Source organism: Euwallacea similis, chromosome 10, assembly GCF_039881205.1.
Source record: "Euwallacea similis isolate ESF13 chromosome 10, ESF131.1, whole genome shotgun sequence".
Taxonomy (NCBI): domain Eukaryota; kingdom Metazoa; phylum Arthropoda; class Insecta; order Coleoptera; family Curculionidae; genus Euwallacea; species Euwallacea similis.
Window position 1 is genome coordinate 1,139,676 of NC_089618.1, and position 566,090 is coordinate 1,705,765.

Sequence of the window (566,090 nt, forward strand, 5' to 3'; positions counted from 1 at the left end):
TTTTTTGCCATTTTCCATCAAACATCTAAACTAACCACAAGATGAATAAATCTAAGACTAATAAATACCTCTAATATTTCAACGCTTACTTAAAACTGTTTTTGATGAGCACCTTGTATTTAGATTTCCTATAATCAATACTCGGTATTTTCAATAAGACGGAAATTACATCCAGGTTAAAACCTTATTGAAGTTGCTTTATTTATCAACATTTAGCTTCAATCAATCCTTAGAGAGCGAGTCCGTACATTCGCCATATTTCGCTGAATATTTCTAATGTATCACTAAAAACATATGTATCTTTGTTCAGAAGAAAACGATTAACTTTGAATAAACTTTCCTATCTTCTGCTATTTTCTAGTAATTTGCAAGAATATTAATTAATATTAACAAAACACATTTTGCAATATACCTATTAAAATACAGACTTAAGATAAGGTACTCCAAGATAAGGCAGATGTCTAAGCGATCTATACGTATATCGCTTTTAATGCTCTCAGTTTTTTAGATAGGAATTTTTCCAGAAACATATTTTAAATGAAATAAAATTAACAATGGTTCAAATTAGGACACTAAATATATTGCTGAAAGCTTAAACTTAGTATGGTAAATATGTATAATAAGGTAATAAGTAAATAAGAAAGAAATCGTTTTTTGCTGTAATTTTTATAAATTAAACGATATTGATAATCTGGGAAGAGATTTTGATTCCGCGATCACAAAAAAGTGTCTATACTTGATGTCTACTTTTCATCTTTTCATGATCAGTAGTTTTCGAATCATTTAGAAAGAACGGAAATCAGGTATTTTTTCCGAATATCATAACTAACGAAAGTAGGCGGAGCTGGGCAAATTTTCGATTTTGACCACGATCAACTATATTACTTCGCAGGGAGCAATTTTTTTCTAATTTAACCAACTTTACCTCTTTTACCGTTTACGAGATCTTTATACTAGCTGGTGCTCCTTATATTGCACACAGATTGTACGGATTCCAAAGGTCTCACATCTGAATAGCAAATTAATTTATCAAATCAATTAATGGGAAACCCGATCAATATAAGTATTTACACATATCTTGCGTAAAACGCGTAATGTCATCAATAATTACATAATGCAAAGATACCTAGAAATTTACCGAAAAACTGGACTTCATTTGCGTTCCCTTTCACTAATTTGTATACAGTAACCAAAGAAAAACTGCCACTTAAAAGGGTGTAAAATGTCTTTATATTACAACACAAGGGACTTCAAAAACGATTTGAATAGAAAACATTCGAAATTGAAATTAATAGAAACAACAGAAAATATAATGTAATATTAAATGAAATAAAAAAATTATTTATAAAAATACCATTTCTTACTGTCCACAAATTAACCCTTCAGTGCGCAATGCGGTATTTTATGAATTTGCCCTCTACACTGATTGCTCCCTACAGATATTCCAAAACAAAATACGATTTGGCAACGAGGAGGCTCCAAAATCCAGACCTAGAAAAACCACCGTGGTCGGTTTTCTTTGGAAAATTCTGAAAAAAGCTCCGTTTTTCAGGAGTAATTTGTGTCTTTCCAGACGAAATGGTGAACGGAAATTATTCACTGATACTGTGGAGTCTGGAAAACTAACGAATAGCGAAGAACTGAGATTGCGAGGTCCTAGAAGTTAGACTCAGTGAGTGTCAAATCAAAAAGATTATAAAGTGGTCTTATGTACTATTTTAATGAGTTAATTAGAATTTAATTAGTTTGTTAATTATTTTGTTAATTTCATTTGAAGGATCTAAGGTCTTTATAAAGATTATAATAAAATACAATGAAGCCTTTTGTGACTTTGTGAAACAGTATAAATTTTTTAAAACAATTTCAATGTGGAAAAGAAAGTAAAACATTTCTTCAGAGCTGCAATAATACACTTGAATACCGAAACATCATGCCTTTAAATAAACCACTTTACTCTTCAGAAATTGCATAAATAAGGTCGTATCTAAATGGCTACGACGTGGTTTGGGTGGTTACTTTAAGTATTGATTGCCAGCAAAGTGAATTTAAATGTGTTGTATCATATAAACAAAAATGTGCACTACAGGGTTAAATGTATCTCACTATCCGTGTAATTTTCATTGTTCATTTCAATGTTAAAACTCTAATTTTAAAGGCTAATGAGATTCATTTAATAAGTGGACAGAATATAATCACCTAAATTTAGTAAATAAATAAAATATATACTCTTATTATTACTCTGGTAGAAAAATATCACACGTCATATCTTCACTGGTGTCTCTTTGGTGTCCCATTTATGTCCTGTTCCTGTCTAAAATAAATTCTGTTATTTATTACCAATCCTCTGATATTGATTTCAAGAAACTGACCTAAGGCACTTTTTTAAATTTTCATTCTCATTCAACAATCCCTGTAGTCTCTGCTGCAAATTGTCAATGAGAGCATCTTTGTCTTTTAACTGCACCTTCAGATCTGTAATGGTGTCTTCAAGGGCCTCAAATATCGCCTGAAATTTTTTATTAGTACTCATTTTGCTTTTCATAATTAGCAACATACCCGAGATTCTTCATTGCTGTCTGAATGCACTGGTGGTTCATTGAGGCAAAAAAAGTCCTGAATCTCCTTGGAGTTGACCATATTTGGTTGATGTAAGATGGCATTGACTAAAGTTTGCAGGCCACTGATTCGCTCCTCTAGGAAAATGGGGTCAAAATTGTTTTTCAACCATCTTTTCCTTGGTAAGTGTTTGATTACTTCAGGGAATTTATTTCTGAACCTGTTACAGAGCCTTACAAAGTCTGTATAACGTCTGAAGACATACCAACAGTCTCCATTGATTTTATTCTCTACTCTCAGTTTAAATACCTGTAAATCCAAATTAATTTGAGGTATAAATGTAAGATGTCCCAATAAAACATGGACAAAAGGGGTGAACATGGAATGGTTTAACTATGGTAATACTTCGTTCAGATTATTTTTAATTTACAAAATCAAGTCCACATGAGCACTTACCGTAAACCGAGCTCTCTCTTCCATTATTTCATATCCCACTATGGGAATCTGAACAGGGTTCAAAATATCACTTGTGGTATAAGAAAGATTATCTTGAATTACATCTGAAATGCTCTGATTATCATTATTGTCGGACAAACTCATGTTCTGAGCTAATATTGTCACATTGGAAGCTATGGAGCTGTCCAAGTTGTAATTTCTATATCTCAGGGGATCCCCTGAAAGATACTCATCAGAGTCAGTTGACACTTCTTCTGCTGACTCGAATGTCATGTTACTATTCGCAGTATTGTGCTCAGAACTGGAATTACAACTATCCTTGTGATTGTCCATTTGGAGCTTCTTTTTGGTCAGTTCGGGGTCATTATATGGACTGTTATATGGTTACTGTTTACCTGGACGTTTACCTTCATTGGAAGTTCGCGTGAATCGTCAGTTTCTTACGCCCCAATAACCTCGACATATGAAACGAGGTAACGCTTCGTATGCGAAGAAATTAGGTTGTATTTTTTAGTCGAAAAGAGAAATTGTAAATAAAAATTATTAAAAGTAGCACCTAAAAAAGAGAGACACATCTCATAGTCAGCTAGTCACACTTCACATGGAAACACAAATGACACGTGCATGTCAACCTAAGTTCGCAGGAAATGACTTTGCTGGTACAATCTCCTGTTTTCCTTCTGTCTAAGCGAGACAGAATAATACCCGAAGTGCTACAATTATACCATTGAAATGATTATACTTCTACCTAAGGTTAACGCCTCAAGAGTTAAACCAAGATAATATAGTCGAGAAACATAACAATGACGTCATCGAGATGCCTATACCAGCTATATAAATGGTATACAGGGAGTTTCAGAATTGCATGGCGTTATTTGAGATATGTATTATATAATAGAAAATAAAGAAACAAATTCATACAAACATATGCGTCTGGTCTTATGTAGTCACGTATCTTGGTCAATAAAATTCTTTAGAAAAATTTGCTTGCACCACTGGTGCATTTTAATATTTTTGTTAGGTTCTTCAATCTATTACCTAAATTTTATCTCTCTTGATTTTTGGCAGAATTCTGTTCAATTTTCACATAAATTAATTAATTTATACATTCAATTAGATCTACGGACTCTAGGGTTTCCCGATTTTTTTGCGGAATTTCACAATTCTTTGATTCTCTTTACACCAGTTTTTAAAAAATGAACGGATTTTACATTATTATACGATTACTCGATCATTCATGTTAGATAAATTACATATTCATGTGACCAAATACTGTGAAATCGGTTCAGTTTTTAAAAAAATGGGTAAAAAGAATAAAAAAATCAAGGAATTCCGAAATTCTGAGAAAAGATGAGTAAATCGTGGGATCCGTAGATTTGAGTTAATTTACAAAATTAATCAATTTATGAGGAAACTGAACAAAATTTGACCAAAAATCAAAAGAGAAAAATTTAGGTAATAAATTGGAGAACTTAAGAAAAAATTAAAATTCGCCAGTGGTATAGGATCACATTTTTCTAAAAGATTTTATGAATTAATACCTCAGAAAATACATTATCTTGTATAGTAGTTGGAGGTAGTTTACTTTCGTATTAAGCAGTACCGATTACCTAGTATGAATATAAAATTTGAAAGCTTTATCTACAGTAAATCAAGCACAATAAAATAAAAAACTAACTTTTTCGTAGTTTTTAACACCCTGTAAGCCCACTATCGAGCGAAAGCGGACACGCGAATTTTTTTCCTTATTTTGTACTAGAGAACCACACCTCAAATAATGTCGTACCACTCTGAAACACCCTGTATATTTCGCATATTTTTTTTAACATGTGGAAAAAAGAAATAGGCGAAAGAAAAATGAAGATTTCAAAGTTACTAAAATGTGTCGGGAGAAAATGCAGGACTCAAATAAACGTTTCTCAAATTGCAGATCATTTTTATAGCTCTTTATTTATAGCACTACAAGGTGTAAATTAATAACTTGCCGATATCTTACAGGGCAACTTATAGTGTGATTATTTTAGGAGAGATTTTTTAATTTAAACTTGGGACCTCCGTCTTTTGGACTAAGCCCAAAGTAGCTTTTCCCTCTAGATTTACAGTACCTGCGGCAGCAATTTGGAAATTCTTATTAAGGATCTGTACGTACAAAGTATAGTGCTTAAATATTGAAAGTGCAGATAGTTATTTCGTAACAACGAAAAATGAAAAAATACTCGCTCGAGGTGTCAACACGTTCTTTACAGCTCTCAAGGTTCTTACTGTTTGAACCAGGAACCCTACTGTAGAAATAAACAAATTTTATGGGGAATTTATGTGTATGTTTCGAATTTAGATTATCTTAATTACCGATGCGTCTTGATGGAAGGTAATAACATCTTAAGCAATCAATGTTGATTTAATAAATCAACCGACGACCATAAAATATTTTCACACGCAAAAGTCAGTATATTGTTCAGTATTCAAAATGATTGAAACGAAGCTTTACGGGTGCCTAATCCACTTCTTGTCCGGAGTTTATTGGTCGATAAAAAGATTGAAGAATTATCTGAGGTCAGTGTGGTTGGCCTTGAATCTGCCAGGTCCACGGGCTTTACCAGTGCTGGGAAACGCTTTGACTATCACCGACACTGATGGTAAAAAAATCTAAAATTCGTTTTCGATTTTCCTCAAAAGTTTTGATAAATTAGCTTTGGTGAAGATTGCCACTAACATCTCCCAGCTATACGCTCCGCTGTGCCGCACCTGGATGTTCTTTTTGCCCATAATAATAGTCTACGAGCCGGAGGATCTGAAGGCCATTCTGAGCAATACCAAAGTTTCAGACAAGAATTTCTTTTACTCAGTTATGCACACGTTCATCGGAGATGGTCTCATTACCAGCACTGGTCTGTATTAGTTGTAAAATACTTTTCCGCAATCAGGGAGTGCATAAAAGCTTACAGCTTATCTATTTTAAAACGAACCGCCTTCGATATTTCGGTCCTTATAAAAAATATGTAAATATTAAAAACCACGGCGATTTTCTAAGCAGTAATAATGTTTCTTTTCAAACTTTACTCTAACATTCACACAAACTTCTACTTAAATTGCTCTATACGCAACTGTAATTCTTCTCTTCAATTCTTCCAAATCTTAAGGCTGGGTTTTGTATACAACAGATTTAAGATGCCCCTTAGAAAAAAAATCCAGAGGTGTTAAATCGGGCAATCGTGGTGGCCACTTAATTGATCCTCTTCGACCATCATTTGTCAGGAATCCTATTGTGTAGCCATTGTCTAACAGGAAGAAAATAGTGTAGTGGAGCTCTATCTTATTAAAAATGTAAAAGATCGTGTAAAACGCTATTATCAGCCACGTCAACTTGATTTTCTAAATTCACTGTTATTAATGAGTCTATTAAATCTTCTAGAAGATTTAGTAGAGCTTAATAATTAGGTTTTCTTTTATGATTAAAGGACCAAACGTGGCATCCCCAAGAAAGCCAGTTCAAACATTTACTTTTTGTGGACACTAGGTATTATCTTCTCTAAACAGTTGGTGATTTTCATCGCTGCAGTATTGGCAATTTTGTTTGTTAACGTATCCATTAAGGAAAAACGTCCACTCAGCACTAAAGTAAATGTTTGGTAAAATATTTCGGTAGCCATTTATAAAATCTGTCAGTGTTTTACAAAATTGAATTCTTCTGTCAAAATCGTCGTCAAAAAGTTGTTAAAAGATTCCCATTTGATATCGGTGGAATATATTTAATTTTAGTGCTTTACTTACTGTTTTCTGAGACGTTCCTACTTTGTGCCCCACAATACGAACGGAGTTAGCCAGTGCGGCAATGAACGAGCTTAAAACTACAATTTGAACTGCTTTATTCAAAATACGCACATAAACACTTTTCTTGGATTTTTCGAAGAGGGCCAATTGAGTGACCACCCCGATCACCCGATTTAACACCTCTGAATTTTGTTTTCTGGGGGATCTTAAATCTGTTGTTTCTCAATGAAAAAAATAGGTATATTTGGAAAGGTAATTGAGACCTTTTAAATGGGGTATAACTCAACTCCCCTTCCCATTTAAGACTTTAGTGGTTGTTTCCACCCTCGCTAGAGCATGCAATTTAATAGAAAACGGACTTAAAGAGTGTCCCCCTTGAAAATATAATCGACGTGTTTTTACATATTTGGATATTTCTTATAAGGACTGAAATATCGAGGATGGTTTGTTTTCAAATTGATACCCTGTATATTAAATGAAGACTTCACTGAGGAATATGCATAAAGTGGCTTTTCTTGTGGAAAATGGCTGCAGTAACTTGAACTATACTCCACCATAATCTAATGTCTTAAGCTAAATGTGCGGCTGGTGTTTTTAGGATCTAAATGGAGGAAGCACCGGAAGCTAATCCAGCCACTCTTCCAGAACAACCTCCTCGAAGGTTATTTGGAAACGTTTACCGAAATGTCCAGTAAAATGCTTGAAGAATTGTGCAAAGGGCCCGACACTCTAGGTATTACCAAATCTATCAACACTGCAATTTTAAACATTCTTCACAGTAAGCTGCTTATCACTTACCGGAACTATAAAATAATAGTTTATTACCTTTCAGAAGCAATCTTGGGCGTCACCTTGACTTCAGAACAAGAAACTCCTTTTAGAAGGTGATTTCACAAATCATCACTTCAGGTTTCAATGTGAAATATTTCAGGGGGGAACTGCTTATCATCAAGAGAGTTCTGAAGCCTTGGCTGCTGTTTGAGTCAATTTTCAAGCATTCGCAGATGTCCAGGGACGAGTCCAGGCAGTTCGACAATCTACACAGCTACATCCGAAAGGTCACTTATAAATTATCTCTTCCTTCTCTTGAATCTTAAGGCTCTCTATACTCCATCTAAATATTGAAGGAATTAGTCATCACAGTAGGTTAGACAAAAAATGGGTCAGAGTTAAACAAGCGTTGCGATTACAGCGGTTCAAAATGTCGCTGAAGGGTCAAAATCAAAACCGTATTAACTCCCTTATCCCTGAACCCTAATGGGTTTCGGTCGTTCTTGGCATCAGGATTCTATATCTGAGATAATATATGGACAAGACAGAATGCGAAGAAATACAGATGACCACGTGAAGATGCAGATGGTGCTTGTGGTGTTACGGATGGCTACATAACTCGCGTTCAAGATAGATTTCACTTGGGAAACCTATTGGTACCTGAATAAATTCTGGACGAATAAAAAAGCAAGCATTTATTAGGGCCCTTTTTAAAAATATACACCGGATGATTCAAGAAGTTGTTTGCCTTATAACTTTTTTGTTTTTAAACTTATATAGTTGGAATTTAAAGGGAAACTATATGAAAATAGACCCAATTGATTGACGTTAATGACGTTTCTCTAGGACTTCCGGTTTAACCAGAAATGATCTCAACTTCAAATGGCAACATGGCGGCTCATTGCGATTTTCTAAAAGATTATTTTTTAATATCTTTTAGAAAATTTCATTATTAATCAAAATCTAGTACTTTTTAATACTAGATTCCAAATAAAAAATTATAGGGCATTACATTCAAATATCGAAAGTTGAGGTAATTTCCAGTTAAATCGGAAGTGCTAGAGAAACGTCATTAATGTCAATCAATTGGCTCTATTCTCTTATAGTTTCCCTCCGAATTTCAACTTTCTAAGTTTAAAAACAAAAAAGTTATACAGGGCGGTCATTTAGTGCGGCCTCGGAGGATTACGGCTAAACAATTTAATATTTTGAATTTCTTTTTTTTGCGTTGTATAGAACTCGATTATGGGTACATTCTAAAATTGTTTTCGTTTTATACAGGGTGTTCTAAATAAGTGAAAAATATCAAAGTTATGTTTTTTTAAATAGAACACCCCATATATTAATATCGTTTTAGATTTCTTGAGAAAAATAAATGTAAGTTTCATTAAGGTTTACTTGTCCTAAATTTTAAGGATTTCGAAATAATTAAGTTTTTTAAAAAAAATCATGCAGTTTTAAAAACTTTGTTGTGAAGCAAGTTTAAACTGGAGTAAATCGAAATTCATACAATTGAAAAATCAGAATCCGCTATGTTTTTGACTCTATTAGAGCAAATAGGGATATTCTGGAAAACGTTTGTCGTGGAAATGTTACTCGACATCAAGCTTGCATTGATCAGAATGGAGGATATATTGAAAATTGTTTGTAATTAAGTGTTTATTAAAAGAAATTCTTTTATATTAAATAAAAATAGATAGTGCGGTTATTAATTTTGCTACCTTTTCTTAAATCTTATTTTTCGAAGGAAACCTGTACATTTAGGTATAGGAAGGTGTAACAATTTTTGATTAGTCATATGTTTATCTCTTATTTCAAGTAATAAAATATGGGGTGTTCTATTTAAATTAAGCAAGTTATTTCCTTTCAAAGAGAATGCAATTTTCATATTATTTTTTGGACGCACTGTATGAGATATGTCAATTTTAATAATTCTGGCATAAAATACGTCTCATATCTAAGGTTTGGTATGAATTTCGATTTACTCCAGTTTAAACTTGCTTCACAACAAAATTTTTAAAACTGCATGATTTTTAAAAAAAAACTTAATTATTTCGAAATCCTTAAGATTTAGGACAAGTAAACCTTAATGAAACTTACATTTATTTTTCTCAAGAAATCTAAAACGATATTAATATATGGGGTGTTCTATTTAAAAAAACATAACTTTGATATTTTTCACTTATTTAGAACACCCTGTATAAAACGAAAACAATTTTAGAATGTACCCATAATCGAGTTCTATACAACGCAAAAAAAAGAAATTCAAAGTATTAAATTGTTTAGCCGTAATCTTCCGAGACTGCACTAAATGACCACCCTGTATATTATAAGTACCTTCTTGAATCGCCCGGTATATGAAAGGCACATTGAAATTTGGAATTAATAAGATACTTTAAAACTTTCAATATATTGGACCACTGGACGGTTTATCAGGCGTTTAGACATTTTTTCCCTACCGTTTTTATATGGCCGATGGCGGTGACTAATTTATTCAACATTTAGATGAACTGTAGTTTGAAGCGGTCTTTTAGGGACTCACGAACTTTATTTTTATTAAGCGAATTCTTCACGACTCACGAATAGTTCTGTTCAAAGTTTGAAGAGCTTCAATGCGACTTTTTAGAGTTTTCAGAAACTGACCCTTCAGACACTGTTCCCCTTGAAAATGCATTTCGCGAAACTTTTCTTAGAGAACCGTAAAGCTTTTGGGCTTTATGGTTCTCTAAAGATTCACGAGGTTTACTCTTGGGCTCTTAGAGCGCTTAACGATTTCTTTGAAAATCACTATCTCTTCTCAACTCCTGCCGCATGATCCGAAAGGAACGTCCCAGAGGGTCAAGAACTTCACCTCTTAGAGTTCCTAAAGCGTTAGTGGAAGTTTCTCTCGAAAGCTTTACGCGATCTTATAGAGATTCTCAACCTTCGTCCTTCACCTTATTTATCATCCATTTACTCTATGTGTTTATTGTTCTAATTTTAAGCATCCAGTAGATTTTCAATGAAAGGCTCGCCCAAAGGAAGGATAAACTTCGGAAAACCACATGTCTTCTGGACCAATTAATGGAGCTTCCAGAACTTTCCCCAGAAGACATTTTCAATGAGGCTGTGACATTCATGCTGGCTGTATGTTAATAAATTCTACGGTATTTTGTAGTAAAAAAAAAACGTTACTTAGGGCCAGGACTCTGTAGGAGCCACAGTGGCTTTCGCGCTCTTCCAGCTGGCTAAAAATCCAGAAGTCCAGGAAAAAGTTCATAAAGAAATCAGCGAGTTCTTCTATTCTGACCAAATCACTATGACGCAGCTGAATCAGATGATCTACTTGGAGCAGTGCATTAAAGAGACACTAAGGCTACTGCCTAGCATACCTCTAATCTCCAGAGTGCTCACCAGTGATATTTCTCTAGGTATTAACCTTTAGTTTATGTGCGACTGGTAAAGTTAGCCCTTAACAGGCAAACACACAATTCCTTGCGGTACCGACATCTTCATTTCTCCCTTTGCTACTCACCGACTGCCTCATTTCTTCCCTGAGCCCCTAAAGTTCGACCCCGAGCGATTCCGATCAGACAAACTCAAGAAAATGCATCCATATTCTTTCCTGCCCTTCAGCTCTGGACCGAGGAATTGCATTGGTAAATACCGAAAAGTCGAAGTGTAGATAACTTTATCAGGAAGATATTTCCCGTAGAAACAACGAACTTGGGGCAATGCCTCCGCTTCTAAGATAATTATTCTCCTGGTAAATTTAACAATACTTTGATCTATTCGCCCTAAGGACAGGTTTACCGGGTCCCTAATAATTTAACCTGGAATTTGCGAATGTTCGTTATGTAACTTAATTTCGAAATTGAACGTACTTTTTGTTTGGCTCAACTTCAGTTTATTTCTTCAGGATTCAAGTTCGCCTATTTTCAAATGAAGGTCCTCATAGCCAGCATCGTAAAGAACTATAGCATCGCTCTAAGGGACGGTTGCCAGGACTTGAAGCTGGCCTATCGGGTGACTTTAAGGGCGAAGGGAGGAATCTGGCTCACTATCCAGCCTAGGAAGAAGAGATATGTGGACTGAAATTTAATTTTTTTGGAAATAAATAGGAATTTTTATATTATTAAAAAATTGCAGCTAAACTTGGAATCTCCTCCTTAGAAGTAGGTCAAAGGTTTATTTCTTGAGTGGCTATAGCGATTCTCTAGAGATTAATGAACTATTTTTCCTTAGAGACTTTTTATAGACTAGAATGACGATTCGCAGTCTAAAAGTAACTTTCTCGAGATCCACGAGCTTTAATCTTCATAATCTTTAGAACTACATAGGAATTTTCTTGGAACTCAGTGAATTTCTATAGCAGTGCTCTAGAGACTCACGAAATGATCTTTCTTGAGTTTTCAAAACCCATAATTTTTTAGAGGCTCAATAGAGGGACTTCCGATCTCCGAATCCATGAAAGCTTGAAGTAAGTTCTTTGAATTGGCGAGCTTTTAGTCTAACCTGAACTATCCTCACTAGAGCCTCAAATGTCTTTAACTACACTTAAAGATTCCTCAGGACCGTAAGAGCTATACAAAGAAATATACAGGATGATTTAAAAAGGTGCCAAATTTGAGGAGGTTATAGGGGACATTGCGATAAAGAATTTTTGATTATAAACCCCCTAGTCGAAAATGAGCCGTTTTGAACTTGGAGCAATTTTTGTTCAAAAACATAAAATTATCTCGTTGGTTAAAAAACTTGTAATGTTTCACTATTTTTTATTGAAGATAATTGATTTCATTAAAAATAAACACTTTTTGTCCTTTGTTAAGTATTTATCAACTGCATTTCCTTTATATAATGTTGTTAAAAATTAATTTTATTCGTGATCGCAACTGAACCAACAATTTCTTGGACGATGGATCGAAAGAGGAGGACCTATCACGTGGCCAGCGCGAAGTCCCGATTTAACTTCTTTGGATTTTTTTCTCTGGGGTTATATTAAGTCCTTAGTTCATGAAACCCCTGTAGCCTGTGTTCCAAGAGAAACTGTTAGGGAAGAGTGATGGCAACCTGTCTTTTCGTGCAGCAGAATCCGCACCTGTTACAACGGGTGCACGATTCCATAATTCGACGGATAAATTTATGTAACGACGTTGGAGGTTGCCATTTTGAACCTTTATTCTAATTCTTTAGTAAAAATGAATTAAACATCGAAGTCTTTTGGTATCAATGAGATAATATTATGTTTTTGGACAAAAATTGCTCCAAGGCCAAAACGGCTCATTTCTGTCTAGGGGTTTATATCCAAAAATTCTTTACCGCAAAGTTCTCTATAACCTCCTCAAGTTTGGCACCACCTTTTTGAATCACCCTGTATATAACAAATATAAATGTAATACATAATGTAAACGTAAAAATAATAAATATGAATATATGAGCTGTACAAGGCCCCTAGCACCTCAATGGCGATTAAAAAGTCGTTAGAGTACTTAGTAGGCCTCAAGGCTTCAGAGAGTGTGGAGAGCTAAGAAAATGTATAGTCTTAACGTAACAAATTATAATAGTTTCTAAACAGCCATATTAAAAAGTTCAATTCTCGTAATTCTTTTCCATACTTCCAGCTCCTGCAGCTGCACTAGATGACCCCCAATCATACTCATCAAATGTTTTATCAAAGTATCGAATTTGCGCGTGTATCTTTTTAGTATTCATCCCTGATTGCCTATTAGAGCGCAAAAAAAACTAGGGATGATTCCCGCGTGTCCGGCTGCAACAAACGGTGCCGGGGCCCCTGAATGGGGCCCCGATAAGCAAATTACAGGAATCAAGACTGTCACAACACGGCCGGCCTCCTGCGACCCCGCGACGCACGCAAAGAGGGTGTAATTTGCGTCCCCTCGGGGACAATGCGTCGACAATTGCCGATCGGCGTCGGGCCAGGACCGGACTCGCTACCCCCAATTGGTGACGTAGCGATGTGATTTTGCTTTGGAGTTGAGCGTCGGATCGGTAAATGATCAGTGCCGTTGCTTCTGTTTTTGGGTCGGCATTAAAGAAGTGTTGGAAATCGAGGTGATTGGAACCGTTAAATTATAAAAAATATGTAAATTCGATTAAAAACTTTTTGTGCGGCGAAAATTTTAGATCATAGATTCTCTCTGCTTTCCAGACTTTGGGGAATATCCAAGAGAAACTTGCTGGAAAATCCTCAAAATTGAACAAAATATTGAACTCATAACTTAATGGTATATGATACACCAAAAGTTATGAAGTAAACAATGATCCATGATTTCTGCGAATACTAACAAATGAATCTCTGTGATAGCTGAAGATAAAAATTTTAGATGGAGAAGCAAGCGAAATTTAGCTACAGGTGAAGATACAGCAAATATCGGTTGCTCTTAAAGGGGCACATTACTAGACATACCAGGAGGTTGTAAGGTTCTACGCGTAATATTTTTTCTGGCGTCGCGCCCTTTTTTCTACCCCCCCCCAGCTGAAGAATGACTTCCTGCAGCTCGTCAATCTTCATTCATTTTCCCTTAATAGATCTTGTGGAACTACGGTGGTTTGCTTTTTTGAGCCGACCCTGGCCAACGCACCCCCCAGGGTGATTATCTCGCAATAGCGACGAAGGATGTTATTAGGCATCAATTGATATGGTTATGTGATTACCGGAGGCCGGATTGCCAATGTAATTAAATTATTACATATCTTGGCCCCCTTTTCTGGCCGCAAGGGGCGCCTCAATGACATATTCAGTCAAAGAGCGGCTTTGGGGATTAAAAGACGAGGAACAAAGTATCCCCCCCTTCGTAGGGATTCGGAAAATGAGTGGTCTACATTTAAATTGCTGATCAGTTTTTCCGGTCTCAAAGTTCCGGTCTTTTGCCGGTTAGCGCTTCTGCTCTTTTTAAAATTCACGCCCAATTAAGCGCCTCATTCCCCTCTGCGTCGCCCTTTTTTTACGTTGTAAATCCCCCCCACCCCCCTCCTTAACCCCACAACTGGCTCCAAACCTCTTTTATTGACTCTTCTTTTCCGTTATTTATTGCACCAAACAGATGCTTATTTTAACAGTTCCGTGGGCCGATGGGAAAATCTCATTTGAAATATATCATTCCCCAAATAAAAGCCATTGGCCTTTTGATTAAAAAGTCGAAATTACTCATATTTCTTCCACACATTTCCCATGTTTGTTTAACAGCCCATTAAGGCCCGATACATTTATTTGAATCGATTGCCGAGGCTGGAAGTTCGTTTAAATGGTAATTTTCTTTCTCTCCGAAACCCGCGCCCGAAAAGGGTTTAAAATCTTAATCAATTCCTTTATACACACGTGTTTTTAATAGTTTAGTATGGCCCAACAAAGCGGTGTTTGACTATCGCATAACTGTAAAATGGATTTTTATCTCTTTCCTTGTCGGATTGTAACGACTCATTAAAAAGCTGTAAATTTGTTAGAAGCGCGAGTCTGAAGAAAACCATGAAGCTGCCCGAGAAATAGTATCGATTTGAAGGATTTTCAGGCTTCAACGGAAATATTTGAAGTTTACTAAGAGATCAGACGTAACCGATAAGGCTGCATTAAGATCAATTGGATTTATTAATGATTCTTGCGCAGGTACCTACCTGCGCCAGTACCTGCGCAAAATGCTACTGATAGTTATCTCTAGCGGTAATAGTAGTAGTACTAAAGTGGAAAGGGGAGGGGCTATGCCCTGCGATTAATCACTTAGAGACTTTTTCCGCTCCCAAATCCACCCCTTTTCACTCCATGTAGGCCCACTTAGACCAACAACTTTATTAGGCAGACAGTTTAACTGCAGCCTCTGTTATCTTGACCGAAACATGTCCATCATCGTGGTCATTGGTTGGCTTATTTCAGAAGTCATTCCTCTGGGAATTACCAACAATTCGCTCAGATCTAATAGAAAACAGTTTTAATCCTCATCATGCAGTCTTCACAGGGCTTATCTGATATAATTGTTTTGATAGCCACCAAACGCGTCATTAATGGTTTGTGACCCCTAGATCTTTATCTAAACGTCACAATCAGACACCCGTTGAGGAATCGCACACCGGGTGTGACTGTGATTTTTAGTGCGGTGTTGACGTTGACAGAATGAAAAGAGTTTGGAAGCGTTCTTCTTGACACTTTTTGAACATGGCTGAGAAATGAATATGTGATCATCATGTATTTTATTACTTTTGCAGAAATCTTTCTTTTTTAATCATTCATTTTCTTATTTTTTTATCACTTTCTGAAAATCTCGCTCTTTCACTCTGAGCTTTGAATTTTCGCTAAATACACCAGTCATGCCAGATGTCTGGGCCATGATGAGGAGGAGTGCACCTCTTAAACCAATTGCAGATCGAAAAACGATATGCCTACAGACGTGGTATTCTAAAAATCCAGAAATACCTTTGAAATTAGAATGTGTAAACACAGTTAAAGAGAGTTTATTGGCAAGTGTGATGGAGAAGTGACCAGTCAGAAAAGACCTCAAGATGTCTGATTCTCAAGGGCACCACACCTGAGCGTTTCTCAAAAGTCTTACAGCTCTCGAAGAACCTTGTGGTGAGGTTCTTGACGTGAAACTTTCTAGACGCTCTTGAACTCCTCTCGCCCTTTAACGTCATAATTAATATTTAAAAGTTTTAATTTACTCTTGAACTGTTAACACTCTTAAGTTGCTTGTGACGAATCTGGTTCTAATAAAAACCATTTGAAACGAAGCCAGTTTGATTAGGAACTCTCCAGCTCCTGCAAAAAATTCCCAAAAATCCCGATTCCCTCCTAACTGTCCCCGTCTCCCGTAAGTGGATTATCCTGCGACGGGCCGTGCACTCGTCCTGAAAACGAAGTTACAAAGGACAAACGCTCCTGCGAGTTCCCTTTTCACACTTCATCGCACCGGACGAGCGGCCGATTTCTGCCCGCCTGCCACTACACCCAGTTCCTTCAATTCAATTACCGATCCAGGAATTGGCAGTGTTTGTGCTGCGTAATTGCTGACGCAGCCCCCGAAGAAAACCCCCTTTTATGTCTTTGATCCAATTGAATAAAGTTCAGATTCCACGGCGATTTTAGAACAGGCAGATAAAGCAGGATATCTGAGATTAATGTGACAACAACGGAACTGGATTTGATGGATTTTGTTATCACTGTCATTGTCATCTGTCCCTCGGTACACCAAAGAATCTGGCATGGTTGACATATTTTTGACAAATTATTGACGTGATTAATCAAACAACGCAGGTGCTCAAACTTGCTTATAGTAATAGTAACAATGTGTGGGTCTCATGTGGCGACGTTGAAGGTGGATTTGACAGTATACTATTGTCAGTGTCATTAGTGTCGAAAAAGCAAAAAAATCTAGCAGACTTGCCATATATGGCAGATTTTGAACTTTACTGATACATATAAATAAGTTCTTATAGCAGATCAGGCTGATGTGACCAATATCAGACGCATATTTAACAGGAAACAATGACATTGTCATTTGTCATTTGCGTGACTGTTCAGAAAACAAAAGAATCTAGTGGAATTGTAATTTATGCCCCATTACTGACGTGATTGAAAGGATAAAGTGATTTCAAGAAAGCAAGACTGCTGATAAAAATTGATCCTAAAGCACTCTAGCTCATAAAATCTACCAAATAACGCCCATGTGCCGAGCCAAAAGAGCCGCTTTTTAATGACCCATAAATATTAATCATAAATACGGGTTCTCTGGTAAACCGAATGCGCCGCTGGTGGAATTTAAGACCAATTGAACCAGGCCCTATAAAAGAGAAATCCGAAAATTATGCACAATACAGGGGCGATCAGAAAACCGCGCACCCAACAGATGTGCGAAAAGGATTTGATCCTTTTACGGGGATTACAATTACACGGCCTTACACATGTTCCGAACTTGTAATTGTGGCAAAGGGCGACACCCCCCTTTGTTTGAGTTACTTGTTACTGCCGCCCCGACTGATCCCTTAGTGACGTTGACGTCTTTATATACTGACACGTTTGTTTACAAGAAGTGCAAGAATGCGAGGGAAAAGCATATTTGGCTTTGATGGACTACCATATTTACAGATGATAAATGAGCTCATTTATCTCGATCACTCACAAGTCGTACCTTTTAATTGTTTCTCATCAGGTTGAGCTGTGAGGTTGTGAATACATTAATATATCTTGACATACAGCTATTTGGACGGTACCGCTGAAGGTGGCAACAGCGCGTCGCACTTTTGTTTTCGTTGGAGTGCCAATAGAAAGTTGTCTAGTTGACAACACTGTAGCAACTAGATTTTTCAGGCAAAAGTTATCTGAAATAGAACAGGCTGGGGTTACTAGAATTTTATTTTCTACAAATAAAACCTATTTTACAGAATTTAGTGGCGTAGCTGGTTTTTTGTTGACGATACCATTCAAATTTCAAGCGTTAATTATGCTTCTCCTATACACATTATGCGGCTTACTAACCAGTATCTGCATATTCTAGACTTTCATATAGGTTACTCATGCGATCTGACATATGTGTCAGCTGTCAAAGCGATGTTGCCGCTTCATGAATACGTGAACTTATTGCCGATATGTCAGACGGAAACTAGCGCGATGGCGCCAGAAAAACGAATCCATAAAAATTTATTAATAGAAATGGGCGGAACGCGCTCCTCTATAAATCAGGCCGACTTATAAAAACAGGGCAACAGCGCGCTGAAAGCTATATAACTACCTGTTTCATGTTTTATTGGTTTCCGTAGTGATTTATTTTCCCGATCTTATTTACATTGTAATAAGAATGGAAATGAAGGACTTGCTGATGACCATCGCCCTGGGTTCGTGCGTAGGCCTCTGAAGGCCGGTCACTAACAGGAATTTCTTTTAATTAGTCTCAAATTGGCACCCCGATGGTGTCAGGGAGGTATGCAGCCTTAATTCGCCATGTAGGTGGCGGTAATCATGCTGACACAAGCATTACCCTTAAAGGAAGAAAAATATTTCCAATTAATTTGACACTGACGAAATTTAGCGTCATTTGTCATGTTAGTTAGTGTTGACGTTGCAGTTAAAACTGACAAGGGGCGGTGTTGCCACTAATACCTAATGTTTTAATTCCTCAAGTTTCAAACCGGATCTCACGAAATATACAACAGTAATTACAAACTTCTTCCTGAAAGGTAGAATTATTGGAGATTGCTGCTCCCGGAATTTTAACCATCCATTTCCGTATATAAAAGGGAGGAACAAAATAGCTCAACTCGTATTTTTTGGCACAAAATCAACTGAAAAGGTCACGAATAAAGTGAGTTTGAACTGAGTCACTTTCATTGTTATAAATATTTTTATGTACCTATTGTACGATTGGTTTTTGGCATTCCCCTCCTCTTCATGAGCATATGTATAGGGGAAACTTTGGGGATGAAATCCCCCGACCGTCACCCCCAATGCGCTCTCCCGGACCTCCAGTTGGGCGTCGAGACGACGTCCTGTTGCCATCGCAACGGCGCCTGAAATCGAGAATCAGTTATCCCACTATGTTACTATAAACATCAGATTTGCCTTATAAAGTATTGGGCCGATTTAAAACCGTTTTTACATGAATAGAAGTCAAAAATATCGTGATGGATCAGTTTTATCGCAGGGGGAATTTACTTCGGTCTGTTCGATTAACGGGTACAGTTGAACTGCTAAACGATTGGCCGTGACTAAGAGATGAAGACGGATGCCTTCAACGGTTCATTTAGACATCAAATGCTCATTTCACCAATTGGCATTATCAAAAAATTACCTTTGGATCTCTAGAAAATGTGATATGTGGCAACGCTGTCGTTATTGGTTGTCGACACCTGCGCCAGTTGTTTCAAGATAAACAGAAGAGCAGCGCAATGTTGTCAAAATGGCGGCGATGGCATAATTCAAGGTCACATCGCTGACTATCATATCCAAATGAGTAAATATTCGCTTTGAAATTTATACGGTAACAGGTTCAAAAAATCGGTTGATTCAAAGTCGCTGAATTGCCCCAAATGATGTTGAGATTCTAGAAATGCCTTCATCTATAAATTACCAGAGACGTGCCCCAAATTTTCGAATGAATTTAATTACAATAAATTAGCTGCTACTGCCACGCATCTACATTATCTACCTCTCACCCTTAAAATTGTAGATAACACATTACTGTACTTGAGGCAATATTGATAGTGGTAGGTAGCAAGAATATCAAAGGCGTGCGCCGAAATTGTGGGCTGGTTAATTTGGAACTGGACACTTTTCACAATTCTATCCTTATTGCTACGACAATGGATTGTGATAGAAAAGTGTAGATTAAGCATTACTTTTATTGAGATGATATGGTGCAATTTCACGATTGTTAGGAGGGTGCACCAAAATTGTGAACTCACTTAAAAACAAAAAAAACAATGTTATAAATTGCATCTTTATTACCAACCCATGCTAATTACTACGCCTCTGGATTACCGCTAAACATATGGAAAAACATTACTTTTTTTGAAGCAATATGAGTGGCTCGGTTTCACGGATATCAGGGGCGTGTGCAATAGCTTTGCAACCGCATCACACTAAAACTAAAAATTCTACGCCACTGCATTATCATGAAAAAATTGGTTTCACAGAAATCTTCAAGAGGTGATGTTGATGACCAAATCGCAAATGTTACGTGTTCGTGCCTAAACTAAACTTATTTAACATCGAGTAGTCGCAGGGGGAAGAAGGGGGATCCTCCTCCCTCACGCCAAAGAAGCCCGAATTTATCGAAAGTTAAATAAGAGGCACACGCGTCCAATAAAAGCGATTAGTGGACAGTTAATAAAGAGAAACACGTGACTTGAGGAAACATCACATTAACTTTGAATGTATCAATCGGGAGCTGCTCTTTGCGGTCTCAAGGCCTATTGTGACACGCGGATTAGTTACAGACCAGGAGAACTACATTTCGAACCCCCATCGGGGCGTATTTGCTTCGAATTAAGGCAGCAAATGCACCTTTGGGGTGAGAAGTTCGTGAGAAAATCCTGCGTTGAGAAAAAAAGCAAAGAACAGGGACTCAACCTACCTACCCCCCCCCCCCCCCCTTATTCCGCATCCCCCTCCCCTTCCCACTTTCTATCACTGATTTTTTTTGGGGGGATAAACTTCAAAGGAATTGCAAATATCAGCATATCACGTTAGACTAGAGGCGGCGTTTTCAAAATACTCTCAAAGCGTACATGCAAGGCAATGAATAAAGTCCCTTCAGGCATGACATGATAAACAATATCTGTCGAAGGCGGGCAGTCTTATTTACACGGGCCCCTGGGCCGCAATTAAAATCCACTAGTGAAATAATACCAATGCGCCACTGTTCCGCCGTAAATAATGTCAATTAAAGTTGGCCGCTGCACGCGCTCCGCCCCTGTGCTTCCACCTTTCAATCGAGTTACCTCAAAAACAAAAGATACATTAATATTACAAATATATATCCCCCCCGAAAGCACGTAACGAAATCACGTCACAAAACCTAACGAACGGGCGGCGGCCCCCCTCGGGGGCGGCGGCGAGGGCCGAAAACGAATTCGGAATATTTCGGGCGTATTTAGGAGACCCGGCGGAATACGAATGCAACTCGCCGATAATCCAGTTATCTGGAATACCGGAGCCCACTTTTGGGCCCGGAGTTTTGTGTGATCAGTGTAAAATATACGCAGAGAATGTTCATGAATAAAATATCGACATGTTGGTGTCGGCTGGGGGCTGAAGGGGGAGGGATTATTTAGTAGGCAAAACCGCGCGAATTTTCCATTAATAGAATGGCTAAATCCAAATTTTAATTCTTTAACAAAAATTTAAAAGAAAAATGAATTAAAAAATATATAAACAAGGCGGTTGAAGGGGTAATTTTCCGACGAAACGTCGCTAATAAGATCCTCGAAGTCTCGTAAGTGGAAAAGTAAACTCGGCTAGGTCGGCTCAGCTTATTGAGCATTTTTTGGAACAATAAGCGGATATACCTAGATATTCATCTGAAGCCCCCTCCTCGCCATCTCACAGACCTATTTTGCACGTTCAAAATTTTGAGTTTTCTAGTTGTTGGCCTGGTAATAGAGTTAAGAAGACAATAATCAATATCCTATTAAAACTGCAGTTTTGCGCTTTTAATCGCTTTCAAATTTTCCAATGGTAACGCCCCTGGGATCCTATTCTATTGTAAGGAAAACATAATTGTTAGCGTTCTACATATGTAGCTAAACATATCATACCTCGTTTATTTAATTCAGCTCTATAGGTTGAGCTTGATCATAACGGTTCCAAAATGCTTCTTTTTTGGTTTTCTAATGCTTCTAATAAGTATTTCCGAGCTGCGCCCCTGATATTCATTTAATGGAACCTTTATATGAACAGTGGCGCAGATTGCAATTGTTCAAGACTGTAAGATAGAAGTTTAACGCTCTCCGATATTTGACGCCCATGTCATAATATTTTAATTTTTCAAGATTCCTCTTTTCATATCGTAATTAAAACCCCTCAACAACGCCTCTGATATCTACAAAAGAAGGCGGCAATTGCACCTTGCCGCAGCCAATTAAAATCCGTGTTTTCTCACAGAGAATTTCAGGGGCGGAACATTTTTCTGAGCACATTTACATATTTTTTAATTTGCAAATAGTGTTTTTTCTTTTTTTATTACATCCGTATAAAATGCTCTTCCTTCTTCCTGATACTACCTATTTAACAGGGGAAAAGTTGTTTGCTAATTAAACATCTAAGTGATTAGGTGTATTTTAGTGGCGTAACTGCAGACTACTGGAAGGTGTGTGAAAACCATGAATTAGCAAGACTTTTATACTTTTATAGCTATATGAAAAATCTAGGATGCCCTTGCTAAGTGAGAAATGTTTCATTGGCGTAGTTTTGTAATATTTAAGTTATTTTTCTATTGAATTTTATATTGTTCAGTTTAGACTGTACCCCTCTAATTTGACAAATAGTCAATAACAAAATATTGGTGACTACGTCCCTGATTTAGAAAGCATCAATCTTTAGGCGTGCATATTCCATCTCATGTTAATGTAAACTTTTTAAAAAACTGACAATAAAATGAGCTTAACGTGAGATTTCGTCGTTAATCTGTATGCTTCGGATATATGACATTAAATGATAACATGCGTGTCACTTTGACAATTTAATTTAAAGTTAAATCAGTGGCGTAGTTTATACTTTTACTCATCTCCTGGGTGGGCAAGTCAAGTTAATTTTAGTGAACATAATAAATCTCTACCAATAACAATGATTTTGGTAAAGTGAAACAGGTAACCTCCTGAATACAACAGCAACAACCTTCAATGTCAACAATCATTGACATTTCCAACTCACCCAATTTATCATACCCTCCCTATGAAATCCCATAATATAACAACCTTCTGGTAAAAATACCTTCACTTCCCTCCTTGCGCTCCTCTCCCCCCACCGAAAAATCCATACAAACCGAATTACCGAAAAACAAACAAAAACAATTGAACGTTCAACCTTTGGTGAAGTTTAAGGGTGGAGCCTTTCTCCAACTCCACCCAATGGAGGGTCTTGGGGGGGGGTTTGTGGCCAATCAGAGCTCGAGATCCCGGACAGTCTGCTCGGGAGTAGATGGGCGCAGCCCGGTTTTTAAAGCAGTTGTTTGAATGAGACGCTCTAGTGATGGTCAGTTGTTTTTCGGTTGATGGAGTTTGGAAAAACGGACTGTCGATTGTTTTGGGGGGTTGTGATTGATGTGCAATAGGGTGGGACCATTGGTATGGAAGTGTGCTCCAAAGTCAAGGACTGTTTCGTGGACGGATTAGAGGATAGAGAAATGAAGGTATATTGGAGAAAAGTGTGTTTTTTCAGATTTCCGTGAACAATTTGTTTTATCCATGAATCGTCTCCATAGAGTAAAAATATAGCATTTACAAACTGTAAATTGAACATATCGAAAATTGTTCCTTTTAAGAGAAGTTGCGTATTTGATTGACTGCTGAACTTTCCGAGATATCAATTTTATTCAAGGCGAATTAAATTAATTTCTGATTTATATACAGAGTTTCTCTGAAATGTAGAAGCGTATCATTACGAGCACATAAATAACGAAGAAACACCCAGTATGTATTTCTCAAACACGACTCACAAATATATCAAAAACGAAGCGCGGCATTCGTACTCACTTTTTGGTCATTTGGCTAGTAGAATTGTAGAAAATTAAAAGTAAAATGAAAGAAAATTAAAAAAAAAACTCCGTTCTGCGTCTATGAATTTTTGTGCAAAATTAGCTCTAAATTTTGTGTAAAATTAACATATTTTCGATGTAATTATTTAAGGACTATAGAGGCGTCCTAGTTAATGGTTCAAGTTAACATAAATCAGAGAGAAACCCGCACTCGGATCAACAAGTTTGGGCTGCAATTCGCCAGTTATTACTTCAGCGCAACAATAAGTAACCACTAATGCTTAGTTGTTCAACGTCGTCAAAAAGTTGCAGAAACTGGGAGATAAATCCTCTTTGGATACGATAAATTTCAGAAAAAAAAATCCTACGCCGACCCCAAATTCAATAAAATTATTTGGCGATCATACTGGTTCTTGTTCCTGGTCCAAAGTAAGCAAAAAATTAACTAAAGACATATTCGCTTAGAAATCATTACTTACAGGGCGTTTTTTGAAAACCTCAATTTTTTAAACATTTTAAAAAGAAATTTTCACAGCGCTTTTTTATATGTATATTTATTATATGTATAGTAGATTTCAATGATCTAAGTTTCATTTCCTAAAAAGCAATATTTCCGAGTTATTTAGAGACATTCAATTTTGTTTAATGGAACAGAACTGCTGAGTGAACCAATAGTATACATGGTGTCTCATTTAAAAAGCTATAAACATCTGTCATAATATTATTTTTTATGAAACAAAACTTTCGTTGAACTTTGTGAAAAAAAGTGTTTTGAACACGATTCAATAGAAAATCAAAATATCGAAAAACGCCCTGTAATTTTAAAACAGCAACAGAGATGAAAGTGCGATTTGGGTCGTTAAACATTTCTCAAAAATCAGTCTCATGACGCATTAGCAAATTTTTCTCTCTTTGGTTGTAACATAGAGTTTTCCTAAAAAACAAACTGTCCTTGGAAAGCGATTTAATTATTCAAGTTAAAAAATTGGTTTTATACATTTTTTTCCAACAAAGGTAAAAATTGATAAAAATGAAAACATAAATGCAGAGTAAACATTCTATATATATTCAAGAAAAACCACTCGTAGAAGGCTGGAAAATGGGGTTCTTACCAAACCAAAGTTCTATCGAATTTTTTGTTATAAGCGGAATCGTTCACTGAAAAAGGAAAAAACTTATTCGCTCTACTCCATTGCACAGATCTAACCTTTGCGCATTATTACAAAAGTATACAGTTAAATTATTATAATAAATTATTTAAAAATGTTAAATTAGTTGTAAATTAAATAGGGACCAGCGGCGTTTTGGACATTTTATTCTACATTCCATGAATGTTTGATTTGAAAAACAGCCATTTTCTTTACGGTTATATGTAATATGGACCATTAGTAACTTATTTTTTGAATTTTGACGAACCATGTATTTCTTGAATGAGGAACCAATTTATAGTAATTTTGGTACATAATGATGAGTTTATTAATTAAAATGCTTAATATGACCTCCTTTATTTTTAAAGCACGTAAAACCCTTTCTAAGGCCTGCAACTATCAAAGAATAGTTCTTTTTTGGAGACACGAAATTACATCAAGAGGCATATGCAGATTTTACCTCTTGCCTGCATTTTTTAGTCCAGATATCAGTCTAGAAATGCATTAAAAGTTCAACAAAATTGAAAAAAATATTTTTGATTATTCCATATTTCGAGAAAATATTCGAAAAAAATTTGATATTTGTAGAATTTCGAGCAAATTTACCGCGTTCCTATAGAAAACAACAAAACAACAAAAAAAAAACAACAATTTTGGACTGCAGTTCATTTATTTTAAATTTAGAATCTTTCGGGAGTCATTTTAGGATTCTGTATTTTAACATATATCCAATGGCTATTTCAATTTTTTTTTGGTTAAGTGCGGGAAAACGCCGAAAGCAGGGGTCTTCAGTCTCCACTGAATGATCCTGTTCAATGGAACGTAATTTCGGGAGGGGGGTGCTGAGTCGCCAACTCTCTGTAGAAGTTGAGACTTCTGCTCCACGGCAATGACTTTTTTGGCAACTTTTATTGTCTAATTATAAAGCTATTCAGTGCAATTATGTAGAAACCAGTGGCCTCCTGGTTCCTGTTTCAAAGTTAAGGTCAACGGCTTTGCAAATAGCGAAAATGTAAATTAGCGAAACTTTCTTTGAAAAGCGATCATTTTCACAAAGAAATGCACAGTACCACAACACAATTCGCATATCAGTTTGTTGAAAAATTGGCATCTATCCTTTCGTGGAGTGACAGTATTATGAACACAATATGCCTCATTATAATATATTTAGACATTCTCAAAGAGGTTGCTTCTTTACTCGACTGTTGAAATCTCCGAGACATCGATTCCATTCAAGTCGGAATAAATAGCTTTCTACGATATATACAGGGTTTCTCATAAATGTATATATGGATAAACATGGGCACATTAATGAAGAATAACGTCCTGTATATATTTCTGAACAATTGTCCGTAAATATCTCAAAAACGGAGGGCAAGCCGAATTCAAGTTGTCCTAAGTTTTCGACCATATTGTTATGAGCAAAATCGTTCCTAGAAAAGTTGAGAAGTTTTCGATTTACGCCAATGGATCTTCCATGTGTAATGTAATTTCAGATATCTTTAGTGTAACTATTCAAAAACCAGAGGCGTTGAATTCCAGATACACAGCAAGCGCAAAATTATACGTATATAAAAGCCCCGAAACCCGTGAAACTTTTTCCGGGTAATTAGATGGAAATCCAATGTAATTACTTAGGGATTAGAGATGCCTTCGTTCTTGGTTCAAATTAAAAAAGGACCATAAAAAATTCAAAATGACAATGGTAAAAATTAATATTTAAAAGTTAGAAGCGCTTAAAGTTTTGGCTAAAAAACTTAAATGATAAACAACAATCTTTACTTTCAGAATCCTTCAAATTTGACCGATCTTAAGGTTTCTGATACCGCTCTTGGTTCCTCCTCAATTTAAAATTTCATTTTTTTCTTTAAGGCAAAAACGGCTTCTACGGGGTTAAAGCGCATTTATGAGCTTTCGTGATTTCTGATTTTGAAAACTTTCTTTTAAGCTATTTCCTACGGTCAGTCTGAACTCTCTTTAGACCCCTGGGATTTTTAATACACTCTCAAGATTTGTGAAAATATTCCCTATCTCTGATAAAATGTATAATCAATGATGGTCCTGAAAAACTTTTTTGTTTGGCAAATCTGGAAACCGGTCAGTTGACTGCACTGAAAAGGCACCTTCCTCTGAATATATCTGGTAATTGCACGAGAGAACATTAGTGCACAGAAAAAACACTCCCAAAACAGCAGCAAGAACCGTAATTCGATATATTGTTTAAAGTTTTCAAAATCTAACAATCGTTCATTACACGTCTCGAAATCCATTTTCCCGTGCTTACAAGACTTTCCGTATTCGGTTTCGTTTCACACGGGATTTTGTCGCGCCTGCCCGGGCGAATTCTATTTTCCGCACTCCTAATGAAATTCCAATATCGCTCCAGGGTTCTATTCCAGCGTGGAGGATATTGTAGTAAAATTGCTCTTTAGACTAAGTACATATTAATTAGTCCTTAGTGTTTAACTTTGTGAATAAAACTGTACAATTCTTTTCATAGGCTACTTTTAAATAACAAAAGGTTCGAAACCCCCCCTCTAAATCCTCTTCGCATAGAGCTTCTTGCCTCAAGAGAGTTTTAACCTGAAGATCGCTTAAAAGTGATATTAGCATACCTTTTGAGTACGTTTAAAGTGTTTAAATCCTTTTATTTACGCGTATGAAGATTTATATATGAAATCGTGACCTTTTAAAAAAGGTTAAAAAAATAATTTTCAGATCATTTATGTACAATGTACTGGCCTGTATTGGGTGCTAAGTTACTGGCTTGGAAGGATCGTTGTTGAATGGCCTCCACTCTTACCCGATTTATCACTTCTTCAATTTTATTGTTTCACTTCCAAGATGTATGTATCGAGATACGCATTTACTACATTCAAATGTTCTTTGTAGTATCCATACGCAAATAAATTGTAACCAACCAAATAACGCTATATTACAATTTCAAATGGTGAATTTCGTCCCAAAGAGAGGGGATTTTAACATGTAGGGCCGGAAATAACTCACACCTTTTCCTCTCTTAAAAACATTAATTTTTAGCCACTGTCGAGAGATACAGAAATGATTTATTATGTACCAAATTTTCACTGAGACACCCAGTATGCTAATTCGTAGACTCATCCTCAGGGGGCCCCGCGGCGCGAAGCCTTCGGCCCGCGGTGGGCGCGATTTGTAATCCCTTTTGAGCCGCTTTAATCCGATCGTATTTCACTCTGCACACTCCCTGAATTATAATGTGTAAGGGGGCACTTAAGTCTGTTCTCTCGAAATCCGTCATGTGACCAAATTTATCGGTTGTCAATCCGCGCGGACGTTAAGTCAAGAATGTCAGAGGTCACATACCGTCACTTGTGTGGTACGACCGATCAAATGGGTTTTTGTGTTCGATACAGTGCCGCGTATAGAGAACCTCACTCATAGTACCCACAGGTCTGCTCGGTACTTCGAAGAATATACTCTTAATCATGGGGATCTTGATAAAATCGCCATTGTACGCGGTGCCTTGATTGATTATCGACTTTTTTGTCGCTCTATCACAATATTTATTCAGAGAGATACCTATAGATATGGTCGAACGGCATGTTTTCACAGTAGAGAAATTATGGAACTTTGGGTGTACTGGTTTTCCTAGTCGTAAAACATTTAAACTCCAAGGCAGAGCACTAACTTTTAAAACGTAATCAAGAAAAGTTTACAACTTTTTGTGGGATCTGACACTTGACAGGTGCAGGGACTGTCACTCATATGACGAAATACGTGAGTGCTAGAGTTGGGAAATGTCAATTTGTTAGAGCAGCTTTCCTGTCAGCGATAAGATCACCGCATTCGTTATGCCAATTGCTTAACTTAAAAACAAAAGAAGATTGCAATGTTGCCATGTTCCTTTAATTATGACGACACATCTCGAATTTGCGTTGTCAAGGTTAACTTTCTGTGGCTATATGATTCAAAAAAGGAAAAAATCGTCGCTGGATAAGTAATGTAATATACCTCCAATGAAACTGGTATATGAAAAATGTTTATTTTGACCTCGAGAACAAAAACGAAAATCCCCGAAGAGAATCGAAGAAATGGCCGGCCTCGACAGCGCGCAGCATAATAAAGTCTATAAGTCACAGGTCTGGTGAATGACAGGTGTTGTGTATAATATTATTGTACAAATACAATATAAGCGTATTTTGATAAATGGTGGTTCGGGACCAACGAAGGTATCCAGCAGACATTCCTACCGGCCTTTTTGGTTGTAATGACTTCGATTTATCTACTTAATCAATTATGGGATAGCGCGTACGCTACACGCATGTAGAAGTCTCACAACCAGTTTCCGCATTGAGGTACCTCTTTAGGATCACATCCTGTATATCGACCGTTCTCAGGTCTAATATTGCCACTTAGAGAGAAGCGTTAAGTCATTATTTGCTTTCAAAACTTACGTTGGATTGAAGTGGGATTTGGCCGTGTTTACATTAAAAATAATCAAAATATCCTTACCTAAACACTCGATTTTTTCATCAACCAGAAGGTATATCTGAAATTTTTCTGTCTCAAATACCGATGTAATCTGTCCTTTAAACCTACCGTACAAAGGGACATATTGTGCGTTTGTGGAATAATAATATATAGGTGACAGGCGGCCCTTGACTTTTACAGAAAAGGTGTTTTTGCGAACAATAGATAAGCCTATAAGCGGATTTTAAAGAGAAGCAAATCGGTTTAACGCAGCCTCTTAAGTGGATTTTTGATTATTGTGTGAAAGTAGCCAAATCGCACTGTCGAGAGTTGGATGGAATTTTAACAGAGAGTTGAAAACTCACTTCAACGCACCTGCCACACTGTTAGCCAGGACGTTTGACATTGTGACAGTGACAGCTGAAAATAAAAACAAAAGACTGCAGCGTTGTGGTCACTTGTCTAGGAGCCGGAATGAAACCGCCGAGAGTTGGGTCGCATTTCAATGAGTTGAAAACCAACTTCCGGCAACACCGTTATCTATAATATAATCTTTAACGAAGTGATTGACAGTTTATGATCAAAATAAAAGAGCGCACCGAAGTTGTCACCCTCACGCGTCACATAGCTCTTTTTGAAAATAAACAAATCCCTTTGTTCGAATTACAATTATTGGCGTGCAGGCTTTGCAAACACAAGAATGCAACTTGGTTGCCATTTCCAGGTTTTCAAAAATAAGTATTATCTATGGTGTCAATACATCGGTAACGCGGTAGTCTATATGAATTTCTATCAAGTGACATCCACGGTTTGTGTTAAAAACAAAAGAGTACGACGTTGTTGCCACTATCAAATTATACATAGGCATTTTAACTGTTGCGTGAAACTAGGCAAATCCAAACATTATGCCTTTCGTGGCACCACAGCAGTGATTGACAACTTCCGCAAGAGTTTAGCGGTGTTGTCGGCTCACAAAGATTTTTTTTCCATTGCGCTAAAGCTGCCAAAATCTACAACATACTTTATTTTGAATATTCGGTGGCATTTTAAAAGGGCGTTGATTACTCCTTTGAGAACATCATTGTTATCTGCTGACAGTTTGACACTGTCACATTGACAGTTTGTAATAAAAATAAAAGAGTTTTTCATAGTCAATCAGTTTTCTCGTGATCGTTGGTAATCTCTAAGATTCCTGAAGACGTTAAAATTAGAAACTGTCGAGGTATTTCAGTATTTTTTCAGAGCTTTCGTGAAACACGCTCTTCTTCCTGACTTTATTTATATAGTTTGCTTAGTATGTCTCTGACATATCTCTTTAGAAACAAAAGAGCGAGGCGCTGTTGCCATTCTCGTTCATAACAGTTGTAAATGGCCCATAAACGCCCTCTCAACCGTCATCAATAAGCACGTGGACAAACCTCGTGCTGTTCATCATTGCCTCTTCATTGTGTCCACTTAGTTTACGTCTTTCCAGGTTGCAGAGGAAAAAAGAAGGAAAATTTACGCGGTTTTGTGCTTTCAACTGCCCACCGGTCGTTAAGGGATCGTTTCTAGATTCTCGGACCTTTTGTGGAGATGATTTGTTACGTCTGAGGTGGTACCACGCGCCTTCTTCTGTTGTCCCCGACAGTTGTAAACATGGTATTTTGCGTCAGAGTGTGAAACGGTAATAAATGGAGCCGCCTTGGACATATTCGGTTGACCAAGGTTGAGATTTTTGATGCTTCCGAATGTGGTAACCTTCGGGTTAACGAGGTAAATTTCTAATGGGATTTTAACACGATCTACGCTTATTTTACAGCCTTTAAATTTACCCTCATTTTCTTGTTCTGTTATTAACCAAAACCCGGAGAAGTAAATCTTTTTAACACGCACATTTAGCGGGAATGATTTGCATTAACGGTGAGTTCAACGCAGAGGTTTCCCCTAAAGTTAATTAGCAAATTTATGACCTCACAGGCATATTAAGTCAGAATAAGAATTTATTTTGGAGCCTCATGTTAATTAACACGACATGGCAACACTCGAGAAACAAAAGCGCGCCTCGTCGTTGCCACTTACTCCCGCGTGAATTAATTCGGATATTAAAATATCAAAAGAGGATTGAAAATAAACAAGACGCGGGTTCTCACCGAAATCGAACCAAAACAACGCGGGTTATTTCACGTCACGTCTAAGATCCTCGGACGTCCATCTGGGGCCCGGCCCATATGGCCTAAGAATGCTCATTCTTCAACGCCACTGACAGATTTTCATTGTGACTTTGTATATTTTAAAATTCAACTCTTTTCCTCGTTTGCGACACAATGAGACCTTTTATTTGGCAGCTTTGATGTGTTCATCTCCATAATATTTTTGAGTACGTGGGACGGGTTGAAACTATGAGCCCAAACAACAAGGCGATATTCTTTAAATTTTCAACTCGCAAAGAATGTACAATTAATCCCACCTCCATAATGAAAGTTTTAAATTAGATGCCTTTTGCTTGGCCAAATCATTGATTGCGATAAATGGCAACATAGCATTTTTCTATTGTTTTTGTATGAATAAATGTGATTGGCCGAGTTCTGGTTATCAAGAAGAATCTTGGCTTGCTTGAAAAGCTAAATTTATTTTTTCAAGGAAATTTCAGATATTTCATAAAATTCAAATTTTCAAGATGCTGTAGGAAGATAAAACTTACACGGTATCAACCCATCATTTAATTGTTTAAATTTAGTCATATGTGACCAATGACATATGTCAAGAATACAGTCAAAAAAGTTCCTGTGTTGCCAAACTTTGAACGTTCATTCCTTATGTTGTTCTTAGAACATAATTTCGTTGATTTGTTTACAAAACAAATTTGTCCATTTGCAAATTAATTATTAAGTTTAAAACCTATTATCGGCAATAATGCGAGGTACCACACGATGGTTCCACGCAGTCTTGAAAGACGAACCCGTCCAGGAACCTCCCCTTGAAGAACAAAACCTATCTTAATAACAGTACAAATAGGTCACCAAATAGACCAATTTATTCTGATTCTATTTGGAACAGGTTCAAATAGCATAAAAATCTGACGCTAATATGGAACTTTTTAGATTAACAATTATTTCTCTAAATCGAAAAAATCGAAATGTATTTTACACGTAAAACACACGTGAGGTAAAAAGTTTTACTGCACGAATGTCCCTACCAAATACGAATAAAAAGTCTTGACGCTATTTAATTGGTTCATTCTACAGATGGGTTCTTGGATCAAATTCCACTATAAAATCATATCTATAGGGTGTTCCAATGAAAACTCTCCACCACAATTATTTTGAATAATTGCGAAAATATCGTAAAACGCCAACACATGTCGATTCTGTTTTCGAAAAAGACATTTGATGGCGCGGATTTTAAATTTATTGAAACAACCCCCTCCGTGGGGGTGCAATCAGCTTTGGAATTTCAAATGGGGCAATGGATCGAGTGACCCCTCATTTTAAAGGTAATAAAATTCTCTTTAACATAATGCCCAAATTTTTTACTTTTGGCCACCTGTTCTGAGAAAAGTAACGCTCAAAGTAGGCCGAAAATGTGGCGAAATATTCACAAAATCCCTTTAACGGACTCGAATACACAAACTTTTTTCATTATTATGACGACGATTTTTATTTTAATAAAAAAATCCACGAAAAAAATTGTTTAAAATGTTATTTACCTTTCGCTCAGCAGTTTAAAATTGATTTAGTACTTGTTCCTTCCTTTGAGTTGCACCCAAAAACTTTAAATAAATTGTGCATAACTACTGCATTTTTGAAAATAGTTTACTTTGCCGTAGAAAGGCTTGAACTAATTTTGCTGCATTTCAAGAACAACGATTGCGCTCGAATAACAGCACAAATGTTCAATGAAAGGCATCCGGAGAGGACTACTTCCCATGTTTGCGTAATTAATTTTTTTTTAAAGAAAATTCCGAGAAACAGGGTCCGTTCATAACAAAAAGCGGCAATCTGCAAATCCGGTCAGAAATGAAGCCACCGAAATCGATGTAGTTAGCCAACTAGAAACTAGTTCACGTCTTGAGTATACGCAAACTATCAGAAGTTTCAGGAGTCTCTGCGACAAATTGCTGATGCACTTTGGAAGCTTGCAAGTACAATTTTTATAAGATTAAATTGGTCCATGAACTCAATGAGGAAGATATTGATCTGTCACCTTTAGTTTTGTGAAATGTTAGCTCATCGACTTGTGGCGGAATCTAATTTCTTTTACTCGATTTGCTTTTCGGACAAATATACCTTTTTCGTAAACGGATTGGTTAATCGCTATACCTGTCGATACTGGAATAAATCCGCTCCGGGTCTATTTAGAGAGGGACACACTCTATACCCTCAAAAGCTAAACGTTTGTCTGGAATTCTTAGTGATCAAGTAATCGGACCACTTTTTCTTCCTGGAAATCTTAATGGGGAATTGTACTTAAATCTTCTGAAAACCCACATCTACCCGATAATTATGGACGCCATTAAAAATAATGAAAACATTTTAGAAAACGAAATGTGGTTTCAACAGGATGGGACACCTCCGCGTTTTATAGAAGCAATAAGCCAATTTCTGTATGGAAATTTTCTTAATAACTGTATAGATCATTGAGGGTTCATTGAGTGCCCCCCCGGGTCACCTGATTTAACACCTCTCGATTTTTTTTGTGGGGTAACTTAAAATTAAGAATTTATCTAACCCAATTGGATAACTCACTGGAGACTAAGGAGAATCGCCTAATCACCTTTGAAGTTCTTGAAAATATTTAAAGAAACATGAAGCAACGTTTCTTTTACTATATGGAGGTGAGAGGAAATCGTTTTGAACATTTGATCACGTAATTTTATCTAATTGTTTGACTAGGTACTTTGGGAGTTATTTTTCTCAGAACTCGTGATCAAAAATTAAAAAAATAGGGTGTTATGTTATAGAGAATTTTATTACCTTTAAAATGAGGGGTTACTTGACCCATGGTCTCATTTGAAATTGTTAGAAATCGCAATATTAAAGATGGTTTATGGGAACAGTCTCCCATTTTCGGTAATAAATACTTGATATTGATTACCTTTCGTCTAGGGAGACTGTTTATGTTTATGTCTGATTCTTTCCTGGCTACGTTGTGTTTTTATTTTTGGGTTCTATGTACCCTTTACTTCTTTGAATATGATATAGTCAGTCGTCGTCTGTAAGAGGTTACGGAGTCACCTCAACCAAGCACTTTATTTCTTGAATAATATACTAATAGTTTATATACTATCAACGTGTATCATTCTGGTCACTCACACCCTGCATGGTTCTTTTTACCAACAGAAATTTCAAAGCTAATTGCACCACAGAAGAGGCTGTTTCAATAAATTTAAAATCCAAAATAACTGTGGTAGAAAGTTTTTGATGGAACACTCTGTATAGAATCAATTTAATAACTATATTTTGCAAACTTCTAAAAAATACCTTATTCCTCCTGAAAATTACAAGAACATGAAAATTTTATTAATTGGTAAGCTGTACTGATTAATCAAGTCTCTCCCTTCTATAAAATTGAACACATAATTTTATGCCTCATATTTCAGTATTAAAACACATCTATAGAGAACCATTTTAACAATATATACCGTTTTGATTTGCGTGTGGTAAAACTTTAATCACAAACGCATAGTTCAGACTCATGAGACCGAAGAGTAAAACACAGGAATGACATGAATTGACGTATACAGGATGTTCTAAGTTAAGTGCGCACCATTGGTAACTTTTTTATTATTATAGATATGTAGCCGTTTAAATTAACAAATTTGTAGCATTTTCCTGCTCATTAAGACGGTGAAAACAGGAAAACGATTGAACGCGGCTTTTAAGAAAAAATAAGGAAAATGTATTTTTTAACGAAACACCCTGTGTATTTTTTATTCTAACGTTCGCCAATCACCAACAGAACAAAAAAGGCCATATGCAATATTGGCCTAGAATTGAAAATAACCGAATTATAAGTAAATTTTTCTTTTAATTAGCCGAGTATGGCCGCGAAATAAAATTCAATTTTACTTTTTTCATTTTATTTAAGCAACAGAAATAATAAAACAACCCACCTTAAATGTGCAAACACATCACCGATTGGTCCAATGCATTTTCGGGCATTCTTTATTACACGGTTTGTAACTGTTAGAATTGTTCTGCCATCCATGGATCTTATAATGCCTGTAATGCTGGTGTGAAACTTGATCGGATTCGCATATCTTCTTCGACAGACTTTGTCCTTAACATAACCCCAAAAGTAAAAGTTTAGTGGAGTTATGTCAGGAGATCTTGGGGGCCAACGTATCGGATCATTTGTTGCAATCCATTTATTTCGGAAAAACCTTTCTAATAACTCTCTGACTTCATGACACTGATGGGGAGGAACTCTATCTTGTTGGAAATATATTCAGTTACGCGCCTTTAAGTCGGTATAATCTCAATTTGCATTCTAGCAATTCTCACAACGTATCAATGTATCTCCTCTCTGTTAAAGTGCCTTCATAGAAAATTGGCTCATTTATTTGACTGTCTCGTAGACCACACCACACGTTGATACCAAATTGTATTTAAGGATTTCTGGGATGATCAATAAATAAATTTTTCTTAGACCAAAAGTGGACGTTTTTGGGATTAAATATTGCTCTATTTAAAAAATTAGCTTAATCGCTCCACAAAATGTACATTAAAAAGTTTAAATTTTGCCTACAAGTATTTCCAATCCATTGAAAAAAGATTAGTTTACTTTCGTTGTCAGCAGGTACTAATATTGGTTTCGGTCGGCACTTAAAGGGTATAATTTTTTTTTAGTTTCAAAATTGTACATAACTTTAAACCACTGTCTTTTGCTAAATCTCTGATTGAATTATTTTTGTACGCTTCGAAATTTACCAATTCATTTACTTCTATTTCCTCATTTATAATTAATTGTTGTTGAGTTTTAGTTTTCATTATTCCTAAATTTTCTGTGCAATTTTAAGGAATACCCGCTCTCTGGTCAATTTCGTTCAGGATACATTTGGCCATATTGTTCCAGTGCTCGAAGACTATTTTTTCTCGATACAAGACCCGTCTCTAAGATGTCGCATTTTTCTAAATGAGTGAACACCATTTTGTCATATTAATAACTTAACTAAAATGCAGTTAATTTAAATAATAATGATAACTTTAAATTTAAATCAATTTGAATACGTTAATTTATTAATTTTGTTTTTTGACAAATTTTTGACAAAAATCAATTGCTTTTTGACATCGGATTAATTCACGATGACGAAATGACGCATAATGACGTAATGAAGTTTTTATTTTATTATTAGACAGATCACAGCCAGCTAGCCTAAAAGAAAAATCTGCTGATAATTCGGTTATTTTCAATTCTAGGCCAATATTGCATATGGCCTTTTTTGTTCTTTTAGTGATTGGCGAACGTTAGAATAAAAAATACACTGGGTGTTTCGTTAAAAAAATACATTTTCCTCATTTTTCCTTAAAAGCCATACTCAATTGTTTTTCCTTTTTCACCCTCTTAATCAACGGGAAAAATGCTACTAGTTTGCTAATTTAACCGACCTTATATTTATAATAGAAAAAAGTTGCCAATGGTGCGCACTCAACTTTGAACAGGCTATATACAGGGCGATTCTCGATCTACACGCATAAACTTGGGAAATTGTAGCTGAGGACGAATAATGAATATTAGTGAAAAAAATGATGTAAAACATTTTTAGTTTCAGAGATACCGATTTATTTCAAATAAAAATAAAAGAAAAAAAATGAATATAAAAATATGCTGCAGCTACTGAATTTTGATGTGAGTCGCCGTTCATTAGTACCATGTCCATAAGTTCTTTGTTTGAGAAATTCTACGCCGTAATAATTGCGTGAAAATAAACTCGAATACCACTACAATTGAAAAGAAAATACTGCTAGAAATACCAAACATATCGTCCTGACTTATTTACTTTTTAGTTTTTATTTTTTAAAAATTTCACCTGATAAATTTTTTTGTGTCTCAACTCAACTGTGCATTGAAAATCACAGAAATAACTTCGAACGGTTACTATGATAAATTAAATACATTTTCAATTTTATAAAATTCGGGTTCCTTTATTTTTATTGGAAATAAATTGGTATCTCTGAAACTGAAAGTGTTTCACAAAATTTTTTTTCACTAACAATTCTTACTTGTCCTCAGCTATAATTTCCCAAGTTTATGCGTATAAATTGAGTTAAGAATCACCCTGTATGTGCATAGCCTACATGGCTGCCATCTGGCTGGGTATTCGGCAAGAAATTTATGTTGCCACATTAAAAATCACAGAAAATGAAAAATTCCTCCTAGGAACTCTTGAATATACCTCTCAGATCACTATAAAACTGGATGGATGCGCATAGGCGCCACGACCAGTCTAATATATATAAAGCCACGTTTAACTGGTGCAGAGCAACGTGAAATTATTGAGAAAACCCAATATTAAGGGTTCTAAAAGACCCACGGATAAAGGACGAAGGACCCGCTGAGCTAATCGGTCCTTTCTTCGACTCCTGTCAACAACATTAACTATACATCAGCCAAAGAATTCAATTGTTAAGTGTTAGTGTTTTTTTCGTAAAAAGTAATTCTTAAATAAATCCTGAAAACGTATCATCTTATGGGCATTCCTGATATTACCATTCACCCATGTCATAGCAAAAAACTACTGAATGTTTTGAGTATCAGAAGTTTTTGAAAACTCTAAATCGATGTAAATTTAGGAAGTTAAGGGGAGTTCAATTTTATAGAAAACATTCTGTACATTTCAGGCACTTTCTTAAGGATCTAGGTGTCTCGCGTTTTCACATTATTATCGAGTCGTGCACCTCGCGTTCTTTTTTTTATCAAGCTGTGTACCTCACGTTCTCGTTTTCGTAATGAGTCGTGTGCCTCACGTTCTCATTTTTTTAACACCGGATTTTAAGGCTTCAAAAATTTTAAAAATACGCTTTCTATAAATAGTCCCGAATCATCAGCAGGGAAATCACTCATAGAAACAATAAAATAAGTCTGGAACTTTACCCACGATCAAATTTCCGGAACAAATCGTATTCGGTGTCAAAACCTCTGTTAGTAGGCGCAAAGACATTATTGTTTGTAAATTTTTTAAGCTTGTCCTTTTGTCTTAAAGAATACCGTGAACTTATGTCCTAAGCCCAAACCACACGAAACGGATCATAAATATGTAAAACTCCGGATTCTTATGTCATAAACATAAAGCGGGGCCACGCCTTTGGTATTATATAGAATCGCTTATAGTTTTGAGCGAGCTTAGACGCATTAAGTTACGAAAAATCTCCAGATATATTTACGTGACTTATTTCCAAGGAAATTGTCCTCGAGATAGAGCCGACGGGAGTCGGCTCTATTGCGTCGAAAGATCTTTTTAATCAAAAACTGCAACAATCGGTATCGGGTTTCACTTAAGGCTGCTTAATATTCGTAGCCGGTCCGTAACTCATTTTCATGTCAAACACTCCCGGGTGACGTAGCCGTAGCCACGCCCGATCAAATTGAGCGGGCCGGGGTTTTATGTATCAAAGGGCTCGTTAGCGCTCCTCGCTACTTTTTCAGCCCTTTTTGCATTCGTAATTGAGCCAGAGCATATGCAAAATAGTTGAGAGTCGGCTTATGTATGCGCTCTGATCGATACCTTATTCCAAGGTGCGGTTTAGCACTGATAAGTCGACCCTTAGAGATGAACAAAACGCGCGGCCACAATGGCAAAGGCAGGGACATGAGCTCTACCTCTGTTAATATGATAAATATACACTCACACCCTTGTAAAAGTCAATATGTTCCAAGTGCGAAATAATAGAGTGGGCTGGCACAATGGGTGTCATGTCTTGTACGAACCACTGTATATCACGTCCCCCTGGTGTAAGTTTTATGGGAGACCACAAAAGGGGCCTTTGCGGCCCTTACGCGTCATTACACATTAACGGATTTCGGAGATTTTTGCTACCCGGAACCACCTTTCCGGCCTTTTGATAGATGCGTTCTGATAAAGTTAACCGGGGGATTAATTCTTATTTTGATACCTTTTGGCGATAAATGTATAAACATTAGCTGAAAAACAAGTTTTAACAGAAGTAATTTGTAATTTCTGAACCGATGCAGATGTGGTTACAAATTACTCTTGGCTGTCTCACTACTTAGCTTGCCCATTTTTTTAGTATATGTAAGTAGACTTATACAAGGTGAATCACGAGGAAATGTACATACTTCTAGCAGGGAACGAGATTTCTAAGAGGAATATTGAATGAGCATTAAAAAGTTGCTCACATTTTTTATTGTTATTATACAGGGAGTTTTACATATTTTATCGAAAAATGATTTTGCGTATAACTTTGTAATGCCAATTTGCTTTTTTTCATTTTCTGGTGAAAGAGTACACTGTTGCTTATGAACAAGATAATGTATTCAAAGTTGAAAAAATCCAGGACCACCTTTAAAAAATTTAGTAGGTATTTTCCACATCCAAAAAATCACCCTGTACCCGAATTTTCGAAAAAGCGCTATACACATTTGCTAAAAGTTATATGAACTAATAGTTATGCCCAGTCAACAAATTTATCACACTCTTTTGCTTTGTAAAAAAACGAAATTTGCGAAAATGCTACAGTTCTAGATATTTAGATATACCTATCATCCTTATTCTGAATACACTGTATTTCAAAATCAAATATTAGAATTAATAACGAAACGTAAGATTGCAATATTTAATTGAAATCATAATGGAAAAAGTTATTTGATACATACCTATAATTTTAAAATTAAAATAACGAGAGAAAAGAAAAAAGACTACTTTTTACTATTGTTGGAAAATGACTCAAGAATGTACATAAGAAATTAAAAATTTGCTATTTACTATTGCTAATTATTAATTAAAGATATTTTCAAAATAGAAACCTCAAAATTCTATGATAGATATCCAAAACTAGCATTTTCGTAAAAAACTTCGTTTTTTTACAAAGCAATGAAGAGTATGACAAAGTTGTTGACTCAGTATAGCTATTAGTTCAGATAATTTTTAGCAAATGTGCTTAGCACTTTTTCGAAAACCCGTATACAGGGTGATTTTTTCGAGTTGGAGGAAAACCTACTAAATTTTTTTTGGACACGGTCCTGGATTTTTAAAACTCTGAATACATGATCTTATTCATACACAACGGTGCGCTCTTTCACCAGAAAAGTAAAAAAAAAACTGGCATTACAAAGTTCCACGCAAAAGCATTTTTTGACAAAATGTGTAAAACTTCCTGTATAATAACAATAAAAAATGCGAGAAACTTTTTAATGCTCATTGGATATTTCTCTTAGTAATCTTGTTCCATGATAGAAGTACCGGCAGTTCCTCAAGACTCACCCTGTATATTCATTATTAACAGAGCTCATTCACTCACTCGCTCATGTAAATAAAAATAGAGAGTAATCACTAATAAAATTGTAAAGAATGCTGGAAAGTGTACAAGTTAATTTGGAAGCAAAACTACACGCCGCAATAACTTCATTATTGATTTGTGAACAGAGTAGATTTCTCATGGAGAAACATCCCATCTAGGTCTCAACAAGTACACTCTAATGATAGAGCTCATACTCCCTTACTAACTAATTTAAATAAAGTCCTGAAGTAGAAACTAATAAATTTGTAAACAAAGCTGCACGCCTTGCTGATTAATGTGGAAGCTAGACCTCCATTCGTTAGTTTAATTAATTTATAACTTTTTGTAGCATACATTTATTAGCAATATTTTAAGTAATATTACGTAGTAACTCCCTTGGGACCAGAGCTAGGTGACTCCAAATGTATTTTTGGCTCTTGGCTTTATTGGCTCAATATACTCTGGAACCTTGAGGACAGTAGAGTGCAAAATATCACTTAATTTATAAACAGATCTCAGACGCTCAACAATTGATTGCGACTCTGCCAATCAATTCTTGATTGTAATAACGTTAAGAATTTATTATTGGCGACTTTTAGAGCCTCGAGGGTTCTCCAAAAATTTCAAGTGCAATCCAACCTCAAGAGGTCTCGAGCGGAAGCTTCGAAGAAGGAAGTTTTCCGAATGTGATTTTATTATCCCGAAAACTGCGAGATGTGGCGGAGCAAAATCCCTGGTAAATATCTCAAAAACTGCCACTAAACTTGATCCGCTCGAATGAAGCAAAAGCAATTAAAAGTGCATTAATGCCTCACACCGAACCATAATTCAAGCTCGCACCTTGTCCTGCCTCGGAACCCTGGTACCACAACAAGAAAAAATAGTCGGCCTCAACAGGACCGCGATGATAAACCGAAAAACGGGCTTCCGAACAAAGGCGAGGAATTCCGAAAGGACCATTTATCAAAAAATATTCGAGAGTGTCGTCGGCGACTTTATACGTCTCACCTCCTCTATATATTTTATATCTTTTACCAGACATTATATTTTTTAAATTCGTATATACGACTTTGTTCTTACAAAGCCTTATTGTGCTTTAAGTGATTTATTGATGATATATTACGGGTGTGAGTGGAGAACAGGCTCTGATGCTTCTATCTCTTTCTCCGCGTGTGGTTCTTTTTTCATCATCTGTCTGTATATAGCATTTTTAAAAGCAATCATTAGGTAATACAAACCTCCCTTGGTACTAGCAAATGTGCTGAGAGCCTCTTATATTTCGAAAGTCCCTAAAACGGGGGCCGTGCTTAATGATTTTTCTCACATTCAAAAGTTCAGAGATCCCTGAGAATCCTCAGAGCACCTTCAAATCTGTATCGCGTTTCAAAGTCCCTAAAGCAACTCTTTTGACAAACAACATTAGCAGATCTGACCTTTAAGATGAAATAATCTTATATAAGCTAATCTAACCCAGAGCAAGAACAAGTTAAATTAGATGGAAATTAAGTGAAACCGACGGACTTAGTAGATAATTTTAAATTCAGCTTGTGGTCCTGTTGAACGTCAGCTATGATATGGCTGTTCAATTTCGGTTTTGACAGTGGGCCGTAAACGACATAGCGACATATGACAAGTATAACGTGAAATTGACAGTCAAGTGGGGTTAAAAATTCTTATCAATGGCTTATTATACTATATGTGCGCACCTTGTGCTTTTACTATAGTGAATTATACAGGGTCTTTGAGGCTTTGAGGAAATTCGCGCTGTACATTTAATATCCGAATAGCCTCAGTTAGCAGGCGGCACGCCCGAAATAAAAGAAGACGCTGTGCCGTAATTGGCTAACGCTGACCGCTATAATAAAATTATCGGCCCTCGGCCGGTATTCGCGGGGGTCCACAACGCAACATCAATGGTGGCGGCCTGAAACAAAAGCGCGCCGTTCCGGGGCGCCCGGCCTATCGGTGAGATCGAACGCGCCGATAGAGCCCTATTAAGACGTTGTAATTAAAAGGTGTCAAGTCCGATGAGAGGTCTGGAACAGCTGACAGTCGGTCGACTTTCAACTCTTTTTCAACGTCACCTTTGTAATTTTCAGACTGAATTTCGGCTGTGTTCTGCCTGCGGCGACCCGATCAGCGACAAGTTCCTACTGGAGGTGTCCGGCAGGAACTGGCACGCGAGGTGTCTGCGCTGCTGCGTCTGCCAGTTGCAACTGGATCGGCAGCCATCTTGTTTCATACGGGATAGGGCGATATATTGCAAGGCTGACTATGCAAAGTAAGTGTCGTTTTAATCCATAACAAAACCATGTAGACCGCTTGATGCTTAATTAGAACCTGTTTGGGGATCAAAACTGCAGAAGATAGTGCTGGTAAATAGAGACGTCGCCTCGAATTTTACCGTCGATTTTCTCTAAAATGTTACTAAATTAAATAAAACGACAAAAAATTCATTTCCAATATCCAAAAGTGCCTATGCGGCATAATTGACACATAACCAGTGAAGTAGGTTGACATTTCAAGTATAACTTTTATGGACGCGCCCACAACTAAAATTGCCATTAAAAATGCGAGCTGTCATTGGTCGGCTTTCATATCTCGCGGGTGTAATTTTGAATCGACCAATCACATGGGAGGAAACAGTCAGTCAAGTCTGTGCGGGAAATTGCACATTGTCGTAGAGGAGTAAAAATTTTTTCTGTAAAAATCAGAGGCGTGCTGGCGGGGGAATGGGTCATATGGAGCACAGATTGATAGCAGGTAATTTTCATCTTCAAAAAAATCTAAAGCAAGTACGCCACTGAATTAGAAATTTTTCAAATATTATTAACCTTCAATTAAGACGGCTACTAGACGTGCGTTATTGATTTGGCCCATTGTTGCCTTCAAATTTGGTTTTATTCGAAGCCAAAGTTCCTATTTGTTACAAGGAGCAATTGCTTTGTTCAAACTGATTTTTTTACAAGTTACAAAGAAACCGCAAATGTTAACTGCGAGCAGGAAACAAGGCCATCAATTTCTTCAAAAACGTACTTGTGCATCTTCGCCTTGAAAGTACCGTTTGGAAGATTGATGGTTTGGAGAGGTGCCACTGACACGTTTAAAAAACACAAAGCCCTCGAGTGTGTACACTACAGACATTGAATCACAACCGTGATCGCAAAGGTCGCCTTTGGAAGATTTTGCTTCGGCCGAAAACCTTCTTTCATGCAATCGCCCATCATAGGAATATTATGATCGATAAAATCAAAATCCCTCCGGTCGATTACGAGATATTTAGCTAAAACAAAAGCGTATCCATATCACGCGGTCGGATCTCCTTTGACTGTTAAACATTTGTTGCAGAACAGGATGACTTGCCTGAATTCCGGCGGTACTTTTTATGCCACAGACCTCCGACGAGCCTTTTTCTGTTTGTTCACAAGAACAATCGCGCGATGTACGCATGAGAGCCGCTTTTTTCCTACACTACGTGTAATCAATCACTTTACTCTCTGATTAAGCCAAAGATCGGGTTCTTAATCGGAGTTAATAGGGCGAACTGAATGGGGGACTTTCTCTATCTCTATCGGACTTCTGGGAACCTACCTATGCGCGATTAGGGCGATAGAAGGACGAAACAATGTTGGAGGAAAAAAAACGAACAAACTGAATAATCTTCCGAAGATGATGTGGTCAAAATGTCACTGCGTTGTCTTCACGAAATGACAAATGAAATACGGGAATCGCCAGTCACCGTCCAACAATACCTCCGAGTGTGTTATGTGAAGTCGAGTGTGTGTGGCAAACTAAAAATTCCCTATGCCTAATCGGGCATGTACTTTAGTTTTTATTACAATGGACGATAGGATAATATTTTGTTTTATTATGAATGATGATACCTCATGCTTCAGGGGGGAATATTGCGCGACCTACGCTACTGACTTTTCGGAATCCGACCAAAACTCCCCGACTAACCTGTGGAAACTGTCCACCTTCTCTCGCCCACCTCTGATTGAACTGAGAGTCGAATAAAACCGTTCCTCCTTCCAGGCCTTCAAAAGGTTAATACAGTAGAAATCCAGTGGCTTAGCACGCCATTCCGCACGGCCGCAACATTGTTGATAACGTAAAACCATTCAAATATCGTCTTCCAGCGCCCCTTTTCGCGCGCGCTTATGGATTACCGCGGCACGTTGAACAACCTGCACCATTGAGTATGTTAGAATCTGGCCAAAAATCCCCTACCATCCCGTATTAAGTGAACTTCGTGCTCATTTTCTCACACACAAATCTCTTGAGATAACAGACTTAATTGGCTCCAACCACCTCGCACGCCTCTGATTAACCACGAACGAAAAACGCCCGATTAATACAGTTTTTCGAAGATATTCCTGTGATAGTCTGGAAAACTTGCCTGTGACGCCTCTGGTTTGTTTGAATGGAAAAAGTGCCAGCCATTTCTGTCATCTAGGAAAATACTCAGTGGCGACGCGCGTTTTTCAAGTTATCGAAATATATTTCAAAATCCTAATGTTACGCAAGATTCACCTGACTTGGGACGCAAAGCTTCTCATTCCGTAATGTGCTCATAGTGGCTACAATTTGGTTGAATTTATCAAAATGTCTCGCAGACCTGCAAACGATCATTTTACGTAAATCGAAATCAATTGGTGTAAATAATAAAATCGATTAAATTTCCAGCCTGGCTGCCTGTTTCTTGATTAAAATGCAGAACGATATGCGTCTGATGGCGGTTTCAAACGATTAAATAATTGCACCATAAATTCGTTCAACGGGCACGTTATTAGATAAAATATACCGTTAATGGAAATACCCATTAAAAAAGATTCTCTAAGAAAATACCAATCAGTTTGTAAAGAAACATATACATAATTACCTTCGGTATTTTCATTCGCGTTGGGGCTTGCTGCGCCGCTGGTTTTCTCTAAGCGATCAAAGCGCCTAATTAGAGAAGATCAAAACTATCATTCTACAGTGTCTCCCTTATGAACTTTTATGATTTATCTTCTTTTCTGAACATTTACCCAATTGCCTAACAAACAAATTTTGACAATTCCTCCTCCAGGAAGTTGATGAATTGATGCGGCACGCCACTGAATATTAAATACTAAATTGCAGATTTATACATGGCAGTTTAAAACTCATTTCTCTTATGAAAGGAATAGGGGCAGCAGGATTTTAGGTCTCTAGGTTTCAGGTAATCAGTCATTTTTTCAGTGCAATCAGGGACGGAGCACAATGTTTTCAAACAGAACAGATCACAGGCTAAATAAGATTTTACCAGCTTCAGTAACTGCTCTTAAATAGTTTGTTAATTTGAACTGATACGCCTCTGTGTTTCAAACCATAAAGCTACTGTTTTTTTCCACGTGAAACGGGTGCTTGTAGGAATGGTGGAGCACCGTCTAATATTCGCGAGCAATTTTTAGGCGTGGGAATTCACAGATTAAAGTCGATTGTAGGAACATCTAATTTTACCTGATACACCTCTTGATTTTAGACAAAATAACTCCTTTTTTTATTGAGAGTGCGCGCTAAAGGAAGTTTGTCTCCCGTTACACAGGGGCGGAGGTTCTGCAAATTTCAGAAAATACACCATGAAATTTCGCCAATTTGATTTGATAGAAATCTCGATGTTACGCACTGGAATTAAGTTCTTTTTTTGAATACTACAGGCGCTTATGGAAAACTTGCGAAAGTTAGACAGTGGCGGAGCACGATTTTTTTATATGGAAAGAGTTAACGAATTCAAATTAAATACATTTTTACAAAACTTCAGAAGTTGCTTTGAAACGTTTTCAGGGTGACAAAACTCTTATCAAAAGCCGTTGTTTACATCTCACCTTTATCTCCCATATTATCTGTAAATACAAAACAAATAGCCACTTATTTTCTCCAAGTGATTTATTACTGGCTCGAAAATTTGGCGAACGAAACACGCACAAGGGCATCAGAGAACCCAATTAAAAACGCCCACTAGTACCCGATGGGCGCGTTAATTAAACGAAAAACATACTTTAGTGCCTTCCGACACAGTTATTCGGGTCCCGGGAGAATTCCAAATTGAAGTTCTGTGTAACCGGTGGCCGGTTTGTCATGTCCGACGAATAAAAATTTCTAAATTAGACCTCTCATTAAAAGATACAACATGCGATTGCGTAGGCATATAAGAACCACTCGCAGTCGGGAGATTTATTGGCAAATTTCCACTTTCAGAAGCTTCGGAGCCAAATGCTCGGTCTGTCTGCGCAGCATTTCTTCCAGCGATTGGGTGCGCAAAGCAAGAGACCACGTGTACCATTTGGCGTGCTTCGCCTGCGCAGCATGCCACCGTCAGTTGTCCACTGGAGAAGAATTCGCCCTGCACGAAGATCGGGTGCTCTGCAAGGCCCACTACTTGGAAACCCTGGACGGGGGTACCACTTCCTCTGACGGTAACTACTTAGTAGTAAGTGCCAACTTAGATTAAGCCGAAGGGCTTTGTAGATGGCTGCGACATCGACGGGTACCACAAAAACAAGGCGAAGCGGGTGCGGACTACCTTCACGGAGGAGCAGCTGCAAGTACTGCAGGCCAATTTCCAGCTGGATTCCAATCCGGACGGGCAGGACCTGGAGAGGATAGCTCAGATCACTGGACTGAGCAAACGGGTCACGCAGGTCTGGTTCCAGAATTCTCGGGCCAGACAGAAAAAACATATGCACACTGGGAAGGGGAAAAATCAAAGTAAGCACACTTGCTTGAACTAACCAGAACTAGACTTGGTTGCCACGTTTCTGATCCAGATTTCGTTCAAATGGTCTGTCTAGTCCAGGTGTCTATAGTTCTCTTCTAGTTGCCATTACAATTCTTTGTTGTTTCAGTCCACAATAGTAGCCGAGAAGAGAACAGCTTTGGAAGGCACATTAATCTCCATTTAACGTACTCCTTCCAGCAGCAAAACAAGAATGGTATCTTCTCGCAACCTGGTGAGTTGTTATTTAAACATTTCTGATCGAAATGGAATGGGTCCCAAATTATCATTGATTTGATGATTTAGATAACTACATAATTTTTTGGATTCGAGCTCTTCCACGGATCATACCATGATAAACAAAGGTTGATGACGACGCCTGTTTTTGTAGGAATTTCTAACCGTTTTGTAGTTTTAGAGCCTCAAACAGGCAATTCTCAGGTTTTCTTAGGTTACTTTTTTTTTAAACAAATTGAATAAAATCATTATATTGTCAATTTAATTTAATTTCAAGTCGAATTTTTCAGGATGCTTTCGGCTGTATTCCAATTCATGTGCGTCATCCCAAGATTTGATTTGGTATTTTGCCTTAACTGGTTTTGGATTTTATCTTGCCTTAATGTACATATAAGCATGTTCTCCACTTGGGTTCAATAAACTTGCTTAGAAGTTCCCCGATCTTATTCGGGTTTCTATAAATTAAATTATTAGACCATCACAAGATTTATTTCCTAATATGTGATTTCCGTTGAAATATCTTCTGCCACCAAGCCGACTCTCTTATGTGAAAAGTGCTGTTTTCCACACTAGTTACAAAATATATATTACTGCAATTTTCCTGTTAGACCTTTCTTGATAAAATGGTGATTACCACATTTAAGCAAAAATTAAAGGATCGCAAATTTTCTTATTTTTTCGCCATAAATGCGTGCAATTCAAATTAAAATGCATAAATAAATCATGAAGAAAATATGTCATACCGTCGCTAATCGGATTAAAAATGTTTATGAGGTGTGAAGAACTGTTAACACCGCTCTACCTGCCGGATAATTTATTGCTTTTTCTTGCAAATGTTGTTATTCTAATGTATTTCTGTATTTATAAATCTAGTTAGGCCATAGTTTCAACTCACTATCTTTTTCAGATTCAGCTTTAGACGACCTGTCGCAGGAATCTACACTACATTGTATGCAAAGTGAAGTGTAGTAGTGAAAATCGTTTTTACCCGAGTTGCTACTAGTGAAAACAATCTTTCTCTCTCTGTGGTATATGCTTCAGTTTAATGTAACACTATGAGCATACAAATTGTTTATTTTTTTGTAAATATGTAAATATCACTTGTGAAAAAGCTCCTACGATGTAATATTAACTTGTAAGTTGTTTTTATTGTTATTTATTACTTTATTTTATTTTATATCAGTGAAACTGTCTTTATGGCACTTTTTGTAGGTATAAATATTTAAAAACTTGTAAAAATAAACCTGTACCTACATGGGAAACATGAACCTTCTGGGTGCCAGCAAATTAACTTTTTAATGAGATTTCCAAAATAATATTCTACGATTATCAAAATATGCTATAAATAGGATTTGTTATATGGTTTTCGGTTTGGTCGGTAGATCCGTTGGCACCCTTGGTGTATTTCATATATTTATTGTTGTAGCATAAGAAATCAGCAAAATAAAAAGCCTACTTATATTATATATTTTTTGCATTTTATTTTTTGAATTTCAGCAGATGTAGGCTAAACTCTTAGCCTTTCTGTTTCCCAATTCACTCCTTTTTACTCCATGTGAGCTCCTCCCCCTCCTCAAAACGGCGTTTTCGTTTGCTTCAGAGGAGAGGTGGGTGTTTACTACAAGATCCAAGATCTCTCCTTAATTGGCAGCCCACGCTTAATTCTTCTTAACTGATTATCTTTTTCTAAATTCCGCAATTTTAAAATTAATTCATAACTTTAACAGACGTCGATCTGGCTAAAAAATTTTTAAGAATCTTAAATTTCATTACTGAATATTAAGTCAGTAAGAAACCATCTGGAGTCGACTTAAATACAAAATCGTTGGATTCTTGCATATAGGATTCTGTAGATAATAGATATAGATCACTTTTTTCTGAAAACTTTAAATGTAAAAGGCTACGTTCTCGATATTATGGTGAATGAACATCCTTTGTATTTATATTTAACGAATTAATTACTTCTTGATGTTATGGCGAAGGAAATTTTCCCATAATCATATTGAGCAAATAATCTTATAGTTGGTTTCTCAAACAGAGAATAAATCTGATAATATTTATTACGATCTTTTCACGCTCAATAAATAAAAATAATATTTTGTTACTAAAAATAAGTTTGGTATTCTACATACGGTAAACTATATCTTTCTATGGTGTGTAATGTTCGGTATTGCCTGAACTTTGACGTCTTTACTTGTGTGTTATTAGTTAACAAAACATACACAGAAGACACTAAAATTAATTAAATCGATCATTCACCTCTGAAATTAATAATTATTAACAAAAAAAACGAAAAATCAAATGACCCGCCATATGACCTCCTTTTGAAGCCTCGCCATTTGCTGACAATTGACGGACGCAGGCGCTCGTCGTCCAATCCGAAGAAACTACGCGCTGCCATCTCTGGTTTCCCAAAATAGACGTCCCGCTAAACCAACGAGAACTACGCCCTCACACGACATTCTTGGAGTTACAATGTCCTCGGTGAATTTACTCGTTTTTCCAGAAAACTAAATATTTTCGTGGACAATTGTAAGTCGGAGTTTGTGAAACGTTCCTCGGGACAATTTTCCAGTGACCCAAAGAGGCGCCTACAGGGCCAGAAAGGTAATAAAACCAGGATAGTTTAGCTCCTCGTGACGTGCTGGCATCCATTTTGATAGGAAATTGATGGCAGCGCCGTGCGTGCTAATTTCTCGAAATTTTTGTTGAAATGCCCCCTACAATCCGAAAATGAGACCTTCGACTGAATATTTATTGTTTATTTGTGTAATTTTGGGATTTTTCTTCAATTCAGTTTATTTTTCGATGAAGGCATAGCTCTGAATGTGGTCAATACCCTCGCAGCTGCTTATTAAGACCAAAAATGGCGACTGTCCCTGCTTTGTTCCGACTCAACAAACTGCTGTTTACCTACACATTTCCCTGATTTTCTCACTTATTTGCAAAATGAAGAGTATTTCACCTTTTTTATTTACATGGTAGGAGACATGATACCTACTGTACCCTGTAATATAGTACCTACCAGATGAACTCCATTGTTTATCCTTAGCATCCATCATATAGGGCCCCAATAAAGCCACTAGTTAAACAGAAACAGAGAAAGTCTTGTTAAACCTTTGTGTTCATAGTAAATCTCACAAAGCATTTATAATATCTGTTACTGAGCTTTATTACCATCATGCTGGCCACTTACCTACTGACCCAAACACTGACCGACCTGAAAATACACTTGGTGAGTGCTTCTGACTTGTCCAAATTAAACAACATGCAGTCTCATTTGCTACAGCTTTATAAGTACCTAGAACTATTAAACAATTAGGTAAAACTACATTGCATATTTTACAAACAGCATTTCAAGATCAGGATGTCACAACTTTTAGTGATATTCGAGGTCAGTGTATAGTATTTTTGTATACACACTGGGAGTGTTTAAAGTTATTTTGATATACAAGAATTCATTAATGATTTACTGCTTGGAAATTCTGTTTTCTGCATATCTTTTATGTAACAAATCAGATTTTATAAAGGCTTCTGTTACATTATTCATGAACTATTCAATGGTAAAGTTATGTAATTTTGGCCATGAGGAAATTTTCTTATAAAATTGATAATATTATGTATTTTCTCCAAGATTTTCTAATGGTTATCAAAATCCTCACATTAAGAATCAAATATTGGACTCTAGGAATATGGATATGTTCCTGGAGAACTATTCACATTGCAATTAATAATTTGTACTTTTCCTAGCAATAATTTTAGAATTTGGCTATTAAAATGTATCATATTTTCATAGTAAAAGAAGAATTAAAACTGCTTCAAAATGGCTACTCAGTTTGTGGAGGCTTCAGTAAAATTGGAAGACCAATCAGACAACGTTACTGAAATCCAGTCCTACTTGGCCGGCTTTCAAAAGGAAATTGGGGATAGCAATTTGCCCTCTACTGCAGGTAAAGATTTTAAGACAAATCATTATATAGAAATTTATGCATATATTTTATACTGAAACATAAACTTCTTACAGCTGTATCGGAGGAGGCAGATGCAGAAGGGGACGGCGAAGAAGGCACTTACTTTGTAGATCAGGCGGGGCATTACTACTTTCAAGCCAAAGGCTCTGCGCAGCCCGTGATGACTGTTATGTCCACCTTGCCCTCCCAAGGCAGTGAGGAGGGAGAAGACTTTGTAATCAACCAGGATAACGAGGAAAACGAACCGGCCGAGGAACCCGAGGAGGTAAGTTTTGGACTAAAATTTTCATATTTTATCAGAGACTCTATCAATAAAGAATGGTGCAAAAGAAACCCCATGTGATCGTTCTTTCTCCTTCTTTTCTTCTTTTTCATAAACTAAATTTAGTTTTGCTTTTTTAAAAAATATAAGATTTTAATTTCTTTTTTCTTTAGCCTGCTTTGAACAGCAACAACAATCAGATCCTGATCAATTCGGGCAATGCCTTTCAGAGGGTGACAGTGGTGCCGGCGGACGCAAACTCAGGAGAGCTGAGCTACGTGCTCATTGTACAGGACCCGGATTTAAAGGAGGGGGACACCAATGAAGAGGATCAAGACATGGCCGGCAAGTGTGCTTTATAAATTTGAAATTTCCGAGTGTTGCCAATGTTTACTTGCGTTGATGTACTTTAACATTGTTAATTAATTTAAAAAATGTATAACAGTTGAATTGATCCCAGATATGCCTATGATATTTGAACGTCTAATTGAGGTTTTAGAGACAAATATTTACATGATCACCTTGTATTTCAGGTTGAATGTTTTCTTTAGTTTAAATCTCAAATCTTTTATCCACAGTGTATGATTTTGACGACGAACAAGACGACGGCAGCGTCCAAATGGATTCTGACACCGAAGACGACAAGTCGAAAATCGTCAAAGTAATCCCCCGGAAAAGCACGCAGACGGTGTCCCAGCCGCATATGTGCAACTATTGCAACTACACCAGCTCAAAAAGGTACCTACTCTCCAGACACATGAAATCTCACTCCGAGGAGCGACCACACAAGTGCAGTGTTTGTGAACGAGGTTTCAAGACCTTGGCCTCGCTGCAGAACCATGTGAATACTCATACCGGCACCAAACCGCATGCGTGCAAGTTCTGTGACGCCGCGTTCACCACTTCAGGTATGACTTTGTTTCAATTTGAAGGATGGAATTGCGCAACTCGCTTCACTGCAAAAATTACAGGAAATTGATGTATTTTTCGTTATACTCAAACAATTTCGCTATAATTTCCCTTCTTAAATTTCTCAAATTTGCACCTTTACGAATACAAATGACTTTGAACTTTTAGGCGAGTTGGTACGACACGTCCGATACCGGCACACGCACGAAAAGCCGCACAAATGCACCGAGTGCGACTACGCAAGCGTGGAACTGTCTAAATTGAAGAGACACATCCGGTGTCACACGGGCGAGCGGCCTTACCAGTGCCCACACTGCACGTACGCCAGTCCTGATACTTTCAAGTTGAAGCGCCACCTAAGGATTCACACGGGCGAGAAACCGTACGAATGCGAGATTTGCACTGCTCGGTTCACGCAGAGTAACAGTCTAAAGGCGCACAGATTGACGCATAATAGTGAGTGTGTTTTTATTTGGTGATCTGGTTTTGCAACAAGAAAAGTGGCAATAAGGCACATATGACATTATTTTTTATCAGAGGTGTAAGAATGTTTATTTTTATACAAACCATCGATTTATGTTTAAAATTAAATTCAGGTACCTGCTCTCATAAACAACACATTTAACTGTTTTTTAACATCCATTTTAGTCGGAGATAAGCCCATCTTCCAATGCGATCTCTGTCCGACGACTTGTGGCCGCAAAACCGACTTGCGTATCCACGTCCAAAAATTGCACACTTCCGACAAACCTTTGAAATGCAAGCGGTGCGGAAGGTCTTTTCCTGACAGATACAGCTATAAAGTAAGTATTTATTTGCCACAGTTTAGCCACTCGGTCATTAGGAAACTCTAATACGCAGGATTTTAATCAAGTTAAAGTAAATCAAAAAGAAGTTTCACTTTCAAAAGCCTCCTTATTTTATGGTTAATCTAAATTAAATATTTGAGGGAATGATGGTAGACATGTTACTAGGTTTTATTGTAGAATTTATCTTACAGCTCCACAGTAAATCTCACGAGGGCGAAAAGTGCTTCAAGTGCGATTTGTGTCCGTATGCATCAATCTCTGCCCGGCATCTAGAATCTCACATGCTCATCCACACAGATCAAAAACCGTATGAATGCGACCTATGCGATCAATCTTTCAGGCAGAAACAACTACTAAAGCGTCATCAAAACCTATACCATAATCCTGAGTATATTCCGCCGCAGCCCCGAGAGAAGAAGCATGAATGTCCGGAATGTTCGAGGACATTTACGCATAAAGGTAAGTTGCTTTTTTTCAACATCCAATGGGAATTTAACAGTGATATCTTCGAAGGTAACTTGATACGGCATATGGCAGCACACGACCCTGATCCGGTAATTCAGCGGAAACAGCTCGAATTGAAGCTCGGACGGCAGAAAAAGATTCAGATGATAGACGGCCAGCAGGTACGTAATTCAATTACATAATAACGAACAAATTACACAAATAAATACTTATATAAAACTTTACATACAAAAAGGTGTGCGTAAAGTTCCACTTTTCCGCACAGTGGGCTGTCCCACCTGCAAACTGAAAAGATATCTTATTATCGCAAAATATGCGCCTTCTAGTGTGTTAATTTTTAGTACTATATTTTAACAAGTTTTTTTTCAGGTGGAAGTGTTGGGTTCCGGTCTGGGATCGGACGAAGAAGAAGAGATTGATATGATGGCGGTGGAAGGGGCAGACGGACAACAATACGTTGTCCTAGAAGTGATTCAGCTTGCGGACGGAGAAGAACAGGCTATGGTTGTGGCTGGTGACGGTGACGACAACCTTGTGGGCATGGATGGAGTCATGCAGAACGGAGGTAAGTTTCGTTGTTGCTGTCAAATTCGTCTATATCAGACATATTTTGTTTTAACAGAATTAGATGAAGACGTCATTAAAGCTCTACAGTCAGCTCGAAGAATTGATAAACAAGAGAAAGAGGAGGAGGAAGACGAGAAGAAACCCATAATACCGAGCACCGAAACGGATATGCAAAACTGTTTTGGATTTGATGTAAGTTTTGTTCAGGGAAAAATTGGTGATATTTATAATGACGTTTTAGGAAGAAGATGAGGATGACCAGCAAAGAGAAACCCTCACCCTTCTTTCGGGTATAAACTGAGCGCATCCCTGCTCTCGATTAGTTCAATTTACGATTAGGTTTTACTTTTTTAAATTGATTGTCAGTATTGATGCTAAAATTCTTCTTTAACTTTATGTAAAAATGTACAAAGTTTGTGTAATAAATGTATAGGATTATACAATTACATGTGGTATGTTTTATTGTCACAAAGAACTAACTTTTACTTTTCACTCTTCTACAACACATGCTGTAGGTTTAAATTTTAACCCATGTCCTACTTGACCTCTAATAAATGATATAGGTACTTATTTTAACTTGTTAGAAATAATCGATCGATAGCGAACTAAAAATGAAACAAATCACCTCACAAACCATTAGAGTATACAATATATTTCACTTTTAACAATTTATAAAGTTAATCAACTAACTATCTTTACAATAGCCCTCTTTGAGGAGGTAAAAAAATATATGTAGAGTGCAAAAACTATACAAAACCCTTGGAAACATTTACAATTTAACCTAGACCTTGTATAAAAGTATTCCATATCGTACAGCGTAGGAATTAATAAATAGGGCCCCACCGCGGAAACTGTATGACTTATAGTATTAAAAGCAATTCGTAGGGCGTGGCAGAAAACACGACGTTTTCTTTTCCACGGCTGAATCACGTATGCTATAAATACTTAAAAGACCTAGGAAAGGACAAAAAAAAGGGTTACATCATAATGTTACCTCTACTTATAAAAAAATTTTGGTGTACGGTGGCAAATGATTTTCTCTTTTAGACATAAATAATGGAAATTGATCAAATTTTATCACTCAGAAATTTGACAAATTTCTAATAAAATTAGATATTTTAATAAGTTTCTAAGCTTACTCATTTGTCAAATTCGGCCACTGCCTCTGTATGTGTTCAATGACAACTAAGATATTTTTATAAGTTGGAATAACATATAGAATACGAGCTAGTTAAAAGCATTTGCTTCCGCGCATAAATTTAGCAATTTGTGAGCGCAGAACGTACCTAACCGGAACTCATATATAAGAATCAGATATATAAAAATGAATGGAATGATAATTCCCAGAGATGAAAAATTCATTTTGATTTAGGGTTATCTGCCATTTGCACCAATATATATTCTTACCGTCTAAGTAGGGCTTAATTTGGTTATTTTAACGTTGTTATTTGTAGTGGGTATTATCTATTAGATTAAGCTTGGCTCACCTAAGCCAAACTTATATTAAAATGGTGCAAATGGTAGATAATGAGGGTGCGCATGCATAAACTAGTAGTATCTGACTAGAACTGCAAATCCCATTGATTTCAATAAATTAGTTACATAGATTAAATTGTAAGAGATGATTGTTCATGTTATTTCCGTATAAAACTCGACAAAGTATCGCTCCATTTGCAATATGGGATCCTCCTCCACCCCACTTTAGCTATAAAAACCATATGTAAATGACATAAAGACACTGATACAGCATGGCAAGGAAAATCCTCTGAGGAAAAGTAGGTTCGATGCGGGGTGATATAGGATCCGGCTACGGCCGGGGCGAATCAGGTTTCGCACAGTATTGATTCTCGCTGGGGATGCCGCTCAGTCCTTGGTTCAAAACATAGAAAAGACTGAAGCCTGCAATGACAACAATCTTCAAAATTAGTAAAAATATTTAAACAGGGTAATTATTTTACAAAGTATTTTTAAAAATCAAACCCTGATTCTAAAGATAATATAAGTAACCTCACTTACCTAATACTAAGATGAGCAAGAATTGCCCAATTTGAATGTATAAAAGCTTGCGCAGTGACCGATCGAAGCAATGTTGACTGTCGCGAATCTGCGCGATGGAATTGCTCAATTGAATCAGCTGAGAATCGCCGTTGTTGACCGAATGCGCCCCGTGGTTCACCACTACATTGCCATTGCGAGTCACTTCGCCGCTTTGCACACAGCGCAAGCGCGTTTGAAACACCTTTCTCGTGCCGGGCGCCTAAAAATTTTTTTGAAGAGTTAAAGAAAGCTTTTAAGGATATTTTATTATTTTATATATTTCTTTTAATACATTTGCAACGCAAAATGCAATGGAAATTTGAATTGAACTTTAACGAGCAAATGGAAGATTTTTGGAAGGTTGAAAAAGTGAAGGTTCTATGGTTTACCGTTTTGTAAATAATAGAAAAAATGAAATAGAAGAAAAATATTGGCTTATTTCCATGGCAGAGATTTTTAATAATAATTTTTGATGAACATAATATCACCTTCCACAACTCGGACAAATCTAAATACTGCGCTTCCTTCTCGTCCAGTACCGAGCTCATCACCAGGAATTTGTCCTTGGACAGGCCTCCCAACTGGAAGCCTGGTAGCAATGCCACAGTAACGGTTTCTTTGGAACCGGGTTTCAAACAGCCGGTGCTCGGTTTTACCCTGAATTTTTCTGGCGAGGTGGTTTTTAGCTGGAAAAGGGTGATTAGTGCAAATTATGTTTGTTGGAACAGTATTTATTTTATTCGCAAATTTCCAAACTTGACCTTTTTTAGATATATGTTTGAGATGTCTTAGAAGCATTCTTTTGTGCATCAGAAAGGTGCACAATGCATTCCAGTTAAAACTGGCCACTATGTAATGATCAGTTAAGGTGAACTTAAAGGCAAAATCATAAAATGCGCGGCAGTTTTATTCAAAGGGGACACCTTACGTAAAATTTACATCAGTTACTATCTTCTACTCCCTTCCTCCATTTTTTGTTCGATACAACTAACCATACCTTAAATGCAATTTGGGTAGTCGGATCCGTGTTGTGCAACTCCAAGGTGCTAACTAACTCCGCTCCCTCCCTGAGGAAGGTGATAATGTTTGACGGGGTGACTGCGAGAGGTCCATCTAGATTGAAGTGACAAGATTTAGACCAAGGAAAATACGTATAACGTTACGATCCTTGAAGCTTTATATTAACGGTTTGCGTTGGGAATTGAATCAAAATAAAATATCAATTTTGTTTTGACTATCAATGGCTTACATTGACGATCAACTCCTTATCTGTTATCTAAATTCCCTATTTTTTGGAACAAATCACCCACCGCGATCTATATTTGATTTTTCTTAGGTCTGAAAACGCGAGGATTTGCAAGCCAAAGCTGATACAACTCCAAATTGAAACATAAAAAAATCCCAAACATCGAGGCGTCAAATTTATCAGCCTTGGATCGCTAATCTTTGTATATTATGTGTTTTTAGTTTTGAGGAAGAACAATTATGTGATAGAACCCCAAACCTACTAATTGACCCACTGCATACCGGGACCACAACCAACTTCATAATTAATAAATAATCGGACCCCACCTCGTATAATCATCACTAATTAATAAATTTGACGTCTAAAATTAGAAGTCCGAGGCCACGGCATCTTTAATAATTCGCAGTTAACATTGTTGGAGACAAATGCTGCTAAATAAGAAATTAAAAGGACCAGCACGTACCATCTTTTGGTTCTGAAGGTGCTGCGGGTTGTTGTTCGGACATAGGAGAGCCGTCCACGAAATGAACCTGCAACGACGGTAGTTTATTATCGATTATATTTATAGCTCCTGACATTTCGCTGAATCTGCGCCCATGTGACCAAAGGAGCTGCGACATACGAGTGGCAATCAAGAAATACCTTTCATAATCAATACAGCGCTTCCTTCGATAATCGTTAGTAATGCTGTTTAAGATGTTTTTTGTGGCATACGTCGTAAATAAATACGAAAAACTTGATTGATAGCATATATTGAATTTTTTCCACAGTGCTTCCCAATCATTATGGCCTCTTTGTTCTTCGGATTTAACATCTATTGATTTTTACGTTTTTATGGAATAGGTATATCAAAATACCCTTAACGATGTATAAATTTCTGTCTAACATATTTTTAGGAAACTTTTAGTGCAATTCTCAAATTAGTACATGTCCTCTTTCATAGCGTTTTGTGCTAATTCGGCGATTCGGCTAATTCACCATTCTAAAGCAGTGCGAAGTAAGCTGTATCATTTAACACAAGGGTAAGGATAAGGTTAAGGACACCTTCGCATTGGCTTTGATGCAGCTAACAGAAACCTATATCCGCTAGGTACTTACACAGTTTTTAATGGATACTGATAAAAGTCTTGTTTGATTAAGCAAATTTTGAAAGTCAGAAATATAAAAAACTTTTACCTTTCGTATATTGGTAGCACCAGTGCCAGTTTCAACAGGCAGCATTTGATCAGTCTTTTGTAATTCCTCGGAAATAAATCGGAAAACATAAGTACTTTCACCACCCCACGACGTGAAAGCCTGATTCTTTGGCACATAGTTTGATAAATCCTTTTTGCCCACCATTTTTAGCTTCTCTAAAGCTTTCTCAGGCAACCAACTTTTCACTATTTTAAATGCAGCTTAAAAAACAATTCTATAAGTATTTATTTTTTATACAGGGTAGTCTAATAGCCGTGGTTCATTATTGCGATCTCTTAAATTATTAGAGTTACAGTCAAAAAATTGAACTTGTAGGGAAATCATAGGTTAGTATAATACCTGAAACTTAACAATATCAACAATTTTTTGTAACATTCACTTTTTTCCACTCTCACTTATTTAAAATGGGAACTAGGTTTTCTAAGATGTAGTAGAAGTTTATTTTAAACCTAATTAATCATTTTCTCAAAGCAAAGATGCAGGAAAGCCTCTTTTACTTGTAGCTGCAATGTATGAAAAAATCACTTACCTACCTATTATCTCATTTACATGGATGTTTATATATTAAATTATATTTAATTTTTGTAAAGAAAGTTCAAGGCTAAGACATGCCAGGCTATCCAGGCCCTATTAACAATTTAGGAGATAACAATTATGAACCATAGCAAATGGACTACTCTGTATATCTCTTAATGGTTCTGATACCATTTAAAATCCATGGCATCTCAAAAATTATGATATAGTTCAAGAAGAATGGGTAATAATCTTTGAAAAGGCCTATTAGATATTTGATTAAATCTAAATCCATGTTGCTTAGCCCACATCCATCCATATCAAAGAATAAGCTGACTGGTTCCCCTTTTGTCATTCTAAAAACACATATATTGTTTGCATGGAATATAAATAATTTTAGACAAAACAACCTCTCAGTCCTCTCAAACCAATAAATAATACATCTTCTCAGTTCATCCACATTGACACCCCCTTTTGAATGTAGTTTACACTTAAAAATGAGTAAAGTGTTACCATCTATATCTTCTCCATATGGAAAGAAAGCACCTTTAATGATGATATCCATTTTGATGTTGCTTTCTTTAATATCTATGAACACACTACAGTGACAGAACGATGCTTATTCACAAATTTTTAAAAATTACCATTGACTTGTTGCTCTTTTCTCCACTTTAAAGAGGTCCACATCATTTTTGTAGTAAGTGGAATGCTATTTTCACAATGGGCTAAAAATCGCCTCAACCAGTGGTCATCAGTTTTGACTCTCTCATAGTCTTTAGGGTGGACACCTTAGATAATATTCATGCAATATTCTGAGCCTTTGATATATACATATATATTTTTCCACTTACTGTTGAGCTCCTGGCTTTCAACTTCTTTCAGGAAGACACTTCTCAGCTCATCAACTAGGCTTTGCGGCACTGCAGCTACAGCCATGGTGGTAACTTCGGATGTGTTTTACACTCACTAACACTCACACACAGATGCAAACGTGAGGAATAAAAAAAAAAACAGTTAAAGTGTCCAAGTTTGACTGCTTGAGTGGTCGTAAAAATGATTAGGTATGCTGTGGGGACAGGTGATATGTCATTGAAATGAGCCCAAAGTCCATGTATTTATCGATAGACTAAGCGTTGTAAATTAACAATCAACTGATAATAATTATTTAAAAAACATCCGATAAGGACTTTGTTTATAATTTAAGATGGTAACAACAAAAATGTAAAACCTTGATTGACTGACATTTGATATCAGCTGATTGGAAATTATTTTGAGTATCAATTATTGGTTGTGTCGTTATCTGAAGTGGAAAGCCTGAGAGAGATAAACATACTTCAGGTTAGTTTAAGATTATTAGTGATGAAAAGAGCGCTGTAATGCATGAACTAATACTGTTCAGTGGATCAATAGAGGGTGCTGGCAAACTCGCAGACGCATTATCAACATTTTTTCCCCGATTACATTATTTTAGCTTTATCTTTTATTTAATCTGAACCTTTAATATCTTGAATCGAAGATTTATTTCCTCCGAAAAATAACCTGAAGCTTAAAATTTTTAGCGTTTACGCAGAAGTAGAATCAACAAATGTGAAGTAATGACATTATAAAATGGAAATTCGCTAGCAAATCTGCTTCACGATTATTCCATTGATTTCAATTGCAAATGTTGCAAATGATTAATATTTCAAATTTAAACTCTTTCTAGCAGAAAATAAATCTTCTACGCAATTAGAGTGTATGGAAAAAAAAACAAATAAAACACAACTGCACTGCTGTGTTATTACCAGATGGTTGGCCACCCATTCGGGTACCAGCCACGTCCTACGTCGCTTGATTTAAGAGCCTCACGGAGTCTGGTACTCCACCGTGTTGCACCATTTGCGTGATGATTTATGTGACATTCACGAATGAAAGTAAAGAGTAACTTAAAATAGATGTTTAAAATTTTCGTCGTTTACGTAGACGTTGGTAAACAAGTAATAAAATTACCGCATCTATTGAGCAATTACGGTAATACTAGTTACTGTTCTTCAAAACTTAGCGGTCAATAATAGCGAGATTTGACCTCACAGCCATTTTGTTTTCGACTTTAAATTTAGGGCAAGATGCAGGTGAGTCAATGTTAGCTGTGACAAGCAGTCGCAAGTCGCTGCCGGCAATCGGCCGATTGACAATCGTGATTGCTACCTTTTTGAAATTTGACTATTTTTGGATAAGCGGCAACATTGCAGAAGTCACTCCTCAGCGAGGGACGTCATTGGCCGCCGCTTTCAAAATACTAGAATGCACTTATTTTCGGATGTAACCGACATTCACCTTTTCTGCTTCAGGGCTTTAAATAACTCTACAGGGCGTTCCACTTTTCCAGGGTCCGGAAACACCATCGAGCACGCTGTAATTTAATATGGTGCGCGCCTGATGAGTGGTAATTTAAACCGTCAAAAATGGCTCAAAACGAGCACGAATAATGGAAATTCCGGGAGACTTTTCGGACACGAGTTCTAATTAATTTAAAAACATAATCGTTTTTTAGTTTTGAGGAATTTTTAAATAGACTCATTCGGCCCAAAATTTAGCGAGCACTAACATGAAAATTGCGATTTTTCGGGAAATAATGCTTCAGCAATACAATTTTTACGTGAAAATACTCAAAGAATCGCTTTCAACTATTAAAACATAGAGTACTGTGCAAAAGCAAAAAAATTAAATAGCATATATAGTGCCCCCCTAGATTCTGTGGCCCTGAGGCTATAGAGATTTTCTAATACAGGCAATGAATTTACAGCAAAAAGTAACCTGCAACTATCAAATGTTATCCTTTAGCTTGAACATCATCCAATATTTATAAAATACCAGTTATGGGCAACGATTTTCATCGAGCTCTAGCTCCCTTAGAACTCACTTCCAGATTCATATTCATAGGGGCATTTTTCTTACATCGCCGTAAGGAATCGCCTTTAAAAATATATGCGCGCTATTTCCGGACACTCTGAACATGTTTATATGAAGTTTTCATTGTATTTTGGGGCAAGAATGAGCAGGTTACTTTATATTATATATTTAACCATTTTTCAGAGACACCTTGTATATGAATATTTGATTTTTTTACCAGGAATAACATTTTTTTAGATCAGTTCAGGTCCGTCCAAGTTCCTACCCCCCTGAAGTAATACTGGACGGCAGTTCTGGGGGGGATCCAGGGTGTGAAAGAGGAAGTTTTTAGTAGGTAGGCATCCCCTTCAGGGGCGAATCTCACATAACCACAGCCGGAAAACTACCAGGCCGTAGTACCTATGAAGGTTTTCCTCCTCTATAAAAATAAAAAAAGGTCCGTCCAATTTAGTTCAGGTTAGTTCAAGTTATCAACTGCACAACCGCGTTGGTCCACCGGTTCCCGTCCGATCATGTGACTTCGGGCGTGGTTAGCACCTGGATGGGTGACCGTTTGGGAACACCACGTGCAGTTGTGTTACTACCCCCAATGAAGTAATGTCGAAAGGCGGTTCCGGTGGGGTTCCGGTGAAGAGAGGAAAGGGGTTTTAATGGGTAGTTGAGCAATTACCTCAAACACTGGAGTGCCACACTACCAGGCCCATCAACAACATAACAGCAACGGTCTGGTGGGCGTAAATGCGTTTACCCAACTTCTATGTATAAAAAAAGAAGGTTAGTTCAAGTTTCCCACGGAGGGAGGTGATGACATGCATCAAGAAATATGTAGAAACCTTCTTGAAGAAGTACAGTGGCTATTTGACAAAATCGGAATTTCCAGAAAAATGAAAAATCTCGGAATTCATTTTAATAGAGAAACCAAGGAAATAAGTTCAAGATAAACCATCAAGCTTACGGGTCAATCTTCTTGATAGATATCGTAGGAGAGGTATTTAAATTGTTATTAAAAAATCAACTTGTGGCAGAAATTAAGGGGAAAAAGCTAATACAGGATAGGAGCATGAAGGACGGTATGTGGTTACCATAAAAACAGATCGAGAGTCGATGCAATAGGGAAGGTAGGGAAAATAATCGAGAAAATAAATAAAAAAGCGACAAAAAATAGGGAGTAATAGTGCTGATACTGGTGGATGTAGAAAATTCCTCTAATTCAGCGCCTTGGGATGTCATAGTGGAAAGCGCAGAAAAGGGAAGAGTTAATCGTAGAAAAGAGAAGTGAATATCTAATAGATATAATAAAATATTATGTTAGTAATAGGAGAATAGTGACCCCGAGTGGAGGATGCCTGAAAATTACGTGCGGAGTTCGACAGTGCTCCGTACTTGGCACAACTTTGTGGAACATTTTCCATGATCGAGTGCTGCAGGAGAAAAAGGAAAAGGAAGTAAATATGGTAACTTTTGCTGACAATCTGGCGCTGGTGATACAGGCCAAAAAAGTGAGATCCTAGTTGATAAAGCAAATTATGCCGATTAAAAGGATTTTATACAGGCTTGGTCCGTATATTTAAACAGCACTTAACACTCTTATTATAAAAAGAAAAAAAAACTCTAAATACAAAAGTTGTAGGATTTATTTTAAATCTCCAGAAAATGTTATATAACACAATAGGTGAATATTGCAGAGTTAAAAAAGGGCACAAAGACGGTAAATTTATAACGGAACACCATGTATATTTTATGAAAATTAAATTTACCTTTATTTTCTGGTTTGAAAAATATATAACATGTGGACATATGATTTAGCCGTTTTCACGATATGTGCATTTAAAAGTTGGGATTATATTGTTTTTCCAAATGGCAAATGCCATGAATAAATACATGGGCTGAACATCACTAGTAATTATTTTTTATTCGGCTGTTATATTTTCTTCATTCCATCCGTAAAATGAGTTATACAGAAGAAGAAAAACTAGAAGTAATGAAGTAAATAATAAAGAAAGGATTCAATAGTTGGAAAATTTAAAAGAAATAATTTTTAAAAAAATTCAATTCATCAAATGAACATTCTAAGTTAATTTGCAATGCTTTTTTGAAGTTAGGTGAAGATTACGGAAAATGTATTGAAAACAACGGTGGACACATTCAGCACTTGTGAATTTTGAATTTTCGTAAATTATTTTAAAAAAAATTTTTATCTTGGTTGCATGGTATTAAAATACAATTTGTTTGTATTATTTCTAAATTAAGGTATTATTTCAAAAATTAATAAATAATAATTATTAGTGACGTTCAGTCCATTTGTTTATTCATGGCAACCGGAAAAGCAATATAATCCCAATTTTTAAATGCAAATACCGCACAAACGGCTAAAGCAAATGTCTACATATTATATATATTTAAAATCATAAAATTAAAGTATATTCAATTTGTATATAATATACAGGGTGTCTCATTATAAATTTCCCGCCTTTGTGTTCTACTTTAGCTTTGTAATTTTTATCTGTTGCGTCACGTAACATTTTCTGACGGTTTAGAATAAACCCTGAAACTTGTATTTAAAGTTTTAATTTTTTTTATAATAAAAGTTATAGGCGCTGTCTAAATATACGGACCAACCCAGTACAAATTGGAAAGGATGAATATAAGGTTCTCGATTAAAAAAACGAAAATTGTGATGATAACTGGAAGAAGGAAGCTTAAAAATATAAGAATTAACTTGGGAAATACTAAAATTAATAGTACAAGGTCTATCAGATACCTGGGAATACACATAAAGACATGAGAGTGACACAACGAAGACACAAGCGGTAATAAACATAATCAGGATAAGATCAAAGATCAAAGGACCAGCGAGAGAAGAAGTATCTATTAGCCTCAATAATGATCTTAATGGTTTTATATGTAACCCCAGTATGAGCAGGGGCAACAAGATATAAACCACATTTAAATAAGCTAACAAAGGCCAACAGAAGACTAATAATCTGTATATCTTCAGCACATAGAATAGTACTAACTGAGGCGGGGATTCCCCCCTTATAGATGAAAGAATGAATATTTATAGAAATAGAAAAGAACATGAGGCGCAGGCAAGGGAGAGACTTCTATTGGAATGGCAGAGAAAGTGGAATGGGGACATGTTGGTTTGATTGTGGGGAACGCGACACAGTGCAATGTTAGGGCTTGTGTAGAGGACAGAATATCCGATAATTAATTTAATCTATTAGTTCGATATGTTGTATTCTTCATAAGCCTAGTATTAAATCTGTGACTAGTATGTAAGGAACCCGTGTGCTACGCCTATGGACATTACTCGTTTCTCTTGCCACTTTGCCCGTATGACCAGATGTTGATTCGCACTTCGTTTGATCTTAGACTAGCCATGTAATAAAACTCCTCGCCGACCTTTTGTGCGTACTAGAATTTAGACACGTTCTCGATGCTGGTCATAAACGCCCTCCAATAAAACGCAATTATATTGTTAAAGTTAGGCAAGTCACAAGGACAAATATAGAAGAAGTGCCGATGATGGCTTCTTAGTTTCTGGTACGCCTATGTACGCTTACCATTAACTTTAATATTTAAGATTTTGCAAGAAGAAAATTCGCTCTCTTCTTGTGCGTCTCCGTCGACTCTTAACTCCGTACTTTGCACGTTACTCGTACGCGATTACTTTACTCACGGTTCCTATACACGGTTAATTAGTACACTAGTTAACTTGTCACGAAAAGTTGTTATTTCTTTGTTAAATTACTCGAAATTGTTGGTGAACAATAAACCTTCGTTACCGTTAAAAAGGGTTTTTGTTTTCTTCATTTACACGAACACGGTGTCTCTGAGACCGCGAACTCAGGGTGGTCCTTCGCAAGCATCCAGTCCATTGCTAACTAGACGTATCAAGAATTAGGCCATATCTAATCAACATCTTGGTACCACGATTCACGAATAAACAGTTTTGGTCCTTCGAGACGGATTAGACAGCAACAACCAATTTTTGAGTACCAATAATTAGAAGATATAAGGAAGGAATCAAGAAACAAATTGGGAATAAGTATGAAGGAAGGGACAATGGTTAGAAGTCTAGATGCGGGAAGACTGGAGGAATTGAAGAGAGTGGTGGATGCGTTTGCAAAAATAATGAAAAAAACGGCAAGTGAAGAAGCAAGGAGAGATAAAGAGGGACAAGTAAAGAAATGTTTCCAAATGCGCCTTTACTATCCGTGAAGAAATGCTTAGTGGCGGATTTCGGAGGAAATCTGAGGTGCTTTTAGTCCTAGAAAAGTCTTACCCGTGACGCAACTTGCCTAGAAGACTTGGGACGGTGGGAGGGAAACTCCCTGAGAGGAATCCTACACTAATTAGCCCACAGAATACCAGGTTGACTGTCTTTTGAAGATTTTTACCTCGTAAAAAAAAAGTTAGTTCAAGTTCGTTCGAGTGGAAGTGGAGAGGGCGTTGCCGACGGGACTTACGATGCGGGGGAAGTACCTGACCAAGATGCAATCAAGATAGAATGCGTTAACAATTAACAATGACAATGCAATGGATAAAAAAAACTGATATCGAGCGTCACAGAATGGGTAGAGTGTACGTATAAAACAGTGGACTATTACACGACTCAAACCTAAGCGGGCATGGATGCTTTCACAGTTATTTGATCAAGGTAGGTAAAGGGGCGTGTTTATTATGGAGACAGGGGCACCGCACAACACACTATGTTTGAATACCGAGAATGGCAAACTTTCAGACAGGAGATGACGACCACATTGGGGTTAAGTTTGATAACGGGAACACTGGTCAGGGAAATGACGGAAAGCAGTAAAACATGGTCATTATGCCACGCATACATAACGAAAGTGCTATGGAAAAAGGAACAAGATGAACACTACTTAGTTACTGAGTACCTTCTTGGAAAAAGAACAGCAGGCGAGGTAGTGTCCTGCATCTCTCAAAGAAAGTTATGGTTAGCAAATTGAAGAATAAATTGAGAAGTGCTACCGAATTATGTGGGAAAGCGATAACCGAAGAAAATATTGCGACCTGCATGTTGGAATCGGAGGACAAATGGAATGCGGTTGAGAAAATGGTTATGGAAATAATAAAAAAAGAAGAGGAAAAAGGGACAACTCATGAGAAAAAAACCATAATAACCGTGAACGATACGGAAAGGCAGGATCCATAATTCCCGAAGTAATGCCTTGCGGCGGTTCCGGGAAGAAAGGGACAGGGTGATTGAGTAGGTCGGCTAATGCCGGAATCCCACATTTCTTGAGACGCCACCACACCAATACTCCAAGGGTACATGGGTGCATATTTCAGTCCTCTCTAATCCTCAGTAAAAAAACAAAGAAAAAGTTAGTCAATTTTCGTGTTCACGAGAGAGCTCTGGCGGAGAAATGCCCTATACATTTAAAATTTATGTTTAAAATTATATAATTCTCTACCAAATAGATTTAAATTAATGGAATCCATCGAAATGTTTAACCGAGAGTTAAAAAAAATTAATAGTAATTAAAACATATTCAAATTTAATACTATTTTTGTACTAATAGGTTTAGCTTGGGGTATGACCACTTTTTGCGCCCTCGAACGTCGAAGGGAGTCAGTCTTGTGATATCATAACTCATTAATCTGGGAATACATTTAGATCTAGTGAAGTACAGGTATACATATTCCAAAAGCTATGGTCACTGTATGTTAACGTTTCTATGGACAATATCCCTTTTTACAATTACGACAATTCATACCTAACTAACTACAATCATCAGTAAAATGCTCCATTACTACGAGGGTGAATCAAATATAAACAAGATTTTTCATTCTGAGCATTTCATAGTCATGGGGGTCTTCAGGTAACGTTGCGGAGGAATGTCAAGAGAAGGGGGGATCGATTTTTCGAACTTCGCCGATCGCTTCAGTAGTCTGTCGTGCAATGTCGGAGAAAGAAGTACCGTCCGTTGTTGCGCAGCGCATAATAATTAAATTTCTTACTTGGAAAGGCATCAAGCCTGCCGAAATTTTTCGTAGATTAACAGCACAGTTCAATAACAAAACACTGTTAAGATCTCGTGTGTTTGCCTGGCATAAGGAGTTCAACCAAGGCCGTGAAAAAGTTGAGAATGAGACTCACAATCGTCGCCGTCGGACGATCATCACGGAAGACTGTGTTTTTTGATCGGTATGGTGTTTTGCACATAAATTTTTTCCACGATCGTCGCATTATCAATGCAGCGTCCTACTGTGATCTTCTGAGTAAGATTAGATTGTTATCGCGGGAAAAGACTTGCAATACCGATGCGAAAAGTCATTGTGCTTCAGGGCAACGCTCGATCCCACACTGCAATGCTCACTCGCAACAAATTGGAGGAATTGGGTTGGGAAACTCTTGAACACCCTCCATACAGCCCCGACTTTTCACCCTGCGATTTTTACCTCTTCGGACCACACAAAGAGGCGCTGGGAGGCCACCGATGATGCAGCAGTAGAAGTGTACATGAGCAATTGGCTGCTAACACGACCCTTTCGACGATAAAGGCATCACAAAACTTTCAATACGGTGGGAAAAATGCATTCATAAAGGGGGATTTATGTAGAAAAATAATACATACAGCTTTTTTTTGTTACTATGAATAAAAAACTTTCTATAAGCAAAGTCTCGTTTATATTTGATCCATCCTCGTACGCAAATTACTAGTAGACAATGCGTAGATAAGAGGTGAATTAGGCAGCCTGGCGTAGTTTTTCCTCTTGTCATTCAGGTGCTTTAGAACTTCGTGCAATTCCACCAATAATATGAGAAGACCGGTCAATATAAGAAGCCCCAAGAACCATTTAAAATAAAATAAATTCAGAATAATATACTCTTGACCATTGACCATGAATGTAGTCTTGTACATATTGACTTTAGTATTAGTGTTCAGCAATAGAATCGCAGTTCTGCATACAGGAACTAAATTTTCGTTCAGCCCTTCTAAAACCACTACATCAAATTCTTTTGAGATGGGATTGGAAGAGATCAACTTCAGCTCTACCTTCCTGAGATTATCTTCATTTGGTTCTCCCAAATGAATAGCATAGTCCGCATAGTTATCTACAATAAAGCTTATTAACTGAAACATTCTTGGAATAATAAAACGACTAAATTTTACCTGAAGTAACGACTACATACATCTGGTCAGTTAAATTACTAATCGTGACAGAGTCTTCTGGAAATTCTATGGAGAAGTTACTTGCTATATTGGCTCTATACAGAGACTGCGTGAAGATGGTTAAGGGGAAATTGCTTGATAACAGTTGATTCTGGAACGGTTAGTTTAGGTAACTAAGTTGGTTATGAAGGCTGGGAAAATCTATAAATGTGCACGATTTTTATTGAGGCTAGTTCAGGTTAGTGTTCCAAGAAGGATTAGAAAAGATGGAATAACACGGGAATCTACAGGGTGTCCCTTAATGTCGTGCTAATATTTCAAGGTGTGATTCCTCAGGTCATTTTACGAAGAAAATTTTATATGAACATATGTCCGCAATGATAAAAATTTTTAGCTACAGGGAGTTGAAATTTTTCTTTTCAAATCGTTATTTTTCAATTTCTTAGAAAGTACTTTTGAGATCACTTTCAATTTTGGCGTTTGTTAATAAGACATAAACCCTCATATTTTAAGAAGAAAAGTAATTCTATTGCTCAGCCAGTGGCGCCCTTACATACATGTCTTCCGATATTATTTACGAAAAAAGTGGAACGCAACTGATATTTTTTCAATAAAATATTTTTTCTAATTAGGTTGGTCAATTCTACATCAAAAAGGTCTCTTACAATTTTCTTGTTAGACAAGCCGTTATTGATTAAAACAATAAAAATCATCTCAATTAATGTGTTTTAAGTGTTTTTTATAAGTTATTATTTTATATTAAAAGTTTGTTATGAGAGATCTTTTCGTGTAGAATTGATCAGCCTGATTAGAGAAAATATTCCCGCGAAAAAATGTCAGCGACGTGCCACTTTTTTCGTAAATAATATTGGAAGAATATAGAGGGACGACACAGGTTGAACAATATAATAGCTATAAATAACATAAATAATAACAGATGTAACATATATGATAACAATATAGTAGCAAAAAGTTTGGGCCATTACGGACATATGTTTATATGAAATTTTTTTTATAAAATGACCTGAGTAATCACACCCTGTATAATGATTTGTTTTGCTATTCTCAAAGGTGAATCAGATCAGAGATTCATAACTTTTCCGGGAAAGACAATTTCGAGTTAGTAAGTTAGTAAAAGATGAAAACAAAGCGAAAGTAATGTAAGCCAAGTTGAAGTAAGTTTTAGTTAATTCTAAGAAGTAGATCAGAAAATCTAGAACAGATCAGAAATTGTCTCATTGCGAAGTTCGCTTAGGTTCAAATTGCACCAAATTGATGAAAACGTGCCAAAATGACTAAAACAGGCAGAAACGAGCGAAATCGGTCAGAAACGATCGTTTCATCAAGGATAAAAAAAAACCTACTAAGGACAGTCAATTAGACACTGATGTTAGGAGGATTAGAAGCTGGTGAGCCTGTTATGCATAAATGCCACTTAAACTAAGGGTTCTTCAATATTTTCAAGAGGATTTTAATGTGAATGCGAAAAATAGTAATGAAGAAAAGACTTAGAAATTAATGTTAAAAAGATCGGAAATTTAGTTATTGTGAGGCCAAGTTAGTGCGTTGATTATTCACAGCTGCAACTTAGAGAATTCTTCAGCATTCTGGAGATGTTTTGATGGCGAATCAGGAAAATTGACATAAAAGTAGGACTTATGTGAAGAGGGCCAGAAATTGATTTAAGGAAGATGCGAAGAGGAAAACGGGACACGGTTAGTGAGCTCGTTAAGCGCAAATGATACTTAAGCTGAGTTCTTCAATGGAGGTCTTTAACGTAATCAGGAAGGATGAAATTAAAAGAGTATTCAGGAATTGATGTGATGAGGAACAATAAATAAGTTGTAGTAACAGCTGGTTGGCGAGCCAGTTTGAGGCCCCTTCTCTCGTTGTAATTCGAATTTCCCCCCATTATCCATTGTCGCTAAGATCCTACGTGGCAAGCACAATATCTCAAATTACGAGCAATTTTAACGACATATGATATCGATAATAACTAAGCTTTGTCTCTAGGACTAGTGTTAACATTGTACTTAATACGTAGATTACAGTATAGTGTTTATGAGTAATTTTAAGTTTTTGAAATGAGATTTTGATCATATCTTTAGTGATGTTATTTCTGATGTGTTTCCCCATTTTCTACTCATACTTAGCTTGAAATGACACATTGAATTTATATTGCAGAGAGGAGCCATTTCAAAACAGTTACAGGAGCTTGAGTGAGATAAAAGCTCGTTCCAAAAGGATTAAAGCACTATGGTAACTACAGCAACGGTACAATTACACACAGTTCCAAATACCTATAGCAACACAACACCAAGATTTGATAAGAGTTGATGAAATTGATTACTGAAGATAAAAATTAACCATATTGGAGAAGAATACGTGTTAATGGAAACATTAGTGCTAATGCTCACCTCATTGTTGGAGAAGTTGTTTAACACTGGAACGCCCGCCACTGAGTAATAGTGCGATATTAACATTAATATAAATAAACGCATGGTATTATTTAAAAAGTTTATGCAGTATGTATTGAAACTTACATGCTTCAATTATGGGACATTAATGGGGACAAAATTCTAGAGGATGAATTATTCTACTAATGTTTGGATTTTGATAAGATTATCTAAGGTTGATATGTCTGCCCGTTACCAGATACCACATACATATGTTATTGATCAATATTACTTATATACAGGGTATTTCAACTTCGGCCCTCACCATTGGGATCTCGGAAACTAGAGAAGATACGAAGAAGTTTAAATGGGGGCAAAGTTGCGCAATCTAGCGCTTGATCGAATACCATTTTCAAAATTTTAAATTTCCAAGTACTTCCGAAGATACCCGAGAAAAACTAAAAATTGGAGAATCAATTTTTATTTTTTTTAAGCGTTATTTGACAATAAAAATTAAATCCGTAAGTACATTTTCATTGCCACTTTTTCTCAGCTACACGATGACATATTCAGATTTACCATCCGACGTTTCGTCTTTCGGCTATCATTATCAACTTTATTTTTCCTTATGGGCGCCATATTGGATTTTTCAATAGAAAAATAGTGCGTTTTATTCTGATGTCATTGATATAGAACTTCTTATAGTTTACTTTTTTAAAAGTCGAAATATTTAAATAAAAAGAAATATTACATAGTTGGCCTTGACTCCATCGAAAGACTTTCTTTTGTTCGCACTATATGACAGAACTAATCTCCCTTGTCAAATAACGATAAAAATTGATTCTCCAATTTTTAGTTTTTCTCGGATATCTTCGAAAGTACTCGGAAAATTAAAATTTTGAAAATGGTATTCGATCAAGCGCTAGATTCCGCAACTTTGCCCCCATTTAATCTTCTTCGTATCTCTTCTAGTTTCCGAGATCCCAATGGTGAGGGTCGAATTTATAATACCCTGTATATGTATACATACATACATACATAAAGCAAAAATCACTTAAGTTTTTGTTTACGTCACAGGCTTTATACCAACATCGATGCCACATCTTTTCAAAATTAGTATATTGCAGGAATTTGTCAGGTATTGGCAGAGCGCTATCAGTATTTAGCAACATTTAACAGTATTGTTAAATTTAGAGCAAATAATTATCATACCAATGAACAAAAAAGTAATAATAACAATAATCTGTATTGCTAAAAAATTAACAAATCTTAAGGCATAATAATTTGGTCGATGATGTATCAGTGGGCGTTTTAAGAGGAAATGTTCTGAATAAAGACATTAGAAAAATTTAATTTACCTCTTTAACTGAATTCAATGATAATAAGGGTCCGTTATTTTCCAATTTCCTTTCATAATAGGATAAGGAACGCTACAAGCTTCTCAAGCCGATTGTTTAAGAACATGGGCATTATACCAACAATAACAATAACAACGCCGATAATAAATCACCAGGAGCACTATTTTAGTTCTGAAAAAAAACAGTGTTTCACCGCGAAAGTTGATGAACAAAGAAAACATAGGTTTAAAACATCAAAAAGCAACAAAAGTTAACGAAAATTAACGCTTTAAGAATATTTGCTGTTAACCGGAAAGCGTCAATAAATTAAGCAGCAGTCATGGAACAAAATGATGTTGAGTTTAGACATTCAAATGTATCTTTATTATTTTTTAGCATATTAAATTTATATGACTTGACATTTTCCGTAAAACGACTCTCAATTCTTACATTTTGCGACATATTTTGTGATAAAAAGTTACGTAATTTGTACTATACGGGGTGTATTTTTTAAAACTTACCACCTCTAGATTTCTAGAAGCGTAAACTAAAATTAAAAATGCTGAAATATGTCGACCGTAGAATGAAGGGAGAAGACGAAGAACGAAAAAAGTTCTCACCCCCGATCGACAACATCGCAGGAGTGGCAACCTCTTCGTTTCTGTAAACAGGGGACATGGGTCAAGTGGCACATCATTTTAAAGGTCTTCTAATTCTCTAAACAACCGTGCGAAAATGTTGGTATTTTTATTTAAATTTAGTTGAAATAATAGGTAATTCCATGAAATGATCGAAAGAAGAATGAACAAAAAAGACCGCTCTGTGCCCACTTAGGAGACAATTTTTTCATGGCTTTTTTATTATTATTTATCGCAGTATGCAGGTATTTTATTATTGGGAACCGCATCAGTTCTAGTAAAATAGCGTTACTGAGAAATAATCAAAGCAATGCAGTTATTGTTAGTGTAAAAATAGTTCACTCCTTGGAAGAAAGGTTTGAAATAATTTTTTTGTGTGGAGCGCGACACCGGTGTGTTAGAGCAACGGCCAGGATTTTCAATCAGAATAATCCTGGTAAGAATTTAAATCATTAGCATGTTAAGTATTTAGTTCATAAATTCACAAACATTGGATCAGTGTCTAATGTGAAGCGAATAAATAACCGGATTTTGCACGATAACACCCAAATTGAAGTGTTAGGGCTGTTTGCTGCAGAAGCCACCAGCTCCTTAAGAACGATTTCTTCAGTAACTGGATTATCTAACAGCTCAGTTCGTAAGGTGTTGGAGATGCACAAGTTTCATTCTTACAAGCTTCAAATTCACCAGCAGCTTACAGAAGATAATTCTGATAGGAGAATTTAATTTTGTGAAGAAATGAGCCATTGTATTAATGAATTTCCCAATCTAGTCAAGAATATTTGCTTCAATGATGAGAATTATTATTATTTTTTTTAATGGGGAAGTTAACTGACACAACTGTCGTTTTTGGAATGATACACATCCCTGTCAGTTCCTGTAAGGACATACTCAATTGCCACAAAAACTTAATGTTTGGGCAGGAATTCTTAGAAATGCAATTATCAGACCAATATTCATTGATAGCAATTTAAACGAACAACAGTACTTCGATCTGCTTTAGGATTTAATTAATCCCTTAATCACGGATTCTCTGGATAATCAGTTGGATGGTAATAGACGCCCAATGTTGAACGAGGATTTACTACATTTTCAACAGGATGGTGCCTCTCCTCATTATATTTTACTGGTTTGACTGTTTCGTGACAATAACTTTCCTGGAAGATAGATTGGTAGAGGAGGTACCATCAAGTGGCCAGGAAGATCTCCCGACCTTACACCTCTCGACTTTTTCCTTTGGAGATACCTTAAAAATGTGATTTACGCGACTTGTGTACAGAATATTTAAGAATAACGTTGAAGAATTTTATAAACTTCTTATATCATTCCACAACAGATGTTTGAAGAAGTGTGGCGAAAATTTAAAGACCATTTGTATTATTACATGGAGAATAATGGAATGCATTTCAAATATCTCCTGAAAAGTAAAAAATTATGAAAAATTTTGAATAAAAATACTAACATTTTGACATGGCGGTTGAGAGAATTGGAAAACCTTTAAAATGATGTGTCATTTAATTCATGTTCCCTATTCAAAAAACGAAAGGGTTGCCACCCCTGTGATATTGTCAATCGGAGGGTGGAAATTTTTTTCGTCCTTCCCATTCCATTCTAAGGTCGATGTATCTCAGCATTTTTAACTTTAGGTTACGCTTCTCGAAATCTGGAGCGTGACAAGTTTTTAAAAAGACACTCGGTATATGCGATTACATTTAAATGCTTCTTGTTACATTTGAAGCATATACGTAAACGTGTGTATACGTAAGCATAAATATATGAAAAAACGTATTCACGGTAAGTGGTAAGTTCCCCGTAATGTGTGAAGTTGATATCCCTTAAGTATTTAATTCATAAATCAAAACCAAGAGTTACCAAGTTAAGGAAGGCAAAATTGCCGTGTGAAAATGAATTCGGCTCGCTGTAGAGTGCCACAAATTAATCTAAAAGTTTAGATTTATATTCCACAATGGTCCATTTAAAAAATGTGAAGGAAGTAGGAAATACTCAAGTGTCTACAATTTATGTAAAAATTTTGAGAAAATTTGGGGGAAACCGAAACGGAAGAGAACTGTAACGCCAAGTTCTCGCTTTTTGCGGAATCGGTCAAACCGCTTATATCCCTTAATATTCTCCATAAAAGTGGGTGATTTAAAGGCGGAAATCGATGAAATCGACATCAAGAAGAATAAATTGGAAAAAATAAGCGGTGGAATTTTGCGGAGGTATTTTCCCCTGCAGAGCTAGTGAATTAAATCTAAACATTGGAAGTTTATATGTGTTCAGTGAATAAATAAATTTAAGAAGATAAATTTATCTCAATTATGTCATAAGGCGTTTAAGTTTACAATTACCTTATGGCCCACTTTGCTCAACATTAAATACATTTTAGATTGATACATTACTAATGAGTTACCAAATAAATATGTAATTAGTAATTTAAATAGAAAAAATGGTGTTTAATATTAATTAGCTAATATGTAAGATCTCTTCGATTTAGATATATAACACATTTTTTGATCAAAAGGAATTAAAAGAAGAATTCATTTTAAAAAATACAGCGTGTTCCATTAAAAAAATCGAGTTTGAGGCACTTGAAATATGAAAAATTTGGATATTTTTTTCACACTCTGTATAAAATTTCGAAAAAAATAAAAATATGTTCTAATAGAACGATCATTCGTTTTCAACTGGACAAATTTTCAAACGATTTAATTAATACTATGTGAATTTATTGAGAATTTTAAAAAGCTAAATTTAACCTTCAATCTTTAATTTAAATTTGATTAACTCAAAAGCTGCTAAAAAATGTTCATATTTTGTAATAACAAAAAATATTTATAGTTACAAGCAGAATTAGTATTTTTAACAAAATACGTATAGGGTATTCTATTTAAAAAAATGTGTTTTTGTCACGCTACTATTTTCTGTCCCACCTTGTAACTTTGAAAATATTAAGAAATAAAAGTTCATAAACAAATGAATAACTTTTATATTAAACTTTTTTTTCTAAACGTTAGGGTTTTTGAGATAAGGTAGTGGATCAACTTACGTGGATCACCCTGTACATGTACTTCTAGCAATGCTATTTCATATCTACGACATAAATTCATTTCAGAACACAAAGCTTTTTTCCACAAAGCGACTCCCAGCCATTTTGGTATTGGCAGGCTCCACGGCGTTAGGTTATTGTTTTCCAGGTGTTAAGAGAAATTCCAGCTTTTTGATAAATTTCTTGATATTTCGGGAAAAATGTTGGATGAAATTTAGCAGAGTGCAGACCCGAAGGGATTGCATCCCAGGCAATTTAAAAACCATCAATTCTGACGACTATATACATAATGGAGTGCCTTCCAGAAAGACCAAACACGATTAATTCAATTTTATTCCCGAATAAATCTGGTTACCCAAAGCCCTTTTTGGGATCACCGGAGCCCTAAAGCAGACGCAGCAAACTGCATCCACAATTCGGCAACGTTGTCCAGCTCGTCATCAAAATGCAAACGGTGGCGTCGCGACGCTCCTCGCCGGCGTCAGTTTTCGCCATGACGGACGATAGGCCGCAACGCGTTCCCCGAACGAAAGGCCGATCGGCCTCGATTTGCGCCACCGGTAGTTCCAGTATGGAGGCTATCCCGCCAGCGGGAGACGGAACCCCGATCCAGAGGAGGAGGCGACCCGCCACCCGATCCCAAAGTGCTCGGATGACCAATAGAAGAAGCGTAAGGAATCGAACTGCTCAACAAGGTAACATTTTTAATTTGAAAGATTAAAATTTTTTTAATTTTCAAACGTTCTACATTGTCTTGAAAACCCTTTACTAACTGAAACCCTCAAAACGATAAGTTCTGGAAATATCTAAGACATGATCCTTATCTCATAGGTCTCGAAACTTGATACAACAATTTACAAATTTGAAAATTAATAAAAGCTGGAACTTGTCCTCCTGGAAAAGTTGCGAATCTAATGCCTTCGAGTCTACTTCTGGTCTGAATTAATACGGAGCGGTTTTGTCAGTCAGAATTAACCAGTTGGAATCAGAAGAACTTTCCGAAAACGGTATTAAAAGTTGTTTGTACTTTCTTCTAGAAAATACAATTTTCATGACATAAACACTTCTAAGAACTTTGGATAAAACTTTACCTATTCGAGAAAAGAAGTTCTTTTATGTTTCTACGAAATCCAATTGATAAGGTGTATATTTCACTTAATGAAATTAACAATTTTTTTCTCAAATATAAAGGAAATTATTAAAAATCAAACATTATCCTAACTCCTGGAAGATGTGAATTTAATCCAAGTTCTGGAATGATCTAAAATCTACTTAAAATGACTCCTGGAAAAGTTAACGACCTCATTATATCTCCTGTGGGTTTCATTGTGAGGCGTTAATTTCCTGAGAGCTTGTAAGGTGGTAATTTTTCATTTAATTAGCTCCCAAAGTACCATCTTGTGGAGCACATGACCTGAAGCTCCCTCCAGCCAAATCCATTGCTTATCTTTAGGCATGGATGATTGCTTTAAAATAATATGATGCCATCGAAACCTCAATAAATCAAGACTAAGAAAATCTGTATTAGATTGCAAGCGAAACGGATGAAACTGTGTTGAAATTAATATGAAGCCTGGATATCAAGTATTCCTGAGATGAGTATCACTTTCAGTATCTCCAATTTCATTAATTTATGAAGTTCCTGCAAAACTCTCTACACCACTGATGGAAATATGAATCTCCTTTAAAATTGGCAGATTCCTTGATTATTTCACTGGCGTAGAATAATTAATTCTGGGATTAACTTGATTGATTTAATTTTTTTTAAATATATGTCACTTTCCTACGTCACTGTACTTTATACAAAAGAGGAGAAAAATCGACATAAATCGCTTTACAAAGATTTGCATACTCTTCGAACGGCTTGAGTGAAGTAGAGTGTTTATTTAAGATTTAAAAGGGGTTAATATATATAATTTTTCCGTTTTTCCCTTTTTTATTAATAATTTGTAAAGTTGCTGCTGAGGTATCGACCTCACTATATTTTATACTAAGGAAACAAGAATTTCTTCGCAAAATTTCCATATTCGCCTAAAGGTTTCAGCCCAAGAGATGAAATATTTATAGGAATTTCTCTGCAAGAATTGTTTCGATGTGCCTCAGTGGCGTACAGAATTCATTTTATACATTCCGCAATGTGCCCTCAAAAATATTTACGCCGCTGAATTTTACATCCAGAGATTAAAATTTTATAGGAATCTCTTCGACGAAATATTCATGCTCTACTGCGAAGGTCAGTGGCGTGCGAAATTAATGAACTTAGGGTTTGGAAGGTGTCAACTTATTAAATTTCCAACTACTTCATTTTCAATAATTTGGCAATATCCTACTAAAATTGCTACGCTATTGCACTTTGTGTCCAGAGTTATATAGTATATAGAACATTTATAGGAATCTATTGGAAGAAATTTTCGTGTTCACCTGAACACTTCAGTAGAGAACGTAATTAATTCAGTCATAGTAAGGGAGATATGAAAATATCGCTTTAACAGCATTTTTAACTTCAACTTTTAAAAAAATGTCAACATTACCTACTCCACTGTTTTTTAAGCCAAAAAATTAAGTATTTGAGATTTTTCTCAGTGCTTTAGGTGCGATGAATTACAGAATTTATTAATATGTTGCTTAAAGGGCGACAAGTTAAATCTTTCTCCCAGAATATAATGCTTTGAAAGTTATATGAATTCTAAATTCCTGGATGAACTCTTATCTATATCTAGTTTAATTTTGTCTGTAGAAATTCACCCAATAAAATATTTTATTCTTATCGTTTCAGCTAACGCAGACAGAGTTCAATCCAACAGCGAACCTAAACTAACCGAAGACTCAACCCCTGATATCTCCCCCAATATCCGCAGGAAAGGGTCACAGCGAAGAGGTACTTCTGTGTACCAGAGAAAGTCTACCGCTTTTCTGGACGTGCCAGAGACAAAAAAGGCGAGTGCCAGTCACAGCAATACCGAGGGAGAGGAGGATGAGGACAGCTATAGGTTGAGGAGTTTTAGTTTCACATCTAAAGGTAAAATATGCCCATTCCGTCAAGAGTTTTTGGTAATGTAGTTTTAAGTATTTGCTTTGTTACATAAAAAAAATGCAGCGCAAAGAAGCTGAATGTGTCTGATTATTAAACTGAATTAAATTGAATATTTTTGCCTCACTACACCACTGACTCGTAATGAATATATTGTAAAAACAGCGATGGAACACACTTTTTTCTAAAGCACTAATTACTGGTAGAACGTAATCCTAAAAATTATAACATTCGTCTGCTATAAATTATAAAATAATCCTGGCACGCCTCTGATTTGATTACTGCAGTGTGTTCTGCAATCATGAATATTCAAAAATACAATTTTCGAAACTACAGTGGCATACATTTATTTAGACTCTTTTTAAATATTGATCCAAACTATGAGTCCTTAGTATTTCAATAGACGCCTACCTAGAAAATTATAACCGACGCCCCGGGTTGATTGGACGAGCTCTTCATTGAAGTTGCAGTTGAGTAGGTACTTAGGTCCCACAGTTCCATCAAAGCGAACCTTTAGATCCTGTTAGTTGGTAACTTGGGACGTGATTTAAATACGCCTTTAGGACGAAAACGCCAACTTAATTTGTAGAATTACAATGGCGCCTTTGATCAGATTATTCACGGAAAAGAAATAAAACATTCTAAAATAGCATCTTATAATATTTCAGTGGCGTAGTTTGCCCTGGTTTCCCATTGTAAGCACCTTTTGAGCTACTCAAGAATGATGGAATCTAGTATGCCGGTAAATGACATTGAGAGGGCAACCTTATAATTGACAGTTTTGTTGTGACGCCATTGAGAGTGCTGCAACGTTTCCCCGAATCGAAATTGCTCTTGTTTCGCAGGTTTTAAAGATGTGTAAACAATTTGATTTTCCAAAGAAAAGCATGGCTATTTTCGTAGGTGAATGCACGACTTCGATGACAATAAAATCGCCGATGTTACTAGGAAGTGCCACCGTTTTTGGCTCTTTGACAACACACTGAAGGAAACGAAAATATCCTGGCATTAAAACTGATTTAGGCCGATTTGATGTGGGCGATTAGTTAATATAAACCATAACTTTCGCGAATTATTATTAAATAGTAGTTGTTGCCTCCCGGTGGAGGAGAGAGGAGAAATTGCAATTGAACCGCCGTTAGGAGCTATTTTCGACCGACCTCGATCGAAATCCTCAAAGTTCGCATGTTAACAATAATAAACACGAAATCCGCCAAGAGCAAATACGACAAACCATAAACAAATTTTAAGTGTTTTCCTGTATGTTGGTTACTTTAGGTTTACGACTCGGGACGAATTGTTGACACCCTATTTTAAATATTACAAATGTGCATAAACTAGCGACGTTTGCAGCAAAAAATTGCATTCTCCATTAATGGAGAAGCCATTAAAAAAATCGAGATTAAAAACCAATCCACTACCAAGTTGCACTTTGTATGTCAGAAACAGACCGCGCCCCAATTGTTCACGTTAAAAAGACTTGAAATTGCCTCTAAGGAAGCTAAAATTAGAGCTCAAGGGCAGGGTAAAAAAACAGAAGTAGCAAGTCAATTTATAATAATCAAGTATTGAAATATTCTTAAAATTCCTCTGTTAAACTCCTTTTGCTCTAAAAATAGAGTTCGTAGCACCATCTTTATTGATGACACCTCAATACTAGAATTGCACATCATAATTGCCAATTTGCACAAATTATGAAAAGCAAGGTGAATGTAGGTTTGATTCAACGCAATTTTTAAAATTTCATACTGAATACCTCTTTTTAATGTAGAGAAAATGTAATGAATATAGTCCTCGAAGAAAAAGCCATGGACGTGCACAGATATTAAATGAGTTTTCATTTCACGTACAATGGTAGGAACTCGTTTCTACATCGACGATTACAACAGTTGAAATGAGTTTTTTAATTAGTAAATTTGCAAAATTCGTTTTGGAGAACCCGAGTGGGACACGCCACTGAATTTTTGCAAAATGTTTCTTTAAACTATTTTCCACTAGGGACAAGGCGTGCCAAAAGTATTTTAGTCGCGAATTGTAGAAAAATCATTTTGAAAGATTAGAACGAAGCGCACTAATGTCTCTGTAGATTTTTAATAATTATATTCACTGTAAAGTATCAGAAGCGCGCGCAGTTATAATAGAATCAGCAAATTTTATAGAAAAAAGTGGATTTTTTAATCAAATTTTGTAAATTTGTAACATAGATGCGGGGCAAGATACGCCACTGTAATTGGTATGTATCAATTCAATATGTTACTGTGTTAAAGCAGCAATTGGTATTTTGACTGGGTAAAACTTAGGGAAGTGCGGGAAGCGAGACGTGGAAAGTTGCAAATCATCAAATAAAAAAAGTATTGTTTTTAGGTAAATTTTGAAATTGTCGCAGAACAGATGCAGAACAAAACACGTCACTGAAATTCTGTGTAACGCTTATAATAAGGAATTCGGCTTTGATAGAAACTAGCGGCGTAGGCAGGAGAATGCAGCCGATCATCAGATATGAAAAACAAGATTTTTTAAGTTAAAATTTTAAAAAATTTGAATTGGAGACCCAAAATTCCATTAATGAAAATCAGAGGCGTTCATTCAACATCAACGCAAATAAAAGATTCCTTATACATAGTAAACCAAGTATCATTGAGTAGTTGTCCTTCACATTGAGAATGGAGATAATAAGTAAATACACATAGGCGTACAGCAAGGTTTTCAGTTCCTCTATCGCCAGGCGCAAACCAGGGCTGATAGCTGGGAAAGCCAGACAATTAAAGCCTCCCACAGATACTTAAAAGTTTTTAATATACTGTGGTTTACGTTACTCTAGAGGATTTATCCAAAAGTCTCGAAAATTGACCATAAATTAGCGGTCATGATGAGCTCTCTAGTCAAAATAAACAGCCTCAAACGTGCTGATTATAACATATGGCCCGATAATTCAATTAAAACGATATGCTCTAAGGTAAATTTACGCGAATAACACTAAAATAACCGATGGTGATTTTTAATCTCTGGATAGGTGTCAAGGTGGCATACAAATAACCGTGGGAAAAGTGGGTCGTGAGACGATTTCGAGAATTTCCCAATTAACCACTTACAAAAATATACAACAAAGCGAATATTTACAAGTCAAAATTCCTCTTTTCGCACGGGTTTTAGTGATTTTATACGTAGAAATAATAGTGGTCACATTTTTACACGACGTAAACACAATCAACCAAATCACGGGGGATTCTCGACAGGCAAGTCATCAAAGCGTAATGAGGTGTTAATGATGTAAAAATAGGAGCAAAGTGCCAAGAGAGATTTTTTATAGGAACTAGACATGTGCCAATTAGCATTGTTTGGTTGAGACTTTTTTTTCAAATATTCCTGATTAAACAACAGCCCAAATTGGTTCCTGTTGGAGATATAGACAACTTTTAAATAAACACGGTAAAAAACAATTTTGGGAAATTTGCCCAGTAAAATACGCCGCTATAGTTACATGAAAAAAAAAAGTGACATCCAGGACATGGTTCAAAGGTATTACTTAGTCATTTTTCAAATTATAGACGGTTTTTGAAAATCCTCTATAAAACAGCAACACCTGGGGGGCAAGTTTGGTCTAAAGTAAAGGCCGCACCGAAGTTAGACTGCAAGTTTCCAAGTAAACTTCGTCTAGAACGTCTGACTAATTTTTTTATGGCAAAAATAGGAAAATTTTAATTGACAAAACAACTTCAAATGCAATGCTCTGAATTCGAAAAATAGAACAAATAAACATGTTAGAGAATATTCAAATGAGAGCTTTAATTTATCACATAATATACAGGGTGAGTCACGAGGAACTGTACATAGTTCTACCATAGAACAAGATTACTAAGAGGAATATCAAATGAGCATTAACAAATTGCTCACATTTTTTATTTTTATTGTACAGGAAGTTTTACACATTTCGTCGAAAAATGGTTTTGGCTATAACTTTGTAACGTCAACTTGCTTTTTTTATTTTCTGGTGGAAGAGTATACTGTGGTATATACGTAAAATGATATATTCAGAGTTCAAAAAATTCAGTGTCGTGTTCAAAAAATTTACTAAGTTTTTTCCAGACCAAAAAAAGTGCTATGCACATTAGCTAAAAGTTAGATGAACTAATAGTTACACTCAGTCAACATATTTGTCACTCACAGTGTTCTTTTTCTTTTCCCTCATTATTTTAATTTTAAATTGTTATGTATGTTTTAAATTATTTTTTCCATTATGATTCCACTAAATATTACAGTCTTGCGTTTTGTTATTAATTGTAATATTTGATTTTAAACTACAGTGTATTCAAGATAAGGATGATAGGTATATCCAAATATCTAAAACTATAATATTTTTGTAAATTTTGTTTTTTTTACAAATGAATGAAGAGTGTAACAAATTTGTTGATTGGATATAACTATTAGTTCATCTAATCTTTAGCAAATGTGTATAGTACTTTTTCGGAAATTTGGATGCAAGGTGATTTTTTTAATCTGGAAAAAAACCTACTAAATTTTTTGGAGACGGTCCTGGATATTTTAAAACTCTGAATACGTGATCTTACTCCTACACAACAGTGCACTCTTTCACCAGAAAATTAAAAAAAACTGACATTACAAAGTTATACGCAAAATCATTTTTCGACAAAACATGTAAAACTTCTTGTATAATAATAATAAAAAATGCGAGCAACTTTTTAATGCTTATTCGATATTGCTCTTAGTAATTTTGTTCCATGGTAGGATCACGTACAGTTCCTCATCACTCAGCCTGTATAATACAGGGGCGTACGATAATAACATTCCATATGTCCATGTTGAAGATTGTTCGCAAGCAATTTATGCAAATTTATTTGTGACTTGCACAACCTTCATTACTCCATTTCTAAGGAGGTTCTAATTGGCCCTATTCCCGAGATCTATAGGGCTTTATTTAAGAACACTTTTGAAAATTACCTAAATAATCAAACTAGACTCCGCCAATGCAACTTTCTAGAAAAGGTCTCTTGACTCTAATATCTGCTATAGAAGCACAAATTTAACTTCTCGGAGTGCATAATGAAAAATCGGGTTCACACGGGAACCAATTTCCAATTACCGAAAGAGAAATCTTTTAAATGAAACCTATAATACATAAAATCGATTTCGGTAATTTCGCTTTGAAGAATCACAGCAAAGTATATCACTGTAATTTCGGAGAACGCAGCTTTTGTTAGCGTAAAAATTGCAGTCCGAAAAAGACAGAGGCGTACCTCGGGGAGATACAAAATTAGCCCATACTTATTATTGAGATCTGAATTAATCTTTTAAGAAAAAAATTTAAAAATTGGAAGTTACAGTAATCGACCTACGCTAGTGTATTTTTGCAAAAAAGGTCTGTAAAATATTCCCTGCTAAGATAACAATAATTAGGGATCTCATTGCGCTTAATTCAAAGGCAAGAAATAGAATAATTTTAAATCGGCATATTCATGGGTAAGTTCAGAATAAATCACTTTGTAGGTGTAAAGCGAAATAGGCTACTGCGACAATCCAGTGACGTGCAGTTTTCCATCATTAAATTTGTCTATAGATGGCATTTTTGTGTAGCTGAGTGCCGTTCTTGCAGGGATGAGCCTAGGAGTGAAAAGGATGGAACAACAATTTTTTCTGGCAACTACAGATGGGATGGTTAATTAAACAGAAAAGCAATTTATCCCGAGTTCTGCTTTTGCCGCATAGAAATGCAATTCATTACGAGTCTAATTAACAATTTCTAGGCCAGAAATTACATTTTTAATTTACCGTTAAGTGGGTCTAAATGTACGAATAACGTTCAAATACAAAGACTCCAAAGTTCGGTGAGAGGGTGATAACGGATGCCTTTCAGTTTGTTTCATAAATATAATAAATATAGAAAAGGCCTTATGTTTCGGTGAATTTTTCATTCCCTCGATAAAGATGAGCTCGAATATTATGGAACTCGATCGTTTTATCGTCTAAAGCAAACATTGACATGAACGTAGGTTTATAGTGGAAAGGTTGAAATGGGAATGTACTCGGCGAGGTTTCCGAAAGGTAGCATATTTTTATTTCAAATATTTTAAAGAGATGGCTTTTTCCGAGATTCCTCCGTTTTTCATAGAGCTATTTTTAAGCCTGGCAAAACAAACGCACAATGCCAAGCGATACGAGCCAGCCTTAAGAGTAACACAATGAGCCTCTAGAACTAGACCGAAAAAATAAACTTTCTCCAAATTTATTTCACTTTTCCCTATTGTTTACGTCATAAATAAATTCCGAGATTAAATAATAACATAAAGGCTTTTTATGCTACGTTTAAGCATGTTCTACATTATACATATTTAAGGTTCATAAAACATTTAATAGTTTTATTTTTTGTTGTAGGAATTTTTGCGAAACACACAGGTGAGTTGTCGTGGTTTTATTTTGGCTTTTTTGCGTGTTTATTTTGTTAATCAACCTAAGTATATAAGTGTTAGGCCCTGAAAACATCCCGAAGAAACCTATAAAAGTAATTAAACACCACCCTTATTTAAAATCCATTTGACGTCGCTTTAACAGCACAACAGCTTCTTGTCGTCCAATCCTAAGATTATCCCAAAGAACGTTATAATGACGTTGAGGCTTCCACCGCCTCCAGACTTCAGAAAGAAAAAGAGAGGGGGAGGGGTGGGGGAGGAGGGATTAAGAAATTAAGAAATAATGGCCAGTTCAGTGTCACCAAGCAAAGGAACAAAATGCTGTTAATTGAGGCTTTTAAACGCTGAGCTAACCATCTGGGGTAGAAATATTAATTGTTTTCTTTAGATTCGAATAAAATTGTCTACTCTTCTGGTTTTCGAGTATAGATTATTTGGAATTTCTAGGAATTTTTTACAGTTATAATTTAGAATGTCTCTAGATTTTTGATCTACTCTCTTTTTTTACATTGATGCAAGCTACGCCTCTAATTTTTGAAAGTCAGAATTACAAGTTTTACGAGCTGAATTGGAGGCTGACTTATCAAAATTCATTGACGTACGAGATTTTTTTACCATCTTCAGAATTTTTTAAGTATATTGATTTTTTAAACTGGGACCAGCTAGGTCTTGACTATCACAGACAGCAGGGACGAGTTTCATTAATTAATTTGCACTTCCTTCCGTTCAAAATTTTAATTTTTTAAACTTCTAATAGTTTTGACCATTTCCTCAAATTTCAAGAGCGCAATTGTTATTTAACAAGCAGAGGCTTGTTAGTTGTTAGGTTTTCAAAGGACTAAACCTTTCTCTTTCCATTAAAAATTATTATTGTTGTGCCCTTCTATAAATCAAAAGTTTTAATCTGCAACTACTTAATATATGAACTCTTTGAGACTGGCAGTCTTCAAAAATAAAATTGCTTCATACAGGCAAAAATAAACCAACAAACATGCAGAAACCTGCCCTTTAAAGTGCTTCCGCTGCAGCATAAAAGTTTTAAATTAAAATTTGCTAATAGGAGAGGCGAGATTTTTCGTTCGGAACAATACCTTTTTTTTAACTTAGAGATTAGATTGAAGGACAAGGAGAGAGCCTCTTAAAATATGTCGATATTGGACTACGTTCTTATACACCTTAGACAAACAGCGTACTGATTACGTCACAATAAATTAATGACAGCAAATTGTTATTTGATGTATTACAGTTGACAGTTAACGAACTACAGTGACATCTGTTACGCATGTCAATTATCGACTGATATATACAATACAGAGCCAGAAAGTTTGTAAATTAATAACAAGTTTGGAAACTTGACTTTTCTAATGTGATGCACTTAAAACAAGCAGCTTTTGCTTGTTTAATCCGAAACGAGCGAAGTTTTAATGTAATCGTAGAGCATCATTATTAGCGGATTAACGCAATAATAACTACAGAGAGCCAATAAAACCCATTTAAAAGTTTAGAAGCAACTATTATTTTACAAAGCGCATATATTAATTTTGACAGAGCTGTTGATATGTTCTGTAAAGTGAATTAACCTTGTTGAATGTTGCCGACAATGAGTAGCCGTAGCACTCCCCCAGGAGAAGATTAAACTTGTTTACACGGGTAAAGAATGTCGATAATGGCTATCATGTTGAGGATTGATAGTTCTCATCATTATGCTTAATTTTCAACTCGCGTATAAAACACTTTTATGGATAGCCGCTTTTCCACGGGATAATAAAGTTAGTAAGAAGTAATGGAGTTTCGGTAGGGCGCGAAATGGAGTTATTCAAACCTAATAAAGCTCCTACTTGCAAGTTTTGCCGTCAGGCAGCAGTTGCTCTATACAGCGGCCCAGCGCGGCCCTAAAGTTGAAATCTTGTTTTTGAGGCTGCAGCAGGAAAGGTCAATTTTTGCTACGTTTTACTCACTTTCTACTATTGCCTTCGAACCGACAAAACACACTACTCATTTTATGATAAATAATGTAATAGTTATTCACGCACAAATGGATCGAAACTGTCTGTTTACATTTGAGTTTCCATGACGGAAACATTGAGTTTACGATCAGCGGGGGTTGTTGTTTTTTTTCACGCCGATCTTCTATATGCTAGCAGAATGATATCATACCTAGTTAGTTGATTAAAGGCGGTTGAAAAGTGAACAAGCGTTATTTTTACTTTACGGCCCGTTGCCAAGAGTGACGGGCCGTAAAAATAAAATAATGCCCGCTGCTCGTAAACTTATTGTTGCCGTCATAGAAATTAAGATGTATACAAGCAACTTTGATGCTTGTGTGCATGAAGTATTTTGCATACTAATATGCGAGCGCAAACTTCACTTATCACCCGCTAATATTATGATCTCATTTTAACATGCGAAAGTCGCCTTTCGCATTCCACAGTAGTTACAAAATAATCAGTTAGAAAATCAGACTTTTCTAAAATTATGAAGGGCGAAACACAGATGTTCCTTTATAGCACGACAGCTGGGTCCGGAAGGACTGCAAAGGGCAGAACGATAATTGCCGATAATTTTCCGGAAACGTATAATCGAATGGGATTGTCGGTTTTGTGTGTCGGGATTGCGCTAAAAGACCAATTAATCGGTGTCGTGGAACCTGAGGATGAGATTTATTTCTGCACAAAGCTATTTGCGGTAATGATGATAGACGAGGTTCTTATTTCCAACGTCAAAAACCGGCAGATTCAGTTTGAAGGAACAATTTCTCTAATTAGAACCTGTAACGTGAAGCGAAGGGTAGATTCTGCTAAAGAACGCACAATTCACATTGACAAGTGACAGTTTAAGCAATTAAAAAAGGAACAAGAGTGCACGCCAAAGGGGGGGCATTAACATTGGTTCACTGGTTGCTAACGACTTAAGCAGAAAACAGTTTCCGTTACAGCTTTAAATGACAGCTTAACGAAAGACACCAGTTTCCTAGTGGCGATTGGGGTAGTTGCGGGGAGAAGGCTGCTCTAATTTGATCCACCATGCAGAGCAAATATTAGCACATTAAAATCCGTTCTCACCATTAAGCATTTGAGTAATCATTACTTAAACCAAATTATAATTCAATTTCTCTTCAGCATCCAAGTGTAGTTGGCTCTAATCAATGAACTCCTTTGATCAATTTAATGTAATAAAACAAGTAAAATTAGAGATGTGCAACTGAATCAGAAATTGGTCCCAATGTGCCATTGAGCCCATCGGTCTTCGAAGAGTGGCCCCGATGCATCGAATTAAAGACCTTCATATCTCAAAACTTTCTTAATTAATAAACTTTCCATAGAGTTCCGACACTGGTACGATAAACACAGTTTCCCAGTTTGGAAAGCAACTTTACCTGAAGTGGAATCGCATAAGTCAAAGTAAGATAGCATTGAGAGCAATTCGATTCTGCTACCTATTGTCGAGTAAAATTGATTTCTCTGTTGGGAATTTCGCATTCTTTAACTTCGGTCATTCTTTACTTTAACTTATTTTAACACTATAAAAGTGGGCATTTTGTGACGGAAATTATTGAGTTAACGCCGTTGATTAAAAGACAAAACAACCGCCTTTCCAGGGGTAAATTGGCCGTTTTGGCAGAAGTAAAAGAAAACTAGAAAGCCCCCTTTTATGTTTGATGTGGCCTTTAGATTGGACTTGTTAACAGGGTGTCTGCAATGCCGACACAATAAAGGAAAACGCCAGGATTTTTCCCCGAGAAAGCTAAATGACAAACGTTGTTGTTCTAGCAAGAAAACTGCAGTTAGTCTGGAACCCTTACGAAGCAAATTAAAAAAAGGGAAACCAATTAGCCAAAGTCTTAATGGAATCTTTACAGTGGAATGATTTCTTGTTTGTCTTTTGTAATATATTCATAAGGCGGTCCGCTCTTGGTGGTTTTTACAGCTCTGTTGCATCTATCAAGCCCTTTCACCCCGAATTATGTTATTTTGAAAATTAGAAGCAAAAGCAGTCTACCGATTGATTGCTGAGAAGACATAAGAATATTACTTTTCTACTATCAAACCAATTTCGTTGGAGTGTTTTTTCTAGATAGCGACATTCGTACCATGTCTAAATCTAACCTATAAGTGCTGTCATTTGTCAAACTATCAACTTCATTAATTAAAATTTAAATTAGTTCTTTTTCTCCCGGGAACGTGATAATATATCGGTTCAATATCTTCGGAAACTTCTTCCAGAAGAGCATATATAGATTTGTTAAGAGGAACTGTGATTTGTCAAAACAAAACTATTTATTCGAGGAAAAGTTTTTGGTCATTTATCAACAACCCATAACTCCTGAGTATTGTTGAGTGATTACACGAGAAGTTTTGTTCAGTTGTTTAACTTCATTGTCATTTGTCAAAACGTCAATTACCTTCACTTTTTATTAAATTCTGATAGCAAGGTTGCTGTAAACACTTTCAGGCTTATTTTTAACCAAAAGTAAACAAAATGGTCGCACTATTAATCGTAGTTTTGTAAATATTTTAAAATAAATTAACTCTGATCTGCTTTTACTTCGAGTTATCTTTTCTTTCTGTTTAAAAACAGTTCCTATTAAACAATTAATTAGACTTGAGAGAGTTTTTAATGAACTTTCGAAGGCCGGACGTTTAGATCAGACGAAAAAGTAAATTATCTCAAGTCTTGAAAACAGAAATGTAACTTTCTGTAACAAAGGCGTAAAGTTCGAGGTTATTTGAGGTGTATTTGAGGGTTGTTTTTGTTAAAATATCGGCGTTTTATGGTTAATGCAATTTTAATGTGAACGAAGCCTTAGGTGTATTGACGAAAGTTCTTCGTTTCGTGGACCCAAGGCTCTCCATTCGGATGCGATTCAATGGGAATTTCACTTACAGAATATATTTAAAATCATTTTTTAAATAAATAATAAACTCTTTGTGTGAACTGTCATTTATCAACGAACCAAATTTTCGGAATCTTTATTATTTAGTCTTACAAAGGTTTTAATAGTTATCATTTGTCAAATTTTAACTTCACTTTCCGAACTCAATATTATCCTTGACATATCAATATTATCCTTGACAGTCTTGACTTATTGTAAGTCAATGTCATGTGCCGAACCTCGAGTTCAATGATTGCACGGCCTCATTCTATGGGGTCTAAACAGGAAAGGAAAAGATCGTACATCCTTAAAATATGCTTTGAGGATTTTCCAGTTAGCAAATTTTTACCGGTGATATTTCGAGAATTTGAGAACTAATTCCATTAAAAGTATATTTAATAAATCGTCTCGATGGGGTCTATGAACGTATCTTAACGAGGTAGAACTATCTCATCTACATTCCGATATACAATCACTTCGCCCCCTTGTTTCGTGGTTTAAAATTCTAGGAAGTACTTGAAGCCTTGCTTCAGGTTATTAAGTACGAAAGTTTCCTGAAAAGTTATAATGTGAGGCACTTTTCAACAACGAAAAAGCATCAAGATTCTGGATGTTCCTATTTCGTGATCTCTTTCAGCCCCTACACAGAATATCCTGAAAATTGAAGAATTCCGTTTTACGAGCTACTGCAAATTGCCATATTAAGCAACTTGCATTCGTTATTAATCGAAATAACCCATTCCTATTTCCTGTTACTGAAAAGCAGTGAAGTAGCACAGCAACGTATAAAAGCCTCTTAAAAAGGAAGGCCTATCCAGTTCCCCAAAGTGCACCCCTGTCAAAAGCCCAATAGCATTTCGCTCTATTTAAATAATGAGCGGAGCTGCACAGACATCAGTTTTAAATCGTCTCTTTCAATATTTACAGGGATTTTACCATGAAATTAGCGGCGAGCAGCAGGATTTAAAGGATTTCATTACGGTTTCTCTTTACATTGCCATTTCAGACTGTATGCATCTCAAAGGAATTCCGTAATCGAAGCCGAACCGGGGACAGTATTCTGCCGAATTTGAATCTTGCTTGTCCCTTCGTACTTATCCTATCAAGTTGAAAAAGGCATGTTGCAGTGGTTGTGGCTCAATTCTATCATTCGTGGCATAAACCAGAAATTACGATCCTTTATGTTGTTCCATATCCAGGGAAAAACGGGCACAAAGCCTGGGCTGCGGCAGCTGCTGTTAATTCCGTTTATATATCTTCATTTCGCTTGTTCTTTATGCACCAAGTTTTGTGTTTTACGTTGGAAAACTGCCTGAGAGCGAGGAATTGGCTTTCTTATTTTATAGGAACCAGACAGGTTTTCTAATAATTAACTTAACAAATTTTATAGCCAAAAAGTCGTATCTATGAAACGCGAATATGGAATTTAACATATTGCTCGATGTAGTGGAAGTGCAGATAACGAACCGTCCAGAAAATACCTCCAAAATGCCAGGCGGTCTCACAGATGAATGGAACTGCCCTGGTTGATTGAGGGGAGGAGAGCAAGCAAGAGACAGGGACACGGACGATGGAAAAGGAAAGGAGATAATACAGTAGAGAGACGAGTGAGGAGAATGGATTTAGTATGGATTAGTGGGGAATAATTTGGGCAGAGGAGAACTATACAGAGTGTTATTTAAGTACGTGGCCAAACTTCAAGGAATGATTCTTTGAGTGACTTTAGGATGAAAAGTTTATATAAACATATGTCTGGTAATGCTTCGTTTTCAAAATACAGGATGTTAAACTTTTTTTTTTTTGTAAAAATCTTAATAATCCTTTAACAGAATTTGTTAAAATTTGATAGCGTTATTTATGATTATTATTGTTATTTATGCGCCATTGACTTTTAAAACTTATGGAGAAAACTGGATCGGTCGCGCTAGTCCACAATTATGGCCACCCTGATCACCGGATTTAAATCCGTTAGATTTTTTCCTTTAGAGATATGTAAAGTCCTTCGTTTATAGATCTCTGGTTAACATTGAAAAATTAATTAGAGCGAGAGTATAGAAGAAAATGACAGAGAGAGAGAGAGCCAGAAAACAAAAATTTCTGAGTATTGACGAAAAAACAACATAAAATAAGTTGTGGAGGAATCACTGAAAGGAAATGTGAAAGAAATCAACGCTTGAGATGAAAGGATCAAGAACATACCGAGAAAAATTGAATAGAATTAAAGGCGGTTGTAAAACATGACGAAAGTCGATTTGAAATTCCTCCTTATCTTTTCGTACTTGTCCCTCATTTCTCTTTCCCTCTCTTTCTCTCGATCTTGCCCCCCTTATAGAGGACACACGTTATCTACTATCTATTTTCAAATTCCATAGGCCCCTCTCCCTTCACCCCTTTCCTCTACCCTTCCTTTATCTCTCAATCTCTTTGTTCCGTATTTTTCATTGTCTTTCTTCAAAATTTACAGATGAGTTTCACAGAACAAATACATTTTCTTTTATGCTTGTTTCGCTGATTATCTCTCCATCTTCCTATAATGTATCTCTCACGTTGTTGCAGATTGGCGGGGAAAACTTGTAGGAGAAAAGAACTCTAAAGCTTATTCCTATGCATTACTCTCTTATCCTTTGAAATTTCCCCATTTTCCATAAACTGATATCTAACTCTGCGCTTTTCTCTCTTTCTCTTCGAATACCGAAATGAGCTGCAGCTGCAACAGCAAAACACGAGTACCTGGACAGCATACTTATTGCTAAACTTCCTGATTAATTCGAAAAGTTTTCCATCATTAACCCTAGCTAAAAATCGCCCTCTGGCTACAACCGAGAAACGTCTGGATAGGCCGGAATTGACGTCGCCATGTCGTTTAGCACTAATTACGTCAATAAGCCCGCAAAGCCAATTTGCCCCCTTCGTGTCCGTGGCCCCAATCGACTCTATCGCCTTTTGAAACAATGCTCTCGATGACTGAGAGAAGGCTTGTTAGCTAAGAAGTTTGCCCTTTAATTAGCCTCTCTTAAGGGCAGTCTTATAAAATTCCAACTTTGCTAGTCAAGGACCAGAAGCGTAGGCTGCACCTCATTAGAAAAGGAACAATCTGTTAGAGCCAAGAAATTAAGGCCAAGAAATAGGGAATGTTCTTGAATTATTAACGTTACTATTTGCGCTATTGCGTTTCAGAGGCGGAGGTAAGCTGCACTGACGCCAAATCGAAGATCTTTGAAGAGTTAACAGAAAGGGAAATTTGGAAATTATTATAATCACATTGATTCCCTACGCCAATGACCTTCGGTGCGAACAATTCCGTAAATGTGGTTTCGAAAATAAAGGAAATCACAACATCACTCAAGAGCCAGAGGCGAAGGCCGCATTTCATGACAAGAGGATGAACTTACACGACCCAACAAAAAGGGGAATTTTGGGAAACTGTGGGAACATAAGTTGACTCTCTAGTTACACGAACGAGTTTCGGTGTGAGTGAGCGCCTAAATATGCTATATAAACACTAAAACTTTCAACTTCGTTAGTTTAGAGTCAGAGGCGTAGCCAAGAGGAAAAATTAAAGAAAGGAAAGAACATGTTCGAGACTGAGTCTCTTTATTAAATTGTTTTAGCTTGCAAGCTGTCACTGGATTTCATCACTATGTCCTCAGTAGGGTTTAGAATCGGACCAATCTAGATTTAGATCGCATAACTTCAATACACGTGCCTGATCTATTTCTGATCGCCAATGTTTGTTAGGTGATAAGTAGGTATCGGTAAAGAAAGGTCGAACTTTGTCCCTCAGGGCCTGAGAAAAATGTTATTTAATTTAGATTATCTCCATCCACATGTCGCTCACATTTTCCCAGATATATAAGGATTAAGCTTCCAATTAGGCTTTAACTTTCATATCGCGACAAGGAATTTACTATTTAAACCATTTATTCCTCCAAAAGTCCCCTTTTGCGTCCTTGTCAACAACATCAACTCATTTATGTTCCACTACGCGAATCCATTGTTTATTTCCGTGTTTACTGGCAAATCCTAACAAGTTCTGAACGTGCATAAACAGGTGCAGCAAACAAAAAGAGATGAGCTATCAGTCTATCAGTTTATGTTGAGCTGTCTCATTTTACCTTAACGATGCCCTTCAATCTTGTAGAAAAGAAGTGAGTTTTTTAAAATCCGTTAGAGTATTTAATTACAAAGTGATCTCAAAACCTCATTAATTTCATTTGACAAAATCCTGAAAATTGAAGTTAGTTCAGGTTAGTTCAGGTTAGTTGAGGTATTTCGCCAAAAGGTTACTGAAAGTAACGAATCAGATTAGTTCAGGTTAGTTCAGATTAGTTGACGTATTTCTTTGAAAGGTTACCAAGAGTAGCGAATTAGGTTGGTTCAGATTAGTTGAAGTGTTTAAACAAAAAGTTACTGAAAGTAGCAAATCAGCGTTACTTTTGGCGATTTCAGGTTACGAACTGAGGCAAAATCCTAATTTGAGCTCTTGTTAAAGTTAACATCATATTCATAACTTGGCCCTGTTTCAGGTTACTTCATATTAATCATTGCTTTTTTAATAGCTATTTTCGCTAGGTCTATTAATCACTTCAAAATGGCAATATTAATCTTCTGCCTTCTGCGCCCCTGTCATTCTTTAAATTAAGCCGATTTTGCCCGAACTTTTAGAATATTCTCTAATCTGTCGAATACTATATAGAAAGCCACTGGCAATCTTGTTTGTCCGCACTTTAATAAGCGTAAATGAGCACCCTCATAATTTTAATTAATTAGGGCCTACGAGGGCTAATCGTGATTGCAGCTCTCGGACAGGCAAAGCCTGATGGAAAAGCGCAATGTCACTATTTTCTGATAATTGGCCAGTAACAGCGATATGCACTTATTCATTTAGTTTTGATAGAAAAGTGGTATTTTTCCATCGAAGTGCCTAACAATGAAAGAGAAAATGGACAATAAACCGGACAAAGTGGTTCATAAAAGATCGTAAAAGGAGCTGCCTACTCCAAGAGAATATGGAGAAAGTCAGAAAGAACTTCTTGGCAATAAAAATGGTCTTTTAGTGCTACTTTGCAATTGTTTTTTAACTGAACCCCTAAAGATTTAAAAACGGGGTGTTGGGAGATAAATAAATCTAAGCGTTTTAAGTTTCCATGACAAGTCAAAAATGACAGTGTCAGATTAATTGACATAATACGTGACAGTTGACAACTTTACACAGTTGGCGGTGCAATGAGGTTATATGCAACAACTATGCAATGAAATGCAAATGAGGGTCATAATTTTTGCATCTGATCGGTTTTAGTGTTTTTGATTTATATCTGCTTACCGAAGTTTTCTTCGCCCATTTTTGGGTTCAAATTAACATGAAAGGTATCTCTCTAACTTTTTATAATTAATAACTACCGACCAACGAGAGTTATTCACGTTTGCAATCCCTGGGCCGGAGTGGAAAAGCGCAATGTCATAATTTTCTGGTTGGTTGCGGTCCAAACTGCGGTTCATGCTTTTATTTTTAATACATTTTGATAGCAAAAACGAGTGTTTATATTATTAATTAGAGCAGAGAGATGTGCTTTGTACTGGGTGATATATCTGGCGAAATCAGGACTAATATTTCAAGATACTAAATGTCTGTTTTGGAGCGTGATGAGGGTCAGAAAAGGAGATCTCTGTTTGACGATAATAAAAACAGCTTTCAATATTTCCTCGTGACACAGAATTTCAGTTTGTTTCGGACTGTAATGAAGGCCATTTCCATGACGAAACCTTAAAAAATTAACACGGACCAATTAACACTTTAAACCGTTAAGAAAGCTATGTCAGAAAAATCAATCTAAATTTTAGTTCAGGTTCGAGATCTTCAAGCGTTCGCTTATAAACTGGAATGCTGATGTGAATATACATATATACAGGGTGTCTCACTAAGGTGTTCGCAGAGGATAACTCAATAACTATTATTCTTAGAGAAAAAGTGTAAAGATAAAATTGATTTTGTTTTTCGAAAAAAAAATTGGGGTCAGGCGAAAAACATATGGTCAAATGAACTCTTATCTGACGGATGGTCCGGCCTTTCAACCAAAATACTTAAAATTTTCCTTTAATTTTAATAGGCACCTTTAATGGACAGATATTATGATTGTTCATGTCTATTCAGCTATCACCGTGTGATCGGTGATCTTTGTACCCATATAAGAGCCAGATAAGACCGAATTTGGTTGCAGTAATAAAACGCTATTAACAGTTGTCCGGGTGAATACAAACTGTTTGAAATACTCGTTCATAGCCTCAGGTGCTACAAGTGATATCAGTGGCAGTGTACACGCCATGAAAAACTATCAACAAGTAGTTTGAAATAAATATTGCAAATTTAAGTAATGCTGGTATTGGTGCAGTAAATATAGATATAGGGACAGGAAAATCCGTCATAATGGATAAAATTGGATCGATGTCGAGAAACACCAACAGTGATGATATAATGTCGGTTGAAGCAGCTAAGACGGATGCTTTCCAACAAAGGAGTAGTCTAGAGAGGCTCAACAGCAGGCTTGGGATGGAGTAAAAGTTTTGACACCTCTGAGGGTATTTGAACTGAAAGCTGCCTATTGCAAAAGTTTAATATTCTGTAACGCATAAAATGCTCCCCAAATTTCGAAACAATCTGCTTGATTTAAAGAGAAACCGGAAGATCCTATAGAGCAAAATGATGCTATCACTTTAAACCAATATTTGAAAAACAACTAAATTGCGTACATTATAAAAATTAAACAATAAAATCAACTTGTGCTGATTTCGAGAAAACATGCATTAGACCCAATTAATAGAGTTATCAATATTTCTTTCCAGGTATAGTGAACAGGGGCGATTCGTTCAGACGCCGACGATCACGTAGCAATTCCCTATGCCCACCATCCATGGGCGCCGCCCAGACGCCCTCTCCAGTGCTAGACACCCATGTAACCGAAGTATCCCATTACACAGTGGCACTCCTCGGGGCCCAAGGGGTAGGAAAAACAGCCCTAATCAGCCAGTTCATGACCTCAGAGTGCATCAACGCCTACGAGAGGCAAAAGGGTAAATTCGATGGCGTAAATAACACATTATCTCCCTTTCTATTGATCTGTCCAGAGGTTCTAGTGGTTTTCGATCAGAGATATCGGCCTCGTGTTAATTTTAGTTTAAACACATTAATCCGTGCTTGATGCTGTAATACATGAACTGCAAATAGAATTTGTTTGTGCGGGGTTGAGGTGGGGATTAGTGAGCGAAGTTCAGGCAGTAAACTGATAAAAAAAAAAGAAAAATGTCTATTTGCAGTTTGTTGGGCTCAACGTAAATATTAAAGCATTCAAATAAATACATAATTGGAAGCCCAACACAATGGGTTTTAATCAATTGTTTTATTGGAGCGTCCGAGGGTACGGACAAGGGAAAATAATAGCGGCCATTTGTATAAAGTTATTATTGTTCACTAAATATAAAACCCTTTCAGCGGTTTAATATGAAAATTGTTATTGAATTGCTCTTCATCAAGCCATAAAGTGGAGACTTTTATTGAATGGGCGGTGATTTTTTCGGAAAACGCTCATAATTCATGTTGAGTCACTGACAACAATCACCCGGAAAAAGGTGGAGGGGGGGTATTGGGTCGCCAGTAATTTTTATTAATTTCAAACGGAACTGGCTATTTTTCTTAGATTGCAACATTTAGATAACGACGACAACGGTAACCATAAAGTTTATCTAACACTCGTAAGACGACGGTGTCGTGACGAGTGACACAACGGAACCGGTTATTAATCACCATTCTGTCTCGCGTCTGTAGTTATTTTATCGCATTAATCGCAGGCTCTAGTCATAGACAATTAACAGTAACGGTTACTACCTCGTAAATACAACGGATAGGAACTCAGCAACGCTGGTCAGTAAAGTTCACTATAAAAGATCTCGATAACATAATATTGTTTTAATTTAAAATTAAAATTAATGAAAATCAAAAGCTGATTTATTAAAATCCAGGGGCGCAGGGTCGTTTCAGGCGAAGGCTTAAATGACTTCGATTAAACTTAAATTAAGCTTTCAAGAGTCACTTATGCTTCAGTTTGTAAATGCCGATATAGGTAAGTTGTACTCCTAATTTTGAAGACTAAACTCCGATTGGAATTATTAAATGCATGTGAGTGTGCTGGATATAGCTAAACAGTGTATCTTTCTCTTGACTTAATTCAATTTCACTGTCGCTTCTGCAAACAACAGCAATTACATTTGCAGTTTGCGTTTAGCTGAGATTAACCCATTTGGATGTCTTCAGTCGAGGTTTAATCAGGTATCCGGAACGAGATAAGTTTCAATGCCGCACCTAGCAATACTGGCAAAAGGTATTTTTCGGCCAAAACCACTCACGAATAGACGTTGACGAATAAATATCCCAAAAATAAGCCGTTACAAAAGCTCATTATTGCGAAGCAAATTACCTAATATTTCGTGCTTTGGCGGTCATAAAACACGGGCAGAAAACTGAAGTCAGTTTGTTATGGAAAAAAACCTGAAATTGGTTGGTGATTGAAAACCGGAAGCAACGTGCCCATGTTCGATTTATGTGCAAGTTCAAACTAGCACTGTGATTGAGTTAGAGAATGCCTGAAAATGCATTTTTCGTTTTTCAATGCGGTTTGGCCACACTTCAAAAACACTATTTACATGTTTCGATTTATTGTGTAGGTAAATGAGAACTTTTCCACATGTTGGCATAGGTCTGCTTATGCCAATGCTGTGACATCATGCAACATTTGCTATTTCTTGCATAATACGGCCACGAAGCTATGTCAAGCACGTCCAGACCAACGAAGGGAAGTTTAACGAAGTGGCAACTTAATCGAATTTTCAAGAGGGAATTCCCGTGCAAACGTCATACATGAAGGTGCTCCACAACGCCAGGATAATGGACTATAATGAGTTCCTCAAAATGGAACGGTGGCGCGAACGGATTATGCCGTTGATATGTGTGTTATAGAGGTGGAGAGACTGAATATATTTTTATGCCTTTTTCTCTAAACGGCGTCTAAAAAATCAGAAAATACAAGATTATCAATTTTTCAAAACTTATTTAAGCCCCAACTGATACGCCTCTAAATTCCTTCCGTTGAACTGTTACGAGGGCTGACTTTTATATTTTGCATATAGGGGCATAGATGTCTCGAATGTCATCAATAAAGCTTCAATCTTTAGTTAACCTAAATCTACAGTTTCAGTACGATACGTATAGTGTCGTAGATACAATGAATTGTCAAAGTTGACAAGTTGTTCGAACAATCGAATGAAACTAAGAAAATTTTCGTACAATAATTTTTTACAACTTTCGAAGACAATTATCTCAACAAGAATCCCTCGTCAAGTTGTCTGTTTTCGGCAATGAAGTGCCACATCAGTCGACAATTTCTCGATGGTATGAAGAATTCAAACGTAGACGAATGAATCTTAGCGGCGAGTGAAGGCCAGGTACACCAAAAACGGTAATCGTCCAGGAAAATGTCGACGCTATGCGCAGACGTATCAAGAAAGATCGACAAGTGACATATCGGGAGATTGAGACATCATTAAGAATTTCAAAGACCTTAATTCAAAAAATTACACGGCTATAAAAAATTAGTATCCCGTTGGATACCGAATCTATTGGCGGAAGAACTGAAAGAAGCTGAGACTACTTGGTGTCAAAAAACTTTAGACCGCTTCAACGCAAGAAACTCTAAAAACTTGTACAGCTTCGTCAGTGATAATGAATCGTAGATTTACTCATATGAAGACGAAAATAAACGCCAGTCATCTGTTTAGGTGTTCCATAGTAAAGAAAAACCGACAAAAGTCATCCATTCTCGAAGTATGTCCAAAAAGATGGTGGCGACATTTGTCTCAAAAGCAAGCCATGTAGCAACAATTCCCCTGCAAAATCAAAGAACTGTTACTGCCGATTGGTTAACAGCTATTTGTTTGCAGGAAGTCATCGTTGATCTTAGAAAAACGAACCCCAAACGACGAATCATCCTCCACCAAGAAAATGCAAATTCGCTCACAGCTCGCAAGACAATGGAATTCTTAACTCAACAAACTGTTGTTGAGTTAATTGTTATACCGTCCTCCGTACAGTCCCGACCTAAATTCGAACGATTTCTTTACCTTTTCGAAAATCAAGAACGGACTTCGTGGTCGAAGGTTTCGGTCGCCAGACGATGCGATTAGCTGCTTCCAGAAATGGTTCCAGTGCATGCAAAAGTGCATTGATCTTCGTGGAGAGTACTTCAAAAAACTATAGTCTTTGAAAGTTATCTACTGTTTTATTCCAGCTTTATATGCAAAACTTAAAAGACAGCTATCGTAAATTCTACAGTTTTTGTAGGAGACTTGACGCTTTAAAGTGATCATGAAAACAGTGACGTAGTTTGCCTATGATTACATTTAAAAATGTACGCGTCATTAACTCTTGGAAGCAAAATTTAATTAAAGTAGTTTAAATTCCACGTGATACAACCCTGGATTTTTCTAATCAACTGTTAAATTCTACAGTCTGTAAAGGAAACTTGACGCTTGAAAATGCCATAAAAATAGTGGCGTAACTTGTTTATGACAACAATTATTTTTTTTTATAATTGGCACTCGAAAAAAAAATTGTTTTTAGTTTAGATCATCTGAACTCCAACGTAATACGACTTTGGTTGTCTTTTAAGAACCTAATAAAATCCATCAATTATAAAGAAACGTTAAAGATTTAAGGTGTCGTAAAAGCGGCGGCGTAATTTGCCTGTGACGGCAGTTAAAAATGTTCAATCAGTGACTCTTTGAAACATCTGTTGTGCGTACTTCAGCCCCTGTAAACCTTCAACGGAGTACGATTTTGATTTTCTTCTGATGGTCTAATAAAACCCATAGGTTATAAAGAAATAGTGAGGCGTTAAAGTGTGATAAAAACGGTGGCATAACGTGACTGTGAAGGCAGTTAAAAATTTATAATTGACCAGACAAAAAAATGCTTTTTTCTCCATTTAGAAATGTACATGAACTCCCTTTTCCTCCTTCGAAATTTTCCATTAAGATATTATTCAAAATAGTTCCTATATTGGGCAAATCTACCCCTTATGATTAACTTTGAAACGAGAAAGATAGTCAACCACCTGAGCCCAAACCTGCCCAAAAATAACTACAAATTATTTAACAAGATAGCAAATTATATAAATGAATTGGGGTTAAAGAGACTTTCTTAGATGTTGAATAAACTTCTTTGAGTGAGATTTAGTCCAAAAGAAAGTCAGTAAATCTATTTGAAACACATCCAAAATCGATGTTCCTTAGCAAGAACTTAAAATGTGATTCCGGAGATTTTCTCAGGGGAGAACGAATAAATTTCTTTGAACTGATAAGTTTTGAAGAACCGAGAATAAAGAGTCAATAAATCTAGCCTAAACTTATCCAAGAACAATTAAATTTCCTTCGCGATAACGGACAAATTTTCACGTTAAAATGGGATAAAGTAAAGAAGTTTCTCACGGGTGGATGAATCAAATTCTCTGAACACCTGAGAAAGTTTTGAAATAAGAAAGATTAAAGAGTGTCTTAGGACACCTTTATGTTATAACCGGATGCGGTACAATTTGCAGCTTTCTCGGTTATCGCAGTTAGAGCACCTGTGGAGGGAGATCCCTATCCAGGAGTAGTCCTGAGAGTGAGAGAGAATAGATAGTAGCAGAGTATAGGTTGAGTACAGGTTAAGAGAGTCTGTTTGTGCGATTTTAGGTTAATTAGGTAAAAAACAAAAAGTAATGAATAACTCGACTAAAAGAAAGCATCGCACAAAATTCCGGGCTAATAAAAATAAATCACCGACCGTGTAGAGGACGCCAAAATAAATTGCATATTAAGTGGTGTAGATCCAGGTCCCAATCTGCGATTTTATCGCGTAAACATCCATAATTTCGAAGTTATTGCATATTTTATCTGGCCGGTAATGAGCGCGTACATATGTTGCGAGATCAATATGGAAAGCTTTCATAAAGCATCTGTTGAAGCGACATATTGATAGCGTTATAAATAAAAGCGTTAAATTTAGTAAAGTGGTCTTATTTTCAGATGCAAATATCCGAGAGGCAATAAAACAATCAGGATCAATCCGCAAAAGCAATTACGTTGCTCTATTGTGGCGTTTCGTTTTTGATTTATCCCTGGATAGCCTCCCTCCTCGTTGGAGTTTGACTTGTATAAACTGGCGCATCCAGAAATAACAAACGCACCCGACTTGTATATTTTCCAAGTGCCTTTTACGCGGTTTTCAGTTGATAAAAGCGACCGGTGTTGACGTCAACACCTCTCCACTAAAAAGCAAAATGCTCGATTTTATGGCGATTTTGCAAACATCGTATTTCAACCGTATCGAATCCCCACGAACTATTATTACTTACAAAATTATGATGTTCCCACTTCACATTCCGAGCTCAAAGGAAAATTAGATTAGGTTTTTGACGAAATGGCGTATAGCGGTGGTGACAAAATGGCGAATGCTGAAAGTTATTAGTGACCGCATTAAAAAAGGGAAAGTTTTGCCAAGAGGATTTGTGATGTAGGAATGTAACAATTGAGAAATTTCGGTGATATATGAGGGAGTTTGTGAGGAACAAAGAATTTTATGGAGAGCTCATAATTAGTTGGTTAGTCAAGAATAATACGAAATTTGTCTCTATGATCAATATTGAATAATATAAAAATATCAGCGAAAAGCTAAAAATGTTCTAAAAAGTTCAAGGGAGATACCTACTTTGGCAAATATTTTTATCTTCTATATCTCGGAAGCCAGGAGGAAAATTGACCCTAAAAATTACTTACTCAAGCAAACAAAGTGGTAGTTAAAGCTAATAAACCTTTTCAAGACTTCTTATGAAGTTTTGATACCTAAAAAATTTTAGAGAGTAGGGCGATGGAAAATTCTAGAAATTTATGAAATAATCCTTGAAGTTGGAAACTCGTTGCAAGTGCGGAGACGTATTCTTAAAAATTATTTAACTTTTCGATGGAAACATATTTTTCGAGCAAGGGAAAAACATCTAAATTGAAGAAACTTTATCAAGATTTTCTAGGACATTTTGCTACTTATGACGGCTGTTTTCAGGCAAGCTCTCATAATTGGAAATCGTGAAAATCCATAATCATCAAGCCATAATCAGTGTGAAAAGTTTTAGAAGGGCATAGAATTAAATTTTGCAGTCTAAAATCTGGTCGGCAAAGTAAAAAACCTTAGAAACGGCTCTAGAAGATCGGAATTGGCCAAAAGCCTCGAAGAATACCTACTCTCAAAATAAAGCGTGCTTAATCAAAAATTACCAATAATAATTTCTAAGGTTAGTTTCGGGTGATCAATTATTCCGAAAAATACTCTCTAACATCAAAAGTGATCGGTTAAATATAAATCCTGAAATTTGCTCACTTCAATCAGTCCATGAAAACAAAAATCTGGGAATTCTGACAAAGTTTGGTGTTTATGTAAATGTTGTAATGAACGTAAAAAATATTGGAAAAAAACTCTCTGAGCTCAGGTTAAACAAATATAAAAAAATGAAAAATTCTATCAAAACATTAAAACTTGAAAATATTGACAAAAATGAAAATTATTATGAAAATTTGGTTTAATTTTATTTTCAGACATTCTAATCAAACCTCAAACAGTATCGATCATGCTCAACGGAGAAGAGTCCGAACTGACCTTCCAGAACTTGCCAGGCTTCAAGGTAAGTACTTTTTAATTCATCCAGATGGCAACATGGCCTCCCACGCACTGATGATGCATTCAAGAGATGCAATAGGTGCATTGACTTTTCTATTTCTACGAAATCGTATTTAATCATAACCCAACTCGCGGTCTATAAATAATTATCTCGGGTGTTTGCAAGAACTCAAAAACCTCTTCGCGACTAAAATTAGTCATCGTTAATGTCGTAAGTCAAGAAACTTTGCCCTAGTTGTTCGATTAATCTTGGTCCAGTTGTCTCAGAGGTATAACCTTTCCAGAGGCTCTGGATTTGCCTGAATTCTCTTCAATTTCGGTTTATACCAATTGTTGCGCGATTTGAGTTCAGGTTTATTTCTAGGAGTTTTGTTGTAACATGTAACCGATGCTAATGGCGTTTCATCGTTGACGCAAGTTATTGATGAAATGCAATATTTTATGGGGATATTATTAGAAATATTTATGCATCTGAATTAGCGCTTTGTAAACCAATTTTAAGCCAGAAAGAATGCTCAAAATACTGAACATGAAACAGTATATTCATGAAATTATCTGAAAAGTTTGTGGAATGTGTTCCTTCTTTGGAAAACTTTCGGAAAAAGCCTCTAGGAGCCATTTTAAGTACATGGTTAAAAAAATTGTATACCCTGTAGAATAAAAACAAGCAACTTTTGTCTCAAGCAAGTTTAGCTGAATCGCTCTATTTTTGCCTTCTAGCGCCCAATATTCGTTTGTGCCATTGTTTCCGAGGCGCCCTATATACAGGGTGAGTTTTTTTAAGTGTGTCACGTAAATATCTCTAAAGTTATGAGTTGTAGAAAAAAAAGTTTCAAATAAAAAAGGAATTATATGAAAGGGGAAAACTTTTGGCATCATCACTGTTTCGATTCAAGGTCATCTTCAGGCTTTAATCAAGGTCAACTTTGTTTTTTCAAATGGAAACCCCACATTTTTTTGACAGATTCTGATTTGTTGTTCAAAACAAACATGTTTTTACTTGAAACATTTTTTTATTCATTTGATAGTTTTGGCACAAATTGACATTTTTAAAGAATTTTGTTTTAACAAAAATGCTTGTATCGTATCGATACATTCAAGAGAAGAAATTAAAAAAAAACATAATTTTTAAACAATTCAATCAAATAAGTGTTCAAAATGATGTCCTTCTACTTCAATGCATTTAGCGATTCTCATTTTCAATGACTGTTGGATATTCCAATATGTTTCTGGTGGAATGTTACGGCAAGCTACTCTTATTCTTTCTTTCATGTTTTCAGCAGTTGTTGGCACTTCAGCGTAGACAATTTCTTTTAAGTACCCCCAAAGAAAGAAATCTGGAGATGTTAAGTCTGGTGAACGTGCTGGCCAGTTAACATAACCACCACGACCAATCCACTTTTGGGGAAACATTTCATCCAATTTTTCCCGAACAACTGTTGCATAATAAGCTGGGCACCCATCATGTTAATACCACATGGTCATTCGTCGATTTAGATTTACTTCTTCCAGAAGTATTGGCAAGTCATGTGTTAAAAAATTGAGATACTTTGCAGCATTAAGATTTCCATCGATAAAAAAAGGGCCAATTAAATGTTCTCCTACAATGCCACACCAAACATTTACAATCCATGGACGCTGGTTTTCCACCTCTCGTAACCAATAGGGATTTTCAACAGCCCAGTAATGCATGTTGTGTCTATTAACTTGTCCATGGTTTGTGAATCCGGACTCGTCCGAAAACAACACATTCGAGAAAAAATCATCATTTTGTCTGATTTTTCTTTGAGCCCAAGTAAAAAAGGTAACTCGGTTTTGAAAATCGTCTCCATGTAGTTCTTGATGAAGAGAGAAGTGGTAAGGATGAAACTTATGATTTTTAAAAATTTTACAAACACTACTTTGTGAAATACTAGACTCTTCAGCCAGCTGGCGAGTACTTACATGAGGATCAAGTGCAATGGCAGCTAAAATATCAATTTGATTGTCTTCATTTCCAACGACAGTCTTTGAGCGTGCTCTTTTTTGTGTTTCAACACTTCCTGTTGCTCGAAATGAACTCACAATTTTATTGACAAAAGTCCGTGACGGAAGTATGTTTTGTGGGAAACGCTCGGCATAACGCTGCACCGTTGCAGTAGGACTTCAACCTGATTCGCCATAAGCAAAAATAATTTCAATTTTTTCGTCTTTTGAAAATCGCACTGCCATTTTACAATATTTATTATTCTAAAACTGAATTGAAACTGTAAGCGAGTAGGACTGTGGGTCCTACTTGTTTACAAATTGATAAAACATCTATTTATTACGTTTTTTTTATTCTTTCTTTATTCGACCAAAAACATATTGGAATATCCAACAGTCATTGAAAATGAGAATCGCTAAATGCATTGAAGTAGAAGGAAATTATTATGAACACTTATTTGATTGAATTGTTTAAAAATTATGTTTTTTTTTAATTTCTTCTCTTGAATGTATCGATACGATACAAGCATTTTTGTTAAAACAAAATTCTTTAAAAATGTCAATTTGTGCCAAAACTATCAAATGAAGAAAAAAATGTTTCAAGTAAAAACATGTTTGTTTTGAACAACAAATCAGAATCTGTCAAAAAAATGTGGGGTTTCCATTTGAAAAAACAAATTGACCTTAATTAGAGCCTGAAGGTGACCTTGAATCGAAACAGTGATGATGCCAAAAGTTTTCCCCCTTCATACAATCCCTTTTTTATTTGAAACGTTTTTTTCTAAAACTCATAACTTTAGAGATATTTACGTGACACACTTAAAAAACTCACCCTGTATGTGGGCTCCCGTCAATTAACCCATATGTCATAGCGACGCGTTAACAACCCAGCCCTAAAAGGTCACTGCAAACGCAACTCACAATCGCAGAATCGAGCCGTTGACCACCGATTAGAAAAAAAAATAGGACAAAATCCCTAATTTTAGCTTTTTAATGGGAACTAGTTACAAAAATAGGCAGGAAATATCGTTCATTAGTAGTTAAATTTGATGAGCCGCGTTGCCACACCTAACAAACTATAATGGGTCAGCAGGAAATCGACAGGATGGACCCGCCGGACGCCTTTGTGGTCATCTACTCTGTGGTGGACAAGGCCAGCTTCCTTAAGGCCGAGGTTGAGCTTAACAGGCTGCAGGACTTGGATTTGCTGCGAGGTCGACCTGCCATTCTTGTGGCGAACAAAATAGATTTGGCTCGGAGTAGGGCCGTTTCGACGCAAGGTGAGTGTGGTGTGCAAGAAATTTCGTTTTCTATGGGTTCTCTGTTTAAGTACGGCAAACCCGACTTTAAGCGAACACCCAATATATTATTTGATGCATATTTAGAAGTCACAAGTCTTGAGGATTTAGCGGGGATGCGCCACTAAGCCACCGCTTACGTGGTATTGCATTTTTGCTAAAAAATAGAAATTTGTGAAAACCCCTCGTAATTTTTTTGTGGATGAAAAATCAAAAAACCCTTAAACACATTTAGAGATCTAGAACAAAGTCACTAATGATGTTAGGACGACAATTCTGCAATAACAGTAGGTATTAAATGTGGTAGGGAAAAAATGAACGATTTTACTCAATACTTTCCCTTGTCCTGTATAACGTTGAGAAAACAGTTTTATTTTAACATCAGTCTGTGTCACTAATTCTAGGAAAAAACGGACTTGCAGAATTTTGTTTGTCCATGAAAATCGGCCGAAGCGTTTCCGAAATACGAGCTCCCAAAAATGACCGAAAAACGTGTCGTTTCAGCCCTTGTTGAGAGCAGATTATTTCATACTGAAATATCCCACTTTTACAACACTAGTGAGAGCTTTCTCACATTACTAACACTCGGTGAATGTGCACGGTTTCATTCTGATTGCTCTGCATTTAGGAAATGCAACTGCCAGCTTAGGGAGAAGTGCAGATTAGTGTTTTGCTTTGATGTAGGGGCGCTAGGGCTTTAGACGACGAGTGTGCATATTCCACTACACATGCATCATGAACTAAGTATACCTAAAGCAAACACCCAAGGCTTAATTATAATGATATATCTGTGGTAAGGAATATTTGAGACTCATTAATTCCTTGCGAAGAGATAGGTACTAGATGCTCATTAGACACTTGGGGACGCTACTGAAGACTTGGGAAGCTATTTGATATTAAAAAAAGCGATTCACGTCCTTATTCTTAACTCTATTCTTAAATTTCGATTTGAAGTGAAAACCTTCCTGAAAAAATCGAAAGTGAAAGCGTCTCCAAAGGACTACCTTTTTGAGCCTTGAATCCTAAGAAGCAAATTTTGCTTCAAAGATACGGCACTAAAAAGCTCCATGCTTAAACATCAAAAGACTTAACGTCGAAAATTTAATTTCATTGCAAGATCAAAATCCAGTGTCATCTATAAAGATGTTGATAAATGGAAATATTGCACTTTGGAGTTTTTTTGATTTTTAACGAATCAAATAATCTTTACACATTGCGACGCCACTGGAAATTTTCAAACGGAAAAGTCACTAAGCAGTCTAAAATTTCGAAAACTTAATTACTGAAAGCCAGGGACGTCTTTAGAGGGGTTGTTAATATTTCAAACTAGCGCACTTTACTAATTGTTCAAGCTCTTATGGCATAAAAAAATCTAGTAGCGCTGCTATGCCACTGGAGCCTTCGATAATTAAACTGAAAAATCACGAATTTTTTTGGCACTTCGATCACTAGATTTTATGTTAACCCTGAAAACCAAAGGCGTCTATAAACGGATTGATTAATAGCAACAACGCATTTGACTAATTTCTGGAGGTTTGAAGACCTAAAATACTTGTCTTATTGTTACACCACTGTGAATGATTAACTAATTTTTTGTATCAATATATGAGCGTCACCATCTTTAAAAACAAATTCTAAGCGCGCAGTTTTGACATTTTTCTATTTTTCTTCAGTTTTTTGTTCTTGGTATCAATTAACTAACAATTTCTCTGTTGCTTATACTTGATATTGATGTAACGTTTTCCATTCTTGTCGCTTGCAGATGGCAAGTGCCTGGCTTGCACGACACGTGCCAAATTCATAGAAATCTCTGTGGGCATTAATCACAACGTAGACGAGCTCCTGGTGGGTATCCTGACCCAAATTAGACTGAAAGTTTTGAACTATGACGAGCATGCGCGGCAACAGCAGTGGTAACATTACTAAACATTTCGCCAGTTCTGGCAACGTTGCAACACATTTTTGTTTTTTCTTAAGGTATAAGAGCCGGGGGATGATAAAGGCCAGCATGAAAGCGCGGCAAATGTTCACGTGGCTGTTCGGCAAGGAGGACTCGAAATTCAAAAACTGCGAGAATCTCCACATTCTGTAGATTTAGGGGGTAGTTTTAGGTTAAGAATAAAAATTTACAATCAAGAAACAAATCAAAGTTATATTACTACTGTAATTCGCGGGCCAATTGTGTATTTTTCGTAAGAATGTCGTTTTGTATCTGGGCCAAAACTAATTATACAGGGTTAACTTTTATGTGTAGGTTTTAGGGATTAAAGATACTTGGTAGTTGCCACAAATAGTACTACTTTTCGACTTAACACTTTTTATTGAAAGTTCTAATTGAGGGGACACTTGGAAAGCGCCCTCAAAAGATGGATCATTTATCGATTCTTCCCCTTCTCTTATACGCATTCGCCAGAAATAAGAACCCATTATTCCATTATTGTGATCTAAGAAATCTCAAAGATACAAGAAAACAATGGGCTGTTGTTGACAGTAACGAGCCATCTTCTGAAAATTACAGTTTCGAAATAATCGAGCAACCCTTAACTTGTCAAAATTTAAAGTTCAAATTAGTTAGTGTGAAAAAGCATCTTTTCATAATTTTGACAGGAGATAAGTGGTACTCCATTTCTGATGTTGAACTGTAATTTTCAGGGTTTTCCTACTTCTCACCGCAATTTCAAGCTGCGCAGGGAAAGTTTTTGTAGCTTGCAGTACTATGGTGATTGAGGTTTTTTTTGCTGGGAAAATGTACTTAAATCTGGTGAACACGACGGCCTCAACTCTATTATAGCTCTAATATAATACTTAAAAGATATATTTTCGACGATGTTTTAAATATATCAGTAGATAGGTGATTATCATTATAGGTTAAGCAAGGGCCTTCAAGCTATTGTATATTAGATAGGTTAGAAAGACGTGTTTGTATTGAATGTTTACTTATATTGTTATCTTTTGTACATCTATTTCTCCTATGTACTTTCGGACAATAATCAATGTTGTATATGTTGTATAAATAAATTTATGGAAATTCTTTTTGTTGGTTAATTCTGAAAGAAAAACACAAGGATTGGTTTGAGTAAATTCAATTGGTATATTTCTGTGGTGCAGTACTAAATCTATGTTAACATAACTTTGGTTGAACAAAATGTATGTATATAATTTGTATTATTAAAAGTAAACAAAAAATTTACATAATAAATGTATAAGTGAAACGATAATCTTCGAGTTTTAGCTGCATTTCAATCAAATTGCTGAGTTAAAATTTGAGTACTAATTCACCAATTACCTCTGCACTCAATAATCTACGAAGTCAGATCTAACTCTGTATTCAGATGCACAGTTGAAGATAATGTATTAGAATTTCCTTAAAAGCTTAAAAAGATAAACATGTTAATGAGTAGTAATCAGCAATGGCTACGAATGAATGATAGTTTTGAAACACTTTTCTTACCTCACAAGGTAGACTTCTTCTCTCTCGTACATTATAATTAAACCATAATAGTCTTCAGGTCGCAGTGAATGACTGTGTACCAGCCCACCAAATTCGATACAATACAACACATACACATAAAAATTAAACACAGTAGGTATAAAAAGAATCACATAGTAGGTATAAACTAGCCATATAAAATATCGAGCTTTTCGTATCTTTAAATGGGGGATAAAATTACTTCAAATCGAAGCAAAAATGGTAATGTGGCGGATCGGGCGGGATTGTAGGTGGATCCTGTGGAATTGCCACCCCCTCTGCGTCCAATAGCCGCAATTTAATCTCCATGCTAAGTAGCGTATCTAAGTCTTTCTCCATCTCCTTGCTGATCATTTTTTGTGCTAAAAGTGCGTTCACTCCGTCGGTCCAGTAGGCTAAAGTGAGCTCATCGGGTGCGACGCAGTCCAGACTTTGCAAGTCCACCCCTGATACGAGAAACACAACTTAGGACCAATCTAGTCCCTAAACTAATTCAAAGGAATAGAACTATTTTGTCGCTTAAGAAAATGACAAATTAGCAAGCTCTAAAACCTGGTCATGGCGACTAGAAAAATAGATCAAACAGGACGGCTCGAGATAAGATGCCCAACTCCTTTATTTAGGATTTTTGGCAGAATTTCGGAAAAATGTTAAATACTGACGTTGTGCATATTTTGTCTGTTTATATATCTTTTTTACATTTTGGTAATTCATGACGAACACATTAAGTCCAAGATAAAGACGTTTCAAGTGGTCAGCAAAAGTCACGGCAAATAAAAAAAACTTAAAATACTAACCTTCAAGAGTCAAAGAAAATGCGAGCTGCGTATGCGATGCTTTACGTCCACGCATGTGTGGACACTCCTTCCCAACCAACAGCGCCTTCACGTCACTTACGGCCAACTTAGAAGGCAACTCCTCGGCCATGGGGGTGGATTTCTCATCGCAGTCACCATAGTGTAACACCTTGTAATTCGGAGACAAACGCATGAACCAGAACTTGTCCTTGATGCGCTGCCCGCGGGGTGAATATTTCGTAAAACGAGTACCTGAAGACTGTAATTGTTAGCAAACGGAACGTTGAAAAAAAAACAAGCACCTTCAATTAAGTAATTTAAACGCTGCTGCTTTATCAGCTCCATTATCTCTGGAGTGATGAGCTCTCGGAGTTCTACCACTGGCTTGGCGTGGCTCTCCCACTCCTCACGGGTATTTCTAGAGTTCACTAAGGGTCACAAATTAAAAAAAATAGAGAAAAATCAGACGGACCTCTCCAACTGCCATAGCTGCGTTATCTCCGAATAAGTGAGAGTTTGCAGTTTCGTTTTGAGTTGGTCTAGGGACCCTGGAGAAGTTTCCAAAGCGCGACTAATTTGCTCCTTCACAACACTGGCCACCTTTCCGAAATCCTCGGCAGTAGCTCTCATCTCCTTCCAAGTTTTATTCAACAAAACTATGCATATGCAGTAGCACTCTTCAAAAGGATGATCATGAGTGAAGAAGAGAGGCTGATATGCCACACACTGTTCCGAAGGGGCTTCACCTAAGACCAAAAAATTTCTTAATAAACCAAAAATTTACTTAATGATTTTGGACATCTTTATTAATGTATATCCAACCCATTCAATCTCCATCTGCGCAATTACCGATTTTCAACAACTCGCAAAGGATGCGAACCAACTCGACGCTGGCTCTGCCAAAAGGACACTCGTGCTCGTCGGCCCTACAGCTGTTTTCCAGCACCAACTTGGTATAGCTGTCCGGATGGTTTCTTGCAAAGTATATCATGCAGTCTAATGCTAAAAGCCCCGGAGGAGTTTCGGTGAAATCCAAAGCAGGGTTTATGTCATTTTTAAAACCCAGTTTCTTATAATCACGAGTAAAGCCCTGGGTGCCTCTAAGACTACTAGCACCCTCGCTATCGAAGGCGATTCGCCGCAGTTCTCTGATCTTGTCATGACCATCTTGGTCCTAAAAGAACCATATGTTAATAAACATTGCACCACTCTCGAAAAAAAATTAAAAACCAAAATTGTCCAAAATATGTTATTGTTTTTAACAATAACACCAGAGCAATGAAAATTCTTTTACAAAACATTACCTGCGGATCCATCTTAGTCAACTTGCGCTGCTCCAGAAGGCCTAACATTAGAGTTTGTAAAACGTACAACTGATGACCCATTTCTGCCCCACTAGATGATCCAGAGTGAAGAATGCTGTTTTGAATTATTAGTCTGACTTGTTTTGAAGTCAAGGTTTGCACTACAAAAAAGAATGGAATCTTCACTTTAATAATTTGTTATAACAATTAGCTATACCTAAAAGTCGTCTTTTACTAGTATCAGCCCTTGACAAAAGGGCATTAATCAGAGCTACCGCATTTTGCTGCACTACTGGAGCAGCTTGAAGATGATTGGTAAGGGACATTATGGGTACCTCCCGTTCAACCTTTAGGGCAAACATACTTTAATTTACTCAACACAATAATGTATTAAAAAAAGTCTCATTTACCTGCCCATAACCCTCAGTGCTGTTCAGTACAACGTTTTCCAAAATTGAGAGTGCAGCTTGAGTGACTTCAGGCTCCTGGGTTGTATTCACTAAAGTAGCAACTTTGGTAATAAAATCTCCATTCAAGACATCCCATGACACAATTCCTGGCTCCATGAGCTCCACAAATGACAACAAAGTATGCGCCAACACTGTTCCCTTACAATTACCCTTCTCAATTTGCTTTATAATCAGTGTCAACCCTTGCTTATTAATAAACTCGAGAGCAAAGGTCATATCAGCACTCAACACTGATAAAGTAGCTACTGCTGAAGCCTTCTCTTCAGGGCTGGCATTGTTCAGCTTATGCAAGATATCTTGAGCTGTTTTTGCAGGGGAGAAATTCAGCCTCAACACAGATCCATTTTTAATCTCATTTCGATTCTTCTCAGTAATATAATTGTTGTTATTGCTATCATTGAATTGCAAAGCGTACTGGTCGGGTTCTGTGAGATTCCAACCGTTGCAAAGTTCTTGAATTATAGCTGCTAAGGGCTGCTTTTGATTGAATTCTATCAATTGGGGCACTTGATCGGTCATTTCAACCGCTATTTTCACGATGTAGGAGTCCTTCATTGCTGGCATTGTCGATGGGTCGCTTGAAGGAGAAATTGGGAAACTTTAATTCATTTTGATAGTGAAATTAGGTGATTTCTTCACGGAAATGTTATTACTTGTTAAAAGTTGCTGTTTATTCTTATTATTATTTATTAGGATAATGACACTGACGTTCGTGACATAATATTAAAATTAAGAAGAGCTATTTAATGTATCGGCTAGGTGATGTTGCTCATATGGAAGTGAATTGCATCCTTGTTCGTCTAATACATGATTGATGGAAAGAAAGAGAAACGCAGTCAATTCCTTCTCTTTGTTGATGTAATAAAGAATTGACAATTTATGTCATTGGATCATTATTGTCATTTAACACATAAACAGCAAAAAAGAGTAAACATAAACAAACTTTACTCTTGGTGGAAATATTTTCAAAATTTTTACAAAATTCATTGAAAACATGCTCAAACCACTTAACTTTTAATGTGCCACTGAAAAACCTGCCACGAAAATGTGTTCTAAACTATTGTGTTTCGTTTTATCAGTTTTCCTAGGTCTGGCAACCACTGAATCTCAATACAAACCACCCACCATTTTTATAACCACTTTAGTTAGGAATAAAGCCCATATTTTGCCTTATTTTTTATCGTATTTAGAACAGCTAGATTATCCCAAAGAACGTATCTCATTATGGTAAGTCTCACTTATAATACATTTGAGAATATAATGTAACATGAAGTTGTTAAAGATTTGGAATGACTGGATTTTAAGAATTTCACCTACTGATGAAGCATTTTTTCAAGATTTGCAGGTTCAAAATCTATAACTCTAAGGTACTGATTTTTGGTAATTTAAAGCATCTCTGTGTGATACTTTGCAGAGGGTTCAGCAGGCTTGATAATATTACTCATTACACTTAAATTTCATGTTTTCTTTGTAAGCTCTAGGAAATAGCTCAAGAAGAACCACCAAGGAGAAATCTATAGAACAATAAAATAATTTTTGATAATTTGTAGTTTCTAGATCCATGAATTTAAAACCATGGTTTTTGGTCATTTAAGCCATCTATTTGACCATCCATGTGTTCATTACATTTGATAAAAGAATAAATTAAATCTCATAGATTTTGAATGAAATTTGAACCTGTTTTGTTAGGATTCTCAGTGATCATAATTCAGATCAAAGCATACCAATCTTGAAATCTTGGGTTGATACAGTCAGAGAGCAATACCATTCCATCTACACTGAGTTTGAAGATGGATACCCTTACACTTATCCTGGTAAGTGCTTTGTTTTATCCCCTACACTGTCACTACTTGTAGTTCATAAATAGGGGAGGAAGGTCCAGGTCACTGGACAGAAGACCGCTTCAAACACTTAATGCAGACCAAAGATTCCTCTTTGTTTTATGCCAAACAAAAATGGGCAGATTTCTATCTGGTAATATGAATATGAACCAACACAACCTTTGTTATTAACAAAACCTTTTTGCAGTCCCTTGATGCAGATGTTCTCCTTACAAACCCTAATACCCTCAACCATCTGATTGCCAAAAATCTCACAATTGTGGCCCCAATGTTGGAATCAGAAGGAATATATTCTAACTTTTGGCATGGCATGACTGAAGACTATTACTATCTTCGAACTAAAGGTTATACACAAATCTTGAAGAGAGAGAATGTGAGCTGCTTTGCAGTGGCAATGATTCATAGCTGTGTTTTAGTGGATTTAAGAAGAGCTGAAAGTGATTTTCTTACCTATAGGTCTGAGTTTTGAATATTTATGTCAATGTTACTTATATGGAGATTTTAGGCCTGATAAAATAAAGGACTACCAAGGCCCCTATGATGACATGATAGCTTTTGGCTTGTCAGCAAGTTTAAATAATATTCCTCTATATATATGTAACGAAGAACTTTTTGGATATATCCCAATTCCTTTGGATCAAGATGATGATATGAGCTCTGATTTTGATCATTTGCTCAATATTAAAATGGAAATTTTGAACTCAGGTATGTTTGAGTGAGTGTCGAATTGCATGAATTCTGAAGATTGAGAATATTACAAGAATCTCAAAAATAGTAAGATTTTTTTACTTGAAGTAAAATCAATGTAGCTGGCACATACATCTGAAAATTTACTCCAACAGTGTCTTTCTTAAAGGCAACCAAAACTAAAAATTATAGCTCATGATAAAACTCATAAATGTGATTAATAAAATGATATAATATTAGAGCACCCATCAGTACCATCCCAACATTTTCTTTAAAAAACTCACTGTTCCAATTATTCAGACTACTTGACAACCACCAGAATGTTCTAAGTTCCTTAGGGCAGCATTGGCACTTAACTAAAGGTCTAAGTCGCTACGTTAAACTGCCAAAAAAAGACAGCATGATGTTTGACAAAATCTTCATGATCAATTTGAAAAGACGATCGGATCGGCGGAAAAGAATGCAACTGTGCTTTGAAGAATTAGGATTGATGGTGGAAATTATTGATGCGGTTGACGGAAAGTAGGCTTACAAATTCCTCTTATGAATTTCACTACCATTACTATCATAATCGCTTTTTAGGTTACTAAATGACTCCATTCTTCAGCACTTAGAGTTTATGCCAGATTTCCAGGATCCCTACCACAAAAGGTTGTATTTTGTACTGTATTTAAGGTAATTCAAATTCTGTGTTTCCACTTTATAGGCCAATGAAACTCGGAGAAATTGGGTGCTTTTTGAGTCATTATCTGATTTGGATAAAGGTGAGAAATCCACATTGACCTTGGAACTATAATTTAAGAACAAAACAGATAAAACTTTGAGGAGTGTTTTAGGTCATAGAAAACAACTACAAATCTGTGCTAGTTTTAGAGGACGATCTCAGATTTGAAACTTTCTTCAGGTACAGAGTGAAAAGTGTAATGTCTGAAGTCTCCCGTATAGTGCCCGAATGGGATTTGGTGTAAGTTCTGATTTTTGTAAAGGAGATGAAGGATGTAGAAAAGTTTATTAAAGGTATTTCGGTCGAAAGAAGATGCAAGACAATGATGAGCCTTGGGTGGAAGGAGCCGATTTCCTTGTTGAGGCCGGGTATTCGTATTGGACTTTAGGATACGTTTTGAGTATGTCTGGGGCCACGAAACTGCTAGACGCTGAACCGCTCAAAAAACTGGTAAGTTTCACCACGGAATTCAGTCGTTAACTCAACAAATGGGATGCCAACAAAAATTTTCAATTGAATCGATTAACTTTACAGGTGCCAGTTGATGAGTACTTGCCCATACTCTTTGACAAGCACCCAAAGGAGAACTGGAAGGGACACTATCCAAAGAGGGACCTTATAGCCTTGTCTGCCGCCCCTTTACTGGTGTACCCCACTCATTATACCGGGGAGAAAGGATATATTAGTGACACTGAAGACTCAAAAGTCATCTCTGAGACTGTTAGAATAAAAGAAGATTTGTGAATACTTCTTTTTGAAAGCAATGTAATTCGGTGCCATATATGTGTGTAATTTGTGTGTGATTTTGTGTGCCATTAATTTTTTATAACTTAATAAAGTGTGCCTTATCCTTGTACGAGGTGTTTCAGATTTTACCAAGTACTTTCGGGTTACTGAAAACAGAAGAGAAAAAATAAACAAAATATGTGGATTTTCCATCTATTAATGTGTTTTTCTTAACGTAACATGGAAAAAATATATACTCATTAAATCTGTAACCTCGATTTATTGTTCAAAAAAGTTTCCTAGAGTTGCGAAACTTCGTACAAGTAGGCCCCCAACAGTTTGGTCTAGAAAAACAATCAAGCAAAAGGCAAGAAATCAATTTTAGTTTCTGCTTTCTAACAACATTTTATAAATTTTGAGATAAAACGCTACTTGAGATTATGATTTCTTACTTACTTTGTTACGGCATGTAAATTTCTCAATACCTTACTCAATACAAATCAGAAACCTAAACTTCAGTTCTAGTTTAAAAATTCGACTTTACTACCGATTTTAAATCACAGATCTCAAGCGCCAACAGATAGAATTAACTTCACCAATATCTTACCCCTTCGATATAGTTCCTGATGTCGATTTTTTCATTCTGAGAGTGGGCTCCGTCATTCCCACATCCCACCGGCAACAAAATCACATTTTTCCCGGTCGCTTTTTGCAAGACTAAAGTGACCGGGATGGAACCTCCCTCCCTGGTTAAGTCGGGTTCCACTCCATACACGTGTTTGGTTGCTTTAATGCCTTTTGAACAACAAAATTTTTAATAACAAATAGAAATCATTCGACATATTTTACGAAGGAAACACAACATTCTTCCTTACCTGCACTGTAGTGGGGATGGAAGGGATCCTCCATCCAGGGAGATCCGGAATGTACCATATAACACTACAACCCCAATATGAAATCTTTTTAACACCGTTAACCATATTCAAGTACCTTCATTTGATTCGTACTTCCATACTTCTTCCACTGATCATTGACATAGGCCACCACATACTTTTCAATTTGATTGGGCTCTTGGTTAGGGACAAGTCTAATAGAAAACTTGGCAATCACTTTTCTGGGAATTACTGTTTTTTGGCCAGGTTCGCTGAACGCACCTTCGATTCCTGTAAAGATTTCTTAAATTAAAAGGAGAATAACTAGGTTTCTGAGAGACTGCCCCATTAGCCCATGACCCAATTGAAAACTTAAAAAATGAATTCAACTTACCATGGATGGACAAGGAAGGGAACCTCCAGCGATGCATCAATATCTTTTCCTTGTTTTCATTGTGCAGCAATTGTTTGGAGCCGATGTCTGCCTTGTATTCGGCCACATTGAAATAAATCTTTTTGTAGAGTTTTTCCTCCTCTGCAGTCAAGGACGCCACCTCATTGTTGATCCCAGTGACCTGTATTTCCCCATCTTTGTTCGAGAGGGTGCTCAGTATGTGCACCAAGTCATTCATTGCTTCAGGACTGAGAAATGCAAAACCATGGGAAAATTACTCCTCTCTATAATATCTAGATCAATACAGTTAACTTACACTGTTCCCCCATAAACGCCACTGTGCAAGTCTTTAACAGAACACTCAATTTCCAACTGAAAATAACACATGCCTCTGAGGCCATATGTAATGCAAGGCTTTTCAGTGCCCAACCAATAATTATCAGAAATGCACACATAGTCTGTTCCCTTTAAGAACTTTTTGCTTTCTCCATATAAAAGATCATCCAGTCCTACACTTCCAGACTCCTCCATCCCCTCCAAGACAAACTTAAGATTGACCTATTAAAATTGACAATCAAACATTTTTTTTCTTTGATTAAAAAAAACATTATTACAGGAACTTCAACTCCAATTGCTTTGTAGGCTTCCAAGGCATGAATCCAACCTAAAACTGGTCCTTTATCATCAGAGGAACCACGTCCATACAATTTTCCATCTCTCTCAGTTAAAACAAAGGGTTCAGAATCCCACCCATCTTCCTTGAGTGCGGGTTGCACATCTAGGTGACCATAAACAAGAACAGTCTTCTTGTTTGGATCTGAGCCTAAATTACCTAAAGGACCACTTGTAATGTAGAGAAAAAAAGAAACATTATATTTTTGGTTGAATTGTTACCAAGTAAAACTGGAGGTAGAGGGATTTCTGAGCCGTCTGGCAGCTTCTGAGTACCAATATCTCTAAGCTCAACAGTGGCCCCTAAAGCTTGTAATTTTGTAACTGCCCATTGAAGCATTTTTTTTACGTCTGGACGGTTCTGAGGCCATGCTGATACTGATTTTATGGCCACTGCTTCAGTCAAGTTGGCAATGTAGGTTTGTTTATTTTCATCAATTTTTCTGAAGAATTTGGCTTTTAATGGAGATTTTGAAATACTCCCAAAAATACAGTAATATACAGGGTGTGTCTAAAAAGTCCCTACAACTATGTAAAAGTTGTAAAGACCTTTTAAGGATATTCTGTAGAACAGGGATGTACGGAGAAATACTATATAAAATAGTGTGTCATACTTACTTGAACAATTTGTCCAAAGGTTGTGGAAGAGTCATGTTGCGACAAACTACTTTACTTTCTTGATGTTGCTTTTGACAATAACACAAATTTTCAATCTACAATAGAAATAATTACACTAATCAGAGATTTGATATAGTGCTAAAGCAGAATGAATCTTTTTATTACAGGTATTTAGTTTTAATTCATATACCTATATCTTGATTTACTACTTGAGGGATTTGAACTCCTTAGTAAGCAATTTATAGAGTATAAATAATTGAGTGAATGATAAGGTAGATATCAGATATTTATATTATATTCACACATTTAAGTAAACACCTTAACACCAATATCTAATCAGGGTTGTAGCATTGAATTTCTGGTTTATTGCTTATCATTATTTGAGTCCAAGGAGTAACAAATATAGCGTTTTAAGTATCAGGGCTTGAACCAAGTTTTCTTGTAAACATATTTTTGGAAAGGAAAACCACAAAAACCTTACCGCAATCAACTGTATGCTCACAAATTTGTATCTCGATAACAGAAATAAATGATAAGGTAATAAGGAAGTAATATTTAAAATAACACTAAATTCAATTGAAATGAGTTTAGTTAAGTTTTAAATTAGAATATAAATTAATCGAGTGCAATAAAAGTAAAAGTAAAAAATAAACAATAACAGCTGATTACGCTCAAACTCAAAAACATGTAATAAAGTTAAAGAAATGTCTTTTTATTCTTTTTTGTTTAAGCGTGCCTATGTAAAGGACAGAGAGAGATAGTGACGGGACGGTCAAATTAAAGGGTAGCCATTTCGTCCAAAGTGTGGAAAAAGTTCTATTAAAATGCTACCCCTCTGATATCGTCTTTTTCTAATTTTATCTAATAAAAAGTAGCAGAAAAGTGTCAGTATTTGCTTAATAGGCTCGTTGAACGTATTAAATCACTATAGTTTATTTCAGAGGTTATGTCTCATTATTGTTTACTTCACATGGCGCGAAAAACCAAGAGTTTTTCAACCCCATTTTTTCGAATTCGACTTATACAAGCCCTTCGAAGAATTCTAAATTCTTTTATCTTTAATCCCTCTTCTCTATTATGAACTTTTTCAAAAGAGCCAACTCCCTTTTGGCCCGAAAACGACTTTCTCTTCAGCGCCCTAACGTCAGCACGGTCGAGGGCATTCCAGAGGTGTCTGTTCCCTTAATCAAGAAAGCGCTAACCCAAAGCAGTTTAAATATTGAAGAGGGGTTTACATGCTTTATTACAAAATGTAGTATTTGCAAGCAGGGTAAAAGCGAAGCTAAAGCAAGGCTATATGTTAATAAAACTACAGGTAAAGTGAGCAGTGAAGCATTGAAAAGTTCAGGCTTTGGAATAGTTTTTTAGGGATGTACATGTGTAGCTTTTGTAAGCATGCTGGTCAATGGGATGAGTTGGTAGGTCTGTTGAATCTATCAAAATCAAAACGGTTGAAATTGAAGGAACAAATTGATAGTTTTCCTGAAGTTAAAACCATGAGTGAATCTCTGGAAAAGATCAGGCAAAGTACTAAGGAATTGAAGATGTTTGATGGTGAGGAGCTTCAGACTACTTTAGCCAAATTCAAGTTTCCTGTAAGTTTGTTTTTCCAGTTCTTTTTGGTCAAATTTTAAAAACTGGTTATTGCAATCCAAATATTCACTTTTATTTTAAAATATACCATGCACCATCACTGCTTTTATAGAGATGTTGCTGATTTAGATTTTCACCAAATCTATAAAAATTAACATTTCAACCATATGGGACACAGAGGCCTAGTAACCTGGACATTTATTTCAGAATTTAGACATCTCCCTTCTGGCTGCCCTGGATATACGATCAAATGAAAAAAACACCCTGCTTTACTTCCCCTTAGAAAATGTTGAAAATGAAGTGGTTGGTTTCAGAACTTTACACTGCTACTCCAAAGAGGAGACAATTATTCCCAGTATAAATTGTGGAGGCATCTTAACTGCTCATTCTTCTCGAGCACGAGATACTGCAGTTCTAGTGCCAAATGTTATTGACTTTCTAGTTTTGTTAAAAGCAAAACTCTCAGTTCATTTAGTGTGTTTACCAGATGATGTTAATGCCCTTTCTCAATATTATTTACCTAGTTTTGAGCGGTTTAAAAAATTAGTGCTGTGGCTGGGAGTCGATAGCAAAGCCCGGGACTCTGCCAGAGATTTTGCAAGAAAACTGGATGAGAAAAGGTGTCATCTGGTGCGTCCCAACGAGCTGCTACCGCACTTGAACCCCAATCAGGACTTCAAAAGCATTGTGGCTAATGCGCAAGTTTTGTGGCATCAGAGTATTACAAGTTTTAGCAGTTTGAGGTCGGGGGTGTTATCTGATTTACAGAACGTCGATAAAGTACAAGGCGTGAAATGGAAGAAGTTTCCTACGTTGAATAAAATAATGTTGGGGCACCGCAGAGGAGAATTGACAGTGTTGACTGGATCTACTGGATGCGGCAAAACCACTTTTATGAGTGAATATTCATTGGATTTAGCCATGCAAGGGGTGAGGTTTTAAAGCGTGTTTTAGCTCCGCTAAACTTTGTTTATAAGGAGTTTCTTCCAGAAGACTTCTAAATATCTGAAGGTTCGGAGATTTAATGCAAAATATATCTCAACTAAAATGAACTATTTTATACTTTTTTCAATTTTTCAAAGTCACTGGCGTACATTACACGTGTATGGTCAAGAAATCGTTTGAAACTTCAGATACTTATTCATCTTTAGTTATTTTTTCAACGTTATTTTAATGATTGCTTACGGAAAAAACCCTGGAAACACGACCTAAAGTTGACAAACAAATGATCAACTATTTAAATCTTTGGGCTTCAATAGCGGTTCTCTAGGTGAACACCTTGTGGGGTAGCTTTGAAATACGCAACACTAGACTAGCTAGGACTATGCTACAGCAAATGGCTGGCTTTCCCTTAGCCGAAAATTTGGATAAATTCGATCAAGTGGCCGACGTTTTTGAGAAGCTTCCGATTTACTTTATGACGTTCCACGGCCCTCAGAAAATTAAAGATGTAATGGAGGTAATTATTTCACGTGTGGGGTTATTGCAGTCGTCGACATAGAACGGAATTATTCATGCTGCGCATGTTCGGTCTTAGTAACTGGCCGCGTTCATTAGGGGAATTTGTGCGGAATGACGTGTTACCTTTCAAATATGAGATCTAAAACCTCTACTGAATGCTGCAATTTTGTTAATTGACAACAGAAAATCTTTTACCTTTACAAGACATTTTCGTATGCTTGTGCAGGCCGTTGAACACGCTGCCTACGCACATGACATTGTCCACGTAATAATAGACAATATTCAATTTATGATGGGCATGTCTGAGGAACCCAAGCATATGGATCGATTCTGGAAGCAAGACGCTATTATTGCTGCATTTCGAACTTTTGCTACCAGAAGGAATTGCCACGTCACTTTGGTTATTCACCCTAGGTAACGATTTAAGCGCCACCAGGAAGAAAGTTACGATAGTCTGATTGGGGTGCTTCCCTCTCTAAATAATTACCTTCTTTTAAGTACATAACAAGCCCTTTTTAGGAAAGAAAGAGAAGATGAAGACTTGACTATAAGCTCGATATTTGGTAGCGCCAAAGCCTCCCAAGAATCGGATAATATAATTATAATACAAGACAAGAGACTGACTTCAGTTAAAGGGAAGAAATATCTACAGGTATGTTACAAGTTTTGATAGAAGATAGTAAATATATTGGACATATTGCTGTAGGTCGTTAAAAACCGGTACAGCGGAGATTTAGGTGTGATGCCTTTAGTTTTCGACAAGAAGGCTCTGAGTTACGCGCAGAAAAGAGCCAAAGAAAGAGAAAATAATACACCTACTGTGACTGATAACAACATTGAGGATGTTGAGGATCAAAAGTTAGAATAGTAAAAAATTCAATTGGGAATTAAAACTACGAAGGAGGACGTGACAAAACTGGAATTATTTGTCAACCTTGGGTTTATACAGCGCGGAACGCATAACATAATGCAGATGATTTACATAGAAAGTAGAAACGATATTATGTCTCTATGTCATTTGTTGTGCATGTGTTATATGCTGTATAAATCCAGCATGACTTTTTGTCCATGAAAGGTCGAATTCATTTTTAAAGTTTCCTAGTAGGATATTCCAGACTTCCAAGGATTGTCAAAAAGTCAGTCGTGTCATATTGACATTGTTCCAAGTGACCATATTGAATATTGATTTTGACAACATTTGGGAACGCTTTATAGTGCATCGCTAGATACGCAAGTAGTTAGTGTGACTGATAACAATTATTATTGTCTAGAAAAAATATGATATATATTTTTTAAATTAGTGCCAAATAACTTTAGCTTGGTCTGTGATGATGGTCTCTAATTGGTGTTAAATAGCAAGTACTTTTACAGTATTTGCGGCCTTTTTGAATCTTGCTTAATATTAAGTACTTATTTACACAATAAGTTTATACAAGTTTATGAGATATTGTTATTGAATTTCTATCAAATTCCTTAAATAGTTTAATTTCACGTTAGTCTTTAAATTGCCCAAAAGTGTGAGCAACTTCCAATGGCGTAGCCATATCTTTTTGGGTGTGGTTTTTCAGATACTTTGTGATTCCCTCCAGAATGGAAACAAAACACGCGACGAATTTTTTTTGAGTACTGAGTTACCTTCCTAAATATGTGAGAAATGGATATAGTCTAAAGGCCGCTTCTTTGCCGTTTCTCAGCACATGTTTGCCGCAAATAATAACGGTTATGTCAAGAGAGAAATTCATACAACACAACATTAGCATGCAAGAATCGATCGTACTTAAAATTACTAAGGATTACTAAGAGTTGATCCCACCATATCTCACTATTTAAAAAGTATTCCGATATACAGATACAGATGAAGGAACGATGCCTTAACTCAACATTAATTGACTTGGTTTAGTCGATTTCCTGCTATACATAAAGAGTTGTCACCACAACATCAAGAGTTTTTCGTGCGGGCCCTTAATAGAAGGTGAGTTACATTCAGCAAATTTTAATTAGAAATAGTGTGTAAGTCCACACCTCCAACAATTTCTACTTATGAGTGGGTACAAAGAGAACAAAAAGTAAAAGTTGATTGTGGCTTGTTTCGTAGTCCTTATTTAATTCTTGCATGAATCAGATAGCACAGAATAGAACTCTTTAGAAAAAGAAAATGCCTATTATTACTTTTTTATTATTTTTTTACGGCACCGTTTTTGTTCTTTATTGTAGAAGAAAAGAACGTATGTCGTTAAAAGTAAATAAAGCAACATAACCTCACTCGGCTCTTTTATCAAAATTTAATTTTATCGTCATTTTACAGCATATGATCAAGCTACGACCTACTTTTTATTTTCTATTTCTCTTGTGTAAAGTCCAACAGCTGGCTAGATACGAAATTTAAATGACGTCATGATATTATTGTTTATTTTACGTTTCCCCATTAAATATTAATTTTTTTTAACATTGAAATATATTTTTAAATTAATTATTAAAAATATATTATATCATTAATACGAAGCGTCTTCATTGAAACGACATTCCATATATTCATGAAATTGATATTTAAGTCTTCACAACACTTTATCAATCAAATAAGAAAAGTCTGATTACAAGGCCAGATAGTAACAAAGTCTAAATTTCACTTATAAAATATCGTTCAAATTTATAGCACATTTAAATTAAATCTAAACATATTAATAAAAAAAATTATGTCTAAGAAGCAGGTGGTAGAATCAACCTTTAGGGATGGGGTTCGTAAGATAATCCTCAATAGGCCAGAGAAAAAGAATGCCTTTAATAAATACATGTACCAAAAATTGACCCAGATTTTGAAAGAAGATTCCCAAGATGACAATGTTGTTCTTACTATTATAACTGGAACAGGTGACTTTTACTCTAGTGGCAATGATTTTAAAACTAATATGGAAGATGTATCTTCAATGGATGATATCCAGAAATTTGTAGAAGCTTTTATAGAGTACCCCAAGATAATTATAGGTAAGTGTTTATTTAAGACCAAATCCAGTTCTGTTAAGTTTAGCAGGGGGATGAAGATCTTATTAACATGGAAACAATGGCTCTTCATCCAGGTGTCTTTAGTTTTTACTTAATTTTCATGAAGATATGCTTGACTGTGCTTTATTTGTCTATACTGTTATCTGACCTTATACACACTTCAACTTTAACATTAATTTATGTTTGCAATCAGTGTAGTGCCACATCAGTAAGGATAGTAGCCCTTAAAGCAGTTGTTTCTGTTTGTCTTTATGTCAAATTCTTTTGTGTCCCTTTTTTATTGAAATCAATGAAAGGCACCAAAACAAATTTACTGACAAATTTCCATTTTGTCATTTTATTACTTACTTCTTGTTCATTGTACCTATTTGTGCATGAGGGCTAAAAATTTTAAACTTAAATTATTTCTCACAGAAAATAAAATTTCTCATCAATTGAACCCCAATTTCTATATCTGTTTTTATAAAAACAATTAATCTAACCAATATCAAGGTTCCATTATAATGTATCTGTGGAATTTAATTTCCAGTTAAAATTAACAACACATTAATAATTTGCCTTAAAGCGATACATTAAGAAAAAAAAATCTGCAGCTGTTTTAAATGGACCAGCCATAGGGATAGCAGCCACCACATTAGCCTTATGTGACATAGTCTATGCCTCTGATCGAGCTTATCTTGAAACCCCCTTTGTTCGTCGAGGATTGTGTGCAGAAGGAACTTCCAGCTTTATGTTTCCAAGGATTTTGGGACGTAGCAAAGCCTCTGAAGCTTTACTTCTGGCTAAAAAAATCACAAGTCAAGATGCATATAGACTGGGATTTATTTCTGCTGTGATACCTCATGAGCAATTGCCTGGATTCATAGAGAGTTTGTACCAATATGGGTCATTGTCAGTGAATACTATTAAAATTAATAAAAGACTGGCGATGGAACATGTGAAGAAGCAGTTACTTAGGGCTTCTCAAATGGAGTTTGAACAATTGCTTGAATGTATTGCTTCTGAAGAATTTTCCCAAATTCTTGGGGAGATGGTAAAGAATAAAAGCAAGTTATAAAGTAAAATGTATATTAATAAGTGTTGGTTTTATATATTTTTGTTAAAAACAATAAACTCAGTTTCAATAAATATTACTGTTATCAATTCTTTCCTGTAGAATTATTCTACTTTGCAGAGTTTGATTTTGTTCCCACTAGCCGAATTCTCTGTAAAAGTTAGAAATTTCTTAAATACTCATATAAAGTATTTGTAATTTTTCTATACGTGACAGATGTGCGTCTTAGAGGCCGTAATTCTCGTTAAGTAAATAAGTATTTCCGTTTGCTGCGGTATCACTAAGAACAAATCAGTTTGTGGTTAAAAATTAGTGGGAAATGATGTATTCGAATATACGTAATATTAACTTTATAAATATGCAGCTATAAAGAGAAAACCAATTTTACTTTAGCTCTGCGTTCTTGCCATCGAAAAATTTTATCTTCTCATATATCTTTTAAGAAAAATAGCTGAAAAAAATGAGTATCGGCAAGATTTTTGGCAAAAAAAATAAAGAGAGCTAACTGATCTGTAAAGCAATCTGAATGTTCCGAATTATTGCAGACGAAACAATTACCGCTTTTTTTGGCATTTACTTTTTAAAAATTAAAATCAAACTATAGTTTCATCTTTTATTCATTAACAATCACCAGCATCTATCGCTAACATGGCCTTACACCCTAAACTTCTAGTGCATACTTAAATAAATATATTTATCCAAAAGAAAATAATAAATAATAATTTATTAGCGTGATAAAAAGTGCACAAGTGTAGATTAGAACTTTCGGCCTTGAAATTTAAGTGAATACAAAGTCTGATTCGACGTTCACGTCCCAGGGCAATGCGAACATGTCCCCAGGTAAGGACACGCAATGAGTAGCTTTGAAATCCTTCATATATTTCTTTGCCTGCAACAATAGCTCATTATTTAAATCCGAAAAAGGCCGGAAAATTTACCAGAAATAAAGCCAACTGATTTTTTTCTGTTGCAGGCAAGTCCTCTCCGATTTTCATTGGGTAAGATTTTGAATACTCGGAGATATATGACTGCAATAGAGAGATGCAAACCGTGTCGTCCACATTATGCTGTTCTAAAATCCGCTCTGTAATTAGATAATTGTAAATTTGAATTAAATGAAGATGTTCAAAGGTACCTTGTTTTGAACCAGTCACTGCAAGGTACTCATTAATGATTAACAGCTGATGCTCATCAAAAATGCATGGGTACCTATTCCTCAGAATTTTAAGCAATAGATTATTACCTCTATTAGAGGACAGATCTCCCGTACTGAAATTAACGACTATAAGCACTTTTGAAGATATACAGGGTAGGAAATGTTGCTAATGTATGTGTGAAAAGTTAAAACTTTCTTAGTCATCATCAAAATGTTCCACCCTGAATATTTATCTGAAGTGACTAATATAAGAATATTTTATGTTATTCCAACTAAAATATAATCTGGGTTTGTCATGAAAAGCAACCGTTTTTGCTTGAATAAATGATTGATGTGTTTTTCATGCTGACCAGGATTTTTTTCAGATTGAAAAAACAAATATTACTTGGTGCATATAACTTCATCTTTTGTTCTCCGTATTAACAACAATGGGCCTGGAAATTTGGACAGCAGTTCAGAAATGTCCAAGTCTACATATTCTCTTATGGCCAATTTCACTATAGGTTCCCACCATTTGGGCATTTGGTTCAATGCCAGTGGGAGGATGTCATCAAAAGTTGCATCTATGACCTTGTTATAACTGTTTCTTAGGGCCCATTTTTGCTGTTGATAAATTCACTTACAGCTCCTTTAATTTCAGGATAAGCCACAGTGGCCCATGAGACAGAATAGCCGCCGATACTCCATCCAAATAGTACAATATTCTCTAGCTTGAAGCCTAATTTGTTGATGGCAAATTGCATGACTGCGTCCATTGCGGCTTCTTCTTGGGCTGGATAAGGCATCCCCTTTAATAATGTTTACACTACATTTTGCGTTTTTGATGGTATGATCTTTATTTAATTAGACACGTTTCGTTGCACATATTTTGCCCTTTTGAACCGTTTAGAAAGAGGTTCGAGTGCGTCAATGGTTTTTTTTTAATGTTAAGTCGTGCAGATTTCAAATATTAAGAATAATTGTCGATTAATATTATAAAATTCTGGATATTTTGGCGACTGTGAAATATACTTAAGGTTCAACACTTAAAATTGTCAGTGTGTCAAGGAATAAAGAAATAACAAAACGGGAAAGACAAGCAGTAAAGGAGTAAGTGAATCTTGGTGCAAAAGAAATTCGTGTGAACTTGAACTTGTTTATAGTGCCCAATTTACAGTACGTCAGTTACGTACAGTTACGTTACAGTCGTTGATTCATAATGTTTTAGGGGGCCACAATTTATATTAAAGAGAACCTTTACAGCACCTTTCATCTAGCAATCTATCATCCATTGATTCAGAAATTTTCCAAGTTAATGTATTTTTTTACCGTGCTGCCTCCAAACCCAGGATGGTTCCACCCCAATACAGAATATCCAGCTTCAGTAGGAGTAATCATAGTACCAATTTCGTAGAACCCTGCATTTCCCTCACAGCATATCACTAAAGTATCACCATGTGGATGGGTGTTTCTTCTGTCCAAGACCATCATATCTATGGTATTGCCATCTGCAGATTTTAGTTTATACCTTTGACCTCCATAGAAATCAATAAGACGAGTTCTACCTTGCTGCAGGCTGGATTCTTCAAATTAAACAATTGAGTACTAATTTTAATTTTAGAGTTTTTAGCATAATTTACCTAATACCATTTGCAATAATTTAATACTCCCTGGGTATATCAATCTGATGCCAAAAGTATGAATGGCAAAATAAGCAATGATTCTGAATGGCAAGGAAATCAAATACTCCATTGTGCTTTGATTGGTGATTTTTCTGGCTATTTTAACCTTTGATGAAGAGCTAAAATAAGGAAAAAGTCACTTTAAGTAGTATATTGGAAGTCTTTTGCATATCACCTTTCAACTCTTAAATCATATTCCACAGGCCAAGCACTGAACTCAAAATCATATTTCATCAAATCCTGCTTATTTTCCACAATATTGACCTGAGCTTTATGAAGCACTTCAAGGAAACGTAAATAAGTGGAATTGTGTGCCCTGCTGAAACCTCGGATGCAAAAGGACACTATCAGAATAACGCCAACTCCTGCTACTAGTTTCGTAATTGTTGTCAAACCCAAAGACTCAAAGTAGCCGTTATTGTAAAGCACAATGCCCCACATAGGGCTTGTGTATAGCCCCAATTTCCACAACATGCAGAGCTGAAGTATATTTATGCAGGTAGATTTATGAGACATTTATGAGACTAGATACTTACCGAGCTAATAACCTGATTGCCCCATTGCTCCAATATTTGGGGCTCATAAAGTCTCTGAAAATGTTTTAGGCTTATAGGGTTGTGGTAGGCTCGGCGATGGACTTACCTCAGCAGCATTTCCATAGATTTGGATTAGTCTTGGAGCAAACATGCATTTCCAGGCAGATCTTAGGGACGGCATACTTTTGTTGTACTTTCCAATAATAATTACAATTTTGAAAACAAGAATGACGGGGCTGATGAAACGTCAAAGAAATCAGCTGTTTGGTATCAAAACGTTTTCGAATTTAGCAGCAGGTGTCGGCCTCTATGGGTTTCCTAAGTTACTTTTTTGGTTTTTCACAGATATTTTCCTAAAACTATATTGAGGGCCATCTGTTAATAAAATAAGTAAGCACACCCGCTCTACAAGTAGATTTCTTCCACAGCTTACACAAAATAGTAGGCTAAAATACCGAAATTTTTAATTTAACACTCCATTAGATTTATTGTTATTCATTAATCAATGAATATTTAAAGATTAAAATACTTTTTTCATGTTCATGTCTTCTCCATCTCTTCTGATCGCTCTCATCAATACTAAATAATTGAAAAGTCAAAATAAGGGACAAGTTTGCGTCGATTTGACCATCACTCTATCCTTTATTTATAGTTTACCAAATCTCATGAATGATGAGCATTAAATTTAAATCAAATTTTTTGTAGAGTAAAGTTGAAATGAATAATAAAATTTTGCAGTTTATAAGTTTCGTTAGTGAATATTAGTGAATGAAACTTGAAATTTTTTCCTTTTAGAAGTATGTACGTACTATGCATTAAACTCAACAACGGGGGCGTAGCTCAGATGGTAGAGCGCTCGCTTAGCATGCGAGAGGTACCGGGATCGATACCCGGCGCCTCCAACGTTTTTTTTTAAATTTATTTCATTCATTTTATATACATATTTGTTTCACAATATTTTCCTAATTTCCTAAAAATGTAATATGTACTAATTGTACATTTTTATAAATCAGCTATTCATTAGTTAATTTCAACATATTCTGAACGGAAAATGGACACATGACCAATGTAATTTACTTCTACTGTAACTATCCAAATATTGTGATAGGAGCTCTGTGTGTAAAACCCATAATAATTGTATTAGCCTTGAATTACACCGGCAAAAAGCAATCTTCCCGCTTGAATGGCAATGGGACACGATGCGTGCAGAAAGTGTTTCCTTCCTGTGTTTTCATCAAATGCCGGATGAGGCACTTTTGTTTGATTTCATTTTGGGGTCCCGCAATATCAGTAGGCACCCATTTGGTACCATGCAACACCCATAAAGTCCTAATAAGAACACCCAAAACAAAAATCTGGGCGTAGCATATCCAATCTCTTGTAGAAACAAAAAGTTGTTTCTTTAAGAGAAAGTGCCATGTTGCTGGAATAAAATATGGTACGTTCCTCCCTAGGAATTTCTATTTTTTGTACCACAAAAAGGTTCAGTTTCATCCATTACAGATTAATGAGTTCCCTATAGATCTCACTTTACAAGCGTCTGGGTCTGGTACCCGAGCACCATTGATGCCCACCTGCACTTCTGCACGGAGCACCAACCTGTCCTGTTAGGTATGAACAAATACTATAGTCCATTTCTTATAGCAAGCCCTCTAAGATAGGAGGGCACAGTTGAAGAAAAAATTGTTCACAATTTATAGGAATCTTGGAAATTTTGAAAAATTTTCGAACCAATTTCCGCTTATTATTAAATCCCTTCACAATCATTTCTGCAATCGCCATTCAAAATGAACAAACTCTACCATAGGTTTCAGCCGACTACCATTATTTCTTAAGGTGGGTACCTATATCTATTTATCTCGGTGTCGTTTTGTTTCACCTTGTATGGTCCGGTTTAAATATTAGCGCGTGCTTCAACATCCTCTCAGACTCGTTTTTTTTCCGGTGGACGTTGGTTATATGGTTCAATAGAACGGCAATCAATAAATAATTTTAATCTCTGAGAACGTCAGTGGTTAGGAAAAATAATGGCAAATCGGTCATCGCAGGCTTTCACTCAAATGTAGATCTAGATCTTCAGCATCTATAAGTAGTGTTATCGGTTGTTTCGATTTAATAATTAACATTAAACTAACTGAAAATGAAATTTTTGCAACATATTCCAGAGGGGGCCAAATTTTTTAATTTTAAAAATTACACAAAATATGTCTTGTTTTGTTTTCGAGATCCCCATGCTAAACGTCCTTATCTCGGAAACACTGTATATTTAGACTTTGATTAAAGGTTCCCGAACCGATATATTTGCAAGTCAGCTTTCCCTCAATTCGCGCATTCAAAGTGGAAAATTAGCACATCAAACACTTCGAAATTTCTTCAAAAGGAGGAGGCCTCTATTTATTACCATTTTTCCCGATTTTTGATTGTGGATCTCTCGTGGATTTAAACTTCAATTGACCATAAGGACCCATCAAATTAATCGTTTCCATCTGATTTACATGTTCCAGTACTTTTCTCCAGCGGCTTTAGAAGTATTTAAGGATCTATACTGCGTGTTAAAAAAACATCCTTAAATGATTATCGACTTCAGTGATTAAATTTAATCTTTGCCAACGCAACACTCTGCACTATATGCATGTTTGGATCTTCTAGGACTATAGGCATTTTCCCCCAGTACATGAGTACTTATGCATTTACTCGTGCGGTTTTCGAGATTTTTAATGGTTTTTTACTTTTTCTCTCAAGAATACCGAACCCTCAAATGTACCTCGACTTCAGTGCCTTAAAACTCTATTTTTCCAAATGCCTTTACATAAACGCATATTATGGAATTTAAATATCGTCGTGGTCGAGGCCAAAGAGGCATCGTCATTTGCAAGATAATGAAGAAATGAAAATTTAATTTGCGACATACTTCCTTACATTCGTACCTATTTTCACTATCGTGCATTTTCTTGTAACTACCGGCCCTTCAAATTTGAGTTGAAAGGAACTTGGCCCTGAAATGAGATATTCACGGTCAATGTAGGGTCCAAATCAATAAATTAAAAGGATAATCGGCATCCTAAAAAAATTGAGAAAACTCCTGAAAATGCCTGGGCATGCAGGGCAAGCACCTGCGATTTTTCAAACTTTACTTGTCGATATCTCGAAAGCGTCTGCTCCAATTGGCCGAAATGTTTCTCGGAATTTTAGGTTTAAATGGAACAAGACTGACTTAAATATTTACTAACCAAGTCGTTCTTCAACTTAATTCCGGCTTATATTGCTTTCAATTTCGAACGCTCATAGTAGTTTTATTAGACCATTAACGACCCAAATCGATCGCATTTATGGACTTAATTCTATATTTGTGTGTTGTTTGTAAACTTTTATTCAATACCACAAATAATGCATTTAATCGATAGAAAGGGGGGCATTTGAAATCCGCCCCCTGGGCCTCTTTCGCGGCTTAAATGAGCAATTGAAGTGAAAGTTCCCCGAGTATTTTTGAATTACCAGTAAATAGCAAGAGGAGAACTCAATTACCAATTATACCATACCACTAAAGAGTGTGGGCATTGATTGATATCGTTTGTTTTTTGATTTATTGGCATACAAAATGGGAATTGAAGTGGAAGGGTTTTCTTTTCTCTACGATTGTTATAGGAAGCGCGCCTCGTTATTTTAGGAGAGCTCCAAATATAGAGAGACATAAACAATATTGTAACCTAAGTATGGTATATTTAGCTCGCATTTGCTGTAATTACTCTTATCCTAAAAATAGGAGCAAAATGGGTACCCCATAAGATTCTGCTTTATGCTTTATACCTCCGCTCTTTCTATATGGTTGAGCAATCTTTGTCTGGCTTGCCCATATGTGCTCGAGATTTAAGGCGAGCACAGGACGGGATTAGATGACATCTGCTCCCCTTATTTCATAGTAGAGTTTCACATTATATTGCCTACTTAAACGTTTGCAAACCATGGTACCCGGCATGCCCACATCATAACAAGAATCTTTAAATGTTCTGTACTTATGAAAAGAATATTTCTGAGTACGCCTCTGCCTTTAATTTTGTGTAGGTATTCTTGCATCAGAAATCTGTACGGATTGAACACTAAGGCCGTTTGTTTTGGAATAACCAGGTAGGCAGAGCTTAATACTATGCTACACCAGCTGCGCCCTCAGGGTATTCTTCAGGATGGCCCGGTGTTTGGCACATTTTTCTTATTCCCCTGATGATTTTCGTGAGAGAATTGGGATTTCGATGCTCGTAAATCAAATAAATGTTTGTTTTAGGGAGGTTTTACTCCTAGGAAATTCAAGAGGGTAAAAGACCAAATTTTGTCCCCAAGAGCGTGTTGTTTATCTGCTTCAAATCTAAGTAATTTCTTGTGAAAGCACGAAATTTTGAAACTATTTCGAGATTTACGAAGGACAAAATTAAAGTCTATGCTCATTTTTTGCTGTCTACAACTAAATTAGGCAGGTAAAAAAGAGTTTCTACCTGAGCTAGTGGCCGTAGGCATCGAAGGAAATACATACTTTTGGTTGAACCGATCGAAAATTCTTTTGAAGAAGCCAGAGTTTACATTTAAGTTACGAACGATCCTGGAAAACTGTTAAGAATTTAAGAAAAACGGATTAATAAATCGCCTTAATTTTTGTCTCTCTTTGATTCACTTCAAGGGCGCCACTGACTTTAGTTGACCTTGAAGCCCCAAAAGTTTTCCAATTGAGACGTTAATTAGGAATCGGAGTCGTGTCAAATAGGATTTTAAAAATGGTTGAAAAACTGTGTCTAACCCTAAAGGTAAATACGAACCTACGCCACTGATTACAATAAAATCTTCAAATTTTACGACCATGTTCAAGATCTATAAAAGTCGATTTTCCATAAATCTGTTGTGTGCCAGAGTTAATTCCAGGAAGTTTAAAATAGCTCTTGAAAAATCGATTCGATCAACGTTTAATAATAGTAACTTACAAAAAATCTCGGAAAATATTCGGAGGTACACCACTGACTTCATTAGAATTTGAACAAGCACTGACTTAACCATATATGTATGTAGTCATACTACCAAACTAAATTTAACAAACTAACCTGAACTAATCTGAACTAAATTTAACAAACTGTGAAAAGAATGAAAAGAATTAACCACTACATATATTACCACACTACCACCACTACCACAGAAGTACATTCGAAAAAAACCAAAAATTGGTGGTTTTGTTTCTATTTTTTAGCCTTATTTGACAAGGAAGCTCAAAACCACAAACATATTTTCATTGCCACTTTTTCTCAGCTATATGATGATGTTTTCAAATTTTCCATCCGACGTTTCGTCTTTCAGCTACCATCATCAACTTTTTTTCTTATGAGCACCACATTGAATTTTTCGACAAAAGAATAGTCGATTCTCATCACTGATTTCAGGAGACGAGTTGCTGAGGTTTTAAACATGAGAAAAATCAGCGGCGCAGCTTAAAAATTGTTCCAGGTTGTTTACGGTTAGGTTTAGTTAGTTTTTACGTCATGTTTAAGTACGATCCTACTTTGCAGCAAAAGTTCTGTTCAGGGTCGTCTTTAAGTGCGAGGCCAAACTTCGAGGGGTGATTCTTTGAGTAATTTTAGGATGAAAAGTTTGTATAAACAAAGGTCCGGTAATGCTTCGTGCTCAAGACACAGGGTGTTAAACTTTTTTGAAAGAGTCGTTTTTTCCTGAAAATCTTAATAATTCTCTAGGTGATTTTGTTGAAATTTAACGGTGTTATTTATGATTATTATTGTAATTTATGCGCCATTGACTTTTTTAAAACTTATATTTTCGTTGCATTAAGCACCTAAAAATACAACTTTTGGTCTCCTGATTTTTTTTGCTTCAAGGTTTATTTTTAGTTGCTTAATGTGAAAAAAATATAAAAGTTTTGAAGAAGTCAATGACGCATAAATAACGATAATAACACTGTCAAATTTCAACAGAATGGGCTAAAGCATCATTAAAATTTTTACGAAAAAACGACTTTTTCAAAAAAGTTTGACACCCTGTGTCTTGAACACGAAGCATTACCGGACACATGTTTATACAAACTTTTTGTACTAGAATCACTCAAATAATCACCCCTCGAAGCATGGCCACGTACTTAAGCAACACCCTGTATAAAATTTTTGCTGCAAAGCACTTAAACATGGCCTAAAAAAACAACCAAACCTAACGGTAAATAATCTGCAACGATTTTTAAGCTGCGCAGCTGATTTTTCTCATGTTTAAAACCCCAGCAACTCGTTTCAGAAATCCGTGACTTGAGAGCCAATTTTCCAGGAATTGGACCATCCAGGAGTCAAAAATATAAATATTTGCTATAGGTAGAGCTGACATCCTTCATATCCAATTTCTAGTTGGGGATCGATATCCAGAGCAACCGGTGCAAAGCGGGGCTTTGTCTCACGTCACGCGATCCTCGAAGTTTAATTCCTGACCATCCAGAGAAGAGCATCCAGAATCGTTTCCCTCATGTAAATCGATACGAGTGGGAAGCAAATAAAACTCTTCGAATTTGTAAAAACAACTTCGATTTAATAAAAGAAATATCGTTTATAATACACAATTTGCTTCTTTTTGGTAGGTACAATATATACAGAGGAGAGAAATAATTATTAAAGTGTATAACGAACATGGCGATTATGTCAACGTACTATTCATAACAATCATGGAAACATTAAAAACCCTTAACTAACAACACAAAATAGCAATTATTATTTTGAATTATTATACTACAGTATAGAATCTATTATTACACTTTGTGGTATAAGCAAATATATTGTGATATCACCGAAAACATGTTGGGGGTGTGTCTATCTCCAATAATAAATAGTATTGTTTTAATGGAAACTATAGGAATATTTGTCCATTAATAATAATCAAGATATGTCTAGCTACACAGTGTTAATAGTAATGAAAATCATTCAATTTCAAAGCAAACTTCGTGGAACAGCATATGGTAACTAACCCAGTTACTTAACGTGACACATAAATATTAATTCATATACCGGGAGATTCAGAAGACTGACTTATCATTATTTTTCAGTGTTAAAAAGCGCAAGCTTTACTTTAAAATGATGTATCACACGCTGATATGCAGGTTCAAAATGGCGACGAAGGACGCTTTTTTTGGAAATAACAAGATGGCTCCGTGTTTTCGAAAATTTCTACTATTTTCAAATTAATATCATTTCTCAAATTCTACGAAAATCTTTTGTGGGCCATCTTTCAGAAATACCCGGTATATTCATCCGACAAACCTCAGCAACATTATTGTATACACTGTGTCGGAAATAAGAATGGAGTGGTCCCTACTTTCTCGATTTTGAAGTCTGCGTTTTTGCCTTATGAAAGCTTCAAACTTTCGTCTTCGGAAGCGTTGACACACTTCAAATTTGAGGATTATTTAAATTGAGGAAAATCTAGTTTATTCGAGGGAATAAATTCCAAAGGCGTGAGCGTTTTGTTTGAAAAGTTACAAAATTTTTAAATAAATGTGGAACTTCGGACTTGCAAAGCACTGAAACGGTCTGCATAAAAAACTTCTTCCTCAACTTCAGTACCACTCATTGACCTCAAATCTGAGGCGGCTGAGATAGAGTAAATTCTGAACTTTCTAGCAGAACAATCTTAAAAGTCGAACTTGAGAATTGCAGTAATAAATTAGGTCGGGTACGCCAATGGAATTCGCATTGACAAATAAGAGCAGTTTACGTGTTTATAAATAATTATTGAGGGCTTCGACAGCAGAGAAATTTTTTTAGTTATTTCAAAAGACGATAAAATTCTTGAACTTATTGAAACTCCTACTTAGAACTTAATCCTTGGCAAATTATATTGGCTACGCCACTGGAATTTGCATTAAAAAATATTACAGCAATGGTAAATTTACAATTGTGTATCAAATAAATTTACTACATTCCAGTGGCGGGATCAGGGTTTTCTAAACCACTTGGAAGGATAATAATATAGATAGAGATATATTAATTAGAATTTCAGCAAATTCGCTAATTTACTGAAATTCTAATTTGGATCTTCTTCCTTGGCAAACCACATGGGTTGCGCCACTGGAATTCGCACTGAAAAATAAGCCAACAGTGTATGAATTTATTAATTTTATAAATGATTTACTTACTAAAGGCTTTCAGGGGCAGCGCCAGAATGTATTAAGTCATATTAAGGCATAATTAAATTTTCGATTTTATTGAAATTCTTATTCGGAACTTTTTCTTTGGCAATCGTGCAGGCTGCACTGCGCCAGTGGAATTAACATAGAAAATAAGGCAGCAACGGAAGAAGTTAAAATAGATATTGAGTGGTTTGATAGGGGGCTCCAGTGGCAGAGTCGGATTTTTAAAAATTATTTGAAAGATAAAAAAACCTTCCTGACATCGCTGCAACGTTCATTGAGAACTTTTCCTTGGCAAGTGCGTCGGCTACGCCAATGAAATTTCCATTTAAAAATGGAAATGGAACGGGCAGCAAAAGAAAACACTCGAAAGTAGGCGAATTTCCACTTATTTTACGGCGTTCCTGCTGCATCGTCAGAATGATTTCATTTGTAATTAACATAGGAAGATAGAAAAATTCCAGAACGTACTGAATTTGTTATTTGGATCTGCTTTGGCGAATTACGTCGCGTGCATAAATGAAATTCGTATTGAAAAAAGCTAAAAAAATACAACTGAATATTAAGCGGTTTTATATTTTCCAGTGGCAGCGTCAGAATTTTTTTGTTGTGCACTTTTAAATAATTATATGGCACTGCACTATTATTTCCAACACGTTGTATCTAGCAGATAATGTATACTTAGCGGAACTAACATGCTAACGTTCAATGCCACCCAACAAATCAATACGTAGAATGTCGCTGACGATTGGCGAAGAAGAAGAAGCACCTTTGGTATAAAACAAGACTCTTCAACACTGAGACTTTGCGTGCTCTTGCACTTGTCCTAATTATAATAATAGTGAAAATTGCACAACAATTAAAAAAAAAACTATAAATGAGCGATGGATCAACGCATTCGCGTTGCCTAACTATACCACACATAATAATCGTAAATAAATTACACACTCTCGTGTAACTTTCGGTTTTTAAGGTCAAAACATCGAGAGAGAACAATAACACTAATTTAATTTACCTTCCTTTGTGATTGTGTCTGAAAAGCGAATATACAGGGTGGGTTTGTTAAGGCCTGCCAGAAAACTGCATGAAATTTAAGGCAGTTAGAAAGAAAATTTTCGATGTTCATGTAAACTGAATTATTTCTAAACCCACAAGAAGGCTGAAAAAAATTTTATGCACTTTTTTTAATGTTTCACCCTGTATTTTCCCTCGCCGTTAATTAGGTGTTTCTTGAAAAGTTCTTGGTAGATAACTCTCAAATTTCACGCAATCCAAGGGCGAATCTTAAAAAGTCCATCCTATATACTCGATTCCCATTTCAAGTGCCTGCGATGTAAGCAAAAACATCGGGGGCGTGATCATGCGCCATTGGTCCAGGCGGTCGTTTGTCGCGCTGCTATTGGCCGTACGTTCGATTTTTTTTATATCGCGCGCATTTGATCAATTTAAAGTCTGAACGCACTATAGTTATTAATAAATTCGTTGGGTTTTTGAACGGAGAGAGTCTCGGGCAATTTAATGAATATCACAGCACGAGGGGGGCGCGGCTGCGCACAAACAGCTGTCTGATTCAAAAAAGCTAATAAATTCCTATGATGGCAGTTGCGGGGCACAATTAAAGCGGATATTCACAAGTCACTAACAATACACTTCACCGATCAACAAAAAGTAGTTTTGGTGCTGCCGGAGGCACCATCCAGCCCGCCCTATCTGCCCTTTTTCTTTCGCTCTTTCGCCAGTTTTCGCCTTTTCAGAATCATCTCGTAGAGCACGTCTAGACCTTCATGGAGACCGTCTCCCGTAATTGCGCATGCTGGTTGCACGTGCCATAGGTGACCTCCGGGGGCTCCGCCGTTGCCTAGTTCTATAATTGTTGATAGAGTGAGAAGGGAATATTAAGATTATGTGCTACAAGTACCTGTAAGACCCAAGAGCTTTTCTAAATCCTTGGGTTCCCGTGCGCCAGGCAGATCCTGCTTGTTAGCCAAGACCAAGATCGGTACTTGGGAATTCTCCGGTGATTTCACAGTTCTGACCAACTCCATCTTAGCTTCTTCCATTCGCTCCACGTCTACAGAGTCCAGGACAAACACTATTCCATCAGTGCACCTTGTGTAGGACTTCCATAGGGGTCTCAGCTTTTCCTGACCTCCGACATCCCAGACCAGGAAATTCACCCCTGAAGCAATTATTGACCATCAACAAATTTAAACCAATCTTTTATATAGGGTCTTCAGCAATGCCCAGTTTTGAGGTAAAATTAACATGATGCTATTGACTTTCTTAGCACTTTGAGCTTTACCTTTGGCTTTTCCTATCATGCCCTTGACCTTCTCGCAATTGAACCCTATTGTTGGTACTGTATTCAGGTACTGGTCGAATTTCAGTCTGTAAAGGGCTGTGGTTTTGCCCGCAGAATCCAGGCCCAGCATCACCACGTGGAGAGTGCCTTGGCCGGAGGGCAGGGCGTCCAGCAGGGAAGCATTTTTGCCCATGTTTGCGCCCATGGCATGGGGTTTAATGGAAGGCTAGTCGAGTTGGGAATCTACATGGTGGAGAGGTTTAATTGCATGGATTTACTAGGTGGGAGAGTTAGAGGTAGGGAGGGCTAGTGGGTGCCTTTTTGGTGCATGGCAAAATCTGCAAGAAAATATTCTATGAATTTTACTATAATTATAGCATATTCTATATATGTAATAACAGTTTATTTGGGAAGTTGCCGCTTATTAGCCGAGAGTGGCACGCTACTGGGATATGCACTATTTGATTCAGTGCATTTTCGGCTACTTCATTCGAAAAATTCATAGTCGTAGACGTATTGCGCTATAAAAGGTAATTTTTTTTATTATGATCTTCATAAATCTTGTTAATGTATTGAACACGATTTTTTTTAGGAATTTGCTACATATGAATCGAGGATGATACGCCACTGGGGTATTTTTTTATATAATTGAGCATAGTTTGGTTTAATCTATGGCAAACAATCAAAGACGTAGGAGTTGCATTTTAAAAGGGTTAATTTTTAAATTAAGCTTTCATACAACCTGTTAATGTAACTAATCTTAAGAGAAGTTTTTTGGGAAATTACATAGGATGTAAAAACCGAGGGAGCTACGCCATTGGAATATTTTTTGTTCTATTCAGTACCCTTTTGTCAACGTTGTGTTAAAAATTCATAGGCGTACTTGAATTTCCTTTCAAATGTGAATTTTTTAAATTATGACCTTCGTACGTCTTGGTAATGCCTTGAACACGAAGGGGAGGTTCTTTTGAGATTTTGCCGCATACGCACAGGGTGTCTTGAAGTAACTTGAAATATTTTGGAAGAGAATTCTAGGGATTAAAACAATACAAGAAGGTATTATAAATATGACCCAAAAATTGCTTCTTAAAGAGGCTAGAACTCCTTAAAGGAAAATGTTTTTTCACAATATTTTTCCAATTGGTTTGCGCTAAAATTACGAAAATCGATATATTGCAACAAGTTGAAATGGGAAAACTTTTTTTGTGTTAATAATTGCAGATTTTAATCAAGTGCGTCAAATACAGGAAATTCCTACGTAAATGTTGACCAAACTTTTTTGTTTATGACATTCCTTACTTTTTGAAATCAAATTACTGAATCGTAAATATTTTTAATTAAAAAAGATCCTCTTATTTTGTTTCGTTAGGATAGACTGTTTTCCAGAAAAATGAGTGTTTACAAACCGACGCACGATTACATGGACATCGAAATCTATGAAGAAAAGAATTAGAGAATTCATTGAAATGAACATTTTCAACATTTGTTGTGAATAAGAGATAAATCCTTAATAATATTAGCTTTGTTATTGCTGGTTAATAAAAAAATATTTCTGTTACAAGGATGCCTGCTATGTTTATTAAGATGCATTTCGACGTCTATGTAATCGTGCATCGATTATAAAAACTAATTTTTTTGGAAAACGTTCTATTCTAACGAAATGAAATGAGAGGACCTTTTTTACTGAAAAATATTTGCGATTCAGTAATTTGATTTAAAAAATTAACAAATGTTACAAACAAAAAAGTTAATGCAACATTTACGTAGGAGAACCTCTGTATCTGATGCCCCTGACCAAAATATGTAATTACTAACACAAAAACAGTTTTCCCATTCTAATTCATTACAGTATGCCGAATTTCATAATTTTAACGCAAACCATTTCGAAAATATTGCGAAATAACCATCTTCAGAGTTTCTGTTTTAAGGAGTTTTAGCCTCTTTAAAAAGCAAATTTTATGGTATGTCTGTAAGAATTTTTTATTTTTATTTTAATCTCTAAAATCAAATCCCAAAATATTTTAACATTATTTCTGGACACTTTGTGTAGACCAAAGGTGTATTATGTAAGGTGGTACGTACAAGAGGCCGGTAATGTGGTTTTTTTACCCTAATTGGTGAACGGGAAGTCACTAACTTGAAATTTGGTAAGCAGCGATAAAATTGGATCTGGAATATTTTTGTTAACAGAAAAATTTGAATTAATCAGTGACATGACGTTTGAGGGGGGGGGGGGGGTACACACGCTTATTTATGGATAAAACTTTTTTGTAATATTAAATTTTGACACGAAGAGATCGTGTGCATAATAAGCAGCTTTTTTAACCATAAAAAGGTACTTTTTGTTAAATTCGCTTAAACTTACCGTTTTCCAGAAAAACGGGTTTTAAAAAGTCATGTCCAAAATTTTATATTAAAAAAGAAATTCTATAAAAAAATAAGTACGTGTGTCCCCCAAAACGTCACGCCACTGATTATTTAAAATCTCTTTTGTAAAAATATTTCAGACCCAAATTTATGGCTACCTACCAAATTTCAACCCTTTGTGACTTCCCGTTCACCAAGTAGGGTCAAGAAATTACTTTACCGGCCCCACCTTTAAACGGTCATAACTTTCTTAAGAGACGATTTAGAAAAATAACTATTTAAAATTTTATCTTATATGAATGTGTAGAATGCGCCCCTGAAGTAGGGGCCCGTCCCTTAAAACCACCCTGTACAATGTATTTAACGCTACCGCAATACATGTTGGGTTGATTAAAGCGTTTGCCAGAGAAGAATATGGAAATGGAAGAGCATGGAAAGGGCAATAACGGACATAAACATGGATAGAGTTAGTTGATAGTAACGTTAATTGGCGGCTTTAGTAAAGTTCGAGATTCAGCTGCAGCCGCTTCCTACACGATAGCGCTCCAAGAACTGGACCCCAAAGGAGGCCAGTAAAACTTAATATTTACACTAAAAATCAAATTATCTGTCTACAACTGTTTACTATTTATACATAAAGCAGGAGCTGGCGCCAGATTTAAGAGCTATTAGTCTGCAGTCCTGGATATTCAGAAATCGCTCTTAAATTTAAGAATTACGACTCTGTTTTCGTGACAAAGCGCGGCAGAGCTGCCTGCCTTGTCTTCATTTTAATGAATGCAACGTCCGCATTTGATACACGACAACATACAGCAAAATAACTGCACATTATTATAATTGATTAATAACAGACACCATTACATTCTCGCAAGAGCGTATTAGGTAACAGTTTATAATCAAACATTATTAATTGCGAACGGTACGGTCAAATAATAAATAGCCCCATTGTATAAATCTTTAGTATTGGCCAATGGAAATTGTTGCAATATTTTAATTACACGCAACTTCTTCGAGTTTTGCCCGCGTTGAACATTAAGGTCATCAAATAAAAGAAGTGAGAATCTGGGACTGCTAAGGATTTCATGCAAATTGCGGCAGTGATGCAAGAGATGTGTCATGGACCCGAAACCCTCGTTAATCATGAGTTGTTTGGGAAAATGTTGTTTAACTACTCAGTTAAATCCGTAATTAAATTCTTCTTTTGCTTCGCACCTTCCGCCACTAGACGCACAGCGGCGGCCATAGAACTAGGAACGCGTACTTCCTTTACTGAAATTGGAACCGAGGAAGTCTGGCAACACTGCAAAAATCAATGTCCTCAAAGCTGGGGGATTCCCATGTATTATGAAAATACCAAATCAATCAGTGCGTTTCAAATACTGATAGAGAGTGGACGTCAGATTAAGAACGCTGTTGATTTGCCAGTTTAGCATATCTATCGGTGCCGATTTGTGAAAGTTTTTATAAGATTTCGATTTTGAGAACGAATTAAACGTAGAAAACAACGCGAAAATCGAAAAATTGTCCGTCGCTACTTAGAGAACTAATTATTAACTCGGGGTCTTCGGGGATGTCGTATAAGATTGTTGCAACAATGCTCTAAAACAGTGCTCTTTCGTGCGATTAAGCATTTGAAGAGCCATGGAACTGCACAAAATCTGTCACGCAAAACGAAGTCCCGAAAACCGGATCCTGGAACAGATAGACAAATCGCGAGACTTTCCCGTCGAAATTCCGTGATGATGGCGGTTGGTATCCAGAAAGAGATTTTTCCAAAAAGTTGTGAAAATATTAGGGTGGATCACACATGAACCGGAATTATGTTTGAAAAATGTATTGGAACAAGATCCAAAAATAAAATGTACACATTATTTTCCCTACATAATGTCCTGATTTAAAAATAGATTTTTCCCATCGCATTTGAAGTTTCTTAATGCCGTTATCGGAGAAAGAAGTGAAGCGTGTTTGCAACCAATTACGCATGAAACCCTCAACAGCTGCATCTTTGTCGAATTTTTCTCCTCCCGGCGTCTCTTTCAACGAGCTAAATCACAAGGGGATAAGTCCGGACCATAGAGAGGATGCTTCAATGTTGGCCATTGAATTTTGTCCAACTTTTTTTTAGGTTGACTGTGTGAGGACGGACATTGTCGGGAAGCAGAACCACGTTTCTAATCGAAAACTCTCGTCTTTTCTGGCGACGTGTAAGCTTCGCCGCTGCCAGCAGCTAGCAGTAATAGACTGCGTTAACTGGGTGACGTACATAGAAAAAGTCAATGTCCAAACATCCTTTGAAATCCCAAAAGACTGTTAAGAGGGCCTTTCCAGTTAAAAGGTGTGTTTTGACTTTAACACCCTTCCTCCTCCGCTTCATGCTCGCTTGCTTTGACTCTGGGGTGTAGTGGTGAACCCAGGTCTCGTCGCAAGTGGCAATACGCTGCAAAAAATCATTTCCCGCAGCTTGAAAATGTTTGTCGACAAATCTCAAGAGACTGTTGTTTTTGTTGATCAGTCATAAGATGAGACATCTATTACCCCTAGGCATACGAACTCCCTACTGATGCTCTACTAACCGCCCGAGAGAAATTCCGATTCATATTTGCTTTACCCTCATAAAAACTTAATGTTATCCGTTCGAATAATCACACGTCTGAAGCCAATGTACATGGACGAGTTGCGCGTAAAAAATCGATGATTTCAAAAAATGGCTAGAATACAGTTTGCCAAAAGGACCAAAAGGTAAGGACCTTGTCCCAGTGGAGATATGTTCTTTGGTCCGATGAAACAAAAATCAATCGGATATCGGATAGGATCAGATGTTTAAACCAAAAATACAATCCTAAATGCATCGCAATCATCATCAATTCATCGGAAATGGATCGAGTCAAGTATGGAGTTGTTTTCCTGGTTCAGGCCCTATCCATAAAATTGAGGGGATTATGAATCGCGTCCAATATAAGAATATTATGAAGACTGTAATGTTACCGTATGCCGAAGAAAACTTGCCTGTAATTTGAAAATTTCAACGAACCGAAGCATACGGTAGCTAGCGTACGTGCTTGGTCCGATCAGAATTCTCTCTCTTCTAAGATGGTCTTTCTGTAGTCTGGATTTTAATCCCATTGAAAATTTGTGGAACGATGTAAAAAAGGCTTTGAGACAAGAAAACATTTAAAATATTCCAAATTTATTCAACGCTGTTAAGCAAGTGTGGTACTTTATTCCTAAGGAATGTTGTCAAACAGTAATTAAGGTTATGCCAAGTCGTTGTTTGGAAGTAGAGAAGAATAAAGGCCACCCGAGTCGTTACTAGTTATTTTATGTTTTGTTTGTTTATTTTTTTTATACATTGATATTTGTTTAAATACATCGTTCTTAATTATATTTCCGAAGATTTATTGACTTTTTTATGAAAAAGTATATTTTTTTAAGTTTCGATTATTGCAATTTTCCTAAAATTTGTATTATTAACCTCTCTTATGATCGAATAAAGAGACATTAAAGAAATAGTTGTGATTTTTAAAGTTTACCTTCAAGGAATTATATTTTCTATTTGTTCATATATCGTTCTTAATTATATGGCCGCCATTGTAGGTATTTCCAAATTCCACAATCATTGCTTCGATTTTTATTGCATGCTCCATTAACGCAGTGGTAATAGAGGCCTAAAAAAACTGTAATAAATATTATTAGACAATGAGGCTCCATAAGCAAATTTGACGCTGCTACTGGACTACTTTACAAAAATTCGATAGATGAGTCCCAAATTCCAGCGGCACTGTTTTATTTTCCCATGCGAACTCCATTAGCGTAGCTGTTGTAATTTTCTAGTGTAAAGTAAATTCAGTAAAAATGTTATCAGACTGTTATTTTTTAAAAGTAAATCTGCCGCTGTCACTGGATTACTATAAAATTAGTCCATAATTATTTCGAAATTCTCGATCCATTACTGCTTTTTGCCAATGAATACTCCACTGGCTTAGTTGCCACAATAATCTTGTAAATATTTATAAATTCAATATGATTTTCGTTATCTTAATTATTTTCCTTTGCATACTTCATTGGCGTATCTGTTGTCATTCTTTAGTAATAATATCAAAAATCCAACGAAAATATCATGAGAACTTATAAATATAAATCTGATACTTCTACTATCTAGTTAGTGTGCTAAAACCACTGGTGTACCATGAAGTCGCTGCCACTGCAGCACAATAAAAGAGTAGGAAATCAGCTTTTATTTTAATAATCACCCAAAATATCTCTAAAGCACAGTGAGAACATAACATACATACCTTATATTGGGTCAAAAAAAATCAAGTTAAGCATAGAATTTCAATCCGAGAAAAATTAGTTTCTGAATCTTTGAGTTCACTGACTACAAAAGACTGGTAATTTTCAGAATCCAAAGCCTGAAGTGTTCTGTATTAAATGTCTCATTTGTGTATCGATTTAAATATTAACAGCAGGCAGGTACTACAAGGCAGATACTGGAACTCGACTCAAGAGTATTCATTTTGTGGAATTTTTGAATTGTAAAAAAAAGTTTCCTACGCCTATGGCATTTAGGCGCTACTATTTTGGGAGGTTCCAGGAGAGGCACAATTTTTTTTAATTCATAATTTTCTAGGCAAACCATGTTTTCAAAATTGCAGAAAAGATTTCTCTTTTATCAGCTTTTGAGATATTTTTAAATATAAAAAATTATGATGGACGTCGAAAGAGGTTTTCAGGGGATTTTAAAAGTTTTTAAGGTGCATTTTGCAACTTTAAATCTTGATTAATTCGAGAACTTCCGAGAGGTTAACGACCTTTCGGAGGCTCTAAATTAGAGTTGGAAGGTGATTTGGAGTCGAGATTATTGTTGCTCTCCTAAAGAGCAGTGTTCGTGACGACTTTCTATAAAGATTGTCTTTCTTATTCACAGGCCCTTCCATGTGACCATCGGTGTTTTCCTTCTAATTTTAACCAAAAACGACGAAAAACCATGATTGACATCGACCATGATCGTAAACTGTAGCTCAAGACTTAACACATGCTCAGCCATCACAAAACACGATCTTTTAAATAAATAAATAACTCCATTACATAATCGAACCACGTTCTCTAACGTATGTATGTACTATTGTTGTGTTTGGAATCAATAAACTGTTCTTTAACAGCCCGTTTCGTGTTCCCAGAACGGACGTTTATCGTTAATCCTCTTATTGCTTATGCATAACTGACAATAATTAACGTTACCAACACTTTGTTTAAATAGTTAAATAAGTGATTATTTCGGACTAGAACTTAAACAGTAAAATTTCACTGAAGAGGAAAATGTGTGTCAGGCAACAGGTTCCTCGAGAGAAAGAGACACAAGTTAATCTACATCTGAGTTGTCAACAGCAGGTCTTTATTGCATTTTAATGGCCAAGTAAAAATGTTTTGTTTGTTCACGAATTTGTCCGGAAAATCATAATACCGGATAATTTTAATTCCAATATTTTAAGGTTTAGGTGGTTTTCATTATACAGGGTGTATAATGTGAATTTTATTATACAGGGTGAAGTACATGTATAAACTTCTTAAATGAACAATTCATATTCACTAGAGTTCGCAGGTCCGCTAAGTTCTCAAGATACAGGCAATTCAAATTAAATTTTTAGTTCCGTTTTTTCAATCAGTCCTCTTCAGGATTGATTGGCGAATACACCTGCTGTATGTTTAATAATAGTACACGACTCATATCCTGTTACTCAGATCTCCTTCGTTTTCGACTACCGTTTCATAAACTAGCGAACTCAAGTGCCCTCACAAAAAATCTAACGGATTCATATCGGGTGATCTGGGAGGCCATGCATGAGGTCCTGCTCTTCCTATCCAAGTAAATTAAAGCTTAGTTGCATATTATGCTGCACGAACTACATTTCTTGTCTGGTTCATCAACAACTTCTAAACGTGTGTAGTAGTTCTTTGAACATTTCTTCTAATTTAAACGAATATAATAATAGTATTTGCAACATCCTGTATAAGTGATAGCATCAGTATCTCCCCTTTCAACGTTATACATTAAAAAATAAATAATCTCCATATGGCCGTAGCCTCAAAAAAGGTTGTTAACACCTAGATCGACACCCAAACTTTTCCTCCATATGAGACCATATGTGGGAAAATCTTTACTTTAAATACCTTTAAAGCATCAAAACCATCTGTGTGTAAGCTTATCTAATACTCATAATCCATAAGAAGATTGTTATTACCAAAGAGAAGGCGTTATTTGAACTGTCAAGCATCATAAGTGTCGTAACTTAGAGGACCGTTCAATACCTATATAGAGGTGCTATGGGTCTTACATACTTTCCCGTGGTAAAGACGCTCGTTTCTTTTATTATGGCACGATAAGCTAGAAAAAATGATGTTTCTATTCAAATTTTAGGCAGTTTTGTTCTCTGGTTCGTAATTTTATTACATTATGGGATTTCGTAGAAACAGGTATCTTTTTCTCCCATTACAGCATAGTTTACGAAGTTATGCCAGTAGATGCTGAATTCTTGTTCTCGAACGTGTTTTATGCCCAAAATTTCCATGTTGCCTCCCTGATTTCATTTAATTCTTAAGTTACAGAAAAATCTTCGGGGTTTAAATTTACCCTAAATTTACATTAGTTCATATCTCGGAAACTGAAAGAGATAGAGTAATATACACAGTTCAAGGTAATAGCGCATCGAAGTGATGAATTCGATTAAAATTTTTAATGCAATTGCCCTTAATTTAACATTAACGCTTAAAATCTGAAAAGGGTTAAAAATTTGGCTTTTTAGAAATTTTTGAAAAAAATTTGAAATTGTTGGGATTCTCCTTGAGGTTCTGAAACCCTGAAAATCCAATTTGAACAACTTATTTCGAGGTGGCGTCAAAATTTCGATAATCAATATTAAATTTAGTCTATATCTCGGGAACTGAAGGAGATGGAGCACCCCGCCCAGTGCAAGCTCATCGGCGATTCATCTAATTTATACATTTAATGTAATTGCTCTTAGGGTTTGCGAGGTATTACAGGCTTTTTTTAAATTAGAGTAAGGCTCACCTCTTTTATTACATTTTTCGATCTTCTTTGAAGACTATTTGGTACGTCCCTGATTTCTGGAAATTCCCGAATCTGCATGAGAATGTTGGTATATCTTTGAACTGAAGAAAGTTCAGTTTTCAGTCCTATTAGGTACATTCATGGTTCCTAGAAGTCCCAAAACTTATAGAAATATTTTTTGATTTCGAGCCCCGGTGGGTTCAGCGACGTAGTTTGTTTCTGGTTAATGGGAAGGGTCGCATAAAAATATATCAAAATTCGGTTCGTTCCATTAGTTTACCATTTCCTTTCGAGATCTCTTGAGTGGGCCATCGAGTCCGGAGAATACCGGAAAATGTAGAAGACTATTGTGTTCATCAACCTCCCGCAAACTTCAGGGGCGGAGTTCTATCTGCGGAACGTCACATGATTTAAAAACTCAACTTTGTCCTACAGTTATTCAACTCAGTGCAACAAAAAATCCATAATTTAACGCTTTAACTTGTAGAAGTCAGACACTTATCCTATTATTGTTTTCAAACGTCATGACATCACTTCTTGGTATAGTCATAAGATACCTGCCACATATCACTACAACACATACGGCTTATCTTGTAAACATATTTGGAGAAATGTGTTGGGTCTCGTGAGGTAATCTCTCATTGCGTAATTAGCTTTGGACCTCATTATCTGACTGTAAACAAGCCTGGACGGTCTTCAGAGAATTTCAAGTCATGGGCGCACATGTTAACAATAATAGTCCTGATTGATCGATAACAAGTATGGGTTATTGCCAAATATTATTGCTTTCAGAACCATTAGTTTTGGTTTTAAAAAAAAATTTACTTTTCCCCATGGTTGTTATGGTTGTCGGCTTTGTTATGTTTTTATTGCGCTACCAATATTCGTTTGTAATAAAGTTTTAATTTAATTTATTTCCTAGTTTTCTGGGTGAATTGCTTTTCATATTTTATACGTGCACATTGAGGTCAGAAAACCGGAAATGTGGGCTTAGGTTAAAAGTGGCTTAGTGCTACCCTGCAACTGTTACAATTTCGTTTTGAACACGTGCAGCTGTTTATGAGAGATTTTTTATTGTTGCAATACCACGATGTTTTGGTTGAGGAACATGTACATGTACAGGACGGTCCACGTAAGATGGGCCACTGCCTTCTCTCAACAATCGCAAGGTTTAGAAAGAGTTTAATATAAGAGTTTTTTATATTTTCGTGAATTTTTATTTTTTAACATTTTCGAAGTTACGGGGTGGTCCAGAAATGATTTTTTTAAAATGGAATACCCTAGATTTTATTACGAATACTAATCCTGCTTGTAAATACAAATATTTTTTGTCATTACAAAATATGAAACCACTTCAAAAATATCAAAAAATTAAAATTCCTGAAAACCTGGGTAACTTTTATATTACACTTTTTTCCTAAACTTTACGATTCTTGAGATAAGGTAGAGGACAACCTTACGTGGACCATCCTGTACAAGTTTATGTTGTATAATAGACAGGGTGTAAACTGCACATTCCAGATTGTAAAGCCCTGAAAAGCATATGCTCAAAAGCTAAAGAAATATTACTCAAAACATTCTCATAGTTTCCGAGAATAAGCGACAACTACCCTACTCACTTTCATGGAACTCAAAACCGCGAGCTTTTAGAGGCGGCACTTATATTCCCGCTCTTCGTAATTGAGGCTCACACAAGGGGTAAAAACCTTTCACAAAACAATTTGGGTGCTTATCAACTACTCCACCTCAAAAGAACCTCACATTATCTCATTCGAATAAACTACGCCACTGACTTACTGAATACCACTGAATCCCCAGAACGATATGCACGTGGCCCTTGACACGGACTACATAACTGAATCTTCTTCACCATTTGGGAATTTCAGGCAGCAGGCACGTATCAGGCAAGTTTCGAAAGAGGGCGAAAATGATGGAAAATTATGCGAACAGCTGTGAGTTTTCAAATACGCGGAATTATAGAAAAACATGCTGCGACACTGAATTTTATCGGTGTTAGACACCTGAAATTCATAAACTTTGGAATTTCCAGCAATCAGGGACGTACTGAGCAGCACTCAAAATGGATGAATCATGACAACTGATGCGACCAATATGAGATTTAAGAAGTTACATGGAATGAGCAAAGAATGAATGAATTAATGAATGAAATGAACGAAGTGAACTCAGCAAACAGTAGCTGACACAACCATGTATCGGTGACGTCATTTTGTCGTTAGATATGCGCCGGCGCGAATAAGACGCAAGAGGTCATGGTGGCATCACAGGGACATTAATGCATGGTAGTTAGGCCCGGTCAAAAAATTACTAATAAATAATGAAACCACATTTCAAATGTCGATATCTTTTGCGGCGAATCCAAAAGTGCAACAGCTATACAGGGGGTCAATATTTAAAATAAAAATGTCGAGTCGTAGGGCACTTTTTCAGCCACCTCGTATAACGTTGGAAATTATGTTCAGTCTATACCTGTGCCTCCATCATGTCACTTGTATTTAAATCGCTTTTCTATGTCTACAGGGTGTTTCGTAGTCAGGGTGTCTAGACAGCATCTTAACGAGACACCCGGTATAGGACGTTCTGTGGAAAAAAAAATTTTTGTGTCTGCAGGCGTTTTGTTGTAATACGGCAAATACATAAGAAAACATCGTCGAATTGGACACATGAAATCATTAATATACTAAAGTGGGTGTAATGGGACCATTTAATATTAACGAAGGAAAATTGCCGCATGTGCAGTGTCTGCGGATGGGCAATTGACCCTATAAAGAAGCTCTTTCAGAACTTCAAAGGCTGCGTGGTGCGCGTTTTTACACAGGACATAAAAGAGGGATCTCCCTCCCAATTCTCCCATAATAATTATTAATTCCAATTAATCCCTTGCGTCGACAAATTAATTACATCGATACTTAATCGAATGTGGGAAAGTCGTTTCGGCCACGGCAGGGCGCGCCCGTGAAACGCGAATAGAAAGTCCTCCTCTTGTGCGATGCGGAGGTGTGAATGTATATGAATATCTATCATTTTTCTTGAGTAAGTGCGGTTTTTTTCATTCGAGAGAGAAAACGAGGCGGCATAATTTCGATTATCTTCGTTTACAATGGACCGTTGTTCGATAAAACAATAAGTTTCCTTCGTGTGGAAAGCAGTGTATAACGAACTCGAAAATAAAAATAATTCTTGAGATCTTGCCAAAAGACTCACTCGTCCGAATTACTAAATTTCCAAGGCGAACGATAATTATTATTTTCGTACCGAAAATGCCTTTGTTTCGCTACAAGGTCGTTTGAAAACGTGAAATTCCGATTTTCAGGTGCGAAGCTGCCTACGTAAGACACAATTGATTCATTTGCCAATAAGATCACACTGACGTACGTGTGATCACCGAAATTCCACCGCAGAACACCATTCGAGAACGTAGTAGTCCACCAAGTAATGAATCTGGTCAAGGAACAGCTAATGAAGCTAGGTTCTGCTGTGTTACAGTATTATTAAATGAGGTGCGTTCCGCGTTCAAGTTTCGTAAATAAGCTATAACGGTGCTCGTAATTTATTGCATCTAATTTGTTTATTACCGTAACAGTAGATTGATTATGAGGCATTTGGTTTTGACCCAATGAACATAGGCATTAGTTTACTGATGCACACGTAATAAATGAAGTTGTCTGAAACGGATCTCCCTAGATCTCCTTGGAGTGTGACAAGTCCATGAGTAAACATGCGGATTTGAAAAAAAACTTTTCCAAATCACCCTGTATATTAAATTAGCATTATTACACTGATGTGATTGCTGGTGCTTACCAAACATAAAAAAGTAACGTTTAGCGTTGCCATGTTGACTGATGACTGAAATCTGCCGCTGTTTTGCTTCATGGATTTGCCCAGTCAACATCAGCCACTTTATGGGCCAATTTTAATGATAATAATATTCATTGGCACACGGAATTTTGGTAAAAATTTCTATTTGGAATGTTGTTTTCTTTCTGCACATTTTTGATAGCATCGTGCCTGGCACGTCTTTGTATCGTTTAACGAGCTGAGAGAACCTCATTTATTCTGGATCAAACTAGAATTTTCACATTGTTATTTGTATCATATCACGGCTGTCCCGCCTACATCCAAATAGCTATTTGCGTGTGAATTTACCGCGAGGTGAAACTAGTTTCCCTGCGGTTCAGGACCAAAACTACCCCGTTTCGTAACATTTTCGCGATTTGCTTTTGGCGTGCTTACCACCCTTGGAAAGCTCTACTTTTTAGCATAGAACGACAGATATGTGAGCATCGAATCAACTTCGCGCCCCCTTTTCGCCGAACCACTTGCACTGGGACCCGGTAGGTATAGAACCATTAATAGCACTAATGCACGCCTACAGGACCATAACTCAGGTTGACTAATGGAACAGTTATGAATCTTGATGATAAAGAGCGCCGTGAGGAGTGCTAATGGCGAATCTGGGAGCAGGACAAATTTGAACCAATAAGGGGCAGATTGGTTCGGTGAGTGGTACGATAACTAGAGGACGGAGCAGACCATGACGATCTTAATGTTAATATTTATTTTAGTCGTCCTTTCTCTTTAGCCTTTCCTTTCTCTTAATTTTCCTCAGTTTTCCCGTAGGTGAAATAAGGATAAATAATAGCACCATTCGAATGTTCGTTAATGAAGGGAATTAATAACACGATTTGAAGGAAATCTGAAAACTAAGTTCCCACTTTCCCACACTTAGAATGGGGAATAACTCTGCTTGGAAATGGAAAAATTAGTTAGGAGCGTGTAAATTCACAATTTCAGGTGGTGAAAAGTGAGGGATCTTAGCTTAAAAATGCGGATTCTTTTGATGATAGGTGAAGATGACTCAAACCCGGAGATCAGATGTCGTATAATGGGAAACGGCGACCACTTTAGAGCTTGTAAGTTTATATCTTCATGAGATGAAAAGTGAGGCTAACACAGACGTTGAAGAGCAAAGGTATCTCAGCATAGAGGTGCTACTTTTGGTGATAGTAAGGATGTTCCGAAGCACGAAAATTGATTTTTTAGGACAAGAAATTTAAACCTGTTGAAAGTGCTAAACTGGGTATTTCAGACGTTGAAATATGAAGGTTAACTTTCATGATAAGTGAGGATGCATGATATTGAGAAAACTATTATTTTCATAGTAGGAAAAAGACGTTAATTTATGCGTGTTATAGAGAATGCGGAAAAGAAACGAATCAGCTTTCCGAGAATAATTATGCTGCAATCTTCCTCCATGAGTGCGTTCCCAGTCTCAGTAAGTCTCAGGTAAAATGCGATTCTCCACGCTCGAGTGGGAAAAAACATTAGGCCAACGTGTGTCAAATTTCCATAGTCCATATCATGGTCAACTGGGCAGGCTAATTTTGCCACAGGTTTTACGTAACTTACATGCACATGTGCGGTAAAAAAATACTTTTTAGCACGTGCAATAACATGAATTTGCCACACGCTCAGAGAAATCTGTTTATTCATAACCTTTGGATAACTGTTTTTAATTAAATTCTCTTATTGCTTTTTTTTTCACCTACAGAGGAATCTCCCGCCGCAGCATTAAAGCCACATCTTCGCAACGAAATAGTACGTAGGTAGCAGGTTTCCAATCGATTTAAAATTGTCACTTTTACTTCACAGTTTGAAAGGGTACCATGGGTGCCATCAGGCTTAATATGGTAGGTGTTTATAGGCACCAAATCGATTTAAAAAAAACCATATTTTCTCCTGTCCGCTATTCAGTCCGCAGAGGCTCAACCTACATTCGGTAACGATCGCTTAACAGATGACAAGCGGAAGAAGGTATTAACGCACATGTGTTGAATTTTTCTCTTTGCTTAATGAGAAACGGGGTCGGTAGTATAATGTAGTATTCATCGTCTAGCAGCGCTCATTTACCCCCTTTGTAGCATCTCTATTTCCAAAGGAACCAATTTAAATTAAACCGATTTCCAAGCATGGAAAAAGAATGGTAATTAACCTCTTTGTGGTTAGCCATCGATTAGGGCTTGCATTTAAGGGTATCTAATGATACGCGTCCCCTCAATTCAACCTAAATCGAAATTATTTTTATCTACTGACGTCAAGGAAGGTTTAATTGGAAATATGAGGGAGGAGGATTTTCCATTAGGAAATCGCGGAAACCATGGAGAAGCCGTTGAAGAATCAGAATTTTTACTACAGACCACACAATACACAGAAACTCAAGATAAACGAAGAGTAAATATTGATTTTCTGATAACATTGGTGTTACCAACCTTCAGTATATAACGAAATCCACAACAATGGGCCGCACTAGGTGACTTAATCCTCTCTACGCACCACCTCGTCAGATAACGTTCTCCGAATTATTCAAAAAACTGATTTTTTTCTTCCGAATTTCAGACTAATCATCGAAAGTTGCGAGTAGCGACGAACGGCACTGGCCCGCGCCAAAGTCCACTATGGACAATTCTGTACTAAAGCAAACCCGAGTCCGAGTCCGACTGGGAATCGGGAATGTATTACATCTTGGAGGGGAGCTTTAGTTTGTACTGCTTGAAAGCCGGATTGTACATTTTTAGTACATTTACTGCGGCCTTGTAAGACCCTGCGGGCATTGAAATTTTACGGCACTACAGTTCAATGGTTGAAAGAAGGGGCATTGGGTCGATGAGGGTTTCGCACGCTGTAATAGTTATACTAAATTAAGTACAACTTATTGCCGCTATTTCAGAAACCTTCGGTTGTTGGGTTTTCATTGGGAACATTAGATGGCGCCGCTTGAAATGATAATTATTGCAGTTACTCAATGGTGAAATCTGCAAAATTTTGAAATTTTACGCAGATGTACTGTTATGTACGCAATTTGTATTATCTTCAGTTTTTCGAGATAGTGCTTTCAAAGCACTGTGTAAGATTAAATATATGAATTTTTACAGTGGGTTAAAAGGGGAAAAATGAAAAAACTTAAATATAATAAACTCAGATATATGTAAGTAAATAATCCCGGAGATAATCTCCCCCCATTTATGAAATAGGATTGGTCGATCGAAGGACGATATATCGTACGATGTCTAACTAAACCTTCATTACGAATCATAGATTATTAATATTATGCATTCAGTTATGTTGTTATTATCTGGGTATAAGGAAATATTTTATCAGTAGTCTTCATCGTCTTAGTTGAACTAAATTATTATTGTATTGAAATTCTATTCCAAATTGGATTTATTTAGGTTTGAAAAAAAATGACATAAAGGACACTCTGCATCTTTATGATCTGACAAACTTTGATGAACCACACCACTAAAAGTTATTACAATCACAAAAAACAAGCTGAAGTAGAAATTCGACCCTTCAGGGGTAGTTGCCGATCAAAAACTACCACAACAGTTCAGCCAAATGACGAAGTCTCCCTCAAATCATCGGATTTAGCCAGTCTGGCGGAAGCAAATGAAGACCTTGGTCACCTAAGAAACCTCGGGAATCGGCTCGGATGAATTTCAAGGCCACCTGGGTAATATATCCTTGTTGCCACTAAGCCACATTAAGTCTCCCACCCAAGGGCAGGGACACCCAGGGAAGAAGTTGAAGAAAGCGACTAACGTTAATGTTAACGCAATTAGTATACCGCGCTACAGAACTAGTGAACAGAGTGCTATAAATCTAATCACGCATTCTAGGCCCCAAAATATGACGAAAACTTCATGTAAAGATATACCGAAAAGTGCTTAGTTCTCGATGTACAGGATATGGAAGGTTAGTTCCTGAGGGTGGTTTTTTAGTAATATTTTCGAAACGTTTCGAGATAAATTAATTAAATTTTATATTTTATTGTAACTCTTTGTGCTCTTTCTGAATCTGCATAAAGAAATTGCCACATTTTCCCAGGGGCGGTTGATACAGAGGGATAGAGCTTAAAAAAATATGTAAATTTTTTTATACTTAACTTCATGGATAATTTTGTAGAAAAAATATTAAATTTGAAGGTTTTCACATAAAAAAAGGTACTTTTGTTAAAAGTCGAAATCTTCAACAGTTTTCAAGAAAATTGAATTTTAACAAATCAGTGGAAACTATATTATATTAAATAAAAATCAGATTTACAACCCAGCTGGTGTTGAAATGAAGCAAAAAAATGTTTTTGACATTTCCGTATATGACAGTATATATTAATAACGTCTGGTAGTTTTTCGTTGTCATGGAAACAGTGTTTAATTAGAACTATTGTTAAAGAAAATAAAAAAAAAAAATTTTAATCTGATATTTATTTAATAAAACATGGTACTCACCAATTTGTTAAATCTCAGTTTTTCAAAAACTGTTGGAGATTTGAATTTTCAACGAGAGTACCTTTTTTATGTTAAAACCTTCAAATTTAATATTTTTCTGAAAAGTCGTCTATAGAGTTAAATACAAAAGTTTAAGAACTTTTAAAACACTGTATTACCCGCCTCTGGAAAAATGTGGCAATTTCTTTAAAGAGTTTGAAAAAAAGCCCAAGAAGTTATAATAAAGTACAAAATTTCATTACTCTATTTCGAAACGTTTCGAAAATATTAATAAAAAACCATCTACAGGAACCAACTTTCGCACCTTTTATGTCGAAAAAAAACGCCTTTCGAAATATATTTACATATATGAAGTTTTCGTCATATTTTGGAACTTAGAATACGTGGTTGAATTTATGGCATTGTGTTTAGAGACACCTTGCATAACCAGCTTTATTCATTTAAAGTTTAACGTTATATTAAAGTATTTCGTGTCGTAGCTTCATACAACACTTCACACGCGATTTTCTCTACTTCGAACTTGTAAAATCTATTCAAAAATGGCCAGAGCATTCTCATTCCAATAAGTCCAAATTTTTACTTAGTCATAAAGAGCATCCGCAATACTATTGCTTTCTTTGTACATACACTTGCTTGGCAACCAGTACCTTATATTTCTTCCGAAAGTGCTCCAAATCCAACCCTTCCTGGATCAATCTTTGCCAAGCCGAAATTTGAATTTCTGGAGACATCCTCATCAGACTAAAACTCCCTATTAGGGCTATTATAATGCTTTGCTCGTCAGAATTGAGCAGTTTAGGCCTAATTTCAATTAAAAAATGTCCAGAACAATAACATATTATAAATCCTGCATATTGTTCCTACACTATTCCTAGTTTGCCGTTCCACCCTCGGCCCTCATAGACTACCCCATTCCCGCCCACAAAGAAGTTGTAGCCGATATCGTGCCATTTCTTACTGTCCATGAAGTCGTGTTGAATATTTCTGAAAAAAGTTTCAGATTAATGGATTTTGGGAACTGGTGCCAGATTTTACCGGACTGCTTTGCTGCACCCTTCCTCAGAAGAGCAACTGGTGGCATCCGTGTCACAAATCAAGATGTAATGCAGTTGGTCTCTGTTTGAGAGGTGTCTTAAGGGCTCCTTTGCACCTCACTTTTGGCTGCAAACCACCGACACTGGTAGAGAATTGATGGTGTTTATGTCTGGAATTGAAAGGGTAATGAGTGAAAACTCGATCAATCTGAAGAGAAGGTTAATCAATGGTGAATAGATTTTGAATCTTTGGAGTTATTTTCATTGGTGAGAAAGGTGAAAAGCTGGAATTGGAAAACTGAAAGGGTATAATCACATGCCTGGAAAGTAAGGAAAGTCATGTTCCAGTTGAGTCACATGCCTGAGACTAGAAAAACTACCTGATGTTGCGACTTAATGAAACGGTTTCAGGAATAAGAAGTATTCCAAACCTGGAAAAGAAATCGAATTTCTAGAGTATATAAGACTACGATCAATGGAAGATGAAAGATTAGAATGTATGAGAACAAGGAAAATTAGCTGAAGCTTATTAAAATCTACTACTGATCCATATTACTGAGTTCAAAAATGTTGAAAATGAGCGGATGACTTGAGGTGGGATTATCTTGAGAGACAAGTGAGTTGATCATTTGCCGGAAATCTGGAGGGTTAAGCCAAATGTAAGAGATGGAGATTTTAAAATTCGCTATTGATCCGAATTATTGGAAGACAAGAAACGCTATATTAAAGTTCACTAGCTAGGTATATTTTTGAGAGTGAGACATGAGGAAGTGAAAGAGGTGATGATTTTCCATAAATCTGCAAATGTGGATGATTTAGGATGTAAAATGGAAAAACCTACAGAATCGACCCTAGCAGTTGAAAGCAATTAAAGAGCTTAACTTTATATGTGACTTAAATAATGTGAGCTGTCAATGTCAAACAAATAATGTATCAATATGAACGATTTCATGGCTAACTATGTTAAAATTGCAATATTGGATTAAAAAACGGCTGCAAGTCCGCCATTTGGAGAAATAACTATCTACTTATTACTTTCAATTTAAAACTTAAAAACGTACTTTTTAAATAAACCATTACCTACTATACTTTCCATAAAAAAAAAAGTCATTTTATGCCATATTTCAAAAATAACACCTGTTAGAAAAAAGCTGGTTAACCTATCTTTTTCAGGGCAAAATTATCTACAATATTCGTATTTACATAATTTCTCTAGAACCAACAATTGCACCGCTCGATCGATTAAAAAAATCGACAAAATTTGTTTTTTTCCTAAATATCTAGTAAGCCATGGACTTTTTCCAGAAATCAAAAGTGGCTTTAAATTGGTCCCCTAACGTTGCAATTTATTCCTCATTTAACCGACTTTGTAAGTCTGTTACTTTCTGAGATTCATTCACTATCATTGAAAAAAACTCGCGCTATAGGGGAATTCCCAGGTTCAAAAATACACAAAACACTCCCATTACTTACCTTGGCTGCGGTTGATATTTACAATTGTCTTCATTGTTTTCTCCTCTGATTGACATATGACGAATACAAGTGCTACTGTCAACCTCACTACCGACGTCACTAAGGGCACAATCGTCACTGTAGCAATACAAGGTTGGTTCCTCTATGTTTTCCAGCAACCTACTAAATTCTCTACTATACCCTTTCGAATAAAAATTCCTAATACAACCTTTATTAGTTTTAGGGGGCGCATGATCTGTACTGCCCCCCCCCCCCCTCCACTCCTTATCATATGCCAAATTATCCACTTCCAGAGTGGTGCTACCATTGCAGTACACCACTGTGTGCTTAATGAAAACTGGTCTTTGGTAGATTTTGTCTCCCAAGTGGGTCTCGTCAGAGCCCCCCCTATGGACCTTACCGAAGAAGGTATTAGAGTCTTGAGACTGTGTTAAAGAGTCCTCACAGTTATCTTCAGATGATGATGAAGTTGAAGTTGATGTTTCATTACCGTTAGTTTTTGTTGGAGTTGTTGCTATTACGGCCATGAGCCTAGTTGTTTTGTTCGGGCTTAAATCGCTCATCATAGCATAGTGATAACACTGAAGAAGGTCTAGCCATATTTTTGTAAATATGCAGTCGTGGGGTAGACAAACTACATATAATAAGCTTAATGGCTTTTGGCTAGAAAGGCTAATTGGGTGAGCACTACGAATTCAAATTTACCTTCTTTAATTGCAGAATTCTCTCTCTGCTTTCATCGTCGAGATTCAAACTGAACGGTTCGTAATGAACTGAAATGGAGACCTGGTAAAACTTGACTATTTCAAAATTGTATGCAAATACCTATTCTGAGGCGAGGACGTAGCTGCGGATCATTGTAATTATGATTATTGTCACATTATGGAGATCTCATATCTTGACTCATATCTTGACGAGGTCCAGTGTCATTTTCATTATACACCCAAAATTCTTAATCGGTCGTTAAAAAACTTTCTTTGATCTTTTTGACCATGATCCCTCTACGCCCCTGATTTGCGCAAAGCAACAACATTAATTCATTTAACAACCTCCCCCCTAGCGCCCCTGACTTGCGTGAAGACATCTTCTGTTTTCGCAAAGCAGAAAGCATTGTTGACGCAGTAAGTATTTAAAATCTCCAACTAGTCGTTAAAAATAAAGTTACCTACGTCCCTGATGAATGAATATTACAATGAAAACTTTCAGATTTTCCAAGCTTTCACAGCGCATAAAGTTAGTGGTGTAGCATGTTTCCAAAACCCACAACCGATCGTCGAACAAACTACCCAATTGTGTAACTCGTTTAAAAATTGCTCCTTGTACGCCTCTGCTTCAATAGTTTTTGGAAACAGTTTACTGAAGTTGTATTCAGATTTTACTAAGCAATTATGCAGTGGCGTAGAATATTGTTAATTTTCACCAATACGGTCCTGATTTTTGTTCACCAAGACATATCGGTGCTTCAAACCAGTACAAAAGCAAATCAGTGGCGTACCATTTTTTTAAGCGCCCTAACCAACCCAATCGTGGACAGAAGTCAGATATTCCTTTTCCGATTTGTGCCAGTAAATGTTTCTCTTCACGCTCCTGGCTTCTTGCATGTTGGAAATCTGTGGCACAGCATGTTTCAGAAGTCGAGGCCGATTACATGAAGTGTTAAATTTGTTTTTTGTGTCTTCAGAGTAATAAACTGCACCAAAAGCACGTGTGTGTTTAGCTGAGTTTACGTGTTCAATGTTGAATCAATAATATATTAAAAATAGAAGTCTATAAACTATCTCTTTGGTAGGACCGTGTGCTCTCTCTCTCCTTAATCTGGATAATTTGGTTTTTTACGTGTCCAAAATTAATCAAGGTTGAACTGTAGTTGAGATCAAAAAGGGCACACCATTCCATCCTCAAGAATCATCTACAAGGTGGCCCAACGAAAACTTTGCACTTCGAATTTCAGTATATGAAATGAAAATGTGGAAAAACGCTCAGACCCATCTATTTTTAATTTGAGGGGAACAATTCTTTAGTGTCTTTTCAAGCGTTCAACTTCAATCCATAAGCAGGGGTGATAGTTCCCCCAAAGTGTTTAAAGGAAAGGGATGTCGAAGGGCACCTCGTTTTAAAGACAGTTGTGCTTTGATTATAACCTCCAAGTTTAAAGTCCCCTCCATTATTCCCGTTAATATGACAGCTTGTCAAAATCTGTGGGGGAAAAGCTTCTAATTAATAATAAATTTTTCACAAGAAGAGCTGCAGATTTCAAAATGAGGGTAGGAAGACTTTTAAACGTGAAATATCACTGAATCGTGTTGACGGAGGCGAGTTTCACCCCTCAAATTTAAAAGGGTGCGTTTTTTATTTTTATTTTTTTTTAAGATGAGTAAATGAAAAAAGTATTCACATTATTTTTTTGATCAATTTGTTAAATGCTGGGAATAACCACCTTTTACCTCCATACAATAAAATAACTTGTGTTCAAAGCGTCGTTTTATGTTACCTAATATTTCGGGAATAATTTGATTCCATTCATAAGTTATACAATTAGAGGTAAAACTCACCTCCATTAAAACGATTCAGTGATATTTCACATCTAAAGGCCTTCCTACCCTCATTTTGAACTTTGTAGCTGTTATTGTGATGCTATTAGCTGAAAGCCTTTTTCCCCCCCAATTTTGACAAGCTGTCATATCAACGGGGATAATGGCAATGATTACAAACTTGGAGGTAAAAATAATAATCAGGGTACGACTATCTTTAAAATGAGATATCACACAACACCCCATCCCATTAAAAATTTTAAGGGTGACTGTCGCCCCTACTCGGGGGTTGAAGTTGAAGGGTTGAAAATACATTAGAAAATTGTCCCACTCGAATCAAAAATCGACGAGTCGGAAAGTGTTTGCACATTTTCCTTTTAAATACTAAAAATCGTGGTGGAAAGTTTTCGTTGGCCACCCTATATGTTGATTGCATTTCTCATATAGTTTCAACCCAATGTGTCCAGTTTTTGATTTGTTGAAACAGGGCCTCTCCAGGACTATCCACTTCTTCGTACAGCTGCTTCACTCCCAACAATTTGTAGTCTTTATGGATGTGCCCCAATTTCACCCCTCCTTCAATTAACCTTTGGCAAGTCGTTACTTGCAATTGCGAGGCCCTGTCCGTGTCAAAAGTCCCTATAAAGGCCAGCAGTACTGTTTGATCGTTGTACTCGCTCTGCAGCCGTCTGTTGTAAACAAAACCTGTATATTAATATTTTCAAATAAACAATGATAAGGCGGGGACAATCGTACTTTAGCCGCGCCTGCGTGTTCCAGCCTCTACCCTCATAAACCACCCCATCCCCTCCTATGAGAAAGCTGTAAGGAATGTCGTACCATCCCTTACTGTCAATATAGCTGCGCTGAGTGCTACTGTAAGATGAATTAAATCATATAGGAAAGTTTCGGAATAATAGGTGCCTCATCAGTGTTACCTGGTCACATTGCCACATTCATCTTCGTTGAAGCACTTTATGGAAGCGGTGTCGCTAATCACTACAAGGGGCGCCTGCTCCCCTTGAGAGAACCTGCGTATGGCCGGTCGTGCTCCCCACTTTTGCCTGCAAACCACGTGAATTGGAGGGCTGGTGGTTTTTATATCTGAAGGGGTAATATATGTTCCAAAATTATTTGAATGAATTATATTTCCGTCAAATTTAAGAAAATTTCTGCTTCGCATGTAGCTTTTTGGACATCAGGGGCGCGCCGTGCGTTGGTTTGAAGAGGAATAATAAAATGTAGGGATTTTCGGAATATAATAACGCTGCCTAGTGTAGGGTGTAATGCGGGAGAATAGTTTAGATTCTAGGGGGTAGATAATGACAGGTATCGCCCTACTTCTAAGGCTTGGTGTATTTTTGTAAATTCTACGCCACTGCTTTCAAATGAATTTCAGCCCTTGAAGGTTTTCCTGAAATTGTGGATCATGTCGATTGATTTTATTTTCGAAGAAATAATGATGCTTAAAATCAGCACTATAATTATTACACATCAGGTAAATGTGATTTTTTGGTCGATTTTTCTTACTGGTGCCCATTCTACTCACTGTGTGTAATTTCGATTGTTACAACTATGATTTTCGTAAAATCGACTTGTAAACCAATTCTACACCACGGTGCTTAGTGTGCAGATGTCCGAGCAGGTATTACAATCTAAAGGGGTCTTTGCAACTAAATGGGCTTTGAAGAAACTGTTCAATCAATAGCCTGCTTCAAGATCATAATTATTTAACTGAATTATCTTCTTTCCAAAAAGTGTAATGTAAGAAAAAGCACCTAACTACACCACTGCTTACTGAATGATAATATTTTCCGGAATGAAAAAATCCTTGAAATTATAACAAATAAAATTTCTGTCTTATATAGATACCGACCATGACTAAAATTAGTTAGGGAATATTTCACATTCCATTCCCCATCAACATGGAATATTACCCACGACTAACGTTTGTTTTTCAACCTTCTCTCATTAAAATATCCCTCACCTTGATCGCAATTTGCCCTACTCCCCTCCTCCGTCACTGAGTTCCTCTCCGAGCGATCCACCTCAAGAATGAGAACCACTATCAGTCCCACTACCAGCACTAACAGAAGCAAAATCACCGACGAACCCACAACGATCAAAGGGCTTGGCCTCCATCTCGGCCCACAACCTGCAATCTACGATATTTCATTCTTCCACTCCCTATAATTACTCCCTCAATGCAACCTTTGCTTTGGAGAGGAGGCGAGGGTGTGCTCTTGGCCTCCAAGTCTTCATCTTGCTGATCAAAAGCGGGATTCTCCACACCCACAGTGGTACTACCTCCATTGGAATACACCACCGTTTGTTTGATGGTCACGGGTCCCTGGTAGATTCTATCTCCCAGATGAGCCCCATTGGAGCTCCCCATTTGAACTTTACCGAATGTTGTGGACTCCGAAAGTTCTTTTAGCGATTCCTCATTGTCATCTTCTGGTGACGATGAAGATGATGATGATGATGTAACATCGACTTCTGGAGAGTTTTTCGTTGGAGAAGACGCTATTAAGGTCATGGCTTTAGTAGAAGAGGATAGATTCGTATTAGAACTACCACTTTCTACTGATTAGGGCCATTCTGAGGTTGCATATTTTAAGTGCGTACGTCCATTAGTCTAATTGCTAGGATAATATGCTAATTAGCTATATCTGCAGGTACTAAATGAAAATTTACCTGTTGACGTTGGAAAATGGTTTGCACTAGATTTTGAGCGAGCTTCGCCTTCGCACGGTTTTCGGTAAACTGAAATTTGTAAGCTGGTAAAACCTGTTTGTTTACAGGTAGTATTTATTTAGCAAGGTCGCATCTGCCGATGAATTTCATTATCGGAATACATGGAATACCCTGCCTGTGGGTAGAGTATTCCAATGTATTCCGAGTCTCCCTGGTAGTAGTGAGATCGTCTTTACCGAAAATTTAACAATTTTTTGTCCCATAAACTATAAGCTAAATCTGCATAAACGCATTAAAGCTGATTTTTAATTGTATAGGTCGTCACGATAATAAACTCGGTTGGGGGTAATTGTAGAATTCGTGCATACATACCGGGTGGGTCGAAAAGTAATCAGCTATCTAGCTCTCTGTTTGTTTCTGTGACAATTATCTCTGCATCAACAAAAATAGAAACACAGGAAATGAGAGAAAAAAGATATCACTAATGGCCTCTTCAATGAACCAGTAATTTATTGGAAATAAAAGCGATAGTCGGAGGCGTCTCCAGTTCATGGGGACCGACCGCAGAGACAGTAGATCTATCTCTCGGAAATAAAAATAAGACCATTGTCGGTAATTTTTCACCTCAAAAATAGAAAGTTTAAATCAATGGCACTTCAAGTGCCGACCTTTTATTAACTGCTTTCAAACATTACAAGTTTCGATTCGGAACAATATAGATATACAGGGGCATGCGGAAGCATTCGCGGTGACAATTTCGCAGAGCCTTAAAGTATTAGCGAAAATACCTAATTTCCATATGTTATTTTCTAAAACGCATTGTTGGAAACGACCTACATTTATGCCATTTTAGGATAATCATCGACAGTCACGTGGAACTTCTAGTTTAATCATCTCTAAATCTCTAATGATTTACGAGAAACCTTTATACGCAAATAAAACAAAAAAGGAAACACTTTCCTATCAAAGATTATAATATTACAAAAATTACACTTATTTACAAGTAACCTTAAGATATCCTACTTATAGCATCAATTTCAAAAATCTTCATTGCGGGTACGATTGGACCAATGTGGCCAAGTCTTGATTTCGTCATAAAGGGCCTCCCCAGGGCTTTGGGCGCCCGTCAGTTGTCTTACTGCCAGCACACTGTAGTTCTTCTGAAGGTACCCGAGTGCCACCCCCAGATCAAGCAGTTTCTGGCAGGCGGACAGTTGAAATTTGGGCGGCTTCAGGCTTTCGAACGTTCCAATGAAGGCTATTCCTATGCTCTTGTTGTTCCATCTGAGCATTTGCCTTTTTAGTTGGTCAAAGGGCGCGGATATTGGTAAACTTACCCTAAAGTGTGAGCGCCTTCTGTAGTCCAGTTTCGGCCCTCATAAGCCGCCCCATCGCCACCCACCAGAAAGTTGTACCCGATGTCGTACCAACCTCTGCTTTCAATGTGAAAGGATTGGATTTGTCTGCAATATTAATGTTTAAATAATATTTTATATTCATAAATCTTTTAATGCAATTCATGCTCAAATTTGCCCAGATCAGAAATCGGCTCAGAAACTCCTGAGACTGCGAAAGTAGGACGGCCATTTTTTGTGAAACTTAGATGGATCCAAAGCTACTTAGAATTTCTAAGATAATCTAGTAAGATATGAACTTGAGTAAGTGTTGAGCTTTAGAAGAGATTTATATTTTTTGCAACATAACACTTCTACATACAAACATATTAATAACCATAAAAGATTTCGACGCCACTGAGTTAGTCACAAGTTTTAGAGTTCTTTTGATGGATTTTTAACTTTTGCTTGCCAAATTCAGTGGCTTGACAACGCGACTTTATTGAAGTGGAAAAACGGAGAACCCACTGTGGTTCCATACATATCTATTTAAAATAGGTAGAGATATCACCAGCGAATCTCGAAAGAATGATAAACGGAAAGTTTTCCTTCTGAAAATATGTACTTTGTGCATTTATATGCACAATACAGTGGCGTAACGAGACCTAGGCCTACCATTCAGTTTTCGTGATTAACTCCTGTTTAGCATATAAATAATAATGGAATAAATCGAAAAACATAACCTACGCTAACGAATAAGATAATGGTGGGTTCGGTCTTTAAATCATGATTTGGGAATTTTTTTTTGTAAAATGACAGTGGCGGAGGGAAGCCACTTTTGATGGATAGAGTAGAATACCCATAGAAGGTACTAAATCGGATTGTATTTTAGTATGAATGTAAATGACAGTGGGGCAGAGAAGGCATGTTTAGGGGGTCAGTCATACCTGACATGGAGAACACATTGCGCTTGCGACGAGCAATTCGCAGTGGCAGTGTGATGGATGATGGCGTACGGCACTGGTGTATGCAGCGGAGTTGTCACACCAGTGGGCGGCTGGGCCACCCACTCGACCCTGGACACTAGACGCAGCCTTTTCCCGGTTGAAACTATATCTGAAAATGTATGTACATTTTCTCGCACTCCGAGGAAGCTCAGTGGTACCTTGATGGTAATCTCCAGGATTGACAGTATTATCAGGCTCACTACTTCCATGCCAGTGCTTCACTCCGTGGGAGGGATTTCTTAGGAAGATCACCATCATGAGCACGCTCACAAAAAGTATCAATATCATCACGAATATCGAGATCTGGAAGGGACGCTGATTGGACGCATTCTGTAGCCATAAGTAGCCTGTAAACAAAGCTTTAGCTCAATTCCAATCTCTATCTCTAAGAACCACCTTTAGCCACTGCCGATTGGGGCTCGGAGGCTTTAACTTCAGAGGTCACAGCCTCTTCACCTCCTCTATCAAACCCTGCATTGTCTTTGCCCTGAGGGCTTAAAGTGGTGCTACCATTGGCGTACACCACTTGTTTGATGGTCACCGGTCCGTTATAGAAGTTTTTATCGCCGAAGTGCACATCATTGGAGTGTTCAATGGATACTTGGCCGAAGGTCTGCTCGGTCGCTGGATGTCCCAAGCTTTGGACCATGGCACGACTTCCGTATGGAGTATCTTCGTCATCGCTTGATGACGTATCTTCTTCATCTGACGTGTTTTCTTTGGAAACGTTTAATATAGTGGGTGATGTAGCTACTAAGGTCATAGCCCACTAAGTGCTGGGTCACATTACGCTGAGAAGCATGACCAATTACTAACCGCACTAACAATGTAGCAAACTGAACAACCGAACTGAGAACCTGGGAAAACCAGACTATCTTGTTCCACTGCGACTGGTTTGTGACGACAACTATCGCATGTAATTAGTTAAATGTTGTTCTCTCTCTCTATCACTGTTTATGCATAAATAAATCATGATTTCTGATGTTTAACAGTGGTGCCTAATGATACGAGGGTGCTACGATTGGTGTATGTATGAGCCTACCTCTACTATTGTTCCTCTCAAATTTCCGTATGATCTTCACGTCGCTGATGGGCAGTTTTGGAGACATTCACGATGGTGGTACCAAGGTCTTATTTGTGATTCTTTCCTTGTTGAAATGGGGACTACTATTTATGCAAACTACTGTGTTTTTGCGCTTGAAGACGGCAATGTTTTCATTCTCGTTTTGTCGACCCCGAAGAGGTCAAGATTATCTCTGCGGGCGTCAAAATTTCGCTTCTCAAATGAAATATTGGTTCTTGGGGAAATTGGCCCATTAGTCTTATCTACAGAATATTTAGACGATTTACCACTGTTTCGCAAACTTCCCAAAGCTTTCTCTGCCTATTTCGAGACTCGAAAGTGGATTTGGCTGGCCACGACTTCTTCCATGAGGGAAAGAAATAAGAAAACAAGCAAGGAAACATACATTTTGAACGTTTCTGGCACCCCAAAGAAATGTTCTACGCTACTGTCTTTCTGAATTGGAACTAGAAGTACTTCATTTTACTTAGCAGTAGAGAGCAGTTGTTCAAAAACAGGGACGTGCAGAAAGGATTTCTAAAATACGAACTTGCTTTAACCCCATATCCACAATAAAAGTCGCACCCAGGGCAAAAAATGCAAAATTCATTATATTTCCTTCGATAACTCAAAGTACAATCCAGGCTTGTAATGGGGCCACAGCATCACTCTTTTGAACACATTCTCCCCCGGACTATTTACCCTTTCAGTCTGATTATAAGCCACAACGACGTAATCCTTGTCCAACTTTCCTCTCTCCAACAATCTCTTCAACAACCTCCTTCCAGCCTTGTCCATCTTATCGTTGACCTTATCGTAGGGCGCAAGGTAGTTGCCCACGTAGGCCACGTCATAGGCGTCTGGCCTAAATAAACATCCTCTGAGCACATGATTTTTAAAAACGAGGGGGTAGTCAAACCTTTGGTCGTTACTGACATCAGCCCCACGTCCGAGGTAGATGTTTCCATCTCCGCCAATGAGGAAATTGTAGGCTATATCTGGAGCGCCATCGTTGACCACATGTTGCCCTTGAAGACCTAGAATTTTGTTTGCGCACGTCTGATAGTCGGAACAGTTGGAGCTGGATGTATGGAGAATTCTAACCATTTTGAGGGGGGTGGTGATAGGAGTTATATTTAAAGGAGATCTGGCCAGCCATTCCTTAAAATTATTAGGGCGGTTTTAATGTTTTTTGCTAGAAATAAGATAGGGGGGGGGGGGGGCTTGGAATCGTCAGTAGAAGATTATATTGATTCTACAATAATTGAAATGAGGAAGGTTCAGCTTTTTTGAGAGTATGAAAAATGCAAAAAAAGGCAAAAAATAAGTATATAAGTATATAAGTATAGTGTTTATTAGTCACATATAAATGTGTAAAATTTACTTAAAATATTCTTATAGTTATTTGAGCCACTGTGTATTCTTATATGTATCTCCGAAAAGTATTACCAGCTTGAAATACAGAGAATAGAGAATGAAGAGAAAGCTTAATTGTTAAAGTCCTGAAAGTTAAAGAACTAAAATTATTCAATTTTTAAAGATTCTCGAGGGGTCATAGGAAAATGTTACGCTACTGTCTTTGTGCTACTTCAATAATAAAAAATATTCTAAAAAATCTTTAAAGAGTCTTTCAAATACCAAAAAACATGGGCTGTTCGGATTTTTAGAAACGTAAAACCTAAACGAAATAACCCAATTTTTAAAATTTGTTTTTTCCAGATCACTACGCCACTGGTTTTGAGACATTTAAAACAGTAAAATCGTAGTTTTTTTTTTATTTGCCTGCAAATATTTGAACAAAATCACTAGAGCCTTTACAAATATGGCGCGCCGCTGATTCATCATCATATAGAGTCATAGGGACGTCGACTGCTCTTTATTGAACACCTTGTTCTTTAATCTTAATATTTGAGAACAAGCATATAATAGCTTCAATTATTCTAAATATACAGGGTGTTCATTTTAAAATGAATTGTCCGAAATATCTCTTGATGGGGAAGAAAATTTAAAATAATACAAGAAACGTTTATTTAGATATCTAGGAGGAAGTTTAATTTGACATTAGAGAGAATTGTATCAGTCACCTCCTCACCCTTAGCTACCCTCACTTTGATATTTTGCATGGCACCTTCATCAAGTGGCACATTTTTGCAAGCGGAATTCAATTTATTATGTAACTGTACCAAGAAACCTGAAACTGGTTAATGGAGTCGGGAATTGGAAGGAAAAATGCGTAATAGCTCAAAATGGCTTATAGAGATCAAATAATTCATTTTATTAAGTACTCAAAATACAAGCCATTATTAAGTAGGCAATAATAAAGTCTGTTTCGAGAATGGCTCAATGAACAACTTCCGGAACAATAGATTGGCAAAAGAGGCGCACTAAAATGGCCAGCACGATCTCCAGATCTCAGTCCACAAGAGTTTTTCCTACGGTTTTTTTTTTAAAGTGAAGTGTTTAGAACTCGACTTGAAAGTATTCAAGAATTGAAAGGTAGAATTTTCTTGAAATGTAGAAGTGTTACTAGACAAAATTTGGCCGTCGTTCGCGAAGAATTTAAAAATGCACTTTATCATTGCCTCGCTAATAACGGCTCACTCGCAATAAAATGAATTATTTGATCTCAATAAGATATTTGTATTACTATACATTTTTCCTTCTAACTCCCGCCTCCATTATCCGATTTTGGTTTTTTCGGTACAGTTACGTAGCAAATTGAATTCTGCGTGCAATGACTCGATTGGGGGTGTCATTTGAAATTTCGAAGAAAAATATCGAAGCTGGAAATGAGGGGGTGACTGATACAATTCCCTCTAATATCAAATTAAATTTCCCCATAGGTATATAAATAGAATTTTTTTTTATTACTTTAAATTTTTCTCCCAATCAAGAGATATTACAGGTGGTTCGTTTCGAAATGAACACCCTGTATAGGAGTGTTTAACATCACACTTGTTTTACTGGCATGTGTAAATATCCTTAGAAGTACAGGCCTGGGTCGTAATGGGGCCACTTCACAATCCTGGAGTACACATTATCACCTGGACTTTGAGTATTTATCGTCTGATTCTGCCCAATCACCACATAATCAGGAGTCAGATACCCTTCCTTCCTTAACCTCTCAATGAGCTTCCTCCCGGCCAAATCCATTTTATCAGTGACATTATCGTACGGAGCTAGAAAGTTGCCGATGTAAACCACGTCAATGGCTTTTGTCCTGGAAAATTTTGGAATGAAGTTGGTGATGAAAAAATGTATTTTCTATAATGTACATCCATTCATTTTCCACCCCTGCGCCTCTACCGACGTAAACGTTTCCATCACCTCCTATCAGATAGTTATAGGAAATGTCCGGCATGCCTTGAGTGCCCACTTGCCATCCTTGCAGGGACAGTACGTGTCCTACGCATGCCTGATAGTCCTTACAAAAGTGCCCCCCAGTGTGCATTATCCGAACTATCGATAAGGGATGGTCGATTTTGGTAGAGTTCAGCGGCGGACGTGCCAACCATTCCTGCACGAAACATTTCCTTTTTTCGACACTAAACACTGATTTCACTGCCGGATTTTGCGCGATTTTATACACGTAAATGAGGTTTTTGAAAATGTCCATAATTTTGAAAACTTACCTCTCGATGAATGATCTGAATTCCATCCCCTAAGTTATCATTGTGTCCGAAAGTGCTCAGACCCGCAGTACCCTGTTTAAAATTGTAGAAGTAGAAGAACATTACAAGGGAAGTAATGGTGGTGATGCTCAAAATGATTCCGAACAAGAACTGCGTAGAACGTTGAGCAAGAAGGTGTTTGAGGTAATCCAGGCCATTTTTTGCCTCTTTGTCCTTTGTTTTGGTTGCCTGCGAGTTGGTGACTTGAGCTGCAAAATTTTAAATGATAAATGAAATAATAGTGAAGTTAACTGGATAGAGAAAAGCACGGATCTCTATTAACGCACAAAGTTCCAGAACTTGTCCAATGGCGTATCGAAGACATGCGCAGTTTTGTTTACAACGATAAAACTTTAAAAAAGCTAAATTACGAGGTTTTAAATTATCAAACCAGCTACCGACGTCCCTGGTTTTTGAAATTTATCTTAAATTCTTTGCAATTTTTTAAACAAATAGGTCTCCAGCGCCAGAAGATGAATATTTTTGGAAAACCCTGCAGCGCTGGGACCAAGCCATGTTTATGTTCAAGGAAACCCCCTGTCGACGCCCATGGAGTAATTCGCGTAAAGAAAATTCGAAGTGTTTAGCCACTTTTTAGATCGCGATCTAGAGATCCAGTAGCGTACAAAAAATATGGTGTTGATAAAAATGGTAGAACCGTGGAAACAATTCCATTACGTTGATTAGTGTTTTCTGTGTCTCCACCGACGTCCCTGGACATACAAGTAACTGAAATCGGTCTTGACGTTGCCGGGAGGGAAGTTGAAGGCTCTGGCGTACAGAACGCCTCTGAAGAAATGGAGGAAAAGGGGGATAGTGGAGAGCAAAGGAAGGAGGGAATGTTCTCAGAACTTGGCACCTATAGAAAGAAATAAAACTCTGGTTGATAGAAAAATACAGTAGTCTATATTAAAGCATCGTTCCAGAGAAATAATGCTTCCAATTCTTGATTGCTATGGTCAAGTTCCAGCCAGGGCTGTAGTATCTTAGGGGTGAAGTCTGGTTTTCCCCAATTAGTTTATATCCCTCATCCACCTTCCCCTCATCAACCCCATAAGCAATCAAAGCCTGCCCAGCATTCACCGCCAACGCACTCGCGAACTCCTTATTAAAATCCCCAATAAAGGCAATCCCGATACTATCTATTCTCACATTATTTAGCCCCTCCCACCCTTGTCCCACGTAAATCCCACCATCCCCTCCAATCAGAAAATTATATCCAATATCTTTATGCCCCTTTTTGAAGGATTCCGCTTGCACTTTCTGGACACAGATGGCGCACTCTGTAAAATTTACGCAACTCTCTGTAGCAGTGTGGCTGATTATGACCAAAGAAGAGGGGAGGGCATTGGAGAGAGGAGAATGTAAATCCTCCACTCCCCCCCAATTGGCTTTGAAATACACTGGATGACCACCTATATGAGTGGTGGTGTTGGGGTTAAGTGGGGAAAATCTAAGCGATTTGGTGTGCAAAACGTCATTCAAGAAGATGAAGAGGATGGCGAACAAAATGAGAATTGAGATGAAGATGGACGGCACCAAAATGTAGCGAAGGCGTAGATGGAATGTGGGCGGTGGGGGCTTTGGGGCTGAGGCCGCTTCTGAAACAAAAAAGAGGCTGTTAGGGAGGGTTCGCAGGTGCCGTCCAAAGGATGAAGGGATGAAAAGAGTTTATGTAAAATATCAGGGGTAGAAGTAAAAGGGTTTTCTAGTTATTAAAAAACCTTAGTTTAGGAGTTTTTGACTCACTATAATTCAAAGCATTAGGGGCGATTATAGGACTGGAGATTGTATATTTGAGGACTTTCAATTTTCGAACCCAGGAGCGGAGTTAAAACGATTTTAAGTATCTTGACAAACCTTAGGGTACCTGTAGGACCCTTGTTTTTTCCTTTAATATACAAGGTGTCCATTAAATATACGGTAAAAATTCAAGGGATCATTCCCTGGACTATTCTAAGAACATTTTGTCCTTTGGTGATTTTTGAAAGACCTCTTTGTTCCGAAGATACAGGGGGGCAATATTTTATTACACGTAAAGCTTCTTAATCTACAAGAACTGTTGAAAATGATTACCTCCAGTTAGGATGCAAGAATCTAATCTTTTTCTTATTGATTACCGCACTTTGAAAAGCACCAGGGTCGTTTCTTATTGAGTTACACCCAGCAATTATCCGATTTTCCAAATTTTCCACATCTCCCACTGGAGCATTATAAACTAATGACTTTCGATGCTCCCTTAGGGAATAATCCAGGAGGTTTAAGTCTGGGGATCGAGCAAGCCATAAGTAAAATCCACCTCGACGACGATCCTTTTTACCGATAAAGCGAATTTTTCAAAAAATGGATTGGTCAAGGTGGACCTCATAGTAACTACTTCAGTGACTACACAGTGATACTTCACTCGAGGTAGTTATTTTCAACAGTTCTTGTAGATTAAGAAGCTTTACATGTAATATTTAGCAATAAAATATTGCTATTGTCGAAAATTTTTCTCGTCGTGTATTTTCGGAACAAAGAGCTTTTTCAAAAATCATCAAAAGACAAAATATTCTTAGAATAATCCAGGGAATGACCACCTCAATTTTTGCGAGATGTTTAATGGACACCCTGTATAAGATTTTCAGACTAATAAAACATGCGAGATACGCCGCTGTATTCAAAGCAATTTGACGGCTTTTTTCATTTATTTTCAGCCTTAAATTTATAGCTTTCTTTTACAATGTCAGGGGCGTGGTTGCTCGGTTTTCTAAGTCGAATTGCTGTTTTTTCAATTTACTTGAGGTTTTGGTAAATAAAATTGACGAACTACTGCAACGTGTTCCAAACCTTAAAAAGTAGATATAGGAACAACATCGCCAAGAATGATGAAAATCAATTAAAAACACACATTACTGCATCTTAACTAATTCCATCCTTGTCTAGTATCTGGAGGACGTTCTCAGTCCGTCATAACTAGTTTATGAAATAAGTAATGGTGAAAAAATGAAGGAAATTTATGCGGAGAACTAGCAAATTTCAGTTACTACATCGAGTGTCGTCATTGCCCAGAGTATGTAACACACCAACACCTCCCTTTCCAGAGATAATCGCACCGAAGTCTCTACAGAATGCCCCAAAAACATTGAGTAAAATTTACCTGTCAGCCAATCAATCAACACTTTCTGCTGCTTAATCAAACTCTTCTGCTGCTTAATCAAACCCTCGTAACAGTCTTCGGAATGATCGAAAGAACGCGACCACTTCATCTTAAACGGAACTACGTAAAACCGAAACTAACGCTCGTATTGATGATGGAAATGAGATTTTATAAAGTTCATGTATGTGGGGATTGGGGAAGTACCTTTCCGCCGTTCTGTAATGCTGTTTACCTGTGAGCCAATCAATCAGCAACTTCTGCTGCTCAATCAAAGCCCTCTGATCGTTGACGAACACCGAGTACTCTTCGCTTAGACTTGACCTCAGTTCCATCTTGGAGAACGCGAAAATGATACTATGAACATTAGACGCCACAGAACTAAATCACAGTAGTACTGTTACGTTATAAATGAGTGAAAGAGATGTTGATGGCTTGATGAGTTTAATGGGAAGTACCATACTGTTCGACTCTGAGGTCAGCTGCGTCAATATTTGTAAAGAATTTTTTTAATCGGTAATGTTAAGCGGATCCTTTGGCGCTGATACACTATTTGTTTGTAATGGACTTCGATAACGACCAAACGGGTATTTACAGTACTGGTTTGTCTAATGCTCCGACGAAGATTTGATTGTGCAAAGACCCACGTAGATGATAACTAGATGATGAAAGTTTTGATTCTATTTAGCAATTTTCTCTTCTGCATTGGGTCGAATGTGTTACCAGCAGATACTACGATTTACGTTGCTTAATATACAGGGTCGCCCACTAAACACTTTCCACTGAAGTTTTCTGTCTTATGATGTAAGAGACGCCCAAACGCTCGGACCAATCAATTTTATTTTCAAGGGGGTCGTATTCCTTTGGTATAATCATTTTCCCAGGTTTTACCCCTAAACGAGGGTGACTTTCACGCTAAAGATCTTAAACGAAAAGGAGCATCCTGTGATACATAATTTTAAAGGACACGCAATTGCCTTTTTAATGTCACCCTATTTTTTAATTTTGGACAGTCAATTATTGAAAAGTTAAGGTTTAAAAGCGATGTTATCTTAAGAACGTAACAAAAGTGATACGGAATATTTTAAAAAATGTAAGGAAAAATGCGAATCAAAGCATTACTCCTACCAACATTAAGGATTTTAATTTGTTAAGTACTTTATTTATTCCTGCAAACATTATCGTCTCGTTTCAAAATATTCAAGAAAAAGTTGAAATAATTCCTTTTTTTTCAAAATAATTATTGTGCGAAAGGAGCTGCAAATTTATTTAATGAATCACATTTTGATGAAGCCTAGTTACCAAATTTCGAGAAACTGAATTCGTAAAAAAAAAGTTGTTCAAAATCCGAAAAGAACGGAAGCTGATGTAATATCTGTATTGGGTCACATCATAATGGAACCTACCCTAAGCACTAGAAGATTATCAGACGTGTCAGGTATTCGGTGTGCAATCGTCCTGAGAATATTAAAGTCCCATAAATTTCACCCTCATAAAATTAAATCCAGCAAATAAACGAAGATGATAACGATCGACGTTCGGAATTCTGTGAGATTATTAGTCGACAAATTATTAACAATAAAGAATACTTTTATATAATTTTCTGATTGGTGTTCCTTCTTCTTAAGTGGCGAAATTAATTGCCGTTAATGGTCGCCCAACATTCCAAGACTTTTTCATTCAACATCCAGGAAAACTTAATGTTTGGCTGGGAATTTTTGGGGATCACATTGTTGGCCCATTCTTTCTACCAGGAAATCTCAACGGGGAATTTATTTAGATTTATTAGAAAATGCCATTGATCCAGCACTAACACAAATAATTGAGCAAAATAACCGAAGACATCGTTTTTCAACAAGATGGGACCCCTCCGCACTACGCGACTTCTGTGGGGCAATTTTTAGATGAAACATTTTCTCAATCATAGATTAGGAGAAGAGGACTTACTGAATGGCCTGCACGATGCCCAGATTTGTTTCCGCTAAATTTTTTTATGAGGCCGTTTAAAATAAAAAATTTATGCGACATAAACTGTCACTTGAAAACTTGCGGCAACGTATTATACACGAATGTAGTCTTATCTCCATAGATGCTCAATAATGTCAGAGAGCACTTTGATTAATCTTTCTACTACTATGTAGAGGTCGGTGGTAGTTATTTTCAACATCTAATAAATTGAAATAAATGGTAAGTGAAATCGATAACATTGCTTTTAAATTTTGATTTCTCGAGAACTGAGCATTCAAAATTAAAAAATAAAGTAGCATTGAAAAGGCAATTGAATGCCCTTAAAAATGATGTATAACATGATACTCCTTTCCGTTTAAGATTTTTAGGGCGAAAATTACCTCCGCTTAGGGGTTAAACCTGAGAAAATGATTATATCAGAGAAATACAACCCCTTGAAATTAAAATTGTCGAGCACGAGCAATTTCATGTTTTCTACATCATAAAATAGAAAACTTCGGTGAGCCACCCTATATATGCATATTTGCGTTATACCTCACAAGTCAACCATTATATTGATAAGATTATAATAGATAACAATACTAGAAGTTGATTTTCGTGTAAATACATTCAACATTAGCGGTTAAATAAATCTATTCGAATAGAAAAATTAAAATATGGAATCGTTCATGGTTTGTTTCTCAAAATTTATACAATATATTTATACATTGTAATTCATCGCTATACAGGGTGAGCGACAAAAAATAGTATTACGTAGACTTCATGCAATTTGGAAACTTTCTTGTATATCGAATAATAAGCACCTACTTAAGAAGAGCAACAACCTTACAAGAAATTGCATAACGGGAAAGTTAGCAACACAGAGTGTCCCAGGGTCCACCATGAATACCTTTTCTGTTGTTTGTTAAAAAAAAAACGCTAAAACACGTCAACTTTGATAGGGAAGGGGACATCATTTGGTGAAAAAGCTGTTTTTGAAGTATTACCCCTCTACCGCAGGAAAATACCCCTTTGAAACATTTAAATTGGAAGGCGGATTGTGTTATACCTCGTTTAAAGGATAATTTTATTCTCTACAAGGTCAAGCATTTATTTTTTATTTTTGTACTTCGGGCTTGCAGAAGTTAAACAAATACCAAATAACTTGATTTTAACTATTTTACAGATATTTTATTTATTTTATTGTAAGAAATGTTGGAAGTGACCTCCATTGATTTCCATGCACATGTACAGCGGATCCTCAAAACTTCGTCGTACATTATCTAACATTTTTGGTTGAAGGTTGCCGACCTATTCAAAAATTAATTCTTGTTTTAAGAGGCGGGGATCAAGTATTTGAGTTATCCAGGGAAATATGGCGTATAATATAAGTTGTGAATAGTTTTTTTCATTTAAGTTTCCAGGAATGAAAAATGGTTCAACATTGTGATCACCCAAAATCCCTGTCCAAACGTTTAATTTTTTGGATTGTTGAGTATGAGTCTTTCGGAACAAATGAGGATTGACGTCATTCCAGTAAATAACGATAGTTATGTCCGTTTAATTTCTACAAGACCGACATAGGAAAATAAAAAATAAAAGCTTGACCATGTAAAAAATAAAATTAACTTTCAAACGAGGTGTAACACAACCCTTCTTTCAATTCGAAAACTGCAAAGGGGTCGTTTCGAGGGATAGAGGGATGATATTTCGAAAATAACTTTTTCACCAAATCATGTCCCCCTCCGTATCAATGTTGACGTGTTTTAGCGTTTGTTTTTTTTTAACAAAAGAAAAGATATTCAGAGTGGACATTTTTCTCTGGAACACACTGTATGTACCCTTTGGCAATATCACTTATAGAGGAAACTACACTACTGACTCTTTCTTGTATGCTGTACTCCAAAATTCCTAATTCCTCTACTTTACAAGAAATCTGCAGAAATCTTTTAGAAAACTCCAAATAAAATCAGGGGCGCACGCTCACGTCCTAGGGTTGTGTCGCACCTTACAAACCAACACACTGATTTTCTATTCAACAAACATTCAAGGCAAACTACGCTGAAGGTTTTATTTGTGTTCATAGCCAAAACATTTTTAACTTTCCCTTGAAATGTACCTGAAAATTTCGCATGCGGCCGAAAGAACAGCGTTCAGCTCTAGCTCAGTAGTAGTGACTTGAAGGTCTAGTGAGGCTGCTAGAGTACCGAGCCGAGTATTTTTAGAAGACTTTATTACGTGAGAACAATAAAACTATGATTCAAGGCAAAACTATGATTTTTGGCAGTTTTCTTTACCAAAGAAGGTACTTGTTTTATAAGGCGAAAAACTATTATATTTACTGCCGCAGCGACCTCGTCTTTTACTTGACTAAGGCAGCAAATATGTGTTTTTGCCGAGTAAAACATATTAGTTTTTCCCGACTGGTATCAATTAAAGCTCTTGTCTATTTAATTTTTGAATATTTATTATTGTATGTATTTGAAAATTTTTACTTTTATTGCTGCTTCTCTGATCGTGTCCAGGGATGTGCGAAATGACTAGGCAGGAAAAGCGACATTTTACAGCCTGCTTGTGCGTAATTTTTCTGTCAATCTTAAAAAGATGAACTTTTTGAAAACTCCTGAAATATTTTTCCTATAACAATTTTTTTTTTAAATCAGCCAAACCTTTAAAAGGAAGATCTAGAAATAGATTTACATTTTCCTTCCCTCTGTATTACCCTGATTCGACTCACTTTGTTCTTGCAAGAAATCGGTTTAAAGAGTCACTTGTCTTTGTCGAAATTAACTAGAGAGTTTTCCACATGCTACCTCTCAAAATGATCAAAAAAATGGCCGTTTCGACCATTTTGATAGGCAGCTTGGTTGAGAGCACTAACATCCAGGGATTACAAAATGATTTTAGTCAATGCACTAGTTTCTCACAATTTATTGACTACCTCTATCATAACTCAAACTAGAGTCGACCCCGAGCACATACAGCTTGATACTTCGAGAAAATATGATTTTCGGAAATTTGGATCGAGTATCTGCGAACTACGCCACTTTCATGAGCATTTATAACCAAAATAGAGATGGAACCAAGTTCTTATAAATACTCCCTGAACTAGAAAGTTACCGGGAGTCCCTGAGAACAGAGGCGTACTTTTACTACAATAGCTAGTTGATAATGTGTAATAACACTCATTAGCGAACTATGCCATTGCTAATTTTTTTATTTTTTCAGAGAAATCTGGGATAGTGACTAGTCAAAAGGAGTTAATAAGCTATGAGGTTGATGAATGAATTGAGATTACAACTGATTTTAGCAGTGTTAAGAAGAAGCCACGTCACTAATAGCTGGTGAATTTACTCGCTACCCCAGTAAAGCTCGAAAAGAAGCTATGATCTATTCTATTATACGGCTCAAAATTAACCCCCCTTTTGTTTATTTTCATTTATTTGTTTATACTTTTATTTTTTTTAAACAAAGACTGTTTGTGAGCACAAAATCGAAAACACATCAATTTCCTACCAACAAACTAATTTTTTCATTGGCTACGTAGTGTTTAACTCACAAGGAAAGGGACCCAAGTGTCCCCCTCCGATTTTAATGAAATTTTGCACAGAAGTAGTTTAAACCTATCTAAGAATAATGATGTACATTTTACGTGCCATCTTCAAAGTTTAAGGGGTGAAAACTACCCCTAAAGTTTCGCCAATTTTTCGTTTTTTGACGATAACTTTTGATTCAGATGAGTTAGAACAACAAATAAAAAAGCAAACTGTTCCTTTTTTAATTCTTCATCGATCCTTCTGGATCCGAAAAAAATATCACTTTTAGTTTGTTTTTTCTTTTGAAAATTTAATTTGTTTTTCTCCCCGTTTTTGCATGCCTCGAGCTGTCTCATACAATTTTTTACCATTTTATAGAGAAAATATTTCTCAATAGAATGGTGCAAAGTAGAACTCGATACCATGTTTCTAACAAAAGTTATAATTGTTTAAGCAAAAGTGTGCACGCCATGTTCTATTGCTTATAACTTCAGAACCGCAGGTCGCAGAAGAAAATTTTTCATAATAAAAAAGGCGTAATTTAATGAGCATTAAAGAATGATACCATAAAAATGATATTTTCAGTTGAAATTAGATTAACATTTTCTACAGTTAACAAGTATTATGCGTTAGTAATCAGCGTAGGGCATTTTTCCATATATGATAAACATACAAGTAGTCGAATATTTTATTGGTATCTATGGATTATATGTTTTGCAGTAATGATATGAAGCTTATGTCGCCTTTGTTAATAGTTTTATATGAACCCAGCGGTGGGTTTGGACCTCGAGTGGAGGAAAAATTATTTCGTCCAGAAAATGTCTACATTTTAGCATCCAAATCTGGAAAATTAACAAGTGAACATTTCAAAACATGGATGACAGAAGTATTTATACCAAACACAGGACAAAAATCACTTTTACTTTTAGATTCCTGGAATGGACAATGCCCTACTGTTTTGGAAGACATAGCTATTAATCATAATGAGATTAACGTACCTGAACCTAACCTGAACTAACCTGCTGGCACAACAGGAATAATACAGCCTCTGGATGTTTTTGGATTCCGAGTTTGGAAAAATTTTGTTAGGAAGTTTTCAGATTCAGTATTATTAAATAACTATGATATAAATTTACACGAAAGAAATTATTTGATAAAATTACAGTCCCTCGTTCATAATCAATTGTCTTCGCCGAGATTCGCTAATCTTTTTAAATATTCATGGTTTAAAAGTGGATATATCGAAGAAAGGCCTGCCGAATTTGAAAACCCTGTAGAATACAGCTTTCACACAGTTTCTGCGAAATGTGATTTATGTGACCAAGTTGCAATATTTAAATGTTCTTGGTGTAAGAAAAATGTATGTTTTAAACATTTTTTCGACGAATATCATTACTGCAAAACATATAATCCATAGATACCAATAAAATATTCGACTACTTGTATGTTTATCATATATGGAAAAATGCCCTACGCTGATTACTAACGCATAATACTTGTTAACTGTAGAAAATGTTAATCTAATTTCAACTGAAAATATCATTTTTATGGTATCATTCTTTAATGCTCATTAAATTACGCCTTTTTTACTATGAAAAATTTTCTTCTGCGACCTGCGGTTCTGAAGTTATAAGCAATAGAACATGGCGTGCACACTTTTGCTTAAACAATTATAACTTTTGTTAGAAACATGGTATCGAGTTCTACTTTGCACCATTCTATTGAGAAATATTTTCTCTATAAAATGGTAAAAAATTGTATGAGACAGCTCGAGGCATGCAAAAACGGGGAGAAAAACAAATTAAATTTTCAAAAGAAAAAACAAACTAAAAGTGATATTTTTTTCGGATCCAGAAGGATCGATGAAGAATTAAAAAAGGAACAGTTTGCCTTTTTATTTGTTGTTCTAACTCATCTGAATCAAAAGTTATCGTCAAAAAACGAAAAATTGGCGAAACTTTAGGGGTAGTTTTCACCCCTTAAACTTTGAAGATGGCACGTAAAATGTACATCATTATTCTTAGATAGGTTTAAACTACTTCTGTGCAAAATTTCATTAAAATCGGAGGGGGACACTTGGGTCCCTTTCCTTGTGAGTTGGTATTGCATTTTTTATCAAATTTATAGCTGTTTTTTTCAAAAACTAATCGATATACACCATTGAATGCAGTTTTGAAAGGACTTTAATTTGAGGTGTTACTTGGCTGACGATTCAATTACAAAAAATCGGCCATTTTGCGTTACAGATGACGTAAGCAACGTTTAAAAAATTTAATAAACGTCAAAAGACGGTATTTTTTGTCCTATGTAACGCTGTTTTTTAATTTTTTGAAAATAATAGTTTATTTTAATATTATTTATTATATTAAATTAGAACATATTGAAAAGGTAATAAGTGAGGGGGGGGGGGGTAAATTTAGATCCGCATAGCATACAACTTACTGTGAATTAACAAGAAAAATATGGTGAGAATTATTGGGAACTTCTACCTTAAATTAATTGAACATGCTACAGTACGAACTGTAACACTTTCTTATGCCCGCGACAGTTTAGTCGGAACAACTATATGAAATGTTGCCTACAGTATAACAATAATCGTAAGTATTACAACAATATTCTTTCCCTGAGTTCAAAATTCCGCAAAAGTTCACCTTACTCGCAAGCCATTCCAGATTCTCAGGAGCGATTAAACAAGGATCATTGATAATTTCACTAAACGTACATTTAATGAAAAAGTAAGCCATTATGAACATTCGTGTGGTGGGTGTTTCTTGGCTTACATTCCCGATAAATGCCACATCTATCCTATCCGTCGATTCCTCTTCATAGAGGTCCCATCCTCTTCCCTCATACACCCTCTCATCTCCCCCAATCAAGAAGTTATATCGTATATCCGGGAGGGAACAATTCTCCATGTCGTTCTGTTGAATGCTCCGTAGCTCCCACGAACATTCCTCAAAGCTAAAGCAAGGGCTGCCTCCGGTGTGAGTCACAAAAACCCTCATAAATTGCTGTTGTTTTGAAATCTTTTGGCCTGTCGTCTCAACCTTCAGTGCTGCCCACGTGGCCCTCTTCACCAACTTATCTTTCGGAGGACCGTTGCTGGTTGGGAGTGGTTCCGTAGTGACATTGGTTGGAGAAAGAAGTTCAAAGGGCGGTATTCTTGTGATTGAAGTGGTTCGGAACAAAAATGGCGTCGCCACAAGAAGACCAATGATGAAGAGGCTGACAAGTCCGTAAACGCAACCATACCTGGATAGTCGGTTGCAAAAAGTTATTCTTTCTGCAAAAATTTATATTTGAAAACAATCCATCTCGGCCGATGAACATTGAATACTTAGGCAAGTATAGAAGACACAATACATCTAAAGCGCAATAGAGCCCACTACAAATAGCTAATTAATGTTTTGCAGCAAAATGTCGTCTCGCGCAAGCCACCCTGTATAGCTTGTTTTATGTTAAGAATGATTACTAAATTCTACTACCACCTTTTTGCGTGAAAATCATCTACAGACCTGGATACAATTGGTGAAAACTGCATCTTCCCATGTGTAGAAAATTTAGAATGTAATCGGTCGACTGTCTGCGGAACGATTAATTGTAATTAATTATTAAATGTGTTTCATTTAAAGTGACACAGACGATTATCTCCAAAGCCAAATTTAAAATTTAAAAAAGTTGCAAACAAACATTGCTTGTTAGGAAAGGGAATGTTCGACGAGCATAAGTACATTTTTACTCAAGGTCATTTAAAGGGCAGCTCAAGGTCATCTTTGTTTTTCAAATGAAACACTTATTTTTTTTATAAATTTGCAAAGAGCTTAAAAAATTAAATCTTTTTTAAAAATTTTTTTCTAAAACTTCTCGTTTTCCAGATATCAATAAAAATTAAAGTGGGACATTTAAAGTAATACATGACTTAAATTGCGGAAAAAACTTTATTAATGAAAAACGAAAATTCACAGGTTCTAAAAATTCACCAAAATCATGGTAAAAATTATTTTTAAACATTTATCAGACGAACAAATACTCAAAATGTTGACCTTCCACATCGAGACTTCGATACCCCGCAAAATAAAAATGTACGAGTACCTTATAGTGAAAACATGGATTTTTTTGTTTAACTGATAAATGCTTAAAAATAATTTTTATTATCCTTTTGGGTTAATTTTTAAATTCTGTCCCCATTTCTAACAGTTCTCTCAGTTTCATAACAGTCTGTTAGTCTCCTTTCATAACAAGAAATATTTATTGGAAACTTTTTTAAATTTAAAATTTGGTGTCGGAGATAATCGCTAGTGTCACTTTAAATAAAACACCCTGTATAATCAGCTGACAATGTATTCACCAATTCTCTCGAAATATGTACATGGCTTGAGGTAGACGGAATACTTCTATGCTTTTTACAATAACCGATTGTAACGGAAAGTTTTAAAAATTAAAAAACCGAAGGTCTAGTTACCCTCCGCTAATTTCCAACGAGTTCAAATTCAAAGAATAGTTAAAAAATGAAATTAGGTTGTACCAACTTTACGTATTGCGGATCATTAAAAGCTTATACTTATGCATTTATTGCTTGATATACACGAAACTTACCAAAAAATTCCCAACGGAAGCAGAGACGTACATTTTTGAAATTTCAAAAAGCATTGAGTTATCAACGAGTTTGAGAATTAACGACACATCAATTATATTTTTTGAACATCAAGGACGTGCTGTGCTTGAGTGTTTAAAGGAATTACAATCAGCAATGCGATTAAAACAAATTAATAGCCGAGTAATTGTACCCTACGACACTGATGTTTGAATTTTTTTCTCTACTCTCTCCAGAATTTTGCAAAAACTCATCACTCACATAACAGAAATTGGCAAATGGTATTTGCAAATAACCCAGTGGCGTTCTGCCCGGATTGCGAAAGGAACTTCATCAAGAGACTAATCAAACATTAATTAAAAAAATTGTAACTATTCCACTGGTGGTACTGGTTATATGTATTTGCTATTTTTATCACAGCTCAAACTGGAGCTACCTTCTACCTATAATTTTCTAATAACAATTGAGCTTCTTATAGTAATATGAGTTTTTTCTTCAACAAGACTTTAATCAAAGCAATCAAACGATATGTTGAATTCAGACTCACATTTTTGGTTATATGGGATATCCCAGTCTAACATTTCACAAAAGTTCAGCTCATTCCGAAGCCACTCCACATCCGGCTGAGCAATTAGTTTTGTATCACTCAACTTATGAATATTCCTGAATGAACATCTTAAAAAACGGTAAGTCTTTAGGAATGTCCGATGAGCTGGCTTTTCTTGCTTTACATTCCCGATGAAAGCCACATCCACCACGTCGTTATCGCCTTTTTCTTCCCCATAAAAATTCCACCCCCTCCCTTCGTAAACCCTCTCATCGCCCCCGATAAAAAAGTTATATCGTATATCCGGGAGGAAGCAATTCTCCATGTCATTCCGTTGGATCCTCCTTAACTCCCGCGAGCATTCCTCAAAGCTGAAGCAGGGACTGCCTCCAGTGTGAGTCACAAAAATTTTTGTAAGTTTATGGTTTATTGGAATCATGTTTTTGCCTCCCTCCAATGCTCCCCATGTAGTCCTCTTAACCAACTTGTCCTTCGAAGCACTGTCGCTGGGCGGTGGTTGCGGGGTGCTAGTTATTGAGGGCAGAAATTTGCCAGGTGGTGGTTTGGGAGTTGAAGTGGTTTTGGGTAAAAATGGTGCTATGCACACTAAAACTAGAGCCATGACACAGCAGGCTCCGTAAACGCCACCGGGTCTAGATAGTAGAGACCATCGGGAAATTCTTCCTGCAAAATGATGCAAAGTTTATATTTGAAAGCACTCCATCACAACACATCCAAGGAACATAATGCATCCAATACACAGCTGACACCACTATGAAATGTGAATTAATACTAATGTCTTGAAGGTCTGACAACGGTGTCATGACACGGTTTTCCTGCATGTTGCCGATTTGCTCAAATCGGCTTAGTTCGACCTCTCCACTTTAACCGTTTTGGAGATATTTGAAAACTTTCGTATTTTAAATTCTCATTTATTACGTCTAGGTCTGACCATTGAGTTTCGAGTTACTTAAAGTTGTTTCAGATCATTGGGTCAATTCTGTTCATTTGGACTTTTGAGTTAAACTTAACTAACCTGAACTAACCCTTACTGTTGAAACAATTCATTTCTGAATCCAGATTTTAGGTACTTATGTAGATCTGCTGATAAGAGCAAAGAAATACCCATTTTTTCCGATGAAGTGTCGCCGACGTTTTGACTTTAATAATTAAAGTCTTCTTCAAGGCTGTTTTCAATAACTAGTATATCACAAAGTACAAGAGGTAGAATAATTTCAAAAATCATCTACCGTAAACATATTTAATATTTTCAATATTCTGCTTATCATTTTTAATATTATTGCTCGCCCTGTATAGAGTTTTATTTACGTACGTGACCCAACTTCAAAGGGTGATTCTAAGACGAAAAGTTTATACAACCATAGATCCGACAATGCTCTGATTTTAAGATACAGGGCGTCAAACTTTTTTTTTTATCTTTACATATTAAAGAACTTTTTAAATAACAGAAAAAGGCAAACTAATAAATTACTATACTAGAACTAATAAATTCTAAATAACAGAAAAAGGCATACATTTTTCTAAGTAAAAAAACAATTGAAAATAAATAACACGAAATTACAATAGTTCCTAAAAATGTCCTCCTTCCACTTCAGTGCAAGCATCAACTCGTCTTAACATCGATTGCTGAATACATTGAAATATTCCCGGCATATATCTTATCTCGTTACAGGAATACCGTGTCCGTTGAATTAAATCTTCTTCAGTGTCGACCAGAGTTCTATAACCCAAGAAATTTACATGCCCCAGAGGAAAAAATCTAGCGGATTTAAATCCGGTGACCCGAGTGGCCATGACCGTATTTAATGTAAAAAATATATAATAATTTTAAATAAGTCAGTAATGCATAAATAATCATAATAACTATAATTTACATCTGCGAGAATTTACTTCTAACACTTGAATGAGATATTGAATTCAGAGTTGCAATTTGTGGAGTTCATGTTAAATTCGAGCACGTTGCAATAGTTCACCTGGTTTCGAACCCATTCCAAATCTTCCGGTATAATTAGTTTTGTGTCACTCAGCTTTTTCATATTCAAAGAACATTTTAAAAAAAGATAAGTCTTTAGAAATGTTCGATGGGTTGGCTTTTCTCGCGTTGCATTCCCTATAAAAGCCACATCGATCGTGTCGTTATCGCCCATTTCCTCTCCAAAAAAGTCCCATCCCCTCCCCTCATACACCCTCTCGTCGCCACCGATGAAGAAGTTGTATCGTATATCTGGAAGGCTGTAATCCTTCATGTCCTCCTGTTGACTCCGTCTTAACTCTCGGAGGCATTTCTCAAAGCTGAAGCAAGAGTTGCCCCCCGTGTGGGTCATAAAAATATTGGTAATTTCATTGATTATTGGGGTCATATTTTTACTTCTTTCCATTGCTCCCCACATAGCTCTTTCCACCAATTTGTCCTTCGGAGGACTATCGCTGGATGGTGGCTCGGAATTAACAGTGCTTCTTGGCAAAAAAGACACTGCTGCAAGCAGGAGAAAGGCTAATAGGCACAAAGCGGTATAAAGGCGATCTTGTTGGAACAATTGATTCCACATATGTTTTCTTCCTGGAAAAAGATGCAATGCTTCTATATTTAAGTACCCTGTACCGATACACACCTAAGCTCACGTAAATTCTAAATGCAACACATAAAAAACACATCAGAAGCCACTAGAAAAAACAAATTAACGCAAAGATTTTCTAACACTCGGACAACTGCTATTGTTAATTTGCATCGCTATATATTTTTCTATATAATATATCATGCTCACTAACACTAACTCAATAAAAACGTCTGAAAAGAGCACTGTAAGCTGTTTCTTAACTTCGGGAGAAGGTGAGCCATGTTCATCAAAACTCCATAGACCACTGATTTCATCACCAAATCAATTTTTTACTAAATTTGATACTAACTAAATTAGCATTTAACATCAAGTTAATGCAAGTTAATTTGAGTTATCAATTATTTCTTATTACTTTATTGCGTTATATTCAGGAAATTCTCACTCAATACGGCTTCGGGTACCTCAACTAACCACAATCAGTCTCAGTCCACCGTATATCAGTTAACATGGAATTTTTATTTCTGACACTCGTGATATCACCTAAAGTCCCCATTTTAGATTACCAGGTTAAACTAAAGTTAACCAAAAGTATTGAAATTCCGGGTTAACCAGAATTCCTCATCTAGTGGTGCAACAATTGCTGATGTTATATCAATACGGAAATCCGAATCTGGATTAACGTAAAGTCCCGCTCTGTTAACGTAATCGTCATAATTCAGGTTTACATCGTCAGTTTCCGTCATGGAATCCCACAGTATCTGATAAAAAAATATCCTTCGTTTCATAGTTAGTTTTAAAATGCTGGTGATTGATAGTGACTTGAATTCCAAACTACATATTTCTGTGTTAACTTGGAACCCCTCGTATTCCACGATACAAGATTAACATGGAACATCCCTACCGGGTTAACACGAAATGCCCATCCATCGGTCAGTTTGCAGTAATCGCCATATTTCAGTTTGATTTCAACATGAAATGCTCAGCTACCGTGTTAACCGAACATCATCCTACTGTATGAAGCAACATTTACATGGATTCTCTATTTCTGAAATTGGCAAATAATTCCTTTCATTGCTTCCGCTATTGTTGCAGATTTTTTATATTCTTTTACTTGAAAAATAATTGAAGTTCGAATCTCCTTTCCGTGTTAACTTGAAGGCCTGCTAATTCATTACGAAATGCCGACTTCGTAATCCAACCATTTTGCTGAACGTGTAACGTGAAATTGTAATCAAAAATTGAGCTCGCATCCTACTTCAGTCCGTTTGATGAAAAACTTGTTTCGTGTTATCCGGTTAACAAAAATCTTTATGAAATCGGTTAATAAGGTTAATCCTCTCACAGCCAATCTAGTTATCTCGGGATCTCTGTTCCAGCTTCCAATTTTTTAGTTCTATTCAGGGTATTTGGTAACTTGATACATTCCTTTAAGGGAACGATAGAGCACGAGGTAAGGACTAAATTTAACCCAACTTATCTTAGTACCAAAGTCGATAATAACAAAGATACAGGGTGTCCAAGTTGAAAAAATAAATCACATTTTCTTTAATATCTTGCAATTTCTTTCAGCTAATTTTGTAAAATTGTGTATCCGGGGGTTTTTTGGGCTGAGAATAAAGGTATACTTTATTGAAATCGCTGGAGGCAACGGTTTCCGAGAAAAGCGCATTTAAAACTAATGATGTAAAAATAATTTCAGCATTTATTGCATTTCTTTATAGTCCTTAAAAGTCCTTAAAAGGACTGTTGTCTGTTTTCTGTGAAAGTAATACTTGCTTTATTTTAATTATTTAAGATCTTGTTGAAAGTGATGCTCTCTTTTTCTAATACACGCAAGTTGTTTCTAGCGACTTCAATAAAATACATCTTTTTTTCTCATACCACAAGCCCCCAGATACGCAATTTTACAAAATTAGCTGGAAGAAATTGCAAGATATTAAAGAAAACATGATTCATTTTTTTAAACTTTGACACCCTGTATCTTTGTTATTATCGACTTTGATACTAAGATAAGTTGGGTTTTTACTCCTTACTTCATGCTTTATCATGCTCTTAAAGGAATGTATCAAGTTACCAAACACCCTGTATAGTTCTTGTCCTTCCAAAGCGACCAAATATGACATATTCTTTGACTAGTGAAAATTGGGATTTCCCATTTCTGGGTTAGGGGGTTAACATGGAATTCTCATTTTCTATTTTAATTTGTATTCGATTTTTGTTCATAAGTTCTGAACCTTAATCTAAAATATTCATTTTGTGTCAATCGCGATTTCCTTTTAGAAAGTTAACCCGAAATACTTATTTCCTGTTAAACTTATCGTTATGAATTCCATAATTAAACTGAAATATCTGAAAAATATGAAGTAATATTCTATGTTAATCGGAGAACCTGAACTAACATATAAGGTCCGTCATATATACAGAATAATGGCAATAACTTTTTAGATAATTTTTCCATCAAAAAAAGTTTAAAGTAAAAGTTACAAGGTTAATTTTTTGTCATTTTTTGATTACTTTAAATATTTTTTTCTTATCCCATAACATTCCAATGAAGTCCAACTTTAGTTTTTCAAATGTCACCTACTATTTCCGAATTGTTTTATGGAATCTACACTTGTACAAAGCATTTACTCACAATGTCTTCCGTCGTTACCCAAACGCAGTGCTATTCTTTGCACGAACGAGTTTCTTACCTGAACATACGTGTCTTGCTTAATTGATTGCATTACATCGACGATACCAGTCCTCAAGTCATCTACGATATTTGGCCACTCCTTATAAAGTTAATGTTTTAAATGGTCCCAAAGGAATAAGTCGCAGGGATTTAAATCGGACGAGAGGACTGGCTACTCTATTTCACCAAGCAAAAATTAATACTATTTTTTTTTTAATTAAAAATTGGAATTTCCGAATCGCTATTTACTTGACTTTTAAAAAATACACAGAATATTTTTATTATTTTGCCTTTCTGATAGAATTTACTTTTTTTTTTGATAAAGTAAGGAAAATAATTTTTTCTCGAAATTTCCCTTATCTAACCCTAATAAAATTTCATATGTCCAAATGCGCAAACAAGCGTAGATTCCATAAAATAATTCGGAAATAGAAGGTGATACTTGAAAAATTAAAGTAGGATTTTGTTGGAATGTTATGGAGTAAAAAAAGTTCAAGGTTATTAAAAAGTGACAACAAATTGGCCTTGTAACTTTTACTTGAAACATTTTTTGATAGAAAAGTTATTTTTAAACCGAAAAATAACATAAAATTAAATTGGAATTTAACTGATATGTTAATACTTTTTAATCGTGTGTTGCAAGGTTAATTGCATTTTTTGGGATTATGAAGAAACTAAGTGATAGATTACTTATTTTATTTGCAAACTTAAATTTTGCTAAAAACAATTATACTTAATTCTAAATGTTCTGGACATAGACGCAGTTGTGAGACAAAGGTGGAGAGGTTTCAGAAACCTGAGAGACTTCAAAAAACCAGAATTTCCAGAATCGTGAAACAGAGATTTCTACCTTAAATATGTTTTTTATACCTAATAATATTTCTAAATAGCCTTTATGGTCAAACAATGGTCAGCAAGAGATGGCTTCTTCTGGAGGACAGATTTTTGACTGCACATAACTACCATCAGAGCAGTTGGCATAGCAAAGTTTAAAAGTATGGAATACGAAATCGTTCATTTTTGCATATAAATGTGCTCCAGGACTGTTTGAAGGCTCAGTCAGGTTGTTGCTGATTACATAATATTTACTGAGATTAATGGCATTTGGGTCTTCCCACCCCCCTGCTGATATCAGCCAATTTGCCATATTCAAAATTTCATTTGAAGGCTCCAAATCATTAAAATTCCCAATGAAAGCAAAGTCCACGCTCTCGTTCCTGCCCTCGTTCGTCACCCTCCAGCCCCTCCCAAGGTAAATCCTCCCATCTCCGCCAAGCAGGAAGTTGTAGCTTATATCTCGATAATTTTTCACGTTAAAGTGTTCCAATTGAATGTCTTTGACTCTCTGTGAGCATTGTAGAAAAGTGGAACAAGACTTCCCCCCAGTGTGATTTATCACCACTAAAGTAGCCGCTTTATTCATAGGCTGTAGGGGACTTTTAGAGGGTTTCGCCCCCCAGTTTTCTCTAGACACAATAGCCCCATAATTGTCAAATTGAGTTGTAGTTTCTGGAAGCTGTGTGGTTATTTCTTTAGAGCTTACAGTCTCCCAGGGACGCAGCCCTATGACTACCCCTGCAAGACTCGTTATAAATGCAAGAAACGTCAACCAGATTATCCGTTTTTTGCTGCTTTTCTTTGGTGCTATAGGCGGTTTTACTTGAGACGCGGGATCAGGAAGGGCGTCTGGTTCATTGTCTAAAATCAAACAAAAATATGGTTGGTTAGACGAAGTTTAAGCACAGCATGATGGTTCGAGACTGTATGCCACAAAAGCTTGGTGGTTCCTTTGGGTCGGGGAGCGTTGATTCTGCAAGACTGTTAACGGTGAATAAAATTAGGCACAAAGAGCAGTGGACATTACATACACTTTTGCAAAGGCGTAAGTACCTGTTAGAACCTTCTGAAGGTTAAATTTAGTAATGGGGCCTGGTATCGGCCAGATGCAATTTTGTACCATTCCGGGTAAGAGTATATCATAATATACAATCTTTTAGTTCATGAAGATTAGGTAAAACTACCTTAACACCCTTTCTTAGCGATATGTGGTAATGCCTGGTAAGAACAATTCAGAATAAGTCCTTTTCATAAATAATAATTTTTTGATCATTTGTTTTTATGTTTTCTTTAGTTTTCACTTATTCCTGTTACATCTGCGACAATCAGCAATTCGCTGCTCCTTCCCACAAGAACTATTACAATGATTGCCAATGTATCACACGCAGTACACCTGAGTACCGCAACCAGATTCTTACCAGGATTATTCATCTCTTCAGTTTGATTGTGATCGAACTTCACATAACAATTCAATGTCACTTCTCGGGACAACTATTGCAGCAATTACAGGTCCATGGTATTAATTACAAGTTTATCATTTTTGCAATGTTGTTGTGCTTGACTCTGGGAACCACCCTGGAACAAATTGCTACCGGCACGGTCCCCCTCTTTGATTTGGTTGTGGTTGACCACATAATACAGGGTGGGGCAGAGAAACTTGCTTATTTAGAAATTCAATTGAAAAAAAGCAATGCAGATATACAAGGTAGAACAACCAAATGGAATAAAACCAATATCTGTGTAGTTTGGCCTATGTGAAAGAAATATCAAAACACGTCAATTTCGGATCCTAAAATTATATCCCGCAACGTAAAAATTCCATCCCTAAATTTAACCCCCTTTGGGCGAGAGCTGCAACCTCCAAACTTTTAAATCTGATTCCATTTAACTGTTCCACGCTGTATATTCAATCCTTTGAATAACATCAAGTTCAACATTTAAATTTTATGTTTACACAATTTTAAAGACGATATCAGGCAGGTGATGTCCATTAATCTTAATACGCTGCGTTAATCGAACTCGGAAGTTTTGTTCAACTCTTTCCGGCATATTGACAGGTATGTTGGCGAAAACTTGACGAATATTGTTCTTCAGGTAAGGATTGTGATGACAGGGAAGGATTGTAAACAAGCGATTTTAGCCCCATAAAAAATAGTCATAAGGGGCTAAATCAGCCGACAGTGCTGGCCAGTGCAGATCGCGCCTCAAGAAGATGAGGCGTCCTAGGAAGTGTTGACACAAAACAATCATTGACAAACATACTGTGTGCCTTGGCACTGTCCTGATGGAATCATACATCTCTCACAGTTATCTCATTGAGTGCGGAGAGAAAAACTTCTGAAGCATGTAGGCGTAATGGTTACCAACACTACCCGTTCATTTTCTTCAAAAAGCCATAGACCGATTATTGCAACTCGCGATAGTGCGCACTAGTTACATGTTCCGTGTGTAGGAAAAGCTGATGAAGTTGTCTGGGGTTATCACGGCCCCAATAGCACATGTTCTACTAATTGACAAATCCCGAAAGATAGAAGTAAGCATCATCACTGAAGAAAATAAGTATGCCACAATAGTGAACGCGTGGTCTACCTTCGTCCACTTCATCACCAACTAAACCACGACTAAGCTAACCAAGCCCCAAGCACGCCACGGGTAGATCAACCAAGCTAACTAAACCAAGGGAAGCTACAATCTTACACCCTTCTCTCTCGAATGTGCCTCCATACAGCAACAAATGCTTCAGGGCGTCAAATTCAAATAAGCAAGTAGCTTTGCCTCACTCTGTACTTCATATAATCGACCATATTCTCACCCACCCCCACCTAAATTAACGAAAACCCCAAATCAAATATAATATCACTGGCAATTTTTTCTTTGAAACCCCTTATGAGCGCCGATACTATCGTTTATGCCCTGTCTGAAAATCTCCTCTTAAATCCGTCAATTTTCTCTTACAAAGAAATCGTAGGATATATCTGAGTTAGTTCAGTTCATAGTTGGAGCTGATTCATATAGATCTGTTGGACGTTTTTGACCCTGGATTCCCAGGAACGGTAGTCGGAACATATGGCCCTCCCTGTGCTTTATGACAACCAAATAGGCTGGGTTAGTGAGGGGGCTTAAGACCTTCCTTGGGCCACCAACCTTTTCTAGGCACCATCCACCCATATTCTATTACATTCACTTCGATCCGCGAGCTTACAATGCCTACAATAGCAGCTGCACAAACTGCAACCACTGCAACCACTGGGATGAGTAACCGTTTGCGTCTGTAGAGTGGTTTGTTCGGCTGTTGATTTGAGCGGATGCAGTAAATGAAAGTGGTTTCGTCGTTCCTGTTGTTTACCAACAACGTCATCTAGAAAAAGGTTCCTTTACAATCAAGTAGGGTTCCACCCAGAACTTTCATTGAACAAAACTTCAATACACTGTCAAGCCTGGATTTGGTGCATGTGTGGTACCTGTTTTGACGTGTTTTTTCCTTGTTTATATTGGGTGTGGCAGGTCTGGATGTTCTGTACTCTGGAACAGCCAGTTTTGAGGCTTCGATCCAGGTGACATGCTCCAGAATGTTTTGCATTGTTTCAAGTTGGGATTTGTTGGGGATTGTAGTGAAGGGCAAAACTGTACTTACATTAACAATTCAAAGGAAAGAAATCTGGAGAGATTGAAAACTTTGGGTTTTTAACAAGGTTTAAATGGTCCGGAAGTAAAGTCCGGCATTTCTTGGTAGATATTCGAGACGCACATAGGCGGAGTTAGATCCAGAAGTAGGAAAATTTGAATGAAACCGTAAATGAGAAAAGAGGCGCCTAAAATTTCCTGCAAAACAAACTTTTAATATCATGGTGAGATTAATTTGTCTTCTCTAGACCGTTCAACACAGCCCCTTAAGGTTATATGCAATCGGCATGTTTAGACCCGTCCATGTTGTGTTTTCAAGCGATTTAAAGTATTTTAATTTCTTTTCGGGCACCTTCTTTGGTTCTTTCAATTTATTCAAATTCGCAAAACTATCACAAGCAAATTATCAATCTAAGAACAAAAATCAGTATAATTACATCTATATTCGTGGCAATCAAAGAAGCACAATGCATATTTATTGTAGTGATTGAACCATTGCGGAAGCATTGCAAATAAGTTTTTACCAGGACTGTCCACAGGTCTGGTCTGATTGTCGCTGACCACATAGTAAGTATTCTTATCAATGTACTTTTCATACCACCCTATGATAATCAGGTGCACTGCAGCAGAAAGCATTTTGTCACTGGGCACATCATAATTGAAATTTCCAATAAACGCTATATCAATACTATCATTTCTAATAAAATTCTCCCAGTTCCAGCCTATGCCCTCGTAAATTCGCCCATCTCCCCCTACCAGGAAATTGTAAGCTATATCTAGAAGCTTTCCCTCATTCATATGGTTCTCCTGGAGGCTTTTGACTCTGGATTTACAGGACTCATAGTCAAAGCATGTGTCTCCCCAAGTGTGTTTTATGACAACCAGCGTAGCTGGTTGACTTCGTTTAATCAAAGCTCCTTTAGAGGCCCTTGCCCCCCAATTCGCTCTGGGAACATGACTGCCATATTCAATGGGTTTCGGTATAATCAAGTAGACCACACCCACTGCCACTACCCCCGTCAAAAATATGAGGACCTTTCGATGAGTGAAAAATCTTGTGTGGTTCTTCTTGTAGTGAATGATTGGGTCTACAGGATTCTCTGCTTCGACTTGGTTAGTCTCAACGTCATCTAGAAAAATTGGGTAAAAAAGGTAAAACCACTGCGGTTTCTCGGATGAAGCCCACAAATATCACACACCACATAAAAACGGAATAAACTATCATGCGTGGTGTTTGATGAGAATATAGTGAATGTCTGGAATGGTATTGGAGGGTTTCATGTGTTGGTCTTAGTCCTGCTTAAGGATTTAATTCTGGATGGTTGAGTTTGTTCCAGCGATTAGGGAGGTCACATTATTATGTGTAAGTAATAAACTGTGGACATTGTTGTAGTTTAAATTGTGCGTTTTAATGTGTAGACCTCGAATAAGCGATCGAAATTAAATCGCTCAAATTCTAAAATTCGAATCCAGAAATCTGGTTTGGAGAGAAAAGAGCTGGGCTAAGAGCAAGATTTGTTAGTAGATATTTGAAATGGCCTAAAGAGCAATTTAAAATCTTTTAGTTTTGTGAGATAGAAAAATCTGGAACACCTGGAATATTCCATCGTGAGCGTTACAGTGAAAATTGCGTCAATTCAGTTCAACTTAGATGTGAAAAATCGCCGAAAATCTAGCTAAAGGAGCTGCATTTGTGAAATAAATTTATTAAAAATTCCTTATTCTTATTTACTGTTATTGTTTTTTATTTAATATCTTTGCATATAAAATTTGTTACTTAACATCATCTAAAATCAATGAGAAGTTCTACCTCCTCCGCCATTGCCTTTCACCGCCCACAAACTCGCTTCACCGCATAGAAACCCCCCAGTTCGATTTGCACACCCCACCTTAACATCATTCCTGAGATACCCCCCCTTCACCCCTTGCTCGATTAACCATGGTCCAGTAAGGGCCATAAACTGCTCTAGAGGTTGCTCACTGAACTCTCCCATAAAGGCCACTTCAACACTATTGTCCTTGCGCTCATTTTGCACCAACCAGCCTCTTCCCTCGTACACATTCCCATCACCCCCCACCACGAAGTTGTACCGAATGTCCGGTAAATGTTCAATTCCCACATGGGAGTTCTGCAAGTTTTGCATGGCCCCAAAGCATTTGGAAAGATCTCCGCAAGTAGCGGTACCGGTTTCTGTGACGATCAAGACGGCAAGTGGGGGTCGAAGTGGTTGGAGTGGATTTAAAGGAGATCTAGCCCCCCATAAACCTCTTCTTAGAATGTGGTGCTTCTGCGTAGGAGCTGATGGTGATGATGATGTTGTCGTAGAGGATGTAGCAGGGCCGTCGCTGTGGTTCTTTGCAGAAATAATAATGGCTGCTGGTGTGATCAAACAAAGGACAACAACTGTAGAGAAGAGGAACATAGAGAGTTTGTAGTGATCTCTGATTGACTGGCAAAATATGAATCCGATTGAGGGCTTGGCGCAGCCAGTAGCGGCGGCTGTGGATGGTTGATAAGTAATGGTAGCAACTACAACAAGGGAGACCTATTTCGTAAACCCGCTATAATAGACATTGAGTAAACAGTGGCTTTATTTTCGGAAGATGTTTGCGCAGACAAACGATAAACAAGCTAAATTTAAAATTTTCGGTAAAGCTAATAATTACATTTATCAAAGGAGGGGAGTTACCTTTATTGGTGCTTCTGAAAAATCTTTTTCTTTCAGAGTGGATTCTCAATAGCAGCTTCATGCTTTCAGGTTAAAAAATGTTTTTCCAGAGTTTCTCCCCGAATTTCCAGCGATCACTGAAGTTTCTCGGTTTAAGTTAAACAAACACGCAGATGGGTTACGTTATAGTGATTCATTATCTTGTTATGAGAATATTGGAAGTTTTATTTTATCGCAGTTTGACTGAAATGTAGACATATAAAAATTTCCCTTAGTACGTTCTGGAAATTTAAATTAGCAATGTGGTTTTCCTTCAAATTGCCAAGAGACTTAAATTTCATCATGGGTGATCATCTCCGCCCCGAAATAAGTCAGAGAAGCTAGCACTAGATACATTTACGCCAATAATTTCTTAGATTTTGAGGTGTTATTAAAGACTACGAAAACACGCTGCTGGATTGAACATATCATTACTAAAAAGCTTTTACAAATGAATCTAATAAAATACCTAATAACCTGAACCTAATAAAAGCTTAGGCAGACTAACTGCGAACACCAGTCATCAACACGACTAGGTACTCTAAAAATAACTTCATAAAAATGTGGTTTTAACAGAATTTTTCGTTGGAAAACGAGATACCTTCAGCCACACGACTTCGCATTTCAACCCTCCAATGCGTCTAGAAAGTTTCAGTGTTATCTCAACGAAAACAGTGGCGTACCGAGTGAACACTGTCAGCATAACTGCACTTGAAATATTCAAAACACAACCAACTTGTTTAAAAATTTTACATCGAGGTACGATCGGCAGCGCGCCACTGATCATCATACGATCACGTTCCTCTTTGTTCTGTGAAAACTTATAAATATTTTCCGATTTATCTCAATGAAAGCGGTGAATTACTGAAGTGAACAGTACCTACTCTCAGAGAGAATAAATTTTATAGTTTTATGCCTAAATTGCTCTAAGATACGAGCTGCAGCACGCCTATGAACGTTGCGGTTTATCCATTGACCCTGTTTTAAAATGCACAGATTTATCAATCAATGGAATACAGAATGCGACGCTATCAGTAGGTACCTACCTATAAATTATGTTTCTAAAATATCCCAACTGCAACTAAATTTTTAAAGAATTTTTCATTAGAAAGCGTTTCTCCCGCACCTCACTGGGCATTGCATGGGCACAACTAATTTTTAAATAATTTTCCTTTTGAGAAAACAGGGGTATCGCACGTCAATGAGCATTGTCGATCGTTCTTTAAACGTATATAAAAAATAAACTTCATATTGTTCAAATTCATCGAAAACAGTGGTATCTTGAGCTTGAAAGCTCAACATCTGAGCTCTCTTCAAAAATCCTATTTTTTCGTTAATTTCAGTCGAATTTGTCTTTTCTCCGCGAATTACATTCCATTAAATCTTCTCTATCGTTCATAGATTTATGTCAGGTGCTCAAAGAAACATAGAGGCGTAAATTGCACGGTCTCACCCTCAAGACTGGAAGTCTAACCCGTGGGCGTAGAGGAATAAATAAATTCGGAATTAAAAATCATTATTCAAGTCTTCAATTATTTATTGTAAAATATCGGTCCTTGTTGAACACGTGAGGTACGCCAATGATTAATGTCTTCGCGCTTCCGCTATGGCTCTCGCAAAGAAAACTCAGGGGCGTAGTGAAATAAATATCCATTTCAAAAAATAATGAGAGAAATAAAAAGAATTATTAACGATAAGCTGGATAACGTTCAAATCAAAAATGATAATTTATTTTCTTATAAGGTTTCGTAAGTCGGATGATCGCGTTGCCCGTAGATACGAAAATACTTTAACCATATATTACATATTATTTACTTTAGATTATCTTTACTTTGTTTAAAATTAGCAAATAAATACTGATGCATAAATTAACGATTTTTGTTTCTAGTAGATAACTATGAGATGGTGTGAAAGTGAATTCGACGCCATTCTGAAAGGTTAGTGTCCCATGTGTAGAGTGGTTTGTATGTAGTTATCTCCCTGTTAACGTGTACCAACCCACAACCATCAATTTAAATTACACATAAACTCCAAAATACTTTATATACATACCTATAAACAAACGATAATACTTATAATCAAACTTCTATATCAGATCAAGCTTTAGCATTTATATAAATTTGTCTGGACCGCATTCCACCAATTTCATGCGCACGGCACTATTCCTTCGGTTAAGGATAACCTTCAGCAAAAGGCACTCACGATTTGCTTGTTTATTGCAAATGTACAACAAAAACGAAGCGGAAAACACACGCAAAAAGGGACAGTACTTGGGCCTTTTCTAGGTATCCCCTGATATGAAATAAGCCAAGCAACACCTGCTCACATCGAAAAACACTGTATAATATAGGTAGATTGTGGAAAACCTCTTTGGCTATGCAGGGTGGTAATTCGGAAAGCTGCAATGCGAGTATCTGGATAAGTTGTCAATCAAAATTTCATATTACGATGTTCCTTCGAATGAAGGCGAGTTGACTTGTGTCCGCTAATTTTGAACCACTCTACCAACGTTCTCATTGGTCAGCGCGATTTCGGCTTCTGACTGAAATGCCTGAATTGGCGTTTTTAGTTGAAATTTACAAATTCGTCCATAGTTTAGTTAATATGTACAACTGAATCCAGTAGGTGTTTGGTGAGGTGAGAACCGCGAGGAGAAAGGTTAAGGCTTCTTTGATTTTGAATGCTTCCAGTTCATATTCCAATGTACCTGCTGTACTATCTAGTCCTGCAGTTATATAGTAATTTGACGTAGATTATGGACGAAGAAGGAAGTAGGACTCAAAGAGGAAACCTGCAAGAGAATCCGAATAACACTGGAAATTTTTAAACCTCAAGCAACTTTTTTGCTGTTAAAAACCTTGGGTTTTAAGTACGGTAGAGTTCCTCTGCCGTCCCTTTTAAATTAGAAGAAACGCTGAAGGCTTTCGCATTATTGGAAATTCCAAAAGGTTTAATACTTTAAATTGAAATCATAATTTAATTCCAGAACCTTTCATTCATGTAATACAGTAATGTGAAGAGCAAATATGATTATAATTAGGCACACTATCGATAATAAAGATAACTGTAATTTAGATAAACATAAGAGTTGGAAAAGCTTTCAAGATTAGAGATATCTTTATTTATTTAAACTTTAAATTTTTGTGCATTTAATATGTTGTTTCAGCTTTTATCCCAAAGGAGGGACGAGAAGAACTAGAAGAAAACGTTAAAAAGTAACAATTTTGCTGTTCTAATCTTTAAGTAATTGCTTTGTGACTCTTCTGTTCTCTAGCCATATAACTTCTTCGCAATTAGGCATTATAAACCCGAATTTTGGGGCATAAATCCCCAAGGAAAGCGAAGGAGACTATGGAGGAGTTCCTGGAAATTACATGTGTTAATGAAATTTAAATTTCACCTTAAATTTAAACTCCACGTTAATTTCCCCATAAGTTAGCGTTCGCAATTAAACAGAAAATTTCCGGTAGCGTTGAAGGACAGTGTTAAAAGCTCACATTTTGACCTTGGTATACGTAGTTTCTCAGATACTTACATTGACTCTTTCCAAACCGATACCCTGTACGTGCGCATATGAGGTGATTCATTCAATTTTAATAAAAATAAAGCAAATCAGAACCTCTCATAATTCGATGGGGTCGGACAGCATAAAGAAAAGTACTTACCATTATTTTCACACGGGATCTTTAAGTTGTTACTGGTGAAATTCTCGAATTCTTTCCCGTTAATATTAGCCTTTCCAATGTGAATATTGATAGTATCGCCAACCGTCGGGTAAGGCGAATCTTTAAAGACAATGGAAGTGGTCGTCGCTGGTGCTCCGGTCATCAACTTCACATCTTTGACATCCTGATACGAAACCATAGTTTCAAAGCAGGAGAATCGGAGTGGGCTTTTAGTGGTCAACTTACTGTAAATTTAAAATCATTCAAGGATTCGCTGTCAGAGTCGGATTGGGTGTTGCAACCGCTGCAACCCTGCTCTAGATCCTCCACGCTATTGGCCAAGGATAGAGTCATTTGTGTTTGGTCATCATACACTCCCCTCGTGGCGCTAAGATGGAACGGCCATCCCGCGTTCCAGATCTAGCACCTTCAGACCAAAAGTAACACGCACTTCACAGAGCACGAGCGACGGTTGCGTTCGTTATTGGATTCCGCGAATTTGTTTTATTCATCGAACAAATTTTTCGCCTGTAAAGCTTGGTATGCTTGTTGTAACTACCAATGTAGGCGCAAAACGTTTATGGAAGGTGGGGATATCGCAGTTACCAGAGTCGGTCGAGAATTTCTCGTTCTTTTTATTAGCCCCATTAGAATGAGAATTGCGCAAAAATCTAAATGGGGTTCTTGAGCGACCCCAGAATTTTTCAAAATATACGTATACTTAGAATCACATTAAACATGTTTCAGTGGTTTATTAAAAAATAATACTTAATAAAATATTAACAAAACAAACGACGCTTCTACTGAAAGTAGGTGACATAAAATGTAACTTGCAAAACAAAACCTTAGTTTTAAATACTAAAAATAAAGCTTACATAAAGGAAAATATAACTATATTATTTTAAGGCACGCTTTAAACAAAACGCGATTTCTCCCCTTTTGAGATAAAGTTCACAAATCAACTGTTCGCAGCTTCCACAAATAGTGTTAACTTTTTATCCAATTTTCGAGGACACTGATAACATCGACCTCGTTTTCTTCGAGTTTCTGCTTTAGATACAGAAGCCGAAGGTTCACCGATGTCTATTCCACAGTCTTCTAACGCTTGCCTTACATTCGCTCTATTTTGTTTGTATTTTGCCCTATTTTCCACATTTCTGCGAGCGAGTTCATTAGCTAACTTGAATCAAAATAGGTTTCCTTGATCGATTTTCTTGTTTCCAATTTGGATATTTTTCTACGTATAAAAAAAGCGTTTAGTACCCAAATGCCAAGTACGTTTATAAATAATCTATAGGGCCATCTAAGAAGTCATTCTCCCACATGAATCTTTCTGGTAAGCTTTGGCCCGTGTTATCTACTCCTCCCTAAGTTTTATTGCAGTTCAATATTATCATTGGTTTACTTTTATTTGAAGTGTCAACATTATCAGTGTCGTGCTGGGTTGATAAATGCACCATTCCTTTTTTCATGAGAATGCGTGGAACCATTGTTAAGCCTCTTGAAAAGGGAAATATAGATGATTCTTCAGGTCGCGATTTAATTTGCAATTGTAGAGACGAGTCTTGCGTATTTTTCCAAACAGTACCTAAGAAAGTTAGCTTTTTTCATAGCAAACCGCTGGCGAGTTGCATACTAGTGAAAAAGTTATCCGTAGCAATTCCAAGCCAAGTACCTTGACGAGGCACCACTAAGTCTGGTACAACACAAAATCCTTGGTTCTGTTCCGGCTTTCCACCTATAGATTTTCCTGCACGAACTTGCATATTCGATAATTATGATGTTTTACAATCAGCTGCAGCCCAGATTTTGATGCCGTATCGTACTGGTTTTGATTTGCCTGAAGATATGTTCATATATCGCCTGAAGGGACACCGTCCTCTACAACTTATCAGCTGTTCAACAATGGTAATGTGCTGATAAGGTTCAAAAGGTTTTTTGCAGTTTATGATAAATAAATCCCAAATTTCTCTCATAGCCGCTAATTTGTCTCGATTCTTTCTTTCCGCTCTTGTGGTTATGTTGTCAAAGCGCAAAAAGTTACCGACTTCTTCAAAACTAGTCCACGAAAACGCTGCTGCAAGAAATGATCGTCGGATAGCACTTCTCCGTAATCCCTTTCCAGTTTCCTTTCAACAGCACAGCACTTCAGCTTTTATTAATACACAGTTTTTTCCAAAATTTTTGCTTCTTGGGATGTCCATGCCTCATAACGATGAATTGCTTCTTGATTTGTCTGGCCACGCAAATAGTTTCTTCTATTTCTGTAGTAAAAATCAAGTTAAAAAAACCCTAGATGGTGTTTGCATTTGAACTACAATTTGTTAGATCAAGGCGCGCATTTACTTGATTCCTACCTAATCTTCGAGATTTTGGAAAAGACTTCGAATTCCAGACCATTCCAGATTTAGATGTAGTGTGACCCACTTAAGAGCGGAACACCCCTGTAAAATTTTTATTTGTGATCTGATTTTGAACATTTTCTTATGTTATAGGGCATCAAAATCACTAGTTTGTAACAAGTTCTTGTTGTAGCTGCTTAAAATCTAAGACCTACTTTGCCCCTTTCTCATGGCAAAAATTCAAAAAAATACATTAGGCAATTTTTTATTTTAAATTTAACTTCAGTAATAACTTTAAAGTAATTCAAAATGGTTGTATCTCAAATTTCGTTAAAAAATGTTTATTCATAAAAAAGTTATAGAATAATCAAATTTTTGGTCAAGTAAGCTGAGCGTGGGTACAATAAACACGGTTAAATCGTTTGTTTTTTCTTGAGGGCAATATGAATTCTGCAAGTTTTTTAGAACTCTTGAGAAATGGATTATTTGATGCGATTGATGAACTTCAACTATTATATACAAATAACATGTACTTTTAACTTGATGAAAGTCTTATGCATGATAGGAGAATTGTTCGGGAGTGGTTAAATACAAACTTTCCCAATCAATGAGTCGGACAGAAGAGTCCATTAATATAATGGCCACCCAGACCACTAGATCTAACCTCATTAGATTTCATTTTGTGAGGTACTCTTGACCAAAAGTGCATAAAAATCGCCCTAGAAATAGAGAAGAACTATGCATGAGGCTGAGACGTGCCTATGAAAAGATTACTTTTTTATTTTTCAAAAAAGTTATGCGCAATACTAGAAGAAGATACGAGAAATGTATTCAGTTGAATAATGGCTTATTCGAAGCAAGTGTTTATTAAAATGAGGCAAATCTCTTTTTGTTATAATTTTTTTTCACATTGAATGATTAATTCAAGATTTTACGGGGGTGTCCTGTTCTTAAGTGGATCAAGTTTGATTGTTCTATAACTTTTTTGTGAATAAACATTCTTCAACTAAATTTGAGATGCAACCATTTTGAATCATTCTAAAATTGTTACTAAAATTAAATTTAAAATCAAAAAATCCCTAATGTCTTTTCTTGAATTTTTGCCATGCGAAATGGGCAAAGCAGGCCTTAGATTTTAAACGAGCATAACAAGAACTTGTCACAAACTAGAATTTTTGATGCCCGACAACATAAAAAGAAATTATTAAAATCGGACCACAAGTAAAAATTTTTCAGGGGTGTGCCGCCCTTAAGTGGGTCACAGTGTACATTGAGGGCTTCCCAATTCGACGTCATCCCCAGCCACGGGTTCCTCTTCATCTGGCCGATATTCTGTTTCAATTTCTATATCATCATCGGTTTCCGAAACATCCTCTTCCATAGATATTTCGTCTTCCGACTCATCACCATCGTCACTGTAATAATCATGTTCAGAATCCGTGTCATTCCATCTTTCTGCAATACCTTCTAATTCTTTTTGCGATAGAAGAAGATTCTTATCCATTTTCTATATAAAATAATAAAACAGCTGTTAAGAACAATTAAATACGTTAAATACTATGCGGGGTCTCTGCGGGGCCCCATTTACCTACAGTGATAATAAGGACCAACCTAATGCTACAACACACTAAACGTAACTGAAGCATTAGCGAGAGGTTCTAATAGGCGCTTCCATCAAGCTGCAGCAGTTGCCAACAATTATTTTGATATTTTCAAATTAGTAACAATGGAGTCTCTTAACGACTTCTTTCAGTACTTCAAAGATTAATTCTAACACTACTCTTCACAATGATAAATTATGTTATCAGAGGATTTACCTTATCAGCTTTGCAAATTTGCTATTAGCACGCAGCATCTGTTTCGTGCCTCCAGTAGATTTAAATCGATCTATAGATTACGATAACGGTATTACGGCATGACAACATTATGTTTCCTGTCTCCTTGGACATTGAATCATAAATATTGTTTGAGATAACTTGATTTTTTACATAATTATAAGTTTCCAGTAATCTAGTTGATAATTATTGATTATGCTCGGGCAAACCTCACTGGAGCTTTGCTACAGAAACTAAGGAGGATTTTCAATAAATGCAAAATTATTTCTTCGGTTCATCGCTCTATCTCCACTATGAAACATTCCTCGTCCTAAAATATGTGCAAAATAAATGTTATGAAGCCATCCGCGGAACGTTCCAAATGCGCATAAAAAGAACAGTGTGGAAATATCAACAAAACGTTTCCGATCCATGGAACAGTTTTGCTCTTTCCGCGGCTATTGCCCCCTATAAAAAAGGGTCTCCTACCTCACTGTTGGGACGTTTCGGGAATGTTTTTTAAACTTTTTCATAAAACTTCCGAACGTTTCCACAATTAAGTTATAACGCGTAAATTGTGATCGTTGCCGAGTGTCGAAGCTGCAACCTCCGCATCGACGCCACTCCCGCTGAACCACGCCACTGCTTGCAAAGTTCTTAGTTGGGGCCGTATGCAGATCCCGCGAAAATTGGGAAAAATGGAGCATTTGGAAAACTGTCGATCGTATTGTGGATGATGCAGTTTTTATTTATAAGTAATAATTGCGCAATGAAAACTAATCGCGAGTCAGTAAGAATGATAATGGCGGTATATATCTAGAAAACGTGATCTGCTTATAAAATATTTTTTGTTTGAAATTAAAGCACCATGGGGATCTCGTAAACGGTGATAGATGCAGACTTGGTTGAATGGAAGAAAAGTTGTGCATTCAAGGGCGCAGCCGCACGGTGCAAACATATCTAGAAAATAATGAGAAAATAAAAAAAAAGGAAATTTTTTGATTTTTTAAAAATATTTTACCACTGCTTTATAATATACAGGGTAAAACAAATTTGAGTCTATGTATGGGGATCTCGGAAACGGTAAGAGATATAAAGTCGCTTAAATGGAAGCAAAGTTCCGTATTTTGACACTCAACAATAATCCATTTGCGATTTTTTTAAAATCCGAATACTTTCAGAAATATCCGATAAAAACCGAAAATTTGGATTTTCGTTTTAGTCAAAAAAGTCGAAAATCCAAATTTTTAGGTTTTTTCAAATATTTTCCAAAGTACTCGAATTTTAAAAAATTAGCAAATGAATTATTGTCGAATGTCAAAATACGAAACTTTGTCTCCATTTAACCGATTTAGAATCTCTTATCATTTCCGAGATCCCCATACATAGACTCGAATTAGTTACACCCTGTATACTGCTACGACCTATACAGCCACGATCTATAAGAAAAAGATGAAATAGACAAAACAGCACACCTAGTATAATACGCTGATGATGCAACACTAATTGTACATGACAAAAATACGGAAAAAGCAATAGAAAGACTCTAGATGCTAATAGACAAGACGATGACATGGATCTATAGAGGGAGACTTACACCTAATGCAACCAACAATCAACTCCTACTATCAAACTACCAGATTAAAACTAACTCGTCGATAATAATCGCAGGTGAACACATAACTAATACTAAAACCTACATCAAATACCTGGAAATAACAACAAACAAGATACTTAAATTCTACGAATAAGTACGAAACACATCAGGACAGAAGCCACTAAAAGAGCAAAACATTGTAGATCACTAACGTACAAAAACAGAGGCATCAGCATCAAAACTGCATCAAGAATTTACAAATCCATCTGAAAACCATTGGTAGACTACGGACACCTACTGAGGACAAATTCAAACGAAAAAACAAACAAGATGTACAAACAACGGAACAGTTCGTTCTAAGACTGATCACAAAGATAAGACGCTCGGGAAGCCCACTGCCCAATTCATCCAACTAAGTTCTATAGGAACGCACAAAAATGACACGAATAACTGAAAGGCTGCTACAAAGGCAGACAAAGTGGAAAAACAACCATCATAACTGGAACACAGTAAATCCACTTTGCTTGACAAGACAAACAAGACAATCCCGCTTCCTCTTTTCCCCATCCCACCCACGAGAGCATTAATCTCAACATGACAGTCTTTGTTCTCAAAATGATTATCTTGTTTTTCTAAATACGGCTCTGGTAAATTTTTCGCCGATTTTAAGATATCTTTTTATTACAAATTTATTGATGTATCGTTCTTAGTAATTTAGGCACTGTGTTAGTTTTCGTTACTTTTTTATTATTCCTTGCCGTACGTCGCATTTGACATTAATAAGTACGATTTTTCATATAGCTCCAAACAAAAAAAATCTAACAGGGCAATATCTGGAGAACGGGCTGGCCACTATATTCCAAGTGAGTGTTTATGTTCCAGGAATCTATATGATAGATATTCTTGCGCAACTCTTGCAGGAATTATCTCACCCTCCCCCAAACTGCTCCACTTCATTAAGTCGACGGATATTATTATAGCGACCCATCCATTTAAACAAGATGTGACGAGGCCTCCATGGATACGTAGCTAAGGCAAATTTTATACCTCTCGCCACTTTCAATCAATCAATCAATTTAGCTAAATCCCCATTGTGAATGTCGGCAACATTGGAAAAAATGGGGTGACCTATATATTCTTGATAAGATTAATAATTCCGAGAATTTAGAGTTTGCAATGTTTAGGTAAGCATTTCATCAACAACGATTATTTGCATAAAATTCTTAGAAACCATCATAGCTGGGAAAGTCAATAAACAAGATGAGAAGCACACCAGAATATGCAAGGAATAGTATTATACTTGAAAAAATTTCATCTAAAACAGGTACGCTATATAGCTCACACAATAGAAATTGAAAGAATAATATATTTAAGATAAACTAAATAATGAAAAGATTTTATAAACATTAAATATAGGTACATATGTGGTTACATAAAAACATGGTAATAATTGTAATTACCTAAATGAATTACAAATCGATTTATAGATGATTGCCTTATAACAGAGCTTTAAAATAAGGGCAAAAGTCAGTACACAATATTACAAATCGGCGTGTTCCAATGCATTTTGTTAACATTAACGATAAAAATTAATACTTTGTTGGTCCACCATTGGCCTTGATGATAACTCTTAATCATCTGGGCATAGAATTAATAAAATTTTGTATAACAGTAGGCAAAATTGTATCCCATGCTTCAAGTAGTGCAGTTTTGAGAGAAGTTGCGCTTGTAATTTGTTTAGAACGCACCTTCCTGTCCAATATTTCCCACAGATTCTCAATTGGATTGAGATCTGGGGACTGGGGTGGAGTATGGAGTTGTTTTGGAACGTTGCATAACAACCATTCCTGGACCATATGGGCAGTGTGCTTGGGGTCATTATCTTGTTGAAGTACCCATGACCCCTGTAAACCTAATTTAACAATACTGGGCCGTAAATTGGCTTTTAGGATATTCATATATATTGTTTTATCCATTATTTTGTCAATAAAAACTAACTGCCCCACTCCAGAGGCTGCCATTGCACCCCAAACCATTACGGAACCACCCCCGTGTTTAACAGTGCTCAAGAGATTTTTGGGATCCAGCTCAGAATTTTTCGTTCGCCATATTTTTTATATCTTTTTTTGACCAAATATCTCAAATTTACTTTCCTCTGTAAAAAGAATCGTGTTCCAAAATTCTAGTGGTTCTGATATGTATTTTTTTGCAAAGGCCACTCTGAGGGTTCGATTTTTAGCACTAATAGCTGGCTTTTTATGGGGTATACGACCATGGAAACCTTGCGAATTGAGTGCTCGCCGAATAGTACTAACATTTATAGAAGTCCCCTTCTGTTCTGACATATCCGCGGCTAATTGCACTGCACTGGTTTTAGGATTTTTTTTAACCGTCCTTGTTATATCGCGTATATCAAGAGGTGTTAATTTCCGTGGACGTTCTGAACGAGGTTTATTGCGCACACTACCTGTAGCTTCATACTTATCCCAAATTTTTTTTATAGTTCTGTAATGTCTCTTCACTATATTTCCAATTTCCCGAAAAGACTTGCCCTCTTGTCGCAAGGTTGCAATAAGTTTGCGTAAATCTTCTGATATTTCAGTCCTTTTATGATTTTCATTACGTTTTGCCATGTTGTTACTTATTGGATATTGTATTAACAGCCAAACAATTAACAAATCGTATGAATTACTTCTTTACTGCATGCTACTTAGTTTTAATTGATCTCTAATACACAGACTGTGTACTCATTTTTGCATCGTATTTTATGGAGTCCTGTGATTCCCCAAACTCTACCTTGTTGCCAATTGTATATAAACATGTTTTTAAACGGTAATTATGAAGACAATAGAACGAACATTCTACTGTATTCATAACTTTAAATAAGGTTTTTTAAAAATTTTTACTACGGGATAAATTGTACAACTTTTAAATGTGTACTCACTTTTGCCGCTGACTGTATATCATGCAATGAGAGTATTTTACCCCGATTAAGTCCTTGCCCTTTTCCAATTTCTTTGAAAAAGATGTTTTAACACACTATATCGTGAAACCTAAGCGATTGCAGACGCATGTTTATACGAACCTTTATATCAACTTTTAAATATAACATGATATGTGCCCATCTCAGTTTGGCGAAATAAATTCTAATCACCCTGTATATCGAATAGATATTAAAGAGATAATGAATCTAGAGATTGCTAGCGCCCTCTAGGGGTTGCAATGCTTTGCTCGCTGAAACACGCGTAGATCCTCAAATCTTCATCATTCGTTTATTTGCCAGTTCCTTGCTAGATGACGCTACTGCGACAATAATTCCACAAAAGTGTCCTGTCGTCGAAGTATGGAATCACTAGGCGTTTTCCGTTGGGTGTCAGAAATGGGATTGCCACACAGAATTCGTAAAACAGGAACGTTATGTGTTTTATTACTAAACTTAAAATAAACTTATATATACTGTGTACAGAGTATGATTGTTACCAGTTGGAGTACATGTGGAGGAGATGAGACCTAAAAGAGAAAAGAGACCGTTGATGGTGTGATCAACGGTTTTATATGGTTTTTGATCGAACTATCCAGAATGTATTCCCGGAAACCGTTACGGAAAATGTTTTCCCGCCGTTGTTTTAGTTTTCTACAGAACCGAGATGTTGGTCTGGTTCGCAATGCACTATCACTGTCATTAATAGATGGGTGACACTGCAACGCGCTGCTGGCTCCGCCACAAAAGAAAAGACTGTTTTGCAACTGTCATGTCAAATAATGTCAGTAGTAATTGTCAATTTAAATTTTTTATTTATTCTAAAAATCCAATCCTGGGTCGTTGACCTGCATTTTCGCTAGTTTTAAGTAATAAAAACCGATCTAAATAAAAACTATTAGGCATGCATTAAGGCTTTAAATTGTCGACTCCTCCTCCAGCTCCATGGAGCCCCTATAGAAGGCGACCAAACCGATGCAAATCCTGCACCTGCACGTAAAATCTGAGGTTATGTAGAAGTTAAGCTAATTCCACAAAAAACTGCGTTTTTCGTTGTTGAGATCCTTTTCAAAAGCCTCAAAATGAAGAGGAAGCGAAAGGATGTGTGCACTTCACCCCCACTATGTGAGAGCCCCAAGAGGTATGTGCCCCAAGTTAAAATGTCCCTGATATCTGCAAGGATTGATAATCATAATCCTTTCTTTATCCCAAATATTTTGCTTGATTTCAAGCGTTTGTGATTGATTGTAGCACTGTATTAGAGATGCAAACAATGTAGATTTAAATCTACTCTTGTTTACTATATAATGATCAATAGATTGATATTCCAGTCTTTATGCACATAAATATGGACTTTTAAAAATTTGGATTAATGAGGAAAACACATGTGAAATTTATTTTTTTGGTGCATATTTCCTCAACTTATGTAGGTTTTTACAATATGATATACATATTTACATTTTGTAATAAGAATTTTAAATGATTATGTGCTTATAGAACATAATCTACCACTACAGAGGTTTAAATGACCAAAGTAATAAGTTTAAAAACCAATTTAATAGATTTTTCAAACCTACATTTAAAAGTAGGTATATTGCATATAAAACTGATTGTAATAGAATCTCCAATATTGTTTTGATTATATGTTTCAATTATTTGACCATCTTTCAATTCCAGGACGAAAATTCAAGCCCAACGTAAATTCGCCCAAAACTCAGGCATTAATAGCTCCATCATGACTCCTATTCGTGACTTGGATATCTCAGATGATGCACAGACCAGCACTCTACCCGAACCTGTGGAGCTCCTCCCGATGAAGCGCCCAAACACTGAAGATTTCCTAACATTCCTCTGCTTTCGTGGCACCCCAATCTTACCCCCCACCCTGCAATTTTTTAACACTGCCTCAATTGTAGCCGATGGACAGGTTCATGAGATTAAAAGCGATTGTCCTAAGAACGGACCCATTGATATATCAAAATGTGGATCTGGTAGTTCTTCTGAGAAACCTTTTATTGCATTTGGTGTGAGAAAGAGGGCGGATCCTATTATTATCAGCAGACAAATGGAGAGAAAGCGGAGACATGCTTTGGCTTTACAGGCTTTGAGACGAAAGTATCAGGAGCAGAAAATGGCAAAGATTCGAGCTTTAACTATAAGTAAATTGAGTGAAAAAACTACAAACAGAACTTTGGTCAAGACAAATACAGTGCAGAAAACTGAAACTTCAGTCACCAAGAAAAGCAGCACTAAAGTAATTGCGACCAAACATGTGAAAGTCACCACGCAGACTTTGAAGACTAAAGTTAAGCCTAAGATGTGCTTGAGAAGCTTTAGAGGAAAGTTTATTCAGAAGGAGCTGCCCTTCAGACCTAAAAGGCCATTGGGGGAAAGAGTTCTGACCAATGTGCGGAGAACAAGCAAAAACAGTAACAAAGGCGAAGAGGGCGCTCTTGCCATTAAGAGGCCAGTAAAAAAACCAGTTGCGCAGTCTCCTAAAACAAAATTAACAACTGCATCGGTAGTGAGAAGTTCCACTGTAACGTCAGTGAAGCGGCAACAAATCAAGAGAAGAATTCTAGTTCCAAGCAGTAGTGTGGTCACTACTGTGGTGAAGCCAAAATTGAGATCGACCACCATGAAGAAGACTGTCATATCTAGGAAAAAGGCGCAGCAAAGATTGAGGCCCTGCGTGAGTAAAGTTACTAATCCCAGCAAAGAAACCTGCAAGAAAGTGGCAATCAAAAAATCCCCTGTAGAAGAATCTACTTTAAGACCAAACCAACTCTCTCAGGAGGATGGCAAAAGCCCTCCAGGAGAAGAAGTGTCCAGACGATTAACACGAAGAGATTCTGAGATGTTGAATAACAAAACTCTGTCAGGCGGAAGGCTCAAGAGAGAAATGAAGAAGAAGTTTGAGGTGAAAAGGGAGGTTAACATAGCAGAATCCTCATCCAGAAGAGTGGTCAAGAAAAATTTAGATGTTAAGCGAGATTTTAGCCTTAAAACCCGAAATAGGGACGTAAAAAAAAGCATGGCTCTGCACAAAACTAGCGATACCATCATGGAGACTTTGCAGAGTGGCCAGAAAATCACCATGGATCAGAAGACTTCGGAGATGACTTCTGTACAAAGAGTTGTGACTAGAAAATCTGAAGAAACTGCAAGGGTTCCTAATGTACCTCCAGTTAAGGCAGAACCAAAGAGAACTTCAAGGAGTGTCACTAAAGCTGCTGAGCCAATTGCTAAGAAAGCCGTAGCAAGACCTGAGTCTCCCAAGAGGAGGCCTCCAGTTAACCGAGAAAGTAAACTAGAGGCAGAACAAAATTCGTCGAGAAGACTTACTAGGGATTACAGCGCTAAGTTGGCTGATACGTCGACTGATACCAAAGAAGTTATCAAGAAAGAAGAAAAGGATATTGTGGAGGAAAACGCGCAATCTCAAGTTAAACCAACTGGTAGGAAAGAAAAAGAGGAAGCTGTTAGTTTAAGATCAACAGCCACAGAAGTTAGTGGCACAGCTTCCAATAAAGAAGACATTTGTGAAGACCCACCAATAGTTTCAATCGAAGCCAAAAGTATAGAAAATCTTGCTGACTCGGAAATTGTCGTTCAAAAACCAATTGTGGAGCCCAAGAGAACTCCCACAAAGAAACTTCCAAAGCGTAGCTGCGAGGCTGTTTCGCAGGTGCCAATAAGGCCCTCTAGAAAAACCAAGGAAGCGGCCGCCATATACATGGAGATTCTTAGTCATAAGCTCGTAAATGACAGCACCATTGACGACGATAATGTGTCCATTGACAGCTTCCCAGAACTGCCCAACGTTAAAAGGACAGAGCAACGAGAAATTGAGCTTAAGGCGCACGCCAAAACCTCCAAGGAAGATGAGGAGAACAAGAATTCTGACCCACTTCGAAAATCTATAGAACCGAAAAATTCTACCGTGATCAGTGATGATGATTCTGACAATGAGGTGCTCCAAGCCAAAATTGCTAAAGCTGCCAAGGAGATTCCTGCGAAACCCAAAGAGGAACTACTGAATAATTGTGATTCCTCAGATCAATCAGTTAACGCGAAAAATACCAGGAAAAAGAAAACTACTGCGAAAAGAAGCAAATGCGGAAGTAGCGTCCTTGAGACGAATGTCGACATTATCTTAGAAGCTGCTAGAGTTCTCGAAGAAGCAAAGCCGAAAGAAACTTCCGATGATGAATCATCGGCTTCAGACATAAACTTAAAGAGCCTGCAAGCAAAACAGCGCAAAAAACTTAGCGAAAACAAAGCAGCGATATTCAGTGATTCTGACGAAGAACCGCTTGCCAAACTCACAACTAAAATCCACAAACCTGAAACTACAATCAAACTCCGAAGAACTGCAGATAAACAACTTTCTAATGCTGCAACCATAATGGAGCCTAAACCAAAGAGAGAGTGCGCCAAGCGGCCCTCTTACTACCTCCCAATGATGTCCAGTAGTGACGAGGATGAAGAGCCTTATTTCCACGGATTCAGTGCCCCCAAGGAAGAACTTAAGAAAGTTCAGGCTCTAGCTCCATCTTTGGATTTATTGAGCAAAGATTTGGGTCGCAAGGAGAAAGTGAATATGTCCAATGAGCAGATAGAGCAGTGGTTGAAAGACTCCGCTATGGCTGGTAGCAGCGTTGCCAAAGAAAATGACGCCATGTTAAAGTTTGGAGAGAAAATTCCCACGGAGAGTTTGAAGTTAGAGGCTGCGCCGAATTTAAAGTTGAAGATAGAGGAGGCGCAGCCGGGGAGTAGCAAGGAAGCATCTTCTGATGAAAAGGTGAAAGCTGAGCTGAAGTCTCCATCGAGCGATAGAAAGTGGATCTTTAAAAAGGATAAGAAAGAGCCGATGCCTCCTAATAAAAACGCCTTTTCTCCGGAAAACGAGTGCAGCGTTTATGCTTTTGGAGAGGACAATGAGGAAGCGGTAAATACACCGTTTAGGAGGCCGTCGAGGAGACCATCCAGTACTGCGACGTCGCGGTCTGAGGACGATATGTCGAAGACTGATGAGGCTACCAAGCATAGTAAGTTTAATAAATTAATTAATTAAAGCATCCATCTATCATAGCAGTCAAGACCAACTATATATCTTCATGTTTAAAATCCGTTTACAGTGAAGTATTAAGCCTTAAAACGTATATCAAATTCGGAACTTAACTTTTAGTTTGAATTTACAATTATGATGATATACAAAAGGGTGTTAGCAATCTGAGAGTTAAACTAATTCTTAATGCCATTTGCGATTTTAGATAATTCACTGCTGCTTTACTGTATTTCTCCCCAAAAATACCTTCACTTTTTTCTGTTCGTTTAGCCCAATTTCGAAAACCGGTTCCTTCAGACTCTGAAGACTCGCGCTGTTTCAACGTCCCCCAAAATCCAGCAAAGCCGTCCAAGCTAGTCAAATCCGAGGGGATGGTTCCACCCTCTTCCGGCAATTATCCAGCCAAAAGGACAGGGAAATCAGCCTTGGAACCCTTCGACGATTCCAAGTACAAAGTGCCCAGTTCCCCAAGCGCTAGTAGTAGCAGCAGCGCGAAGCTCTCCAAGAAAGGAACCCAGAAACCGAAAACTCCCAACAAAGGTTGGGAGTGTGTCAACCCAGTTTCTGTAAATGATTTCCCCAAACCTACTGATCCGGCTAAATTGGTAGAAGCTCCTGTATTTCATCCCACTGGTAAGTGCTTGAAAATTTAGTAAAGAGTGATTGAGAGTGGTATTTAATTGATATTTCATTGGCGTTTTTAAACAGAACAAGAATTCCAAGACCCATTGGAGTATATAGAACGTATACGTCACAAAGCTGAGCAATTTGGCATCTGCAAAATCGTCCCGCCAAGTAGTTTTAAGCCCGAATGCAAAGTATCCGATGATATGCGCTTTACTGCCTACAATCAGTACGTGCATAAAATGCTGCATCGATGGGGCCCCAATTTCAAGGAGTTCGTCGCTATTCGAAAGTATTTAGCTACGCAGAGCATTTTTCTGAAAACTCCCCCATTGGTGAGTTCAAATCAGAAATTGTAATTTTGTCTTCAGGTTAAAGAGGTTTCAAGCGAGGCGTTAGTTCTTTTAATATTTTTAATGTGAAAGGTTGAGAAATATGCTTTAATGTTTGGTGATAATTTCCTATTGTATTCTCCATATTTTAATTAAATTTTAGATCGGAGGAATGGAAATCGATCTTCCCAGGCTCTACCAGACGGTGCAGAATCTGGGCGGTCTGAAGGAGGTGATCGAGAAGAAACGCTGGCCCAAAGTATCCGAATACATGAAAATTCCCAAATCCGCGCAGGACCGGGTTACCAAACTGGACGACATTTACTGCAAATATCTGTTGCCCTACGACACCTTGTCTCCAGGTTAGTAAATAATCATCATTTCCTTTGCTTTCGGTGTTTTTTTCTAACTCTGGTAGCGCCGCTGACAGCATAACATCTGAAGCGTTATTCTAGTAATAATTGAATAGTACAGTATCGCAGTTTCATTTGTTGACGAAATCGACGGAATTATTATGCTTAAGTGAATTGGAGCAGGTGGCAATTAATTTATACATATTTCGTACAAGTTTCTTTTATTTATCCTTCATGTTTAATTTGATCGTACGATCCCTGATGCTTTCAACGTCACCATCTTCTGGCAACTCTCATGTTTTACACGTTATTGGATCCCTTTCAAACACAATAAAAACAAATGGGCAGTAATGGCTTTCCACATTTTGCGACTCTTCCCACGCCATGGTTCACACCATCGCCTTTGAGTTTCACATATTAACTTCCTTATAGCCGAACGTGAGAAACTCTTCGAAGAAGTCGAATCCTACTGGTCGAAAAAACAATCGCCGACCCAACCCGATACCACGTCCTCTGAACAAGATTCAATCGACTCTGATGACAATGACGTAGATAATGAGTGCACGATCAAGGGCAAAAACATGGCCCTGAGCGCTCTCTATCGCATCGCGCGCAACACTATGTCCATGTACTTCAAAGTACTAGAGCCGTCCGCTACGGAGGTAGAGCAGGAGTTCTGGCGCTACGTCACCCAGAAGCGGAACCACATTTGCGTGCACTCGGCGTCGATCGACTGCGGTACGTGGGGCTACGGTTTCGCCGTGGCCAAGAACAGCCCCTTTGCCAAACATCCCTGGAACCTCAAAGTTCTGTCCAACAATGGTGGATCAGTGCTTAGGTCGTTGGGACCGGTCATGGGTAAGTCGATGCTTTGTATATGAAATATTGTGTTCGTTTTTATGGCACTTTTGTCAAAAAGTACCATTCCTCCCTTTCCCTCCAATACGATCCGTCCATAAACATACCGTCCAAGTAGAATAATTTCTCACACGTGCAACGTTGTCACATTTCTAGTTAGACAAAACGATATTGCAGGAGTAACGGTACCCACTCTCCACGTTGGAATGGTTTTCAGCGCGTGTTGTTGGTACCGCGACCCGCACGGCCTGCCCTGGGTCGAGTACCTGCACACGGGCGGCACCAAAATTTGGTACGGCATCCCAAGCACCTCATGCGCACTCTTCCGCGCTGCTATGCGCAAACTGGTACCCGGTTACTGTCGCGAAAAGGAACTGTGGCTGCCGTCTGACACGGCCATGGTACCACCGGAAATGCTGCTAGAGCATCAAGTGTCTCTGTGCCGTACCGTCCAGGAGCCTGGCCAGTTTGTAGTTGTTTTCCCAAAGGTCTATACTTCAGGTATCGGTACCGGCTACGTAGTGTCCGAAAGTGTCTATTTCGCGCCCCTGTATTGGTTGCGAACGGCCCGCGCTCTTTTCGACGACCTGAAGACCAGCTGCGAGCCCTCGATGTTCTCTTTGGAGAAATTGTTCGTGAGCATTGCGGAAGATGCTCGATCAAGTGTAGAGGTTTTAAAAACAGTGTTGCCTTTCGTGGAAGAACTATGTGCAAACGAGCGTGATTATCGCGCCAAACTGCGTCTCTTGGGTGCAATCGCCGAGGAGAAAATAATCGATTCCGACTCGCATTCGAAGAAACGAAAAATTCAGAGCGTAGACGGAGACTTGGAGTGTGAAATGTGCAGGACCAACCTGTACGTTTCAATGCTGGTGGATATGCGGGATGAGCTGATCTACTGTCTAGAGCATGCGCTGCAGCTCCCAGAAAGTGACCTAAAGGCCGCGGAAAGGTTCAAGCTGCGGTATCACTTGGTTGATTCCGAGTTGGAGGGTATTCCCCAAAGAATAAAAGCCGCCATTGACGGGAAGGTGCAGAAAAAACCACCCCCAGGAAAATATGCGGGGTTGCCTACTTTGCTTAAGTAGGTAGTTTTCGTAAATGTGGAGCTTTAGCTGTGATCGGTGTGTAGGAACAGCGCTTTTTCAAGAAAATAAACAGTTCCCTGTGATATCGGTAATCTAGTGTCCCAAAAAGAAACATCTTTATAGCTTTTTGAAATGGACTGCTCTTTGATAGTAAATTAAACCATCATTGACATCTTTAACAGTATGTAAATTTTCAATAATAACTTACAATTGACAAAGTGTAAAGCGTACGGTAGCCCTGGTAGTTCTGTAGTCAACCGTTATGCAACTATCGGAATTTTTACATAATGCCACGCTACTTGTCAAATTAATTTAAGTTTCATAACACAAATTTACAACTGTTAACTCTAGCGATACAGCCATTTTCTTGCATAAGACGAGCAGTCCATTTGGAATGGCAGTTATTTATTCTTATTATTTTTATACGTCATTAGAATAAGTGAATTAATTTTTGTGCGTGTTAGACAATGTTAAAACCTTATCTCCCTCTTCTGTCTTGAGGCTTCATAACTTTCTAGATTGTAGTATTATAAAAGATTGTGTCGTGGCGCGCGGCAATTTCTTGGCTAATTGGTGTAATGTAAATATAAGAGAAATACACATATTATGTAGATAAAATTGTTGTAGTTTCATTTCTGGCCCAATCTTGTAACAAAGACAGATATTAATTTGAATGAAAATGCTGTATAAAGTACTTTTGATACAAATTGAGATTCTAAGTCATGTTTTTCAACTTTGAAGGGTTTGGTCGGATTAAGACGAAATTTTTATCTTCTACCGCGGCTTTAAATGTTTTTTTCTTTAAAAAAACGCAAATATTGAGATCACAGATCTTTATTTACACAACATAAACTTAGAAACTACTACAAAATATCTTATTACTAAACGATCACATAATTATATTCTTTTATAAGTATTAGAAATTTCAATTAGACTCGTGACAGCAGTAAAATATTTAGTTGGGTATCGGCTACGCATCTAAAAGTGGACGATCAAGATAAAAATTTATTTAAAAAAGAATTCATTTAGTGTATTTTTTTCAAATATAAAGTACATTTTTGCTCTAAATACCTACGCATTTATGTTTAAAGGAATGTAAAGAGTTTCCGTCTGGTCGCGCCTCTAAGGGGCAGTAAAGCAACCACATATCCACAAGGGATGTACTTCTATTGACCATGCTTTACAAAAAAAAAAGAAATCCCACTCTCGTCAGAGACTGAGATGTGCGCGCAAAACTGCTTAATCAAAAATCCCTAAAAACTGTACCTCTTCTCGCGACTCAAAATATCGAACAACACCTGAGTGTCGCTCTTTTCGTCTTCGCTGTCCTCAGTCCTCACATCGTCCTCGATCAGCGTCTCACCGACCTCATGCGCCTCGTAGCGCGTTTGCCGTGTCTGCGGAGCGGACTTAATTTTGTGTATCACGTGACCAGAAATGCCGCACAGGCAAATGAAGAGACCGGCCATGTTGATCGGCGACATAATGTCGCCGTTCATTTCAAAGGCCAGCGCCAGTATGAAGACTTCCTGAAAGGAGGGCATATAGAATTGACACGTCAGTTGTCAGTGAGAAAGAATCATATATGGGGTGATTCGTAATGTAATTAATACAGAACAGATACGTATATAGAAAACAAAATAAAACATGACGATTTTTTATAAGTAGTTTTCTTATGATTCCTACGATCACTGAAAAAACTTGATGATAATGTATACTTCAATCTATTAATACGTAAATCCTTTACAAAAATTACCAGCTCTTATGGGGAATGTGGAAATTAAATCATAACAATTTGGAATAATGTAAATTCACCTTAAAAATCCCAGCAATTGCTAGAGTTAAACTTGATGTGTATGTGACTAGAGTAACTTCACTGAACTCCATGAAGAAAGCTATAAATGCACCTAATAATACTTTAAGAGCCAGAAGAAAAAATTTGTGTAAGTCCATGAAGCCCAACACTTGGCAACTGCGCACGACATCTATTCCTGCAAAACAAATTACTATAATTATTACAGGCACATAAACTTGCTACTGTAAAGAACAGACCTTCATTCCATAAGGCAAATGGAAGTAGCGTGGCAATCATCCAAGGTTGCATGTGGTAAATCATGTCAATGGGGTTGGTCATGCCCATTTTGGACTTCTGCAGTAGGAGCTGAATGCAAGTCCAGCGTAAACCACTCGAAATTGAGGCAATTAAAAGGAGGACAAAGCCAACAAAGTTGAATTGAGTTGACTTGTATGTAAAAAGTATGAGGCCAGTGGTTATCATTAAGACTATGAAGCAGAGACTCCAGGACTAAAACAGTTTATAAATTTTGGTATAATAAGAGAGGATTAAATAATATAAAAGGGTTATAAAAATAAGATAAGACTCTCACCTTTTTCTCTAGCTTGAATAAAATGGAGAAGAAGAGAATAAATACTATTGTAGTTGATTTGGTCATAGTGTACCTAAAATATAAGACTGTATGAGTATGAATTTTCATTTCAATTGAAACCTACTTACAAAGATACTGTAATTAGTTCCAATCCCCAATTAGAAAAACCAATATCAATGCCACTAAACACCCCTGTAGGAGCCACAGCCAACACATATTCCTTCCAACCAAGTGTGACACGTTGCTTGTTGTATTTCCCTTGGAGGCAAAGTCTTACCAGACCTGCTAGCAAAAATTTGACCAACATATGTACAACCACTGTGAGCAATGGGTAAGGAAAACGCTACAAAAAAGATGTACTTAAGCAATTAATACATACACACAATACTTTATTACATTACCTGCAAGAGCCATCGTTGGTAGAAAGTAAGCCCTACCGATGGTATGTAGTAAGTGCCAATTAAGGCCCCAGTAAAGACAGCCGACCAGAGGCAGGAAGGGGTGCAAAACTTGCGCTTCATGGGCTCAAAATCAACTGTTTCCAATTCGTGTGGAGCGTCTTCCGTCCTATCAATTGCAGTGTACTTTACGTTGCTTCGCTTTCCGAACATATTGACCGCTTTGTTATCAGGCACCACATTGCACATCCACGATCGGACGACACTGTTGTTAGCTGGGGACTAATCCTTATTAGACAGTAAATATGGAGTGTTTAGGCACCATCTGACACTGGTGAGCGGCGAATTCTTTACTTTTATCTTTATCGACGTGACCGAAACAAAAACCTTAATTTTTTATTCACATACACAAATATTTACAATGTTAAAGTGCCAACGTCAAACACAGCTGATTATTGACAGGAATCATTTTACTGAATAAAATCGTTAAGATATGACGTAACCGAAAATATGGCAACATCGAAAATTCCGAAACATGGCGCTATTGTCCCACATATTATTTCAATTAGGTTTTGAAGTTTTTTTTTTAAACGAAATTATTTTTGTCCTAATAGACAATTAAACGAAGTAATTTTTTCCTAATTTAATGAATAATTGCAACACGACATAATGAGTGATACAAAAAGATTCGACCCTGTATGACTTATAAAAATAACTAAAACTTCTCATCAGAAATACTTTATTGTACACTTTTGAGTCCTCAAAATAATATGTTTACATTTTTCATGCTTTTATATCAATAATAACCCTTTAATTCTTAATCTAGTTGAGAATATGGACTACACAGCAAACTTATTCGGGCATGTCTCCGCCTGGAACTAGCTGCAATAAATCAAAATATTGGTTATATCAATTTTGACCTGCATCTTTTTGGAAAATCATAGCAAGTCGAAAAATAAGGTGACTTTGTTACATGACAAATACTGAGATTAAGAGGAAGTAAAAGGAACACCTCTAGAAAACCACTCTATTAGCAACTAGATTGCCTGCACCAAGACATTTAGACTATGTGTCACTTTTGATGGTTTCATATTTTGACATCAATCATCATTGCACCAGTAATGCACTCATTCATCTTAATCTTTTACACACTCTGGTACCCATTAGACATTGTAAATTTTTCTTAATCCACTTCTTTTAGTCCCAATAGTCAATCAGGAAATTTTGTTTGGACACACTATATATGTTTTAAGTCAGTGGGCACATTCAGGGAATTTCCATCCAGTATTTCGAAAACTATTGAATGATAAAAAAAATGTAGAGTGTCCCACCACAAAAATGATGTTTAGATGCAGTTCTCATTACATCTAAACCATAGATGAACATAAAAAAACTTCAACTTAACTATAATAATAAATCACATTGAAGAAATGTTGAGTCTCAGATTGAACACTTACCATTGTTATATTATTGCCATTAAGCAATATCTGATCCAACTTTGTAATTCTCCTGCCCTCAGGAGTTGTCTCGTATTCGGTCACATCCTCCAATAACATATTAACAAAGTCATCAAACCCCAATAAAGTGCCGATTATTTCTTTATCGTTTTTCATCACAATGTGAATTCTTGAACCTATACATTTATCTACCAGCTCTGAAAAATAGTTCCCAATTAGATGTTCTGATATTGATATACCTGAAGGTTTTTAAAATATCTCAAAACTATTTGTATGAATTACCAATACCAATTTTCGCAATATCTACGTAAGCTAAGCAAACTGAGAATTGATAAATGCTAATTAAAGTAAGACTTACCTAAAGGTAGCAGAGTGGAAGAGCTTACTGGCATAGTACTCATGTTTGTGCAATTAAGAAGACTGGAAGAATTGCGTTTATACGAACCACAAAGCCTCAGGAAGTTTTAATTTGCTTTATAAGATTTAATGATAAATTTAAGTTATCACTTAATTAAATCTTAAAATTAGTGGAAAATTCAGTTTTTAGTTTAAAGAATTAAAACTAGCTTGTAAACAGTAAACAAATATAACCTCAAATAAGACGTTGATCATTTTAATAACGCCGGGAATATCACTTTCACTCCTGTCTTCTTTCTAATATTTCTCTCTTTTAAAATCGATTGTGTAAAAAAGGATAGAATCTCATCATTTTTAAAGGTTAATGAGTAAAATAAATCTGCATTAGACCTTGAAATAACAGAATATCTGACGTTTTTGACAGTGACAACCCAGCTGAAAATTTCCTATAAAATTAATGAATTATTGTTATTTGTGTTGTGTTTATGAAAAATGTGATATTTTTTGTTGAATTAAGCCGGTTATTAAAATAGTTTCAGCGTCCAAGTTCTGTTTCAAATTGATAGGTAAGTAGTAAATAGCTAGTTGATGGTAATCACCGAGTGGTGAAGGTTCAAGGCACGCTACTCCTTTGAGGCCCCTTTTTGAAGGTGCACTTTTCGCCTATTTTCGTTGTGGTTGAATCATACTGTTAGTTTATTTTGGGTGGAATTGTCAGTATGCTTTATTTACGTCTCTTGTTCAGATTTACTAATCCTACACAGAGGTTTTAGTTTTCTATTTGGTTATGGCCAAAGATTATATCTTTGATTATATTATGTACCTAAATTTAAAATGATTATTGTTGAATGTATTAGTTTTAGTGATTCCTATCATGAACTTGGTTTGTTCACTGCAATTTTGCAATCTTCATATTTTTATATTTCAACTCCCTACACATGACTGAGCATTCATAAAGTCAGTTATACAGAGTTTACTGATCTCATAGCTAAACATTCATAGAGACAGTCATATAGGGAGCTTGCTGGTCTCATGATGGGAGTGTGAATAGGCACAAAATAATTTGTCATTTACTAGGACTTGCAAGTACTTCACGCAATATATATATTTAAACTCTGTATAAACCACAAAATTGGTGTTCTGTGTGATATGAAATTCAAGCAAAAGATGTCAAAGTCAAATTGTAATTTTGCTTGTCAAAAAACACCCTAAATTGTCAACCATCCAGGTATATAGTTGTTTTCAAGTTTTGTAATCTCCAGTTTTACTAAGTTTATTTTTCATTAGAATGATCAATTTTTGGATACTCAAGTCACAACAATTTTTGAAAATTAAGGTGTTAGTTTCTCCCACGATTCCTATATATCAAGACTCCTGTTGGTTGGTATTGGTTGGAATACTAGTCTTTTTTTCTTTGTCTGTGTCAAATATCATTATGGTTCCACACTTGGTACCCTTTTAGCCGCCTCGAAGTTACCATCAATATACCTGCCAATTTCATTCAGGCAAAAAAATCCCAAGTATGGGCAGATAAGAGGCATTTCAAGGAAACGACTCAAAGCACTGACACGATAGGCCGTTTTCCATTAGTCAAAGATAAAGCCTAGAATGACATGGCCAACAATTTCGCGATGGGAAACCAAGAAACTCGTAAACTGCATCTTCGACAAGGGGCCGTTACAGGAATATTAACGTCCGGATTATCCTTTTGCTATTGTGTGGAAATTGCGGTGCTTTCATGATTAAAGATGCAGAAAAATCTGGGGTTGAAATTGTTCAAGAGAACTAGAGATGAATGTTATTTAATTATAGGTGCCTTGTGTAGGATGCTTATGTCGTACCGAGGTAATGCAGATGTCTTTAAGCATTAAAACGCCTTTAATGAAGTGGATACCGTTCAGAGCGCATCTGGCCCATTCGCCGGCGTATTAAGAGCTACTTGAGGTGCCTGCCCGCTTCTCTCATTATAGTTGAATAAGCTAATGTACAAGTAAAGGAGTAAAGTGATGTTCTCTTCACTTGAAGAATTTTTTCTCAGACTTGAGAATTCGACGCGAATTTCGCTAAAGAACTCTGAGCACGTCTTGTCATTTAATTTGCTGGTGGATTGGCCCTGCCTGGACACCTTTACTTTACACATAAAAGTGCACAAATATCTACACCTTCACCACCTCTACCTTCCTCTCTGCACGCCCCTAAACTGGTCTTAGGATATCTAGAATTTCGCAATAAAAGGGAATACTGTGGTTATGTAAAATGTGTTCATTGATATAACCTTGGACATAACAAACATTTTATGAACTATTTTGGAAGTTCGCCCTTTATTTCTCGTTGGGTCTCTAATTTGTGACGAGTCAAAATGTAACATTTTTGAACTAAGCCGGAAAACAAGAAGTAGAATACACTGGAATTGAGTGGTGGATCCCACGATTTGAGTTTTTAGTTGTTTCACGCGCGCTCCTGACTCAACACACTCGTGGCCTAAATTTATGAGCCAGTTTAATTTGTTTTAAAAAGATTATCTAAATGTGGTATTGACTCTATTTTATCCACCACCCACACGCCCCTCACTTCCGAAGCAGATAAACAACAATATTTGCCAATTAAAGCAGATACTATGAGATGACATAGAGTGAAAATCCGAAGGAGTAACAAAGAATTTCTATGAGTGTTACGCCGTGCCATGTAGTTACAGGATATGGTCATACCCTACCCCAAATACCCTAAATTTTTGGGTCAATTAACGAAATACATTTTTTGGACACGTTTTTGAATTGAGAATACCCGGTGTACATGCACGTCATTACACTATTGTTAATGGTATATAATAATTAATCATTAAAACGATAATTATGATCTCTACCGGTTACAAACCATAATAAAAGCATTCGTTTGCCGACTGCTGAATTTTAATTCAGCCCACTTTAATAGCTTGTCCAGTGATTTCTTCATTTACGTGTTCCTCAACATGAACATGAAAAAATTGTGTTGTTTGAAACGACTTTCTTCTTGAATAAGTTGTTTGCACCGTTTTAAACCGGACGTTCGCCTGGTTCATCCCGGGTTTGAAAATTTCCCATCTTGGCCATTATTGCGTCTCCAAAGACGAGAAGAAGTAAGAGAGAAAGAAGCCAAGGTACAGAACTAATCGTTACGGTATTCCACCGGATAGTTCGTACAGTTCAGCGGGCATTTGCGCCAGTTGCTTCGCTTCTACGCCAGCGTTTCGCGGGTTTCGGGTTAATTTACCACTTGTCCTTTTCTGTACGCTAATGACCGTGGAGAATTAGTCAAAGATGCCTGAGCCATCTCCTTATTATGGTATTGGTAACCTTGACGCAGACCGGGATACCAGTGGCGTACTATAGACAGTCCCAGCCCTTCAAAGGAAGGTTGGTAATGTTTCAGTTCGTGCGCAAGGTAGTTGTAGTGACCATGTCCCAACGGCTCTTTTCCTTCCAGAATTGAGTTTTCAATTTTAACATTTCATAGAGATCATTTCGTGCCTTAAAATCGTTTCTGAAGAAAGCATTAAATTATAAGAACTCGTTAATTGCAACTGCTTGAAATTCACTACAGGTATGCCTTTGCCTATACCCCGTTTAAATTTTTAATTTTAAGAATTATAGAGGAATTTTCAGGTTACAACAACCTGTAAAAAGCATTGGCGTAGACGTTTCGAAAGAGAGCTTTTAATTTCCCAAAACTGTAATAATAGATTTGTTTCTTTCACACTAAGCACGCTTCTGTTTGTTCCCAAATTGACTTGCCAATTTTAAGATATGTAGAGGGAGAATCAGACTACAAAATCATGTAAAAGGCATTAGCGTAGGCTTCTCCAAAGAGTCCTTACAATTGATCAATATTATAATAACAAAATTGTTATTTTTCGGTACAGTTCCTTTTCTCGGGATTCACGTCAAGTACACCCCTGCTTATTCCTAAATTGAGTTGTCAATTTCAGAATTATTGTAAAAGAATGTTGTTTATTCTTTCCTTCAAGTCCACTTACACGCTACAGCTATAAATAAGTAAAATATTACAATCTTTGGAATGTAAATTTAAATGAGAACATTGGCGTAGATTGAGGAGTGTATTCCGTCTCCACTAGGACATTCACGGAATCAAAAACGTGCATCAGTGAAGTGGTATTTAATTGATACCGCAAATTTTCTACTTTGTAGAAATTTAATTGTTTAACGCTTAATTACAAAATAATATTCAAGAATTGCGTCATTGATTTTCTTGCACTGCTCTACTCCTGAATACGTCCCTTAAACATTGTTATTAGATCCTAAAGAAAAGCACACGCAAAATGGCCTAATCACGATTGAAATGAATTAAATAAAATAAGTTTATCTTTTCTCAAATGTATGTTACGCCCCTGAATTTCCCCTTATATCGTCTGTTTTAATTCGAAAAGTTTATAGTTTGATTCCTTTTAAATAGGAGATGGACCCAAAAATATGTGATATCTTAATGTGTCGGCAGGGAAAAGGGGACAGATCGAGAAAAACACAAGGTATTATTTTTGCGATATTTCTAGAACCTCCAATGGCGTAACTGACAAACTTTCGAATTAGTTTAATCTAAAAAAGAGGCTCGCAAGTGTGTTTCAACTAAGTTCTTCTTATTCGTTTAAGATTTAGACGCCTTCGAACCGTTCATTGCGGCTCTTCATCGTTCAAACTCACAGCAACACTACGAAATTAAACAGTCCATTCTTCACTAATTAAAAAATAGTAATAAAGGTATTTGACCCGTGTTCACTCAACTGACTATGATTATGCGCATATCTAGTGCATAAGCATTGTGATTGTTGTTGGAGTCAATGATAATTCAGTTCTTGATGTTGGATAATTTAGTTCTCCATCGCATAGATTACGTTAGTTGATGTTTATGGAGAAGATGGGAAAGTGTCAAGAAAAAATTAGTTATTTTTGGGAGTCATTAGGGACCAAAATAGACAAGTGTATTTCGGGATTTATTAGGCGGAAGTTCACAAAGAGCCGGAGGATTAAACTGCCGCTATTTGATCTAAAGAGGTTTATTCACAGGGTATTTATCAATAGTGAAGGTGCACTTTAGTTGTTATGAGTTAGAAACAGTGTATGCATGTTTTCTAATATTTCTCAGGGACGGACGAATTACGCAGGTTATCGAATTACCTCAGATATCTTGTTTAAGAGGAATGACATTTTAATGTTTCAACTTTCCATATCACATAGTATCCCCCATATTGGGTGAGAAAGATGCAATTTCTCTTATCTTAATATGTATCATATGATGCATCTCCTTGTGTATAAGCGGAATGCAACTTAGCTAAAACGGACTTAGAAAATTTTGATACGTGATATTCGAAGTTGTTATGCAATGCGGATATAATGTTATGGTTGCTGCTTAAATTGATTTTTTTTGTCAAACAAGAAAAAATGGCGATTTAAATACGTCTTTTCGGATTTAAGTCTTGACTCGTCTTAATCAAGCTAAAAGCAACATTTTTTCCGAAGAAAAACGGCGTGTCAGCCTTTGTTTGCGAAACCCCCCATGAGGCTTGAATAATTGATTATAAGCGTGGGGAATTTGAAGTAATTGATGCTTATCAATCCATTGCCGTGCGCTAAATTTTGCTAAATCCACAACCGTGTCCTACTTTATTTATTCTCATCAGAATCTCAAAACTCTTAGAGGGTCGTTTATGCAAACAAAACATTCATGAATATCTAAGCAGACTGTTAAGGAAGAGAAATGTCCTTTTATATTGCAAATTGAAGTCATTTTTTCCCACTTATCACTAGAAAGGATTGCTGGGAATTATTATTCAAGTAATAAAGGCACCTATAGTCTTATTTTGGCAAAAGTGTTATAGGCCGTTACCTGATCAAATCGACCGCATTCTGTCTACCATAATATCATTATTTGTTGCTCTTGAAACAACAGATGTGATGTACTGGTAGTGATGTATTATGTGTGATAGTGTTATGCATCCGAAATGCGTATTATTTCTAGGAGAAATGTGAGTTAACTTTTTTATCCTTGATGAACTAAAATTGCCTTGTCGTAGATAGAAAACCATCCGCAAACGGTAAGTAATTGCCCTTCGCAATTGCTATCGTTTCTCTTTGCTCATTTAACAAAATCAACCCATTACAATCAATTTGTCGCCAAGAAGCCGGATTTGCGACAAAATAGATGACCTGTAAGTTGAGTTGTCATCATCTCATCATGGAAGTGGAAAAATAGTAGAAGGCTGATTATCTAGGGTTGTTTTCATGCTCCGAAGCCGTCGACGAAATAAGAGAGTTGGTAGTTAGTAGATGTCAAGCGTTTTTAGGACTGTGTACGTCTATTAGAATTAAATAAGCATTTTTATAAATTTTCAAATTTGAAGGTTTGTGAAAAGTACAAAGAAAAACGAAAAAACCTAAAAATTTAACACCTGACAAGTTAACAGTCACTTCTTAGGTAATGTTTATATTTTACGATTTTCTACTCGCCCTGAAAAGATACAGGGTAAAACCGATGAGTCTCCGTGATCTGTAGATTTAATCCGCATTGATTTTTGTTCGTAGATTGCAAATCCGTTACGTGATGCCCTCTGCGCGGCTCACCCTGCGCGAGGAGGACGTTGTCCGTCTTGCGCTCGAATTTCTGCATAACCGTGAATTGCACATCTCGCAGCTGAGCCTGGAACGTGAGACAGGTGTGATTAATGGTAACTACAGCGACGACGTGCTTTTCCTACGACAGCTGATCCTGGATGGCCAATGGGACGACGTGCTCGAATTCATCCAGCCGCTAGAGGCACTCAAAACTTTCGAGCTGCGCAAGTTCAGTTACGTCATCTTGAAACACAAAGTAAGTGATGCGTAAGTGACTTCTAACATGACTTGGTTGCGCTTTAGTACATTGAGCTGTTGTGCATCAAATCGGAGGCCAACGTCCAAGGGTCCAGCGTGGACAATGCTGTCGAGGAGGTGGTCAAGGTGCTGAACGAGCTGGAGAAATTTTGCCCTACCAAAGAAGATTACTCGAATCTGTGCTTGCTTTTGACTTTGCCCAGGTAAGGATTAAAGATTGACGATATTTAAAAATATGTACTATATGTATAAAAATATAACCATGTAAATCAATATAATTATGAAAAAATATTATTTTCTAAGTTTTCGTCGTTTTTGTTAATATCAGACTCACAGATCATCTGCAATATAAAGACTGGAATCCTTCGAACGCCCGGGTGCAATGCTTTAGGGAGGTCTACCCCCTGGTGGCCGAATTCCTGCCCGGGGATAAGAAAAGTACGGACAGTAACGCCAACGCGTGTTCTCGTAACGATAGACTGATACAGCTAGTAATCAAAGGTCTGCTTAAATCACATTTCTATCTTCTCTTCGTTCATCTTTCTGTCAACAGGTATTTTATATGAGTCGTGTGTAAATTACTGCCAAGCCAAAGCGACCGGAAGCACTGACCCTCAAGCGCAAGGAATGACATTTTCTCGACTTTTAGACGGTAGTGTAGGTATGATTTGTGTTATATTTGTGGCCTTTCATCTCCAGACAAATATATTAATATAGGTTTTAGCGATAGCGATCTTTCCCTTCTCTCTTGGCTGCAAAGTGTTCCTCCGGAGACTTTTTCCGTTCCATTTGAGCAAAAAACACTGAACGTAGACGTAGAGCGTCTAGAGCGGCCCTCTTTGGAAACCTCCTGGACCGAGCACATGTTGGTCACTCCCATTAAACCGAAAACCTTCCCGCATTCGGCGATGCCCTTTACTAGACCCAGGTCAGCCGCCGATATTATGACTAGGTATTGTTGATTTGAAAAATAGTTTTTCTAGTTGGACATTGCTTCTTTTACGTAGATCTCTGATGCCAGTTTTGGACGGTTATGGCCTGAGTCAGAGTACGGCAGTCCAAAATGGCAACTCGAGGACTATGGCCATGAGCACCGGCGATATCAGCCTGAATGGGCCCATGTCCAGGAGCAGCTTCGCCAGTTTTCATTTGACAGGAATAAAAAACAACAAACTTATGAACTCTTCTGTGGATCGGCTATTTGAGAACGAGGGAGAGGTGTTTCTGTCCAATAGCTACGCTGATTTCCAGCAGCTGCCATGCATTCAAGAGCAAACGAGCACGCCCAAGGTACAGCTGCGTTTGTAAACTAGGAAAAGGAAGTTGTTGTTGAGTTGAGATGTTTTCGTGTACTTTGCACAGGTGTTTAGTGGATCGGTAGCGGCCTCGAAGAGTCCCGAACGCAAGTTCTCAAACGCGTCTACACCCGAACATCGCGGTCGGGAGAGTCCGGCTTCTATCGGCACAGCTCGCTCTTCGCGTAGGGACTCGCTGAACGAGAGGTATATTAAATTCTTATGATTCATTCAGGCCTTTTTTTAAGGCAACCATGGAATTCTAACAAATAGACATATTGACATGTTGTATAAGGTTGGAGTTTTTGGCGTTTTTGTAGATGTAGATTCAATTAATCTGAAGTAACTAATAAAATTGCAAAATAAAAATTGGCACGGAAATCGGCCACGGATGTATCCGATCGGTGCATCCAACGCACATATAAGACGTAAGATGTTACTTTGATATTGGTAACACACTTTCCTCGATTTCGCCGCCATGGATTAGTGTCTAATTTTCCAAAAAGGAAAAACAAAACTGCAAAAAATAGTGGTATATTCACGTTTCCTAGATCTTTGGCACAGTGCAAGTGCAAAGATTCATATAAAAAAGAAAACAAAAAGCGTATGAGTAAGAAACGAAACGTTTTTGTGATTTTAGACCAGCGGCCGTGGTTCACCACCAGAACTTGACTCTGACGGCGCCTGCACCCGTCGCGGTGGTACCGGACAACAATCTGGAACAGAGTTTCTCTGGGGAATTAGTGAAGGAGTTCCAAAAAACGAAGCTGAAGTTGCAGGAGGCTATGGCCGTCCGAGAAAGGGAAAGGGAAGAACTATTGAGGCAGATGCAAGGCCAGGGAGAAAGCAAGCTTGGGGACGAGTGGTAAGGCAACTGATTAATATTAACAAAATTAAACATGACGCACTACCCCTGGAATTCCAGCATGCCCATGGGCCTGTCATTTGTTTGGAATCACATTTATTAATATTTGGAAGGTGAATCGTCATTGACGTAGGTTGTTTATTTTAGCTTTTATGTCTAAGGACAATTATTGTCGCTGCTTGGATGCCGTATGTTCTTGCCTTCGTTTTTTCTCAATTTCTATTTCTTTATGAAAAATATAGATATCGTTTGGAAATCCAGTAGTTGCGTGTTACACCTCTAATTCTTTTGCTTTGTTTAAAATAAATTGTAGTTTCATTAAGGAAATCATAAAGAATTTTCAATCCGAAAAATTCCTAAAAATTATCTAATTTTCGTATCTGAGAAGTGTATCTGTGGTAATCTCTTGGTACATCTCTGGTTAATTATTTCGTTTCAAATCTATCTGATTTAGGAAACCGTTGGCGTAGGTTATTTATTTCCAGTGTAAAAATTTCTGACATTAAAATGTGGTGTTTTAAGTCTGTCAGTGACGTACCCTTCGATTAATTTTTCCCCCCGCATCCCCCCATTTTTCCCAACCGCATTTCCCAATATGAGTTCGTAATGATCACTATAAATAATAAATAAATAACAATAAACATTCTAATATTACGTCGGCGTAGTCACTATAATAAAGATGCCGCTCCCGTTCTCAACTCCGCAATGATTTGCATGATTTAACGAGATTCATTATGATCTCAATTAAACTAATAATACGCGACGGCATAAAAAACATAAACAAAACAGTCATCTAGTGCCTAAAGTGGGAGTTAATAATTTTTTTTTTGTTTCTAACCAGAAATGGTTTTATCATTATGAATCATACCACGGAAAATGAAAAAAAAAATTATTTTTTTTTGTTATGATTACCACATTACCCGATTTATATCCACTCCCTTTGAGTAAAATTCGGATAAAATTGAGATAAACGATGTAAACGTAGTCAATTGTGACAGAAATTGTGTCGTCTCCCCTGCACACGGGTATAAAGTTTAAATTAAAGCGACTGACTAGGTTTATACCGGCGTTCTTTTTTAAATTTCCATAGTAAATCAAACGAGTGACAGGGTAATAGATCAAACTAGATCGAATCCGCCAAGGCCGTACGCAACCTCCAGGGTAACTATATTTAAATCATGCCGAAAAAATTCCCATATACGACGTATTATTAATAATTACCTTATTATTCAGATTTTCAGTACCAAACTAGCGCAGGTCGGCGGCGATCATCGTTTGTTTTCCTCATTACTACGGATTTTTCATTGCGCACAGCATCAATTAAATCAGTTGCACTTGTTTTTTAGCAGCAGTGCACGTGTGCTCATCGCGGATGGTGATGCATTCAGTGATATTTTTTGTTCGTGAGTAAGTGATGAGCAAAGTGTTTTTTGTCACAGATTCATTTTTTGTCAGTTTTGGTTTTGACGTTTGTTTTTTCGTCTTCATTGAAAGACCTGTAGGATGACCAGATTTGAGTCTTTTCGATTTTTTAATCAAAAAGATTCAAACCTAATAAGACAATAAACTGCAGAAAATATGCTGCTACTTTTGGTACTAAATGCTAAAGTAAATATGTACGGAATCATAGCCTTTTATAAGCGGTGATTAAAAAATGTTTCACTGTGTGTAGCTCCTTGTGTATAAACGTTAATCTTGCATTTGTAGTGGATAGTTTACTATACCCCTAATCAATAAGAGTAAAGATTATTATCGGAAGTTTCTATTTTTGGGCCAATTAATAGAGGTTTAATTAACCCATCAATAAGCTCACTAATTGCATCAAGTGGTCCGTTTCTGGCTCTTTAAAACGTTCTTCTTTGTGTTACTTGGTTCGTTATATCAGATACCACTCTAATGATTTTTTTTTTTGATTTAAGGCTGGAGTCGTCTAAGACTTGTATTGAAAATAGTTATGAAGTTAACAATGCGTTTTTTTCTACTATTACATCTACAAAGTTCTGAAATTTTCGGTTTGCATAATAAAAAACTTATTGGTACAGTTTGACCAAATAAATTTATAAACATCTCTACAGTTTAAAATGTGTTAGAAGTACAAATCTTTAGAGGACAAATCAGGAATAACGGATGACTATATTCCCTATATACCTTTTTCAATTTTAAAACTCCTTTAAATTGAAAAGAACCTAAAACCCAAATCAGGATAGTGATACTGCTACAATCGTTCTACATTCTCTAGATCCTATGGCGCAGCCTTAATTCGGTCCATTCACATTCAGAACTGCGGATTGCAGTTTCCTTATGCAATTATGCAACATATTAGGCAGATATTTGTTTTACACTCGATTATGTTAGCCACTTTTCGATATTTAGAATGCAATAGGATCAGTTCGTTTTAATCACTTTCACGACCAGCGCAATGCAGGAGGCTGTAAGTTTAGGTCCGTTTGACGAACTTGACTCAAAGGGGTATGTTTTAACGAGTTTTTTGAATGAAACTTTTTTTGGTATGGTATTTGAGGGTTAAGAAGGTGTAGGTAAAGTGAATTTTCTCGTGGTATGCATAAAGTAACGAACGCCGCAGCAAATTTTCAGTTCTGAAGGGTTTTAATATTTAATAAAGCAATAATTGTTGTTTTAGATCTAAATAAATTTTCGAACTAAGTTGTTTTAAAATCAGAAACTTAAGACTTAAATAACTCGTAGTTGAGTGTTCTTTAAGTAAACTTTTATGATGTATTACAACACACATTTACACCCTCCGGTGACCAAAAAACTGTTCGAAATCGGACACACGACAGTAGTTCCGTATATGGACAGAAGTGATTGTGAAGTGCACGGTGAGAGAAAAAGGTATTTCTTTTTCGTAGTAGTACTAATTCATTTTTTAAGTTCAAAGTAGGCACACTTTGTATCTTTTGAATTAAAGTCTGTTAAATTGGCAACAAAGTCTTGCTAAAATCTCGTCAAATCACAGATCTCTTGATATTTAATTAAAACGGGTATCTATTCGCTTCTTTAAAAATGCGAACTCAGTATTTGTAACATTCTATAGTAGGTAATTGCCGTTAAATTTGATAGGATTCTCAAGGACCCCGTAGAATATCCGTAACCTCAAAGAAATTTGCGAAAATGTCTAGTACTTCCTTTGAATGAAATTATTAAAATTCTCTTGAATGCCTATTAAATACTCAATTGATATAATTTCATTTTATGTTGTTCTAGTAAAGGGAACAAAAGTCTGAACGGAAATAGGAATACCACATCGCCCAGGCCTGCGGTTAATGGCAACGGAGATTTCAGGTAAGTTTTGAGGGTTTTTTGACACATTTAATAGCTTGTCTTCAGAGTTAAAACATTTTTAAATCCCACGAAAATTATACATATTACATGTATGAAAATTGCAAACTTTCGGAACTCAGAGTCTGCTGTGAAAGAAAAATTTTAACCAAAATTTCTTTGATATTTGAAAATTTGTTTTAAAGTCACATGGATCTAAAACTCGAGGTCGGAACAACCTTGGGAACAAAAGTTTTTTTGCAGCAAATTTGCATTATATGTATTTGTAATATAATATATTTATTATTATTTTCAGAGATATAGCGTTTGAGAACACCCTCTTAAACAGCAGTCGGGTAAGTTTTAAATTGTTTTATATAATCTTTAAGTCTTTTAAGTCTCAGTATAAAAATTGCAGCTTTATATTTTTCGCCTTACTTGAATAAAGATAAAATGTTATAGTGGAAAGATAATGAAATAATTCGATTTTCTTTCACGTGCCGGTCTTAAAAGTCTTGAAATTTTGTCATTTTTATCTACGTTTTTAGTTCTCAAATATATCAACATATGATTGAACGTAATTCAGATTTTTTGCACATTTTCTCAATAACGTCTCAATAATGATTGTTGTTATGCTAAATAGGTACCAAAACAACGGAATGCCATTAAATCATCACGTTATTATTATTTATTTTGCTATTCATCATCATTTAGCGTGTAGGTTTGGCTCAACAACTGTAGATGCGCATATTTACAAGTTAATTTACTTTTTTTGCGCAGCACTTTAGTTTCCCCGAATTTATTTTTCCCATGGTTAGCAGTTATGTTAATCTCTTGTTAGATTTGACAAAAATAATTGAAAAAAGTTCACACACAAACACAGTATGAGCTTGTTTACAATCAAAAGCACCTGCTAATTCGGTCATACAATGAGAGTTTTGTTGATAAATATTTTTGTTATTGTGAGGTTGAGAGAGATGCGGTGGGTGGTCATAAAAGTCGAATCAAGATCACAGCAGGATTCGAATTCCTAATTATATTGATGAATATTAGTTATACGCAAATTTAGTTTAATTAATTATATCGATGATCGCTGAATTCTATTCATCTTAAATTTGCATTAGCAGTTTTAACAATGTTAATTTTGTTTAAAGCTGTTTAGGCAAAAAATATGGGCTCATCCGTAATTATTCACCCCAATTAAAAAAGAAACGAATCTTCTAGAAATGAGTGAGACTGCCATAATTACCTAAATCCCTAAATTTATTTCATTCAGTGATGTGACCTAATTTATAAGAGGCTAGCAAATACAGCATAAACTAAAAAATAATCAAATATTTAACATCCTCAAAACAAGAAAATAAACGACCATATATTCAAAACACCAGTCTCTATCTTTATATCACCCATTACTATTAACACGGTCATAACTGTTTAGGAGGTAACATTACTTTGATAACATACTATACCACTACGACCATTATAAACCATTAAACAACCATTGGCCTATCGAGCTATTTTTACCATTAAAACCATTGTCCAACGATCGCAAATTTATGATTGCTATTGGAAACCCGTTATCGCCGAATTCTTTAGATATAATTATTGTCAAACGGAGGTAAATCCGCCGATCCCAGTAATCAGCAAGGTATAAAATAAATTAATAGTATAAAATACGTATAAATAAAAGAAGTCGAATGGAGATAGATCCGGTAGCCCTGCAGGCCACAAGATATTATTAAATCTAGTGGTGATTTCACTGCGAAAATGTGAAATTTAGACCATTGCAAGTACAAAAAGGTAATCATATTAGTATCGGTCCGAATTAGTAAAGCAGAAGGTCAACTGTAAAAGCAACAACAACAACAAATGTTGCAGAGTAGTGGTTGTCGCCACAGGCAGACATAAAGTACCTGGGAGGTCCTCCAAGTACTACGTAAGCAAACTAGGCAATTTTGGTTAGAGTTAGTATCGCTGAGAGTTCTTGGGGACCTTCCCTGGTATGGGCGGGTGGCATTGTCAAGAAAGGAAGAAAGACCGCGAGGCAAGTGAATTGGCTAACGAACGGTGGCAGTAATCGCAGTATTCTTCTTTCTTCGATCGTTGATGGTCGCCACCATTCACAACAAATATTGTCGGAGCTTTCCTCTCCTTAACCTCGATCCGAGTTACATATTCATCGGGCATTCAAATTGATAACCAATAATCCGAGTCAACGTAACAGTGATCTAGTTTTGAGATGACATTCTTGGTGGAATGAGGAACGTCCGGTGCTAATAGGTACAGGACACGGTACTACCATAGTGCTTTCGGTAATTTTTGGAGTGTCCAAGGGATTTTTTTCTCTAGCAGGTAAGTCTAGTGATTTTATCGTGAGTTTAGTGCTAATGATGATTTGTGGCGATTAAAACATTTATGAACATTTGCCTCCTTCTTACTGTTTATTAAATTCTTGCACATTTCTGACCATTTATGGCAACATATACCGCATTGTTATTTGCTGTTCTTTGGTATTCCAAACACGAGCGATGACACAATTTGCTGGTTTTTAGTCAACGCTTGTGACTCACACTAGAATCTCGTTACCTAAGACTTTTCTCACTTCTTTAATGGACGAACAAAAGGTCTATGTTGTGCGAATAACGTTAACGTTTTGTCAACGGTTGGGCAGTTGGTAACGCCCACTGAGGAAATCGCTTCATCAATTGCAAAATTTTCGAGATACTCTAAAGAAACAAAAACTATTATATTCAACGAGAAACATTTCGCTGGTACTGAGTTGGTACCCTATTTCTTATATCACTCAATGTAATGAATAAAAGTACTTTATTTAAGCTGAATTTCTAACTCTATGTCTCGGAAACGGGTTGAAACTTAGGACAATTCGTTATTTAAAATCTCAGTTTTGGAAAAGTTGTCAAAACAAGATACGCCACTATGCCCTTATTATACCACGCCATCAACCCTTACTTCCAAATATAGTCAATAGAGTATCTAACTGTAATATATTACAAACTCAAAGGCCCAGTTAGCTTGTTTTTCTAGTGCAAAACCTTCCCACATCCACATTTTTTAATTGCAAAAAAACTCTCAAAACCACATACTAATAAAATAACTAAACTTTCTTTCTGGAGGTTGAAAGAGAATCTGGAGTCGTTCCGCCTCTGTTTTTTTTTCGACTGCGGATACTTCAACAACTAATTTAGAAAATATCAGTGGCGTGTACTGATTTTTATTAGATGACATTCATAGACTTTTAGATTGTGTTTAATAAACTGATCTCTTACAACGTGATAATCTCATCAGTGTTGGGTCTCCCAGTGTTATAATAGTATTCTACATCTTCGTCCTCATCTGCACCAAAATGGAAGAAGCGTGGGCTTCCCATGTGCGTCCGTTTTCCAAACACGATTATTCACGCTGAATTTAATTTAAATAGTTATTGTTTATTAATTAATTGCTTTGGGGTTCATTCTCTGAATTTTGATAAAATTATTTTGTCCTTTTTATTCCTTTTTTTAATATTTTTTCGATTTCTTTCTCTCCAAATTCAGTGGTGTAGGTCTCACAAATGCGAGGACTGTAAAATACAAAAACAGATAAATCTAGTCATGATCAAAATCAAATTTCTTCATCCACATGTCTCTGATGTGTTTTTACTTCATCGACCACTATTCATCGCACATTCCTTTTACTGTATAACCCATAAATATTAATGGCACCTATCGCCGAACAAGCCCACACTTCAAATTTATAGAACCATCATTTTATGGGCCTGGTTCCTCATAAAGTGACCAGAGATGTGTTCGTTCTAGTCTTGACATTGACACGAATTCTCTTACAGAATCTAATGGAAAGTAATGGTTGTTAAGGTTTCAAGTGAAGCTTCAGAAGAGTTAAGGTCACGTTTTGTAGGTGTTATCATGTGGTGTTTCCCAAATTTTTGGCTTCTAAAGTGAGCCAATATTTTCTCAATGGAATATATTGGGTGGGTGCTGCCTGTAAGGAAAAATTCTACTTAGAAGTACTATAAAATTTACAAAACCTGTGGCATACCGGACCGTGATTTTCATTTAGCTACCAGGTTTTTCAGAAAGCATTACGCGGTCAAGAATATTTTTTAAATTTTATCTCTAAAACACTAACTAGACTACTTGCATCCCCGAAATAAGTGGATGAGGGCTAATATGGCAAATTGCCGGCTACTTTATCTAGATGATAATTGGCCTTTATTAAGTCGCTTCTATTTTACAGCAATTAGTTCCCTTGAAAAAATTATCCGAGCGTTGATTTCTCGGCTTTAAGGGCCAATATATGAACCTTCTGTTAACTTTGTCAATGAGGTAGTTTCTGTGCTATTATTGCATTGGTTTGTACAGAAATTATCTTGTTAAAAAAGGTACAAAAGTTTGGTATATTGACAGTAAGCGTGAAAACTTATGAAAATATTACCCGGCAATCTTTAACTAATTGCGCTTTAGACAACTGCGTTTCCTGAGCAATTACGTTAATTTAATTTCAAATTTCGCCTAACTGCATTGTTTCCAACCGCGCAAGATGCTCAGTGATATAATCTGATTCGTCCTTAATGGTCGACAATCAAGACCACTTGAGCAACGTTGACGAAACTTCCTTTTTTGCTGAAGCGATTTCTCATTCAGTTGTTACCTCTTCAGCCACAAATCATCATCATTAATGAGGGCCAAAAATTAGGGTGATCGTTTTTAGATTTTCGCCATGAGCGCCGCAACTCTGAACAGTAATAATTCGGCGATAAAGCGCCTGGAGGCGCTATTCAATGACGTCAGGCTGGAAAACAGGCCCCCTCAAGATGTTGTGGTCGAGGTAGAAACGAAGCATAGTGCCAAATGCGATGTGCATAAAACTGCCCGAAGAGGGTCTTTGGGGAGCACCCTGCACCTCACCAATAGGTCTGTAAAACGTATTTAAAGTCGGAAAATTGCCAATGTTGTTTCGTTCAATAGGAGGGATTCCCTGGGGAATGTGGTGAGTCAAAAGAGGGACTGGCACCCTGCCGGGTACTTTGGAGGGGTGGGACCAAGAAGGGAGTCAATGCCCGCCTTGAGCAACCAAAGCCATTACCTCAATGGAGGATTTTACAGGTAAAACGTGTATTTAAACCAGTGTCAGATCTAGGGATATGTACATGATACACCACCACATTCTAAATTCAAAACGACTTTAAAGGCCTTCAAAACCAACCTATTTTTTTTACTTCAATTGCATATTTTTGAAATTACGGAGAACATGATCTTATAGTCAGTGGTGGATCTATAAGGACATAAGTGGGTCCTCGGGCACAGAACCGAACTACCTGGCTATATATCCGTCGCTCTTTCAATTCTACCATCAAAATTCCCAAATTCAATTAAATCTGAAAGTTTCAAAAATGAAAACAGGCGTCTCGAATTCAACGCTTAAATTCAAATGCAATAGAAAGTATTTTTGTGGCTGAAGACAAATTTTGTCATATTATAAGAACGCTAAAAACATCAAATTAGATTAAGTGGGGCTTATCAGAGCGTGCCGCAATGGCTGGTGATCAACAGTGGTACTGGTTCGTTTGTTTTTTCGTCGAGTGGTACCTCATAAGCATCACAGTCTTTTGTTGCTCTCCGGCTTGGGCGAATAGTTAAAATTGTGTTTTTTGTAGGCGGAAAGATTCACTGGTTCTGCCTCCGAAAAAGGAACTGGAGCATCCTAGTCAGTTTTCCTCGATGTTAAGGAATAATAACAACAATAATAATAACAAGAGGTATTCCTTTGGTGGGTCAACTTCCAGCCTAAATGGGAAGAATTACTTGCAGGTGAGTCTTAACACCTTACGGGGAGTCTCTAAGTGGAGAGGTGACTTATAATTGTAACATTTTATTCCAATTGACAGAAAAACAAATACGTTATAAGAATTAGTCCTCTATAACAATTTCGATTTACCATAGTGCGCAGATCATTTTCTCCACCCTCGGTAAATTAAGAAACTTATACATATTCCTTTATTGGCAAATTTCAAGCATTTAATCACGTATGAATCCATTGAAGTACTGTATCGTCGATTTCTAAATTACATACCCATAACTTGCGTGTCTTTAAAAATATGTATATAGCATCTCAAATTCCACGCCTTTGATATTTATACAAATTTGCTAAATGGCCAGTTGGGAACTTCAGATGCTTACTTTTTAGGCACCGGGAGTAAATATGCGCAGAAACTCGAGGAACTACTCCTCTGACTCCCTGGACACTCACAGGAACTCCTGGGACCCGGGAAGGAGAGGCTCTGCTGGTTCTTCTTGTGGATGGGACGACCCCATATGGGAGAAGGTATTTACGGGTGGCGGGCATTTAGTATCCAATAAAATAAACCTTATACCAAGTAAAAACAGTTGTATTGTTGTTTTTACTCACACGTTACTTTAACTTATAAACAAATAATGATTAAAGCAACTGGCTAGTCAAGGCTATTAGAATTGATCTTTCCCAATTTGGACGTGGAGATTTACAGCATTGTATGTTATTTTCGTCTTTAATAAGACAAGGAAATCAAGCAGGTTTAACTCTGCTCAGGCGGCTATCAGATGGTTTTTGCTAATTCGGTTGAGAATTTCTTAGGCTTTTGATTAAGTGTGAATAAGAATTGTTCTTGAAATTTTATACAGGCATTCAACGTATCTTAAATAAAAAATCATAGAAATTCTCTCTTTCACCAAAATACCAAAAATAACCTAATGACTTTCAGGATTAGAGATAAATCTGCTTGATTTTCTTTTCTTAATTAAAATTTGCAGCCGTTTCCAAAAATCTTTGTGGCTTGTGACTATCTTCGAACACAAAGCCTCAAATTAAATTTCGCGAATTTTACAAAATGCCCAACGGCTGTGGATCTGGCAAGCCAGGAGACCACTCACTGAATTTTGATACCTTAATATTGTAACACTTTGTTGAACTTAATACTTCACTTTAAGTTAAACGAATTGCGCCTCATTTTACAAAGTGGATCAGTGAGCACTAATATATGCTAATCGGAACCTGCGGCCAATTAGTTCTGTTCCTATACGGTCTGCACAAAAATGGCAATTTTTCTGTGGGCGTTCGAAAGCTGCGTGACGGTACCTTTTTTTGGTTCGTGAGAATCTCTGTTTACATTTTGTTAAATTATTATTATTAAAAACGTTCTGAAAAAGACCTCTCAAAAGTTATAGTGATCAAACCATTGAATGCCTTAAATGAAAAAGTACTGGAACGAATAATTTCATTGAACCCACATGTGATATTGTTAGCATAGTATATGGTTTGAAGCCTTTCGTAAAATAAAGAAAAATAAATGAATATAAACGAACAAGTCGGTTAACGCATTAATCGAACACTGTTCCGGTACGTTTACGAAAATGGCAGGTACTATTACCGAAAGCACAATTTTTATATTGACACTTAGATGAACCACAGCCTGCCCACCTACTCTTGCCGATTAGTGAGTCGAGCTTTGTATAATTTTTATATTTAGGTACGTTTTGGTGGCGCTTCTACTAACCGATTTGTTCAGAATTGCTTGAATTCATCTAATTGCCTCTTCAAGAGGCACACGTTTTTGCCATGAATACCTGCATTGACGACTTTTCCCAGGTTCATAGCTTCAACCATAATCTTGGGTGGTCAAGAAAACTACTGAAAGTGTAGTTTTAAGGGTAGAAATATTTTAACAAAACAGAAAACTAATACTTGACACCCAACTTCAACTTTGATTTAAAACCGAGTATACAGTTTTTTCTGCTGGTTATATAAATATAGTCCTGCATTGGTAATTCCAGACCCAGGAAAAAAAGCAAAAGTATCCTTTAAATGTTTCAAGAAGAGAATTTCCAAATCCACCAGTTTGTTAAGAATTGTAACCAACTCTTCTCATAGTGAATATGATTTTCGTGCATCCACCATATTGTCAACAACTATAGATAATTGTGGACATAGTAAATGTGCATTTACGCATGTTTTACACATGCATTTCCTGGTACTTTTTTGAAGGTCGTTTACAAGCGACTCATAAGTATATTTTCCTTCCATTGCCCATTTTTTACTTATTAATAATCATAATTATTAATATCGCCATTGACCACAGTTGGTACGCATTTTTTCCAATAATTATCATGAATTTACTATATAGATAACCGGTATGCTAAACCGTTAATTATCAATGTTAATGCGCCAATTTGCGTCGTCCTTGCGAAAGAAATCGACCCATATCCAGCGCTAATAGGGCAGGATTGTTTATTCATTTATTGCCGGTTTTCAAGGTAGTTTGTACCACGGTTTTTGTCTGGATTTTTGCCTTTTATTTACATTTATATTTAACTATATTAAAACATAGTTTTTATATTGGTATTTATTGGAAATTTGCGGTGCCGGAGGAAACCAACAGTATTGTTAGCAGAACAAACTTAGTTTGTTACCTATTGCGTTCCATTGGTGCGTAACAAATTAGAAAATTATAAGAATTATCAATTTTTTAACGTTTAATTACATAAGGAAACTTGTAAATGACAGTTATTTCAGCTAATTGCATATTTATAAATTGCGCCTGTTGAGGAAAACAATTAGATTGTCGACATGCAAATCTGGGCAAAAGCCTGTCTGAAGGAGATTATAATAGTTATTGTTGATTTGCTTCTTACGTAAAGAGTGCGCGCATTTGCAATACTTCCTAGTTTCTTGCCTAGATTTTGTATGCAGGGGGTCTCAAAACGAAATAACAGAATAATATATGAAACTACATGGATTTAATATCGATTTACTGGAAAAAAATCCGTTATTTAATAAAATCTTTTAGGTATATGCTACACACTCTACAACCCCCTGAGAGCGTTCTATGTCACTGATTTTGGGGTGGTGTTCATTTCTTATTGTTTAATTTGAGCAAAAGCATGCTGTAGGAGACTTCTATAATCTCTTCTCTTTTCATATCTGAGGCTGCGAAATAATATGGCAGCACATAATTTCTTCGAGACTTTTCTTTAAACGTTGCGCGTAATTTGCTGATAAACTAATGCAAAGCAAACGGCAAAATACCATGTTTCGTGGATATAAATTACGGGATTAAAGTCGTTTTAGAATGGACAATCGGCACTTACTTTCTATATTCGACGATTTAGATTCCGCGCAAAGTTGTTGTAATATATAAAAAAAAAGGATCATTTTTTTCTTGCTTTTACATCTGAATACACATGCACAGGTCCACGTTATAGAATTCGAAAGCTTCTGCCATTGCACAACAACTCAATTAAATTTATTAGTATATTGGGCATATTCTGGGCTGTAACAACCCAATTGCAATGTTCGAAACTGGTTATTTTTGCATAACGAACGAAAAGTGTTGCAGACGTACTGATTACGCGTGAAAGTTGTCCCCGGAAAATGATTTAGTGTCCATTTGTTGGGCTAAAATATTCTCAATTTAAACAATTTTTTTTAAAACAATGTACATTTACGTGAAATTCATGGAATTATCCAGATCCAAGAGTGTTCAATTTGGAAATCACGGAGGCCATTCTGCTATTATGATCAGTGATTCAATGATTAGATATTTTCAAAACAACAAGTTTTGTACAAAATCAAAACATTGTAAAAGAAATAAAAAATTCAGGCTATTCCATTTTTCAAGCAAATTGAACATTCTCCATAAAATATGTTTTCTCTCATAGTGTCTCCTGTAGAAATATTTTTCCTGTGGTAGGTGTGTAAATGTAAGTTTTTTATTTTTCATTATTACTGTAAACTTCTTTTCGCAAATATGAAAGTGAGATTTCGCTTCTGAGCCAAAGCCGATAATTAAAATCGAAGATTGTGGATGTGATTATTATCCTGTTGGATAAAATACACGTTTCCGTAATTAAGCAGATATGTTTATAATTTGTGATGATAAAATCTGCCGTTCACCAAAAGAAAAACAAGGAAAAGCACATTTAGACTAACAGATAAGAAATCTTCATAATTAGTTACCTTTTTAGATTTTTGCATGCGAAGTAATTAATATAGCTTTTCGTAACACCAAACCACTTTACCTACTCTACTTAATAACGAAAACTGTTAAATCTAGAACCGTACATCACTTCATAATTCCCCTGTTTAAAGGTAGACGCCAATTAATACGTCTTCTCAGATACGACAGATCACTTGCGGCACCGCAAAAAGTGGACCGAAAAAAACTATGGTCATATCGGTTACAGAGTGTACCAGAATGCGCCCCATAAATTATCTAACTGCGCTAATGCTAGATAAATAATTGTTCGGTTCAATGGTCCTTGAAGACATCTTCTTGGACAACTGACGGTCTAATCAACTTCTTGCTAATTGCTGCTGTGAGAACGAGGTCTAGTTTCACCGGAGTTTAAATCTGGTAGTCGAGGGGTTTTGCAGAAAATGTCTTCAAATTCCTTTTTTCTTCATTATTATGCGAATAGTATATGCGACCTCCCATCCAAAAAAAGGTTTAAAAACCACAACCCACTTTGAAATTTTTATGTATAATCTACAGAAATGACATGGCAGCCAGCACGTCTAGTGTTGACCCAAATTAATGTGCAAGCAAAGTGACCAAGAAACTAAGTTGAAACATCTAAAATTTAACACGTTTTTCGAGAATACCCTACGTGAGCTTATGAAAACTGTTATTTTGTTGTTACATTGTCTCGTTAATTAGGTTATGTTTATTGCTACTATCGTTACAAAACATTTGAAACGACTTGCGGGCAATTAAAGGCGAACCGTTAAATGAAGACCCTATAATTCTGTCATGTACCTTCTTTTTCGTATAATACACTAGCTCTATTTCGTTACTCAGGTCATACAGATTTTAAGTGCGTGAAATTGTGTTTTTTGACACAAAGATGCAGAGAACGACTCTGACCTCCTGGACTTCCATATTCGACATCCATGGATTTTCCTAAGATCCACATCAAAGACACTTTTCTTGACAACATTCATAAAAGTTCAGTCATATTATTTCTTAAAATACGTGAAAAATTATGTATAGGTAGAGCTTCTGGAAAATATTGCGAGGTGCTTTCTCAACCTCCCGATTTAACATCCATGTATATTTGTAAAATCTACATAAAAAGCAGCAATTAGACAGAACTGCCAGAAAATATTTAAGAAAAAGTAGTGATCCTGGAATATACAGAAAATCTCCATTTCATCAGAATTTATACATCTAAAAAAAAATTAATCTCAATGCGAGCAACCGTTCTGACCTCCCACACTAACCCTCGCGGAGTTTTACAAAATTAACCCACCAAGGTATGCTTTTTGCCAATTAGGGGTCGTAATTGGCAAAAAAGCGCACCTCAGTGGGTCAAACCAGTCTACATCGGGTAGCCGTAATCTCTTCGCCAGCGAGCGGGCAGTACCGTCTCGGTACCCGATCGAATCGTGCCGTCGAGACGAAAAGAGAGTGAGTGCCGCGCTTTCGTCGGATAATTGTGCTACTAGGAAAAATGTGACTAATAAAACATTAACCTAAAGAGGACACTCAAGTGTAACATGGGCGATATGATGCTAAAGCAGCCCTTTCCGCATCACCACGTGCAACGTTGGCAAAGCAGTGACATGCTCTCCTCTCGAGGGGTGTTCCCTCCTTTCTATCCACAAGCGAACCCCAAACGCATGTCATACCCCTTTAGACCGCCAGACCCAGCGGTATGGCGAGAGTTCCACCCTCCGAACTTTGGCTATCCCCCGAAAGTGCGGGACTATCACATGCTCCCCTCATTCTACCGAAACGTGATGCCTCCCCCGCCCAATCCCAACAGACTTTTGATGATGGATCCGCGAAGGTGGACGGCTCCCCCTCAACCGCAGCAGCCCCAACCACCCCTTTGTCAATGTAACGGCTCGGGGGGAACAAGGAGTGTGAAATCTAAGTCCATGGAGGACGTGAGGGAGTTTGTGATTGAATGGGGGGAGAAAGACTACAATGGGAATGATATAGGTCCTAGAGTGAAGGGCCGAGCGGAAGGAAGGAGGTCCATGGAGAATTTGTTGGAAAACGGGGGTAAAAGGGGTAGTCCTCCGGGGATGAGACTAAAGCCGGGAAAAATGAATGGAGATGGATTTTATCGACAGCAGGTTCGTGTTTTTGATTTGTTTTGTTGTCAGTCCCTGAGGATTAGGTCTGAAAGCATAGGAGGTCAATCAATCAATCGATTAGACTACGAGATAAATTGCCTGCGATGACGTTTGCCTTTGTTAAAGTGGATTTTGCGATTAAATATCAAGTAAACTGCGTTGTAAAAAGGAAGTCTACTATGATTAGATCTGGTAGTTTCGAAGGCCAAATAAACAAGTTAATTGGAGAGATGGTACATTTTCAAAGGGCTTTCAATTCATTCAAAGCCGCAGTGGTTCCTGTAAATTTAATTTAGATAAAATAATATTAAATATAAATCACATTTTCTACGTCTCTGATTTTCAGTTTAGCTTGATAAATGGGCATTTTATAATTTTAGAAAATTTGAAAGAAACTTCCAAATAAAAAATTTGTTTCCCACCTATTCTTATCATATGTTTATAATTCATTAACTCAATAACCCGAAAAACTAGATCCAAAACATCCGACTGGAAATCTGGATTTATCCCCTTAAGACTTTACTTTCACAGGTACTCAACAAGGTTGAATAAGTACTTGAACCGGGAAAAAAACCTGAATCAACCATCAAGTACCCGTCCATATCCGATGAAAAATGAAAGTATAGTAGCGCTTAAAACGACGCTCGCTCAATTTGCATAAAAATCGTAAACTTTCATTCAATTATAATTAGTTGGAGAGCATAAATTCGTTTTATTGCAATTTTTCGCGGCGAATTTGATTGATCGGGACATTAGAAATTATATTTATCGTTGACCATCATCTGGCGTGACCGATTGAACAGAACAGATATACCTAATCTTTTTGTAGTCGAGCAACGATACTAATTACAAGTCCGTGGTGAAAAACGCCAACTACTAATTACGCAACGTAGGATACTAATAGCTCATTAATAAACCGCGAACCGATCGGTTTCTTGGAAACTAACTAAATCATGACTAACAGGTTTGGGCAACTATATTGTTTCATTTTCTAGAACATTGCGACATCAAAACGATTCGTAAAGAACGGATATTCATGTTTTATTGCCTACAATCGAACCGGAATTACTCATTTGAAATTCCTTTCCCAAATGCAAGAACAATTTGAGGGGGCTAAATCCGTTTTTTGAGCGGGTCATTCAAGTTCATTTGAGTTAACCCTAGTCCATAATGAAAATGAACATTTATTTCTTTCAGTCGGTGATAAAATCTAAATTTTGATTAGGTGTTCTTCTTTATCAATGGGGACCAAATCGTGTCTAACTCGGAGACTAACTAAAAAAAATCTCCACTATGTTTTTTATGGTTTTCAAAAGAATTCATGATGCAGTTTGGTTATTTATTTTTGCGTAAGCGCTAAAAATTCCTAACTTAAACTAGTTGAAAAAAGTCGCAGGAGGCTAAATCTGGACTTCCAGGCGGCATTTTTCTTTTGTTGCGTCAATTGTTTTTCTTCGTCATTGGGCTACTTACGAGTTTTTCCACTTTACCGCTTATCGATATATCTCACAAAGGCACCAACACTTAATCCAGATAACACCTTTCCGAGTTTTTCTTCCGCAATCGCTTTTTTGAGACTTTTGTGTGCGAGTTAAAGTGGGTCGAGGTACCTCGAGAAATTCTCGAATATAAAAATAATTTGAAAAAGAAAGTAGCAGCATTGTTGCCATTCCCAGGCCTCACCGGCCAAGACCTAGTCAGTTGTTATTTTTCACGTCGACCATAGATTATCTGAAATAACCCAACGATTTGAGCTCTCACTTTAATTTGTATTTATTATGGTTAATCGTTTGTTATAAATATCGCTTTCGTTCGGTTTCTATTAAGCGATCGATGGCCGTAGTTCCTTCTTTCGTCAGTTTCCCTTTCGGTTGTTGATGTCATTAATTTGCTACCTTCGTAGAAGCCACAAAATTACAAATAAACATAAAGCGTTTCTCCGGTTCAGATTTACTTAAGGTAGGAACAGATGAAAAATTTTAATGATTTATTTCATAAGAATTTTATAATTGATTACATATTGCTCCTTTAAGAAAAAATTGAAAACAGGCTTATTCGATGCACCTACCAGAAGTTTGACTAGTTAAAACAATACCATTCCTATAATAAACCAATGATTCAATTATACCATTCTTGCAACTCGTTCCAAATAATCAGTCACCTGTAACTATTGTTTGCTGACTTCTCTAACGTTATAACTCAATATAGACAACTGTATTTAGTTTCGTCAAGCATTGCAAAAAACCACTTCTTCTAGAGGAATTTCTTCTTCCTTTTAAATTCGTTACTATTTCAAACTCGCAATGGAAATGTAATATTTACAAAACAGTCGCAACATCTGCTTCTCCAATCAACAGTCCGAGGTGAATTTGTGTCGATCAGACTCGATTTCTATCGTCTAAATTCGCGTGAAATTGCTAAGGTAATTCTTTAGGTGTTAAATCTGGCCGTCAAGTGGGCCCAACAGTTTAGGTTACTCCAATTTTAAGGAAAATGGGGGGATATTTATTGGCACTAACTTCCATATCTATGTTGAGGAAAAATATACTCTTTAAGTTAGTTCAGGGAAATTTGGACATGAATTTATAAGTAAATCGAGTTTTACATAGGACAATGTAGATACTAAGTTAAGATTTATATGGGCGGACACTTCAAGTTACGCAGGTTGATATTGTCAAAAACTTCAAGAACGTCCTCCAACACTTCAAGTTAGTTAATATAGACATTATCTTCAAGTTAAACCGAGATGATTTAGATAATTTAGCTTATTTCGGTTAAAAGCGTGGGGTAACTCGAGTGGAAACGTTGAAAAGTCAATTATTACATTAAAAGCCAAACAATAAATCATTGTTTAGTCAGATGTAAGAGTAGAACTAGTGTCGGTCTCATAATCAAAAGATTGATAGTTTGAGAATAATTACGTTTCACGCAGAAGTTGAGCGCAATTTTACGCTTTCAAAGACACACCAAAGTCCGTATTTTTACTGTAGTTAATACGTTTGAAAATATCAGCAGGCAAATGGGAAAAACTTCAACCACTTAAGCTCGGATCGTTTCCAGTGAAAGCGCAGATAGTCCATCTGTTTCTTGTTACCCGTTTGATCTACGACAATGACAAGCTGCAATTTTTATACTTCTGTTACATTTTTCCCATAAACCCATAAAATGTAACAATCAAACACAATGGTACCGTCACTGTACACCATCCGCATTGATGGTGCCGTTGAAACCATTTAACAACGTTTCTTTCTTTGTTTTCTGTAGCCGTCTCCCAGGACCAGCTCGGAGGGTGATGGCAATATCACTGACTCGAATGGCGTTCCGAAACCGAAATTTGTGGCGGTGACGACCTTGGAAGATGTGCAAGCGGTCAGATGCGCGGAATTCCATCCGGGCGGTCAACTGTACGCGGTGGGCTCCAATTCAAAGACGCTTCGAATATGCGCGTACCCCAAACTTGCCGACCTCCGGTAAGTAGTGTCAGTGTTATAGTATAATTGTATACATTGTTTACATGATTGTTTACTCTACCCACGTTTTTTTACATTGTTGTTTACCTTACTTTTTTTTTACTTTTTAAAAGAAACGAATTGTCTACGTTCTTTACGTGATTCATTATCAGGACATCTTGTCAAAAGCAACATCCAGTTATGCTCTCAATTCTAAAGTGATCAACTTTTCCCTCACTCTGCCCATTTCTTTCAGAGAGGACCACCAAACGTATCAACCGATGGTGCTGTTCAAACGCACGAAACACCACAAAGGTTCTATCTATTGCCTGGCGTGGTCCCCGGTGGGCGATCTCATGGCCACCGGGTCCAACGATAAAACTGTCAAATTGATGCGGTTCAACTCCGACACGTCTAATCTAGAAGGAGACGAGGTGAGTGTGAGTCTGTGACCTCGTAATGTCATTTGTCATTGTCAAAACTTTGCCTTGAACTACAATATTCCAAGTCCCTGTCAAATCGAAATGTTCTAAATAGTCGCAAGAACAAGCATCACTATTGTCATTGCCAATCACATTTCATGTGTTTCTTTGCAGTGACGTAATATCTCGGTCATGCTTATTACTCTACTACGGCTGCAATTGTCCTATGATGTCTAATGTAACTTTGATATCACCTGGTTTAACGTTTTGATATTGACAGACGCACTTCAATGACATCAAAGTATCGTCATTAGGTTGTTTAGTTAAGTTAGTTAATTTTTTTGTTCTTTTGTGACGTCAGGTGGAATTATCGATGCACGACGGCACAGTGAGGGACTTGTGCTTTCTTGAAGACACAACGAACAAATCCAGTCTGTTGATCAGCGGCGGCGCGGGCGACTGTAAAATTTACGTTACCGACTGCGCTACTGGCACCCCATTCCAAGCGCTCAGCGGACACACAGGACATATCTTGTCCTTGTATACCTGGGGTGGTGAGTATCTTTTTTGAGTGTTTTCAACATTTTTGTGGTTTTACGCCGAAGAAATAGGAAATTTTAAAGGCGTTTTATGGTGAATTCTCTAATAGTATTAAAACAATTTTCGACTCGATTTTATTTCTCAAAAGGAAGAATTAATCGGTATGAAATGTCGAACTGGTTAAAGATCCGATATTTTTGTTTCTGGCGCGAATACCTTATTCTAATCCCCTTTCTAATCCTATTATGCAATTAGGTGCCATGTTTGTGAGTGGTTCGCATGACAAGACAGTGCGATTTTGGGACCTGCGCACGCGCGGCTGCGTCAACATGGTGACGCCGCTGACGCAACCGGGCACCCGGCAAGGCAGCCCTGTTGCCAGTTTGTGTGTCGATCCGAGCGGACGCCTGCTTGTATCAGGCCACGAGGATTCGTCCTGCGTGCTATATGACATTAGGGGCGGACGCAATGTGCAGTGTTTCAAGCCGCACTCGGCTGATATCCGCAGCATCCGCTTCTCGCCCTCAGCCTACTATCTACTCAGCGGTGGATACGATAACAAATTAGTGCTGACCGATTTGCAAGGTGAGTCCCTTTGGTTCTATCTACTGAGAGTAGTGTTGGAGTGACATTTTTTATAGGTGACTTAACATTGCCGCTACCGAGCGTCGTCGTGGCGCAACACAGTGACAAGGTCATATCCGCCAGATGGCACCCCTCGGAGTTCTCATTTCTCTCCACCTCGGCCGACAAGACGTCCACCCTTTGGGCCCTGCCTCCCGTTTGAGTTAACTTTGAAATCGAATCCCAATATATCTCCGTCTCCCTTTAACTCACGCTTACCTCTATTATAAGTCTGAACTAACCTTCAATACTCCCCTTGTTTACTTATGTTTAGTTTTGGTAGCGTTGTGCGTTGCCGAATCTTGGGATATTTTTGAGGAATTCTTGGAGAAATTACTGTATAAAACAAAGAGTAATTATTACAAACAATTTACCTAAAAATGTGATGTGGCACAAAAGGCTTATTCTCACTTTGCTACTAAATATTAAAAATTGTAAATTATTAAAAAAAAATAAAAAATAGCAAAAAACGTTTGTAACGATATTGTAAATATTAATGTGTTATTTTTACTGATACTTTCTATTAGCTGACGTGTATAAAGTTGTGTTGAGGGGTCGTCCCTCAGGACGCCACTGATTCGTTGATTTAACGGTTACAGCTATGATTCATTCGCAGTTTACCGAATAAAAGTTATTTAATGCTAGTTATTAATAGTTGTATTAATATCATTCAAATAAACATGTGTAATACTAAATGAGTGTTTCATATACCCACTTCTTCAATGCGAAAAAATTAAGAAGGAATGATGCAATGGAAAGTTCTCTTAACCTTTAGGGGAATGATTTGGTCAATTTTCTTGACTTGTAGCTGTTAGCCTCGAGAACTTTTCTCGATGCTTGATGAGCATGTCTTAGGCTCGTGATTAAACACTGAACATTAATTAAATAATGTAATTTATTAATAATAACTATACAAAAATTTCATTGCAACAACGTTAACAGGTAAAGGTAAAATTAGCAAACTTGCCGACGACCGACCGGTTTACACGACCTTCACTATTATTCGACCGAGAAATAGGGTTGAAGCTTTCAATTCACTAATTTACAAGCAAAATATTTAACCTACAAGAATTAACCATCATTGTCCTAGAAAGAACCCATTCCAAAATTAACCGGAAACAAGCACCGGGTCGCAATTCATGAACATGATAATAGAACACTCCTGAGAAATTACATCAAATGACAACTCAATTTTGGAATGTGCCCGAATTCTAAAATTTCCCTAACGCCTTCAACGAATGACTTACTAAATAAATATCATATATGAAGTAAACCAAATGACAACGTCCTTCTCGCCTTGACGTGTAACACAGGTACTAAAGACGTTCAGTGAGAACCCAACGACTTTTAACTTTAAATTCGTTGAACATTAAAAAAATGGTTTTAATAAAAAAACATTCCAATAAAGCAAAGATTTGCTTTCATCGGAAACGTTAAAGTGACAGCTGTCACGATTTTTAAACATGTTTCCGAATATAAAGAAGATCGAATTACTCTTCATTTTCAACGTATTTCTACGCTTAATAAATCCACCGAATTTGAAGATATTTGAATCGCCATTGTGCTGTCACAATGACAGCCTATAGCTGTCATTTCAGTTAATACACCGTCGTCTACATTTCAGTGAAAAGCAACTGTAATCTTTTGATGGCACTCCAATTCTCCTTAGAAAATATTCAACAAGTTATACAGTTGAATCAATGCATAAGTAGGCCTATAACACGAGAGACCGTATAAACCGGGCAACTAAATGAAATCCGTGACTTCCTACATGGAGGATCATATTTAATATCTACACTTAATTTCTACAGTTTTAATATATCAATGAGTTAAAATCTATGCTTTGGTTCATCTTTTACGCTAGGCATTCATGGGCGAAAAGATCAGAGTTTAAATGCAAGTCCATTGGTTAAAAAATTGTCCATTCTAGCAGTTCTTTAACCAATGGTTTTGATTCATTTTACCACCGTGTTCATGAGCACCTAGCTTCAGGTCACTACAACAAATTCGGTAGCATCAAATGCTCACCGTGAGTGTCAACTGAACTACCGATGAGGGCGCTGCGAAACGAAAACAAACAAAATAAACCGCCATGATGTCACATAGTATTGTATGTCTAATTTGATATCAGAATTCTCCACTTTGTATTATTGCAGCGCCATCTATAACTAAATTACATAATGACGTTTGAAGAAAGCGTCAGTTTTAGGAAAATCTAATAAATTACCGAGGCCCATTTTGGCATTCACTTTGAGCTGAGAGATGCGACCGAAAACGCTTTTATTTTGGGGTGTTGCTGCCGTGGCCACGTATTATTTAATCTCGATAGTTTCATACTTGGTGAAAAAATAACCGGTTAATAACCTCCTCGAGTATTAAGACGGCAACACCGCAAATACTAGAGATTCCCTCCTATACCACAAAGGCGCTATTTGTCTCGACATAACCATTTATAAAAACATTCCAATTATTCTAGAAAGTTCTAGCATTTTCCAACACGAGTCGATTCGACATCGCACAAAATAATCATACGATTACGACTCCTTTATCGGCTATAAATAGAGGTACTAAAATGGCACGAAAATATCAAAATGGCGGCAGCTACGTGAACAATTTAATATTTACCTATTCGGGTACATATCGAACATTAAAAGTGGGGACTACGAACCGAGGGTACTAATAAATGGCAGTGATTATTTTTTAGGTGACATGCGCGGAAAATAATCCCATAATGCACACTGGATGATCTCGGTAAAAGAGAGAGAAAGAGAAAGTGATATACAAACGTCACTGTTTGACGGCGAAGAGGATCACTGAAAAGCGTCCACCGGTATTTCTCATTTTTTTATTACTTGTCAAGCGATAGGCCATCGACATGACTGGGTTAATTCACCGAGTATTTGACTAAATGAGTAACATTAGAAATTTAGCACAATCTTCATTGAATTTGACATTTGCTGAATCTATTCTAACGTCACTCATTTGTCAAAATCGAAGACTGTCACACCGAGGAGAATTGAGATATTTTATAATGTAAAACGGCATAATTTGACACAAATCTTCCAGATATATACGTCAAAGGGAGATAGGTAGAGAAAAGAATTAGACTTCCACGACCTACCGCTTTACACACGTGACAAAAAATGAATTATGGGTAAGAAGTGTCCACCGATGGTCACATCAAGGATTTTTAAGTCGTTCCAAAACCGACGTGAATGCACTAATTGGTCGCACAAATTAACAATTTCCTATGTTTTACCAATGAGAGACGCCACTCAACCGTTTACTGAACCCACGAAGCGGGAACCCACAACGGTTCCGTCTCGACCCTGTTGACGGCTGTCAAAAGCTTACCGAAGGCCACACCCAGATCGTCGTTGACGATCGTCTCGTCGAAGAAGTGCTCGTAAAGGAATTCAATGCGCTCCGAATGCCGGATCATGTCTTTGAATTCGTCTTCCTGAAAGGTTTTGGCAAAAGAATAGGAAAAATTGTAGCGAATTCATCCCAAAGTTTTTTTTGCTGTAATTTCGAGGGCTATACCTCCCAAATGGTTTAAGATACTGCGTAGATCGAAGGATTTATTTTTCAAAATAACAAAGTTACAATTTTTGTGAAGCTCGAATTTTTCCTGTTGCTTTTCTCAAAAAAATTAACTGAAAATAGCTACCAGCACCAACTACCAACGCAAAACGGCTCGCAATACTAGGTTTTTTTCAGGGACTTACCGTGAATCCTCTGGAGTTGTCGACATCAAAAGTACTCCTTGCGTGGTTGGCCATTCTGGTCTCTTTCAAGACGTCCAGACTCGGCGGACTAATATAAACGATGTAAGGCTTCAGCTGCGGCATGCGCAGCATTTTCAAGGCCTGGTAGTGGGGATTGAGAATGCACACGTGGCCCGAGTTTACGATGGCCTTAACGCTGTCCGCGCTGGTGCCTGAAATACTCCCCTTACTGGCCGTGTTTTGACGGTCGAGAAGAAACGAAGACCAGGAATTTCAAGGGTTAACTAGAATTGTTGCGAGGTTTATTGGTAAAGGAAATGTGTCGACCAGAAAGAGTGAGGTACAACCTTAAGGTGAATGGAAGATTTTCCGCAAGAATATCGGAACTATGTAAACTAGGTGAGTTATAAGGATAAATGCTGTGGGTTCATGCGACTTCGTTTCTTTTACACATGGCTTTTTTACCGTATAAGTTTCCCTTGTACTCTCCAAATTCGATATATTTCCCCTTTTCAATGTCGGCCTCCATTTGCTCTCGTGGAACGAAGAAGTACTCCTTGCCATCCACCTCTCCCGGTTTGATACTCCTACTGGTGACTGGAAATAAGATTCGAGTTTAGAATGAACACAGCTCGGGTTCAATCTCACAGGATGCGTTTTTGAAAATGAACCAAATGTATTTTATGGGTAATTCGGGATAAATAGAGCCGAATCGAATCATCTTAAGTATAGTTTCTAAATTGTTGCTCTTGAACTCCACAATACTTACAAGGTGTGGGAGTTCTGAACTTCTCAGGGTCGGTGTCAATCAGCCGCCGTTTCAGCTCGTTCCTTCCGACCCCTGGAGGTCCGATCAGCACCACCGGCCTAAAGATGCCTGGCCTTGGGTACAACTTGGCCACCTCCTCATACGTAGCGATCAACTCCCGGTCGAAATCGTCGTTTTCCGCTGTATCGTAAATGATTTTTTTAGTTTTGTTTTTGGTGTCGGCGGCCACCGCGGCAGCGAGACAAAGGGCAGGTTTCGGACTACAGCTCAAGCCATCCTCAGCCACTACCGGAACGAAACACAGCCCTAGGCAAGCAGACACTACCGTTTAGTCTCGTTACGGAAGAAAAATCATGCAATAGCGCTCCAAGCGATCTTAAGCATTAAGCGAAACTTACCGTTCTCCTCTTCTCCATTTTGACTCTCCCTCTCGTGCAGAATTCGCTTTTCCTGAAGAGCCCTGCTCGGGATCAGGCCGGCGCGCATGTTTTTGTCCCCCTCTTTGCGGGCCTGCCACCTGAGAAACAACAGAAAAAGAAAATAATTACGGTTCCATTCATTGGCCACATTCAGCAGAGGTAACAGTTTTGTGCAGCTGCTGGATAACTGTTGAACAACTGCAATATACAATAAAAATTACCTCGTTTCTCAATAAAAATATGTTTGAAACGTAGCGTCTCATTCAGCGTAAATCCCAAAAGCACCACAACTGTTGAATCTGCTGAATGGGGCTATTAAACCTACCAGTACTGATCGTCCTGGCAAACAATATGCAACACGTCTCCCTTTTTAAAATCCAGACCGGCCTCCTTGCATGGGATGTAGGGATCCGTAGAGCTGTCATAATCAAAGTGCGCTCTCACCCTCACCTTGCTTTCCCTACTGTTCAATCTACTCTCAGCCGGGACAAGTTTGAACGTGATAGTACCCTCAGAGCTTTGCTGAAAACCCCCAAAAACGTGAAAATTCCCACATATTTCACTTTTAACGACTTACTAAAATGGCTAAAACGTCATTGGGTTCCTTTCCTTCAACGTTAATGCCGTTTACTTCAACCACTTCGTCTCCCACGTGAATCAAACCGGATCGGTCTGCGGCACCTCCATGCATTACCCTGGCTATCACGATCTTACCGGTCCCTTCGTCTGTTTTTATTGTAGCACCCTGTATATAGGAAGCAGCGCTCACACCATCGACAGTAATGAGTGAATGAGTTATAGCCAGTTGTGCGAGATATATAGGACCAGCCCTCATCTACATCCTCGTACCAAGAGTACGAACGAGAGTTGTGGGACAGTTATGTGATTGACTTGAAAAATCCTTAGGCCCATTATGAATCTTGCGATATAAAACATACAAAGTGTTGCAAATATTAGGTCGTGTAGTATGAAATGAGTAGATTCTCGAAATGCCACATTCAACTGCGAATAACTTCACTCTAAATCTATATTTGGACTTGACTTTTTTATGTGGAAAAGGCACATTCTTCCTCTTTCGATCAGAGTTTAAAGTGTTAAAAATTATTGAAAACTTTTATTTTTATAAAAATTTTTGTGCAGCCATGCAAAATAGTGAAATTCGTGTGTTAATGAAATATGAGTTCCACCGTGGAACCACAACAGCTCAGACGGCTCGCAATATTAATTATGTGTTTGGTACTGAAGTCACTTCACAGCAAACAGTATCTCGTTGGTTCATGAAATTTCGTTCTGGCAATTTTGACCTGAACTAACCTGAACAAATGAACCACGTGGACGACCTGAAACTCAAGTGGATAACGATTATCTGAAAGTGTGGAAGCGTGGTGGAAGCGAATCCACGTCAAAGTGCAAGCGAATTATCGTTAATATTCAGTGTAACCAAAAAAACAATATTGACTCATTTGGCTGAAATTGGTATGGTGAAAAAGCTGGACAAGTGGGTACCGCATGAGTTGAGCGACATACAGAAAGAACGACGTCTCGAAGCTTGTGTTTCTTTGTTGTGCCGGTATAGTAACGATCCATTTTTGAATCGGATTGTTACTTGTGATGAGAAATGGATCCTATATGACAATACCAGACGTTCATCGCAGTGGTTGGATCAAGATGAACCACCAAAACATTGTGCGAAAAAAAATCTTCATCAAAAGAAGCTTATGGTGTCCGTTTGGTGGTCCAACGCAGGTGTCATCCTTCACAGCTTCATGAAACCTGGTGAATCAATTACGGCTGATGTCTACTGCCGACAACTGACCGAAATGATTAAAAGATGAAGATTAGTCAATCGAAGCGCACCGCTATTGTTGCACGACAACGCTCGGCCACACACCGCACAAGTCACCTTGGCCAAGCTACAGGAGTTGGAATTGGAAACTCTTCGTCATCCACCGTATTCACCCGACTTAGCACCCACTGATTACCACTTCTTTCAAAATTTGGATAACTTCTTGGTAGGGAAAACATTCAACTCCGACGAGGCTGTCAAAGCTGCCTTCCAAGAGTTTATCGACTCCCGGCCTGCAGGCTTTTACAGCAGGGGAATCAATGAACTTCCCGTTAAATGGCAGAAGTGTATTGATAATGGTGGTGCATATTTCGATTGACAATAAAAATATTTCATATGAAAAAAAATGACTAAAGTTTCAATTCAATTCTACTCATTTCATACTATACGACCTAATATAAATGCTAACTTTTTTCACACTTATCCGAATACAGCTCCAAAATCTGATCTCTCTTTGGCCTGGATAACTCAGAAATCCGCAAAATATCAATTCATGATACCGAGAAATGGAAGAGTCTCTTGAGGGCAGTTTAATTTCGTATGCGACACCCTATATATTTCAAAATAACAAGGAAAAGTGGAGGGAAGTGACCTGAGTATTTAAAACGTTTGAGTTACGTCTTTGTATACAGGAGGGGGCAAACAGATATAAACTTCTTCTCGTCCCAAAATTCGAACAACTGGTTATAAAGTTCAATTTTTCTTAAATTAATAATGGAAGATAACTAATTTTTACTATAAAATGGTTCTCTATGGATGCGTTCTGGGGTTGTTTCGTACCTTGACACGTCGATTCTGATGTCAGATATTCGACAATTTTACGAAGATGTAATAAAAGGTCTGTTTGTAATAAATTAGGAATGTCGTCCTTTTCTTTCATTCCATTCCTCTCTGCTGGTTCATGAACTTCAAATAAAAAATGCTAGTGGAACCAACAGAAGGAAATTCTAGGATCCAAAAAAACGAATTCCTAAGCTAAAAACAAAAATGGAAAATTGGAAAGTTCAAAATATCAACTATAGAATGGCAGAAGAATAAAGAGTATTAGAATCGGCAGAGAAAATCTATCTATTACAGATTTATTGTAGAATGGTCCACTAAATTGCCGAACGAAATTAAAATTGAGCCAAAATAAATTTAATATGAATCCATTATCCATAGAGTGTTCTCTTTTTTTGTGTTTTCTTTACGTTAAAGCACTATTTAAAAGCAGAAAATTTTTAAATCAAACACCCTGTAAGTAGACTCAGAACATGTATAATCACTCTGAAATGGCTAAAAAAACTCACTTTGTATGAAAACCTAACGGGAACCGCGTATACGTAGTACCCTATACATATATCCCTATTTACTTAAGTTCGTATACTGGATAGTACACGAACGTCTATATAGGGTGTTTCAAATTCAAGGCAGACCCTTGTGATCTCAGAAATACCTCTCACGGGAGCACCCCGTACAATTTTTAAACACGCCCTGAGTGAGTAGTCGATGACCTAGAAGTATATGCTATTCCAACTCAATAAAAATCGGGGCATGCCATAGAAATGGATTTCTTTTTAGAAAAACTATTGACTGTACGTGCTAACTTTGTTTTTTTTTTCGTGTCTACCCAAGATAAATATACAGCGTGTACCTTTAACGGACTTAATGGACCATTCTCCGAGTGCGGGAAAGAGTGTCAAGCCTGACGGGTGCAAATATAAATATCCATGGCAGTTTCATAGCAAGAAAAGAAGGGCACCACCTGCGCATCTGCAGAACTACGCGCCTCCAAGTGCAGGAAAACAAATTAACACTGTCATTATGTACATTTTATACAGGGTGAATCATTTTGGGGGTATTTCCGGACTGTAGTTCAAGTGACGAGCCGAAAATGACCCCGAAAATTTTGAAACCGCTGCCGGCTAAAATCACAGACAAAGTAGGCACTCTAGAGGAGTATTTAGGGGGGTTACGAGTAAAAGCTTTCAAACTCATAATATAAAAAAATCCACAAAACCGAGGATATCAAATGTTTTTCCCTGTAAAATTAGCTTAACCGTACCAGCAAATTGCGACAAATGTTTAAAATGGACTCGTCGATCTAAAAGGAGCTTTTTCGCACTCTTTAGCAAAAACAACATGAGGCTCGTAGGTCTGAGAGTTTTTAGGTCTTGTGCGTCACGTTCAATTTCAGAAACATATATCTACGTTGTCTATGGGCCTTGTCAGTGACGCCATAAACCTCTCTATGTTCTGCTAAAGAAACATAGAGAACCGACTAGTTCAGGTTATCTAAGTAACCTGATCTAAAGTCACTTACTAGTCGTTCCTCGAATAATGTTTCTCTATCTACTTTATATACAGGGTACAACCATTTGAAGTCCATGGCCTCAGGAGATTTTTTACAAATTGAAACATCGTATAAAGCTACTTTGCTATTGTAATGTGGAATTTTAAAGAATGGAAGATACTCAAATTGTACTCAAATTGGGTTGATTCGATTCAAAATAAAAACAGAATGAAGATGAAACAAAACTACTGCCCAACTTCGCAATCGAACACAAGTAAAAGCGAAGGAAACAACTAAGTAAGTAATGGAAATATGCCTAGTGTCTCGATCTCACAAATACTTACGACGATCGGTTCAGCGCTTTGTGTACCAGTCTTGGCAAAAAAGAAAAATTTCCCATCAATAATTCAAAAACTACCTCCGATTAGATTGGTACCCAAACATGAACACCACAAGAGACCAATGAAGTATTGAAACTCACCAACGGCTCATTGCTTTTGACCAGCTGGACAATCTTTATGGTCTGTTCGCCATCGTCTTCCTCGACAGGGATGTCGGGGAGGTGTGGGTAATAATCCTTTTGGGCAACTGCGTCGTGCGCACACAATAAACCCTTGAGAGAACAGAAAAACATACCAAGGAAGTGTGAAACGCGGGAAACTACCTGTAAAAGCGGTTTTTGCAACATCAAAAACAACTCCTGGCACTCTTCGGTTCTTTGGGGCTGCTGCAGCAGTAGCTCCAGTACGTCGGCCAGCACGTGCATTCCGTCCGACAAGGCGGGGATTGGAAAACACCTGTAAAGTTCCACTTCTAATCAAAAAATATGAAAATATCATTTAAAACACCTTTAAGTTGCGTGTGCCGACCCTAAGGAGATAATGAATCTTCTTAAATTGTTCAACATGGACTTACCTTCGCCGTTCAACATTTCCTAATATCCTGTTATGGATGTTTACTAAAGCATTCAGTTCCTTGGACTGCAACAGTTCGTTCAAAAACGCCAATTCCTCCTCAGTGCTTGGAAGGTTGGCTGCTTTTTGAAGGTTTGCATAAAGGTCGGTTAAAGCTGAAATTGAGCCCTTAAAATGTGTCATTTCTAGCATTATCATTCGGGAATTTAGTAATTTTGCTCATCCTCTGAAATTGTCTCTGGTGCTAGTAGTTTTTGTTTCAGTAACTGTGCTTGCATAAAGTTCTCTAGCTACTCATATTTGCTTTTGGATGAAGACATTTTTTAAGATTTTAAATGAATGTTTCTGAAATTCCATTTCCAAATCTTCTAGCTTGGCATCTTGATTTAAACACAAAAGATTTAAAATGCCAAAAAATTTCTTCTTCAGAAAGTTTTAACAGGCCAATTGCCCCCCTTGGGTTCGTGCAATATTGTTCAACATTAGGGCAAAAAGAGCAAAAAAAAAGGAAATTTCTTTGCTATTAGTCACCATCCTTTTTCTACTGGTTTCGCCAAAAAGGATGTTTAGTTCGGTATCACCATTTATTAATTAAATAGTTCCTTACCAGGATCAGTTTTTTTCTTTCCATTTCCCATTACGTCGGATGTCATGCTGCAAAGTCTGAAAAAATTATTAAAATATAATTTAAAAATAAACTGTAGACCTCTCTGGGTGCTTAAAATGAATATTCCAAAAGCAATAATTTATTGATGTCAGTTGCACAGAGTTACACATGTTCAACAAACCACAAATAAGTGTAGGTACATATTAAAAATAGGACAAGCTGCTCAGTTCTCAACAAAAGACACAGTTTAAAAATGGCATCACATTATATTAAGAATAACACATTTAAAAAGATAAGAACTACAACATTTACAATTCCATAAAAATCTGAGTTCAGGAATTTCTCCAATACGCAGACTTTTTTCAGGAGAGGTTCTTTGCTGCAGGAAGCAAAACATTGAACAATTTTACTGTCCAATACCCCAGGCCATCTTGACATACATCCCTGGCCTCTTATTTTATAATCATACTGTTCTCCATGTGGTCAGTATTAAATCATGTTTTTTTTTATGCACACCAGACAGTCAGTATGTACAAAGAGGATACAGTCATAAAAACTTATATCACAAACTAACCCAGACTGTTATTCCTATATTCCATTTCACCCATTATTCTCACTACCTTCTGCTGCAGACCAAAGCTCTCATATGCCCTAATGAGCTTCAAGCCATTCATGTATGAGATATACAATGTGGAATTGATAGGTGATAAAATAAGAAGTTTTCGATATTTTGCTAGAGTTAGTACACAATGGAGGTAACACAGATGACACAAAGCCACCTATTGAGATTGGTTGTACCTCAATAATTCTCCTGTCAGTTTTCAGGCTCAAGAACAGCACCCAGGAAAATTGCTTCTAGGGAGTTTGGCATTGTCAATTCTCACATAGCAAAAGTTGTCCAGCTGAGTGTTTTCCATTTCCACCAAGGATCCCACTAATTGGCCCAATGTCATGAAACTGCTCTGATTTCACTGTATATGTTTTTTCTGGAAAAGGCCACAAATATGTCCCCTCTAAAGTATCACCTCACATAAATGCCACGATGAACATATTTTCATCAGATCCTCTAAGTCCCACGAGATATTTTAAAGAATTTTTTATTGGTTCTTGAGGTTCATAAGTTTCATACTCGGCTTTCATACAAAATCAGTTTCTTAAGTAGTTCTCAGAGAAACCAAGAATCTGAGCAATACCCAGGCCAAGACTCAAATTCGATGATTCAGGAAACTAGCCTGCAGTCTAGCTCGCAGTTGTAGTTTACAAGGTCTGAGAGCAATACTTAAGCCAAATTATTGAAATGCTGGTAAAGTTACTAGATAGACAGTTTTCAAATTTCCCAAAAATGAAGTAATGAAGCAATAGAGATTATTTAGAATAAAACAGGAAACTTATTCTTCCATTAAACTTGTTGGGACTCCAATAACTTGCCTCTAAAGGGCGCAAAACCAAGAGAGGCTACAGTGCCTACTTACCCAAGCAACTCAATGTTATACTGATCAATAAAAAAGCACTAAAAATACTGAACACAACTAATTTGAATTAAATCGGACCTACTTAGGCCAGCAAACTGCAACATTACCATTCAGTTCAATTATGAGTTCAGTGCTAGTTGTAAGGTTAATAACCCTGCGTTGTAGGAAATTTGCAGATTTTCCAAATTTTTTGTTTATAATAATTTGAGGAAGCCGCCAGTATAAACAACTTAGAAGGGGGGAATTTAAATCACAAACCTCGTCTCGTCCAATTTCCGTCGATTTTCATGCCTTCCTCTGGAATTGGGGCAACGAAACTACGAGAAAAACACAAGAAAACACACCGACGAATGATTTTTCCTGACCACTTTCAATATCCAGAATTTCCTGATAGTTACATTTTCCGAGCTCAACCTGATAGGCAACCAGATATACACACCAAGGAAAGGAAAGCCACTGCATAAATGTGGGGACTCTATTAGAAAAGCATTTGTTAAGCATTAGGAGTTCATTTGACAATTTTACCCAAATTTGTCCAACCACTTAAGTTACGAGACAAACTACAATGAAACTAATTAAAACTCGAGAAGTTTCTTCAATATTTCACTAATTTCTTTCATTTCAAATAAATGTTATTTTTGTCTTTTGCTACAAGGCCAGGAAACTAAATCTCTTGTATTTCAATCATAGATGGCACCACATCCGCGTTCAAGAAAAAGCCTAAAGCGTTTTCTAACCTCAAAACAATATGTCATTATTTATAATTTTGGATTGTTAGCTTCTCTCGATTAGCGAATGCCTAAAAGTCCCATTCAAAAGCTAAATTGACACGTTTGCTCTCTGCATACCCCATCCAACATGACCAGACACGCCAGAAATTGCACTGCAGGTGCAGTGTACACCTACCATGAGAAAAAAAAAGACGCTAAAGCTTCAGGTTATGGCAGCACCTCTCAGAGACTGGGTAAAGACTCTGTGACGAACTTTGACTGCTGCTCGTTATCTCTACAGCCCTGCAATAACCCCGTTATAACGTAATGCACCAGCCAGCTTTCTTACTATAAATTTACATTTTATTTGCAGCAAAGATGGCTATCTCTTTGATAAGGAAGTGATCCTCGAGTATATAATTTCCAAAAAGAATGAGTATAGTCGCAAGATGAAAGAATATGAGAAGCTTAAGAATAGAGAACTGGAGGAAGTTGCCATCAAGCAGGCCATGGATGCTGAAAAAAAAATTCAGAGCTTTTTAAAGAGTGAAGCAAACATTGTTAGCAAGCCTTTAGATGGATTTAAAACTGGTAAGTAAATTTTGACAATTAAAATCTTGTTTTAGTTTAAATTCGTTCATAGAGCCCAGCACTTCCTCAATCTCTAATATGGCTAATGGTCATGACAAAGTATTGCCAAGCTTCTGGGTCCCTGGACAGTCTGTACAGGCTGCAAAACCAAATCTTGAGAAGCCAGATCCTACCATATATTGCCCAATCTCTAGAAAGCCTTTGAAAGTCAAAGATTTAATTGATGTTAAATTCACACCAGTTAATGAAGATGATAGAAAGTCAATTCATACCAGAGAAAACAGGTACATGTGTGCAGTCACTCGGGACAGTTTGAGTAACTCAGTACCCTGTGCTGTATTGCGACCCACGTAAGTTCCACATAACTTTTTTATTTGATTTAGCATTAAGGGTAATGTTCATTAAGGGGGGATGTTGTAACATTGGAGTGTGTGGAGAAGCTGATTAAAAAGGATATGATACATCCCCTTACCAACAAAAAACTGAAAGATAAAGATATTATTGTGATGCAAAGGGTGAGCCTACTAAGTTCTGATTGGTTGAGATTTTGCAATGTTATTTGAAATTTTAGGGTGGCACTGGTTACGCCTTGACTAATGAGAAACTGCAAGCAAAGTATGAAAGGCCAGCCTTACAAGCATAAGTATATGTCTAATTACTTTGATATCTATGTATTTCTTAAGTGTTGTATTTAATAAATAAATCATTTATTTACCATTTTGTTATGATTAGGTAGATAGATAATTCCTTTTATTCGAAATAACAATAGCACACTACATTCAAACACTTCAAAAATTATGTGTAAATATATGTAATGCTAACCAATGAGACCTGATTATATTTTTTCGAAATTTCGCACATTTTTTATTTTATGTAATCCCTTAGATAAATGTTAAAGAATTTTATTATTATTATCTTGAAAATTTGTGCGCCAGTTGTTAAAATCATTGTATATCAATCACTTTGTCGAATTCTGTCATTGCGTCAACGCAAGGAGTATTATAATATCTGTACTAGTTTTTGAACATAGTTACTCTGCCTAATACAGCACAAGAAACGCCATTCTTTGAATTTTTGTCCCTGAATATGAACTGTTACCTCCTTTTTATTCGGGGCCATTTTGTAGGTACATTTAAATTAAATGGCAGAGCCACAATATAACAGTTCCAGAAGTCCAAAAATTTCACATTTATAGGTACACTGACACACAATTAAATATATACCACAATGAATCAACCCTGTAGTTTATATGTAGATATATGAAGAGAAAATACGAGGACCATGCAAAATATTTTCTTTAGTACAGCACCTTATTACGAAATTTTGTATTGGACACCCAGTATAGTACATAATACTAATGACTCATTATAAGTCACAATTTTACATTAGCTTTTAATCAAACGTTCCCATGCATCTAAGACCTTGATTCTAATTTAATTAGTTACAACTAAATTACGGAGCGAATATTATTTATGATTTATCATAGAACCAGTAGTAGTCAGAATACGTAAATCGACTGAAGGTTAGTTTATAAATGGAGTGAGTCTCTTAAATTTTGGCAAACGCTCCTATAATCTATCGTTTCTCGGCATTAGCTTTATCAGCACTTGAAAATATTCTATTGTATCGCGTTTTACGTTACAGTTAATTCTGGAAGTGCATTGATATTAATTTTTAAAAGTGAAATTACTGATTGATCGTGAATATTCTTCCAAATTATTTACAATAAATTCGTCTGGTAATAATTGCATCCAAACATTTTAGAGCAAAGATATGGGCAACAATTGGAGGCTGGTATGTGGGGACATCTACGGCAAGCTGACGACTGGTATTGTCGTAGGCACGGAGACATTCTTTTTTAAGTAAGTAATTTTTTTTGTATCATTTTTTATTTGCCCCACAATGCCATCATAGGGATGATAAAACAATCATGTTAAATAACAAGTATATTACAGCTATAGTACATGGAAATCCTGATAAGGGACCTTACAGGCCTGTTTGGACAACATTTGTGTTCCATCATGAGATTAAATGTCGTTTCCAAAATATGTAGGTCAACAGGTTAAATTCTAATAACCTCATTATAAAAAGATAAAATTGATTTTCAACAACCATTTTTAATGTTTAACACTCTGGTTTTCATTAGTGAATCACTTTCAGACCTGCGTTTATACAAATACTTTTTATGTAGAATCTATTATGCAATTTTCCGAACAATTTTGTACCACTCTGTATAAAAAAAGGATATTTATTTCCTTTTGTAAACGAACTTTAACCATGTATTTTGCGTAATGGTAATAGATTGCTTTATAAACTACCTGCTGTGTATAATCACCTACATGGAGTTAAAGTTCATTTTTTACTTTTTCATTATACGTGTAATGGTTTGTTTTGCTAGTTTTTTAAAGTGCCAATTCAGTGAAGCTCTTATGCATTATCTTCGTTAGCAGGAAACTTAACAGCTTATATAGACTTTCGGATTAAATTCATGAACCCATAAATTTCGAAACAAAGAATATTCGCAATTTTCACAAAAATCAAATTCGATTAAATATGGTTGCCCGAATTTCGTTTTCGTTTTGAAAGAAACTCGTTTTTAAATATCTACGGAAGTCTGTCGCTTAAAAACTAAACGTTAAATAAATAAAAAAATAAAAAAGTTACCTGCTGACCTGGAAAATCCCGAAGAAGAAAAAAACGAAAAAAATGAAGAAAAAGACGAATACCTTCTAGTTATCTATGGGAAAAACTCTTAAAATTTTCTTCAAAAGATACAGGGTGATCCTGCAATGACTATTCAACGGTTGACCAAAAATTACCCAAAAATAAGACGTTCTATACAAACTATATCCAATATTACGTCGTTCTGCTATTACAGGGTGCCAAAGTTCTCAAATGAATATCATTTTTTCAAAATATTTGCTAAACGCTTTCATTGATTTTTACTAATTTTGAAACTATGAGTTATTACATAAATTGGTGTGTTTTAACGTAAGCGGGATCTTTTTTAATTTTTTTTCTCTCATATTACTATGCAATCTACCAGCGTTGCAGACAATAAACAATTAGATTCACAAACATGGACAGGAGGCGAAACACTCCCATAAGAGTGCTTCGCACGCTATTTTATGGTATTCAACAGTTACCAGGTATCGCAATTAATGGAAGCGTTGCTGAAGGTCTAGCGGGTGAATTCTTTTCAGTCTTCTGATCGGCGCTCCATCCAGCAATCCCCTAGCGAGAACATTCGGGTGGTCTTCAAGTCTCTGCTTGTAATTGATGAAGTACTTTCCGATTTCCTCTTGTACTGTGATAACTTTAAAATCATTTTGAATTGTCTTATTGGTGATGTATCATAGAGCCTTGATCATACTCCGGAATATTTTTGATTGGGATCTTTGCAAAATTTCGATATTTGAGTTACTCGCGGTACCTCAAAGTTGAATTCCATATGTCAAAATCGATATTAATATGGCTTTCTATTTTAATTCGGGGAAATATTAAAAATGGCGCGTGATTCGGAAATAAAAGTTTGTATTTTTGTTATCCCCTATACGAGCGACTTTAATTCTTTTTCCGTCACAAGTCGATTTTATTTTGAAACTTTTTTGTCTCTTATGAAATTTTTGTCAGACATAAAATTTCTCTACAAAAAAATTATTTACGATACCTTGTAATTCATCACTGTTGTCTAGTTAGAACGAAAACATGAAAAAAGTTATAATTCTAAATAGTCACCAACTTACAAGGAAAGGGACCCAAGTGTCCCCCTCCGATTTTAATGAAATTTTGCACAGAAGTAGTTTAAACCTATCTAAGAATAATGATGTACATTTTACGTGCCATCTTCAAAGTTTAAGGGGTGAAAACTACCCCTAAAGTTTCGCCAATTTTTCGTTTTTTGACGATAACTTTTGATTCAGATGAGTTAGAACAACAAATAAAAAGGCAAACTGTTCCTTTTTTAATTCTTCATCGATCCTTCTGGATCCGAAAAAAATATCACTTTTAGTTTGTTTTTTCTTTTGAAAATTTAATTTGTTTTTCTCCCCGTTTTTGCATGCCTCGAGCTGTCTCATACAATTTTTTACCATTTTATAGAGAAAATATTTCTCAATAGAATGGTGCAAAGTAGAACTCGATACCATGTTTCTAACAAAAGTTATAATTGTTTAAGCAAAAGTGTGCACGCCATGTTCTATTGCTTATAACTTCAGAACCGCAGGTCGCAGAAGAAAATTTTTCATAGTAAAAAAGGCGTAATTTAATGAGCATTAAAGAATGATACCATAAAAATGATATTTTCAGTTGAAATTAGATTAACATTTTCTACAGTTAACAAGTATTATGCGTTAGTAATCAGCGTAGGGCATTTTTCCATATATGATAAACATACAAGTAGTCGAATATTTTATTGGTATCTATGGATTATATGTTTTGCAGTAATGATATTCGTCGAAAAAATGTTTAAAACATACATTTTTCTTACACCAAGAACATTTAAATATTGCAACTTGGTCACATAAATCACATTTCGCAGAAACTGTGTGAAAGCTGTATTCTACAGGGTTTTCAAATTCGGCAGGCCTTTCTTCGATATATCCACTTTTAAACCATGAATATTTAAAAAGATTAGCGAATCTCGGCGAAGACAATTGATTATGAACGAGGGACTGTAATTTTATCAAATAATTTCTTTCGTGTAAATTTATATCATAGTTATTTAATAATACTGAATCTGAAAACTTCCTAACAAAATTTTTCCAAACTCGGAATCCAAAAACATCCAGAGGCTGTATTATTCCTGTTGTGCCAGCAGGTTAGTTCAGGTTAGGTTCAGGTACGTTAATCTCATTATGATTAATAGCTATGTCTTCCAAAACAGTAGGGCATTGTCCATTCCAGGAATCTAAAAGTAAAAGTGATTTTTGTCCTGTGTTTGGTATAAATACTTCTGTCATCCATGTTTTGAAATGTTCACTTGTTAATTTTCCAGATTTGGATGCTAAAATGTAGACATTTTCTGGACGAAATAATTTTTCCTCCACTCGAGGTCCAAACCCACCGCTGGGTTCATATAAAACTATTAACAAAGGCGACATAAGCTTCATATCATTACTGCAAAACATATAATCCATAGATACCAATAAAATATTCGACTACTTGTATGTTTATCATATATGGAAAAATGCCCTACGCTGATTACTAACGCATAATACTTGTTAACTGTAGAAAATGTTAATCTAATTTCAACTGAAAATATCATTTTTATGGTATCATTCTTTAATGCTCATTAAATTACGCCTTTTTTATTATGAAAAATTTTCTTCTGCGACCTGCGGTTCTGAAGTTATAAGCAATAGAACATGGCGTGCACACTTTTGCTTAAACAATTATAACTTTTGTTAGAAACATGGTATCGAGTTCTACTTTGCACCATTCTATTGAGAAATATTTTCTCTATAAAATGGTAAAAAATTGTATGAGACAGCTCGAGGCATGCAAAAACGGGGAGAAAAACAAATTAAATTTTCAAAAGAAAAAACAAACTAAAAGTGATATTTTTTTCGGATCCAGAAGGATCGATGAAGAATTAAAAAAGGAACAGTTTGCTTTTTTATTTGTTGTTCTAACTCATCTGAATCAAAAGTTATCGTCAAAAAACGAAAAATTGGCGAAACTTTAGGGGTAGTTTTCACCCCTTAAACTTTGAAGATGGCACGTAAAATGTACATCATTATTCTTAGATAGGTTTAAACTACTTCTGTGCAAAATTTCATTAAAATCGGAGGGGGACACTTGGGTCCCTTTCCTTATTAGTTTAATTCTCATAACAAAAGTTCAAAATGTTTCCCTGAATACACAAATAAATTCGTTTCAAAAAATTAATCTCTCCTAATTGCACGTTGGCGTCCTCGTTCAACATTATTTAGATTAAAACTACCCGTTTCCGTAAGTTGCCTTTCAATACTCGTGAAAGTTTGATGGTTCAGAATTCTGTGACCCACAAAAAAAATCAATATTATATAATATTAATTCTGACAAAAATTCAATTTTATTTCCTGGAAAAATAAAATTAATTTCTAAAAAAAAATCTCAAAACAGTGTTTCAAATTAATTTCGACTTGAAGCCGAGCAGTACATAGTTGAGATGTGAACCACAAAAAAAAATCAATTTCAATTCCCGAAAAAAAGTTTTGAAAATCTTCGAAACAGTTCGAGTTTAGAATTAATTTCGATTCGAAGCAGAAGCCTACACAGTTGAGACCTGAAAAAGAAAATTTAAAAGTTTTTAAATCTTCGGCACCGTCAAAGTTGTGACATCATTCTTCGGCCACGTATAAAAATGGTTCTAAGTACCTTCCAGAAGAGCCAAAATTGCAAATAATTTCGACTTTCAACAAAAATATTAATTACGTTGTTCTCATTGACCTGACAAAACTGTAAATCACAAGAAACAACAATCAGAACTTGCCCCCGAGCATCAAAAGCGTGAGCCAGAATCACGTCAGCAACATCTCCTTTTATTCACAAAATAACAGCTAAACCCCGCCCACTTTCACTCACTAAGTCATGAATACACTAATGACGTACTTCACAAGTCTTTAGAATAAAAGAAAACTCGATTATCTCGATTATTAGTGGAGAACACATTACGGACATCTTGCTGATCGCCGCGTTAACATTCGAGTGAATCACCTACGAAGTGATGACGGTACTATATGCCTTTTGTAAATGTAGAGCTGATCGGTCTTAAAAACGATACTCGATAAGAAATAAGTTGCAATGTTTCCAGATTTAGTAAAATGGGGGAAAAGTTGCGAATTCAAGGCAGCAGTTTCATTATGCAAACATACCCCGATGGAATAAAAAATATTTTTTCTGTTGTAAAGAGAACTTGATTTAAAAACAAATCAGAGGTTTTTCGAGAACCATATTAATTTAGAATTTGATACGCTGTTAAATATGTCATGTTCATAATTAATAAACATATGTATATAATAAAGATAAAGCCACTATCAATCTTAACATTTTGTCTTGATCTATTAAAAGCTTAACAACTTTGAAAGCTAAATAATATGTGCGAGCTTATAAATTTAATTCTCTTATGAACAATAGCCACAAGCATCGTGTCGCGATCCCGCAGTGGCATCACTTCCTTCATCAAATTGTCCAGAATTCGTAATTTTATTAATATGTGACCTTTGTAAGAAAATAATTAAATTGTATAACCAAAAGACATTTTAGGCGTAGGATTATTGAACGCATCAAGAGGATAGATTTGAGGCATTTTTCAAAACAATTGCCTCACGCGTTTCCGAGATATCGACGTTCCATGTTTGAAAAGTGGCAAAACAGGTATAGCTTTCCTGTTGTAAATTAAAGATAATTTGTATTATTATAAATTTTTTTCTGTTTGTTGTTTAATAGGATTGTTCGCAAACAGGTTAAATCTAACATTTTTTGTTTTTCATTTATTACACTCTCGAGAGTTGCATAATAAGTTTTGATCTAATAAGCAATAATCATAAGCGTCATGTGACCTTCCTGCAGGAAAAACATTTCCTTCACCAAATTGTCGATAATTTGTAAATTTTACTAATAGCGCATGTCTGACTTATGCAAGCAACTATTTCAATATTTGCAATAAGTGTAAAAATATAAGTCTACCTCTTGATGAACCTCCTGAAGACTTTCTTTTTATTTATTTTTATGTTGGGAATTATTAGGAACTCGATTAAGAATGGGTTTATTTGGTATACTTTACTTCCAAAGATATTCTACCAATCAACTAGGATGGTACCATATTTTTTCTTCTCAATTTTTAGCGCTTTTTGACGTTGGTGTCTGCAATTAACATTATTTGGATTAAAACTACGCGTTTCCCTGAGTAGCATTTCAATACTCTTGAAAATTTAATAGTTCAGAATTCTACGATTTGGATATTCATTATGATAGACTCGGACACTCATATGTTAATTTCCCTCACTGAATTCATATACTAGAAGTATATCAACCTTCTCAGCGATAGAATAATGTTTCATTTTAAAAGACCAAAAATTATTCAATTTACAATAAACTCAACATCTGAACAAGAACCATAGTAAACGCTATGTCATATGTACGAAATATTTAATTTATTGTTGCATAGAGAAATGCCAATCACAATTTTTTTAACATCGTTTTCACAACAGTGATGAATTGCAAGGTATTGTAAGTAATTTTTTTGTAGAGAAAGTGTATGCCTGGTGAAAATTTTACAAGAAAAAAAAACTTTCAAAATAAAGTCAGCTAATGGCAGGGAAAAAAATTAAAGTAATTCGTACACAGGGTAAAATACAAACTGTTAATTAAAAACCACATGCTATCATTAATATTTCTATACATTAAAAAGAGATCCCTCTCACGTCAAAATACGTCAATTTATGTAATAACCCATAGTTTCAAAATAAGCAAAAATGGATAAAAGCGTTTAGCAATTATTTTGAAAAAAAAAAAAAATTAATTTGAGAAGTTTGATTCCTTGTAGCTATAAAACGAAACAATATTGAACTTAGGTAAATTTGCTTAGAAAGCCTTATTTTTGGCGGAACATTGTATAGTCATTTCAAGAACCCTCTATATATTCATAAAAACATCCTTTTCAATTCGAAGTTCAAACAAAAAAAAAGCTATTTCCTATTTTCCACACAAATATCAATATTGATTTTTAATAGAATTATTTAAATATCTATTTAATTAAAATTCCTACAAGCTACGCTAACTCTTGTTGTTACTACTTCGAGCCTGCATGACCACCAGATATGTCACCTTGTTATTTTTATCATGCCCTGAGGATTTTGAACTTTGATTTAATTTACTACTATTACTTGATTATGTATGAACAGTGTGTGCAAAGTAAATGATCTCTAACTAATAATTACGAAAATATTGCGAAAAAATTATCTTCAGAGTTCTCCTTTTAAGGGGTTCTAGCCCCTTTAAGAAGCAATTTTGGGGATATATTTATAAAAACTTTTTTTTCAATTTTGTTCTCTAGAATTATCGTCCAAAACATTTCAACGTTATTTCCAAACAACCTGTATGTGAATTGGGTTTTTACTGTAATTTGTTATTGTTGCAATTAATTTAAAACATCCCGAGTTGACTGAATTTGAACTTGGCATTTGAAACAAAAATGTGCATTGTAATTGCGAGCGAATGTAATTTCTGAATTATCTTCCGATCCAAAGTCGAAACATTCATTCCAGATTGGGGGTTGCCATAGCTAAGCAACCAGTAAAAACCATACTATTTTGCGGTATTGCAGTATTATTGAGCGGACTCGGGTTCCTCAGATTCAGGCAGGAGAAAAATCCCTTAAATCTATGGGTACCAGCCCACACTACTTTCGTTCAAGACTCGAAATGGCTACTAAGCACGTTTGAGAGAGGTTTCAGCGAGGAAGCTATCACAATAGTAGCTGAGGATGTGCTCACTCCTGATATTATCAAGAAGGTATGGGATTTTGTTAAATTATTATTAAAAAGTTATGAAATGAATTATAAATTTGAAAAACTTTTATCGAATGTGAACTACACTTCATTTTAGCTCTCCTATATTCATAACGAAATCATGACTGCAAAAACTGGAAATAATGTTACAATGAATGATGTCTGCTTCAGGTAAATAACTTCTTGGGTTACTTGACGCAAACAAATATTGTTCATTTCAGAATTCCTAAAGTTGACAAAAAGTTACTGAAGATATTGCTGGGTAGTGTCCAAGAACAGCGCGACCCAAGTCTAGCCATGCCATCTGCCATGTATTGCAGCTTCCTAGAGATAATGAAGAACGAGTGTTATACCAAAAGTATTTTAGAATTGTGGAATTTTAATGTGACTCAAATCTCATTGCTGACCAAAGAAGATATTGTTAATGCTGTTAACTCGTATGATGAGAAGTAGGTAAAAGTCCAAGGGGGGAGGTCTTTTAAGAACTTGCTGGAATTTTTCTTCTAACAGGATTAATGTGGGAAATTTGAAGAACTACAGAGATTTACTCGGGGGTGTGGTAAGAAATGAGACCGGTCACATTATAAAAGCGACAGCCATAGTAAATCAGTGGTTTTTACTCGTGAATTTTTCCTCAGTGGATATGGACAAAGCGGGGAATATGGCTGGCACGGGGGAATGGGTGAGGATCTAAATTTCTCCACTCTGTAGTATGAAAATCTGCCAATTATTTTTTTATCAAAATTGAGTTGCGTGTGAATTTTCTCGCAGGCCTCCGAGAAAGCTCTCGAATGGGAACTGACATTCTTAAAAATCGCAGAGGATATTTCAAAAAGTTTTGAGGGGATTTATTATTTTTCCGGAAGAAGGTAAGAAACCCTCTATCAACCTCTTGAATCATTCTTCATTATGCTTCATTCAGCTATAGAAATATCTCCTTAAACAAGATTTACACATGCATGAAACATGGTACCAACTGTCTAGCTCCCGTCTTCTTGCATCGGCAGACTCGCAAATTTTGAAGTACCAGTAAACTGGCGCCAATAATTTGTATAAATAAACATGTTAAAAGTAATTAAACTTTTTGACACTAGTAAATGGCTCCAATAAATTCTGCTGCAGGTTGTATAGTTTATTGGCGCAAGTGCAATCACTGGCGCCAAAAAATTCAACTGTGCGATGTCTACATGTGCAAAAATATTGGCGCCTGAACTAACTTGAACCATCCTTTCAGAGGACACAAGTTGAAAAATTATTATTCTGTGCATTAATTCTTTAGGCGATCCTAACAACTGTGTCATAAATGTTAACTTCTTCACTTCTTTCAGTTTTGGAGATATTAGTAACAGTGCAACATTCAAAGACATGGACAAATTGTGTATAGGAGTAGCCATTATGGTCGTCTACGTGCAATTTGTGATATCAAAATTTAATTGGTTAGAAGCGAGGGTAAGTCCGTAAAAACCATAATATTATAGAAACCTGAACACACACAAAATCTATAGCTTCTTTGGCTGATTTTTTTTAATGTGCTAAATTTTTTTAGTTGGTTTTAGGTAGTGTTGGCCTCTTGGCTATAGGAATGGGTTTCGTTGTTGGGATAGGCATATGCTCCTTATTAGGAATCTTCTACGGACCGGTGCATTTATCTTTACCATTCCTACTAATGGGACTAGGTAAGGCACTTGTAATAGACCTCATAGTTCCACCAACTTCAACTATAAATGTTGAGTTATATGTCAAAGAAGCTAATTTATCAACACAAAAATAGTTTGCAGGAGTGGACGATATGCTGGTGATAATGAGCTGTTGGGATGAGCTGGCACAGGAGCACCGAAGCTTGCCACTTCCTGAGAGGGTGGGAATTATGTTACAGCATGCAGGAGTTTCTATAACAATAACGTCCTTTACTGATGTTATTGCTTTTATCATTGGATGTTTCACGGTAAGTAACTATGTATTATTAAACTATAGTGCCGGTATAAAAATTCTTGCTATGCTAATCGAAGTTTTTCGAAGAAATTACAAAACCTGGGGCGAGTTGACTTGAGCCCGTCCAATTCGGCAAACGTTGCAAACGTCACTATGTTCGTTTTCATTAGTCGCCGCCCGTTCGATTCTTGACGGAAGGACGTGATTGGAGCGCATTAGTTGGAAGGTGTAAATTCGTCTACTATTTAACGTTTTTGATCAAAATAAACGGCATTGCTTGATTAAGTAGAGATATATTATGATTTCAGAACTATGCCTTGTGCCTCTGTGCCTTAAAATCGTTAAAACCTTTGAGACCGTTAAGTCACGTCTTTGTTCCAGATTCTGCCATGTTTAGAATCATTTTGCATCTACGCTGCAGTAGGCGTCTTCATGACCTTCGTATTCGTGAACACGTTCTTCGTTGCTTGTTTTGTCTTGGATGAGCAACGGTTAGAAATGAGGAGAAATGGCATAATACCCTGCATTGAGCATCCCTCTTACATCCCAAATAAATGTAGCCAAGGGAGGCTTACTAATAGAGTGTTTGAGTATATCTATGGTAATGTTATTCTGACCACCCCTGGGAAGGTAAGAAAGTTTGTATTTAAGTTTTTTTTGTACTTCTTGTTGCTTCCTTCAGATCATCGTCATATGCACTACTATAATATTTGCCGGGTTTAGCCTAAACAGTGCCGTGAAACTGGAACAAAGGTTCGATCCTACTTGGTTTCTGCCCGAAGAAACACATTTAGCAAAGTATATGGAAATTCGAAATACTCATTTCCCTCAATTGGGTTATGGTGGAGGCTTGTATCTAGGGGCTTTAAATTACAGCCAGGAAATAACAAAAATAAAATTGAGCGTGGAGAAATTGGAGAATTTGACTGATGTAACGAGAAACGTTGTATCTTGGGTGGAGCCCTTTAGAAATTTTGTTTTAGTCAATTTTAAGCATGGTGAGTTCATTCATTTTTGTATAAAATTCGCGATAAAGTCAGATTAATATTGTCACGACTTAATGCTTTTTTTCTTATTGACAAGTTTTACTCTTAACAAGTCGGTTATTTCGGTCAAAATTTAATTTCTTTTTTGAGAAGGATTCGAGAATCGCATTTGTGGTGGGCGGGGGAATCACTCGGGGAAATAATTTAACATAGCAGCGACTTTTAGCTCTTTAAATTACTATTTTTGTATCGTTTCAGACATTTACAAATCAGATCTAGACGAAGCACGATTCAATATCTTTATGTCGAAATTCCTCCATAGTCCGTTCTATGGGAAGTATCAGGGGAATTTTGTTTTTGAGAGTGACTTACAATGTGGCGCTCCTATTCCAAAGATTAAGGTAAGAGTTGTCCTGAACATTTAATCATTGTGAAACACCGACCTTATATCATTACACAAATCTATTGCAACCACCGTTCTTCTACCATCGTACTCGCGCGTTAGCGATTTTTTTTCCACAGTAGATTTTCTAGATTTCCAAGGAAATTCAAAGCCTGACAATGAAAAGTATCGTTCACGTAACGTCCCGAAATGTATTTGGCTTCGCTCCCCACGCGCGCACGGAAAAATATACTATTACCGAACGTAAAATGATTTTTTCATTGATTTGAGATATATTTTTACCGCACAGGCACCTGCAAAATTATTTACAGCACTCCGTAAATGTGAATGCTTAGTAGCTTTGCGTTTTCAGATGTCGAGCATCGATTTCAGCATCATAAAACATAAAGATCCACGAGAGCAAATTATACCAATGCACCAACTGCGAGACATTGCTGAAAACGTTAATTTCACCTCTGGAGATAAGTTCGCTACAGTGTGGTCCAAGATGTTTGCCATGTGGATCACGGACGAGGTATGCTGTGTCGCAGAGACTAGTACACTTATCCGGCAGTTAATTTTTGGTCTATTTCTGATACTAACAGGGATATGCAACAATCCCGCTTTAGTGCAACACTCTTTACAGGATTTATAGTCTAAAGTTTCCCTTCTATTGTATCTACATTTTGAATCACTTAGTATATCAATGGCAGCAAAATATGAGAATATTGTTATAATAGGAGTACGAAAATCGAATAATGTGCAGGGTGTTGCACTTAAAAACTTATTTAAGATAGCGCCTAACCATTTTTTCGTAAAAAAATAGCCTTTCTTCTTATTAAATTATATCGCGAATGGAAGGTTTACGGAGAAGGGAACTTTTATGATATAATAGGTACCTTTGTTGTCCACTTTACCTAGAAGATAATTTTTATGGAAATAACAAAACTGATTAATCTTCTTTTTCCATGGATATTATCCTCTTGGAAAAGTTGGCAGGACTTTGACCTATTAGCCCTAAAAGGAATGTATTTAGGTACTGCAATAAAACCGATATACATTTCAGTTAATCGACCAAGAAGTGGTAAGAAATCTGGAACTGGCTCTAATATGCGTGATGGGCTGTACCATCCTGTTGATAGCAAACTGGCAAATATGTTTCTGGATTTTTATTTGTGTGCTGTTAACTATGCTTAATGTTTGTGGCTTTATGCAACGACTAAATTTAACGATTGATGTGGTAAGTGTCCCTGGATTACTACGGCGTATAATAGAGAAAATTAGCAATTTAATTGCATACTTTCAGGTTTCCTGTATTGGTTTAGAATTGGCGATAGGCTTGTGTGTGGACTATGCAACCCACATTGGTCATACCTTTCTGACCATCCATGAAGGGTCGAAAAGGGAGAGGTCACTGAGGACAGTCAGTTCAATAGGTGCAGCTGTCTTTTATGGGGGTTTCTCAACGTTCATAGGAGTTTTCATGATGGGCCAATCCGACGCTTACATTTTCAATTCGTTTTTTAAGGTAATTACATAAATGTTTTTTTTCAACCTCAGATCATGCTTCGGGGTAAACACGAGATACGTATGAGCCAGGTTTGTGTGTCGTTCAATTGCGCAACCCTTACTCTACGTAACTCCCACCCATAGAGGCTGACATAAGTCAATCATAGTCGAGCTCTGAAGAAACATTGTGGGGCGTTTTTAAGCTTCCCACCTTACGTTATGAGCTTTTTCTGAAATTTTGGCGATCCTGTGGTCGCTTCTTGCTGCTTTCAAGATAAAGACCTCATCCACCGATCTCTATACATGAGGGAGATACCCCTTTCAGGATCCGCTTCCATACATGGACTTATTCTATTCGCCAATTTGTCCAGGAAATTGAGTATTTAAGAGAAGTTCTAAAGTTTCTCCTCGAAGTGTTTGCTCAAGGTGCTGCCAGCACCCCTGCAATTATGTCTTTTATATCTACAAATTGTATCTGCTCTAGTCTCCTCGTTGAAAATTTTACCGTAGAGCCACGGCGGATACCAGTGTGTTAGAGACTCCTTTGATAGAACTCTTATTATTGAGTCTGGCCCCTAGGTAATGTGTTGTAAATAAGTTAACGCCACAAGATACCAATCAATAGTATCCCGAATTAACGATTAATAGTAGTGGAAGGAACTTATTAACAATTATAAACTAGAAAAGTAATATTTATAAATTTTTGCCCTAGATTTTTTTCTTGGTGATCGTCTTCGGATTATTTCATGGCACGGTGCTGTTACCAGTTATTTTAAGTTGGATTGGTCCTGATCCGCATCCAAAGATATCCATGCCTCTACCTCAAACTGATGATATCGACAATAAGGCGGAAGAATAGCTTAAAAACAACATTTATTGAGATGCATAAGACTTGAATTTTTTAATAAATTTATTAAACATGCATAGTTCCACTTATATCTAATATCTTATCTTTTCTCCCCCATCCTTCCTTAACACTTGTCGGGTAACGTATTTCTGTAGAGCATTGCCTAATAGCAACTTTTAGTTTTCTGCTACATAGAAAAATCTAGTTTGGGAATTAAAGATTTTTAAGTCTGCCGTTACTCCTGTGGAAATCAAATTTCTTGCCGAATCTGTGAAATGGAAGAAAGAAACTGAGGACAGTTCATATGAGGTGCATTTAGAGTATACAAAGGGTACTCTAAGCGCACCTTTAAATGTCAATTCATGGACATTAAATTTGACATCAGCATCAAAATTGTCAAATAAGTAAATATCAATATAGAATACAGAAAAAAAGATAACTAGAATCTAACAACAAGTTCAATTTTAATATATTTATTTAAAAACTGATAATAAATCATAACTATCGTATTACCTTAACCTGATCTAAATTTGCCAATAATGCCTTAAAAGCATTAATTAATAATTAAGTAAGTACATGCTAATAATCTAAAGGATTCAAGGGTAAATGCTAATTTCACCTGTCTTTCAACACAGTTTCGTAAAACGGCCAACTGATGGTTCTCTCCTAGCCCAAAAGAAATGGAAAATATATCTGAAAACGAGACAAACATAGAACTTAAAAAAGAAAGGGATTGTCTAGAAGGTGACGCTGACAATATTTCTGAATTGATTGAGTTGGAAGAACCAAAGCTTGAATGTCCCAATGAGAACCACTTTGTGCAGAATACAGAGGGGGCTGAAAAGGATACCGCAGCATTATGTGAAACTTTGATTGAGGAGAGTGCTTCTAGTTCTGAAAATGACAAAGGGGCTCAGTCAGATAGTGCTGCAGTTGACAGTTCAGTGAGTTGAGATAGAGTTTATTAATGAATTTGGCTTCAGTGTTATTTTTGTGCGTTCAAGTTGTATTCATAGCACAGTTTGTCAGCCCTATTCATATTCTCAAAATAGGATTTGTCACTAGAGGCTAAGTTCAGTTATCCATCTGGGAGGCCTCGAGAAGTCTTGGGATTAAGCTGAGGAGGGTATTTCTATTTTTTTGTTCTTCAAGAAATTTCTGTAGTTTTATCACTCTTTCTCACCTAATCTGAAGGACTCAGCCCTCTCAGATGATATTTTTTCAAAAATCAAACCATAGCGGTGGTGTCACAAGGATAAATTGTTTATGTTTACAATTTAATATCCAACAGGGAGTACATATAAATATACTTACCACAATCATATATGCTGTACTATTAGAATTCTTTTTAATGTCCAGGTTAGTTAGTTAGGTATGATGCTAAAATTTATAGGGCTAATGACAAATTAACCATGCTATAAATGAAAGCAAACATAGTTTCTTTTGATATCATTCTTGTTAAGTGTTATAAAAATCTGACCAACTATTGAATAAAAAATTCCTTTTCTTGCAGTCATCATTGTCAGACAGCATAGTCGCAGGTATCCCAAATGACATCCTCGTTTTCTGTTGTCAGCCAGAAAGTTCTGACCCCATGGACATGTTCCCATGCAAGGAGTGCGGCATGGTCGCTGGTTGCATATTTTGCCTTAAGTCGCACTACGAAAGCCTGCACTTAAATCTGGGCATCATCCAGTACAAATGCAACCAGATGACATACTTGAAAAGCTACACGGAGATATGCAACAAGTGTAGTTTGGTATGTGAATGCACTGAAGAGATGATCGAGCACCGCAAAGTACATTTCGTTACTTGTGACGTATGCGACATGACATTTGATAACGCTCTATTTCTGTCCAATCATTGCAAGTCGACACATGAGAAGTTTGAGGTAACTATCTGAGATTTTACGTAATTGTCCAAAAGAGAATTTTATACAGCCCAGAAATATTATACAGGGTGTTCTATGATGAAAGGAAAATATTTTAGAAGATGATTATATAACCCATTTCCAATTTAAGAAAAGTGATGGGAAGGGACTTTTTATATATGAAAATACGCTGTATAATCATATCGGTTTAGTTTAATCTGGACACCCGGGGTCCCCCGGTCGGCGTCGCTACCAAACGAGGCCCCCCAGTCACGCCTGAACTGATTTAGCTATGTAACCACTTACCTGCTGCTATGAGCTGGGCACCAATTGAAATCAATCTCCCTGCTTTATTAATAAAGGAACATTTTCTTGGCAAAGGTTAAACTTTAACCCTAAAGAATTTAGGAAACTGTGTACCTCTGTACCTTATTTCTGGGCTGAGACGGCAATTTTCCATAACTCTTGACAAACCTGTACCGTTCAAGCCAATTCGATTCTACAAATTCGCGACTTACATTAATGCGAAGGGACGTTTATTTCCCAGGTAATCATTAGTTGCGACCTGTGTGAACAATGGTTCAAACGCCTACAAGAGCTCTCCGATCACTACGAGCTTTATCATGAAATGATCCTCTGTATCGTCTGTTTCCGGCGTTTCGCAGACCGGGCTCAACTCACCCAGCACCACAGCACCCACAAGATCATCCTGACCGATTACAGTAACGTAATGCCGTACGCGTGTTCCAAGTGCGACCAGGAGTTTGCAGAAATAAGCGAATTATCTGGTCATTTAATGCATGATCATCCGAAACTAAAAGCGGGCTATGGTAGTATAGTGTCGAAAGTGAGATCGAAGAGCGCGTCCTCAATGAGGAAGAGGCAGCGCGGTGTCGAATTACGCTTCGACGATTGCGGCGGTATGAGTTGTGAAGACTGTAGTTTGAGCGAATCGAAAAAAACGAAAGCGAGTAACGGTTAAGGTGTTGATAGATATTAATAAAGTTCTGGTTTAATTGAAAATGGAGGGTTTCATTTCTATTATTACAACGCATTGTATGACTTGTCTATCGTTTTTCATCAATAGGTACCAACTTTGGTGAAATTGCACAACCATTTTTTTTTCCCAAAGAAATACCTCTAAGTGTATCGGGTTGTTGCCAGTTGATCTGATACCTTGATTTGCTGTCATCATAGACATCTAGAAGGACTTCCTGGAAATTAAGATTTTAAGCCAATGTAGAAATCCATATAGACTTTCTACACCAATAATTTTCGGTATGAACAATCCCTTGGACATAAATAACTACTAAAATACCAATTTTGTAGCTTGATTGGTACGGAAACAGAGGTGCAGAAGAGCCTCGTTACAAGACACGAGAAAGCACAATAGACGTGCACCTGCTTAAGACATTAACATTTGTGAAGATGGTTAATAAACATGTTCTTCGCTAATGAGTTTCAAGTATCTGGTGAAGAAGTAAACGCCTCCAAGAAATTTATGTTTTGAAAAGGTATGAGAATTCAAATAGATGTTATACACCAATGAATTCCGAAATGAACAATTACCTGAGCGCAAAAGGTAAAACTTGCAGCTTGATGGATGATTTTCTGGATCAACATTTACAGCAATCTTATTGAACAATTTGTATAATCAACAAAGAATCTTCATCAACATCGGTAATCTCAATACTGATAGAAGTTTCCATCGGATGGCTGCCTGGAGTACCCCGCATTGGTTTGGGGGGAATGATGGGAAGAATTCATGAGTTTTATGTTGCTCGGATGTTTCTTCTCTGTTATTCCCCCAATTAGCACCTTGTGAGCCTAAAGCAAAAGAACATTATATTCAAAGGAAAATCGCCCATATACAGGGAAATTAAATCCGAAATGATGTTGAATTTGAGAAAGCTGAAAAAAGAGCTTTTCATTGAACATTTTGTAATACTAGGATCACTGCATGGATCTATCATAGGTGTTCTGCGTCATTATCTTTTAACTGTTGCTAATATCACATTTTCCCATTCAAAAGCACCAAAGAAGCTTTCCTGGCGATGAACAATACTTACAAAATTGTATCTAAATGGAATAGCTCCTTTCCTCTTGCCGCGCCCCTTAATGTAGTCCGCAGTGTTCTTAGGGACTTCTGCCTCTGCCCTGGTTAAATTAAAAGTCCTTTGCTCCCGGTTTGGTGTTAAATCTCTGGTATTCCTCAACCGCCTCCAGGTAATTATCCCTAGAGTCTCTGGCTGCAAGTAAACATCCTCCTTCTCTGCAAATAATTCTGAAGACTCGTTGAAGGTTGTGGCCAACACCAGATCGAGCTCATCTTTCGGAATCAGGTTTCTGCAATGAATTTTTGTGTACTTTTTTAAAATTACTGAAATGGGGACCCTACTCGAATCGCTTAAAATTCGCGTTTCTTCTTGCACTGGCCAAAGTTTGGTGCATGAATAATCTCTGAAATGGATTCGAAGCGGAGTCGTAGCAGGAGTCATTCTTACATTCAACCAACAATATTGGCTTGATAAAAACGCCTTCGTGGTCCAGATAGGGGACGCATCCTCTATTCCTAATTCTCCCTGCTCGAGTTAAATTGGGAATTGATTTATGCACGCATAAATCAGTCCCCTTTCGAAACTTACCTGCAGCCATTCTTTTCGGACGGAGACGCGATCGCGTGTCACCAAGAATTTAAACTAAACAATATAAACCGTTGTAGGACATGCTTTGTACACTACAGGGGTTGGTTGTCCTGCGAATTGGGGCAGGGGGTGTAATCAAGCCGAGTAACATGCGGAATTCAATTTTTACAGCGGGTGTGCGAGGGATGCCAATTTGGAGAAAGGTTTTTTCGTACCGCACTGGCGGTTGTTTTATTTGCAAAAGTGGTTTAGATAGTAAAGTAATCAGTGGCGTAGGTTTCCTCAAGTAGCAATGTAAGTCCTTCGCAGGGCGATTTAAGTACCTTATTACGCCTGCATTGTAATCGACTTTTTTCGCATGTTGCAGCGTGCGTAAAACGGTCTTGATGGTGCGCGTGTGGTTATTAAGAAAAACAATATTAGAACTTCCAATTGCCGCATATAGTATAAGATTACTAAAAATATTGTATTATGTTCGTTTGTAAGAGCCCTTAGAGCCCTTGAGCCTTGCAAAACACTCCGCCGCCCGTCGTGTTAATTTGCCGCACCTGCTTTAAAGGTCTTCTTATTCGTTATAAGTTCATATACACGTCTCGTACGTCTTGAATTTATGTTCAGGGGATCCACTAAAGTTAAATATTATCTCAGAGAATCATGTGGTTTTGGAACGGTAAAACAATCAGTGGCGTGACTTGGCTTGAAAAAGCAGCTTTCCGTAGCGAAATATTAAGCATCTAAGGGAAACTTTGCTCATTTTTATTCTGGATCTCGGTTTCCTTTATGATCCTCCAAACAACAGTTTAGAATAAATCAGAGACGTAATAGAAAGGATTTGAAAGATAACAGGAAATAGGAAAATGCCTTCTATATTTCCACTTCACCAGTAGGTACGCCTCTGGTTTGATTCCGCGGCTGCTCTGAATTTTACTGTTTACAGAGGAATATGAATTGTACTTCCGAACATAAATCATTGACGTAGAGTGCCGTCTTTTGGGAATGTGATTTTTTTTCTTTTCAAATTATATCTACTCAAATAAAAGCCAAGCACGCTCTTGAATAACTTTCGATACAATAAACATAAAGTATCATTCAAAATGATAATCAGTGCCGTTGCGTGACGTCTTTCGAGACTCTGAACCTTCAACATTTTGCCTTCTAAATTACATCTACTGAAAGAAACCGATACCAAGCACGCCTCTGCATATTGCCCGGCTCAATTACCAATTTTTTTTCTATGAACGTAAACGATTATTCGAGGTAACAATCATTGGCGTAGAATGATATATTTTAATGGGTCTGGGAAAAGATTCATTGGCGTAGCTTGCGTGTTGTCAACACCCACTATGTAATTAAAATCGAATCATTAAATGACCGGACGATTGTAACCTGACTTATCCAGTGCAGTATTAAGGGAATAAAACGTCTGTATGTAAAAATATATCTGTATATTGTTAATTTTCAGCCATCCAGTCTTACAAAATATTAATCTATGGTCAACTTTTATTTACAATCACAATCGAGATGAACAAAACAATACTTAACCTAGACTAAACGTCACCTGTCAGCGTATCTCTCTTCGTTCAGTGGTACCTGAACGTACGCGTATTTCTTTTTCGCATCTGCCCACTGAACACCCAGATACATGGTCTCCAAAATCAAACTTAACATATTTAAAACGCAAGAAGTTGCAATAATGCCCAAAAGGAAGCAATTTACTTCTTCGCAAGAAAGGTCCTGGTAGTGGTAACTGCTACTAAACGCCCAATGGGTGGAATTGGTGGTGGAACATACGCAGGTGGTGTTGAGGTGATCGTGTGGGGCGCAGACGGCCGTGTGGAGGTAGATAATGTGACATATGCAGATCGTGAGAACGATAATGGATGCTGCAATAGAGATGACGGTGGTGGCGAGGCTGATGAACTGCAAAAAAATTCGTAGTTGGTCAGAAATTAGAGTTTTCTCTATCTGGGGTGTAAAATCTCGTTTCGGGTGTCCCTTTACTAGACTAAATTCTCAAATAACAAGTCTCTACTCCCAAAGTTACAACCGAAACGGTTGACTAATAGCGACTCAGGGAATCCATTCCAACATTATTCTCACTGATTCCAGAAAGGAGAAACTGATGCAGTTCAGGATAAGATTTTTAATTAAATTTGGGGGTTGTAAAAGTGCAAAATCGGCTTCTGTTGATACGGATTTACGTATTACTAAAAATTCTGTTCTTCGAAGGACTTTTGATGGTCTTAAGCGCGAAATCCACAATTTCTAAAAAAATTTTATACTTAGCCATACACCCTAAATATACCTTTGATACGTGGAAATGACATCCTAGCCGTTTATCTGGATACGGCCTGGGGCAGAATCCAAGAAAAAGGCATCCCACCACACCTGACACAAACACCTGCAAATAAATACTAATAAATGATCTAGGCATCTTCACACCATGGTACTCACAGGTACGGCACTCCAATACGGAAAATCCGTAATCTTCAATGTAGGACTCCACAGTACCATCCACATAGACGTAAGAGACATAAGAATTCCCATAATTATGGTAATAATTTTCATGGATTTGACTAGTTTGTAATGTTTTATCACAAGTGGCAGGTACTTTTTTGGAACTAAAACCAAGATTTTTGAACTCCTAGTATGTAAAAATATGGAATATGCGTACTTCTTCCATTTCTATACATCACAATCATTCGACTATGTCTCAAACTATTTCTGGTAGGGGTGTGCTTATCGCCTAAACTTCTAGATGCAATATTCTGTGGAACTGTGGTCATTAAGTTTACGGCTTGAGTGGGATTTAGTGGTTCATCCAACCTGCAATTTCAAGTTGTTATATAGTGTGCCCACGGCAAGGAGACACAGCATAGAGATCTCGTACGCAGTAATAAATACAAATTTGGTTAAATGGGAGAAAAATTGTGCATTCCAGGAAGTAGTCTTCAGATCATTAAATCAGGCAGTTCTGATTATTGTTTTTTTGGGGTTTACAGGTAAGTTTTGCGAGATCAACGAGAACCAATCGAAAATTTGATTGAAGGTTAAAGACGGTTCACTTTGGAGTAGGAATTTAGATGAGGTTTTAAGTGGTTTTCGATGTTAATTTTCGTATTCGTTAATTTACCTGCTATGTATGATATAAACATTTTTGTAATTTATAAAATTTTATTTTATAAATGTGATTTCAAAGTGGAAGTTTCGAACACAGTCACGTAAAACAACTGACATGCGCTCTATGCCGGCAATGTAAATTTGTCGTCAGTTACGTTCGTAAACTAACATTTTCAAACTGCTTGTTCCTTAACATTTAACAAAAATTTAATTATTATGGAAAAAAATATTTACACCATAAATACATTTTCCCACAGATTTTTTATCACTTTTCATAGCTAATTTAGGTTACCATCTTTCCCTACCTACCTATTTTGGATTGAACCATTGTTGTTCCCATTTGGAAATTTGATCTCTCTATTATTCACCGCATCAGTGTCTGCAAGACAACTTTGCGGCCTGCTGCTAATCCCCCTTTCAGAGTTCCCAACCGCCATCTTCAAATCTGAAGAAAAATGTCGTTAAATTGATATCTAATAGCAGAAAACCTATCAAATTAAAAGCCATGTTATCCTGTCTTGCAATTCCTCAAACACAGGTTTTTTTTTATTACCCATGGACGCAAACAAAAATAATTACTTGCTAATGTGTGTGGCATGCTTACACGTTACATAATTATGTAATTAAGTCACAAACATTAACCGGAAACCATTTGGCACCAGTATCCAATTAATACAACTTCCTCGAACCACTATAAAGGAGGTTAATAGTGCTAAAAGCGGTAATTGACACAATGGGAAAAAACTTAAATTTTCATGCAGGAATATGTGGGAGTACCTAGTTGATTTGCATACAAACAATATAACTGACATGGCATTTTTAAAGGTCATTAGACAAGCTTATCTAACTTAACTTAACTAACACATATCTAAATAAGCTTAACTAACACAATAATTATTGCTTGATTTGTATGTATAATTTGCAATGTTCGAAAATCCTCAAATTTCGGGAAATTGATTAAATTATAAAGGTACCAACACCGCCGCTATCATTTGTTTCTCTGCAAACAGGAACCATATTTATGACATAGGCGTATTGTCATGTTGCCAGATGATCCGAGAAAGAGAGAAATTTATGCGTTTCTTTAAATATACTATGATTTCGTTTAAATTGGAAAATTTCATAAGTGTCTCGAATATTGTGGAAATCTGTTTTACCTTTAATACTTACAGTTCATAATTAATTAAAATGAGTGAGGAGCGTTATCTTCCAACAAATTTAATGATCGGTTCTACAGTACTGCACCAAAAAATTAAATAAATGTGCTGGGAACCGTCTGGTACCTACTTTGTCAGTGCATGTTTGGTTATATTTCTGCTGTTTATGTTATAACATGAAAATAAATCAACAAACCATAATTACAAAAGAATGTCCAATAATGGAAAAATTATATATACCGGGTGTTTCAAGCAATAATAGGTAAATTGTGAAGCTCTATTAAAGTCTTTGGAGGACTCTGTTATTTATTTGGGGCGTTTCCGGAAAAAAGGGCGACATGTTGAGGGTGGACGGACTATTTAAAGAATAGTTAAATGCAGCCAGAATGAAGGCCCTAGCCTGACTCTTCTTCCAGATGTGAACGCAATGAGTTCTGCAGCTAGTTCTTTGGGATTTCACTAAAGTTGCTCTATTTAGTATACTTTTAATCGGCATATCCAGTATATTAAATAGGATAATTTTGATGAAATTCCCAAAGAGGTAGCTGGGAAATTTATTGCGTAAACCGCCATGGACCCGGATACTAAGAAATATGCATTTTCAGATTTTTCTATCTTTAGGCGGCTATATTGAGTTCAAAAAGGCACATTTACCAACAAAACTATGTTATCTTATAGAAAATTTCATGTGGATTTTAAAAAATTAGTCGAATTTGTATTTTAAGTGGTAGGAGAAATAGCAGGTTTAGATTAAAAAAAAGTCGGGTTTTTGATGAAATTTACTAAAATGCCTATATCTCGAAGAAGGGTCAGGTTGAAGCGCTCATTCTGGCTGCGTTTAACTGCATTTTAGATGGTCTGTTCACATTCCACCTATGGTCATTTCTTTTTGAAACACCCTGTATGAATTTATATTTAAATAAAATAAATTGAAAAATAAATCTAATACGCCGCTGGTTTTAAAGTCATTTAATAATCATTACTGAACAGCTACTCAGGACCATTAATACGGTTTACTTCGCAGGACAAACAGTGGCGCGCTACATTCTGTTGAAATATAATGGTTCCCCATATCCACCAACTTGATAACTTTTGAATTCTCTTGGCATGTCTCTGGGTTTATAGCAATTCGTAAGAACAATTCGGCCGAATGCCTACACAGCAGTGACGTACGTAGATTTCAAATAATAAAAAAATAATTTTCTTTATTTCAAGACACCCTGTTTGTACGATTTGAACTAATGCTGCAATAGCGCCCTTTCCACAAATCTGAACCGACACGCCTTTGGTTTTTCGGCAATTTCAGTGGAATTTCAGATTTCAGGCCTATATTGGTGTTTTATTACCGATTTTCCACTCGGCGCTGCTATTTTTAAACGCACGGAAGATGGAAACAAAGTAAACTTGCTGACCCGTTAATTCTGTTATTCCAGAAGGATTGTTGATAGAACCCAAGCACTTTGATGGATTACCGTACACCTATTTAGTTTTCTATATTTGACCTGTTACTTAATGCCCATTAAAATGCTTGAGAATTGAGAAATTCGTAAACTTCCACGGACTTATCGCCTTTTAATAAATTGTCTTGACCAATGTCCATTTACCTGGCAAGTCTTCATAGCATTTTCTATGATTAAAAATGGTTCTTCATCCAGCCAAGCCAAAGGCGTATCAAAGTTGGTTTGATGGCAGGTGAAAATCAATCAGGAGCGTACAAAGCGAACAAAAAAGGTAATTTTTAAAGTTTTACTACACCTGAAATGAACATTCTACTTCAGTGCTCTTTAACCAGACGACTGTTCGTAGTGTTGAGGACGAGCAACACAAAGATACGATACAAAGCAGAAAACCAGAGGCGTATCAACTTTCCCTATAAAAAGATACAAGTACAGGCGTTAAGTTTTCGAAATAACAGGTTTACATCTCAATTCGACAAACCCATCAGGGGTGCCCCTGATGTTTGGTATTTAAATGAAACAGAATTTTGAATATCTCTAAGTGATTTTTAAGTGATTCCACGCGAAAACAGAGGTCTGCAGCTTCAGTGCCGCGCTAAAATGTTTCCATCAAACATGTGAAATTAAGCTATGAATATTTTCAAGGGTTTTCCCCTTTTCAGTGGCGTGCCAAGGCAACAATATTTGCTTCAACCTGAAAACCGCGCAAAAAAAGTCTAGAAGGCGATTTAACCACAGGCGTCCCTCTAAGAAACCTCTCTGGTTTTTGATATTTAAACGAAATTCAGTTATTAGCATTTTGAAGTCGCATAATTTTCCAGTCCGAAATATCCCAGTGGCGTGTTGTAGAGCGGAGATTTTTTTGATACCCGATATGACCCGTAAAAGTCTCAATTCAGGGGCGTCAATGATATCTTCGTACTACTAATCGACTTTTTTCAGAGAGCTGTGGCCATATAATAATTTTCTAACGCTTGAAGCGGGGTCTCAAAGGGTTGAAGTCACGTACAGGGTTGATCCGTATATTTAGAGAGTACCTACTACTTTTATTATATAAAAAAAGAAAAACTTTAAAGACGAAAATTGTAGGGTTCGTCCAACAGATGAATATTGCAAAGTTAAAAAAGGACACAAAGCCGGAGAATTTACAATGGAACTCCCTGTATATTGCATAAAAATTGGACATATCTTTATTTGCTGATTTTATGGAGGGAATGAAGAAAATGCAACAGCCGAATAAATAATAATTACTAACGGCGTTAGGTCCATTTGTTTATTCATGGCAACTGCAGCTTGGAAAAACAATATAATCCCCATTTTTAAATGCAAATGCCGCAAAAACAGCTAAACCAAATGTCCACACGTTACACACTTTTGAAATCAGAAAATAAGGATCCATTGGATTTTTATAAAACATACTGGGTGTTTCATTATACATTTACCGGTTTTGTGTTCTTTTTTAACTTTGCAACATTTATCTGTTGTGTTACGTGACATTTTCTGGAAGTTTAAGATAAACCTTACAGCTTTTGTATTTAAATTTTTTCTTTTTTTTTTGTAATAAAAGAGTAGGCATGGCGAATATACGGGCCAACCCTGTACATCCCTGAAACTTATCGATGCTCCGCGACTACTTTTTCCTCGTTACAATTTGATTTAAATTTAAATTGTGGTAATCAAGTTTATACAGGTCATGGTTCTTAGCAAAATTAGGCACAAATCGACGAAGCATGCATTTCAAAGTTATGCGGTCACCTCGTAATGTTTCTCAGAAGAACGTTTCGTAGTACGTACTTGCACGACGAGGATACGCAAATATTACTTGCAATTCTGCCAAAAACATTTCTCAATGTTTTCTGTTACAATTTTGAATAAACTCCGACAAGCTAAATACAAAAATAGAAAAGGTCTTGGTTTCCTTACCTGGAGGATCTCTATTCGAAGATGGTTCTCGAGCGTCTCGCATAAAAAAAAAGTCCAAGGATTAGTAATGGGGACCATTAAGATTCACTTAAGCATCACATTCACAATTATTTCACAAGCAAATAACACGAGGAAATTCCGTAGAAACATCAAACACGAACGACTGTTGGCTGTACATTGAAATATCCGTTTCGTGCCGAGTGAATGGGTTTCACGTCGGCTGTTGTGTTGTTACCTGAATCGACCAACTCACCTGTCTTTGGCTTAATGGGCAAATGGGTTGAATACCTGCCTGTTACATTGTTGCTTGGTGCTCTACTCCATGGAAGGATTAAAATATGTTTTTGCATTTTAGCGTTATACAGGGTGATTCGAAAATATAGGACGCTACTTCAGGGGCGTATTCTACACGTTAATATAAGACAAAATTTTAGGTACATATTTTCCAAGTCGTTTCTTAAGCAAGTTATGACCATTTAAAGATGGGGTCGGTAAGGTAATTTCTTGACCCTACTTGGTGAACGGGACGTCACAAAGGGTTGAAATTTGGGTCTGCGATATTTTTACAGAAAGAAAATTTTAAAATAATCAGAGGCGTACTGTTTTAGGAGGATACACATGCTTGTTTTTTGATAGAATTTTTATGTAATTTGACACGAAAAGATTGTATTCGTAAAAAGCAATCTTTTCCTCAAATTCGTTTAAACTTACCGTTTTCCAAAAAAATAGGTTTTAGAAAAACATGTCCAAAATTTGATACTACAAAAAAGGTCTATCAAAAAATAAGCATGTGTGCCCCCCAAAACGTCACGCCACTGGTTATTTAAAAATTTTGTATTTGAAAAAATATTCCAGATCTAATTTTACGGCTACGTACCAAATTTCAACACTGTGACTTCCCGTCCACCAATTAGGATGAAAAACCACTTTACCGGTCCCACCTTTAAATAGTCATAACTGTATTAAGAAACGATTTAGAAGAAAAAGTATTTAAAATTTTATCTTCTATTAATGTATGGAATACGCCCCTGGAGTGGCGGCTCGTACTTTTGAATCTCCCTGTATGTGGCGAAAGTAGAAATACCAGTAGGTAATGCATTGGCAAGTTCAGTTCAATTAGAATTAGCTGAACAATAGATGTCTGGTGTCTTGAACTCTGGACAACTATAGGATGCGTAATCCATCAAAAAGTAAAAGCTTAACCGCAGTTTTACAGAGAAAATGTTCCAAGATTCCCAACTATTACGTTACTAAATATTTACATATTTCCGATTGATTCGAACTTATTCGTTCTAATTTTCATGGTAAACAATACATTTGAAGAATTACAGAAAACATTTTAACAAACACAATTTTCGTACATTATTGTTTAATACTGGGAGCTCAGTTACTCCGTTTGAAATCGTTCTTGTGGCAAAATAGTACCAGATCCTCGTTCCCCCACTAGAGTTGAAAAAAATCACTTTCCGCACTCAAATACGTGTGGAAAACGGCACCTTCTAGCCTATGAATTGATAAACTTCAAAAATTCTCTCTTGCCAAAAAAGCGAATTAATCTGTTTTCCGATTTAGGTACGCCGCTGTTTATTGTAGGCAAATGAATTGATGCAGAAAAGAGACTACATAAAATTCATTGTTGTAGATGTATTTTTCCCAACTAATCTTTGTTGACTGAGTGTTTCAGAATTAACAAAAAATTAAAACGGAAAATCGAAAATGAAAATATTGGCGCCACCACTAACAGGCTTCTAGCAAGTAGTACACTATTCAGATCCTACGTAAAAAAGCTTAGATAACGTTATTTCCAAAAACACTAATGTCCTTCAGATTAGGGGAGGAAACTACGATTTAGCTTCTTCTCAAAAATCCTGGGGCGCCCATCCAGGGCAGATGGTTTTGAATTTTGTTCAAAAACTCTCTCAAAATTATTAGGTACTATTCCTTGAATCTAAAAAGGAAAACACGGCATTTATAATTATGCCATAAATCGTCTAAAAATTGCTAGTGTTTTCCAGAGGCCTCGTTGAACTTTGATCGGATGATTTTTCCAAAGTGTTTTGATTACCTGTCGCCGCCACTGGAAAACTTATCACTACAAAGTGTAATGCTTCTCAAAACAAGTGACAAATTCAATTGATATATGCTTCACCAAAACAATACAGTGGTGTAGGGCCCTTTTTTCTCAAACATAACGGCAAATTTCCCATGTTTGAACCTCGGGTACATAACAAAACCTAACCCCAAAATAATCACTAATATACATAATAAAGCTTAAAATTAAAATAGGTTTAATTAGGGATAATGATCAAACACGTAATACTTACCTCAAAGCAACTTTTTAAAATAATGGCATGACTCATTTAAAAACATATAACAATATAATGACTTTAATACGGATAACGAAAGCGGCGAAGGAAGAAAACCGGAACGTTAGCAAGGGCTTCCGTCCAAGCCCTTAGTAAAGGGTGAATGCTATGTTCAGTGTTAGTTTTAACTGAGAATAGTGTGTAATTCCACTGTTTCAACAACCGCCACTTGTGTGAAACGTTATTTCAAAACACAATAAAACAAAAAATTTGCCTCAAACGTATACAACATACATATTTAACTTCCATAGGCGTAGGTGTATTTTTCCTTCAAACAAGCGTACAAGAAGCCATAATATGAATTATTTTAGCAAAATCTGCAATATAATACAATGTTACTTAACCACTAAACAATTGCAACAAAGACTACATCAATTATTAGTAACTAAAATAAAACTATTTTGAATGTGGAACTTTTCAGACCAATTGATTATTTTATAACGCTTTCAAAAGAACATTATGTTATCATCGTTTCATCATATCCATTCACGGTCATTATATTGAAAAAGTGACGCAATTCCATTAGTGAAATTACCCGTTTAAAAGTTGGAAAGTTTTCTACACCAATGAAATAGCTTGATTCGGTTAAAATCTTCCCACTTATATACAGTGTGTAATAAGCACTTTCTAGGCCGCAACGAACCAAACAATTAAACTTAATATAAGTCAATGTGTGATAATAGGAGAGCGTCACCTTCCAAACCGAGATTTAGTCTTCCAAATCGGGCTCCTCGAATTCTTCATCGCTTGATATATTCGGTAGCTGTTTAATATCGACCAACTCCCTAAAGAGTTTATCGCGAAAGTCCCACATTTTGATCCTTTCCTTGTTTAGTTTTTTGTACAATACTAAAGCGTTAATGGTGGCGGTGTTTGCTAAGGCGTCGCAAGCTAAACGTTGGTACCTGAAAAATTAACTATTTATATAAAAAAACTCTGCAGTTTTAGCAGTAAATTTAAGACAAAGGTGAAAATCTTAAATCCGGCTATGAAACGATGCAATTCCTTGCCAGATCTCAATTCTAATTTCAAAGGTTACAAAAGAAATTGCAACCTTTCGATTGCTGTATAACTCAATTTCTGAAAATTTGAGAAAAATGGGACACTACAAAGTCAGGTACATTAACTTACTGAAATTCAAATGTTGACTAAAAACCCACAAGAATCCTCATTGAATATAAAACTCTAAAATCTTTCTTCTGTTCTAAAAGTGATTTTGACTTACCATTTCACCTGTTCGTTGAGTGGAGATGTGTTTATGGTGAATTTCTCATGTCCATCGAAAATTCTTTCGCTTAAAGAAATATCTCTTAAGAATTTCGGTATTTCTGCAGGTTCATCTGTCGGAGATGGTGGAAGTGAAGAACAGTTCGGAGGGGAGAATCTGAAGGACTGTTTATTATTCGATGGGACTGTTTCGAGACTGTGACACGTCGTAATACCGAAATAAGGAGCACCTACAATTATGACAATCTATTTTTATCATTTTTTCTAGAAATCATTGGCAGTGTGAAATACTTATTAGTTTAAATATACGAAAAATGATCAAATTTAATATTGCATTAACGAATCGTAGATGAGGCTGTGAAGAAAGCTAAGGTAGTGCATTTGCATCTTCGTCAAATAAAAACCCAACTTTTTTCGCCTATTGGAAAAAGTAATGGTGATCATTAAACCTTAAATAACTGTTGAGATATCATAGCCATGTCTTGGATACATTCATTAGCTGATGATAAACGGTAAAGGCCTTGATAATTGCGTTAGGTTTACGGTTTATCGCCTTCTGCGAAATGTTTTTAATGATCTTCCGCTATTACTGTAAAATGACAAAAAATAGTAAAAGAAGTGATATTTGTTATGAATTATTGCTATTAGAACAAGTACGAATATCTTTATCCTTTGTTGCCTCGATATTTATACACTGATTTTAATTGAAAAAAGTCTAAGAGATTTTAGAGAATCCTGCAGTGTTTCAAATTCCTCCGAATTTCTCTAAGTTTCAGGATTTTCCATAGGTTTTAAGTCTCTAGGAAATAACAAAATTTCAGGAACGAGTCTTAACCTTTACCTTGCTGCCACTTGAGCACGGACACGCCCTGCGGATTTTGGTACCCGCACAACTCTCCGTTCTCAATTTTCATAGATTGCAGCTCCTTCGGAGTTCCCCTGGAATTTTTCCTGATCATGCCTATAGAGTGGCATTTGCGTTTCAGTAATTTATCCACCAAGTCTACTGATATCCAGAGATTGTGGAAAATGACAAGTCGGCCCTTGTCAAGGAAACTTTCTAGGAGGTTAGTAATGTCTCGATTGGTCTCTTCCCTTCTACACCCGGTGCGATTCAAGATCTTTAGTTTGTAAGTGTACACGTCCTGATCCATAACTTTCAATAATTTCGTCCCTTTTTTGGGTACACCTAGAGGTTGATTTTCGAAAATGTACTTGTTCCTAAGGAAAACAGTACTGCGGACCACATAAAGAATGCCTCCGGGCTCCTTATATTTGCTAACGAATGAAAAAGATTTATTTTATGGTCTATTTGGACAATTAAATCGTTGAGTCAAACGAAAAGTGCTGAGCGAATTTTAGTAAATAAATTGAAACTCTAAGGGCAGCTTGCCCAAAATTATTAAGTATACTTAAAGTTAAGCAACCCTTAAATGGCAAATAACACAGGAATTTTCTACCTAAGTGTACCTTAACTTCAAGTACACTTAAAAATTGCCTTCATCAATCTAAGGTGACCATTGCTAGAATAAATTACAGGGATGTTTATGAGCTTTAATCCATCATTGAAAGCAGATGCTTTTTCCTGCATATAGTTATTTACTTTACAAGTGCAGAAAGTGATACTTCACTTTATTTAAGATAAGATACTTGTCTGCAATTTATGAAAATCCGGCGAGCTATTTTAAATTGTACAATTTCACGTTTTGTAGTAAAATTCGCTTGTTACGATTTGTTGTTTTTCTAGCAACTTATAATAGCTTACTTAAAGTTTTCATTTAGTCGATTTATCACTGGATTTATTTTCGCGAAAGGACCATCAGTCCCATCGGTACCGAAATGCCAAAAGGTTAATATGCGATGGAATCTGGTCTGGGTGAACACCCTACAAGCCACAGAGTTGAAGTATAATCTCTCAGTGCTCCAGTATGAGGTCGTCTCTAGATGATGGGGAAAATATGTTTTTCGACAAATGTAAAATGCGCTAAACTCACCAGGTAAACGTTTGAAGGTCATGAAAACGATCAGCCCGACAAACTGGGTCATTTCTTTGAAATCTACGTCCAACCACCCCGAGAGGAATCCCTCGTGATAACCGTAGCGGACGAAATTTGCTCTTGCATTCCTAAAGAAAGTATAAAACAATCAAATCGTTAGGCAACTTTTTCCTAAACAGGACTATTCAGTATTACTCAATAATTTATGCAAATTTTTGGGAAAGTATTAACTTACTTGTTTGTTTCCGTCACCATTAGATTAATTAAATCGTCATCCACGAATAACCGAAAGCACTCAAGGGCAGAATATTTCCTGTCCTTGTCCAGCCCTTTGATACCACATTCCCCTGTATATTCCAGTGGTATAATATTCTCCTTTCGGATGTTGTCACTCCAGATGTGTTTCTTTCGATATTGGGACTTAGTGTTTGTCTTTGTGATAAAAATAATAAAATGTCTTTACTTTAATAAAAACCTTGGAGTAACTTTCTTGTAACTAATTAACAACTTAAATTATACTGTATTGTAATGAATTAAGCAGATTAGTAATAGTCCTTCATTGGAACTTGGAATCTATCATTGAGTCTGTTAAATGGAAGAATAAAAGGGGTTGAATGAAATGGTGAAAACACGATTGAAATATAATTAGTTTTGTTTTAATATGGCCCTAAATAAATTTGTGCCAGATTTTAGAAAATTCTAAAATTCTGCAAAAATTACAAGAACTGAAAGAATTTGATAAGAGAAGGAAACATATTTAAGATAGATATTCCTTACTGATTCATCTTCATCAGGACTGGTTTCATCTGAGCTTAACAAGTCAAAAAAGCTCTGTTGATCATTAGGTTCAAACTCAGATTTTTCAGAATCTTCATCGGTTGGTTCTGGAGTTGATGTTACAACTACAGGGCGAGAATTGCTGTAAGTTAAAAATAAATAATAAATAATTTCAACACTGTGTGTTATTGAGATTCTACTGCCAACTATAGTGAACCTGAACTTGCCCAGATTGTACTCCATTAGATACGTCCTGATCCATTGGTTCTGGATCATGATTAGTAGTGGTGTTTTGGCCTTGTTCAGGGTTTCCTGAAGAATTTCCTTGCTCTGCAGTTGACTCCTGGCTCGAGCCTAACTCCACTTGAGACTCAGAAGTACTCATCTAGTCAAAATTTCAAATAACAGATTTATAATAAATTATGCACTGCTGCTACCACACTAATAGGTGATAAATTGATAACTGACATATTTATTATTGAACTGATTTCTTGTATATTAAATAAACAGTAAATTTTAATCAAATGGGCCCAGAATCTCACTGGATTAAAATTAACAGTGCAAAAGTAAAGGAGCTTAGTCATAGATGGGTAAAACAGCGACTAGTACACTTTAAGAATTCAAGACAATTAAAGCAGATATGCTCTATATGTTTCAAGCAGATTCTTTTTTCTTAGAGCAGTGGAACTGAATTCTGATTTCAGTTAAAACTGACTGAGAATAACATTCACCCTTTACTAAAGGTTCAAAAGAAAAAGTCTTGGTAATGTTTTGGTGACAAATCTGCCAACATCTTCAGAATCTAGGAAAACATTATTGGAAAAACGAAAAGTAACAAGATCAACGTGTATAAAATGGGAGGGTATAAAATATGTGAAACTCTGAAAATTCCTCCTCTCAAGACCTGATGAATGTGAGTTTCTTTTAATTTAATCAAAGCAGGCACAAAGGGCTAACTCACATGGAATAATTTCTGCTGCAAAGCAATTTAACCCCGGGAAATATATCATTTACAAAAATAAATTTTATTAAGTAATTTTACCGCGTTTAATTACTTCGGAAACAATAAACTTATTTTTAAGAAAAACTTTAATTTCTCTTAACCCTACTTTTTTTCACTTCACTCTCAATGGTCAGGCCCTCGTAGTGGACATAGTAGAGGAAGACAGCTTTTGTTTCAAGCTTCACTATTGTTTTTAATGTGTAAGAGAAAGATAAATACCTGATCCGAGAGCTTGGATAGCTAAACCACAAACTTAAAACAAAATTAAAATATGTCAAAACAAACGCAAAAAAATGTAATTATCAACAAACTTGGAAGTTTTACGACAAGTGTTCCTATATTGCTTTAGAGGGTAAATAACAGCAAATATTAAGCAAGTAGTGGCATAGTGTATACCCCAATATAGCAGGTTTACACCCATTACATTTAAGCAAAAAATTCATACTATACGTAGCTGCATAGTGAACTTTCGATGTAACTCCAATAAGGTATTTTTTCTCACACTGTAGTGGAAACTATGAGCAAAAATCTCCAATCACCGACAAAATTGACCGAATTCGCTCCCTTGCAACAAGAGGAGAAGCCCCAAAGTGTGGGCCAATTTATATCTAATTTTTTCAAGCGCAGCAGGGCAAATGATCAACCAGATTCTGACAATGGCTCATCGGCACAAGAAGCAGTGCCAACATGGGCCGAGGAAACTGTCCAATGCCTAGATAGCCCTGTTCCCAATATGTATCTTGTTGACTTAAATGAAGGAAGAAATTTGCCAAATGTGCTGAAGAGGATAAGTAATTTGCTGGCCCTTAAAACCAATGTATGTATCTAAAACCACTACATACTTATACAAACTAGAAAAAATCACTATTATTATTTGGAATATGTAGATACCATGATGAGTTTTTACTTCAGAATTTACAAGATTATGCTGACACAGAATTAAAACAGTATTGGATGCCCGATTCTGTAAGTAAGGAGTGTTATGAATGTTCAGAGAGATTTACCACATTTAGAAGAAGACACCATTGCAGAGTGTGTGGGCAGATTTTCTGCTCCCAATGCTGCTACCAGCAAATCCCTGGAAAAATATTTGGATGTACAGGTTAGTACTTATACTCATACATACATATATATTTTAAGGATACATCTAATTTGAAGTTGTGTCAATTTAGGCTTGTAAAACAATACAAGGGTTGTGTGGTCTTTAGGTGACTTAAGGGTTTGCACATATTGTTGCAAGGTGGTCCTTTCCTATCTTCAATCTTCAAATTTTGGAGCCAATTTATCAGCTGACTTAAAAGCTTTACAGGAAAATTTGCAAAGCAAATTTGGAGATTCACCAAGTGGACTGTTGTCAAATGAGTTATCTCCCAACTCTGGCCTATCAGTGTCAGAAGGAACTGAAAGCCTGAGGAGAAAAATATCAGTTGGATATCAGGAAGAAACATTTGTTTCTGACAGGTAAGAAGGGATTTTTTAGGAAAGCTTTTCAACTAACTTAAAAAACTTCTCTTTCAGCAGTTCAATTACATATCTCACCAATGAGGAGAGATGCAAAGCGCTCCAGAATTCCGCCTCGTTGAGAAATCTATACGACGACATCTGCAAACCAGTAACAGGGATAAATTTCTCAATCTTTAAATATCGACTTAGAACCTATCCCGATTGTTTTCTGGGATCTGAGTTAGTTGACTGGCTTATTTGTCAGCAGAAAGCAAAGACAAGGTAATTCGAAATTGAAGACAGATGGCGAACTCTCACGGTCATAAAAATTAAGCTTTATTGCCAGCAAAATAATTCAAGATCACAATGCATATTGGCTAAATAAACGACCAATTATTATTTTAGGTAAAAAAGGGCCATTTCATTAGTTCGAAAACGTCACAATTGTCAAATAGGCATTTTCCACTAATAGATTCATGTTACACCTGTTATTTATGTTACTGGCGATCCACTCTTCACGGTTTGTTATTATATATTCCCTTTCAACCGTTTCCACAGAGTTCAAGCGGCAGCTTTAGCGCAAGCTCTACTAGAAGGCACCTACATAGAGTCGTTTTCCGAGTCAGGTGGTTTTGTAGACGGTTACGTCCGCTATCGCAAAGGCAACCTGTTTGCTGGGGGCAGCTACGCACAACTGCGCAGTTCTGCATTCGAACTCTCCGCGCAGGAGGAGCCCAGTTGGGTGCAACAAACTCCCCACGAGTCGAGCAATACAGGTAGGAATAGACTAGAATTAGATTATTGGCAGCTGCGAAGGATTAAATCCCAGTGATTAGGATTAGCGCAGTTCACATAACTCATAACTGCCAGTAGGTCTAAATGTCGTTGGGCACGGAAATAATGTCTATAGCTAAGAATATCTATTCAAAATTCTAATATTAACAATATGTCAATGCAATGTTCAACTTTATTGCATAGTTTTAATAGAACCAACCCTGTATTATTCTGGACAATTTTGATATGTGCGTTTAGAAGAGTGAATCCATAATCCCTCAGAAAAGTTAAATAGTCTCTGTATTCTCGCTAATGTGTTTGTCGTTTAGCATTTATCACCCTGCATGAATAAATTAATAATTTCTACCTCAGGGTCCCGTATAGTATTTTTTATCCGGGATTTCCTAGGATATCTTATATAATTAATCACTTCCGCCAGGGTTCTACGTTGCTTGGCTTTCACAGACTTAAAGTGACTGGGAATCACATTGAATCAGAGAGTGGTTTGGTCTAAACTACGAGGGATATGTCGATATCGTCTATTAGTCTTTTCTTCTTACTGACGGTAACGATTGAGGTTATGTTCCTATTTAATTCTTTGTTTACATTTTCCTGTTTTCATTGCAAAACTTTCTACTTAAATCAACCACAGAAATTAAAGGTATTTTTAGCGGCATTGCAAAATTAACTTTAATTCATCACCCTAGAACTCACGACATAACTCAAAAAATTAACAACTATAGTAGCAATGGATCTTTTGGACACAATCCTTCGAGCTTGCCAAGCAGAGCAATACCTCAACAACTTTAGAGAAAACGGCATAGATACGTGCGTTCTCAAAATCCTAGAAGATGAGGACTTGCAGGCAATAGGAATAAATGATGCAGAGACTAGAGTGCGAATTCTAAATAATTGTGCAAACTTGCAAATTTCCACTGAAAAGAAACGAGACCTTACTGTAGATGCCCAGTATATGTCCTTTGTGTTGAGTCAGATTAAGGTGCAGCTGAACAAACATTTATCAAATCTGACTTGTGCATTAAGAAGGGAAGATTTGGATGTTTGCTACATAACAGTTGAACCTGCTGTTCTGTGTTTGGATGGTTGTCTCCAGTCATTGGAAGAAAGAGTAGTGGAGTTTGAAAATCACGGGAAGGGCCAGAAGTCTAAACTGAATAAAAATCCTTGTTTGTTGTTTGGAACTCTTGGGTGTACTCTTGTTATAATGTTGGCCTGTGCTAAGTATTGGAAGTGGCAAAATGGGTTTACATAAATGAAGTGTGTTTTATTATTAGAGTTATTATAATGTAGCATTCAATATAAAAATTTGATTTTGGTACTTACTTAAAGATTAAATCTGACATTTTTGAGAACACAAATAGTTTCAATTTTTGTTTATAGGAGTTGTGTCAAGAAGTACAAATATTTATATTTCTCCTTTAATGTAACAGTTAAGTGTTTATTTAATAAAACTGCAGTTCTGTGATTGAAATTTATTCATTTAAATGCCCTTTTCTTCCTATAGTATAATGTCAATCAAATTCAATATCAATAATTAATTGAAGTAATTTGTTGAGGTGAATATTTAACATTCATCTTTACATAAATTTGAACCATAAAGACCTCTAGTACAACAAGAGTTTATTATTTTATATTATTATGTTACATAATATTTGATGAAATAAACGTCATAGACGTCTATTTATTTCTGCTACAGATTCAGATAATGAACAAATGTCACCGCCTTTACAAGGCTTATCCACATCAAACTCCTACAAACTGAATTTAAACTTGAAAGCCAGCAGTGTCTACTTGTCCAGGCCGCCAGAATCTCCCATTCAAAATGAGGACAATGAGCCGTCCAAGCAATTTAATCATGAGGAAACAAACGTCGTGAGGCCATCTGAGAAGAGAGAATTGGCTCCGGAATCTGGTAAGATGGATGTCAAATTATGTGAAACTATTTTTGGTATGTAAAATGTTTCTTGATAATTCTGCTCTTCAACTCAGGTTATGCAATTATATTTAAAGAATATGCAATCGCAGTTATTATCAGTACTTCCCTGATTAAATTAAAGTTTTATTTTTTAACATACATATTAAATTCGCAGCTTATTGGTGTATTAAGATAAAATTATTTATATTTAATCATCTACAATTTCTCATGTGTTCTGTTTTCACGTCACGTTTAAGCATCTTAGCTCAACTGGCTTTTTTGTTCTCAAATGCAGTAAGTCATACTTTATAAGGGATTTTGTACAGGTTCACACTACATTTACTTCTTTAGGTTATATTCCTAAACTTTTTGCATTGAAATGTTATAACAACTGTATCATAGTGCTAGCAGTCTGATTGTGACCTAAATTATCATATTGCTATAGTTATTATTTTTCTGTTCTGTTGGACACAATTGGTGAATACAGTCTGTGTTATGAATTTATTTAGAATTGCAATAATTCCGACCTACTCAAAATATTCAATATCTGAGTATATTGGTGGCAGGCATTCTCACTTTTATCATTATTGTCTTCCAAACGTTGTTTCAGGCTGGTTTAATGCATCGGCACTTAGAGAAGAAAATGGCGAAAAAGAGGCGTATGAACTACTCACAGAGGCGTATGAGCAGCACGAACTGAACCTACTTAAGCAACTATTGTCAGCAAAAGGCCTTTCACTATCTTGGATCGATCTATTAATTCCGCTTACTCGAGATATTGCAAGTGTTATTAGACCAGGTAATGAATTACTTTAATTTGGAAAGAAAGTTGAGTTTTTGGTATTTCTTCTATGTTTGTTTTTGTTGAAGATAAAAACCACGACGCGACAGAACTAGATATACGATACTATGCTAAAGTGAAAAAGTTGCCTGGTGGTAGCAGATCGGACACATCTGTGATCAACGGTATTGTGTTCAGCAAAAATGTGGCTCATAAGGAGATGGCTGTGGACATAGAAAGCCCTAGAATTTTACTTCTGGAATGTTCTATTGTTTATCAGCGCACTGAGGGCCGGTTGATGTCTTTGGAACCGGTTTTGATGCAGGTAAGTACATTTTAACTTATATTTATGGGTATTTGCTTCTTCCCGAAATGCAATTGTAAAAAATATGAAAATATGTTTTAACAAAATTATAAAAAAGAATATAATCAGCAAAAACTGGTTGTGGCTCTCATTTGTAAAGTTGATGCTTTCGACCGAAGTGCTACCATGTAATCTGAAATTTACCTTTTTCATTTTTTGTCATAAAATTCTCAAAATTGGTGGTTTTCTTGTGAAGTGGAAACCTCTTTTTTTCAGCTTATCGGACTGTTTATTTTCTCTTCAGGAACAGGAGTATCTGCGTCAATTAGTTACGCGGATATCCGCCCTTCGTCCGGACATCGTCTTGGTGCAAAAGAATATTTCACGTTTGGCGCAAGATATGCTGCGTAAACATAAAATTACCCTCGTCCATAATGTGAAACGCAGCATTCTTGAACGTCTTGCCAGATGCACTGAGGCGGACATAGTCGCTTCGGTAGATGCGCATATCGGTATACCCAAATTAGGCACTTGCAAACGATTTTATTTGAAGAGCTTTAATATTGATAAAGGTAAGTTCATGAGTGCCTATCAAAACTAGGGCAAAAATAATGTATTTGTGTTCCTGTCTGAATTTAATGAAACAATTCTAGAAACATTTTTATTTCCTCAGATACCAACAAGACTTTGATGTTTTTCGAAGGTCTTGTGGCTCCTTATTTGGGTGGTACAGTCTTGTTGAGAGGCAATTCAAAAGCTGAGTTACAACGGGTGAAGAAAGTGACCTCATTTTTGATATTCGCTGCGTACAATTGGAGGCTGGAAAAGTCGTTTTTGATGGACGAGTTCGCGTTGCCTCCCAATTCCAGAATGGAATTTTTAGATGAAAGTCGCGAGGCTTCGCCGCAGTCTGCTAAATCCAAGGTAAGAATTCATGAGATTAAAAAAAAAAGTTTAAATGAAATTTCGGATTTTGTAGATCTTAACTACTTTAGATAGTAAACTGTGTGAGAATACTAAATATTCCGAGCAACAAAAAGGAGATTTCGATAGAAAATCAACCCCCAAATTCACAGAACAATTCTCAGATCCTTTACAGTTGATGGAGACCAAGAAAATTGTTTCTCTTTCTGTAAACGACAACTCCGATCCTCTGCAATCCTCGGATGAAGTGATGCAAAATCGTCAAACCGAGACTTTAACCGTGGAAAAGCTGCCCTTCTCTAATAATTTTAAAAAACACCTGGACGACACGATACTCTGCATATCACCTTATATAATCTTTCCAACGCCCTATTTGGAGACAGATACTGGCAGGAGATGCAAATTACGCAGGTTTTTCTTCAACAATATGTATTATAGCGACCAGTTTGAGCCCTCCATAAAGAATAAGTGGAAGACCGTTGAGATTGATGTGGAAGAGAAATATAATAGGAAAAATGTAAGTGTTTTATATATTTGGTAACTCTCAATCCCTAGCGTTCAAGTGTCAAATTGCAAATTAGATAATTCCCTGAGCTAGCCTCAAAAAGTTTCAGAAATTTTGCAAAGTTCTTTGGGATTCAACAAACCGAAATTGTCACGAGATTCATCTTTAAACTGTTTCAAGGGGATTTTCGAATCCCGTTTTTTTCTGTTTTCTTGATTATTTTTCATCTTCAAGTTAAGAGTACTGCATCCATTCCTCAACGCTAAAATCACGAACATAGATGACAACAACGTCCAAAACATGCTGGCGCATTTTAGAGCATGTGGTGGCCAGTATCCGAAGAAGGAGGTTTTGAATGTGGGCGCAAATGAAACGCAAGAAGAATCTTCCACCGAAAAAGGCCTCTTAGACGTTTTGGATCCGATGAATCATCAGAGACTAGCGGTTTTGTTTCACAGTTTCAGTCACGAGTCCAACAATGCACCTGCGTTTTGTGTTAATCCCTGGTAAGGGTATGTTAATTTATCATGCAAAAAGGAAAATTCAAGATGTTTCTTAAAGATTATTATGTCGAAATTGTTTAATGAATATGAGAATACCTAACTGAAATTCTTTGAAATTTGCAGAATAACTGAAAAAAAATCGTTTTGAAGTATTGAAGTAATCATGCAAACATTTTTTAACATCCTGACATTGTGCTTGCGAATGTGAGGATATCATAACCATCTCCCCAACTATATTGTTTCAGGGTGGTTTATATGGACTTTTATGGCAAAAACGACATCCCTTTGGGTTGTTTCCTGGAGCGATACTGTTTTAGGCCGAGCTACTCGTGCCCGTCTAAAACATGTGCGACACCTATGGTTAAACACGTTAGACGCTTCGTTCACAGTTCAGGTAAACAAACTGACATTTGATATTTCCATTGGTTCGATTCATTGGCAAGTATCAAGTAACTGTCAGATACGTCATTGCGTTTAGGTAGCGTGACTGTTTCCCTAAATAAATTTGAAAATGAGCACACCGAAGAAGATATAGTTATGTGGAGTTGGTGCACTAAATGTACCAGCGTATCTCCGGTGGTTCCTTTATCAGCCGACTCCTGGTCATATTCGTTCGCCAAATATTTAGAACTGAGGTAGGTAATTATTAATGCCCGAGACTGTAGTATTAAAACAATAAATCCCATTGTCAGGTTCCACGGAGAGGTTTTCAACCGGAGGGGCCAAACTCCGTGCAACCACAGCTTGCATCACGATCACTTCCATTATTTCGGCTATAAGAACTATGTTGCTTCTTTCAAGTGAGAGTCCTTGCATTTTAAATACATATTGAACACAAATGCGCACCTTATTGTATAAAATAATTTACAAGCGTAGTTAAGTGGTTTCTTGACCAATGATTTTCCTCATGTATCTTACGTGCAATCTGTTCATTACATCTTGTAGTTATGTAGTTTAAATGACTCACTTTTCCTTTTAAAGATATTCCCCGATTCGCATTTGGGAAATATCGCTTCCCCCTCTCTCTATCGAAATCGTATATGACGTCAGAACGGAGCATGAAGCTTTGATAGAAGAAGGAAAATCATTAGCCTTAAAAGGGCACGACCTGTTTTCGATAATTCTGGACAAAGTATCGATTATTCCCAGTGAAGAATTAGAGGGAGTAGGGAATGTAAGACAGATTTTAACGAAAGAACAGGCCTTGTTTAAACAAAAGGTAGTTTGTGATGTTTTTCCTGTTGATTTCTTGGTAAAAATGGGCGTTTTAGGTAGAGGAGGTACAGCTTAAATTAACTTCCCCAAGTGTGGAGAATAAGGAATTTTGCGAAGCTAACATTGTCCAGGCCTATTGGAAGATTAAGGTTAGAATCAAATTTGACAACACTTTTTTCTCTTATTCAAGACATATTTCGTTACCACTAAGAACGCTGCGTATCGCAAACCAATCTATATCTAACAATATTCATATGATCATACGTCAAATTTGATAAAATCCTCTTGACATCAAATTTGATATATAAAACGGCGTCATAGAGGCACTAATACATGGCGTCCTTCTATGAAAAAAATAGAACCAATTTTAGTGGGGAGTTGTTTGCTACGTTCATTTTTTCCACTACATCGGTGATTATCAATAAATTTCATGTATAGAACGTGTATATTTTCAGGACAACGTTGTCAGAATTAAAATGTCTTTATCGGAATTGGTAGATACATGGAACGCACATTTAATAGAAGCTATTCGGAAATCAGATAAAAATAAGAAAGATAAGTCATCTTTGCCCGAATTAGAGAGTCCCGTTAGTGAAGTTACGGAGAAGGGCATCATCGATTCACAGAGAGATACGGTAGATGTTGAAAAAGGTACTTTGTGCATTTCTTATTTATATATACTACACTATATTAGACTTATGCCTGTATTTTGCAACTATTTACATCCTATGTGAATTATATATACCTATAACTTTGATGTAAAACAATAAAAGTTATAGCGACACACTTTTGAAAAGGTACATTGGATGTTACGAAATCCCTCTTTAACGTAATTTTGAACTCTAATAATCAGTAGAGTTATTTGAATTACAACGAGTTAAAGGTTTCTTTTTCAGGGGATTCTTTGGATGAATCTTCAGGTAAAAGCCAAAGTGACGGGCCAGTTGCAATGTTGCATATTGAGGAACTCACCGATAGTAAAAAGGAAATCAAGAAGGAGAAGTCCGTTAAACATATTCTGGACAAACTGCTTCCTTCCTCAGGCCAATTAAACCCTATCCAAGTAATTCAGTCTTTATCAATATTAAAAAATAAATACCATTTCACTACTTCCAGAGCCCCTTTGCTTCGGAAGAACACTACAACCTTCCTGCGGGCGTTTATGGCCCTCTCCCAGTGTTCGAAACCGAACTCAGCTCCATCATAGCATACGCCCTCAATTCGCATGAATATAAGGACTCTTTAGCTAAGAAAACTCAAAATTTGGATCAGACTCCTAGTCCCCTCACACGGCGCAAAAACAACGCCGAACGAATCGAGGACGAGAAAAGCGGGTTGTTGGGATTTTTGCGGACCAAAGATTCTAAGACGGACTTGACTTATCCTGCGATATCAGTCAGTGGTAGCGACTCCAGGTAACTTAGGGAAAATAAGAAGGGGTGTGTAGAATAATGACTATGGAATTGAAGTGAGATTATATTTGTTCCGACACATCAATAATAACAAAATGAGTAACATATAGTAAAGACAATGACAGTTGGCAATTGTTTACTTATCGTCTATATAGAATTATACTGTCGTATGTACATTTAACCTGTATCAGAAACAATGAGGTCCAAATATTTAACTGTACTATTACGATTATTATTATTATTTAACGACTACGTAATTCCAAATTTTTTACATTAACAAAGAAAAAACTTATTACATACGATATTTTTTATGAAGCTTTAGTGTTAAACTCTTTAAGAAAAAAAGAAATATCAGTTTTCAAAATTTTGACACTTACGACAGTATAATTCTATATAGACGTTATGTTAAGGAAAAAACTGTGAACTGTCATTGTCGTTCATATAGTTTCTGAGACTTTCATTGATGAGGGGCTATTTAGTGAGACGGAGCAAGCAGCAACGCCGGATAAACTGGAGGACCAAAAGAGAATTAAGAATTCTCACGTCGAAATCCAGTTTCAGGACAACACTTGCAATTTCTTCTGTCGCATATATTTGGCCGATAAGTTCGCGCAACTGCGCTTTTCCGTGATTCCGGGTGGGGAAGAGTCGTACATCCGATCTCTAAGCAGATCGGTGCAGTGGAATGCTGTAGGGGGAAAGTCTGGTTCCAGCTTTGCCAAGACTCTCGGTACCCATTTTCGGTCATTGTTTGAATTTTTGACTAAAATAGATAGTTTTACAGACGATAGATTTATTTTGAAGGAAATGCCGCGGGCGGAGGTCCACATGTTCCTTGAATCTTCCTCAAATTATTTCACATACATGCAGAAGTGTTTTCACACGCGGCAACCTACTCTCTTGGGTAAAATCGTGGGAATGTACCAGACAATTTACAAGAATTCGACGAATGCTCCGCATCATTGCTATCTCCTTGTCATGGATAATTTATTTTACAAAAGGGACGTGTCGCAGAAGTTCGATTTGAAGGGATCGGTGCGCAATCGATTTGTAGTACCTGACAATCGCGAAGGAGAAATTGTGTGGCACGACGAAAATCTTTTAAAAAGTAAGATTTTGGTTAGGTTTTTGAATGTTTTAGAGGTGTAAAAGGGAGATGGGAACCCGAAAGGCAGATAAAAGGAAAAACTATAAAGAGGGAAGGATGTATTTGGGCATAGGCCGCATTATCATATCGGATTGTAGGAACCACAGCTTGGAACGTTCTTTTCTTTCAGTGACATGCGACAATCCATTATACGTCCTACCTCATTCCAAAGAAGTATTATTAGCAGCTATTCATAATGATACCGAATTTTTATCTACCCAATCCGTTATGGATTATTCGCTGTTAGTGGGTTTGGATTCGACGAACAGGGAACTCGTATTGGGAATAATTGGTAAATAACGCCTCTAACGTGGGTTATACAGAATGTACATTAAAGTAGGCCAAAGCGTTAGCCATATTTATAGCGTCTTAAATCAAACTCAATTAAACTAAATAAAGGAGGTTAGAGGACACAGGGTGTACCAAACTTTTATAAAGGTCGTATTATTTTTGTTTTGTGGTTAGCGGATTAGTCTACTTTTTTGTAACACCCTGTAGTGGATTATATTTTACCTTTATTGCTTGCAGACTACATCAGGACGTTCACTTGGGATAAAAAGCTAGAAACTATGGTCAAGCGAACGGGCATTTTGGGAGGGCAAGGCAAGTTGCCCACGATAATATCACCGGAGGAATACCAGAAGCGATTCATCGAAGCAATGCACAGGTACTTTCTGGAGGTTCCCGACCACTATGCCGGCATGGGGAAAGGTTTGGATGTTTAGTTCTATCTACTTACAGAAGTCATAACTATAAATATATTTTATACGAAATTTACTCCATTCCTTAAGATGTAATATAGCAGCATTCCGCAAGTGTTTCTGAAGAATGGTTTGTACTTCCCTGCCAAATTTTTCCACAATTTTGAAAGTGAAATATTTATGTGACCCAATAATCTGTTCAAAATTTGCCGTTTTGGAAAAAAATATCATTTTGAAAATAATGGAAATTTGGAATGACCGATCTCCTTTCAGAAGCACCCGGCATAGCCTACTGTGATATAAGGCTTGTTTGAACTCTCAAAGAAACAATCTTGAAACGATTTAAGGAGGTTCCTTCTGGGCAAGACTTTACACGTTTCGACCAAAAATCTTTAAAGTAAAATGTGACTTGCACAGAAGATTTTCGAACCTAGAACGGCTCCCTCATGGGTTGGAACAAGCCTATCATGTTCTATTAGCTAATTCTCGTGCATGTTGTTTAATAAGATTAGGTAATTATATTATGTGAATAATATAATGTATTTTTGAGTTATTGAATTTAATTTTTAACCAGTTGCTACCCGAAAAAAACACTGAAAGCTTTATTGAGCACTAAAGAAACATAGAAATAGCCTTATAAGAGAAACATCCGTTACATTAATTAATTCATAATAAGAAAAAAAAATGTATGGTCTTTTTCTTAAAACTCCTCAAAGTTTATACAGAGAAAAACGTCATTGACGTTGACAGCAATAACAAGGTTTTTACACATGCTTAATACTGCCTAGACTTACTGTTTATCAAACTTAACCTTATTGTTTGTGTTAGTTTCATTTTTATTTTTGCTGAAGTGAAAAGTATAACATTTTTAATAATTGAATGAATAAATTCTATTAAAAATCATTGATAGATAAGGATAATTAAGTCGAACACAGAATAGGGAAAATTCTGTACACCACTTAAAGCAGTAATTATAACTCAGTGTGTCTCAGATGGTCTTTGATGGTTAAGTGAAAAAAGCAGTTGAACTAGGAAATCGTTTTTGAAAAACGCCTAAATAGTTATTTAAACTTCCTTTCTATTCTTTATACTGCAACCACGTGATTGGCATCATTATGGGCCCTACTGCCAACAGCATTTCACCATCTACAAATGACCAAATTATAGAAGAATTTGAAAGTAAGAGCGTACCTCAGACTACTCAATTAAAACGTAAAAGAGGTAGACCTAAAAAAAATATAAATTCTTCCAAAAAAGTACCTTTGGAATTACCTCATGAACCACCAACCTCAGTCATTTTGGGAAAAAGAACTTGTAAAAAGATTAAAATCCTCTCAGAATCTGATAGTTCTGAGATGGAAGATTCTCTTGCAAGTATTCAGAATTCCATAAAGGAGTCACATAGTTCTGAGCAGAGAGGAGAATGTGGAAGCCCTGCAATGAAGAGAAAAAGAGGAAGGCCCCGTAAAAACCAGGATACGACAATCTTCTTGCCATCAGGTGGTTCAGGGATAGATGAGTCTGTTGCAGTTATTCATAATTCTATGAGTGAAAGTTTAGAGCTAGATAAAACTTCTGCCATAAAGAAGCAAGCAGGAGGATCTCAGAAAAAGGAGGTATTAAAACAAGTTCCCATTCATATTGACCCATCTTCTTGTAAAGCAGGGACAAGCTCTAACATGAATAATGCCTCTAATGATGGAAAATTGTTAGAATCTGTTACTGTTCCGAAGAACTCAGCTACTTTAACAATGTTAAATCAGGTTTTCAAAGGCTTTCTAGGGAAGAGGGCTGATGGAAATAGGTAAGTGAAAATTTTGCTTTCTTGGTAGTACTAGATTTTTTTCTAATACTTGTTTATTTTGTGAGATTTCTTTTTTTACAAATTAAAAGCACTATTAACTTTTTGTTTTTTTTTTTATTGCATATTTAAACACAGTGAAGGATCAGAAAATGAAGTAGTGAGGAGAAAAGGGCGACTACCATTGAAGTAAGTTATTTAAACATTTAATTATCATTTAGCTACCATTAATACTGAAAATTCACTTTAATTTAAAAAATGTATTTAAATTTTAATTTGAATAATTCATATATATGTGTCCTTGAGGAAGAATTAAAATATGTGGTAGCTATGTAAAATACAACTAAAATTCTGAGGATCTCTCATAGTAAATTTGAAAAAATTCTTTGAAAATCTTAAGAAATTATGGAGAAGTACAATTTTAAATAAAACAGTTCTTATAATGTGTAACATCTTTTTTTTGCCAAAATATGGAGAAATTTCAGATAAAATCTTGAAAATTGAAGGAAAAAATAAACTTTTTATAGTCACTGGCCACTGCATATAAACTAAGTGCCAGATGAAGTGGGACAGCTAAAAACTTGTTTAGAATTAGTTAAATGTGTAATTTTAACATTTCTTTGTTGTTGTCGAATCTTTAACTAAAACTGGAGAGCATTATCCATGCTTTATTATATTTGCTATTTTCATTAAAAATTGCCTTTTGTTGCATTTTTGATCATGTTTATATATATTATATAAACTATAGTTTAATAAAGAAATATATAAAATGTAAAAAAAATTATAGAATTCCTCATATTTTGTTGAATTGTTTAATTAATTCTACACTTTTCGTCAAATTAATGAAAATAATGACGAAAATCTAAAATGTTTTATTTGTATCAGTGTCGATTCCTTACTTGATGAATCTGGTGAGTCAGTTTGCATGGTTTGTAATGCAACTATTCCAAATCTGCAATGGATTAGCCATAAAAGAGAGGAACATTATAATTTGACTTGGAGGAAAGGGAATCCTGCTATGGTATGTATATCTGATCTATACAAGATTAAGCTAATATACTAAACCGAAGACGAATTACGGAATGGTTAACCCGAGCTATATAGTTTCATTATATTCTATTCTGCATTTTGTTGTTCAACTTGTCATTGTTAAAATTCTTAATCTGTCAATTTAAATCGTCATACCAAATTTTGACTAGAGATATTTTCAGGATATCTTAGATCCGAGTGTAATTCAAAATTCTTTGAAACAACTGCTTGAGGAACAACAATATTTGAAATGCAAAAAGTGCGAAAAGACTCATAACACAGTGAAATCATTTATTGCTCACTTGGAATTGTGTTGGGGCGTGGTTAATTCGGAAGGGCGTGTCCGATGTGCCATCTGCAATGAGGAATTGGAAAAGGGTAAATGGGTCTTGCATCGATATAAAAAACACAACAATTTAGCTTGGAGAGTGGGGGACACTCCGTTGGTAAGTGAGAATTTTACTGTCAATATTTTGACACTAGATAAATTTTTATTCAGAACCTAGAAGACCGCGATTTGGTCATGAAAATTTTGACTTCTCTGTACAAATCCAAGAAGCCATTTTTTTGTGAAGTATGCGGCGAACAGAAGAAGTCCGTTGTGGGCTATTTGTCACATAAAGGTGTCTGCCAGTGGTCCGGATTGAATGCGGAGCAGGCAAAGGTCACTTGTGAATTATGTGGGAGAAAGATGCTGCCCGTGAGCATGGACTCTCACATGAAAGTGCACAACAAAGCTGAAGCTGCGCGTAAAGCTTATAATGACGAGCTTGAACGCATGGAAGCCGAGGAACTTGGGCCAAGGAGAGCAGCCTTGCAGTGAGATACTAACAACTTTCATAAGTTCTCTGTTATCATTTACATGAGATGCATTTTAGGGCCCTTCAAGTAATTGAGACCATGAAGGATGAAGGCACAACTTCGAAGGTAAGTCACATTTGACTGATTATGTAAAGGTCAATAAGTTTGATAGTTGGCTTGTTGGCAGCCTACATAGTGAGACCGATAGCTGCTTTATATGTTTTATCTAAAATGTTTTTTTTTAGTTTTTAGACAATATGTTATTGGTTTTTCAGTTATATACCAGCGAACCCAATTTCAACGATTCTTCCATCGTACGCCAGCTAAAAAAGAATGCATCCTCTAGTCAAAACTTTTCATGTGTATTCACCGGCTGCCCGTTTACGACATCCTCCATAGATGACACGATACAACATTTGGAAAAATGCGACAAAAAACCCGATCTGGTAGGTTATTCATTCATAAATATGCTACTTTTAAAAGTAGCATATTTATGAGTTCCTGGTACATTTCCGGATATTTTCCAACCAGTATGCGAAATGCATCCAACTTTTCGCGTTTCACATATTTCTAGTACTATTTATGCAAACTGTGTTTAACATGGACCTTAACGGAAAACGTAATTGTTGAGCACATAAACAAAACTCATAACAAAGTAAAGGAAGCAGATGACGAGTTTTCTTTCGATGGTGAAAACGCACTTCAAGATGAAGAAGATGATACCGATGAAAAAGACGGAGAAAGTGAACGGCTTTATGACGAATTTGAAAGGAAAAGAAGACTGCTTAGACTGAAGGCCAAGAGCTGTGTGTTTGACAATGATCATAGGGGTAAGTACAACTCAATTATGCTTTGTGACACGCCTTAAAAATCTGGCTTTCCTTCCTTTCTGCGCGTAAAATAAAAGTATGTGTTTTTTTCTAAATTTGGTACTTGATCTTATAGTGATACCTCCCTTATTCCTGGCGAATACCTTAAAGTGGGATTATCCTTTACCGCAGTACCCTCAGGCCTACAATTGGACTTTCAATTTGTAAGTAATAATTAACTTTTTTAGTTATTATTGTAGAAAAGATAAATCGCTCAAAAGTCACACAACATTCTTATTCTTTCGAACACATGACAAGCAATTGGTAAATTTAGTTACCGATGAGAGAACTGTGAAACGTAAACAAGTTGAAGAAAGTGAGCGGCATATAATAAAAACAATATATATATATACATATGTGGTGCACGTAATTTAGTTCAGGTGCTAATTGTTAGTACCTGTTTTACGTTATTAATAATTAGTTCATTATAGGTGTATTATAATCTGGTTGTTGTCATAGGTAGGTCTGGCAAACCACCAATTATTATTATTTTTTAGAGTATTTTGTGAATAGTTACTTTTTGTCAAATTAGTTTATTTAAGTAGTTGTCAAGATTAAAATAAAAGAGTTCCTTACAACATTCGCGATCATCAACATCTTTTAACCACACAAGGACACATATATATATATATATATATATAATATATATATATATAATATATATACACCCTGTATAAGTAACTAATAGCCGTCTCTCGTAAAAAATATGGTTAGTCATGAAATACTTTCTCTTTTGTACTGGGTCTTTTGATTTCAAACGGGATAACTTAGTTCAATATTATTAAAGATAAATAATTATTTTTTGCAGTTGTGACAAATATTACACCGACTTTCCCATATTCGATTCACAGAGAAACAAATCTCCATGGGAAATTCTGGATGGCGATATTTTAAACGAGTACCTGCCCAAAAACTACGAGTCGTATGATGTTGCCGTTGTGACATGTGACTCGGCCAGCACTGATAGTATCAGTGACGATTTAGAGTTCACCAAACTGGATTTATTTGAAGCTCGCCTATTTCATCGAGGTAGATATAGTTTACATACAAAGAAAATTAAATCCGTTGCTTCTCAGATAGGCAAATTAGCGCTATTTTCAGATTGTCGATGAAAATCTAAAACGTTTGTTAAACCTTAAAAATAAAAATTAAATTTTCGTTTTTACAATTGTGAAAACATTTTACAGAAACCACCTTTCAGTACGATGGACAAATTTCAGACTATCGCTCTCATAGAAACATGATTTTGAATCGTTATTCTCACTTGCTGCCAACTATTACTTTTTTGATTTTCCTTTCCTGAGATTTCAACATTGGATTTGATGCGCTGTGCTTTTAGATGAAGCCACTATTTTTTGTGGCGGACCTATCACTAGCCTGGCATGGCTTCCCACATCTCATAATCAAATCGATAGGGACCAAATACTGGCTGTTTCGGTGCTTAACGATTCCAGAAAGGAGTATCTCGTAGGTCAGATCTACCGAGAACCATGTGTTGTGCAGTTTTGGAATTTCGGGATTTTGAACTATGAACAGGTAAGTCCAGATAAGTCTTTGTTGCTTTTATATGTTATTTTGTGAAGGAGAACATTATTGTATCATCCTTACTATATATAGAAAAAGATAGGAGATCTGTATACGTCATTTGGTCATTCTGGCATTGGTTTGACCATTAAGTATACTTGAAATAAGTGTGGTTTTTAGTCAGTTAATATTTTATGTGAATTAATTATTCATTTTTCTCTTTCACTTTCTTGTAGAGGAAATATTTTTTTCTGATTGTTATTTATAGGAGATTGTTACACCATTTCTCTTGTATGGACTGGCGTTAAACACAGGTCCCGTATGGCATTTGGAGTGGTGCCCTTCTGGTTGTTTCGATAATGTTGACACAGAGAACACCCGTCGATTGGGTTTGTTAGCCGTGGCTACATCTGACTCTTTTGTCTACGTTTATAGTATAGATAACGTGGCAGAAGAAGACGAAACGTACGTAGTGTATTTTTTTAACTTATAAAAACCTTGTTATCATAATTCTTCGGTGACAAATGATTCTTTTCACTTTCAGGGGATTGATTTATAAAGGAGATCCTGTTCTCAAACTCCGCCTCGAAGATGGAACCAGTTCACTTGATCACGAGCATTATGCAACTCGAATATCTTGGACGAAGGTCAGTAGGTGGTAGGAAGGAAAGAACCTGTTAATAAATAACAATGAGAATAATAATCTAAAAAACCGGTATTGTCGACATTGTCGAGTCTCGAATGTACTGCAGTCTGTTCCCTCCTTAGATATAATTTTGTTTCAGGTTACAGGCCATAAATATGTGGCCGTAGGATATTCTTCGGGATTATTGGCCATTTATAATCTTTCATCAGCTAATTTGTTTGATCATGGAGCTCATTCTGAGATATATACTAGTGTACAAACGGTTTTTCCTTACTTGACATTCCAAGCACACTACTCCTGTATAACAGGTAGGTAGGTATATTAGTCTGTTACGCTTAGATACTTATAGTGTCTCAGGTTTTATGATTAGGTCTTCAGGAATGGTTAGGAAATGGCATTATAACGTAGATCGTGGGTATAAATATGGGTATTATTTCTTTTTGTTTTGATCTCCTTGTACAGTGACATACTATATTATGAAACATCTTATGTATTAGGCACATTAAATAAATCTTAATTGTAAACTATAATGAGTAAATGACATTTGAATCAGTAACTGCTTAGACATACTTTTTTTTATTAAACAAAGGTTTAACTTTCGCACTAACGTTTTTCACATAGGTCTGTCTTTGCTACACTATGGCGATGGGAATCGTTACTGCTTCTCCACCTCACTCGATAAACAATCTATCTACTGGGACTTATTCAAACAGACCAAAATATTCAGTCAGCGAAAACATGCCACCGAGGGCATGTGGCTGACCAATTGGCCGGTGGCGTTGCAACCAGAAGACGAGACTCACTTTTTCGCAGGTATGTTATTGAATATTTTGGTTCTTGTCGCCGAGAGAATTAGCGAATATTATACTTTAATAAAATTGATCTTGTTTGAATGTCTTTAAAAGCTAAAAATCAGAGTATTATAGATCTTATCTATGCATTTTTCGAGAAGGAAAAATGTTAAATACAGAAATTATAGGGTTTTCAGCACAGTTTATCGTATATAACGTCGTATATAGATAACGTATCTATTACTTCGGTTATTTTAAAGCTATTTCTTTCGTTTCTCTTCTAGGTTACGCCAATACATATTCAAATCCGTTAAGAGATGTTATAAATACAGGGTCGTCAGTGTTTTCCTATTCGGGTTCAGGCATCAACACGCTTTGCTTTAATGATTGGTTGAATTTGATTGTACAGGGAGGTAATGCTGGAGAGGTAATGGGAATGTTTGCGCATAAGATGTTCAGCGGCACGGACAAAAGAAAGAAAGGAAAATACAGAACCAGTAGACGGAAATCGGTAAGCGGTTTTCAATGTAACCTTTATATAAGAAAAAAAAACAAAAATAGCATACAAATTAAAGAAGTATACTACCTGGGGATACTATGTTGTTAAATTCACAATTTTTTCCACAGACATCATAAATTACATTCAGAATTAGGGGGACAATAGACCCGTTTTCTGTTTTTACCTGCGCCAGTGCCTTGCCATAACAGTATTTTCCAATATCCTCTGGACATTTCTATAATAATATCTATACAATATATTCAAAAAGGTTGACACTCAATTAATTTGAATTTAATTTGGCACTTATTACGCTCGATATAAATCCTTTGAAAATTGTAATATCTCTTATTTCACAGGTTTTCACTGGGACAAAAATGGTGCGAAAAGGTCGTTTTGCTGATGGGGCCACTGATCCGATTAACGATCAGCACGATAGTTATAACATTGTTTTTATGGACTATTCTTTTGTAAGTATTGATGAAGTTAGGCAGTAGATTAATCACTGCAGCAGGCAATGCAACCAAGTCAAATTTTAATAATGTTTGACCTTTAAATACCATCATTGCTAGTCGATGTATATTTATACTATAATAAATTCAAGTTTCAAGTGTTTTCAGGATAATTTGGCTAAAAATGATGACTCGGCTAACTATGTAGGGCCAATAAATAGCACCCAACAATACAGCAGCGACCAGTATCCATTGTTAGCGATAAGGAAAATTGCTACAAATCCGAATCGAGAGGCCTGCATGTTTTACGCTACCGGCCATCAAGCTGGATTCCTTAGAATCCGGAAGATAAATTGTTTGGGATCGCGTTTTGGTCCCAAGACGTTTAACGACAGTGCATGTGCCGAAAGTCTTTAACGTTGTGCTTTAAATTTGTATGAACAGATTTATATTAAAAATATTGTTGACTTATTTTTTATTTTAGAGTTTTTCATATCTAAGAATTAATCTAGAACAACGTGTTTCTGATAATGTCTAAGAACCCAACTTTTGCACTTCGTGGGAATTTAATCGGGGAAAAGAACTAAAAGAAACTTTCTTTCGGATATATCGCGAAGTAGGCAACCGTTTTTTTTTTTGGATATACAAAAGAGTAAAATACTCCTTTCCTAAAACATCGATTTAAAAAAATTAAATAATATATTTTATAATGTAAATAATGAACACCGTACAAAACGTGAAAAACACGAACAGTCATAATTAGGTACTTAAGGCTAAATAATAAATAAAGCAATTACTCTAAACTCAATACATCAATTATAATTACAGGCTTCGATTATCGAGGATATAAACTAAAATAAGGACGTTTATTAGTTATTAGTATTAAAATAGGCTTTCCGAATATCGGTTAATCTCGTGTGGCAAGTGGAAAATCGTATCGAGTACTATCGATATCCAGATAAAGCTCAAAGGTTTCCAAGTTCTGTAAACAATCAGATGGAAATTGATTAAAACTTAAATAGTAACTATTAATACTCCTTACTCAAATTTTATGAATTTTGATATGGTTGGCAAAGAATTCACTCTGAAACCAACATAAGAAAAAAGTTTCTTATGTGGACTGAGAAAAATAAAATAAATAATAACCTTTAACTTATTCCGAGTTACTACTTAACCCAAACCCAGTACACCTACATGTCTTGAATTTTTTTTTGTTCTATTACCATGACGGTTGTGATAAGTAATAGCGCACTTTCATCGGATTATGTCCACACTGAGCGCTACCTCCGAAAAAAAGCCAATAAAATCACAAATTTAGTTCATTCCTCTCATCAACAGTAGTATGGAAAAATTGTAACGTTTTGATGTAAACACCTCTAATAATCGACCCTAGGGGACAGAACATTTTTCTCTGGTTTTTATAACAATTTTTGTTAATACTTTTACACTTAGCGATTTATTAAACAAAATTAACCAAGAGGTCATATCGAATATAACTAAGCCAAACATAAATTATTCCAACATGTCAAACGTTGATTTTTCATCTTTAAAATGTAATATCGTCCTGCTTTGACGGGTGCTACGATTATGTCTTCGAGGTAAATGTTGTTCTCTAAGAATTCTAATCGCACAATATGGCAATTCCACAAGAACGATCAAAAAAGGAACCGTTACAGAAACTCCTTATAACGTCTTACGTCTACACACAACATTGTACAACCATCCAATTCATGCATAAAACGACTATCCACCGTATGGCGGTTTCAAAGAAGTCAAACACTTATGTATAATGTATTTTTGGTTTCAACACAGTCATTGGCTTCGTAAATAAATTTTAAGTAACATTCGATGTTTTATAAACGTTTGAATGGTATAAATAAACAGTAATAACATTCGATTAAGATTTAATAAGCACGCATCCAAGTCGTTTAAGATCTTTTTCAAAATAAAACCTTTTTTACAATTCAGTATTTTGATAGAAGCCAACGACAGAAGGAATATGGTCCAAATTCACAATTGATAACAATTGAAACCAAAACTACCTTCACTAAAACCCACTTTACAAAGCTTTTCGCTTGAACCTACGACCTTTTTTATACCCCTTCCCAAACCAACCCGCCTGAAGTTTATTTTTCTGATCCTTCTCCCCATTCGCCTCTTTATCACTACTGCTCAACTCCGCATCCTCTTCTTCTGTTGTGTAGTTGCAACACTCGCACACATTTGCTTTATCTCGCTTCTCCAATTTACTATACCGGAATAGCTGATTCCGAAAAACTGGCTCGGATTTCGGATAAAAAAGACATGAAATCGACTTATAATGTTGGTGGCAAAAGACGCACGCTGGATCCGCGGGTTCATCTGGCTCGATTTTCGGCAGAAACGTTTCTTCTTTGATCAAGGGCATCGGATTTATTATACTGTGTAAACCGGGATAGAGAAAACTAGTCTGATACGGGTAAAGAAAGAGATCGGCATAAGGGCCAAAGGGCTTGTTCGATTTAAATAAATTGTAGCTAAAAAAGGTAAAGGAGGGCTGTAGAAGACTTCGGTACGCGTGGACATCGCTCAAGAACACGATCCCGCCGCGCTCGCCCTCCGGAAAGCAGTTACTATTGCTAAAACCTAAATTATCACAGTTGAAGTTGAGATCGGAACCATTATTACTACAGTCTTCGATTTGGGACTTATCGTCTAATTCGATTTGTACCTTCACGTCTACGTCATTATAATACTTGTCCTCCTTTTCCCCATCTTTGTCCTCACCTTGCATCAGACTTGGCTGCGAGTTAGTGTGCGCCTCGCACTCGCTCAGTTGCGTGGCGTGATGGAAAATTGGGTCGCGGGACTTACGGTAGCGCGGCACTTTGATGCCAAGCATGTTCATGATCTTCTTGAACACGATGTCGCACTTGCCGTTGATTTTCACGTTGGCGCAGTCGTCTTTCGGCGTCCATTGCAAGTTCACGATATACAGATTGGGACGTTTCTTTACTGGTTTGTCCATTTGCCACAGCCATGGATACTTTTTTAGCACTTTCAAGCTGGAACCTGAAAGTCAAAGAATATGAACGCTTTAAACTAATTATATTAGGTTGATGCAAAAGAAATTGCGGTTTCTGACCGTTAATTTTAAATGATCATAATTTTTCTTATGAAATATTTTATTAATCAAAATAAGCACCATTAGCATCAATACAACTCTGCCAACGAGATGAAAGTTTATTTATGCCTCTAGCATAGAAGTCTGTGGTTCTGGAATCGACAAACTCATTGAAGACCGTTTCTGCATCCCCTTGATTTCTAAAGCATCTCTCCCGCAAGAAATTGTCCAGATGTTTAAAAAAGTGGTAAGGTCGGGAGAATAAGGTGGGTGGTCAAGAGTCTCGTAACCCAATTCATGAAGCTTTTGTCGCGTGATCAAAGATACATGTGGTCGAGCATTGTCGTGTAGCAAAATTGGACCTTTTCGATTGACCAATGCCGGTTGTTTTTGTCGAAGTTTCTGGTGCATCTCGTCGATTTATTGGCAATATTTCTGAGCTGTAATGGTTTCTCCCGGATCCAAGAAGCTATGGTGGATCAAACCCTCCATAGACCACCAAACAGTAACCATGACCTTCTTCACATGCATGTTTCGCTTAGGAAAGTGCTTTGGAGCCTCATCTTGATCCAACCACTGAGCCGAACGTCTCCGGTTATCGTATAGGATCCATTTTTCATCACACGTCACAATATGATTGAGAAATGGGTCGTTCTTGTTGCGTAGAAGCAGCCCCGACGATACGTCGAAACGACGATTTTCTTGAGTTTCATTCAGTTCGTGCGGTATCCATTTATCGAGCTTCTTTACCTTTCCAATTTGTTTTAGATGGCGAACGACAGTTGACTGGTCTACATGGAGTTCTTCTGCAACTTCTCGTGTGGTTTTGCTCGAGTCAGCTTCAATTAAAGTCTTTAATTGGTCGTCATCAAGTTCTGATGGTCGACTGCCGTGCTCTTCATCTTGGAGGCTTTCATTGCCACTACGGAATCGAGCAAACCACCATTGTACCGTACGTTCACTAGTAGTATTCTGTCCAAATGCTGTGTTAATATTGCGGGCCGCTTCAGTCGCTTTTCAACCAAGCTTAAACTCATACAAAAAAATAGCTCGAAATTGCTTTTTTTCTAACATGTTGAAATTAAAGAAAATACAATTTCAATTAAACACAAGCACAAAATTATTTTAACCAAAGTAAAGAATAGAACCTAACCTTTAAAATGGTATGCAATATGTAAATATTTATTTAAGATTTTACTAAGAATTTCGACAAATTAAATGTACAACATAAAAACCGCAATTTCTTTTGCATCAACCTAACATTTATGTAGGGTATCCCACCAAGGTCGGTTAGGTAAATCGGCTAAGAAAATAATATAACTAATAGATAAATTTAGCCAGTGTTACTGATTATTATTTATATACTGGAAAAACATCTGTTACCCATGACTACTTACTCACCTATACAAATAATAGTGGTGGCCTCCTTGGCGTTCTTACAGGCCCCCTTCCAATTCAGCGGCCACTGCAAGCTGCCCCTTTCCCCGAAATGCACAATTGTATCCACCAGAGACCCGTTACACACATAGCACCTCCTTAATATTTTATAACAAATCCAATCAAAAAAGAAAGAATGATCGGGTCAACCGCACATACCGATACGTTTTATGGGCATATCTGCCGGTACTCTCAGTGACATCAAAGGGTCTCCAGTACTCCCGCGGCGGCTTGCAACTCTTGCAAACTTCAATGGACATGTTTCCATGTAGCTCGGAGAGGGCCGTGCGGGGAAGCCCAGAACGCAAATGGAGACCGTCGCAGTTCTGTGATACTACATATTTTAGGATTTTTTGCCGATACAACTCGTAGAGGGCCATGTGCGTGTACGTCGGTTCGGCCAGAGAGAGATCGTGGTCGCTGAAAAAGCAACAAAACGGCATGCAGGGTGATCAAATTCGAAAGTGCAAGATTTCTTCCAATTTTCAGGTACATTCTTAAGGGGAAAGTGTCAAAAATGACAAATTGAAATATTGTACAACTATTATTTAAAACTTATATAGTGAAATACCTATGCCACTGATAGTTATGCAGGGTATAAGTAAATAATTAAAGTCTTTAAGGTTCAATTCCTTCACTCAAAAACATAAAAAAGTTCCAATAATCTTTGGTTGAATTATATCCTTTTTATGAATTACGGTTGTTTAAAGGTGGCAAAAACTTAATTATTCTGTAGTTATTCTTTTAAAACAGCACAAGCCACATCAACTATTTTTGATGCTCAGACACAGATGTTAATTGACCTCATAGATTCCTATGGTTAGAAAGCTAAGATTCATAGGTTTACCTGAGAAAAATTGTGCCTCAACAATATCCTTTGTGAAAATTTTACCATTACATTAATTTTTCTGTTATAGTATGAAGTTGGATGATGAGAGCTATAAGGATATTTAATGGCGGATCTTTATGAGCAATAAAAAACAGCTAAAATGCAATTATCTATGTAAAAAATGCTTTATTTAGCAGTTGAGACATTTTTAAAACCAATGAAATGGCTAATTTCTTATAAAAGTAACAGTTATGCTATCATAATCACATTAAAAAGGGTCCAGAGTGATCCTTTCAATGCCTTTTTTGTTTGTAAGGGATAAAGGTTTATTTATTTTCTTTTAGTTGTAATACCACATAGAGTTATAAAAATCATTCCTTCACTTTCCAAATAAAAATCAATATAGTTACCCAATATCTCTGCCCTCTTTAAGTCTAGTCCATATGCCATCTGGTCCTCTATAATCAGGAATTTTTGCTGCAGTGCTTATTCCAGCTCCAGTGTAGACCACCAAATGCTGAGATTGGGCAATGGCTTGCGCTAAGATTTGGCACTTTTGTATCAAAATATCTTCTGGATCCTCAAACTCCTCCAATCTTTTCTTAATTGCTTCTCTGCGTTTTGACCTTTGCTGGACTTCCTCCACAATATCTGAACAATCATTCAGCAATTTTAAGTCCTCAGGTGTTCGATCTTCTTCTGGTTTTTGAAGAATCAATGAAATCTGAGTACAAAAAAAAATCCTGTCTGATAATATTATATAATATGTGATTTTCCATAAAGTTAAGTAGCTTAACATGATCAGTCACAATAAATTCTGAGACATTCTTATTTAGATATGTCCCAAATCTTTTCAAAAATGTGTTTAAGGTAAAAAGCATGTTATTCTATAACAGTGTGATGTAATCAATGACTTCTGCAGGTTGCATGGCTTTTTGACTGAATAGGGTTATAATAAAAATCAAAAGGAATTTGCCACTTACCTTTCTAAAATTGGCATGTTTTTTTTCTTTTGCACACACTTCTTTAGGTTGAACAGTCTGAGGCCTAAGAAGGCGGATCCTCTTCTTTTCTACTTCTAAGGTCTCGGATCGTTCGCCCTCGGCGGATTCCTGGCAGTCCATATCCTCCCCATTAAAATACATTAGAAGATTTTGATACTTAGGTCAAGGAAACATTCTCTTAGTGTGCCTACTTAACTGAAAGTTTTCAGCTCCATTGAATGTACTATTTAATACTATTAACAATTGTGTAGTTTTCCTAGAATACTAGTGAAAGTAATGCACATTTCTGGGAGCATTCTTGCTCCAGGATTGAGGAATGATTATTTTAAAAAATTTCTTCCTAGGTTTTATTTGTTTCTTGTTAAAGTTTATTGACATTAAGTTTGTAACTGTCAAAGAGACTTTTAGCAATCTCTGTACCAATTGTCAAGTAGTTGTCAAGTCGAGTTCAGAAATAGTACACTCAGTGTGAACTAGTAATACATGTTCGATAAGAGTTGCTCCAAACGTCAAGAACATCTTCATTCATTTAATTAATTATATTGTTAAAGATGACAACAAAGTTGGCTGAGACTTTTTGTACGGGTTTCAAGTTTTTCAAACATTGTTTAAATTATCTGTATGTTGTTTGCTAAGGGTAAAGATTTTTATTTTATAAGAGCCATTACCTATTTGTAAAGTTAGGCTAGATTAAAATCCCATCAGCACGTTGAGGATAAACACTAGACCAGGATCAAATTTAAATACAGTGATGCCGGTTTGAATTTGGCGCCTTAATTATATAACATTTAACGTAATTGGAGGTAAATCAATTTTTATGTCATTTGTCACTGGTGTCATTGCCATTTCCCTTAAAAACTGTCAAGTTGAAAAGAAAACAATTCAGTTTTTAGTTTTCCAGAAGTTTCCACTAGTTTCTAGTTGCTGTTTAAACTCTTCAGATTTCTGCTTAGTCTGCTTCAACTCTTTTTTTATTGCATCCCTTTCACTTGACTTAAGAGCTAAAGTTAGCCCTTAGTATGTTTTGATGTCTTGAATCATGGCCGCTACTAGAAAACTACAGGGTAAGAGATGTTTTCAAAATTTCCCTGTAGATACCTCAATCCTGCCATCCTATATTGAAACTGTTCCTCTAATTCTCAGGTAACAAATAGTCTGAATGAAACGTACAAAAACTTTGTTTACACTTGGAAAATCACTACCATGTTGTGCTGTATATAAAGCTTGATATCGAAATTGAAAAAACTGAAATAAAATTTTTAGGCTACTAGACCTATGAGATAAGCAGGAGTTCTTATGCATCCAATATTTGGCATTCATTGTCTAAAAAAATACATTCTTAATTGACTTCAAGCTTAAATATTTGTCGTGCTCCACAAGAAATTCAAATTTTGTATCTTATGATGCTATTCCAGTACAATCATTCTCTCCAATGTTTCTGTTATTTGGTTTGTTTGAGCATAAAAGACTTAAAGTATGATCTTGCAATACCCAACGTCTGATGGTTTAGAGCCACAACTTTTATTAATTATTCATGGATTCAGCAATAACATACATCCAATGTTTACAATGTATAGCCATAACTTAGACATAAAGCAAAAAAAGTTATAATAAAACAACACTGAAGATACATCAAATGTTAAAAAATTATGCCTTCATTTGAAAATTAGAGTTACACATTGCTAACATTAGATATAGAGAGTTGCAGAATATTACTATTGCTATTACTTACAACTACCAGATGAATCACCTGTGAGCCTCAATCATTAGTTAATTGCCTGTTAAAAACAAATAACGTCAAAATGTATTTTTCTGAAGTATATTGATTTGCTATAGGAGAAATAGAAAGGTGTTTAAAAAAAGTGACCGAAGGGGTGGAGACTTTTGAGGATATTTGGCAGAAAGTTCACAATGCCACCAATAGCAATCAAAAAGAGAAATATGAAGCCGATCTCAAGAAAGAGATCAAGAAGTTGCAGAGACTTCGAGACCAGATCAAGAGTTGGATAGCTTCAGCTGAAATTAAGGATAAGAGTATTTTGATGGAGAATAGGAAACTTATTGAGACGGTAAGGAGTTCAATGACTAATAGTTTTGGATTTTCCCAGTTGTTTTGCTGTAAATGTCATTATTAACAGTTTAATAACATATTTATGTACCATTGTTGTTTCTTTATCGACTCTTCCTCAACTATAGGGGTCTTGCATGATCTTTTAAATAACAATATTTTCAGTATTATAACAGGAGTATGCATCTAAAACTTTTGTATATTTCTGATTAGTGGTTTTGTTTTTTTTTGGTTACTAAAAAAATGTGCGATATTTAGCAAATGGAACGTTTCAAAGTTGTTGAGAGAGAAACAAAGACGAAAGCATACTCAAAAGAAGGTTTAGGAGCTGCCCAGAAGTTAGATCCAGCGCAGAAAGAAAAAGAAGAAATGCAACATTGGTTAAGCACATCTATAGATGAACTGTCAATTCAGGTATGTATAAGAATATTGTAAGTCTACATCTGTTTGTAAACAACTGATAAGAACTATAATTTTATATAGCTAATTATTACAATTAATGATTTCATTTAATAGAATGCATATTCTATCATCTTTTTTATAAACTTGAAAATCATCCCTTTGAACCTACAATTACGATCATCGTTGATTTCAGACCGATTCATTTGAAAGCGAAATTGAGCAGCTTCTCTCGAAAGGCAAAAAGAAACTCGACAAAGACAAGCAGGAGAGGATGGATGAACTAAAATCCAGGCTCGAGAGGCACCGGTTTCACATCCAGAAATTGGAGGCTTTGTTAAGGATGTTGGTTAATGAATCAGTGGAAGTTAAGCAGGTAAATGAGGGAGAACTTGTTACTGTTATAGACTACGAAGTGTAAAACATTCTTGACTGGAGAACTTAGGCGTGGGAAAGAATTCCTTTTCATTTATTAGAGTACTATATGTCTGATTTCCGAACAATTTTGCTTTTTAAAAATAAGAGGGTTCATAATTTTATTTACTGAAATTGATGGTAAAAGCGCACCAATAACCCTTTCACTCTAGATTAAACCCATAAAGGACAATGTCGATTATTACATCGAGTCGTGGAAAGATCCAGACTTTGAGGATAACGAGTTTATCTATGACGACATCATAGGCTTGGACGAGGTCGAGTTATCTGGAGTTGGTTTACCTTCGTCAGGTAATTAATTAAATGATAGAATGTTGGAATGTAATATAGCAGAAATATCGGAAAAAAAGTATTTGAAAGAAAATATTAGAGAGGTTTATACGTTGGTAATCAGCACTTGTTAAATAAATATATTGTTGAAGAAAAAAAATATCTCCTAAAAAATGAAATAAAATGCTCCAACTACAGCGTCTGTTCCCCGGTGTGTTTCCCTTCATTTGTTTTGGTTCCGGGTATGCAGAAATCCTGGAGCTGCTTTTTATTTGGTTGAATGTTTAAACGTTTAATTATAACTGACAGTAATGATACAGGAGGTACGCCCACGTCCATGATATCTGGGTCGTCGCCGATCGCATCTCCCGCGCCCAACGCCCCAATCTCTTCTTCGTCCGCCCTGAATCATTCCACTGAACCCGCTTTGCCTGAAGAGAAGAAGATCGTTCAGAAGGAGGTGCAACCGCCGCCGAAGGTAAGGGAATCGCATATAAAATGAGAAAATTCTGAGAGAAAAAACTATAAAAATCTATTTAGCCCATCAAACCAACACCTGTGCGAGCCACCACACTGTCATTGAATAGTAGCACAAATTCGATACTCAACTATAGCAGTGCCAGCTTTGGTTCAACACCTTCCGGTAAGTAAACTTTTTTACCCGAACGAAAGAAAGAAATTCAACTATAAGCACTTTTTGTCCTTTTTTATATTTCTTTTTATCCCGCATTTTTAAATTAATCCCGTAAGTAAAGCGCAAAATATGTTTCATCGTTCATTAAAGGCAAAACGACAGCTTTAACGAGCACCCCTAGCAAACCTTTAATCTCGACACGAGAGCTCTCGCCTGTGATGTTGCCCAACTTGACGACGATAAGTAATTTCGCCGCCGTCGCGGCCAACAAGACATTAAACCCGTTAGAGGGCGCGACGACGACGCCCACTGTGCAGCCGCCCTCGGCCCCCAGTCAAGCCAATGCCGCACCCAAATCATTGACTGACGTCGTCAGTCAAGTGATCACCGCGGAACCGAACAATACGGCAACGTCGCCGATGCCCCTGGTCAACTCTGAGGTTGCGCAAGTAATTCCCAATGGGACTGTTGACGAAAAGGTGAGTAAATATTTCTAATATTGGACATTTTACAGAATTCCGAAGGTGGAACGGATATTTTTCATAACGATTGTGAAAATTATCGTTCAAGTAATTTTATTGATGTTTACGTAACATATTCGACATTTTTCCTCTTTCCACAGTCACAATTTTTAATATCTTCAATTTTAAAAATTGGTGGCATATAGCTTATATTCAACAGATGCAACCAACCATTTCACTTTTGTATGACTATGTTTCATTTCTCGTTTTAAAACGAAGTTTTATGGTTAAATTATAGCATTTCAAATTAGAGGACACTGTATCATTTGGAGGAGTTGTAATTTAGGTGGTAGGGTTATGCATTTATTTTTAAAACACCTGTATTCGCAGATTTCGGATGGCATGTCCACCCTTAAAACGATGGCCCAACAGGTGATAGACAGGGCCGGCCTAGATCCTGCGCCGACGCCCCCTCAAGTGCAGGTCATTCTGGACCCGCCGCGGAATCAGAACCAAGCAAAAACGGAAGCGCACATCCCGCCCCTGTTGGGCGTGGCTCCCCTGGGGGCCGTGCCGCTGCAAAAGGAGCACCAGCACCAGTTCCAATTGATGGAAGCCGCCTTCTATCACATGCCACACCCGTCCGATACGGAGAGGATACGTACTTACCTGCCGAGGAACCCGTGCAATACTCCGCCCTATTACATCCAGGTAAGATTTATTTGGTTTTTCCTTGTACCTACTTTTCATATTATACAGACAAGTAATTACAATTTAATTTCTTCAAGACCCCTTTGTTCAACTCGGACACGCCCGAATTCTACCAAAGACTCGGCACGGAAACGCTGTTCTTTGTGTTTTACTACATGGAGGGCACCAAGGCGCAGTACCTCGCGGCCAAAGCGTTAAAAAAGCAAAGTTGGCGCTTCCACACCAAGTACATGATGTGGTTCCAGCGGCATGAAGAGCCCAAAATCATCAATGAAGAATACGAGCAGGGAACGTACATCTACTTCGATTATGAGAAGTGGGGCCAGCGTAAGAAGGAGGGCTTCACGTTCGAATATAAGTATTTAGAAGATAGGGACCTGAATTAAAGTTTATTTATACAAGAGTGTAGCTTTATTAACCCTCCTCAAATGGATCGTTTCTTTGAAGAAAAATTACAGAAGAATGCTCTGAAGTATTTGGTGAGTTCAACCAGGTAAGATCAATAATAATTCTTTTTGTAGCCGAATTAAATTGATTGGTATTTCATCTATTAAACATAAACAAATCTGGCGATGATGCATTGAAATTACTAAGAAAAGCATACGAAAAGTTATGGACAAGACCGATTTTAGGTAGTACCACAATGTTATTTCATTTTTTGGGCTTGGTATCATGACCAGTACTTGGCTATATTTTATAACTGCTCTGAACATTAGCAATTTCAATCTTAGGGCCGTTATTCTTCAAATATATTTTACATGTGTGCTAATATGCATTCAAACATTTGCTTTTTTCATATTTTCAATGGCCGGTTAATCGGTTTTAATTCTGTAAAATAGTTTAGCAGTTAAAGCACGTTTGGCACCATGTTTCGGGACGACTAGTTCCGTATTTTATGCCTATTTTACAGTCCAACATATATGGTGGCGACTCGTCTTAAAACTCGAATTTTCTTTGATTTTTTATCTTTCCCCAAGGCGAGCAACTGATATATTCATATCCTTTACACTGTGGTATTACACCAAAAACGCTCCATGTGCAGTTACTGAGATATTTTTATTATTTCTTCATTCGTGGGCATGTAGAGGTGATTAACATGCAAAATACTGAGTACGTAAAAACCACGCAACTCGGTTCAAAACCTTTGAAAAACCCCATTTTTACAATTTGTTTACTGTTTATTTATACAGCAAGTGACTTAACCAAAATTAATTCACCAGAAGCATTGTATATGAGACCTAAACACTTTTCAACGATTTATTGAAAAAGTACTAATACTTATCCACATAACACATATATGCGTAACTGTCAATGAATGCTGAAAGATTTGTATTTATGAACAAAACAGTTGTTCATTATTCCTATTATCTACCATCGTAATAAAAAAAACTACTCATCAGTGACTCCATTTCTACGCTTACTAAAATGATTAGCAATATCATTGAAACTCTTCCCCAACGTTTCCGGCAAGAAAAAGTAGATGAATATCAAACCGCACACATTCACCACGCTCAAGCCCAAAAATATAAACTCCAGCGGCACCGCCTGCATGACAAATGGTGCCTTTTTTACTATTATCGACATTAATATGTACGCTATTGAAACCATCACTCCTCCGAGTACGCCTCTGACTTTGACGGGCAGCAGTTCGCCAATGAGCGTCCATGGAATGATCAGCCACCCACAGGAACTGAAGCAGATGTAGCACAGAACCAAAACGACGGCAATGGTACCGTTGGACTCATTGGTGGCGTCAAAATTTTGATGGGTAGTATTGTAGTTTATGGAATCTACATGGGTGCTTCGAGTTAAGTGCATATACATTCCAAGAGCGAAGCTGGTTGCGATCATCCCAACAGCAGAGCAAAACATCAAAACTCGCCTTCCCATTTTATTGGAGATGATGGCCAGAATTATGGCCATGAAGAAACGAATGCTGCCCAATAGGATTAAAGCTGAGAACTCGTCGATTAGGCCGATATACATGAAGCTGCCACCTATTTTCCTGAAGATGTCCACGGCGTAAAATAAAATGACGTAGGCTGAAGAGAGTTGTTGGAACACGAATAATATCAGCAGGATGATCATGGGTGTTCGCACGATGGGATTTTTGAAGGACAGCTGGTCTTTGAGTCCCAAAAACTGCGATTGATCCGTGTTGGGTCTGTCGGCGTCAGTGTGATGGGCGATACGGGTTATCGCTTCGTATTGTTGTTCGGCGACCTGCAATGAGAGGTCATGTAAAAACCAAAGACTATGCAGAACGAAGCGTCAAGCCTCATAACGTCAATAAAATATTCCTCATTTCTGGAAGAAATTCAGAAGGTGAAATAAGAAAAAAAATTACATAGAAAATTGAAATTTTAGTACAGATTGCCAAAGAGATATTTTAATTTGAAACTAACTAAATTGACACCCTATATGTGTGTATGTTTACCGTTGCGTCCTTATAAAGCCACTCCACCGATTTGGCACAAGCCAGTTTATCGTTCTTGAATACCATCAACCAGTAGGGACTTTCAGGTATGAAGCACAAACCAACCGTAGATAGTGCAGCTAAAACGAAGAATACCATCACCATGGTAGTCCAATGTAGTCCAACCCCTTCAAGTAAAAAAGCTAGAATTAGGGCTAGGTGGAGTAAAGGCATAAAAATTATGAAGTAATAAGAACCGTCATAGTGACAATGTCTTGAAATAACTTACCTTGAGGTATTTTGACATGTTCGCACTTACTCTGGACAAAATATTTGGTTGGCAAGGCACTTTGGTTTAGGGACAAAAAACTTTACCTTTGTGCGCGTCACAGCAACCCTCAATTTCAAAAATTTTAAATGGCATGAGGGGTCATAAGGTACCTCACGCCATTTAAATTCTTAAATATAACAGATTCAAGGTCTTCTAAAACTAATTCAATGGTGTAATGCAATTTTAGTTCTATTGATTAGTTTTAGAGAAAAACAGCCATAAATTTCGTAAAAATGCAATACAAATTCAGTTAAATAGCACGTAAACAATAAAAAAACTTATTTGTTGATATGAAATTTATTTGTTGACGATTTTATGGTCACGGGCAGTCTTTTGTTGAAAAAACAATAATAATAAGAGAAAAAAATTAATAAATTATCATAACCAAAGACTGTTTGTGAGGATAAAATTGAAATCAATTTCCTGTTAACAAGCAAATTTTTTTTATTGTTTACGTACTATTTAACTGAATTTATATTCCATTTTTTACGACATTCATAGCTGTTGTTCCCAAAAATAAATCAATAGATTTTGAATGCCATTACACCATTGAATGTAGTTTTGAAAAACCTTTAATTTGAGGTGCCACGCGGCCCCCCATGCCATTTAAAATTTTTGAGAGGATTGCTGTGACGCGCATAAGGGTAAAGTTTGAGTATTGGATTTTATATAAGAATTCGATCCTCTCAAAAACTGTTTTGACGCATTTTGGGAATTTTCCGAAAATACCTTATTTTTCAAGATTAAGAGGGGTCAAGGTTTCATTCAATAACTCTATACATTAATATGCTAGCAACTTTAACTGCAGACTAATTTTCATAGAGACCTTTGAGCTATAGCCCAGGCACTAGTCAGATTTTTGGTTTCAATGGAAAGTAGCTTAATGTCAAAGTTCACAGCACATTCATAATCGGTCTACAAAAATTGTGGATGCTCTAGCCACTTCACCAACATTTGATCGGCAAGTTATCAGTCAGTTCTAATTCCGGTTGGCACCCTCGTTTCAGTCCCGATTCGCATTGATAGTAGCATCGTTTTTTAATCCAACAAGGTCTATTTTGGTTCTTACCTAGAACATATGTCAAAAGAATTCCAAATGTGACGAAAACGCTGTTAAATGTAAGCAGCATAGGTCTGTACTTAAGGTGGGAAATTTCGCTGACGTACACAATAGCCACTGTACTGAGTCCTGAAACATGGAAACAAACTTCAAAACTTGTGTGCAACGCATTTTCTCGGTGAGAGTGCAATTCCTCTGCGGAACAACGCTGCGTTAACGAGGCTCGAGTCAACGCGATCGAACAGCGACAGGGCGCCTCTCATAATTTATGTCCGAGTAAACAAACCGCTCGAGAAATTTGGGAATTATTCACGAATCAAAGCAGTTATGAGTGTTCCTTTAGTTTAGCCCTCATAATTTAGTTTGATTTCGTACTGAGATTAATTTGAAAACTTTTTTAGGCCGGAGCTAAAGAATTTCTATGTATTGCGAAATAATTTTGATGAAAACCAATTGATTTTTCTATATTACCACTGTGTTGCATAATTTTTGTATACCTCCTCCGAATCCAGCGATCATTCTTCCGACGTAAATGTACCACACATTGGTAGCAAAGTAGTGGAGCATCCACGATGCTAGGAAAGGTACCGCAGTTAGCATGCACATCTTTTTTCTTCCGAATTTGTCCATTAGGACGCCAATGGTCAGTGCTCCGAGGGGAAGAGAAGCTGTTACGATGCTAGCTGCAATAAAGATATTCCTGGGTTTTTGTTGTTTCAGTTTGAAATTTTATTATAGTTTGAAAAATGGGATAAAGAATAAAAAAACAATGAATTTTGTGTTGATTTCACACTGTGACAAAGAGCTCGTTAGGTGTATCTTTGGGAGAATACCATTTCCTTACCAATCCACGAGGCTTGATAGATGTTGATTTTGATTTCGCTGTTTTCATCTCTAAGTTGCGGTAACAAAACAGCACTGAATGTCATGTTTATCCCGACTTGGATGACTAGGGAGTGAGCTATACATGCCGCTAAAATCTGTGGAAAAACAATACAAAGAGATATTAACAAAAATGTATTCCGGATAAAAGATGTCCTTAATGATTGTCCGATTGACGAAGGAGACGGTTATGGATCTGGGTGTCAAAGGACGCGAACGACGAATCTGGGAAGAGAGGATCCGATGAAATATACCGGGTGCATTTTTAAAAACTTGCCACCTCTCAAATTCCTAGAAGTGTAAGCAAAAGATAAAAATGCTGAAACGCATTGACCTTGGAATGGAGGAGGAAGACAAAATGAAAAAGCCCCCTCTCCCACACCTATTGGTAACATGGCAAGGGTGACAACACCTTCGGTTTTTTTTTAACACGAATTTAAGTGACACCTCATTTTAAACTCAAATTTTCTAAACCACTGTTTACACACAAAATTTTATTTTTTTAATTACAATTTGTTCATAATTCTTAATTTTTCAAGTTATGTTTGAAATGTATTCTATTATTCTCCATGCAATAATATAAACGTTCTTCAAACTCTTATCGAACTTCTTCAAATATCTGTTGTGGAATGTTACGATAAACGTCTACAATTTTTCGACGTCGTACATGAATCATGTAAATTACGTTTTCAAGGGATCCTCAAAGGAAATAGTCGAGAGGTGTAAGATCAGGCGATCTAGCTGGCTACTCGGTGGTTCCTTTTTTGTCAATCCATCTATCAGGATAATTATTGTCGAAAAACTGTCGAACTGGTAAAACATAATTATAGGTAGCTACCATCCTGTTGAAAATATAATAAATCTCCATCCAACACTGGGCATTCATTCATGTTCGTTCTTTTTTTGATAATTTCACGGAATGACCTATTTTTTCATATAAATTTGAATTAAACAATCAAAATTTTGGCACGGTTGTTTAGAGAATTTGAGGATCTTTAAAGTGATGTATTATTTGATCCATGTTCTCTATTTAAAAAAAAAGAAGCGGTTGTCATCCCTGGAATATTGCCAATCGGGATTGAGAACTTTATTATTATTCATCTTTCCCTTCATTTTAAAGTCGATGCGTCTAAAAATTTTTAACTTTAATTTGCACTTCTTGAAATCATAGGGGTGGCAAGTTCTTAAAAATACACCCGGTAGATTAGATTCATCCGTACTACTATGGGGTCCTACACACTACTTTACTACATGGGGAATAATCGGTTCTGACGTTGTATTATTGAGTTTTTATTTAATTTAATGTAATCTTTGCGAAAATGAAGAGTTTCTTTGATTGTTCGGTAGTACGTTTTTCGTTAAAGCAAAAACCTCGAGATTCCTGAAGATGCAACGCTTTTCGATCATATGTGCATTAAGAGTTAAGAAGATCTCTTTTGCGCAGCATATGATCAATTGACACGACGGCTTAGGGGTTAAATGCCCCCTCCCCTTTACCGTCTGTTGGTCAAAAGCTTGTCGTGTGACTTTTGCCTTATGAGTGTAGAAATTCTGTTTTATGCGTATCATTTGGCCACTGATTTAGAGGAGCTCCGTCCCTCCAAACCATTGCCCTAAGTGGTGGAGAGTCGCCTATTTGGGCGGTAGTTAGGCACACCGAGGAGCCTCATTTCCCTATTTACTGGTTCACTTCATTATTTTCATAGATTTACATTTCATGCTCCTTATTAAGAGTTTATGAGAATTTTAACGGACGATGATGATGCTGAGGGGATGCTGGGATACCTGATGTGAGAGACCCCATAATCCCCGCTTCTGGTACAGAACGGTACCACAGTAAGTTTAATTTGTTTTTTACTGTTTTATTGCATATTTCTTGTTCCTTATAATATTAATTGGTCACATTCCCACGGGTTATGGGAGCCAGAAAAGGCCGAACCTTAAGGTAAACGTACACATGCTGCGTTCGGTGAGCCCCGAACAACGAACAATCGGCAAACCATCTTAGTTGTCCTTTTACACTCTGTTTATTTTACGCTTTTAAGCTCAAAATTGTTGATTTTAAATTTGCCCGAGAGACTTCAGGGTGATGTAAAAAAGTGGGACTTTAGCGTAAGAACACCAGGGGCGTAGCCTACATTTTAAATTAATTTGAGGAGGGAGACGCCCCTTTCAAAGTGCATTGAATTTTCGTTTTGTCTTTTATGGTGCAAAATTGTAAAGATAACGGAACTGTTGCTTGAACAGCTAATTTAGTATTGGCAGCCATACACGACACTATATAACACAATAGCCTTGTCCTTGACTCGTACTATCCCATAAACGAATTATTAATTACTCTATGATATAACAACTCCATTAAATTCTCTCACCGGTGATTATCGTCTGGTACCACTTACTTGCTTTACCGAATGACGCCAGTGTAATTCTAATTTCGATTGTTTGCCTTTGTCGACTAATGCGTTGTTGCAGTCATTTTCCTCGTAGCTTTTGCTGTTCCCCTTCAAGTCCATTTTAAGCGCATAAAAATTTTTCTATACACATACCACACTGGTAGGTAGCAAATACTAATTTTATCGAGGTTATCAAGGCCCAATAAATTAATGCTACATAGATGGAACGACTTTACCACGTGTGAGAAAATTCGAATTCGCGACCATTTGTATACGCGTTGCGGCTTCTGGTTCCCACTTTGGACTTTAGATTACCAAACAGACGTCACGGTGTTCCATTAAACTGGGTCAACACGTTTTGAACAGTTAGGGGTCTAGGTCATGATTTTGGCAATGCCCATCTATTATGATGCCAAAACTACGCAGCGCTACTGATTTTATTGTTTTTGTAGTTTCAATTATCCATTAATCTACCGAGTGGCACACGAAAATTCTTTGAATTTTGAAGGTTTTAAGTAAAAACAGACGCATTATTTTGATTACGTTTTTACAATAAATATTGATCCCAACTTTCAGATTTTATATTTAAATATCAGGGGGGTATTTTTGGATTTTTAGCAAAAGCGTAAATTTTGCTTTTCAATGAGATGTCGCAACTCGATGTTCGGAGCCAGAATGCCGGCCCAGCAGGTGTTTTTCGAAAAATCAAAATGGCGTCATATTTTAAAAACAATGTGTAGTTGTTATTTCGACTTTGCTGTAATTGTTTTTAAGCTACCCCGTCATTTCGCTTTTTTTGACAAATGACATCTGCTCCGCCATTTTGAATCCCGTGTTCTGATTGCGATGGCTCAGTGGAGAGGAAATTTTGCACTTTTTGCAAAATCAAAATTCAAACAATAATAATCATGCTAAATGGAATGCAAGGTATTCTTTAATTTCTGTGTTATCTGCAGAACCGGCACTGGGCAATTTTCTTATTCCTAATACTATAAACTATTTTTTTGTCCGCTTATGGCTATTTCCTCCCCAGCGTAAATACACATTTTACATCTTGGGTAGCGTTGGCCCTGGTTACCCGGTATTCTCAAATAATCAATGTTATGAAATAATTTAAATAATTAATATGCATATGCGTTATTATTAGCGAACATGGTCATTTATAACAGGCATGATCTAAATATACATTTTTAGATTACAGACTATACAGAGTGTCCCAGAACCACATGTTTACATAAGACGGTTCAAAAATTTGATGAGTGGTCGGTTTTTTCTTGGGCTGTAAATTGTTCCAGAAATTTCCTCATGTAGGCCATCATTGATACATATGTCGTCATGATCGACCCCTTGGCATTTTTTTTTTCGGAAAGGCAAAAAATAATTCTTGCTCTTAATTGTTTGCCCAAACATCACTTCGCATCGTTCATGTAAAGGTAGTCGCGTGCGAGAAAGTATCACTTTCCACACTTGTTAGGAAAATAACTATTACTACTCCATAAATAACGCGACAGCGTTCAAATTTTCGCCATTAACACGTGATCATGCGTGCGGTAAACTTTTTTACTACACATAGGACGGTAAAGATTTTGCCCCATGCTAATATTTAATTAAACTTAATAAGATAACAAAGTTAATAACACTCAGGCTCTCATGGGAAAAATATCATGCCTGACATGTCCGAAACTCGACTGTTGATCCAACTCCATTTGTCATGTGGGTGTTTGTACGGTAAAGTATCACTTTTCGCTCTTGTTGAGTAAAAAAAGCAACTATTGCTGTGCATTAAAAATGCTCCAGTCATTTTTTAACCTTCATGAAATGGTGTTGCTGGTGCCACCTATAGTGAGTTGACAATAATAGTGGAGACTGAATCAAAGCCTTTAATTATCGTTATAGGGATCTCCGAACATAAACTGAGTACTGTCATTGTACTGCATCGACTTAGAGGAGCAATCTGGGTTGCCTACGTTATTTGATGTAGGTAGTACCGTTTTAGTAAGTGGAGGGTACTTAGGAGGTACTGTAAGTACGTATAAGTACCTATCTATAACGATTATCAACTTTATTAGTAATTAATTCGTTGCTTTCTATAAGTTTTAGCTAAATATTCCGTCATCATTTGAATAATATTCCATTTAATACATGAATTAAGTTACCAGTGGTATAAGGAGATAAAGGGAAAAAAATTAAAAGACCTTTAAAGTGTTTTAAATCAGTTTCACACAATTGCCTGGGGAAGCAGCTATAGAGCAACAATAGAACTCGCCCTCTGCTTTATAACGGTTGCACAAGCGCACAAGAAGTAGTAAAATAAAGCTGATAAGATGGACCAGATATAACAACCTAAGCAACCATGGAAAAACCATTGTTAAAAATAAATCGATAAGGACGATAACGATTAGTTCTGGGGTTCGCAAAAAAGAACGAACTGATTTATTTATCAAGGTAATGATAAACTCGCCACTCAGTACCTACTGTTTGCTCTATTTATTATGTAGTACCAGCGAACATACACTTTACGACGGACGAGCAAACAATAAAATGAATTAATTTCTTTGTGCGTGTGTACATGTGCGGTTAATATTGTGGTACTACTACTGAGTACTGAGGCTGTGATCGTTTTAATTATTCCACACATTGACTTCATACCAGAACGCACGTTGTTATTAATTTTGTTATCTTAGGACGAGCAACAGTGCCTGATCGGATGAGAAAGTATGAAGTTTGCTGAACACTTATCGGCCCATATCACGCCAGAATGGAGGAAGCAGTATATAAATTACGAAGTAAGCTGATTAATTTATCATTTATTAATTCAATGATTCGATTGCTAGCGTTATTGGTCTTTTTCAATTAATATGAAATTTAGATTTACCTACTACGATTTATCTCGAGCCTTGACTCGATAATTGAGGTTGGATTTTTTTGGCGTTTATTATGACGTGTGTCAGTCACTAGTCACTAGTCAGTGTGCGCACCTGAAGATAACGTTTTGCGCTCAGTGCGCTATTGTCTTGCGTTAATCTGGTGTGCGGTGATCTCTTACCCCGCGCCACTTTAAAAGTTTTTGCTCAGAACTCTGTGTTAGCGTCATATTGTTTGACAGAGTTAAGCGCGTTGCTTAACTGCCAGCTTAATTTGACATGCGTTAAAAGCTCTGCTGGATCGTTCGAACGTTGAACCGCCTAATTGAGCTTGACCGAATTCGTTTGGTATATGTACACAGATGAAATAGTCTTCTCAGCATGATTTCTATGTATGACGTGAAGAATATGATGAAACTCGTTTTTCTGGAAAACGGTTTATCCTAACAAGATGAAATAAGAGGACTTTTTTACTTAAAAATATTTGAGATTCCCGAATTTTATTTCAAACATTAAGAAGGGTTACGAACAAAAAAGTTAGGGCAACATTTACGTAGGAGATCCCCTGCATGCCACGCCCCTGATTAAAATCTGCAATTATCAACACAAAAAAGTTTTCCCATTCAAACTTATTACAGTACGCCGAATTTCATAATGTTAACGCAAACCGTTTCGAAAATATTGCGAAAAAAACATCTTTAAAATTCCCCCTTTAAGGGGTTCCAGCTCCTTTAAGGAGCCATTTTTGGGATACGTTCATAAGAACTTTTTTTCATATTTTAACCTCTAGAATCACCTCTCATAGTATTTCAATGTTATTTCCGAAAACTTTGCAATGACGTTTCGACGATTTGCGCCTTCATCAGTATACTGCATTAAATAGCGTGAATTAGTAATATTAAGCATGCTAACATATATATTTTAAAGTATAAAGTCTCACTCAAAGGCAGCCATGTTCACGATCGCTATACGAAGAGAACTCATTTGAGGTGCATTCAATGCTTTGATATGTTGAAACGATCACAATTTTTTGTGGCTTAATTTTGGATTTTTCCTGTAAATAATGTTTTTTCAAGATATTTTGATATAAAAAAGTACACCTTGTAGAAGTCAATCTGGGCAATCGCATTCGATTTATTTTGCATTTTATCAATTTAAAAATAAAATTAAAAGTAACTCAATAAATGTTCCGAGTATGGAAGACAGCGTTAGTAGTTGCTAAATAAGTACTAAGTATCGCGTACCAAATTTTAGTTAACTCTAGTTTTTGGCAAATTAATGAAAACAAATTGTTTTAATTCTAAACTTTGGCATTTTGTATTATAGAAATGCGTTCCAGGCATACGTAAAAATATACAGGGTGTCCTGAAAATCAATGCCAAAAATGGTATCACGAGATTATTTGGGTCAAAACATTAAGATTTAAGTAAAAAGTTATTTGAAGAAAGTTTCTCGTTTAGATGCTATTGGCGGTCAAAGTTCTTGGAAAAAAACATACTTTTTGCTATATCTCGAGAGTACTTCAATGGATTCTAATGAATCCCATTGTGCATTTATTCATTAGTACAGGGATTATTTTCATGTAACATTCATGTCTTTTCGCAATGTGAAAATGGTAAACTCTTAGCCATCTTCGTACAAAAATTATCAGAACTTTTTGTTGGGTAGCTGCATCGTATCAGTTTTTTTTCTGATGATACATTAGCCCTTTCTCTAACTTTTCTATTTCTTGGAAATTTCTCGTACGGTTAACATTTCACGTCGAAAAAAATTATTTTCTCTTCTGATGCAGACCACCAACTTGTCATTCCTTCGATAATTATCGACACTTGTCAATGTGAATGCTGACGTCACTTATGGAAAATGTCATAAAAATTAATCAAAAGACTGAATTCATAAAAAAAATTTTAAATAAAAAAACAATTTAAATGAACTATAAAAAACGATAAATATGAAAAATTCAATAATTAAAAAAATCATAGCAGATTTTCATAGTGACCCAAAAGAAACGTCAAAAAATGTTGATTAATTTTTATGACATTTTCGATAAGTGACGTCAGCGTTCACATCGACAAACGTCGATAATTATCGAAGGAATGGCAAGTTGTTCTGTATAAGAAAATAAAATAATTTTTTTCGACGTGAAATATTAACCGTACGAGAAATTTCCAAGAGATAGAAAAGTTAGAGAAAGGGCTAATGTATCATCAGAAAAAAAAACGACAAGATGCAGCTGCCCAATGAAAAGTTCTGATAATTTTTGTACGAAGATGGCTAAGAATTTACCACTTTCACATTACGAAAAGACATGAATGTTACATGAAAATAATCCCTGTACTAATGAATAAATGCACAATGGGATTCATTAGAATCCATTGAAGTACTCTCGAGATATAGCAAAAAGTATGTTTTTTTCCAAGAACTTTGACCGCCAATAGCATCTAAACGAGAAACTTTCTTCAAATAACTTTTGACCTAAATCTTAATGTTTTGACCCAAATAATCTCGTAATACCATTTTTGACATCGATTTTCAGGACACCCTGTATATATAAGAAAAAAATAACGAAAAAAAAAAGAATCTGAAATTAAATTGTACAATTTTTTATTTTCAATATATTTTTCTAACACTCCCTGAAGTCCTCATTCTAAAACAATCCGTAACAAAACAAAATATAAATAGTGCAAATGTGTTGGGAGGAACAATTTTAATTAATCTATAATCCAGGATAAATAACGACCTACTCGTAGTAATCAACAATGCAAATACGTTTTGCATACACTCAAATATAATTTCACTTTATATCCTCTATAAATCTGTGACCCACATATACCACATATAAACAAAATATAATTTTGTTTGCTCAAATCACAACATTTGAACATAGGTACTATACAGGGTGTCCATTTAATACTTTCCCATTAGGTTCCCATATATTTTGCCTACAGCAATCTAAGATGGGAGGCGGAGATTTTCACAAAATATAGCACTTTCTGTATCTCTTTTATGCCACAATGAGCCAAACTCCAGATTATTTCCTTGCCTAATCGGAATTGGTTCCAGGAAATGAAGGCCATGCTCTACATGACCGTAGAAGAGGCTCCTTCAGCAGAAAGCGTGGACGCCGAAGACTTGCGTAAACACTTCGCCAACTTTGATGAACAATTCTTCCATTACTGCGATAAAGAGCTCAAGAAGATTAACACGTTCTATGCGGAAAAATTGGCCGAAGCCACCAGGAAATTTGCAACTTTAACGAGCGAACTCAAGGATTCCCTGGATAACATCAGATTGGGTAAATTGTTTTCATGGAAATTCAATCGTAATGTTTTTGAAATACTCATAAGTACCTTGAATTATGATGATAACGTTCTAACAATTTCGGGAAATTTTCATTTTTCTCGGAAGTTATTAGGTATAAATATGATAAATCAGTTGCTGGGACGTGGAGAGACCAGAGGCGTAGCATGGCATATTCTCAACGAGTCGAAATAACGTTTGAAAACTAAAGGGTTATTAAACGCTTGGAAATTTCGTTCCTTATCTAAACTTTGGGAAAAAACGTTCCACACGTCTGTGATTTTCAGTTATGGGGTCGTGAACGCCCTTATTGAAATAGTGAAAAACTCAGTGACGAATGTCGTAACATGGCATAAGTAGGCACACTCTACTAAATGACAATAATTAACTACATATACCATACGATTGGAAACCAGAATGTTTATAGTTACTTTACATGAATACAAATTTAGGGTTGCGAGAGTTTTTCCTTAGGGGAGGTTGTGCCCCTCTCCTATGGTCACTGCTCGTTGACCACTCTAGTTTTCTGCGAAGTTTCTGCAGACAACATAGCAATACTCATAAAAACCAGGCAGTTGCACCTCCAGCACCATTTAGGCGCTGGATAGCGAAAATACCTAAACAGAATGTCATTCTGTCAGGTTCACGAGGAACCTAAACGTACTAGGAGATGACCAATAGGTACAACCGGCGCTTTACATTGACTATGTCACAATACATTTCAGTTGTGGTAGTGACGAACCATCGACCCAATTCAATACAACACAATATCTGATTTCGAAGGAGAAAGAATTTCAAAAAGATTGACTTCCTCGACTCTATAATCACTAATAATATATATTTAAAATTAAAAAAATCACACAGACACATTTTAAATAACAAGAAATATTTACGCTTTCTGACTACTCAGCAACCGCACCCGCAAAGCTAATCAGAAAATTAAACACGTTGATCAACATCTCTTTTTCCTTTCCAGTTTCCTACGAGCTACTTTCCCATTCCGCGTAGAAAGTTTCCTTTTCTTCTTTTTGGGTTGTTGCAGTGGCTCTTCATCTGAAAGATCGCACTGAATTCCAAGAGTTCTTCGATCAGGCCTCGTAAAAGGCATTTGAGTTCCCACGTTAACTATTCTCGGCTTGCCCACGTCACTTGAGATCACTTCCTCCAATTCCGTTTTTTCGTCCACAATGTCCAGCTCCTCATGTTTTATTAGCTGCGATGGCGCATTGTTCAGCTCTAATTCGTCAGGTTTCTCTTTTTGTTTGAAGATTTTCTTTATGTTTAAGCAGTTTGTTGAAGTTGAGTCTTTAGTCTGTAACGAAGTAGGTAAAGATTCTTCTTTTACTTTCACTACAACTTCTACAGCTTCCGGTTTTGGAATATCATTAATCTTTAATTCTTCCGTTCCCAGTTCTTGCTTGAATTTTGTGTTTAACTCGCTTGCTGATGACGAATTTTTAGATTGCGACGAAGTATCAGTTAAATAACAATAAGGTTCTTCTTTTACCTTCACTAAAAGGTCTGCAGATTCCTCTTCAAGAGTCACATTTCTTTCTGAAGTTTGCTTATTGGATTGAGGAAATTCTTGCTTCACTGTAAATAAGTCTACACTTGCATGTGAGTCTTCAACTTCTGGTCCAAGTTCTTCTTTTATATAAATTGTGGCAAAGCGTTTGGTCGAGTGAAAGTCTTCAAGTTCAAATTCGCATTTCATATTACTATCTGTGTCAGACGTAAATTGTTCGCTCTCCAATTGAAGTTCTTCTCCTTTGTTCGCTTCTGTTTGTGATGCGTGTTTATCCATGATGATCTCGGGCTTTTTTCCTTCACTATCGTTTTCAGTGTAGTCTTCAGTCCCGCCTGATGCATCGTGCGTTCGCGGTACTTTTCCTCTTCGGAAATCTTCAGGTTGGCAGTCGAAAATGTGCGGAATTACTCCTGGCCGGAATCTTACTTTACCAGACGTCCTCTTCACGTACAGGTAGTTTTCGATATCTTCTTTAACCTGAAGAGACAAAGAAGAATCGTTTGGCAATCTTCGGTTTAATCCAACGTTTTACAAAAATGTTAAAACCTTTCAAATTAATTAATTTTTACACCCAGTACGTACATTAAAATGGTCCTCACAGCAATATTTGGATCCCAAGTGCTCCTTGTCTCTGTTTTTGTACGTGGGTCTGCCCATTGCAGCGAACCATGCTTCTCTCTTCTTCACATCATGATGTGGAACTGTAACAAACAATTTGTCCGGATTCAGGACAGATGTACTTCTGCAGTAGGGAACTGCACATGTTTTGCACGTTTTCGTCTTGGATTGTACTTCATCCATATTGTGGAACTGCAAAAGTGTTTAACTAATGAATAAACGAATGTGATAATATATGTATGAATTTGATACTACAGAACACGTGCATTTTATTATTAGAATTGTTGATATGCGCGATGGCAATTCACGATATTTTTCATATGATGGTGGCAGGACTTGATCCTTCACTAGCCGATGCGTTGATCAACTCTGTTTCTTTTACGGATTTTATATTGTTGTAGTAGAATTTCATTCTATATCATCTTGCCAGATTGCTACTAAAGAAGGGGAAGTCTAAATTTCAGAAATGTTTGCCTCAACTCAGTTGGCGACACCATCTGGCCCACTGTGTCCGATTTTTGCCACGTTATTCCATATCGTCTTGTAACCCAATGTTTCTGCTTCGAATTACCTCCTCAGGTGTCTGTTCGAAATATGAAATTTTCGATGGCTAAATAGGAAAAAAATCTGTTTTTGGAATTTTTTCATATAATTACGATAGATGGACAGATCATTTTCAGGACTTTTAATACAAACGAAATCGATTTCGACATTTTTGAAAAATGTTGGCCGATTTTGAAAATTTGAACTACAAAACTTGCTATACAGGGCGTCCCTGTTATGCATGTAATTAATTTAACTAATAAAATATCAATGTGAACTTAATGCAGGCAGGTTCATTGTCGAGAGGGTCGAAATTTCATATGTTTGGGGGAATCAAATACTAAGCTTTTGTTCAACAGACATTGTTCCCAGGAAGATGCTTAATTTAAATGTATTTCTTCTTCTGCAGGTCCGAACAAAAGAGACAAGAGAAAAGTCCCAGCAAGAAAGTTGCAAGATTTGAAGTTGGCTTTCAGCGAGTTTTACCTGAGCTTGATTTTGCTGCAAAACTATCAGACTCTCAATAATACGGGTTTCAGAAAGATACTGAAAAAGCATGATAAGGTAACTTTAACATTGTTGAAATTGAAGAATTTAGCAGATACAATGATATTTTAGTTACTTAACACTGATCTCGGAGCCAAATGGCGCGAGGAGCATGTGGAAACTTCACATTTTAATACTAACAAAGATATCGACAATATTATCAACGAAACAGAAAATCTGGTTACGAATGAACTGGAAGCGGGGGATCGGCAGAGGGTAAGAGTTTTATATGCAATTTAATATTAGCGATTTTTTATTACATAATTATATAAAGAAAAATTTGAAATTACGTAAAAACAGAATTTTATTTATTTATTTTTATTACAGGCTATGAAAAGGCTCAGAGTTCCTCCTTTAGGTGAGCAGCAATCTCCTTGGACCACCTTTAAGGTGGGTCTATTTTCTGGCGGTTTTATAGTGCTTTTGATAGCTGTAGTGCTTTCAGGTAAGAGGGACGAGTTTGTCATAATGAAGAAATGAATGGAGATGTTTTTCCCCTAAGTATATAAATAATGGACAGAATTGACAAGTGAGTGAGGTTAGAAATTCGGGAATGTTAGCTTTCTAACCTTACTTTTCCAGTCAAACATTTGCAACATTAAAATAAAAAATTCTAATTAAGTTTGACATTTGATGGATTTTTACAATCTTATTTATTTGGCAAATTTGGCCACTGTTATTTTTAATTATTAATACAGGGAATAACATCTACTTTCCATGGCGAACCGAGATTTTTAATTAATTGGAGGAAGACATGCAGCTATTCCAAAAAGTGTAGAAACGCCCAATCATCTCTGTTCAACATAGTGAGCTGAGTGAAATTTGGTATGCAAGAATAAATTAATATTCTTTATCACACAATATTACCGAATACGTCACTTTCTCAATAATTGCGGCAAAAACGTTGATCTCATCATGAGGTCACTAAGCGCTTCCACACTTTGTGGACACTGTACAAAGCTAGTTTTTGATCTCAGATGATGAAACTTGATGCATTGAAAAAATTCTTCTCATGACCGCATTTTCAGCGATATTCCACGAAAGTAGTGGTGACAACCTAAAAATCGCATTCCGTATGTACCGAGGTCCGCTCATGCTCATCGAGTTCATTTTCCTGATCGGAGTCAACATTTACGGTTGGAGGTCATCAGGGGTGAATCACGTGCTCATCTTCGAACTGGACCCTCGCAACCATCTCTCAGAACAACACTTAATGGAGCTGGCCGCTATTTTTGGAGTGGTTTGGGCACTCAGTTTGCTCAGTTTCCTCTACAGCTCGGCCCTTAGCATTCCAGCTTACGTAAATCCATTGGGATTGGTGTTGATTATGGTGGCGTTTCTGGTGAATCCTCTCAAAGTATTCAGGCATGAAGCACGGTTTTGGTTTCTACGGTTATGTGTAAGTATTTTAGATTTAATATTGGGTCATATGATGCTATTCCAAATTATAAAAAAAAAACCTGGGTTCGCCATGGAAGCGAACTCTACTTTTTTCCTTGTACAAGTCTTGGGCGCGTTCAGAAAAGAACCAGGCTGCAGCGCTTTCTTGCAGCGATTGCATTTCTCTGTAGCACTGATTAAAGGTGCCAGTACATTGACCTAGTGGCTTTTAAGCGTAAGCCCTTGTCGGATTAACGATCAGTGTATCTATCCAATCATAAAAAAGAAATATTGTTCCAGGGAAGAATGATTTCCGCCCCGTTTTTCCATGTTGGATTCGCCGATTTCTGGCTCGCCGACCAACTTAACAGTCTTGTTAATGGCCTCTTGGATATACAGTTTTTAATTTGTTTTTATTTCACAAATGGAAATTGGCTGGAAGCTGGAGGTATGGTAAAAACTAAAGACCTAGTAATACGATATTTTTTTTTAATAGGAATGGTTGTAGAATTTTCAATTTGTTTACAAGAATAAACTTTTTCTGCACGGGATTGTCCATAAATGATATATCGAAAATTTGGTTTCATTCAGCTCAAGATTTCGGTGCGATTAACTTGCTATAGTCAAAATATAATAGATATTCCGAATTCCCTAAATCAAACAAACAAGCGAAAATGGCAACCTCGCTTTAGTTTTTTGTTAATCTTTCAGTTAGGCGGTTACGTTACGCAGGGTGCAGTAAAATCATTGATTCTGTTGCCAAATGTGTCAAAAATTACCCAAAAGAAACTCTAAAGTTTCTTTTGGGTAGTTTTGAATTTTGGGAAACTTTTGAGTTTCTTTTGGGCAACTGACGTTCTTGAACTTAAACAGGAAATTGTTCCTAAGATTACTCCAGTTTCGTTGAAATGGTTATTCAATCCAAGTTGTGATGGTCCAACACATGACGGATATCGAAGCAAAAACACACTGTATCTACATACACTAAAAACGTGCCTTTTTGAACTAGCCCAAGTAGGGTAAATTTTATCGTATTTTAATTTCAGAAATCTGCCATACGTTTTATCAGACCATTTAGGGACATCCTGTATAAATAAGAGTAATATTAGTTTTTATTTTTTCTAGAATTTTAAATGAAATCGTCAGATGGTTGATTTTGGAATTAAATTTTTTATTGTTTAATTTTCAGACACGTCTACTTGCATGGAACACAACTTCATCATAAGACCGATAGTGAATGCCATTCCGGCATGGATTCGATTCGCTCAATGCCTCAGGCGATATTACGACTCAAGAGAAGCATTCCCGCATTTAGTGAACGCCGGAAAATACTCAACCACGTTCTTTGTTGTGATTTTCGGAACGTTGAAGGGTTATTATAAAGGTTGGTTGAAGAAGTTTTAACGGTTAAGTGTAATGGTTCTTCTGGAATGATCAAGTTTGTTTAAGAATCACAGGTTCTTTCTGAACCGCACAATTTGACCTCAAAACAATGTTGAAATGAAGAGTTACAGCAACGGTTTTTCTATCTACACATGTCTTGTTCCAGGAAGTTACACGTCGGTATTGGACAATCCCTATTACATAATGTGGATTTTGGCCCAGTTGGTGGCCTCCACATACGCCTACATTTGGGATATTAAAATGGATTGGGGTCTCTTGGATAAAAATGCAGGGGAAAATACTTTTTTGAGGGAGGAAATCGTGTATTCTTCGACGGTGAGTGTATAGCTTTTTGTCCAATTCTTCAACAAAAAATTCATGTATCTCTGTCGGTCTTCTTTAACAAAGTTTAAAGAACTTCATATTTAGCGCATGTGAGGTCAACGCTCCGTTTCCATTCGAAGAAAAGCACTTTTTTCCTCACAGAAAAAACTCATCGTCGACTAATACAATTACTAGGCCGTTTTACGATTTCAGTTTTTCTACTATTTCGCAATAATAGAGGACTTAGTTCTACGCTTCACCTGGACCATCTCAATATATCTAACGGAGTTCAAGTACGTAAGCTCCGATATGATGACCTCAATAACATCTCCCTTGGAAGTGTTTAGAAGGTAAAATACGCCCAAAGTACGTGAAAAATTAACAAATAAAACACTTAATCAGATTTGTCTGGAACTTCTTTCGCCTGGAGAACGAACACCTGAACAACTGTGGTAAGTTCAGGGCAGTGAGGGACATATCAGTGGCGCCGATCGACTCTTCAGACCAAACTCAAATCATTCGCATGATGGACGACGAGGATGGCGTCGCTCATAGAGGCAAGAAACTCAAAGCTAAGAGAAAGGACGATAAGGCTTTTCCCGACGCGACTATTATTAATTTTAAGAGTATCCCTTTCTCGGGAATGCAAGGTTAGCTTAACTAGATATTCTCATCTATATAGAATATTCTGAAAGTATCGAAAAGTTAAATTATCTCATCTTACCAGGGAGGCTGTGAGAGCTATTTATGGCCAATTTCGGAATAGGTAAAACAAGTCATAGGATTAAATTGTCGGATCGTCCAATAAGAATGGAGCTTCTTGAATTTGTCCAACCACTGCCAAATATTTCGGCAGTTTAAGCTTGACCTCTAAATTGGCCAATTGGCCCAGTTATATAGTCGAGGTATGTATAAATTTGAACTTGAGTTCATTTCAAATTTGGCATATATTCCACAGTTTATTTGTCAAAATCTTCAGTTCAACCGGACGTGAAGTTTAAGCTAAAGCTATGCAACCCGGCTTACGTGAAGCATGTACCGCTATAACAATTCCAAAGTTTAAAAGATATTAATAAATATAAGACTTTTTCAAGAAGCGTTTTAATACAGACATATGCCTTGGGCTTTTTAATTTTAACTCCTAAAAATAGGTTTTGCCAACATGAGCGTATTAGTCGGCTCGAGGGTGTTATGTGCCCAGCGATTTTTAGAGCACAACTTAGTGAAATTCTTGAGATCATGGCAGAAAAATAGACTTTCGCAATTCAGTTGTTTACAGATACTTTGATGTCTTGTTCTGATTTCTAATGGGACCGCCCACAAATGCATGCGACGTCTGGTGCGCAAAACGTAAACATAATAAAGCGAATAATTATGACATTCGATGTGATATAAAGGAATTGAGGTTGTGACTTGTTACTCGCCATCTTTGGTTCACTTGCGTTTCGCAGCGCCCTCGTCTGTAGTTAAATTGCCAATATGAAGCACGAGCAATGACAGCTATCAAACGCCAACTGAAATCGTTTGGATAACATTCTGTGATTCACACATTTTGCGTTGTTGCCAAATTCTTGCTAAGTTATCTTAGAGGCCCCGTTTCGACTGACCAGAAAAATATTCAACTCTGATCACGTCGTGCCTTTTATTTTCTAAAATTATACAGGAAATTGGCAAAACCACGTAACTTTGTGTATTTTTTGCTAGTGAGCCCAGTTAAATCTAGGTAATACTTTTTCTAAGCGCTGACAATATTCCCGATACTAGTTTGTAATTTGGAGATATCGCGTGTAAATATCTGAGAGTATACGGGGTTAACAAACGTTTAAATAAACTGGTGGTGAAATTTAATGTCCATGCAGCTAAGGGATAACTTTTCATTCGAATTTTTTTCAGGTGAGATACTGGTGCAACAAAAGCCCTATAATTGAACCTTTTAAATCTTTAGTAACAAGTTGTCTAGTTTTGACAGATTTTCTACTGGGACTCTAAAAAGTCCATGACAGCAAACACTTTGGTTTGGAAAAACTATTAATTACGTGTATAGTGAACAAAATCATTTAGCAAAACTTGTGGTTTCCACATAGTAACATAAGTACTGGGAAAACGCTGTAGTGGCGTGCAAATTGACCACCAGTTTACTTCCAAGGAACTATCTAAGAAATATTGCCAAACTAACCATATTAACTTACGTACCAACAGGAATATTTGTGATATTTTAATATTTTAGACAAAATAAGCAAATTGTATAATTTTTTATTTGAGGGTTTGAAGAAGCATCAATTTCAAATGTTTGGAATGATAGAAATTTTGTACAAGTTGTCTCGAAATTGGGCACTAAACGAGTGATCATAAAAAAACTCGCATAGGAGGAAAACCGAAAATCTAGGGTGTTAAGCAATTCTTTCTCCAATAGCTGACAGGTGAATTTATCCAAGACACGCCTCTGGCATTTCCACGCCTACTTGAGGTTTTTCTGATGATCACTCTTTACTTATAATTTAGAATGTATCTTTAAATGTTTTCAACTCGGTCCTCAATTTAGAGGGTAGACAGATTATAAATACCTTAAGTACTTATGGATGAATCGAATAAAACCTCATTAAGCATTATGTATAATGTTTTATGTCTGATTTCATGGTTATTTTGTAATAATTTAAATTTTAAGTTCAAAATTAAAATACTTTAACCACCCTGTTTTTTACGTCCCTCAGTTAAGATTCAGTCCTTGTTAGTTCCAAGTAAAACACATACCTTACCTGCTTTATTCTACTACGATTATAAATTCACTTTATTGTACTAGTATTGTAATGAATCACTTTGTAGCAAAACCGTATCATAAAGAGCACTTTACAATCAAATCAAACATAAAACATGGCATAAAGGCATCTGCAACTCATTTGCATGTTTCTCATTTATCATTAGGATGCTGCCAACGTTGTCAGTACTTACTTGCACTTTATAGATTACCATATGCTAATAATATGTATAACAAAAAAACCCTTTAGTAGGTACTTAGAAATTCTTATGTTTTACTCTAACAGCTCTCAAATTCTTTGGATATAAATATCACATATATATCCAAAGAATTTAAAACCTGAATAGGACGTAAGCAAATTGAATCAATTTTCTACACCAGACTGTCAAAGTAAGGATTTATTCCATTCATGTTTTATATTTATATAAATCATTTATATACATAATAAAGTTATTTATTTCTTTTACCTCTTGGTTATTTTTGCTTTATTAAACCTCAAGCATCTTCAAGTGGAAATGGTTCCACCATAATCATTTAAAATCGATTTTGAGCCAAAAAAATCATTTGATATACTCAATAGCTTACTCATAGCAGGAGGGATGGCTGAGTTATTTTGGTGAAAATGCTCAAAGTAACAAATGGTCATTAAAAAAATTCTTTCAGCAGGTTACAAACCCTTAATGTAGGGCATTGATTAAGCAATCCATTAATTACCATCATACATCTGAACTGTTCCCAGACACACCCCTGCCATTGCAAGGCCTGCTCAAGGTTTTTTTTAATGACTGAAGCCAATCTAAGCAAGATATCATGGCCAACTATCACTGTTAAATGATACAAACTGTATGTTAAGAGAAATGTTTTCCCTCATTTTTGTGCAGGCATGCATGATGTGTTTTACCTTATCCACTGATGATACTGTGCACAATTCAGATTTCAGAAGGGTGCTTATCTCAGGGTTTGATCCTAAAGGGTTAAATATAGCAATTAGGGATTTACCTAAAGTTTGTTCCAAAAATAGTGTATTAAAATATTTGTTAGATTAAAGTTAAATCAAGAGTAAAACAAGCAGGAAGAACGCATGCATAAATTGTTTGACTCAATTTAAGTGAATCGAGTTAGAGTGAAATTAATACAATATATTTTTGAGAAGTAAGATAGATATTACACCATTTTCTTCAGTAAATGTATGCATATATTATTTTGTATAAAATGAGCATACAAGGGGTCCCAAAGATAGATAACCCATCAACTACAGATAACAGTTTCAGAGATGTCCATGCAGTAACTGCTCATTTTGGACACCCTGTACATTTATTTGTAATAATTTTAATTAGAGACCTTATTGCCTCTTAAGATAAGTGTGGCATATGTAAATTTTCCAATTTATAGTTTGAATAATGGTGGGACCACTTACTTTGACCATCAAATTGGGGCAGTAACTGAGTAGGAAAAGCTCCTCGTCTCAAGCCCCTTTTCGTTCCCGGAGTGCGGTCTACTTCAGAAAAGTGCAAATCACACACAAGGTATGAGCCTAATACTTGCTGACTGGTTTTCGATGCAAGTAAAGGGTTTCCAACTTGTTTTAGCCATATTTTAAAAAGTTCACTATCTCTGTTGGGATTTGGAAATCTATGTTTTTTTGAGAATATGTCTGAACAACCTTGAACAGCACATTTTCTGTAGCGTACTCGATAAGTTTCCATTTACATTCATAAGCTTATGAATTAAAAATCAGGGATTAAATGAAAACAGGGAAAGGGAGAATCAATAGAGACACATTCCATAAAGTTCTCGTTCTCAGCTGATTCTGACACATGAAGATGCTGACTCTGACATGATTGACCTTGGGCAATCATACGGTTTATTTCCCACGCCGCTGTTCTGGACATGTGGCAACAACGGCGCGGAACGAACCAAAGAACGTAAAGGTACGTTGTGGAAACATAGTTGCTCATGTGATACCGACAGAGATAGAGTATCAGTCGTCAGTCGTAGCACGGCTAATGTCATTCTAGACTATAGAGAATCTTATTGCTCTAATTTATGGGATGGGCTCTGGATGCCCTCAGTCATTGGTTTAGTTTTTATTTTACGTGGTAAACATGCACACCAAACATCACACAATACACAACACACACGATCAGTGACGGTGAGATGTGTGTCCACATCGCGAGACGCGCTTTATGGTTAAATTAAACTTACTCAAATTACCGAAATTAGAAATATTTTTCCTGCATAAACTATGTCTGTGTTCTTATTGTGAGTGCAGGCAACTCTCTGATATTTTTGGAAGGGTCCAAAAATGGATATCCTAGAGCATTTAACCCACGAATAGTGCGTGCTTTTTTGTGATGTGGAATGGAGATGTAATAAAAAGAACATTAGATGAGTTGAAAATTGATACCTACCTACTACCTGCTTACCTCTTTCAAATAAACAGTAGGATAGGATAACTAATTCAATTTTATGCTAATTGGACTTTAATTGGACCAGGTAGGTACCTGGGTGCACACTTTGCACCATATTTTGTTTGTCGTGTTCAACTCAACTGAAGTTCGATTTTATATCTTGATAACAGAAGCCCCCAATCTACCTGACTCATTTAACTAAACGTCAGATTTGACATATTTCATTGTTTATATGTTAAACTGTCCATTTTAGCTGCAGGTCAAGTTTAAAATTGAGGTGTACAACTCGGCATTATTACTATAAAATTGTGCCTAAGGGTCAAATTACTAATGTGTTGTTAAGATTAACTGCAAGGCTTGCTGCTTTGCTGCAAGCTGATTTTCATGAAAATGTTGAAATCTTAGTTGAACTAGCGAGACATTATTGTGGTCAGATTTTTGGTTTCTGTGGAAACTAGCTTGCTTCCACAACACCAAGTTCCAAGACAACAGCACATTAATTTTTTTACACATCTTCATTTTCAAGCATTTTTATAATCAGGAAATTGGGTCTAAAAGGTTCAAAGTTATCCAGTATCATGGAAACTAAAGGAGACATTTCCACCCAACTTGCTTCAGTATATAACTAGAGCCTTGACTGGAGGCCGTTGAAAAAAATGGTCAAACTAACACTTTTTTACACTCAACTATTTGACACTTTAAGCTCTATTTTAAAATTACTCAGAGGTGAGGTTTAGAGAGAAAGTTCTTCGAGAATAAAATTCCAGATATGAGATTCCTCAAGGATAAATTTCCACTTGTAGAATATCACATTTTTTATTTAATTTTATTTTCCTGTGTGTTTTTCCTTCTCGTTTATTCTTAGTTGGCTATAATACAAAGATCTGATTGTCCACTAGGAGTGCGGCTGGCTTTGCTATCCCTAGATAAAGGTCCATTTTTTTTTTAAGGGGTTGCTATTATTGTCCAATTAAAGCTATCAATGAGTGCCACTTTATTTGAGGAAATTTAATGGTCTGGTCCAATTTAAGCCGGAAGTAATTATATACTTGAAGAAATAAATGTCTATAAAATTAATATTATTTTATTCTTATTATTACTATTATTATTCTTATTTTTATTATTCTTATTAGTATTATTGTTTTTATTATTATTATTATTATTATTATTATTATTATTATTATTGTTCTTATTTTTATTATCATTATTAAATTTTTTGCTTTACTTCTTTGATTTTCTGGTTTTATTACTTACTTCATATTCATAGTACCTACCTCTGTAATAAATCTGTAGTAAATAAATCTATTCTATTCAAAATGTGTGATCATTTCCAAGATTCCCTAAGACTTTCAACGATTTTGGCTTTCCCTGAGGTTTCCTTAAACCTCCCAGAGACATTTTGGGATCATGGGAAATGGTATCGGGTAATGGTAGGGATGTTTTTTGAAAGAGAAGCCACTGTTTTTGAGCTGCGTAATTTGGAAGATTTTATTTGAGATCTAAGTAATTTCCGAGACATTAATTGCTTTTTCGACGTGTCAAACAGTTCTCTTAGATTTTGAGATTTTTCAGCGGTTTTAGAGGGGCTCGACAATTTTTTGAAAATTTTGAAGGAATCTGAGGACACTTCACGACTTTTTCCAAGAATTACCTGACACGAATTACTTTTCGTTTGATTGTGGAAAAACTTTCATTAGAAAAACACGTAGAGAACCTTCTGATTTGAAACGTACCCCCTTAAGATTGACGAGGTTTCGGTTTTCTAAAATCTTTTTTCCATAATAAAAGTGGGGCCTACTTTTGAAACGAAAGAACTGTGTATTCTCTCGCTCAGTTTTCTTTACATTTTATCAACTAATGAACGAACTTGCAGGATTGGAACCTGAATCGACAGTATGGGGAACTACTGGGTGTGTGCAGCTCTTTTCAGGTGCCTTTTGCCAGTTTTAATTGGATCATGTAAGTATTTACTCCCTGCTACGTTTTCATTTAAACGTATTTCAACGATTATTGACTGGTTAATGGAAGCTTTTCTCTATTTTTTTCATAAAAGAAATGAGTGATTAACTCATGCCCTTGGTATTTACGGAATATAGGGCACCCAATTAGTTATTTCATTTTTTATACGTTTTTCGAGGGGTATCCCCAGGACTAGGACGATAGAAATTGCTAGAAAATTGTTGAGAAGTGTCAATAAAGTGAATTTGTCTCCACAGATTTTCAGAATTAAAGAAATATCTGAATAATAATTATTTAGTTGATCAGTTAAGTACCATGGTAATTATGGAATGGTCTAGAAAGAGCATGATTTTCGTATTTTGTAGGTTTTTTGAAAAATTACAAAATAATTGAAAAAATACCGAAAAGATAGATACAAGTGCACAGATTTTTGGTTTTTAAGACAACACTGAATCTCTAAATAGGCCAACTCGTCGCTTTCACTAGGCGATTTCGGCCCGCAGTAAATCCTCACAAGTTTTTATAAGATAATATATGTATGTTAAGCTGATATTTTTATAATGTATTGCCAACGGTGATAAGTGGTGTTAGGTCATCACTAATAATATACCTTACACACCAAACTAGGCACCTCGTCCAGTCAACTCCCAGTTTATTCCCCGTAAAATTTTTATGATCCTAGGCCCTGAATCAACCTCATCCAAGGCCCATTATTTACGAATTCTCGCATAAATTAATAATTACATCTAAAAGTCTGCTCCTTATCTTCCTAACGGACTAAATCAGTCATTAAAGCCTCCACGAAAACGAATGTTAAAGGTCGCATATTTTACAACCTAATTATCCTTCTTGAGATTTGAATGCGGTGATTTGTGACTTTTTTTGTACGATATTATGATAGTGGGAATTGCTCAACGTTTCTGTGATCATTACTAATTTTAACTATTGTGTACTCGGTTGAAATTATTGCAATACGCGTGTAAAAGCATTGGAGTAATTATTTCGCTACTTAATGCATTTTATGCAAATTCAGGTTGCCGACTGTAGGTTGCTATCACTGCTCATTTGGAGGTTTACAACCAAGTTAAAAATGTGTAATTACTATCGTCGCCAATGCAAGCAATTAGTACCATAATATTCAATGAAAAGCCAGGATGTACCTGCTACCTCCATGAAACGCACGTCCAGCAGTGGAAGAAAGTACGGAATGTTTCTATTGTTATAATACAAATAAACGTATTTGATCGCATAACCATTAGCATCTAGTACTATTTGGCACCTTTTAGGCATATTAATAACTGCAGTGTTTTAAGTGGAATCTGAATTCGTTCTTCTTGAATCGTTTTCCAGAATTCTTCTTTGTTTCAAATGCGCCTTTTCCTAATCCCATGATTTAATATTTCCAAGAGGTGCTCTATAGGGTCAAAATCAGGAAATCGTGAAGGCGATTTGACTAAGTTCACGTTATTTCTTGAAATCCACTCTTTAACTACCTTTGAGGTGTGTTTGGGATCGTTGTTTTATTGGCGTTTCAAATGGTTTAATGACATAAATTCTTCAGTAAATGGCAATATTCTATTGTGTAAAATTCCTGGATATTGGAAACGATCCATTTTTCCTTCAGTTCTGTGGATTGGCCCGACGTCCGACCGAGGAAAACATCCACAAAGCATGATATTGTCACCTCCATGTTTTACAATAGGAAGTTGATATTTTAGAGAACATCTTTTGCCTACTGGTCGACATACATACTGTCTCTTATTCGGCTCAAATAACAAGAAGTTACTCTCATCTCTCTAGAGAACAGTAATCAATTTTTCAATGCTCCGTGTCAAATGGTTTCGAGCAAATCCCCAGCGATTCTTCCTGTTCTTTATGGATAGCAAACGTTTTTTCACAGCAATACTTCCAACTAAAGCTTCATTCATTAGCTTATTTCTCACTGTTCTTTTACCCGTTCAATAATTTCTTCTCTAATTTGTCGTGACGTCTTACGCAGATCACGCAAAAAGTTTATTTTTATTGTTTTATCAATGTTTGGTGTGGTGTTAGAAGGACGCCCTGTTTTACGACGAATTTCCACACCTCCGTTAGTAGGAAATTTATTAATAATTTTTGATATGCCGCCTTGAGATATTCCCAAACTTCGAGAGATCTCACGCCATGTTTTTCCACTCTGCATTATGTCCATAATCTTTTTTTTTAATCCTAAGAGAAATTTTTCGATTTTGGCATTCTGATTTTTAAACTGTATCAACCAATTGAACTATAAACGCAAATTAAGTCCACCTTTCACTCATCAAAAGATTTAAAAAAGAATATTCCGTTTTCGTTTATAATGTCTCAGGAATTATCACAAAAATATTTAATTCTACAACAAGAACAAACAACAAATTAATTTTCATAAAACCAAATAATAAAAAGAAACAAAACAAATATTATATTTAATTTAACATATTTTTAATATGACTTCCCTCTTTTGAAAGGCACATTTGAAATCTTGCCCTAACTTCCATCTAAGCAGCTTTTAATATTTGTGACAGCTCATTGCAAGCAGTTCGTATTTTCTCCTTTAACAGTTTCAAAATCCTTGAAGGACTTTTATAAACTTTATTTTTAAGAAATTCCTAGAAGAAAAAGTCAAACAAGGTTAAACCAGGAGAGTTTCCTGTCCACTACACAGGCCCGTTAATGTCAATCCAATTTTGTTCGAATATGTTATTTAGGTATTGATGCACAAACTAGATATAGGAATAAATAAAGGCCATTCTGATATTTCTGGATATATTTTTACGATAATTCTTGAGACGTTTTTGCTTATAACTTTAAAACAATAATACATAAGAAAAAATTTCGTTAACAAAAGTAGTGTAGAAAAATAGGGTCAATATAGTTTTGTTAGAATTTGAGTATGTTTCTAGGAAAAATGTCATTGATGACGTCATAACTCGTTATTCCAACATTGTGCAAATTAACTTCTTCAGATTAAAATTGAGGTCATCTAACCTCATTGAAGATCCATAATTTAGATTTTTCATCTTACTTTCCGTTTTCAAAAAATAGCTATAAGGGCATCGAGTTTAAAATATCCTATACGGTAGTAGAAAAAAAGTATGGAATTTTTTTTTTTTAATCTTTTGATGAGTGAAAGGTGGACTTAATTTGCGTTTATAGTTCAATTGGTTGATACAGTTTAAAAATCAGAATGCCAAAATCGAAAAATTTCTCTTAGGATTAAAAAAAAAGATTATGGACATAATGCAGAGTGGAAAAACATGGCGTGAGATCTCTCGAAGTTTGGGAATATCTCAAGGCGGCATATCAAAAATTATTAATAAATTTCCTACTAACGGAGGTGTGGAAATTCGTCGTAAAACAGGGCGTCCTTCTAACACCACACCAAACATTGATAAAACAATAAAAATAAACTTTTTGCGTGATCTGCGTAAGACGTCACGACAAATTAGAGAAGAAATTATTGAACGGGTAAAAAAATAGTGAGAAATAAGCTAATGAATGAAGCTTTTAAACGATAACACATAAAAAAAATTATTTAACAAAAGTTGTGTGGAAAAATAGGATCAATATAAATTTGTCAGAATTTGGGTATGTTTCTGGGGAAAATATTATGGTTGACTTCATAACTCGTTACTCCGACATTTTACAAATGAACTTCTTCAGGTTGAAATGGAGGTCATCCAACCTCATTAAGACCCCTAGTTTAAATTTTCCATATTACTTTCCGTTTCCATAAAATAGGTATTGCAACGTCTAAGTCTGAGGCACCCTGTACATATCTCAGCTATCAGCTAAAGTGTTTTCTCGAAAAAAAAAACCATTCATAACCTTTCCTTTATGGTTATTTCATAAACAGTTTATGCGACCTACTTTTTAATCATGGAGTGATATTTTCCTTCGTATTCCCTGACGATCCTCGGCGTGTTCGGGAAAAAGGGAGAGTCTTCAGGCGAGGGCGATCGTTGGGGTGAAATGGTCATGAACCCGAAAAATTAGACTTTAGGGAGAATTCCGTTTTCCAGTTAAAACCTTGACATTCTGCGGGTATTAGTCAGGTTAATTTACGGTGGAATTTTAGTTTTACAGAGACGTGGAAAATTGCCGCTTTAATCTACTTTTATTCGTGAAAAACCAGGGGCGTAGCAGGGCGACATTAACGAGGACGTTTTTGAAATAATGCGTATCAAAATTGTGCTTTCATTGCAAAGACGATTTTCTGCATTTGCAAGTGACATGTCTTGCTGTTGGTGTAATGGTGTCGAAATAGGAAAGAGTTGCGATTTGGCACTGGTTTAATCTCCTTAAAACAGTTTTCGTGTGCAGACATGCAAATGGTTTGGAAGTACGCTAAAAATACTTTTGCAAATCGACAATGCAAAAACACTGGACACATTGGCAAAACTGCCATTCGAGGTGTAAAATATTGGAAAGTCGATCCTTCCGAACTACATTGTTTACAGAGGAAAATTCTGGCTTTAAAACTCCAAAGAATCAATAGTGTAACGTACCTCTGAAAGCAGTAGAGAATTTTTGAAAAAATAGTTCCATTGATTTGATTTCCCTCTTCGGTTTCGAAAATCAGCGCTAGATTCGCTTGACTCGTAAAAGTTATGAATTTCAGTTCGTTTCCCTGTTTACTACAATTGAATCGATCTTGCCTAGCACGCCCCTCGATTCCTCTGTGGTTTTTAGGTTTTTATCGATGGTGATAACACAGGGCGTGCTAGTCCACAGAGCATTGGCGAAATAATGTTAATGAGTTACATTTCTTATTTCAAAAGAATAGAAATGCACTGATCTTAGTGCAGTAAAGTAGCATTTGATTTCCCGTGAGTCATTTCCATCTAATACCCAAGCAGTAAAGTCAAAATTAAATGCTCGAAGTGTATTAAAGCGAATTAAATGAATTAAAAAGATTAATTATTGGGATTGTCGGCTTAAACGAGTTACAGTTCCTCACTGACATAAAATTTTCCGTAAAAGATTATCTGGTATTGGTATTGGCGGTCCTCAGCTGTTACTTCGTGTTATACAGGGTGTCCGGAAATAACGTTGAAATATTTTGAGAGGTAATCTAGATATTAAAATAATGGAAAAAGGTTCCTATAAACATACTCTAAAAAACATGTTCAGATTTCCCCTTTTAAGGGGTTCTAATCCCTTTAAGAAGCAATTTTTGGGATATGATTGTAAGAACTTTTTCTATTATTTTAATCCCTAGAATCACTTCACAAAATATTTCAACGTTATTTGCGAACACCCTGTATTATAGAGACAAGTTGGACTCCATTGTGCACTATAGATAACAAAGTTTTCTATTAGTATTATAGAAATAATATCTAATAGCTACGTCCCCGTGCCGCCTTAAATCTAATCAAAGTTATCTCGACGTAGTGTCGCCGTTTCCGTAACCCATTTAATATATAAACAAGAACGCTATCCACACCCTGAAACCTCGTATTGCCTACCCTACCCCAGTTAATATTATTTTTGCTTTCATTAATGGAATATGATACGAAAAAATTCAGCAATGTTCGTTGTGCCCTTAATGCGTGTCACCCTATTGGAAAATTGTATGCAGGATGTAACATATTATCATGGAGATATTTCAGGAAGCGATAATACTTTGCAAAATAATACAAAAATGCTAATAGACCCATGGTCAAAAACGCACCATTTTTGACATACAGATTGGCAAAGTTTCGCATTTCTTAAAGAACATTCTCAACAATTTTCATAATTTTGATTTATTTTTATTTTAAGAAATTTTATTAAATCTTACGAATTGCTTCAGGTAGGTGATAAATGAATGTATTATTTGCAGCATTCTATCGTTTCCTGAAATATATCCATGATGACATGTTACACCCTGTATATCATGTAATAAAACACAATGTCTCAATTAAGCTGTTTAGAATATCTGAAGAAATTCTAGAGACGTTATTCGAGCGACAGTTTAACTTTCTCCAACGCCCTGTATATCACATTTTCTAACATTATTTGAAAATTTTTTTTAGGCATAATCTTCAGACCTTCAGTCGTGTCCGCTATATACTTCCTATTGCTATGTTACACCCCGTTTGTGCCGGTCCCAACGGAGGGGACTATGAAGGGTCACTCTGGGGTTTTCCTCAAGATTCTGATTGTGGTGTCAACGTTGACCACCCTAGGGCAACTGGCGTTCCAAATCGTTTTATTTGCCATGCCTCCATATGCACATTTTTTAAAGGTAACTTTTAAGGTTTTGTATTGTGGTGGTTTTGCCACTTTAACTAGTATACAGTGTGTATTAAACGTAGTCGTAAGAAAAATCTGAACCACTTGCCAAGAAATTCCAACTAAACTCTCTTAAAGAATTCCTTAGATAAGTTTTGCCCAGTACTATTACGTATTAACTATAATCTTTGCATTCCAGGACTGTGAATTTTTAGAGAAACTCCTGCGTCATGTAGGATTCATAAGACTGAACCACATATCATTAAATGATGCCTTTACATGGATCTCACCTGAACCGATAATGTTAGCCACTTCAGTGATTTTTTTTGTTCTCTTTAAGAAGCTTACAGCTCCTAATGTTGAAGCTTCCGAATCGGACAATCGGACCGAAAACGAGAGGTTGGACGAAGAGACTAAAAATAGGAAGAAATATTTAACGTTTATTGTAGGAGTAGGTGAGTAGAAGTCTGTAAAATACCACGCTTCAACCTATATTTCCTTCTTCCTCAGGGCTATTTACTTTAACACAATCTCATCATAATAAATTTTGATCGAAATTTTCGTTTAACTAGAAACACTCTGTATTATTTTCTGATTACTTTGCAGGTCGTTATGGGGTACTGATAACTTTGTGTTTGGCGGCGGTGCTACGGCCTTCCGTGATCGGAGGATTGTACTTTGTGGTGTTTTTGGCGGTGGCCACTTGGTGGGCCTGTTACAAACAGCTAAGAAGAGGATTCGCCATTTTAATGTGTTGTATCTTGCCGTTCGTCTTCGGACACATGTGCGTCTTGTATACCTATCAATTCCAGTGGTCCCAAGAGGTGCTGGATAGGAATAGCACGTGGGCGAGGTAAGAATTTTCTCTTTATTGTTAAATAAAGATCCAATTTTTTAGATATTTATTTAATTCAAATTTAGAGTGTACAGTAGGCACGGCATCTAAAGTTTTTGTGGAAACCTATTTTCCAACGCGCACATATGGAAAACCGTTAAATATTGTAACAGAATTTGCTACATCTGTCTGTATAACAACATTTCCAGGTACTTCGGTCTCACCCCCCTTCGAGTCTCTTCATGTGACAACAGCACGAACACAACAGATCCCAGAACCTTTAACTTCGAGGAAGCTGAATGGGCTTCATACGTAAACCCTTTTGCCCTCTATTGGCTCTTCTACATTTTAGTCCTAGAATCTCAAGCTTTACTGCAACCAGACGTAAGTACCTACTCATATGTTCGGTTACTTAGACTACACCTTACATTAGGTTCGCTACACTAATTGCGTACCAGTATCGGAACAACCGTTGGCCTCATCTAACACATTAATTAGATTGAACATTATTTCTCCTCGTGTATGGACGCATCCGCAAGTTTCCCTTTACTAACCCTCTAACCACTATTGCAGTCTCAAAAGAAACAGGGCACGTTCTCACGTTTGGAGGGCAGCTATAAAGGGCAAGTGAACAGGCAGTTGTCCGACAAAGTCAGCAAGTCGCAGTTAATGCGATCGGCGACGATTACCAAGCGCAGGTGGCAAAGTGCGGGAAGAAAAGTGCGAGTAAGCGAGTTACTCTTGCTTGTTTTTGCCTTCAGTTTGAGAATGCGCTTTTGGAGGTTTTGCATGTTAATTCGTTTTTTCTTTTAATAATGTGGTCATCCTATCACATCGAGTGATCTGGTAGTGTGTCCCCGGTAAAATGTCCCTAAAGGGTCGATTTAGGTTAGTTCGGGTTAACTAGTGGGAAGATGCTTTGGTGAATCCCACACTACCCGACCACCAGGACAACAGGTCAGGTGTCTTTTTGAAGATTTTCCACGTGAAAAAAAAAATCGGGTTACCTCCGTTCTTAATTCCTCTAAATGGATAGAACGGGTTAGTCTGGTTAATTCCGTCAGCAAAGTTAAAAAATCTATATTCCTTTATTTCCAAGATCCTTACATAACATCTAAGAATTGTGAAACTTTCCAATTTAGACAAATTAAGCACAAATCAAGAGTAAAGAAGTGGGGATCCCAAAATATTCCTAAAGACATCGGTTTTCTGCATGAACTTGGAAATTGACGATGTGTCCCAGTGGATTTCCAGTGACAACATCTGTGAAACTTATTTCTAATCTGTTCAGTGGCATAGAAGATGCGGTTTTACATATTGGCATTACGGATTTACATATGGAAATTTGGAGACTTTATATGGATTAAAGGTTGATGGTTTTAATTCTTTTACCGACATAACACTTTTACCAAATTGCGTTTTTACAACATCTCAATTAAGAGTTTTTAAATTAATACCTTGTATGACATTGCTCCATTATTCCATTAAGAGTTATGAATAAGCACTTTTTTGATAGAATATTGCCAGTAAGTCCAAACTAATAGTTTTGTACACACCTCTTACTAGCGGCATACACATTTCTTTTAATTTGTACACGTTTTTTGTTGCTTTTAAATTCTTGCTGCTGCTGGTTTTTTCTAGGCTGCAAATAGAAGAGTAAGCGATGAACAAGACATGAGAGAGGATACTCCAGTACGTATTACTTCCGTTCATTCTTTTTCGCTTAATTCAGCTTTTTTGGCCTACATTCTACTTGTGGATCATGGTGTTGGTGGTATAGCAACACAGATTTGAGTTAACTGTATTAATTAATCTATTTCTTGCTTTTCCATCGTGGAGGCAACAGTCGCTTTAATACAGGGTTGTGATCAATTATGGCCTACGTTCAATTTCTTTGAATAAGAAAATTTCCTAAAGCTTTATGGCATTTAAGCATACTGTTTTGAACTATAAAGGGAGAGTTTTGTTCTGCAGAAAAGAATTTTTTCACTGTCTGAAAGAAATTACGATACTCGCCAATTTGTCTGCCTCTCCTTGTATAATCAAAAATACTTGCCTTAGTGAATTGAATATTACCTAGTCTGACATACCATTGTTCCTTAATTTTTCACCACCCTGTATGAATACAATAGCAAGGTACTAGCATCAATAGTCAGTAGAGTAAAATTAATGTTGATTAGAAGTTCATTAATCGTATTTGCAAATGGAATTAAAGATTATCGATTTTATTCAATGCTTTTTTACATTTTGCTATAATAAGAGATTAACCTAAAGCTCAATAAAGAACACGAGGTTTGATCTTTGGTCACTGTTAGTGAATCACTCTGTATAATCTTTGTATAATAAACTCTTTGAACTCTGTGTTCACGTCTTTGATGAGAGTTTGCTCACTTTCCTAGTTGATATGGGCATGATACATTACAATGGAACTATAGATTTGATAAATTTCATTTGTAAATAGGATTCTTTCAGGTATTTTGAAATATTCCACAGTAAAAGAGGTGTACTTTTCTTAGTTAATAAAAGGCGTGAGTCCGATCAGGAGGTATGGATCAAGCAAACGTAGTGCGATAATGCAGGATTCCACTGGAAGCGTCACCGTAGATGGGGAACATCCAGAGGAGATACCTTTAGATGAATTAGGTAAGCCTACTTCGAGTCAGTATGCAGCTGGCCAAAAATTAAGTTGATTGTCCATGCATAGTGGTCAAAGTATGAGACAAAACACCCTAAAAGTTTTCACAATGTTGTTCTATCAATTTTTATCATGTATTTGTTGGATCTCTCAAGTGTTATCTACGTTTGACCACTGTTGTATATCCATGATTTTACGTTTAATTACCTGCCCCTTGCCAAGGTAATCCAGAAGAGGAATACGAACCAACTTTAATCGAGAACTTGGTGTTTTTCTTGGAGAACCTACTTCAACTCATCATCCGGGTCTCATATTTGGGCACAAATATAATCATGATGGTAAGTCGCAATTTTTCCTTCGTTGTTTCCCTATGATCGAACCCTTTCAGGCCTGGAGCATAACCTACATCAGCTGGATAACGTTTGTGTTGCTCATTTGGGCCAATATAATCTGGCTGGTGCCTAACCAGCGCAAGAGCATGCTGCGCTCCAGCCCATTCCTCGTCTTCTACGCATGGTTCCTCTTGATATCCGCCTACATTTACTCAATGAACTTGACAGAGAGCGAGTTGCCATCGACGTTAAGCGGCATTAACTTAGCGCAAATAGGTTTCGTTAAGGTCACCATTTTGCCCTGTAATCCGCTTTTCGTCAAGTGTCTTTACACCTGCATGTTCTGGGTGACTTTGAGGCAGTACATGCAGGAGAGACTTATCGAGAGGCAGTCGAGTGCCTTGGCAGATATGGTGGCGCCGTTGCAATTGACCGTTGGTGCTGCAACATCCGGTATGTTTAATGTAAAATCGTAATTTTACAATCTGGGCGTGACGTCAGCAATAGATCATGATCGCACGGCATTCACGTTCCTGCGTGCATCACATACGCAAGAACGTGAATTATATCAATATTATCATTCCTTGATTAGCGGTCCTTGGTAGTTAATATTGAATATAATTTGAAATCAAAATTGAAAAAATCGCATCAAGGAAGACTAAATATTTGTTTTCTAGGTGCCAATACTGAACCGAAGAAGAAAGAAATAAAAATCATGGATGTCGTGGGCAATCACTTAAAGAAATTCTTAACGAAATTCTGGATTTGGGTGGTCGCCATTACCCTTTTCGCCGTGGCCATTACCGGTCAGCGAATGACCGGTTTTCGTATAGTATACATGGCCTTATTCCTGATTTTTATCTTATCCTTCCAGGTAAACTTTAACCGGCATTTTACGCATAATTTTTTACCAAAATTTCAGTTGTCTTTTACCGTTTGGAGAAGAATGATGTTTGGATTCTGGTTGGTGGTCATCATATTCTCCATGATGGTGCTAGTACTAACCTACACCTACCAATTCGATAACTTTCCAGAATATTGGACAAAATACCTGCATGTAGCCGAGGAGCAGTGAGTCGAAGTGACCCTTCTGCAAATATAATCACTGCAAATATTGCGTTTTAGGCAGCTGGATATCGGTCTGGAAAAGTTTGAAACCAAGCAGCTGTTTGTTCGCTTAGTAACCCCCACCTTCTTTGTGATTATAACGGTCGTGCAACTCCACTACTTCCACAACGACTTCATGATTTTGTCGGATCCTAAGAACGCCAGTATAATAAACGAGACCGAAGAAGAGGATGATGATTTGAACGAGAGTTCCATGCAAGGGGGTGCCATTATTGATAGGAGTGATAAAGATGATCCTTCCTCCTCAGGTTACAAGTTTGAAATGAGCGATTTCGACAGTAAGCTTCTGACCGATGTTCCTTCATAATTTACATTAAAAATTACCATTTAGACATAACTTTCAAAGAAGTGGTGGAAAAATGGGCTACAAGGCTTCACAAATTCTTAAACCTGCTCTACCTCTTTTTGGAGATTCACATGCCCAGAGTGGTGTTGTTTTTCGCCATGCTGCTCTGCGTCTATGACAAATGTGCTCTCTACTTCGTTCTGATTTTACTCATTCCAGCGTCGCTCACTTTGGGACGACCGGTGCAAATTTTTACCATTTATTCGAGTTCCGTGTTGGTGTCGCTATTGCTTCTGGCCAGGATGTTGTACCAGATCAAATACATTAATCCTGGAATGTGGAATGTGACGTGCGCGATGGTAAGTTCTTCTCTGGTCGTTGGTTGGTTCCAGTGGAATTTAATGCAGTGATAGTCAACTTTTAATTTTTTATACAGGGTGTTCCACAGGAAATGCACACGATTTCGTATGGGAAAACTCTAAGAAAAAATTTCCGGTTGTGTTTAAGTCAATGGGACCACATTATATTTTTGAAATCTCCTCCAAAATTTTACGAATATTTCACATCATCAGGGAAATTCTTGTTGTTTGTTTGGTATGCTTCAGATTCGAGTCACAAGGGACCAGTTTTAGGGGAATGCCGTAAATTGTTTCTTATGTCCAAATGTTCTAGGGTATAACCATGGTTTTCCCACGCTATATCATGTGTACAGTTCTGTGTGCTAGAACGTGTTCTCTCCTTGATTCACTGAGTATCCTCTTTAGGATAACGCAAACCACACAGAGACAATAGCCAATAACATGCACTGGTTGGGATTCGACAAGACGGACCAAGTAGGCCGCTCGGTGCCCAGTTTGGTCAAATGGAACATCATATACATCCTTATTGTGACACTCTACTCAGTTATTTTAGTAAGACAGTACAACTACCGAATAGCCAGAGGTCGGCCCACCACCAGAGCTTTCTTTATGTTCCCGAGAATCACCAGGGGCGATGCCGACAAAAATCTAAAGAATATGTTGAAGTATTTGGCCAACTATGCCTATTACAAGTTTGGCATAGAGGTAAGAACATCCTCTACTAGCACACTGTTTTACAAGACTTTTTTGTGTATTTTTAGATCAGTTTTATGGCCACTGTCGCCGTCATAGCGATCCGGATGGATCTCTACGCCATTTTCTACGCCCTCTGGTTGGTGGCTCTATTTTCTCTAAAGCGTAGTACTCTGTCTAAAGTGTGGATTTTCTACGTGTTTTTCACTGCAATTTTGCTGCCGATACAGTACTTTATGGCCATTGGACTTCCACCCACTTTGTGTATAGGTAAGTATACCGGGTGTCCCAAATCTAATGTAGACTGTCACTTTATTACTTGTCATCGTACGTACCACAATATTGAGCTATTATACATAAATTCAGAACTTCTCATACCTATTTCAATTCAAGATTATCCGTGGAACCGTGACACCCTCTACATCCGCCTTCAAGAATGGGCGTACTTGATGAACGACAAATATCCTCCCAACCCCAAACGTCTAATTTGGGATTTTCTGCTCCTCTTCTTTTTGTCCAGACAGTGGGTCGTGTTTAGAATAGAGCGAAGATACGCTGGACAAAACTACGCTGGTGGTAGCAACGAGAACATCATCCATTTAGCCGAGGATAAGAACTTTGAAAATCCTGTGCCAGATTTCATTACTTATTGCAGGTAAAACTCGTTTTAGATCACTGAAATTCTTATTCGCAATACTGAATAATTTTTGAAATATGCAGTTTTCGATATTGTACTGTAGTTCTTGATTCTGTTTGTTTTTAATACCGCTTTTTAACTTTCAGGTCTTATTTGGATATTGTTAAGAGATGCGTACTATGCAGTCTGTTTTACCTCACCTTGGCCGTTGTGTTCCTGGCAGGAACCAATCGTACCAACATATTTTCAGTGGGTTACCTTATTGGTGCCTTTTTGTTCCTGTGGGAGGGCGCTGATCTGTATTTAAGGCCCATTAGGGAGATTATAAAAAAGTAAGTTTTCTTTGTCAACTTCCACGATAAGTTTAGTTCATTTCATACTTCTACTAGTTTCATAATTTTTCCTTTACTCAAGATTATACGGCTTCATATAAAATGTCTTTCAGATGGAATTGGCTGCTCGGCTACAATGTGACCGTGATCCTAATCAAAGCTTGTCTTCAATTGGTTGGGTGCGTCTTTGTTTATCAGTACGTGGGTGAATGCCATTGGTTGATGCTCTTTGGCATCGGTTGTGTCAGGAAATTCGGCAACATCGAGGAGATTGCCATGTTGCCCAACACTGGGCAGTGCGAGGTGCCTCGGGAATATTTGGGCCTGTTTTGGGATGGTGTCTGTTTCGGGCTATTGATAATGCAGAAAAGATTGTTCAAGAGCTACAATTTCTTCCATATGATCAACGACACGAAAGCGACGACCATATTGGCTTCTAGAGGTAATTATTCTTCTCAAGTTTTTCTTATATGAGTAGTGTTAAGATTCGCCTGCACGGATCTTTCATCGGATGGTGAATTTCAAAATGCAATTTTTCTTTACTATTACAATTGTTGGTTTAAATTAGGTGCTGAATTAATAGAAGAAATGAGAGCGAAGCGAATGGATGAACAAGTGGAAATCGAGCGCCACATATTGGAGAAGATCAAAGTAAAAATGGATAGAATCAAGGCAAACCAGCAAAAGATTCAAGGTGACATTGAGTTCAAATATTATTATTGACAGTCTAAGTGACATGGTGAGTGACAGGTCAGCTCAACGCACATATAACCCATTTTTATTATTTGCAAATGGACAGATTCTTGACTTATGCGAAAAAGCAGAAAATGAAGTTTCAATGGCCTACAACTCTCCAAATTAAAACTAAATGGGTATAATATGCGTGAATGATGCTGTCGCTTATATTTCTTCGAAATCGTTACTTTCTATACATGTTTAATTTTGTTGTTTGGAAGAAATAGCGGTAGATACTCTTAGGTTTCTACAGCCATTTACATATTCAACTTGTCAGTGATCGGTGTTTTACTAAACTTTCTCTCTGCAAGTTTCCTATTGGTTGAGGGACAATAAAACCGTTGTCTTGGACATCGTCGTTCTGCTTCATCCCATAACGTTACAGACTCGTTTCATTCATAATTAAATTAACAACTTTCAATATTTTGTTTACAGTTAAAAAAATCGAATAAAACTACTTGTTAAAAAGAAGATACCAGAGCCACGGTTTCTCCGCAAAGACTGATTGCGTTCATTCTTTCGGTGATTGAAAGCCGGTTTTGCTCTCATTCAAAGGAGTTAAATAGCATTTTTAACAGTTACCACTGCTACACATTTGAAGCGTCATCAAAAATAGAAAACTTTAATCTATACAGGGTGTCCCAAATTCTATATATGATGAACCGCTTCCAGGAGTCTAGAAAGTTTAGGAGGGAGGCTAGTTTTGGAAGAGTAAACATTTTGTCGGGGAAACTGTAGCTAAGCAAAAATGTGGTGCTTCTTTTTGAAGGGCAGTTCAGTTTCAAATAATTCAATCCGTTCCAAAGTGTAACCAAAAGTAATCTGATTCACTTAAAATCATTTCGCAAAATAACCACCCCATTCTAACCCAATTTAGCTAAACCTCCCCTGGCTCGAGCCTCCTCGGTGTCTTCTTGCACGTCTGCGACGTCACAAGGTACCAATCCGACTGGGTACCACACCCCCATTGAAGAAGAGGACGAAGAAATCGCCCCTCTCACTCCGCGTTCGTCCACCATCCAACCACAAGCCCCTCCTTCCCCTTATTCTGCAGTCATGACAGTCTCCCTCGAAGCCTACTTGGAACCTCAGAGAATTTCATTTTCCTCACCTCCGAATTCCGAACTCAACCCCCGTCCCCCTTCCCCCGATGACAGTTTCCCGGTATTTTCACCTCCACCTTATGATGAAGCACCCCCTTATGCCGAGGCGGTGAGTGAACCTCCCCGAGGGCCTGTTTTAAGGCAAATCAGTTTAGGACCCCCGTGGATGGCAGGCAGTTTGGTCACTCCTCGTCAGAGCGTCATTTCGTACTCCACCCGGTCGCATTTCAGTCACCACGAGTGTAATTTTAATTTTTAAGTTTGGATGTTCTAGTCGGAACGTCTGCGTATATACGCTTGTTAAGATAAATCGCTGGAAAGTCGTAAATTGGGCAGGAAACCCTATGTTTCCAAAATCCACCGAAATCGTTCAATGGAAATCACGAAAATTTCCAGTTTTGCCCGACCATTTATTTGCGGTTTACGTCTTCATCGGCCTGATTGGCGTAGAACTGTAAATTTTACGAGTTTTCAGCGATTTTGAGAAGTGTCTGAGTTGTGCATTTGTAGGGAAGGAAAAACTCTAAAAACTTAAAATACAGGGTGTCTCAAAAAACATGGACAAAATGATGCCTCAAATTTCTTAGGTGAAGATGGACCGATTGAATTCAATTTATGTGAAAGTGCTTTGCTCTGCTCCTCTACAAGACAAAAATATTTTTGTAAATCAACTTTCAATGTCCTGAAAATTGAGTCAAGTTCGCCTATTTTCACCTGAAAAATTTACGGTTTCAGTTTGTTTTTGATTTTTTAGGGCGTCTTATATATTATTTAGATTTGTCCACGACTTTAAAATGAAATAACTGCTTTGACTTGTTTTATACAGTGCGTTCTAGATGAGAATGAACAGCATGGAAGTCCAGGAAATTTTAGGAGATAGAAAATATATTAACTTAAAGAAAATGTTTACATTTTGTGATAAACGAAATACTATTAAAAATTGCATAAAATAGGGCAATCTGTTGTTTTTTCTCTAAGTTAACCGACGGTTTCACCAATCTCCTTACTGTTCATTCTCATTCTGATCACTGAACATTTTATAGCCGATTTTCCTCATTTGCAAACCAGACTTTTGTGTATTACATTTATCTCCATTTCCGCACTGTATAGTGTAAATACATAATCAACGGTGCCATTATTTATTTGCAGGTTTTTTCGTAATTAATACTATTTTATGGTATTTCTTTATTATAGATTCTGTTTTAGAACGTAGGCCTAACTATAGAAGATTGCAGCCCAAAACGTTTAAACAGGGTAAATTATATGAATTTATTTTCAATTAAAAGAAATCTGTTTCAAGTAGGGTAGTTTATTACTTACAAACGTTTTCGAATCTCAATAGATAGTCACAGGATAAAGGGAGTCAAAAGCCGCATATTGCCTCAAAAGTAGTTTCTTTTAAATTTTGCTTCATTTTTTATTTGTTCAGATTCGTGTCACTTGAAAATATTTAGATTTCACTACTTTTTGTATCACTTTAAAGCACCTAACAAGGTAACAGCTTAATCGCACGTTCTGCTTGAGAATATCTTGTGTTTTCCTGAGGAGGAACGTTTAATGGGCAATAATAGCAAATTATCTTGGGTCACATATTAAATAGTTAAATTTAAAAAAAATATATTACTATAGAATTTCTGTTTATGTTTTTACCCACGATTAATATCAGAACAAATATCAAAAAAACGCAAATACAGAACTTTCAGTATTTTGGATCAATCGTCGAATATATTATAAACAAAAATGTCTTAAAAATGCAGAAATGACAAACCCTTTTTTATTTTATGGCGAAATTGGGTGTATTACCGCCGAACGCTACCTGCGCCTGTCTAACATCGTCATAAAATGAAGTCCTAAAGTTTCGACCACAAGAAAAAGCCTGTATTTTTCAGCAACATCAGATGTTGCTCTTCAACAACATTTATTATGTTTTTCGTCATATTTGCTATTTTCGCTTTCTAAGTGTACTTCCTCATGTAGTTAGTTCTTCTGATTTAACCACCAATTTGCTCATAGTTTGTGGCTTAAACGAAACCAAAATTTTCGAGAAAATATCTGTTTAGGAAATATCAATGCAAATATATCGCTTGATGCAAACTTTTAAGATAGAGTTTATTAGATAACCATAAGCCTTCACCAATTTTCTGAAGTAGTTCCTAATTCTTAAGGAACATAAGGAATGTTTGAGATTTTTGCCTGACTTCAGGAAAATTTTTCCAAGTTCCAATGATGTCTAAATTACGTAAAAAAATTGCCAATTAACTGTACGTGGATTTTAAAACTTCCTTTGATATTTATTCTAACAATCAAACAGATATTTTCTTCGGCCTAAATCTATACCAATGCCAAGTTTATTTAAATCTGCACGACATAATTCTTTAACATAAACAGGGCATTGCTATGTATGCCTCTGGGCGAAAACTTGCCAAAAAGATAATTTCCATAGAGGCGGTGAATTTAGAGCAGAGATTATCTTCTTGGTAAAGTTAACAGGACATTGATTTTTAAAGCCTTAAGTAGATCCTAGACATTCTGGTACAAACATAATTTTTGTGTTTTTCACATAAACAGCTATACGTTCCGGAGACTACTATATGTTCGATGAACTGGATGACGACGAATTGGATCTTCTGCCCGAAGAAACTCGAGACGATGATGATTGCACTGATATGCCAACCATGGGAGAGGTGAGATTTTAGTCGAGTACATTGTATGATTTGTTTTGTGTGAGTGTGTGTATGTTTTTTTTTATCAGGATTGCCATTGTTTGTCTCCAATTATTTTGGGCTTTTTAAAACAAACATTTATGGGATTCGAAATTCGGGAACATGCTCTCGCAGCGATCCGAAGTTAAAAAAATTAAACTGCAGGAATTTTGAAAAGTCTATCAGGAAAAATTTGCTTTGTTTTAATTGCCGCCTTGTATTTTAGAATTAAAAGTATCTATAAACCAAAATACTTCACGTTGCATTTAGAGGTCTTTAACAGTCTGTGTGTGCTTAATTATGTTAAAAAAGTCTCCAGATAGCAATGTGGTAAATAGCAAGAGATATTTCAAATTAAGCCCTATTTTTTTGGCCTTGAAAGCATGAAACAGGGTCACCCTGTATTTGCTTCCGCCTTTGTCAAATGTTAAGTACCGGGTCTTATAATATTTTTAGTATTAAACTTATCTTGGGTTGCAAAAGTATACTTACAGCACCATTTCGATTTCATCTGCACCTATTATCATACGTTCATACCCTTCGAAGCAAGCATTTTGAGAGCTCGAGTAATGGCTTTGTTTGATTCATTGTTTCTTCCACCCTCATGGGCGTAGCATTGACAACGTAACTGTCACTTTAGCTGATTAGCAAATCACTCCAAGCTCAAATTGTCAAATAGACATCCCCACCAATGGAGCTGCGTTGCGCTTGTCAATATTTACAAGCTCATGAGGATCCACCATTAGTTGAGGTTGTTTAAGGTTTATCGTGAACAGAAAGGATTGATTCATTGAAATTCGGTTTGTAGTTTTTGAACGCCACGATAAAAACCGATGTGGCAACGGTGTTGCGGGAGCGAAGAAAAAGCATGAAAAGGCGTTCTAGTGTACCTCTAGCTAGAAAAAAGTCGGCGCGCTCCACTATGTCTGCTCCGTTACCAGCACCGACAGTGAGTTACTAATCACAAAGTGTTCTGCGCATATTAACCACCGCTTCATTTAGCTTCTCTGCTTCCTTCAGCTTTTGTGCATATCTACCTACAGTAGTGAGTTTGAGTAGTGTTTGGGCACTTAATATTATGGTGATTGTGAAAAATCGTTATTAACTTTATCAATATTAATGACAATCATTCATTTGAAAACTGAAAATTTACCTGCTAGGAACTTGGAAACTGAAAAAAATATTGTAACTTCTAGTGGGCAAAATGCGAACTAATTCTGTCATAGCATTTGATATGTAATGCCACTAGAGGTTATGAATTGGGAATCCCGAAAATGAATGCGACGCCTGGTGGGCAAAATGCAAACATAAGAAAGCGAGTGATTCTGTCATTAGATTGGATATAAGCTGCCATTTGAAGTTATGATTGATTTGTAATTCGCTTCCTTCGGTTTCTTGACTATTGGCAGCGCCCTTAGCAGTAGCCATATTTTTCCATGGAAATTAGCTGCCAATGGACTTTAAGTCCCCACATTATGATTTAATTGCAGTATTTATTTAATCTATCTCTCACTGTGCATAATATCTCCTCAACGTATAAATACTACACCTCTTCTTTTTTCTTCTGCTTCCTGACAGTGTCAAAATTCAACTATACATATCACTAAATGTAGTTCTCTGATTAGGTAGAAGAACCGACTTCGAAAAGTGTTACAATCAAGGAAGATCCTCAACCCAGTACCAGCAAAGACGATGATATTAGTGAGTTAACCCAGCCCAGTAAGTAGCTTTGCCCAAGCAAGACGGAGGTGTTAATTAAGATTTATAAACTGATTCCTGGAGATAGAAATTTCAGAAATAATTTGATAATCAATCCTAATAGTTAATATATCTCTATGAGGAACATAAAGTTTAATTTTATTCTATGCGAATTTCAGGGGAATACAGCTTGTTGCAAAGGGCTGTTCACTGGATCGTGTTCATTTGGGCGTTTATCGAAAGTGGCATGATTAGCCTCACGCACTTCCTTAATCGCTACTCCAGGGACTATCGCTATGTCCTCAAAACCTTAGGGAAAGAACGAAAGATGCTCAAAGTTCGTATAAAACTCTTCGGAACTCTCACAAATTATATAACATTTCTTCTCAGGAAAACACCGAGTACGACGTGGGTGTGCGAATGGGTTCAAACCAGTTATGGCAGCCTGCCGGTTCTTTCCACGACCTCATGAAGCACTCCACGTAAGTTTTTTTTTAGATTAATTAGTAGCCTTTGGAGTGACGTCAAAACAGCACTACATTTAATTGTTCCTATAGTGTAGACAGTAGATTTTTTAATTGAATAGCGAGGAATCGCCTGCATCTTCAGTAATGGGGGTGTTCAGCTCTTCAGATTCCTTTAGGCACAATGTGCTCGCCGAAAGGTCTGTTTCTAGTAATGTAATTCTAATTTTTCACTACTCTTTTACTTAAAACGTCACAAGTGTTGGTTGTAGCTTGGCAAAATTTTGTTTAGTATTCTGGGAGGGCTGGGAGCTTGTAAAGCCCATGAGACAAGTACATAATTCATTTTCCCAGCTCTTTCCAGCCCTCTCTGCAAATTTCCATTGAATAAAGCCAATCCTGAGTGTCTCATATTGGTACTACAGGGTGTCTCATATTGATACTACAGGGATGGGAATATAGCGTACTAGAAACTGAGTGGGGTAAATTATGAAGAATGGGTACGATCTTTGACAACTGATTTATCTCCCATCGCTTTTCTCTAAAACGAAGTTTGCTCATGGTCAATTTTTCGTGTGTAAAGTTTTTTATGAAACTTCGCAGGGTCAAGGAAATTTTTGACACACTCAGATTGAGATTGATGGGGATTTTTAATAGAAAACGACTTGTATCGACCCATTTAATCGCTTAGATTTTACAAGCTACGTGCTTAAATACTGAAAACTCCCCATTGTAGTCCGTTAAATGCTGTTTTAGCTTTACTTTCGCGTCAACATGTTGTTAATCATCATGCCTGTGATAAGTTCATAACCGGCACATATAAATGTAAGAGATGAATTAGTCTCCCGTGATCGTATCAGTCTTCCCTCAGACCTCCATTTAATCAACTTTGCATCCCATGTAGAATCAACTTTGAATATTCTTTATACTGACCTACGCTGCTCTCACAGTAATGAAATTAAAGTCCAGTTACACAACTCAGTGTTTAAACCTGATTTGAAGCATAAACCGTCCCAAACTAAAGTTTAAGTTTATGAGGGTCTTAAGCTTCGCTTATGTAACCGGACAAGGCTAATGAACACTTTTCAATGCTCATGCCATCACATTCTTTACCATCATCGTTCGATAGTATAATCTTGCTGGTCTTGCGGTATGTCTTATAGGACCACTTCGGTGCTGAGCAACGGAGTGTGCGATGATAAATGCTCTTATAGTGCAGAGACCGGCACTAAACTTGTGGCTTCGCCTGTTTATTACTCTTCCGAACAGGAGAGGTATTGAACACCTTCACTATTTGTGTCGTTTTTCATTTTTCTCAATCGCAGATGCAGTTTCAAAACGCTTCGTTCCGCTTGGTTAGACTTGTAGGTTTTGATTCCTAATCTTAAGAGGAGAGAACAACATTATCCTTTTTTTTTGCTGTTGAATTTATTTGGTTTATAAAATGCGTCTGTTTCTTTTCGTACATTTGATTGAGCTACGAGGCAAGAAAGGAATAATGTTGTTTGTGCCCACACATATACTTGCCATTTTGAAGAATCATTGTTTTTGAAGAAATAGGCTTCTCATGTCCACTAGAGGAGTTTTAAGAAACATCTTTTCTTGTGATAGGACGTTAGACTTAACAAAGACATCTACCTTATATTTTTTTGCCTGCAAAACATTTTTCTATGCATTAGAACTACCTAAAACTTAAAAAACGTGGGGTTTTTGATTCAGATTGACCCTGTAATGTCGGAATCAGCTAAGGGTGGCAGAAGCGCCGTCACAGATATGGACCGCGATTATCTACTTATAGAGGGTGTAACACATCATCATGGAGATATTTCAGGGAACGATAGTACCCCGCAAAATAATAAAAAAATGTTAATAGACCCATGGTTAAAAAACGCCATTTTCAATATACAGGGTGGTAAAGGTTTACATTTCTTCTCATATTTTGAAAATACAAAACGTTAAAAGTCAAAACAACATTATTAAAGCGACTGGACTTTCTCAATTTGCATCGATAGATAATTTTGCTAATTGTACAGAAACGGTAAAAAATAGGAAAATACTGCAATAGACCAAAAAGCAAAATTTCGTTTCGGAATTCATAAAAGGTGTTCCAATAAAAATAATATATAAAACAAAAAAATAACACCCTGTATATGACCACCGACGATTTTAACATTTTGTTGTAGCAGATCTTAAAGAGAATAAGTGTACGAAATTTCAAAAATTTAATTCAAGACGTACGTGAGAAAAACGCAAGATATGAAAAAAAATTAAACCTTGCTACCCTGTATATTGAAAATGGTACGCTTTTGACCATGAGTCTGTTAGTATTTTTAAAATTATTTTACAGAGTACTATTGCTCATTGAAATATCTCCGTGATGATATGTTACACCCTGTATATTTATGCATATTCTTTGAAGGATTATTTAAGCGGAAGTCGCAGTGGTCTCTTAATTGATTTTGACTGTAATTAGTCGTATATACAGGGTGGGTTTCCAATTTTATAGACTCGAATTCATTTTTAATGTATGTTGTGTTGTGTTTTGTTAAACAAAAAACAAAGTGTTTGAGCATTCTATCTGCCGAAACTGACCCTGTATATGGATATATTACTTGAGCACGAAACCCCTTAGTTTCTTTTAAACGAAGGAACGATTTTCAATATTTATAAATCATCATAGAGACTATATGATTTCCGGAAACTATATTGGTAAATTTCTGAGGGTTATTCATCTTTTTAATATTAAATAAGAAATAAATGTTTTTATGGATTGGAAATATACAAAGTGATTCGTTAACAATGTGACAACAAAAAGCTGGAGATATTACACCTCAAATGATGACGATTGGAGAAAATTTGCTTTACTCGAAAGTTGCTAGTTTCCTATATATACAAGGTGTTGAAAGTTAAAATTTTAATTCATTTATTTGCCATTATTCTGAAAATATCTAGGTTAGGCACTTAAAAATCTGTAAATTTATGTTTTTTTTGCAATTTTCGGCTCGCTTTCTACGCCTCTGATCCCCAAAACTTAGTACCGTTCAGAATGGAAAAATTGGCAGTTTAATCATCTATTTTATGTACGTGAATTTTTACTAAAATAAAAAATAAAGAGTCATACGGCTACATAGAGGTTTGTCAGTAAAGCTTTTAAACACCCCGTATACCCAGGACCAAAGTTTATTATTTTTATTTTATCACAATGCCAGCAATTCATACAGGGTGGCGTAGTTATAACGGAGGCCAAAGTTATCATTCACGCTTCAGCTTTGAAGTTATAAAATATAAAATCGTTCCTTCCTTTAAACGAAATTAACAGAGTTAAGACATACTTTAATAAGCATGTCTTAACTATTGGAATGCAGTAGTTAAGTAGAGTGGCTGTACGCCTGCGTATGTTGGCTGTGTAGGCGAAAGGCGAGTGTGCTCACCGTTCCTGAAATACGTATTCTGGCTCCAAGTTTGGAACGAGGACTCGATTCACCTTGCTGTTCCAGGTAAATAAAATCGCACATGCCCACGAAATGTGTATCATTGTGCTTTTCGCATTGCATTATGTGCCAATTTTTGTCCGATTATCCCTTCTTTTTTATATGAGCATTTTGTAAATGTTTATTCGCCGTGATTTTGTGACTTGATCTTCTGCGTCTTTCACGATTTTTCGTTAATAATTTGTGCTGCCTTAACTTTAGTTCGTTCTCTCACTCATTTCAACAAACTCTCCACTTTCTTTGAACAAATTCCAGGCCCCAAGACCGAAATTGAGAAAAAGATGCGTTATTACTTACTAGCCAATCCGCTTACCAGTAATATACAGGATGTTCCGGAAAAGTGACTATATACTTCAGGAGACAATTCCTTAGGTCAAAACAAAAAAAAACTCCTGTAAATATGTGTCCAGAAACCCACTGTTGTTTTTTCATACAGGTCGATGCAGAATGCCTTATTCCCGGACACCCTGTATAGTACGATTTTACAATGATACCGCCCTTCTCAAGTAAACCACCTTCCGTATATCATCTATGTGAACAACTGAATGTTTTTCTCACTTTCCAGCACATTTTGATGTTGTCAGCAAGCATTGATGTATCAAAATAGTTAATACAAAAAGTTTTAACAGTGGCGTGTCTTTTTGTAGGAAAATATCGGGTTCCGAAAAGGACTTTGGAGAGGAAATGTCTTCAGATGATCAACCCCCCGTCGTCAGAATGCTCCTAGCCCTTTGGTACGTGGTGATGAGCCGCTCAGAATGGCTCTGCTATTTCGCCATTTTTTTAAATCAAGCTAAGACCGCCACTTTTCTTTCGTTGCCGCTACCCCTGATGGTATTCTTCTGGGGCTCCATGACCATCCCTAGACCATCGAAGACGTTTTGGGTTACCATTATCGCTTATACCGAGGTAATATGGTCTTTGATTTCTCATGGGACAGGAATTCCGATTTTTTACCGTTTTTCAGTTGGTGGTGCTAATAAAATGTCTGTTCCAAATGGATATAATCCCGTGGAACGAGGATATTTATGGAAACAATCCGTTCTTCCCGCCCACCATAATCGGGATACAGAGACAGAAAAATTATGCCAACTGGGATTTGGTATTACTTTTGGTGGTATTTTTCCATAGGTGAGACCACGTACTTCCTACTGTTTACATATACGTGTGTGATTGAATTTAATTCAGGCAGTAAAATATCATTCAGTTTGAACGAAATACGTGTTTATCTTATTTCCTATTTAGAATGATGCTAAAGTCGATGGGAATATGGAAATCCACTAGCGAACCCACTGGCCAGATTGCCGCCATGTCTGTTATAGACGAGGGTGAGTACAGACTAGTGGACGGTCAGCTAGTGGCGGTAGCCACCAACGGCAGCAGCATAGCCGGGCCGACCAGTAACAGTACCACCCATAACTCCAACAGGTTGACACTCAATTCCTCTTTGGTTCTTTTTGCCATTATTATTATTTGTAGCAGGAAGAACGACTCCAAAACCTCCAGTAACAGGAAAAGTACAACTTCAGAGGAAAATCGAGCGGAGAGCACGACATCGCCGCGAGAGGGGGAAGAATCTGAGCAGGTTTTGTCCGTTGAAAGTATCGAGGTTAATCATTGCGACCACATACCTCAATCTTTAAAACTGGGGTAAATGTGCAATATTTAAATAAATATTATATAAATATTTATCAGTGAGGATGTTAAAGAGTTAAATTTGGAGGACTAGGGTTCTCCCCCTCCAAATATTAGTGATACGTAAATTGTAAAATTTTATATTTTTAGGGCCGCGAAATACGCAGAATCAGTGCAGTTATTCTTCAGACAACTCCTAGATCCGACTGCTCGAGTCGCAGCCGACGTTTACATGTACATGTTTCTCTGCGATTTCATCAATTTCTTTGTTCTACTTATAGGATATTCGTCGTTTGGGGTAAAATTGTTATATTTCGGAACTTATTAGTTTTTGGAACATATCAATTTTCCTATTAAAATAATGTAGGAAATCTGACGTGTTTCAAAATTTGTACCACATGTTGTGCAAAAATTGGATAGTCTCAAAAGGGCTGAAGACATAAATTGACCACATTTTTCAATTTTTAGTCCCAAACCAGCGACGGCGGATTCCAGTCCTACTTGCAAGAAAACCGTGTGCCACCCATGTTCCTCTTTATGCTGATTTTGCAATTCACCTTGATTATAATCGATCGCGCTATCTACTTGAGACGAAATATATTGGGCAAACTAATTTTCCAATTCATTCAAATCGTTATTCTGCACATCTGGTTATTCATTCTGTTTCCTGTGATAACTGAAAAGTAAGTAGTTTGTCCCCCAAATAATACCATGTACAGGTAATCCACAGAAAATCAGATATTCCTTCAAACTTCCAGACTCTTTTTGACAACCTCTAGTACAGGGTGTCTCTAAACGGTCTGTGCAAAATTCTATCACCGATTTCTGACGTGAAGACATGACGATTTAACCCAATTTACCTTAGTCCAAAAATGGACGGTTTTCAAATTACAGGATATCAAAGTGAAGATTAAAGAAAAGAATTTTGGATTAAGGTGAATTGGATTAAATCGTCATGTTTTCACCTTAGAAATCTGTGCTGGAATTTTGTACAGACTTTTTAGAGACACCCTGTATATTTCTCTTTATTTAGGGAATTCAAAACTGTGATTCCCCCGCAAATCTACTACATGGTAAAATGCATCTACTTCCTGCTGTCGGCGTTCCAAATCCGATGCGGATACCCTTCGAGGATATTGGGAAATTGTTTATGTAAAGGCTACAGCATGGTCAACATGTTCCTGTTTAAGGGTTTCATGCTGGTGCCGTTTCTCTTCGAGCTGCGAGCTGTCATGGATTGGATGTGGACCGAAACGTCCATGGGCGTGTTCGATTGGTTGAAAATGGAAGATATTTTCGCCCACATATTCTCGCTCAAGGTGAACTTCATTTAAAGTGACCACCATTGCATTCTTTTAGTCACAAAGAGATAGAAGGTTCCACATATTACAAAAAAATTGTATGTTCTGATTTTACTGATTCTCTCAAGAATTGATATTTTTCCCATCCAAAAAAGTGGTTTATTATATGGTTTATATGATAAGCATAGCCGCAAATTCATTGCGATTTTCAGTGGCGTAGCGAAATCTTAGATACTAAGTTTTTTCAAGTGTTTTGGTATCTGATCTACTATTCCTCAGGTGTAGAAGTGGTTCTCCCAAGAATTACTATTTCTTCAATCTAAAAAGACAAATTATTACGTGGTTCCTATTACTCTTTACAATATCCCCATGCTGGGCATGTTTAGTGGTTCTCTTCTAACTTTTCTGACTAAATAACTACTATCTCTATTGTATTAGACCATATATTTACATTTAGTGCTCGAGAAACATGGAGGACGAATACCCGCAGCCCAGAGGCACGAAAAAAGGCTACTTGGTGAAATACCTGATGGGCGGTGGCCTGCTCTTCGGGATAATCGGCATAATTTGGTTCCCACTGGTGTTCTTTTCCCTGGGCAAAGCGGTGGGCGAAAGCAACGGCCCATACGACGTTACCTTGGAATTAAGAATCGGTCCCTACGATCCAGTGTATCAAATGTCCGCGCAAAGCAATGCCTTATTCGCGTAAGTTCTACGAACCCCCAAAACAGTCGGATTACTTGTTTTCTTCCTTAGGTTTAACCCTAACGATTATCAGACCCTTCTCAATCAATTCAAAACTAACAAAAGAGCGGAGCAAATATTTGCAAATAATTATGATCCGGGAGACATCGTGGCCGCCAAGTTCAGTTTGGACTCGGCCAAAGTATGGGGTATATCACCTCCGGACAGGGAGAAGATGATTGAGGAAGTCAACTCAAGTAAGTTACTAATGACACGATTCAATTTCTATAGATATGCAAAAGAGTCGATGATTGAAAGAATAGTAGAGCTCCAACGTTATAGGTTTAAGAACCTTTAATTGGAAAAGTATGTCACTGACCTAAGTAAGAGTTGGAAACCTTAAAGAATTTTTTTACCACGCAATTCTCTACTGTACTGTCCACTCGCCGATTCAAATGAGAATATTGAGTTTAATTTTAGCAAAGCCTATCAAAGTGCGGCTAGACTACAAGGTTTCCCACAAAACCAGCAGCTCCACCGACTCTGGAATACTCTCGAACAATGTGGAGATCACTCTGTCGCCGGGGGAAAGCCCGGAAAAACCCAACCCTGACCGTGTTAATTTGTTGAAAATGCTTTTGGACGACAAAACAGCGAATCCTATAGATTTGAAGCACATTTTGCCGAAATTCCTGAAAATCACCAACACCGGCCAGTCGGAACCGTATACAGGCCTTTTGGGTCCGGAATCCGAAGGTAAAATTCAGCGTTCTCCCATAATTGCCAGTAATACCCAAGAAAACACACTTTTGTTTTTTAGAAGTGAATCCCAGTGATCCAACTTTGAGAGATTTTACTTTGAAACTGTCGAGATCGAACGACACAAAGTACAGCACTGAATGGTGGAGCGTCAAAGAAAACTGCAGTGATGATACGTTCAAGAAGTACCTGAAAGATTTAGCCTACGAGGATTGCGATAATTCACTGGTTATTTATACCCTCAACGACAAAATATTCCCGGAGACTTTGAGCATCATAACTGGAGGAGGGTAAGTTCTATGTGGGACAAAAAAATAAGAAATAAATCACACGTCGAATCGGCGTCGCGATGACCATTTTTTCTCCTGTTTTTACCTGTTAAAAACAATGTTTCATTCCTAATTTCCAGAATCATCGGTCTCTACACCACCCTGGTCTTCGTGGCGTCCCGCATTTTACGCGGCATCTTCGCCGATCAAGTGGCAAAGATCATGTTCGAAGATCTACCAAACGTGGACCGAATTCTTCAATTGACCCTGGATGTGTATCTTGTTCGTGAAGCACGCGAATTCGCTCTCGAAGAGGACTTGTTCGCCAAGCTTATTTTCCTCTTCCGCTCCCCAGAAACTATGATCAAGTGGACCAGGCCGAAAGAGGAGCTGGAGGACGAGGACGAAGACCCCGAAGCAAACTAAATTTTCGTCTAAATCGTGCGGGGTTTTTCAATTAAACTGTTGAACTTTTTGGATAAAGCGTGGATTGTTTGAAACTTTGGTATATCGTGTGCTACTTGGATATTGTATATTGTTCCTATGAATGGCTTTATTACGGAGAGCGGTGTATGACTAATGAAGAAAACAACATAAAAAAAGATCAAATTTAACAGGTTTCATAGATGGATCACCTCGTCACGCGAGAGATGAGCATCATTCAGTAGCTTGTATTAAAATACAACGCTTCACAATATAACCCCAAACTTTCGTCGAAAGAATCATTATTTTTTGAACTGATTCTTTTTCACTGGAGCACTCTGTACGTATGACTACCGATCATCATACGCCGCTTGAAGCACGCGAATTTTTTACTTATGCTAATGGTTTTAAATATTAATTATTATTGTTCCATTAGCGGATTTGAAAGAGATTAAGTTTAAAACTATTTACTACAGAAAACTATATTGTGCTAATAATTATTGGTAAGTGGAATCTGCTTTTATATCTTCAGATGTTAAACTACAATGTAATTCGTTGGTCTTTATTATTTTATATTTCAAAAAGTAATTTAATTTGTGTAGTCACTGGTAAGGTTTAAATGATGATGGCGCCGGCTCGCCCTATAATATAGGATTTATTTTTTTATCTTTACGATAACTTGAATGCAGAGTTAGTTATGTAGAGCGATTTGGTAAATATTTGTCTTGGCACATCTGTTAAATTAGAAATTTTTAGATTCATTTTGTAAAGTTTTTCTACTTCTTCATTGAATACAATTGGACATGAACTATCACTTAACAGCCTGCTTGCACTTCAGGTGATCATAAAGACGACCTAGCGACAAAAGTGGGACTTAAAATTGTATGAAGGAAACATGTTTGAGTTACCAAATAACACTATTTTCATCTACTTTTTACCATTGTTTTTTAATATTTTTAAAACTAAAAACAGTGTTTATTAGTTGAGATTATGTCTCCCTATTAAGTATAATTTTTTTCATAGTTTAATATATCTATTTGCAAGAACATATCGAATCAGAACTCCTATAATATTGTTAAAGAAATTAATCACCTCATTAGTTTTAAGTTATTTTACCTAATAATTACCCCTCTATGTGAGCCTTCACATATACAGGGTTATTCACCCAACCCGTTCATTAGAAGTTTACTAGGATCTAAAAGTGATACGAATTTGAAAATTTTTGAGTTAAGTTCGACATATACAATTTTTTAAAAATATTTTCAACTTGCTGTCACTTCCAGTTTAACCGGAAATAGCTGTAACTTGCTTATTTCAAATGGAACCCCCAGTATATTATTTTATTTTTAGATTCTACATAATATTTTAGGTACATTTTCTGTATAATGTTCTATACTTAGTTTTTACCGTTTTTGAGATATTTGACCTTGAATTCAAAACGTGCCTCTGTAATGACCAATTTTAAAATTGCATATCTCCGCAGTTATTAAAGACATAATCTCCATATTTTGCAGAATGTCAATACATAGTCTTAGATTCACACTTTCACTAGTTATATGGCTTAGTATTATACAGGGTGTCCAAAATTCAGCTCCTAACATTTACATTTTTGAAGTTGCAAAAATCGTTTTTTTTTAATGGGACACCCTGTAACATTAAGCAGTGTCAAGTAGAAAATGTAATTCTCTATCGAACTGTATTAAGGTTACCTATACCTATTCCAAACCATTTTCGAAATAATTAAATTTATGTGAAACTAATTTTAGATATTCATTCTGGTAAATTTTTATTATTCGCGTATTGGCCGTGGAAAAGAAATAATGACAGTTATTACTTGCATTGCATCAAAATTGAGAATATTAGCGTTTGTGTATTCTTCCATTTTGATTCAAAGTTTCACTTTAATTTTGCTACTAACAGCCACCGAAAAACAATAACGTACAACAACTGTCATTATTTCTTTTCCACGGCCAATACGCGAATAATAAAAATTTACCAGAATGAATATCTAAAATTAGTTTCACATAAATTTAATTATTTCGAAAATGGTTTGGAATAGGTATAGGTAACCTTAATACAGTTCGATAGAGAATTACATTTTCTACTTGACACTGCTTAATGTTACAGGGTGTCCCATTAAAAAAAAACGATTTTTGCAACTTCAAAAATGTAAATGTTAGGAGCTGAATTTTGGACACCCTGTATAATACTAAGCCATATAACTAGTGAAAGTGTGAATCTAAGACTATGTATTGACATTCTGCAAAATATGGAGATTATGTCTTTAATAACTGCGGAGATATGCAATTTTAAAATTGGTCATTACAGAGGCACGTTTTTAATTCAAGGTCAAATATCTCAAAAACGGTAAAAACTAAGTATAGAACATTATACAGAAAATGTACCTAAAATATTATGTAGAATCTAAAAATAAAATAATATACTGGGGGTTCCATTTGAAATAAGCAAGTTACAGCTATTTCCGGTTAAACTGGAAGTGACAGCAAGTTGAAAATATTTTAAAAAAATTGTATATGTCGAACTTAACTCAAAAATTTTCAAATTCGTTTCACTTTTAGATCCTAGTAAACTTCTAATGAACGTGTTGGGTGAATAACCCTGTATATTACTCGCCCTTGGAAAAATGTGGTAATTTCTTTATAAAGATTCAGTAAGAGCACAAAAAGTTATAATAAAGTACAAAATTTCATTAATTTGCCTCGAAATGTTTGGAAAATAACAGTAATAAAAAAACCATCCTCGGGAATCCACTTTCCACACCCTGTATATAGAAAACAAAGTCCCTTTTGATATATCTTTATATGAAGTTTTTGTCATATTTTGGGGCCTAGAATACGTGGTTGAATTTATGGTACTATGTTTAGTGACATCTTGTATAATAACATCTCTTTATTGATGAGAGATGTAAAGTGTTATACAGATACTTACTTCAAGAGAAAGTTTTTATTATAAATAAATTACAGTATAAAAACGACTGGTTAACACTTATCAATACTAACTACCAAAGGAATTCTAAGGTATATAACATTTCGTAAACACCAGCTCAGTAACTAAAAAATAAAATAATTCAGGATTATCATAAGGAAACAGTCAAAGGTCTTACTTGTCGCAGAAAATGGACCGAACCCAAAGGAAGCCGACTGAGATTGAGCTTGGGATATTGCACTAGCTCCTCCATGTCCGCCTGCAATCGCTCCCGCTTGAGCTATCAAACGGTTTTATTAATTAAAGAAATTCGTAACATTTTGGGAATTTTGTCATGAAACATAACATTTTCAGCAATAAAAGTGAAATGATATTGATGCTTACCTTGTGCCTGAGCTTGTCCGCTATACCCCCCTGGATGTCCTCCGTATCCGATATTGTATCCTCCTATCGGGTATCCCCCATGACCTCCGTAGTTCCCTTCATACACACCATGACCTCCGTGCCCACCTAGAATTTCGTTAAAAAGTGGGTTTCCCCCGTGTTTCTTGAAATGGTCGGGAGATGCTGAACGAGGTAATCTGTTGAGCTCTGAGAATACGAAGATAGTGGCATGAAGTTGTTTGTTGTCTATGTGAAATATACAATGCGTACATAAAGTATGGAATAACTTCATTTTCTCGGTTTGGAATTAAAATAATAAAGATTGCTTGGGCAGGGCGACTTCAGTTTAAAATTGAACATCTTTTGGTTGGATAACGTTAGCTGTGACGTCATCATCGTTTCAGATGTGACGTCAGTGTTACATTTTTTATGGTTTTTAACAATTTTATGAAAAGAGTGCACTTTTTTCCAATCAGAACATAAATTATTTTATTATGTTCTATAACAGATTTTTTGATAAATTTTCAAATACATATTTTCTAACCGGACATTTGTAGTTAAATAAAACACATCTCCCGTTGTTCGCACTCTATCATCATAGCCGATCATCATAACAATTTCTATTCTTTGTTATGGTAAACGCATTGTAATAAAATTTTTATTTGAAATTAAACCTTCACGAAGTCAGACCAAAATTAACAAATATAAAAATTTAAACATTATTGGAATGTTGTGCATTAAATGAATAAAAATGAATTTTCTATGAAAATAAGTAAACAAGTCTACCAAATAAATCAACAAAAGACTACCCCGATTCGTTTAGTGGATGTCTATCTTTCATAACGATAAACGCAGTTGCAGTACCTAACAAGCTACCGCAAAGAAAAATATGATTTTGAGAATTTTTCAAAAAATCAGTTATGTAACGTAGTAAAAAAGTATATATCTTATGCGTAAAAAAGGACACCATTTCACATAAAATTATCAAAAATCATTAAAAAAATTTAATACTGACGTCATATCTAGAACAATGATGACGTCATAGTTAATGTTATCTAACCAAAACATGTAAAATATTAAGCTGAAGTCGACGCGTCCAAAATTTTTAAAAAATTTTAATTCCAGATTGAGAAAATTAATTTGTTTCATGCTTTATGTATGTACAGGATGTTTCAATTTGAAGTGTTTTGACAAGAAAAACTTATTTCTTGAATAGATAGAAAAAAGTGATTTAGGTGTCATGGATTTGATTTTTGAGAAATATTTAATGTCAAAAACCATTTCCCGATATCGTCACAGCCCACTTAGATATAGAAGGTTTTTCGATTTTTGGCCATTTCGAAAACCGCCAATAACTTTCTTATTTATTAAAGTATTGGAATTGCATAAAAACATTATTATTTTTTGAGAGGAATCTAATGGAGTGCTAAAATTTTTTCTGCTGTTCACCGTTTTTCTACAAATTGCTACAACCTCATTTTTTCAAATATAAATCATATGTGGCCTTGGTACACAACACAACAGCAACAGCAATTTTTATAGACAACTTATGTTTAAATAACTAATACGTTGTATTTTCAAAATAGTCAAAAATTGAAAAACCTTCTATACCTTGGTGAGTTGTGACGATGTCGAGAAACGGTATTTGACATGAAACATTTCTGAAAAATCGAGCCTGTGACATCTAAATTAATTTTTTTCTATCCAATCAGGAAATAGGCTTTTCCTGTTGAAACACCCTTTACACACTAAATGTACGACTACTATGAGGGCTGTTATACCCCACACCCCAAAATACCCTATTTGGCACCTATTCCCAAACCATATTCCCTTTACCCCCAGGTACCTACCTACTCCCAATCACCACCAAAAAATACACTGCACTAATCTTTTTGTCTCGCCCAAACCATTGGAAAAACTTTTAAGCAAAGGCATCAAAAACCTTCTCAAATCCCCAGGTAGGTACCTGGAGAAAATTTAATAAATTTATTCAGAATTTTTTTTTATTTAGAAATTTGAAATTGATTTAGAAAATGAAAATAAAAATAGGTAATTCAAAATAATATTTTATTTTTCTCATACTTCTTCATTTGAACTATTACTGCTATTACCACTACTACTTGGTGGTGTGGGTAAATTTCCAATTTCCTCTTTGAAAAAACATTAAAGAATTAATGTGGACATTTCGTACAAAAAGTCAGAAGAGACTTTTTAAAAGTATTGTATGTATATAAAATGTTACAATCACGTTGCCTTATTACCTTAAAAAATGTTCTAATTCCCTTAAGGCAGCTGTATAATAAACTGGTGTTGAAAACCTAAGTACAGCTTGCATTTGATCTCTACATGATATTTCTATTGTACCCTCCCGTTGGTTGGATGTATACCAATTTATTTGTTCCAATAATATTGTATACTGAAGTGCTTGATCATTGATACAAGAAAACACAATTTTTTGCTCTCCTTGAGTTACAAATTTTAAATTAGCATCAATGGCTAATATGGGATTCGATAATTCTAGTCTGCATGGATGGTTTAGTCTTAGAGGTTTCAGTCTCTTTTTCAGCTTACCCCACTGGAACCTTCTCCACTCTTCTACTAAGATTTCGTCTGAAAATGAAAAGATTATTTTGTGTTCAAAAGGTGTTCGTTATAATTACTTTTTATCATGATGATTATAAAAAATCACTTCAGATAAGTTAAAGGTTAGTGTTATTGTTTAATGTGAAATGTCAAAATAAGCGCGCGCGTAGCGTTGGCCAGAACTTTATTATTAATTGATGCAGGAAACTGTAATGTAGAGAAGTTATTCTTATGTAATATATCTTTTTGCCATAAGATGGCGCGACCATATTGAAAATGTGCGTAAAAGTTGAAAGAACGAATAAAGGAGTATTTATAATGAATTCATTAATGCAATTTACTGTGTAGATTTGTCTCGCCAGCCTGTCAATATCTCTGGCTTCAAAAACAAAATTATTCTTTGTTGACCTTGATTAGAGCCTGAAGATGACCTTGAATCGAAACAGTGATGATGCCAAAAGTTTTCCCCCTTCATACAATCCCTTTTTTATTTGAAACGTTTTTTTCTAAAACTCATAACTTCAGAGATATTTACGTTACACGCTTAAAAAACTCACCCTGTATTCATATAGCGGTTTAATTTGATTATAAATTCGTAACACATTCGATCTAGAAGTGTTACACTTGCGTCCTATTTCTGTTATAGAACACTTTTCGTACTCAACAAGTTCGTAAATTTCTAATTTTTGTTCAGGATTCATTTTAATAATATTTATTAATATTAAAATAAAAATTTTATAACATTACCGAAACATTAACAATATAATCGTGTAACGTAAGTGTAACAGTAATATAACAGATTAAACTCACTTTAAAACATGAAATTTCCTCTTTTAGAGTATTTATTAGTACATCGTGATGAAAACTTAGATTTGAAACAATAGTTATGTGTATCTATCTATTTCGTTCCTTCTGAGGCGCCCGTTGGAGTAGTGGCAGTTTTACTAAAATCCACATGAAGAATAATTTTGTTTTTGAAGCCAGAGATATTGACAGGCTGGCGAGACAAATCTACACAGTAAATTGCATTAATGAATTCATTATAAATACTCCTTTATTCGTTCTTTCAACTTTTACGCACATTTTCAATATGGTCGCGCCATCTTATGGCAAAAAGATATATTACATAAGAATAACTTCTCTACATTACAGTTTCCTGCATCAATTAATAATAAAGTTCTGGCCAACGCTACGCGCGCGCTTATTTTGACATTTCACATTAAACAATAACACTAACCTTTAACTTATCTGAAGTGATTTTTTATAATCATCATGATAAAAAGTAATTATAACGAACACCTTTTGAACACAAAATAATCTTTTCATTTTCAGACGAAATCTTAGTAGAAGAGTGGAGAAGGTTCCAGTGGGGTAAGCTGAAAAAGAGACTGAAACCTCTAAGACTAAACCATCCATGCAGACTAGAATTATCGAATCCCATATTAGCCATTGATGCTAATTTAAAATTTGTAACTCAAGGAGAGCAAAAAATTGTGTTTTCTTGTATCAATGATCAAGCACTTCAGTATACAATATTATTGGAACAAATAAATTGGTATACATCCAACCAACGGGAGGGTACAATAGAAATATCATGTAGAGATCAAATGCAAGCTGTACTTAGGTTTTCAACACCAGTTTATTATACAGCTGCCTTAAGGGAATTAGAACATTTTTTAAGGTAATAAGGCAACGTGATTGTAACATTTTATATACATACAATACTTTTAAAAAGTCTCTTCTGACTTTTTGTACGAAATGTCCACATTAATTCTTTAATGTTTTTTCAAAGAGGAAATTGGAAATTTACCCACACCACCAAGTAGTAGTGGTAATAGCAGTAATAGTTCAAATGAAGAAGTATGAGAAAAATAAAATATTATTTTGAATTACCTATTTTTATTTTCATTTTCTAAATCAATTTCAAATTTCTAAATAAAAAAAAATTCTGAATAAATTTATTAAATTTTCTCCAGGTACCTACCTGGGGATTTGAGAAGGTTTTTGATGCCTTTGCTTAAAAGTTTTTCCAATGGTTTGGGCGAGACAAAAAGATTAGTGCAGTGTATTTTTTGGTGGTGATTGGGAGTAGGTAGGTACCTGGGGGTAAAGGGAATATGGTTTGGGAATAGGTGCCAAATAGGGTATTTTGGGGTGTGGGGTATAACAGCCCTCATAGTAGTCGTACATTTAGTGTGTAAAGGGTGTTTCAACAGGAAAAGCCTATTTCCTGATTGGATAGAAAAAAATTAATTTAGATGTCACAGGCTCGATTTTTCAGAAATGTTTCATGTCAAATACCGTTTCTCGACATCGTCACAACTCACCAAGGTATAGAAGGTTTTTCAATTTTTGACTATTTTGAAAATACAACGTATTAGTTATTTAAACATAAGTTGTCTATAAAAATTGCTGTTGCTGTTGTGTTGTGTACCAAGGCCACATATGATTTATATTTGAAAAAATGAGGTTGTAGCAATTTGTAGAAAAACGGTGAACAGCAGAAAAAATTTTAGCACTCCATTAGATTCCTCTCAAAAAATAATAATGTTTTTATGCAATTCCAATACTTTAATAAATAAGAAAGTTATTGGCGGTTTTCGAAATGGCCAAAAATCGAAAAACCTTCTATATCTAAGTGGGCTGTGACGATATCGGGAAATGGTTTTTGACATTAAATATTTCTCAAAAATCAAATCCATGACACCTAAATCACTTTTTTCTATCTATTCAAGAAATAAGTTTTTCTTGTCAAAACACTTCAAATTGAAACATCCTGTACATACATAAAGCATGAAACAAATTAATTTTCTCAATCTGGAATTAAAATTTTTTAAAAATTTTGGACGCGTCGACTTCAGCTTAATATTTTACATGTTTTGGTTAGATAACATTAACTATGACGTCATCATTGTTCTAGATATGACGTCAGTATTAAATTTTTTTAATGATTTTTGATAATTTTATGTGAAATGGTGTCCTTTTTTACGCATAAGATATATACTTTTTTACTACGTTACATAACTGATTTTTTGAAAAATTCTCAAAATCATATTTTTCTTTGCGGTAGCTTGTTAGGTACTGCAACTGCGTTTATCGTTATGAAAGATAGACATCCACTAAACGAATCGGGGTAGTCTTTTGTTGATTTATTTGGTAGACTTGTTTACTTATTTTCATAGAAAATTCATTTTTATTCATTTAATGCACAACATTCCAATAATGTTTAAATTTTTATATTTGTTAATTTTGGTCTGACTTCGTGAAGGTTTAATTTCAAATAAAAATTTTATTACAATGCGTTTACCATAACAAAGAATAGAAATTGTTATGATGATCGGCTATGATGATAGAGTGCGAACAACGGGAGATGTGTTTTATTTAACTACAAATGTCCGGTTAGAAAATATGTATTTGAAAATTTATCAAAAAATCTGTTATAGAACATAATAAAATAATTTATGTTCTGATTGGAAAAAAGTGCACTCTTTTCATAAAATTGTTAAAAACCATAAAAAATGTAACACTGACGTCACATCTGAAACGATGATGACGTCACAGCTAACGTTATCCAACCAAAAGATGTTCAATTTTAAACTGAAGTCGCCCTGCCCAAGCAATCTTTATTATTTTAATTCCAAACCGAGAAAATGAAGTTATTCCATACTTTATGTACGCATTGTATATTTCACATAGACAACAAACAACTTCATGCCACTATCTTCGTATTCTCAGAGCTCAACAGATTACCTCGTTCAGCATCTCCCGACCATTTCAAGAAACACGGGGGAAACCCACTTTTTAACGAAATTCTAGGTGGGCACGGAGGTCATGGTGTGTATGAAGGGAACTACGGAGGTCATGGGGGATACCCGATAGGAGGATACAATATCGGATACGGAGGACATCCAGGGGGGTATAGCGGACAAGCTCAGGCACAAGGTAAGCATCAATATCATTTCACTTTTATTGCTGAAAATGTTATGTTTCATGACAAAATTCCCAAAATGTTACGAATTTCTTTAATTAATAAAACCGTTTGATAGCTCAAGCGGGAGCGATTGCAGGCGGACATGGAGGAGCTAGTGCAATATCCCAAGCTCAATCTCAGTCGGCTTCCTTTGGGTTCGGTCCATTTTCTGCGACAAGTAAGACCTTTGACTGTTTCCTTATGATAATCCTGAATTATTTTATTTTTTAGTTACTGAGCTGGTGTTTACGAAATGTTATATACCTTAGAATTCCTTTGGTAGTTAGTATTGATAAGTGTTAACCAGTCGTTTTTATACTGTAATTTATTTATAATAAAAACTTTCTCTTGAAGTAAGTATCTGTATAACACTTTACATCTCTCATCAATAAAGAGATGTTATTATACAAGATGTCACTAAACATAGTACCATAAATTCAACCACGTATTCTAGGCCCCAAAATATGACAAAAACTTCATATAAAGATATATCAAAAGGGACTTTGTTTTCTATATACAGGGTGTGGAAAGTGGATTCCCGAGGATGGTTTTTTTATTACTGTTATTTTCCAAACATTTCGAGGCAAATTAATGAAATTTTGTACTTTATTATAACTTTTTGTGCTCTTACTGAATCTTTATAAAGAAATTACCACATTTTTCCAAGGGCGAGTAATATACTATAGGAGTGTAAGAGAAAATGTATTTGGCTCCTAAGGGGTAATGTAATATCCTGTTTTGTATTGAAAGCGTGAAATTTTCGAATATTTAATGTGTATTTTGTATTTATTAAAATCTATTTTGTGTTACACAAGAGTTTTTATATACCTATAAATACATTAAACGCCGATTTTTCAATGTCAGTCTTTAAAACAATCTTTGATACTTGCCGACGTGTGAAGTCCTACCCGTATCTACACTGCATAAAAAGATGAATTCAATAAGTCTCAACTAAATACTCAAAAGAAAAACGATATGTAAGTATTTAGCTTTTACGCCAGTTATAAATTTGTATTCTTCTAGATTGCATAGTGAAAGAATAGTATTTTATTAACCGGCTATGAGGATCGTACCTGGTTAGTACTTAACGAAAATCTACACATAAAGAGTAGTTCATTCATAATATTTTCAAAAAGCCAATATAAGAGAAGATTGGTATTAAGAATTATGTACTAATTTAACAAAATAATTTTCTTATTGTATATAAATTATTGAAAGATGAGAAAATCGGTAAAGAGAAGTTAACTTGAGCAAAATAGTTTTTATGAAAGGGAGCATTTTTTACTCTGGGAACAGAAAGATAGAATTTGTAACTGCTTTATTCGAAATAAGTAAGAGAATTGCAAAACTATACCGGGCGCTACAATTATTGTATAAAACCACCTCACGTGCTATTTAGTTGTGAACCGATGGCTGTGGCTCCCTAAATGAACATTGATGAACCGGTCTTAAGTAAATACCAATTAGTTATGTTTGATTTACCCTAAGTTCTACACCTCTATCTATAGTACATCGAATCTTTGAAGACTAATTCCACGTTCAATGTTTGAGGATTACAAATGAAATTAGATCGTTGTCTCTAAGCAATTTTCTTTGCAGGGTTAAAAGTGAATAATGTGTTAGTAAAGCTTTAAATACACGAGAAATTTCTTAAAATTAGAGTACTTCTTTCGAATTTGAAAGCGGGAAACAGATTTGGCCTAGGTTCTGTAAGTTCATACAAAAGGAAACTTCCTTGATAGTTCGAATGCTGTAAATGTGAGGGAACAATCCGAAAATTGGCACGAGAATCTTCACATTATAGAACTTTGCTGCTTCCAGAACTTGATAATTTCATGCTATAGAGAGTAAAATTGTCATTCAGATACGACTTCGGTATCTTCAGGCTTGGCTTCAAGGCAGTTATTTTATGGATATTAAGATGTATCACATTAGTGGTCCATCTGATGCTTTAAGTCGTTCTGTTAACGTTGTTCAATTTTTTATTCCAACTTTCCTCACCTGAAATGTTAAGTGAAAATAAGTACCTCACTCTATTTCTAATGTGGAATTTCGGAAATTTAGTATTCTACAATTCAGTCTTGCAATTTTTCTGGAGTAACGTTGCCTTTAGCATACCTTCTACAAATACATACATCTTCCAGATTAGAGTTGCAGTGATCGTCACCGCGGGGCTTCCTACCAAATAGTCATCTTCAAGCTCTTTTGGTGAGAGTTTCTGAGGTCCACATGTGTATTTTTACAATTTATTGTTGTGAATTGGAAACTGAGGGTTGTAGAGAGGAGATGATAGGCTGTGATTATCTACAGACAGAAGAGAGAATCGCGGCGTATTACCCTATACATATAATACGTATTTAATTATGGACTATTTGCAATAAATTATACTACAATATTTTAAATAGTACATACTATAAAAAGAAGCGTGCTATTAATAAAAAATATAAATTCTGGATAATTTAGATGAAGGAAAAGTTTTCTCTGCAGGATCGCCACATGACGCTTACTAGATCACAATTATTATGCAACTCTCGAGAGCCTAATAAATGATAAATAAAAGATGTTAAAAAAAGGAGGTGTTTTATTTAACTTGTTTGCGAACATTCGTATTAAACAATAAACTGAAAAAAAATATATACATATATATATATATTAATAATAGGAATTATACTTAATTTACAAGAGGAAAGCTGTATCTTTTTTACTACTTTTCAAACTTGGAACACCGATATCTCAGAAATGTTTGGGGCAATTGTTTTGAAAAATATCTCAAATTTGTCCTCTCGGTGCGTTTCATAATTCTACGCAAACTGTTTTATAAAGCGTTTTTTGGTTATACAATTTAATTACTTTCTTAAAAAGGTCATACTAATAAAATTACAAATTCTGGACAATTTGATGAAGGAAGTCATATCACTGCAGGATTGCGACACGATGTTTATAGCTATCGTTTATAACATAATTAAATTTATAAGCTCACATATATTATTCAGCCTTAGAAGTTGTTAAGTTTTTAACAGATCGAAGCAAAATATTAAGATTGATAGTTTTTTTTTCAAGAATTAATATTGAATTATCTTCAGGAATTAACATTTAATTCTTATGTGATTTAGATCTCAACTGTGGGCGTCTTTGTTTCACGTCGAAATTAATTCGAAATTCTGTTTTGAGATTTTTTCCCAAGAATGAATATTGCATTTAGTTGAGGAAGTAAAATTGAATATGTGAAAAAATTAATATTGAATTTTTATCAGAAATTAATAATTAATTTTTTCGGGGTTTAAGTAATATTGCATTTTTTTGTGTGTCATTAAACTTTTGCAAGTATTGAAAGGCATCTTAGGGAACCGGATAGTTTTAATCCAAATAATATTAATCGAGGACGCCAACGTGCAATTAGGACGGTTAATTTTTTGAAAGGAATTTATTTGTATATCCAGGAAAACGGTAAACAGTTTGAACATTTGTTATAGAAATTACACTAAGTTGGTAGTTATTTAGCATTAATTTTTGTCTCATATTTTCATCTCGACTAAACAACAATTGTGAATTGCAAGGTACCGTAACTAATTTTTTGTAGAGAAACTATATATCTGGCGAAAATTTTACAGGAGACAAAAAACTTTCAAAATAGAGTTAGCTAGTGGCAGAGGAAAAATTAAAGTCACTTATACAGGGGGTAATGAAAATATAAACGGTTATTTACGAACCACGCGCCATTTTATTCATATTTCCACGCAGTAAAAAAGATACCGCGCTCGTCAAAACATGCTAATTTATGTAGTAACTATAGTTCCAAAGTTAATAAAAGTCAATAAAAGCGTTTAGCAATTATTTCGAAAAAACTATATTAATTTGAAAACTTTGGTGCCTTGTAACTGCAAAACGAAGCAATGTTGGATATAGGTAAGTTTACATAAACCGCCTTATTTTTGTTTAAGAAAATTTTAGTCAAACGTTGTACAGTTATTTCAAGGACGTCCGGTATACACAAAACAAGTCAATTAGCGGCTTCCAGACAAGCAATGAAACTCCCAATTATTTCAAAAAGACAAAGTGACTACCATATATTTAGCCTTCTTCAGTTCTAAATTATAAATACCTAACTATTTTCTTTTCAATTTCGTTTGAATTTCAGTGCCTTATAGTAACATATCGCGAAATGCCTATGATAAACGATCTTAACGGACGGCGTCCGTTGGGACCGTTTACTTATTATCGACTTTGTAACATTAATAACTATTACAATGCCTATAATACTTTACATAATGAAACCTAATCAAAACAAGACATATGTATATTAATTAATATATTATGACTGATTATGAAGTGAAATATTTAACTTTCCAGTCTAGTCAAATACCTCTTTGTTCCTTTGCGCCAATGATTGCCTCCCAAAACAGTGAATTATTGATCGTTCTTAAATTGGTGGATTTCTTTAATTGACATTGCGACTTCGTGTTTGGACCTGAGGTGGATCTGAAGGTTCTGGCCGTATCTCGCTGAATGACCGCAATAAGGACAGAAGAATGTAGGACCTTTACCACAGCTGTATTTCCGGTGATTATACAAAGATGCTGGGTGTCCGTATTTTTTGCTGCATTTCGGACACTCGAACGGACGCTCTAAAATTTACAAATATCGTGTAAATATACGTAATGTTCTCACAATTATTATTGAACGTCTGCGCAATATACAGGGTGTTTTATAAATATAGATGCAGCAAAACATGCAGTATTTCGGACACAAAGTGCTTCAGAACGTATGCACGTTTAAAGGATTTTTTTTCATTTTCACCTAAGGAATAGCCCCTTAAATTTGCGCCGTATGTTTAGAAAACACCCTGTAGATTAGACTATTTTCAAATGGAAAATGCATTCTAACAGATCTTTATAAGAATACTGGAATATTTAGAGCCAGTAGATCAACATGATGGCAAGTCTACTTGGAAGATAATTTCCACAGACTCTATGAAACTGACGTTATGGCAACGTTTCCATGGATTCCTTTCTTTTGGTAAAAGTGTCAGGACTTTGATCTAGGGGCCCTTAGGGTAATGCGACCGCTAACTTCATAATGAAGAAATTCAATTTCATAAGGTCCGTTTAGATAAAAATAAGATATTGAATACTTCACCGGTCTCAGTATCGACGTTTTAGGTTGTAAGGGGGTTGAATTTGCCCTGGTCGTCCCTGAGGTCTCGTAATTTAATATAATTGAAGACCGCAGGGGTATTCTTTCAATGACCAATGGAAAATTCTATCTTGAGGATTCGGTATACTTCTCTAGCAAATTAAATATAAATTAATGACACGAGATTGTTTCAAACACATTTATTTCTAAGCATTTAGCATTACTCTTGAAAGCCAAGATTATGTCTCCGAAGATGCCTCATGAAGTTACATTTTATCTTGCTCCGATAAGGGCATAGCGTGCATACGTGAGTAGCTTCTTTGCCACACTCAAACACCAGATGGTTCCTCAGGGAACTTTTCAATTTGTAAATTTTACCACATTTCTGGCATTTATAGATGTCGGAATCTATAATAGAATAAACGAATTAGTGGGTCGGTAATGAGGACTGGAAAGAGAAGGATCTGATGTAGATTAACATAAACCCAACGCACAGAGATACATGAGACATAAGACTTTTTTAAAAGATTTTCGATAGTATAGTGCCTGAAGATATCTAGGCTGGAACATTTCTGTGGTGCGACAGAGTTAAAGCTCTATAGTAATTGGGGGGACCTCATGAGCGACAACTGCCTTGGACTTCTCTCCAAAAGTTCCATCATTCCAAAAGTCTCGGAGTAAATCTAATTGCTATACGATAGAGACATATTGGCGAACAACGTAAGAAAATGAACGTTATTGTCCGACGACTTCCCACGAAACTAAGCATAACCCACGCAGATAGTAGTCGCGAAAACAAATGCTAACATACATGTGCATTAGAACAAACAAGTAAGTGTTAAACACAGCACAGTGAAATACCCTGGCTAAAAGAATTATCGGCATCAATCTACTCAGCTACATCCTACGTATCTTCGAAATAACTAAAAGATATTAATTTCGATAACAATATTCGACAAAATATCATAAGATGTCAATAGCATAGTCTAAACGGCCACTGCGAAAGTGTCTCGGTAGAGTAAGATTTTTTTTTATATGGTTCAGAGTCGAGAGAAAAATAGTGAACATAACTTGCAAGAAAGCCACACTCGCGTGAATGTCGCCCTTGCCTGCGACTCGTGCGCAAGATTTCATACTCATGCGTCACTTTCTTCGCTCGTTATGTAAACGATTATTTCAAGGCAATCATAGAATTTTCCCTCACAAAGTTAACTTTTTTCCACTTTATGGTTATGTTTTGAGAAATTCTTCGCTAAGAAAAGTAATTTTGGACATTGGTGAATTTTATTTATTTATAAAGAGAATTATAGCCAGTAGTTTTCGCATATACCGCCATGAGTGCATTTATAATGCCGTTTGACGTTGGTTTTCAAGTTGCTCTTGTAGGCACACCCAGGAAACGAGCAGGAGAGTTTGGGCGCCCCGCAGTAGTACTTCTTGTGCATGTAGTAGGAGTGAAACTTCTCGTAGGCTTTCTCGCATAATTCGCATTTATACTTCAACTCTGAAAATAATAATGACACTTGAGTACTGGATAAAGTGTAAAAAAAACAAATCTATGTTCAATATGAAAAAAAGATAAGCTGTTTTGTAACCTGTAAGTCACGCATGCGTACTTGCAGAGTTTGCGGGTTCATTACTCTGCATTTATGACACTTAAGTCAGTATGGCTCTAACTAAACTTCCATCAACTTACAAATGTTACGGTGGTGCATTCACCATTTTATCCACATTCTGAAATCTCTACCATAAATCAGTCAGACAAAAATTTCATTCGGTAGTCAAAACAATTTGGACAGTTCAAACATAGTGCAGAATGAGCGCACAATGCTGCACACATGCATTAAATTTCGTGTTTGCTGCTTAGAAACTCTCCATCTTCAACAGATATCACTAAAAAAAGTATAAGAGGCGCTGACAATATTGTTAACGAAATTCTTTATTTAGAGAATACAACTGTCCACTCTTATTGTCCAATCTACATAACTTATTATAAATTTCGATATTCAGTCATGCCGTTGGTGAGTCTGAAGGTGATTCTTGAGGGTATGTTTGTGCTGAAAGGCCTTGAAGCAAAAGTGGCATGTAAAGGTTGGTTTTTTGCCGCATCCGTATTTTTGATGGGTGTAAAGTGACGATTTCAACTTATATTTTCTGTTGCAACTGTTGCACTTTAAACGCTTGCCTAAAAAATAAATGGGTATAGAACGGATCAGGAAGGGCAGTAGAGGGAAACCGCAGTCGTTTGACCCCATAATAGAACATTTATGTTCGAAAAAAGGTGGTGAATGAAATTTTCACCAAAAATCGGGAAAACACTGAGACTAAACTGAATTTATTGGTCAATAGAATAGCACTTCTGTCCATAAATGATGGCGAATTCTGTAGGGTGTTTGGCCGCTGTGTGAATTTTAATATCGTAACCCCTTTTGCTTCGATAATCGCAGTAAAGGCAACAAAATCTCTTCTCTTTCTGACATTCGTTCCTCATGTGAAAACCAAGAGAACATTTCGACGAGTAGGATTTGGGGCAGTTGGGACACGCTAATTTTTGACCTAGGGGAAAAAAGCAACGAAATAAAAGGGAAAATAATCAGCACAAATCATAGTTTTACTCTCTTTCCAAACCAAATACAGCGACAAGTATTTTACACATTGAATAACATTCAGTATTCAATATCGACATAGCTACCCAGAATATTGATATTTTTATCTTCGTAGTCGTAAGAATAACTCTACTTTGGACAACATCCGACAGATGTCGCTCACATAAACTGAACCACGTTTACTACGAGATTTGTTGATATATCTTAGGAGGTATGTGCTTGTACAACAAGACTGCACATATAATGAACTCTTACAAGCCGCAAATTTTCTTTATTTCTCAACGAATATACATCGTGCACCTCCCTAGATGTTCAGTAACGTGATGCTTGTGCGTGTATTTCTTGTAGCAATAAGGACAACGAAACTGTTTATCTTTCTGGCACTCGAAGTGTAGATGACGCCTCAGGCTTGATTGGTAACGGTAGACTTTACTACAAATCTCACACTTAAACTTGGGTTCGACTAAAAAATAATTTCCTCTAATTTCCATAGGTAACAAAAAGGTTACAATTCAAATTGATTAAAATAGCCATTGGTATTCCTTATTCACAAGGATTAATTCTAAAATACACCATATTTGACTGGCAATTTTAGTCTGCGACGTTTCAGCTTTAAAGGCTCTCATCAGATTTATGCGTTAACGTGTTCAAGTATTATACTCTATACATAACGTTTTATGCTTTGCTACAAATCTTCAGTACATATTATTCGAACCCGAATCAACGGAGAAATGAACGAACTTCAAACTCGTAACAAAGTTTTTGCCAGGACCGGACAAGAGGACTTTTCATGATGTGGATTTCCAATTTATATTCATACCGCCTTGACACCTCCGGAGTTCGGGGGCTTCTTTTACGAGAATGCGATTTAAAGCAGGTTTTTCAAATTGATAATAAAAGGCAAAATTCTCGTCTACTTTTCATTGCTGCGTTTTACAATTATTCTTGAATTGGCGTAGCGGACAAAATCCATTATAACTTTATTAATTTGATAATCCGTGGCACCAGGAAATAGCTTTTGCGTTGCATCTGAAACAATCAAAAAAACATTTCATTTGGACGAGATATTGGGTCTGCTCAAAGCGTGCCAGTGGTATACAGTTTTTTTTTAAATGCCTTTTTCTGGCAAAAAAAAAATAATTTGCAGATATTTGATTTTGATAGTAATTTCTTGCGGAGGAAGACTGTTGCTACGGTGGTTGCACAGAAATACTAGGTATTTTACTAAGTTTTTTACTTACTTTTTATCTCTTGAATGAGTGTAAGATCCTTTAGTTTATAATTCCCTTTGGCTCCCGTAAAAGAGCACAATTTCAGAAGATCGTCGGAGAAACATCTTGCAGTGCTTCGTCTAATAAACTTCGCGTAATTGCTGCCTCCCACAAATTTCAACATATTCCTCTAAACAGCACATAAAAATATTTAATAAAATTAAACGCAGTCATGCGAGGTATTTTTACCAGAGCACTGATATTGTGATCAGATTTCAATTTTTCTTCCGCTTCTTCTAGATCTCGAATATTCTTTAGGGGGAAAACAACATCGATAGAATTGTGCTCAATTGACGGGATTGACCGCTGTTGCTGAAGAAGCAGACGATCCAATTTTTCTTCTATTGTCGTAAGTTTAATATTTAGATTTTCTATAGCTTGAGCTAAAACGTGAAGAATTTATGTCACATCTCTGAATCGCTCCGCGTTGCAAAGTTATGCAAGTAGGGATGAAGGGTAACATCAAAAGACTGGAAGCTTCATTTCATTCTTCAGCTCAATAAAACTAATTCGCCCTTTACATGTTATTTATTTTCCAGGCCATCTCTCAACTTCAGTGGGTCACAAAAACGGAGAAATTCTGAAACAACACTTGATTATGGCCTTGCACCTTCTCCTCCCCTCAAAAAAAAATTGAAAATTAACAATTTGCGTGAAACGTATAAAACAAATTCATTTGCAATAAAACTTAGCAATTATGGGGTACAAGTCCTTGCGCTGACTTAAAACTTAGCTCTTTTTCAGATCATGCGTATTGCAAGAAGCGTAGACGCAATAAGTCTCAATAATAATAATTGCAGATTTTCATAATTCCGTAAAACTGATGTTATAGCAAAAAATTTGACCGAAATTTAACTCAGCTAAACAGTGAATTTTACCGGTAGGCTTAAAAATACCAGAGGAAGAAAGAGAAATTTAAAGATTTTCATCCTCATAAGAACCATAAAATCTCCTTAGACGACTTTCACTGAAGCTAATTCTAGTTGAGACCATTTAATGTCCTGAGCGTTCAAACCCACTACTTTTGCCCTATACATACATATCTCGATTTTTAATAAAAATATAAGAATGCAGTATTTGCAAGGTTTGCTACTTTTTTTGGAAAACGAACAACGACAGAAACAATAGATTTCCAGGCAAAACTCCACAATAAAAAAAACTTGGGGTTTTATTAAAGTCCTATATTAACGTTATGAATATTTGAACAATGCGTTCTTAAGGAAGTTTTCCTGGTAAACTTTTTGCAACACAATGGGCACGATACCTTTTCCTTGCCACAATCTTTGCTGAGATGTGATCTCATGGCACTTAATGTCCTATAAGTCTTCGAGCAATTATCACAATGGTAAGTGGACCCTAAAAGGAAATCAGTGTAGTATTTTAAGAGATAAAGGGAATTTCCAAAATGTGAAGTCAAATAGAGTATTTTAAATAAATATTTATTTACAACCATAACATTGACATTACTAACCTCGTTGCGGGGTGGTAAATGACGTGTTACGTACCTCTTCTTCCAACCCTCATTTCCCGCCTCTGTTTCCTGGACTATTTTAACTAATTTCTAGCTTCGTCCCTGACAAAATATTAATATCTACAAGGTTTATGATTTTTTCTATTTGCTTTATTCTTCAAAATGCGCTATTAGAGTTATCTAAAATGCTCTTCACCTTTAGTAGTAGGACTTAAGGACAACTTATTTTCGATTAAATTGATGATGTTTGTTTTTACTGAGGTCGACTGGTAATTTCACGTAAAATATGAAAAATGTCTGAAAAGGTGTCTACTTATTGGCTTTCTTCACGCTTTTACTTCTATAATTTCGGCAATTTCTGCTCCAATTGATAGCATTGTATCACTTTGTGTGTAGCATAAAGTGATCACCCTCGCTTCTCTCCTTAACTAATATACTTTATTGTTATACAATTGTATTTTAAAATTTATTTTCTCCACACATACTATTATGCTCACAATTCAACTGACTTTCTTCATACTATTGACGCCATAAACCAACAAGGTTTAATACTATACTTTAAAATATTGCAAGCTGCTATTTCCCGATGAGGCACTAGTGATGTGGCGCGTCTACAATACTTGCAATAATAATGAACATTCCCAATTAAAATATCCCACTAGTGGATTACGCAAAAAAATGTTTGAACGATTTCTCAACGAGTTTCCGAACGAGTCCTCAGAAACTTTGTGTTCATTACCTTTTTCACTATTCTCGAAAAATAATTCTTCTCCGTTATTCAGCGTTGAATCCTCAGCTGCGCAACTATCACCCTCAGTTCGTTCGTACAATCCTCTGAAAATATCTCATCCATTTCACCTATTGCGAAAAAAGCGACTTTTCATTACTTACTGGCGCTTACGTTAATTTTTTTACGGGCGTGCTTCAATAGTCCGTCTTTGAAAACGTTTTTCGTTTTCTGTATAGTAAAGCGATTGTCTGCTTTAGTCACTACTTCAAAAAAGACATTCAATATGCGTACATAGTTCTGAAAAGGCTTCTTTTCCAACAATTTTCCTCGAGACACCTCTGTCCATGAAAACTGCATTAAGAGGCTTGACCTAAATAACGCGTCTGCAAGCTTATAGGCCACTTTGTGGCCATCTTCATCCCCTCTTGTGCCGCTTATTTGGGAAAAATAGTAGATCTGGAAGTAAGTAAGAAAACTAAGCTGGTCATGCCTTTATCACAATGCTTATCATTTGTTGTCTGAACTCTGGGTCAAGCCTTAGAGTCTCTTCTAACCGCTCAATTTCCTCCTGTTCCGAAAGTGGGAATTTAAACTTTTCCAGAAGATTTCCCTTAAATGGAAACATTTCAACTGCATTCGGTTGAGTAGCAGGCGCATTCTGAGGTTGACTTGCATGAGACTGACCCATTAAGCTCACATGATCCATTATGAAATATTTTTTACATTTCTTTTTATTAGTGAGATATCGGCTTTTATTGTCGAAATATTGTGCCGAATTCTCAACAGTTGCTTCCTTAAGTCATCGGGAATGGGACCTGCAATATGAATTATGAGTTTTAGTTACGTTTTCAAAGTCTTTTTCTAACTAGTCCGTCAAGATGCGGAAAGGTGCAATGAAAATTATATTTATGGCTCCTAGTTGAAGTTAAATATCCCGAATGCGATAAGAAAGATATTTGAATACTTGAGAAACGTTCAAATATGTGTGTTTTTGGATTATTGTACATCCACTGTACACGTATGTATAAGAGTATTTAAAGCTCTATATGTTGCGCCAGAACATTGCTACAAAATGGGCAAAAAGACCAAATTTTTTGGCAAAATTCGTTCGATACACAACTCAAAAGCATGAAAGAATGTACCCGGTTGTGAAGGCTTCTACCTTAACAAAGGCGAAGTGACCTTCCGTGCTTCTCAGCTATGACTGAAGGGGCAACTGGATTCTCTGTGAAATTTATACTATACAATATAAATCCACTGCTCCCACCACTGCACTTATGCGTGCGCACACATATGGGAGGAGCATACGATATATTACGTAAATACACTGCAAATCTAGGTTATTCAATAATATTTACTAAACAAGGGAAAAACTTAACGTTTTCCTTCGGTTTAGCACCCCAAGAATTCGCTATGCGATATATCCTGTCAAAATACGCTTGCTCCAAAGAACTCCTAATACTTTAAATTTTATACATCGATACAGTTTTCCATGAATTCCATTCGAGATGATTCTTCCATGCGATCCGCAGCGCATCTCATGTTTGTAAAAGAAACGCGAGTACTCGGGAGACTTCTGCCTCCTTAAGACCGGTTAGACGAAGTGCACGTGACCACGCTTCCGAAAAAGAGCAATTCGAAGATCAACAGCGGATACTTGGATCTCTAGTAATTTTTAATTTCGTGATAATTACAACAAATTTGAAATATTTGCTTATAACGTGATTCAAATGAAACCACTACAGTGAAATTGCTAATTTTCCTATATTTTTTTACCTTTATTAAACACAGGGATGTTGAGTTTTTACGTGACACTTTTGGTTCTCTTTACACTCGTTCTTATGAGGACAAAAGGGACATACAAAAGTGGGATTTTTCCGCACTCTAATCTCAAATGCCTCAAACAGGCTCGAACACTTTGGTAAACTTTCGCATATTGAGGACACTTAAATTCGTCTACGAGAAAATGAGTAACTGTTAACATGTGTATGAAGGACCATATTAGTCAAGGGAGGCACTAAAAGTCATAAAAGTAAAACACCAGTACATCCTGTATATTTTTGTATATTTAACATCAATATACAGCGTATCGATTCGAAAACAAACCACCCTCGATATTTCGGTTCTTATAAAAAATATGTAAATTTTATTTTCAAGGGAGGCGTTCTTTAAGCAGGATTTTAATTAAATTGCATGCATTCTTTAGCGGGAGTGAAAACAGCCACTAAAATCTCAAATGAGAAGAGGGGTTGAGTTATACCTCAATTGAAAGGTCTTTGAATTACCTTTCCATATGTATCTGTTTTTTTTTCATTAAGAGGTTGTCGAAAAATTATATCCATACCCCCCCTGTTAGAGGGTGCGTGCAGTTTAATAGAAAACCTACTTAAAGGAAGTCCTTCTCGAAAATAAAATCGACGTGTTTCTGCATATTTACATATTTTCTATAAGGACCGAAGTACCGAGGGTGGTTCGTTTTCACATTGACACGCTGTATATAACAACACAACCACCAGCTAAACCGAAGTAGGTACGAATTTTCAAGTTCAACCACCATAGTCCATTTTAAGAGTACCTTAGAAGATTTTGTTTCATTTATTTGTTATATTCGCTAAGGGGTGGAATGACGGGCTTTCAGGTGCCTTTTCAGATTCTCCTTGAGTTTGCTCTTGTGCGGACAATGCGGACACTGAAACGTAGGATTTTTGCCGCACTCGTACCTCAAATGCCTGGAAAGGGTGCTCGAGCTTTGATAAGTCCTGGAACATTGAGAGCACCGATACTGGAACACTAGAAAATGAGGATTTGTTAATTCGAGTCGCATAAATTAGGAGAATTTTAACAAATAGGTAACTTACAGTCGATACATTTTGTCACACTCTAATTCATCTCAATGAAGTGTAGCACATTCGCCTGCGGATAAATGTCTGAAGAGGTATTTTGAAACCGAAATCTAGGAGCACGAAATGATATAACGAAACTTGGCAGAAGTGGTACAATAGTAAGTTAAATTAGTCCATGATCAGAAAGAAAGAACATAAAATTCGAAATAATGCAGATTTGTGTCATTAAATAGAGCAGACCCGTCTTCTTTCAAGATATGGGTAAATACTTAATAAACCGTAGTTATATTCGCTTTCTTCACGACTCAAAAATTTGGTGAAGTCTCCGAAACGAAGCACATCAATGGAACTACTCATGGTCTACCTGCTCGGACACTACGACGAGTGCAGCTGCTGTATTGCCCTTGCAAAGATATGAAGAGGACATGGAATTTGAAAGAGAAACATTCAGGTCATACAGCAAGAAAATAGAATACTAGAAATCTTTCTTTAATAAAAACATTACTACAACAATACAATGTAATAATAAATATAGCATCCATTAATGACACGAGTGTCATTTTCATAGAATGATTTATTTTAAAATATAAAACATATTACACTCATAGGCGGAGCCACAGGGAGGGAGTGTCCTACGCTCACAATAGAGCAGAACAGAAGAATCTTTTACTGATGAAGACAAGGGGGTTTACCAGCAACTTTATTTCTACCGGGAGGAGCTTCAGCAACAACCTCAGTTTTACGGGGAGGAGCTGTAGCAGCAATCCGAGGCAACTTATTGCTACAGCAGAAATACGGAATTTCCCTAATCCTCGAAAATTGGCAGGATCGCCAATGACTTGAATTACTCCGGTAGTAACGTACGTCAGGAAACTGAGAGGGTACAGGTAGCGTGGCGAATTTGAGGTGGTGAAAAATATATACCTAATTCTACTTTGTGTGGCGGGTCCACTTGGTACTTAGTAAGTGTAACCTTCTTTCTTTCTTAAAAAAAAAAGTCACGATATGTATAAGAATACCTGGCCTGTGCCTAAAGGTCCCATACGGAAATTCCCTGAAATGTCTCACGCGCACCTTCAAGAAATTACTTTTGTAGTGTTTTTCTTAAAATATTGCTGGCTACGCCTATGATCATACCTATATATTAAACTAAAAATACAGAAAACCTGTTTTTTCATGTAGTGTGTTGTTTCCGTTTTTGTCTCCCCCCCTCTCTGTCGTACGAATTTCTTAGCCAGGCTTTGATAACCGACTCAACTTCTTTTTCGGTAGCTGCGGAACCCAACGGGTGTTTCCGCACAGCAGCTAAAATATATCGATAATTTTTATAAGGACGTTGTTTCTATATGATCCTTTTTAGATAATGAACAGTTTACTTACTCAAAATGAGTTTATTTATTTCCGTGTATGTTTGGAAAGATATTTTTCCTTGCCGGCCGGTCCAGTTTAATGTTAAGCTCAGTTCATGTTTTATCAGCCTGGACATCAACCTCCTGGTTGTATCAAAAATGTCTTTGCCACCCACGGTGGAAAGAAACGTGACCTACAGGAAATGAAAAATACAATTGGTTCACCTAACGTCGTTGGACTAAAAAACTCACCATTTGTTTAAAAAATACCTCATCCTTGAGTTGCCTCTCGAACTTTTCCAACTCTTCACGTGTCGAAAACTGATTTGAGATTACTTCGGTTTGATCTTCTAGTTCATTAGTCTGTATATTAGTAGAGTTGACAATAAGCGTTAGGTAGTTAATTTTATGATCAAGTTTCTCCAACTTTTCAAGTAGGATCCTCCCAATTCCTACAATAGTAAGGGGCTGTTATACCAATGATACGCGTAGCTCTAAATTTGGTTTGTCGTAAAAAAAATATGACAAATCTGATCAATAAGTGAATTTGAGAATGAAAATACAAATACCAGATATAAGGAATACGAATAAGATAAAAATATGAAGCATCACCACTAAAATTTAAGATACAACTATAATATCGCAAGAACAATCGATCATATTGTTTCATCATACAGCAAATGGCGATAAGAATATCAACTACAAATAATGTTACCCAAAAACAGTGTTAATTAGTGATATGTATAGAATGTTCTATTCAAATTTATTAGAAGTATTACGCAAATTTCAGTAAACCTGCTGAAGATGACCCCACGTAATTGGTTACACCTATGATGATAATTGATATTACATATGTAAATACTGTGAATTGTTGAATTTTGTGGTTGAAAATCCAAGATAAAGCTAATTACTGGTTTAATCCAGTAGCCAGGGTAATCTTGGAATTTGAGGAGATAGAGGTGCTCCTTGCTAAACACTCCTAGAGTCGACACAACTGCTTTATAAGTTCATTATCGAGAAAATAATCATATGTAATACCTGATACTTATAAAAAGTAGAAAGGATGTAGAAAGCAAAAGTGCACTTAGTTTCATTTAAATATATTCTGTGCATTTTGGCGGATTGAACATGCTGTGTTTTATTTTTGGAAATCGCAAATAGCGGAATAGAGCGTTGGAACTTCACACTATTCTCAGTTAAAAGCAATTGAGAATAACATTCACCCTTCTCTAAAGGCTCGAATGCACACGTTTTTTAACGTTTTTGTGACAAGAGGTCTCAAGTATAATTGTAAGTCTGAAGATGGTGGTAGATTTTCATCGAAACGTTATCAAGTTGTTCCTCCGAGCCTTTAGTAAAGGTTGAATGTTATTTTCAGTTACTTTTAACTGAGAATACTGTGCAATTCTACCTTTTCCGCAATACCTGCTCAAGCGTGAGATGTTATTCGGAGCGGAGCGCAAATATAACTTTTCTTCGGATGTGACGGTTAGTTTTTGTATTTTTACCTGGAATACCTGGAATGTAAAGAAGCTCGAAATTAAACGAGGTATTAAATAATTATAGAAATTTAATGTATTTTTGCAAAAAGTTAAACGGTAGAATGAAGATTTTTCAGATGTCTCTTCAGATTGGCTTTGAGTTTAAACTGGCGTCGACATTGTCCACATTGAAAGGAAGGATTTTTGCCGCACTCAAACCTTTGATGTCTTGAGAGGCCGCTACTGCTTTTGTATACATTGCCGCATTCGGTGCACATATAACAGACTGCAAATTGAGTTGTTTAAGTTAACTGAGGGAAATATGTCAGTCCTGAAAAATTAAGAACCAAATTAAGCTCCTTTTTATGGAAGAAGCACTTCTTATTTCTTACAAAAACATTGTGCGAATATATTTTCTTACCTATAGGTATTAACCTACTAGCACAACAAATGTAACACTACATGAAAAAAAACGAAACATATAAAACACATATTAATATATCAGGTAGTAATAAAATTATTTTTATTTTCTGTTAACAATTTATATATTTATTTCTTCATTTCATCAATAATAAAACTCAGTCTGAAAATTATGAGACAAGGGGCATTTCTAGTCCCGCCGGAATGGTAATGCCTCCTTTGTCCACTGTTTCCTCCAATTGTGGATCGCCGCTCAAAAAACAGCTTTGCGTCTCCTCGTCAGTCTGTAATTTCATTTTTGCCACTAAAAAAATAATTTTTTAATATCAAAAAACCTACTGGCAAATCCACATCTGCAGCATTTCGAGATTCTATCTCGTTGGAAGCAACTGTAACATAGTAAAAACAAAAAAACATAAACGATGACTCAATTAACCGCATTATCACCTTGAGCAATCTTAGCCATATGCCGTTTTTCGTGTATCCTTAAGGAGGACTCATTAATGGTGGTATAAGAGCAATGCTTACAACTATATACCCCCGATTTGCTCTTATGTTTGGATTGTAAATGAGTTTTAATTGAAACGGCCTGAATGCACGAGTATGGACAATAAGGGCATTGATAGGTAACCATCTAAAATTTACTTTTTTATATCCTGTAACTTTATATATGACAAAAACGGTACCCCCTCATGTCTCATCAAGTGCTTGCGAAGACTATTATGATCACCTGTGCGGAAATTACAATAATCGCACTTATAAGGCTTTGATGCCGTGTGTTGCCTCATGTGAAGCTAAAATTCACATTTAAAAATCACATCAAATCGCTCAAAGACTAACGCACCTCCAACATGGCTTTTCGTGAGCTCTTGTGCCCACAAATGTTGCAAATAAATGGCTTGATTTGCTCATGTATGGTTTTAATGTGGCATTTGAGGCTCTTTGAATTTGAAAAAAATTCGGAGCATTTGGGACATTGCTTCACCGTTGACCACGTGGGCATCTGAAACATTAATGCTATATCAAATGTCCTGGTAAAGGAGTCCTCATTACATCTTCAGGAATTTTGTGCAGAGCTTCGTGATTTTTAAGCTGTGCTAACTGTTTGAAATTTTTGCCACAGTCTGCGCAAAGGTACGGCTTGTCTTCTGAATGGATCATCATGTGTTTGAGAACTCTAACTGAAAGGATCATATGATTATGTTCATCCCATGATTTAAAGCGAGGAAGCGTCTGGTTATGAGAATAATTATCGATTTACAGCAGCAGTAACATACATTTTTGTATAAATGTAACATATATAGGTATATCAAGCGAATTTTACTAACTACTTAGAAACTGCAAAACGCTTAAATAGAATAACAGATTCTCTTAAAAGAGGACGAAATTAGATTGATCTGTCTTTTGAGTTTGAGGGAATAATAATAGGAATATTTAAGACATTGCAAGTCCTTTGGATAAGATAAGTCAACAAAAAAAAAATTTTTTGAAACCAATCTCCATTCAAACACATAAACATATTATGTTGATATTGAAAAAAATCAAGTAAGGCTGGCACACAAGCAACATCGCTTGTTCGACCACTGTGTATTTTTATTTTCCGTGGAACAGCGAGAGATTGATTAGTTATCACAGTCTCGTGCAACACCAGCCCTAAAACCTGTCATTCTCCAAGGTGAAAAATGAAAAATATATACAAAAATACTCAAAAATAAAGCACGAAATTCATATTTTCTACACCGGTAAAAACAAGACTGAAATAAGTAAAAAATCAAAACACATTCATACTAATTTCAGTAGTGTATCCAGACGCTTAAAATTTATTTATTTGTTTATTTTTCATCAGCAGCATGACCTCACCGGGCTTATAACTTTTATAAATGTTGCACATGGGACATACAACCATGCCAAAATCGATTCCATGGTCAGTATACATATGACTTCGGGCTATGCTCCACAGCCTAAAAGTGTTGTTACAGTCTGCACAATTAAACATATTCTTTGCAGTACCCACATGCAGCTTTTCGTGCTTGTTGCGCAACTCATGTGAGGGAAATCCCGCGAGACAACCTTTGACTGTACATCTAAAAACTTCAATTTAAATTAACTTGTTTGGGTTGGTTGGGTCTTAACCCTCTTAAGCTCTTTTCAAATCATCCAATTTCTTGTGCAAAACTTTGAACAACTTTTAAATTAACTATATCAAATTTTCTATGTCAGGTATACTAGTAATTATTCATTGTCAGTAATGATTTGTTCAACAAAGAATGGGGTAAGAAATGGGCTAATCTAAAATGAGCTTTACTTCAGTCGCTGCAGGAATTTCTCTTGTTTCCTAACAAGGCCAATATTAATATCATCCAAATAAGCTTCAGCTTTTCTGATGGGTTTATTCTCTGTTTCCTTAAATGCAGAAGAAGGGTCAGGTGGCTCGGGTTCAGTTACCAAACCATGAGACTGAAAAACAACACACTGAAAGTCAAATAATCCATTTCCTGGCCACAGTTTTCACTCAGCGACTGTTTCCACTAATACACTGTTTTATATACCTCATAATTCCAAGAGGGAGACCACCTCATGGCTGATTGATAACCTTTAAATAGGCTTCCATAATGGAAATTAACTTCACATGTTCAGTAGTATGACACCTCATAATATACCAGTTCAACCAATAAACTTATTATGAGTACTTAATGAGGATCATTGAGAAATAATATACAATTAAAGACTTTTGGCCATTACAACTATGAATAAAAGTCAGAAATTGGTGACGAGTTGGTGTCAATAACAAGGAATATGAGCCAGTGTCAAAAATAGAATGGCAGATACTGAAGCATAGAATAGAAATACATAAAATGAAATACACTGCAATGCTTTAATTACATTAACTACTTTTTATACTGGTGTTGCCATGAGTGATCTTCTCCTTGTAAAATACTGTCAATTCGCAATGAAAATCATCTCATGGATACTTATCACTCAAGTTCATACCTCAATCATATGCTCCCTCAAATCATTCTTATTGGTGCACACTTTATGACACTCACTGCAGACATATACAACAAGTTCTTTCTTCGTTTCAGTGAGGTCTTTTGTTGAATTGGAAAGCAATAAGGAAGTGCCACTAGGCATTTCCACATTCAAGTGTTTCACACTTATATGGCTTTTAATCTGCTCTACGTCTTCAGACAAATACGAGCAAATTTTGCATTTATTGGCAAGAACTGTTGAGAACAAATCATCCACTGTTTTAGAGGAATTCTGAACTTCAACCAATGGTTGTTGATTAAGTGAGGAGTTTATTGTGGTAAATACTGAGTTGTTAATGGGTATAGGAGTGCCATCAGCATCCACTAACTGAATAATCTTTTGTTGAAGCTGTAATGAGCCCATATCATTAATCACAGAATTGGGCACTTCTAACTCATTACTGTCAAATGACAGACAACTGTTTGCCTGATCAAGCATTGGCTCATCATTATCTCTAATCAATTCAGGCAACTCTGCAGCTGAAGAGGGTAAATCTTCAATTTCAGTGCTGGTTAAGTGTGTACTGATATCTATGGCATTATTGCACTCCTCTATAAGGAGTTTAGTGAATTTATGTACAATATGTGTTAAGGGACATACCTTCAGGAATAAGGGATTGAGTGAGCAGCAATGGAAACCCCTCTTGTGGCCAATCAGTGGTAGCAATATCAGTGAAGATAGGTCCGACTGAGAAAAGCTCCCCTTCATTATTTTCCAGTAAATAAGCATTTGGAGCTTCAGCGTCGTTTAAGTACTTCAAATATGAATTCGCCTCGTCTTCTGCGTCCATATTGCAGGAATTCCAGAGCTGAAAACTGAGATAATTGCCCTGAATTGAAGTTAGTTTATTTTTAGGTTAGAGGTGAAGAGCTTCATAAAAGTGTATCATATGATTTAAATGCGCATTAAGGGAATTTTGAGGAATTTGTGGCCTTGTTTTTTGGTAACTTTAGCCTACAATTAACGTATTTACCTTTTTTCCTAGTTAAAAAAAATTAAATATAAACAAAGCAGAGCTGTCACCCACTAATCACTGTCATTTGTCATTGAACGGTTGAATAAAATAATGAGCGTGCACGATCGTATTCGTTCTCTCTTTGCGGGTTTTAATGAAACAGAGTGAGAGACCATAAAGACACAAAAGTACCCCCCATGAATTTGAAGTAAATAGTAAAATTAAAAAATGTAAATTTGCAAGCAAATCTACTTTGAGGTCATTCCACTGGTTGCAACTGATTATTGCACAAAGATAGACAATGAAATTGATCACAATTAGCCACACAATAAAACAACCAATTGAAAAAATTAAGCAAAAGATGGATATAATAAATGATGAGAAAAAAACTAATGAATAATAAATTTAGCAATGTTGTCAAAGCACCAAATTATAAGATTCTTTGGGAAAATTAATTTGTCGTTTATGTAAACATTGTAGACAAAAAATAAATATGAAACAAATGGATAGAAAACTTATCTGCTTTTGGACTAAAGCATATAGAAAATATAGTACAATACTTTGAGAATGATTTACAGCACCGCACAGTATTAATTGGAAAATAATGTAAAAGCTACGACTTTTTACCATTTCTGAGTAGATTTTTCAAAAATTATTGCATTTGAAAATACTTGGTTTAAAATGATGCTAAATATGACTATACAAATATCTACGAAACAGGAAATCAATGTTTTACTCCAGTTCTATTTAAGGTTCTAGGATAGTGGGAATTCCTTGGTAATTGTTTATAGTTTTATTTACATTTCGTTGTTCCTTCACCGTTAATGAAAATCTCCAATAAGTACAACGGGGATTTACAGTGACAATTGCTTATCTCTATGTGACATCTGGTAGCGCTAGTCCGAACTCCCCGTAAACTGCAAGAAAGAAAAGTTAAACGTGATTGAATGGATGTGCACTCCCGTAAGATGGCGCCACAGATAAAAATGTTTAATATTTTTAGAATCGTACATTACGATAAGAGATGGGAACTGGTTCATTACCGATGAGACGTTATGTATGTTTAATGAGACGTGTAGCCTCAAGATAAACAAAATTTTGAGGCAGCAATGAAAATTCCCATCCAGTATACCACTACGAATTTCTGAGCAATGTTTAAAAATGCGCTGAATATTTTATGTGTTCCAGTCTGGCTTAAATTAAAAATAATAGCGTAATTCTCCAATTCGAGTTATCAATACATGTTACAGAGATATTAATGCATAATTAAACCTAATATGCGACAGGAAAATCAAACTGGGAAACGAGACGGGAAATCGGGACGGAAAATAGAGGGATATTTGTTGTTTATTTTTCACCATTTAAAAGTTGAATTTTAGGTATTTTTAATAAGAGTAGAACTATTCAAAAGAGAGTAAATTTTCCTTCAATTTCCATATACTTTCACTTCCAAAAAAAATCTTAATAAATCGATTTTTTTTAAATTTTACGTAGGTTTTCACCATCGTTGCAGCATATACAATATACCATTATTTCATTTTATACTCATCTTATGGCTATTTTTATTGATTTTCCATTTATTTGAACTTTCGTCAGGCCATCTTTTTAAAATTTTGGAAACTATTTTAACTAAACTTGCAATGCTAAAACTTTACCATTTCACCTTTTTAAAAGGCATTTTTACTTGATTCTCTTTGAATATATACGCTTCTATAACTGTACATTTTTTCCATAGAACGCTCTGTAGTATATTGTTGAATTCTATGAACCTATCTATTTTGCTACAGCAATCATTGGTTTTCGAACTATTTGAGACCTTATGAGGAGATTACTTTTAGCTTTCAGAAAGCTATTTGCACTACGTTTGGGACGCGAAAACTTGAAAAGTGTTTTTTCATGTAAAACACTCCTGTACATTAAGCGATTTTTTCATTTGCTGTTGATTAAGCTTAAGTTGCCTATAATATTCCCTATATACCCACTCGTCTCTCTTTTAGTTTTCGGGTAATACATAGGGTGTAAATGAAATAGGGGGACATATTTTAAGGGCTGATTTTTTATTGGAAAATATGAAGAAAAGTTGGTAGAAATATGGGTCCGCAAAAGACTCCTAAGGGAGCTATGGCCCTCCGAAGGTGACTCCCAAGAAGTGCAGAATGGCGCGCGGAACCTGAGGAAAGCTACATCTACTTAACATATTCCTGTATTCTTTAATTTTTGTGTCAACAAATTTTTTAATTAATTTTGAACTTGATTTTTTAAGCTTTGTTATTGTTCCATACCTTCTATCAAAAAAATAAGTTTTGTTTTGCTAGCCACTTTCACTACCCAATTTCAGCTTCTAACCTTTGCAATGTTTCCTTTAAAGCGGTATCTCTCTTAAACGGTTCATCCTACGACAATTTATCAATAGTACCTTTTCTATGTAATTTTAGAGAAAAAATGATATTCCGATGTCACATTGTCATAAAAGTTAAAGGATACAGGAATGTGTTAAGTAGATATAGCTTTCCCCAAGTTCCGCGCGCCGTTCTGCATATTTTGGGAGTCACGTTCGGAGGGCCGTAGCTCCCTTAGAAGTCTTTTGCGGATCCATGTTTATACCAACTTTTTTCATACTTTCAAATGTAAAATCAGTCCTTAAAACATGTCCCACTGTTTCATTTACACCTTGTATAGATTAATACGAATATTCTCAATACTTTTTAAGAGAGAATCCCTGGCTTAAATTTCTTTTATACCCCATATTTAAAAGAGTTACTTCTATTGAATTTTACTTAAAAAACGTGCTTCCTTCACTTATTTTCTTTATTAAGACATACTGGGCTAAATTTGAAAATAATGGCGTTAACTTGATTGGGTTTTGGGTGGGAAATAATCCGACCTTGAAGGAAAGGAGTTACCTTGATTTAATCTTGAATCTGAATTTGGCAACGAATCTAAAGAAGTTGCAGTTATCTACACCAAATCTTGAGTACGAAGAGACTCGAATTTCCCGTACTGATTTTCTTTATCTTGGTTAAATTTTGGGTAAGAACTGACCCAATCCTAAAAAGTAGGGCTTCTTTTTTTGAATTTTTGGCTAAACATAAATACCAGAATTTTTTCGACTGAATTTTGTAATAAGCCTAACATGACCTGAGCTTTCGTTAGCTCATTAGTCCTATAAACCGGAAGAGGCGCGAATCTAAAGAAGTCACAGTTCCTTCGATTTAATTTTGGGTAAATGGTGACCCGAGTTACCACGAGTGATTTTTTTATAATCTTGAAGTGACTTGTGTTTATTTGACCGAATTTTGGGTAAAAAATTAGCTGAGTTCCCTTGGCTGATTTTCTTCCAAAACCTGAAATAACTGAATTTTGAAAAAGAAAGGACCTGAGCGACCTGAAAAGAAAACCTGCGACTTGTAGCTTTTTGTCTCCAACTGCCTGCCTTAATATCATGCAAATGTATACTCCCTTTTTCGCGTAAATAGCGATAGCTCATAAGGTATTCACCAGTGCGGCACACCTTTCTAAAACCTAATTCCATCAAGCTTTATAGCAGGCATAACCATTCTAAACAGTCGTTTGGAGAAAGGATTCACAGAAATTAGGCAAAGAAACCAGCCTACGCTTAACGGTTATCTATTTTAGACTTAACGGATCGGAAAATGGTAATTTAAAGTAAAGCTGATGAAGATTGGGAACGAGGTCATGAAACTTCGCCGAGTAAGCTTTACCGCACAACTGCAAAGGAAATTTAATGGGAATTAAAATGGTTCGACATTTTATATTTGTATTTTCCATACTGTGTGCAGCTCACAATATCGATCGTTTAGAAATCGTTCGTATCCGGTTATGTGCTTGAGAATGCCAGTTGTGTGGTTTGAGAACCAGCTGCGTTACTGGTTTCCGGACAAGTCAGTTTGTCGAAATTGGTATAACGGTGAGGAATTTAAAAAATAAACCGCGTTCATTATTCCTCGGATCAAAAACAAAAAGAAAACGCACGGCCGAGTCTCTTCGTTCCCGAACAAGGGCATTTTAAATCGGTCTCAAGGTTTCACAGAAAAACATAAATCGGGGACGTAGCCTCGAAGAAAATGAGGCACTCAAATGTAAGAGTCACAGTTGGCGATTACGAAGGTCCGAGGAATGGGACTGGTGTATAGAATGACAAACAAAGGACGTCAGACAGCGATAAAAGCCAAGTTTTCTCAAAGTGATAAACAAGGAAAGATAGCTTCTTCGTTGACCATGAAACGGACTGGAATATTCCATGCTGCTGACAGTTGAGACGGAAATTCTCTCGGCTGCAGCTTATTTTTGCCGAAAAGAGCTTTTAAGGGTCTAAACGAAGATGGTTTCCACGGTTGGGGTTTTTGTAACAGGAAGCGCCCTTTCGGTTTATTAATCCAGCCGGTAGTCATGGTGACGGTGTCGGATTGGGGTGTCCAGGGTACTGCCCTCCGAAAGCTCGATCGATTCTGGCTGGGAGCCATGCGCCACATCAACACCCCTCATAAAAATAATATGTTGTTTAGTTAGAGATAAAATCATTTATTACTACATTTATGGATGCAAAGTTGAATCACCTGAAACGATAACTGTTAATAAGGGACGGACGTCCGGGGTTCGTGCAACAAGACAGGCCCGAATGTTTGAAGGGGTTGATATGAGTTGGCACGTTTTGGGGGGAGTCTTGATATGAATCTCCTTAGGGGATGAAAACACGAGTTTTTCACACGGGACACCCTGTATATTTAGAATGTTGTGCGTTTAGCCAGCACAAGGGGCAATTCCTGAGTGCGCTTTCCTATAGCCATAGCTGCCCTTATCGATTCTCGAGTAACGTGCTTCGTAATACGTTTTTTTATTAACTACTTGATCAGATTATAGAAATCTATTCAGATTAGAAATCTGAATGGATTTCCATAAGCACATTACGTCCACATAGGCTCACAGAATCTCTTAGTTTTCGACGAATATTTACAAGGGCGCGTCTTCACTGCTCTTTAAAGGGAGTTTTCGACACGATTTCCATGAAGTCCTGTAATTTCTATTTTCATTCATGGCAGACCCTGTATACTATCGAATAATATAAACTTTGAAGTCAGTAATCGTCGAGAAGTGAATAATCCCTAATCCTGAAACATAATCGAAATCCAAACGCCCCAAAACTGACCTCAGTTTTTCAACGTTTTGGCCCTTATCTTATTGGAATATTCCAAAATTGGACTCAAAGGTCTCAAAATTGGACTCAGATAGCTCTAAATTAAACTTTGAAGTAATAAACAATTCCCTAAATTCCTCTGCCGGTTTCAGGTCAACTTGTGTTGTTCGCAACTGAACTCAGACGTCTCATAATTTAACTCAGACGGCCCAAAATTTAACTTAAAATTCCAAATTTAAGTCTGAGGGAATAAGTGACTTCCCGTAAATTTTTAACCTCTTCTGCTCGAGTGTGGGGATCTCAAAAACTCCCATAAGTAAAGGAACTTTGCGAATCGAAATATGAGTAATCAGCTTGAAACTGACTCATACCTGTGGCAATTTGTCACGGATCTGAATAATTTTCAATCAAAATCAGTTTATTTTTGTAAAAGTGACATAAATGTCCCTGAATTTCATAATAGAAACAGCGAAAGCGATAGGAATGCAGCCCGATGAAACAATTTGACAATTCGTCGAGGGTTTGACTTATTTTGAAGCGACTTCGGTTCATTTCTCCAAAAATTATGTCTCTGGACTTCATATCAGAAACCACTGAAGATGACAAAAAATATTTAAATCGAAAAAAGGGGGTGCAAATGTACCGTCGCTTGTCCCTTTTAGGGCTCAATTATCAATTCGCAGTTAACTTTAACCGTAGGCTGATTTCCATCTAGAAACGTCGACATTGAGCCTAAGTGTTGGGCAGTCTTATGGTTCTCACGAACTCCAGTTTGGTGCTAGAGTTAACAGCCCATTAATAATTTGGCCCCTAAACAAGTATTTTAGCTATAATGCACAATTATTGTCCGGCAACTCCAGTTTACAACGTAACACGATGTTTTCAAGCATTGCAGCTTCAGCTTATGCGTCCTGAACCGTACATGTATCCTGAACAAAACAGACAGTGGAATCATCACAAGAGCCTTTCTGATTTCAGACGGGAGGCTCTATAAATAAACAAGGCCTCGTACATGCATTCAGGCACAGCTGCTTCGCAGCCTTTGCCCCTCAATGCCCCCATGTCCCATGTTCGACGATAAAGTTTTCCTTTCCCTGCTGCTTACCGTGAACAGTCCCATGAATGCGTGTATCGAACCTTCTAGATTACAAATCAGCAAATTCTTTTATATTTAAATTCTCTCATATTTTGTTATTCGTTATTCACGCACTCTCATTATATGTTCATTTGTGCAGTGTTTTTGACAAGAAACATTTTTAAAGACGTCTCCAAGAGACTTTTTGGGCTGACTTATAGTGACAATTTCGATTGACTTCTTTCTTCCTTTTTTTTTAAACTTATTATCTCTTCTAATGCCCATTTTGAGAATATCATCAGTGTTCATTTTAGCCTTATTGTTAGAGAAACGAAAAACTAAGAAAATCCATTAGTCTCTCTCCGCTTCAATTGATTTATGATGATGAGATAAGTTTTAGCGAGTTTTCTGCGCTTTTCGATAGTGTTTTTGGAGTAAAACTAATGAAAATGCATGATAATCGTATTTTTTTAAATATTGTTTTTAATTGATTTATAGCGATTCTTCTAAGTTATTTTTTTAAGGGCCAATTTTAGAATTGAATTATTTTATCCTTCCTGCAGTATTTTTAAAACGGTAAAACGCCTCTAAATATGCGTGATCACTCCTATTTTAGAGAAATTAGAATCCTGAAAATTCAGATACACGACCTGCTTAAAAATAGTTTTTCTCGACTGATTTACAGTGATGTGCTGAGGTTACATTTAAGGACCCATTGATGCTGCATCCCACACTCTTTGGATGAATAAAGTCTTTGAACATCTTTGAAAACCGAGTCTATAAGACATATTTGAGATTTTCTAATTAATTTCAAATTAGTTATTTAATGCTCGGCTTAATTAATCTAGCGGTCGACCTACATCTAGATACGCCACTGATACGTACGTGTACGTATCAGAGGTTGTATTGGGTGTTTCAAAAAGTTATATTAGGGTAAAGCCGTGAAGTTTTCTATGTATTTTACATGTTTCTATACATATTTGACGTAGGTTTTGACGAGCTTTTTACACGTACGCAGAGAACAGTTTTCGCTGTTTATTTACTCAACCCTGGACTCAGCTCGTCCGAGAAGTGAACATATAGTACACTCTATGTGTTTCATGGTCTATATTATCATCATCATCATCATCAACATCATACAAAACCGGTGCCTTGTGCCTTCAAAACTATTTTCTAGATTACTGTCGGTCCCCTAATATCGCCTGTAGCCGACCCTCTTCCGTTGGGTCTCGTCTGACGGACATCAAGGGACGAATTCCACCCCTCGTGAGGGTATTGATTAGTTTTTCCTAGAACTCAGACCCTCTTACCCCGCCATGCCCTGGGGGTTTCTTGATTGTTTGCTATTTTATCTCCAACGTATCGAGAAACACTTCTATAGTTGCGTGTTTGTAGCAGTCACAGAATGTTGTTCCTAAATAAAATAAACTATTATCTTATCTCTGAGAACAACCTAATAATGGAGCCTCCGAGTTCTCCAGATTTGTGTTCGCTTGAATTTTAGCTGAATTTTCTCCTAGCGCTCGTGCATTGGCTTTTTGTTGACTGTAGCCATCATCACGACCAGCAAATAATCTATGGCAATTTAGAAAGTAGGTAAACCATACATTTATCTCCTCGATCCGGCTATGAAATTACCAGTATGCTGTTGTGAAAAGACAACAAAAAAGATCGAGTTATGGCGCAGAAAAAGAAATCCGTCGTTCGTGTGCCTTTTCCATGATGTGGGACACCGTTATTCTTTCGAGGTTTTTGACCGTTTTCTCGGCTGTTTCCCACTCTTTTTTCCATCGCGTTGTGATTCAAGGCGATTTTTCAATGCGAGCGAAGCTTAAATAAAAGCAAAGAGAACGTTGGAAATTTGAATATTTATCGACTACAAGGAATTGGCCTGCTGGAACCACACAAATTGATCACTAGAAAGTCCTTCGTCACTAATTTTAAAAACATTCAGTGAGAAGTATTTGTCATTTTATGGTGATCACTGACGAAAAAAATTAAAGGCTTCTTACCTTCTTACATTAATTTTTCCCTTGCAGGACTTTAATTGCATAGAAAAGACGAACATAAAGGCACAATGTGCTAATTAAATTTTAAAACTCAAGCTGGAAGAAGCACAATTTTACTCCAGGGTCAGGTAAAGATATTATAACTTCTATAACTGTCTATTAGGTAGATACCTACTTTTGTCGTATAGTATACCTAATGCTTACAATACATAAAAGAATATGTCAGTCAAGGAAAGGGAGTGAGAAAATGATAGGGTGGTTCATAGAGTTCGTTACAATTTTTCCTATTATTAAATCATATTTAATTCGAGTTGTGATTGTCACCTTAATCGCTAGTTGCTTATTTTGGGAAATATCTTGGAAATTCGATTTCCTTCCATTGGGTATTCAGTATATTACTCAATATTATGAACTTAACAGATACGAGCTACATTTATAAGTTTTTAGGAAATTTTAGTTTCTATTTTCGTAATGCTTGGAACGCTAAAATTCCACTTTTCGTATGGAATAACCGGCACATGAGCATATGAAAACATTTTTAAAATCGCACCATTTTTTAAATTTTCTACTAATTAAGGCTAGTTTGGAAATTCCTGAGCCCTACCTCTTGATACTTCAGTAATTTAAGAACTGATAAGAGAACGTTTTCAAACATATTCAAAGTTTGAAAAATTACCAAAAAATAGGTATCTTCCAGAATTTGGGAATTTTCAGGAATATTTGGAACCTTTCTTCAGCTAAGAAATTTTTAAACTTGAGAATCCAGAATTGAAAAGAAAATTTACTTAGAAGAGCCAAGAATGCCAAATTTGGAACCGTTCTAAATTATTTTACAATTTCCGTGAAAACGAATTAGATGTTAAAGTTAACAACGTATTAAAAAAATTACTTTAAAGCGATTCCTTAACATGGCTATTATACGTCGGTCGTTGAACAAACTTGAACTTACTGAATATGTATAAATTCGCATTTCACAGAGTGGTTTATTTTTATAAATATTCAATTGTTTATTTCATATTATGATTCAAGTCCAACCGTGCATGATCACGGAGCAGGATTCACATGATACCAATATGAACAGAGAGAACTAACCAGTTGGAATTCCCTCCCTGTGTGTCATTTTAAATTCAATCAACCTAAATTTCATAGAAATTAAGTCATTAAATACGACTTGAGCATTGAAACATCGCGAGTTTTTCCACGGAATCAAGAGATGAGTTTGTTATTTTTTACTGTTTATATAGACAACCACGCAGAGTGCACAGTAAAGTAAGATTGTGTTAAAGCTTATAGGCAAATATAAAACATGTGTTATTGAAACAAGTTAGGAAATGGACAATTGTAGATAGCGAGTGTCCTATGCTCGTTACAACAATTATGGGTCAGGCAACATCACATGAGTTATAGGAAACAGCATTTTCTCACGAGTTTCATAAATGAATTTCTGTAATTTTGTTATATAATGAAGAAATTGCAAGAAAATGGCATAGACTTGACCAAATTCAAGTTGCGCTATGCATCTATAGAACCACAGCAACCATGTCTGTTATTATTGGCCACTCCTTCATCCCATATAGGAAGTATTAAAAGTTTCAGAATTCGATTTTTTCCAGTAAAAGTAGTCTCACAGAAAACAAACAAGTTTAGAATTGTTATCTTTTACAGTTTTCAAGATATCTACAGCTCAATATTATCGGGCGTGAACTCGGGCATAATGCTGAAATAATCGTATGGTACCTATTTGGGATAATTTCAGCATTATGCCTGAGTTCATACGTGGCACAGGCCCGATAACATAAACACGCAATTATGTCGGAACTATTTAGAGATAATTATGATATAATAAGTATTGAGAGAAGATTACGAACGTTTTTTAATCGTGTTGCTGATTCTAATTTCTAATCATTATTTATGAAGAATATTCGATCTTCTAATGAAATTCAAACTTTGAATTTTTTTAACGATTTTAATAAGAAGTCAGTCAGATTTTTAAGTACTTTGGATAAACTTTTAGGTAAATAAATTATAATTTATGACTATTTTTTTAGAAAAACTTAAAATTATGACTTCTCAATAAAATCATCAATTCAATTTTTTTAAAATTTATATAACAATTAGTTTCACTTCAGTTAGCACGCCCCTGGATTAAAACCATTTTTTTTTAATTCAAAAAAGCGCGTTACGCGAAAAAGCTCAAAAGAGCTTTCTTCATCACAATGGAATAGAAAGCATGATTACTTTTTCATTTTCCTAAAAAAGCAGTGACGTACCAATTTTTTCAGCTCCTCGTTCGTCCGCCCTGGTGGATCTGAAAAAATGTTTGTTTAATATCTCAAGTAGCTTAGCAGAAATTCTTACAGTTTCATTTTTGAAATAAAATTTCACCACCCCGTGTCCCCGTTAGTATTGACATTTCAGAAAACTGCTAAGGCCAATTGTTAATGCGTAATTTTCGAAGCCTTAATGGCTGACAGCAGGATTTCCCCAACTTTGGAAGCACCCTGTATAATTACAGCATTGTACTAAAATCTTTGAACTTGCACATTATGGAACTTTACGAGATAATTAAGCTGTTTTTAGGCTTTTGAATAACCTTATGTGATGTACATCTCTTCCCAGAGACCTCGAGCTGACTTACCTACTCCTAATGAATAGCGGACATTCCTGAGTTGCTGATACTATGTAGTTATACTAGGTCGTTGAAAGTAGGTACTTAGTCTAATCTTTAATTTTTATTATGCAGCAATTCCCATCCATATTCGATAAAATTTATTATTTCTAACTGTCCAGAGATTTATTTACATTGATAACTGAACATAATCGTTTACGAGGTGTTCTACTACATACTTACAACAGGCAGGCGCCGCTTCGCGTCGCGCCAGATCAGTTTAAAATTTAAATTTTGCAGCTAATAAACGATGCTCCTGCTGAGCTATCGATTGATTCCTCTTTAAAAGCTCTAAATGATATTCTGATTTACTTCCTGATAGGTGTAATTTTGAGGAACAAAACTTTTTAAAAACCTAGATGAGACGTTCATGACGAGTCGCAGCCGACCCGTTCCAGCCGGATCGAACTTCCAACCTGCCGCATGGCATGAGGCTAAAAACGCAGGCAATGAAAAAGGTTTTCATGGGAAAACCGACCTTACGTTTAGAACGTGAAGGTTCACTATTTTGTTGAGGATCAAATTCATGTCTTCCTCTCCTCTCTCTCACTCTATGCTCTCTCTTTTTCCGATTTTCACCGCTCCTCTCTCTTCATCTATTTCTTGCGCCCTGCGGAGCACACGGCTGTTCCTTTCACGCGCCAGTTTTCTGAAGCTCGGCGAACAGTCGGTAAGCGTCGAAAGCTCGCATTCTCATTGGCTGAGAGTTCCGAGCGGCGGCGCCTCAACCAACTACGCAGCAGCACTACGTCACTCGATGATCGTGCAACACATCCGCCGACTCCAATCTGCTCTAGAGCAAGGAGACCGGCTCGGTCGCTTTTAGTTAGAAGTACGAAGCCGCCTCAAGAAGACTCAACGCTAGAATTTAGTCATCTCTATGAGAGTTGATACCTAAGTGAATTTATTGTGATATTTAGTGTATAGGTGCCAAATAAGGTAAATATTATTTTGTTTCTGTTGATTTTAATTTGAATTGTATAAGTTTTCCGAAATTTGGATTTTTGTTTTTCGTGATCATTTCTCCTTGGGTGATGGGCGGCGACTTCTGTTTTTTGTTTTCGTTTTTTTTGGTTCCCCAACCCGCAAACATAAAGTTTCGGCGGAGTTTACAAATCGAAGCCAACACGATGTTTTCTAAGAGTTAAGTAGGAATTTAACGTTAATCATGCCGAATTATTTTCCATGGCGGCCATTTTGTCCTTTGCTAGTGCTTTCCGGTCTTGCCTTCTAGCCGTAGCGAAGCGCTGGTGACGTGTTTCCGCTGGAGTTGCCTGAGCTTGCGTCAACTTCTCGCGTCCTCTCTCGCACTCATGCTGCAATGTACGCTTTGAGTTCGAATTGAAAAAGGATAGGGGTTTGTCCCTCGCTTATCGATTGGTCAAATTGAAGCAACATGCCAACATACGCGTTAGCTTCTTGCATCCGTCCTTGAGGTCCGCCATTTTGTGTCTGATGTTTTCCACGTTTATATTGATTTTGGTAAGAAAATAAAATCGTGATGAACGCAAAAGAGTTACTAATTCACATTTGTTTACAATATGAAACATAAAGATTTTTGCAAATATGCCCTTGTTATTTATCTGAATAACTGTTAGTAACCTCAGATTACTATATTCGATATATTTCAGATCTAAAGTAAAAGTTGTATTAAGAGTTGTAATATATTTATCTCAAATGACTTTCAGGAAAATCTTTTTTAAATTATCATCCAATTTTAATCAAACAACTCTTAGATATGATATCCACAAATAAATCTCATACTTAAATGTGTCAATACAATCTCGAGCAACAGCTTTCTCTTAACATTGTTCAATTCCATACTACAACAAATTACAACATGGCAGATTTATTCCATCAATTCTTTAGAATTATTAGATGGTTTGTTGCGCTCCAAGGAGGTCACAAAGTTGTCTCAAGTATCCACTTCAAAAGTTATATTTGGAAAAAAATTTGCTCTAAAAACCCTTCAGTAGCTTCCATTGTATCTGATACTGTCTACAGGATGTTAAATGTAAAATAAACTATTCAGAATAATTTTGCATTAAAAGTCCAAAAACGTGACAAACCAAAAAAGCTTCTAAATTGAACAAAATATTAAGATTTTTAAGATGTAACGATTACTGAGATGTTACAAGTTTGGAGGTAAAAGGAGGCATGACCTCAAAAGAACTAAATACAGTAGTTGGGCATTCAGTCAGCTTATCTAACGGTATAAGTTTAAATTATGTTCCAAATTTGATCACAATATCTGCTGTTATAAAAAAATGTTAAAACTGTATGCAGGATGTTTGTGAATTATGGTGCCAAAATGAAATGGTTGTAAGTCCCAATGAGAGGAATAAATTAATGCACCCTGATTATTGAGTAGTAGTGTGTCCAAAAAAATGAAGCAACAAGGTTTGAGTTATGTTTTAACTACTGTTCTAATCCTTAAGTTTCCAGAGAGAAAAACCTGTAATCATTATTACTAATAAAAATTGGATACTAGCAATATCGAGTAATGAGAGTAAATAATATAAAAAGTTCTACTTTTGGTTTACAATATATTGCTTTTTATCTATGTTATTTTGTTTTTTTTTGGAACTACATATGGTGTGCAACTCTCAAATAGTTTCTCAAGGTTAAAAACATGTCGCATTTAACCTAAGAGGCTTAATATACTTTTGTTATGGATAATGTCTAGAAAATACTCCGTTCTTATTTCACAATAGTAGTGCTTGATTAAGTAGGTTATGACATTCTAAATTTAAGCGTTATTTTTTTATGGTAATTGCAATTAATATACTAATTTTCATATATTTGTTTTATTTCTACTTGTCTAAATGAAATTTGTTTGTTACAGTTATTAGAAAGATGGACGACGATCAACAGTTCTGCCTCAGGTGGAATAACCACCAGTCAACGTTAGTAGCGGTCTTCGACACATTATTGGAAAACGAGAAACTGGTGGACTGTACCCTCGCGGCAGAGGGTAAATTTCTAAATGCACACAAAGTCGTCCTGTCCGCGTGTAGCCCGTATTTCGAGTCGTTGTTGTCTCGTCACTATGACAAACATCCGATCCTCATCCTAAAAGACGTGAAATTCCAAGAACTGAAAGCAATGATGGACTACATGTACCGGGGTGAGGTAAACATATCCCAAGACCAATTGGGGGCCTTGTTAAAGGCCGCCGAATCATTGCAAATAAAAGGACTGAGTGATAATAAAAAAGAAGAGCCGGCGGCTAAAAGGGCAGCACCGGCGGCTGCTCCCCCCAAGAGCCCCCAAACGCAAAGCGCAATACCCAAAGTTCAAGGTCTGACAATAGAACAGAGAAGCCGAGATGAACGAGAAGGCTCTATTTCACCGGGTCCTCGCAAGAAAAAAAGGATGCGGCGTAAGAGCGAGGAGATGGACAATCACCACGATGCCTCCAACTCCTCCGACGCTCCTCAAAACATTCCATCAGCGACTACTCAACTACCTGTTAATATTAAGATGAACAATGATGTGCCTGATACCATTGAGACGAAACAGGAAATCCTAAGGTAATTTGCCCTCCCTTTTCCCAAAAATTTGTTTGCAAAAATTCATTTTGTTTGTTTACAGGCATAAAGACGAATCTGGCTCTCAGCTATCACAAGTTCCTATGATCAAAGAAAAATTGGAAACGCACACCGAACTGATGTTGGAGCCAAAATCTGAGTACGCTGATGATATGAATGAGGACAGTATCGAGGACCTGACTTTGGATGATGATGACTTGAGCAATATGGAACAGCAAATGGATGATGGAGCAGGACCTAGTCATGGGGGTGAGGGGTCATCACAGCAAGGTGAGAAACCAAATTAATTCTTATGTGACATGTGCAAGAAGAAAGTTTCATTGACCATTACTGATCTACGTAACAAAGTTTGTTTTTCAAAAATCTGTTTGCAATAAGTTTTTGCAAAATTTTTTCATATTACAGTTTGATTATGGACAGTTACTCAAATCTAAATGTTTGTATTGACAGTTGTGTATCAAATGAGTTACATTACATTATAGTAACTGTTTTTGGTAGATATGTGTAAGGAATTTCATTGATGGTAGTTATTGACATTTACTGTTCATAAAATTTTAGTTGGCATACTCAGTTATTAACTTTTTCATCCTCCATTAATCTAAAAACTTTTCCTAATTGTTTAAATTGCAAGTTTTTATCGTTTTTACGATTGTACGTTGTGCAAGTGCAAATTTCCAAGTTAATGTGCATTTCCACTGGTTGCAATTGATCAGTGCAGATAAGTACAGAATGACAGTGAGCATAAATAACCACAAAATAAAGCAAATAATTGAAGAAATACAAGGAAGGAAGGACAATATTATACCCATTACTATATTTTTACATAATAAATAGAAAAAAAGAACGTAAATGAGATATAATTTCAATAAATGATGTAAATGCTAGAGAAAGGGATACTGATGAAACAGGTGCACTAGTGCCTCTGCAAAGCAAGTTTTTTTTTATTCATGCATTCCATACATTGACTGTCACATTTTAAGGCCAAACCTTATTTTTCTGCTTAATTTTCTGTTTTTAGGCTATTCTGCTCAATTCCATTCTTTGTCTGTAAAAATAAAAAATAACAATACTTCCAATCAAACGGATGTAACTATCTAAAAGTTAAGTAAACACCCATATTTTACTGGATGTTTGGAATTACTCCAGAATGTCTGAACATAACCATCTTTAGATTTTCAACTACCTTCTTTTTGAATTACTGAAAGCTTGAAGTATGACAGTTTTTGTGCTTTCAAAACGTAAGTTTTGAATGCCCCTGCAGTTCCAGTGAAACAGTTTTTTTCACATTTGTGTTTTTGCTTTCATTATAATGCATTTTTTTTTGTTTGACGTTTAAAAATGTTTAACATTTGTCAACATGTTTGATATTTATCAAAATACATAATTAGATGCGTTTCACATCTTTAATTGAAGTATAATTTTTTCAAAAGCATTTAAAATAGGTTTGTTACTTTTTTATACTTCTGTTAGTTAAGTCTTCCCCTCACTTAAACTATCTTGGAAGATTTTAGATTTATTTCGGGTAAAATTTTTCCTATAACCGTTAAAGAAGTCGTCCTGACGTATAAACTTTATTTAAGTCATTTAACCCTGGAAGTTCCATCCTAATTTCGCCAATATATTAAAATATGTATATCAAAACAAACCACTGGACATTTATTTCAAATCTTGTGGACAACCATGCTTTTGCCATACTTCAGTGGTATGGGCATTTTGTCCTTCTGTTGAACCTCTTTGACTCTCAAAATGTCAATTTCTTTAATGCGATTTGAGGTCGAAAGGTGTGTGGAATTGAAGTAAAGCCCCAGCCAAACCCGGTCGTTAACGAAGCCTGAACTAAACCAAACTTTTTGGTTTTGTTCCCAGATTTGGACGGCTTCTTCTACCGCCTGGGGGATGGTGTTGATATTGCCGGATTGTTGGCTAAATTACGAGGGAACTTCCGCAGTCGAAAGTATTCAGACGAGGCCGTTTATATGGCGTTGGACTCTATTTTGAATCGCGGCATGAGTGTGTCTCGAGCCTCCATTGATTTCGGCATTAAAAGGACTAGTTTACAGTTTTATCTAAAGAAATTGAATATTAATATAAGGGGTTCTTAGGGCTTTGTTATGTTTGTGATTTTGGACAACCACCTAAATGTTAATATAAGTGGGAGATATTGTTAATTGGAGATTGAACCTTGTTGCTATTAATATTGGAATATTCGAGCTTGTCAGTTTCAAATTTCGTGGACGGAAACCAGTTTATCACTGCGTGGACAGATTAAATGATTATTAAAGTAACAATCCGTGTTATTGTTTCTTTAATGGAGTGTTATCTGCCTAAGTATTTTGACCTTCCCGCCATTCTTATTGCTTTTCTTAATATTCAAGCTAAATTACACCTTAATAATTTTAGAATAGCGGTACTTCGCACTTCCATAGTTGCACTGTCATCGACCCAAACTTTTTCAACTGTTACATACTTGTGCATTCATTTAATATTTTGTGGAAAAAGTGTTTGAATAATTGTTTTCTGATTTTTGTTACAAGACCAAAATGAGTCAAAATGCTTGCCAATAAACTGCATTGTTATGAAATAATCTTGTTACTTCTTGAGTTTTAATAACAATGTTTTTCATATTTTGAATGTTGTATTGACTGAAAAGCTCTGGCAAGTCTTAATTTAACACTTTAATTTTTCTTTCATAATATTTATGAAAAGTTTAAAATCTCAACTAAATTTTTATCACGCATAAAAAAATATTAAACACTCAGTGAAGTAGACTACCCAATTTGTTGGTTTATGCAGTTGTCATTAATATTGTTGAAATGCGGTGCTGATGTTTGACATAATATATGGAAATTTTAGTTCTATTCCAGTCAAAAAAGTTTTTGTCCGACTGGTATATTGTGCGTATTTCTAACCTGAAAGTAAAGTGTATAGTATGCACCACCTCCCTATAAGTTCGGTTCAATTCGACTTTTTAGAAATTACCTTGGTCATAATTTGTAATGGTCAATTGAAATTTTCTGAAACAGGGTTGGCAATCTATTGGTTATTTCCTTTTTTGCATCTTATCTACTAAAGGCTTCTTGATTCCCACACTTTATTTTAAGTACTTGCATTTTTCAAATTTATAACAATGCGATGTGGTAGTCTATTATATCACATAATCTACCACAAATACTTAATTTGAGTAAGACGAGTAAGTTCGACTCTGCATAATTGTTTACCCTGATGTAAACATTGTTTAAAATAATACATCGCATAACTTTATGATATTTTTTCTCAATCAACATTGCCATTTTTTGAGACTAATATGCCAAAAAGTAATTTTAGGGCAGTACTAATGTTGAGATGTTTTTGAGGTTAACAAGTGGACATTTTAGTTTCTACAGTAAACAGAAGTGGGAACAAAAAACAATTGCTTAACGCAGTTTAAGGACAGTATAGGGCAAAATTTTTCAATCCACAATTATTTTATTGTGTTCTTGCCAACCCTACTTATAATGTAACATTTAAATTAAATTCCATATTCATATATTACTTTATTTTCCAATTGTCTCAGGATTTGGACATTGGCAAATGGGTAATCAATCACAAGACGAAGTTTTCTTGGCCGCCCAAGAGGCGGTCGGTGCACACAGGGACTCACAAGGTAAGATTTTTTGTTTCATTTCTTTGTAGCTCCGGTGCTGTTTTCGCAGAAGCCTTTTTCGGTTTCTCCAAACTCTCATTTCATTGACAATAACAACGCTGTGGCATTTTTAGTCGGCTTGGCGCAAACGCAGCGAAGCAGTGAAATACTCTTTACTTTCACTCCTTTCGAGCTGCTGTTTGTCTTTGACAAGCTGTCAAAACTTGTTACTGGTGTTCTCGCATGTAGGCCGATGTGAAATAGGTGTCGGAGTTAACACTTGCACGTCGTAAGGCAAAACCGGACCCGAGAATCCAGTCTCTGATTTTACTTTTAGTTCATGTCAGTAGTTTTGGGTGCTCCTTATTTATAACCCATTTGCTTGTGTACCATATTATAGTCTTTTGGTTTGCTTTTACCTTAACCAGTAGCTTTGCAGCCTGCTTTAGTAATAGTGTACTTGGGACAGGTATTTTTTTGAACCCTTCTCCCTATCCGGCATCAGAAACTGGCAGCAGAAGGAAGATTGGCTTTCGAGTGGCTGAAGAATGTCGTTTAGTAACTTTCACACACTTAACATATTTAGAGCTCTAGTTTGGCTTGTTGAGAATTATCGAGAAATTTAAAAACGCGTTTAAATCAAAAAAGAATACTATATTTTGCTGCTAACGTGGTTCTTCGCATTGTTTTACGAGTATTTCTTTGGTGTTATGCTGCTAACACCTTAGATTCAAAAAATCGAATTAATTATTTTTAAGATAGGGCCTTTTGGCGTTATGCTGCTAACGCCGCCCCCAAATGAAAATAATAAATTTTCGCGGAACGTTAAGGTTTCAATAATTGAACGTGGGAAGGTAAGATCCAGGGAGAAAGGGAAGTGGAGTTCCAAGGTTGCCACTCTACGTATATTTTAAAGCCCGAGATAACCCGCTTCCCTGCTACTTCTCAGGGTTCCGGTACCCTCGTTAGTGGCTCAAAATCGGGATTTTAAATCATTTGGCAACCCTGCAGCTCTAAAGAAAATAATCGGAGACTGCTGCAGTCTCGGCGACGAATTTCCGGACATTTTCTCAACTTCGTTTTATTTAATTTGCACTCCTGTTATTATTTAATCTCTCTGTACATCCTCTCGATCCCTTCAGAAAAGTTTTGCCTTACGGTTGCAAGTGCTTAGTGTTGGGTTTTGTAATCTTTTCGTTATTTTTACTCCTGGGAGGCTCCGCAAGTGACTGTCAAATTTCTTGTCCTAGTAGTCAGCTCAAGAATTCGCTTTGCCAGGCCTCTCAAAGGTATTCTGTTGGCCTTCTACCTCATTTTACTTTTTTGGTCTAACAAAGTATCTATCATGTTGCATGCTTTTTACTGTGTACATTATTTTTCCCCATCCTTTTTAATTGTACATTTTGCTCCGCTGTCACGGCATGGCTAGTTTTAGCCCTGACGTATGTGTTCATTCTGCTATCAGTGTCGAATACTTGTCCGCCTCTGATAGCAGTCCCCAATAGTACGGTCTGAATGCCCTCCTTTTCGATTAGGTTTTTTTATCGATGAGGAGTGCTGGGTCAGATCGAGAGAGCGAGAGAGAAAGAGAGAGTGAGAGAGATCGAAAACGCTGCAGTGCTAAATTTAGCAGTGTTGCATCCTGGGGGCAATACAAATATTTTTGTTTTGTCTCTTAAGAAAAGAAATGTAAATTTTTGCAGTTCTTTGAATCCATCATCGGTGTACAGGGTAATGTATTGTTTGATACTTTGCCCAATATTGAAGTTTGCTAGTATGTAGTAAGTCACTTTTGACTCTTTCACTTAGTTAGGGGAATCAAAATTGCAGTCCTTATTGGGCTAGTCTTCAGGGACTTTCCCAATAAGGAAATCAACAAATCGTGCTGTCCTATGCAGTGAGGTAGTAAGTATTAAACAACCTATGGCAAGCTTTCTGCAATATTGTGTATCTGAGTAGAGGGCCAACGTCGAGCCCCTTAAGGTTTCTTTTACCTCGTTTTTGCGTGTCTCCTGCATGACCCAAGTAATTCTAAGCGAAAAATCTCTTCTGCTACTTAAACATGAGGCTGATTTCTCGCTTAAAATTACCCAAACTCGCCGGTAAAGCCAAACCTACAAAGGGGCGCATGTTGCCCTTTGTTTGCGTGTTTATACCCTTCAAAATTCACGCTTTACAATCCGGCCTCCTAGCTTCCAAGCCGCTTTTGTTTGGGAGCTTCTAGGAAGCAGGATTGGAGCTGAAGTTGGAGACAAGGGTGAGAGAAAGGTTTGACGGAAGGTTATTGTTGCAGAAAGTTTGCCCTATGTGTGCACGAGGTGCGGTAGGGGCTACTCTGTCGCCTACACGCTAGAAAGACACTTGAGATACGAATGCGGCGTTGATCGCCAATTCAGTTGTGGGATTTGCTTCAAAAAGTTCACTAGAAGGGATATTTTGAGGGTTCATGAGAAAAAGAAACATTTTTTGTTGGGGTGAAAGGGTTTAATGGGGGATGATTCAGGGGTGTGAAAAGGGGTGGGGGGTACCTAAGATTTTTTCCGTTACCCATTTTTCCTTTGGGAATTTCTTTGTTCCCCTAGAAACCTTTTGCATTAAATCCATGATTCATCTCCCATTATTGTCCTTCCCTTATTCCGTTGCTGAGGACACGAAGACGCCAACCCAAGCCCGGACTAGAACCTCGGAATCCAGACTGTCCGCGTGGAATTTTAGGTGAGTTGACATCTGGACATTTCTGACGTTTCCAACTACTTCGTGGAAGCGTCATTAAGTGCATTTTGTTCGCTTCTTTTGCGAATAAAGTGCCCTAAATTCTCTCTTACGCAATCGCCAATGGTCTAATCAAAGTTCTTTCTCGATTGTTACAGAATCTTCGCGGTGGCCATCGACGGGGTCAATCCATACACAAATTTTCAATTGACATAATTTATTGTTTTTACAAAACCGATTGACAATAGAATTGTTACCTTCTGTTACTCGATTGTTTTTGTTGCGAAGCTCCCCACCCTCCGGGCTACCGCTTCCGTTTAGCAATTGAAGATAATGAGTTTTGAGGAAGCTTTGAGTCCGAGGGGTTACACCTTGCATAGCGAAAAGACCAAAAGCAAACTTGTGAGAGACTAACTGGTACCCAGTACAGCAGAATCCCTTTTTCCAGGAGAGGATGGCTCGTGGTACCTAAGAAAAATCGAGCAGGAGATCGGGTATCCTTGTCAAAATTGTGGGAAGGTCTACAAACACCGAGGAAACATGCGCAGGCACGTGCAGTACGAATGCGGTAAACCAGCCATGTTTCAATGTTCGTTTTGCGATAGAAAGTTCCACCAACAAAGCAATCTTAAAAGGCACTTTGAAAATAAGCATAGATGCGCGGAAGCCGGAGGTAGCGCAAGCGCTACTTTTCAAAATTCACCCCCATTGCCGAGCACTCTGCCTAAATTTAGTAAAAGTATCACTGTTTATAGAACCCCAAAACCTTCCTCTGTTACTTCTTACTAAGTCGCCAGATGCTGCGGTAAGCTTCGTATCTGCGAGAATACTACTACTTCAAAGTAGCGATAGTGCTAGTCACTACGATTTCTTTTCGAAAACATATTCGAGCATGTTTTTTCAGTCTACTACACGTTTTAGCTACTGTTAGCGGATTTCTGTCCACTTGAAATGCACTGAAGCGAAATTGGGTCCTGAGCAGAAGCCAAGAAGTCCATCAAGATCCACTAGAGATCTGGCCTCCATCATTCTAATGCAATTTTTGTATTCCCGACATTTTCAGTACAAAATCGCTTCACAATCTCGAATTTCGTTTTTGGCGATTTTCTTGCTTTCCGTAGCTCCCTTTTTTATAAGAATTCTTCCAATGCCTGCAGTTTGCCATTCTCACCTCATCTGCCGTTAAGGAACCCTTTCGTGCCATCAGACTTCATATTTCATTTGATCTGTGACTCATGTTAGTATTAAGGTTTAGGAGAGTAAGGGAACTTTTTAACCAAAGATTTTGAGTGCCATATTTTTTAGTTTTACTATATCCGTTTAGGTTAGTTCAAGGCTTATCCAAAGGATTTTCCTCAACGGTATAATATTAGGTATGTTCTTATTGCTGAACTTTTTGTACTCTTTTTGCTCTCGCTACGTTCTTCGTGGCAAATTTGAATTACGATTTCAATTGTATCGTGTTATAATATAGTGTAACGGTGTGACTTTTCCGTGGAAATTTCACGTGAACTTAATGTTTAAAGCTGACAAGGTACTACAAACCGGAATTCATGTCTCCATGACAATTGTTTACTGTTTAAAAAAATTGCGCACTATACGAATAGTTTACTTACTGTCTGAAGAGAAAATAGAATTTTAGTATATAAAGTGATGCACAAAAGGGCATTTTTAGTTCAGCAATGGGAACATATCTTATGTTTGATCTCTCTAGTCAATCGTTACCACCATTCACGTCGGTTTTAGTGCGTAAATATACCAAAAAAAAGTTAGGTCTAGTCATATGTACTCGTATTTACTCGGTGTAAAAAATATTGACTACAATATAGTTCTGTATGATCTCTGGCTGTTTTTATCGGTGGCTGGGTCTCTTCTGCTTCTGGGCTAATTGAGGAATAATGGGCGAAAATGGGTTTGTATATTGGATATTGATTGTGTGAAAACTGAGGATTGCTATTTTCAGAAGTAGTTAATTAATATACAACATTCCAGTTTATTTTTCATAATTTTCGTGTAAACTGCTAATAGCCAAACCTTATGAAATTAAAAAAAAAAAATGCACGCAGAAAGTAGTTAGCAGTAAACCATATTTTAAATATGCTGGGTTTTTTAATCAGTTTTATTTTTCTTAGAATTGTTGTAATTCTCAGTTTTCTTTGTACAGTGTCTCAACAGAATTCACTTGTTTGGCATTTAAATTCTTTTGAATCACCATATATACGGCTAGTGAAAGGGTTGAGGAAGCCTTTGCTTGATACCATAATGCAGACACCATTGCTTATTTTACAGTTTTATCTAAATGGCAAAAGAATTTTTTAATTTGAAAGTTAGGATGTTGGTAATTTCTCTTTTAGGTATTTTTAACAATATTTCTATCAATCCTCAATCTTATATCTAAAAAACGACTTGTATATAGCATGGAGATAACTTACTACATCCGCCATTTAAAAACCTGATAATACAGTTCGCATTGTTTTTTCCTCATGATGGAAGGTATCAAATGACTAACATCTCCAACATAAATTTTTGAAGTTCTTTTCACTTTTTCACACTTTACCCCACGTGTTATTAGATTGTGAAAAGTTGTCTTGTATTGGGTGTCTGCGCAATTTTTATGTATTGACGCAGTTAGATAAAAAAATATTAAAAATAATTCATTAAGAAAAATATTATATACCTTTTGCTCTCTAAAACTAAATCAGAATTTTCGAATACTCTCACTAATTAATAGATTACAATCGGATACATTAATGGTCGCGTTATAGAATTTGTACCAAGATCGGAGACAATGTTTTTGTTTAAAGAAACAAGACCTTAATATTTGAAGAATTGTCTCCGCCTTTGATGAATTCGTTGCTTGAGACACTGCATTTTTTGAAGAAACTAGGCGTATCAATAAAAAGGGGACACTTTTTAATGGGTGATATACGAAGCTTCTTAATTCAAAATTTAGGTAGGTATGTGGGAATATCATTGGAACTAATTAATATCAAATATATACAGTTTTAGTAAAAAGTATACGGGTTGATTGATACCTGGGAAAGTATGTTCAAATGTACGAAATGTGTCATGCTAAGAGATCTAAATACAGCCCAATCCAATGACGATCCAATCCCTGTTGTCAAGGTGACACTTTCTAGATGCTGAACCAAAACTTGTGTCAAATGAGATATTAGATTGGAAATCGGCACCCAAGCTTGGTACACCAACTAAAGTACCACCTTTTCAGAAACTTACATGAAATTCACCTTAGTAAATCTGAATTTCCAGTGCCAGTTAATAGCTGAAATGCAGTATTTTTTTGGTAACCTCCAGGAAATTTCAGTTTCTAATGTAAAAAATCCATTAAATTCTACTACAGTTGTTTACGTCACAAGTCCAGTAGTAGACCAGTAGACTTGTTTCAATACATGTTTTTTCTGGACGAGGCAACGTGAAGAGCCCAGTCTGGATAATATCGACGAGTTCTGTAAAAACACAATGGATGTGTATAACATATTTTATTTCGTACGTCTAATTTTCACTCACAAATTTATAAAGGATTTGTGTTGCAGGTCAAAGCAAACATGTTACTAGAAAATATGGCAGTATACGTTTGTCACTACCGCAGTTAAATGTAATTAGGTATTTGTCAATATCTGCCAGTATCAAACGTGATTGATATTTATTTTTAAAATACTTTACGATTTACATGTGAAAAGTGTGAAGTGAATGTTATATTATTTCAAATTAATTTGATGTTGAAACTATGGCTACATTAAGAGAATAGTTGTGGAAACGACAGCAATTTGTCAAACAATAAATTCATCGTTATAGTCTAGTAAGGTTGCTTACCAAGACCATTATAATATCTTGGTATGGTAATGCTCGACTTACTGGCTACAAATCCGCACAAAATATTTATCCGGACTGTGAAATAAAAATAAACTTAAATTTTCAAAGGGAGTACTGAAATGATGCAAGAAGTTGGTGTCAAATGCAAGAAGAAATTGACCAATGAAGGAAAATTTGATAATGAAAGTAAATTATCAATTTGAATACAGAGAAATTAGACAAAAGAGAAAAAATGCAAGAACTAATAAAATCTTGAATTACAGTTTGAGCAGAAAAACGGAAGGATACATTGTTCTATTTCAAGCCGTGGGCGAGTTCCAGATGTTGAAAGTGTGAAAAGTGTAATATTTTAGATTATTTTGGGTAATTTTCAAAAACTATGGAAAACAATTTTACAAACTCTGTATAACAACCTTAGTAAATGAACTATTTTGGAGACTACTTTGTTCGTCTAAAACATCGTAAAAATTTAGATCCAATCATACAAGCGGTTGATGTAGTCAGCATTCTGTAACTGTCATACAGATAGGGGTTATATCAGAAATATTTATATCATAGCTTTGGGGTATAAGCTAAAGTCAATATGCAGGAAGGAATTTTTTATACGGTTTGTTTATAGCGGTGTCGAAAACTAAAGCAGATATGAAGAAGCCGAATCTGGTGGATTGGCATTAATCGGCAATTAATGATTTATATGCTGTTAGCTTAAATTTCCGGCTAATTTTCATAGAAACATCCAAATAGAACCTAGATATTGGTAACTTTCTTGGTTTCAACAGAAATTAATTCAAAGTTAAAAGCTGGACACCTATAAAATTTAATTCTCACATTAAAAAACTCATTTTCTTATCAAATTAACAAATTTATTCCGCACCAATCTTTAATAAGTTGGAACAAAACTGAACGGAATCAAAAAGAAATTTTTCACAGATTCCGCAGTCCTAGAAAAAGTATAGAGTGAAACATGTGCGAAAATTACTTTTCACGCGCGTAAGACATACTTGGAAAGTGCTACTTTCTGCACCAGTGGCACAATATAGTATTTCACACTCAATTGCATGGCCGCACCGGCTACGCGTCTTCGCCAACTCCCAGAAAATGCAGGATGTTGAAAAGCATCGTTTTTCCCATTTTTTTTTGGGAAAGTAGACGTTAAACACTGTGAGACATTTATTTTCATTTTTCTTATTTGTAAATAAGGTTGATTTACAGATACAGCCATGAAATGGTGAAAAAAGATGAAAAAATTAGTTCAAACGCCGCTGGCTCTATATATTGTTATAAATTTAATATTTCTCAGACAGTAAATCTGCTACCTTCAGTGTCCGTAGATATTAGTATTTTTGAGAAATCTCATTCTGTGTATACAATTAAGTTAAACGTCATTGAATCAATGTGTTTGGGTGCTAACTAGAAGTTAGTTATTAGTAGTTTAAACGATTGGGAACGGTGGTAGTATGTCTTGAAATATTGTATATAAAACTGGGGTTAATGTTACTGTTATTGCTAACCAGGAGTTGGTTAAACTAAAGTTAATATTTATCGGATTAAGAAAAATGTTTCTCTAGAATGCGACACAATAGCTACCGAACAGCTATAATACAGAGTATTGTAACTATTTAATCTTCAAGGCAAAGGATACATAGGAATACTTGGAAGATTTCTCTATGCCGGTGCATTCTTCGCCAATCTGAAGGAAGGGATGTTGGAAAGTAATGGATTATTCTCAATATGGTATATAGCGAAACTACATATGTATAAAGAGATGCTTGGAGTTTCATTAATCTAGTGGGTAGCCTAATATGGTTTACACCCATTGCTTTTAAAATTGAAAATTGAAAGTTGAGGTGAGACTAAAATTTTGATATAAAATGCGTTGCTGTTAAATAATAAATAGGTACCTAACGTTTAGGTCTCGTTTTCAACCTTCTGTGAGATTAATACAAATTTTGGAGCTCAATAACCCGAATTTTAATAATACATTAAAAACTTTATTATTAGAGGCCCAATTATTAAAGTTCTGTTTATCTAACTGCACTGGGGTGTTGAAATAAAAGCATTTTTCCTGTCCCTGTTTTAACATGGTGATCAGTTTATAGTTAAAGTTTACATTAATAATTTGCTCTTAATGGGAGATTATTTGACAGCAATGGTTTTGTTTTAAGCTCACTCCAGCTTACACTAAGTGTCAATATGTCCATGCCCTGATAACTTTCCCAATAAGATAATTTCCATGGAAATGGAGAAGTGGATCAACACTCTGTTGACTTTGAATTCATTGTTTGTGTAAAAATTATATTATTGGCAAATTTATTTATTGTTTAAAGCATTTTTTATATTATTATTTGCTTTTCTAGCATTTTAAATAATCTGTAACCAAAAGATTGTAACTGCCACCCATAAACACCACTAAACCCCTAAATCGAAGCTGATAAAAATTCTCCCTAGCGAGGGGTAAAATTCAGACCGAGCCCTGCTTATCGATTTTCTACCTGAACACAAAGGGCCAGGGCGGCTGCTTTTCACTCCCCCCTGGTACTTTGACCCTGGGTACGACGAGCGGAGGGTAAATTTTCATGGGACGCTTCGGCATCAGTTCGTTCGTCTGCTTCAAGAAGTACGTTATACGAGGTGTCTGAGTGTTTAGTGTTTAAATGGAAATTTGTGAAAAATTGTCCCCAAAGTGCAGTGCAAAGCTGGGTGCCATTGAAGAGAAAAAGTATACGTGTGGAATTAGATTGAGGGATATAAAGCTGAAGGCGCATGCACAGGGTGTCTTCATATATGTACAAGAGAGATGGATATAGAAAACGTGTATCCTTTAAAGTGGTGATTTTTCAGCAGAGCTATTGGCAAGTTTGCAATTTCGGTACTACGAGGAAGCGACCATTATTCGGGCGCAGGTAAAAGAGATAAAGGTTTATTGACGTGCTTTTTGAATGATTCATTCAAACTTTATCCCTGTAGTCTTACAAAGTTGTCTCTGCAACCTGATTGCTCAAACAAAATTTACAGAATTTCAATGAAACTTATAGTATTTAGATTGTACGCTATAAGACTAATTCAATCAGTATTTGCGAAATCGCTTAAGTGCTTAACAAAGTGCGTAACTAAAAAAAGTCAGCCTTATTAGTTGTATTTTGTTTAAGGGTATATGCAACCTGTACCCTTCAACTAAAGTCAATATTGTAATTTAAGACTGATTCTTGAAAGGTTAATTATAATTGAATAGATCAATTACGTCCCATTTTTTCTACCCTTTTTTTTTTGACAACTTTGATAATTCGGCAACGAGTAGAGGAAGAGACACAGATGAAAACTAGAGAGACAGAGATAATAACTTTTTTTCTTAGTTAAATTTTGGCGTAATATTAAAAACCGTGCACCTCTGACTGTAGTGAAAACAATAAAAATCTGAAAAAATCAATTCTATTTAATAAATGATTTATTTTCTAAGAGAAATAGTTTAAATTAGGAAGATTTAGCGTTAAATTAAGCAAAATATGAGATTCAGTTTTCAGATGTGGGTTAAAGATAACATTTCTATTTATGTAATTTTGTATTTTCTAATTTATTACTTATGCAAGCAAAAATTTTTGTAGGTACTTCTGTGTGTGGTGAATTAATTTACGAAAAAAACATTTTTTTTATATGCAGCTGTGTAAAAAACGAGAATTTCAGGGCTATGTTAGGTTGGTTTAGAAATTTTAATACTCGTTTTGGCATATGCTAGCTATCTGTATGAGGAGAAAAGTTGTCCGTCCACTCACCCCACAGCTCTTATCTTTCTAAATTGAACCTTAATAAAATTAAAGAACTGAAACTAACTGCAGATCGGGGTTACAACGCAGAAGAAAAGTTTTTTTTTTAATGTCAAGGATTATTTAGCATCAGGGGCGTGATTATATTGAGGATGAAAATTCTTGTCTAATAAAATAGGCAATTCAATGTTTCGACCAATCAACATCACCAAAACTGTCATTCTCACTCTCATATCTTACTATAGAATCACCCCCTGAATGAAAACAAAATAAAGAATGAATTACTCTTATGTATTGCAGTTCTACAGGTACCAACAAATTAAAACTCTTTGTTTTGGGAAAATTAAACCAATCGTACTCATTTGGAACTAGTAATATTTCAGTAATCTCCAAACGATAATAAAAGACGCGGATGACGAGGAAAATCTTCGCAGAATGTCTTTACAATGTTTGTTCCTGCTATGCGTCGAAAGATAAAGGAATTAAATTTATTGCTAAAAGTAGTGTCAATACTGCATAATATATTGATTGCGTGTAGCACATAGATCTTGTCCGTTTTTTATGCAAATTGGGAGCATTCAAATGTTAATTACTGTAATAGGAACCTAGAAGTATACAAGGAACTAAACTGATACAATGACGAACATATAAGTCAGATCCGGAATCAATTAAAATATTGCTTTTAGAAAAAGTTACCCCCACCTTCGTCAAAGCAGTTAATGCTTTCTTGATATAAATAAATATCGCTGTAATAGTAAATTTACTACGCCTTTTGAAACGAAAAGAGATTTAATCCTGCGGTGGTAGCGTTTTTGTTTTGAAAAGTTTAGTTGTTCTGGTCTGAAGGCAAGAAGTAAAAATAGATAAAACCGATTTTTTTATTTGTTTGCATCGTTTTACGAAATACCCGGTAATAACGAAATGTTTCATCGGACAAATTGTCTTAAAACTGTCTGAACAACATTCTTCAATCTCTTACATATTTTCAACATACAACTAAAAAATTTGGCTAGTATTACTACTGTCTGTTATATTGAATTTTGCTGCGAATTTCTTAGTGCTTATATTAAATATTAGATAATCACTATACATAGGGTATCCCAAATAATGTGATTGTTGACTACGAAACTTATAAATTGTTTATTACCAAAAACAAGTTTTCTAGATTAGCAATTGCCAATTATTATTTAAGACACCCTATCTACAGGGAGTTATAAGGGTCTAATAAAATCAGTAAAATAGAGAAAATTAACATTCAGTGGCATAGGAGACCAGACAATACTATACTGATGTTTTCTCTTGTCTTGTAACCTCTGTAAAATTGTTTGATATACGTCTCGATGTATGTGAAAAGTGGAAACTGAAATTCAACGTATATGACTTTAAAATGTCGTAAAATGAATAGTGTGTGAACGGGATCAACATATTCCTAAGCAGTGACGACCAGAGTGAACTGAAGGAACCAGAAAGAATGATCACATCTACAGGGTGGCCAGTGGTTACAGACATGGTTATCAATCACCCTTGTATAAGGGGTCATTTAAGCGTCGTTAATAAAACAAAAAATCATAATGAACCGATTTTTTACGAGGATGATTTATTCGTACGTATTGTAAACAATATGATTTCGGCAAGAGTTCTGATTGGCTAATAAGCTTTACTTCCGTAGTATATGATGAGAAAAATCAATTATATTCAGCCACTTAAAAATAATTGTACTTCTTCGTTAGGTGGGATGTGATTTATAAAAACTCACTATTTTAATTTGTAAGAGATTTTCTTGATATGAATATATGTCTGGGGGGATCTTATAAATGGTAGAGGCCTAAAATAAATTGCTCGATTAAAGACGTAGTTAAAAAGCATAAATGAACTTTAATAGTTATTTAACGAATACATCTATTAATGAGGGTGATTATTAATCGAGACTGTTTAACGTGCGAGCGTAAAAAACGCTTTAACACAGTTAAGACTTTCCATCGATTGCACACCAAAAAGTAATAAACTTATAAACATTTCTATTTTAAAGTTAAAAGGCGCTTTACTTAGGCCACGACCCTATATATTCGAATGAGTGCGGCATTCATTTAACTGTGAGTATGAGCGTTGCCTGACACCTTCTTTGAAGTTTTAGATTTTTCTATCTATTTCGAAGCTGTTGTACTAGAGCTGATACCCATTAAGAACAGACCACAGTACCATTTTCTTGCATCAATTATAGCATCCTAATCGAACACTGAACTTAAATTTTGGGATACGAATGGTCAGTAAAAAAGCATTACATTGAAGCTTTTTCCCCATGACTGACCGATGAAGATTAGAGACATTTTTGATACACAGGATAAAAAGATTGGTTCTCAAAATTGACCTCTAAGACACCATTGACAAGAAAGATGCATGGCCGTACCATCTATCACTGCAATTAACAACGGGGGAAGATTTCAGAGACTTCAATAAGGCGGCAGTTCCCTCACTTCGTAATGTTCGAATTTCTGTAACGTGGTATCCTGACAAGCCCGAGCGAATGCTTTTAGAGAGCCATAGAACACTTCCATGAAAGTATGACCTCCTTCGAATTCGATCACAGAAGCTCAGAAGTTGAGATAGGAAAGCCACTTCAATAATTTTTGATATGGTATTGAAATGGGACAATAATTATTTTTAGTACCTTTATTATGAATCGGATGCGCTCGGGATAGTTTCAGTTAGTAAGAAAATCCTTTTGTTAGTCATTTTATCGTTTCCATACATAAAAACAACTATGTTGTTTGCTTGCATTCCTACAGGGTTATTTCGATTCCTGAATGAAACGAAACATTCCCGAAAGCTTTTCTTAAATAAGTAAGTATTTTACTACACAATTGTTGGTTATAGAGTTTTGCAAAATTACAGCCATTATTATTCAGAAAGTGCTACCGAACCAAAATTACAGGTTTTCAGTTAATACATGTAAAAACTGTGTGAAAGGTCGTTATTATATAAAATTGTCGCAAAGGATTGCTAGGAAATATGTAGGTAGGTAAAAGTAACAATCTTTAAATGGTGGCGTTATATTTTTGTATCAGTGTTAGTTCTTAAGATCATTAACCAAATTGCTGTTATGTCTATTTGTTTTTTAGGCCGCGTGCACTAAGCAATTTTTAAGCGTAAAGCTAAGTGACAGTTAAATTAAAAATACAATGGAAACTTTTAATTTAAGGATAATTTAATTTTAAGCATTCTTCAAAATTACTTGGTGGAAACCGCTGTAAAACATATTGTTTAACTTATTTTAGGTTAATGAGATTTTTACGTATTACTGCTATTTATATTTTCAGCTTAAAACCTTCTAGGGCTTGAAACCATATCTAAAATCCTGACCAATACTGACTATTGTTTTGAAAGTATTATAAGGATGTTTTGTGGAGTATCCTTTTAGTATTAAAGTAGGTGCAAACCTCGCATTAAAATATATCGGGTAGTCAATTCTGAAGTAGTTATATTGAGTAGGCCAAGCATGTTTTGGCACTATTTTCATAAATCGACACATAATTGCACTGTCTTTGTTTTTTTAGCCAACTTGCAGAAGAGCCCTCTTCCTCTGGGGCAGGAGAACTTGCTGAACCGCAGCACCCTCCTCCAAAGCTATTATAAGCTCCTTAAACTCAATATGGAGGCGGGCATCAAGTCAATGGTGGCTCCTTCGGATAATTTCCGGCTCTGCGCCAGTAGCAATTATTTGAACGAACGGAAAACAGAGAATGTGATGGAACCCCCTCAGCGTTTTGAATGTAAAGTTTGCCAAAAAAGCTATAAGAACAAGCGCCATCTATATAGGCATGAGAAGGAGGAGTGTGTGGGTGTGGAACCCAAGTTTAAATGCGAGATTTGCTTGAGTATGTTCAGAAGGAAGTATCATTTGTCTAGGCATTTGTTCAATCGGCATGGAGTTGATGTGAAGCTATTGAAGAGTGAACTGAACATCGCGTCTTCTGTTACCATTTGACATTCTGGTTTATTTAATTAATCAAAGATTTGTTTGTAGTACAATGCGTGTCAAGATGATGAGTAGCGTAGGGATCTTGTGTTCGGCGATTTATAGAGTGCCGAGGATGTGGATGGTGATCTTTTAAACATTTTTCATTTTCAAGAGCCAGTACGTTACTAGTAACTTTGTTTTTACAGCCATTTTGTAGACTCCGTATAACCGTTTATGAGATCCCCATATAACATCTCTTGGAAATACTGTATAGTAAAAACGTTATTTCATTAAGAAATGAACTTTTTAGCAGGTTGTATATTATTTTGTATGCTTGTATTATTATAAGTCTGGAATTCTCATAGATTTAACTTAAATAATGACTGTCAAATTTAAAGTCGTGAGTCCTTGTTTCCGGACAGAGTGGTGCCAAATATTTGTCTGTCTCTTTTATTTAGATTTCTCGAGAGTTTTTTCTGTTAGATGTCAGATCTATTGTAAAGACTGTGCCTAAACCTAGGCGATTCTAGTGACTTAAGAAGTGCCTTTAAACTTGAAACGTATTTACCAGTGTTGCCAAATAAACTCAGTTTTAGTGCCATCCTATGTAGGTACTAGTTAGAAGGCTCTTATATTTTATATCAGTATTCGAGTAGAATTATATTTTTTCTATGTAAAAAACGGTTTTTTTATTGAGCTCAACGGGAATTGCTAATAAATCCCGCACGCATGCATAATTTTCATTTCATCAAAATATACCACATAGGAGATTATAGGGGATAAAATGTGTGGCTAAGTACTCATTTGATTTCATTCCACACAATTTTCACATTATATGGAATTCCAAGTATTTCTCATCTAATTCCTTCATACTGACAAATTCTGTTTGTAGAGGAACATAAAGTGAATGCCGAACTAGTGATCAGACAGCTATTGAAGTGGAGAGGAAGAAACGACTCTGAGCGCAAATATCAGTGCTCTAGATGCTGCAAAAGATACAAACATAAGCACATTTTGAAACGCCATGTTGAATTCGAGTGTGGCATAGATCCCCAATTTCAGTGTTCGATTTGCGGACATCGAAGCCGCAGAAAGTATGACATGACGGTGCATATCCGTTCTCAGCACATGAAGGAGGAATCGTTGTGATTTGTCAATTTTAAAATGAATTATAAATGTTGAGTAGTTATTTCGTGTTTCTTTTTTGGGTTAAATGGAGTGGGGGTTCTTTTACTAATGAGTTTGGAAATTAATGACTCTGGGAATAATCCCTTCAAATTAGCAATAAAAAATCAAATTAGCAATAATAACAGTTGACCCGTAGGTTTTGAAGTGAGGTACGCTTGCGCCAATTGCAACAGGTCATATACGCTCAAAAGGAATCTGCGCAGCCATCAAAAGGAGGAGTGTGGCGTGCCACCTTCATTTTTCTGCGCTGTGTGCAATCGAGGCTTCAAGAAAAAGCACCATTTAACCAGGCATGAGATGACTCATGTGCCTAGAGTCCTCCAAATGTGCGGATTGGCTGGGTTATTCAAGAATACGTGACCTGTAAAGAGGCGTGGAATTACGCCCGATGATTTTCTATATTTAAATGAGAATATATTAATGTTCATTTATTTTTTGTTTTTTTAGAAATTTCTAGAAGCTTTTTTGCTTTTTATTTTTTTCAAAATAGTGCATTTGGCTGATTTTTTTTATTTCGCCAGTGTAGTTGTCGACTATAGTGATGAGTGTCGTTTTCATGCAGTGCTCGATTATCTTTTTTCGTTTGGCCGCCAGTAGGTATGCACCCCTTCATTCTCTCATAAACCCTCTTGTTGTATGCTAATGGGTTGCAGGTATAGTGTTCTACGCCTCGGACTTTGAGGAGTACGGCACGCTAAAGGTTTTCAACCACGACCGAGTCCGGTATGGCTGCCGGCGCTGTAAGAAGACCTACCAGCAGAAGAAGACTTTGGGGCGGCATTTGCGCTTCGATTGCGGCCAAAAACCGGCTTTTGTGTGCCAGATGTGCTCTAAAGCATTCAAGCATGGGTATATTCTACTGAAGCACATGCGCAACACTCACGACATCTACATTCAGAAGTTGCGCCAGAGGCACGTGGTGTCTCCGGTGCTGCCGAAGAGCGCAGAAATTCAAGTGGTGCAGACAGATGCGCGGAATATTAATTTTAAGATTGTGGATAGCACTTCAGGGGAGGTGGAAATGCTGCGCAAAACTGAAGAGAGCACACCAAAGGCGGAGCGCAGCAGCAGCCCTCATAGGGTGCTCAACTTTGAGCATGGAATTTTCGGCAATGTTGCTCTGAATTAAGGCTTTGTGCACTTGAATTTTTACATTCCCGTACTTGCATTCCAGTATTTAATTCACTTCTAGCTTTACTCAGGTCAGATCCTTCAGAAGGATTTAGGTTCCACTTGTGCCATTCTTTTTTGTTATTGTTAGAGATAAGGCTTATTTATTCTAATCTCTAGGTAACTAGCAATTAAGGTACTATAGTTATTTGAGACGTTGATAAACAAAACGAATTCTCTCATAAAATGAATCAAACAGCTTATTCATTGGCCTAAAAATTGCCTTTTAAAGCCTTTGTGAACCAACACTATGAGTCTACCCTGACTTCAAAAAGTAATATTTGCAACATCACTGAAAAGTGTTGCTTCATCAATCTTCACTTGAGTCTTGAGAATTTCGTTTTGCTCTTCAATGCTTCATTTGTGACAAAATATGTGTTACCCGATCTAGTCATTCGTCAGGAAGTAAGTTTTATTTAATTTAGGTCGCAGCACAAATATGTACAAAGTGATAGTCTTGTCTGTCCGGAGGTTAGGTCAGGTTAGCCTCGGGTTAGACTGAAAAAGACGTGGCCTTAGTCCACACCCAATGCTCTCTAGACTTCACGCATTGATACGTTCCGAAATATTTGATATTAGTTTTTTTGTGATTGTGTATAGATTTAAGATCTTATTAACTACCCAAGCTGAAGCTTTCGTTAGAGAATGCCGGGCGGCGAAATGAGAATAGTGTTTTACGGAGAAAAATTTCATTGCAGAAGTGGATTTGAAAACTAGATGAATATTATTTTGAAGGGTCGATCGCTAGAAAGTGAAGTAACCACAATCTAGAGGAAAGCTAGAGGAACTCTGACTTTTTCTAGAGAAAAATAGTTATTTCTTATGTTTGATGCAACAAAGTTTTTCGAAGTTGACTACAAGCTGTTGAAGCACGACTAAAAAAATTAGATATCCCGTATATAAAACTACTACAATTGCATACATGCCAACTATTGAAAATGTCTCCTGGTTTGTTATCCACAAATTAGACTCTCCTGGGAACTTAGAGTAGATTTACAATAGTACTTACAATAAAACTTGCAATAGTAACTTCTTTCAAAAGAGCAACTCGAATTGATCTAGGCATAAATTTTATCAATTTCTACGTAATCTGGACTGATTAGAAGAGAAAACCAATAGTTTGAAAGTGATTTCGAATTCATCCAAATTGACGTAAATTCATGTTTTGGCAATTTGGAAATAATTTAAATTAACCTGAACATCTTGTATATTAAAAATTTAGAACGTACCATATTAAGGAGATTGTGTCCTGCTTCGATTTTTTCCCCTAGTTTTTTAAAATTACGGCAGCACCTGTAGCTTCTTCAATATAACCGACAGCTATTCTTATTTGGCCACCCAGTACAACGCAAGACTGTATTTGTGAATCTCTTTTAAATAGTGGAAAAATTAATAAAATCGTGTATCCGTCACTGCTGAGTGTTTTCCTTAACTCAAAGTCCCAAAATTTTAAGAATAGCCTGAAATAATGCTCTTCCAAAATTCTAGCTTACCGTGCTAGGCTACATTGCATCTGTGGGCGGTCATACGGTACCAAGACCACCTACAATAGGCACAAGAAATACGAGTGCGGCAAACAGCCGGAATTTCAGTGCACTTTTTGTGAAGTCCGCACGAAACACCGCTTTGATCTTCTTAAACATATGAGGAAAGTACATGGATTTTGGCCTGACGTTTAATGGTGTGATTATCAATAAATAGTTTTGTGAATCAAGTCCAGAATTTTTCTTCGCTAAATACATTTGCTTTTGTTCCTTATCTTAACTCTTTATTTTTATTTTTTAGGTTTTCATATAAAAATCTTCCAAAAAGGGACTAGTAAGGTCGCATTAGATAAGGATACTGGACAAGGCTTATTCAGACTGATATATCTGTCTATTTTGTCCTTAAAAACACACCTGAAAATAAACCTTTCCAACCACAAAACCATGAGATTCTTCTGCTCCTAGCTCGCTTTTACATTATTTTTGAACTATTGTTTGCTGCTTGCAGTTTTCTTTTCCAGTTTTAGTTTGGCCTGCGTGTGTTGTGTTCAATGAGTGCTTTTTTTGTGGTTTGAAGTAGGTATTCTCGGTTTGCAGTAAGTAGAACAAATTCATTTATCAAAGAATGTTCTAGTAGGGTCAAAACACCATCAGATGATCCTTAGCAAAGTTTCGCCCGTGTTTGCCTGTCCTAAGTGCAGGAAAATCTACCACCACAAGAAGACCTTGAGCCGCCACATTAGACAGGAATGCGGTGTAGAACCTGAGCTGAAATGTCCTCATTGCCCTTATAGGGCACGTAGGGCCTACGTGTTGAACAACCACATAAAAGGGCATCAGTACTTGTTCAAGTCCACCTGGGCCAAGCATGAACCTGAAACTGTTGAGCGGTTTTATGTCGAAGACAGTAGCTACAATATTACTTTTTAGTCTATTTTATTTTTGTTTATAATATTTCTGTGTCCTCAAGTACCTAAGTGAAATCTGATTTTCTGGGAAATCATAGAAGACTTAACTTGGAATTTTACTAGTCACTGGTACACTCAGTAACTGTCTCTCTGTGTTTATTTATTTATTTATTTATTTATTTAATTTATTAACTAAGTGTTTTATATGTTAGGAGTAGAAAGTTAAGGTGTAGTTACACGTTGTTGACTTTGTTGTAAATGGTCACAAGCGCTTCAAGCTTTGAAGTCCGTACTATAGTCTAGGAAATAAGGATTGACTATGACGTGACACATGGCATTCTACTTGATGTCCATTTGATTGAATGGGTAAAGACAAATGAAAATTTTTCACGTCATGGTTAATGCTTCACGTCCGTAGATAGTAGGGGGTCATTTTGTATACAGGGTGCTATAAATTTGCGAGAAAGTACGGGGATCTTCTAAACCATAAAAGATACAGGTTATTGTATCTGTTAAGATTTGAAAGGTCCTCATACATTTCCATGAATTCACCGTGTATACATATTTGTATTTCAACTAGCAATTTCATGCTATTCACGATCAAATACCAAAATTATAAAATTATTTTGCTAATTGAGATGGGAGTTGCTGGTATAGAACATCGATAAAAAATCATGCTTCTAGTTCAGTCAAATTCCATACAACTGTACTGTAAGCTAAGTTTAGGTTCTTATGATTTGCCGTACCTATTGTATAACCTTTATGAACATGTAAATACGTGTGCTTCTAATACAAACACCATATTTGAAAACTTAGTTTAATTCACCTCTATTCGAGTAAATTTATACTTTTAAACAGTCGATAACAGAGCAATAACTTGTAGAACTCATAGACGTACTCTTCACAGACTTAGAGAGTGGCTCTGGCAATGGATGGACCATCCAAGTGATCTATCCTGATGAAAGCACGTTACTGGAGTCTCAACAGGACACTGAGCGATCGTTTGAAAAGGACAGTAGTAATTATTTAACTCAGGAAGATGACCCACTAATTGAAGACGCTGGAGTAGAGTCTGAGCAGGTAAGTAGTTCTTAGCTACAGTCTAGTCGTCATGTAGGAAATTTTGGTTTCAGATAGTCTCTATGGAAACAGATGCTGCTGAGAAATTTGAAATTGTGCAGACGCAATTATTTAGGTGTACCAAATGTCTGAAAACCTACAATGCAAAGAGAAACCTGCAAAGACACGTTAGCACTGAATGCGGCAAGGAACCGCAGTATGGCTGTAATTATTGTGGGTATCGGAATTATAGGAGAAACGAGCTTTTAAAGCATGTTAGAAATAAGCATGGCTTTCAGGTGTTCTTGGAGAGTCAGAAATCGTAGTATCCTACTATTTCTAATGTTGCTAGCAAAGTTTGTATTATATCGAATTATATGAAAGCAAAGCCCATATTAAATGTTTATTAAAAACTTCCCAATTTTTTGTCCTAATATGATCCCTGGGAGAACTGAGAGATGAAGAATAATCGTCAAATAATGATAAAGAATAATATTATTTGTACTGCCTCAATGTTGTCTTTTAATCTTCAACGAGAAATTTTTGTTTTAGGTTATACAGATGGAGTCCAAAAGGTCCGATACACTTACAGTCAAGTCGATTATCCAAGAAGGGCTAAATTCCAAGCTCCCTTACCAGCTACGCAGCCTCCAATGAAGGCTTTTCTTAAACCCTTGAAATCAGCCATGAAGAAGGAACCTCCACAACAGGTTGAGAAGATTGATCGCCCTCCTTCTAGGAGGGCTTCAGGGCTGTTAACTGACAGCCTTTCATGCATTTTTACTCGAAGAGCTAATGAGCAGCGCAAGGTACCTCAACAAGGAGCTTTTTATGAACAACCCTCTAAGGAGATATCAGATACTGAATCTACAGCGGAGAGGAAGACATTTGAAGTCCCAATGACAGCTCCAGAACCTCCGAGAATTTCTCAACCCACCCCAGATATAAGTATGGAAGATTGGTTTGCTGCGAAACAGAGAATTCTGGGCAATGTTAAACCGCAGACTCCTGTGGAACCTGTGAAAACCCACCAAGAGGTCAAAACCTCAAAACCAGCTCTTGTAGATCCTCATGGGTTTGACATTGAACCCCCCACAAATATAAACAAAAATGTCTCCCCCTATGTGCCCTCGCACAGCCTCGAAAGGGATGAGTACGAAAAGTACAAATCTGAGAAGATTAATCTGGCAATGTTGCAAAAGCGCCACTCTCAGTCTGAAGAGACAAGCCATGAAATTGCCTATGAGGGCAATGAGGAGTATGAGGCCGAAGACGAGGACATGGAAAAGTACCACATAGAAAGAGAAAGCTATGCTTCTGTAGAAACACAAGCTGAGTATTACTATCAAGAGGATGCACCTCAGGAATATTATTCATACCCAAGCGACAATTTCAAAGAGCCTTTGCCAGTGAGTGGTGGAAGCACTCAGAATATGTGTCACAAGTGCTCCTTCCAGACCACCAATTTAAAGAAGTTGCGCGATCATTTGAAATTTGTTCACGGCGAGGATGCTGTTGTGGGGGGAAGCTCCACCACTAATGAACTTTATTCTCGAAGAGAGGGTCAGGAAGATTTGTTCACTCGTAGAGGGGAGCAGCCAAGGGGGGGCAAATTTAAACGCAGGAACACTTCAGTATTGGTCAATGTGGTCTCCAATGACGTGGTAACTCCTCCAAGTAGGGATGAGTCGGAAAGTCTGGTGGAAGGAGACGAGGTCCGCGAGAGTGGGGTGATGGCTGCCATGGAGTATTTTGAGAGTACCAAGAATCAGCCCAGAAAGGTTAATCCTTATAGGAGGAGTACTGATCAGCTAGATAAGGAGTGGATTTAAGTTAGTTTTTTTGTTGATGTTAGGAATACCTAATTTGGTTGTACTTATAAGCTTAGTGTTAGCTTCTAGTACTTTTTTTGGTAAAAACATTATACTACGGATTATTAAAAGATGTTCTTAATAGTCAAAGTAGGGTGTTCATTTGTTGGGTAATGTGGTGGATACATAAGAGAGGTATGATTACTATGCAGATAAGAAATGTCTGTCCCTTTGAGAATTACAAAGATATTTATTCTTAGAGAGAAGAATTCTTGAGGGTTAACTTTGTTAATCATAAATTCAAAACAAAAAATTGGCAACGTCGTTTACGGCAATCTCAAATAACGACAACTTTTTTCCCATTAAAAAAAAATCTAATCCCAGTTTCGGAGATGGTTGTAATGGGCATTCCTAAATAAGATACCCTGTATACTTGGTGACACAAGTAGAATTAGACAGACGTGTAAGGTGTTTGAAGGTGATTTTCAAGACTTATCTTGTAGATCTAGATTCTAGATTTAATAATCCAGAATCGTACCATATGAGGATAAAAAAGACTAAAATTCTGCTTTTCAACGCTTTTATGTCATTTCAAATTTGTTATTATTGCAGACGAGTTGCGCCACTTTTTATGTATTTTTTGTTTGCTTAATTTTTCACAAAGTTCCAAATGTTCTTTATAAGTTGGAAAATTTCGTGAATCTGCAGGAATGAACCAGAATCGTTCTGAGTGGGAATTAAAAGGGGTGTTTTTTTTTTTAGTTTTCAATCCCCTTATCAAATTCAATTTCTAGGTGTTCACAAATCAGCGAGGAAAAGAACAGGCGTTTTCACTTGTCACAAGTGCGGACGCCTTTATAACAGAAACGATTCTCTTCAAAGGCATCAAAAGTACGAATGCGGAGTACTCAGACAGTTTCCTTGCACTTTCTGTCCTTGGGTGAGCAAGCGCAGATGCCACTTGTACGGCCATATTCGAAATAGCCATTCAGATCTGGCTGAAGAATTCTTCAAGGTGCTTGGCCTCAAAAGGCATTAGATTATATTGATCTGTGTTATTAAGAATGCTGTTAACAATTGTGTTTGTTAGTCTTTAGTTTACCTTGGTAGAGAGTGTACAGTCTTAAAATCATTAATTCCAAGTCCCAATTGTTGACCTCAAAATAAAAACTTGTTTTAGCACAAGACTTGAGCGTGTCTCGACCCTGGGAGTCTTGGCCCTCAAACCTTATGCTGCCCATGATGTTGATGCGAGAGAACTTCAAGAAGAGCATATTTCAGAATATGGGCTCGGTGGACTCTAGCAAGGTCAAAACAGAGAGGTAACTCAACAAACCTATTGTTATTGTATCGTGCATCCCTCATCCGACGATATGATAAGATTTCTGGTGTGGAGTCATGGGACAGTGCCTTAATTTCTGTCCCATTTGTCCGACATCCGATGATTCGGTAATGTAATGAACATTATTCATATTGTAATAATCATATTATATGAGCTCGTTACATATAAAGACGGATGACAGATGCGTGGGAAGCATGTGTTCTGTGTGTCCATTATTGGATGATACGGCAAACACTCTGATGGATCACAAATCATACGATGTCGGATGAATAAAACTTAAATGTGCTGTTCCTTGATAAAATTATTTCAACATTTTGGCAGCTTTGTGACCTGTCTTCTAATCGCTTTCTTCGTCGAATGATAGATGACGGATGCATTGGACAGAAACTATGTAACTAAGACGTAATTAGAAATACTATTTATTGTAGACCAATTATACCACAGGCGGAATGTGGAGGCGGATTTGTTTGCGGAGATTGCGGGCGCACTTATAAGCTAAAAAGCTCATTGCGCAATCACCAAAAGTGGGAATGCGGTAAGGAACCGCAATTCCAATGCCCTTATTGCATTTATAAGGCCAAGCAAAAGATGCACATGGCCAGGCACATGGAGAGAATGCACCGTGATGTAGATTATTCTGGAATGATGCTCTTGGATAAGAAAGTTGAGGATGTGAAACCGGAAACCTCTTGAAACTGCCTTATCTCTGTACCTTTAAGTGCCTTTACTCTTTTTTATATCTACGTTTTAGCCACATCGTGATACTTTTATATTTCATCACCGTGTTGTCAAAATTGTATGTGATAAAGCCAATTCTTTACATCATCGCTAGATCTACTGGTGCTAGAATTATTACAAGTTTACATTGCGAATGTGATTGATACGTTTAGTGTATACTTAAGTCGGTAGGTTTCCTTAATGACCAATTCCAATGGGACCAACCACAGCTGCACAAGCTTGGTAGTTACCTTTTTTTTTATATATGGCTACCAGTTATAAGAAAGACATTACTTCCTGAATTAGAGTTAAGTTGACAAAATGCTTTTTGCGATATATTACTTTTGCCTAAATATTTGAATTATGCTTCATGCTCAATCCAATGCTTATTTAAGTGGCGATGCTCAACGGCTTATTCATTAGATAGTTAGGGAAGTGTCATATTGTGTTAAAAGTCGTACCAGAAATTTACATTCGGTTAGTTTTAGCTCAAAGAGCCTTCTATTCAGGGTTTTAGGTAGATTCGTAACTTGAGGTGTGGGGACTTTACAGCTACAAATCCAACTACAATACTCCAGTTTTGTGATTCTTTTTATACCATAATGTACATTGTTAAAAATTAGTAAATACGTTAAAACATAGTTCCTGTACGTTGTTGTACTCTTCAACCAGTTCTCAATAGACAATATTGTAGTGAGAGTGGGTGGAAGTAGCGTATAAGAGGGACAGTTACCCTCGGTTTTGTTTTGATACACAAATCAATCTTTTCAAATTTAGATGCCTCCACCCTACTGATAATTATACTTTAAGTCCAATAATTGTTGAATTTTCATTTTAAAAAAAACTGAAATATTCCATTCTTGGAGAGGGTACTTACTTTATAATATACTTATTCTCAATTATTACATCGTCTAACTGCACATTTTTCAACCACTTCACATCTCCTCCCTAAGAAAACTAAATAATCAGCCCTTTGCAATTTTAGGTCGCGCTTGTGTCACTTGTCAAGAAGCCAGAATCCGCAATTATAAATGCGCCTTTTGTGATAAGAGCTACTACTACAGGCAGAACCTGGATAGGCACAAAAAGTACTACTGTAGAAGAATAGATAGAGACCCCTTGGCACCATTCTAGTGCTAAGAAATCGTATTACTGTTAACTGCTCAGAAGGGATGTATAAGTATAATTGCAAGTCAAGTGTCAGGGTCATAATATGCCCAAATATATGCTTATCAACAATTATTGGCTGTTTGATTAAAACTATGTCTCGCCCTTTCTTAACTATGGATCCATATCCAGATACCATTTGACTAGCCCTTTTATGTTATTAGGGTTATAATAAATTCTAATTTTGCTTAAATTTTACCTTATGTTCACCACCTAGTACATTTCTTCAATTTCCCCAAAAGAAGGGTATATTTATGAAGTCTATTTATCAACCAAAGTTATAGCGACATTGGTTTTATGGTCCGGGAACTTTTCTGGTTTTGCATATTATTGCAGTCGGACAGTAATTTTGTTGAGGTGTGCAGAGCCAATACAAAAAAGAATATTCGTTCTTCACCACTATAGGGAAGCCTTGTAGGCAGTTTTGGACCTATAAGTATCAAGATTTTTGTTACCTGCGTCATTAATTTTGTGGTCCGAAACTCCTCATATTTTATATCTGAATGTAACCCTTTAATTTTTAGGATTATCTGCCACAGTTAACGTTTGCAACCACTGTGGCAAAGCATACCAGCACCGTCGCAACCTCAACAGGCATAAGAATTTTGAGTGTCAGAAAGTGAAGTCCTTCGCTTGTCGGTATTGCTCTTATGCCAGCTACCACAAGTTTCAACTAAAAAGTCATGTTTGGTGCCAGCACAAGGACTTGTACCACGAGTTCAGTGACTTGTATTGTAAATAGTTGTAGTTGTAGTTAATGTTCCATTGAAACAAATGATTATGGGCTAATTGTGAGGGGTTGCTTTTAGAGCGACGTTTCTATCGTTGTATGCAGTGTCCAAGGCTATACAGCAACAGAGCTAACTTGAGGAGACATTTGAACTTCGAGTGTGGTAAAGAGCGAAGCTTCTTTTGCGACTTTTGTCCTTATAGTTCCTTCCAGAAGTGCACGTTAAAGAGACACATGTTTAACAAACATAGCGCCATTCTGAGCCAGTAGCTGTGATCAAGCAATACATTTTTTTTACTTGAAGCAACTTGTTTTATTCCTTAAAGTCTGTTACACAACTTCTAATAAATTCCTTGGTTTTAGCCCGACGAAATAGAGACGGATTTGAGTGCGATACGTGTGGTAAAGTGTTCAAATACAGTCCCAACCTTTACAGGCATCAGAGGTTTGAGTGCAACAAGGAACGCTCGTTCATTTGTCCTTATTGTGACTATGCAGCTTTCCAAAAGAGCCATTTAAAGACTCATGTTAATAGGCGCCATCAGGAGTTTTATTACACCTTTGAGGCCATGTTTGGTACCAAAGATTTTACGCGGTGATATTAAAATACTTTGATTTCTTATTTGCATTTCTCATTGTCTCAACCCATTTCCTATAAGCAAGTAGTTAACAGGATTAAGACATTGAAACATATAGATGTGCATCTAGTCTATGAGTTTATATGTAACTGCCAGTTCAAATGGAGGACTTGAATTTATTGAAAGAAATCTCGTATTATGTGTTCTTGGTAGTTATAAATAGTGGATTAGTTGAGGTTCCGGGAAGTTGGTTAAATCCAACATGCGACTGTAGGAGTGTCATGGTAGCTAAGTATCAGTAGATTTGTCACCGTAGATAGCCATATACTTATGGTGCTCACCATCTTTCGACTGACGTTCCAGACATTTTCCGTTACTTATACCTGTATCAGTCAGGCAAGGAAAACCGAGCAGCAGATGCCTTAAAGCAAAAAAAGCGCAAGACCAAAAGCCTCAAGACAGAGAACAATGAAAACTCACCTATGTTTATGTGTCCCAGGTTTGTTCTCTATTCATTTATCTAGTTCCACACTTCTAAAGATAATCTTTAGGTGCCACAAATGCTACCAGTTGCGTCACTCTCTTACTAGACACATGAAGTTTGAGTGTGGTCAAGAACCACGCTACTCCTGCGAACTTTGCACTAGGAAATTTAAGCACAAGTACGATCTCAATGTGCACATGAAAGGACGGCACAATACTTTGAAGGAAAGCAACTATTTATTGAAGGAAAGCACCAAAGACAACGTGTCGCAGCCATCTTCTAGTAGAAAGAGTGGTGGAAATATTGATGCATCAATGGTTGGTCATATTATTAATTGACACCTTAGTTATAACTTAGGTTAAGTTTAAGCTTTGTTTATTATCGTATTTACTAATATTAGTCATAGTTTCATAAGACTGCTCTATGTAAACTTATGCCAAATATTCTTGTACAACTAGAGACTGAGTTACCACAGCGCAGTACCATTAGGAACATCACTTATATTGTAGCCTTTTTGATTAAACTATTTTGATATGATAATTGTTGTATTTGGTTTATGGACCTTATTTTTTTATTTGAAGAAGAAAAGTTGAGATTAAATAATGGGATTCTAACCTATTACCTTCGCTTCTAGAAGGAGAAATTGGAGTCGCAAATCATTATACCCAATTACCATTTAGTGCTCGTTTGCACTGTTAAAGATTAACGGGTGTTTATAATAAAACGCGTACTTGTGATGAACCGTAAACGTAGGGCTTTGATCAAGCTATTTGCTATTAACTATCAACATCTGATCGCCAATAGTGAGTAAATAAATTTATCCAAGACATGTCACACGTGTGTTTGGTTTTGGATGTCGATCAAAAATTTGAAATTTAGGTGTAATATTAAAAAAAATTTGATAGTGTATTTCGTTTTTTTTTAAAATATTAATTTTGTAAAAATGTTTATAAGAAATTTAATTAATATTAACAAAACATTTAATAACAAAAGATCGTCAGAATTCAAATATTCGATTAATTCAGAAAAGAAACCGACTTTTGTAAATTAATTTTCTGATCTTTTTGTTGGTTTCGGGGAAGGTACTACAGAATCACCTAATGACTGTCCGAAAACAGAATATTCTACCTAACTTAAAGTAAGTCTAGAATAGTAAAAGTTTTTTAGAATCTAACAATAGTGTTAAATCATGAGGACTTTAAGTTTAAGTGGGGGTAATATCTCTTCGCTGTAGTCAAAAATTCCTTCTATTGAAGATACTAAACAAACATTGCCCCACATATGTAGCATTTTTTGCATTTTTTGTGCGGTAGTACCAGATTTGACTTCTATACAAGCGGTCGCTAAGGGTATGCCAGTTTAATTATATTGACGTTTTTAATGGCTATTTTAAGACTCAATCTGTAATGTCCATTGTTTTCAGCCTGTTTTTTAATTTTAAACATCTATGTGTGGTTTATGTTAATATGTACATTGGCGATCCTAGTAAGGATTCGACAATAATCTAAAAACATAAGCAGCAGGTAAAGTCCATAATTTTTTATTCTCCCTCTCACTAGTTTTTTTTTCAAAATAGACTAGCTTTTAGTTTAGAAATTTAGTATAACTATTATCAGAGAGGAGCACATATCAAAATTCACAACAATCAGACACCCTGTGGTACAATGATTGCCAATTTGTTTCGCTAATAATTCATGAAACTGAATGATAGAACAGTCTCGAGTGAGTACATTTTAAAAATTAGTCTCCAGTCCTTGATTGCAATGAGATTGGAGTGAGCTTTATTCTACTGTAAAGTTCTCTTTACTGTGTGCTTAACTTGTTGCAAGATTGTCATAATGTCTTTCTTCTTCGATATGTACTTTCATCTCGGGTGTTGTATCTACAGATTTTATATCAAAGTATTGATACTTAATCTGAAAATTTGAGTTTATTGGTCCAATATAGTAACACTGGGAACCACATCTCTTTATAAGTAAGTAGTAGGTAGCTGAATTAGTATCATCCTGAAACTGTTATCAAATTGCTAGCAGTACAGTTTCGAATTTGAAAAATTAATTTTGAATTAGTTCTCATCATTGATGAATGAACGTGTTTTTTATTAAATTTTCAGTGATTCCTCGAGGCTAAACTTCTTCGTTTTCAATTTTCAAAAAAAAGGAGAAACGCGTACGCTTAGAATTCCTCATTATATTTCTGGATCTATTTTCAACTTCTTCTAGTAGATCAATGTCTCTACAGATTTGTAATGTTTGAGAATTTTCGAGAACGTTCAATGATGATCGTTTCGAATGAACGAATATTGACTTTGAGTTTTGATATTGACTTTCAAAAATACGCTTTTTGAAGTTTCTGAAGACTTTTGGGATTTATGATGAATTGGCTTTCTTGGCCTCCAGTTTTTAACGAAATGTTTCAACTACATTTAAATGGAATTCCCTAGTTGTTCTCGATCAAAGTATGAAAAATGATTAAAATGGAAGTAAGAGGATTCATCCTCTCTCCCTCTCTCAAAATTTTCAGCAATTTTTTTAAAATGATTCATGTCCTATTTTTAAACTAGGTTGGTATACTATTACTAACATTTAAAGTATGCGTTCATTTCCTTCGTAATTGACTCACACAGGTTTTCAGCAATTTTGGGTCTTAGACAAACTGTTATTTGCGGGAGCAGTACCAAAGCCATATTAATCTTAGTTTTGGTTTTGTTAAGTGAAGATATATGGAGAATAGGAAAGTAGGGGGTCAAAGCTCCTTTCTCTTCACCAGATTTCTGTCCTTTTTTTAAAATACTCTGGATATGTCCTTTTCATCTTACGTGTTGCTTCGTCTTGTTACCTACCAGTTTCACCAATTTCAGTCATGTCCTGTCGATTTTTCAGTTGTTTCCTGTATTTCTTTATTCAACTTTTAGGGCACACCAATCGCGTGACCTGCCCAGCCTGCCAAAAAACCTACAAGAACAAGGAATCTTTGAGAGTGCACCGGATCTTGGACTGTTCCCGAAAATTTTACCACTGCTCCATTTGTGACCAAGCCTACAGCCGCAAGCATAGCTTGAAAAGACACATCTGCAAGTCTTCATGCTGTTAGTGCATCCAAACTCAAAAAAATAAAAGATAGTTTTCAATACCCCAACAGTCTATTCACTTACCTCTTCACTTCTTTCCTCTCCATCGTCATTATTATCTTTACATTCTTCCACGACAAATCTCTTCCAGCCTGTAACCTCCCCCTCTCATGGGTCTATAGTACTCAAAGGCTTAATAGTTTGAAAAATTCCAAGAAAACCGCTAGTATTCGCGTTAAACTTTAATTAGATTTCTCAGTACACTTCCCTGGGTGTGATAGAGTGCAAGAGAAACCAATAAATGAATAATTACAGGAACTTCGTGTGCAGAAGGGTAAAAGTTCTTTTGGATTCATCAGCTGTTGCAGGATCTGGTCCTCCAGTAAGTAATTTCACACCTACTAATTGACATATTGGATTTATCTATAACTCATGCGTTATTACGTATGAAAAATCAACTTGTTTCGGAGTCATCTGCAGGCATCTGTTCTGTATCCATTGTGTGTTGCGTATCATTCTGTATAATTTGGTATGAAAAATGTTATGGAAAACGGATGGTGAAGGTTTTTGGTGTCATAAGTGTCGCTTTTTGCGTTTGCTCTCGCTCACTTGGCTCAATTATTGTATATTATGTACAAATTCTTCATTTGTGAATAATAATTTATCCTCTCTATTTATTCTTATATCTTCCTCTCGTCATAGGTAACAAATTGCCCTATGTATGCGACATATGCGACACGAAGTTCTATTCGAGGCCCACCTTCATTAAACACATGGAGTACCACATTTTCATCCGGATCTATTCCAAGCTGAAGAAAGTGGGCGGTACCACCTCCACCTCTTAAATCTTTTACTGTATATTAATTTTGCAATGTTTATGTAAATGTTTATCTGATGTTTTGTTCTCTTCAACCAGCGTGTAGTGTGCTGTTTTTCGCAGTATTCTGGCAGTAATGAACTTTTTCATGGGTGTCAGAATATTTGCAAGAGAAGTGAATGGGGCTGAACTGAATGTCACATTATATAGTCTATTGAAGTTATCAGTTTTTTTTATTTGGTAGTTTTGGTACGAATCATTGCTCTGAAATTGGTCCGACATCGATAGAAGCACTGAAAATTATGCCAAATATTTTGTGTACCATGTATGTATTACTAGTCATCTAATCCCAGTTTGAAGTTAATATAAATACCAGAAAGTGTTCTAGGTATAATCCTAAGTTTTATGCCATGTGTTGCTTTCCCCGTTGTACCACATGTTAGTAGATATAAGTATTCCAATTTATGTTGTAAAGGTTTTGTTCAATGTGTCCGAGTCTGAAGGCGACAGAAATATCACAAATCATGGAAGATCAAATTGTATCTCTTTCTCAATCAGAAATTAGAAAAGAAGAAATTTCTCGATTCAATAAATGGTGTTTGAAGAAGTTAACCTTTCTGCGTGCCAAGTCATCTTGAATTTTGGACATCATTGAGCTGAGATGATCTAAAGCTTCTCGAATGAATATGAAGGTTTCAACAGATGAGAGACGATATTTAATAGTCCGAAGAACGTTTTGGTCCTAGGGATTTTGAGTTTATACCTTAGGTATAAATCGAACACATATTGACACATATTTTTTCACATTTTAGGTTCCCATGAATTGTTCAGATGCAACTGTGGCAAGAGCTACAAACACATCCAATCATTGTACAAACACAGAAAATATGAATGTGGCAAAGCTCAGACATTCGCATGTTCATTCTGTCTTCGGAAATTTCATCACAAACATTGTTTATTGAAACATGAAAGGACCCAACATGTCGAGAAAATTAATTTTGTCGATTGTAAATAGTGCAATTATAACCTTCCTTCACTGGAATTCATAACTAGAATAGCCTGCCCTAGAATTAAATAAATTGTTATGCCTTTAAATGTCTTTCTAGTGTACTTTTCCCATCATTGCTTAGTTAGACTGTAATGCTTATTTAGTCCTTCCTGCCTAGTTAACTTTCATCCTGCTAGATAGTACTACTAATGAACAAGGTACGTGGTGATGGGATATATGAGGTATAGAAGATGAATGAGTTGAAATATAGGAGATGTTCTAGAACTAGAGTTGATGGGCGAGTACGTGTGCCAGGATGGTGTATACAGCTGCGTCAGATGCTCCAAACAGTACAAGTTCAAAGGAAACATCCGACGTCATCTGAAATACGAGTGCGGCAAAGCGGCGAACTTCTGCTGTCCTCTGTGCGACTTCAAATGCAAACGTTTTGACTACCTCAAATTTCACCTGAATTCCAAGAAGCATGCTGATGCCAAGTTGCAGCCGGTACTGCTATAATAAGCCTGCATTCCGATCAAATGTAATTCTATGCATTCCATATCGAGTATTTTATTCTATATAATATATTTAGTATTTTTTGACACCTCAAATGCTTGGATGCAACTTTTCACTAAGTTGACACATGACATTTTTATTATTGTCATCGTTTTTTTTAATAAGATTTTACAGGGTGCGGTGCCCTTTACGTTCTTAGGAGGGATGAAATCTCAAGTGATGTGCATCTCGTTCCAATAACATATTATTAGGTTGAATTTTTGGTTAAGAAAACTATATATATAGTCCGTCCAATTATTAAATTAGGTTTTTGGTGAAAGGGTATTATAGGCTTAGGTGTGGTAAAGTTTAGGGCTAGCGTAGGTCATTATATCCTAGTATTGTTATAGGCATTATTTTAGGAAGAGTAACGTTATTTTTTATATCACTTATTGTTAACGTTCTTATTAATGCAATAAAATAGTTCAAAAGACCGTTATTTATAGAACACTCCTTAAATTTCCAAGAAATAAAAAAAAAAATCTAATATAATATGTTTATTGCCCTTTTAGTTGAGCCTAGTTCGCTGCGTCTACCAACTTCAGGTTTCTCGTGCGACAAATGCGACAAAGTGTATAAAAACAAGAATCATCTGCTACGCCACCGGAAGTACCAGTGCGGCATTCAAGTGGGATCATTTCAGTGTGACTTATGCGCGCGCAGGTTCAAGCGCAAAGATTACATGCAGGCTCACAAATGCATAAAAATTAAGAAGCCTGCGACTTCAAAAATGTGATCTTGAGAAATGTCACTGCACGTGAACAGGTAGTGCTTCACTTTCAAGCAGTTCTGTGATATGTGACACAGTGTTGGATGTTAGTATTAATTTTATGATTAATTTATGTGAATTTAATATTTATGTTCCAATAATCACATGTTCGCTATAGGAAAGTTCTGTCCCATTGGGGGCTAATAAATGATATTTTATAGTTTTATATTTTATATAAGAAGCCATAACAACTGACCTCCTAGTTCTACCAAAGCATTAAAAGTCCTACCTTGTATAACATGTTAATATTGAGTTGAAACTGGGTAATAAAAACCATTAGTCCAATATGGATATAGAAAAATTGTTATAGACCATCAATAGTTTTTCTGGACGATATTATTACTAGATAAAAAATCTGTATTGCTATCAGTAGGACGAAATGAAAGAGGAGAGAAAGCCGAACTAAAAATGTGCAATATATTTTTATTTTCGAAAAAAGCGCAATTTCAAGAATGAAAATTGACTCTCTGGGCATTTATACGTAAAAAAGTCTCTCCTACTGAAAATGCGTAGGATTTACATAAATATTTCCTATTTTACAGAAAATGTAATTATGTAAATCAATGTATTCACCGATTTTCATTTTTTTTCCAAAAAACAAAATCGCTCTTTGGACATCCTGTGTAGTAGATGCGCGATAATAATTTGAAATTTTTAAAATTATTCTGTATCTATTTACTTATCCAAGATGGAAACGACTTTTCTGCGAATGTCAACATCCATTTTAAAACACTAAAACACTGGAATTATTTTCGGGCAGCATAGAAATGTGCAAACAGATTCTTGTTTTCTTGCCGAAGCAATTTTTTTTTCAGTTCACGTTTTTCCAGCGGAAGGATTCCTGTTCTGTTGTATAGCTCTTCGCTTTTGATAAAATTTGCCCATTTGTGGACTGCCTTAGTGTAGTTTGGTGCTTCCTAGCTTCAGACTGTTTCTTAGATCATAATGAAAATGAGTCAATTGATAGGGAAAACCGCAAAATTTCGAATTAGTATGTTAAAATTCTAAATTATTCTCATTCTCTTATCTTTTATCTATTTATTTGTCTTATGTTGAGATATGAGTTACTAACGATTTGGCAATTTTGTTATAGTCTGATACATGGACCCGCTGATTTTATCGCGCTCTTATTGGAATTCTTAATTACTATTGCTAGCTCTCTAACCAGCCATAGAACTGTTTCAACAATCTAACTCGTTTCTTCTTTCAGACGGTTATCCTGGTTATCCTTGTTCGAATTGCGATCGTTTCTATAAGCATCGCTCTTCGTTATATAACCATTTAACTTACGAGTGCGGCAAGGCCAAAAACCTAGAGTGCGACGTTCCGTTTTGCAATTACAAGACGAAGAGAAAAGGCAGCTTGAAACACCATATGATGACGGTTCACCATATCCATATAGCTGGAGGACGCAGAAAATACAAATATTCTAAGATCATGTAGTTTTTAAATATATTTTTACATATTACTGGATAATAGTAAATTTTGATTCTTCTCTATTCCTTATAGATTAAATTTTACGATAATGATCCCTAAGTCGAAATCTGATTATAAAATATTTTCAGGATCTAATGAACCTCAAGAATCAACAACTCAAAATAAAGATGCCTCTGAGGTCGTGGAAAGTGACAATACATGCGCCTCGGACCATATTGACCCTAATAAAATATCATATTTCAACCAAGCTCTGGATTTAACCGCAGTATCTCACGTGGAGGAACTGGATAGTGAAGAAATGATGGATATGAGCGAGTTGGAGAGCATAATGGCTCAGGAAGGCCAAAATCAGGAGTTACTGGAATCAGATATTGTGTGTGAGATTTGTAATACAGGATTCAGGCATATGTCCTCTTTGAGATATCATAGAAAGCATAGAGTGTGCTTGAAGCCCAAGAGAGGTACTTTGGTGAGTAGCTTGTAGGAGTTTGGATTTATCCAGACAGTTTTTCCAGAGGAAATGGAGCCTAAGGTGCATCAGTGCGAAAAATGTGAAAAGGTTTTTGCAACTGGATCTGGATATAAGTATCATGTGAGGAGAAGTGTTTGCGAGCAGGAGGAAGAAAGAGGTCATTAGATTGCTCGATTTTTATTTTTTTTGCAGTTGTATACGAAAGTTTGTATTATAGACGGACCTAGAATATTTCAATGCCCACTTTGCCTTAAAGTGTTCGCCACAAATACGGGGCTAACTTATCATACTAAGAGGAAAGTGTGCGAACAAGTACAGGAAGAAAAAGGTAATTGATTCATCTACAATCCACACATGTGTCTGAAAGTTTACTTAGTAAGCTTTCCAGTAGATACCTTGTGGATCCATTTCCCTCTTCTTCAGGGCTTTGATCATAGCCCTGATGAAGAGAGATGAATTGATGTTTCATTATTACAACGTTCCAGAAGAGGAAGTCATTCAGTGCGATAAATGCGAAACTTCGTTTCGCCACAGAACTTCTTTGCAGTACCATCTCAGCCATAACGTGTGCACTAAACCCAAAAAAGGTACTCTGCTTGAAAAGGGTTGAATGGGCTGTAATGCTGAATATAACCCTTAGAGCGGTGTCCACAACATTCTAATTTTAGGCGACAATTTCCCAATTATACAAGGTGTCCCAACTGACACATTGTTACAATTGTTCTATTTAAGCTTTCCATGAATTTTTAATAGGTTCTAAGATATTATCTGTAAACGAAAATGGGGGTAACCTCCTGATGAAAATTGCCATTGGGGCAATTTTCCCTATAGCTTGAATATTATATAATTTGAGGTTTTTTCTTCATCGTCTCCATGCTATTACTGCAATAACAATTTGAATCGCCCATCCAACCCTCAAGCATCTTTATCCCAAAACACCCTCTGCCATGTGAAAATTGCAGAGGAAGCCGAACCAAAACCTTTGAAATGCGAGCAATGCGAAAAAATTTTCTCCACAACAACCGCTTTGGGGTACCATGTGAAGCATAATGTTTGTGCACCTAAAGAACCTAAGGAACCCAAAGGTGAGTGCTCCCACCAGGGCTTTTATTCTACAGCGCCTGGCGAGAATCTCATAGAAACTACTAATTCCGGGTGGGAAAAATAATTTTCTCCTCAATCAAACCTGATGATAATCTCCTCGAAAATAGCAAAATTTGACGAAGTATGCGTGAACTTCTCACCAGCGCCTAGGGAATAAGGGTCCCTTGCGCACTACCCGATTAATTTTGCGAATGCGCAGCTGAGGAGCAGCGTGAATGTCACCTGTGCAATGCCACCTTCAAGCACTACAACTCTCTGCGCTACCATCTGACACATCAAGTTTGTGTTCGCGCTGCGCAGATGGAGAAACCAGAGCCGAAGGTGCTACAGTGCGAGAAGTGTGAAAAAGTGTTTACCAGCAACTCCTCGCTCGAATATCATGTGAAACGGAAGGTGTGTGAGCAGGTTAAGCAGGTGGTACCTGGTCCACCATACATTTGCGATATCTGCGACACTTCATTTGAGCTCCGACAGACCTGGTATGCTCATGTGCAACGACAGGCCTGTAAGAAGTATCCGGAAAGGTACATGACACATGATAATACTAATTTGGAAGTCAGTGTGAAAATCGAAACCGAATAATTATTGGGAATTACTTTATTGGTTAGAAATGTATTATTAAAGTTTAGAGATTAGAGGAGGGAACTGCATGGGCCCCCGCCTCGACTGATCGGGTCGGGCCTTCAATTTTCAACCCATGCTGGGCTCTAGATTAGAGTCGATGTAATACTTTTTGCCATAGCGTGCTATAAAAGGCGTTATTCTGCATTATAGAATTAAATTTTTTAATGCGTTATTCGAGGTCTAACAACTAAATGTTTGCACAATCCACAATTTTTATTTTAAAAAAATTCTTAATGTTTCTCGTAGACTTTTGGAAATTTAGTTAAATATTATTGTTGTTTTACATGTTTGGATGGTTATTTGATTGTTGATAAAGTTTAAACTGTTCCACTTACAAAAACATTATTGGATTTATTTTACACATTGTGTGGGCAAATATTGGCACATGCTATTCTTAAACTAAGAAATATAAATTGTCCTTACTCCTCTAAAAGAATGAGTACTTTACACTTTACGAGACATTTGAGTCATGTGGAATCACGAATCCGGTTTAAATATGTTCGTTGATTGTTACTGATAGCGGATATGAATTTGTCCGGATATGATGAGGATTTGCAAAAGAAAAGGGATCAGAGACCTCAAAATAAATTTACGAGGCTTGCAGATATGTTTGTTAAACAAAAACATGCATCTGCCGGTTGCGTGAGTTTGTTTAGGAGCTTGTTGGATCTTTTTTTACTTTACAAAATTCATATCCAGAACTATGTATCCACTACTAGTAACATTCGACAGACGAATTTGTGCTTGATTCTTGATTTGATGTATATTATTCTTAAGGACTTGACGAGGCATTGGAATGAAGAGGCATTAGATGGGTTGCCTAATTATTAAACATTTCTTTGATTTTTGTCGCACTAAGAACCGATTTTTTTACAACATTAGGAACCGTACCTTAATGAATATGTTGTTTCTAATGTCATGCAATTTCAATTGACGATGCATGGGGACAATTAACATTTTTGGTTTGAGGATTTCTTCTTAAGTCATCAACAAAATATACTGAATATAATAATATTATACGTGCAACAATTTAAACATCAACATTTTTATCACATAACATTTGAAAACTGCATGTGGTCAAAAATCTGGAAGAGGCTTTGAGATTTTTTTATTATAGAATGTCCGGACATTTAGTTGTCAGGGCTCACACATATAGATGAGTAATATGTGTGACATTGGTGCATATAACCTTAATTATTATTATTATTATATTGTTTACTATTATTGTTAGATAAGAGGAGGTATAAAGGTATAATAAAAGTGTCTACAACTATGAATTTAGAGCTTTATTTCTTTCTGATTTTAGCACGCTTTTTCAGGTAGATACCTGAAAAGGAGAGAAAATTCCTTTGCTTCTTTTCAGAAAAATGGCATCATTCCATCCATTCTCCCAATCGTCTCATAAATATGCTTTCCAGGTAATAACACTCAAAATATGATAGTTTTGCATTGTATATGGTATGTATCAGTAGAACAGTGTCTAAAGAAAGTTGAAAAGGTTTTTAATTCCCTTTAAAGGTATTTAATTTAATATTTGAAACATTTATTAAATACTACATAATCTTCATTGAAACAGTTAAAATAATGTAAATAATAATCTTAGATATTTGCGTATAGTGTTATGAGTTTGCTTTTTCCATATGTACATATTTTTCTGATTTACTCAATAAAATAACACAAACAATTTTCAGATTATTACAGATACTTGAACATGTCGAAGATTCGTGCTAGTAAATACAAAATGGATGACCGTGGACGATATCCATGTAAAAAGTGCGGCAATTCCTATAAGCAAAAGACTCATCTGATCAGGCACTTGAACTTTGAATGTGGAATAGATCCCAAATTCACCTGCATCTGCGGCAAGAAGTTCAAGCAGAAAAGTAACTATAACACGCACTTCAGAACAGTTCATCAGTGTAACATGGACGTTGAAATGTTCGGTTCATAGCTTTCTAGTATTATTTACCTTATTTATGTTTCATATTGTTTCCTCAATGGAGAAACCGAACTGATCTTGTGATATGATAATTTATACACCCAGTATAGTAAAGGCAGTTTTCTACCAATAGTGGGAGTTTGATTATTGAAATTCGAACTAAGAAATTATGTATTAAATAAAAGACAGATACAGCTTTTAGGCACATGCATTTCACTAATCTCCAGGATTCAAGGCAGGAGTAATTCGTCATCATATGAAATATGGATGCATAGTGGAGCCGCAATTTGAAATTCAAGTTGCTCTTGCTGACTTCGCTAGACAATTTTGCCAGGACAAATAGTCCAGGGCTTGGTGGTTCTTCGATGTTAGTTCCGTAGAGACCTTGTCTGTTCCAAAATCTGCACTGCATTATCTACCAAAGATTTAACAGAGCACCAACAGTATACATCTTAAAAAGTCCAAATACAAGTTTTTACGAAGCCCAAAATGATGAAATTGTATTACATGCTTTAAGGTGGAATTTCTTGTTTTGCTAACTATTATTTTTATTGCTTTGAAAAAAAATATGGGACGCCATGTAAGTAGGTAAGTATAGAACTCATTTTAATGGGATTGTTTCTTGAGATTTAAAGAAATGTATTAACCGAGAGTTCCAATTATAGAGACGCACTTGAAAAACCTACATAACATCGAAAAGAAGGTTTAAATTACAAATTCTTTCATACCGTGCACCCTGTATACTAAATTTTCACAATTCTGAAATTATGTTTAAACCAAGAAAAAAATGAAAGATTTGCGGATTTCATGTGATGTCAACATCATACGTCATCATACAAGGTGTTTTAAAATTATTGAATAATAATTTAAGAGTGTATTTGAGGTCTGAACAAGCTTTGTTACCAACATTTAGGGCGTTAATTTAAAATTTTATTTTATTCTTAATAGTGCCTACAAATCTTGAGATATTTTGTTTAAATTTGGAGTGTTTGTGGAACGTATGCTCGACCTATACACATTTATCGAACAATTACGATAACCTATATGGTAATTTTTTCCCTGGGGTCATACCCCCTTTTACCACCTTATCAATTATTCTTGAAATTTACATTTCTCGTGTAATTTGGAAAAAATACGTTATACGTTGCCTTCGCTTCTTGAATCGTTACAAGTTATTTCTGACTGTTTTGGATTGGTCTACTACTTTTTTGGACTGAAGTCTTTAATAGGTGGGTCTTCAGTCAGTTTATCAGAGTTGACAGCGCATGCAAATAACTCTGAGTTAACTCAAAATCATTTCTACTCTAAACCATAGAGTAATTCCTGATATTTCAGCAACCCACAGATGCCATTGCGGAAAAACCTACAGACAACAGTACAACCTTAAACGTCACCAAACCTACGAATGTGGTCAGAAGCCTGGATTCATCTGCCATATCTGCGGTTACGCCAGCTTTAGGAAGAATGTTCTTAAATTGCATTACGTCACCAAACACCCCAATCAATGATTCTTAATTTAGTTGAAATAAACGTTTTATTTATTTGCTACATCCATATAAAGTAGTTGCTAGAAAGTGTGACGCAATGCGTGGTTTTGTTGTTGAGTTTGAGATAGCATGAAGGTGCATGCCTGAATTTTCAATCTCTTTGGTTTTAGCCCCAACACAATACCAATGTCGTAATTGTCGCAGGAATTACAAATACGCCAAAGGGTTGAGCCGACATATGAAAGAATGTGGGCGCGAGAAGAAAATGAGCTGTCAATTTTGTCCTCATAAGACCCACAGAAGAGAGAACTTGAGGATGCATGTTATGATGAGACACGGTCGTGAGAGCCTCAGCTACGAGCTGAGTAGTCAGCTTAGCCACTGAGTAATTAGCACTGGAAAATAATAAAAAAATAAGTTTGAGTTGTTGAAGTAGGTAAATAGATTTGATGAGGAAAAAAGGAAAAATTTCTAATCACTTTTTTTCAAATTATTGCTATTTCTATGATATCCCATTCCTCGATATTTTTAAAAATTACATTCCGAAATTTTTGGTCGCAAGAAGGAAACGGCACGAGATAATTGCATAATTACTTTTATCCAAATTCGAAGTTAAAATTGTATTCCGAGATTTCCTTATATTCCGGACTTGACAGACTGGCCAAAAATACAATCTCTCTCTTTCCAAATTGATCTAAAAAATTCCCAAAAACTCAATAATTACACATTTGAGGAACGAAATTTCATTTTTCAGATCGTAATTTTCAGACTCTTCCTTTTCCTGTGCTTCCGATGTCCAATATTTCTTTAAATCCAGTTTTTAGTGAACTTAAAGACAAGTCAAATATCCCTTAGCAGCTTTCAATCCTGGGGAAAGAAATCAGGTAGGTATGACCATATGGAAAACCAAAACCAAATATTATAATTTTCAATTTCTGGTGAAAGTGCGAATTCTTCGTATCGGAGATGAATGTTCTTTTTATCCCCCTCTCTCCCTTTCTCTCTCCCTCTTGCTTTATTCTTCCCAATTCTACATGTTATAGAAATGAACATCCAAAGAAATCTTCTATAGAGTTATCTGAATCAGTGTAAACTGTGGTAATCTGGTTGGCGGGAAATGCACACGCTAGGCCGAATTTTAAGTCATGATAATTCCTTCCTCAGATTGAAAATTTTAATGCAAATTTCGGTTTTAAATGAGAGAGAATGTATTTTTCTTAGACTATAAAGACGGTGACACTGGAATGTTTTACAGGGTGATTGTCCTAGCTCTTAACTTTTTTTTCCCAGTTTTAGCTCAGAATAGAATGCAAATTTACTCCTTCCAACGCACCAGTGTGTGTGTATTCCCAAGAAAGGTAAAATAAGGAAATAAATGTTATTTAAATCCAAGAGATTTTTATTTATTCTATATGTAAATACCGCTCTTAGTAGGTTTGGTGATGGGTTTCATCGACTTGAGAGAAAACCTGAAAGTCTTAAGTAGAACAATTTTAGGGGTCCTGCTCGGCAGAAACCCCTTCAATGTGGGGGGGCTGGCTTGTCCGAAATGTGGCAACACTTTCACTAGGATCGACAATCTCAGAAGACATGTGAATTACATTTGCGGAATGAAGCCGCAGTTCAAATGCAGCTACTGCGCTTACGCCTCGAAGCACAAATACGTGCTGGCCCTCCATATTAAGACCAAACATGTTCCCGAGTTCAAGAATGTTCCGGAATTCAAGCATTTCCTGAGTATTGACGAATGAAGATGACGAAGTGATCTTTTCGCTTTTCACTGCCCTATGTTAAGGTTGTTTGGGAGATGGGCCTTTATTTTAATTAATTTGTAAATATATTTACACGATTTTAATGACAACATATTATCGAGAACAATTTATATTTTTTTATATAGATTATTAAGTAATTTTATACTTTTTAACTTTTTATGTAACATTAATAAAATTCTAGCAACATTTTCATCCCTGCTTTCTCTCACGTCAAGTGGTGAAGGTACTAACCCCATCACCACGTAATCACATTCACAACGAGGTTAATGGGCTTCAAAACCTTTTAGCATATACCTGCGACCTCTGCGGTAGGTTCTACAGAAACAGGTCTTCTCTGAGGCGTCATAAGCGTCTGGAATGCGGGGTCGAACCCAAGTACCACTGCCCCTTCTGCTTCAAGAGGTTCAAGCATGAGCACCATTTGGAGCAGCATCGGAAAGCCAAACTGAAGTGCTCAGAAGTGGACATGAAATTGCATTTCTTTGAGTGATGTGCGTGGTTGGTTACTGTGAAGTTTGATCAATACTTCCAATTTAGTTACGTAATTTATCATTGTTCTTTCCAATTATTCCTATTGTACTTATTAAAATGTATAGGATTCGTTATTTTCAAGTTCCGGTTCTTCAAGAATTTTCTCTGTTAACCGATTTCCTCATTTTTCCTTTTTTTAATTTAACACCATCTGTCATTGGTTTTAATGGTATTTTAATATACGGGGTGCTTCTAAAAGATGTTTACAACGCTCTACTACAGTTTGCTGGGATCAAAATAAAATAGTTTACCTATAAATTTGCCTTAATCCAAAAGTTAATAACTTAGTGGTAAAAAATGGCAAAATTAAAATTTTAAAATCAATTTTTAAGTATAGTTTTTAAATCACACTATTCAAATTCGTGAAATTATACGAGGAATTTGAAACACACTGTACATTTGTTTCCCACATCACACATACATCGTCATTATCATCATGACTATGATTTTCAGAACCAGCATTAAAAACTTATTATTATATTTTAATTGTCATTCTGTTTGTGTACGTTAGTTTGGGTTGATCTATTACTACATACAAAAGAGTAAGGATTATGTTCATATTCTTTTATTCAGACATTCATATTTGATTCATTTTACCTATGTGTTGTAAGTCTACGTTTGGGACGTTTTCTTACCGAAAAATCCATCATCAATATTTTATCTTTCGTTTAATCGATCTTTTTAGTCGATTGTTTTTGGAAAACTATACGTCTTGATGCTTTGAGTAACTGTACGTAAGTAATTTGAGACATAAGGATTTGATTTAAATTTCTAAAGTCTGAAATTTGGAAACTATTGACATTTCGTCATATCAGAATTATAGTGCTATATGTGCAATAAACAGATTTCTAAGAAAATGTAAACCAAACTTTCGTATGTTATATACATATACAGATTGCGGCGACGATTAGTGTCTATATCTATATACATATATTGTGACGTTTAATGTCTATGAACGCGCATCCACGTCGCGCATCTGGTAAGATCTGTGGAGCTGCGGCGACGGGAACTGAATTTAATAAACTTAAAATTTTTGAAGGAGGTGGGTTATGGCTCGCCAAATAATGCAATAAATTTTGAGTTGCTTTATTAAAAATTTGCGTGTAGACAACATCGTTTATTTTTATATCGAAAATAAACAAAAATACTAATTTCCCCACTAAAATTACTAATACCCCAGAGATTTGATTAGAAAACGCCTGGTTCCAACGGAACGATTGTCCCTCCCACAATAATCGAGAGGTACTGGAGTTTCTTCAAAGCGATCGTACCGGATGCGCGACATGGATACGCGTTCATAGACATTAAACGTCACAATATATGTATATAGATATAGACACTAATCATCGCTACAATTTGTATAGAATAGTTTTTCAAATATTAAAATCTTTGATTCTAACAGAAGGAAGAATTTTCTTTGATTTTCGTTGGGATAACCGGAAATGGAAATATGTCCAAATGTGTATAGGAGATTCTGAAGAATTCTGCAGTTTCCAAATTCTTGTGAATTTCTCCAAATTTAAGAATTTTCCAGATTACCCAGAAATTCCAAGAATGGAGATTTTTCAACCAATCCGCTATTAATTACGATGATTTTAATTTTCTGAGTATATCCCACAATTTCAGAAATTACATGATATTTTTTAAGATTCACGGAAGAGGTAGAATTCGTTACTAGTTTCCCCGCATTATCGAATGCTTCTTCTACGTCCATTAAGAATGTGAACACCATCTCTTTTTCTTAAGGAAATATCAGAATTTTCTCTAAATTTGATAGAACCAGGGCGTTTACAATTCACCGAATTTTCCCTTAATAAATATGAACTTTTGTCTTAATATTTCTGGGAGTAATGTAAGCAGTTATAGTAAAATTTTTTTTTATAAGCTAGGTAGTAAAAGTGCCGTTTTACTGTCTGTTATGGATATTAAGTATCTGTATGCCATTTCAGTATTATTGGCTTCATTCTGGTGAAAATCAAAGGGGCATCAAAGAAAATGAAATTAAAGGATACTATTTTGTGATGTTTGAAAGCATGTTTATTTAAAAAAGCGTTATCGTTTTCCTTCGCTGGAAGAAAAGAAAAAAATGCATTCTCATCTTGATCATCACGTCACGTATAAAGTAGGTTTGATATTCTTTATGCTATTACCATCATCACGATATGAATGCATGTGGTTGCGTATAGTGATATTCTTATACTTAATAATCCTATGTAACGTTTAAATAAATGAATAATTATTGTGACAAACTATTTAAACACACTAAAATCTTCATGGCCAAATGCATGAATGATGTTGTTAAGAATTATGTCATTATCATGGCATGTCATTTATGTAAACTTCCCTCTAATCAGCTCTTTTTGTAGATTTTTATTTCTTCCCTTCGGAACTTGCCCGAAGGGCTATAAAGACAAGTTTAAGGTCCAATAAATCAGGACCATTTACAATACATGAGGAATCCACGTGAACATCTTCACTCAGAAGAGCAATCTCAAGGTGGCTTTCGACCAATTTTCACCAGTCAAATGACATCTTTGAACTTTACATTGAAATAAAAAATACATATTCAAGTTTTTTCCCCCACAGGTCGTTGTTTTGAGTTTCTAACACTAAATGTTTTGTAAATAAATCAGTGAGGTGGTGCTTTGGTTTCGGACTTTCGGGATCTAAACAGACAAAAATTATCGATATATCTGTTTTTAACCGATATTCCAGGCTTCTTGTTCCATGAGAATATGTTTTGGTGCGTCGCGTGTTCTAAGAAGTACAAGCACAGAAGGAATTTGCTCAGACATCGAAAGTACGAATGTCAGAAGCCTCCGCAGTTCAAGTGCGAGGTCTGTCACAAGTTTTTCACCCAAAGAGGCACTTTGAAGGCCCACCTGGCCAAGCATTGGAAGTATGCCAACTTAACAGCTGTCGATTGTTAATTATCGTTAAGTACTTAAATGTTTATTTTATTTTGTTTAGCTTATAATCAAATATTTATTTGTTGAATTATAATTTATCTTTGTTGGTGGGTAATTTTCATGATTATTTTCTCTTCTTTTCATGCGGTGTTTGTGGACATGTCTGTACATAATCGTAATAATTTTAATGAAAATATACGTTGATAATAAAACATATTTTAGGGTACTTAAAACCTGCAATAGAAAGGTTCAGCTGCATCTCCTGCAATAAGGTATATAAACATCAGACTTCGTTGAAAAAGCACATGAGGTACGAGTGCAATCAGAAAGGCCAGTTCAAGTGCAACATTTGTTTCAGGCGCTTTACTCAGAAGAAGAGTATGCAGTATCATTTGATGGCCATCCATAAAAAGTTAATTTGAAAGAAAAATGTTTACTATATTTATTTTTGTATGATCACATCATCAGCTGCGGATATTGCTAGTGGTGATAATAGTATCAAATTCAATATAAAGTCCTATCAAAACATAAAAAAGTAAACAAAAAGTGTGAACTTTGAAAGCAATAATATAAAATGTACTAATTAAAATTAGTACATTTTATATAAAATTAGTGTTGCATTTTGGAAAGTCTATGGTGCCATTATTTTCGGTTCGATCGTCATACACTCACCATCTTCATATACATTTAGGGAATTAGGATATTGATTCATTTCAGTGTATGATCTTCGTTTTGATTTTTTTAATATGTTTCATTTGTGGATGAATGATTACTGGTATAACGATTAGTAGTAAACTAAGATAATTTAACATTCCACCATAAAAAAAAGATATGTTTTAAAGATATTTGCCAGGATTCGGGATTTATAAAATAGATCGCCAAACTGACCATAGGCTGGACACTCATGTTCATTCCATCCTGATATTACAGTCTTAGAACCACTATTTCGAACAAAAGAAAAAACAATAACATTTATTATTTACAAAAAAGGCTTTCATATTGTCAGATGTAAAAAAATACATCAAGAAAGTCTTGCGTTTCGGACACCCTGTATTTTATCATCCGGAAATATAATTTTGTGCAGGCAATAAACCTTATCTGGTATCACTGGTTCACGTGGAAATATAGGCCTTGTGAAAGTGGGAGAAGGACCACATAAGGTTTTATATACCTCCGACGAAGACCATCGAAGTGAGTTGCGAGGCCGGTGATTGACGTGAGCTGAGTTGGTCCGCCCGATGTCCCCGTTTCAATGTTAGATTAGTATCGATTTTGTTACCTTCGCGGCGATGGAATTTTTTTAAATATCAGATGGTACACACGATAAATGATGCACATCTTTAGTCACGCAGAAGTTTCAATCGAACTATTTACAAACCTTAGGTTGCAGGAATCGCATCACCACCAACTTTCAGTATCAGTTTTTAGGTTTTTATCACAGTCTGAACTACAGAATAAATAATTTAGACTGAAGCAAATAAATTCATAACTAAATATTAATTAGATTTTATTCAATTAAGATAAACAATTTATTATAATTATTATCAGTACAAGTTAATTATAAAAACAAAATAACACGATGGTAACCAATAATAAACAATAACTACTCAATAGTTGGTACTTCTAATTAATTTATAACGTAGAGCAACAAATAGCAATGTAAATAAATGAAAAAAAAAATCAATCCATCACAAGGGCTTATATTAGTAGAAATAGTAAACCGGCGAGAGATCTGGTAGCTCTGGACTAACTCTGCCCATTGGACTCCGTCATCTCCACGTCTCCATGTCAATGTTTAGATTAGTATGGATTTTGGTCTCTTCGCAGCGATGCAATTTTTTTTTATATTAGAGCAAAAAGTAGCAATGTAAATAAATGAAAAAAATCGGTTAACACATCACTAGAACTTATACTAATAAAGATTCTGAAATGGTGACAGATCTGGTAACACTGAACTGACTCCGCCCATGTCAGTTACTGATTCGCAACTCACTTCGTTGGTCTTTGTTGGAGGCATATTAAATCTTATGCGGTCTTTCTCCCACTTGCACAATGGTTATGTCTCCAGTTGTACTGATGATATCTGTATATGTGTCTTAAAGAAATCTTTCAGTCGTTATGGGTGCCATATTATATTGCATGATTGTTCTTCGGGGGTTAATAGAGATTTACCATGAATCACCTTGTACAGTATAGGCTACGATGAAAGATTTGGGAGCTATCAACTTAGATGATATGGTTATCAGGTACTTTTGATCCTCACGTCTTAGATTTAAACTTGACATTCGGGTTACAATGATCTACTTTATAACCTTGGTGCATAATATACTATTATCACCAGAAATTGCCATTATGTCTGCTGCTGGTGCTAGAAATTAGTCTAAGTACTATTTTTGTAAATTATCATCATCTGAGTTTGAATGTTAAATGTGTTTTTGTTTATTATGCGATGATATATATATTTTATTTTATTTATTATATCGTTGAAAAGATTTGTCTTTGAATATTTTAATTTTTAGTTATGTATTCGTTTAATTATTTCTATACATACTACTTACTATTTTTTAGAGTTAATTTTTTTGCCTACATATTTATAAATATTAAATATTAAAAAAAAACATTATTACGGGGTTTATTAAAGGTCGAAGACAATAAATATTTTTAGTTTTCATAATCACCATATTTCTTAATTGCCTCTGCGTCCAAATATCTGCTCATCTGAAGCATTACTTTCAGGTTTCCAATGCAAAAAATGCATGCGAGTATTGAAATTCAAGCAAAATTTATATACCCACCAGAAAACTGACTGCCTGGCCAATAGGAAAAGCCTGACCTGCGAATATTGTGGTCGAAAATTCAACGGCGCAGGATTTCTGCGACGGCACCAAGCTGCGCATTGCTCTGCTAAAAACTATTCACCCTAATTATTCTTAATTAAAGTCAATTAAACTTCTAGACATTGTTTATTATTATCAATGTTAGTCATCACCGTCCGCATGCTTTCCGAATGCTTGTGGGGTCAACTTACTGTAGATAAATCGAAATCTATTGCCAAATATATATAATTTTTAGGTCGACCCTTGCTGCAGGACAAGAAATTCAAATGCATGAAGTGTGACAAAGCTTACAAGCACAAACCTAATCTTTACAGACATTCAAAGTATGAGTGCGATGGGGTCCCAAGGTTTGTTTGCGAAATTTGCGGTAAGGCTTACACGCAGAAGGTAACACTGAAGCAGCACGTTGATTCTTTACATCTCACTGCCGTTTTTAAGTTCGATAATATTTTTGGGGATTTTAAGAGAAAGAGGGAGGATTTCGATCCTTCGGGAAGCACTTAGCGTTTACTCTTTTATAATAGTAACTTAGTCCATTAGTGTGCCAGTTTAAATTAAGTTTGACTATTACCAAAAAAATTAGTATTGCATTATCGCCAGAGTGTAATTAAATCAGGGTACTAACCATATCGCAATCGCCTTATTATATTTACTTATTAATTATACTTACCTGTTATTGTGTTGCCATATTGTATTGTAATTTTATAATATATTTATCTGTTTATTAAACGTATTACAATCGTTGACCTTATACTTTTTTCCGCCGAGAATACCATTTGAGAAAAAACTTGACTTATTTATAAACTTGGATTAAGTTCATCATAGTAAATTTAGTAATTCTATTAAATTTATTAAGTATAAGTTATTTTCATATACAAGCGTGCGGTAAAGTTGCTTAACAGGATTATTTCTTAAAGCATCACACGCATTTGCGAGCTGAATCGTATGGTAAAGCGTTATCTTTTGATACCACTGATAAGAACAGAGGAGAAAAGGCTACTAAAACCAAGAGAAAATGCTCATGCCATCATACCAAAAAGACGTAAACATAGGGTAAATATGGGGATAATCGACATCTTCAACGTGGAAGCCAAGATAGATGTCATAAAAGAAGGATATTCGGACCACATACCTCCAAAGGGATCTACGATATTTAACATAACAGATTGCGAAATATTGAAATTGATGAGACCGTCGCTACACTGGACTTCCTAGAAGCAGATAAAAGAGTAGCTCTAGAAGCCAGTAGGATAATGAGAAAGGCCAGGGATTGGAAACTACGAAATTCCAAAACAATCGACTTAGCAAAGGAGGCATCTTAAGAGAAGATCATTAGTAAAGCAAAAACAAAACGCCTTGAACCATAAGAATCAAGCAACATTGAAGGTATAAGAGCGTAATAGTGGCAAGAGCAAATGGTTGTGGAAAATATTGCTGAAAACAGCTTTATATGTGTCTTGGAACGTCGGCAATGATACAATTCGAAGAGGACAAACCTAAAGGAAGAGACAGTGGCAAGTCTACACAATTCGAACTAACATTCCGACTACAAATCCCCCCGAATTTACAAAATACTCTTTACAAATTTGACTTTGTCGAAAGCATAAAATTTCAATTTTTCTTGAATTTGGGAGTTCTCGTTGGTTTGGTTCACACAATTGAAACCCTTAGGGTTTTAATGTTTTTTTGATATTTTGGAGATTTTTGTTGCGATATTTGATTGGCCGATGATTTCCCTTTTTATCTTTGCCGCATTCAGTGCTCAATGTAAGTTTTACATCTTTGCGGTCACCCATACCAAACGAGCGTGTTTAATTGTATATTTCCGCACGTGAGTAGCAAAAGACGTTTTCATATTCTAAACCCGGTAAAAAAACACCTAACTTAATAAATTTTAGAGGTTGACGCATCGCACAAATGCTGTGGGTGCTCTAAATCATACAAATTACTGAGCACACTGAAGCGACACCAGAGGTATAATTGCGGGAGGAAACCTCCTCCCATTACTGGTTATGATCAAATCGGGCCAGAGCTGTGGCAATGTCAAAGTTGTCAAAAGAAGTACAAGACTTTTAACACCATGAAGCGACATCTAGTTTACGATTGTGGAAAGACTCCAAGTATAGAATGTCCGGTCATAAGTTGCGTGTACAAGGCGAAGATTCGAGATAGGATGATACAGCATTGTCGGATGGTGCATAAAATTGGCCTGTAGATTAATGGCATATTATGGTCCTCTCTATTTTACAGTTCTCTAGGAACAATTGTGTTTTTCGAGGGAAAAAAATCCATTGCGCTTTAAAAGAACCCTTTTAACTCCTACCATTTGCTTCCGTGATTCTAAATTCCCTCATGATACAACCCTGATTTTTCCTGAAAATACGCTAAATTTAAAAAATGTTGAAAACATTTTGGACTTAAACAACATTTTGAAATTTTAAATCTAGAAAAATCAAGGGAATATCTTCTCACTTTCATACTTGCAGTTTATTTCCACCTGTTCAAACTCCCACTTGACGCGACCCTCACTTTTCCTGAAAATGTATCAAATTTCAGACATAATAGAAACTTTGGTCCTTAAACAACTGAAAAATCAGTGCCATATCTTGAATATAGAACCAGTTGAACAACAAATGTTAATAATTATGATTATGAATTAAAATATTTTCAAAGAAATTCTGTGTTTGTTATTGTAGATATAACTCTTATAGAACTTGTAGGTCATGCATGATAGTAGTCGACCTTCAAGCATTATGGCTTCAACTATGACAAACGACATTTTTAGAGAAGGTGCACATGTCGCAAATCTTCAAGAACATCAACTTTACTGATAACACTTGCACCGTATGCGGGAAACAGTTCAAGCGCAAAGATCACGTTCAAAGACACTATTTGGAGTTGCATATGACGACGGAGAACCCAATTGGATACACTTGCTCAAAATGTGAGCGCATTTTCAAGCGTAAATATTTAATGGAGAATCACGAGAAGATTTGCTTGGGGGTAACCAGCGGAATCAAGTGCTTCAAGTGTATGCAGACTTTCTTCACCAAGGGAAAATGGATGCACCATATGAAAAGAGTGCACAACTACCAGATGGTGCCAGTATGATAATCATATTATGTGCCTTTACTACATTTTTAAGACTGTCTTTATGCCTTTTATATAACTAACAATTAAAATATAGATTTCTATGATTTTTGTAATGACATGGGAGTTTTTATTGGTCTAGGTTCTGCGGAAAAAATCAAAAATACGCTTTTGATTTTTGCATGAATTTAATAGTTTTGGTTCACTGAGACCATGTAACTAAAGTCTGCATAGGTTTAGTTGTCATTTTCTTATAGCTTAGCTAATGGTAGAGATGAGAGTTGAACAGTTACAAACTATAACCAATTTTTAAGGCGGCATTAAAATTGTCAAGATGACCAGCTCTGTGGTTCTTTTAAAGCTAATTTCAAGGTTTATACGAGACGTGGCAACGGTTCCTTACTAAACGTCTAAAGAAACGTTTTAAAAGCAACTAGCCAATAGCACTATAATACAGGTGTTTCGCGATTATGTAAAATATTTCAGTTGTTTCAGTTGTTTAAAGTTTTTTCATAGCCGAATTGTGCCACAGGTAAGTTGATGACAATTTCACAAAATAACACTATTTTATTATGTATATATATATATATATATATATATATATATGTTTTCTTCCATTTAAAAACGAATTTACATTATTATAACTATAATACATGTAAAGCAATACTATAACAATTTTATCATCAACTACTGAAATCACAAATCTATTTTTCTACCATAAATCTATTATTTAGTTTCGAATGAAACTTACTGAAATGTTGGTACATGGTGGTCCGTTTGAAAGGTGGTTTAATATAAATAAAGCATTTTCAAAAAAATTATAAAAACTTTTTTCTAGATAGCTATATAATTAGACCTGCTAGATAATTTCTTTTAACTTAAAACACTTTTATTAAAGTTCCACTCCCTTTATTACAGTGTTAAAAAGTCCAAAAATATATATTTCTTTTCAAGGTAGTTCATATTTATTACTTTATTTTTTTCAAACTCCAATTTTTATTTCTTTTTCACTTAAAAATTATTACTTAACGCAGTAACAAATTTTTAAGCATTACGTTTTAGTATGGTTATTTTCAGAAGTTGCAATTTTCTTCGGGGAATACCAGCTGAAATTTAACTTGCGATAACTTCCACTCTTGTCCTCATGCATGAAATTGTCAATAAATTTTTTTTGACAAAGTAATAAATTCTATTGTGATTATTTGCTTTATTTCTCATACCCCTGCTTTATCAAAATCTACTAACAAATATTAATTTTTAAAAATAAAATTCCATTCCTAAAACCAAAAATTTTTTCAGGTAAAAGGTGTTTTATAACGGCAGATGAAGACATCACGCGACAAGTCATCGAGCTGGTTAGCAGTGGGGTGTCAATTAGGAAGGCAGCTTGCATATTGAAAATAAGCAAAAGTTCTGTGCATACTATAGTGAAAAAATTCAGGGAATCTCCCGGAGGTCACTTTTTAATCCCCTCTACTCCAGCAAAGAGAAAGAAAAAAACGAAACTGGAGGATCCATTTGTTATAGATCTGGACCCGTTTTTTGAAATCAAACAGGAAGACCTTTAGAACAATTTCTTTTTATGTTTTTTAGAAAATATTTTTTGACACAAATATATTATATCGTGAATTATAGAAGATTGTTATATTATATACAACAATTATATATATAAAAAAGTTTTGGCAAAAGGTAATTTTATTTTATTTTAACTGTTCTGGTAAGATGACATATTAAAGAATCATGTTTCAGGAGTGATGTACAGATGTCGCCTGTGTTTGAAAAGTTACTGGGTGAAGAGGTCACTATGGCGTCACGAGAAATACGAATGCTCGAAGATCGAAAAGCCCTTTGGTTGTGTCTTCCCTAGATGTTCCTACAGAACGACCAGAAAGTATATTTTGGCCACTCATCTAAGATTGAAGCACAATATAGTCGACAGCTGTTAGGGCAAACTCTCTTTAATAGAATAGTAGACTAGTACGTATACCTTTGCTGAAACAGCATCAATTTCAACACCAACAGCAGCAAATTTAGAACTTGTAAATATGTTTACAGAGTGAAACAAATTTGTATCTAAGTATGGCAATTTGGAAATCACTGAGAAGTGCATTACCTGACTAAATTGAATGTGTATAACCAGTTGAGGGATAAATTAGTTGCTAATTCTATTCGGATTATGGTTTCTGAAACTTCGAAGTTTTCCATTTGTTATGAAAGTCATGATGAAGAAAAAGTGACTAGCTTTTTCATCATTTAACTTTTACAGAAAAGGCTCGATTCTGACTGTTTAAATGTTTCTGCAATACAATTCGAAAAGATCTGAAAATACGGTGTGTCTGTACGTATTGCCTGTAGACCGGCCAGTTTCGGTGAAATCAGAAGCAGAAACAGGTGGTGTGAAATACAAAAACACGTAAAATCGGAAATAATTCAAATAAGATATTAGTTCCTTTTGGGGAAAGAAAGAGAGAATAAGAAAAAAGCTCTGTGCGCCACTGAAACCTCTAAAACTTGTTTGTAAAGAGATTCCCATAAATGTAAGCGAATTATTTCTATAAAAGTGAACATCGAAGCAAACTCTCTTTGTAGGTAGACATACATTACCTCTGTTGGTGTAGTTCGTGTTGTTTAATCGTAATTGTCCATTTACTATTGTTTTGTAATGAATTGTATTTTTTCATTGTGTTTTTACTATTATCTATATTCCGTCAGGCATTTAATGTACCGTAGGACATATATTAAATCGTACGTATAATTTTGCGCAACCTTAAGACTGAGGCGTAAGTATTATTTTACAATTTTCTAGTCATTCTATAGTCATTATACAATAGGGTACAGTAGTAGCTGAATTATAATTATTACTTTAAAATAAAGGTAAGTAGGGCATTGAAATTAAGTTTTATATGCCCAATTTAACCTGTAAAGTCATGTGTTTCTGTAAAAGTTTCTTGGTAAATATATTATACCAAATACTCCATGTTCTCTCACCGGAATATTGTAATTTTCCAATCAAAACAGACTTTGTGGGTTTTGCTGTTTTTCATAAATATTTTTTTAAATCGTCCATTATCTTATGTAAAAATATAATTCCTGCAATTGCATTTGCACATGGAACATTCAGGAGAGAGAAAAGCTTTAAGAAATGTAGGAAAATGTTCAAACAATATAGTTTGTTTTTTCAATTGTTTAGTCCAATGAAAGTCAAACTAGCAATACTTTACTACTTTCTAAAATATTTACTAATTTGAATGTTTGAACTTTTGAATAGGAGTGAGAGATAAAGAGAGAGATAGATATTTTTTAATTATTACTAAAATATTACGACAACCCCTTGTAGGGTATTTAGACAGAATCTACCGAAGTGCTTTTAAGTCGTATCAGCAAAAGAGCGTATCATTAATAAGTTTAGCAAAAAAATTGGGATTTCTACGAAAATTGCATGCACGACACTCGGTGTTTTTAGAATCAGAAGAAAAATTCTGATCTATTTTGCAATGTTTTGCTTTATTAAGTATATAGCCATTTTTGGTGATTTATGACTCATTGTAAGTTTTGTTGGCATAAACTACTCGGTAGATGCTGTCTAATTTTACGAACAACCCTGTTATTAATTAATAGTTGAGTTAATTGTATCTAGAACCGACGTTCATAGATATACCGCCTATGACTTTTATTTCTTGAATAAAAATTTTACTCGACCTATTTTTATTTTATTGATTTTATTCCAAAAGAGAAGAACGTATGGCAAGTAGATTTAAAAGGGTAAAGACCATATATGTTGATATCTTTAATATAAGATATATACACATATACAGACATAAGATATACTAAAAATATCAACAACACAAATACCTTTCTCAAAATGCAATAACGTTTGAGGAATGATTAGCGGACTACTTTGTTCGAAAATCTTAAAGTTTTGGTAATTTTAGTCAAAAAACTAGAGAAATAGCAAGCAGATGTAAGAGGGAAAAGTAAACTACAAAGTGTCTAATTTTTTTAACTATTTCAAAATTAGAGTTACGCCACTGTCCTTCCGACTTGGTATGCACAATAGTTTGTTTATACATTTTGAATGCTTATTGACTTTATGGGAGAAATTAGAGGCATGCAGTAAGTAGATTTAAGAGGGAAAAAGACGGCATCTAAATACTTTGTAGAAATATATTATTGTCTTAAAATTCAATTTACGTCACTGATTATTGCGACGTTGATTGTATTTATATATATTTTTTAATTCTAAAGATCGATTATTATCTATTAATCGCATAATCAGGGACGGATAGTAAGTGGATTTAAGGGGGAGCACGCAAGCTTAATCTTCAATCAAATTTAGTATCTACATAATTTTTAAAAATACAACCCTTTTATGACTCAAATTTAGAGACTTAGATTTAAGTTATAACTGCTACTAGTTATTTAATTTCTGATATTTAGTTCACGAAGCATTGAATGGTTTCCACGTTAGACTGCCCTGGCTTTTTCATATTTTTCATTACATCCCATGCAATTAAACCAGTGTTTTAGTAGATTAAATTTTCCTTTTGCTATTATTAAGATATTAATTATTTCACCCCTTGCAGATCTAGTTTTCCTCCTGACCGAAGAGGGTAGGTACGCTTGTGTAAAATGCGGTTCCTCTTACAAAAATAAGAAGCACCTGAAGAGCCACATAGAATACGAATGTGGGGTCGAGAGGAGGTTCCTCTGCATCCGATGCTTCAAGAGGTTCAAGCATCGCAAGCACCTGAACAGACATATTGCCACCAAAGTGTGTCATAGAATTTAATGTGATTTGTAATAGATTAGATATTACCAGATAGATTTTTGTCTTTGATTTCTCAGTATTAATTGATTTAATTTAAAGGGGATTTAAAATTAGGTACTTTTACAGACTTTTTCTTCACGGATTATGGGAGATTTGCTTGCAAAATGTGTAAAGCAACCTACACGAAGAAGATCTATTTGAGGAAGCACTTGATGTACGAGTGTGGAGGGGCGAAAATCAAAAAGTGACCCCAATAGTAGTTAGTCTAGGCTAGGGTTGCATGCAATTTAAGTATAATAATTCTTAACCACTAGTTTTTTTTTTGATTTGCACCGTTATGATCGTTTTAGACATTCAAATGACGACAGATGGAAGATTTGCTTGCGGGCGATGCAGTGCCACTTATAAGAGAAAGCAACATTTGAGGAGGCATTTAATTTATGAGTGTGGAGGGACCAGGCATTTTCAATGCTTTAATTGCTTGAAGTATTTCAGGCAGAAGACTCATCTGAACCGACATTTCGCTAGCCAAAAGTGCTTTCATCGGCTCATGTTTTCGTCAAGCTAGCATTACCTCGCATTTCAATTTGTTTATTCAAATTTCCCTTTTTGTTGTAGTTTTTGTATTGAGAATATAATTATTCCAATTTTTGAATTTATTAGTTATTATGTTGGGGAAATCGTTTCGACCGAGCAACACCTTCAAAAATATCTTTGAAACCTATTCAAGTTACTTTGAAAATGCCTAAAATTACCAATCAATCACATTTTTTATAACTGAAGTGAATCACACTTAGGTACCTACTTCGGCCAAAACTAACGTTTATAGATTGTTCGATTTGTCAGAATTTTTAAAAACAGCTTTAAACATTTTTTCCTGGTTTATTGACACTTTCTCGCGGAAATATTTTCTCTCTACAATACAGTATCGTAATACTCGAATTGAAAATCTCCAAATATCAAGATCTCCGTGCTTAAGCTTTAATACGGTGCCCTGTATCACATTATTGAAAAAAAGTGCAAGAAAAATGAATCGTTTTGGTTTTGCCACAGCCCAAACCTCAGATTTTCATACATTATATTGTCAAAAATAAAACTGTCTCAAAGCAGCCATGCACAGTAGGTAACTATCCACTAGCAAATTAACCAATATCTTCGTTTTCTATTAAACTCACGGCTGATCTTCAGAAGTCAGATTTTATAATCTGGGTAATGTAAAGTTCTTCCATGTGCAACATCAGCAAATATGTCATTTTGACATCAATACCTTCCATTCTGTATCCACAATACAAAGTTTAACTTATTGTCCGTGCATGGAAAATAAGACTTTGATCATCTTCACAGACAAAACAACAATTTTTGGATCATCTAAGATCTCAACGACAAATTTTTTCGTAGTAGCATGATTTGCATAACTCTAGAGGCATATAGTTTTGTTATCTGTGCATTGGATGCTTTCATTGGTTTTTTAAAATTAACCCCATCAAATTATAGGTAACGACCCCTACAGTTGCCCCCGCTGCTTCAGATGTTACCGCCAAAAATACACTTTAAATCGACATTTGAAGTACGAATGTGGTGTTAATCCTCAGTTCAAGTGTCAGGTGTGTCACTACGTCGGCAAGCAAAAGAGTACTGCCATCATGCATATGTTGAACGTACATCGACTGCGAAGAGATCAAATTCATTTGTAAATTCGTGAGCCCCGTTGACGTTTTAACAATATTTTATTTAGCTGAAGAAGATTTCAAAGTGTGAAATTCAATAACTTCATTAAATAAACGACAAAAAATTAATTTTTTTTTCATAATTTCTCCAATCGTAGGAAGAGTATAGTGTGAAACATGTGCGAAAATCACTTTTCACACGAGTAAGATATTGTGCCACTCTTGTGTGTATGAGTTATACTCAAGAGCCATTTTCAGTAAGAGTTGCACAATATACTATTCTTTATCTTCTTTTTAGGGATGTTTCCTTGTATGAATTGTAACAAGACGTACAAGCATAAGGAGTCCAGGAATAAGCACATGAGGTATGAATGTGGAGTTGAGAAGCAGTTTAAATGTTTTGAGTGTTCATATTCGGCAAGACAGAAGGTGCATTTAATCGGACATATGGCGAGAATACACAATGTGGTTCTTGGAAATGATTATTTTCAAAAATTGAGGATAAGAGTGGATAATAATTACAGACGGTTTTCAGATAACTGACGTCTGTCTCTTTTACTGTTAAGTTTTTAGATGATAGATTATCTTTCATGGACTAAATACTGATCGATTTTATCACGTGTAGCAGTAGCAGAGCCTAAGTGAAAAAATTTTTTCAAAAAACTTTCATCCCAGAAAAAAAAAATTCATAGCACAGGTAAATGCCATCTTTGATGCTAATTGCGACGAACCTATTCATTCTTTCCGGGTTTGAAAGCCTATTCTGCCTGTATGACCTCAATGGTAATTGCATTAAAAAATCTCGGATTTCGAAGTAGATCGATTTGTAGCAACTGCAATGTTCTGCCTAATCAAAAATTGAAAATTTAGGTTGATTTTAACCAAATTTTGCCATTATAAATGTCTGCTGTTGCTACTAATTTTACGTGTATTGACTGTTGTTATTGTATAAAAAATTATTTATCATATATTATTATTCTTAATTTTTTTAAGAGGAATATTTGTCAAAAATGATTATAAAATCCAACTTTTATCGGTAGTTTCACTTATCCCAACTCCCAGCTGCTACTTATGTAAATAACACCGGGTGTCCACGTCCCATTGGTGTACGTCCTGTCTAATTGGGTCTCCCCATGCACCATCAAATCATTCAGTCTATTTTCTAGAGTGGTTAGTATTCGATAAAATCGAACTACCGACCAATTTACTTTTAAACCCCGCCAGCTGCCGTAGAGATGCCCAAAGCACCAAATCCAGACATAGTCCGGAGAGCCAGTTCGCGTGTCGCCATTGTGGCAAGAGGTCTTAATTCTGGTTTATTTTAGTATTAGCATGATGAATATTCAGTTCCAGGTATCGATGGAAGTCCACCATGCGGCGCCACGAGCAGGTAGAGTGCGGAGGCAAGGAACCCACTTTCAAATGCTCCCAGTGCCCTTATAGGGCCAAGCAGAAGGGTAATTTGGGGGTGCACATACGCAAGCACCACTACAAGAAGTCCACCTTGAACAATAATAACTATGAAAGTGCCAATAATAATTTGTCTAGTGTTTAAGAACTCAAATCAGTATTGAATTTCCTATGGTTGTGCCAATGTTGCCAGATTTTTTTTATGAATTTTGTTTTATTTTCCAGAGTTTATTATTATTTAATTTATCTGATGTCCACTTAGGTTTTGGAGCATAAAGGCGTTTATCTGGGTTAACCAGGCTTTTCTTGCAATCCTTCCCAATTGCCTTCCTAAACAACACTAAAAGGTTAATCATCTCAACTGCAAGTGCGTAGAATGATCTGTTGCATATACAGTGTATAGAGTATAGACCGAACAGCACTAAACACGTGATAAAAAGCTTAGAACTCACTAATGTGTGATTGGAAAAGTACGGGCATGTAAATCCTAACATCACACAAATTAGACGAAACTAGTTTCCTTTTCATAGGGCAGTATGGAAACAAGGTAATTTCGCAAAAAATAGAACTTTAGTGGTGCTCATAAATGAATAATTCCACTAATTTCCAATTGCATTTTCCTTGATTATGACTATGTTTTCATTCTTTGTAGCCAACGACCCCAAAAAATCACTGAACTATCTCAATTGCAAATGTGTGGACTATAAATCTGTGACCAAGCCCAGCTTGGTAGTCTTCAGAGAGGAGACTTTTAGATGCAAGCACAAAGACTGTGGCTTCTCCAGTGACACCATGGAGTCCCTCATCATGCATCTTATGAACCATGATGATGCCTCCTAGGAGAGGTTTTTTAGTTGTAATTAACAGGGTAATTTTCACCAAACAATGCATATCAATCTGATTTTTGAAGTACGGTTTGATACTGGTAATTGACTGATCTCCTGACTGAAAGTTTGATAACGTTCCTATCTCTAGTAGTATTTATTTGCTATTATGCTTTGAAGTGCTCCATAGTGATTGTACAAGTGTTGCACTGGACTGATTTTTGTTTTTGAAATACATTTCCCTTCTATGGATAGTAGAGTTGTTTTTTTTTAAACTTTATTGTTACTGGAAACTACGTATAATTATTTTATTACACACTCTGTTTTAATATCGTTAGTTCAGGTGAGAAAAATTTGATTATAATAAAAGTGCGAAACTAAAGTTTTATCCGTTTCAATACGGATTCACACATGCGGGATTCGGCGAGTCTGGAATAGCGGATATTCATCATTCGGCAAATACCTACAAGGGTGAATAGATTACTCGAGGAAAATATTCATCGTACCCCCCATTCGAGTCCTCTGGGAGAATAAATAGAAATCCGAGGCAGCTAGTGGCGGGTAATTTATTATAAAATAGAATTAATACAAAAGAAATATCACACTCGGTTAACCTACAAATAGTCCGTTTCAGACTTGCACGCACATAAGAACCACGTCTTCATAAGTTAGCACAATTCATTGGCTCGGTTCTTGACAGTCGAAGTCTTTTTGCATAATTTGATTCGGAGCAGCGTCTAAATAGAAATTTTAATCCAATTACAAGGAATTTGATTGGTTTGACAACGTCACAACTCTCAAGTAGGCATTTTTCTCCAATGAAGTTGCGTTATCCTCGTCTGTAAACATATATTTACCCACCTAGAAGTACGACGTTGCATGTTATTACTCCCCTTACGATCCACTTACTCCTTACTAACATCAACCAATTTTAGCCCAGTCAAGTCATATCGATTACCCAAGGCCATTTCATTGTTCTCGTTGTGGAAAACCATACAAATCGAAGAAAGCAATGAATACTCACTTGAAGTTTTCCTGTGAAAATAAACGGCAATTCTTCTGTGGGGTGTGTCCTGCTGCGTATTTCTATAGCCACCATTTGAAGCGGCATATACAGCATCAACATTCCAAAAATGCCTCCCCCGAAGGCGGTGGTTCAAAGGGCAAGAAGAATTTTGACTAACGTTCGAGATAATAATATTGAAAGTTAACTCCATTTATTAAAGTTTTGTGTACATTTGAGTCGTGTTCAAGACTGTTCGGTACCAAAGGATGTTTCTAGTATTTATGTAAATTTAGGTTAGTTTGGATGAAGTGCCATTGTACGTGTTCTAGTCATTTCCAGAATATATTGTTATTTATGTTTTATTTACACTATTTATAATATTATAGTGATAGGGAGTATTTATTAAAAGTGTGATGTGTGAAGTGGGAGTTTTGTTTTCTTTAACTCCAAACAACTCAATAATATCTCAAGAATCCTGAAAGCTAAATTAATTAAATCAAATACAGGTGGATTTTCCCAAGAAATGCGTACTGAAACTTAGTCACCAATTTTTTCCCAATTTTTGCATCCAAAGATTACTAAAAATATATTGATTTTAGATATAATAGACTAGCTGCTACTCTTTAGCTGATAAAATTTTTATCCCCAGGTAAAACAGTTTTTCTGTGTGCGAAAAATGTTCATGTCACATCAAAATGTACGTATTGATCAGACCCCAACATTTACAGCCACATCCTGTTGACCAATAGTTTTTTGTGTCACTTGTCCATTTTTTCACCTAGTCTAATTATAAATTAATTTTCTAGATAAAAACCTCCATCCTTGTCCTAACTGTGGTAAAATGTACTCCTACAAAAGCAGCTTGAAGAGACATGAGAGATACGAGTGTCACAAAGAGGGCAAAGAGGTGTGTTCGTTCTGCAGGAGAGTGTTCAAGCACAGACACAACTTGATGGCTCACATTGGACAGATTCACTCCAGTTTCAATGTTCCTTAAGTTATATTATACTACTGAAGGTGCTTGGGTTGCTTGGTTTGGCAGTGACTAATTGATGATAATAATTATCACAATAGTTTAATCAAACAGAACAACATATCTCACTATTGAGGGTCATGACAAAGAATCAGTTGGTCTTGATCTTCTCCAATTGGAGGAGTTTTCACGGTTTAACAACTGCTGGAAAAGTGAGCTTACAGTACTTTTATAATGATACAGGAGTATTCAGATACTGAAGAAGCTAGGGCATCAGAAGTTTTGAATTAATTCCGTGTTTTCTCACGATTTTTCACTTCGACTGAGAAGTTTTTGATGAACTTTTCAATATTTTATTAATTCGAGTTGGGATTTTGACAGTAATTTTTTCCAGTGTCACCGTAATCTATTAGATACCTTTTCACATTTTCCTCCGAGATGGTAAGACGATCTTTTAATACTTTTTTGAGAAGCATCCGTGACTAACTCTTACATTGCTACAAAAACGCGTTGATGTAGATCTATGAATTAAATTGCTGAACTACCGCATATGGCATCATCTGTTTTTACGTCTGTGGCATTTCGGAAAATTGCTATTTCTGCGATGCTATTCTGAGAATTATTAACTATTAATGTGTTTAATCAATTTTTCTTCAATTTTCCCTTTATTTCTCTTCATTCACTTAGTTTAAACTTACGAAAGGGAAAAAGAAGATGTTTTTCATTTAAAATCTGATGTTTTCGAGTTTCCTTCGGTGTGGCCCTGACCAAGTGCGGGTACTTTCTGCGATATTGTCAACTGACAGCTGAAATGAATTTATTTGAAAAATATTCCTTGTAAATACCAGTATATATTTCTTTGATCATATAACGTAGACTAATTGGTTTATAACTGAGCTAGGTCGGTACAAAGGTCGATGATGGAAAACTTCTGAAAATTTCCCAAACTTTGTTGAATATTCGACCATCCGACTCGCAAGCCATACGTCGGTTTTCTATAGACATTAATGGAGAAAACTATTTAAGTAGTTTTGCTGTAAATGATAATAAATATTTATGTTAAGCAACTCGAATAATTATTCCATTAAGGTTAATAAAATTTGTTACATATTTAATACTTTTAATATATGATTTAATACTTTTAGCCGATGAGTGGTTAAATAAGGAGAAGAAATGGTTTTGCCAGAGTTGTTAGCAGCCTTTTGAAAATGCGTTTCTTTCCTGCATGATTAAGAGGAAATCATGCATAGCCGGGGTCTGCCTTTTTGCAGTCCCTGATTTAAGAATTATCGGAAGATGAACGCTCATGCGAATCAAGTGTACCTGAAACATGCTCTATATTGTTTCTTTGATGATGGTTCTTCATGATGAGCTTTCGTCACTTATGCATACTTAATTCATTATACTTTTAGTTAGCAGATTACACGTATATCATGTGTGAACCAAAAGTCTTAAAGTTTTACTGCAAGACTTGCTAACTGAACCCAGGTCCCAATTTTGAACGCAAAAGAGGTTCTTTTGCATTGACATTATCTGCCTTTTCTGAGGTTGCGAAATACAATGTAGCTGACCACCCACGTGAATGAGGAGCACCTCAGCATTTGTGAACAATTATTTATTTGATTATTTCAATTTTAAAAGAGTTTCTTGTTTTTCATTTCCTTCTTCTTTCTGTTTCAAAGCTTTCTCTAACACAATCATGCTAATATTATTATATTGGGAATATGGTTCTGTGCCATTTGATTTTGAAGTTGAAGTTTTGAGACTGATAATGTTTGTAGGTCATCCTCCGATTCCAAAATTCGTTTTTTACGAACCGCACTGGTTTATGTGCAAAAACTGCCAGAAGACGTATGCGAAAAAATCGACCATGGTGCGGCATATGAAATACGAGTGTGGAAAGCTGCCTCGATTTGGTTGTTCAAAGTGTGGGTATCGGGGATATCAAAAAACCCATGTTGAGCGCCACTTGGCTAGGAAACACGACATTCTGTGCAAACCTGATATTAACAAAAACATTGTGGTCTTCAACATTTGATTTACATTTATCTTTGATCAATACGTTCATCAAATTATTGATCAATAATAAAGTGCCTTGATGATCAATTTATTGATGAATAAATGATCACTATATGGTAACAGCTAGCTCTACAAGCTATTATCTTGTTATTGTTATTATTTGTAATTATATAGTTTATGCGTAAGTTGTTTATATAATATTTGGGATGGTTTTATAGTTGTAAGATAGGATCTATTTATGGAGAAGTTGAAGTAATTTTAAGACTGTTACAATAACTTCTAATTTGTTACATCTATACTATTTTACATCATGTTATATCAAAGACCAATTAATATACTTTAAACTTGAAATCTTTACATTGTGTTTGTAATTTAATTGGAATCTAATCATTCAAAATTAGGCCATAAAATTTTGTTTTTGTAGTCTACAAAATGTTAAGTCAGTAGATTAGTCAGCACCGGCACACGTTTAAAATTGATCTAATATTAGAAAAATTACCTCCCTGTGAAAGAGTATATTCCAGGAATTTATACCTCATCTTGAAGCCCCAGATAATTCCTTCCAATTATCTTATGAGGTCTTTACTTGAATTTTTTCAACAAAACGACTGAAGGGCTGATAAAAAGAAAAACGTTTTTTTGCTTAAACCTTTGTTCTTGTTAATGAGGTAATTTAACTCACTGTGGACAAATTTTTCCAAGGTTTCTATATATCACGTTATAGCGCCTGTTTTTTGCTTCAAACTACATCATTAAATTTTTACTCGATATTTTTAAACAAAGCTAGTTAGGGGCTGATAAAGAAAGAAGTAATTTTTTATGGATTTTTGTCTCAATTTTTGTTGATGAAGCAGTTGTGTCAAATGTGTGAGCTAATGCTTTCCAGGTCTCTATACATTATTTTTTAGCTCCATGAAGAGGTTCCTACATAGTACAAATGATGTATCACTTGCAGCAACAGATGAAAAATTATTCTTAAACATCAACAATGTTTTTCTTCGAACTATGTTTGAAACATGTTGATTATCAAATTCTCTAATACTAAATACCCCTAATACATGATGTTTTCTTCTAGATTCCGGTAGAAACTTTTTTTGCCCGAATTGCTTCAAGGGCTACAGACACCAGCAATCCCTTCACCGTCATAGGAAATTCGAATGTGGCAAACAACCTCATTTCTACTGTAGTTACGAGGGGTGCTCTTTTCGCACGAAGGTGAAGTGTAACTTGAAGCAGCATCTGTTTAGGCACCTAAAAGATAAAAATCTTGTTAGTAATAGATAGTTATGATTAAAAAGTAAATGACGAGTTTGATTTTTAAAAAATTATTTATGTTTTACCATGTCCATTTCCTTTATTTCTAGTTGAGGAAGTAGTGGTAAGTTTTGAAACGAACAACCTATAATAACGGTTACAGGTTGGTTAAGCTTTTTACATTACCTTTGGAAAATCACATAAGGAGAAGTAATAAAGAAAGAGATAGGAGAAAAACATTACCTGAAATAAAATGAAGCCAATGGGAAGAAGTAGTTTTTCTCTCACTTCCTTTTCAATGATGAAGAGAGCTGGTGGTTATCATTGATTATTGACATTAATAGTTTTTTGATGGATTTTACCATCAGAATTTGCAACTTCGCTACGATATTAAACCCTAGGAATGGCGAAGAATATAGTTCTGAGAAGAACTTCAACGCTTGTATTTTTGAAATTTTGAAACGTTGGAGTCAAAAAGTGTTAAAGCGGATTTAGTGTGAGCGAAAGAGAAAGGACACCTCAACTAGGTAAGTTTGATAGATCTGATCCAGTCTGGAGTGAAGTTGATCTCGTTTTTAAGTTATTTAAGCTCGTTATGGTTTGTGTGGTTTTTAAGTGAGCCCAAATGGCATTCTAACAACGTTGTTTATTTATTCAAGATGGGTTATTTATGACAACTTGTATATTATAGAGTAGATATATATCAAAAGCTCAAAAAAGGGTTTTGTTAGATTTTTACTTTTAGGTTTGTCATTAGAGTCTCAGAAACTACGAGATTGTTTTTACAGTTAGTTCGGGATATTACAATTATAGAAGAAGCGTAAATATAGAAGAAAAATGTCATATTCTCCCAAGTAAATGTTTAGTTAATCTTTCCATGCAGCAGTTATTTCGAATGCGTGAAGTACCGCCAAGTAAGTACATGTGAATTGCAAAAGCTTGGCTATATGAGTCCTGGCATATTACGAGTATATACTATGTAGACGACTGCGATCAGTGATAGTCAAGGTGTTTTTTAAACAATATTTAATGCTTTTCTTAAATTACAGAGTAAAAATCAGAACTAGGGCTCCCATAGACAAGTAGTCCATCTGTAGAAGGTAAACAATAATAATTTTTGACGATTTCAATATCGATAAATGATTTCGTGAAAGCTAATAAATATGGTGTTACTTACAATTTCTTTTTGAATGCTTGAAGTATTTACTTGTGTCTGTGCCTAACCAATTATCTTTATATTTACATTAGTTTTTACTAACCTTTGAATGTAGAGTGCTTTACAATAATTGTTGTTGATGCAGCCTCCCCAATCCTCCTCACCTCACTTACTGTATCACTTTGTAGAGATTCAAACTCCAACAGGTGAACACGACTACTGCATTTCACTGGCCAGCGATCCTGATATGTCTAATTCTTCGGACAACGATCAAATCAACATCTTCAAATTGATGAACTGCATGAACAATGAAGAGCTAGCCGAGAACAATAACTTGTATCTTCTCAACGCAGAGCTGGAAACTCCAATTAAAGAGTTCGAGTGCTACTCGTGCTTGAACAAATTCCAGTCCTTCGGGATGCTACAGCGCCATTTGAAGTTCAAGTGCCACGTAGAGCGAACTTTCAAATGCCCTATTAGGAGCTGCAAGTACAAATCCAAAGTGCCTTCTCCTGTCATTAAACATATCACAGCGATGCATCCAGAGTATGACATTGATGAGATTCGGGCTCAGTTTTCTTAGATTCACCAAATATGTTGACCAAATATGTTCGATGTTCAAACCTTAGAGGCATTATATTAGTTTTTTAATATTTAAAAAAGTGCCTTCTTCCTTATCTAGCGGGCCAAAGTTATTTAGACAATAAGTTGTTGATTTAAAGAGTAGAGACTATGTTGCAAATTTTAATAATTCCTTAGTGCCATAGACACATGAGTGAGATTAGAAACTTAAACAATAATTAAACCCTTTCATGTGCATCTGTCATCCCACGGTACGATGATCCGATGAACAGAATGACAGGTCGCGAAGACAATTTTAATTTTAGTATTTTGTTTGTTATCGTCTTTTGTTGTCTTTTCGGACGCAGCTTAAGGCTTACTTTCATACATCTTTCCTCGTTAGCATTTATATAGCGTTTAAGCAATTAAGTTTTCTTGCAAAGACCTACGACGTTATATGAAGTTGTATGTTTTTAGACTCAGTTACCTCTGTGACATTTTGTTTTTATGTCGTTTTTGAATGACGGATACGTGAGTCAGTAGCTTAAGGCTCCCTCTCATGCATCCGTCATGTGATGAGCAATTCAGACTTCCTGAAAGACATACAATTTTAATATTATGTCTACGGTTCATGTCTTTTTTTGTATTTTTGTTTTTATTTTCTTATTAATATTTTGCTTCCAATTAATTTACAGTTAATTTGTTGCTTAGCTTAAGCATTTATAATATAAGATCCTGGAATGTCGGATAAAAGGAAACATTTGAGTTCTAATATGAATCGCGGATGTCTTATTTACTTAAAACTACACACCTAATATATTTTGTATTTTGTTGATGTTTTGTTTTCATATTATAATCTTTTAGATAAATATATTATATTTCTTCAGTTCATTTTGTGGGTTTTATTTGGTGACAGATGAGGATATAATTGCCGATAAAACTTGCTGATGGTGCTTATCATCCGATAATCATTAATGAGCACGAAAGATGTCAATATGTTTATTTTTGTTCTCCTGAAACATTTCAGCTAACTCTCCAATTCAATTTCAGTTGTGCGCTACAGATGTCAGGGCTGTAGCAAGTCTTACACTCTGATAAAGAACCTCAGGAGACACATGTCCGTGGAGTGCCATAAGGAAAAACGATTCAAGTGCTATCTATGTCTCAACAGCTACTATTATAGAACCGATTTGAGGAACCACATGCACCGAGTCCACGACGTCATCCCCATCTTTAACGTCCCCAACACCCCTCATATAAAATCCCCCAGATAGTCCTATACACCTTATGATTTTTGCACTTTTAGTCTTTTTGTAGTTGATTTTTATTTATGGCTCATAATTCGGCAAAATTTAAAATTTTTATCTTCCATTGGATATGTTCCTGGCTATTCTAGAATGGCAACTTTTTGTAATGTAAAATATTCAGTATAAATTATGCTATATGGAGCACAATATCGGGTATATTGATTTATTTTTTCCTTTTTGATTATGAATACATGATGTGTTATAAGGAAATAAAACTTAAAACATAAATATCGAAGTACAGTGCATATGTTTTAATCGATTTTTTATTCACAATCTACTTCGGATGATACCGAAAGGTCCCCTGTTTGTTCCACTGTTTTTGAGTCCACACGTCATATGTAACCTCCTGTTATTTGTAGTTCAATTAGAATCCAAATAATTTTTGGGTTCCCTTAGGGGTAATTTGACACTTTGCACTGTGTTCTGTAGGGTGATTAGTTGGGACATTCTGGGTAGTAAACCCAAGGGAACTATGTCGAACTCTGAGCACAGATAAATAAGCTCAGTTTGAAGTAAACTATGGCATGATGCGTGACAACAACATTTGGTAGGCTGAAGTGACGCAAAAGTTTCCTTCAAACGGGGCAAATCCATTCTCTATCGAAAGTAACTAGCCACGGTCCCTAGAAAGACCTAACATTTCTTGTCGAGAAAAGTAAAGCTCTTTCTTTTTTTAATTGATTCGCGTGCAAGGCTTACCAGCATTCGGTCTTGATTGGATTTGATATATCTGAAATTGTTTCTAGTATTTGATTTTTTCTATTTGAGTTGATTTTTGATATTGATTTCAACAAAAATCGACCTAGTCAGTAAAAGTTAGAGTTTTTTTTAGAACTAAACCCTTTATGTGTGCACTTTACTTACTGAAACATTTATTTTAGCCCTAAAACCTTTAATAAAGTTGCAAGAGGAGCCCGTTAAACAGGCAAAACGACCCAGTAAAAGGAAGAAGGGGGCATTCGCTTGCGACAAGTGTGGAAGGATTTACATTAGGAAGGACTCAATGCAGAGGCATCAGATGTATGAGTGCGACAAGGAACCTCAGTTCCCTTGCCCTTTCTGCCCTCAACGGTGTCGGCGCCGGTCACACCAAATCCGGCACATCAGCCGGCAGCACCCTGACCAAATGGAGTTATTACAAGAAAATAATCCTGGATTCAAACTGTCTAATAACCTTTTATCTACTAGCTGCATACGACCATCTTGATTGGGTTCTTACTATATTTTTTATATTTTTTAGAATAAATATTTTAAGTGCTCTTAAGAGTAGTTTTATTCATGTACAAAGTGAGGAGGATTTGGGGGTTGTTGAATAGGGCTTTGGTCTGTTTTTATACGGGGTGCAAGGTGCGCAATCGGACAGGGAGTTGCGCAAGGCGGTGTTCTGAAGTTATTTGTTTTAGCTCAAGACCTGCGCCTGCTTAAACCGATGCCTCAGTGGCCTCCCAATTTGATGTTGCCGATGATGTTGCTGAGGGAGAATTTGCAACAATCGGTGTTCCAGAATTTGCCAGCTGTTCAAGGCAATCAGAGGCCTTATTTCGATCTGGGCACTTCGCTCAAATCTAAGGGTAGGTTAATTTCCAGATTTTCAGATAGGGACATTATATACATACATAATACCACACCACACAGAACAGTCAACATATGAAATTAATATATGTATAAAAAAATTATCCATTTTTGGATAAGTGACTGTAAAATCACTTTTAACACGCACCTACAATTTTCGAAATGCGAAGGTGTTGACCGATTTGCACCTATATGTGCCATGAAAATTAATAGTGCAACTTGCATGAAAATCCTGATTTTGTACATTTTCAGGTCTAAAGATTGCAGTGGACAGCAGTGGCAGCCACGTGTGCCCAGATTGTGGCCGCATTTATAAACTGAGAAGCTCCCTGCGCAATCATCAGAAATGGGAGTGTGGCAAGGAACCTCAGTTTAAGTGCCCTTTTTGTAGCTACAAAGCTAAGCAAAAAATGCACATGTTGCGTCACACTGAGCGCATGCATAAGGGCATGGACTTGTCTGGGATCAAAAGGGAATTAAACGTGTTTGAGGAGACTTGCGTCAGTCCTAACATGGAGGGGGTGAAGGATTTGTCCCTTAAGAAGGAAAAGGAGGACGACTCCAAGTGACCTTTGTCGCTTGGTTGCTTTTTGCTCATTTAATGATTTTCTAAGTTATATAGGGTTAAGGCACTGGGCTGGATGATGGCAGTAAGAGTTCCTTTGTGTAGCCATAGTTCGTATGACTTGAATTGTGACAAATACTCGTATTGCTAATGTCGGTAGTTCCTGTCACCTCTCAACTAAAGTGCCTTCGCTACAGCTAATCGTGATATTTTTGGATTTTTGTTATTGGAAATTAAGGAATCATTGACCTATTATATATTTTTATATACATTTATATTTTATATTGTTTAGTGTAGGAGGATATTATATTAATTATTGATTACGGTGGAACGTGTCTGCCGCCCTAGGGCGACAGGACTACCTCATTCCAGTGAAATACTCTTTAGGTTAAGAAAGCTTACCATGATGTTTACATTTTCCTATGAATGGTTCCTAAGACGTGATTAATCAAAGCCGCAACTTCCCGTTACTGTACATTTTTGTAACCCCCTGGTAACTGCCTTTCACCGAAGTATTAGTCGGGTCTATGCTTTGTTAATAATACCACCTACCTCAGTAGCCGCTAGCTCTTTAAGACGGACAATATTATGAACAATAACCTTCGCCTTTTTATATAATTATTTGTTCTTATTAGAAAATAAATTTAATACCGGGTGTTCAAGAGCCAAGTGTGTTCAAATACCGGAATGTATTTGCTTTTTTTTGGAACACCTTGATATTATACAGCTTTTTTTTTATAACGCTTTGGTTGATTTAGAAATAGATACGTTATATTGACGCATTTTTATTGCTGAAGTTGCCCTCCTTGAGGCCTCCTGTGTGCTCGTAAAGAAGAAATTTATAATTTTTTTAGACGTGTTTACTTGTGAAAACTGCCATAGGAATTTCCTGCACAAGCGCAGTCTCACCAGGCACATGCGGTACCAGTGCCAGAAGGGCAAGGACATCTTTTGCTCTCACTGCCCTTATACCTGCTATTACAAGCACAATCTCAAAAATCACATGACGAATACCCATCCAGAATTACGAAGCAGTGAAAATCTACAGAGATAAATAGACGTAGCTGCCATGTATGAGACTTTGTTCTGTTATGGTTAATGCTGTGGCGACGTTGTATTTAATAGTTGAGTCGTGGATAGTAGAATAGAAACATTGCTTAGATTCACTAAACAGAATAAAGTAATTTGAACACATAGTTTATTTGATAAAATAAACTGCTGGTTGAATGGAAGATACTTACCAAACGATTTTCGAGTTTAACGAACATTTTTACGTGAGACGATTTAAAAAAAGTCTCGGTGGGCTTCTTTAGTTGCTTCTAAAACGCTCTAGACTGATTTCGCACATTGAAGTAAACTTCGAAGTTTATGTTGCCTCCGTATCATGTTCAAAAGTAATTTCTTACATGACCATCGAACTCAGTTGGTTGGAAGTTACTTGGCTAATAATTTTTAACTTTCCAACTTGGAACATAAATAAAAAAAACTAAAAAAAAATATCCGGGGTGTTCTAGAAAAACAGCTAATTTCATTAATATTAATTATTTAATTTATATTATTATTTAATTATTTAATTATATTAATTATTCTCGGCAAATGAATTAATTAATTTGCCGAGAATGCCTCCAATATTTCAATGTTCCGTCCAAAAAAAATAAAATTTAAATGTTGGTGGTGTTGTCTAGTTCACACTACATTAACGAAGAGGTATGAAAATGAATGTTCGCTTTGCATTGCGTGTTTTCTTTTAGGAGTAATGTGTGAAAAGTAGACAAATAGGTTTGGTTCACTGAGATTGCTACTGATACTGCACTTCTAAAATTGATAAAAAAGTCAAAAACGAACCCCCAACATGTTCAACATTCAACAGTTGGATTAATTACTTTGAATGATTGAAATGAGTTATGATTGTTTTAGGAGTGACAATATGCCTATGAATTTTGCAGTTTGAAATTTGGAACTAAAATCCGTTCGGTATTCCCGTTTCGCCAGCACTTTACACGAAAATTACTTGAACATATTTTGATTTTTACCGTGGGTTATTGTCAATATATCGTTTCCCTTACTAAGTACAACACACTGTGATATCTTACAGGACCTCGCCCAATGCAGTGTCCCAATTGTCTGAAGGTATACAAGAACCCGAAATGTCTTAGTGCGCACAAAGCGCAGGACTGTGGCAAGGAAAAGCTGTTTGTGTGCACTTATTGCCAAAAGGTGTTCAGGAGGAAAGCGCACCTGAAAGCGCATATGCAGACTCGTCACGGAGAATATACTTTCGAGGAGATTCTAAATAAGGTGATGTTGCAGAGCCAGATCAAAATGGATTCTACTAAAGATGAAGATGTTGGGTGTACTGGAAGCACCTGGCATCAGCCCTTTCTACCCCCCGAACCATTTCCATAATGATTTATTATTATAGATGTGATTGTATTATTGATTAATTCTATTATTAGACCTTTAGGGTTTTTAGAGTGATAATAGAGCATTAACCAAAGAGAATTGTTGTGAGTACCTTCTAACCTTTCCTCTGCTACTCATTTGATACACTATTTGTTTGTTTTTCAGAAAAGGCAACTCACAAAGTGTTGGGTTGCGGAAAGTCCCGGAAGTTCAAGTGCACAATTTAAGATTGATTGTATTCCATTAAGTCTCATTTGGACAAAACAGGAGGGAGAGGCAGAGCGCTGTCATATAAAGATATTTTTTGATAACATGTAGGCAGCTTATACACTTCTTTTTTTAAAACGTTGGTCAAGTAATTTTAGAATATTTTCAATTTCAATCAATCCTTATTCAATTACTAGTACTATGACTAGTGAGCACCACTACACTTTGATCATGAAATGTTGGTAAATTGCACTGCATTCGTAGTTAAGGCATACTTTTAGAGGTATGTTGGTGAACAAAAGGGAAAATTGTTAAAAACTTTCGGAATAATAAGGATTTTAGTAAAATCAAATATTTTTTACAAACGGTGTGCTCAGTGGTGCTGACGAAGGTATGTCGTTTGAAACTATTTTGTTTTAATGTTAGTCCATATTAAACTACCCCAATAAAGCTTCGCAATATTGCTCAAGAAAAATTAGTAGAATGACCCTATTTTTAAGGAAATTAAATGGTAACACAATGAACACTTGTGCTGTAAACCAACTCGATTATTTTCAGTTTTAGGACATCATCAATGCCAGGATTGTGGTAAAATCTACAAACATCGAACTCACTTGAGTCGGCATAAGAAATACGATTGTGGTAAAACTGCCAGTTTCTTCTGTCCTTATTGTTCATATCGGTGCAAACGCAAAGACCACTTTCGGCTTCACGTAATGCGAACGCATTCGGAATACCATTATGAAGACTTGAAACGCACTTGTTACCTTTAAATATATCCTCATAATTAGTAGCAGTTTAATTTTTCCTTTTAATTATGCGTAGTGCTTGTGAATGGCATATTAAAGCGACTATTATTTGTAGAACTGTTAGGGATAATTTGCCCCATATGCACCGCTAAATTCAAACATGATGCCTCCTTGAGGTACCACCTTAATAATAGTGTTTGCACTAAGCGGAAAAGAGGTATGATATCCATAGATCTAACGCATAACCATGCAGAGTTCAGGATTACATTACAGGATTACTTGGAGACTCCAAAAACCTAAAATGCCCTCGATGCTCTAAAACCTTCAAAGGTGTCACAGCCACTGAGTACCACATCAGAAGGAAAGTGTGTGAGCAGGTCAAAGTTGTCGCTTCTGGTAATTTCCATTTGATTCGTGTTTGATTTTTTGGGATTCCATGCGGTTTCTTGTAGGTCCCCCATACGCCTGCAACTTGTGTGGTACCATGTTTAACTTAAAGCAGACTTGGTACGTTCACATGCGTAGAGAGGCTTGCAAGAAATTCCCGGTCAAATACGGACTGGCAAAGACAGAGTGATGTTGTTGATGTAGTTATTGTAAATTAGTTTTGTAGTTTTCAGGGTAGCTTAGAAGATAAATACCTGCATTCTGCAATGCAGATCAGTAGATTTTAATACTAGTTAGTGACAATCAAAGAAGTATTTTTTGACCCCTTTGACACACTCCAGTCCAAATATCCTTACCCCAATTTTAGGGACTAGAGGTTCACTCGAGAAAGGAAGATCCATCGACCACTTCTTCTGAGAGTTTTCTTAGAATGGAAAAAATTGTACTACGTATAAATCGACCAGCACCGGAGAAAACAAAATCGTCAATCACTTGATGACAAAAGTAGAAAATGAAAAGAAAATAAGTGAACTTAACTAAAAGCAGCACTGAAAATTTTGAATCTGAGATGTCCTCATCTATCGAGCACCCTCGGAAAAGGAAAAACTGAAACGCCGCTAGCGTACAGTGTGTAAACTGGTCAGCACTAAGGATAAGAAAATCGTCAAATGCATTTCGGCAAAGGTAGAGAAGTCAAAAATTATGCAGGAGATAATTTAACAAAATATCATTAATTTTGAGAAAAAATCACAGCATACTAAATTTTAGAGCGTATAGTGCCGAGGCACTCATGTAGCAAGTGCGGCAAGGGCTACAAACATTATCCATCTCTCTACAATCACCGAAGATTCGAATGTGGAGTGGAACCGCAGTTCAAGTGCGGAATTTGCGATTATGTGGCAAAAAGGAAGCACGCTTTGAAAATGCACACACTCAAACATGCCTTTTGGACAGACGCTTAAACCCGCCCTTCTGACTATTAAAATAAATTTTGTTTCTCTAACTCTTTGAGTCATTATTCAACCTTCCTTTTAATTTTGAAGGTGTTATATAGATGTTTTTAAACTCAACACAAATATTAACTCAGAGATTTTTATATAGTGATAACCACTGAAGATGGTTCCTTTTTGTGCACGAAATGTGGTAAGAAGTACGCACTGAAGCAACTGGTACTCAGTCATGTGTTATTCGAATGCGGAGTGCAGCCGGTCATCCAATGCCCTCTCTGTCCCAGGAAATGCAAGAGGAACGATGTTTTGCAGACTCATTTGAAGAACATCCATGGAATTCATTGAACAATCATCATTCATGTTTGTGATAAGAAAAAGAAAGTTTTTGGAGTTCCGTTTGAGATTTGTTATGTTTCGAACAGGTGCGTCTATTATCATTTCAAGTTTGAAAAAAAAAATTTGTCAATTTTTTTGTATAACGTTTTGAGTGAAGTTTTCATGTCGGGAACGTCGAGAGAATTGATTTTAACTTTTTGATTGAAAGGAATTGTTTCACTGTTGATCTTTTGCAGTTGATTTAATTTTTCATTAGCGTTTCTGGTAATTTTAGACTAAAATATTTGAAGAACTTGGGAAATAAAAATTCTGGTTTGTTAATTTTGGTTCAACTCCTCATAATTCCCATCCCTCAATCTGATTTTTTGTGTTTCGTGCATGCAAAATATTTTCAAAATTTTCAAATTAAGAAATTTGCATTTTAGAGATGATTTTCAGTGGTGTTCATAGAATTTCTGGATTCATTTTTAGTATTATGAAAATTAGAATATTAGTTTTAAATTAATTTGAATTTGGTAGTTTTTAACCATGAGCACGCCTCTGATTTTTTGTGTTGGAATAAAACATCTTTTTCAGGATATTTTATGGTATTTGACTGTTCGAAGAGAGGTTAAAGCATTAAAACGCAGAGAATCCAAAAACTTTCTTTCAATTTTCAACCATTATCTCTCAAAAAACTGTTACTGTTAAGTTGTAAAGGCCATACACGAACAATATACCTACCCTAAGTCTGATCATATTATCGTATAGTTCTTTGTCAATGTTTTTGGTAAAATAAATGTTTATGTACTTAATTAGCCTGAATTTTTGCCAACTGGAGGTTTCATGAGGCCTTTGGTTAAAGTTTGGATATTTTACAGCCAAATTCCGATGTCCACAATGCGCCAGGTCTTACTCTCAGAAGAGGAATTTGAGGAGGCATTTGAACTACGAGTGCGAGAAGGAGCCCCGGTACTTTTGCCAGTACTGCAATTACGGTTGCTATAGACAGAATGTGTTGAATTTGCATGTGTTGAAGAAACATCAGATTTTATAGTAATAGACATAATTACTGAAATGAATTTATCATTTAATTTATCCAAATTTGTAAAAATACATAAACACCCACTAATTATTTTATTCATGATCCCAAAGTCACCATTGAAGGTTGTGGTTTCAATTACTAACTCAGCGTCATGTTCTATGTGATTGTAAGTTTAAAATGCATTTCGCGTTCGTTTTAGACATGCTTGGCTTGGCTTTTCCCAATTTTCCATTGGCCAATTACTACATCAAAGATGACGATTGGTTTGTTTGTAAACAGTGTAACAAAAAGTACAAACATCGGACTTCCGTATGGAGACATATTAAGTGGGAGTGCAACAAGAAACCCCAATTTGCATGTCACATTTGCGGCAAAAGAGTTACTCAGAAGACCAGCCTCAAGGCTCACGTGGAAAACGTTCATGGGCTACTGTACGTTAATCCTCATTTTTCGCTTTGATTAATTTTTTTATACGCGAGAAAGCTTTGTAAAATGTTGCTTATATAGTTTTATAGGGCATTAGAAATTGAATATAGATTTTAAGTTTTTGTATTTCTAATTAATGGTTTTGTATTTTTACAAATAAATCGAAATATATATTTTTCTTACTCAATGACAATATTTTTCTATAAAAAAAATGGAACTAGTTGTTTTATTCATTCAAATTACTAACATCCAAACTATTTTAGGAGCAATACCAGTCCCATACCACAACTACCAGTTGCTGATGAGTCCCTTTGGGTGTAGCACCTGTGGCAAGGTCTATAAGTATAAGACGAGTTTGAACAAGCATATCAAATATGAGTGCAATAAGGAACCACTCTTCCTTTGCCCTATATGTAAGAAGAGGTTCTTTCAGAAGATCCATCTGAAGAAACATCTAATGTCTTCGGTGCACAGGAAAAAGCCCTCTTAGTGTCAAACACTGGAGCATTGAAAGTTGATGATAAGAGAGCAATATTGTAATGTGAATGTATTTTCTTTTGGTACAAAAATTTTGGGACAAAGGAATGTATAGATGTTTGCTGCACATATGTTGGTGATGTTATATGGTTTTTGAGAACAGTTTCTGGAGTTTAAATTTAAGTTTAATTATTGTAGCACTTCGTGGGTTAATTTCACCTTTCACAATTTTTTAAAGTTTCTTGTGGTATCACAGCCGAATTAATCGCAATCTACTAGAATATGGAGACAGCCTAATCTCACAAATTTTATTTATAATATAAATATATTTTTATATAATTAGATAATTATATAAAAATATACTAATTTATCTAAAATTGTTCTGGCTGAATTATCTTTAACTGACCAATTCAATCCAGAGTGAATATGTGTCCACTGCTACGAAATTTGACTTAGCTGCATGACTAATAAAATTGTTATCTGGTTCTATACTTAGTTGGTTTCCTTGAATTCAAACTTCCATGCTTGCACCTCGCCCGTTCAGGCAAAGGCTTCAAGCACGTATTGACGCTCTTTTGGAAGATGAAAAGCGTTTTCTATCACCTTCAATATTCACTAGTTGAATTTTTGCCACTAATTCTTTTCAACGTATTATGAAGTGAAGCACTCACCTCAGCCACTGTGTCCAATGTAAATTCATAATGTATCTATATTTTGGGCTCAAGGCGCTACCATAAAACTGTGTTGTGAATCGAACAGTCTTGAATTCACTAACACAGTATTCTTTACTGCTTCTATCTCTCTTGGCCTTTTCGCTTGATTTGTTGTTTCAAACTTATTTACTCCTCGGTTTTTTCTCCTTAACGCCTTGTTTTTCCATGCACACACTTGAGAAATGATGCGGCTTAATGCAATCAACTTTCCAAGTAAGTGCCTTTTCAATCAATGTCTCAAACTGATGCTACAACTTTTAGCGGTGTTTTCTAAAATCAAATTTTAAAAATCAGTGGTGTGTATCACTCTATACTACCTATCGATAATATGAGAAATTGTATTCTTTTTAAAGTTAGAAAGTTGAAAATTGGTTAAGTGGGTAAATTTTTGGCCTTCGAGTTCAGTGGTTATGTAAAAAGTTCTTTCTGAGTATCATTCAGGGTGAAATTAGCCGTCGTAAACCTAAACCTGAATTTTCTATACAAACGTCTCATTACTTTAAAAATCTTATATGATATTATTATTTATGTAAGTTTTGTAAATCTCACTTTAGTTTTGGTTCTTTAAATTTGGTACTAAAATTCGTTTGTTGTTTCGTTTTCAAATGTTCCTGCGCTTATATTGTAACTTCACTTTACCGGTGAAAATAATAGTTTACAGCACAGGCGCATCCAATTAACGTATGATGAGTATCACTCCCCGCGCTATATAGATAAAGCACGATTGTGTTGGCCTTTATGATATAACCAACAGTGGCGGCGTCTATACATTCTCACAGAAAATTTGATACCATCTAATACAAAAATAATTGATTGCAATGGATCAAGAAGGAAAATTTTGTGATAACAGACAATACTGCAGCACTAGTTATAAAGCACATGCATATTTTATCCAAAATTGGAATATTTATAACTTTTCTAGTGAATGTGACATAGGGCTCTCTTTCCCTTACTTTTTACATATTATTATACTTTATTGATTTTGTATATCTATGTACTACCATAGTGCCTAATCTTTATATACGTTTTTTTTAGATTTAAAATTATGCGAATATAAACTATTTTTACATTATCGCATTTCCTATCCTCAACTTTTCTTTTTTCACTATTTTGAAACTAATTTTTTCTAATTTATTTTTAGACTACATATTGAGGACATTCTACTCACCTGTAAGACGCACTGGTAAGACTTACCTCACAAGTACCTTTAATCTGACAAAACAGGACAAATTATTTTTATAAACTCAAATACCCTTTTATCTCACTCTGTTGTTAACTTCAACCAGCGTGCGGTAAAAGAGCAATTTCGGCACTTGTTAGGTAAATAACTATTGCAGACTACTACATCGACACCTCTTCCAAGTATTATGTTTGCCTGAAATGCAACCGACGCTACAAGTATAAGGCGGGTCTGAACACTCACAAACGTTTCGAATGCGGAAAACCTCCTCAGTTCTCCTGCGAGATTTGCAGCAAAGCGTTCACTCGGAAGTTCAGTCTGAAAGCGCATTTGGCCAGCAGCCATAACATCGAGTGGGGATAATAAATAATATCCCTTGTGTGTATTTAATTAGATTTAGTTTTAAGTATTCAGTAGATTTGGTTATGTGCTGATTCAGTGTTAATGGACCGATCATAGATTAATTTGGTAATAAAATTATTGTAATAATTGAGATGTCATGAGAAATGTTTTGTAGGCTTATTGGAGGATTTCTATAAAGTGGGAGATTTCTTCGTCTGTCAAGGGTGCAATGCCAGGTTCCGGTACCATAGGTCATGGGCACAGCACTACAAGCATGAATGCGGAAAAGCTCCCAAATACATTTGCTACATATGTAAGCAAAGGTTTACTCATCAGGGACATTTGCGGTACCATTTGGGCACCACTCATAACCTCAATTTCAATAATTTTGATTTGAGTCTCAGCACTCCCAAAGATAGTTAGTTGTTAGCCAACTATAACTTAATATCATTTTAAAATATTTGATTTGTTGTTTTGACACTAGTGGCATTGTTGTTGACTAAATATACATGATACTTTGTCTCCTGTAGTTTCTTCTTTACTTTTTAAAATTATGAGTTTAATTTTTCCTGTAATTGTAATTGGTCCGGTTCCCACGAAATCGCCCTCACTATTCCAAACTTAATAGATGGTGTGTCACTCCGACGGATATTAGTCTCGGCGTTCTTGGAATGAAATTTCGATCCTCAACAACAGTGTTAAAGCATAGTTGATTTTGATTTAGTGGTGGAAGTATTTATGTTACTGCTGTTGATATTTTGTAGAGATGGGGTCGAAATGCAAGTGCAGCCATCCTGCAACCTGAATAAATCCCGCGAGGTACATCAATCAAAAGTAAGCGCTACTCTGGATTTTCGATATTGCCCTAATCCCACTTGCAATAAAGATTAGATTCTACAAATTCCTCTACCAATAGATGTCACCATTGAATAATGTTGATAATTTTATCTGCAGGTAACGTAATCTACCCGTGTTTGCAATGTGGGCGCAGCTACAAAGCGAAACGCTCCCTCTGGCGGCATCGAAAGTACGAGTGCCAGAGAAAACCAAAATTCCAGTGTCCTCTATGTTCATACAGGGCGAAACAGAAGTGCACGGTGGTGGCCCATGCCATGAGCAAACATCCAATCGTCAGGTCTAGCAAGCCTGAAATGTATAAATTGGTGAATGAAGTATCGCCCTTTGAGGGCTAATGAGAGTTCTCTCGAAGGGATAGTGCAATGTTGTGTATTTAAATGTGCTAGGTAGTATTACGTGTACCCTCAGAAGCTTTAATTTATTACGTGTTACGTTCCTTGATCCTCCGTACTTATTAGCAGCATAATGTGTGGTAGACTTAGTGAAGTTGGTAAAAGAAAAAATATAAACTCGTGATATTTTTACGGATGCTACCGATATTATTACCCTTGTATGTAGATAAAATATAGTGTGTCCTAGAAAAAGATTCCATCGTTTGCGAAATTTTCCTTTCCTGTCCTGTATTATAGGCAAACGATGACTCACACTTACAACATTGCCATAGAGGTTATTTACATCTCAATACATGATGACGTAATAATTTCTAATTCATTAAGAGGTTTCTTAATGTAACCGTAATAATACCCCTATCGCCCTAATATTCGAAAAAGTGAAATGCATGGTTGTATCCACAATAGGTACTCGTTTGTTTAAGAAAACTTTAGTATGGTTGTAAAATGATTGTCAAGCAATATTAGTCCCAAATTTCAAGAAATAGCATCTAATAAACCTAATGGCGTTTTAGGTTTCCACCAATCTGCTAAAAACTTCCATTGCGAAATCTGCGGTAAATCCTACAAAGTGAAAACTTCTCTCTGGCGGCACGTTAACTGGGAATGCCAGAAGAAACGGCAATTCAAATGCCCCTGTTGCAGCTACGAAGCCTTCCAAACAACCCATCTCCAAAGTCATCTGAGAAGCAGGCACAACCTCGAGCTTGTTAACGTGAATGTTAAACCTTCAAGAAACCATTAAAACTTACTTTACATGGGTGTTTAAGTGTAGATTTTGATTTGAGATATTTGCTTGTAGTATTTGTAATAAACCTGTAATGAAGTTTCAGAGGTCAAATTCTATGAGTGTGGTCGGTGTAGCAAGAAGTATAAGTTGAAGTCGTCATTGTGGAGACATACCAATTGGGAGTGTCAGAAGGAGCCCTTGTTCGGGTGTGAGTTTTGCCCTCACAGAGCCTATCAGAAAAGCCACATATACTCCCATGTGAAGCACAAGCATAGAGATTTGTGCTAAAAGACGATGAAATAAATACTAACGATTAGTGTGAAGTTACATAAATGCAGCAAGAATATATAAATTTGAAGCATTAAGGAATAATTACGATATTTCCTCGTCTTCCGAGGTCGCTTTCGTTACTCTGATTGATGGTAATAGAAATGGAAGCAAGTGCAAAGAATTGTGCAAAAACATTTCTTATATAAACAAAGAAAAACATTAAATAAACAGGAAACACGAATTGGTGTCTTTGTTAGAGACCTCCATTTGTTTCATTTGAGACTCAGAAGTAGCAAATCTGAAATGCTCCGACAAGGATCATTTTCTAGTTCGTACAGACAAATTGCGACTCGTATAGTTCGCGCTCTATAGATTATTTACATTATAATACATGATGCATGATGAAGCAATATTTGTTATTTATTTGCGTATTGCGCATTCATAGCATTACAGTATTGATTCGGATATGGTGAGGTAACAATACAAGTTCATAGCAATAACTCCAGCATGATAATATAATGACGGAGAGATTGTAGCACAGTCTGTGCATAATTAAAGTTATACCACACTTCCGAGAACCACTTTCCCAATAAATCTGCTGAAGCTTTCATTGACGTTATTGCATTCGACTCTCAGATATTTGAGAATATTCTGCAATCAAACAAATAATTCGAAATAAGGAAATGGTGAGAGAAATTTCCACGTTTTAATATCGGGATGGCCTCCTAATCGAGCATTTTAGTTATTGCTGTCGATTCGACACTGTAAGATAATCTTCCGAATTTTCTAGAGTGTTGTAACATCAAATGAGTTCGAAATTACGAAAATGTGATAGAACTTTTAGAATGTATGACTCTTTTGGGAAAGTTTTCCAACAACGCGAATGTTTTATAAATCTTTGTATATTCCACACAATTTCTAAAATTCTCCACAGCCAAATGAAAAATTACAAATAACGAAATTGTGACAAAACCTAGGATGTTCGACCCTTATAGAGATTTTCTCGGATTTTCCAGAATGTTCTACTTCCAGGTCTCTATCATTCTAGTAGGTGAGTTAAAAGTCTCGAGAATTGCGGGAGATGGTAATGAAATTTTGGAAAAATAACTTAAGACGTAACACAATCTATATATCTCGAAAACGAATCGTTCGCTATTAAAATGAACTTTCTACCGTATTTTGGATAAATCCTATCGAATGTTTTGTATATTCGTGTCCATTTGACTTGCTGCTCCGCTGATTATAAGTAACAATTCACAATTTTTAGATTTCCCCTATAAAATAATTCGAAGCAGCGATGGAGAATACGTGTGCCCAAACTGCTCACGCACCTATAAACACAAAACGTCCGTTTACACCCACCTCAAGAATGATTGCGGGCAACCCCCGAAGTACTTTTGCGAAACATGCGACTTTTCCTGTAAATACGAGCACGTTTTAACCAGACATATGTTGACTTTAACCCATAAACGAAAACAGTTGAAGAAATCATCAGACGTAGATTTTTAGTGAGCTTATTTAGGCAGAAAATAAGAACCAATAAACTGTAGAAAGTAAAATGAGTCTTTGAGTCGATTTTATTTGTAGTTAGAAAGGCTCTAGGTACTCTTCGTCTTTTCACTTTCTATTGTAAATACGTCTTCGGGAAGGTGTTAGATAACAGTGAAGTAAAAATAAACCTAAAAACTATGATGTCTAGATATTTTTTCGTTGGAGCAACTGAAGGCCATGATGGGGACCCAGAACTTGTTTGCCTGCAAAACCTGCGGGCGCGCCTACAAGAGAAAGAGCTCGCTCTACAATCACATCAGGTGGGAGTGTGGTAAGGAGCCTCAATTCAAGTGCTCTTATTGTCCCTACAAGGGGAAGCAGAAGATTCATTTTATCATGCACGTGATGGCCAAGCACAAGGAGCACAAAGCCGAGGTGCTTAACAACACTTACAATCGGGAGACGAAATAATAAGTCACATTCCCTGCTTTATTATTTATTTATTTATTTATTTTTTGACCGAAGTGTTCAGGGTTTTTATAATTATGTGGGGTGAGTTTTACTAAGTGTTCAGCGGTAAAATATCGATAACAGTTTAGAATATTTTCATTAAATTTGGGCGAATTCGACCGGCAAAGTAAATTAGCTTTATCGCTTTCGTGTATTTAGTCACCTAAAAAGCGATAAATATCCATTAATCACTAGCAACAATCTAGCATGATATATTCCCATCAAGTTATTCATTTTACGGTACAGTGTCAAATGTTCTCTTCGTGTCTTGTCTTTTTGATTGAAGTAATTGAGGCTTAAGAGAGATTAGTTCAGGTAAGCGAGGACTGCGAAATTATCAAGACCAGAAAACCCATACTGCAAAAGACCGAATTTAAATTCAGTGATGAAGTTTCGGTTGCTCAATGGCAGGCATATCTTCTATATCCATCAAAATAGCCACTCTAATATATTGAAAGCTATTCAGTTGAGTGACTATGAGTGACGAGGTTTTCGTTATACCCACTTATGATTAACTTGGAGGTTTCAGTTAGGGCACTCAAATTAAATGAAAATATATTAAGCCGTTTCGAGATATTATAACACTTGATAACACTCACCCTGCATTTCATCGACTGTATGTCTTGTAGTACAAAAAGGAGAATGATCGTAGATCAGAGTAGAAGACAGTCAGAATATTTATCGGTATTTAAGAATAGTTAAAAATTTATATACTGTTTTATTTATCATGAGTATTTAAAGGTTGGGTCTGGTTTCTTTAATACTTTTAGTTTAGTATTTAATGGTGAAGAGGAAATATTAGTATTGATCGTTATTTGAGTTATTATATTGTGTATGCATTATCATCAACGGGCAATGATAGTGAAGCTATAATTTGGACGAATATTTATTTTCGGTTAGTTTTTTTTATGTAATTTATATTTCAGTTTTGTATACTTTTTATATTCCCATAAACTGTTGGTATTTACAACTTCGAGTCATTTAATTTATTCCCAAGTTCCTCAAATTTAATTATAAAAAATCGTCGATTTTTAGATTTAGGTCCCCTCAGGTGGTCTCAGTATTCAGTAAACTCACAACCCGTAATTATTAATATGACTGAGTTTATTGCTAAAAAATAGGTTTTATTAAGCAAATGTAAGTCATGAACTGTGCGCATTCCAGCATATCTTCAATTATGATACGTGGATGGGTGATGGTAGGTGTCTCCCGCCAGCACTTCTAAGATAACTAGGGATCTGTGATTCTTGGTTGTATCCTAGTTGGTTGACCTGTTATGAGTAGGCAATGTTTCATGGCTACGATATTTTCTACTTTGAATTTCATCCATATATATTTCTTTCAATCATAATAATGTTTGTATCTCTCTTGTCTTCCGTCCTTGCTACTTCTTCCTGTCCTTTCATCCAAAGGGGAGTTTTCAAAGGTAGTTTAGTAACCGTACAGTCTTTGAAAAGAGTTAATACCAACGTTTTTGTTCGTTGCAATATTCAAACTTCTTTCGATATCGTCAAAATCTTTGTACGATTAATATTCAAAACAACCTCCTATGAGGTGTCCTTTGAATCAGCCGCGGTTTCGAATGGATGTCACGTTCCTCTCAACTGATTAACCTCTTTAGTGGTCGAGGAATTTCACTACTTTCGTTTTTCTCATATTGTCAGAAATTATATATGTATAAGAGCTTTTTATCATCATTAATAGTCAACAAACACAACCCTCATCCAGGGCATAACTTCTTATTAAGTTTTTCTCCTCTGTAATTTTCTTGTCTTTCCGGAAAATTACCTTTAGTCGTTCATCACTCTTTTGCAACTTTCTCAGGCATTATCACAAGCATCGCATTTTTTTGTATAAATCTTCATAATTTACCTTGATTTCCAAAAACCTGATTTAGTTCTATTTCAATGTAGTGTCTGCACCTATAATTATATCGACCTTACTTTGCAACATTACAATGTCCATATTCTTATAAAGGTGGTCGTCTCTATAAGTAAACACCAATGACTGATCCTCACGGATATACATCACTCTGTTATGATATAAAATTTAGACCTAACAGTAATGTCATGGTTTGGCTTGTCTTCTGTGTGTAGTAAATCGTAGCATTATTGAAGCCAATGTGTTCTTGCTTGATCGGGCTATGGCTTTCTTTAATGTGATACCAGTATTTCCTGGATCTACAAAGCAAACTACATTCGGCTGACAGTGAATCAGGACATGCTTATAAACCTGAACTAACCTTACTAAACTTCATGAAGGTGTTAAGACATTCTCCCTTCTACATTTGCTTTTCAATTATTTCCTTTCAAGTACATTTAAAAAGAGAAAATTAGTTCCATTTTCATGGTTTGTAGCAAGCTTTTCCATGCGATTTTATCGCCATTGATTTACATTAAGTTCTAAATGTTTAGTCTCCCAACACATGTATAGGCATGTTTGACAGTTATAATTAATCGATTATGTTTTTTAGGCGATAGACTTACCTGCACCAAATGCAACTTTACTTATAAAAACCGAAACTCTCTGAAAGCCCATATTTCTCAAAAATGCGGCAAAGCAGACTATATCAGATGCTCAATGTGCTCCTACACCTGCATGAGGAACACTCAGATTAAAAGGCATATGAAAGTCAGACATTCCGTTGAAGAGGCTTTTATTTCTGCATCAATGGGTGTAGAAATTGCTATGAAACTTGAGAAATCATGAGCTGGGCATAATTTTGTTGAATATGATTGTTGTTTTTATTTGTCAAATAAATATGTTGCCAAGAAATTCATATTTTCGTTTAAAAATTTCCAGTGACATGGTGATAGTGGCTGTGCTTCATGGGGTGGTTGAGGGTAAATATTAACATCGATCTGGTATTTTGCAGCTTTCCACTTTAGGTTTCTTTTGCAGTTAGGCGGCCTAAAGGTTTGGGCACTGAACGGTGTATCTGCGGAAAAACTTACTACGAAAAGAAGAACCTCCAAAGGCACCAAAAGCTGCGCTGCGCCCTTCTGGGTATCGCTACTTTTAGCGACTACGATGACCTGGATAATGGGCCTCCCAATTTTGGGATCACTTTTGTCGAAGGAGACCCGAAAGAGGCCTAGAGCGGTTTTTTTCAGTTTGTTTACTTAATTTGTTTTCGCTTTTCAAGAGTTTTGTTTATGCTTTGTTTGTTTTATGAATAGGTTTATTTATAAGATTAGTTGTTTTTATACAGTTTTATATTCTTGGGTTGATGGTTTGATTGCAATATCAAAGGATAGGGTATGTTAAGTTGTTTCATAGCTTTGTTTTCCTAGCTGTAATTGATTGGAATTAATTAGTAACAGATTAGAAATATCTTATGTGTTCTTTATATTGTTGTTTTTTTCATTTATTTATGCATTTATCATATTTTTCGAATTTGAAAATGAACAATAAAATAATAAGTCATCATGAATGTCCAACTCGAATCTGTTTAGTTTATTGTTGTTTGTTGTTCAAGTCAGGCAATACTTAATTGCTTTAAAATAATTCAAAGTTTTATATTTTGTTAGTTATAATATTTTATTGTAAAACCAAAAGTTAATAATACGTTTTTTTGAATTTTGACTTGTTTTAATAATTGTGAATTTAGTAACCAGATGAAGAGCTTAGGAGGAGAAAGAGTTTTCTCAATTCTCACTTCAAAGTAATAATTTTTAAAATTTGGTTGATTTTTTGAGAGAAATGAATATAGAAGGTAGCGGTATGATTTTGGGGAGGATTGATTTTGATTCTTCTTTCCCATTTCTAAAATGCGTTTGAGATGGTCTCTTTCTTAAATTGCAGGTTCCTGATGTGTTCCTTTCCGTCTAGAAATGGCAGCTCAGAGATGTCTTTATGACTCAGTGCATTACAAAGTCATTTACGTGAAACGCATCAAATTCTTTGTTTAAAAATTTCAAAATGAATTACGTTTTTCCCCTTGTTGCGAAAAATCATGCTAAATTTGAGATACAGGGTCAATTCCTCTAATGTTTGAAGCTGGCTTTCATCTATACCAAGGTGCGTTGGCAGTTCCGTTTGTATCTGTTATACTGCTCATTGATATACTTAAAGCTGTAGTTCGCCAGAACGTAGTTGAACTCTACGAGGGATCTTCAACCTGCCCTTCTTAGAGTTTTTTATGCTTCTAAGAGATTACATATTCATAGTCAAGAGAGGTCTTCCGCGGGGGAGGCTCTGCAGGAGTGTTAGACAGCGCTGAGGGTATGCCTCCTCTGGACGGGTTGGTTGGGGTTATCCCATTGATATCCTTCAAAAGAAACGGGTGATGGGGAATTTTAGCCTTCCCGAAGCCTTTAGAGTGTTGGACTCTGTGCAGATCCCTACTAGCAATTGATGGTCGCTCCCTGAATAAGGGAGCCTTTCCTTCGAGGAGAAACGTACATTTTTGAAAAAGGGGTTGTTCAGTTTTGTGGCTTACGTGGAGGTCAATGTATACTTCTTAGTGGAGAATAGCTGTATTGCCCCGAGTGATGCTATAGCTGAGAAGATTGGCTAGGAAAGTCTGCTTGATGTGCATGCTATCCTTTAGAGTACCTTCCTCGAAGCAGAAATTCGATTTATATACCTGATCCCTAGATTTATATACCCTTGAAACGCTTACACCACACTAACTAGGTTGAGCTGATATTCAACTGTAATATAGGGTTTACATGGTTGCTTAGTTTGACCAGACGGGGATTCCTAGATTCTCTCATTATAATTTTTCACATTTGATTGATTTCTTGAGAGTGTATTCAGTTTGTAAAGGCGACTAGAAGTTTTCTTACACGACTTAGTGAAAAATCTTCAAGTTGAGCGGGCATATTATAAAAAAAATAATTTTAAATCAATTACAATATTTTTGTTATTACCTCTCTATGTTTTACTTCTTTTACTCCATTGTTTCACATTTTCTCTGATTTCCTACAAGTTGATTATACTGACAGTGATCAATTTTTAGAGACTTATCGGTGCAAAACTTGCGGAAAACCTTATAAATACAGAAAGCGTCTACTCTACCATCAATCATACCAATGTGTTGAAAAAGTAGAATTCAGATGTCCAGCACCCAATTGTGCATACATCACAGACCTCAAATCGACCTTAACCAGGTTAGTACCCGTTCCTCCTCCCCAAAATGAGACTGATGTATTTTTTTAGACACATTAAACTAATGCACTTGCCCCTAGTGGGTGATCTGCTTCAAAAACTGAGTTTGAGCACCCAAGGAACTAAGAACGTGGATTCGCTTATGGTTCATCCTTGTGGGAGGTGTAAGAAAGTATTCTCCAACAGTGCCTCTTTGCATGACCATCAAACTTATGAGTGTGGAAGGGAACCGCAATTCAAGTGGGTTAGATGCAAGTCTGAGCCTCAAAATGTTTGATTTGAGGGTGTTTTAGGTGTGGCAAGGAGGGCTGCTCATATATCAGCCATTTTAAGCGCAATGTGGCCCTTCACATTAGGCATAGTCATAAAGTTGATTATCTGGAGGTTTACCAGAGATTTGTTGAGCAATGTGATGGGACTACTGCTGGCGAAGAGGTTGCTGATGTAGCCGACGATACAAAGGTGAAAGAAGAAGTTTGAAATGATTGTTAAATTTATTATTATTACTTTAAACTTATCATATTTTATTTGGTGCTTATTTTAAATAAAGATTGCTTTTCCCTCTTTCCATCCTTTGTGTGTACATAAGCATAACTCGAAGTTTGTACAAAGCTTTAACAGACTATGGTGAACTGGTGGGCTATTTCGTTGTGCATCTCCCCTTCTAACTTCACCTCGTTTTAGATTTTATAGACTTGCACTTCATCGAGGTGCCCATCATGAGACGACCCAAGGGCCAAGGCGACCACAAATGCGCTTGCGGCAAGACCTACTACGAGAAGAAGAATTTGGTTAGGCACCAGAGAGTCAATTGCGTACTTAACGGAGTCGCCAAACAAAACTCGTTTAAGGAAAAGTGAGAGGAAAATGTACTTAAATCGTTTATTGTTTATTTTGCCGGATTTAAGAGGTTTTCAACGAGTTGCTGGCGGGATCGCAGTGGCATTTTTGGAGAAACCAAAGCAAGCGCGCAATATTTTTTATGTGAATTATTTCTTTGACAAGCGTAATTTTATGTACGGATATGCCGATTTTATACACGCAACAGATTTACTATTATTGATATCAGACTCACGACTACTGCATTCTAAAATTCAAAACTACGTACGCAAATGGTTTCAAATCAATTTGGGATTTTACCAAGAACCTATTCAGTCCTTTATTGGCAAAATCTCAATGACCTATATTGAATGTTTGCATATATCTGCTTTGAGAAAACATGGACTACAATTACTAATTAAATTGCCTAGTAAAGGAAAACTTAACAAACAGCTGAAGTCATATTAAAGAGGCTAATCCTTAAGAGACAATAATAAAATGAAGCATTACTTTTTCTCTGATGAGTAACAAAGTTACTTTTAAGGATGTAAAGTAGTGTGCAAAATGTTATTTTTAAGTAATATGTCGAGGCTGTAAAATAACAATTTTACTGCTTGGGTATTAATTTAATTAAGCGGCATTAAATATTTTTTTCTGCCTAGGCAGTAAAAGCAAACATTTTTTAATTTAAAAATATACAAAAATAAAATGACAACGGATCTTAATCGGTACCCGTCAGAGAAAAATTATGTTTTACTGGGCGAAATATAAATTTACTGCCTTAGCTCATACTTTTTCGCCTTGTGAAACAAACAACTATTTTTTGATACAATGATTTTACCTAAGGTTAACCTAAGATTTTACTACATATTTAAGAACATTTTAAGAATAAATAATATTCTGAAGAGTGCAATCTTCTAGTTTAGTACATGGGGGTACTAAAGGTACTTACAAATTACAGGTGTTAGATATTTTTATTTAATTATATTATAGAATTTATATTTATATGTAGAGTAAACCTGGAGTCGCCGCCAGTGTTAATCCTCTTTCAGGTGAAATATAGAGACAATCCCTTATTTAACGACTTTGTGGTTTACCCTAATATGTTACTTAGAACCAAGAACTTACTGTTGAATAATTTATATAATACCCTTTATATTTTATAATAGAATATATTATACAATAATGTTAATATATCTTCTTTATTGCAATGCAAAATGTTTTGTTTTTTCTAAACCAGCTTCAAAGATATCCTTTTCAGGGAAATGAAAACAGGGTTGTCACCGTGAAAGTGTCAGTTATTCAGGCGAAGGCTGCACGCAAATGGTTTTTATGATCCCAGCGGGCTGCCGATGGAAATTTAGGACTTGTAATTTATTGCAATTAATAATTATTTATTTAAATTATCAGTACCCGAAGTGACTGGCTAAAGACTTTTAAAATATGAATCTTTCAAAGAACTATATTGAAGTGACCTGCATAATAACTCCAAAAAGTTGATAAAATCCGGAATATTTTAATTCAGAATATTTCAGTGATAAACAACATAAGAAAGCTGAATATTTAGAACTTTTCACTGATCAATAGAAACTAACACAAAAGAATGGTCCCTAGCATTGTTCAGTGGGAATAACCTGAAAAACTTGAGCGATTTTAGCGGTCCCCTTTTTCGATGTTTACATCTATCTAACCTGAACTACCCCTAACGGATGATTTTGATGAAGTCGATGCATTGTTCCGTTCAACCCATAACTAATATCATGCATGGTACAATGGTATCACATCATCACAATCGATCCCAAGTAACTGAAATTCCCTAAAAAATAGTTATTATGCGCATCTCGGTAGTCTCATGCACTAGCGTCTCTGAGGAGCTGTGAGCCATTTGTAGTACTTGTGTGGTTTATGTTTGAAATAAGAGAACATGCGACCCAAAATCAAAAGTGGTCCTGAAATAGCAGTAAAGTTTTTATTTTTGTGTGATATTTGACGCAAGTTACTATCGGATAGAGACCATCAGGATGTATTGATGAACGATAGTGACCTGATGGCGTTTCCTATTTAGACAGGCAATAGAGTGATAGTGATATATCTGACTTACAGCGCGAGAAGAATGATTAAGATGTAAATTCGGCGAATGAGTTTCAGAAGGAGACCAGGAAGATAATGCAGAAGCATTGGAAGTAGCAGATATCGTTTCCCCGAGAAATATCAAGACCAAGATAACCATCTTTCAGATTATTTTTATTGTAAAAGCCAATATAAGTGACAAAGAATTCCACACTGTTACAATGTTCGAATATCGTTGCATAAGTTACGTACTATTCAATTCACATAACAAGTGAAGAAAGTAACTCTTAACGCGCGAGTGAGAAACATTTCGCACGAGTTGTTGGAGAAAGCGGCAATTACATGAGTGTATTAAGAAATTTTCTTGCGAGTTATGCACTCTATTTTTATGAAAACCAAGCACTATATACAAAAGAAATTAAAAATAAAAAAAGTTTCCTGATTAGTGCTTCAATTTGGGTTATAGCAGCGGAAATTCTACACTATTTTATCGTTGCAGATCTGTGTATGATCACTTTCATAATGGCCGTATAGGGGATGATTAGCTATTCTGAAGGCTCGTAGGATGTAGCTTAGCTAATAATAGGGGCAAATTGAGTCTAATTGACTAATGGATATTGCTGACAGAACGGCTCTGATTTGTGTGCGGTAAAATTTTTAACAGCACATATACGGTTAAGTGCTACTTTCAACTTACAGCTAATTTCCCGCACTCTTGTAGGGAAAAATGCAAATTTTAGCACAAAATATTCTAAATTTTGAGATTTTGAATGGGGATTTTGTTATTGGCCTTGAAAATTTCATTAGCCATTTTCGGACTTGGCGAAAGTGATTTTAGGCAAAAAAAAATTTTTTTTGGTGGATTGGTCTATTATTCAAAATAAAACCTCCAATTTTGTGGCTTCTTTGAGAAACTTTAGGTATATTCAAATTTAGGATTTTTTTTTCGTTAAATGCTAGAGAGTTTTAGATATGTAATTAGGGTAAGATTTTTTCTATAGTAAAAGCAATTTGAGGGCTTTAAATTATGTAAAATAAGTTTTTCATTTTCAAAAGTAAAATTGTCGGAAATACACAAATTTAGTTAAAAAGTAGTTCAAGAAATAAAACAAAACTCATCAATAGTCCATAGTACAATTCACTTCAACTTTTTTAACACCTTGAATGGTCCACATTTTGATGTCATTTCTTCATTATTCGCATTTCGAACACACAATACGGAATTTCACTATCATTTTCTTAATCTAAAACCATAATAGCGCAAGAGCTGATATTTACATTATTGTTTGGTTTAACGACAGCTTCCCTTCTTCTTGAATATATAAAATGATGGGTCATCTAATTTTTAGAGAGAAAGTGCTACACCTGTTCCGCATGCTCAAAAAGCTACAAATTGAAGACGTCGCTGCATAATCACAAGAAGTACGAGTGCGGAAAGTCCAGGTCGTTTTTCTGTCCATATTGCAATAGGGGATTTCATTACAAGCATGTTCTGAGCAACCATATGAAGTATAAATCGTGCTTGAATAAGTTGGACTATCTTGACAAAATTAGGATTAACCAAAACGCTGCAAGTTAGAAAAAAGTTTGTGAAGAGCATTTGTGAAATTAATAAATCAATAATTTATTTTTCAAAAGCCAAAATGTGTATTTTATGATTGAGACATAAAATCTATAAGTATTTGTTCATTAAAAGATGACTGAAATGACTGCCAAGTTTAAAGTATGTTCCTACCGCATTATCAATAAATTGCAAAGTAGCCATCTTTTTTCATTCGATATCAATAAAGAATTTTCAATTATTTATTTCTAATTTTGTTTGCATATTTTCAATACTGTTTCTCTGCTCTAAATGCTAGAGCAAATATGAAGCTAGGGAATGAAGAGGTAGATATAGTACTAAAAATCTCAAGTCGCTTCCTAGATATAAAGACTTAGTGATTAAATTTACTGATTAATTTACTTCACATTAATAAATTTGAAGAAATGGAGACATGAAAGAGGGACTTCAATTAGATCAGAAAGCTAATCCCCTCCCACATAGGATTAGCCAATTAGCCTGGTTTTTGTCAGCGACTTGTTGGTTTCTGTAGTTGCGTACGGCCGTTTAATGAATATCAAGTAGCACGAAATCAGTAAAATAGGTCAGGAAACTGGAGCAGGAAGCAAGGATACGTAATATCTCTAAATGTTAGTAAAGTCAACATTACATATACATATATAGTGGTGAATACTGAATGAGAGGAATATTTATCTATGTGGGAGTAAAATCTCCAATGATAATTGGAGTAAGTGGAATGTCTTCGATTTTCGGCATTTCTCTTATGAAGTCATCAGGAGTAACAGTACAATTTAGTGCTCGTGAGATTATTAGTCCTCAATTGGGCTGGACGACGCCTTATACACGAGTTTTCATAATTTGTTTTTTATGTGCCTCGTATAAATAAAAATTGCAGTTAGAAACGTGAAATTAACACTAAAAGTTATCAATTTAAAATTAATGCATGAATTTTAAATGCAGTTATTGAAACCTGCTTCAACTCATTGGTATGATGGAAAGACTAGCAGAAGTCTTGGAATAACACCAAGATCAAGACTTAATTAGTAAAACCATGTTTACTTTTGCCAGATTAAAACCAATATTTTCTCTGTACAAGATCAGGTCCAGAACTACTCCATAATGAAAGAATGTGCCTTCATTTCATCACTCAGTTAACAAATGGGACTAGTATCAATACAGATACAGGACGCAGTTTCAATATTTTCAAATTTCTGCCTTCTTCTTTCGTGGAGGGTTCAGTATTATCATTCTACTTGTACATATATATTATCTGAAATCTTTTGCATAATGCCATGAAATTGCATAGTGCTTTAAAAAAAAGTGCGAAGTGGACATGATAAAGACAGACAAGTACATTCATTTAGAATCCAATGCATTTGGTTTTACGTCTTTTACGGTGTTTTAGTAAACATTATTAATTTTAAATACAATTAAAAACAGCCTTTGTGATTTTTAATTTTCATTATAATTAACAATGTGACATGCCCCATATTTCCGTTGCCCTTCTGGAATCTGCCTTTATGTTAAAATATTAGCGATAAGTTCCATAACTTTTTCTCTCAATAACTCAAATTCTAATGACTATGATCTCGTAGCAAAAATAATAGACATTTTCGAAATCTTTGCTGCTTAAAAGTTTTTCTTAGTACCGCTCAAGATCGAAAACCCAAGGATTTGTAGTGTAAGGTGCACCGAGTCGGTGAAGACGAACTTTCTCTTATTCCATCTAAAGTCTTCTAGTCTTGGTATTACTATAAAAGTGTTTTTTAGGTGCATTCTCCATTTTTTGCCCAAACTGCGGTCATGGTTACAGGCATAAGGGCTCTCTCTACAATCATTTAACATGGGAATGCGGTGTTGCAGCTATGTTTGAATGCACATTTTGCGACAAGAAGTGCAAGAGAAAATCGCATATTATCCAGCATTTAGCGATTCGGCATCAGATATGCAGAGAAAACATTGTTTTCAAAAATAGGACGCGGTATGAGATTATTCTTTAGAGGTGAATTATAATTTCGATTTAATAAAGAATTATTGAGTTATAAGTTTTTTGTTTTCTTTCTAGATAAAAAAAAATCACCTGAAGTGTACGGCCGTATTATTGAAAATTAACCTTGGAAATTCTGCGCAAATATGAGCCACAAATGATGTTCTTATTTGTCCAGAAAATGGTGTTCTATGGATCACTACACAGCTAAATAACGTTGCTTTAGAGTAAATGCTACTTCGAGTCTTTTTAATTGCATTTTGTGCTCTCACCCTCCATCTTTGACAAGCTGTTCTAGCATGATGCCCACTCAACGACAGTGAAATCAAAATTTTCCACAAAACACCATGAATACTTCATGAATACGGGATGTTCTCATACAAAAAAATACCTAACTTTTCCTTTATGTTCATTCTTCGCCCAAGGAGGCCTTTCAAGTGAGCAGTGAGGCAAAGTATCGAAACTCGTGATGAAGTCACCAAACACACTAACACATTCCACCATTGTAGAAATCGATCGCAACTGCCTCCTCAATCCAGATGGCAGATTCGCCTGCAAGAAATGCTGCAACTCCTACACTCAAATAACCAATCTCAGAAGGCATTTAAAGTACGAGTGTGGCATCCCTCCTCAGTTTCTTTGCCCAATTTGCCTCAAGAAATTTGTGTATAAGTTTAGGATGAAGCAGCATGTTTTGATGGCCCACGGAGGATTTAGATATTGATTTCTTCTACAGCAGCAAGAGATTTACATATTTATATGCGTCTATGTTGTCTCTACACCGAAGAAACTTCTATACTGTGTATATTGATGTATAAGTGTATTTAATTACAAATGCTTTATTAAAGTGAAAATTGTGTATTTATTTAGCTCATGCTTCACGCGAAAAGTCAATAGGAACATCAACGGTAAAAGCATAAACTGAAAGCATCGAATAATAACGCAAAATGGCAAATACAATTTGAGTTATATTTTACAGTCAAGAAATCCCAATAAGGATTGCAGAAGTTATTGAGCCTAAATTTAACGAAGATTTTTTCTTATTGAGAGACGCCCTACATATTACTTTATTAAGGTATAAAATGTGAAAATTGATATACTCTTGCGAAGAAAATTTTTTTTGATAGCTCTTAGAGTTTTCTAAATATTTAATTTAAACCAATTTGATGAATTCGTTATTATTATATATTATATATACATATATATGTATGTGCATCTGATTAGGCTCCTGAAACGATACAGAAAATTCACACAATAATAAACAATTTTTTACGTTGTGAAACTATTTCTGTATGTTCCAATTTCGAATATTTAATTTGTTGCAGCGTTTCTAAATGAGTCAACACTTTTAGTCTTTCACACAGGGTCTCCCAATTTCCTTGCCCAACCAATACTTGCCATGTCACGAATTACGAGTTATAAATTCGTAGAGCAAATGTGATTTCCTGGATTCACAGATGTTCAAAGCGATACTCCAAACAATTGAGGAGAAGCATCCAATGTGCAGTATGGAATGCTTATTTTTCAGTGCGTCTAAATCTGGCACAAAATTATGGCTCTTGGATTTAGATATAAAAATTTCGCATAATCTAGCATGTTGTCCATAAGATTACGTGTTTCTATTTAGTGTGCTATAAGAGCATATTAGTTTATACCTATAGAGCGATGCATAACATTACTTCCTCCAAAATACACATTGCTTTCATAATCTGATACATAACACCCATTGTAGGCACAGATCTGCGCTTTCAATGTCCTAAATGCCCCAAAAACTACAAGCATCTACACCATCTGAAGAGCCATTTGAAGTACGAGTGCAATAAAAAGCCCAAATTTACCTGCCCTGTATGTTCGAAAAAGTTCCACTACCAATTTACCCTCAACTCTCATGTAAAACAGACCTCTTGCCGACAGAAATTGGGATCTTTTTGCGAGATTTTGTTACCATAATCGACATTAAAGTGTTTAGAGCACATTTCGTGTGTTTTTTTTAAGGGTGTGTACCGTTTTGAGATGAAAGAATGTTTTCAGGAATGGGATACACGGTAGGGATCTTATGTAGTATTCATCATTGATCATTTACTGTTTATTGCCCAATATCTGATGCAACCCTTTTTGATTAAGGTGCAACAAAAAAGACACGGCATAGGGTGCTGGTAGGATATATTCGTACAGGTTCAACATACTCGCCGTTGACACCCTCCAAACCTTCGGATTTAAGACCCCCTCATGGGCTCAAAATGTCTTCAGGCCTTCTCAGCTCTCCGGACTAATTCCTTCAGGTTAATAAATCGTTGTTTGGGGTTTCGGGTCGAACAATTGCCCTTTAAAATATTCCAATGATGAATACTATACAAAGTTCCCATTCCATAAAACTATTTCATCACTGTATATCATACAGTATAACCAAGTTTAAAAACGGTACATGGCTTAAGATTATTCATTCATATTAGTTAAGGACCTAATAGTTTACTCGGTTAAGGATGCCATTTATTTGAAAACCTACTTAGGAGTGAGATGTGACTGTGGCAAGAAATTCAAGCATCAGAGGCACAAAAAAGTTCACCGCATGAAAGGCTGTGGTAATCCGCCCACATTTTATTGCCCTTACGAGGAGTGCGGCTACAAGTTCACGGAGTCCATGTTCCTTAGGATTCACCTCACCGGGTACCACTTAAATCTTGTAACGTCTCATTGTAGTAAATTTCATTAAAAAAGTTTCCCTATGTTAAAGTTCCATTTATTTCAACCTCCTTTAGATATCTTAAGACGATTTCACAGCAGCTTCTTTCGCAGGAAATATCAAACCACCCTTGAAATTCAAATGTTCAGCCTGTCAGAAACCTTTCAGGAGCCAGGAGGCTCTAATAAATCACGGAAACAAATGTGGTATTGTGCCTCCTCACATGAGATATCATCAGGTCTATCATTGTAAGGAGTGTCCATTTTGGACGAAGAGAAAGATGCGGCTTAGCAAGCACGTGCAACAACTGCACAAGAAGTTTTGAGTTTGCACACACCATGTCTGGGATAAGAATGGTTATTTGCTTAAATGCGAAAGTTTCTGGAAGTGCGAAAATGTGTGGACCGCTTTAGATGCTCCCTTTTTTGACACTTGTTTGTTTCACCTAACATAAGAAATAATATAGTTATTAGTAGAGAGGTAGATTTTTACTGTTCCCTTTGAAGTATTTTATAATACACTCACTTTCACATGAAATGCACCACCCAGTAATAATAATAATTAAGTCTTGTAATTTTGGCAAAATAATGCTTCATAATAGAGTATCAAATGATCAGACTTTCAGTTAAAAGATACAACATTTGATAATGAAAAAATTAATAATGAGTGACATCGCCTCGTACGGCAATGCAAGCACGTACTCTTCGTGGTATGCTTTGCAACAAATGATCAATATCTTCCTGGGGTATTTCATTCCATGCTACCTCAAGATGATGTCGTAGGTCATCCATACTGTTTGGAGGCCTCGGTAAATTTCGAAGACGGCGACTCATCATATCCCAAAGATGTTCGATGGGCGATAGGTCCGGTGACCGTACAGGCCAAGGCAGTATTTCCAATTGTGCTTCTTCCAGGTATCGTCGAGTAATGTTCGCACTATGTGGTCTTGCATTATCCTGTTGGAAAATGCCATTTAGTAAAGTTTGCATGAAAGGTACTAATATTGGCCTCAGAACATTGTCAATGTAGCGACGTGCGTTTAGGGTGCCTGGAACGAACACAAGAGAAGATCTTCAGCCAACACATATCGCACCCCAGACCATAACACTAGGTGTTAAAGCTGTGTGGCGCCTTTTAGAAAATTGCAAATTTCTTCTTTCACCTCGGTATCGTCTGACTCTTCTACGACCATCATTGATCCATAAACAAAATCGCGACTCGTCACTGAAGACGATATTGTTCCACTCATGATTCCAATCAATTCGTTCTTGACACCAGGCCAATCTGGAAGCTTGGTGTTGAGCGGTTAGTGGCAGTCGTAGATTTGGGCGGTATGAATGCAGGCCAAAAGACGAAATTCTTCTGTAAATTGTTGCCATCGACACCCGACGATTTAGAGCTCCCGTCTAATCTGCTGCAACAGACATTGTTGTTTGGAATCGATCCCCAATGGCCATCCGTCTAAGAAGTCGATCTTCACATGCGTTGCTGCTACAGGGAGGACGTCCAGCTGGACGATGTCGCTGAACCCTCTCTTCAGACCACGAAGACCATATTCTCGCAATCGTGGTGTGATTCCGATTCATTCTTCGGGCAATCTCACGAAAAGAAAGTCCACCCTTCTTCATGCCGATAGTTCGCCCTCTATCAAAATCCGAAACGTGGGAAAAATTTCGACGCTGTCTCACTGGGGGCATTCTGAGATGTCTTGTTCACAGTTCAACAACAAAATAAACTGATATTTCGATGTAAATATTATTTTATTTATTTACAATTGAATAAAAAATCTAATAGGTCGATGACAAAAAAACCAGCAGCATTCTTTCTTTTTTACTGAAAGTCTGATCATTTGATACTCTATTATGAAGCATTATTTTGCCAAAATTACAAGACTTAATTATTATTATTACTGGGTGGTGCATTTCATGTGAAAGTGAGTATTATGTTTTACGCTTTTGTTTACTTTCTAGCTATCCGATATAAATGAATCCTTTGCAATTCCTTGAAAAGTCTAAGAATCCCTAAGTATCAATATTACAGAAACGAGAAGGTACTATTTTCTCCTACAAAGGCCAATTAGGCCGACAACGGAATTCGACAAATACATCCAAGTCCAAAATTTTTTATTTCTTTTCGTTGGAACAAAGTAAATCTTTCATGTTTAATAATGCCTTTTCTTTTTATTACATTAAAAGAGAAATAATGTTTGTCAATGATTTAAATTTTTATACCCCTATTCAGAAATATTGTATTAAATTTTGTTGCAGTTAGGAAATATTTATGCATTTGTGGCAAGGCTTACAAGAGCTCTGATGGTTTAAGTAGGCACAAAAGGCAATGTGGACGGGAGAAGCGATATGTGTGTGGTGCATGTGGGTACAGATGCCATCGACCTGATAACATGAAGAGACACATTTGGGCAGTACATAAAACGCAGTCGAAGAACGATTTTTGTATTGAATCAAATTGAAAAAAAAATTCTGTGCTAAACCAAAAGATTCATTGAAAATAAAAAACCCGAACATAAATGTTGACAAATGTTTTTATGTGATAATGATGGGAAAAAATTAAAAAGATAATGATGATAAAAGTTAAAAATTGTATAGATTTTCATTAAACCATGAAAATATATCATTTTTTTAAACTTTTATAATTTTTAGCATTAACTCAAGTTTGAAAGACTTGTGCCTAATGTCAGTGGCAAAGCTTTTATTAAATAAAACGCATTTTTAATGGTATTGTATTGTTTTTCTTGGGCAATCTCAAAAAAGATTATGTCCCCTTTTAAACTCTGCTCTTTATGTCCCTGACTTCTACAAACCCACTTGCAAATGCCAATATGTAAAAAAAAATTTTGGGGGTGTCGAAATCGTGACTATTTTTTAGGAACAAACGAACGAAGATTTTACAAAAGGGACTGTCTGCCAAAGACAAAAGATAAGAAACATACGTCTTGGTGAATTTTCTTTCTGGAGAAACGAAGGAAATCCTATGTTCAAAAGTCCTAAAATCCTGTGCAATGTTATGGTTTATATTTTATACATTTTTATTATATTTTATATTTTGGAAGTTTCGTTTCTGAACCCATTTTTAACTTGAAAAACTGGGTCATTTGAGAAACCAGAAACATTTTCTACCCATTTATAAATGTTGATATAACAAATTTTTAGATTTTAATCGGTTTAACTGTGCCTGCGGCAGGAGTTACAAAACTCCAGAGACCCTTTGCTGGCACAGAAAAGAGTGTGGCATGGAAAAGCAACTGCAGTGTTCATTCTGCTCTCACAAATCACACAGCAGCGACAACCTGAGGAAGCACATGTTAACCCATTTTGAGAAACTAGGCAAAATGTTGTAATTCAAATTTTATTGTCAGATTTAATAATATATTACTCTTAAATAGGGGTACTTTATAGTAACGATTATCTACAAAATCGTCATCACTATTTCCTTCGTGATCATCGTCATTATCATCATCGTCAATACTTGCAACATTTTTCTACATTGCTGCCTTATTAAGTTTCTTAAATTTAGTCATGTTTCATCAGCAATGACTGAGTCTTCAATTCCGCAATCTTCGACTCAGTTCTTGTTTGCAGTAGGTTTAAGTTGCAGCAAATGCGGAAAAATGTACTACAAAATTTTTTTATTAATACGCCATTTAAAGTACAATTGTGGGGGAAGAAAGTTCACCTGCGCCATAAGCTTTTGCGATGTATCGTTGAAGCGCAAACAGGACATGAAACCATTTATGGACCAAGTACCAAATGAGCAGACTCTAAGATTTCCATATCATAATAAAACAATAATATGCTTTTGTTTGTGTCCGCTTTTTTCATGTGTCACTCTGGACTAATGAATTTATAATATATTTTCGAAAATTTGTTTTTAGATAGTAACAACAATCTCTATCAGCCCTCCAACGAGCTTCAGCCCACGACCTCTTCGGATATACGTACGTCTCCCTCTTGTGGGCCCCAGTTTCAGCCTTTGGAATTAACAGTGCCACATCCCGTCGAACAGAAGACGTTTGAATGTACCGAGTGCAACAAAAAGTACATGAACCATGTCTCTTTGACTCGGCATAAAAAATATGAGTGTCAGAAGCCTCCCAAATTTTCTTGTCACGTTTGTTCCTTTAAAACTCGTTACCAGTTTACCTTGAGGGCCCACTTGGTTCGGTTACACAATATTGTAGTAGAGAATAGTGCCATTCAATTCTAATTTTAGTTTCATTGGGATTATTGCTATAAATAGTGAGCGGAGTAGTCTTTGTGATTTTTTAAATTTTATGATCAATTCTGAGAGTTTTTCTCTTTTTAATACTGGTGATTAGTAAATGTCTTAAATTCAAGAGGAGGCAGTTTGTTAGCCAGGTCTCATATCTGGAACTTAATGTAACATGGAGGAGTAAAGCATACGTAGTAGTGACTTGAAATGATTAAAAACTAAACAGTCTTAGTAGCAAATACTTTACTTACACCCTCTTTAGCTGTTTCATCTTAATAGTACAAAAAATCTTTTAGACCGCAATTTCCATGAGGGGGCAAATTATAGATTAACGGAGAATGGTCGCTATGGCTGCCACAATTGCATCGCCTCATACAAGAACTTCAATAACCTGAGGAGACACATCAAGTTTGAGTGCAATAAGGAGCCGGCTTTTAATTGTCCAGTGTGCCATAAGCGATTTACCTACAAGTATATTTTAGTACGCCATCTTTCCACTCATGGTTTGAGTGTTGCCATGTCTTAAGTTTCAAAGTCATATTTACGAGGTAATTTGTGGTGTCGAAAATTCTCTTGCATTTCGAAGAACTAGTTGCCTAAAAAGCACAGTAAACTCTGATACGGTAACGAATTTATTGCTTCAGTAAAATTATTTTAAGGTAGTACTAGTATAGCTCATTCAGAATAAAAGAGTGATTCAACCATCACGAATCAAATAACCGTAAAAAATGATTCAAAATGACATATTCAAAATTAATATAAAATATATAAAACAATGTCGTTCTCAGGATGTTAAAGAATCAGGATTTGATATCATTTAGTTTGATATATCTTGGACAGCTTTTAATATATCTAGTGTTGCGTAGAGATTATAGAAGTCATGCCGACTCCATAGAAGATACCAGCGTCAAAATACTTAAGAAAATTATAGCGTTCCTAAGGGTATAGCTCGCATCCACATTTTTGTTATTTCTTCCCCGTTTGTACTCCAATATCGATCTTTTATTGTGTTAATCTTGTTCATTGTAGGAGTCAAAAAGATATTTCAATGTAAGGACTGTTTTAAGGAGTATCGATATAATGGTTCTTTACACAATCACCGTAAATACGAATGTGGCAAGCCTCGATCGTTCGTCTGCCAGATCTGCAACTACACGTCGTGTCGGAAGGAAAACCTCAAGAGACATTTATTCACTTGTCATTCTGATACTTTGTAAATCATGTTTGTCCTTCGGAGGTCAATAAAATCGAATCTATGCCTGATTTTACCAACTTCTCCCCATTCCGAGCGTTTTTTTGTCCATTTCAAATGACTACTTTCTAGGCCGATGGTACTGCGATAAGTGCAACAAATCATACATGAATAAATCTCATTTGAAAAGACATTTCAAGTTCGAGTGCCAGGTGGAACCTCAGTACCAATGTTCTGGATGCTACCTCAAGTTCCGACATAAGCACAGTTTGAGGCGACATTCTTTGCGGCGACATGCTTTGAATGAAAAGAATACAACATGAAACTGCTTAATATAAATATCAATCAATGTCGCTATTTTTGTTTGAATGATGTTTAATTCCAAGAAGAGCATGTTGCTACCAAAACGTTTTTTTAATATAATTATACCTAAACAGAGGATCTGTGCATAGTTTGTAGCCAGTTTAGATCACCACCTCGACATAGCACACCATTGATTTTTATATTCTGCAAAGCAGAACTAAATTGTTAATACTATTATAGGAAATAGGAGGACCCGTAGCAAATTGAGGGTGATTAACCCTATGGGAGCGGTACCGGTAGCCTCCGATGATGACCAGTACGCAGATTTGGGGGATTGGCTCGATATTAGCGTAGTGGAGGGCTTACCAGAAAGCAGCTTTTCCGATACCAAACCCTCTTGCGATATATGTAAAACCGTATTTAAGAACAGTACCACGTTAAATCACCACATAAAAAACCGGGTTTGCCAGAAGCCCATTAAAGGTCTGTTATTCATTTTATCTTCGTTGGTGTTGATGCAAGAACGATTGATTTTAGCTAAGAAGCGCAAATGTCCCCGTTGCGCCAAAACTTTCAATACCATCACTGGCTATCAGTACCATATTGAGCATAGAGTATGTAACAATCGCGAACCTAAGATCGGGACTCCCAAGTGCCCACAGTGCCACAAAGTATTCACCACACCCAATGGCTTGGCTTACCACCAGAAGAAGCAGGTCTGCACGCAGATCTTACCCGGAGGTATTCAATTTCCGTCCGACTGAAACTATTTTCCAACAATGCAAAATTTAGGTTCCGTGGATGATCAGATTATGACGTGCACCAATTGTCAGGCCACCTTCGATAATAAGGCCTCGATGCTTTATCACGTGACTCATAACGTGTGTCTCCATCCTGCTAGAAGTACCACCATAAATAAAAACTTGATATTTTAAACTGCGATTCTTATTTTAGAGATTAAAAAGCGTAAAACCTTGAGATGCCCTCTATGCCCTAAGAAGTTCAGGGCTGCCATATCACTTAAGCGGCATTTAAGGAATCAGCAGTGTTTTGAAGGGGTTCGTCCAGGTAATCCAGTGGTCAAATTGAGGAAAAAGGGCGTAAGTATTTGGTAGTGTGTAAGTCGCCTTCAGCGTTTAAATCTGGGGATGGAACCTTTGCTGACAGATGGAAGATTTCTCATTAACACAGAATATGTATGTGTGTAGGCAGTATACTGGATGGTACCAGTAGAAGACAAGTTTGAAAAGTGAAAATGTGTAAAAGGGGGAGCCAGAAGAGAACAAAAATCTGTGAAAAAATTATAGAAAAAATGAAGAATGGGTAATGCCAAAGATATTCAGTCGGAGATGCGAAGTGAAGAAAATATGGCTCCGTTGCCAGGCGAATTGATATCGAGACCTTGAATTTGAGGTTTCAGAGTACACGGATTACTCATTTACTTTACTGGATAATACTACACAAGCGTCCAATAAAGATCTGGCAGTTAAGTGAACGTTTGGACTTTGTTCAGGGACCGAATATGATTTTCCACAGAGAAAAAAAGTTTGATCTAATTCTTCGAATATTACAAAATTTGTTCGGGGTTGCCATACCACTTAAGCAACATTTGAAGCAGGAAGTATGTTCTGAATCAATTCCTTCTGGTACTGCTAATGGTGGTCAAATTGGAAGATAGAGGGTGCAAATATTAGGTAACGTATAAGACGCTTTGTGCATCTAATCTGAGAATGCAATATGTGCCGACAGAAAAAATCTGGTAAACACTGAATTTGCATACGTGCAGTGGAGTAGATTGGACTGCATTAGTAGAGGAAAGTCTTTTGAAACACCGGACCAGCACTGGTTCGTGGAGTGTGATCTAAGGGCATGTAACACAAAAGATTAAGGGCTAAAAGGTTCGAAAGGTATCCACATAAAAAAGAGTTCCCTAATGAATGTAGAAAAAGAAAAACTTTCGGACGCTCTCCATCAACCAATTGCTACTGGCATCACAACATTGTCCTTCGTGTTGAATTGTTTCATCACTTTTTTTCTCTTGAATGACATAGACAGAAAGTGCTATTTAGACACTTTATTGGTCTTCCCCCTCCTAACTTTATTTCTCCTACAGCAATCACCAAGCAACCATCATACCAATGCCAGAGATGTCAGAAATCCTTTGCCTGCCTCACTGGATTGGAGAAACATGAAAAGCGCCAAGTGTGCATGCCTAGGAAAACGTCCTTGTCAAGTGAGCACTTCCCTCATTTGTACTCACTCATTTATCAATCAATAATCGTCGATTATCAGCACTGCGAAAGGTCCAAAACTCCTCCTATCAGTGTGGAAAATGCAGCAAAATCTTCAGTTGCCCTGGAGGATTGGACTACCACCTTAAGCGAAAGGTCTGCGAACAAATAAAACAAGCGGTGCCCCCATTTTGCTGCAACATTTGCGGCAAATCTTTTGGGCTGAAGCAGTTGTGGTTTGAACACATTAAGGAACAATCTTGCCAGTTCCCTGAGGATTATATGCAGGGCGAGATGGTTACTGATATCGATCTGGTGGATTCTAGTTAGGAATTTAATAATATTACTCTCCCTTATTCTATGTAATCTTTAATATAACTAGTAATATGATTCAATAGATCATTATACCACAAAACGAATTTTATTTTCCCGAACAGTTTTGTCGATCAATAACTGACAAGGTGTTTTAACATTTTAGGTTCGTACGTGTGTCCCAGCTGTTTCCAGTCCTACAAATATTCAACCTCTTTAGCTAATCACAGGAGATACGAATGTGGTGTTGCACCCAAGTTCAAGTGCGATTATTGCAGTTTTGTGAGCAAATTAAAAGGAAACTTGAAGAAACATATCAAGAGGTGTCATTCCAAGTTTTCACTTTATGAAACTTCTTAACGTGACTGTTGAATGTTAACTTTCGAAGTATGCAAGTGCCAATGATGTATATCTTGTATAATAAACATTTTCCACCTCTACTAGGTTTTTTATCCTCTAATCTGCTAATTTTTTTTTGTGTTTGCTTTGCCTGTATCATTTTTTTTGTTTTGTGTATGCCTGCCTTTATCCCTATTTTTTTACGTAGGTAAGCGAGTGATTTGCCACCCTTATCGAACCCAAAATTAATCCCATTTCGGGAAAAAATGTTTTAGCTCTAGCCCGTCTGGTCAGAGTGACGCTGACCAAAAGCCCAGTGACCACAATGTTCGCCTGTCCCAAGTGCGGCAAGATCTACCACCACAGGAAGACATTGAGTCGCCATATTAGGCAGGAGTGCGGCATCGAACCTGAGCTGAAATGTCCTTATTGCCCGTACCGCGCCCGAAGAGCCTACGTCTTGAACAATCATATTAAAGGACATCAGTACCTTTACAACTCTTCGAAGCCGTTGAATGAGTGAAGAAGTTTAGTATTAATTTATCTAGTCTTCGTCTAGTCATTGTATTATAATATTTGTGCTCTTTAGTATTATTATTGAGCACTCATTTTTTGGTATAATAAATATCTAGATGTCAGCTTAAATTGTATTCTTATTACATTCTTCACATTTTTTTAAATTCCGACTCAAATGCTTCTTAAGTTGTAGATGACGATCGGAATTTTAAACGTTGCAGTTACTTGAAGAATGTCTCAGAAATTATTATCGAAAGCGATTTACTGCAGAGAAGTCAAAATAATCAGAGTGGTGAGGTGCTTTAGGTGCTTTATCTACATTGTGTAGATCTAGCCCGATATTGACATCCGCTGTTTGCACACAAAATATAGAATTTGCGATCTCAATTTCGCTCATGTGGTCGTTGCATTCTGGTCAGCACTACCAGTTCATAAATGTTTTAATTGCATGATGGTGCTGGCTGGTCTACACCCTTGATATATGATTTTCCAGTATCAATTTTACGAGTGTGGTTGGCCTAGGCTGGTCAGCATCACTAAGCTATGAAAACAATTTTCAAACGATGGACCTGACCAGTCTAAATCGGCCATAAGCGTAAAATTCGCATTCGAGAGAATAAGAAATAGCTTAAAATATGTTTTAATACTACGATGTTTCCTGAAGTTTGTATCTCATTTAGAAAACTAATTACCCATAATGATACGAAATAAAATTATTTTCCTCGTAATTTCACATATATTGTAGCTTAAGTAATCATAAGCTGTGTTTTTGTTGTTGATTACTGACTGGATTTCTTTCAGTGCTGCAGCAGCATTATGCGTGCAAATGCGGGAAGAGCTATCGACACAGACAATCCCTGTACAGACATCGAAGATTGGAATGTCGGTTGAATGCTGCTAAACTCTTTAAGAACTAGCAGCTACACTATTAATGTGCCGTAATATATCTATGTAGACGATAGACGTATTTTTGAAATTTTTGTAGCTAAAATTAGCGTTTGAGCATGAGAGTAGGCTGTAGTCGTAAGTTCGAAGTGCCTAAACCAGTTGTAACTGACGTTTTAGGGGAAGACACCAGCGGTCTCTACGGTTGTCCCAAATGTATGAAACTATACAAGCTGAAGAAGAGTTTGCAACGCCATTTTAGGTTCGAGTGCGGACGAACAGCCTCTTTCCCTTGCCGCTATTGTCCGTATGTGTGCAAGAGAAAGGATAATCTCAAGAAACACATTGTTTCAGTTCACACCAGACATCTTTTACCAGAAAATTCCTCTTTAGCCGAAAAAGCCAGTTAATTTCATGACATTAATATTTTACTACATTTTGATGATTGGAACGCAAATTTTTTTTATTCAACACCCTATATGTATATTATACAGTGAGAATGTATTGATAGTGTATTTAAACTAAATGTAAGTTTTTTAAGATTCTTTTTACGCAGAAAAATTGATTTTTCAGATTTTTAAGGTAAAAAATTAATTAAATATACAATATGACTCATGACTTTTATTAAATCATTGAAACATTTTATTTACTAGAAGTTTTTCTTGCCGAAGGTCGTGTGCCCATTTAGCCTTTTGTTTTATTGTTTCCTGGCATACCTTAATGACTACAGTATTTGTAGCGAAAATGTAAGGATCTAACTTAAATTTTTATAAATTACCCTGTATATCCTTACGCATTTGATATGTTTTATAAAATTATCAACGGCTCAGCATAAGTCTCTAGTCAGCGGTTGTTTAGAAATTTGGATGCGAACACTTTAGTGTTGATATGAAAATTTATCATTTGAATTGATTAATTTTGGATATCTAAATTTTCTCTTAAATCTCCCCTATGTTATTTATGCATTTGACATATTTTTAGGTACATTCAAATGCACCAACTGTCAAAAAAACTTTACCAATCCGGGCAACATGAGAAGGCACGAAAAGTACGAGTGTTTAAGAGCTTACAGGTTTTTCTGCGATTACTGCAACTACAAGTGCTTCAGGAAGCATGCTCTCAAGAATCACTTAGACAAGAAACACGGAATAATATAACCAGTAATATATTTCCCTTCACGTAGTAAACAATATCTCTGGATGATTCGTATGAATCGGTTTTAAGGTGTAGGCAGTGTTTGCCAACCTTATGGAAGTATATAACAAACACCCTCCGATGTGTGGGGAGGGTCTAGTCAGCAGAGCGTGGAACCCAAATACCAATCTCCGTTTTGTTTCAGCAGGTCTAAGGATGAACATCACTTGGGTCAGCATCCTAACCGAAACTCAGTTGTAACGAAATGCGAAATAAGTAGTATAAATGTGGTGTCAGATGCATTCCTGTTTAGCACTTAATGTTATTATTTATTAAACATTTTTAAGGTTTGTAAAGTTGTGATTCCATTTTACCACCAGAAAAGAATAAATTTAACGTGACTTTATTTAGGCAAGAACCTGAGTTCAAGTTAAACGAGAAAGCTCAGAAATTGCAGTTTGGTACCCGTGTAGATATAGTGAGCAGGTTCAGGCCTCTGAAGCGGCTACAAAACGCAAATAGTGGGGCGTAGCCTGTCAGAACCTAATTCCGGCCAGAGTGTAAAATGAAAAAAATATAAAAACATAGGAGACAATCATTGAACTAGTGGTAGAAAAACCAGGGGCACGTAGACCGGAAAAAATGTGTTTAAGAACCAGCATTCTACTCAGGGATTTCATAAACGCCGTCTCGATAAAATCAGTTTTCTTGCTATTTTGTGATTGTTCTTAGATGAAACAAATTGGTCAACTTTCAGAGAGGCCGTTGTCACCAATGGGGTCTTAAAACTCAATAGCAACCAAATCAGGTGCATATTGCGTAAAGTAGTAACGTAGCATGTGGGACTCTGCGTTAAGAGGCAGCATCACTATGAAGCTTCCCTTTTTCAATTTTGAGTATTCAATATTGTATTGGCTTGATCTAGTTTCACTTGTTCCAGAAAATAGTAAAGCTGATGGATTAATTTCAGACTTTCGCATGGAGGATCAGATGTTCGTGTGCAACGTCTGCGATAAGCGCTTCACCTACAAAAGGAACTTCAGACAGCATCAGAGGTATCGATGCCGGAAACCTCCCCAGTTTGTCTGTAATGTGTGCGACCGAAGGTTCACCAGCAACGCATATTTGAAATATCACATCGCCAGCAAACATGTCATGATTAATTTACATTAAGGGACTTCATTTCAAAATAGTAAACATATTTATGTTTTTGCAAAACTTGGGTTTTATTGAGTCGTTAATCATCATCGCCATCATCATCTTGATCATCTTTATCAGTAAATTCTTAATGGTACACTCAGCAAACATCGTATTGTAGCGGACGAGATCGAATACTCTTGCTCAGTTTGCGGTAGAACGTACGGTAAGAAAGGATCCCTCTATATTCACCAAAAGTACGACTGCGCTGTAAGAGCGGAGTTAACATGCACTTACCAGAATTGCGGTAAGCTACTGAACCGAAGGAGCAGCATGAAACGACATCTGATAAATACACACAACGTGATGCATAACCAGTGGGAGGCTTATGTTTTAGAATATTCGAAATAAATATGTCGATGTACTATAGAAGTTTTTTTTCGACGGATACTGCTGCTGGAGATCATTCAATTATTTAAAATTAACTGAAAACTTAAATTAAACGTCCAGGTACGTATTTAGAATAATTAAGTTGATGACACATAAATACAGAATATTAACTCTGTTATTCTCAGACTAGTGAAAGTAAAAATAATACTTTTATCTCTTTGAAACACACCAAAAAATTTATTTCGGTATTCAATAATAATCTATACAATTTCATAAAAAAATCGTAAGGATGAGATTTCGAAAATTCTTAGGAATACTAGAAAGATTAATATGTCATTTGCGATTTCTTAAAACTGAGACATATTCTAAGATAAATGCAGAAAAAAATTTGCTGTTCCAGGATCGTTGTAGTAAGATGTCTTATTCAAAGACGTTGTTTTCTGGAATTCAATACAATTTTTCTCACTTATTTTTATTTTTTATTATGCAATGTGACATTTAAAACGATTTTTTTGCAGGTCAATATTGCTGTTCCAAGTGTGGGAAAGGCTACCGTCATGAAAGTTCCTTATACCGGCACCGGAGATTCGAATGTTTCCGATTCGGCCTGAAGATGTTTCCATGCCCCTCTTGCGATAAAGAGTTCAAGAGAAAGGACCATTTACTGCGACATAGTATGATGGTACATGGAGTTCAGATCAATGCCAGTTAAATCAACAACTTGTTATACATATGATCATCGTCGTCATCATCATCATCATCATCATCATCATCATCATCATCATCATCCTCATCATCATTCCTTTTAGAGATTACACTAACTCTCTTCCTCTAGGACTTTATCAAATGGTCTGCAAAGATGCGATAAAAGATACAAAGCGAAAGGAGGTCTGAGATGGTACATCAAGGAGAGCAAATGCAAGGTTATGACCGCAATTAAATACCCAATTTGTGATTGTCCCACAATCGGTGATTTGGAGTTGAACGCGTTTTGTGTCGGAGCATCATATTAATGCGGTGTTGATCATTAAATCGTAGAATTGCCACGAGTTTGTATTCATTGATCAATGTAAGGGTTGTTATGGGGTTGGTTCTTAGGCTGTGCCCCTTTATATAATGAGAAAATAAATATTGTTTATCTGGGCAATTAATTTATACCAATATCTGCAATACAGCAATTTCTCCACTTTATCATGATTAAATTTCTTTGAAACTTCATTTGTTGGTATGCTAATATTCCCGTGAACTTGTATGTAGTGGATTAGAGGCAGGAGGAGTATGCAGATTAGGGCTAGTCGGTAATATTGTCAGTTCATAGTAGAAAATCAAGAAATCCTAAGGCAAAACTAATCGGATTCATAAATGGATGTTCAGATAAATTATAGCACGGTGTCGTCAAAACGACTCTTTATCGGAATATCAGGGAGGTTGACCCCACGGGGTCTTGTAGGATGTTTTTAGATCTCAAGGTGAGATCGTATAGGAAATGAAGAAGCAAGGTCGACCTGGGAGGTCTGTGCCATGACGCAAGAAACAATATGAGAGGACTCGAGACGAAGAAAGCAAGATTCTTCGTAGATTTTTGCAAACTATGATGATAATGTAAATCATCTTGCTATATTTCATTTTTTGAGAATAGTAAAGTGTGACAATTGTAAATTTTTCATTCTAGAATTTTCGGAAAAATGTTGAACAACTTTTTATAAGTGCGTTTTTACTAGGCAAAATATGACGAAATGATACTCATGTAGCTGATGAAATTCACTCTTGCCTACCTGCTACAGGTTACTACAGTTATATTAGACTTCATTTAAAGGCAACTGACATGTCTATACCATTCCAGACTGGTATAATCTTACTCCAAATGGACGGTATGGTTGCAAGAGGTGTAAATCGTCGTATCTGAATCCGAACAACCTGAAGCGCCACCTCAAGTTCGAATGCGGCAGGGATCCAACTTTTATGTGTCCGATTTGCTACAAGAAGTTCAACTACAAGTTCATTATGACCAGACATTTGGCCACACATTCCAATTATTGCAACTACAGCAATGGAAATGTGTAGTTTTATCGAATGTGTAAAAATATTAATAAATGTGCTGAAATATACTTGAAGAGGTAATCATTGCTATCCTTCTTATTGCCAATATTTGACAGTTTTGTATTAATGATATTCACATTCGTAGTCATTTCAGGTAGCCTTAGACTTTATTAATTCATCTGTGCTTTAATTATTTCAGTGTTTTAATTTCAGTTCCAATGCACTTTTGTCGATATTGCAACCGAGCCTACAAGTACCACCGAAACATGAGGTTTCATGAGAAGCATTGTGGGATTAAGTTGTTCGCCTGTCAGTACTGCCAAGTTTCCTTGACTTCAAAGTATTCCCTTAAGCGACATATTGATAACCTTCATTCGTTTATTCATGCACAGACATAATAGAATTTACACAGTAAATTGTAGTTTCTTGTAGGTTTAACTTTTTGTGGACGCTGTCGAGGATATACAAATGCGAAGAATAGCTATAGTGTCCTTTTTTTCGAAGCTACAATTTTCCTAATTTAGTTGAGTCCTCGAACGCAGTTTTTTTGATCATATAACTGGACAGATAACTAAACTAGCTAGTTATTGAGTGCTTGTAGGAACTTAAAGCAGACACAGTAAAGCAAATCTGCCAATCAAGTGAATTTAAATTTGGAAAGTTTGCAGTCCATTTGGCCTGACTGACCATAATCAGCCACCCTTACTCACCGATTTCAAAACTGGTGTCACAAAAGGATACATTTTTTACCGTTTGAATTTTGGAAACTGTTCTAAAATGTTAAAGCTAAAACTTTTCATTAAGGTGAAGTTTAAGTACGACGAAGTAGAGGAATTTTCCTTTAAAAATAGCTATTACAGCGGTCTAGATGTGAGGAACTTGTATCTATTAACGGTCATAGATGGTTTACTATCTTAAATTGAAGATTGTGCATCTGATGATGAAATCCTTTTTTTAGAATTTATCGATTGTCCCACCTGCAATAAGTCGTACAAAAACAAAAACAGCCTGTATTGCCATCTGAGATATGAATGCAACAAACCCAATATGTTTAAATGCCTGTTCTGCAATTATACGAGCAAAAGGAAGAACAACTTGAAGATTCACTGCATGGCCAAGCACCAGGATTGCATGAAGAGCCATCGGGAGTTCTACAGAAAGCTCTGACTGAATTTTTTATTTCCGATCATTTTGTTCAAATACAAAGGATATTTCTATTTGAAATGAAAGTGCCAAATGATTTTTTTTTTAGTTTTATTAATTTTTAATATTGATATAAACTTAAAATTCTACTCTTTTTAGGGTTTGACCATAACAAGTTTTTCCCATGCTCCCGCTGTGGGAAGCAATACAGGTCCAAAAAAGCCATGCTGACCCATTTCAGATACTCATGCGAAAACAAACGGCAGTTTTTCTGTACAGTTTGTCCTGCAGCCTACTTCTACAGCCACCATTTAAAGCGACACATACAGCATCAGCACCAGCAGGTTCTAGCCTGAACCCACAAATATTATGCAAGCTAGTCTAAACTTAGTAACCTTTCTAGTCATGTTTGTCATTATAATCTAGCGAATAATATACTCTAAAGTGTGAACTGTAATCTTTGATTCCTTTAGTAAAGGTGTCTTTGAAAAGTCTCTAAATATGTCCCTTTGTAGGCCCTTTCCAAGTTTTCGGACAAGTCTCTTGCGACCAATGTGGCAAGAATTTCAAGAACAGTAATACCCTGAGGGCGCATACTTCGCTGGATTGTTTCAAAGCAAATGTTTTCTTGTGCTCACATTGCGATTTTAAGACGAAGAGGAAGTTTAATTTGAAGATGCATTACGCCTCCAAACATGGTATGATAATGCGTTTGAAGAAACCAGGAAATAGTCTAGAATTGAAATGAAGATTAAGTGACAGGTGTGCTTGTATTTTTTTGATATGTTTTTGGAACGATATTGTTTCGGTATATTAGTTTTATGGTGGCTAAGTTTAAATATTCATCTGCAAGTCGTCAAAGTTCTTGGGACTAGCCCATAAGGAGAGAGGAGGATAGTAAATTCCAGGCGACAAAAAAGACAATGATATTCTCTTGGGGCTACTCCTGAGGTAGCATCGCAGCTGTTATAATTTTTAGTTGTAAATTAGTTCAAAAGGCATGCTTTGCCATATTATTGTTTAATATGCCGCATTAGAAAAATTCGCTGTTTTTTGTGTGTTTCGTGTGTTCTTTCGTTACATTAAAATTTGCTACTCTTTTATTTGCTTTGCTATATTTTTGGATACATCCCTTTGTACATTATCAGTTGATTTCTGAAATCATTTGTATTATTAGAGTTATCCTGTCACCAAATTTACCTGCTTTGCTGTCCTTTTTTTTCGAGATATGTTAAAAAATAATTAATTTTTTGTATCACGTTGATTAGGATAATCAGGAAAACTTTCTCCAGGAATTGACAGGAAGTCCAGTTTTAAGAAATGCTTGTTCGCATTTGGGAGCAACACCCATGATTTTTCACAGACCTAAAACTTAAAATTTCGTTTATAAATTCCGTATAATTTAGTTTCTTTTATGTGTACCACCAGAGTCACATCATATGGAAAAAGTATCGCCCTTAGAAAACTAGGTAAACCTAAAAATCTACTGCTTAAAAGTCCTTTCTGAAAAATCATCAAGTGGTGAAGTAACAATGATATTAAAGTATCTCCAGAACGGTTAGAGTGAAGCAAACTTATTTCTGTTTTTGTCAATTCCTCTAAAAAGTTATTTATCATTTCTAATAATCCAGAACTTCAACATTCCATAAGTGGGATTTTTTCATATTTTTCCTGTTGCTTCAACTGTAATTTCCTCACTTCCCCCTTTCAACACTCATCATTTTCTTCTACTAAATCTACTGCACTGCTTATCTTTTTTTCTTCCTAGTTCCCTCTGTATTATCCCTTATTCCTAAAAGAGAATTCATGAGAGATGCCATATAAATCACGAGTGTCTCAAAGAGCCTAATTGGCTCCACCGCTGCTTACCGTGAACCAAACATATTTTTTCCATGTGACCTCGTGTTGAAACTCTCCAGTTTTTTGCTTTTTGTTAATTTCAATAGTATGATTTTCACAAATTTTGTCTTGAATATTTCTAGAGAATTACTAATTTTCTTACTGTCTGTTAAAATTGTTTTATCTTCTTAACCAGCTAACTTTAACCAAAACTTATGAAATCAGCGCTAACCAAACCTATTAAAATTTTAACACAGTTTTAGCTGGATGTTTGCAAGGTGTCTGCTGTCCCAACTGCAAGAAATGGTACAAGAACATGAAAACCATGAATACTCATTTATATCAGGACTGTGGAAAGGAGAAGAATTATGCATGTACTTTTTGCTCCATGAGCTTCAAACGAAGGCATAATCTCAAAACTCACATTAACAGGAGGCACTTTGAGAGGGCTAAAGAATTCACCTGGTTGATCAACATTAGTTAGATAGCTGTCACTGGTTGAATGGTAATTTGTTTATGAAATTTTCTTGTTGATATTAGAAGAATACATTATTTTTATACAACAATCAAATCAATGCTATATGATCCTTTATGATAATTTGTAGACGTACCCATTTCACCAACATTCTCCTTAAAACATCTATAGTACTCTACAATCGATTCGATCATTCAAAATCGTACAGTATTGACTGTTTTGAGCGCATGGCGATGCTTTTCTTTAATAGTCATGATGCAATCTACAAATATGTTCCAGAGGAGGTTAATTTTTTATCTTGTGATGGTGATATACTATTTGTGGTCATATCAGAATCCTCAAAATGATTTTACTGTTACACTAATCTCGCTTGTATACGAAGGCCCTAAGAATAATTACTGTTTGCCACCAAGAGTGACGAAAAAGGCGAAGCATTAAAGACTGGTCGAAACCTCAAGGGGTGAATTTTTAAGTATTGTTTCGTTTTGGTACTTGGAAGCACGGGGTGCTAATTTTGATTCGTTTCAGGTCACTCCTGTTTTCGTTTGGTTTTAGTGGATTTTGTTTCCATTTTGTTAGGGAAAAAGAACTTTTTTCGTTCGAATCCTGGAAATTTTTCTCGTCTCTTTGAAAATTTTAAACTCTGAGCTACACAGAAATTTCGTAAGGATTTACAAACATTAGGATTTTTCAGCCTGTATTTTTCCTTGGAATTTTAGTGAGTTTTCAGTTAACTAAAATTTTAAAAAAGTCATAATTTGGTAACTTCATACTTTGGATCTTCTTTAGACTTCGGAAAAATCAATCCGAGAAGGTAGCAAGAAAAAGATCCACCCTGTATATTGTGTAGAAAATGACCCGAACTCACCATTTTCAAGCAGCAATTATATAGGTAACAAAATTCAAAAAAATTATTAAAGTCTAATAGGTTTCTTGACAATTTTGACATATTCTGGTGTTTGCGTTCTTCACTTTCCCCAAGTGCAGCTCTGATCTGAATCGTAAAATTGAAATTAACGTTTTTTTCCAAGTTCATTCCTATTTGGGTGTGAAACTTCGGCTTTTGTCACCAATTCCGATGGTATGAAAAGTGTTCCTTTCACATTAAATAAGCAACATACCACGACACTCAAATTTTCATCGTTATTTCTTGATTTTTTTACATTTTTAGTTTCAAGGCAGCCTATTTTACAAAACGTGGGTTTGCATAGACGCTGTAGACTGTGCTACAGGGTTATAAGTCGAGGTAAAGGTCGCTCGATTGCTCAATCTCGCTGCATCAAGATCAGGTTTTGATGTACAGAGTGTCTCAAAAATTACTGCCTTCCATGGTTTATTGGTTCGTATCCTCAGGTGCCTATGTCTGAGAACTAGATGTGTTCAGGTGGATTATATAACAAAAATGTAAAATTGTTAAGATATACTTAATACAACTACAAATTTTGATTTTTTTTATTTAGTTTGTCTTCTGAGATTGAATAATGGATTTTATATCGTGCGATACTAAGAGTCCAATACCGGAAATTTTATTTTCTAGAGAAAAATTATGAATGTACGGCTTGTATGCGGAAATACTCTTCATTCAACTCACTCAAATCTCATATCTACAAAGACTGCGGAAAGAGGACAGAATCCACCTGCGAAATATGCGCGAAAACTTTCTCTAGGAAATCATATTTGAGACAGCATTGTTTTTCAGCAAGAAATAGGAAATGCTATGATTTTTATATCCGAAATAAAGCACCTTAATATAATAAATGTAGTAGATTATTTATACTCCCCCAATCCAAAGTGTATTTTTCACTATTGGCTTAAAAAGGCACGGATATTTGGGTATTGAATGGTTGTCAAGTAAGTTTTCTCGCCTTTTTATATAAAATAATGACTTCTCTATGACTCATTATATACCTAGGGAGATAATCGATCACAACGTCTACATCATCCCCCATGTTCTTTTGTTATCGTTGCCTTGGAAGTAAATGTGAAATCGTAGCGTACCGTTGATGTTATGGTTCAACACTCTTTGTCTTTTTAATTAAATCTAGTGAAGGAAAAATCGTGTAATTATGTATCGTATAATAATATAAAATCAGCTACGCATCACACCAGGGTTGTACCGACAAAAATTTATTCCAAAGAACCGTTTTTTTTCCATTTCACACCTTCCATATGTTTTTAAAATTGCTCTGATGGGAGATTTTTCTTCTGCATTGTACTGGGTCATAATTCACCGATTTTATATTTTAGTCGTGGGTAGATATATGTGTTCCCGATGTCCGAGAACGTACAAAACGAAGCGAAGCTTGAGCAGGCACATGCAGTATGAATGTTGTAAAGTGCCTCAGTTCAAGTGCCATGAGTGTGGCAGGATGTTCCACCAGAAAGCCAACATGCAGGCACACTACAGTAAATGCCGTATAAGAAGACATTCTGCCTTTGCTTCTTTGTAATTGTGCAAATAAGATGTAACAATAAAAAAATGTGAATGCGTGTGCTTGTGATTCACGTGGTTTCTCTCCTTTTGCTCTTCACCTGCCTTTGTTATAATATAATAGTTTCTAAAAAAGCTAGGAAATAATCCGTGTACAGGAACTTAGATGCTGATGATTCTCTTTCGGAATGACCAGCAACTCACTCTTTTACTGATAAGTGCAAGCCCGTGTTTCAAACTCTTCCTCTGAGTCATTCCATTTTCCAAATCCGACTACCTTTTCGAATTTTTCCAATATTTGTATTTGTGAATTGTAATCTACTTTCACTAAGTAACTGTCCAGTTGCATAAATTCCATACCTCATAAATATCCTTCCAACGAATCTGCCGAAGATCCTCTCAAAAACTGACTCCTTAAGTATTTCATTTGGATGTGTTTAAGGAAAATCCCTGCATTTCTCAGCCTGAAATTTGTGAAAGCTCAAAGAGCTCTCTACTAGATGCAAAGTTTAGTAGAGTGGATTTGGAGAATTCAGGGTGATTAAGAAAGGGATGAAGCCAAGTGTAATAATATATATGAACACTTCCTATTCCCATTTTTTTTAAATTGTGAATAATCATCAGGCGTACATACTCGTTCCAATTGCTGCAGCTTCTTAATTCAACATTACGAAGTTCCACAATTGGTAACATTTTAACCGCGTTAATTTAAAAGTACAATTATCCATTTTTTGTAGAGAATTATTCTACAAAACGTGTTTACTGGATGACCTCTGAAAGCAGATTTGCCTGCAACAAGTGCAGTAACTCTTACACGAAGTTGACCAACCTCAAGAGACACATCAAATATGAGTGCGGAATCTCCCCTCAGTTCCAATGCCCTCTATGTTCCAAGAAATTCGTCTACAAATTTCGCATGAAGCAACATTGCGCTCAAGTACATGGGCTGTTTGATTAGGATGACAAATTCTAAGTTAATTTAATTCTTTCCTCTCTATATTATAATATGACTATAATTATTGTATAAAGTAGTGAGATCGGATGTTGCTTGTAGGTTTAGTTCCTACTGGAGGTCCGTGGGACTACAAGAAAAACATAGAATATTTGGAACAACTTTACCAAAAACATCCCTATGTTACAATTCACCAGAGAAGGGCTCTAGCAGAAGAGTTGGGTTTGACAGAGAAGAAAATTCTATACTGGTTTCAAAATAGAAGAAAAAGAGGCAAGCCCAAGATCTTATCTCGGCGCGATATGTGTTACAACCTTGCTTCAATGTATTAAATGTGTTCAATCCAAAAGCCTTTTTTATGTATAGATTACATCAGTCAAATTTTGACTAGGATGAGTCTTATGCCCACGCTCCCCTCTTAACTAACATTCCGAAATATAGCTATTAAAAATTTTACACTACGAGACCAGAGAGGAGCTCTAAGGTTGATACGTTAGTAGTGATGTAAACCCAAAATATAAAGAACTTCTAGAAATAATTCTATTTGGTCATTCGACCCTCAACCTGAAACTATATTTGGTTCTTCTATGATGAGCATATTTATATACATTTTATATTTTTTCACTCATGAAGAAACACTCAGATTTTCACATAAAATTTGCTTCATCAAAATGATATAGCAACAAATTTGAACTACTTTTTATCCTTCGTGTCCAAAGAAAGTTTTTAAATGAAAATTAATTAAAAATAAATTAAATTCAACGTTGTTTTAATCCTTCGAAGTGGTGGAAGTTTACCTTAAAAAATCGGAAAACATTTCTTGACAAACCTCAACTGCGGGTAAGTATGAAATGCCAATTCTCGATGAAGTGTTATTACTAGTTTAATGATGATTTGTTTTAGCACTTTATACTAAAAGTTATCGACATGAGAAGCAAATGGAAACTAAACCCCTTTGTCAGAACGACACGTACTTTCTTAGAAACTTCACACCAGGGAAGCCACAACTTCGCCATAGATAATTCTTAAATCTAACGATTAGCTTGCATCCTTTTCCTGTAGCATTTAGTTGCTTGCTCCTCCCTTCAACAAAGTCAATGGTACCACATCCTGAAATTTTTATAGATTACCAGCTGTTCAAGGCAGAGTTCCCCGACTACCGCATTACCGAAAATGGCCGCTATGGGTGCAACAATTGCATCTCGTCGTATAAAAACCTCAACAATCTGAGACGCCACATGAGATTCGAATGCAACAAGGAACCTTCCTTCGCTTGTAAGATCTGCCACAAGCGATTTACTTACAAGTACATTCTAGTGAAGCACATGGCCACCCATCACCCCGTGTAGACGAAGCCATTGTAATCCTTTACCATAAGTTAGTGTTGTGCTTTAGAAGTGTTTATTAGTATTCACTGAGGATACTAACTAAACTTAGTCTTAATGTGTGCCATTTTCTCGATATTGTAATGCTTGTATGAATAAAGCGTCGTATAAACACTGTGGGTTTTGATGTCGGATTTATTTAGAAAACTATCATCTCACGTGTTTTCGGTTGTTTCAGATGTTAAGTTTGTTTGTTCCACTTGCTCCAAAGGGTTTAACCTCAAAACGAGCTTCAACAACCACGTAAAGGAATGCGGAGTTGAGCCCAAGTTTCTGTGTTATTTCTGCAGTTACAGGACCAAGCGAAAGGGCAACTTCCTGCGCCATATGAGTAAATGTCATCAGTTTAAGCCTTGAGAATTTGGCTTTGAATATGTGTGTGTTTTGAAGTTACTTTTTCTATCGGATAAGGAGTAATTTTCTAAGGGCTGTATTCCAGAACTCAGCCCTTAGTATGTTTTTGAGATATTTCACAGATGTGCAGCGTGTCCCAAATGTCTGATGGCTGTATTGGGACTTGCGAAAAAGGTAGAAGGACGATTAAATGGGACGGATATGGAATATGTGGAGAAGTTCAAGAAAAAAAAAATCTTGGACAAGGTGTCTTCGAAGTTTGTATAAAAATCATTAGAAGATTTGAAACAAATTCAAAAGCATCGGGAAAAGTCAAATAGTTCCTTTAATATTTCATGAGGTAGGAGAATTCTAGGTGTCTGGAAAACTCCAAGAAATCCCCAAAAGTCGCTTTGAAATCTCTTGAAGGTTCGATGATTTCTCAAAATTGCTTTAAAATTAAGTAATAAATTAACTAAAATCTTTTTTTAATGCATTTTTTCACTGTTTGCAATTTTCTCAAAAACCGAAACAATTCGAGCCCCAACATCTCAATTCATCCATTACCAATCCAGAATACCCTGTATACGTTTTCAAATAATTAATAAAAGAAATTAAAGGTGCATCTCTCATTGAAGGACGGATTCGTTACGCCACGAACAGTGTTGGACTAATTAGTTTTCATATAGTATATTGGAGATTCTTGAAATATACCTTTATTACAACTACTGAGTTTATTTTAGGGAGGTTTAACACATGCAAGATACCTACAATGCAGTCGATTTTCCCACGAAAATTCATCAAATTTGTACTATTTTCAGTTACAACTGGTAGAACAATAAAAGAAAGGTTCACACGTTAAAAATACAAATCGTTCTCCATACGTTTTATTTCCAGTAGATTTTGAGTTGTATAGATTTAAAAAACGCAACCAATCTCAACCTCTTAAATCTTACATAACCCTCTAATCCTATTTCCTACAATTACAGGCCCAAAAGAGAAGAAGCGTTTTATGTGTCCGGATTGTTTGAGTAGTTTCACCAGGGCGGATAACCTACGTCGGCATAGAAAACTGATTTGCGGCAAAAGCACGCGTCCCTGCCAATGTAGTATCTGCAAGAAATATTTTCCAGATAAGCAGCACCTCAAAAAGCATGTGTTGGGGGTTCACCTCAAGGGCAGTTTTGGAGATATGGACGTAATTGAATTCAACTGAAACTATAAGTTTATATATACATATAATATATAGGGTGTTTCTTGAACATGCGACGCAAATTTAAGGGATCCTTCTTGGATTAAAGCAAAAAAAATCGGTTCTTTTCCGACGTACAGAACGTTAAAAAAACAACCCTTGTGATTCGAAAGAATTTAGAAGTTACGTAGAAGAAGATTGGATTCGTGTATCCTAGTTAGTGGTTGTCATTATGAACTTTTTACTAGATGTTCAAGCGTTAATCCCAATTATTTCAATTTTTGTGCTGTATTAAGTGTATTCAAAGATGTTAGTGTGATCATGAATTTCGATTTTAATATGGAAAACGAAACGAAATACAAAAAAATATTAAGCGACTGAAAAGTGATATTTATAGCTGTTCTGCTAGGAATTGTTGTGCAGCTTGCAAAATCTACTGGGAGATAAAATTTTTGTGTAAAGTTCCTACAGGCTATTTTTGTGGGCATACCCCTGAAAGTCCTGAATGGACTATGAAATCATCGAAAGGCGCATAACGTTATTAAACGGAGAAAATTTGATTAAATTTAATAAAAATATTTTTTTTAATAGTTAAAAATTGATTTTTTCGAAACTTCAACTTCGACTTTCCGAAACTACTCTTTATTTAGAAAATGAAGGGATATTACGCACATATTTATATGAACTTTTTTTCTTATTTTGGCTCAAGAAATGTTCCCTTAAATGTGTAACGTTTATAGTATGTTTAGGAAGCATACGTATATATGTATAAGCACAGTAAAGTTAGATATACTTCGTAATATTTGAGTGAATTTTGTGTTATTTTCTATTGTATTTAGAAATAAAGTATTTTTCAATTTATATGTCTTGATTTGTGCGCGATATGGTGAGATTTGCGGAGGTTCGTAACCCCTAGTACCAATAGTCTTTCTACTGTATTTCGACGTTAATAATCTCTCTGGGGAAGACATGAGTTTTCCAGTTTTTAGCTAATAACGCTACGGTAAAAATCCAATATTTTATTCGACTACCGAAAACTCACATTCCAAAAGAGTTATTTTGAACGAGAGAGATATTTTAAAATATTTCTCAAAATCAAGCCGGAACATGAATGTCGTCTTCCTCGGTGGCACGAGCTGTAAAGAGCCCTAAAAATGTAGATAGTGTGAAATTAATTTAAAACATTTTCTATAAAAGTGCTGAAAATAAGAGGAATGTAGTTGTTTGGAGTATTTCTACCTTAACAATTTTTATTGAGTAGCCATGTGAAAGAGCGTAAAACCTACTACGAGACAGCACTTATGCTGTGCTTTGATATTGTCTGACAACTGAATTAAAAGAGGTTCTGAAGCCTTGAAGAAAGATTGCATTACCTTGGCGTTGTCCTCTTGGGTTTCAGACTTAATATATGCAATTTAGATAAATTTCCTATAATTTTATAACAACTAGAAAAATCCATTCATATACAACGGTTGTGAAAAATTGATGTCCCCCCATGTCTAAGATCCCTCAGCTTTGCGCATTTTGGAATTTAAAATTTTCGGGTCATAATAAAGTATTTCACAACTCACACAACCTCGGTGTATAATATAGTATTATAAAGCGGACTTGGGGTAAATTAGCTCAGTAGCTCAAAAATGATTAACAGACGTATATTGATTTGCGAAAAAATATTTCTTTAGGGTTAACAGTAGGTCCCTCTTTTCTCTTAATGCAAGTTAAATCCTGTCAATGTGGTCCTTTACTTCTAACTAGCACTGAGGGTAATTTTCCTCACACGTAAAACTTGGAAACTTAGTCTAACAAATATTTAATTATTTTCAGAGATATTAAACCAGTATAGCTGTAATCGCTGCGGGAGGAGCTACAAGAATAAGGGCACGTTGAAAAGACATCAGACTTATGAGTGCGGCAAAACTCCCCAGTTTAAGTGCCAAGTGTGTGGCAAGAGGTTTCATCAAAAGTCTAATTGGAAGAGTCACTTCAGGATGTGTTCCAAACGTAATTTCAATGGTGGACCTTTGAGACTAAGCAATCTTGTAGCATAGAAGAATTTCAGTCAGAGCTAAATAAAGAGACATCAATGATTGCATCACTTGAATTAATGACGTCGCAGTCAGGTGTATTTGGGGAGATTTTTAGATATTTTATGTGTCTGAAAAAAAATGTGTGACTAAACGTTAACAGTCGATACAATTTTCACTCCTAGGCAATGTGCCGCTTATACTGTAGTATAGCTAGACTAAACGCAGGACAATGTAAATTTTTTTTAATTGATGCCTATCGCTGTGTAGCTTATTCACAATGTATTTAAATCTACTTCATAAGTGTAAAGTTGAAATGAAGTAGTTGCATGAAAATCACCCTATAAGGGCTGCATTATTCATGACTTCTCCATAGAGGTTATGAACGTCGAAATACTTAAGATAATAATTATAGTATACGGAGTATAGTTATGATACGGAGTTACAGTTGTATCCATATCTTTACCCTATTAACACTTTCGATATCTTCATTAAGTTGACTTTAAAATTTGCTTATTGGGACTGGAAAATTCATGGCTGCTCTACAGGAACTGTTAACATTGATATACTGAAGAGAGCTATATTGTTCCTTTTCCAGGATCAATTGAGGGTACTAAAGGTGGATGTGGTTTCTAGACAGCAAAACGCGAGGAAAGGAAAGTGAGTAATGATAACGCTAAATTGATGAGAGGTATGTATAGCTCCTCGCTTTGCTTTTTATTTGTGTGATAATATTTTTGTATTGCTTTTCAGGTTAATTATTCGTTTCGTCGCTTTTCTGGTGAAAATGAATCCTAGCAAGCGGAAGTAGTGTCATCCCTTCTTGTGGGTGTGAATGATATCAATGAGTGACAGTAATCTGAACAGGCGATAATAGAGTCGTAACAAAAGTACGTTTTTTTAGATATGGACAAGAAATATGGTTGCAGTAATTGCGGCAGAAGATACAGGTATAAAGGCAACTTGATTAGGCATATCCAGACCGAGCAGCATTTGGTTGAATTCAAATGCGAGATATGCGGCAAATGTTTTACCCAAAAAAAGAGTCTCAAATACCACTTATACCATGTATGTTGCTCTTGAATAAGGGAAATCTTAGTAATCAAATATTTCACTGCTTAATCTAAAGTGAGATGTTACTTCCATGAAGTCGATGAAGGTTTATAAAACTTTCTGAAGGTCATTTGAACTCAGTTTTATGAACGAACTTTTAAAATATTTCTCTTTATACAACTGATTATTCAATTCTAATTGGACTGGAAAGCCAGTTCTGAGTTGTTTCGGACATAGAGGTGATTTCCTGGATATCTATTCAATACTTAGTAATTATTTTACTTCAAAACTAAACGGTACTTGCTAAAAGTAGTTCCAATCGTCGACGATTTAACTATTTATGGAAAATATTACATCAGTCTTGTTTTGCTAAATTTAAAAAGCTTTTAATGCTGAAAGTTCCTCACCACAGATTCTTTTCTCTAAATCACATTTCTAAGTTTATCTATTATTTACTCTTCCTTTATCCATTAGACTGATTAGATGATAGAGCATGACGTTACCTATTCATCTGTGGGTGTTGATTAGTACCCAATTTTGTAGGCTTCCGCTGTGTCTGTGGCAAGTCGTACCGTTACGAGAACCTGCTGAGAGTCCATAAGCGACAATGCGTAATGATTCTCAACATTTTCCGCTGTTTAGTGCCATCGCACAAGGCCAATTACCCCCGATTTGTTTAGAGACATCTAGATTTAGAGAAAACGTGCCAATTGATCGCCATAATTAGCTGCAGATGACCATTAGGAGTTGCAACTTAGAAACTAGCAACGATAGATGCATTTAAGACTTTAGACTGTTGAATATGTAGAGAGTTGAGTAACAGATAGTTTTTTTTTAATAGACTTGTGTTCATTTCTCA

At 36.2% G+C, this 566,090-nt stretch overlaps 45 protein-coding genes, 4 long non-coding RNA genes and 1 other non-coding gene across 94 annotated transcripts; 23 read left to right on the forward strand and 27 right to left on the reverse strand.

Moving 5' to 3' along the window:
* Positions 1-1,347: 1,347 nt before the first annotated feature.
* Positions 1,348-3,595, reverse strand: Snx16 (sorting nexin 16). Its single transcript, XM_066394505.1, has 4 exons — positions 3,013-3,595; positions 2,557-2,865; positions 2,370-2,506; positions 1,348-2,311 (listed from the first exon to the last, which is right to left on the reverse strand). The coding sequence occupies exons 1-4, from the start codon at positions 3,343-3,345 to the stop codon at positions 2,269-2,271; spliced, it is 822 nt and encodes a 273-aa protein (XP_066250602.1). The 5' UTR covers positions 3,346-3,595; the 3' UTR covers positions 1,348-2,268.
* Positions 3,596-5,350: 1,755 nt separating this feature from the next.
* On the forward strand, positions 5,351-11,628 carry Cyp4aa1 (Probable cytochrome P450 4aa1). The gene is made up of 9 exons (XM_066394424.1): positions 5,351-5,648; positions 5,703-5,900; positions 7,382-7,561; positions 7,616-7,667; positions 7,715-7,841; positions 10,549-10,680; positions 10,733-10,964; positions 11,013-11,192; positions 11,453-11,628. Exons 1-9 carry the CDS (start codon positions 5,480-5,482, stop codon positions 11,626-11,628), a joined length of 1,446 nt encoding a protein of 481 aa, XP_066250521.1. The 5' UTR covers positions 5,351-5,479.
* An 11,324-nt stretch (positions 11,629-22,952) lies between these two features.
* On the forward strand, positions 22,953-49,196 carry Awh (Arrowhead). The gene is made up of 6 exons (XM_066394057.1): positions 22,953-23,384; positions 42,864-43,045; positions 46,987-47,204; positions 47,257-47,496; positions 47,634-47,738; positions 48,648-49,196. Exons 1-6 carry the CDS (start codon positions 23,322-23,324, stop codon positions 48,707-48,709), a joined length of 870 nt encoding a protein of 289 aa, XP_066250154.1. The 5' UTR covers positions 22,953-23,321; the 3' UTR covers positions 48,710-49,196.
* Positions 49,197-50,155: 959 nt separating this feature from the next.
* LOC136411480 (transcriptional repressor CTCF-like) lies at positions 50,156-55,169 on the forward strand. The gene is made up of 12 exons (XM_066394063.1): positions 50,156-50,347; positions 51,537-51,690; positions 51,765-51,976; positions 52,147-52,318; positions 52,552-52,881; positions 53,051-53,338; positions 53,531-53,685; positions 53,883-54,150; positions 54,205-54,317; positions 54,526-54,721; positions 54,779-54,915; positions 54,965-55,169. Exons 2-12 carry the CDS (start codon positions 51,564-51,566, stop codon positions 55,022-55,024), a joined length of 2,058 nt encoding a protein of 685 aa, XP_066250160.1. The 5' UTR covers positions 50,156-50,347; positions 51,537-51,563; the 3' UTR covers positions 55,025-55,169.
* A 184-nt stretch (positions 55,170-55,353) lies between these two features.
* On the reverse strand, positions 55,354-60,903 carry LOC136411475 (motile sperm domain-containing protein 2-like). Of its 2 annotated transcripts, XM_066394055.1 has the most exons (10): positions 60,568-60,900; positions 60,361-60,504; positions 60,127-60,304; positions 59,909-60,072; positions 59,183-59,403; positions 58,470-58,536; positions 57,758-57,873; positions 57,249-57,446; positions 56,740-56,980; positions 55,354-56,622 (listed from the first exon to the last, which is right to left on the reverse strand). In XM_066394055.1, the coding sequence occupies exons 1-10, from the start codon at positions 60,650-60,652 to the stop codon at positions 56,531-56,533; spliced, it is 1,506 nt and encodes a 501-aa protein (XP_066250152.1). In that variant the 5' UTR covers positions 60,653-60,900; the 3' UTR covers positions 55,354-56,530. The 2 variants fall into 2 exon arrangements, with proteins under 2 accessions (XP_066250152.1, XP_066250151.1); XM_066394054.1 differs by having other exon boundaries at positions 59,909-60,304; positions 60,568-60,903.
* A 7,065-nt stretch (positions 60,904-67,968) lies between these two features.
* LOC136411805 (uncharacterized) lies at positions 67,969-72,332 on the reverse strand. Its single transcript, XM_066394531.1, has 3 exons — positions 72,174-72,332; positions 69,757-69,907; positions 67,969-69,698 (listed from the first exon to the last, which is right to left on the reverse strand). Exons 1-3 carry the CDS (start codon positions 72,255-72,257, stop codon positions 69,268-69,270), a joined length of 666 nt encoding a protein of 221 aa, XP_066250628.1. The 5' UTR covers positions 72,258-72,332; the 3' UTR covers positions 67,969-69,267.
* On the forward strand, positions 70,682-128,230 carry Dci (Dodecenoyl-CoA delta-isomerase). 2 transcript variants are annotated; one of them, XM_066394530.1, is made up of 3 exons: positions 70,682-70,695; positions 126,768-127,134; positions 127,746-128,230. In XM_066394530.1, the coding sequence occupies exons 2-3, from the start codon at positions 126,846-126,848 to the stop codon at positions 128,207-128,209; spliced, it is 753 nt and encodes a 250-aa protein (XP_066250627.1). In that variant the 5' UTR covers positions 70,682-70,695; positions 126,768-126,845; the 3' UTR covers positions 128,210-128,230. The 2 variants fall into 2 exon arrangements, with proteins under 2 accessions (XP_066250627.1, XP_066250626.1); XM_066394529.1 differs by lacking the exon at positions 70,682-70,695 and having other exon boundaries at positions 126,642-127,134.
* On the forward strand, positions 77,635-111,552 carry LOC136411803 (GTP-binding protein REM 1). Of its 2 annotated transcripts, none has more exons than XM_066394526.1 (8): positions 77,635-77,871; positions 79,953-80,195; positions 86,598-86,618; positions 98,346-98,573; positions 105,180-105,265; positions 108,317-108,506; positions 110,287-110,437; positions 110,502-111,552. In XM_066394526.1, the coding sequence occupies exons 1-8, from the start codon at positions 77,670-77,672 to the stop codon at positions 110,614-110,616; spliced, it is 1,236 nt and encodes a 411-aa protein (XP_066250623.1). In that variant the 5' UTR covers positions 77,635-77,669; the 3' UTR covers positions 110,617-111,552. The 2 variants fall into 2 exon arrangements, with proteins under 2 accessions (XP_066250623.1, XP_066250625.1); XM_066394528.1 differs by having other exon boundaries at positions 108,320-108,506.
* On the reverse strand, positions 111,607-115,241 carry Ced-12 (engulfment and cell motility Ced-12). Its single transcript, XM_066394156.1, has 8 exons — positions 114,505-115,241; positions 114,312-114,441; positions 114,095-114,255; positions 113,640-113,964; positions 113,263-113,536; positions 113,093-113,208; positions 112,791-113,042; positions 111,607-112,439 (listed from the first exon to the last, which is right to left on the reverse strand). Exons 1-8 carry the CDS (start codon positions 115,126-115,128, stop codon positions 112,192-112,194), a joined length of 2,130 nt encoding a protein of 709 aa, XP_066250253.1. The 5' UTR covers positions 115,129-115,241; the 3' UTR covers positions 111,607-112,191.
* LOC136411714 (glycosyltransferase 25 family member) lies at positions 115,498-118,672 on the forward strand. The gene is made up of 11 exons (XM_066394380.1): positions 115,498-115,791; positions 116,254-116,378; positions 116,432-116,538; positions 116,593-116,861; positions 116,911-117,110; positions 117,431-117,614; positions 117,675-117,743; positions 117,799-117,856; positions 117,929-118,056; positions 118,110-118,266; positions 118,351-118,672. The coding sequence occupies exons 1-11, from the start codon at positions 115,610-115,612 to the stop codon at positions 118,558-118,560; spliced, it is 1,689 nt and encodes a 562-aa protein (XP_066250477.1). The 5' UTR covers positions 115,498-115,609; the 3' UTR covers positions 118,561-118,672.
* LOC136411598 (cytosolic non-specific dipeptidase-like) lies at positions 118,742-121,626 on the reverse strand. Its single transcript, XM_066394233.1, has 10 exons — positions 121,580-121,626; positions 121,099-121,193; positions 120,703-120,923; positions 120,423-120,640; positions 120,125-120,366; positions 119,809-120,056; positions 119,533-119,705; positions 119,418-119,481; positions 119,150-119,337; positions 118,742-118,886 (listed from the first exon to the last, which is right to left on the reverse strand). Exons 2-10 carry the CDS (start codon positions 121,131-121,133, stop codon positions 118,842-118,844), a joined length of 1,434 nt encoding a protein of 477 aa, XP_066250330.1. The 5' UTR covers positions 121,134-121,193; positions 121,580-121,626; the 3' UTR covers positions 118,742-118,841.
* On the forward strand, positions 121,988-125,566 carry mtDNA-helicase (mitochondrial DNA helicase). 2 transcript variants are annotated; one of them, XM_066394369.1, is made up of 7 exons: positions 121,992-122,413; positions 122,467-122,693; positions 122,899-123,621; positions 123,962-124,150; positions 124,379-124,566; positions 124,672-124,804; positions 124,859-125,566. In XM_066394369.1, the coding sequence occupies exons 1-7, from the start codon at positions 122,176-122,178 to the stop codon at positions 125,018-125,020; spliced, it is 1,860 nt and encodes a 619-aa protein (XP_066250466.1). In that variant the 5' UTR covers positions 121,992-122,175; the 3' UTR covers positions 125,021-125,566. The 2 variants fall into 2 exon arrangements, with proteins under 2 accessions (XP_066250467.1, XP_066250466.1); XM_066394370.1 differs by lacking the exon at positions 124,859-125,566 and having other exon boundaries at positions 121,988-122,413; positions 124,379-124,615; positions 124,672-124,792.
* A 580-nt stretch (positions 128,231-128,810) lies between the features above and the next one.
* On the reverse strand, positions 128,811-131,812 carry LOC136411699 (phosphatidylserine lipase ABHD16A). Of its 2 annotated transcripts, XM_066394359.1 has the most exons (10): positions 131,666-131,811; positions 131,560-131,613; positions 131,199-131,503; positions 130,982-131,142; positions 130,671-130,924; positions 129,986-130,150; positions 129,748-129,932; positions 129,342-129,475; positions 129,145-129,290; positions 128,811-129,095 (listed from the first exon to the last, which is right to left on the reverse strand). In XM_066394359.1, the coding sequence occupies exons 1-10, from the start codon at positions 131,738-131,740 to the stop codon at positions 128,985-128,987; spliced, it is 1,590 nt and encodes a 529-aa protein (XP_066250456.1). In that variant the 5' UTR covers positions 131,741-131,811; the 3' UTR covers positions 128,811-128,984. The 2 variants fall into 2 exon arrangements, with proteins under 2 accessions (XP_066250456.1, XP_066250455.1); XM_066394358.1 differs by having other exon boundaries at positions 129,145-129,475; positions 131,666-131,812.
* Positions 131,813-132,388: 576 nt separating this feature from the next.
* Positions 132,389-132,461, forward strand: TRNAA-AGC (transfer RNA alanine (anticodon AGC)). Its single transcript has one exon. It is a non-coding gene; the product is annotated as a tRNA-Ala (tRNA).
* A 5,635-nt stretch (positions 132,462-138,096) lies between these two features.
* Positions 138,097-157,961, reverse strand: Arl4 (ADP ribosylation factor-like 4). Its single transcript, XM_066394532.1, has 4 exons — positions 157,734-157,961; positions 142,014-142,351; positions 141,630-141,890; positions 138,097-141,575 (listed from the first exon to the last, which is right to left on the reverse strand). The coding sequence occupies exons 2-4, from the start codon at positions 142,216-142,218 to the stop codon at positions 141,418-141,420; spliced, it is 624 nt and encodes a 207-aa protein (XP_066250629.1). The 5' UTR covers positions 142,219-142,351; positions 157,734-157,961; the 3' UTR covers positions 138,097-141,417.
* Positions 157,962-162,538: 4,577 nt separating this feature from the next.
* LOC136411483 (peptidoglycan-recognition protein SC1a/b-like) lies at positions 162,539-167,533 on the reverse strand. 3 transcript variants are annotated; one of them, XM_066394066.1, is made up of 9 exons: positions 167,485-167,533; positions 166,999-167,432; positions 166,775-166,942; positions 165,726-165,891; positions 165,544-165,663; positions 163,082-165,476; positions 162,962-163,029; positions 162,702-162,890; positions 162,539-162,651 (listed from the first exon to the last, which is right to left on the reverse strand). In XM_066394066.1, exons 2-6 carry the CDS (start codon positions 167,324-167,326, stop codon positions 165,227-165,229), a joined length of 1,032 nt encoding a protein of 343 aa, XP_066250163.1. In that variant the 5' UTR covers positions 167,327-167,432; positions 167,485-167,533; the 3' UTR covers positions 162,539-162,651; positions 162,702-162,890; positions 162,962-163,029; positions 163,082-165,226. The 3 variants fall into 3 exon arrangements, with proteins under 3 accessions (XP_066250163.1, XP_066250162.1, XP_066250164.1); XM_066394065.1 differs by having other exon boundaries at positions 162,702-163,029; XM_066394067.1 differs by lacking the exon at positions 167,485-167,533 and having other exon boundaries at positions 162,702-163,029; positions 166,775-166,949; positions 166,999-167,219.
* Positions 167,534-168,474: 941 nt separating this feature from the next.
* LOC136411845 (peptidoglycan-recognition protein LC-like) lies at positions 168,475-170,844 on the reverse strand. Its single transcript, XM_066394605.1, has 5 exons — positions 170,222-170,844; positions 169,984-170,172; positions 169,766-169,934; positions 168,822-168,947; positions 168,475-168,768 (listed from the first exon to the last, which is right to left on the reverse strand). The coding sequence occupies exons 1-5, from the start codon at positions 170,586-170,588 to the stop codon at positions 168,522-168,524; spliced, it is 1,098 nt and encodes a 365-aa protein (XP_066250702.1). The 5' UTR covers positions 170,589-170,844; the 3' UTR covers positions 168,475-168,521.
* Positions 170,845-171,497: 653 nt separating this feature from the next.
* Positions 171,498-171,995, reverse strand: LOC136411613 (peptidoglycan-recognition protein SC1a/b-like). Its single transcript, XM_066394252.1, has 2 exons — positions 171,808-171,995; positions 171,498-171,753 (listed from the first exon to the last, which is right to left on the reverse strand). Exons 1-2 carry the CDS (start codon positions 171,993-171,995, stop codon positions 171,498-171,500), a joined length of 444 nt encoding a protein of 147 aa, XP_066250349.1.
* Positions 171,996-172,224: 229 nt separating this feature from the next.
* LOC136411614 (peptidoglycan-recognition protein LF-like) lies at positions 172,225-204,947 on the reverse strand. The gene is made up of 7 exons (XM_066394254.1): positions 204,653-204,947; positions 204,407-204,590; positions 175,472-176,160; positions 175,238-175,418; positions 174,521-174,768; positions 174,164-174,405; positions 172,225-174,108 (listed from the first exon to the last, which is right to left on the reverse strand). The coding sequence occupies exons 1-7, from the start codon at positions 204,758-204,760 to the stop codon at positions 173,871-173,873; spliced, it is 1,890 nt and encodes a 629-aa protein (XP_066250351.1). The 5' UTR covers positions 204,761-204,947; the 3' UTR covers positions 172,225-173,870.
* On the reverse strand, positions 194,326-197,140 carry LOC136411846 (peptidoglycan-recognition protein 3-like). Its single transcript, XM_066394606.1, has 2 exons — positions 195,463-197,140; positions 194,326-195,270 (listed from the first exon to the last, which is right to left on the reverse strand). Exons 1-2 carry the CDS (start codon positions 195,530-195,532, stop codon positions 194,483-194,485), a joined length of 858 nt encoding a protein of 285 aa, XP_066250703.1. The 5' UTR covers positions 195,533-197,140; the 3' UTR covers positions 194,326-194,482.
* On the reverse strand, positions 199,223-200,784 carry LOC136411921 (peptidoglycan-recognition protein SC2-like). Its single transcript, XM_066394735.1, has 2 exons — positions 200,724-200,784; positions 199,223-200,563 (listed from the first exon to the last, which is right to left on the reverse strand). The coding sequence occupies exons 1-2, from the start codon at positions 200,782-200,784 to the stop codon at positions 199,827-199,829; spliced, it is 798 nt and encodes a 265-aa protein (XP_066250832.1). The 3' UTR covers positions 199,223-199,826.
* Positions 204,948-214,123: 9,176 nt separating the features above from the next.
* On the forward strand, positions 214,124-222,083 carry Jarid2 (Jumonji, AT rich interactive domain 2). The gene is made up of 7 exons (XM_066394525.1): positions 214,124-214,280; positions 214,817-218,190; positions 218,481-218,843; positions 218,919-219,169; positions 219,330-219,528; positions 219,952-220,377; positions 220,555-222,083. Exons 1-7 carry the CDS (start codon positions 214,222-214,224, stop codon positions 221,463-221,465), a joined length of 5,583 nt encoding a protein of 1,860 aa, XP_066250622.1. The 5' UTR covers positions 214,124-214,221; the 3' UTR covers positions 221,466-222,083.
* A 200-nt stretch (positions 222,084-222,283) lies between these two features.
* Positions 222,284-224,655, reverse strand: LOC136411691 (solute carrier family 35 member C2). The gene is made up of 6 exons (XM_066394348.1): positions 224,254-224,655; positions 223,981-224,195; positions 223,853-223,925; positions 223,518-223,770; positions 223,281-223,456; positions 222,284-222,994 (listed from the first exon to the last, which is right to left on the reverse strand). Exons 1-6 carry the CDS (start codon positions 224,497-224,499, stop codon positions 222,719-222,721), a joined length of 1,239 nt encoding a protein of 412 aa, XP_066250445.1. The 5' UTR covers positions 224,500-224,655; the 3' UTR covers positions 222,284-222,718.
* Positions 224,656-224,994: 339 nt separating this feature from the next.
* Positions 224,995-226,238, reverse strand: LOC136411489 (U6 snRNA-associated Sm-like protein LSm5). Its single transcript, XM_066394076.1, has 3 exons — positions 226,066-226,238; positions 225,708-225,904; positions 224,995-225,132 (listed from the first exon to the last, which is right to left on the reverse strand). Exons 1-3 carry the CDS (start codon positions 226,106-226,108, stop codon positions 225,103-225,105), a joined length of 270 nt encoding a protein of 89 aa, XP_066250173.1. The 5' UTR covers positions 226,109-226,238; the 3' UTR covers positions 224,995-225,102.
* Positions 226,239-226,489: 251 nt separating this feature from the next.
* On the forward strand, positions 226,490-255,990 carry LOC136411822 (WD repeat-containing protein 47). 6 transcript variants are annotated; one of them, XM_066394559.1, is made up of 16 exons: positions 226,490-226,630; positions 232,637-232,922; positions 232,970-233,127; positions 233,253-233,425; positions 233,478-233,585; positions 233,642-233,876; positions 233,932-234,214; positions 234,287-234,426; positions 234,860-235,084; positions 238,310-238,387; positions 238,680-238,719; positions 253,760-253,965; positions 254,201-254,378; positions 254,728-254,920; positions 255,162-255,491; positions 255,548-255,990. In XM_066394559.1, exons 2-16 carry the CDS (start codon positions 232,656-232,658, stop codon positions 255,691-255,693), a joined length of 2,760 nt encoding a protein of 919 aa, XP_066250656.1. In that variant the 5' UTR covers positions 226,490-226,630; positions 232,637-232,655; the 3' UTR covers positions 255,694-255,990. The 6 variants fall into 6 exon arrangements, with proteins under 6 accessions (XP_066250656.1, XP_066250655.1, XP_066250661.1 ...); XM_066394558.1 differs by lacking the exon at positions 226,490-226,630 and adding an exon at positions 229,265-229,456; XM_066394560.1 differs by lacking the exons at positions 226,490-226,630; positions 232,637-232,922; positions 232,970-233,127; ... (6 more) ...; positions 238,310-238,387; positions 238,680-238,719 and adding exons at positions 240,134-240,715; positions 243,092-243,294; positions 243,349-243,486; positions 244,038-244,191; positions 244,568-244,705.
* A 417-nt stretch (positions 255,991-256,407) lies between these two features.
* On the reverse strand, positions 256,408-267,987 carry metro (membrane palmitoylated protein 7-like protein metro). 6 transcript variants are annotated; one of them, XM_066394569.1, is made up of 13 exons: positions 267,816-267,987; positions 266,086-266,141; positions 265,480-265,633; positions 265,229-265,361; positions 265,046-265,177; positions 264,909-264,938; positions 261,024-261,191; positions 260,772-260,968; positions 260,426-260,544; positions 260,028-260,207; positions 259,724-259,855; positions 259,259-259,470; positions 256,408-258,990 (listed from the first exon to the last, which is right to left on the reverse strand). In XM_066394569.1, the coding sequence occupies exons 2-13, from the start codon at positions 266,129-266,131 to the stop codon at positions 258,814-258,816; spliced, it is 1,680 nt and encodes a 559-aa protein (XP_066250666.1). In that variant the 5' UTR covers positions 266,132-266,141; positions 267,816-267,987; the 3' UTR covers positions 256,408-258,813. The 6 variants fall into 6 exon arrangements, with proteins under 6 accessions (XP_066250666.1, XP_066250662.1, XP_066250664.1 ...); XM_066394565.1 differs by having other exon boundaries at positions 260,028-260,333; positions 267,816-267,985; XM_066394567.1 differs by lacking the exon at positions 267,816-267,987 and adding an exon at positions 267,640-267,761 and having other exon boundaries at positions 260,028-260,333.
* A 363-nt stretch (positions 267,988-268,350) lies between these two features.
* On the forward strand, positions 268,351-269,585 carry LOC136411404 (nitric oxide synthase-interacting protein homolog). The gene is made up of 5 exons (XM_066393953.1): positions 268,351-268,591; positions 268,641-268,858; positions 268,911-269,208; positions 269,265-269,373; positions 269,430-269,585. Exons 1-5 carry the CDS (start codon positions 268,416-268,418, stop codon positions 269,499-269,501), a joined length of 873 nt encoding a protein of 290 aa, XP_066250050.1. The 5' UTR covers positions 268,351-268,415; the 3' UTR covers positions 269,502-269,585.
* Positions 269,586-270,510: 925 nt separating this feature from the next.
* Positions 270,511-284,039, forward strand: LOC136411542 (patched domain-containing protein 3-like). The gene is made up of 16 exons (XM_066394148.1): positions 270,511-270,720; positions 278,110-278,356; positions 278,450-278,523; positions 278,574-278,801; positions 278,863-279,034; positions 279,124-279,221; positions 279,681-279,801; positions 279,899-280,028; positions 280,131-280,297; positions 280,666-280,914; positions 280,967-281,282; positions 281,529-281,671; positions 282,026-282,187; positions 282,719-282,892; positions 282,959-283,180; positions 283,874-284,039. Exons 1-16 carry the CDS (start codon positions 270,632-270,634, stop codon positions 284,018-284,020), a joined length of 2,739 nt encoding a protein of 912 aa, XP_066250245.1. The 5' UTR covers positions 270,511-270,631; the 3' UTR covers positions 284,021-284,039.
* A 380-nt stretch (positions 284,040-284,419) lies between these two features.
* Positions 284,420-286,901, forward strand: LOC136411761 (zinc finger protein 691-like). 2 transcript variants are annotated; one of them, XM_066394451.1, is made up of 4 exons: positions 284,420-284,576; positions 284,644-284,952; positions 285,522-285,899; positions 286,426-286,901. In XM_066394451.1, the coding sequence occupies exons 2-4, from the start codon at positions 284,689-284,691 to the stop codon at positions 286,858-286,860; spliced, it is 1,077 nt and encodes a 358-aa protein (XP_066250548.1). In that variant the 5' UTR covers positions 284,420-284,576; positions 284,644-284,688; the 3' UTR covers positions 286,861-286,901. The 2 variants fall into 2 exon arrangements, with proteins under 2 accessions (XP_066250548.1, XP_066250549.1); XM_066394452.1 differs by having other exon boundaries at positions 284,430-284,580.
* Positions 286,902-287,513: 612 nt separating this feature from the next.
* On the reverse strand, positions 287,514-288,678 carry LOC136411602 (protein CFAP276). 2 transcript variants are annotated; one of them, XM_066394240.1, is made up of 4 exons: positions 288,524-288,678; positions 288,277-288,460; positions 287,948-288,224; positions 287,514-287,705 (listed from the first exon to the last, which is right to left on the reverse strand). In XM_066394240.1, the coding sequence occupies exons 1-4, from the start codon at positions 288,531-288,533 to the stop codon at positions 287,565-287,567; spliced, it is 612 nt and encodes a 203-aa protein (XP_066250337.1). In that variant the 5' UTR covers positions 288,534-288,678; the 3' UTR covers positions 287,514-287,564. The 2 variants fall into 2 exon arrangements, with proteins under 2 accessions (XP_066250337.1, XP_066250336.1); XM_066394239.1 differs by having other exon boundaries at positions 288,277-288,463.
* A 1,273-nt stretch (positions 288,679-289,951) lies between these two features.
* LOC136411751 (uncharacterized) lies at positions 289,952-298,521 on the reverse strand. 2 transcript variants are annotated; one of them, XM_066394435.1, is made up of 6 exons: positions 298,505-298,521; positions 291,953-292,088; positions 291,198-291,349; positions 290,978-291,144; positions 290,829-290,924; positions 289,952-290,443 (listed from the first exon to the last, which is right to left on the reverse strand). In XM_066394435.1, exons 2-6 carry the CDS (start codon positions 292,078-292,080, stop codon positions 290,078-290,080), a joined length of 909 nt encoding a protein of 302 aa, XP_066250532.1. In that variant the 5' UTR covers positions 292,081-292,088; positions 298,505-298,521; the 3' UTR covers positions 289,952-290,077. The 2 variants fall into 2 exon arrangements, with proteins under 2 accessions (XP_066250532.1, XP_066250530.1); XM_066394433.1 differs by lacking the exon at positions 298,505-298,521 and adding an exon at positions 296,181-296,569.
* A 317-nt stretch (positions 298,522-298,838) lies between these two features.
* LOC136411717 (uncharacterized) lies at positions 298,839-303,679 on the reverse strand. Of its 2 annotated transcripts, none has more exons than XM_066394388.1 (9): positions 303,509-303,679; positions 302,775-302,932; positions 302,548-302,689; positions 302,006-302,202; positions 301,768-301,898; positions 301,539-301,713; positions 300,609-301,051; positions 299,772-300,003; positions 298,839-299,451 (listed from the first exon to the last, which is right to left on the reverse strand). In XM_066394388.1, exons 2-9 carry the CDS (start codon positions 302,930-302,932, stop codon positions 299,256-299,258), a joined length of 1,674 nt encoding a protein of 557 aa, XP_066250485.1. In that variant the 5' UTR covers positions 303,509-303,679; the 3' UTR covers positions 298,839-299,255. The 2 variants fall into 2 exon arrangements, with proteins under 2 accessions (XP_066250485.1, XP_066250487.1); XM_066394390.1 differs by having other exon boundaries at positions 300,615-301,051; positions 303,509-303,678.
* A 230-nt stretch (positions 303,680-303,909) lies between these two features.
* Positions 303,910-315,657, forward strand: fab1 (fab1 kinase). Of its 2 annotated transcripts, none has more exons than XM_066393714.1 (24): positions 303,910-304,367; positions 304,463-304,652; positions 304,759-305,011; positions 305,072-305,275; positions 305,552-305,769; positions 307,485-307,700; positions 308,314-308,502; positions 308,574-308,809; positions 309,093-309,360; positions 309,462-309,712; positions 309,768-310,229; positions 310,452-310,723; positions 310,966-311,114; positions 311,199-311,355; positions 311,413-311,520; positions 311,702-311,939; positions 311,992-312,084; positions 312,391-312,586; positions 312,832-312,998; positions 313,052-313,350; positions 313,827-314,077; positions 314,132-314,455; positions 314,625-314,786; positions 315,023-315,657. In XM_066393714.1, the coding sequence occupies exons 1-24, from the start codon at positions 304,068-304,070 to the stop codon at positions 315,217-315,219; spliced, it is 5,400 nt and encodes a 1,799-aa protein (XP_066249811.1). In that variant the 5' UTR covers positions 303,910-304,067; the 3' UTR covers positions 315,220-315,657. The 2 variants fall into 2 exon arrangements, with proteins under 2 accessions (XP_066249811.1, XP_066249810.1); XM_066393713.1 differs by having other exon boundaries at positions 303,911-304,367; positions 305,069-305,275.
* Positions 315,658-316,078: 421 nt separating this feature from the next.
* LOC136411566 (uncharacterized) lies at positions 316,079-324,063 on the forward strand. Of its 2 annotated transcripts, XM_066394186.1 has the most exons (18): positions 316,123-316,999; positions 317,135-317,185; positions 317,882-318,017; positions 318,208-318,471; positions 318,525-318,844; positions 318,904-318,952; positions 319,102-319,272; positions 319,401-319,656; positions 319,772-319,859; positions 320,504-320,724; positions 321,035-321,231; positions 321,488-321,684; positions 321,764-321,866; positions 322,005-322,173; positions 322,487-322,678; positions 322,941-323,167; positions 323,512-323,622; positions 323,773-324,063. In XM_066394186.1, exons 1-18 carry the CDS (start codon positions 316,311-316,313, stop codon positions 324,019-324,021), a joined length of 3,690 nt encoding a protein of 1,229 aa, XP_066250283.1. In that variant the 5' UTR covers positions 316,123-316,310; the 3' UTR covers positions 324,022-324,063. The 2 variants fall into 2 exon arrangements, with proteins under 2 accessions (XP_066250284.1, XP_066250283.1); XM_066394187.1 differs by lacking the exons at positions 322,941-323,167; positions 323,512-323,622; positions 323,773-324,063 and having other exon boundaries at positions 316,079-316,999; positions 322,005-322,177; positions 322,487-322,674.
* A 221-nt stretch (positions 324,064-324,284) lies between these two features.
* Sirt7 (sirtuin 7) lies at positions 324,285-330,360 on the reverse strand. The gene is made up of 5 exons (XM_066394216.1): positions 329,957-330,360; positions 329,384-329,697; positions 328,304-328,564; positions 328,109-328,242; positions 324,285-326,655 (listed from the first exon to the last, which is right to left on the reverse strand). Exons 1-5 carry the CDS (start codon positions 330,116-330,118, stop codon positions 325,664-325,666), a joined length of 1,863 nt encoding a protein of 620 aa, XP_066250313.1. The 5' UTR covers positions 330,119-330,360; the 3' UTR covers positions 324,285-325,663.
* Positions 330,361-330,808: 448 nt separating this feature from the next.
* On the forward strand, positions 330,809-335,356 carry Not3 (CCR4-associated factor Not3). The gene is made up of 10 exons (XM_066394153.1): positions 330,809-331,041; positions 331,814-332,046; positions 332,304-332,459; positions 332,641-332,820; positions 333,032-333,170; positions 333,470-333,627; positions 333,690-333,792; positions 333,934-334,262; positions 334,635-334,955; positions 335,033-335,356. Exons 1-10 carry the CDS (start codon positions 331,017-331,019, stop codon positions 335,339-335,341), a joined length of 1,953 nt encoding a protein of 650 aa, XP_066250250.1. The 5' UTR covers positions 330,809-331,016; the 3' UTR covers positions 335,342-335,356.
* An 824-nt stretch (positions 335,357-336,180) lies between these two features.
* Positions 336,181-342,417, reverse strand: LOC136411779 (facilitated trehalose transporter Tret1-like). The gene is made up of 6 exons (XM_066394489.1): positions 342,044-342,417; positions 339,607-339,742; positions 339,260-339,445; positions 338,772-338,891; positions 337,393-337,559; positions 336,181-337,178 (listed from the first exon to the last, which is right to left on the reverse strand). Exons 1-6 carry the CDS (start codon positions 342,155-342,157, stop codon positions 336,345-336,347), a joined length of 1,557 nt encoding a protein of 518 aa, XP_066250586.1. The 5' UTR covers positions 342,158-342,417; the 3' UTR covers positions 336,181-336,344.
* Positions 342,418-344,416: 1,999 nt separating this feature from the next.
* On the forward strand, positions 344,417-357,744 carry LOC136411798 (solute carrier family 53 member 1). 3 transcript variants are annotated; one of them, XR_010752351.1, is made up of 13 exons: positions 344,417-344,823; positions 347,965-348,196; positions 351,300-351,454; positions 351,509-351,652; positions 351,764-351,881; positions 352,465-352,835; positions 353,117-353,264; positions 354,006-354,200; positions 354,366-354,535; positions 354,737-354,873; positions 354,926-355,173; positions 355,251-355,428; positions 356,417-357,744. XR_010752351.1 is itself a non-coding variant. In XM_066394521.1 (12 exons), the coding sequence occupies exons 1-12, from the start codon at positions 344,755-344,757 to the stop codon at positions 355,259-355,261; spliced, it is 1,998 nt and encodes a 665-aa protein (XP_066250618.1). In that variant the 5' UTR covers positions 344,417-344,754; the 3' UTR covers positions 355,262-356,404. The 3 variants fall into 3 exon arrangements, 1 of the variants encoding a protein (XP_066250618.1); XR_010752350.1 differs by lacking the exon at positions 356,417-357,744 and adding an exon at positions 355,503-356,404; XM_066394521.1 differs by lacking the exon at positions 356,417-357,744 and having other exon boundaries at positions 355,251-356,404.
* On the reverse strand, positions 349,019-359,092 carry LOC136411799 (uncharacterized). The gene is made up of 4 exons (XM_066394522.1): positions 358,696-359,092; positions 358,180-358,244; positions 350,312-350,539; positions 349,019-350,206 (listed from the first exon to the last, which is right to left on the reverse strand). Exons 1-4 carry the CDS (start codon positions 358,982-358,984, stop codon positions 349,154-349,156), a joined length of 1,635 nt encoding a protein of 544 aa, XP_066250619.1. The 5' UTR covers positions 358,985-359,092; the 3' UTR covers positions 349,019-349,153.
* Positions 359,093-359,408: 316 nt separating this feature from the next.
* Positions 359,409-390,923, forward strand: Piezo (piezo type mechanosensitive ion channel component). Of its 8 annotated transcripts, none has more exons than XM_066394511.1 (39): positions 359,409-359,774; positions 361,563-361,648; positions 367,684-367,895; positions 368,082-368,337; positions 368,489-368,735; positions 368,927-369,101; positions 369,291-369,443; positions 371,234-371,360; positions 371,575-371,690; positions 371,741-372,137; positions 372,362-372,558; positions 372,607-372,755; positions 372,810-373,090; positions 373,144-373,457; positions 373,863-374,162; positions 374,219-374,420; positions 374,544-374,805; positions 374,934-375,119; positions 375,233-375,561; positions 375,688-375,813; positions 378,152-378,211; positions 379,526-379,641; positions 380,468-380,608; positions 381,285-381,378; positions 381,537-381,694; positions 381,748-381,839; positions 385,232-385,318; positions 385,960-386,221; positions 386,280-386,443; positions 386,558-386,740; positions 386,792-386,962; positions 387,098-387,245; positions 387,416-387,630; positions 387,981-388,266; positions 388,706-388,953; positions 389,005-389,189; positions 389,413-389,688; positions 389,753-389,981; positions 390,101-390,923. In XM_066394511.1, exons 2-39 carry the CDS (start codon positions 361,585-361,587, stop codon positions 390,384-390,386), a joined length of 7,494 nt encoding a protein of 2,497 aa, XP_066250608.1. In that variant the 5' UTR covers positions 359,409-359,774; positions 361,563-361,584; the 3' UTR covers positions 390,387-390,923. The 8 variants fall into 8 exon arrangements, with proteins under 8 accessions (XP_066250608.1, XP_066250609.1, XP_066250610.1 ...); XM_066394512.1 differs by having other exon boundaries at positions 386,795-386,962; XM_066394513.1 differs by having other exon boundaries at positions 371,584-371,690.
* A 2,386-nt stretch (positions 390,924-393,309) lies between these two features.
* LOC136411800 (uncharacterized) lies at positions 393,310-396,437 on the reverse strand. 4 transcript variants are annotated; one of them, XR_010752353.1, is made up of 5 exons: positions 396,374-396,437; positions 395,975-396,323; positions 393,714-393,920; positions 393,508-393,609; positions 393,310-393,454 (listed from the first exon to the last, which is right to left on the reverse strand). XR_010752353.1 is itself a non-coding variant. In XM_066394524.1 (4 exons), exons 1-4 carry the CDS (start codon positions 396,381-396,383, stop codon positions 393,455-393,457), a joined length of 411 nt encoding a protein of 136 aa, XP_066250621.1. In that variant the 5' UTR covers position 396,384; the 3' UTR covers positions 393,310-393,454. The 4 variants fall into 4 exon arrangements, 2 of the variants coding, with proteins under 2 accessions (XP_066250621.1, XP_066250620.1); XR_010752352.1 differs by lacking the exon at positions 396,374-396,437 and having other exon boundaries at positions 395,975-396,342; XM_066394524.1 differs by having other exon boundaries at positions 393,310-393,609; positions 396,285-396,323; positions 396,374-396,384.
* A 1,077-nt stretch (positions 396,438-397,514) lies between these two features.
* Positions 397,515-400,642, forward strand: LOC136411516 (uncharacterized). Of its 4 annotated transcripts, XR_010752331.1 has the most exons (5): positions 397,515-397,578; positions 397,629-397,977; positions 400,032-400,238; positions 400,343-400,444; positions 400,498-400,642. XR_010752331.1 is itself a non-coding variant. In XM_066394115.1 (4 exons), exons 1-4 carry the CDS (start codon positions 397,569-397,571, stop codon positions 400,495-400,497), a joined length of 411 nt encoding a protein of 136 aa, XP_066250212.1. In that variant the 5' UTR covers position 397,568; the 3' UTR covers positions 400,498-400,642. The 4 variants fall into 4 exon arrangements, 2 of the variants coding, with proteins under 2 accessions (XP_066250212.1, XP_066250211.1); XM_066394115.1 differs by having other exon boundaries at positions 397,568-397,578; positions 397,629-397,667; positions 400,343-400,642; XR_010752330.1 differs by lacking the exon at positions 397,515-397,578 and having other exon boundaries at positions 397,610-397,977.
* Positions 400,643-408,898: 8,256 nt separating this feature from the next.
* On the reverse strand, positions 408,899-409,545 carry LOC136411892 (uncharacterized). The gene is made up of 3 exons (XR_010752362.1): positions 409,466-409,545; positions 409,247-409,406; positions 408,899-409,034 (listed from the first exon to the last, which is right to left on the reverse strand). It is a non-coding gene; the product is annotated as an uncharacterized lncRNA (long non-coding RNA).
* An 873-nt stretch (positions 409,546-410,418) lies between these two features.
* Positions 410,419-412,258, reverse strand: LOC136411680 (uncharacterized). The gene is made up of 3 exons (XR_010752335.1): positions 411,639-412,258; positions 411,487-411,581; positions 410,419-410,632 (listed from the first exon to the last, which is right to left on the reverse strand). It is a non-coding gene; the product is annotated as an uncharacterized lncRNA (long non-coding RNA).
* A 3,123-nt stretch (positions 412,259-415,381) lies between these two features.
* LOC136411509 (uncharacterized) lies at positions 415,382-416,221 on the reverse strand. The gene is made up of 3 exons (XR_010752328.1): positions 415,922-416,221; positions 415,701-415,863; positions 415,382-415,625 (listed from the first exon to the last, which is right to left on the reverse strand). It is a non-coding gene; the product is annotated as an uncharacterized lncRNA (long non-coding RNA).
* Positions 416,222-417,221: 1,000 nt separating this feature from the next.
* On the reverse strand, positions 417,222-421,639 carry LOC136411606 (zinc finger protein 77-like). 2 transcript variants are annotated; one of them, XM_066394245.1, is made up of 11 exons: positions 421,574-421,639; positions 421,201-421,415; positions 420,562-421,151; positions 419,876-420,027; positions 419,431-419,654; positions 418,624-418,751; positions 418,415-418,573; positions 418,257-418,364; positions 418,018-418,204; positions 417,910-417,959; positions 417,222-417,436 (listed from the first exon to the last, which is right to left on the reverse strand). In XM_066394245.1, the coding sequence occupies exons 2-11, from the start codon at positions 421,388-421,390 to the stop codon at positions 417,296-417,298; spliced, it is 1,929 nt and encodes a 642-aa protein (XP_066250342.1). In that variant the 5' UTR covers positions 421,391-421,415; positions 421,574-421,639; the 3' UTR covers positions 417,222-417,295. The 2 variants fall into 2 exon arrangements, with proteins under 2 accessions (XP_066250342.1, XP_066250343.1); XM_066394246.1 differs by lacking the exon at positions 417,222-417,436 and adding an exon at positions 417,631-417,854.
* An 11,605-nt stretch (positions 421,640-433,244) lies between these two features.
* On the forward strand, positions 433,245-546,066 carry LOC136411715 (longitudinals lacking protein, isoforms J/P/Q/S/Z-like). 5 transcript variants are annotated; one of them, XM_066394385.1, is made up of 10 exons: positions 433,245-433,401; positions 435,308-435,995; positions 436,057-436,283; positions 439,567-439,656; positions 543,661-543,903; positions 543,958-544,161; positions 544,213-544,323; positions 544,375-544,520; positions 545,534-545,653; positions 545,713-546,066. In XM_066394385.1, exons 2-10 carry the CDS (start codon positions 435,319-435,321, stop codon positions 545,821-545,823), a joined length of 1,929 nt encoding a protein of 642 aa, XP_066250482.1. In that variant the 5' UTR covers positions 433,245-433,401; positions 435,308-435,318; the 3' UTR covers positions 545,824-546,066. The 5 variants fall into 5 exon arrangements, with proteins under 5 accessions (XP_066250482.1, XP_066250481.1, XP_066250480.1 ...); XM_066394384.1 differs by having other exon boundaries at positions 544,375-544,488; XM_066394383.1 differs by lacking the exons at positions 543,661-543,903; positions 543,958-544,161; positions 544,213-544,323; ... (1 more) ...; positions 545,534-545,653; positions 545,713-546,066 and adding exons at positions 474,303-474,635; positions 474,690-474,803; positions 474,864-474,974; ... (1 more) ...; positions 475,609-475,731; positions 475,950-476,568.
* On the forward strand, positions 439,663-442,613 carry LOC136411729 (uncharacterized). Its single transcript, XR_010752337.1, has 2 exons — positions 439,663-442,350; positions 442,506-442,613. It is a non-coding gene; the product is annotated as an uncharacterized lncRNA (long non-coding RNA).
* LOC136411726 (zinc finger E-box-binding homeobox protein zag-1-like) lies at positions 443,295-454,783 on the forward strand. Of its 2 annotated transcripts, none has more exons than XM_066394404.1 (2): positions 443,295-444,259; positions 453,497-454,783. In XM_066394404.1, the coding sequence occupies exons 1-2, from the start codon at positions 444,256-444,258 to the stop codon at positions 453,925-453,927; spliced, it is 435 nt and encodes a 144-aa protein (XP_066250501.1). In that variant the 5' UTR covers positions 443,295-444,255; the 3' UTR covers positions 453,928-454,783. The 2 variants fall into 2 exon arrangements, 1 of the variants encoding a protein (XP_066250501.1); XR_010752336.1 differs by lacking the exon at positions 443,295-444,259 and adding an exon at positions 453,124-453,367 and having other exon boundaries at positions 453,497-453,626.
* Positions 546,067-547,822: 1,756 nt separating the features above from the next.
* LOC136411617 (PR domain zinc finger protein 14-like) lies at positions 547,823-550,975 on the forward strand. The gene is made up of 3 exons (XM_066394257.1): positions 547,823-548,108; positions 549,778-549,920; positions 550,883-550,975. Exons 1-3 carry the CDS (start codon positions 547,823-547,825, stop codon positions 550,973-550,975), a joined length of 522 nt encoding a protein of 173 aa, XP_066250354.1.
* The last annotated feature ends 15,115 nt before the right edge of the window (positions 550,976-566,090 follow it).

What these genes read in the sequence shown, in the direction of transcription:
- Piezo (XM_066394511.1), top strand. Translation starts at nt 361,585, where the DNA reads ATGGGGAACTACTGGGTGTGTGCAGCTCTTTTCAGGTGCCTTTTGCCA. An exon ending in GATACCTTTAGATGAATTAG is followed by an intron (nt 371,361 to 371,574) that starts GTAAGCCTACTT and finishes CCCCTTGCCAAG; the next exon opens with GTAATCCAGAAGAGGAATAC. An exon ending in CCATTATCGCTTATACCGAG is followed by an intron (nt 386,222 to 386,279) that starts GTAATATGGTCT and finishes ACCGTTTTTCAG; the next exon opens with TTGGTGGTGCTAATAAAATG.
- LOC136411846 (XM_066394606.1), bottom strand. Translation starts at nt 195,532, where the DNA reads ATGGTACAAAATTGCATCTGGCCGATACCAGGCCCCATTACTAAATTT. An exon ending in CCTTCAGAAGGTTCTAACAG is followed by an intron (nt 195,271 to 195,462) that starts GTACTTACGCCT and finishes GTTTGATTTTAG; the next exon opens with ACAATGAACCAGACGCCCTT.
- LOC136411799 (XM_066394522.1), bottom strand. Translation starts at nt 358,984, where the DNA reads ATGGAAACTTATCGAGTACGCTACAGAAAATGTGCTGTTCAAGGTTGT. An exon ending in GCCCCAATTTGATGGTCAAA is followed by an intron (nt 358,245 to 358,695) that starts GTAAGTGGTCCC and finishes TTAACCCTTTAG; the next exon opens with GATCAAACCCTGAGATAAGC. An exon ending in GCTGTGAGGACCATTTTAAT is followed by an intron (nt 350,207 to 350,311) that starts GTACGTACTGGG and finishes TTGTCTCTTCAG; the next exon opens with GTTAAAGAAGATATCGAAAA.
- LOC136411803 (XM_066394526.1), top strand. Translation starts at nt 77,670, where the DNA reads ATGACGGACGATAGGCCGCAACGCGTTCCCCGAACGAAAGGCCGATCG. An exon ending in GAATCGAACTGCTCAACAAG is followed by an intron (nt 77,872 to 79,952) that starts GTAACATTTTTA and finishes TTATCGTTTCAG; the next exon opens with CTAACGCAGACAGAGTTCAA. An exon ending in CATGCGCGGCAACAGCAGTG is followed by an intron (nt 110,438 to 110,501) that starts GTAACATTACTA and finishes TTTTTTCTTAAG; the next exon opens with GTATAAGAGCCGGGGGATGA.
- LOC136411483 (XM_066394066.1), bottom strand. Translation starts at nt 167,326, where the DNA reads ATGACCTTAATAGCGTCTTCTCCAACGAAAAACTCTCCAGAAGTCGAT. An exon ending in GCCTCCTCTCCAAAGCAAAG is followed by an intron (nt 166,943 to 166,998) that starts GTTGCATTGAGG and finishes CGTAGATTGCAG; the next exon opens with GTTGTGGGCCGAGATGGAGG. An exon ending in AACACGCAGGCGCGGCTAAA is followed by an intron (nt 165,477 to 165,543) that starts GTACGATTGTCC and finishes TGTTTACAACAG; the next exon opens with ACGGCTGCAGAGCGAGTACA.
- LOC136411404 (XM_066393953.1), top strand. Translation starts at nt 268,416, where the DNA reads ATGACCAGACACGCCAGAAATTGCACTGCAGGTGCAGTGTACACCTAC. An exon ending in TGTGCTGTATTGCGACCCAC is followed by an intron (nt 269,209 to 269,264) that starts GTAAGTTCCACA and finishes ATGTTCATTAAG; the next exon opens with GGGGGATGTTGTAACATTGG. An exon ending in ATATTATTGTGATGCAAAGG is followed by an intron (nt 269,374 to 269,429) that starts GTGAGCCTACTA and finishes TTGAAATTTTAG; the next exon opens with GGTGGCACTGGTTACGCCTT.
- LOC136411614 (XM_066394254.1), bottom strand. Translation starts at nt 204,760, where the DNA reads ATGACTCTATCCTTGGCCAATAGCGTGGAGGATCTAGAGCAGGGTTGC. An exon ending in CACAGAAAACACTAATCAAC is followed by an intron (nt 174,769 to 175,237) that starts GTAATGGAATTG and finishes AAAATTTTGCAG; the next exon opens with CTCAAGTCACCAACTCGCAG. An exon ending in GGGGTGGAAAATGAATGGAT is followed by an intron (nt 174,109 to 174,163) that starts GTACATTATAGA and finishes AAAATTTTCCAG; the next exon opens with GACAAAAGCCATTGACGTGG.
- Sirt7 (XM_066394216.1), bottom strand. Translation starts at nt 330,118, where the DNA reads ATGTATTTTAATGGGGAGGATATGGACTGCCAGGAATCCGCCGAGGGC. An exon ending in AAAGAGGGCAGAGATATTGG is followed by an intron (nt 328,565 to 329,383) that starts GTAACTATATTG and finishes TTGCTTTTTCAG; the next exon opens with CGACCACGATCTCTCTCTGG. An exon ending in TATGCCCATAAAACGTATCG is followed by an intron (nt 328,243 to 328,303) that starts GTATGTGCGGTT and finishes TAAAATATTAAG; the next exon opens with GAGGTGCTATGTGTGTAACG.
- LOC136411761 (XM_066394451.1), top strand. Translation starts at nt 284,689, where the DNA reads ATGGAAAATATATCTGAAAACGAGACAAACATAGAACTTAAAAAAGAA. An exon ending in GTGCTGCAGTTGACAGTTCA is followed by an intron (nt 284,953 to 285,521) that starts GTGAGTTGAGAT and finishes CTTTTCTTGCAG; the next exon opens with TCATCATTGTCAGACAGCAT. An exon ending in CGACACATGAGAAGTTTGAG is followed by an intron (nt 285,900 to 286,425) that starts GTAACTATCTGA and finishes TTTATTTCCCAG; the next exon opens with GTAATCATTAGTTGCGACCT.
- LOC136411480 (XM_066394063.1), top strand. Translation starts at nt 51,564, where the DNA reads ATGGCTACTCAGTTTGTGGAGGCTTCAGTAAAATTGGAAGACCAATCA. An exon ending in GCACAGATTGACGCATAATA is followed by an intron (nt 53,339 to 53,530) that starts GTGAGTGTGTTT and finishes CATCCATTTTAG; the next exon opens with TCGGAGATAAGCCCATCTTC. An exon ending in TGGAGTCATGCAGAACGGAG is followed by an intron (nt 54,722 to 54,778) that starts GTAAGTTTCGTT and finishes TTGTTTTAACAG; the next exon opens with AATTAGATGAAGACGTCATT.
- Snx16 (XM_066394505.1), bottom strand. Translation starts at nt 3,345, where the DNA reads ATGGACAATCACAAGGATAGTTGTAATTCCAGTTCTGAGCACAATACT. An exon ending in AAGAGAGAGCTCGGTTTACG is followed by an intron (nt 2,866 to 3,012) that starts GTAAGTGCTCAT and finishes TTGGATTTACAG; the next exon opens with GTATTTAAACTGAGAGTAGA. An exon ending in AATTTAAAAAAGTGCCTTAG is followed by an intron (nt 2,312 to 2,369) that starts GTCAGTTTCTTG and finishes AATTTATTTTAG; the next exon opens with ACAGGAACAGGACATAAATG.
- LOC136411805 (XM_066394531.1), bottom strand. Translation starts at nt 72,257, where the DNA reads ATGCGTTTATTTATATTAATGTTAATATCGCACTATTACTCAGTGGCG. An exon ending in ACAACTTCTCCAACAATGAG is followed by an intron (nt 69,908 to 72,173) that starts GTGAGCATTAGC and finishes TAACCGTTCCAG; the next exon opens with AATCAACTGTTATCAAGCAA. An exon ending in GTATGTAGTCGTTACTTCAG is followed by an intron (nt 69,699 to 69,756) that starts GTAAAATTTAGT and finishes GCTTTATTGTAG; the next exon opens with ATAACTATGCGGACTATGCT.
- LOC136411921 (XM_066394735.1), bottom strand. Translation starts at nt 200,784, where the DNA reads ATGAAGCTGCTATTGAGAATCCACTCTGAAAGAAAAAGATTTTTCAGA. An exon ending in TTTCAGAAGCACCAATAAAG is followed by an intron (nt 200,564 to 200,723) that starts GTAACTCCCCTC and finishes CCCTTGTTGTAG; the next exon opens with TTGCTACCATTACTTATCAA.
- LOC136411800 (XM_066394523.1), bottom strand. Translation starts at nt 394,005, where the DNA reads ATGAAGTTATTCCATACTTTATGTACGCATTGTATATTTCACATAGAC. An exon ending in CGGACAAGCTCAGGCACAAG is followed by an intron (nt 393,610 to 393,713) that starts GTAAGCATCAAT and finishes ACCGTTTGATAG; the next exon opens with CTCAAGCGGGAGCGATTGCA. An exon ending in CGGTCCATTTTCTGCGACAA is followed by an intron (nt 393,455 to 393,507) that starts GTAAGACCTTTG and finishes TTTATTTTTTAG; the next exon opens with TTACTGAGCTGGTGTTTACG.
- LOC136411617 (XM_066394257.1), top strand. Translation starts at nt 547,823, where the DNA reads ATGAGAGTAGGCTGTAGTCGTAAGTTCGAAGTGCCTAAACCAGTTGTA. An exon ending in CTCTTTAGCCGAAAAAGCCA is followed by an intron (nt 548,109 to 549,777) that starts GTTAATTTCATG and finishes CACTTGTTCCAG; the next exon opens with AAAATAGTAAAGCTGATGGA. An exon ending in GCCGGAAACCTCCCCAGTTT is followed by an intron (nt 549,921 to 550,882) that starts GTCTGTAATGTG and finishes ATTTTTTTGCAG; the next exon opens with GTCAATATTGCTGTTCCAAG.
- Awh (XM_066394057.1), top strand. Translation starts at nt 23,322, where the DNA reads ATGGAAGTGTGCTCCAAAGTCAAGGACTGTTTCGTGGACGGATTAGAG. An exon ending in TAGAGGATAGAGAAATGAAG is followed by an intron (nt 23,385 to 42,863) that starts GTATATTGGAGA and finishes TGTAATTTTCAG; the next exon opens with ACTGAATTTCGGCTGTGTTC. An exon ending in TGGGAAGGGGAAAAATCAAA is followed by an intron (nt 47,497 to 47,633) that starts GTAAGCACACTT and finishes TTGTTGTTTCAG; the next exon opens with TCCACAATAGTAGCCGAGAA.
- LOC136411714 (XM_066394380.1), top strand. Translation starts at nt 115,610, where the DNA reads ATGTGTTCTAAACTATTGTGTTTCGTTTTATCAGTTTTCCTAGGTCTG. An exon ending in AATGGAAATTTTGAACTCAG is followed by an intron (nt 117,111 to 117,430) that starts GTATGTTTGAGT and finishes TAAGTTCCTTAG; the next exon opens with GGCAGCATTGGCACTTAACT. An exon ending in ATTATCTGATTTGGATAAAG is followed by an intron (nt 117,857 to 117,928) that starts GTGAGAAATCCA and finishes GGAGTGTTTTAG; the next exon opens with GTCATAGAAAACAACTACAA.
- LOC136411751 (XM_066394433.1), bottom strand. Translation starts at nt 296,223, where the DNA reads ATGCGAGACGCTCGAGAACCATCTTCGAATAGAGATCCTCCAG. An exon ending in AATGGTTCAATCCAAAATAG is followed by an intron (nt 291,350 to 291,952) that starts GTAGGTAGGGAA and finishes TTGAAATTGCAG; the next exon opens with GTTGGATGAACCACTAAATC. An exon ending in GTCATTTCCACGTATCAAAG is followed by an intron (nt 290,444 to 290,828) that starts GTATATTTAGGG and finishes ATTTTTTTGCAG; the next exon opens with TTCATCAGCCTCGCCACCAC.
- fab1 (XM_066393713.1), top strand. Translation starts at nt 304,068, where the DNA reads ATGAGCAAAAATCTCCAATCACCGACAAAATTGACCGAATTCGCTCCC. An exon ending in CAGCAGAAAGCAAAGACAAG is followed by an intron (nt 305,276 to 305,551) that starts GTAATTCGAAAT and finishes CCGTTTCCACAG; the next exon opens with AGTTCAAGCGGCAGCTTTAG. An exon ending in CCACGAGTCGAGCAATACAG is followed by an intron (nt 305,770 to 307,484) that starts GTAGGAATAGAC and finishes TTTCTGCTACAG; the next exon opens with ATTCAGATAATGAACAAATG.
- LOC136411845 (XM_066394605.1), bottom strand. Translation starts at nt 170,588, where the DNA reads ATGACCTTAGTAGCTACATCACCCACTATATTAAACGTTTCCAAAGAA. An exon ending in TCCTGGAGATTACCATCAAG is followed by an intron (nt 169,935 to 169,983) that starts GTACCACTGAGC and finishes ATACATTTTCAG; the next exon opens with ATATAGTTTCAACCGGGAAA. An exon ending in CAATGTGTTCTCCATGTCAG is followed by an intron (nt 168,948 to 169,765) that starts GTATGACTGACC and finishes TTAATATTGCAG; the next exon opens with ACAAATCCAATCCTTTCACA.
- Arl4 (XM_066394532.1), bottom strand. Translation starts at nt 142,218, where the DNA reads ATGGGCGCAAACATGGGCAAAAATGCTTCCCTGCTGGACGCCCTGCCC. An exon ending in CATGATAGGAAAAGCCAAAG is followed by an intron (nt 141,891 to 142,013) that starts GTAAAGCTCAAA and finishes TAATTGCTTCAG; the next exon opens with GGGTGAATTTCCTGGTCTGG. An exon ending in AAAGCTCTTGGGTCTTACAG is followed by an intron (nt 141,576 to 141,629) that starts GTACTTGTAGCA and finishes CAACAATTATAG; the next exon opens with AACTAGGCAACGGCGGAGCC.
- LOC136411822 (XM_066394558.1), top strand. Translation starts at nt 229,383, where the DNA reads ATGGTATTGGTAACCTTGACGCAGACCGGGATACCAGTGGCGTACTAT. An exon ending in AGCAAACGAGCACGCCCAAG is followed by an intron (nt 234,215 to 234,286) that starts GTACAGCTGCGT and finishes TACTTTGCACAG; the next exon opens with GTGTTTAGTGGATCGGTAGC. An exon ending in AGCAAGCTTGGGGACGAGTG is followed by an intron (nt 235,085 to 238,309) that starts GTAAGGCAACTG and finishes ATGTTGTTCTAG; the next exon opens with TAAAGGGAACAAAAGTCTGA.
- LOC136411613 (XM_066394252.1), bottom strand. Translation starts at nt 171,995, where the DNA reads ATGGTTAGAATTCTCCATACATCCAGCTCCAACTGTTCCGACTATCAG. An exon ending in GATGTCAGTAACGACCAAAG is followed by an intron (nt 171,754 to 171,807) that starts GTTTGACTACCC and finishes ATGTTTATTTAG; the next exon opens with GCCAGACGCCTATGACGTGG.
- Ced-12 (XM_066394156.1), bottom strand. Translation starts at nt 115,128, where the DNA reads ATGCCAGCAATGAAGGACTCCTACATCGTGAAAATAGCGGTTGAAATG. An exon ending in GCACTGAGGGTTATGGGCAG is followed by an intron (nt 114,442 to 114,504) that starts GTAAATGAGACT and finishes TTTGCCCTAAAG; the next exon opens with GTTGAACGGGAGGTACCCAT. An exon ending in TGACTAAGATGGATCCGCAG is followed by an intron (nt 113,965 to 114,094) that starts GTAATGTTTTGT and finishes TGGTTCTTTTAG; the next exon opens with GACCAAGATGGTCATGACAA.
- LOC136411602 (XM_066394239.1), bottom strand. An exon ending in GCGAATTTTAAGCGATTCGA is followed by an intron (nt 288,225 to 288,276) that starts GTAGGGTCCCCA and finishes AATTCATTGCAG; the next exon opens with AAACCTGATTCCGAAAGATG. An exon ending in TTCCATTTAGATACAATTTT is followed by an intron (nt 287,706 to 287,947) that starts GTAAGTATTGTT and finishes CTTTTGCTTTAG; the next exon opens with GCTCACAAGGTGCTAATTGG.
- LOC136411798 (XM_066394521.1), top strand. Translation starts at nt 344,755, where the DNA reads ATGAAGTTTGCTGAACACTTATCGGCCCATATCACGCCAGAATGGAGG. An exon ending in TACTGAAAAAGCATGATAAG is followed by an intron (nt 351,455 to 351,508) that starts GTAACTTTAACA and finishes ATGATATTTTAG; the next exon opens with TTACTTAACACTGATCTCGG. An exon ending in AAATCGTGTATTCTTCGACG is followed by an intron (nt 354,536 to 354,736) that starts GTGAGTGTATAG and finishes TTACGATTTCAG; the next exon opens with TTTTTCTACTATTTCGCAAT.
- metro (XM_066394565.1), bottom strand. Translation starts at nt 266,131, where the DNA reads ATGACATCCGACGTAATGGGAAATGGAAAGAAAAAAACTGATCCTG. An exon ending in ATGACGTTTTAGCCATTTTA is followed by an intron (nt 260,969 to 261,023) that starts GTAAGTCGTTAA and finishes GGGGGTTTTCAG; the next exon opens with CAAAGCTCTGAGGGTACTAT. An exon ending in ACAACTCCAGAGGATTCACG is followed by an intron (nt 258,991 to 259,258) that starts GTAAGTCCCTGA and finishes AAAACCTTTCAG; the next exon opens with GAAGACGAATTCAAAGACAT.
- Cyp4aa1 (XM_066394424.1), top strand. Translation starts at nt 5,480, where the DNA reads ATGATTGAAACGAAGCTTTACGGGTGCCTAATCCACTTCTTGTCCGGA. An exon ending in TGGTCTCATTACCAGCACTG is followed by an intron (nt 5,901 to 7,381) that starts GTCTGTATTAGT and finishes TGGTGTTTTTAG; the next exon opens with GATCTAAATGGAGGAAGCAC. An exon ending in TGGACCGAGGAATTGCATTG is followed by an intron (nt 11,193 to 11,452) that starts GTAAATACCGAA and finishes TTATTTCTTCAG; the next exon opens with GATTCAAGTTCGCCTATTTT.
- LOC136411779 (XM_066394489.1), bottom strand. Translation starts at nt 342,157, where the DNA reads ATGGACTTGAAGGGGAACAGCAAAAGCTACGAGGAAAATGACTGCAAC. An exon ending in GATCGCTGGATTCGGAGGAG is followed by an intron (nt 338,892 to 339,259) that starts GTATACAAAAAT and finishes TCCATGTTTCAG; the next exon opens with GACTCAGTACAGTGGCTATT. An exon ending in TCTTTTGACATATGTTCTAG is followed by an intron (nt 337,560 to 338,771) that starts GTAAGAACCAAA and finishes TTTTACTTGAAG; the next exon opens with GGGTTGGACTACATTGGACT.
- LOC136411715 (XM_066394381.1), top strand. Translation starts at nt 435,319, where the DNA reads ATGGACGACGATCAACAGTTCTGCCTCAGGTGGAATAACCACCAGTCA. An exon ending in ACGAAACAGGAAATCCTAAG is followed by an intron (nt 435,996 to 436,056) that starts GTAATTTGCCCT and finishes GTTTGTTTACAG; the next exon opens with GCATAAAGACGAATCTGGCT. An exon ending in TGCACACAGGGACTCACAAG is followed by an intron (nt 439,657 to 460,261) that starts GTAAGATTTTTT and finishes TTTTTGTTTTAG; the next exon opens with GTTATACAGATGGAGTCCAA.
- Dci (XM_066394530.1), top strand. Translation starts at nt 126,846, where the DNA reads ATGTCTAAGAAGCAGGTGGTAGAATCAACCTTTAGGGATGGGGTTCGT. An exon ending in GTACCCCAAGATAATTATAG is followed by an intron (nt 127,135 to 127,745) that starts GTAAGTGTTTAT and finishes AAAAATCTGCAG; the next exon opens with CTGTTTTAAATGGACCAGCC.
- mtDNA-helicase (XM_066394369.1), top strand. Translation starts at nt 122,176, where the DNA reads ATGAACTTTTTCAAAAGAGCCAACTCCCTTTTGGCCCGAAAACGACTT. An exon ending in TGGATTTAGCCATGCAAGGG is followed by an intron (nt 123,622 to 123,961) that starts GTGAGGTTTTAA and finishes GCGGTTCTCTAG; the next exon opens with GTGAACACCTTGTGGGGTAG. An exon ending in AAGGGAAGAAATATCTACAG is followed by an intron (nt 124,805 to 124,858) that starts GTATGTTACAAG and finishes ATATTGCTGTAG; the next exon opens with GTCGTTAAAAACCGGTACAG.
- LOC136411489 (XM_066394076.1), bottom strand. Translation starts at nt 226,108, where the DNA reads ATGAGTACTATGCCAGTAAGCTCTTCCACTCTGCTACCTTTAG. An exon ending in TTCCACTCTGCTACCTTTAG is followed by an intron (nt 225,905 to 226,065) that starts GTAAGTCTTACT and finishes ACTATTTTTCAG; the next exon opens with AGCTGGTAGATAAATGTATA. An exon ending in ATGGCAATAATATAACAATG is followed by an intron (nt 225,133 to 225,707) that starts GTAAGTGTTCAA and finishes GATTTATTGCAG; the next exon opens with CTAGTTCCAGGCGGAGACAT.
- LOC136411691 (XM_066394348.1), bottom strand. Translation starts at nt 224,499, where the DNA reads ATGTGCAATGTGGTGCCTGATAACAAAGCGGTCAATATGTTCGGAAAG. An exon ending in ACCAACGATGGCTCTTGCAG is followed by an intron (nt 224,196 to 224,253) that starts GTAATGTAATAA and finishes TCTTTTTTGTAG; the next exon opens with CGTTTTCCTTACCCATTGCT. An exon ending in TATTCAAGCTAGAGAAAAAG is followed by an intron (nt 223,771 to 223,852) that starts GTGAGAGTCTTA and finishes AAACTGTTTTAG; the next exon opens with TCCTGGAGTCTCTGCTTCAT.
- Not3 (XM_066394153.1), top strand. Translation starts at nt 331,017, where the DNA reads ATGGCCGCTACTAGAAAACTACAGG. An exon ending in AGGTGCAACCGCCGCCGAAG is followed by an intron (nt 333,628 to 333,689) that starts GTAAGGGAATCG and finishes AAATCTATTTAG; the next exon opens with CCCATCAAACCAACACCTGT. An exon ending in CTTTGGTTCAACACCTTCCG is followed by an intron (nt 333,793 to 333,933) that starts GTAAGTAAACTT and finishes CGTTCATTAAAG; the next exon opens with GCAAAACGACAGCTTTAACG.
- LOC136411717 (XM_066394388.1), bottom strand. Translation starts at nt 302,932, where the DNA reads ATGAGTACTTCTGAGTCTCAAGTGGAGTTAGGCTCGAGCCAGGAGTCA. An exon ending in TCTAATGGAGTACAATCTGG is followed by an intron (nt 302,690 to 302,774) that starts GCAAGTTCAGGT and finishes TTTAACTTACAG; the next exon opens with CAATTCTCGCCCTGTAGTTG. An exon ending in GTCCTGATGAAGATGAATCA is followed by an intron (nt 302,203 to 302,547) that starts GTAAGGAATATC and finishes TTTATCACAAAG; the next exon opens with ACAAACACTAAGTCCCAATA.
- LOC136411566 (XM_066394186.1), top strand. Translation starts at nt 316,311, where the DNA reads ATGGGCCCTACTGCCAACAGCATTTCACCATCTACAAATGACCAAATT. An exon ending in GAGTGGGGGACACTCCGTTG is followed by an intron (nt 318,472 to 318,524) that starts GTAAGTGAGAAT and finishes ATTTTTATTCAG; the next exon opens with AACCTAGAAGACCGCGATTT. An exon ending in ATGAAGGCACAACTTCGAAG is followed by an intron (nt 318,953 to 319,101) that starts GTAAGTCACATT and finishes TTGGTTTTTCAG; the next exon opens with TTATATACCAGCGAACCCAA.
- Jarid2 (XM_066394525.1), top strand. Translation starts at nt 214,222, where the DNA reads ATGAAGAGGAAGCGAAAGGATGTGTGCACTTCACCCCCACTATGTGAG. An exon ending in CTATGTGAGAGCCCCAAGAG is followed by an intron (nt 214,281 to 214,816) that starts GTATGTGCCCCA and finishes TTTCAATTCCAG; the next exon opens with GACGAAAATTCAAGCCCAAC. An exon ending in CTACGACACCTTGTCTCCAG is followed by an intron (nt 219,529 to 219,951) that starts GTTAGTAAATAA and finishes ACTTCCTTATAG; the next exon opens with CCGAACGTGAGAAACTCTTC.
- LOC136411699 (XM_066394358.1), bottom strand. Translation starts at nt 131,740, where the DNA reads ATGCCGTCCCTAAGATCTGCCTGGAAATGCATGTTTGCTCCAAGACTA. An exon ending in CTGGGTTTGGAGGCAGCACG is followed by an intron (nt 130,151 to 130,670) that starts GTAAAAAAATAC and finishes ACATTATTAAAG; the next exon opens with GGGATGCCTTATCCAGCCCA. An exon ending in ATCAGTTGGCTTTATTTCTG is followed by an intron (nt 129,096 to 129,144) that starts GTAAATTTTCCG and finishes CTATTGTTGCAG; the next exon opens with GCAAAGAAATATATGAAGGA.
- LOC136411606 (XM_066394245.1), bottom strand. Translation starts at nt 421,390, where the DNA reads ATGGACGCAGAAGACGAGGCGAATTCATATTTGAAGTACTTAAACGAC. An exon ending in TGCACAAAATTCCTGAAGAT is followed by an intron (nt 418,574 to 418,623) that starts GTAATGAGGACT and finishes TTAATGTTTCAG; the next exon opens with ATGCCCACGTGGTCAACGGT. An exon ending in CACGAAAAGCCATGTTGGAG is followed by an intron (nt 418,365 to 418,414) that starts GTGCGTTAGTCT and finishes TGTGAATTTTAG; the next exon opens with CTTCACATGAGGCAACACAC.
- LOC136411598 (XM_066394233.1), bottom strand. Translation starts at nt 121,133, where the DNA reads ATGACTCTTCCACAACCTTTGGACAAATTGTTCAA. An exon ending in CCTTTGGACAAATTGTTCAA is followed by an intron (nt 120,924 to 121,098) that starts GTAAGTATGACA and finishes CAAATTCTTCAG; the next exon opens with AAAAATTGATGAAAATAAAC. An exon ending in GAAGTACGAATCAAATGAAG is followed by an intron (nt 119,482 to 119,532) that starts GTACTTGAATAT and finishes TTGGGGTTGTAG; the next exon opens with TGTTATATGGTACATTCCGG.
- LOC136411516 (XM_066394114.1), top strand. Translation starts at nt 399,947, where the DNA reads ATGAAGTTATTCCATACTTTATGTACGCATTGTATATTTCACATAGAC. An exon ending in CGGACAAGCTCAGGCACAAG is followed by an intron (nt 400,239 to 400,342) that starts GTAAGCATCAAT and finishes ACCGTTTGATAG; the next exon opens with CTCAAGCGGGAGCGATTGCA. An exon ending in CGGTCCATTTTCTGCGACAA is followed by an intron (nt 400,445 to 400,497) that starts GTAAGACCTTTG and finishes TTTATTTTTTAG; the next exon opens with TTACTGAGCTGGTGTTTACG.
- LOC136411475 (XM_066394054.1), bottom strand. Translation starts at nt 60,652, where the DNA reads ATGGCTGTAGCTGCAGTGCCGCAAAGCCTAGTTGATGAGCTGAGAAGT. An exon ending in CTACCCAAATTGCATTTAAG is followed by an intron (nt 57,447 to 57,757) that starts GTATGGTTAGTT and finishes ACCCTTTTCCAG; the next exon opens with CTAAAAACCACCTCGCCAGA. An exon ending in CTTGCTCATCTTAGTATTAG is followed by an intron (nt 56,623 to 56,739) that starts GTAAGTGAGGTT and finishes TTGTCATTGCAG; the next exon opens with GCTTCAGTCTTTTCTATGTT.
- LOC136411542 (XM_066394148.1), top strand. Translation starts at nt 270,632, where the DNA reads ATGGGCAACAATTGGAGGCTGGTATGTGGGGACATCTACGGCAAGCTG. An exon ending in ATGAATGATGTCTGCTTCAG is followed by an intron (nt 278,524 to 278,573) that starts GTAAATAACTTC and finishes TGTTCATTTCAG; the next exon opens with AATTCCTAAAGTTGACAAAA. An exon ending in GTTAACTCGTATGATGAGAA is followed by an intron (nt 278,802 to 278,862) that starts GTAGGTAAAAGT and finishes TTCTTCTAACAG; the next exon opens with GATTAATGTGGGAAATTTGA.